The sequence below is a fragment of the Anas platyrhynchos genome, chromosome 3 (assembly GCF_047663525.1).
Source record: "Anas platyrhynchos isolate ZD024472 breed Pekin duck chromosome 3, IASCAAS_PekinDuck_T2T, whole genome shotgun sequence".
In the NCBI taxonomy this organism is placed as follows: domain Eukaryota; kingdom Metazoa; phylum Chordata; class Aves; order Anseriformes; family Anatidae; genus Anas; species Anas platyrhynchos.
In genome coordinates, this window is record NC_092589.1 from 22,215,742 (window position 1) to 22,792,457 (window position 576,716).

The following is a 576,716-nucleotide window of genomic DNA, read 5'->3' on the forward strand; positions in this document are numbered from 1 at the left end:
CCACTTCATGCTTCTTGGTTTATTTCCCAGTAATTTTGTCTGTTTTTCAAATCCATGCCCCACCACAAAACAGTCACCAACACCAGCATACAGTCGGTGTGGGACCTAACTGCAGCAACTGATGAAGTAAAATCCAGGCTCATGTTTACAGCTTAGATGATTACAAGAGCAATGAGTAATACAAGTGTGTGCTTTTAATGACAAATCTTTGGCTGTAGTTTATACTCCACCAGGAAACTGAGTTTTCAGGGTATAAAATTTCCTCTCTTGTTATCACCTAAAGATAGCAGAGCACAGCCCTACTGGTGTTCTTATCTATGGCCTTCCACTGACCTGGGGTTTGAATGTCAAACCAGAACACTGGTACCAAGTAACCTTAAGAAATTAAGTATCTGTAGTTAAAATTAGTTAAGTACCATGTTTCAAAAATTATTATCGAAGATAATCTCAGCACAACAGCTAAAGCAAAAGGCTTAGAATTGTGATCATCACTAGCTGCTTCTCTGAAAACGTCTCTGGACCAGATGGGGCTGAAAATTTGAATGCAATTCTTATTAGTCCAGTCTTTCCTCAGAGGTTTCAAGCTTTTTTGTTTTAGTCATGGCTATAAAAGCTATAAGAACACACTTTTTCATTTCATTGGTAGTAAGATGCAGGCAGTGAAGACACACAAGAATTCTTCAGAAAGTTTTTAATTTCTTTAAAAAAAAAAAAAAAGAAAAAAAAAGAAAAACAAAGAAAAAAAGAAAAAAAAGCTTTGTTCTACTTCCTAAGATCATAGGTAACTATCTGTGTGTGGTAGAGTGCTCAGCTCCATAACACAGCAACAATCAAGCATGAATATAGGCTGGGAGAGCAGCCCTATGGAGAAGGGCTTGGGGGTAGTGGTGGATGAAAAGCTCGATGTGAGCCAGCAATGCATGCTCATAGCCCAGAAAACTAACCGCATCCTGTGCCACATACAAAGAAACATGACCAGCAGGTCAAGAGAGGTGATTCTCCCTCTCTGCTCTCATGAGACCCCGCCTGGAGCACTGCGTTTAGCTCCTGGGCCCCGAGCACCAGAAGGACACGGACCTATTAGAACAAGTCCAGAGGAGGGACACGAAGATGACCAAGGGGCTGGAGCACCCCTCTCATGAAGACAGGCTGACAGAATTGGGGTTGTTCATCCTGGAGAAGAGAAGACTCCAGGAAGACCTTACAGAAGCCTTCTAGTACCTAAAAGGGACCTACAAGAAAGCTCGGCAGGGACTCTTTGTCAGGGAGTGGATTGATAGGATAAGAAGCAATGGCTTTAAACTAAAAAAGGGTAGATTTAGATTAGATATAAGGAAGAAATTCTTCACTCAGAGGGTAGTGAGGGTGAAACAGGTTGCCCAGAGAAGCTGTGGATGCCCCATCTCTGGAAGTGTTCAAGGTCAGGCTGGATGGGGCTTTTGGCAGCCTGGTGTGGTGGGAGGTGACCCTGCCCATGGGAGGGGGATTGGAACTGGATGATCTTTAAGGTCCCTTCCAACACAAGCCATTTTATGATTCCATGATTTTATGTTGGGTTTGTGAACATTTAAAATGGATTACTGAAAAGGACATTCATGCTGACATTACTTCCTGCTACTACACTCTAGCAGTAGATACTTATTATAAGCAAGAAGAGGGGGAGAAGCCTATGACAATAATTTGTGACCTTAGGCAAGGGAGCCCAGGTGTCAAAAAGACACATAAAAAGTAACATGAATAATTTTTGCCAATCTTCTTAAAGGAATATTGGTGTTGCATCAGACATATATATCAGTCTATAAAACATCAGATAAAGGTGAGCAACAAAAACATTTGTGACCACTGCCTTTCACAAAACCAGTGTGACCATTGACTTTCCTTCATTGTACTCAAACTCCAGAATGCTAATTTTCATTGATGTGTGCATGTACTTCTCTAGTGGGGTTAGTTTTAGGATTTACATACAACTATTACATTTTGTAAATGTTTAACAATGCAAATACTCAGCATCTGCCATTCCAAGTGTTTTCTGTCAGTAAAAGGTTTTAAAAGATTTTAATCTCAATATGCTGAAATGCTGAGCCTAATATTCTCGCATTTATGCCAGCACGAATACAATAGAATAGTTCATTTGGAAGGGACCTTCAAAGATCATCTAGTCCAACTGCCTGACCACAACAGGGCTAACCTGTTTTAACCTAAAAGTTAAAGCCTATTAATGAGGACACTATCCAAAAGCCTCTTTCTAGAAGAAAGTCAAGAGAGCTAAACTAGAGGGAAAAAAAAAAGGTGCAAAATCAGAATTAGATTCTGATATTCATATTTTAATTAACACAGAAATTAGACTTGGAATGCACTACAGTAATAGTCAAGTAAAATGCTGTTGCTTTGTAAAATTAATGTTTATAAAATAAACAACATAGTTAAGGTTAATAATGTTGACTTTGTTTCTTTAAACTGTAACGAGTTGCTTACCCATTCTTAGCAGCTGTTTTACTGCTTACTTGTTCTTGACATAATGTAGCACTGAACTTATTTAGTCATTCGTCAAGTGGGTAAAAAGTAATCAAGCAGTTGTACATAACTGGGCATTTTGGTTACTTATCTCAATGGAGATTGTAGGAGATACATCTCTGAGAACAACGCATTCTTATAGCGCATCACTTAGCCTGGTTAACCCTAATACACATGCTCTGATCTGCCAAGTTCAAATATGAAGTGTCAGCTGATAAATAAGAGGTGCACTCCTCTTGCTAGGGCTGATAAATAGCTCCTGAGGTGAACCTTTACTCAAGTGATGGATCAACTGGAGGAAGTTCACCATCTATTGGATCTGGGTTACCATTCATTAGACATGTCTTGCTGCTTATCTGCAAACTCTCTGCAGAACAAGACTTCATTTAACATGTAGGCAGAACAACTAATTAGCAGCTTTTTTCCTCCGACTAATACAGTTCCCTTCTAGTTGCTCCATAAAGAAGATTCAGTGGAACACCTCTGAGAAAGCAGAGGAATTCCAGGTAGTTATGGTGACGGATTTCATTGTGAATGAGGATCAATGTCCCATACTACTTTGAATAGTAATTTCTTAATTCTTATTCAAATCCGGCCAGCAAGATAATATAACTTGAACTGAATTGGCCATGTGATCCTGATGGCATCCCATTAATGGGCTGTTCACTTAATTTATGTAATTTTAAAAAATTAAATAGTCATATTTTAAATCCCTACTGCAGTCCTTCAGATTGGAAGTACATGTTTAAAAGTTATAGTATCTTTATAAATCAGTATGTCTGCACTTAGTTTGTTGACTGAACTTTCCTAAAGTTTTAATTCATCTTCCCTCCTCTTTCTCTCTCTCTCCTGTCTATGGGAACATTATGAAATCCCAGCACAGAGCTGTTTCATACCCATTACTGTTCATGTTCTGTGCCACAGAACAAAAAAAAAAAAAAAAGCCTACACCCATAAATTCTTATTTGAGCTGGCAAATAAACTAAGGTTTTCTATTTGTACAGGGAGAGCATAAAAATCCAGTTATAGGGCCACTTCCACTGATGGTTGAAAGTCAAATTCTGTCTGTAAGCAAAATGAACATGAGGGCAGTTATTAATAACAAAAGCTTACAGGCCAAATCCTGCAAGATGCTGAGCCTCCTCCAAAAAGCCAAGAGGAACCCAAGGCGACCCGCACCTCCTGGAGGCATTCAACACCATTAGCAGCTGTGGCCTGACAGGCTCGTTGCAAACACTCAGTCCTGTCCCAAGAGCACAGTTGCCCTGAGCAGCCCCAGAACACCCAGCCAGGAGAGGGCATACCACTGGGAAAAGAAACGCCCCATCTATCTAGGACTATTTATAAAGCTTGCACTAAACGTTTACAGCCAAGACCTAACTTGGCAAGGTGTCAAGGACCACACTGAAAAAAAACCCGTACCCTCATTAAGAAAATGCATGAAGCACCAATTTCTATTTTTGGCTGCAGTTGTAAGCATCACCAGGGTTACAGCTGCTTTATTGTGGTTTCTCAAAAATTTCCTTGATAAAAAAGGACAACAGAATTAGCTGAGCCTTTTGGAAATAGCCGCACAGTCCAGCTGTAAAACAATGTCAAGTAGTTGGCAAAAAAACAAAACAAAACCCAGTAACGCAACAGTAGCCACATGCCTACTAACAGTGGCACATTCGCCCTCTGAAGTTCTTTATTTGGAACAGGGAGAGGGAGGGGCAGGACGGGGGAGGCTTGAGAAAATGAAGTCATATAAAGTCACTGCCCAAAACCACACAGAAACACTTTGGTGACGGGCACATTATGATAACCATTGTCTGCTACTGAGATCTGCTGGTGCAGCGTGCACATACGTGCTGCATGCACGTACATATAACGGAGGCAGAAGGGAAGAGTTCAGTGCTCTTTTCTTTCACAGGAAAAGGCATTAGTGAATGGTGTATTAGGAGTAAAGTCTGAAAGAAAAAAACAAACTAATAAGACCTTCATAAAAATTAGTCTCTCTTATTTTATGCCAACAATTTACAGTCTGTGTCACTTGCTAGGAGAAAGCATCTAAGGTATAGACTTTGTAACACCCAGTCCTCTTGACTAAGTGCACCTGCAATTTTTTGTTTTACCTGTCTTTGAGAGCAAAACTCACAAAAGAAGGGGAAGAAAACCTATAGCTCGCTATAGACTGCATACTAATACCGTGCATTGGGAGCCAATATCTGTTTAGCTTCTGAGTAAATTCCTGAGTAGAAATTGACCAGTCCTTAAGAAGTCAAACTGTCTCATAGATGTACTAAGAAAGGTTATCACTGTGTACAATGACAATAATGAACACCAGAACGATTTCACCCAGGACCCTTCCCATCCCTGCCTGCTTAGCTCAGCTGTTAGACTAAACACCACGCCACAAGGGGTGGGCAACACCTTCTGAGATAGAAAGGGTAACAAAGTCAAGATCAAACCAAGTTAGCTACTATGCCCCAGCAGTCTAAATATTGAATAATAAAAATCTTCTCTGAGACCCATGTGGTTACTTAACATCTGTATAAAAAAAAACACACACAGAAACCATGGTTCCATTTGTCATGTATGAATAGAGAAAACAGGGCACTCAGCTGGAACCCAGAAGACATGAATTACAGGTAATATTTTCAAAATTGTCTAAGGTCTGGATAATTAAATCAACTCAGGCATAGCTCACTCAACATTGTGGTGCCTGGGTTTCTTTGAAACATGAGTTCAAGGTCAATGTTGAACAATGCCTGAAGATCCTTAAAATCCCATATTTTAAGAAATAAAATCCCATTCTGAGCGATGGTGAATATCTCTGAACACCAACAATGTCAAACTTAGGCACGTAGGTATATTTGCTCTATAGTCTCTGCTATCAGTGATGAAAGATGAGCATTTCCTGGGGACCATGTGAAACCCATTAGGTTGCCCTCCTGGAGAAGCCTGTTTCAGTACATAACCTATGCAGAGAGGCTAGAATATTCAGCCCCACAAATCTCTGCTTTTCACGACAAGTACGCTTCTGAAAGCGCCCATGATGATTCCCCTCAGAGCCTAAGAACTCAGCTGAGGTGCAGGAGACTTATCTGAGTATTTCAGTGAGCCCACAGCCAAGCTCTTAAGAGCTAAGGCACACCATCTCCTGATTTATGCTATTTGGGCAGCAGCAATCTTAAGAAAATTTTAGCCTTTCACTGATTTTGCATGTTTGGCACACCACTTCATCCCACACATCCAATGTCCTTTCTTGTTGGTCTCATCTTTTCAGATTAGATGTCCCCCAGTCTGGATACTGGGTGGGATCTATTTACGTCCTCCCTTGCAGAAGTCATCTTGTGCTTGCCTGTTTCTACTGGATGTTAGCTCTCTCAATGAATTGGCTTGGAATAAGAGTGCAATAGCACACCCCGTCTGCCATTGTCACAGAGCTCGGTGTGGCTGACTGGGAGGTTTTAATTTTGCTCAGTTAAGAAATGTAGTATTTGTACATACACAAGCATGTACAAAAGATCACATCTATCTTTGGATTCTGCAGAAGCGTTCTCCATGGATTTCCTAGTAAACAAGTTAACTCTTTCCCCAGAAAGAACACCCAGCATCCCAAACATCAAGTGAGTGAATGGAAAGCCAGAAATAGAGCACTGTAGATCAATAGATTTGACTGAGAAAGTGTTTGCATTCTCAGGGGTAGAGATCATTGTGTTTCTAAGTGGATCAGAGATATGATCCTTGGCCACTGTGAATGGAATGGAAACTGGATGCCATCAGCGGGAGATACAAGTGCTGATGCGGTGAGGTAATGTGGTAAGGAATAGAAGAGTGGAAGGAATGCAGTGCCGCTGCCCTGAGGAATCTTAAAATAAGCTCAATCTGGTATTCAAATGTTGGGGAGGGGGGAGGAGGCGAAAGGGAGGGCAGTGAAGCAAATTTAAAAAGCACAGCATTTTTACAAGGCACCAGAGGAAAGCTGTCACTTGCAACTTTTGTGGACAATCAGCTTGTGTCACATTTAATATTTGGAGTCTACCCTCCCAATGTTTCCCTGGGAACATAGCAGGTAGGTGACAGCCAACCTCTTGCCAGCTCTGGGGTCAGGATGCCAGCCCCTCACGCTGAGAGACCTCCAGTGGAGATGGTTCAGATGCATGTGCAGGCCAGACAGCCAGGGGAGGTTGGGCTGGGACATCTGACCACCAGTCCGGCCACACGTAGAAGGTCGCCATGTGTGAAGCACACCCTTGAGTCATCCCTTCAGAGCAGTGCCTTGCTGCACTATCTATCAGGTAGTTCATGACCAGCAACTCACTACCAACCTGCCCCTGACCTTGCCAGATCCCCAACCCTGAGAAGGGATGTGAAATAACCTCTCTACGGCTGAGAAATAATCCATCATTTCCACTGAAATGCAAACTAAGTCCAGCCCCAAGAGGATGATACTTTTACAAGTAAATCTCAAAAGAAAGGTTAAGTTTCTCTATAGCATCTGTACAGATAATATCAGGAGCTATGTCTGCTTTGAATGGTATCAGTTGTAAATTTTGCTTTTGTCTATGATAAGTGAGGTTAGCCTGAAAATTAATAAGTCTGAGATGTAGCTGCTTTTGTGGAGTTCTTCTGGCATTTATTGCCTCCTCTCTGAAGTCAAGACGCTACTCCTTGGTTTATTCAAAGAAGGTAGTTGCCTTTCCTTTCTTCCACGTGAAAGACAATACAGCTCTGATGCACAATGGTTATTAACCTTTCACAATAATTTCTATTATTGTCAAGAACGCAGAGAACAAAGAACAACTCCAAGGCTTCCTCAGGGTTACATTTCACGGGCAAGAGGCAGGAACCGAGAACAAAATATTCACATTGCTGCCTTTATTTTGAAACAGTGTACTATAATGCTTCCAATTATGACTATCCTAATTTTCTTCTATTCAAAATTGCAGAGCATTCCTTAACCATTGTGTGAATTATAAATGCCATAGCCATAGGATAGTCAGAACCCACAGGTAGGCAGTCAGACTCCATCCAGTAAATGCACACACCACAGTCGCATAGCTGCTGCCTGCTGTCCCAGCAAAGAAGTTATGGACTGGAACCCCTTTTGAAGATGGAATTTGACCAGAGCACCAAAAGGCAGATTTTATTATTGATGGTTATTTGGTACCTATTCCAAGGGCTAACCAAAGATACTGAATTAAGCTTTACCACTTTGAAATATTAATATAATAGTTGCAAAGGAAAAAAAAAAAAAGAAAAAGAAAAAGAAAACCTTATGAGGCATGATGCTCAGTGAGCGATATCTGCTTGGCACACAGCAGATTGGGTCATGTCAAGGAGATGGTGATGCGCCATCCTTACAGCCAACCCCAAATTCTCCATATCAGCACTTCTAAATTCTGCTGCTGTTCTACCAACCACAGGCACTGGGCAAGCAGGAGATGCAGAGGTGAGGCAAAGCTCTGTCACGTCATCTCCTTGCATCACACGCCCCTCGGCAGAAGCACAGAGGGGGAGGGTGCGGGTTGAGAATTAAATAAAAACAAAACCAAGGAAAATCTCATTCTTGCTCCCAAAGGATTTTTTATTTTTGGGGGGGAGGGGGAAGGGGGGTTGTGGGGGTGGAGCTTGCCAGGACTTTTCAGTCAGATGATAGCACCCCCCTGCATTGTTCAAGCACTGTCAAGGGGCATTATACTCAGAAGACAACCCAGCCCTTGAACTCCCCAGGTACTGGTTTTAAATACTTCTGATAAGATCCAACTGCATCCTATCTGAGTATGCCTCAAACATCTAGCTTCACATTTGGTTATGTCTACAAAAACACCAGCTAGGAAGAAAGATAATGAAGAATGATTTTAGTCTTTTATTTGAGCAAAAGTTAAACATATGGATCCTGGCACCAGAAGTATGGAATCTGTGATAAAACATATGGATATCCATATGGGGGAAGGAAAAAAAAAAAAGGAAAAAAAGGCTTCTTGGCCAGAAATTCTGCACTTGCATTTTTATCCTGTATGCATGGTGCAGCCCCTACCCTCTGCAGCACAATGCTGCCTGCCGATGGATTAGGATGTTATAAATTCACATGCAAATTTCACAAAATGCTCTACTGTTATCAACTTTATTAGATTTACAAATACAGTCCCGCTTATATTTTTTTATTCTCTTAATCCCTTTCATCACTTAATAGCTCAGAAAGTAATGGATTTCGGTAAAAAGGAGAGGCTTATTACAATCAATCCTGTTGCTCTATCTCTGCTCGACGCTCGACTAATGAAACTTATTTTTCTTCAGGACCTCTACAGGAAATCCTTTCCTAAGGAAAAAAATAACGTTTAATATGCTGCTGACTTGTAATACCACAACTGTATTATTCCTCTCCTTTGGGTGTCCATCCAGAGGTTTGCAAAAGCTATTAATCATACTTTATTCACCAAATTCTAGCCTGTAGTGAAACAAGAAGCCACTGAAGCTCATTTAATACAATATGCCAACTTACAGTTCAAATGACCACAGCGTTCATGTTAACTTTCAGTTCTGACTATTCAAGGAGTCCTTTTTAAGGATTGAGAGTAACAAGGCCAGAAAGTGCATCTGGCATCTGTATCATAAGGTTTTTATTTTAAATAGTCCCTCAGCTGAGGATTACAAAACGCTCTATCACTCAAGTCAGCCTTCCGTAAGATCTTATTTAGAATATGCCACCTTCATAAGGGTTTTTAAAACTTATTTCATTCCTTCAACATCTTTTGAATGAAGAGGCAGAGGGAAAAAAAAAAAAAAAAAAAAAAAAAAAAAAAAAACACAAAACACTCCACTGTCACATTTACTATTAAATGATTTGGTAGCATCCAGAAGTTTACTGATTTACCTAAACCTGCAATACTCCAGTCACCCATCACCTCCACACCGTGGTCCTGCACACAGCACCTGGCTCCTTTGCTTGCTCTTCCCTCCAGCACCACTGGAGTCCCTTTGATCCCCTGAGAGTTTTATGTTTCACCATCTCCCAGCAAACGTCCATAGGAGAGCAAAATATGAATTAAATGAATGCAAGCAGGGTCATATAACTACTGACCTACCAAAAAAGAGAGACAGACAAAGCAAGATATGGACTGCCCCAGACAATATTTCTTACAGTTCAAGAGAATGCAAGGAAATGTTTATCATCTTTTTATTTATTTTATTAATGTTCATATTTGCTCTTTCATTTTGCTTCTGACCAGGACTAGAAATGGAAATATCATGAGAAAAGTTAAAAATATCATAGGCATCTTTATAGAAACAGGAGATGCTGGATGTATCCTGGGAACAAGCAGCAAAATTCCATTTCCATTTTCCAACTGGATCAAGTCTGCAGCACAATACAGTTTTAGCCTTTCCTACAGTCAGTTTACAATACCACAGGATGTTCTACATTTCTGTCTCTGTTCTGAGGCCAATTCCAGGACCAGCCAGAAAAGCCAAATAACACAACCAACCAAGCAATACCGAACTGGGAATCCTTCCTGATCCAGACTGGTTATTTATGGCCTTAAGAACAAAAACAACTTTACTCATGGGTAAAGGATGCTTTTTGTTATTAAATATGAAAAAAAAAAAGAGTTAGGAAGGTGATGGCTTCGTGTATGGATACATATAACTACTGTAAAGCTTCATCCTACAGATATCTCACATGGTTAATTTTATTCACATGAGCAGTTTGCTTACATGAATAAAGTTACTCATGTGCAGAACTGCTTGCAAGACTGAGCCCTACATTCGTTAAATTAATGGTGGAAATACCATATATATATATATAAAATATATAATTGATGAACAAGTGAATTAGGATTCTGCTCAAAAGTAGGTAAAAAAGGATTATCACTCAGGCAAGCTCTCTCTCCAGTGACTGTTCCTGATTGATAGATTTGTATAAGGCTGAGTTTCTGATTAGTTCTGAGATATGAATGCTTCAAAATGTAGGAATAAAAAAGACTTTCTGAAAATGAAATGCAATACCCAATTCAATTAAAAGAAAATGCTACGATCTGGAATTGAACCAAGACTTTGGGATAATGTTATTTATTCTGTGCCAAGTTTAGTAGATGTTTTCCAAAATGCCAGTTTACTTGGGTTTTATGGAAAAATTGACCTTTTCACCCAGAACAGAGGCTGCTAATTTCATTAAAGTTGTTAGAGATTTTCTCGGAGTGCATCCATGCCAATTCTAGTATTTCATCCCTCTATTTTCATCTATATTCCACTTGCATGGAAGCAGCCTGACAAAGCTATAACTGTGGTGTTTTCTTTCTGCTCTTGCTGTACCCTCTCTGCCAACGCATTTCATTATTCAGCCTGTGAGAACATTGCGGAGACCTGGAGAAGCAAGTGCTGCCCATTCAAAGCATCCTCTTACCTAAGGGCCAGTGGCTGTAAGCCCCTGGGTCAGGTAATCTGCACTGTTAGCATCCCAGAAGAGCCTGAATCAACTCGGCTGACACAAGATGAGCCAAGCCTGTCAATTCATATGGCAGCTTGAGCTCATCATCTGTATTTACATAGTTCCTCAATCAAACTGCTGTGCTCTGTAAACTACGTTTATTACCCTTCGTACAGGCCGATACGGTTTTACAGTTTGCTCTCCTTACAGTAGAAGCAGCTAGAGATCTACGCTTGATAGCTATTTTCTGCCTTAACTCTGCCTTTTAAGAAGGAGGGAGCAGTTATTACTTGCCAAACCAGCACATGTTCACAGAGAGAGTGCGGTCAAGTGGTCAGAAGCAGAGCTGATGTTAATTAGCAATGAAATGAGGAATGAACCAGCATTAGCCCTGAGACTAATCAATGGGAAAATCACTCCAAGCAGGCAGCTTAATGAAGTACTATACAGCTGTTTATTTTTAGTCTGTTTTAGCCTGACAACAAAATCCTTATTAATTAAACAACAAAATTTCTTTCTAAAATGTACTTCCTTTTAGAGCCTTGCTATAGCTCTGACTTTTTATTATTATTATTGCATTTGTCTACACCTTTCCCTAGCAATTATAGGCCTGATTAGAAAAATTAAGGCAGGTCAAGAAAGCTTGTACCTATCACTGGCACATGTTTGTCATTCACTGCAATCTCCCACCTTGCAGATGGCCCATCCAGGGCCCTTAGCACTGCTTAACCTGAAGTCGGGGTGTGACTTGATGCCTTGGGTAAGGCATCCCAGCCCTAGGGTGCCCCTGCCACCACCCCACTGGGGACCTGCTCCCAACAGGAAGGATGAGCCCTGTGATGAGGCAGCTGGGTGTGATGTGGGGGAGGCACTTTGGTACTTTCACTACCGCAGAGCTTCTCCAGGGATCTGGATGAGAGCACCAGAGCAGGGTGCCTGATTCTGAAAACCCAGGCTTTGCTCTTGGTAGGATGTACAAACCAGACACAACAGAAGACCACAAGTTAATCAGATACCACCTGCCAAATCATTTCCTAACCAGGACATTTGAGGACAATGAGCGAGCGGCCAGCCTGTCACCTTCTCTTTTGGGCATCCACATACTGCACAGGACACTTTGAGGTGAGCCCACTAGCCTCCCACCACCCCTCTCCCTACCCCCACGGCACAAACACCACCCATCCTGCCGTTTTGCCACACAAACCACATCCTGGCTCTCTCACCAGGATGAGAGTTCAGGGCTGGATGGCCTCCCTGACCAGAGACCCCAGAGCCAGGACATGTTCCTGTGCCTTGTGGGCTATCCCCTGCATCTCCCTCTCATCTCAGCTCACTGCCAGGCCCGTCCTCTGCACAAACCCCAGCATTTTCTGACAGAGACAGGTGTAACACAATCATCCTCCTGAGTCTGAATGTGGTGCAGATAAAAAGCTGCTACAACAGGCTGAGGAAAAAGCTTAGGACCCTTGCCCCCACAACACCACACCACCATGATACAATCTTAATTTAACTAGTGGAAAAATCACACGTTTGGTTTAAAATATTGCAACACTGAAAACCAATTAATTTGAGGCTTTGATAACTTCTTTTTGAAAACGAAGTTTTTTCTACGCTTTCCAGCAGAATAAGCAGATGTAAAATGGCATTTACTTAACAGTAAAATTAGTTAGGATTTTGACTTGACGTTAAAAGCAGGTGCTTGAACAGCAGCAGTAGAAAATTTGGAGATGCAGGCAGTACCCTCAGAAGAAATGTGAGGCAACCCTTTCCTTTGAAAGGAGCGGGTAAAAGGTCAACCAATACCTGCTTTTATAGAAAGGTTTATCTAAAAGCCAAAATCAACAACAACAAAAAAAAACGCCTCAGTGTATTAGACAATTCGCTGTTTGGTCAAAGTCCTTTCAGAGACTAACAGAAGCTTAATTCAGGGAGAGGAGTTTCTTCATCTTTCCAGTATAATCAATAAGACACCTCTGAAACAGTGTTGAAAGAGAAAAGGGAAAAGACCATCCTATGCAGGTATGTTCCAAGCTAAATGTGTATATATACACAACTTCACGGATTTTCTCATCTATTTTTGTGCTTCTAAGTTGCACAAAGCAACACAGTGTGATCCTTTAAGTGAGCACTACTACCCTGTACGCAGAAAGAGCAGCACAAGCCAGGAGAATGGCTCTTACCCAGGAAAAGAACTCTTCAAACCGTTATCAGCCCCTCTATGACAGAGAGGATTTTCTAAGTCAAATTCACCTCCTCAAGATGGAGACATTACAGTAAATGTATTCATTAGATTTCAAGTGACAAGCCTTAATTAAAGTGTACTGCATTTGCAAAATGAGAACCAAAACTGAAGACACTCAAATACAGTAAATATCTTTTGCACTGAGCAGAGCAAGGCAGACACTGGTTTCCATTTAATACCCACAATGCAAGAAAGACTCAAATCTGAACATTGGAGGTATATTTAAATAACATTGTTAGAAGACATGCAACCCAGCATGATATGGGGATCACACATACTGTAACAGATTCAGACACAGACGTGTCTGCTTTCTTAAACATGAATTAAGTTTCCTGTAGACTCTATTGTATATATAGAAAGCAAGTTTTACCAGTTTTTCTTCTTCAGTCATTAACTCTGCAATCCACTGAAATAAATATTGTTAATGCTTTACACTTCAATAAGTCCATTCATGCAAAGATCACAACATTTCACAAGCTTCAGTTAAACAGACAGCCTTGTGGGAGAGAGAAGGGATATAAAGTAATTGACCAGCTACCATGAGGCAGAGGTAGATCATATCTGTTTAATAGTACACAGTTTCATTCTAAAAAAAACACTCATGAAAACTTTAGTCTTCTTACAGAGGGATGAGCTGATTAAAAATATCCACTACTCTTACAGTTGATTACAATTTACAATCATTTGCAAGGAAAGCGAAGGGGATTATAAAAAAAAGGCACCTACTTGCAAGACTGGACTCCATCCAACCGCAAAGTTTGATTTTCAGAGGTTTTTTTTTTTTTTTTTTTTTTTTTTTTAAAGCAACTGTGAAACAATTATTTCTTAAAAAGTGCAGACCTGAAAAACAACATTACCAGTCAGGTAATCCCCTTTATAGTCAGATTTGATAGCTCATGGAAATCTAAACAAAGGCACAATGCTGTGCAACCACAACAGCTGGGTTGGAAATTGCTGCAGATTGTTAGGAGGAGCTGCAAACTAGAGATAGGCAATGAAAAGGTTAGAAATGATAGCTTAAAAAAAAAAAAAAAAAGACAAATTACTCCAAAGACCATATTCTTTAAATCGTTGAAGCAAAACATGTTTATTTGATTTGTTTGTATGCTTATTACAAAAATGCTACTTTGGGATTCTAGGAACCCAGTCTGTCAATTTTTCAGCTTCTGCACTTTCATGGTTGCTTAGAGCTGTTTAATGCAAATACACTTCCAATAAGAGATTTCATGCCCCTAAATTACACCCAGTTAAGGGCGAATGAAAATGTAAGGTAAATAACTATAATCAGCCATATTATCTTTCTCTTGGCACCTCTCACTTTACAGGCATATTTAAAGGCATCTCTGGGGTCCTATCCTTTTTAACAAGCGGCAGCGTATTTCCTGGAATATTACTTACGATGCTATGCTGTGAACATTACACAGGTTAAAATGTTACCTAGAGACCTAGAAAGAATTGCATCTGTTGCAGAGCCATGCTTGTTGCCATGTTTAGGAACATCTGAGAAGACAGAAGAAAATTTTCAACTATGGGTTGAAAAAGAGACCAAGAACACTGAAGTTGAGCTTTCACATCTGATCCTGTGATCCTCAGTGTTGGGGTGCAGCAATTCAAGGCATAAAAAGTGAGACTACAGACTTCTGGTATTCACTGAGGGTGCCCTGGAAATCATCTGGGATACCAGGAAAAAAAAAAAAAAAAAAGTTAAAGGAACTCCAAAACGTTTCACTCCCTGTTATTTTTAAGCTAATAAAACCATACCAGACAGGGGATCTGAATATAGTTATTAAGAACCTCACAGTCCCTTGCCACCTCCATGAAAAAGTAATAATCAATTATGAAAACACTCATTTGGCAAGAAGAATACAGAGGATCGGGAATCTTGAGAAGGAAATACATCCTCCAGTCTTTCAACACATTTTAATTATTTTGAGCAAGCTCAAGCATAAGGTAGTTGTTTTGCTTTGTTTTTACAGGAAGATGACCTTAGGCTTCTACAAATAACTAGTCTTCTGCTTCAACTAGAAGTGACCTAGCACTGAGTTTAACCAGAGGAACTCCGAGACAATAAATTCCTTCAAACTTAGGTCTGTTTAGCTTGTCTCTCACACACATCCTAATTGCTGCCATGCCTCTATTTACCAACTTTTCATTATTGAAGCTATTTTTACGTCATTAGTTTGCAGATCTACTTATGCCGAGGTTCCGTATTCTCTTAGGGAGCAGCTTCTCTTCAAGTCATGCTGCATGCAGTCATTTGTCTTTTGTGAAGCAGCTCACAAAGTTCTGGACCAATTTATCCCTCTCTACAGCACCAGCACAAGGTCTCACTCGAAAACTTAAGTGATCCTTGTTTACGTATGTTGTGCTAGACACTGCATAGTGATGAATTTCTTCCCAGATGGTTAAAGAAAGTGTGGAAAAAAGTAGCAGCATGGGAAACAGATGGACGGACCCTTCTTTATGCTCTGCTACCGACATGCAAGGTAACCTTTGGAAAGCTGCAAGTTACCTGAGCCTTGGTTCTCCCTTCATAACTGGTTATGGTAACGACTTCACAGGGTGAAGTCCAGTTTTCGTAACACTCAGATGAAAACTGCTGAAGAGGAACAAACTAGTATAAATAAAGGCCTGCCTTGGTTAGGGTGCATCAGGCTGCTAAATACATCAATCCCTAGGATGGGTTTTTCAGCATTACCATCGCGTTTATGCTATTGCAGTGAAGTGATGCAATAACCTCCTTGATATTTCACCAGATCAGGAGTACTATATACATCTGCTGAATTACTGTGAAACACACAGTCAGACTGAAGGACAGAAATGGTTGATTTCTGCATTCTCTTACAGGTTCAGTATGAAAGACGTTAATTTATTAGTTATAAACAATAGCTATGTTTTCCAAGGAGTACAGATTTGGAACAAAAAAACATTTCTGAAGATCAGTACAGTCTTTTTGGCAGGCAAGCACATCCGGACCTACTTTTCCTAGTTGCTCCCAGTAGCTGCTGGCTGCCAAGCACCTCCTCTCATCTATGTGGCTCTGCAGACACGGCTCCCAGAAAGCCATCACCTTCCGATGCTGGGGTCAAACGTCCAGCAGGCTCCTGACGCAGCACTGCCTCGCAAAAACATCATCACACCACATCACAGGACGGGAAATACAGGTCCCAGGAGTGACACCAAGCACAGTATGCCTTAAGCGTCATTTAACCCAGGAAGTTCAAATAAAACCCCAATCCTCCAACACCACAAAAAAAGAAAAAGCCGACACAAACAAAAGCCTGTTCCTTTCCCTTATTATTTTTTTTTCTTTTTATGTACAATCATATTAGGTGCAGCTGTAAATGTGACTTTCAGATATCTGGGTTGCTGTTATGTGCTTACCTAAACCTCATCTCAGCACCTGACAGAAGGAAGCCGTACACATGACTTTTTCTTTTTCAATCAGAAGACATTAAGCACCCAAACTCTCTCATAAAAGATCTGAGGCATAAGCTGCACAACATCCATGCAAGTAATGTTTTTTTTTTTCCCCCACTTAATCCAGACCTTAATGATCAAGAGATATCAGAAAAGTGTCAAAAGAGATAAACCAAGTTATCCCTAATAATGCATCTACATCTCCTAGCCAGTAGCAGCTGATCTGCAAGCTTCATTCCTGCACCAGGGATATACAAAGACCTCAAAACTTAAATGTCAATACAACGTGCTTGTTGATTCACTGGGAGAAGTCAGTCATTGTGTACTGAGTTTCTGCTACAGCTAGCAACACTTTGAGGTTCCCAGGATAAACTCTGTAAATAAAGGTGTTGCAAGACAAAATGCAGTTCTCTCTTTTTGTGCTCCAACATACTTTCCTTTGTTTTCTAGAGGTGTAACAGCCTATACCCCACTGAAATTAGGAGTTTTAGGGAGCAGCAGGCACAATGCGGGGATGTCGTCATGCTGAGGATCAAACTATATCACCTACACCTTGTTTCTTCCCTCAGCCCCTCAACAAAGGGAGCAATGAGAGCAGCAGCATTTTGTTTCGATGCCAGCAGAGCCACCTACTGTAAGCAGAGATCCCCCATAGTGGTGATAGAGAAGGCAAGAACAGCGTCAAATGCTCGTTCAGTGCTTGAGATGAGACATATGACTGGAAGGTTGTGGGGATGTCCACACAGGCATTTCAGACCATCCCACCAGGAAATCCTGCCTGGAGCACAGGCTGACTTCACACTGTCTACAGAGCACCAGATTTCAACAGGTTTCACATTGACAGAACCCCAAGAACCCCCAAATCACCAAACAAAGAACCAACTTATTGCTGCACAGCAGTCCATGACCCCGCTGGAAGATCTGGGGGGGGGAGGTGGTGGGAAGGTGTTTAACAGCGCTGTTGCAAAGCACTCCATTGTACTGAAGGTTGCAAAGCCATTCGTCACAGCTTTCATCACGGGACTTAAATAAAAATACTCAAGCAAGGTCTAACCACACAAAGCAACTGAAAGATAAACAACTGGGACTTCAAATGGGATTTAAGACTGCCTGGCAGCCAGTGGCACAATGCTCACAGACTCCTCACACACACCTACACGCTGCAGGAAACAGATTAGCCTGAGCACTACTGGCTCTTTGGCCAGGGACACCAAATGAGTGTGGGCTGCATGGCAGAGGTGTAAATATCTAGAAAGAGGCCAACTTTTGCCAGAAGGGAATGATGTCTTCTCATTATCTAGAGATAATGGGGATTGTCTTTCATGGACACCAATTGCTATTTCAAAGAAGAAACCTCGAGAAAACATTTGTGTTGCAGGCAAAAGGGTTACTGTAGGTGCAGATCTTTACATAAACCATAACTACCAACTCTCTGGAGGATGGGCCTTACTGTAACCACCAACTCTGTTTTAGATGAGTTCAGCCATCAGCTGTTCCTCAGACATCACTTGATCAGAAAAAGGCACCCAGCCATCTCGCTGGCCAGCACTACAGCCCTAGACAGGGAAGGGCACAAGAGAAGTCATCTGTGTATTGCAGCAATTTGGCACTTGCTTCAACATTGCATTTTCATTTTATTTAATGTCTGTGAGTAACTACAGAAAAACTAAGCCATATTTTTTGGTATCTTCCAAGTTAGATGCCTAGGAATAGGGGTGCTCCTTCAGTGCTTGGTGGATGTAACCTTAGCCAAATCTTAACCATTGATAAATGGTTCTTTCTTTCTCCATCTGACACTGTATAGCCCAGAGATAGTGTCAGAATAGGAAAAACACACAACACATCTATACAATGCTTACACATGTTATAGCCTTTAGACACAATTCTTCAAGCAGTTCTGTGTCCTGGTAGAAACAGGGTTTAAGCTATCCCAATACAAAGAGCTACAGAATCCTCATTTGTCTGATTTTCTGTTCTGTCTCTCTCCCAGACTTGTTCAGTTTGGTAGCCTTTAAAAGCAAACAGCTTATTTTCACTATAACTTTTTTTTTCCCCCATTCCCCAATTAGTTTTCAACTCCAGGTCACAAACTACAGTAAACTCAATGTGGAAATTTGATGTTGCAAAATACTTTTACAGTCTTTTTTTTTTAACGACTTACAATTCATTGAGGAATAATCAGTTATGAAATCTTAAAAGCTGTGGGTTTTGCCAAAACATATGACACTTAACAAACAACTGCCACTGTTCCTTTAAAGAAGAGCAGGGCAGCAGAGGATAAAGTCTGACACGGGCAGTAATAAAGTCAGTGCACATCCTCCCTGGCTCCCTTTTGGGGCAGAGAGGCCTCAGCTCCTCGCTAATCAGAATTTGTCATTCAATGAATTTTGCATCTTTAAATTGACAGGCACACACGGGAGGGGTGGGGGAAGCCTGTGCACACACCAAAGCGCGAGCTTTTCCCGCCTGCTCCCAGGGCTCGGACACTAAAGCTGATAAGCACAAGCCGCAGGCTGGAAGTGCACTCTGGTATCAGCATGCAAACTAGCATTCGAGCCTCCGACTCTGCTTTTTTAATTCCCACATCCAATAGTGCCACTACACAGATTGATAAAGGAAGGAGGGGACCTACGGGCTTTATGCTTCTTCACGGCATTCTTTGCAGACACAGAGCGTGGAAGTTTCCCCTACTTTGTTCCTCATTTTGTTTTCTTAAAAACGTACCTTTAAGCACATCTTCTTCCTGTGCTCAAGGGGCTTCCTCTGTACTTGTTTAGAAATGCTCTGACCTTCAGATGAGAGACTTCGTGACCCCACCAGGGCTGATACTCTTCTCTCTCCTGACTCTACACTCAACTACCACTAGATGGATGCTGCTCTACCAGAAACAGGATTTTTCACATAAGGAATAGTTTGAAGTCCCTTGGGTCTTACCTGGTCACCACCTAGATTATTTATATTTTTATATATATATATATGCACATATACACAAAAGGCACTGTGAAATGCTTTTTGGTTAGTTGGTCTTTTTGAAGACGTATCCCAGGATTCCTGGCCACAATTAATTCCCTTCACAGAGCAGTTTTTAAGGACGTGAGAGTGCTGCTGTGGAGTGCATAACAAGGTGCTCCTTTTGCCAAAACAATCTTTGCACAATCAGCATCTCACTTATTGCTTTTCAACATGCTTTGAAATCTTCCAAGTAAGGAAAATGTGACATACCACAGACATCTCTGTGAGAAATGTAAGTGCAAGAACAACCAAAGTGCTAGACTTCAGAACACAGCCACACGGTCCGGGTACAGACCTCTTACTGTGATTTGAATCCTGGAAGTTGCATCATAATGGCACGTTTTGTCCTTGTTTTAAAATAAACTTGTAAGAAAGGAAGTTCAGAGAAGTCAGGTAAGTCACAAACCTAATACACAAATTTAAGTTTTCTGTGTTATAAATAGGAAAGTTTTTAAAAATTGTTCAAGAAATACCTGCAGTCAGAGGATTCTGTAGTTATTTTCATGTAGAGTCAGTTTGAAGATACAAATGCTGATGTTAAAATACAATGGCAACTTAAAACCAGTTCCTACAAGCAACTTTGCTTTGAAAGCATAAATCACTATTACAGTGAAGGGTTCTCCCCAAATCAGAACAGCTATAAAAACAGTAGAAATAAATGCTCCACAAAGGTGGAAGAGAGATGTTTCTGAAATCCCTTGGAGAAGACTCCTATTTTAATGTCATTTATGTGGTCCCAGAACTTTAACAATCTGCACATTTAAACTTGCCTGGGTATTTTTGTTTAACATTGACATGCTGATGAAGTGATCTCCAAATCGGACAAATAGATAAAAACCAGAAAACTCACCCGTTAAATCTTTTTTCCCCAGAAGATTCTTTTCAATGAAGTCAAAAGGAAGCAGCAGGCTTTAAAATCCAAAATATTTCATGCATCTAAAAATAGTAACACAGAGGTGACTAATGAGCACTGCTCACAGGAAGTTTTAAGAAGAGATATAGCTAAACCAGCGTGGCCCTGTGCTCATGTGGACCAATTTCTGTGAGACCAGCACACCCGCAGCCCCGTACCACCAGGCAGACTAGCCTGCTGCAGGTCTTGGTGCTGGCTGTGTGTATTGGCAGCAATGCCAGATAGAGACTTTGAAGGGAAATTTTTCCCATAAACCCAAGTGGTTTTGGATTCCCACTCAGTTCTGATCTGCACTAACAGCTGTGATCCCCATCAGTCACTTCACCCCAAAGCCCCAAAATTGACTTGAAAACCTAAGTGACCCCCTGCATCTACTAACAATTATCAGGGCACAGATTTTTCATACAACTGGTTTGTAGATACAGAATCACTACATGGCTAGTGTACACTTACAGATCCTGAGACTGCATCAGCAGATCAGCTAATTGTGTTAATTAGCTATTTGCATGCGCAATTACCTGATTTGTACAAGCAGTCAAGGTGATCGTACACGTAAATTAGGCATGGATTTGCACAATTTACTCATCTGAAAAACTGCTATTCTACTTATTTTTAAGCACCAGAGATCAACAGCTACAGAAGAGTCAGATGAGTTAGTGTCCTTATGTTTCATCATTTACCAAATTTTACACATGCTCCTTTTACCTCTGTACACCACCATGGGCAAGCATGCCTGCGTGCATGTTCACACAAACCTGCATAAAGACTCGCACTAGCTACTATTAAATAAAGCCACACACAAATAGCGACCTGCATCCCAATACAGACAGCAATATGTGTCTTGTCCCCTAAAGGTACCATCTACCCCCCCCCCCCCTTATCTCTCTTCAGTGCTTGGAACTGCTGAGCTTAACAAAGTAAAGTTGGTTTTACTTATCACAACAAGCTCAGGAAGCTCTACAAGGAGCAGAAAACCAAACAACTGCGATGCAAATACTCAACCTGGTGCCCTGAAGACCGCTTAATGTTTAAAACCCCACTGCTGCCATACTGACTGGCTGGCAAGGGGTTTTCAAACACAAATGGGTCATCTACGTTTAATGTGAAGTTGTACCACAGCCTGCCAAACAAATGGATGGTTCTGTCATCATGGGGCTGTTCAGGGATCCCAGCCTGCAGCATACAGCTGCTATGAAATGCAAGTTCTCTAAATACCAAACACCTTTATCCTCCCTTCCCAAGGTAACACCATTAGCTGAAGATTCAGGATAGTACAACATGAACAGCAAGAGATCAATGAACGAGCAGTTGAAGGCCATCTCAAATGTAAGTACATCTCCACCTGCTTGAAGTGGCAAGGTAATCAAAAATGTTCAGTTCTGCAGGGAGAAAAAAATCACTAGTTCAGCCAAGATGATGAAGGACAATACTACACATTCACACCATTAAAAAAAGAGTTGACAAAGCAGTCAAGTAGAAGGTTGAAAACAGGTCTCCCGAAGTACCACGAGTTTTAAGGTCCCAGCAGCTGCGGCCATTTATGGAACTTCATCAGGATGAGGAGAAACACCACTTGTGTTAGAGATGACAAAAGTAGCCCAAATGACTAGACTCTACAACAGTGCCAGTTTGGGGACTGGGCATTATTACTTAGCTAGTCATCAAACCCTTCTACAAACAGGGGGTCAGTCTCTGCTTCTGGCCCTCAGCACACACAACTGCAAGGATTGTTATGCTGTTGTCCACAGCTTCTTTCCTTCTTAACTAGAGTATGCTCCCCCGGCCCTCAGGCAAAAATCTCTGCTTTAGATGAGTACAACCCAGCTCCTCCCACCTCATCTCCTTTCTCCTCACTAGTCCTCACTGAAGCAAAAGACACTTCCAGTCAGTGGTCCTGACCCCGAGACACAGCTGTCACAGCTTCCTGTTGAAAGGGTTTGTGTAGCATCACAATTGCAAAATTTAAAAAATAAATTACTTCTCAGATTTTCATCAGCACACTGAGCAGTGGAAGCACATGCCATCCAGTAGGGACCCCTGGAAGAACATCAGAGCTTTGCTGAATAAGTTCTGGTGCAGCTGCTGTTGCTTAATGGCAGCTAAAAGCACAGGGCCAGTGCTACAGCATTGCAACCAAGTGCCCTGACTCATCCACCTTTGCTGGAAAAGTTAGATGTGTTCTCCCATGGTGAATATTTATGCAACATTTGGCTTTAAGGATGGTACCAACTCAAGACCACACTAGAACCTCCTTCTGAATCTGCCCTATAAAGTACAAAAGCTACTTTGCAGGAGCTCATTTTTCTTTTGTTACCTTAAGCAAAGGAGGTATATTCATTGTTCGTTCACTGAGAAATTCAGAGTACTATAAATACATTCAAAATAGGAATCAAGTTGCAATTCTACAGCCAAATACAAATCAGCCCCTTCGAGACCTGGAGAATACAGAAGAAGCAGCCCCAGCGTTCCTCTCCAGCACCCCTCCCTGAGCGCATGTGTTTGAATGTGTTTATGTGGGAAGGCTCAGGTCAGTCCTGTGCTGTAGGAGCATCTCCTGCAGCTGGAACATCCTAAGCAGGTAGCGCTCCATGTTGTAAACTGCTCATGCAGCAGGACTGAGAAAAAGGCATCTCCTGGTCACCGGCTGTTACTGACTACAGGAAAATGAAAATACAGCATCTCCGCACCTGTTCACCTGATGGTGAAGGAAGGAAAAGCCATTACCGAGTGACAGGAGACGAAAAACCAAAATCCACTTCAGCAACTCATCCCAGCACTGGTGATTAATCTCACACTCCCACAGCCTGATGCACATTAACCAGATAATTAATAATTTCTTTAGGGACTCCAGCTCGGCAACTGTTTTATCAACCTGCACAGCATTAGGAGAGAGATGCTGCATTTGTGATCAAACTGCTGGAACTATGGAAATGTTCTACAGGAACTGTAAAAGCTTCAGAGCAATCTGTGAGCCTGGTTTTTACAAGTAACTGTAGCATATGTGCAGAAATCAAGGCTGCTCCTTTGTCAGTGCAATCACCAGGCTCAAAATCTGAGTGAGATCAGCATAATAAGAATAATTAACAGCAATGCTCGACTCCCATCCAACCCCCACCTTTCCCCAACAGAAGTGCTATTCAGTATTTTTTAATACATAGTATGTTACTGCATCAGGCAAAATATCAAATTACACACTTCTGCTATCCTTGGTATGGAGAGCAAGTCAGATAACATGTATCTTAACACTAAATGTTAAATATTAAAAAAATGTGTCATATGATATCCAAATTCTGTGAGCCAAAGGCTTTCAATTAATTTGCTGAAGAACAGGACATCACTAAGTATTGCTCTTACTAGCAACTTTATGCCATCTTCAGTGCATTCACGCTCCTTGTTCAAGGGCAAGAGTCATACAGGATCAGAAACACAAAACTAAAGTGCTGGCACCCAATTTAAAAATGGACTGCTGAGAAAAATCATGGTAAGTATTCTCTCAGATATTAAACTCTCCAGTGTTTTAGATGCATGTCAGTATTAGGTGATTAAGAATGACTGATAATTAATAAATCACACCCATGGAGAGTGACTGGGTATTATTCCTCTCATCCTCTGGAAATAAGAATTAGATTCACATTTCTGCTTAAATAAGATTATCTGTCCAAAAGAACAAAATCATGCAAATGCTACTGGCAAAAAGCTACTGCTTTTTGTCAATAGGCTTCACAAGAATAAGCTATTTGGGCTGCTTTTCTGAAAATACCTGTACAGTGATAACTTTAAGGAAACCGAGGCACAATCACACAGTTGCCTGGATGAAGCCTCCCCATCACAAGTACAGTGGGTTCCTAAATGATGTCTCAGCTGGCCCTTTCATCACACAACTATTCTTTTGGCTATGGCTCAGCAGAGTATCTGCCTTTAAGAGATATTCTACTCTTAATACTCCAAACCTGGAAAGGCACCCATGCAGAGCTCCAGCAAAAGCACCTCTGCCCATGCAAGTGCAACTGCAGGACTGGGTACGTATCTCCAGAGTGGTGTTTTCTCTAAGCCTTTCCTAAGACTAGGCTAGTAATAAACAACATATTTCTATTTAGTACATAGCATTGCTTAATGTGTATTTTCCTATGATGTTAACTGAAAGACATAATATCTCAATTTTTTTTTTTATCATCTACTCTAGTATTTATATGACTCTTCTCACCATATTATTTGAGCCCCTTCATTTTCATAGTGTCAGTTACCATTATTCCATTAAATTAAATCCTTTTACAAGCATCTTTCTATAAACATGCACTAGAGATAACATAGCCACATGGTGAGGATTCACAGACTACAGTAAGCAGATTACACCTGTCTTGATTTTCACTGTAGCTGTCGGCAGAGTATATTCTCCCATCAAACTGCACACAGATCTCCTCATTAAAGCTACAGGGGAGAATAATTACAGAACAGTATATCGCAGTTTACCAATTGGTCTTGCATACATAATGGTCCATGAAAGAAAAATTGCATCCTTTAACAGCTGGGAAAATCTTTAAATTGTTATTATTATTATTATAAAATAGCCAACAGTTTAAACTATCCAATAACTTGCCTCCTGTATGCAAAGTAGACGTATAGGTGATCGGGGCCAAAAAGGTCTTATACTCCCAGTCCATAAATATAATTATTTCTCCCTTTGTAAACACTCCATTCCACAACCTTCTGTTCTACAGTAAAACCCTCTCCTTGTGAGAAATTATGCTGATTGCAGAGGATGCCTTGAAAGCAAATGGGTGGTTTTCTGGATCTGCTAATCCTTCATGCTGAGTGTTAAGCATCCCGTTCCCCCACATCCTCATTCCTTGGTGGGGGACTGGTGAACCTGTCAGGTCCCCCCCCATCCTTCTCTCACCAGCTGGGGAAGAGGGGTTGCCATGGCAGACTGATCTCTACCCACACATCCATTTTTCTTCCAGCCTTTGTTTGGCACTGCCAGCAGGCCTCCTTGCTGGCTGACACAAAAGGTGCTCCCTATCCCACCCTGACAACGCTGCCAGGAGGATGACAAGCCTACAGGCACTCTGTGCTGTGGAGGAAGCAGCCTCTGGTGTTTCTGTTCCTGGCCATTTGCACCCCAGGGCTGAGGCATCCGTGATATATTGAACAGAGAGTCAATATATCCTGTGAAACTTGGGCAAGCCGAGCTTTCACCCACCTAGATAGTCAGACAGCTGACCTGCATCTTTATGTTAGTGGATAAAAGGCAAACCCACTTCAACTTGGATGCTGTTTGAATTCCAAGAACCCAACATTTAAGAGTCTCTGTTCCACTCAGCATCCAAACCCAGTCCTTTTTGGGCACCCACTACTCATTACCAAATTTTGTTCCTCATCCAACAGAGGACAAAAGGGAAGAAGCACAGACATTGAAAAATCCAAGCTCTTTAGATGAAACAAAGTTAGCTTTGCTAGACGAGAAACAAAGCCTCTTGATGATGTACTTGGGCCCAGCAGGACTTCCCCACGTGATTTTCTGCTCTGCTAAACCAGGAACCAAGAGCCGAGGGATTTCAGCAACAAGAGACGTGCTCCTGGGTTGGTCCCACATGTTCTGGTTCTGCCAAAGCATTTCCACACAGTGAAGTCAACTCTGAAAGAGACTCTTCTGTACAAGTAGCCCATCAGCCATTTTTTTTCCAGCTCCAAAGGAGCTCTGCACAAGCCCCCTTAGCACACAGAGGGACACTTACCATGTAAATAGGCTTAATCGCTACCACCATAAAAATCACTGAAGGACAGGACAGCCCCACCTATGAAAGGTCCTCCAGTAGAAGCAGCACAGACTCAGCAGCAACCCTCCCAGCACACTGCCCGTGCACACGCAGACACACCTGATCTACCACCCACCCACAGCAGCACAGGGAACAGGGCCTGCTCAGACAGGCAGCCCATGGCCAGGCTGGGCACCATGATGGAGACCAAGATGTTGGGGTTTCTCTTTGACAACTTCCCACTGGGGAGGAGAGTCAGTATTGCACACTCATGGGTTAACCAGTTGAAAACTGGAAGAGTTGACCCAGTCTGACCTCCCCTGCAAACACTGACCATCAACTTTCACCTCTTTAAACACTGCTTTGAGCTCAGCAAGGCCATTTTCAACCAGCAGCTCCTCGGCAAGGCTGGGGTGAGACATGGGCCCAAGGGTGTTTTATTCAAGCCTTTAGTCTGAGATGAGCCCAGCTGCTCCTTTTTTGACCCCCCAGCATGGGCTCACAGGAGACAAGGCCAAGATAGCTTTGCCATTGATAGCCACAGTAGCAGTGCTCAGCCCCTCAGGAAAAGCTTGCTTGACTGCACTGGTTCTGGATCAAAATATCTGCTGAAGTTCATGCAGCTCATATGCAAGATTATAAACACCTCACAGAAACTGTGCTTTTTTAAAGGATCAATTATTAGAGCTCTGTGAAATCTTTTCCTTCCACTACTGTCCCCTGCCATTACTGGCTGTACATACTCAAGTCATCCATTCAAAGGTACTCAGTAACAAGACAATTCTTAATTTTATTACCAGAATACATTATTATTATTATTATTTTATTATAATTATTATTATATTATTATATTTATTATTATTATATTATATTATCATTATATTATAATTATGCATATAATTATGCATTATTATAATAATGCATAATTTTATTATGCATTATTTTTATTTATTTATTTATTTTACAATAGCTGTGTTTAGTGTACTGTTTTTACAGAGTACTATTTTAGTTCTACTTTCCATATTCTTCCTAGGGAAGAAAAAAAAAGTCCATTTGGCAAATGGAGAGAACAGCTACAAGCCTACAACTAAAAATATACAGTATTGGCTAGGACTTGACAAGTTTGGAATCTTGCTTTCCTGGATGGAAAGGGATGGGTGAAGCATACCACCTGACACAAACATCCACCACAGGAAAAGGCATTGAAGAGAAGGAAAGAAAAATAAAATCCTATCAGCTGAGGGGAGAAACCTGTCACAGGTATTTCAATAGATCAGGACTGACTATGTAACAGAGGAGAAGCCCTGATCAAGTCATATGCTCTTTACTACAGAAGATCAGATCAAAAGGTTTCAAAGAGAACCAATGGTGACAGTTTCTTCATTTGTATGCAATGTGACATGCCAGATCCAAACTGTTGGCTACTTTTTGAACCATTTGTCAGGGGACAGAAATGATTATTTTCTTTTATATCTTACTTTTAAGAACTTTTAGCCATTTGGGGGTTCTCCCCCCCACCCTTCGATGTCCCATTGCCCTCTTTTTTATTTTTCAGCCAGGATTCGAGCATTCACCTTTGATGTAATATTTTTGCTGCACATCAGAATAGCTAGACCAAGCTTCAGAAAGGCAATTGAACACAGAGAATGAAAAGAATGACATCACTTCAAACATGAACTTTTAATAAAATTATCCTTAAGAAACCTCCCTTGTGATTTTTTTTAAACTCTTTCCACGTGTCTGCAATAATTCAAATTATTGCCAGGCTCATGGTTGTAGTTTGCTTTTAACAATCAACTACAGACAAGCACAAGTATTTCTCCCCATTTCTCACTGCTTCCATCAAGAAGTATTAAATATAATATGGATAGTGACTGTGTAAGATCACACGCTGTTTACTTAGCCAATGGGCTGTATAACAATCATATTCATGTGGTAAATAAAGTGGGGGACTTCTGACTAGCTCAGATTCTCCATGGCCAAGACCTGACCAGTTTCATACCAGAATTCCCTGCTGGTGTCCAAAATCCACATCCACTCATTGTATTTGTTAGTAGACTTACTCCAAAACACGCCGTTCTTTCAAAAAAGTACCAGAGCCACTGCCAAAACACTAAGGAAGGGCACTCAGTATTCATGAGCCAGTGATATGTTTAAAGTAACAACACTCTCCCAGAAGCACTGTGGAACACTGAGAACCTGCAGTAGCTGTAGCCATACAAGTCTCTGACACAAAGTCAGACATACATGGAAAAAAAAAACACATATTGAAGTTTCCTGGGTGAAGGAGAAGGAAGTCAAACCAGAGAAAGGCAATATAACACTCATTTCTAGCCCTGGTAGATCCCAATGGATCAGATCTTACAGTTATATAAGTTGTTTTCAAACATGAAAAACTATATATGTATTATAAATCCTTCAAACTCTTATATAAAATTTTTGTGAACCCTGGAATAATGCTAATAAAGAGTGCTAAATTAAGAGTGTAAGACTATAAGCCCCCTTCAATACAGTGGAAAAAAGTATCTCTTCCAATAGTATTTTTTTGAGTCAAACCAAGTGTTTTTGAAGTAAATTGTTTGGAAATACATGTTTTATGTGTATGACTCTATTGAGAGTTTGCAGAAGTTTTTATAAACTGCAGCAGTAAACAGGTTTAGAGTCACTTAGAAAGTCTTAAAAAGCATATGACAATACCTTCAGTGCATAAAGCTGCTGTCAGGAGCTCCTACCAATGAAGTTACTGTCCATATCATCACATGCTCTTTGACCATGAAGCCCAGGCCTTCCTCCCTTCTGCAGAACTACAATTCCCCTTGCTGACAAGAACAGTTGAGCAGCAAAGAGGAGTAAAGCTGCCCCTTCTCATTAGGTTCACCAGCTCCTTGTCTGCCCCAGTCACTGCAGCTGCAGTCCATCTGCATCTCTTCCTCCAAGGCAAACCGTAGTGCAAAGGAGAATGAGCATACCCAGAGTTTTTCTGTGAACTTACTGAACCCTCTTGTTTTACCTTTTCTGCTGTTGAGCGCCATAAAACCCCAAGCTGGCACGAGGCACTCTAACACTGGTGTGAACCAGCACTTGCTTCTCACATCTGTGCTAATATGAAGACCACTGCACCAGTGAGCACATTAAGTGACTCATTAAATTCCAAGTCAGAATATCAAAAGCAGACATCAACAGGTAAAACACCAGGACAAATCCCTCTGCTGGATGAACAAACACACACTTATAATTTCACATGCGTTGCGAGAGCCTGAAGAGCTTTCCTGCACCTTGCCCATAGGCTGGGTGATGAGTTTTCAGTTTGATATGTACAGCCCCACAACAAGCTTCCACAGAAATCTCACAAACTACACATGTAATTTGTGTTGCACCCCCTGCCATCGTGTCAGGTGCCTTCTGAGGATAATCCTGGTACACCCCAAATACAAGAACAAAGCTCAAGAAAAAACATAAATCAAAAATGCAAAACCAAACCAAGCAGTAAGGACTATTATGATCTGAAGGTACATATGTTCATATGGGATTTGAAGCCAGAAGAACAAGGTGAGGAGATCCTGAAAACATAGTATCACACAGTCCTATCATCATCCAACTTCTGACAATGCATATAAATAGAAAAGTTACTCTTCTTAGGCTCTCTCAACAGCCCATGGCAACAAAGCCGCTTTTCCAACAGCGCTCAAGAGTCAAAGCCTAGCTAAGGTAGCACCCTGAAGTAGCCACTGACCTGTATCAGGCACTTGACAGGTATAAATCACTCTTCTCACATGTTCAGGTGGCAGCCCAGGCTTAACAGCCTAAAACGGATGCAGGTTCACATAAACGCACAGTTCTGTAGGTAGCAATAATCCAGCCACTTACTACAACTGTCTCTGTTGCACAAACAACAACTTCCAAAGACAGAAAGATAGCCTTCCAGGTACTTTAATTGCTTCAGCTGCTTGGGATCAACTCAAAACACATGAATCAACACCTCCAGGCTTTTAAAGTACATGTTAAAACCCAGGTGAAACTCAACCCCTTTCCCCTGGTGCTAAGCAAATCAGTAATTTATTCCTCTGTAGGATGCAGCAGCCATGGTGCTAGGTGGATTTGGGGCTGCCAAAGAAAAGCTGACTGGTAACAGTGATGACCATACCTGGAAAGAACTGGAAATATGGATGTGCACCTATGGGAACAAGGGGGGATCTACACAGCTCCTCTGCACCCTCTGCTAATTTGCGGTGAGGCCGGGGTTCTCCCCAGTGCAGGTGTCAATCACCAGGAAATGGAACAATTAGTGCTCAGTACCCTCCTTCCCCTCCACACAGTGCAACACCTTAGTCATCAAATAGCCCTATTGTGCTGCTCAATACTTTCTATAAGAGTAGGAATATGAGAGTATGTCCAAAGATAGCAATGAACACACCAGGTAATTATTTTTAAGCTTGCTAATCACAATCAATAGTTTCTTAGCAAAACTGATGAGCTGGAGTTGGCTCCTATTTTTAACCAATAAGATATGCAGTCAAGACTTGAATTACACCATTGGGCAATTCTCCAAACTCCTAATGACTTCCAGCCAACAGAGTGATGGGGCCTTGGTAGGTCTTGCTCCCTTCCTGAGCAGGGTATCACAGCTTTTTTTCATAGATTGTGAAGTCAGGAGTATATTGTAACCACTGCACGACTTCACCCAAAACACTGAACAAGAATTTAACTCCATGCATCAGAAAAGAGTTATAAAATTCTAAATCGCCTGAGGATGTTTACTTGATTAATTTGAAGGGTTTTAGCTGTCATAGAAGAGAGAAACTCTTTGCAGAGCAGTGCCATGTGCCTTCCAGGGGTGTACAATTAGGGACAGATGAATAAAAGTTGAAGGCTCATTAGAAAGCTCAGCCCCCCTCCCTGTTTTGCTAGGATTTTTCCCTAAAGTAATCATTCTTGTGTTTTGCACTCCCTCAGTTTTTTTTATTTTTCAAAAGATCTGACTTCCCATGTTCCTGATGGGAAACTTCTTCGTTCCTTGCCCCTCTCAGGAAGGTGTTTTTCCCCATACAGTACAGCCTAAAATTGTTGCCAACATTCAGTGCTACAGAAATAATCCCCTCTATGAAGAGAAAACACGCTTTCATTTGTTTTGTTTCTTCTATCCACTGATTAAAAGCAACAGTTAGTACAAAGGAGTAGTACAATGCCATCAGCAGTAATTGTTGCCTCTCACAACAGACATGAATGGGATGAGGAAACACACCCACCCTTTATTACAGGGAAAATACCAGGGATAAAAGATGTCAGCAGGGGCAAGTCATTCTTTGTACCAGCTTACAAACGCTAAGGTAGGAGAGACCAGCACTGGTCCTCCATTCATTAACTGGATGGAATTACAGTGGTTAGGAGGTTGCATAATTACACAAGCAATTAACACACCCTTCATTTTCCTGTTGCAATCCCTCTAGTTTCAAACATTTTAAACTTTGTTCCTGTGGTCTGCCACTGGGTGAAAATGGCTGAACACTGAGGGTCTTAGCAAGGTGCTTGGTGGCATTGGCAGCCCTGGATGTGGGGCCACAGGTCAGCGAGATGAGATGAGCAGCTCCGTGCCACTGCCTTGCTGACACCAGGTACCGTGATCGGTCCTCTTGCATGACCCACGCTCTCTGCGCTGGAAGAAATGACACTGCTGTGCACGACACAGGTTTTTGAAGTCTCCCTCAAACATTATATGCAGTGTCACTGTTTATTAAAGATAACTAATGCCCTAAGTCTTTATTTACTTCTGTTTATTGCTATTTTAGCAAGAGTCACCAGAGAGCAGCTATGCTTCTGGTCCACCAGGGTTCTTTAATCACTGTTAGTAGGTAAAATCATGTGTGACAACTAATCCAAAAAGCAGATTATATTTATTTTGGCTACAGTGGCTTGCAATTCGTTAAAATCAACAAAGCCTTTTCATTAGCCCCCTGCTGATGTCCTAAAAACAGACATTTTGAGGGTCTCAAAGCACAGAGCTACACATGTGCAGCAAAGCCCAGACTGACAGACTTACCGTTGCCATACTTACCATAAAATCTTATTAAAAACAACAGCAAACTTCTTATTTTCTTTCATAAGACGGTTTAATTTATGATCCCAAATTCCAAAATCACAATCTTAGAGGCAGGTCGTTTTAAATTTAGAAAAGTATAAGTGAATTGACAACACAATTAGCAGTGAAATACTTGCACAGGGTTTTGTGTTTTTTAAAAAAAAAGAGAGAGAAAAAAAAAAAGAGCTGTTGTAACACTTTAAGGAGTGAGATTAGAGATTCAGCAAGTCTAAATATTAGCCTACATGCTTGCTGAGCCCCCTGCATTCTGGAGCCACATTTGAATAATTGAATTTCTAGTTAACGGTGTGATCTTGCAAGTCTTATTCCCAGTGATTTCATGATCTCTAGCCATAATCTCCTGACGACACTGCCTCAGACCTGCCATCAAGAAAACGCATGCTAAAAATGTCAGTGTGTCCAGATGAAGTTATGAGATGTCCCATCTCGTCACTGACCCCTCTGCTCTTCAAACACTGAGGGGAAGTTCACAACCCAGAATCAACCTTCCCATAGCCACCAAGGGCCACCATTCATATGGAATGAATGCATTAGAAGTCCAGGAAAGTGATTTAAAAAAAAGAAAAAAAAAAGGGAAGGAAGGAAGGAAGGAAGGAAGGAAGGAAGGAAGGAAGGAAGGAAGGAAGGAAGGAAGGAAGGAAGGAAGGAAGGAAGGAAGGAAGGAAGGAAGGAAGGAAGGAAGGAAGGAAGGAAGGAAGGAAGGAAGGAAGGAAGGAAGGAAGGAAGGAAGGAAGGAAGAAAGAAAGAAAGAAAGAAAGAAAGAAAGAAAGAAAGAAAGAAAGAAAGAAAGAAAGAAAGAAAGAAAGAAAGAAAGAAAGAAAGAAAGAAAGAAAGAAAGAAAGAAAGAAAGAAAGAAAGAAAGAAAGAAAGAAAGAAAGAAAGAAAGAAAGAAAGAAAGAAAGAAAGAAAAACACTGATTTACATCAACCAACCTTTTTATCTCTCAACGAGTTGCCTAAGTAACACACACATTTTTGCTCACTGCCCTCTCACGCTCTTGACTTAAACAATACTGTTGTGGCTGTGAAGAGAGACACTCCTGACTTGCATCCAACCATGCATACATGCAGACAGACATATTTATTTCCCATCCATCTTACAGCTGGATTTGGATGTGGATCTGCTTTGCAAATTTTCACGTCTACCGCTGAAGTGGAACCTCTTGTTTGTCCCCCAAGCACAATCTTGAACATTGTCAAGGCTGATTATTAGACATCACTTCACACAAGGCTTTTCCAAATACACATTGCTCCAGCAGTTTAAAGGGAAGCCAAAAGCAGTCCTTCAGTGAGACGACGGGTCTTAAACTCACCGACCAGCACCCCACCAGGCAGCCCCTGAGACAGGAGGGTCAGTTCATCTACTGCAGGGCCGTAGTCCAGCAGCCCTCCGGCCTGGTTCAGCCCCTCCAAGTTCACACCGTGAGCAAAACAGCTGTCTGTTAAAGCAGATAATAAAATCCAGCCTGGGAGGAAAACCAGGATACAAAGCTTTTCTCCAATGTCTAATCAGAGTTTTGTCCACGGGGAAAACTGAGCCCCATCTGATATACAAGTTATCATTTTGGCTCTCCATAATTAAAACTATTGTTGCCATGGCGATACAAAGGCTGTTGAAAATATACGCAAGACTAATGTCATACTTCTTTGTTGATACAATTTGTCGTCCCAGTCTGGTTTGTGCCAGGATGGAACAAAATGTGACTCGGGCAAATAGTTGACTTTACGAAGTTTGGTATTTAGGAGTCAGATGCCGCACGTGCTATGCTGCAAGACCATTTTCTCAGGCTCTCTAACATGACCACTAACCCTCTCACAGTCAATAGCAGTTTTAAAGATAATTTCAAAGAGAATAGTTCAGATCCTGCACTGCTAAATTTCTTAAAGCACCGTAAAGAAAGAAAGAAAGAAACAAACAAAAAAATATAGAGAGAACGATAAAGAATAATAACCGATCAGAAGGATTAACATATGTAAAAAGAAAAGTTGATATGAAATTAAAATGCAAAAAAACTGATTATACATTCAATACCATGAACACATGAACACTCGCAGTCTGGTTGGCAGTTATTTATTCATTTGAAACTGTGATCTCTACTGAGCATGTTATAATCAAACAGGAATTCCAGGTCACCCAGTGACCTCTGAATAGCAACAAGTAATCTGCTATTTAGGAGATATCATAAAGCGTATGTCTTTCTCTATGAATACGCACCTACATATGGAAAACACATATAGACAGACGTGCCAACATGTATTTTTCAAAGGCTAGGGCAATGATTTTAAGAGTTTCATGATTTGTAGTCGAGTCTTTTCTTTCTCACTCAAGAGCAAAAGAATCTACCCACACACAACACTTAGAGGTGCAACTGCTAATTTTTTCATAACATGGATAGTCATATGTGTATATGTGCAGCAACAAAAAGGTGAGTTGCACAGACTCAGTTTAAGTAAAAATCCCATTTATGCCAATGTCCATTGACATCAGCCAGAGTTTTGCTTGACTGAAAATCTCAGCATCAGAAACAGAAGCCTGGAATAAAGTCAATGGACACAATGAAGTGGACGACCAAGGCAAAAAGCAGATGACACACAGTCACTAACCACTTCAGCAACAGATTATTCAGAGCAGCGATGCTGCCTACCGGGATCTGCACTGCAAACTAGGAAACATCGTTCGGTAGGGACCATTTAATAAGAAAAAAATCTTCATTAATTTAATATCTTCAAAAATCTTTTGAACATTGTATACACTTAGTTTTTTATTTCTGCCCAGAAAGTAAACAGTTATTTTAGGTTTTAGCAAGTGGTTAAAATACCAGTTTAAAAAGAGCCTGAAAAAAACACACAATCAGGAAGAGGCAAAAACATGGAAAACTCATACTACATTTAAAGCCAGGGGCACTATGAAAGATGTACAGGCTCAGCATAATGTTTCTCGTGGGATGCCCTTCAAAACAGAAAGGTAGATGTCAAGGAAGGCAGAGAGGACTTTATTGCCTGAGGTGCTCTCACAAGGGTGAACAGGAAACAAAATTCAGAATGCGGTCACAACATCTAAAGCCAGGTACAGAAAAAGGGCGGAAGATGCCATAGTATAAAGAATTTGATGGTTACTATGACTGGAAAATGGTCACTGTGTCATACATGACACAATGCCGCCCCTTTAGCTTTGTACCTTGCTACATGGGGAACTCAATACATGTGGATGGAAAACATGTGAATAGCTTCACCAGCCTGCCGGTGGACTTTGCAATAGTAACAAGAAAGTGAGACAGAACAGAAAGGTTCATCATGATCAACATGAACATGGGTATACATGTAAAGTGAAGTTCTTTTCAGCCCACCCTCCCTAATAACATGTGATACTATGAGATGAAAGACAGAAAATAAATATTACTGTGTTTGTAATAAATAGTACATCGTGTTTGGTAGGCTTAGCAAAAGTCTATCTTTCATATTTCCATATCAGACTTATTTTGGGAAGAGAAGCTATGCCAGCCTATTTTTCTCCTCTACTTGGGAGAATTGTTAAGGACAATCAGGAAATAAATACAATTTCCGTACCACAACTGTTTCTAAGCTAAGCAAAATCCTTCTCTTCACCTCAGTGTGAGAACAGTATAAACCCATGCATAAGGGAAGAGAAAGAGAGATGACACTGCAGCCCTTAAGAACATGGTTGATGACAGAAATTTGAGTGGAGGAACACAAAGAACCACATCTTCTGTGAAGGAACGCTTTGCATGCAGGCCAAACCAAAAAAGACAGCTGTGGACTTAAAGGAGGGCACATAGCAGGGAGGGGTGAGATCCAGGAGAGGACTACAGCTGTGAAAAGCATTTTGACCAACAGCTTCAAAGAATGCTCAAAACCAGCAAGCACTTCTTATTTCACCTGGATTTGCATCGCTGTAGTGCTGCTGTGAAGCAGAATACATTTTATTATAAAAATCCCAGCATGAAGTTTGTGTTCAAGTCCTCCAGCTGCCATGTGGACCCTGAAGGATAAATTTTAGACCCCAGGACCAGTGACAGAAGAACTCTGGGAGCGTCAGGGTCAAGCCAGTAGACAGAGTAAGGGGTGAGGGACAAGAAAGTTCATCAATGGTACCTAGGGAGAGGGACCAGGAAGATCTGTTTTGGAGAAATACCACAAAAAGATTCTTTGCTCAGAGATCTCCAAAAGAAATCTGTGCAGTTCCCTGGGGAACAGATCCAACACCAAAATCCCAACAGGACAGTCCAGGAGAAACCTCATAAGCAGAGAGTGCCCATGGTCATGACAGTGTAGGTATACATATCACAGCAATACATAGAAAGAAAGAAAGAAAGAAAGAAAGAAAGAAAGAAAGAAAGAAAGAAAGAAAGAAAGAAAGAAAGAAAGAAAGAAAGAAAGAAAGAAAGAAATCTAATGCTTTACTTCACACTTTTCTCCCCATAAGAAAGAAGAGGGAAAGAAAAAAAAAGGACATGTTGCTTAATATACTCCTGGAAGGAGCTTGGATACTCTGGTCATTAGCACATGATAAAACTCTAAAAAAAAACCATGAGACAATGAAAAAGAATGGCAGGAAAAACTAATGGGACAGAAGAAGAACAATAAACTGACAGATGGGAGGTCCCAGCTCAAGAAGAATTTGAAGGAATGGCGAGATGTATTCTTGGAAGAGGAAGGGTACATCAGGTAGCTGACATATTGAGTTTCCAGGAAAGAGGGTAGAGTATTAATGACAGTGCAGCTGACGGTTTCAGCAGCTACCAACAAAATGATTTGCCCTTCTTTTTCAGCCGAAGAGGTGACAGTGTGGATATGGCAGCTGATTTACATACATCATCATAACTTCCATAGGAATATCAGATTTCTTTATAAGGACTTGTAGTACCAGCTTTGCAGGTCAGTGTCAATGTCTAACTGAGCCGCTGGAGACAAAGGGGAAGATTCAGAGAGGCACCGAGGTGCCTAAAACAGGGCTTAACCTGAATTTAATTGCCTAATTAAAAAAAAGAGATTCCCAAATCCCCTGCTTCAGAAACTGTAAATGCATCAGAGCTAACATTTAAGACTGTGAAGACCACCAGAATAAATTCCTTCTGCCCAGGCAGCCGCGTGCACTGCTCTAACCTGCGCTGTGATCCTGACACAGGTCCCTAAATGCCACCTGTGTCGTGGAGGGGCCCAGTCCCACAGGTGAGCTTGGACTGCTCCTAACACACAAGAGTGGTGCCCTTGTCTTTCATCCCTGCTTTTTGCCTGTGACTCTCTAATATAAAATACGCAACTTCTGCGATAACAGCATGCTGGCTTCTGTGTAAGGCACCTGTCCCTAGCTATTGCAAACGGCCAGCTGACTGCATAGGCCAATGTTATTTCTTTGAATCATCCCACATTGAAAAAGTATGTAAAAAAATCCCTATTTTTTTTAAGGGATTATAACACTCTAAACTGGAAATACATAAGCTGCACAAAGTCACAGCTGAATATTGTCACAAAATACAGTATTGGTTTATTGGTACAACACTGAAGGTTATTAAGCACCTTTATTTTGCCGAGTAATTTGTCATGCCATTAGGCTACGCCACCTAAATGCATGGGTGAGGGGATAAGGGAGAATACTAGCAAAAAAAATCTTCAGTCATCTGATAAAGTTATGATGGAATTACAGCATGATTTCCCTGGCTGACGCTAGCATTCAAAATGCAAAACCGTTCACAGGACTGGGCCCTAATTGTACACAAATCCTTGTCCAGTAGGAGAAACAAAGAACAGTCACCAACAAAGCTGCAGAATACCAGGTTTCCAACTATAACCCAGGCTGAGCAATATATCAAAGCTTTAGAGCACATAAAACATTTGATGGACCAGCATGGTGTTTGATAGTATTTCCAGTCTGTTCTCATCATGTTCTCATCATTTGCAGATGTCTCGTATACTTTTGACATCCTCTGTAGCATGCAGATTTCGCTACAACAAAAAATCAGGTTGTGGATTTTTACCAGTAACAAGCTGATGTTGCTCAGAGCAGCATTAAAATGCTATCACACTGTTAGATTAAGTAACCTATTTTCTCTGTTGTACAGGTTGTACTTTAGTTTTGCCCTTGCACCTACCAAATTACTGTTTCTTGCAAGATCTCCCTTTGAAGGCAGCTTGCCAGTCTCTATGCCAATGCTATTTTCACCAAATGAAAGAGGAGTTTGTAAATGAGTTCAGTGAAAATGGGATCTAGTTCTCTTTGCGAGATTTTTGCTTGTTTCAAAAATAAGAAAACAAAACAGAAAAGCAGCATGGCAAAATAGGAAATTGAATTTCTTTTTTACTTTTAAGCAGAACTCCCCCCTCCCTTGGGGTGACTCACAAGATATTGGTGCATGTATTAATATGAAACAGGTTTTATATAGTAGGTAGCTCCGGTATGAAACCCACAGATGTACACAGGCCTAAAACAGCTGACATAACAACAACTGATGCATTTAACACAATTTTCTCCCTTTGACTCCTCCATTTTTTAAGCTTCCTTTGAAAATCTCCATCCCCTCACCTCTCCCTCAGCCGACCATCAAATTTTTGGCATTTCTATCTGTAGATATTTAAAGGGACTTCTTATTGTCTTTGATGGAGACAATAAAACCAGAAACAAGCAGGTACAATAAGAATCTGAATGCAGGCATTCAGATACTCTAGGGCACTTCTAGGACATTAAATATAAATACTAAATAGGCTGAAGAAATAAATAAATTTTAAAAAAATGTCAAAAAGAGACCAAACTACAAGAAACCAGTCGCATCGATTAGCTGATTGGTTTGCCAGTGAGCGATTAGTCAGAAAGACATGAATTAGTCAGTCCAGCCCTGCCTCCCATGAATAAAATGTGGGGAGGACACTCTTTCCCACCCTCAGTGACAGATGATATCTGTTTTCTCCTGCGAGTTTGAATTTAAGAGCCACTGAAGCTCAGCAAGAGTATATTCTGGCTCAAATGAGCTGAAAATTGCATTCAATTTGAATTTCAAAACCGGAGAAGGGGGAATGGGGGGAGCAGGAGGAGGGAGGGAGCTCACCAGGACCCATCCAGCCCCTTCCCTCTTTCCCCACGTCTTGCTGCCGTGAGGCCGACTGCAGAGTGCGGACCCAGGGCGTGATGCAAAGGAAAGAGCCTTGCTGGACAGCAGCCCAGGCCAGGTTTAAAAATAAACATTTCGCTGTCAGGATCAAAGCAAACTCTGCTTTTATGTATATTACAAGCTATATGTTCAGAAGAAAAAGATTCTTCTGGTTACTCGAGGAGAGAGAGGCGGAAGGTAGGGCTAGCAAGAGGGGGGGTCCTAGCTTTCCCACTCAAAAACCCTTGATAAGATGGTCTGATCCCAAAGTATGTGCCGTCCCCTTTAACATGTGCGTGTGCTGAACGTATATGCTGAGCTTTTGTGAACATAAGGTTCATTTAGGATTACGTTTTTTAGCGTTGGTAACTTTTAATTTACGTCTTCGTGGGTGAAGAGATTATTTCCCCTTCCCTTTGTGCTTTAAATTTACAGTTATATCTGATGACAGTGAAAGAAATGGAGTTACGCCTGCAACCCAAATATATCCTGTAATTTGATGGCATGAGAGCAGTTGGTCTCTTTAGTGCAACTGATAATGTCCAATATTCAATACAATGATGATAACATACCAAATCAAGAGATTCTTCAGTAAATTTCCTACCGACTTCAGCGTGCAATTTGACCCAAGGGTTTGGAGTAGTAATAAAATAATTACAATTAATCATGAGTAATAATTAATAACTTAAGGATTAAAATGTGTCCATTTATACTTTCAGGATCAGCATTTTCTGTGTACCCTGGAGAGGCTTTTAACTTCCTTTCCTAAATAGAATGCTTGCAGTAGCACTTTATAACCAGAGAGTCCAGCCATCAGAGGAACTGAGTGTATTTTGTGGCGTGCAATTTGTTATATGGCATTATATCCATGGAAAAAGGGGTCCTGTTATATCCAATAACATACCCATATCCTGCGATGCTGCTTATATTTCAAATCCCAATGATGTCACTGTAAGCTTTTCCCCCCTTTTTTATAACAAAGTGCTTTTTCACTGATAAATAAGTAAGTTGCCAGCTTTACACATGTATGTGATATGAGTCGGGATCCAACCCCCAAAGAAAAAAAAGTGAGGTCAATTTTCCTGGCCATTGCATTTAATAAAAGCTCCCAGGCAACAGAGTTAAGCACACACTAATAGATACACCTCAGTGTGCCATGACTTCAGCAAGTCTTTGGTTTCCCTCTACGGAGAAAGACTGCATTAACACACAAAGTGAACCAGTGTCCTGCTTTTAAGCTTCTCCCGTCATCAAATTAATTTTTTACCTGATCTTTTTACAGACAGTTTGAACAACCTCTAAATTCCACTTGCAAACTTGGCAACACACACAGGGAAGCTTCCAAAAAACACAGTCACGTGCACAAAAATGCGGATGTGGTTATCCTTGTGTGTGCACAGTCCCCTACACACAACATGCAGCTGCCTGCTTGTCTTGCATTCACAATCACTTGAAAGACCTCTTACACATGTGAGACACCGGCCAGATTAACTATTCAGTGTTCAGGGCACTTTCTAAACACCCAAATATGCATTTATACACCTTACTCTGGCTGGCATTTTTGATAGTATTGCTTCAAGTTTCATTCCTGTATTGCCCTCTTGCTGTCTAGATTATAAGGCCTCAAAACAGGGAACTCATTTCTCCTTCCTGCCTTCTTAAATGCCATGATTTTCCTAGTACAGACCCCACAGGTTGGTTTCTGGATGGGAGGAGAAGAAATGCACAGACCTGGCTCCATCCCTCCATTTCTCAAAGCAAGCTTTCTTTGAAAATCAGATTATCTGCCATTACAGTGCTTACTCTACTGAAGACAATATTCACTTTACAGGAGGTTAAAGAGGAAAACAAATACGCAAAATGCAAGGCACACTCCTGACAGATCCATCCTCACCCTGCAGCCTGTCCTTCTAGATCTCCAGCTCCTCCTACCACACAAAGGAGTATTAGCTCGATGACGGCATCACACTCACTAGCTACACGGTTTCCAGACCAGAGCCAAACCACGTTCAGCCGGCTCCGGTCCATCTGCACTTACTCATGTGGACATGCCCCTGATGGTGCTTTGCTCTCCCAGCTGGAAAGTCCCGGCCTGATCCCGCTATGGCTGTAGGCGCTCAAACTGCTCCGCGGCCTGAGAGCCCTTAGCGGGCAGAGAGGAGCGCCGCGAGAGCGTGGGTAACACAAGCATGGCATTAGAGGAAATACTTGACAATTTCTCCAATGTACTGGACACTAGAGTAGTTCAGCTGACTGGCATTCATGCCCACGTAATGTTGCAAGGTCAAGAAGACCTTATGCTACTTAATAGGTGAGCGCTGGTTTCAGGCCTTAATTTTTTTTAATTGAGACAAACTGTAGTGTTTGTCTGTTTGGGGAAAAAAAATCTCCCCCCCCCCCCGTTTTTTTTTTCCTACAGCCATCAGCCCCTTTTATATTTGAGCATTATGTACCTGTGTGACACTGTGTAAGTAACATTACAAAATGTCCATATATCTTACAGAGAATGACTAAAATCTATTAAAACTTCACACACAAGCCACCTTCCACTAACATTTCTTTAGTCCCTTACCTTGCTGCTATCAAAACTGTGGAGCCATGAAGTCAAGTAGACTACAAATCAGAATACAACAAACCTTGCTACATGCAAACTCCTCCACTGTTTCACCTTTTGCAGTACTTTGCACCAAAAACATTCTCACTGTGGCAATACTTGCTGTAAAGACAGCAGAAAAAAGATCACTCTGCCTCAAATGTGTCTCCACAGCTAGTTAAAAAAGAAGAAAAAGGTCAAAAAATTATTTCTGGGTTTTGTTGTTGTAGACTACTGAGGCTTTGAATAACCTAAGGGGCAAGTTATAAACAGCGTGTCTTTAAAAAAAGAGACATGGCAGAGCTTCAGCAAATCTGTGCTTTCCAGTGAAATGACTTTTCCATGGCAAACGTATTGGTGTAAGAGGTGGCACTGCAAAGGCAGCAAGCAACCAACCTGATAGAAACCACTGTTTCACAGGTACTCTGAGCAGACCACATCCCCTAGGAAAGTGGAGAAAGCATGTACGTGGGTGTCCCCAGTGCCTTGCTCAGTACTGGTTTCCACCACAGACTGCTGAAGTCTACCCTGGCTGTCGCTACAGCATAATACTGACAATGATTTATTAAGAGCTCTTAGCTGCACCAGACAGTTTACAATTAACAACTTTGCCTTTTCTTAAATACAAATAAATACATAAATGAAATCAGAGCTGCTAAGTGCTAGGTGTACCCAAAGTCTCAATGACATCACCGGCAACTGCCAGTCACCCAGACGGCAAAAATAAATAAGGGATGGGGCTGGGGGCAGGGGGGAGGCAGGGTATTTACTCAATCAGTACCTATTTTTGAATTTCCTTCAAGCTGGCTTGGACCAAGAGCCATCAATTATTTAAAAGAAGTAACATGATGCTTCCTTTGTTGAGGCAAATCTGCAAGCAGACCCCAAGAGAGAATAAAAAATGAATTAGGCAGAATTTATTAGTGTGCTTGAAGAAAACAGATTCAGCTATCAGAGCTGACTGTGGTTTTAAAAATAGTGTGTTTCTGCCCATGAACAATAGTTTCTCTCTTTCTCCTTTACCCCACTAGATCCTCAATAATCCCACTTCTTCCCTTTCTTTAGGTTTTTCCTTTTTTTTTTTTTGAAAGAGGGCATAATGCTGAAAGAGGCATCAATCATTCCTTAAACTTCTTCCTTCTTTTCTGACTTGACTTGATGTATTGTCTTCATTTAAATTACAAATATACTAATCTAAAACACTGTTTACCAAGCAGCATATTAAATGAAAGATGCAAGAAATTGCATCACTCACATTTTAAAAATGACTTTAGACTCAGGGACACATAAAAACAGCAAGACAGGATGATCTGCTGTGGCTGCTACATTTCAATCCAGGCAAACAAGATTTGGTAACTGGGGTTTTCTGCTACTTCAGTCACTGCTCCAGTCAAACTAGCAGGGCCAAAACCAGTATAAAACCTCTCCCTTGGTGGGCAACCAGCTGGAGTTCCTACCATGCTGGGAAGGGACATGGTGAAATCAGTGGCTCCATCCCTGATGTGCACCTCAAGAGACAGACAGACAGAAAGTGCAGGGGTCTGAGGGAGGGCCCGGGACACGTTAGAGGCTGCTGCCCAGAAAGAAAGCACTCTGGGGCTGATTTCAACCGAGATTACTGCACTAGTCTGCAGAAACTACATAGGGAGGGGAGGCCAGGCAGAACATAAAATGCACTGCATTGATCCAAAGGTTCCCTCCTGCACCACTCGCCCCAGGAAAACAGTGCATTTAGATCGTCTCAGGTGACCTTTTGTGGCGTCCAGCAGCAGGAAAGGGCAAGATGCTGCTGTACGACAACACAGAGCTGGCTCGTGTGTGAGTGGCACAACGGTGATGGTGCCCCCCTCAGGGCAGGAGAGCCCTGGTTGTCACCGCTCAGTGGAGACAAGCATCAGAAATCACACCTTAGTAAGGCTCCTTCTCCCCCTCTTCCAGCCCCCAAACAGAGCACACAACAAAATAAAGGTCATCACTTATTAGTTCTTCTGGTGGGTCTTGATTAAAGGTGTAGTCAGTTCAAAAGCCAGATAAGTTCGATAAGGACTCTTACCATGTCCTCAAAAAGCATTTTCTCTCTCTCTCTCTTTTATTTATTTATTTATTTATTTTATAAAGGGGGACATTATTTTACAGCATAAGCCTGGAAAAAAATATAAACCACTGGAAACAGAGACTGTTACCAGCTGGGTGTGCTTGCATTTCCTTGGATTAGCTCTGAGAAGGGAAGTTTTTGCCTACAGATGCTGAATGCCCCAAGACAAGCTGACCACCTGAATCCTGGGTCCCACACAACCCTTTGACACTTGGTAATATATAGAGAAAGAAAACACTAAGAAGCATTTAAACCACTCCGTACAGCAATTTTACATTATTTTTTAAAGAAAGGATTTATATTTGGTTTTGGGGCAGAACACTAACCTCACCTTAGCAAGCCTGGTGCTGGCAGTAGCACCACAGCAGTCCCCTGTCCTCTCTTCTTACATTGCATCACACACAAGCCTTTGCCCACAAAGAAATGGCTCCTTGCAACAGCCTGATCCTGCCAGTGCCCTGAATGACACCGCAGCCCTCTGAACAAACCAGAGTGCTGCAGGACCTACTCTAAATGGCATCTTTCAAGCTGCTCTCTAAAAATAATAACAACCTTCTATTCCAGCAACTCAGGTTCACAGGTATCCTCTACCTTCTGATCTCACAGATGCATCCACTACCTCTGTGGGCCTGTTGCTAACCAAAACATGATTATATCATAATCTAAATCTAAATCATAATCTAAATCATAAATTTAAAAGTGTTCATGAATTTGTTTTTGAATAAAGGTATTAAAGGTTCCATCGAGTTTCACAGTATTCTACTTTCATACATGTCTGCTTTATTTTTTAACTCCCGCACCAGATGACTCTTTTAACGAAAGAAAAAAAAAAAGAACTGAAAAGACATAAGTCAAGTGAATGTGAAAGGGAAGCTGACACTGCAAGGTGCCAAGACAACATCATTCCTCTTCTCTTCTCTTCCTCATCTCTTCGTCTCTGGATGGTAATCACAAGATCCCGAATGCCAAACTTTGGAAAATATCCTTGCAGAGGTAGCATCTGCTCCCTTGGCATACTTCTTGAGCAGTTGTATTGGCAGCTTTAGATTTGTCCAAGTCTATCATATGACAAGACTGCAGATGGGTTGCCTTGGATGCTTTGTCTTCCTGGATGCCATTTTCCTTTTATGAGCGTTTTATTCTAAGAAAACATATGTACAAATCTGTATGGGGAAGGTTATATGTACACATGATTTCACACCAGTGAGGGGCTTTGCCTAGCCTTTATCTAGATTTTTTACTATCATTTAGTTTGGATTCCTGCAAGGGCCCTGACTTTTACTGAAGTCAGTATGTGGCATCGAGCAGATTAGGCCCTTACTGTGTGGATCTGCATTTCAACCAGCTATTCTTCCACAAGCTATAACTTTTCCCATCTGTGTTGATCTTTCTTTGCAAATTAACACCTGAGTCCTCAGAATATTAGACATGGAGGAAAGCTGCTCATTTTGAGCTAACTTCTGTTCTCACTGAAATCAATGGGAGTTTTGCCATTTGTCCATTATACAAACAAATAAATATCATAGCGATGACACAGTTACTGTATGTGGTGGGACAGATCTTTTCCTCTTGCTTTCTTAGCTTTATGTTCCCTCCTTATCTCCCATACACTAAATATACATGCATTTTTAATTGTAAAGAGAAGTAGTGTTCCAATGGAAAGAAAAGGACCATAAGAAAAAAAATAGAAAAAGAAAAAAAAAAAGAGAGAAGAAATCTAATTAAACTGGGGAATACGGAGCAAAACAAAAATAATAAACTCAAAATGACCTGAAAAGCATATTCCTAACCCTTCTGGAAGATCTTTGTCTTGTTGTGAGAGTATTTACTAGAATGTTTCATGAATACAGTATGAAATGGTTTTAAAAGGTATTTTAAATGAAATGTGAAACAGAAAAGCAATGGTCTAAAACCAGTTCCTTCTCAGAGCATGTTTTAATACACTAATCTGTTATTTCCTGGACAGATAAACGCACAGAACTACAAAAATACAAGCTCCCTTTCAATTCATTGTTACATAGTGTTCCAATAAAGCATAAAGTATACTGACTGGTGTCTGAAAATAGACCATCTACTACCCTATAATCACCTGTTTGGGGAAAAGCCCGAGAAAGCCACAACTTACGTTAGGCAACAGACATCAAACATGCACTCTGGTGGACCAAAGTGAGAAGTTATTTTCAGGATATAAAGCGGTGAACTGGAGTCCCAGGTATCAACAGCTAGAAACTATGAAAAATCACAAGAACTGATCTCCCCACTGTTGTTTTCACCCAGACTGCAGAAAGAGAACATTTGCTCTAATCTCTCCTTACAATGTCAGCTGCCAAACACTCAATAGATATTTTGCAAGGAACCAGGGTTAATAAAACTGAGTAGTTATTTACCATTACCTTAAAACTTCTCAAAAAACCTTTAAAGTTTCTGGCAAAAGAAAGGAGAATGAGACAGTGAACTGGTTATGGTTCAGTGAGACCTTTGGGATTTGGGCACAACCACAGTATTGAAAAAAATGAATCTGCTCCTAGCCCTTATCTCACAGCCAGTTCCTGAGCTCTGTGCTGGGTTATTCATGCCCACCTTCGCTATCCTGCACACATACAGCATCTCCTCTGAATCACCCCCACTGTTCCTCAGCTGAAAATACACTTCTGTCAGGAGGTTAAATGTCAAGTTCAAGAACTTTTGGAGGTCCATAAAGAGGGGATCCTCTGATCCTACTTAGTCTTGAAGGGGTCTACATTTCTCACATCAATGTGGGACATTCAGATTCTTTAATTCTACCTCATCCCTAGTGAATAAATACACTAAAGACCTAAATTTAAGAAAAGCATATAGTACCCTTTGACACATACTAAATAGAGTACGAGGGTAGAATTTGGCTCACATAGACGAATGGCTCCAAATTCAGTTAAAGGGGACAGGATACTCTTTAAAAGGGAATATTATAGCATGATAGTAATTATCCAAATGAGGGCATTTATCTTTGTACTCTTCACTGTAGCATTCCTGTATCATAAACATAGATGAACACATAACAAAAATATGCTTCCATTACAAAACATATATATATGTACACATGCTCCTCATGTACACAAACAGTCATATCCAACTTTGACAAAATACATGTAGTTGGTACTTTTGGGGACCTCTCATGATGTCAACAGTAATCAGCAATACATAATGCTTATGTAAAGGAACCAATCATATTAAATTAGAAATGAGGAAAACAAGGTAGGAGATAAATTCATCCATACGTGAACAGCAATTTTCTAGAAGTGCTGAGAATAAAACCTAGAACTACAAACCACAAAACATCATCCTTGCCATACTCAGCATATAAACAAAAATTACATTAACCCTTTTATGCCACAAGCTTCATGTAGAAATGCCAGCATAAAAGGCTGAAAGAACAACTCATTTTGCAGTTCAGCCGGTAATTTTTTTTTTAGAAATCACATGTTGGACAGGTGGTTACACACAACCCTCAGACATCTTTCCTAGCATTCAAGTGCATAGTGTTTTCTCTTGAGAATGGAGCTCAAGACCCTTGAGAACTAAAAAGAATTGGATTTGTGTTTCTGATATACTGAGTGCTTTGAGCTACTACGTAAAATGAGGCATGATCAATCACAATTTTTTTTTAAAGATCTAAGCTGTCAGATGTTCTGAACTAAAGGTGTGGAAAATTTGGATGAACTTTGTTAATACTTTCAGAATAGTCAAAACCAGCTTTTGATGATGTGACTATCCCTCCTTGCTCATCTTTTCCTTTGAACAATATAGAGGAAGTTACACATATAACAGCCTACCACGTGTCTTGCAGGAGGAGAGAAGAAGCTATAGTATGGCTCCATATAGCAGACCCTTCAATTAAGGGAAGGCTTGGGAAGTCAAGAGTCCTAGCTGCTCTTCCAGATGTTTCACAGATGTAATAAGACCTCTAAAAAATTTGAATGAGGAAAAAAAAAGAAAAAGGAAAGATGTATAATTCAATAGGAGATGTTATTTTCCAAACTCTTGAAAAGCAAACTTTAAAAAGAGATCTGATACTAAACTGTATCTTGAATAGCTTAAATTCTCATTTGTAGTAGTGAGAATGCAGAAGACTCCAAAAAGCCAGCCAAGGAACAAAGTCAAAGCCCATCATCAATGATCAGTCCCAAACAACAGTGTTCATTATGCTTGTTGTTTGATGTTTCGATGCATAAGGTTACCATTATTAAAAATAATAACTACACGCACGCAATAATTCATGCAAATGTTGTTGTTTTTTTTAAATTGCGATATTTGGGAATGACACTAAATATTTAAATACTCTTTAGCACAAAGGACAAGGGAACCTCAACACTGAGAATGATGAAATATTATTTGTACTCCCTTGAATGCATACACTGTCAGCTCCTTGCATTTTCATTTAGCATCAGGAACAGCTTTCCAGGGACTTAGATGCTGCTGAAAGTGTCAATATCAATGTTACTATTTATAGCACTATAAACTACATTTTGAGTTATATTGGTAAATTTAAGCTTAGGTAGCACTTCTGGCATTAATACCTTAATACAGAAATATTGCTATAAATGTAGTTTACAGTTTGGAACATAAACACAAATTCAGTGTTACTAATAAATCACCTTCTGGATTGCATGGAAACACACTGCCAGAGTGTATTTTATGCAATACACAACGGAGCAAAATGCAATGATATAGATGTATTTAAATTTCCCATTTTTACACTGTCACTCAAAAACTTTTTTTTTTTTTTTTCTGGCTTATCGATCTCACTAGCTTGCGATAGCATTTCAGCTGCTTCGCTGTGCCATTTTTAGCTTTTGCTTCTTTTTTTAAAAGCTAAATCAGGGCTCAAATGATTCAATCAATTCAGCTTTTTCAATTAGAAAAGAAAGTTAGAAGAAAACCCTAGGACATGATAAACTACAAAATTTTCTCTCTTTTTATTGTTATTTTTTCCTAATATCAATAGTGTTCATTTACACAGTAAGATCCCTGTGGTATACAGTTATAATTTCATCCATAGGAAGATGACTCCATTAATTTCTACCAGAAGGCATCATGTGATTTTACCAAAGACTATTCATCAGGAAGCAAGACACATGGATAGGCAGTAACTGCACGTACCTTCACAGTTATGAACTTTGGCAACACCCTGCAGCAGCTCTCCGATTGCAGTGCAGAAAGGTAAAAAATACTTGACCTTTTGCAACAGAGCATGAGATAGAAGACGTCTGAGATGTTTTTGAGATGTGGCAAAGAAGTCTATCACAGTCCCAGATGAAGACTGATGTCCACTATTTGAAGAGACTGAGTCTTTAAAGGGGTACTTCAACAAAACCCAAATGTTGCTCCATTGCAAATCAGTATCAGCAGGAATGAATGAGGCACTGCAGGTGAGATTCAAGTGCAGATGAGATTCAAAAAATGAGAAGGCTGAGGGGGGACCTCATCGCAATCTACATCCTCGTGGGGGGGAGTGGAGAGGCAGGTGACCTATTCTCTGTAAACACCAGTGACAGGACCCGCGGGAATGGTGTTAAGCTGAGGCAGGGGAAGTTTAGGCTGGACATCAGGAAGAGGTTCTTCACCTAGAGGGTGGTTACACACTGGAACAGGCTCCCTAGGGAGCTAGTCACTGCACCAAGCCTGTCTGAATTTAAAAAGCAACTGGACTATGCACTTAGTCACATGGCCTAAACTTCTGGGTAGACCTGTGCGGTGCCAGGAGTTGGACTTGATGATCCATCCTTATGGGTCCCTTCCAACTCAGGATATTCTGTGATTCTATGACCTGAATCTTACCTTGGTGTATAGACTGCATCTATGAAAAAAAATCTGAACATCAGGCCTTCCTTCAGTCCATTTGTCAATGTCCTGGAACTACCTCTGCATTCTGCATTAATAAAATCCTTCAATAAAAATAATTGCAACAAGACCCAGCATGATGGATTTCTTCCTCATCTATCTCAAGGAGCATCCTTCTACAGGGGGTCAGAGTTAGGTGCTCTTTTTGTTACTTCTTGTATTTCCCCAGGAATTTTGCATTCATTTGGCACAACTATTGGATGCCAGACACCTCCTTTTTAAGTATGGCAAACTCTTAACAGAGCAAGGGTGGTAGAGACTGTATTTGCCTGTATAATCAGTTGCACCAAGGATATCGGAATGAATTCCAAATTCTCACATCCTTTCCTGGTACCTACTTTAAGTAGCCGCTTGGCTTTTCATTAGGTAGTTTTTGTTACTCTGGGGGAAAAGAAAGCATTCTTCCTTTGGGTCAGATAACCTCGGATAGCTAATGAGAGAAAAGAGCAATGAATACCATAGATTTGAGACTATCAGCTTCTGCTTAATTACAGGCTCCTCTTCAAGTTTAACTCCAGTTGTTAATTTGATCAATCATCACATAGATCATAGGATCATATTTAACCAAACTTAGCTACACGTTTTGTTTTGCTTTCATTGTAGAGATACCCTGTGCTTGATTTTAGCCATCTATAAAGTAGGTATAAAAGCACATGTAAGTTCAAGGGAAATGTTTTGCAATGATTAATTTACTCACGCAAGAAGAGTATTTGGAGAACTCAATAGGAGTTATTAAAACATGGTTTAAAACATGTTCTTTTAAATGTGATTTTTTTTAATACCTTTTTCTTCCTTTTCTTCAGATTTAAGCTACACACATACATTTTATTTATTTATTTATTTATTTTAGTTCATAATAGGCTGTCACTGCTAAAACAACCCGTAAAAGGTAACCAGTAGACCTAAATATTTGGGTGATTCCCTGGCTATTTAATCAAAACTATTCTGGGGTACTTCACTAGGGTTTTAATGGCAATGCCATCAAGCAATTAATCAGAAAACCTGCAGACACTGGAAATGTTGTCCTAAAATGCTTATGTCTTGCACACACACGATCCTTCTGCTGGCATGCCAAGAGGAAGTGTAGACTGTTGTGTTCTGTCTGTGGCTATGAGGAAGCTCAATGTACATTGTTTAGAAACTGGAGGATCCCTTAACTAATTGCCAATATTGCAAAGGACTGCACAGAGGGTAAGCACACCCAGCCATGATTTAATGTAAATATGCAGGTGATGAATGAGCAGTGTGGCCATGGTCATGGATCTTAGAGTGGTTGTGAACCTTGCCATCACATTTTCCTTTCTGTGAAGGGGCCGGTGGGGATACAGTGATCTTTTCAGTACTACAGAGACTTATTTTTAGTGCTAGCAGTAAGATTTTTGTTAACCTCATTACTGCTATTTCTGTTATTGTAGTAGTAACGAGTGATGGAGACGAAGGTAGGCAGATGGGAGTAAGGCAGAGTGCAAGCCCTATTTTAATTGATCAAAAGGAAAAATATGGAAAAAATAATTTCTGAACTAATTTGGAGTATCTTGTATGTGCATATTTCAGTTACTAGAAACTCATTTGGCTCCTTAATACAGCTTCAGAGTGACACAAACACAAAAATAAAGCAAAGTCTTTAGAAACAGGATAAGGCACTTAGGGTTTGCGTCCCCTTAATCCCAGAAATAAATGGGTCTCGCAATTATTTCTCACAATGCCAAGGTTTCACATTTCCCATTCTTAGTGCAGGTATGAGCTTTTATTATTATAAACATATATTTTAAGAACAATAAGAAAGTGATGAATTGGCCACTTGCAGTTTTCTTGACAGCAAGGTGCAATGGTAGCTACGGTGACCAGGGGATGTCCTGGTTCCTCTTTGCAGAAAGGTATTCAGTGCACGTAATAATTATTCATCCATCTCGTTCACACTAAAGGCAATGGCAATGCAATTTTAGCCTGATAATCAAGACCATATGACAAAAACCAAGGCCATTAGGGACCAATTTCAAGTATTCTCTGCAAGACAATGATTTTCCAACTGCACTTACATATGCTGAATAGTTACTTCTGCACGACCGCACCTGCTCTCATTTATGTAACCCTCCATCCTCTCCCCTTTTTCTACCCCTTTTCTTGTAATGCAAAGAAGGAAAGTTTCAAAGGGTTGCTGGATTCTTCCTAGAAACAGATTTGATTTATTTATATTTCTGGCTGGCCACATGCTGTGAGCAAATAAGAGTCTGGCAAATGTAAAAGTTAGTTTGTGCTAATGTCGGATCAAATTCTACCCTCACCAGACTTCATGGGGCTGCATTAATGTAAACAAGAGCAGAATTTGGCCCAACATTTTCATTCTCTTCCTATACACATTCATATTAAATGAATATTTGGGACAGTCTCTCCTCCATACACACACATAATTCTGTCCCAGCTATGTTCTAATCTCAGTTACACTGGTGACTTCCTTGGAGTTTTTTTCTGGCTTGATGCTAGTGCTGCATGTCCGAATGAGATGCAGTAGGTCTATTTGTTTCAGCAAAGCAGGCAGGATGTGGCCCTTAATCTCTGGGTCAAGTCTGCTCTGCTGTAATAATTCTGTCCCTTAATTACTTTCTGCTTATTTCTGACTGTACCATTTCAGTATCAGTGACATAATAATGTTGCCTTTGAAAAGACTGTAGTGTCACTGTAAATCAGAGTCCCATAAGGTTAAAGGCTTCAGTTGCCAGAGGGGAAAAAATGCCAAAATTATTTTAAAATTATACAGACTATAACTCAAAGATTCTAGCATCTTTTAATTTAAATGCTCCTAAGGAAATGAATACATCTTCAAGCTTTTTCAGATATAACTCAAATATTAAAAGCAATAATAAGCTCTCTATTAATGATGTAACAACCTTTTCTGGCAGAAAAATAGAACCTATAAAATTAGCGAGTAAGAAGTAAAAAAGCCAAGACCGTATCAGGAAATGACCCTATAATAACATATCCTCAATCCTAGTCCTGTAAACCTTTATTTGCATGAATTATCCTGTCTCACATAAGAAGTGCTAAGGACCTCAATGGGCAATTCTTACAAGTGAAAATTATTCATGAATTTGAATAAGAGTATAAGATCAGCTTGTAGTCTTCTCTGTCAGTGATCAATCTACTTACTACAAACACCCCCTTCAGAGTTAAAAATAAATAATAATAACAACAAAAGAATCTTAGGCAAACTGAAATACATTTGGATTTCTCAGAGAGAAGATTTGGCCTACCAATTCATTACTAAAATGAGAAGAAATATTCCTGGATCACATCCTTGCTCATATTTATTGCTGTATATTATATGCTGTAATTTTAGTTGTATCTTATAATAATTTAGGACATCAGGAAGATCAATGCAGCTGCACCCTAGTATTGAATTAATCTTGCGGTACTGTTGGTATCTTCTCAAACCCACAGTACGGAATCCAAAGTAGAAGAATCTTGGCTTGCTAGAAACAGCCCTAATTTTTGACAATGACTATTTGAATTCTGTTGGCTGTTGGCATGTCCTTCTTTTGTGCCCATCATGTATAATATTACCCAGGTACAGGGTCATCATCATACTTGCTCATGATAGCTTATAAAAGAAAATTGAAAAGAAGGAATGTTATTGCTATTTTTTACCCACTGTATGAGTCCCCACAGACACAGTAAAACCGGTCATGTCTAAAAGAACCAAAAACCAGAACATCCTGAAGTTGGTTGAGAACTGTTTTTCCAAATTTCAGTGGTCTTACCAAATGCCTAGAAACCCTCCACCACCTGATTTTCAGCTGCGGCTTCAACATGAAATTTCTGTAGATGGCATTTTTGCAGTATGTTTCACAGACATAATTTTCTCCCTACCAGCAAATACCAATATTGCTTAAACTTCATTTAAATGTCTTAATTCAATTGAACCCAGAGGTCATTGACACCTCAGTAATTTCTATTTAAAACCATTCAGCCAAAAATAAACAAACAAAAACAAAACTGGAGCAGAATCTCCTCTGGAGATTATCCTCATTTTAAAAGAAATTACCCTGTCTGACTTTTTGTAAGATAATTATTGCAATTGTTTTGCCTAATGAATATTGTTTGAGTATTATAATGCCACGCTATGCATCTTGAATAAGGAACAATTAACAGAGCTTTGTTCTTTTGACATCCCAGGACACATCTGAAAGGAAAGCCTGGCCCTGAAGATTTGTTTCTCTGGCTAAACAACACACTGAACACGGCAGAGGTAGGACTCAAAGACACTACTGTGAACAAGAAACAAAACAGGGATGTATTGTTAGTAGAGATCTTAGGGACGAATCTGATCGTTTCATTCCCTAACCACTCCTATGAATCTAAAATGTACTGGAAAATGAAAGTTTTGCTTCCAAAGAATTTGGGGCTTGATCAGAGAACACGAGTTTTACATATGTCATTCCACAGCCTTCAGTGGGATTACTCTTGGTTTCTATCAGTGTAAGCAAGAGGAGATCAATTTGCTGATATTTCAGTTTTCATTGAGGTAACAAAATTGATCTTTATCAGTTTTCATACAGACTGCTGGGGCAGGATTCTAATTTCAATTACACCGACATCAACGTGAAGCAATGTCCTTGTCTTGTACTTAAGAATGCGCCTTTAACAAATGGGAAGATTTTACCTTATTCTTCCTATATTTCCATCCTTCAAAACTTCTCTCCTGTGTATGGCCAGAGATAACCTTTAACTTAGTTAATAAAAAGGATATTTGAGGAATTGAGAGCAATTGCTCAGAGTCACCTATGTACAGCTCTCCATGAACCTGGTACTAAGGGAGGATTTGAACACTGAGAGGTAAACAATCAGCTCTATAAGAAAAGACAGGAATGAAAGAATGTTCCTAAATCACGGGAAACACCATATATTTATGGTGTTTCCCTAAGTCACAGGCTGTAACACAGCCCTGGAAAAGATGTGTCAAGTCAGTGCAGGAGACTGAACCAACCCAGGGATCACTCCAAGCATACCCACATCTGATCATCAGGAAGTGCTTGGTGACTTGCTGAATCAAGGAGATCAGACCAATTCCATGAAAATCAAAGTAACACCTTTCCCCTGAGATCACCAACCTCTGAGGCCTCTGAGGTCCATTACAGCTAAGGACCAGAGTATCCTTCAATTACTCTAAAACTGAGGCATATGGCTGGGGACACCATTGCCTTTTCCAATGGGAACAGTTATCTTCAGGCATCCTAAACTGGCAGGTAGAAGATCTCAACCAGCAGAAAAGTCAGGCCTCTAAAGCAGTTCCTCACAAATATCCCTGGGTGGCTGTCCATTAACTATATCAAGAATAACACAGTCTTTGGTGAACACGTGGCCACGAGCACATCTCACCTTCATAAAACTTATGAGAAAATGACCCCAGTACCTTTCAGTTTTATTTTTTCAAGCCTAGAAAATAATAGAAAACTAAGCTTGTCAGTGTGTCACCATTTTCCAGCTCTGCATTTGTGAAAGAAACAACATTGGCAGGGAAATAATACAAAAATGTATCACACACACAGGCTGCAGGAAGATATAATGTTATTTTACATATTTGATATAGAGCCTAAATTAAGCTGCAGAAAAGGGGCCATGAATCTTCAAAGCCTCATTATCAAGCCTCCCTGAACCTCAAATACAGGAAAATACATTTCATAAACAAAGACCCAATAGGATTTTAATAGTACAATAAATTTCACTGACGCTCACCACTAATCACATTTCAAAATATATTTTTAAAAACAAAGTTCATTCAACACAAAACCAGATTTAGAAAAGTAGCATAAGCATATGTTATACCTATTTCACTTATTGTAGCCCATTTTTGACTGAATTTTTCCAAACATCACATTTAATATGGTTGGCTATAATTTCACAGCACTGAACAAAAACACACTCCCTTGCCCCTCTTTTCCTTTCTCAGGACATGGGTGCATACTATAACTCTATTAATGAACACAAATGCTTTTTTTCACACTAAGCTGAGACAACAAAAGAGATCAAGTCCTCACTCCCACCACTACACAACAAAATTATCTCTGTGATCTTCCTTGGTATTGTCCCTCTTCTCAGCAGCAGCCAGGTGCTGCCTTTCACTCCTGATTGCAATTCACTCACTGTCCACATCTCAGAAAATCAGTGCTCATTTCCTCTTTCATGCATCTCCTAATAGAGAAAAGTTTTATACAGTTTTAAACAGAGAACAGCTATCATGGAAGAAGCTTAAAATATTTTTTTTTTTCATGTTTCAAACAATCCTAGAGATGGTGAACTCACAAGGTGTTTCTAGGTTCTGCGGAGTGGCATTTTTTTTGTTGGGCTTTCTTTATTTTCTTTTGATGTAACCGAAACTGCTTGCAGGTGAAAGATTGCCAACCAGCCATGAACGATGGAGTGCTTTGGAAAGAAACTAAAAACATAGGCAGCACTCAATTTTTGCCATATGCATGGTAACCCCAAATCAATGAGCCTTAACTCAGATAACTTCAAAGACTAGCAATGTAGTTAGGTGATTAAACAAAGCCTCAGCTGGATCTAGTTAAAGGTACCTTTTCACTCAGTTCTTCTATCTGCTTGAATTGTTATACTGGCATCTGACATCAGAGCATCTAAGTGCTGTCAAAACTGGAATAAGCTCACCAGCTCATCTGACTAAACCCATCGAGGGCCTTCAGACAGTAATACCATTATTGACCTGGGTTGAATTCAAATGTGTTTGGAGTGCTTGATATTTATCCAAATTATGCCCATTGAAAAATCCCTGGCAGAATACAGATAACATCAGATTAAAATGTATCATTATAATTACTTCAAAGAGATGTCTAGTATAGAAATAATTAGGTTAATAAATATTTTTTAATTAAATTATGATTTTTAAATTGTGTTAAAACTACAACTTGCATCTATGGGCATTGCAACAAAACTATGAATCCTAAGAATTCAGGGCCTGAATATGAATATTTGCATTAATCTAATACAGTTATTATACCATTAACTTCAGTGATGTAATTCGAAATTTACACAAGCATAACTAGGGCTGCATCCAAGAATCAGCAGATCAATACAAATCTTTCCATGTGCTGCAGTAGGCATGATAAGGCCCTGAGAAAAGGACTGGACTCCTAGTTCTGTCCCACCTAATAAGGCTTCTCCTAGCTTGACCTTTATTTCCCTAAGATAACATTCCTGCTAATAACTTTCATTCACCTAAGAGTGAATACAAAAATATGGGTACAAAAGCAAGCAGGCATGAGAGGAAAAAAAAAAAAAAAAAAAAAGTAGGCATAAATTCTAACTGCTTTTAGTCAGAAGTATTCAAAGAACTTGAGAAAATCTCCTGAACTTTTTTACCACTTCTGTGTTTCACTGAGACTACATAATAAATCAGCCGTGTAATGCAGACCAGGAAAAAGCAAAAGTAAACAAACAAAAGAATTGATGCCAGTAGTACTGGCTCGGATGTTTTAAATGCCACACTCCTTGCTGATCAATTGAATATTCTTTCTGTTAATGTAAAAAAAAATACGAATGTGTTTTAAATACCAGACTGCGTAAGACTGTAATTTACATTTATAATCCTCTTTTCTTTAAACAGTTTGACACCTTGAACATAAAACTATGTTTTACAGATGCTCTCCTCTTTTAATTGAAATCACATCTCAGGTCGAGATCACCACTTTCCTTCTGCTTCTCTAACCTCTTCTTGCCCGAAGGCCTGTAACTTGTGAATTATTTAACAATCATATTTGCTGCTGAAAATTGATTTCTGAGAGAATCCATATTGATTGAGATATGTGAGACTAATGAGTTTGAGGTTAAGGTGTTTAGGTATCATTATCTCTGATAGTCCTGAACTAGAATCTTCATATTTTTGTGTCTCTCTGTCAATATATAGTTTTATTTTATATCTCTGCTTCAAGCCATGCCTAGGTATTAAAATAAAGAGCTATGATGAATAAACATTTTACATGTTGTCTGACGAGTCTATAGTAGTCTCCCAAACATCCTTCTCCTGTGGAATGCCATGGGAGACTGGAGACACAAGCAAAGCTTGGCCAAACTTTCATTTTAGCCAGCAGCAAAAATAACTAGCCAGTATGAATGGATGAGCCTCACTTGAGCAAAAACAGTGCATGTAGGTTGAAGACCTTTCTCAGTGTGTGAGACTTTACAGTCATTAGCTCAGGCCTCAAGCTCTTGACCAGGTTCCATGGGATAGAGCAAAGCATACGGTGCCTGGCTTGGAGCCTCATGTCAACACGCACTGCCTGCACACCGCTGGGGACGACGGTCTCCTGCCTGTGCAGAACGGCAGAAGAACCCCCTTCATTTCTACACCTCGTGGGATTCAAGGGGTGGATGGTGAGCCCCTGTTGTGGGTCTGCCTTTCAGCATGCTGCTCATCCTACTCCGCAGCTTGTTTTAATGCTGAGGAAATTGTGGGATGTATGCACAGCACCATAGGAGCCTTACTGTTAGCCTCCAGTCATCTCGTTGGCCTTGAACAATGAAAATCAGTTCCTCAGGGCACTTCCTCTGTGGAGAAGAGGTATATTTTAACTGTCTTATTCCCACAGCTAAATGGAAAATAACGATGACCTATAGAAACAAAGAATTTCCATGACTTGCAACTATACATAAGATACATAAGAATCTGACCTCATATGCAGCATCTCCTAAAAGCAGACTTCAGACAGTTTGGAGACCTCTAAATTAATGTCTGTCTCGTTTTTTCCCTTAAATAAGGGAAAAATTAAATTGCCATAGTGTTGACTCGTGTCTTTATGATGACTCTTTGGTGGGTACCCAGACTGTTCCCATTCAGCTCACAAAGGCCTTAAGGTATCTCATGCAAAAGACACTGAAAATCAACTTTGGTAAGTTAACACAGTGCCATTGACTCATGTAGCCCACACATCTGTATTTCTGTTCTATGTCTAAACGCATGAGTAAGTGCAGAAAGGACCTCAAAAAGCTGCACTATGAATCTATCAGGTTTGGAAGTGACATGAGTGACATGGCGTGCCCTGTTGCTGCTCACAGCTCTTTGAGTGTACACTTCCATACTGGACTCAAAGACTCGATTCAAGGCTTTATATTCTTGCAAACCACTCTTCTTCATCACTGTAATGACTCCTTCTCTTTTAGAAATCCAAAGCAAACAACAACAACAAAACCCTCAGGAGTACTTGACCTTGGAGTTAGACCCCTTTTTGGGGGGTAGTTTTAAAATCAGCTGTATGTATGTTTTAAAAATGGAAAAGGGTATTTTTGGTCAATGATCTATTTTTATTTCTGCTCTGCTGTTTCTCATGAAGCCTGATGACAAAGATCTGTCCTTCAAACTAGTTTATATCTTCTGAATTAGCATTTTCAATTTCTTTCTCTAGGTGAAGTCTACCACAGTTTTGTTTATTTTTGTAGGTGAGGGCCTTATTAGAGGGAGCAAAACACTTTCTATGTTAGTTTTGCTTGTCTTTTTAAAAGCAGAGAAATTCAACACACATTTTTAAAGGTTCATTTTTTAAAAAATAATACCTAAAAGTTAAAATAAGACCTATGAACTGCATTACAGTATTTAAGACACGTGTTTAAACTGTTGACTACATCCATTTTCGTTAACAAATTTATTTTATGTCACTCTTAATCAGTAGAGGTATATTTTTGTTACTATTATTGATTTTGCAGCCATGCCAGTTAATGCTATTATCTTGGATAGTACATTCTGAACAGTTACCCTTACAGACATTTTAAATAAAAACAAACATCAATTGGGAACTCAAAATGAAATCAGATCACTTTATGAACCTGAAAGAACAACCTTCATACTATGCTACAGAGTCTTCTTTGAATGACCTATCTTTTTCCCCAACTTTGATGATACGTAGGATAAACTTGACAAACTACAGGAGAAGAGGACATTTTTTTTCAAAAACTAACCGGGAGTTCTCATGATAGATAATAGTTAAAGACTCTCAGATATTATGATGGGAAACATGATCTAAACTTGAAGATGTGTATACAGACTTCAACTATATCAAGATAAATCAGCTATTTCAGGCCTAAAGTCAACCATTTTTTGCTAATCAAGATGAAACAATAGATAGATTCTCAGACTGAACTTTTACTTACCAGAGAGATGTTGAATAACTGATATCATAGTAAGTCAGACTTGTGGAAACTCAGGACTATGTAGGATCACATTTTTCTGGAGGGTAGGTATAGTAGCAGTTACCTACCTGCACTTTGATGCTGTGCCATAAATCCCTACTCTTCCAGTCCCTCCAAACTGCTTTGTTCTGAACACAGACAGCCTCTCACAACAAGGTGCTCTGCAATTTTCTGATGATAGAAAACATTGAGGCAGCTGGAAAGCCCAACAGTTTCCAACTCAATCCCCACAACTTGAAGACCATCTCCAGAGAATAAAACTATCAGTACATCAAAACATCAGTAAAGGAAATTTTGATACTAGGTTAGATAGTTTTCACAGGACTAGAAAATATCCATACTGTATTTGTTACTCTGGACACTCAGAAACTTTACAAGCACAAGCGATGCCCTTTGAAGACCTCTGCTTTGACAGGTCAGCACCCCCAAAACAATATAATTTTAAGGTACTTGAGGCTCTAGATTTGAGAAGACTGTTAATTATGGGCTCATTTAGCAAGCTCACAAACATGCCTTAACAGAAAAAGAATTTATCTCATCTCAATAAGGACTGCACGGAGTAATGGTAATGCTGTGGGTGAATCTGCTAGCTACCCAGACTAATATTTATCTCAAGGAAATTTGGGCATTGCCCTTAAAGAGGGGGCCGAGCTCAAATTAACATTTGTTTCTTCTTTATTATTTCTTCTTTTTGATCAAAAAGGAAAAAAGAAATCCCAGTTATTTGTTTCAGCCTTAATCAAGAACATGAGATTTTTGTTTTTTAAATTAGCTTCTTTTAAATTTTATATTTTTAAATTAGCTTTTGGTCTTCCAATCTCTTTTTTTTTTTTTCCTTATACGAGTTTAATCATGGCAGAACACCATGGAGCAGATCACAGTTCAGTATTTTAGATTTAATAGTTCTGTGTTTATATATACATACACATGTATGTATGTATGTGTGCGTGTGTTCAGAACATTAAGTATTTTCTTCTCCAGAGCTAAAGCAAATCCACAAATGAATTCAGGGGCCTTGTAAGATAGCCACACTCTCATAAAGGGTATAAAGAGTAGTCCTTTGTCCTCAGGTCAGAATGAAGGTAATGTCCCGTATTATAACACAAGGAACAAAGAATGGCTATTTTCTCACTGCTCACTTCACAGTAGTATGAGGCTAATTAATAGATGGGAAAGTGAAAGCAGACACTGTTATTTGTGGAGCTAATTAAGATATGTGGCAGAAAAAACATGCGGACAGGCAATTTCTTGATTTTAAAGGTTTGTATAGCTAGACAGTTTTATTAGTCAACATTATGGTTTTTTTTAGTCCTCAGCTACATGGTTGTGAGATATGGACTCCACAATTAATCTTTCAAAGACTGATTTTGATTTATCTCAGAGGGAGGTTGGGGGAAAAAAGCAAATGTGTATTTTTTATTTTTTATTTTTAAACAGCTTGTTCCCTTTATTTCCTGGTTACAAAATAAGTGCATTGATTTGATCTTTTAAACATGCTTCCATATCCTCTCCATTTTATCTATTACTGAAGGAGGTGGGGAAGTGAATCTAAATGTCCATTCCATTTAATTCCCCACAGATTTAAAATGCAAGGAAATTCTCACAACGAAAAAGCTTTGGTCTAAAAGACTTGTTCATCAGCACATAGGAAGTCTGTGGCAGGAGCCAAGAATAGCACCCAGTTCTTCCAAGCACCTGTCCACTGCGCTAATCAATGAGCATGACTGCAACAAAACTTACTTACCCTGAAAGACTGGGGTCTGAGGAGACTTTCCTTGATGTTATGATTGAAAGTTCCCAGATACCATTTTCCCACCTCAGCATCACTCAGTTCAGTGTCTTTCTTTTGTTAAATTGAAATGGTCAGTTTTCAAAGAGAAAGCCTAGCAGATTTTAGTAAAAAAAAAATAAGAAACAAATAAAAAAACTGTGGGGGATGGGATGCAGGAGAGGGCATATTCCACATAAGAGCAATGTTGACACTTTAATGAATTTTGAAGCTAGTAACTACCACAAGTTTGTTCAAGAGGTGAAAACTTGGTGACATAGACTGTTCAAAACCTAGCAAAATGCTGTTTGAACCCTTTATTTAGAAAAAAAAAAAAAAAAAAAGAATTCATGAACTTCTTACAGAGCTCAGTCTGTACATCTTCTGTCCAGGTGACACTGTATTTCATGACCTGTCATTCATGACCTTATTTTTGTATATTAACATATACATCAGGGCTTTTTGTTATTGCCTGTACAATACACATCTCTGCTCACCTGGTACCACCTAAGTCCATGCTTGGGAAGGACAGGAAACTCTGCTGAAGGGACTCATGATAATTTTCCAGCAATGGCTGGAAGCAGAAGACAAACCTCCAGCCTGTTACTTCAGTTCAGGCCCTGAGGTACCACCCTGCTCATTTTCACACTCACACAGACCTCATCCTACCTATGCTACTGCCAGTAAGCACTCCCACCTTCCTCTTCCTCATGTAAAGACACAACTGAACCCGCCAGCTGGTTCCACCAAGACCACAACAATTCTGTCCCTCATTACCAGCACGTGCCTAATTGCAGCTATGGGTCAGGTTTGTGCGTCACAACCTTTGTCATAGCCTACCAAAAACATTCCCTGTGTTGCCTGGCATGCTCTTCCCCTGCAGAGATGGATGGGTTTGGGCACAGGCATGCAAAGTAAAGGAGGGAGGCAATATTGGTTGCGGATGTTAAATAAACAATTTCTTCTTACAGCAAACTCTGGCACCTGTTCTCACCATGTCACGGCCTGTGATGACTTACTGTCTACCAAGCATGACCAAGCGATTAGTGGAGCTGTGTTGCTGTATCTCAACAGTAATGGGGGCTCTCTTTCCATTTGCCTTCTATTGAACTCTAAGCGCTCCATTGGCCTGTGCATTTTCAGCTTGATGAATTCATTATTCCCCATCTTTTTTTCTTTTTTTTTTTCCTTTCTCAGAGGTTTCCCAACAAAAAAACAAGCAACTGTTTTTTTTTTTTTCCTACCTTTTTTTTTTTTTTTGAAAGAGAAGCTTTTTTTTCTCTCTTTCTAGGGAGATGTCAGAAAGTCTAGCAGTGACTCATCTGTTTCAAACAGCATTTCAATATACATTTGGATCTATGTATATTAGATAGCAAACAATCATGACACTTGGCTTATTTATTTATTTATGTGGAAGAGAAAACATGCAGTTGTCTAACATCCTTCAACTAATGATATTGGGAAAATGCATTTTTGAATTCAGAAGCAAGGAAAGCATTCAATTCATATTCCCCAGCAAACAAATGACACCACATAAATAAAATACAAAACTATTCAACTATCATTAAAAATGTGACAGTCATCCAAAGTAGGAAATTCAACAATGTGGCTATTGCATTTTGTCTTTAAATATTTACATGGCATGGAAATAGGATTAGGCTACCCAACGTCTGACTTTTCCTGGAGATATTCTCTTTCCCTCCTCAAAATTGTGCCTAGTCAAGCAGAAGGGACTTTGGCCATTTGTCTGGCACTTCTAGATGTCCAGAGGCCGTTTTAGAGCACAATAGGTTCAATACGCTCAAGATAGTTATAAATCCCATAAAGAAGGAAAGGCACATTGCATATGCACCAAAGCATAAATTGTTTTTAAGAGGAATAAGTTTAGGAATGCCTCTGTGCTCAAGTAGTCAGAGCAGCTAAGCTACAACTGAGCCTGGCACCTAGTCCTAGTTCTGTGACAGGTTTTACCTTTGTGCCTCCATTTTCTCCATAAAACAAGGACAACATTTTTCCTTCTTCAAATTAAGCCATCACTATCTCTTTGTACTGTAGAAGAGCCTACAAAAAGCCACTTCGACAGGGTCCCATTACAATAGGTGCTGTACAAACACAGAACCACATGCAATTACTATGTGGGAGTGGCATGTTATTAATAATACATTAGGACATTTTGAAACTATTCAAGAGAAGAGTTATTTAAAAATTCTTATTAATTTCCTCCATTTAAAAAAAGAATGAAATTTGAACAAATAGGCAAGGAAGCCATTTCCAGAATGCCCAAACATCTTTCTGGCTCTGTGAACACAAAAATGCCATGTTGGTTGATCTCAGGGTAATGGACAAGTAACCAGCAATATCATGTTTTTTTTTTTTTTACTGACTCTGCCACTAACTTTAACCCTTTTCAAATCAGTTAATTTCACTGGGGTTCTGCTTATTTACCACTTAAGTGAATATGATATATCATAGATACATAAAGCAGGTTAATTAAAGAAGACCCAGCCTAGACAGATTTTAACTGTGCTTGAGAGCACAAGTGTTTATTACACTTGATAGACTTTGGAAGTGGGGGGAAATTATAATTTATTATTTATGTGCAAATTTGACATTATTGTTAACATATATTCCCCCAGAGCCTCAGATGGACATATTTTGGAAAAATCAAATCAATAAGTGATTTAATATCTGTCAAGTGCTTTGGGATCTTCGCTTGAAACGCATGTTAGAAGAGCAGTATCTTACTCTTGACTCCTTAATGTGCAACCATGCCTTCTATTAATACCAGAACCCTTTGGAACCATTATAGTTTATCAGCTAAATACATATTTTGGCACATTAACTAATTTTTGATTACCCAATTAGACTTTAACAGCTCCATCTATCATGTAAATTTTTCTTAATGTGCAGATTATGGACCCAATAGAACTTAATGGAGCTCCTTACAGTGTTCTGAGTCGATGCAGCTGGCACATGGACACTAAGGAAAGTATTTTCCTCCAAAGCAAGAATTACACACCTATCTTCCCATGTTGCTAATGGGTGTTATGGCCTAAGAAGTCCCTGGGCACCGAGACAACACCAGAGGCCCAAATGTTATCCAATTTATGCCATTTTATATGTTGGCTCTCATACACCTCCACTTCTGCCGCTCCACATCAAAAGCACATCTGCTGCAGTCAATTGAGTCATAACCGCACAAATGGAAACCCAGGACCATTCGATCTATACCTACCCCGTAGTAAGCCATGCTAGCCATGATCAGGTTAACCAGTGGATGGCCAGAGCTGTGAGAAGCTGCTTGAGAAGTCTGCTTCCCAGCAGTGATGCTCAGCATGCAGAGGTGTGCTGGAGACAGTGCCTCCACACCACGTGCCAGCAGGCTCGTTCTCTCTCACCCCACCATCTCCCAGAAGACATCATGTGGGCTGAACTCAGCACTGAGTCAGGACTTTTCCTCTCCCTCTTACATGAGTACTTCGCCATTCATTTTGTGAAATCTTCTCCAGGACACTGTCCCAGCTAACATCCCACTCCCCATGCTCTTTGCCATTACTTGGCTATGGGATAGAAGGAACTACTTGCTTCCTTATGGAAACATGGACACTTGAAAGCTGCTGCAAGGAAAAGATTACTCAGATCACTGGGACAACTGCTGTGGCATAGATAGCCAGAACAAATCAGCTGGCAGAGAGAAAAAAACATTTAAGTAGCAAATCTGCACCCCATAGCCCAGAGGCTTAATGCATGGTACGGGTTTAATGCTAACCATGTTTGGCACAAGAATGAATGCAGAACCTTTGCTCAGAATCAGCAAATAATTAACTGTTAGAATGGAAATGCAGAACTACGGCATACATTCTGCTGAGCTGGCTGTATGCCTGGATCTGCCAAAACCTCCAGCTACGTGTGGAGCAAACAGCGGGGCTCAGCTGAGAGCAGATCAGACTGCTGCCATTGGAAGTGAGGCAGACTAGCACCAAAGAAAAATAAAAAAAGGATGACTCCACACACACGAGTAAATGTTTTCCATGTTAAAATAAACAATTATAAAGTTATCTAATGTACCGCTGATTAATTGAGTTATGTTCTGTAACTCTTATTTCTTTCGGCCTCGACACTGGAACTATTCGAGCTGCTCCCAGTTAGTTTCACTTTCTCTCCTTCTTCCACACAGACTGCAAGCACAACAGCGCAACACTCATATCATGGAAATATTTCTACTAGCACTCATTTTCCATGAGAAATTCCTTTTTTATTGTTTCTGATTTTAAACCTTATTTGTTTCCTTATAATACTCTTTTAACAAAGCGTGATTGTGCCTCTCAGGGAACTCAGATTTCTATTTTCTGCCTGTGGTCCCAGCCCATTGGTGCGTTCGTTATTTTCCATCGCACCAGCCCTCACTGATGCCTTCCTCCATGTAGCACTCACTGCAGGCGCCAAGCAAGCGCTCAGCTGGTCGCTGCCCTGAGCTCCTCCAGCTGATCCCTCTTCTCTGTCTGAAACGGATTTTGGAAGAGATCTACCTGGAGATAGTTAAATGTCACTTAAAAAAAAAAAAAAAAAAAGTGACATTGTAAGTGCTGCCTGGGAAATTATTAACTTTGCTTCTAAATGCACAGATATGGTTAATTTGTTCCTACATTCTTCATCCGCCTCCCAAGTGTAATTCATGGAAGCGTTAACTCTTTTGAGAAGAGACAACATGCAAGGCTTTTCTGAAGGAGAATGGAGATTTACCCTACACAGTGGTTCTCAGTGAGGTCAACTCTCACTGCTCAGAGGGCTCGGCACAAAGGCGGCTGGTTCCCAAATCCCAGCTCTGAGCACAGCCCCAGAGATCAGCAAGCCCTGCAGGCTCTGCCTTGCTAAGGAACAGGCCCGAGCAGGCACCTCAACATCATCTGCTATGTCAGCAGAAGGAGAATAATGTGATTTTTGTGTAAACAACGCCTGCAAAAAGTCATAACAACAAAAACCACACCGCAGCTACTGTTGAAAGAAGAAGATGAAACCTATTTTAATCTTTCTGTTCAGATGGAGCTCTCTGCTGTGATTACTTAACAGCCTGCTGCTCCTCGAATCTTGTGCTGCAGAAAGATTTCTTTTGTCGAGATCTCACTCTAAAGTTCACTTTTAAAGTTCACTTTTTTTTTTTTTTTTTTTTTTTTTTTTGCTTAGTGATCACTCTTACCTAATTTATTTGTCCATCTCATTTCAGGAAGCTGACCTTCCTGGCACAAACCTGTATGCCTGAGCAGGTCTCTTCTACTATGTTTTGGTTGCATAAGGAAAAACAAATGAAGGTATACATTTTTAATCACACATAGGGAGATCTCAACTAAACCAATGCATGTTCCTTTTCTGTCCTTTATTTGCACGTCACAGTGCTAAGATCCCCCTCTTCCAGACCTGCTTTTCCAGCTACAATTTGACCCCAGTGAACGTGTAACAGCAGCCGCAGAGTGGACATGGGTCACGGTGGCTGTGCTGCCTGCCACTGCCCTGCCCGGCCCAGCCACCCACACAGCTCCAGGGACAGCCGTGACATTGGTCCTGTGGCTGTGCCAAGCTGTGGGCGCTGACAATTACACCAAGGTTGTCCCATGAAAGGGGGCTCCCATCTACTGTGCCCACCCTACTGTTACTGCAGCTCCGAGGGCAGCTCAAGCAGGCTTGGCACATCGAGAGCAGCAGGAACAATTTTTGAAGTTTGACGGGTGCTCTGAGGTTAGATATTGGGCTCAGAGTATCGCTTGCTTCTCAGTCAGCAGTTTCCATTTAGTTCCAGAAGTGACAACCAAAGTTATTGCCTTCTAGAGTAATTATGCCCTACGTGAACTGAAGAGCTCTGCACAATTTCCACTATTCCTACTAATCAAGTGGGTACAAAAAAAAATATCTCCCCCAAACCACAACTAACATCAGTGTTTAGCAGTAGGATTTTGAGGCTGTAAGCATTACATCATCTAAGTTTTCAACAGTACTTAGTAGTAGACTTACTAGTGAGCCCAGAGTATTCCAGAGTATTGCACAACAGGAGCTAGTATCACTATTTCTGCTTTACAGATGTGATAATAAAACACAGGAGATGAAAAAAACTCTCCAGCTGTGTATGATCTATACAATTGTGAGAATACTAAAGTCAAATGTGAATAAAGTAGATGACAAGAACTTCTACTTAGAAATAAGTTCCATAAAAAGAATTATGGAATGGAAACATAATTCCCATGGAAATTAATATTCCATAGAAATTAATATTCAATTTTTCCAATGATTCTGCTGAAAAAAAAAAAACATTTCTAAACTTATTTTTCAAACCCTTTGGGGAAATCCTTTGGTGCTTTTATTTATTTAACATCAGAGGAAATATTGGATGGAGAAGAAGGAGTTAACATTGCTTCATCTAGAAGTGTGCTGCCCAGAAGATTGGAGCAGCACTTCCTCAGTGGAGGATCTTGGTGTCTCGCTGTGACACACATTCAAAGGCAGTGGCAGAACATAAAAATGACAGACTTACTGCTTATGTACATTATGTACATAAGCAGCCAAACACTAGATGCAGACATTGTTTCCTAGGCTCTGCCTCATAGTGCTAAACCACACTTTGTCTACCAAAACCTCAAACAAAGTCCCATTATGGGCTGAATTAACCAAAAAGGTGGCAGTTCTCTTTTTGAGCCTCCTCCACAAGCCGCAACTCACACAGAAAGTCTGCACAAGTGTTTTAGAAACACTCTCCCTAGCTCCTTACCTTAACTGCCCTATGTAGAGGAATGCACATACCCATGGGCTCTGCTGGGCTGCTCTGGCCTGGCTGACTCTTGCTTGCCTTTGGCCTCAGGGAGCTTGGCCCTCCCTTTGGAGGTTCCTGATGCTGCCCTGGGCTTTTCCAGTCTCCTTGGTCTTTGCCTTTTATTGATTTAATGAATGTGCACACAGACACCACCCATCTCATTCCTTTTTGTTGTAAAGCACTGGCTGTTACTTACTTTGGACTTTGCAGCTTTTCATAAAGAGCTTTTCACCCTCCTCCCTCTCCTCTTATACATACCTTTGATCACAAAGCTTATTAGCAACTTTGACAATTAAAGGCTTATCACTGAGTAGGCAAGTCAGCATCCATTTAGATGAGCTGGGGCAGTAACACCTTTCCAAAAGAGCATCAAAGATCGGTGAATTTCACCGAGCCAAGTAGCCTAAAATATGCAAAGCTTTGGTGATCTAGACCTCTTTGACATTTTGGGCTTCACGTTACATCACTTAAATGAAGCTCTAAATTCCTGAGAAGGAGAACTCTTGACAAGAAAGTGGTGGTGTACTGTTCCATGTTCCTATTCCTGGCTGCTTCATGAACATAGCACATCTCGACTGTGAAAAACAGCTGGCTCCACAAAGCTGCTGTCTGTTCACAAGTACATGCTTGGTTTGCAATAAAATACCGATGACGTCTTTGTTCTCATTCAAAAGCATCTGTACTTGAAATATCCATCCTGCAAAATGTAGGATTCGGCTGGTGTCAAAGGAAGAATTATATACCCCAAACTTGGACTTCAGAATAATTTATGCACCTGTTATAAACAGTAATCTTGAGAATTCAGATGCCCCGCCAGCCCTGAAAATGTCTAAAATCCATATATTTTTCAATTTCTAACTTGAAGGTACACTGACACCTCAGAGCTGCATCTCTGCTCACAGCCTGGATGGTCTCTCTGCAAAGCAGTGGGCCAAGCACCACGTACAGTGCATCAGAACCTACCCAGGAGCTACCCCTGCCTATTTCCCCAAGCAGCAATATCCATGGTGTCAGACTGAAGGTAACACACATCAGCAGGATCAGAATTTCTCCCCCCACAGAAAGCAACTCAGTATTGCTAGCATCTGAAGGCATCTTTTTGTTCCTCCTGTGAGAACTTGTTTCATGTAAAATAGAAATCAGAAACAGCATGCTTTATCAGCTGCTGTCCTCTCTCTCCATGGCAGGAGGGTGCTCTGAGTCAGCCCCTTCTATTTGGGGGCAGAGAGCACAGTCTGTTTCTAGATTTCTGAGTGCTCCTCTGTAAAATGTCAAATTAATGTATAAATGTTAAGCACCATCACTGGACTGACCTGTAAGGTCTTTACTACCTCTGAAGCCTAGTATCTCTGGATAGCCCATAATTATTTTTTAAGTCATTCTCTTTACTTTGACATCTGCTATGCAGTATAAAACAAGTTTATGTGTAAAAGACATAGAACTTAATACCGAGTCGGACATTTTTCCATCTCATTTTCGTATCTTTCATCCTAACACATATCAGATACCATCTTTTATGTCTTGGATTATCATGCAAACTTCTTGAGTATCCTACATTTCCTTCACTGTTTTATCACGGAACACCACAGCCTTCAGAACATGAAGTGCTAACTACTGCACCGTGCACAATCCCAGTCTCGGTGTGGAATGTTTTCATTTAATAGAGAAATAAAATGATATAAGGTCGTAAGCTAAGACTATCATAAAGTGCATTGCAGGCACCCTATACTTAAATACTCCCATGTTGCCTCTTAACTTCAAGTGAGGCAATTTGCCTAATGCCCATAGAAGTGACACAATTAATTCCCCTCCCTTAAATAATCCTAACCTTTCCTCTCTAATGTGCCTCCATAAAGGAATGTTTTCTAAAATAAAACCAATTTTGAGAAAAATCTTATCCTAAAAACCTTAGCGCTGAAAATACTATAAGACAAAACAGTACTTTAGAAAGTCCTTCGTGCATTATCTTCAGATAATCACTGGAGTCCCCTTTCTGAAATGGAGAACAAGACCCACTACAGTATAATGAGCACTGTAAATACACTCAGTGGAATGCACGAAAGTGGCCTCAGCCATAAACAGCAACCTCAGCATCTTTCTGTTCATGTTTCCTCCTAAATACTTACAAAGGAACCAACAACCTCCAAATTAGTCATTAAGATTTGAACCTTTGTCCTGGAAGTGTAGTGCTTCCATGTTCCTCAGCAGTCTGGCATTTGCCACACCATTTGATAATCGGCTACATGGAAGAGAGGCCATAAGTGTCACCTGCACCTAAGAGGGAAGTTTCATCTCATAAACCTGTATTTGAAGCATTTCCCAGAGGGAAAGTTATGCAGTTTTAGGAGTATCACTTAATGCAACATACTTTCCACATGCTCAAGAGCATGGTCATCTTGTAGTACAATTAGAAAACTGGAAATACAGAACTTATTCAATGGTCATCTGTTCAAAAAACAATGCAAGTGGAAAACTACGTCTCCATACTGAATTGCACACACCAACCTAAAAGAATACCATCATCATCTTTTGCAGGAAGAATTTGCGCTGTCTCAGACAAAATATTCTCCAGATGGGTCATTCCTCTCAATGTTTACTAACAATGTCAGCTACTATAGAAATATTTTTTTTTTCTTTTTGCCTAGGTATCACAATGAGCTTTAATTTCAGAGAAGAAAGAGAAATAAATACCATTTTGCCTGAAAATTAAACAGGATTCCCTAATCAACACGTATCAGATAGTAAATATATTACTTGACATTTAACTCAGTCAAAAATATGTGAAAAGGAAACCAGAATATGACAAGTGTGCATTCACACTTCAGATGCTGGAACTGCATGGTAGTTACTAAGTTGAAGTTAACAGTAGGGTCACTACATTTGGAAATGCAATTATTTTCACTGTATACTTTAATATTAAACAGTATAAGCTATGCCTGGCATGTACAATCGCTAGTTCACAAAGAAGAGCAACGCAGGCATTAGCGTTTATAAGCTAACATTTGTTCCACATCAATGAAAGTTTTGCCACCAACTTCGGTCAGTGTGGCATCTGCCCTCAAACAAAGAGTTTCAGTAGTTTACCAAGCCCTTGTGGATGCTGATTCTTTCCAAGGCCTTCTACTGGATAGAAATTTTATTTCAGATGAGCAAACCATCTGTTTTTCCCTCGACTCACTGGTAAGCAAATTGGGAACACAATCATGATTCTTAAGCAGATCATCACATACCAGGGCACAGAAAACACGTTAGGAGTGTTGTTACGATGTCTTCTGTCCTCCTCTGTGCTGCCACACAGGACCATATACACACCTTTGTCCTGCCTCACAAATACTTGTCTAGTCTGTTCTGAAAAAATTCCAAGAGATGCCACAAGCCCCCAGTTGGCTTGTTCTGGTGTTTCATTTTATCCATCTTTGAAGGTCATTCCTAATCCCTCATCTGAATTTTGTTTGTTTCAGTTTACCAAACTCCCATACACTCCCACTTCTCACCATGGACCTGGAGAATAAACTATTTACTTTCTTTTCCATCAATCTTTTGTATTTATAGCCCATCATCACCTTTTCCTTCCAAGCTCCCTTTTTCAGGCTAAGCACCTCCAACCCCATCAATATGTCATGTTTCCTTGCTCTCTTATCATGCTCATTGCTCCTCCTTTGGACTTTCTCATAACTCTCCATAACTCCACTGGGATGTGCTGCCCAAATCTATACATAGAGTTATAGCTGAGCTCCAAGCAAAGCTGAGAAGAGTCAAAGTTGCTCCATACTCCTCACGGACTATTTTTATATTACGTGTTCAGCACTCGCTATCAAGAAAAGCTCTTAATTTCAATGTGTACAACACTTCTTCTGCAGGCTTCACAACTATTCTTAATTAACTGGAAGCTTTAACATTGTAAACAGCATTAAATTAGAAGAAGTCATACTTAATTGGGTATCTTCACTCAGCCTACACCCAAAAATGACAGAACACTTCAGAGCTACTACCGGAAATATGTAAACACAGGCATGCACACACAGCCCGAATACAATTATCAGAGACTTAATATAATCTGTATTCAGATGTGGATGTACAGAGATAAATAATCTGCTATGATACAAACACCCACACACTGAATAGGTCTGTAACTGAGAGGTTTAACCAAGTGATCGACATTACCACAACTTTTTGAGTGCCAAAAAAGAGGGAAAAAATAAATTAGATAGCCGAATATAACCACAGCCAAAATTCAATTCCCTTCTTTTATAGCCCTAATTCTTGATAAGTGTATATGTGGAATACAATATATATACTTTTCCATGTCATATTGTCAGTTCCTCTTCCATATAAATGGGTTAACTTCATCAAAATACATATATAATGCAAATGTAATGTAAAACTAAATGTGTGTGTGCGTTTGTGTGTGTAAACCCATGGTAAACGGGAGTAGACTAAGGCCCCTGATTTGCTCACATCTTAGAGGTAGTTTTGGTAATAGAAAAACAAGAAAACACTAATATACCGTAGTTACCTACTATGCAATAATTATCATGTAATTATACTGTAATTACAGTACCTGATTATTGATGCACTGTAAAATAAACTGTTATCAAGTTTTTTACTGTTCACTTCTATTTACAGTCATCTGTGATAAAGACTAAGCCTCCCCAAAAATGCATGATAAAGCTTCTTATCACAGGTTTTAATGCCTCTAATAACTACTGTAATTCTGTGTGATTTAGTGCTTTGAATAATCCACCAGGATTTTTCTCTAGATCTTAAAAAGGATTGCAATGTGTACAGAGGTGTCGTAGTGATTAAATTTACAGGACACTTACCAAAACAGTGATAAGAACGGATGTTTAATTAACACATGTACATGTTGTTCAACTGTACTATCATGCGAAAATGGAAAGACCTAAATGAGACCCCTATTTTCCTTTCAAAATGTTAAAAAAAAAAAATTAAACAAAGGATTATCCTCACTATACAATATATGAGGAGACATTTTGAGGACAATGGGAAATCCAGGCAGCACCTGAGTGTGGTACCAGCCTCGTGCCTGTGTACTACACAGCCAGACAAGGTCCTGGTACCAGCTGGACATCCCAAAGAGAAAGAACTAAGCAGCACACTTGACAATACATGGGAATTTACCAGCTGAGGATGGAGATACCGCTCCCTTGACTAGTGTATAGTTCAAGGACACTGCAGCTCTCTTCAGCCATAAAGCCTGAAAATATCAATGCTTTTAGGGCTCACTGATAAAAGTCATTACAGAAAAAACAGCTGAACGCTACATTATCAGATGTTTTTGAACTGCGAGTCTCCAAAAGGCACGCAGGTGCTCAAGAAAATCCCTTTTTCCTCCATCTGTAGGTTTACTTAATGTCCAAGGCTATCCCTTGGTTATGCAGCAGTTGAGCAAATTTAAGTTAAGCGAGGAAGCATCCTAGTAGACTAGACCCCAGCAAACTCATCCATGTAACGAGCCCTGGAAGACAACCTTTATCTCTCCAAGGAAGCTTCCCACTTTATCTTCACCTGACATTTTGTCCACTGTGATGCTGACAACAACAACAAAAAAAAGTGATAGAGAGATCTAAAGGTGTTATCACACAGACGATCAAAAGACGAAAAAGAAAAGTCAAAAAGCTCATGCAACCCACACTCCCACCGGGGAAACAGCCTTTTTAATATTAGAATTGTTTGCACTTTGAAATGGAAATCCCAACATCTGCAAGTGCAGACAGCTGAAGCCTGGATGGGCAAGTGCCAGGCAGGAGCAGGGCAGGAGAACAGGCTTCAGCTCCATTAACAGAAACATCAGCTTTGTAAAAGCAATTCTTAATGATCTCAAAGACCTCCTGATTTAGTATGGGAGACGAGTGCCACTGGTTCCTTTAGCATGAGTCCCACGTATTTTGTATCAGAGTGCTGGCACAGGCCTGAAGAGATGAAATCACTGCTTGACCATCATCGAGGGTATGCCTGCTCGGATCCGCAGTGCTGTGCAGGGGCAGGCAAATACTGGAAATGGTGCAACTGTGTTATTACAGTGCTCTGCATGGGCTTTTATACCCTGGTTCTCAGCAAGACTAATTATTCTAAAAGAAGTCTCACGCTACTGCAATTATCCTGCTCCCAAAACCTGAGTTACATCATTTAGGACACTGTGCTTTGCTATTCAGGCAGAGCCATGCAGCTTTAATTTTTGCAATGAAGGTTTTACTGGAGAGAAAAAAAAAATGTTTAACAAGAACAAGCTCAGAGATCACTAACAAGGCCGAACACTTCAGTATAACAGAAATAGGCAGAAGGCACGATAAGGTGTCAAAAATCACACACTTCTGAGTCTGACTAGTCACCAGGCAAGCAGGAGGGCTCACCCACCTAAACCCTGCTTTGCAGCAGGTGAATGTGTGCGAACTTCCTTTTCCTCTTTCCTTTGCTAGCAGCATTAACTGGGCAGTGTGTGGAGAGAAACTATGGTAGAAACTTATTTTTCAACTGTGGCATCAGTAAATTACTAAGCTAGTTCTTGGGACTCTTCCAAGGGTGTCTGGAACACAAACCCCCTTGGCTGGCTACTCTGTGGATGGGCTGACATATTTGCTACCATCCTGTGTAAAGTTACCGTCTTCCCATGGGAGAACTGACATTTTTAGCAAAATATACAGGTTTCTCCCCAACACAGCCTCCTACTCTAAGCTCCAAAGAAAGGTAGCACACCATTTTACAGGCCAGAAGGAAAACTGTGGGAACAAGACTCCAAGGTTACCTTTCAAGAACAGAATCTTACACGTGTTAATAGTATTATTATAGTACAGACCTTGTAGAGAGAGGCCAAAGCCTTACAAGCAATGGACGAGTCATCCCGATTACAGTTTGCACTGAACATGTGAAGTAAATCAGTAACGCATACAAAACTTGCCCGTCAGTAGGATGGGCAATGAATCTGAAAGTCAGTGCATGCTCATCAGACACTTCGTACATCATCCAGACCAACCTGTGGGTGAAGCTGAAATGGATTCAAATCAAACCCTTCCCTTCCTGGGAGAGAATGTACAGTAGTAAACATTATCTAATGTCCCCATTAAGGGAGACGTTGACAAATAAGAAAAAAATAGCATTTACTCAGTGACTCAGAAATTAGAAGAGCAGCCTTACTCATTTTCACTATCTCTCATGAGTTAATCAGACATTTCTCCAACATTTTCATCTATGCTTCTTCTTGCCTTCTGTGCCCATCAAGACTACTAGCTACTTCTAAATGCGATGGTTAATCACATTTTTGTTACATTTCAGCACTAGATGACGAACAATTCGATTTGCAGCTGAGAAATAGGGAAGGGGGAGGAAAAAAAAAAAAGGAAGAAAAGCTGCCGCCTCTTCAGCCAAATGACTCAGAGAGGGAATGGCACATCATCATCTTCAGACCTCAGAAACCAAATGATTTGTGAAATCTTCAGAAATGTAGATTATACAGCTAACTGCATAGAGGGTGGTTTTAATCTCGGATAAAACAATCTGTTCTAACTAACCCTGAGTTTTAACTAACTATGCACCATCTTGGAGTTTATCATTAAAAAAGAACGTGTAGTGCAACATTTATGTAAGCATCTCCAGCTTGCTTTCCTTTAAAGAAACTTGCTTACCTTTCTATCCTCCCTCTGTTCTTTGCCGTGATACAGAGACAGATGTCGCAGAAGGCACCTGAACGTATTTCACCAGAAAATGTAGGCCACATCCTTCGTTAGCACGGAAACAAAGAATGCACTTGTTTTGATCTAACCATGTGCATTTAAAGAATTATCAGCAGAACATAAAACGAAGCAGAGAGGTCTATTTAAGGTCTCAGTGTTCCAGCTATTTTTACCAAAGCTGCCAGGGATTGCAGTGGGAATGCTGCTCGCTGAATGGTGACAGGAAACAGCTCCTAGGCTGGAACTAACTGCAACTTGTGTACAAAGGGAAAGATGTTCACTCTATGGAAGGCATATGCAAGCTGAATTGCATATGTTAAATTAAAGACATCTGCACTTTGGCAGAATTTGGACAATGACTCACTTATATTTAATTATGTAAAAATTTCAAACAGGGCAAACTCCACTGTAGTGACTCACATTAGTGCTACCACATGATCTTCTGATAACTACATCAGTATATAACTCATGTCTCTGCTGCACAGAGTTTCTACAGAGAGAATGACATATTACCTGACTAGCATTAAAAGGACTCCATGTTCCCAGCAATGACTGGTACATTAAGTAATGCTTCAGAAAGTAGCACATAGCACACCAAGTTTTTTTTTTCTCCCTTGACACAAAACTACATAGCCTCTAATGACAATAATTCACTGTCATTCAAAAATCAATTTTCTGTTTGTGTTTTATTTCTTTAAATTTATATAGTTGTGAGGAAAGATTCCAGAAGTAGAAACTTACATCATTTCCTTTTCCCAAGAAGAATTATGGTGCTGCAGACCTCCTCGTGCTTCCAATCCAATATGCTCCCATCCTGCTTCTGAGGGCAAACACACGCACAATACCTTCAAGCACAAGACTTTCTGCCTTGGTCGGGCAGTCAGAGTACCAGGCAGTTTCTAATGTTTTGCTTCAAGGCCATTCTTGGGCTTTTCCCTGTTGCCTCCTGCACCTTTCACAGATTTTATTTTACTTGATTTTGGTGTAGATTATCAGAATGAACTGACTATGCACCCTATGTCAGGCTAACAGCATTGATGACCTTGAATTGCCCACTGTGAAGAAAAGCTATCCTGCATTATTTGCCTCATTTTAAATAATAGCAGAACACTATATTACTTGCTTTGACGTTCTTAATGAATGGCAAGGTCCCTTGTTGGTCTGTGTCAGATCTCTTTTCTGAGCTCCAGGTGATTGTATCCTGGAGCATTACACTTCCATTAAACTTTTGAAAAAAGGACATCCACCGCACGCTCTCCTAACACCATGACCAGGTTTAATGAACAAGCTGACACAACTGTTAAGTAGCAAACATACACAAAAAGGTATTTTCACAACAAAAGAAATGTCTCAATGAGACAAATATGGTCTTTGTTAATACCAGGTGCTGACTCTAGGTGTGGATGAACAGTATGATGATGAGTGGGGTGCAAAGGAGAAAGTACTAAAATTGTGCAATTATTTTATGTTTGTGCAATGGTTTGGCATAATAATTACAAGCCATTGGTGGACTAGGGATCCAAAATGACAGCCTTGCAAAAGAGTTCAAACAGCTAAGAAACCCACTGTATCTTTTTAGCAACTACTTTAGAATAGTAATGAAAAATGTAAATGATCTCAAGTGGCCTCTATATGGCGTAATTGTGAAGTTTGGTGTTGATGTGCAAGTGTGGTGTGCTTTCCCCACCTGAGAGCAGTAAGAAGCAGCAAGTGTAGAGAGCACCCCAAGGGAATGCCCCAAGCAAGAGTGCTGCTAGTAGGGATGGGAGCCAAGACTGGCCTCGGAGTGAACAGAACTGGTAGGAATTGGCTGAAGGTGTTGGGACCACATGCATGTAATGGGCTGGATCAAAAAGCAATGCATGGGGAGATCCATAATATGTCCTCTTTCTTTTTTAACATCTACCAAATAGAAAAAAAAAAAAAAGATATCCTGATCATTGTACACTCTTCCATTACACCTTTCACTTGTTTTCTTTCTTTTACAAAGCACAATTTACCTTTCTTTTTTTTCCTCCCCCCAAAGGGTTCACATCAAAATTAGATTTAAAATTGGAACCCAGATTAAAGCTCCCTGTAACACATGTTCCTGGAGGTAAAGGTAAACCGTCCAGAATCTGATCATGATGTGGCTGTTGAGTGACAATCCGTTCATAATAGATATATCCAAGTACACAGAAGTTAATTTCATCTTTGATATCACCACAGGGATCCACACCAGTCACAGCTAGGGAAGGTATAAGACATCCTGCCCAGTTGGCTCCACGATTATACAATTCATGCATTAGTGCCACTGGGGAGCAGGAGAGGTGCTCTCACATGCCGCTCAGAGGTGCTGAATTGGCACACATCACAGTTGCTCTGGTCCTCCTCCCCAAGAAGAACTTAGGTCCTTTGGAACATGCTATCCATCATGGCAAAAACTTCCCACTGACATCTGAACAGTACGCAAACAAACACGAAAAATAACGAGTGGAGAGTCAAGGTAAGACCTGTGCCTAAGGCTTTATTTACTCATAATACCTTTAGGCCAGATTCTCCACTGCCTTTAAAGATAGCACTAAAACACCCTGGGAGCTCCATTTTAAATAGCCTGCTGACTCCTGATTCTGATAAATAGTTACATCTTGCATGCATATAGTGCTGCTAGATCAAGCTGTATAGCAGAAGACATTCACATCTGTAGAGAAATTCAGCACCCTGTGGAGCATCCAGCTCCAAGCCAAAGGGATGAGGATGAGGTCAAAATCAAAGAACAGGGCAGAGGTCATTTTTGCTATACTTGCAAAAACATCCACCCAGTTCATTGGCTTTCATATGTCGGAATATGGGCATGGGAGCATTCCTAAGAGTTTTAATTCCCCCTCATTCTGGCCAACGTTCACACACTTTTGTTTTGTTCACACAAATAATCCTGAAAATACCAGAAGTTTCAAGGTTGCAAACAAGATTTATTTAATTGCAAGCTGAAGCTCACCTTACTATGGAAACTCTTTGTTTTCACTGAAAGTAGGAATAATTTTTGAAAGACTATCTTATCCAGTGGGAGAAGAAAAAATATATCACATGACTCTGCATTCTGTTTGCAGAGGATGTTTAATTCACAGCTGGACTCCTACAAATTATTTACTATTGCAGACTGATGTTGAATATACAACTGCAGGCAGAATCACAGGGAGCAGCATTGTATGCACAGAGAGTTTAGCTTCACATTCAGGTGCACCTCTTCCAACTGACTGCAAGCATCTCTACAGTAAATATCCAGGCTCAAACACCCCTTGGAAATTCATTAGCAAACACAGCAAACACCAGCCCTGAAAATAGCATCATTTCATTCAGTGGAATGAAATGAACTCCACTATATTGTATGTTCAAAGAAGGAAGGGCAATCATCTTCTAAACCTAGCTCCTCATGAACTTGAATCCAATCATGCATTCCTTTTATAACAGCCATCTCTGCTGCTCTACAAAATCTACATTGAATCACCACCACCTTAAAGGTTGACTGTGGTATTTCAATAATAGAGAAATGTTTCCTTAAACCACTTGTATTCCTGTTGCTGCAGTCATTTTGGCTCTCTTCTGTTGGTCTTGCTTAGCTCTCTTTCATATGAATGTCAAATTTTACATTTGCTGTGTGCTGTCATCTAGGCTCACGATGCAAAACAGTTTGTTTTTCCCTCAGTTGGTGCACCAGATTAGCATCTCCCTCTCCCCCCAAGAACAGAATGTAATTAAAGATCATGGGAAAATAACACACACATAAGACATGAAGTTAGAGAATTTCAGGTTTGGTTTTGCTTTCCAATTTTACATGCTCCACTTCACTTCTGTGTATAAAGAGAAATATAAATGGCTTTGGTCACCGAATATCTATTAACTCCTTGTGAATCTGATCTCAATGAAGTGCTGAGATTACACTGAGAAGCTATATCCACAGCAGTTTAAGGGAGAGAGCCCATGCCTTGCAGCATCACACCCAGTTCACAGAAAATGAAGCCTTTTGCCCCAAAAGTTCTCTTCTTCCTATCATCTACACAATACTTATCACTCAATGGTTATGAACCATAACCCAGAACTGTCTCTATGTTTGTAGTATAAAGGAAAATGTTTCATGACCTAGGTGAAATCATCCTGCCAGGATGTTCCTTTTGGTAGCTTCGAAAAAGAACCATCTGGCTCTGCAAAGGCCAGGGCTGGAGATGTCAGTGGCACAACCATCTTAAAGCAGAGGTTCTCTTCTGTACAGTCCCACTTCAGGCTTCCTGGTGGTCGGATGGAAACAACTAGGACCTTACTTTCTTTGCTTGTGGGGTCAATGTCACCACAAGAAAAACTAATTGCTTCTTAATTTAAATATATAAATAAAATAAAATAAAATAAAATAAAATAAAATAAAATAAAATAAAATAAAATAAAATAAAATAAATAAAATAAAATAAAATAAAATAAAATAAAATAAAATAAAATAAAATAAAATAAGCTTAACTGCTTCTACAGCATGAATAAAAATAAAATATCAAACTGCCATTTCTCATTACAAGGGTAAGCAAGAGGCAACTGTTGACTGTAAGAATCTGCTGTCAGAGGTTCTGGAAAGGAAAACACCCACCAGGTGATCTCCTACCATGAAGGCAGGCAGCAGCAGGGAGGCAGCTCAGGACCCCACATCTCAAGGTCTACCACAGCAAAATCAGATTCCAGTTTGTCTCCTTGTTTAGGAGGAGAGAGAAAGGAACAGAGGTCACTGAAAAAGATGTTCATGCCAAATCGTTTGACACACAGCACCACACAGGCAGACGTCATGACTTGGCCAAGCTTTGCAAGACCATCAGCAGTAAAACCCAGTAGTAAACCCAGATACTGTGGTGCTTCCTTAACCACAAAATTTCTCCCTCTCTCCCAGATAGGGATGAAAGTAGATGTTCACCTTTACTGATGTCCTATCAGTAAATTATGTATCTGTAATTATTTTTTATGGCACCTCTTCTGCTTTAGTTAGAAGATCACAACAGAATAAATAGAAAAATGAACTCATGTCTGATTATTCTGTACTGTAATCTAAATTAAGCTAGTATTACAAATGTTTTCATATCCTAGTTGAGCTATCCAGTTTCAAAAGTTACTTGCTGAACGTAAACATGTCTCCTGATGCTACATTACCCACTATATGCAGTAATATATATTCTAATGCAATACAATAAAACTGAAAAACCAATAAATGTTCCTATTTATTGAGAAATTGGACAAAAAATAGCTTATTGTCAGTTTTTAAAGACTGAAAATCAATAGATGATGAAAGGTTTTATTTTTTTGTTACTATTAGACTGTTGACTCTAGCAATAAGTGAGATGTGGATTAGAACTGGGGGAGTAAAGAACTTGTGAGATATACAATCTGGAACTTTGTGGGTATTTCAGACACTGAATTCCCCGTATTCGTGCAGCAGCAGCCATCTTGGCATGACTGCTACTGAATCAGGGGCCCTGAGAGCATGGCTCCTCCATTTTGTTGAGAAACCGGTTGCCAGTTTTAAGTATCTGCCTCTGTTTAAGAGCATTTGTAAATCAAGGAGGCTCTCAGTCTCGATTCTGCTAAAGAGAACAAGTAAAGGAGATCCATACACATACATTCACATCCTGCCTATATAAAAAATCCTCAACCGAGATAACGAACCACAGCAATTTCCATAAGGAGAGAGGAGGAGGAATTCTTCCTACTCCAGCTATTGCAGAAGTGCCCATACTGCACTAGCACAGGCTGTGAGAAGCTTGCTACATCACGTACAATTGGTGAGGTGACAGAGAAGCTCCAAACCTGATGCCTTTCCCATGCCTGTTTTTTCTAAGCCCCACCTCTCGTGTACTTGAACCCACACAGATAAACTGCAGAGTGGGTTCCCCATGTCTGGCCCCAAGGGTCTGTGCAATCCTCACTTAAAAACAAACACCGCCCAACGCTGGATGGAAATTAAGTTAAATTGGATGTTCAGTATGCAAAGACCTTTAACTGTTGTGTTTTTGAGCCTGCTGTCTTTCTCCACACGTATGAGGTTTTCAATGCCTGGGCCATGAGTACAGAGGCCCTGTTTGAGTCTGCCACCTACACTTGGCTAAGTTTCACTCTGAAGACATAGGTGGATGGAGGTCTGGAAAACAGAGATTTTTAAGCACCTGTTTTCCCACTAGAATTTATGCACTGGGAGTCAGTCTAAAACCCAATTTTTTATATGCATTGAACCAAAAGCACACAACCATGCAGAGTCTGGAAAGGCATCCTTGTTTCACAGCGCAAATGCATTAAAATGAAATACTAAAAAAAATGCAGTGATAAAAAGACACCGAGCTAAACATAAACACTGGACCCAGAGTCCTTACATAGGGATCTATGCCAACACTTTTTCAAGTGAACCAGTAGGTATGACCATTACATATAAACCCAAATATAGATGTTCTGCACTGACTATATTTCTAAACTCTGGAACAGAGCTTGAATGGATGCCAATTATAATAAGGAGTTAGGGCTGCTTTTAGGATTTATATTCTCAATCATACAGCAGCTCAAATCTTGCTAGATTTGGGTAATGTAGGAAAAGACTGCATATCTCTCTTTAGACACGCAAACGTACATGCAGCATGATAACAGTGGCCAGTGTGAAAGAGAAACTAGGTCTGGATGTGAAAGACTACTAGTAAAGCTGCCTGGTGTGCTTACACTCATGTGCAGCACTTGGTTTTACAAGTGCACAGAGGTGTGCAGCCATTCATCTATGGAAAAAAATCTTGGGTCCCAAGACCTTGAATGACATGACAGTGTGCAGAAATGGACATCCTGCTGCTGGCCCTATTTCTGCACTTCTTACACTTAATGTAAAACTTTTGCTTCAAACTGAGGACAACACAGATGTTAGTAATTTCCTTATCAGGGTTTCTCCTGTTTTCCCAGGTATAAAGCTAGCTATTTCTAAAAAGGGGACTGTTACTGCATATGCATAATCACATACCAAAAAAAGATTCATGTTGTTCCTGTAAGCCTTTGCTTAAGTACACCATGGAAAATAACTTTGATGAAGTAATTTGCCCAGAGCACTGCCTGTCTGGAAGATTTCTATAATTTAACTGCAGTTCTGTAAATAATTTGGTGATAGACAGGCCATCAGCATAATTTGGTGCTAGACCCATGTAATGTTAAGGAAATGGCCAGCAGGCCAAAAATTAAATCTGAACTGGTTCCTAGTATGTACAGTGCACATTAAAAAAACAGTCCAAATCTATTCTTTTTGGAATCTGATCATTTAGTTTAAAGGAAAACACTGAATTTTGCTTTGGAAATGAACACAAAATAATTTCATGTTTCACTGAGAAAAAGAGCACTCACATATGTATAACCCTGAAGACTTCCAGAAAGATGTGGCATAGTTTTGCAAAATAACATCCCAAACTACTGCCACAGAATAATTATGTAATATAGCACATTGTACTATTACTGAACTATCAGAAACTTTCACCAAAATCTCACAGTTCTGTGTTTTTACCCTGTAAAATAGCAAATACTATTGCCCTGATTTTTAGTCAAGCCTTAATTGAGACTGCAAGATAAGAGGTACAAAATTGTATGCATGGTACATTGCACCTTTAATCATCTACCTACCCGAAACACTCAAGCAAGTAGTTAGACATCTGAATGTTCCAACTACGGGCTTAAAACAAATGAGATCTGTGGCACATGACTGTGTCCACATTATGTGAAAATTTGCTTTCTTAGCTCCAGTAATGTAAGTAGCACTTCAGCCACACAGCAGACCAAAGAGTCTGCAAGTCAACAGCAGAGCCAAGAGCAGGTCCAAGATGCAGTATTTCAGCTGAAAAAAAAAGGGAAGAACAACTGCAGTACACTTCTCACTCATGCTTCATGTCTGGATGACCATTTTTTCCATCAGAAATGTCCCCAGTCAGCATTTCCTTCCAGCATCATTGGATTGCAAATCAAGGTATGTTCACTGTGGCTGCTGGAAGCCTCCTATGATTTTTACCAGAATGAGAAGAAAATATACAGAAGAAACAAAACAAACACAAACAAAAGCAAAATAACAAAGTCATTCCTCTTTCAGGTCTACTGAAAAAAAAGGCCTCAAAAAGCCTTTATTTATACTTCTGTTTCAACTGAAAAACAGAGGAGAAGGTGAAGTAGATTAGTTAAAAGCCAGCAAAGAGTAGTATAAAAAACCTCACCAGGTATTGTTGCAAGAACCCCTAGATAAGCATCTTAAATCAGGGTAAATTACACACCTCATGCTGGTGACTCGGTCATGGGAAATTATGAAGCTACGTGATGTCTCATTTGTTGTGCTGAAAACAAATGTAAATAAATTACTGAGAGAATCTCATTTACATTTAGAAATTCATCCTGATGCATGACATGACTGCTGATTTTTTTTTAAATGACACTTTGAGAAGAAGCTCCACTATTAAAAACAGATCATAACCACCTCAGCGAGAGTCTGTGCATGTGCATGTACGTGTGTATGTGCATGAGCGTGTAAAGTAGCTCTTCTAAGGAAGATCTTTCGGATCATTGGAAAAAAGACATCCTTCTACTGTGTGAGAACCAAAATGGTGGTATCAGAAGACGGAAACATCTATCTGTATTGTTCCGTGTATTTTTCCCCCTCTAGACAGGGAAACAGAAACACAGAGTTATGCATCGGCTGCTGCCAGTTCAACAGAAATTGCAAATATTAAAATCCAAGGGACAGAAAGTAGTGTGGCATGTCTCTCCATCACTAAGTGCAATAAAACTTCCCCTTACACACACACAAAGAGCATTTTGTTAAGCTTTTTTCTCCCCCCTCCAAGTCTCGCATTTTTAATCTGTCCCTACAATAATTGCAAAGGATATCCAGGAAGCTCTAAGATGGCTAGAAAGTTTAAACGTGGTTAGCTAAGCAGCATACATGCAGGCAAATATCCAAATGCTTAGGAGCTGTCATTCTCCATCCCGCGTGGGAAGGCTGTGAAGAGACGGACTTGTTCGTATCATGATTGCTCTTATTATTACAACAGTGAAAACACTGCATACTAATGGATGTGTTTTCAGAAGGAAGACTGTTTGATGGCTTTTTAGACTCAGCCTGGCTGTCTGGGCTTCAGCATCTCATGCCTGCTCTCCCTTTCTTTGCTTCCCAAACAGAACTCTAAAATAAAGTTTGTAACATCAGGGCGAAATAAAACGTATTTCCAAATGGGGACATTACAGTGTTCTACAACCCCACATACGGCAGCATATTTACATAAGCCTGCATAGGTCAGAGAGTTTATTTGTTAAGGGACAAATAAGCAGGCCATGAAATAATTATTTTTCATTGTGCCCTGCCAAACCTATCCAGCCAAAGGCTAAATTGAGCTGCTATTGTGATTATTTGAACTATGGAGCCAAAAGTCTTCACTGCAAAGCATCCCAGCTGTCCTAAATTTTATTCTGATGGCTAGTTTTCACGCTAGCTTGAAACTTGCCAAAAATGCTCCACAAAATAGGCAGGCGGAAGGCTTGCTTTATCCAGACCTACATCAATTACTGATTTAAAGCTGTTCTGAGAACTTGATTATTAACAAATCACTTCCTGAAATTGTTATGACAAGATTCACATATGCAAATGGCAAGCTGCTCATATGTACACAGCTAGCAGAAGAAATTAATACAAAGATTCCCAGATTTATTTATGGTTATTTCCTATTGCACTTTACTGTAAATTAGCCTCTAAAAATATTCAAAGAAACGGGAGAAATCCAGACACAGCTTTGACATATGGTGACATGCAAACACACAGGCCATAAGTGCTCAACATGCTTCTGCCTTCTCCCACCTCCCTACAGAAGAGGGTCTACCGGTGTCTTCTGGCATCAGAGGAAACAAAACCATCACAGTAGTTCCCAAACTGTGAATTTTGTCTGCACACCAAGTAGGAGGTAGAACTAGCCCAGGAATAGATCGGATGAGAGGCTTATAGGAAGATACTTCATACTTTAAACACGGTGGATGGTGGAGGAGGAGAAATAAATATTTTTTAAACTTTAAGGCTTAAATTCAATTCTAATAATGAAATATTAGAATGAGACCGTGTAGAAAGAAGATTATCCCATATCTGCCCATTGTGAGGCTTTTACAACTTTCCTTGAGACATCCAGGATTGGTCATGGCTAGAGACAGAGCATGACATTAAAAGAATCAGAGGAATGATTCATCTCATACTTTTTACATTTCTGTTTAAACAACTAAGACACAAACTAAAGACAAAGAGGCTAATTTTCTTGAAGGGAGCAGACCTGTGAATAAGTGAAATGTCCATCGCTTGGAACCAGACTGTATGTACAGCAACCCTGACAAGGCAAATGCATCTCGTTGCAGCTGCCCTCCTTCTCCTCAACACCTTATACTATTTTTTATACTGTTTGTAATTTCACTGTAATATCCTCAGGGCAGCAACCACTCCACATTTACACATGAATTAGAACAACACCTTGCACAATGGCATACCAGTCCTGATTGGACTTGGACTGCTCCTGGGAATGCTACCAGAGTGCTACTATAAAAAGAGCTTATAAATGTATATAGTACAGCAAAGTAACACACACACAGCTTTTATCACAGTTAACATCACTGGAGTGTTAACTCTTTATTTTCCCAATAAAATTGCAGATGGTTTCATGTATTTCTAAGCTCCAAGATGGCTGCAGGAGCTAAGATCCAGGATACCTTCACCAGCATAATCCGTGTAGTTTACTCTGGATGTCTGTATATAATGTATAATAAAACGAAAGAAATATTGTGGATTCTTATTACAGACGTAGAGGCATAAGGGTGAATCTTAGTTAGGATTTGCATGATCTAACCATGAGCTGGGGGCATTCAGGCTCAGGAATCAAAGGAACCCCACATAAGCAGCAGTCAAATCACCTGTGTGCACTGGTTACAGACCCACTGTGTCTTAACCTTGTTATCCTAAATTCCCTTCTAATTTCCATTCTTCTTTGTGAGAGGCTTTTGACCTTTGAGCTAGTATTTTAATATATTCTGGAATTTGAAATTTTGCATATAATAAACTAGTTATTTTCTGGTACTTCAGACATAAACAACACCAATACATAACTTTAACTTCATCTGGTATTCAGTGATTTTATTTTTAATTTAAAAATTAATAAATAAACAGATGTAAATATCTTTATCAACATATTTCCATTTTTCCTAACAATTCCAACTTGTAAATTACTTTGTATGACTTTTTTTCCTGAATTATTATGAATGACCAATGTGGTTTACACAGATCAAAAGGGAAAAGGTGTGGGTGCAGGTAAGCTGGCAAATCAATGATTTGAGCATATGTGTAAACTCAGGCATCTGAGCCACCTCTGAGGTCAAATTCTATGTTGGAATCATTCATTCCAATATATAGTATCTATAAAAAAAAAAGAAAAAATGGCCAAAATGTAAAATATTTTAAACAAATCTTATTTGGAATAGAATGGCCACATTATGCCTGTATTCTGTGTTTGTATGACAACAAAACTCCACCTTAAACATCTACTGTACAGACTACAGCTGTTAGCAGACATACTGATCTATCTCTCTCTAAAAATAAAAGAAAATACACAAATAAATTTTTGTTGACTACCAGTTGCTGGACTTCTTATTTATTTGACTAAAAATCCCACAGAATCAAGAACTATGGAAAATCTAGATCCGTAATTCCTTTTTCTCTTACCCTGATGGGTTCATAGCATTACAGAGTCTTCATGTGCTTTACCATATAACCATACACTGAACATAAGTTGTTGTCCATGACACAAACATGGTTTCTGTCTCATGGAAACATGACCCTCCTTTTTTTGGAGTTTCTCAGTGTGAGCCCTTCAGCTTCTCCAAGAACTTCCTGCTGTCTGTGACTTATCCCTCTTCTCTTCTGCCCAATGCACCCAGGCCTCTAACCAAAGCAAGCTCTAACCAATGCCATACTTCCACTCCAGAGGAGAAATCATTCAGGAATGATCTTCTTACTTCTGTGAAGATAGTGAGATACGGTGGTCTATATAAAATAGGCTATTGACAACCCTGCATGTACTCAGTCATAGTCAGATACGTGACAAAGTCCAATTAAATCCTATTAGGGAATAATACAAATGACAGAGCTTAAAGAATAGTTAGCTCCTAATTAAACAGCCCATAAATCTGTTCAGAACTGGCAGAATTTATCACCAGAACAGGAATCTCAAGACCTTACACGGTCTCATTTTAACAGTCCTGTTGTCCACTGAACCACCAACTCCGTTGCTTACAGATGAGGTATATCGCCAACATAAGTACTATTAAAAGATGACTATGCACTGAGCTTTCCTGAAATTGTATAACATTTGAATGGTATAACACATACTCTTACTTGTTCACTGCAGTCTGATTCAAAGTGCTATAAATATGTTTGCCCTTTCTGCTAAGCCCGCCTAAGGGATTAGCAACCCCCCAAAAGTTCAGTTGAATATTAACTGCATTAACTTTGCAGGCTGTAACATACTGTTACACTCAAACAGCCTACGGTGCAGTATGGATGACTTGCTTAATAAAAAATGTTTTCATGCAAAGCCTTATTGCTAGAAAAAAGAATCTGCTCTGTCAAAGGGGCTGACCTCTTCCATTTAACTTCATAAAGCAAATACAAGGGAGATCTTTACAATGATGGCCAGAGAAACGCTTATCATTTTGTCTGTCAAACTAGATGGACTTCTCTTGGCAACACAGCACCAGCTCCACTCTATGTTAGGAATTAAGTCAGTTCACCATGAAAATCCCATGAAATACAGTAGGAAAGTGTCATCTACTGTAGTAGCATAAAGTTAAAAACTAGAAAAGAAGTATGATGGCTTGCTAACTTATTTTCCTAAGCAATGCTTTGCATGCCAACTCCCATAAAAAGCACATATGCCAAAAGATTTTCCAGTCTGAAGTTGCACAGCAGTGAAGACAAATAAAAGGAACAGGAACTATTTAAGAGTTTGAAAAGGTAGAGTTGATTGGAGTATAAAAGTGAGCTAACTTAATAGCTAATGCTAAAAGTCAAGGAAGAACAGGTTCTTAAACCTCTGAAGTAAAAAGCTCATGGTTGAAGAAGTAACTGACAGTATCTGATAAAAAAATTATGAAAGGGAATTAGAAAGAGGAATATGAGAATAACTGGAACATGATTCTGTAGGTTACATGAAATAAAGTAAGACCAGTAAGGTTGCTCAAGGTATCCAATACGTTGTTAAAATACTTCTAATAATAATAATAATAAAGCAGTAATACAAACATGTAGAATTACTATTATCTACTGAAAATGGAAATTACACAATATATTTTTTGTGTTTTATTATAATATGAAACTTTCGCTTTGTTGCTATTGGAAAACACAACCCTTAAAAAGACCTCGACACCCAACACCACAACAAAGCCTTTCTCATTCAGCCTTAAAGAATCACGTGTGTTTCAACTTGCAAAAATGCACTCTCCCAAACAAAGAGTCTTGGGTGTAACTAGAATCAAAATCGAAATTTTAAGAATTAGAAACCATACGTCTTCATAATGCTGTAGACTTACTTGCTTCTGCCATTCACCATCACCATTTTGTTGTCTAGAAATGGAGACCAACAATAGATGTTGGTAATTATGCAGAAACTTAAACTGCAGAGAGCCTCAGACCACAACATTAAACTGGAATTAAAGCTTTAGAGGAAAAGATAAATGTCTCACTCCCTGCAATCCACTCCCTCCCTCCCCACACAACACACACGCACACTGCACACCTGCTACCCACCGGCCAGATGGGACTGAATTCTCCTGAATCAGATCTTGGATTTTTTAAGCTCAGCTTGAGTTCAATTGGATTTCAAGACATCAAAATATATTATTATCTCACACATAAAAATTACAGTGGTGTCTGGGATCTCCTAGTTTCAGTGTTGTTTTCACAATTAGATATGTATTAAAGTGGGATTATTGACCCAAATGTACCAATACAAATAAGTAAAATTAAGCTTTGCAACATTTAATTTGATTACATACACACATCTGATGTATGAAAAATAGACAAAAAGCTGAATTTATACCATCAGCATGCTAAGCACTATTGGAAATTTAACTAACTGTAGTAACCAGTGCTCTTTTTAAAAAGTCCATAAAGGCAATTTTAGCATTCCAAACTCACTTAAACATTGTAGGAACTGGCCCTTAATGCACAGGTATCATAAAATATTAACACATGTTAAGGAAACATTGGGAAGCATTATATTCCTAGAGAATTTGCTAAGCTTGCACAATGTATCATTTATCATCAATAATGTTTCTTTGGTTAAGAGACCTCTATCCTGCTCTTCAGGAGGAGATCTTTCACCCTTACTCCAGCAGCACAGATCCCCTGAGTCCCTGTTTCCTGCATTTTAGCTTGCTCCTTGCAACTGGTGAAGTCACGTTTTTAATTGGGACCAGCCTCTGAATGAGGTTTCCTCCACCTTCTCCATTGGCCCTGAAACCAACTAAAGACTTCCAGGGGGTTAATAAGTCACAGGCTAGCAGCAGGACATTCTCCGCAGAGACTATGGACATCTGGAAGCTGCTCCTGGTGGTATGAAGCCAGAGTTGGCACCTGGCAAGCTCCAAGACACAGAAATGCGAGTCCTGTTTGCTTGGCCAGCCTTGGACTGACCTTTAGTCGTCGCGGAGAACAGGAGTTTTGTTAGTGAGCAGCGAGTTCTGGTCTACACATTTTTTTAAATTGATTATTTTATTGATGTAAAGTGCCCAGGTGCCCTCATGACAGTCACTAATATAGATTTTGAAAATAAAATTAATTAAGGGCCAGTCTGGACCACCTTTACTGTCATCACATAGTACCCTTTTCTACAAGTAACAATGCTATCAACCAGCAAGAACAAGTATAGCATTTGTGGAGTATTTCATTACATCTCAAAGCACTTTGCTAGGGAGGTCAAGATCGTCGTCACCTACCTACACGCGCGCACACACACACAACCCTCCCCACATTCTCCCTCTTCTCTCCTACCTTCCAAAAGGAAACCTCAAGCTCAGAAAACTCAACTGACACCAGTCTGCACAGGAACACCAGCTCTGTCACCCGAGCGGCCGCACCAGGCTCTGTCCCTCCCGACCACCGCTAGAGCATGGCACGGCGCAAGTCTGAGCAGGAGCAGAGCAGTCTGGCATGCAGGCTAATCTGAATTACACTCATCCAGCCCTTGAAATGGTTCCTCATTAGCTGTGGGTTAATGGAGTCCCAATGAGTAGTGTTATTTTCATCCCCTGCCTACTGAACACAAAATTCATTTGCAAATATCCTGTAAAATACTGCAAAGCAAGCCAAAGAGATATGACAACATAAGAGGCATACTATTTATGGAATGCACTTACCGTCATTTAGAAAAGGAAGCTGACATGAGCAACAGCCTAAATTTAGCAGCACATTTAGTTTTTATTCACTAGTCACAATGACAACATTTTAGAAGGATACCGCACACCTTGTGCACCAAAAGGCTCTGCTGAAATCAAGACAGACTTTGATCTGAAAGGAATTCAGGATCAGCTCCTTAATGAATCCAACACTGAGTTAAATTAAGGCAATCACCATCTTGACTTTCTATTCCAAGTAGATATAAAATTACATTGATTGCAGGAAATGGTGGCATTCAAACAATATTGCAATGGCCAAAGCCTGAAAGCTAAATTCATTGTCGAGCTAAACTAGGCTTTCAGAGGGTACCATTTGATTTGAGGGAAAAAAGCATCTACAAACCACATATTTTCAATTAATAGTTTAAAAGGCAAAGAGTAAAAAAGGAAAAACACTGGTCAATATGCCACATGCCCCTCAAACAAAGTCTGTGCATGGAGATGTATATACTGTGCATATATATACACAGGGGTGGATGCATGCGTGTGTTTTTGTTGTGTTTTTTTTTTTCAAGGAAGGCAGTACCAGAATGGCCACATTAGACATCCAGAAAGACACAATGTATTTTGCACCAATCTGAGAATGCTTTTTTATCCATGCAATCTTTAATTCAAAAGTAATTTCAAATCAACAGCGCTCAAAGTTAAATCTAGTTCTCTTGAAAACTCAGAAAAAGAATTAATTCGAAGCCTTACCTTTGGCACCTTAAAGACTTTTGGCCACGACTTACCTGTATAAATAGAAAGAACTAATTTACTACAGAAATGCCCATGGGCAAACATGTTCTGGCTAATGAAGTGTTCAGCTTTTGCATGATTAACCAGCTGGTGGGGGTGGTGTAAAAATCACAGGGCATAAAATAATAAGAAAAATTGATTAGCAGCTCTCTTTTAAAGAACTCTGAGAAATATTTCCTTATTTTTGCTCAGCAACTTAGAAAGTGGTTGTACAGAAAGACAGATTCAAATGACTTACCAAGCAGACAGGCAGAAGCTGCATCAGGCACTCACTCCTTCAATCCTTACATCGCAGAGATGTTCAAGGGAAAAGCAAGATACCAAACAGCACTGTGGCTGGATTACTTACACAACAGGTCTTGCTGCTTGTCATAAAGGCAATTTTCTACTAAATTGCGAAAGACATTATATAAAGTTAAAAACTATGACTATAGTTTGAGTCAGTTCAGTTTCTTTCCCGGTGCTCTGTTTTTGAGCACCTTAGCTGGCTACAACTACTCTAAGTGAGCCAATTTAAGAAGCACGTCCAGATGAGCCAAGGTTCATACACTACTCAGAAATAGTACACATATTTCAGTGATGCTTTGTAAAGAAGATGGGGTTTGTGCTCACCGGGGACAAAAATCCCCTTGCCCTTCTCATCCTGTAAAAGGGGTTTCTTACAAGCTCACGTGCTCTGTCCACAAAATAGGTCCTAATTAGTATACAAATGCTTTGCAGACGGGTCACGAAAATAAATTTATCATTAACTGTCCCCTAAACCAAGGCAGGTTATTCTGAAGCAGTTTCACTTCATACACATTTGACCTATGTCCCTTCAGCTGAAGTACTGGATGTAATAGTCTCTTTAAGAATGAAGAATACATATTTTTATGGCATGGTATTACTTCAGAAATATCAAACAGCTTCTTAAAGAAAACTTCTTCACCAGTAATAAAACAAGATGCTGTAAAAAGCTAAGTTACTGATTATTTTCAGTAGGCCATAGTAATAGTCACAATTTTCTTTACCTTTTCTTCTCCTATTGAAAATGCATTTTTCACATCTATTTATGGACTTTGAAAAAATGGTTTACAGCTGCGTACTATGGGAAAAGTGGATAAAGAATCTACATCTCTGGGTCTGCAGTGCGTTCCAGCTTTGGGGACAGAGCCATAATTTCGATGCTGGGACTTCATGGTCTGGGAAACAACATCAACACCCTTTGGCACTACACAAGCAGTTTCCTTACATCCATGGCCAATTTCCAACCACAGCCAAATACTGCCTTCTGGAGCTTCCTCTCCTTACAGTTTGATGGTAAATGGTACGCCTTCATATGCCCAGGTACCTGGATATGAGCTCAGTTCTCCAAGTCACGCTGCTGTATTATGCATACCATGACTCAAGCTATTCAATTACACCACGTGGTTCTCTGAATGGAGAGCCAATTTTACCTGAAATGAGAGTTACTGTGAGAAGAACCAAAGCAGAACTCTGAAGCCCTTTTTCTTTCTTTACACAACTCCTCCATTTATCTTAATTACCACTTTCTGCGGAATACAATATCCCTTTAAATACACCAAAAGAGAGATGTTTCTGGCTGTTTCCCTACAGGAGCCAGGCAGATTATCCCAAGAACTGATCCTTCATGTATGCACCACACACTCCAGTTCATCCAAAGGTTCATACCAAAGAATTGGTCAGGCTTGCACAGATCAGATAGCTCCAGAAGTACCCCACAGAGGTCTTCCTTTCTTATCACATCAGTCTGACAATGCTTGTGAGTAACTTCATGGTCAGTCGAGACTTCAGACAAATAAGTTTTTGCATGTTTTTGAGGCTTTACTAGATAGGTGGATCTTTTCACACTTGCGTGCTTCTTGCTTTTGAGCCTCCCCTAACCTTTTGAAAACATTTCTACATATTAACACTTTGGAAAATGGGCATAGAGCTGACACAACCAAACAAAAATAGAGGAAAACTGATAACACTGGCATGAAGCAACATTACCCTCAGTGCATCACTTTGGAAAGCGCTATCTCCAGGTAGAATTCACAGTCAAATGTAAGTTTCTAGTTAGGTGAGGAGTGGTTTTAAATTCTACTTGATTCTAATTTCTATGGTCATATTTGAATCATTAGCAATTTCGCAAGTGTCTGGTATTTTTAACTGTCATCAGCAGGGACCCTGACAGCACTGGGGTTTGTAAACTGTGTTTGAAGCTATTTTCAAATATGGTTACAATCTAATATGACTGTAAAGTGATTTATTGATTGCATTCATACTTGCTAAGAAATTATGCTGAGGTCTATGTAAGTAACATCATAACTTCAGCTATTTACAGCTGAAATTAAAGTAAATTAAAAAAAAAAGTCTGTTTGCTATAAAAAGTGAATGCTTGTTAAAATCACATTGCCTTATAGGATATCAGAAAAACAGTTACAAGGCACAACTGTTTTACAGATGGAAAAAGATAAAAAAGATTATTCTTTGGACCTATACATTGTAGTCAAAATGCTTACTTTAATTGTCTGTTTATTTACTTGTAAGCAATTGCTTTGGAACAGCCCCACAGTAAGTATAAGCTGTGTGCTCCGCAGAGGGGTCAAGCACAAAATCTAGGCTGCGGACTTCAGGTTTAACTTCAAAGACCATGCCTACCCAAAGGTATTCCAATGCCTTCTTCCACTTGCATCAACTCTCAGTGAAACTGAGAGAGAGTAAGCCCCTCTGAGGGCATGATCCTTTGACACTGATATATATTCCTCATTGGAATCTGTACTTTTGGGAAAACAAAAGAGCAGAAACCAGAAAAAAAAACATTTTCCTCTGTGGCCTCGTAATCCTCCCCTGTACCTGCAGTTTCTCTAAGGTCGACCATGGTTCCCAGTAGAGGACAAAACTGCCAAACAGGCTGGTCTAATTAACCAGAGTTTTACCTACTAATTAGTAACAACAAGAGCATACAGCAATCAATAGGACACCTTATGCCACTACCACTCAAGTCTACTTAGCCTACCACTGGCACTGCCATATCCTTGAAGCGTATTTGCAGTGTTCTTCCTGCCACCCTCCCACACAGCATGAAATTTTAGTGAGGATAAGCTTTTCTACTATACTAGAAATTAATAAGTAACACTCTTAACCTATGTGATGCAGCTAAAATTGGTGTATAATGAGGAGCCACAGAACTTTTTAATAGAACATTTTGGCTACCACTTGGATTTAATGCTAATTCCATATATGGACAATGAGTAACAGAGAATTCACCTATTGCAAAGAAGTTGCATCCAGACTTGTATAACACACATCCCACTCAAGCTCAAAGGTAACCATGCTCTTTTGCTTCGCTGCATGTTCATATGTTTAGCAACTTATTTCTAACTTCATATGAAAAAACAACCAACTCAACGATGTATCCTGAAGTCATTTTAAACTCGTTCTGAGTAACTTCTGAAGGACAGCTGGCAAAAAAGCTGTATGTTTAAAGAAGAGAAAAAAACAGAAAATCTGTACACCATCTTCTCCAATATAAAGACCAAACTGCTAAAATTAGTTACTGGAATTTCTCCTTTGCATGCCAGCTTCATTCGAGTCTTGTTCCAAATGACCACTAACCATCAATCCTCCTGACTTTGAAATAATCCACAACTCATTATTAAGACCTATTTGCATGCAACCCCCTCTCAAAAGATTGCATATTTGCAATCTTATTTTAAAAAACGTGCTTTTGTTCCAGTGTCCTGAAACTGCCTGTATGAACACAAAGAACTCAGATGCCCTCTCAACCCCCACTGGAAGTGACAAGTGAGTCCTTCTAAAATTGCAGACACTCACTGTCAAGTGCAGGTGTTTGTAAACAAGTTTGGAAATGTTTCTAATTATAAACCATAGGAGTTAAAATTAGAAGTCCAATCCGCTGGCTTTAAAAAAAGAACTTCCAAAAGGGTTCATCTAAATGAGAGCAACCAGTGATGTTTAATTTAGTTGCAAGAGCAGAATTTCTATGCAGAATGACATAGTGCTCTTCAAACTTTCCACTATGAGTTACAGTACATTTCTTAAAAAAAAAAAAAAGGATTTTGATAAGAATTTTAATTCTGATTTGCTGTCATACTATGATAGTATATATTTGAATGCACAATCTAAAAATACCCTATTCACAGTTCTCCTGCATTTAACATAATTAAAAAAGAAGAAAAAGAAGTGTTCTTAAAAATTCTTAATCTGTCTTGACTGCCAGCATGAAAGTTCAGCTTTTTATGGGAACTTCCCACATTGACCTTCTGAGAAGTTTGACCAGGTAACTCTGCTTGAAGGAGCCATACTTTTCTGGCTGAAGTTCTTCCTGATGAACTCACCAACTGCAACATGAGGCTCACACTGCCCTGGCCCAAACTGCCAAGGGATGAAGCTGGGGAGGACAAAAGGTACCAGAGCCCTGGCTGATGCAGATCTCAGGATGCTGCCACCAAACTGGTGGTGTCCTAGGAGCTTTCACTCCTCTGGTACAAAAATAAAAAATGCAGTTCCAAGAAGCCATGTACTATTTCACAGAATACTACTACCCAACTCTTCCTTCTTCCTTTCCTTTCCAGTATTCCCTGTGTAAAAAATAATACCAATTCCCGCATTTTTTCCGAATAGCATTTTGCAACTCGCTGCCTTTAACAACCATGACCTTACCAGTTTAGTGCCTACCTTGTAGTTAGAAAGTGCATGCTGGGTCAGGATGGGAACACCAACACGCTTTCACACGGGGAGCTTTGCAATCTGTGTTTCCTTTGCTTCAAGCCATGGATATAATGTGGAATTAATTACCGCTTGAACCAAATGATACCAATAACAGCCTGTTATTGACACGAGAACAGGATGGAGAAGTCCAGTTCTCTGTTTCAGTGGAGGGACCACAGTAAGTGGGAGCAGAGTGAGGGCACATCTCCCCTGCTTCTGATAACAGCTGGTGGTCGCTCCCCCTCTATTCCTGGGCTTGGGTGACTTGCCCTCCCCTCTCCTGGCTGGTGCAGTGCGAGCTCCCCCTCCTGTCCCAGCCTAACCTGTGGCAGACTTTGTTCTACTGGAAGTGTTGCCCGACTGAAGAGAGCAGGTTCAAAGGCAGCAACAGGCAGCTGGGTTTCCTGCTAGAAACTGGCACCAAAATTAATTCCCCGAGGGTGAAATATTAGAATCATAATACCTATGTGAATGCATTTATTAAACATAGTTATACGTGCATATGCCCAGATTTGGCATATACGTGTATATACTAAATATATTGTGTATATACCTACATGCGTATACACATAGATACATCAATGCAAATCTTTAATGCTAGTAATCTTGTTGCTATTTTAACTCAAATTAAGTACAAAAGCCATTAGTTTCTTCAAGCCCATCTAATTCTTGAAGCATCTAAGCTTCTGCATGTACCTGTTCTGTGTTCAACTGGATGAGCATTTCCTTTTTCCTAAATGAATAGATATCGGAGCTGTGTTTGCAAATTTTTTTTTTTAAAAAAAAAGGCTTTTCATTAGGTATATAAATATTTTAATTAACAAAATGCATGTATTTAGGAGATTCAGCATCAAAGTCTAGATCAGATAGAGCAATTAACACATTACTGTTTTTCTAAGACATTAGATAAAAGAAAATACATTTAGCAAATGTTTAATCGGACTTAAATTAAGCATTTGAGTGCTAAAATAATCTCTGATAGAGATTTATTCCTAATATTTTCTCTGTGCTCAAAATGACAGCACAAAGAGCAGCACAAATGCATATATCTTCTACCAAAAATAGCTGAAAAATACTATAGAAGAGTGCCTGCTGGGTTGGTTATAAAAGTAAAGTATAATCCATTAACTGCTAATTAGAAGCATCAGAAGCAGGCTTTGCTGCAATGAGAGCTGGCCCCTAAGTAGATGTTTCTGTAACCATTTAAAGGCACAGGGTTTCTCCAGTTGCTGAGAATGGAGCTTGGATGGTTTCAGCATAAAGGCCATGTGAAAAGAGACTATGGCACTTCGCCATGTTACCCAGCTGTTTTCTAAATATGATGACAGGTGCCATTTTTTCCATTTGATCGTGGAACGTAATACATCTTCAAACAAATTTTCCCCAACTAGTCTGGTGCAGTTACATTTCAGAGATTCAAATATAAGAATGTTTTTTTCTTTTTTTTTTTTTTTTTTTCCTCTCTGACAGACACATTGCACTCTGGCAGATATTTCATTATCTGCTTTTTCTCAAATCTGATCTTTGTTGTATGTATCATTTTGCTTTTTACTACTACTGTAAGAGGAAAAGAATAAGCATGTGGACAAAAGATTTCATTCTGAAGATTTTTGGTTTTGTTTTTTTTAAGAAAGAAGAAGAAAAAAATGCTAGTATTCACAATTAAAATACATAAATTTGCCTTCCAATAAAGAAAGATTCTCTTCTTCTTTGTCTTCTGCTTCATAAAAGATGAAAAGTATCTCTGTAATTTCTCCTATTCTTTATCTGACTGACTAACTGGTGAAACCATACTCCTGCACTACTGCTGAAAACCAAAAAGACATTTTGTTCCAGTTGCCTATCAAAAGGCTTTAAGGGATCAGGGCAAAAAGTTGAAGATGAAAAAATGCCGATATCCCAGCTCCCTGAAGCCAAGACATGAGAAGTGGCAATTATGGACATGAGCAACAAAGAGATGTTGCTGTGCAATGGATGACAGGCTCCAAACCCAAGCCATGATGATGTGGAGCCAAAGCTGGTTTGGCTGCCCCCAGGGCTCAAGTGGCTTTGAGCAGTGGATGATGACAGGATACAAGTCTGGCTGCATAACTTGAAGAATCAGGAAAAAAACAAGCAGATAACTAACTTCCCCTTTTAAGAAAAGGGACATAGCTAACATGAGGGGAAACAGTTCAGGTCAATGTTTGGGGATTTTAATCTACTTGGATCGACCAACTAATAAACAAAGGAAGAAAGTTTGTGTGAGGCAGGAAATGAGGGCAGTTCTTTTCTATCTGCCTTATTTCCACCTACAAACCCAGAAGAAACTCTTTGTTTCTCTTGAAATGGTTAAACGGGGATCCATTAACGAAGACTAGGATGGTTAAGAATAATTTTCTGAACTTAAACATCTAAGAAACAATAAAAATACAATTGTAATAGAAATAACAAAATTATATTTAGATAAAATCAATGTCTTAAGTATCTGTTAATCCTGGCACCAGCTTTTAGAAGGTACATAAGCACTTCTGTTTTCATTGTGGATATAAGAAAATAACCATAAAATGCCCCAAAGCCATGGAGGGTGTCAGTGTCAAAGACATGATTAGTAGTTCAGAAGTTATCTGATTCGGGTCACATGGCGTTCCAAAAAACATACCTAAATATAGCATGCAAGAGATCTGCACAAAGAGCAATCCCATCATAGGAGCAAACTAAACTCTCCTTTCCACAAAATTAATTAGGGTTATTTTGAGGCAACCCAATGACAGCAAGGAGGAAAGATCAGTCCTTGCCCTGCCCAGTTCTGCACGAGCAGATGTCTCTGATGGAGAGGAGCACAAGTTCGCAGCACTGGGATGCAGGGAGATATTTTGCAGTTCCTACGGGAAAGCACACACGGTGCTAGCGTGTAAGGTAGGTGTGACTGAATGAGTAAATACAGTACAGTAGAGAGAAGGATGAGCCGTCTGGAAAAGGGACTGTCAGGTAACCTGGGAGTAAATATCCAGGCAGGAAGTCAGTATTTAGAGTTCTGTAACTGCTAACATCATTGTTCTAATGGAGAAACCAAGCAACTTTTTTGAAAAAGAAGGTCCGTGTCAATCACAACCTCAGCACAGACTGAGTCTGGGAAAAGATAACGCTTCTGTAAAATTAAAAAAATGCCCTCTTGGAAGACATCCCCTCTGATATCCTGCACTTTGATCTTCCAGGAGGCTTGTCCCTTGCCAAGGAGGAGGATTTCCTCATGAAATACAGCATATAAACTAAATCTAACAGCCTCCCCTATATTAAGGCATCAGAAGCATCCACATGGAAATGTGTAAAACACACAAAAGGCAGCAGGAGCAGGAGAAAGGGAGGAACACTCCTCAGGCCTCTCAGGCTTCTTTTGGTCCTTCTCTGTAAAATGGCAGTGCTGTTTCCTACATTTTCTTAATACTGAATTTCAGTTTGGCTTCTGCTTCCAACTACTCTTGCTCCACTCACCCATTCCAATTAGCGTCTCCACTTCAATATTTCCCTATAAAACCTTTTTTGACAAATAAACATGCACAGTCTGGCATGCTACGGTGGAATGTTTAAGATCACAACCATGACTGTTTTACCTTTGCAACATGTCTGGTTCCTTTGTACCTAGGGAACCTCTGCTCCTCATTTGGATATTACAACAACCACAAAAATATAGATGCTACCTTGAAGGCCACAGCAAAGCTGAGGCCCAGGGTATGGCACGGACTGAGAATGGAAGACAGCAGGAGAAATCCAAAGAGGTTTTGTGAAGGGTGCTTCTGTGAGCATGTAGAGAGCAGGTTCTCCAGCCCAAATAGAGTAGCAGGTGCTCCAGAAGGCAGGTACTAACAGTCTGAGTGTGTGTGGTACGCAAACTGCAAATTTCGGCTTGAACGCTTCAGGCCATTAGCAGGTGCTTCAGGCAGTCATCCAAATCAAAGTAAGAAAGTGGAAAGAGCCAAATGCTGGTTAAAGAGGTTTGCAAATGCAAAAATCCCGGAGAGGGCAGATGAAATGTTTCCCTGGTTGTGGGAGCTTACTAGTAGGAAAAAACGAACATACAGAAAGCATTTTTTTTTTTTTTTTTGGAGGGGAAAAAAAAAAAAAAAAGCCTGTGTTTAGGATTTGACTATCTTGTACTCAAGCCCCGAGATGCAAATGTTGGCTAGGATGCTGAGATCAGCAGTTATATGTCCTCAGGTGGTTAGAGACAAGACAGAAAAGAGCTGGCATTTGGGGAAAATAGAGGGCCCATTTGATAACGCTTCACTTGAGTGCATGAGGGTTTCCCCTGTGGGTATTGTCCCAAAGAAAGCTCCAGGCAAGTTCAGACTGGTTCATTACTTGTCACATCCAGAAGGTGAGTCAGTTAATGATTACCCTGGCTCCCTTTTGCGTTCAGTTTCACATGCTTTCCATCAGAGAACTGCACTCTCATCAAGGCAAATACCACGCACAACAAACAGAAACACAGAAGGAATCTGTTTTTCAGTTGCTCACAGCAAATCTATAGCTATTTTATTTGTCAGGATTTTGCTGGCGTTTTGCAGATGGTGTTTTTGGTAGCTTACGCATGGAACATACAAACCATGTTGGGGGGTGCCATTTTTCCACAGAGAAGTACATGTCAGAGACCTGGCTCTTGCCCTCTTGCTTTATTTGGATTAACCTCCAAAGGGCCCAGGATGTCAGCCTTCCCAAACAGATACTGGGGCCTTGAAGCTGGTGCAGTTTCCTTATAAAAGCTGAGCTCTTACTTCCTCAAGGGTTTATTCCCCGGGGTCTCCTCAACCTGGAACAACAATTTTTGGTTCAAGCTATGTTACACAAAACACAGCAAACAAGATTGGCTCCCCCAATCTTTTGTTGATGCAGACTAACTGTATCAGCCAACGATAATATATTTAAGTCAGATGGTCGCTTGAACATTATTGGTAAAGTTCTTCTCACTGAGGGTTGTATCCTTTGCCAGAGGCTAGCAGGCTTGACAGAAGGAGAGAAACAAATTCCTTTCATCAGAGTAACATGAGTCAATATGTGGAAAGATACTTCCATCTGCTCTGTGTTTCTGGTGACATGACATTACCGTATAATTTGGTATACATTTCTAACAGAATACATAAAACAAGATAGCTCACCAAGCACCATTATGTCCCACATCTATGGGAAGTTCTATCAAACCATTTTCAACTTACAGAGCTATATGAGCAGCTAAAACTCACAATGGGAATGCTGGAGGGAAAAACATGTTGATGTTTATTTCAGAGAGTTGTGGCACAGACAGACCCATCTACAGCGCACTTCTAAAAGGAACACATTACATTTCTCAGAGTGCTCTCTCTCTGAAGAGGCCCATTTGGTCAGCTACAGAAATCACCAAGGGGACCTGCTGTGTGCAGCAACTTGTGGACGCACACAACTTCATAGATGTAACCCATCAGTAGAGCGGCCTGTGCTGTTTCTGCATTAATTTTGTGTCCCTGTATGTTAACAGAGCCCTGGGACTTTCATGGTCTGTGGGCAGCAAATCGGCTGAGCCAAAAGGGAAGGTTCCACCTGACTAAGCCAGTAGGAGCTATATTAAGCTTGTCTCAGCTGGAGGTCATTCTGCATATTTTGAAGGCTGCTTTCTTGGTAGTTGGTCAAGCAATCGGTGACCAGAAATTAAGAGCTTGATTTTTATAACACATATAACACTTCTGACATCTAGACCCTACATATGTAAAGGCTTTAATTTCTAAAACGCTTGGTCATAGCCATTTCTTTCAGGCCCAAGCAGGCTCTTGGGTTTGTTCAGCAGTTGCTTCGTGTCTCATTCTCATTGGTAGCCCAGCAGCCAAGAATTCATTTTCACAGTTCCAAAACACTTTTTGATACTTCCTGACCAAATGGCTTTGCAATGGAAATTGGTTTCTGACACCATCTGTTGTTACATAGTTCGGAAGTGTTAGCATTTTCCTTCAAGAGGGAAGAAGTTGGGGAGGACTCATGGCCAATCCCAATGGAATAGATATTCTTCTTCTTACTGTCTCTTTATGGGGAAGGGTTGGCCTATTTCTCAGCAGCTGTGAAATTGTCATCAGCAAGATTCTTTACAAAGCTCGGTGGCATATGGAATATATTGCTCACTTCTTAGTACTGTAAAAACAACCTTGCTGCATAACTGAGCTAGGCAAAGAAAGCAGGTGCTTGATTAAAAAAAAAAAATAAATCCATCATGCATCAAACATTTGTAGACAGCATGGAAACTCTAGACAAACATATTTTTGAGACAATTTTGCTTTCAAATTAACTAAATAGCATTTTAGAGAAGCTCCTAGGCTCCAGAGATGGAACAGTCCCTTAAAAACAAGCAGGTGAAATCACTCTGTTTCGGGATAAAATAATATCCTGCCACTCGCTATGGCAATACAGTCATGTTCCACACCTAAGAGAAGTTTCAGCCCTGCCCTGTGAAACATTAACACTGCAAGCACCTAGTCTCAATTTTTGCTGTGACAGGAGACTATTTAACATCGTGTTTAGTTCATCTCTTTTTTTTTTTTTCCACAACCCAGCCTTATTTTTACAGCTGTGGACTAGTTGAGAAATGAATTAAGCAAAGTAATAATAATAGAAAACATAGCATCTTGGTGAACACAAACAAATACAAAGGGCTAGAATTACAGGAGTTCACATTCTCCCTGCAGAAGATAGACAAACAGCAACAAAAGAGAAACAAGGTTTTTGAATTTGTTTGAATCCCAAATGTGAAACAGTCAACAGCATTTTCATACACAGGCAGAAAACACTACGAGAAACTGTTAGAAGAGAGATTATGAAGAGAAGCAGCTAATGTCCCCGCTGCCATCTATTCCATGGAAATTCCAATGCCCACTCAGCTGAATACATGCACGCATGCATATTCATATTCATGTTCTGCTGGACCTTGGGAAGTGACCAACACAGATGAAAGCGAGGGTCCACCTCAGCTTATTGGCTGGTTTGGGACGGCAGCAAACAGCAGATGCTTAGTGAAGATCACAGGGCAGGCATATAGTGACAATTCCCTACAATACTGTTCCCAACTTCCATCTATTTGTGGCTCAAAGACTTCCTTTAACACAAAACACACAGTTTTTCCAGATTAGCAATCTGTTTGTTTTTAGAAATCTGTGCTCACATTTACAGACTATTTTTTAGAGCCCAGGCTCCCCAGCTACACTGCACACTTCTTGCACTAAGCAAGCCACCTTATATTGACATGGAGAAACCCAGCCTGCTGCCCTGAGTCCTGAGGAAAGCATAAAGCAAGTGTCTGGGCAACAAGTGCTGCTTGAACTGCCATACGCGTCTTCTGTGCCCAGTTCAGCACAGAAGAGGGGTCTGCTGCAGCCACTGCATCACACTACAGAGAGATCCTTCTGTGATGGTGAAAGCTTGCAAGTCCTGCCTTAGGGTTTATGCTTTTATGTGACACATATACTAAAAAAGCAATAAATACAGGTCTGCCATGGATGGAGCTCTGAAGCTAGCCATTAGTCTCCTGTCACTGTCTGGGGAGGACAGAAATGGCCTTTTAGGAGAAGGGATAGGGAGGACATTGCCGGACACTGAAAAAGTACCAGTTAAATGAACTACCATGGGACAGTGTCTACTCCTCCTCTCCCCACACTACCACACCAAGAAGGTCTGTATTCTTCCAGAATACTGCCCATGAAATTATTTGTTGTTCATGGTTCAATATCCTTGCTATTTATGCACCTCCTTATGGCAAATAGATGCTGCATGCCTTACCACCCAAGAACGTGTGATTAAGCCAGAAAAATAGAGGCCAGAGGAAAGAGCCAGTGTGCAAGAACAAAAGCCTCTCCTAGCAGTTTCACACACTATTCATGTAGCACACAAATCAAAAAATAATACAGACTAAAGCCTACTGTCTAACTAAGCAGGCTTAAATAACACTTAGCTCTTTTATAATGCTTTTCATCCAGAAATCTCAAAATATTTTGCAGAGGCGTGAGTACAGGGGAAAAGCCAGAATGCAACCCACTGCTCCTGACCCCCAGGCACTTGCTTTTTCCATTCAACTACCTCACTACCTCCAGGTACGTACACAGTTCTCCTTTAGTTGCCACACAAAGATGCATACACACAACGCAATAGTTTTTTCCTTATTTTTCCATCCCCTGATTGCTTTTAATACCTTGTTTCAAACATTCTGTGTTTAAAAGTAATAGCTCATGATATATCTACTTTGCTCTCAATGTTGCTCTATTTGCTACTACATTTACAAGTGATACTTCACGTGTTCCTCTTTTCTTTACAGTAGCAAAAACAGACAATAATCAAACTAGAAATGCCTTTTGTCGAAACTTTTATTCTCCCCTATGCATATAGGGATGAAAAGGTTACTAATCGTCAACACAAAATGAAAGCAACTGTATTATCACAGAGGAAGTCAGCAGAAAACCACGAAGAGTTTATTAGAAACAGGCAAGGGTCAGTAGTACTCTTCCCCTTGCAGAAATCATCACAGACCTACAGCTTCTTCACAAAATTCAAATGCCCAAAGTGGAACAAATAAAAATCTGGAAGGCCCAAAGCCTTGCTTTTGGTGTGAGCTATCAAAATGCATACTGAATGCAATGCAGACCCATAAAACACACCTGTGCTCACCTGCATTCTCAAATCAGAAAACTACTCAGTCAACAGAAAAGTTTTGATCCATGCTCTGGAAGTGGAAACACACAGCAACACCTCAAAAGAGAGTGGATAAATTCCAGATTTACATGTATAAATCAGACTTGGGACTACGTTTCTGATTTTTATGTCACTGTTGAACAAATGATATTCAGCATGCATCAGTGCCTATGGGCTTAAGAACAAGAGAGCTAACCAATATAAACTGTGTATGAAAAAGCGTGCATATCAAAGAGCTCTCTTATTTATTTATTTATTTATTTCTAAGGTTTGCAATGAAAATAGTGTTGCTCAGAACAAAAATCTACCAAAATTTAATGTGTGTTCTCTCCAGTTAGAACTGCTGGCTAATGAGTTAGTTTGCATAAATTCAGTTCAAAGGAGACATAAATAGCATCCATTTTAGCTAATGATTTTCACCACAGGCCATCTAAAACAGGAGTTAAGACTGGCCTTAAAACAGACCCCTTCTGTGTTCACATAAGTTTATTTATTTTTGTTTTGCTCCAGTTTAATGTATGTGTACACATCCTGTGTTTTCAGCTTGTCTGTTTTGCCTCCTCCCACCCTCCACACTCCCAATCTGTCAGCCAGACGTAAGGGAGAGGGTATTAAAAATGACCACATTTTAAAACTGTACCTCACTGTGTAACAGACTTTCCAGAAGCAGAAGGACTAAAAAGCTCAGAAGTTCCCTACTGTCTTTCCCTATTAAAGTCCACAGCTTGCCGACAGCAGGCCACATTTTAGTGTCAAAGAACAGGGCACCATCTCGCATTTCTGCGTGATGGGTACTGCTGGTAATCCCGCTCCTTTGCATTCCAGATCACGCTGTTTGTGGAAAAAGTCAACAATGCTGGGATGCTCAAAAACACCCTGTAGTATTGCACGGAGGATGCAAGATGCTTGATGAGACGCAGTGATGACACCAGAATGCAGTTGATTCAGTAGGAGTGATAGGAGTTTGTTTTTTTCTTGGCTCAGGCAGTGTTTTATTAAAATAGGATGAAGTCCTTATTACACTTACTTTAACATTTTACACCCATCCCCATCAGGCCACACCATTTCCCACCTTACAATATTTTCCACCATTAAAAAGAAAGGTCTCTTTTCATCAAATAGGCAAAGAGGCAGGAAAGTCCTTGAAAAACCTAACACAAGGAAGGATAAAGGAAGGCTTCAAGTCAACTGGCAAACAAACAGAAGCCTTCTGCTATTTCCCACTGCTAGGTAACAGAATCTGGGCTACAGATATGTTTATCAAACATATCTATAGCGGGGATAATTAAGTTAGTGCAGCAAACTAGCTGCATGCTTTGAAGTATTCACGCAGTTGCTATACTAACCTTTCTTTCACCTGGTAAGTTAAGCTCACCACCTCCTCACACATATTTGCAGACTTGTGACCTATACTCTGTCCTCATTATCACATCACTTACCATAGCTGAACGACTTGGAAATTATATTCAAAGGTTTTGTTATAAATAAAGGAGACTAGCAGAATTCTAAATACAGATTTCTGTCAAAGAGGAATAACTGCCTGAAATTTCTTACAGCTCCTTCCTATTAAGGAGTTCAAATATTTTATAAATAAACAGTTCTCCAAAGAGGAAAAATACCAATACTTTGTAAGTTTCTCTTACAATTAGCATCCAGGGTCTTGATCTTTAGTATCCTATGCCTGAGAAAACTGGGGAGAGGGGGGGACACACGACACGACACCCTTCCTGACAATAAATAAATAAATAAGTAAAATAATAAATAAATAAATAAAAAGCAGTGTCAACACATAAAATAGAGAGCTTTAAAACCCCTGTCTTTCGCAGTATTTTTTTTTATCCTGTAATATTACTAGCATCAATACCCATCCTGTAAAGATCATACTGAATGTGACAGTGAGGATTCTGCTGAAATCTGCACTGGGGTTTCTGTCACCGGCAAGAAGAGCACCACAGGAGTATACAGAATATACAGAGATACTAAGACAGATTCCCACTGATCTCAGTGAAGCTAAGACATCATCCTGTATGCTCTTCCATACAGCTGAAGAATGATTTCATATGTAAAGATCCTCACTTAACTACAACCTCCTATAAATCAGAGCTCTCAGCTGCCTGTTCTTCATGCAGCTTGACAGGAGCCTATTGCCAGCCTTACTTTCTCTACACGAGGTGTATATGGCAAAGAATATTATTAGCTTTGATTACATCAGTGTATTTCTAACTGGGGCAGGACCCTGAGCCCACAAGACATTCTCAAGACATTGATTGACTTGGGCTGTGATAGGGCAGCCCAACAGAGAGGATCCTGGGCTTGGTGTACTGGGAGACATGCACTCCTGAAGTCCAGTCCACACAAAAGCAACCAGCATCTACTTCTGAGCAAAAGCCAAATTATGATACAAACTGCGTATGCCTTTCTGCCTCCGTTATACAATTCCTACTGACTTTGTCAGAGGAAACTGTATTTGGAGTAGTTATGGATCTGAGAAATCCTAATTCATACATGACCTCTGTCAACATGACACAGACACTGCTATAACTGTCCATGTAGTATCCATCCTTGGGAACATACAGGCCTGCATTGTCCAGCAACATCAACCAGATATGCTTTAATCTATTTGCTCAAAAAAAAAAAAAAATCCTCTTGACGCATTTGGTTGTTGTCATGTTGTACCTCTGACTTTGTTTCAGACTTAATTCTTAGTTACTGCTATTGCCCCTGGTACTTTACTTTGCAGGATGTTACCTGGCTTGCTCAAGTCTCACCTGCAGTTCTCTGCCTGTACCCATAAAACAAAAAACACAAAAATGTCCAAGAAGAGTCAAGCAACAGACTTACCTCCTGTACACTAGCTGTTTCCACAGAGATGAAGCAAGAAAGCATTACAAAGCTGAGAACCTTGCCTTGAAAATAAGACTTCTTGCTTTTACGATGTATTTAAGCCCTACTCAGAAACAGCATTTCACCTGCACAAATGCACAGGCTGACAGGTCACCAGAGATCCAAGTGTATGGAGCTGCTTTCGGGATTAGGAAGCTATGGTGAGCAAGGGAGACCAAACTTCCTCACACATGCAAACTCAAGATTCAATTTTCTGCAAGATTACCCCCAATAATTAAAAGGTTCTATAATTTATCCTTAAAAGCCAGTGACTACGGGATCCATAAGAATCGATCTGTTATCTTTCACCTCCGCATGTACTGGGCACATGCATAACATAGTAATATGGTTTACCAAATGAATGCTGGCAATATTTTCCACTAATTGCAAGAGTTACTAAACTGAACCTTAACTAAAATTAAGTTGACTATTAAAAGCTCAATGAGTAACCCAGCAAACGGAAGTGCTGTATATAGGATTTAGTAAACATGCAAGTGATCTGGCAACCACCAAGACACAATATATTTGCTGAACTTCCTATACCTAAAATTGGTTACATATAATAGTCACACATTCATTATGTATTATGATTTAACACTCACAATACCAGCTCCCTCCTGCAATTGGACAGCAATAGGTTTCTTTATATTACCTTACTATGCTATATCTAACTTGTGCTCTATGTAGTATGCTGGTGTCTTCAGGGAAGTCCAGGAGCAAATCTTCTGCAGTGAAAAAGGTAAAACAGCAAACCAGAAACACTCACAAACTGACAAACTTTATGAATCTGTTTGTCCTTGAAATACCATAGTGGGATTAAATGACAAATAATTCAAAAATACAATTGAAATTATGAAAGATGTGCCTAGGAGCCAGTGTTTATACGCATTATACTAAAATAAATGTGTCATTATTCAAGCATGCTGTACTGAAAACACAAAGCTACTGGATTGAAAGTTACAGGATGGTTTAACACATACTCCATTACAGATCTCCCTGTATTAGTTTTAAAAATACATAAATAATATTCTTAGCTATTAAGATGTCATTATCATAGACAGTCCTGCAGATTTTATCTACCTAAATATAAGCATGACATGTTCTTGTAAGGAATATGCATAACTATCATTATTAGATGTTAAGTTTATGCTCTGCATATAGGCTTTTTGTGATTGGAGTTTCCAGTTTTTCAAAGAGTACATCTAATTGCATAGTTTCTAGGCTATACCTGTGTAAAAAATATATTTTTTAAGCTCTGCATTGCAGTTTATCGGATTGCACATGCACATAAATTGAAATAGCAATAAATAATATTAAGGTTATATGTAGTCCAGCTATCTTCGACAAATTAGAAAACTAGGAACTTCCCCAAGAAAAAGTACTGTTTTTTAGGAAAAAGAAAAAGGAAAAAGGGAAAAAGAAAAATGCTCTTATCTATTAACGTGGAGAAAAAGGAAGAGCAAGCACCTATTCATCTTTTGGCTAAAGAGATTAAATGATTCAGAAGAAATTCTACCAGATTTCCTGAATACCGTCCCCTCACAGATATTTTTAGATTATATACAAGATTTAAAAAAAATACAATGTCAAAAAGAGTCTATGCAGAATTAGGGGAAAGAGTTAAGGTTATTGATTAAAGACTATTTGCTGATAAGGTTGCATCTATTTGAAATGGGATAGCATTTGGGACTACTCGAACAAAAGTCTACAGAAAACTGATAAATCAAGGACCTGAGCAGGATTTAAACAAACAACAGACATGGGTAAGAACACACAAAATGTCAGGAGTACAGCTAAGAAATAAGTGATGGCACAGGACCACTTAGTCAGCTACTAACGAGACATTATTTGCTTTTGCCTCTGCAAAGCGAGACAGCTATCAGTCCAGCCACGGCTCAAGGAAATTCTTGAGACTGCAGTCCTAAAAAGTGATGATTATTTCTGGGATTGCACGCAGAACACCCCAACAAGTGTACTTTTCAGAAAAATGAAAATCTGCCATGTAGCACTGACAGGTGCAATCCTGTGTGACTCCTCGCAGAAGAGTCTGAACAAGTTCTACACTCAGAACTGCTGTTACAAAATACAAAGGCCTGCATTCTCCAAGGAAGCCTCTAGGTGCAGTAATAATTTCACATCCCAGTACCCAACTTTCAGAGGCTCTGACTTTACAAATGAGCCCTCAGCCCTGTTAGCTGCTCCTGAGTCTCACGGCAGCAAATTCATGAGAGGCCATCACCAAGCAGGGAGCAGTCCAAGACTGCCAGAAGGCTGCGCTGCATCTGAAGTCTCACCTCTACTCTAGGACCTATATGCTTATACAGCAACACTCAGATTTCTCCATTCTGACATCTTTTTCAAGGTTCCCAGGCTGCTCCTGAAATAAACTTTGTGAAGAGTCCTTCCCTAGAAGGACAACTGGAAAAAGTGGGATACATCACACACAGACAGCCACCATTTTGCAAGAGGAGCTCGTGCTTTCTGAAGTCTGCCAGGACACGGGGGAAAAGATGGGAGCAGAGAGGCTCAACCTTGTCAGGATGGAAGTGCTTGAGAACATCCAAAGCAGATCTCTGGCCACCTGGGAAAGCTGGATATTGAAAATGTAGACACTCACATAGGTTAGGCATCTTCTAAGGTTAGGTGGCAGTTCAGCGGGGATATCGAGGATCTCAGTTTGGCCTTTCAATGCCTAAATCCCACTTAAGTCCCACTTAAAGCATCTAATCCTTTTGTGGATCTGGGCCTAAAGCCCTGCCAGGAAGAAGAGAGTCTACGCATGCAAAAGCTCATGGTCAATGACAGTCTAGCTCTGTTAAAACTAAAATACACAAAGAACAACCTTATTCTGTACAAAGGAATAATGCAGAATAATGAAAGATGTGTTCTAGTCACGTAAATGTAATGACAAGTTCATCTACCTGATTCTGAACGCAGTCCTCTCTTTACTCCCCACAAAAGTTTTCCTGACCTGGAGAACTTTATAACCCATAAATCATAGGACTTTGATAACCCATGGGAAGAAGTATATTTGGAAACGTCCAAAAGACTGAGTCCTCAAAAAGCTTCACTTACCCACACCAGCTAAGAAGTAAAACTAGAAACCAATGGAAATTTAGAAAAACACTGTACTGCTTACACAGAGTTAATAATTTAAAGAACAATGTTCTGTCACTCAGTGACCAAATAGTTTGCTATGCTTCATGAAATTAAGTAGTTTCAGTCCAGTTCTTGATAGCCAGGAGTCCACCTGACATGAACTCCCATATTATTTCTCACTTACCTGCACCACCACTGGCATTTTCAACAATGAAGTAAAGTTTGAGCAGGCCTAAACACCAGTTTAATCTCTATCTCCTGCACCACTTGAATTTTGTTGACAGAATGGTTGATGTGATATTTCCATGCCTAAAAGCTATCTAATTGATAAAAGCAGTCTTAAAATAAAAATCATAGATTAGAATTACAAACATAAAATACAACTTTTTATTATTGTTTTGTCTTACTGTGTTTATAATGGAGATTACAATTAATTATTACCAATTATTTTAATAGTATGTATTTCTGCTAGTCCCCAAATACTTCCACCTAGCATTGTAACATTTGCCTTATTGCATTCACTGAGACTTCAAGTGAAATACTAGGGTCTCTATTTTTGGGATTCAAATCCTTTGTTTCAAATGAGAATTCTGGTCTAAGTGTTCTGCAGGCACCCACCAACACAACACCTGAACTTCATAAACTGTGAGAGGAATGGGGACTTGCCTCCCAGTTCTTCCTACCTGCAGATGGGGAAAGAGTTCTGGGAGCTCATCCACTAGCTGCTGAAAGTTTTACATTACAAAATCAGTATTTGATGCAAAATACATGAGAGTAAACAAGCACGTATGTCACAGATTGCAATGATGCCAAAGATATTTTGAGCAAAGGAAAACCGCCCAATGTCCCATACCAGCAAAGTTCATGGAAGCAGTGTGCGATCCTTCCTTCCTGAATACTTCACTATTTTTCCAGATTGAAGCCTGGTTTCTTCTGCCAGGCGCACTGATCCTTACTTCCCCCACCTGTTTTTCAAGGGGTGCAAGAATTATTAAGAGTTCATAATGATCCCATGGTAAAGAGCCCAGTGTACTTTCCCCAGATCACTTCGATATTGGTCTCAAGTCTCATTGCTTTCATCAACGTGTTACTTTCAGTTCTGGATCCCTGCTGTGCTGTGTATGCAAAGTTAAGATGGTACCTTTTCCATCCATTCACCTTCTTTACCTTTTTGGTAAAAATTTAGTATAGTTATTTAGTATAGGTCTAATTTATAGCAATGTCCCCTCTGTCACCACCCCCAATACACTGTTAACAATGACATAAACAAACAATAGAAAATATTTTGTAATTTGGCTTTTTTTTTTCATATGTTCCTGTTCAAGAGCTTTTCTTCCCCTCACTTTTCAAAGTTGTGGGTGTTATTTATTTATTTTATTTTTCCTCAGTAGAAGTCAGTCTATTTTTGCCTGTATGAAGTGAGTGGCCTGCTGTTAATCTATGTATAAACTAAATCTTACCTTTCTGACTCATACAAGCAATCCCACCCATTTTGACAAGTCATCTCAGAACAAGGAAAGCAAGATTTGTCCTGTATCTACTGGCATGTTTTCAGTTGCAGCCTAAGCTTGACAGAGGCTGGCCAGCTTGAACACACTGATAAAAAATTATTTAAAATACTTTTGGTTTTAAACAGTCTATGACTAGAACTAGTGCTAATTTTTCAAATAATGTAAGTGTTATGAAAAGCAAATACTCAAACAATTAGGTCAATATGCTGCAAGGTGACGATTCTGCCTATGGAACATTAAGAGTTAAAATTCTGGAGCAGTTTAGGGGACCGTGGAAGTCGTGAATTTAGATTCATACTGATTTGAACTGTTATATTAAACAAAGCACAAAGTTATTTTTGTTTGCGTTTCTGACCAACTGCTATTATTTTTCCAGGTTCCTTCTTAAAAGAGCATGTGGTTAGCAGAGGCATGACAGGGAAGTTGAACCCAAGAACAAATTAATGAAGAAATATTAGTGGAATGCAGCAGGCTTGGGGAGAGCCCAATTTACACAGAGAAAGTGCAGGGACATTTGTGCCTGCGTACACATGGACGTAGAAAGGCTTGAATAGCGCATGCACACGGAAAAGGATTTGGTTATGGTTAGAATTTGTGAGTGACAGCCATGTGACAGCTGGGAGTCAGCAAAGATTTTGTAGGGATGGAAATTCTTGAGATAGGACACACGACTGCTCATGCGATCTGCATGTGCCTATCATCATGCTGTATTATAATAGCTGACACTCCGGCGTACCAGTTATCCAAAAGAGAGAGGCTATAAATTAGGAAGAGGATTTAAGGAATGGTGGATGAGAAATGAAAGTCATAACATTTGAAAACGAAGGGATAAATATAACTTGTTTTCCTGTTATCAAAACAAGCAAACAATTTCCAACCAAACCACACAACAGCACAAAGACTCGCATTTCTATGATTTATCGTTAGTGACAGGTTATTATTTCCTTAGAATACATATTTTTTTTCCCCTTTCTAACTTACCTAAAAAGGCCTTGATCCTACAAACACTTACACGAGTACTTAATTTTATGCACGCGAATAATCCCACTGATTACAGTTACTCGTACATTTTTGGGATCAGGGCCTAAGCCGTAACGTGCAATTAAGCACAGGCATTTCCAAAGGGCTGCTTCATTTTCCCTTCTGTGGGTCTCACGCAAACATGAAGCTCGTGGAGACGCACAATTTAAATCAAACCTGCAAAACTGAAATACTTTCCCTTTAACACTGAATTCAAGCCGATACAGTATCACATGACCTTTACCGTAATTTCTATTAAAATCATTTCATGTCTGGTTGCTTCTGCTATCCTGGCTCATTTGTATTGTTTACAACAAGTCATTGCTCTCGACAGTTAGTGGTGGCTGAATCCATGGTTACCAGTTTTTACATTCACTAGTTAAATGGAATGCAGCTCTTCTGGGGGGTTTCGTGGAGAAAGCTCTTAAGAAACCACAATCCAGCCATCAATCAGGCTAACCTGGGAGAAATTAATCTTATAAACATAAGGATTGTTGCATATTAAAAATTTATTGAAAGGGAGCTCCAGGCTTTTATTAGTTGTAGTCGCAAAAGTGGACAGGTTCGGCTCTGACTTAGTGCACGGAGGACTTGGTTCCGTGGTCTACATCTGACATTCATCCATGTTGTGCCTTCTCTGGCGCTCACTGCTAATAAAACTATACTGTTTAGAGGCTTTAAAAAAAAAAAATCTCAAACACTTATTTTACCAGAAATGTGCTCAGAATATAAATAGTGCTTAAATACAGGTTTAACCAGACTGCAGTCCCAGCAAAGTAACTTAAACAGACACATACAGGATAGTAAAACACAAAACAGACAGCTTTGAGTAGAATTCAATTAAGACAAAAAATACCCCAACACTGGAACATTGCTAATGAGTAAATTAAGCCGCAAAAATAAATGTATTTTATTGCTACCTAAGAACAATGCACACTAATTCCATTTGCCCTGTTATTTATAGTTTGTCATAGGGTGGGGTTGCCAAAATCAGAAAGCAAAGAGAAAACTTATTTGCACAATGGATACCAAAATCATTTAAAATGCCTAAAAACATAAGAAAAGTTCTCCACGGTTTGATGGCTACAATAATTGTCCCACAAGCTACATGAGAGCAACAAATAGTTAAATCAAACATATTACTAGCTCATCTACTGCAAAGTCACTGTATCAGAAGCCCGAATTGATTTGTTTCCTTAGAACAAATTGAAAATGAATGTAACATAACATCTGAAAAAAAACCCTACTGCACTGCTAATCGGATATTGTATAATGGTTGATTGCAGCTTTGCTCTGTGCTATTGCTGCCTATAGCATACATACTTACAGGTTCTGGGTTCTTCCAAGAGTTTGGTGCAGTTTCAAGGACAAATGTCTTAAGGAAGTCTTTCTACTGTGCAGCAGTGATCCTAGCTCTGATCTCATTACATGAGCAAAGTGCTAAATCTGACAATATAAAGGAAACTTCCTGTGTGAAGAAGAAATCTTGGAAAGTCTCGGGGTTAAAAAGGCTGCTTAAATGTGCTGGTTGATTTGCTCCCTAGTTGTGTATACACAGTAGCAGCTGATCTCTGTTTGCAGCCCTGCAGAAAGAAACCTTTGCTGAAAACCAATGGCATCACATTTCAGTGGAGCTATTGCCAGGCTCTGGAGAGCAGAGCAACCTTTGACAACTTCACCCAGTCCGAATCACTGGGGCTTGCTGCATGTCCTGCAGGACTTCTGAAGCTGTAGTTTTACTCTATTATTTCTATTAATTCTGATCTGAAATTCTCGCTCGCCACAACAAAAGCAAAAAAGTCTCATTTGCTGTAAGAGGAGGTTTTGCCTGTGTCAGGACTACAAACTGCAGAATTTGCCACTGTATCTTTTGCTTTGCCCTGATTGCAGATGAGGAGCTGCTAGCTGCGCCCAAAAGCATTTTATGCGTTAGAATTGTTAAATAAGTGCAGTGGGCATCTTATTTATCCTAAATTCATCCCAAACCTGCCCTGTATCTGTCACATGTGCCCCAGCTGTTTTTTATTGTGATACAGAATACAAACTAACAGATCTGGGGAGAGGGAGGAGGCTGATTCTTCTATTTAATATCCTTTTTTTAATTATTATTATTATTATTTATTTTTTTTACACCCTATTAACATGGTCCCCTGTTGGACCAGAACTGTGGAGCCCCGTGGCCCAAATTTGGCAAAGTTTGGGATTCTAACCAAGGTCACACTGTGACTCCAAGCATCTGCAAGCACCACCCCTGCCCACAGCTCAGCACCCCAGCACTGAGGACAGGTGGGCAGAACCTGGGGCTGTTCCTGCAGCGCTTACCAGTGTCCACGTGAACTAATAAAACCAGAAAAGTGACATTTAAAAATATGTCTGCTTAGAGCTGCTTCAGCTCCTAAACCAGGAAGCAACGTTTGATTTTAAATAATTATCAACAATTAATTCCAGTTTAATTGCCTCAGCACCTAGCCCAGGGTAATGCTCAGAAGAATAAACGTGACCACACGTCCCCCGCACCCGTGTCCACAGCGTGACCAAAGAGCTTGCATGCTGCTTTCCAGGAGGGACTTACTTCTCCCTACAGGACAACCAGCAACCCTAAGAAACAGAATTCAGAGGAGTGCCCTTTACAAGTGCACCACCACAGAGTTTGGTTAGGAGTAGCTAAGGTTTTTTTTTCTGGGTATTTTTAAGACAGATTATTCACCACCCTCTTTTCCCCTTGGGCGCTATGACTATTCTAGCTCCTAATATATCGTGTGTTATTTCTTTAATATTTTGAACTTTATTCCAAAGGGCAGAAAGCAAAACTGACAGTACATCAAGACAGCAGGCTCAGTGATTCAAACACGAAAATAATTGAGAACCTGTTCACGCACAATGTCTGAACACGCACGTTGCACACGCACGCACACTCGCAAGCACAAACAAGTATGAGGGGTTCTGCCCCAATTTTCAGGGGTACTCATAGTTCATGTCCTTGGATTAAGAAAGTACTGACAAGAAACATGCATCTTCACCCTGGAGAGACAGGGCAAGCAAGAGAACTGCCACCCCAGCGGTGGAGTTGGGTCCTTTTCAGCCTCTGCCACTGACTGGCTGTGTAACCTTCAACACTTTGCCTTTCCTCTCCATGCTGAAACCAGAGCCATTAAATGTATGCACATTGCAAAAGTAAGGTTTCTCTGCCTCCGTTGCTCAAGTTGTGGGACAGGGATTGCATGTTGGAGAGAGGTAATGGACTAAAACCTGAGCTCCTGAGTCCAGCTCCGAGCTGTGCCATAAGAGCAGCAGTGACCTTGGACAACCTGCTCTCTGTGCTCCAGTACCCAACCTGCTGCCCAGGCTTTACATACTTTGCTCTCAACCTTTGTCCACCTGGTCTCATTTGGCCGTAATTCGGCAGGAAAGGTTTTTTTTTTTTTTTTTTTTTTTTCCTGTTAGAAATTCAGCACAAAGTAAAACAAGCTTTTTTTGGCAGGTGGAATTCAAGACACTTTTTTAAGACAAGCAGTAAAACCCCAGTGGAGGGAGGAATTTCAGTGAATGAAGTTTCCTCACCAAGAGCCCCTAAATACCCATGTGTACACGGACAGTCTGGATCTTCCAAATTCTGCACAAGGAGAGTAATCCAGCCCTATGCAGCAGCCCTACCCCCACCAAACTAGAACCTGTCAAGGCTGGAGGATGTCCTCTCAGGGACAGATTCTGCGTTTCCTTAAATCTCCTACACAATCGTGTCACATCCGTCACAACTATGGATCCATTAACACTGCTCCTTCAACTCTTCTTTAAAAATGCACACTGATCCCAACCACATGGGACACGGGATTTGCAAAAGTATTTATTCTCCCAGCCTTTCCAACTATACCTCAATCTGCAACCTTCTGTTTTTCCTTATTAACCCCTTTCTGGCTTTCTCGCTGAGTTTTGTTTTCACAGAGTGGTATAAGGCAAGGAGTGCAGTCACAACCCAAAGTCCATTTTCCAGCCTGCAAAGGACAGCACAAGACTGCCCAGCTGTTAAGGAAAGGCCACAAAAAATGTTTGGAGAGCATGGGGAGCAAGAGTTAGGAGAGAAATGAAGAAGGGGAAGCCAGTTATGAGCATACTCGGTGTCAGAGGCTGTATGCCTCCAGCTCTCCTCCATCCGTGTCCAGGGTCAAGGATAGAAACCAACTAGAAAACCAACCCCATGCTCCTCCAGGGTGGTACTGGTGCCAGAGGTGGGCCAGGCCAGGCCTTCCTTACTTCCATCAGCCGCGACCATCTACCAAGCTCTCTTATTTAATTCAGACAGGTCCTAAAGTTAAATGACTGCCTGCTGAGGATGTCTTTGAAGACTAATACTACAAACAAATGGTGCAAATTCTCAGTTGTTGCGTATTTTAAAACCCTGTTTCCAGGAGCTGAGCAATAATATATCACCTTTCTCTTTTAAAAAGGGATTTCTGGCTATTGCAATAAAAAAGGAATTACTGAAAGTAACCACAATAAAACACCAGTCCAACAGACACACCATGACACTTTTAAAAGTCAGATCTTTTACCTAGTCTCCGAATTTTCAGCAGCAATACTATTTTTAATTATCCATCTGTGACTGAAATAGGAATACATAGAGTAGTGAGGGCTACACCTGAAAGTGCTTGGAAGACCAGACCCCATGAAACAGCCCTACCTCTTTTATTCAGTGGCTCAGCACTTTGCTTGAACATCAAGTCCCAAACTTGGTTCATCCAGACCCTATCTAATTTCTGCACAGATCCTGAATGTGTCCTATCCCCAGGCTGTCCATATACACATTAACTGCAACTACTGGATTTTCTTTCTAGCAGTTTAATACATTTGGAGCCTTGTCGGTGAAAGGAACACTTCCCTCATCCTCACTCAAGTCTCTATCCTCCTCTCATGGAAATTCCTCCACAAAAGTCACTTGTCCCTGTTCATCTATTAAGACTTTAAAACAAAACTAATGCAATCACCCAGAGACTTGTATGCCTAAGCTCTGTGCTGTTCTAACCTGCAGCTCTGCACCACCTGATCAGTCAGGATTCTCCTTCCTGTTTTATTTACTATAGTCATATTTTGTACTATGTGTGCAATTAAAATTGTGTGTGTGTGTGTCTGTGCGTGTCTGTGTGTGTGTGTGTGTGTGTGTGGTGGGGGGGTTTTCATACTGTTCTTGTCTTTTATTTGCTCCCTAAAGCATCCAGCATATTTTGAAACCAATATAAGTGATAATATAGATGTAAATATTGCCATGGAGGCATCACAATAAATGTGACATCTGAAATAATTCATTCAAGGTGTCTAGATCCAATTTAAATCCTTTCCCAGTTTTAACCAAGGCTTCACAACCAGATGTACTTAAGCCAAGGTGTACGACTTCATGCTACGCTGGTAATCCACGCTAACTAGGAAATAAATTTTCAGTGATTAAGTTGAATTGTTCACACAAAACGCCAGCTTCAGCTTTTCACCCATACAAAATAGCTTGGAAAATATATACTGCATGTGTTTATTATAGCTACAGTTGCTATGAACATCTATAACTCTCCAACAATTTCTTTGATTTATGTTCAAAAACATACAGGGCATGAAATGATGCCTGCAACCTTACATTTCCCTCAAGAACATTGTGGGGAGAAGATATATTCCAAAACATCATGTTAGATTCCTTGTTATGTCTCCTTTTTAAAATAAATGTATGATAATCAATTACACATGCTTCAAAGCAACTGCCACTAGATTCCCCAACAGAAAAGCTGTTTGAGAAAAGTTCCATTTTCTTTTCCCCTAATGGTTGAGTTACAATATGAGATCTTACTCAGATATTAAAGGCAAAAATTGTGTTACACAGGATAGGCCCTGCTCAGCTTGTATATGCATGTGCAGGTTTGTGCATGCCGAGACTTGACTTAGAACACGGTTTTCAGCAAAGAAGCATCTTCACTGATCGGTATGCCAACAAAAAGCATGTGCCTGTGAAGAGCTCGTCTCCTAATCTCCTTCTCATGCCTACTTCTGCCCATTTGCAGAAATTCAACTGATGTCAAAAGAACGATACGGACAGAATGTTAATGTAGCAGGCTCAACTTTCCTTTCAACCTCAGTATGCAAAACACTCATTTAAGAAGTCCATCCCATTGCGGCTTCCACCAGAAATGCAAACCTGCAGATGTTGATAGCACCATCAATTAAGCTGAATGGGACCTCTGCCATTAATGCACATGAGCTTCAACTTTCCAGATCTGCCCGAAATCCACGCAGAGGCTGAAGTGAGTGATTTCTCCAGGGTACTGAAGCCAATGGGTTATATGCCATTAACAGGTGAGCATAATATGGGTGCTATCTCTGCAGCTTGGCACAGGGACAGGGGCAGAATCCTGAGAGATGCTCAGGACGAGAGAGAGCAATGAATGCATGCAGCACCTGGTACTGGTCAGGAAAAGGCCAGGATCCTTTATCTCCCCTGCACCAGGCCATTTGTTCTGCCTTCACTCCAAGACGTAGTTCCCATTCCCCATGTCCTGGGGTTGGGCTACACTGCCAACCAGATACCTAGCAAACAGTACGGATATTGGACTGGGTAGGACAAGCCCCTCAAAGGACGGCTGACACCTGCTGGCACTGAGGTTCGAGTGTCTATAGAATAAAATGGACCTAAGACTTGTTTTAAATAAAACCTGGCCCTGTTCACCAGTGCAAGTGTGCAAAATGTGCTTGCCCAACATGGAAAGAGAAAAAAACTCACTACACCCAATTTTTTTTTCTGTCTTCCTTTGAATCAGACTCTAAAAGAATGAAAAATCACATGAGAGGGAGTATTTGCTTGCACCCCCTTCTAACCGTAGCACCAGTGTAGAGTGTCCATTGCCCACGCAGCCCCTGCCAGATAGCATCAACAGTTGTTCTCCTATTTTCACAGCAGGAAATAAGCAGGTACTAGCTGTATAGGAAGAATCGGGATGAATCTAGGTCAAAATCAAAGCAAGACTGCTCTGTCCATTTGACAAAACTCACATGCATACACAATAGCCATGCAAAAACAAAGCACTTGCTTGTAATGTTATCTCTCTTTAGGCTGCTAAATAAGTGTGCAAACATTGTGCTACTTGGAGAAAAGACAGCATTCCTTTTGTGTGACTTCTGAAAAGGCATTTAAAATCAATCTAAAATTGCAATATTAGGAAATTTTAAAATCATTATTTCAAACAGGCAGACTTGAAAGGGTCTCTTGTTCATGGGTAAATCTGCAGTTAGTTTTTCTAGTACTAGTGGTTCAATCGAAAGATTCGCCAACTGCCCCCTGGAGAAAACTGAAGATCTGCATTTAAATGGAGATATAGTATTTCCAAATGCACAGTACCTGGAAGGCAGATACTGTCAAGGTTTCTTAGTGAGTGGATCTCAAATTGTATTAGGTACATTTCAGTGCTGTAACTATCCCCATTCCGTAGGACTGGGGCTATTTCCATATCATTTTCCTGCGTGCATGCTTTGTAATATTTGTCCTGATAAGTCAAAATTAAACCCCGATCCGCAACAAAGCCCTCACAGACTAACAACAAGGAATTACAACCTTATATATAATTTTCTGATATGCACAATGAAGACGATTTTAGATAGCTTGGCTAGAAATCTTAAATAATTGAAAAGTATGATGACTTAATAGAGTAGTAAGCCTGGTTTACAATGCAGCCAATTTAGAGCCATAAAAACACTGTGTAAAATTTTTATCTTGTGGTTGACCATTACATATCCTATTTATTATTCCAAAGTATTTCGACAGCATTTTTTCTTCATTAATGTGGCTGCTGGCATTTAGCACCCACTGAATGCACGTGATTTTCCTGGAACAGCATTAAGAAAAGAAAACAAAAATTGAGCAGACCACGACAGAGTTGTTCCTCATTACAACGTGCATCTTTTCACATGCTGACTTGAACCGACTTTGTGTGCTGAAAAATACGTTCAAAACCGCTGAGACTTAAATATACTAAATCAAAGCCTTATGCGTAAAGTGAAAACGACCGGTGTAACTACTGATCCCGACACATCAGAGGCAAAATAAATAAATAAATAAATAATCAAACCTCGGGAATACTTTGTTGCTAATGTACACCAGTTCAAAGAGCAGTGTTCCTGTTAGGAAAACATCTTAATTTTCATATCAGAAAATCATAATAACCTTCCAGAAAAGTTTCAGAGAGTACACGATGCAGGCAGAGAGAGGGTTTACAGTGCAAGACACTCGTGATCAGTTTCAAACACACAGGCATTAGTCCAGGCAGGCTCTCTCTGAAATTCAGGTTGCAATTGAATCGTCCCTGTAAACAAGGTTACTGCGAACGGCCCAAGATATCCTTCTCAGCAGCACCTTCACCGGCAGCCCTTCAGCTGTCTACTTAGTTTGTTATACCTTATCTTGCAGCCCTGACATTCTAATGCTGATTCAAATTCAGGATTCAAAATGAAAGATGAAATATCTCCAAGATCACTTAATATTGAAATGCCGTTGCAGTAATAAGTGGTGCTAGGTTGGAGATAGGGACACAGCACTCCAGTGGCAACCTTTTAATTTCGGGGAGGGGGGTGGGAGGGGGAATACTATGGAATAACCGTGATACTGCACACACAGTTAATGCAATCGATTTGTTTTTCCTTATTTTGATAATGAGCACGCTGAATGTCATGTTTACCTTCTTCTGCCCCTGGCACATTTTAAACTGGAAAGTCCTCTAAAAGGAGACCTGCCAGATTCCAGCGGAGGCATTAACCGCCCCCTCCCCTCCCCAGCCCCCCAGCACGCAGAACAAGGGCCACCTTGATACTCTCGAGGCAAGGAGGAACACAACCATATGAGTCATTTCGTCATTCTCAGCCCTGGCATATTTGCAGAGCAAACGCAACCCGCGCACCATGTATAAGCTAATGTAGGTTAGATTGGAAACTACTCCCATCCTAGCAGCGACTGACTGCATGTGTGCTACACGGGAACATTTTGTGCTCTGGAATAAAACTGGGAAGGGGGGGAGGAAAAAAAATAAAAAACCGCATCGGATAAGTTTTGCACTTCGCATTTAAGAGAGGGCTGCTCCTAAACGCTGCAAACTTGGGTGGTTTTCTGCAGAGGACGCTCGGGTTTCCCTCCCGGCCGGCGGTGTGAGGCGTGGGGTCAGCTCCCTGCCTGCGGGGCTGCGCTCGGCTGCCAGCCCTGGAGCCCCCCCGCTGCAGGCCGGCCCGGGGGGGCTGCGGGAGGGAAAGGCGAGCCCTGCCCACGCTGCCACCCACCTGCCCTCCCCGCTGCCCGGCTCCTTTCTGCTCGCCCCCCGCTCCCCAGCCCTGTCCCCGGTTCTCGCGGCCAGCACGCGGACCCAGCGCCTCCCCCCCCCCAAAAAAAAATAAATAAATAAAACACCTCCGAGGGCCTGCGGAGGGGTGCTGGGATTTGGGGGGCAGAGACCCCCTGGGCCGGGCTCAGCCCCTCCAAACCCGCCGACTTGCCGCACTTCGCCTCTCCGCAGCCCCCCCCCCGAGGACGGGGCGACCGGGGGAGGTCGGGCAGGGGGCCGGGGCCGGGGCCAGCCCCCCCGGGTTAAAGTTGAAGCCCGCCGCCACCCCGGGACCCCGGCCCCAAACTCTGGGCTCCCTTTCGCCTCCTCACTTCCCCGGCGCTCCCGGCCGGGAGGGGGGGGGGGGGGACGGAGGGGGGCGAGACCTGCGGGGTCGGCAGGAAGGGCGGGGAATAAATGCCCTAATAATAATCATAAAGCATAAAATTCACCCCCCGCACCCCAATAATTTTCAATCGTTGCCCGAGAGACCAACACCACGGGAGGCTGCGGGCTTGGGGGGGCGGCTTTTTGGGGAGGGGGGGGACTCGGGGCAAGTGCAGTGCCCACGGTTTGGGTTTTTTGGGGGGAGCCGCTGCTAGTCCCCTAAGGCTTGGGATTTTTTTTTTTCTTTTTTTTTCTTTTTTTTTTTTTTTTTTGGAGGGGGGGGGTTGCGCTGCCGGCCGCCGCCCGCCGCCCCCGCCGCAATGTCAGCGGCCGGGGGAGGGGGGTCCCGGCGTTACCTGGTCCGCTCGGCACCGCAGGCAGGCAGGCTAGTCAGGTGAGTCGCCGGGGCTTTCAAAGAAGCCGAAGCCGGTTTCTTTGCTCGCAAAGTCTACAACACCATGCAGGGACATTGCAAAATCTTTACACACGCCTCCTCCAGCCGGGCTCCCGCGACCTCCGCCGCCGAGGGGGGAGCCGCCGGCGGGCTCGGGCCGCGGGGAGCCGCGGCGGGGGGCGAGGGGGGCGCGGGGCGGGCGGCCCCGGCGGGGGCGGCCCCGGCGGGCGGAGGGCGGCGGCGGGCGGGCGGCGGAGGCCCCGGCCCCGCGGCCCCGGCCCCGCTGGCGGCTCCGGGCCTCCCTGCCGCCTTGGTAGCGCCGCTCCGCACTCGGCCTGACCCGGGACGTCACTCCGCCTGGCTGTTTTCTCAATGATAACTTGGCAGGAGAAGGGGGAAGCGGCCGGGGTTTTTTGCTCGGGCTCGTTTGCCGGGTACGTGCACGTTTCTCTGCATGCGGGTATTTTTTTTTTTATTATTATTATTTTTTAAAAAATAATTTTTAAATCTTTTCGGCGAAACGATAGGGAGAAAAAAAAAAAAAAAAAAAAAAAAGCCGAGGCAGGAAATCCGGCGCGCGGCGGGGGCTGCCGGCCCGCGATGGTGGCGGGCGCGGGGGAGCAGGCATGCGTTCATCTTTTTGTCTTTCATTTTACCTTCAGGGTGACGATCAGCGCCAGGCCAGCCTCGCTGGGCACCGCCACGTCCCACCTGGAGAAATAAAGCACACACGCAAAAAAAAAAAAAAAAAAAAAAAGGGGGGGAGGGTGGTGTGGGAAGAAAAAAAAAAAAAAAAGCAAAAAACCACAACCACCGAAATAAGGGTGGCGGGGCTGCCACCCTCCAGCAGCACAGATGCGCTCAGACGGGACAGCACGGCCGGTGACACGCTGCCACGCACATGCTGCCAGCCCGCCATGTCCGTGCGGGGAGGGGAATGGAATTAGGGTAAAAAATAAAGCACCCCGAAGGCACTGCAAATGAGGTCCGGGCCCCCCAAATACACATCGAGCCCCCACGGCATCGGCTGGTGTGGTACGCGGGTGGATGCATGCTCCAGTCATGCTCCTTGTGGGCCAGGGCGTGAAGGTCGCTGGTGAGATGGTGTCAGGCTGAGCTGGGGGTGTGCAGCCCACCCTCACGCGCTGCTGCTGGGGTGCAGCCGTGTCCCAAAGCGTCCCATGCCACCACGCAGGGAGATAAGGCCTGCTGCCACCGGCATGGTCACCTGCGTGCCCAGGGCATAGTTACGAGCAGGGGCAGGGGCTGGCAACATGCTTGGATATCTTCCCTTGGGTTTTGGACTCCTTTGAGGGAAATCCTGTAAGTATATGTGAATTCAGGAGCTTAAGATGTATGGATTTACTCCTGTGCTCATACTCATGTATTTTCAGAGCTAGGCCTCACTCCTAGGTATCCATGGTGGCGCAGACTTGTGGGCCTTTTCAGCTAAAGCTAAGTTGTTACATACGTACACTTTTAATATCCCAAACTGCATCTGCACGCTGACCACAGGGCGCTCAGGAAAGCCCAAAGTCAAGTTTCTCCATGCCATGCTGCATTTCTTGCCACCTGTTTTAACAAGGACTTGCAATATACACTTAGCTAGCACCATGGAGTTCACAAAGGAGCACAAAACAGGGCTGAAACTAAATTATTTTTGCAGCTACATCTGTTCATATTTAATATTAGCATTAACACTTTCATTTTCCTAATTTAAATACAATAAAAGGGAAGATTGCCTTTGTTTAATATTGTTACTAATCAGGTTTTGCACTTCCAGTTTTTTTTTTCAGGGGATAAAGTCAGGGAGAAACTAGCATAAATGCATAAACCTTTTCTGTTGCCAGACTCAGTACTCTGGAGCAGCTGTTATTTTAAATGTTGAGATAGTCTATTTCCACTGGAAAAAGACTGCTTTTTAACTGGGGATAGAAAAAAAAAAAAAAAAAAAGTAAAAAGTCCTTCTCAGAATATTAGGGAGTTCAAGCACCATTTTAAGGAGAGTGAAATTGAAAGTACTTTTTATTTTTAACCCAAGCTGCTTGAGGTGCTTTCTGGCTTGGCTATAAAGACTAGTTTGTCTAATGTTTCTGTTTTGAAATTGTTTTGAGCAGCATTTAGACTAAATTTTTGTCTTAAGTATACTGTCTCAACAGCAGAGTAGAGGGTACATTACCTGTACATTTTTGGTAGACTTGAAAAGCGCCGGTTGTTGTCTGTATTTTACCATTCATTTTTAAATGAGGCTCTGCTGATTGATGTGGGCAATTTGTTTAAAAAAGATGAAGGTTATGGCAGAGCTACCCAAGATGCCATTTGCAGTTGTTCCATACCTCTCATAACAGGGAGATTTTACTTGTGATTGTTACACTTTTAAAAGGGAATTAGTTAATCAAATTGCCATTTTTGGAATGCATTGAAAGGAATATTAAAGTGCATTAATTTCATTACAAGAAATGAGCAGATAGGCAACAAAACAAGTATTAGTCAAATAAGCAAGAACTTGCCTATGGAGCCAAATTCAGCCCCAATGAAATCAACAGAGCTGTGCTTGTCTGCAGCATATTTAATTTGGCCTATGTAGTCGCACATCTGACACTTTATTTGGTTGTCAAAGGTGTGTATATTAAAAATGTGTGAGCCATGCGTCTCCTCCAATGTGATTAACCTCTGAAGTTAGATTCACCTGTTTTCCATTTAGCTCAGCTGCACAGTCCTATCGCATATGCAATTTTTGGTGCGTGTACACACCAGAGATGTAGAGAGGCATTCCCACCCCGGCATTAGTACAGGGACGTGCGTAGTATCTGAAGTGAGGGCATGATGAGGTGGATTTCAGCATAGGTTGTTCACAACCAGAAGGCTTCCTGCGTGTATGCTCCAGTTAATAGGCTACACTGAAGTGTCTGCCACCATCTTTCATTACTGCTGTTACTCATGCCAGCGAGAGTAAAAGAAAGCTTGGTATGTCTATAATCACAAGTTCATTTGCTATGTAGATATATCTTAAGAGCCTCTCAGCCCAGCAAAATTGTGCTGGATTAAGGTAGAGTCTGAATGTAAAGCAGAACTGTGCCCAGGTGCCTCATTCATTCTGGAATGACAGAGCTGTTTCCTGGTTTCACTTAATCCACTTCTAAAGTGGATAAAGAGAATTCAAGAAAGTGAATTCTTACGCTGGCATAAAATTTGTCCACACATGGTTTTAGTCGAGAGTAATTATTGCAGTGTAGCTAGTAAGTGTTTTGGAATAACTTTGTGTGTAGACAAGTCCAAAGTTGCACACGTGAAAACAACACAATGTATGTAGTTTTCTATATAACATAAGGTTAATTTAGCTCAACATTTGACCTACTTCTTTCCTTGTGAGGCATATTTAATTCATTACAGGTTTTTCTTTCTTAACAGAAACCTCACAACGGCTATGCACTTATGATCAAGTCAAGGACAGCAATTCCATGTGCACTTCAAAAAAAACACAACCCACACCACCACCAAAAAAAATAAACAATGCGTACTCTGAGTACATTCTCAGCTGTGTTGGAACAGACAGTCAGCTCTCTACTGGAGAAAATACCGGGTTCTTGATCATAATTTTTTTGAGTAGGTTGTTAACAAAAGGAAAACAAAACCCAAAGGTCTGCTATGTCCTCTTAAACAGCCATGATCTGCTTGTACTTTGACTACATGCCATTCAAAGCAGTAGTGTCTACGTGAAGCACCCTTTATAATGCAACAATACTAGTTCCTGCATGAGGAACCTCGCAAACTTGCACAGGATGGCTTGCAGAACAATGGGGCTCTCAGGAGGCACCTCAGGAACAGGAAGCTAATTTCGCAGTTTGTTTAGAGACCTGATTCAGGAAGAGCCTACCTCAGTCTCAGGCAGTTACTTGCTCTGAATGGGTGGGTACAGGAGGACTGAATCAGGTGTATTGTGTCACTACTGGTGTACAGGAAAATTACCAAAACGATAATGAGAAAGGGAAATTTTTTTGCACCTTCACGTCAAGCAGAAAGCTCTTCAAATGTCATTCTGTGCCACAGACCTTCCTTGGAAGATCGGTGACTCTTTGACTTGAATTAAGGCTCCTACATATCAAACTTTTTTTTTTTTTTTTTGATGAAAAAAGAACAAACAAACAAAACCACAAACAAAAATAGATGTGAAAAAAGTGATGTAAGGTCAGCTAGTAAAACAGCAAAGTCTCAAAGAGAAGCATAAATACGAAAGCTAGGTGTTACAAATTTAAACACTGGCATAGAAAAAGTCAATAAATGCTATGAAGATATGTGGAAAAAAATTACTTTGTGTAAGACTGTAAGGTGTGGGAAGGCAGAGGGTACCCATGGATCTTCCTATATATACATTGAGCAGCCCTGCTACTCCATGTAACAGGCATTGATTCTGCAAATGTGATTCTTCTTAAGCTCAATTTGTGATTATGAGCATGGTTTTGCTCCACCGTGCTGGTATTGGTTGAAGGATACAGGGAATGGATTTCACATATGCCCCCCTCATGCTTAGCCTGCTTATTTAAGTATGAAGCTCTGTGGTAAGAAAGAAAGCATTGAACAAGGAAGGTAAAAATCAAGCTCTAATCCTGTTGTGTTGAGTAACAGCGAACATGGGCCTAGTCTTGATAGTAAGGCTGAAAGTAGGCTGAGATTGAAGGCCAGGAGAGCTTTGGACCATACGGGAACATGCCATATCTAAAATCACACTTGTGTCAACAACTGGATTAGATTATTTTACACTGCTGCCACTGAGAGCTCTCCAGAAATGGGAGGTACCTGCAGTGAGAGGGTGTCTCAGGTCTGCCCTACCCATGCTAGTACAGGGGGATTGCTGATCCCTGTAGGGAAGGAAGAGGTCTTTAAAATGCAGAGGTCTCGGAGACAATGGCGTAATAGATGCAAGAGGAAATCTCAGCACACAGCCAGTGTCGTGAAATGAAGGATCCTCTCTGGGAATTGGTTAGTAGTGCCAATGTTTAATATTTGTCATAACAACCACTGACTGTTTTGTTTTTTGTTCTAACAATGTGAATTATGCATTAAACATTAATACAAGCGAGTGTACTTTTCTTTTGATCTTTAAGCGTAATCATTTCTAATGAGAGTTTATACACGAGCATTGAAACAAATCCCTGAGTCATGTGAATTTACATTGGTTTTACTCTGTGGGAAAGATATCCCACATGGGTTACTCATGTCTGTGAAACATAACATACTTATAAATCAGGAAAAAAAAAAAAAAAAGAGCTTCCATTTGGCTGAACATAAATATCAGTCATTTGGCTCTCACACTAGCAGTAACGCAACGTTGAAAAGTATATTTATCAGAGATCAGGATCAGGGTGGGGCCCTCACCTAATGTTGGATCCAAGTTCTCGCGGAATAAGAAAGTTCACCTCCTGACTTTTGCAGCCTGACTTCTAACAAGATTTGAGCCAAGTGTTGGAGAAACTTGAACCAACTGTATTAAGGAGTAAAGGAATCAGACTTTGTCTTGCTTGACATAGATAGAAGTTGCCAAAGTGCCACGAGCAAGTGCTGATACTCTATATATGTAGCAGACAAATTGTATGATGCTCACTGGCACCTTTCCTGATGCCCTTGACAGATGGGCTGTGGTACAGTCTGAACCAATACTAGAACTGTATCTCATTTCTGCTCTCTAGAAGTTAACCACAAACACTGCATTTTGTGAAAATACAAACATTATGGATTGTGTAACCACTGACACAATTATTTAAAGTATAAATGGTGTTTGAGCCCTCTTCCCCTTTCACATGCCATACATACAAGATGCTAAGCACAGGATAAAACAGCCTGCAGTGGGCCTGATTCCTTTGTAGACAGGAGCTGATTACAAGATTTCCAAAATGCCTCTTGCCTCTCCAAAATAGATCTTAAAGGCAGAGGATGCATGGGAGGAATGGCTGCCAAGAAGGTATTATGTTTAATGGCAGTTAGGCTCTATCTATGATCCAGGTCATATCTCAGGAATTCTCAAAAGCCCATTAATGTGTTTTATTCTCAATGTATGAATGCTAAAGAAGTCCTGGAAGCCAGAGATCCAGGATTACCCCACATAATTCAGTGTTGTCACAGCAGGCTGCAGTCATGCTCCCTGCTGCTCCCTTTCTTTGGCCTGAATAACCTTAAACGCTGATGGTGGAGCTTCAAAAGGACGAGCGGAAGAAGCCTACACATAGAATAGTTTATAGACTGGAAGAGGGAACATGAAACCCTTCATCCCTGAACTTGATTTCTTTAATTGCTATGTTTTATATAAAGACAGAGGGACTGATACTGTTGCAGTTAAGAAGAAAGCACCTGTGATGCTTCATTATGGAAACCCAACACTGTATGAACTAAGTTTTCCCTAAGACTGCAGGACTTCATGTAGAGGAGGCACCTGTTATGTTAAGTCAGAAGATGATCATGTCAATACTGGACCTTGAATAATTTTGGTCTGAAGTACTTCAGCTCCATCTTGACCCTGCTAGCCACCCATTTACAGTCCCTAGCCTTCAAAGTTCAGCAAGTCTTCTGTCTTTTCAGAATGCTTAAGTACATCCTCAGGCAAAACAAAAAGCTGTGCTTTCAAAGATCTGACAGATGTAGGTAAAAAATGGTATAGAGAAGCGTGCAGGAAGGCCTTTCTCAGCATGGTTCAGCGTTACAAAGCCTGTTGGACCACAGGTCCCTGGGTTGCCTTCACAGCCCTGGAATGCCGTCTGGAAGCATTCCCCTGTCATTTGGCTCATTTGGTGCATTAAAGATGCTCATTTCTAGTGCCGTAAGTGAAATGTGCTGATACCGAACCCATCCTTCGTTTTACACCTGTGGGCCCCTAGCAAGCAGCCAAGAGACCAGTGGGAAGGAGAGGACACCAGTTTTAATTTATTTATTTTTTTTTTTTTTTTTGTGATAGAAAACGGTGAGAAAAATGAAAAAGATTGTACTCTAAAGACTAATACACTTATTTACATTTAATTACCTAACACCAGTCAGAACCTTAAATTCCATGACTATATATGAATACTGTGTTATGGTAAAGTAATTAGCTGGTCAGAGCCACATACTACAAAGTAGGCACGCAGCTGGTGAAAGCTGATGTAGCTCTAGTGAAATCAGTGGAGTCATACCAGTTTATACTAGCTAGGGACCTATTAACCAAGAAAATCTACAACATCTAATCAAATAAAAAATTGAAAAAAAAAAAAAAAAAGTTGCATTGTTGCATTCTTTTCATGATATAGTGGTCAAGTGGTCATGTCATAAAGCAACAGCAATAAAATAAAAAGTAATAAATATTTGCATGGTAGCCAAGACAGAAGCAGAACCAATGTGAAAATCTAGCAGTGAAATCCTACACTCACATTATTACATAGTTCAGTGTTGGAGCCAGAGGGGTTGAAGGTAAGCTCATTTTCTTGCCTCTCTCTTTTCAGTCAACATTTTGTGCTACAACCTTCCCATCCCCGTTGTGAATTAACCTCCTGGTAACACCTCCAGGGAGAGGGGCAGAAGTTACACAATGGCTGTTTTTCCAGGGGCGGATGTGTAAATGTGAAGGGAAACAATTGAATTTTAATGACAATTTTGAGGCTCTTGAAGTTAATTTCTGGGCAGGGCAGAAATTAGTGCCAGGAGCTGCGTGCTCTCCTCTCCTGCTGATGTAAGCAGGAATTACGAGTGCTCAAATTTTGCAGAAATAAGTCCAAAACCATTGTGTCCTTCTCTCATGCCACAAAAGGCAAGGTGAGAGAGCTGTTGTGCTTAAGCCCGACTGCATCGCCTCAGTGCCAATACAGAGAAATTTCTACAAAACTTTGGGTGAGTACTCCAGGTTGACACTACGAGAGCCCTTTTCTCATTAGGTATTTATAGCATGGTAGCATTGTTCAGGGTAAGAAGTTAATTTTGTTAGGTGCTGTACAAGGCATTTAATCAGATGAAGTTCCAGCATCCAGAAGCCCTACAAAAAGCTTGCTGAGGGAGTGCAGCAAACAATGGGCTATCCTGGGGAGAAAGTGCAGCAGTGGTGGCAACAAAGACAACTACAGAGGGTTTTCCTCTGCACAGGACAATGATAATTTTGCCAAGAAAATAAGGTGTTTATTTCCATTCTAGCTATGATGTTTGCATTGCATTACTGAAGCACTGTTCATTAATAGCTTACAAACAAAATTTATAAAGCTTAAGAAACCTTGTCATATGTAAGACAGTATGTACCGCTTAAGCTATCTAAAATATATTAAATCTATCAGGTTTTGTTTTTTGTTTTTAGATAGATTTAGTAATGCAGGGATATATATGTTTTTAGGTCTTATTTTTGTCAATTAGAAGATTCTGGAAGAAATAAAAAAGGTAGTCCCCAAATCTGCAGATATCTATCTAATTAAATAGAAAATAAAAGGTGCTTCAAAATAGCACCAGTGTTTTGCTGGTAGTTAGGTGGCAGAGTTTCAACCATTTCCACCAAACAAGGAGACCCGCTGCAGAGTACTGTCCTTTCAGCCTTTAGCTAGACAATCACAGTCTTCAACAGGTCAGAATAGGGATCAGGCCTTCCCCATGTCACTCTGCTCAGATTGCAGCTCCAGCCACAATTAAAAGGAGAAAGAAAGACAAGAATAAAGGGCAGACGTAGCCACCCAGCACTGCCTAATTGCAGAGAAAGGCTCAGGAAGGACTGTGTGGCGCTCAGGCAGGGGCTCTGCCTCCCTTGCACATTTGCAAGCCTGGCTACAAACCTTGAGATCAGCTTCTGCAAGGCAAAGCATGGAGTAACTCGCTTAGAGAAATACCTCCCTCGCAAACACCTCGATATCGCCATTTGCCTTTCCCCTATGTTCTGCAGATGAGAGAGCTAACTAACTGCACCTCTTCTTTGGCTGAACGCTTTCAGCCTGATGTGAAGTCTGTTAGAGCCTGTGTACACCAGCACAAAACAAAGTGTGCATAAAATATCAGTACTGGACATGATCCTGAAGCTCACTTGGACTGAAACCTGTCCTCATTTTATTTACAGGAGGACTGAAGAAACCTTGGGGAGCCTGATATTAGTAACTCTGATATCAAACCGCTTTTCCTAAATTACGTTATATAAGCTACAGGGAGTTTTGTTCTATCCTGTATTTTCTCTATTCACTCTTTTCAACAAGGATAATTTTGTGTACAACTTTTTTTTTTTCCCTTTTTTTTTCACTGCACTGTCGTATACTATAGTACAACTCATTAGAGCAGCTTTACTAGTTAGGAAACTTCACTGTAATATTTTGCTACCGTACTTCTGCTAAGAAATAGAGCCACTAGCTCATGAACATCTGATCCAAGTCTTTCTGAAGCCATCCTGAGAAATTCACTGATCCCAGTACCAAGCCCCTGCATCCATTATGCTCACTATAAGTAAAAGAAATGTCACTGAAGCAGCAGGCGGCTCAGGAGGCTGGAGAGCAAAGGGAGGGGGAAGCAGCTTCCATGCCTGCTGTTTTGTTGTGACACAGCTAGATGCACAAACGGATACAGAATTTTGCCCAAAACATTTTTTTTTTTTTGCCTCTTTTGTAACAATAATGTCTCTTCTTAAGAGATTAGTATTTACCATAGTATTGATTTCCAGTTGTTAGACAACTGTTGTGCTACATTCCTACCTGTGCAGGTAGGTTATTGCATTCCTAAGTTACTAAATGTCAGTATACCACCCAGGTTTAGCATCCAGAAAACAGATTCCTTCTATTCCACAAGTACACATTGTTTCTTGAGACATCTCTTTCTGTGCAAGCCCAACAAAAGTGACCCTTCACTATTTTCCATTTTGTCTCAATTTTTCCTCTTTCATCTGCTGCTACAGAGAATGTACAACATCAGATGCTGGTTTTGCTCCATGCAGCCTCTGTGCAACAAATTGCTATGTAAAAGCAATTCCACCTAATTTCAGGTATTTCTGCCTGAAAATACGTGAGTTAGCCATCAAGGAATAAAGGGTACTTCATTTTTTGGGTACTGGAAAGACAAACAGCTCTTCTCACCCTCACATAGGTACAAGCTTTACAGAGATTTAAGAAAGAAACATTGCCACTAGGTGAAAGAGTGTCACAAAATTGTTGAGGAAAAAGCTGGAACTAGGCTTTAGTAGTCTATGAAGGTATCATAAGATGTATATGCTTGATGAGGCCACATCATGGGTGTAGCAGGTGTATGCAACCTGCTTTGTAGTCCTAAGTCAATCATGCACGTATTTTGGGTATCTTGGGCTTTAGGGAGTCTTGTCTCCCTCTGTCTCTTAGTTCCCACATATGAATTTAATAGATGAAATTTACTCTTTAAATGTCAATAGCATAATCACTCACAGGTTTTGCATGTCTGTTTTTTCTAAACGTTTTAAACTATTATGTCAAAATAAAACATTTGTAAAAATTAGACATAGTGGCAAGAGTTCTAGGCTGCGGAACACAAACCTCAGTGATTACAATGGATGCAGTACCAAACTTTCAGATCAAATGAAACTTCACTATGAATCTCAGGATGTTAGCATGCCAGTGATGAACAATTTGGTCTGTATCTTCTACTGGTTCAGGAAGGATCTGTGCCAGTCCCACCACAGTCCCTCAACTGTCTCTTTTCCCCTACTCTGAGTATTTATTTTTTAAATATTCTTTGCTACAAAAAAAATCAAGCGACAACATTTAAATATTTTTCTATTGTATGTTCCTTCTCTAAAAGGATTGATGACACTTTATTTGCTAGATAATGGATGAATGAACTGAGAAATAATTCAGTCGGCAACTGACAGTGGTCATTGTCACTTATATGGGCCTATGACTGGTGATCCTACCTTACAGATACCAAGTTGTTCTTGAGGAAGCTGGGGTGCTGGGATTTCAAAAATTTCTTCATTCTACCAAGACAGACAAATTAGGACCCATAGAGTTCCTCTTTTATGTGACACTTCCTTTAAAGTAAGATTTTCTCCTTGAGTAATTTCTTCCCTAGCTGTGAAACATATATATACACACATATATATATATCACTTATTCCTTTAGATAGATATTATAACAGATTAGAAATGAAAAAATAAAAAAAAAAAAAAGTAGTAATTTGTCCACTGAGTTTGTATCATCCAAGTTCGAGGTATAAGCTCCATTTGTTTCTATTTTTCCCGGAATATTTTCCATCACCATCTACCCCAGAAGTAGCAGTGTATGTACATGTGCAGCTACAAAATCTTTCAGTTTCCACGTATCAGTGAAAACCATAACTGGATTACACTAGTTTTGCCTTATGTAAAAGATTTTATCTTCCTACTAATATTTAACACTTTCTACTAATTCAAAGATAATGCATGCAGAGCTCCAGGTATCTTTCGAGCACTGAGGAGTCACTATGCTGTAGCCTACCAAAATACCTACCTCTTTCAACATTTTTCAAATGGACAAGATGAATAAGGGGGTGATGGGAAGAAAATTTCTTCAGAGAAAATCCAGGCTCAAAACAGAAACAAGATTTCATAATTTGTAATTCAGAGGGTTGCACTATTCTCATTCCTTGTTTAAAGACCTACATTTTTTATTTTAAATTTCAGGCAAACTTTAGATGACTTACTCTTTTATCTTGAGAAAAAAAAAATACAAATAATAATAATAAAAAAAGTAAAAATGTTAAATAATGATATAATTTGTTCAGAAAGTGTAGACTGACAAGTATATGCAAAGAAGCACTGAGTTCAGTTTTTTTTTTCCTTCTCATCTACTCTAATATTTTCCTAACTGAAAGAAAATGTGTAAGTTCCTCATCCATTTTATTAGTCATCATTAATGGGAGTTAAACTTTATGCCATTTCACTGGCAACTTCCCCAGCCAGGGGATTGTTGTATTTGATACAAGTTAAAAATTAATAATAATAATAATAATTTTTATCTTATATTTGCATGAAATCTTGAAACAGTTAAACACCAAATATCCTACTCACATACATGACAACTATTTCTATGGCAATGAGGAGGAAGGAGATTGAGAGAGGAGGGCAAGCTTCTTACTACAAGGCACAAAATCTAAAAATAGTAAATACAAGTACATGAAAAATTATGGCCCCTGTAATCATAGATTTCAATGGAGAGATGGTGTTACTGTTATGTATTTCTGCACAACAAAACCAAAACCCTGGGTAGGAATTCTGAGCATTTCCAGAATCCAAATAGTAAGAGGAAGCTATTCAAAGTCACAAGTTTTCATATTAACTGCAACGGAAACAAAAATAAGCCTTTAAACTTAATCAGTTACTTAAAATGAATTTATATAGAGTTATCTTTTCTCCTCTCTGTGCTTAAAGCTAGATCCATTTGTACATTACTGATGTACGTGCTGAAAAAATGTGCATAGGCAATAATGTACTATTCTTGCATGAGTATTTTAAGAGAGGGAGTTTGTGATGCCATTGCTGCATCTTAAGGTTGTGAGTCACTAAAAAAATACAGAGAAACACTTTTTGTAGTTTGAATAAGATTTTTTGATAAAATATAAATACGAGGAACTAATTTCTAAGTTTGTTATTACTACTCTATTAAAAGTCAGACAAAATTTGAAACATTAAATACTTAGATGGAAACATCATTATCACCAGCATTTGTTGCAAATGTATTTACTGCATTCAGTTGACATCCTAAGCATACTCTTATACTTGCATAATGCAAAGAGCTCCAGCTCTCCCCATACATAACAGTAAAAAGAAAAATCTAAGTTGATATTTATTCATCTATTGAATCTCAGCCAATATCTACCACTTTTACCATGGCTAGTAATTTTACACATGTAGGAAGAGCAGAAGGCCTTTGCAATACCTGAAAGCTTGAGATTTGCATTATTCTGAAGCCTTTTCTTTTTTAGTTCTATTAAATATATAATGATAGAGTAAAACATGGGCATTTAAAGGAAAAAAAAAAAAAACAAAAAACAAACAAAAAAAAAAAAAAACAAAAAACAAAAAACACCACACTTTCATTTAGTAAAGACTGAGATAAACTAATAAAAGAAATACAACATTAAAGTTGTAACCCTCCATTCTCAAAATGATTCTTATAATTAAATGCTCTCCCTTCCTTTCTGTCAGGATCTAATTTTCTGCAGGGATGTCAAGGGGACCGCTGCTATACATTTTCCTAAAGTTAGCATGACATCATCTACTAAGTGCCTATGACATGCTATTTACCTTTCTTGTCAACTTAGGGCTTTTCCACTTAAGAATTGTTTAAATGAATCTTTATGCATTCACACCTATACCTAGAGGTGTCTATTTTAAAGCAGTATTCATTTTGTATTTCCTCCTGTTTTATGTCATATGCTTCTTCACTCATGCTCTTCAGATACAATATATAATAAGAAGTGCAAGTGAAATAAAAAGGGAAGCAATTTAATTTTCCTTATTTGCCTCAAGTATTTATTGACAGGCAAAGGTGATAAAAATTCCAAGGTAAAAGGTCTGGCTTGACATCTCATTTAAACAACTTAGTAGTGTAGTGAGCAACTAAGTAGCTTTGTCCCCTGCTCCAAAACACAAGACAACAAAATCCTAAAACATCCTTATGTATTTGTCTTCTGAAATACTGCACAATATTTGGGAACCTATGCTTGATGGAAGAGATTTCAAGGGAAGCATCAGAGAGTGTTGGTTTCAATATACATAAATTCCTCATCTATTAAAAGAAAATCTATGTACATCAGTGAAAACCATTAAAAAGGGGAATATTAATCAGTATGTGAATAAGTGTAACCACCCTTTCTTCAGTGGATTCTTCTGAGACAGAAATTTATTTTTCTCATTCTGCAGAACCCCTCTATTCAAACAACAGTCTGGAAAGAAGCGATGGCCCTCTAATCATCTTCATTACCGAAAGGCAGAGCAACTGCTATTGATTAAACACAGCATTCTGTAAGATCCATTTTTTCCAATTAAATTTGTATTCTCTTTCTTAGATGTCTAGTTTTATTTAGTTCTGAACAAAATTACAGACGTACCTTTGTTAACTCATGTGGTGATAATTCATTTCCAGAAACTGTTCCTCTTGGTAACGCTAGCTATTACTGATTATAGTATTGCTCAAGGCAGATTCCTTGTTGTAAATGGCATTGAACATTTTACCTGGATATTGCAACAACACATTATGAGCATTGGGATATAAACAGAATAGTGAGTAATGTGGCCAGCCTCTGGATTTAAGCAATAAACTAGTCGACTTGTGTGTGAAGACACACTCAGCTAGAAAATTGAGCTATCATCAAAGCATCCGATACAATGCCTGCATCTTTTTCTACTTTGCTAGTGACTGATCATTACATTCAACTGTGAACCACGGCCTGAAATAATAAAGGTCAGAGTTTTCAAGGACAGTTTCTGGTTTCGAGTTTCCAACTTGAAATACCAATATCTGGATTTTCCAGGTGCGAGGTTCCAAGACTTATATCCCCTCAGCATGAGGAAAAAGCAAAGCCAGAACAGGCCTCATACCACCTCACATCAAAAGCCATTTCATTAAAGAACTGATCCTAGGGTTTAACATGTGTCAGAAGGATGGTATGATCTCTACTAGCATATGTACATTTAAAAATCCAGATCTAAAATATTTATTTAGTCTACCTCAAACTTTTCTCACCTCATTTCTCAACATGTTTTGTCTGCTATTACAAAAAAAAAATAAATCCTATGCAAATTTTGGAAATTTGGCTCACTATGATAAACAATCTTAGCCTTTTTTATTTAATACAGAAGTACTGTGAATATATTCTCTATAAAAAAAAAAAAAAAGAATACAGGATGTCTACGTTTATAAAAATAACAAATTTACATTATGCTGATATAAACATTTGCGGCATCTCTTGATTAAAAAAAAAAAAAAAAGAGAGAGAGAATTACATTAAATCGTCTTTCAGCGAATTCCAGAGTGCTCTGTTCATCCCTTATGTCACTGGTTACAAAAATGGGAGCGTGGCAGTGCTGCTAAAGAAGTCTGCCAGAGTTCAGGACTCAAGCCTGGCTTTGTCAGCAACCTGTTGTGACCTGGTCCAGTGCACCATATGAAAACTTCATTTCTCATCAGCTTTCCTAATACCAAACGCACCTCACTGAAGTGTTTTGCTACTTTCACATAATGGGGGATAATTCATATTTGCGAAGTTATGGGTGATTTCTTACTGAAAGGAAAAATAAACTTTTACTTCTCTAGCATTTAATTGTGTTTGTAAAGGTAGGACAAAGCTACACCATACTGTATTGAACGAGGAGGCTTTCCTTTTATTACCGACACCAAGAAATACTATGTGATCTCCCACTAACAACGCTGAGGTTGTCCTTTAAGCTGCTGTGCTGCTTGGTGAGGATATTTCGTCTGCTCTGAAGGTAAGCGCCAACTTGTTCAACTTGTGCCAGCATTTTGCCACAGTCCTGTCAAGCAACCAGGAAGCACGCCGAAAAGCCGGCGATTAGGCCAAACGCCTCCTGGCTTTGTGCAACTCAAACAAACGAGCACGCGTCCCGTAAAGCCCGACGTCCAGAAATCCTCCGTCGCCGTCACCTCCCGCCCCGTCTCAGCGCGGTCTGTTCCCTGAGCGTCTCTGCCCCTGTGCACCAGAAGGGTCCGCACGCCCCGGTGCCGGCCGCAGGGCCGGGGGTTCCCCGCGGCCCCGAGGGGTCCGGCGGCTGCGCGGGGCGGCGCCGCACCCCATGGAGCCCCCGCGGCTCCCCCGGCACCGGCATCGCCGCCGGCTCCCGCGAACCCGTCCCGCGGCCGGGTGACACAAAGCGACATCGCTCGGGGACGTAGCCCCCCGGAGAGGAGCCCTGCCTGCTGTCGCTGCCCCGGCGAATTTAATTCCGGGGATTTTTGCAACTTTTCATCCCGCACCTCCCGCCCGCCCTCTGGAAACTTCGGGCAAAGCCGAGGAGCGAGAGGACAAAGGGCCAAAGAACAAAGAGTCCAACCGGGAGGGGAAAGCAGGGCTCGGGCTGACCCCAGAGCGGAAACTCTTCCCCCAAAAAGCAGGCGTACCGCTCCGCCGACCCCCGGACAGCAGCACGGCCCCGGCGGCGGCTCTGGGGGCTCTGAGGGACCCCAGGAAGGCGGCGAGAGGGGGGACGAGGCAAGGTGCCCTTAGCGCCCCGCCGCAGAGCTCCTGCTGGCCTCAAAGCGACCTAAAACTCTCGCTGAAGTGTCGCCAAGCACGGTTTGGTGGATGCCCCCCTCTCTCCCCGGCCCCGAGCGTGATTCCTGCTGTAAAACTCCCTCCCTGGCTTTAGCACTCGAACACCCTGGAGAAGCGGCAGGTGCCCCTGGTAACCTGTTGCTGCGAGGTTCCCGTCCTCTGACCAGGGGGTGCTATTATTTTATTGTATTGTATTGTATTTTTATTTTTCATACGGCGCTTGCTGCAAGTGCCCCATTGCTCTTCGAAAGCGATTTATTTATCCCTGGACGACGGGGATTTTGCTCCCGAGCGCAGCAAAAGGCGCGGGCGGAGGCAGAGGCTGCTCGGGGAGGCTGCGGCGCTCAGCTCGCTGCCGGGGCTGCCGGGGCAACAGCAGCGGCCAACCTGCAGCTGCCCCGTGCACGGGCACGGGGAATTTCCATTATTTTCTCGGGCAGGCATTTCCAAAGAAAAGAGGTAATTGACGTGGTTCTTCCTTTGAGTAATAACTAAAGGGAATCCGAGCTTCACCTGAGAAACTTTAAGAGTGTTGTTTTTTTTTTTTTTTCCTTTCTTTCTTTTTCACTTAAGCTAAAAGTGAGCTAACTCGGCTTCACTTTCCTGCAGGTGAAATTTATCTAGTTCTTAATTAGGAGCGCAAAAGAACCAGCGAGCAGGCTACGAAACACCCACGGACGTGGACATTGGCGTGGAGCGGTCCCGAGCGTAAAACCAGGGGGGCACTCCCTGAACCAGCCCCCGACCCGAGCAGCCTTCCTCGCCGCCAGAGGGGTGGGAGAAATGGGGCGGCGGTGGGGAACGAGACAAAGTTGAGACCCCGAGGGTCGCCACCGAGGAGCACCGGGTGCAGCTGTAACTCGCGTTCACGTGAAATGCGGCTCTGGGAACGGGCGTAAAACTTCGCCCCAGCCTCTGCCCTCGGTTAACTAAAGCCAATTACTTGCTTTCATATAAAAGGTTTCGCGTATGGTTACATGTGAGGAAATACGAGAAGCTGATGAGTCTGCCTTTGTTATGATTTAATCAAATAAATTAAAGGAGAAGGGTTAGGATACACCCAATTTTGGACTTCAAAAAAAAAAAAAAAAAAAAGGAGCGAGAGAGAAAAAGAGGAATTAGTTTTCAGGGACGCTCTCTGTCCAAACATTTTTCTGGTGTACAGAGCAACGTCAGGCTCGCTGAGTCCACTCAGCTCATTGCTGCTGGTTGTTTGGGCTTTCTCTTTTCCTCTTAATGGAGCACCTTTCATAGGCGATTGGAATTTCAGGGGGGAAAGGGTGAGTAGGTGCCAAAACAAGTTGGGGGTGGGGCAGAATTTTGCGTTTCAAGCAATTTAGCAGGCAGCAATTCTGCTTACAGCAGAAAGGTAGGTGGATACTTGAAAACATCCTCCACCGGGGTGTCCTACTTTAGCAATTCTAATTAAAACAGGGTTTAAAAGATGCAAAGAAAGAGCAAGCTTCTTGCCTTATTTCCAGTGGGCGTGGGGGATACCGTCAGGCACAAAGTGCTTCTAGCTTGTTCTAACGTGCACCTTTGTTTAAAAAGAAAAAAAAAAAAATCAAGCTTGTCCTCTGATTTCAACTAATGTATTTTTAACTGGATTTCTTTCCTCTGCTTTGTGTGATCTGATACCTACCGTGTAGCCCTGGCCCACTTTCAGCCCTGCGGGTGCCCTGTATTATGTGTGTGCCTGAAAGAAAAGGGAAGTCTTCCATCCAACCCTCTTGTGCCCTATACCTGTGCTTGGGAATTGAATTGTGGCCAGCCCCGGGGTCAGCAGAGCACGGCTCCTATCCTTCTCCTCGCTGCCTGAACCAAGAGGAGCCGGGACTTCGTGAGCCTAGCGTGGCTGTGACCACCCGGCACCTTGAATCAATAACGCGGCCAGTTTCCTGACGCTTCTTTTCCGCGGCTCCTTATTGAAAGGGAGGCTTTACTGCCACCTATAAATAGCCCCGGATCCGAGGCACTTTTTCTCCGCAAAGCAGCCAAGTTGCAGCCGAGGGAGCGGCGCTTGTGGGGCGTTTCGCTGGTGCCAGCCCGAAACGCGCCGGCTGCAGCCCCCGGGGGGGCTCCGGGGACCCGCACCCAGCGCCGCGCCGGCTGCCTCTGAACTTTGTTCCCAGGCACGGCGGGGAGAGGAGCGAATACCGATACTCACCCTGCTCTTTGGATTTCCAGGTGCAACTCCGGCTCTCCCTCTTCTTTTGTGTATAAACGAGCAAAGGTTACAGCCCGGGCACGCGCCGTGATGATGCCCCGGGTAACCCTGGCCCCGGGAATTTAACGCTGCGCTAACCCGCTCCGAGCTGGGGGCTGGCTCAGCACCGCGCCTCTCCGCGCTGCCAGCGGCTCGCTCCGCACCCCGAGCCCCGTACCCCGCTTCCGAGGGGTCTCCGAGCGCGGTACAGGCTGTGTTCCCCCCCTCTCGCCCCCTTTCGAGCCCGCTGTGCGGTTTCTAAAAGGCGCACGCTGCTGCGGGGCTCGCCTGCGCCCGCTGTGCCACGCGTGGGGAAAGGGAAGGGAAGGAAGGAGCGGGGCCACGGCGACCCCACGGGAGCTGAGAGCCCACGCGTGGGGACAGGAGCGGGTCCACAGCGAGCCCAGCCCGCTGCTCGCTGCCGCCTGCCCCTGCCCGTGGGGCTCTCCACTGCCCGCACGCCAGGCGCCGAGCCCCCGTCCCCGCGTCCTTCTCGCTCGCTTTTCCTTTTTTTATTTTTTTTCTCTTTTCTATTTTCCCCCCTTTTTAATTCCCCCAAGTGGGTCCTGCTGAATACAGCTCGTTAGCCGCGTTGCTACCGGGGTAATTGTCTGGGGGGCTGAGCGCTCCCGGAAAAGAAAAGCGGAGGAAGAGGGAGGGATGTAACCTCCGTTATCTTTCTGGTACTAATTCCCAGCCGGCTCGGGCTCAGGGGACAAGGCGATCGCTTAACAAACCCTCCTCCTCCTCTCCCTCCACCACTCCTTCCTTCCTTCCTCTGCTCCGGCACATTTTCTCCCCCGCGCTCGCCCCCACGCTTCATTCCTCCTCGTGGGGAGGAATAAGCCGTGCGAACTCAAACTAAAAGCAAAAGAAAAAAAAGGAAGAAAAAAAAGAAAAAAAAAAGAAAAGAAAAGGCGGGTGGGAGGGAGACTGGACAGGAATAAAAAAATAAGAAAGGGGAGGGAGGAAGAAAAGGACAGAAAGTGTCTGTGCCTGATCGCTGACCATCTGTGCAAAAGGTGATCGTTGTTAGGTACTCACATGGCTGGTGGCAGAGCGGCTCTTAGCAATTAATAAGTCTCTCAGCTTGAGATCTTCTTTCCCCTTTTTGATTGTAGCGCTCTCTGTGTGTCTCTCTCTCACTCGCGCACGCACCAAACCGCTCGGATGCTTCAGGACCGGCCACTTTGCGAGGGGAACAACACGGGAGGGTTTGTATTACTCCAGGTTCGTGTGTGTAGCCTATAAATAGCGAACTTTTTGATGGAATCAGCTAACAAATGAGAGGAGAAGGCGTAATTTTGCGCAGGGAGCCCCCCTTTCTCTTTGCAAGATTAAAACCCCCCAGGCAGCAGACAGAGCTAAAGTTGTGGGTGTGTAGGAAGGAATTTGACTTTACCGTGATTGTGCGCGAGGTTCTGGTTTGTTTGTTTATTTTGGGGGCTTGCTTTGGTTTTTCCCCCTACAACCCATATGTTACACGCTCCCTCCCTGCCTCTCCAACAGGGGCAGGAGCTGACCCGGATTAGCACCGACCTTAACTCCAGGTTGGAAACACGGTGCGTTTGCGGCTTTTTTTTTTTTTTTAGGGTAGTGGAGGTGAAGAGGGGCTCCCCGCTAGGTCGGGTGGAAGTGAGGGAGGTGGCAGGCAGCCTTCCCTCAACGCGCCTTCACTTTAAAAGCAAGGGCGGGGGAGGAATAGGAAAGAGACAGATTGGGATTATTGGGGTGGGGGGAGGATTGGGGAGGGAGGAAAGGAGAGAGGGGCGAAGCGTTAGCCTGGAGCTTTGGGTCAGCTACGGAGCGAGGCAACCACTCGCGAAAAAGCCCCGAAAACACTCCGCCTGGGGGTTACCCCCGCGGCCGCCCCACGCCACGCCACGCGTGGGCGCCTGGCCGGGACAGAGCCGGGTTTGGGGTGTTGGTTTTTGTTTTTTTTTTTTTTTTTTTGGAGGGGGTGCAGCCCCCGGGCTCCGAGGGCAGACTCTGCTCCAGCCCTTCGAGGACGGGCCTCGGCCCCCTCGCTGCGGCACGGCTCCCACGCGGGACGCCCCACGGGTGGGTGGGATGGGCTGGGGGAACTGGGGGGCGCGCAGCCCGGACCGCGGCGGGGGCGCGCAGCAGGCGGCGGGGGGCACCCGCGCGGCGTGGGGCAGGCGGCCGGGGACACGCGTGGGGGCGCGCTCCCCCCCTCACCCCCCCCGGCGCCCCTCGCGTCGCCTCGCCGAGGCTGTCCCCGCGCGGTTCCAATCTCACGGCTCATAAACCGGGAGCCGGGGGGCTCATCATTCACCTGCCGCAGCCTACCGGGCAGGGGAAAAAAAAGGGGAAAAAAATAAAAATAAAAAATAAAAACAACGCGCTGCGAGAAACAGCCAGAAGCGGGCAGGCGGAGAGCGGCGCACCCGGGGCGTCCCCGCTGTGCGTGGGCTCCGCACCATCCTGCATCACCCCGCATCACCCCGCATCACCCCGCACCGCCCCGCACCCCCCCGCGGCCGCTGCCTGGCGAGGCCGAGCAAAGCCGCGATGGGGCTTAAACCGGGCGCGGGGACAATGTTGCGGAGGGAAAGAATAAAACCTCGGGGACGAGAGGAGGGCGGCCTCCCGCATCTTTTATTTATTTATTTCCCCCCCCCCTGCCGTAAATAACGCCGGGAGTTATTTTGTCCTGCGCTCAGATCTGACAGATTCCCCTCCCGGCTGCCAAGCACCAGCTCCGCGGCGCCCAACGGGACGCGTTACAGGGAGCCGGGGGGGGATCGGGGGAGTTGGGGAGGGTCCGGGGGGGTTCCGCGGCTGCATGCGGGCAGGGCGCCTCCACAAACACCGCACCCGCTGCTGAAGTTCCCCTAAGAGCGGCCGAGAGCCCGGCCTGAGCCATACAGGAATGGCAGCACGCTGAGAGCTCGGCTTTCCTTTTTTTTTTTTTTCTTTAAGAACCGGGATGTGAAAAAGTTTAGACCACGAGGTAATTATCAAAAGCAATCTAGCGAGTTTTACGCGGAGACCCACTTTGCAATTTTACACCGAGGAGCAAAACACGCCGGCGAAATCTCGGGTCATGCCCAACAATGGAGCGATGTTCTCCCGCTGTTTAATATACATGGGGTGGGAAATGAGGGGAAAACACAGCCAGCACCTGTAGTGCCAAAGGAAGAAAAAAATCAAATTACTACATAATATTTTGGGGCTATTTTGCCGGGCGCTCTTCAAAACCAGACCTGCATTTAATTACGGCTCTAATGATTTTTCTGTGCGGCCGCTGGTTAATAGTAGGGAGCAAATGGGGTTTCTACTGAGTTTTTAAATTCTGATATCGTCAAAAAATAAAAATAAAGGGGGGGAGGGGTGTCCCTTTATGTGTTAATCGCACATCTGGGGCTCTAAGTGACCGATCCGGACCAACTTTTAATTAACACATTGACCTGCCAGAGAAGCGAACTCCTTGAAAAAAATGTTACATGTGCACCAAGAGCCTTGCTCGATTTCGAGATCGGAGTGCTTGGAAGCCCGCCTGCCCTAGGGCTCTCCCTTTCTATTTTTCATACTAATTTTTTGGGGGGGTGCTCTCTCGAAGGAGAGTGCTCGACCAGCCCGGGGCCGCCGCCCCCCGCGGGGGCTGCGCGGAGAGGCCGGGGATGCTCAGCAAGGTGCGGGGCGTTTGGGGGCCTCGGGGGGGGGGGGGGGTAGGGGAATGCTGTGCAAGGAGGTCAAAACAGCCCCATGCGGGTGGCTATCCTCTGCACTCTTGCCTCACTAGTCCTTTATATTTGTCCTTTTTTATTTTTTCCCCCTTATTTTTCTTCTTGCATTCCAGCCCAGGTTTCAGGCAGGTTAGATGCTTGCCCCACACGCCAACCCCCAAGCAGAGAGATTGGAGTATGTTACCGCGGAGTTAAAGTCTAACTCCTCTGCAGGTAATAATTAAAGAGCTTCTTTCTAAATCTCTTTCCCCCCCCGCAGAAACACCGAGGCTTTCTTTCGCAATAGATTATATTGATCGCACACACGGGCACGCTCTCCGCCGAGCCGCTGCTGATGGCAGGCGATCTGCTCTCCCTTCCCTGAACATGCTTCCCTGGACCTTCCTTTACTTTTTCTAGCTGAAAGGTCTCCTTAGGGCTGCATTTCTACAAATGCTTCCAAGCCCCCCCCCTCCCCAAGAAGCTCCAAATGCCAAAGGGGACTGACAGTCACTCAGCTGCACACATCCAGGCTGTGGCCGTGCCTTTGATTTTCACCCCGTATTTATATCGTGGGCGAGTTTAAAAATAAAAGATATACAGGACACAAAGTCACTGCCATCAGCAGGGGAATATCTCTGTCAAGCGGGAAGGCCTCCAACTTTTTCTAGCGGTGATGTTTTCCAAAGAAAACCTTCAGCCTCGTCCCAGCAGCCAGGCTGAAAGTTTTAGGGGCTCTCAGTTACTTGAGATCATAAACTAATCTGCCAGAGAAGTGCGGCACACACCTGATATCAAGGGAGGGTCAAGAGCTGCCCAGTTCCAGCTGGTCCTGCGTTTGATTTACTTCGGGCTGTTAAGATGTATGCTGTGGTGTTTTGATAAGAAAAAAGGAGTCAGCAGTTTGATTTGGCAGTTCCTTTTTTTTTTTTTTTTTTTTTTTTTTTACACCCTTCTCTATCTGAAGAGGACTGCAGGTTAAGCTAAGGAGTTGGTTTCTGCTCTTGAGGTGTTTTTTAGCAGAGGCTCTTGGTCTGCATGGGCTGTTAACACGTAACTGCATTTCTTACCCTCTGTAGCAAGTCAGACAGTGGCCTAAGCTTTCATGCAGCTCCTCTACCTCATGCCTTTGTGGGTGCTTGGCCTGGGCAGAGCACGTGGAGCACCCAGAAAGGCAGTGCCCGGGACACAGCTCGCCATGTGGGTGAGCTGCTTGGCCTCAGCAGTGCCCTACTACAGCCTGACATCTCCAGCCTCCTCTGCCACGGGGCCTTGCTGCCAAACTGCATCAGGCCCCTCAGAAATCAGCTCGGTACATGAACTCTTTCGTTTTACACCATACAGGCACATTCCTGCAAGCTGCAGCGCTGAGTGTGGGAGGGGGGCTTGTTCTTAGCTGAATGAATCTGTTACGTGCTGGTCTCCCGCATGCCTGCTCTGCCCTCTCCTAAAGCCCCCCCAGACCTCCAGTCACAGTCTCGGAGTGTTAGACAACACCGAAGGGATGTTCTCTCCGATGCATGCATCTGTGTCACCTGAAGGCTCCCAGTAACCCTGCAGAGCAGAGGCACACCGCACCGGCAGCACGCCTCAGAGGCGGCAGCAATGGTGCCAAAATGGGGGATGCAGAATCAGGCCAGGAGTTTTGGATCCTACCCCTGCTTTTTTTTTTCCTCCTTTCCTCCTGTTTTAGTTTCTCTGCCTGTAAAATAGGAAAGTAATAGCCACTGACCCTATTGCCTTTCCACGAGGCAATTACTGTTTGAAAAAAAAGTCAGAAAGCCTCAGAGGACATAATCTGTGACAATAGTCGGAGGTGGACGCACTGCCATTCCTCGTGTTGTGCTTGGCTAACGTTTCCCAGCACCGACCATATTTTCTGTTGCATGTAGCTTTAGAAAAAACATCATCACTTAGACTGAAAACTGATATGCTGACTGTCTGTACCGGGATGATTATTTTGAAAATACCTGCCAAAACAATTTGTCCATTTCCAAGAACAAGGTTATGGAAAAATAAACAGTTTTGCTCATACTAAAAAAATGGAAACTTTTTCCTTTGAAATGCTCTACTGCCCTCAGGCTTTGAAGCACAGACTCAAAATGTGACCTTTTTCATTTAAAAAGCTCCTTTCCCTCTCTCAGAAAATTATCCAAATATGGCTAACTTGCAAATATATAGACTTTTTTTTTTTTTTTTTTTTTTTTTTTTTAATGAGCACACTCTCAGTCACGGTTTCTTTTATATATTTTTTCTGATAGTATAAATTGTTAAAGATTGGTCCTAACTGAGGACAGAAGCTTAAGGGTACTGTGGTAAAGCTAGATTTCCACACTAATCCCCACCTCCAAATTTTCCCTGTGAGCCCGAGCTTTGGCACAGGATCTGAGAGGTAGGAATCCTATCTCCTCTAAGCTCCAAACGATTTGAAGGTTGCATCAACAAGAAAGGTCTCTGCATGAATACGACAGGGAGAAAAATCCACCCTGTGACAGAGCAGGCAACAGAGGCAGCCAAGCAGCCCAGAGAGAAAAAGCGGGACTGGTGTTTGGAGGCAGGAGCCTGGGACTGATTAGGTAAGGAGACACAGAGGTTGCGTGGAAAAAGCAGAGAGAAAGCGTTCGGTTGAGGAGCCTGGAGGGGAGAAAAGGGACTGGCAGGGCAAGGATAACAAAACCATCTAATGTTGTCAGCCAAGAGCAAGGATACGTAATTACAGGATGTCCAGAATAGCTGGGCTGAATTTTATTTGAAACATAGTAAAATCGTGAAAGTCAAAATGTTTTATTTCGGTGTTATTAGCTGATGCATTTCAACTCCTCAGTTCAGCATTAATGCTTGTTATTTTGAATAGAAGCTGTTTTCTGATGCTGGAAAGAATTAAATGACCTTCAAGAGAAGTATTTCTGAGCCTATTCAAAATATTTTTAAATGATTTTTGTGTGTGTCTGTGAGTGACAACCAAGCTAGTGGAACACGTTACATGTTCCTCACTAGCTGTAATGTGAGGCACTCAGGTGTTAAGGCAGTGACTAACCTGAGGGTTTCAGAGCACCTTTATTCACTTTCTCTGCACAAGAGCACACAAGAGTTTATTCCACCAATTTCCTAACACACAAATGGAGCCCTGTAAGGTACACTTCCTCTGGGGGCGAGTCACAACTTTGTAGTTTTTATTCACTAGATGTCTGTCTAGTTCATCACAAAATTGGGTGCTGTTCACAGAGAAGGCAGACTGTTACAAGAAGAGAAAGCAAGGCTTCATGGCAATGTGATAGCTGAATTTGGCTAAATGAGTTTGTATCCATTCCCATTTCACCTCAAAGCTTCCGTAATGTGGGGAAAGTCACCTCAAAATGTAATGATAAGGTGAGATTTTCATATTATGAGGGCCCATCATCAAATTCTGGGGTCTGATTTGCTCAAGCAAATCCCTCACTGTTTTAGACAAAGTCCATGGGATTGTACATTAACTGTGCCAAGGGATGCAGAATGCCAAATGGGCTGAAAAAACTAGCAATTGGCATCTCTAATTGGGTACTCTAAATTAGTGGGCACTCCTGACTTTAATCTAATTTGTTTGGAGCACAGATTTATTAGAAGGATACAATTATCTCATGGCTTCCATTTCAGGTTGTAAAAGATGTTTGCTAAACACACTGTACTATCCTATGGTGGGGAGAGGAACAGCAGAAAAATAAGTGTTGGGTTCAGACTGGGATTTAAGTTGTGTGCCCCTACAAAGTCCCACACAGGTAAACTTAACAGTAGGAACTAACTGCTGAAGAAAGCCTTGCTCACGTACTACCTTGAAGGACAAAGGGTTGCCTGTGAAAAAATCAAGCAGAAAAGTCCTACTGCCCTGTTGAATTGCATTCTTTTACCATTTAACATGAATGGAAGAAACATTTTTTTTTTTTTTAAAGTTATTTATGAAAAGATGGATGGAGAGGGAGGAAAAAAAAAAAAAAAAGAAGAAGAAGAAGTCTAGGATGTCTGAGAACATGTAAATAAGGTGCTAACCCATGTCCCTACCAGTGACAGCCCTTTTATCTGGGACACTTCCATTTCAGACATATGTCCTAGCAACTTGCCTTTTAGTTACCACACAATCTCCTTCTGAACTAACATTTTTGCTATGACATAGTCTAAATTTTGAGGAAAACTGTGTTTCCTGGAAAATTCTTGATCATCTGCTCGTACATAACAGCGTAACTAAAGGCTAAATGGTGAAACATCCATGCGAGGGATTGGTACTAAGCATTGTGATCAGTGTTCATTCAGTCTTTTTCTACTACTTTGTACTGTTTTTTAAATGTTTACCAAGTCTGTAATGCTCTTTTAGTTTGTTTGTTTGTATGTATAAAATATTATTTCACTATGCAAGTCTTATTCCCTACCTAATATATAGCTGTTCTTCTTCATTTCCTTTGAAGTATAGGTTTTTATATCTGTTCATTGATTTTTGATTCCTTATAGATTTTATTTTCTTGTTTTTTTTTTTTTTTTTTTTTTCACTTCATTCAGACCCCTGGTAAATTTAAGGGTTATTAGTGATATCTCACTTATCTTAATAAATGTTATTTATTTATTTATTTTTATTTTACTTTTTGGGGAGTCATCTGCTTCAGAAAGGTAGCAGATTGATAATTTTATTATTTCAGCTCATCTGCTGATCAGGTTCAACACAAGTAACTTTTTTGTCTTACCAAAGTTAAGCATAATAGTAAAAGAGTGATTGAACTGGAAAGTTCAACTACTCTCTGCCTTGTTTTGCTCAATTAGCACATATTTAATTGCTTATTTATTTGGTAACACTGGCAGTTATCCACTGGGAACGGGACTAAAATATTCACATGATTTCAAGTGAGTGGATGAGCCATTAACAATGTAGTTTGCTCTACAGAGGGCTGGATTTGCACAGTCCAAATGACTCAAACTTTCAGAATTGTGTTTTCTGTATTACAGCACGGTGAGGTTCCAGAATCACTCTCCTTGCAGTCATAAAGCTAGGAAGTGCAATCACCAGGCATGTGGTCCTGACCTCAGTCTGAGGATCCTTGGCCTAGAGTCAAGCAGTCGCTGCAGTTACCGAAACAGCCAAATTAACTGTCTGCTTAGCCATGGATTAAAATTCATCCACTGATCCAAGACAGTAAGTGAGACAATAATTTGCTACTCCTACTTTGCTTCACAGCAGATCCTCATTTAGAATAAAGCTGCAGTTCAGCATCAGTTTTTATGCCCAGAAATAATCATGATGGCATTGTAAAATTGTACCTGTAATAACTTGAACAAATGGGATAAATACATGCAAATGTAAAACAAGAAAACGGATCCAGTTCTTAGTAATGCAGAGACTGTATGACAGCAGAGTATAAAGATAGCTTCAGGAGTCCTGATGCAATCAGCAGCCACCATTATTTTGAGTAGTAACTCGTAACAAATAAAGTGCTATTTCCTCTGAGTAAGGACTTCTTCAACATCACTTTTACCACCACAACCTAACTCTCTGCTTCTCTAGCAAACCACTGACTTGATTGAAATGCTATAAACTGCTTAATGCTTTCTAGAGACATCAAATATGTGAAGTACATAGTGCATAAAAGTGACAGCTCATTTCAAGACCAAGCAAAACAAGACTGACCAGCTATGGAACAGAGCCTATATATATATATATATATATATATATATATTATCATTGTTAGTAGATGTTGCACTTGTATTTAGTAACGAAGCAGTATAAGCTTCAAACTCCATCATTTTTATACCAATATGCAAGACAGAACAACTAGTGCGGTCTCAGTTATGCAATGCAAGGATGGCCATCTGCTGCTGAGGAACTGATTTTGACCCAGATAACAGCAAGTGTTTGTGTATCACAGACAGAAGCTCATAGTGTGACATCTGCACCTCCATTGAACAACATTAATAAAAACACAACAACTTAACAAAAAACAACTTCCAGGCATAGTATGAGTCATATTGATACAGTATATTAACTTCTGTGTTTGTATACCCTACATTATCAGTCTCTTTGCAGAGCTAAATTCCCCTCACAATGGCCAATAATAATAAAAACAAAACAAAACAAAAAAAAAAAGAGAGAGAGAGAAAAGAGAAAGAAAAAAAAAATCTATTCTTGTCAGTGTATCTGACCAAGTCAAAGATCTGATATCCTTGTCAATAAAGCTTTACTATTGCTTGTGATGATAATCCTGTACCATCCCACCCTTGAGGTGACTATATCTCAATCATGAATGGAAAGATCACTATGTAAAACTACGTACCCACTTTGATGTACAGTAATTTGACTGTATCTCCATGTATCTTGGAAGGCGCCAAAACAACAGTAGGGGTCATGGTAAATCATTTGAGTATAAGGTTAACGCTCATTGCAATAGCATTGCAATATTTCATAGGTACATGTGCAAAGGCAAAGGTTTTATTCATAAATATACTGATGATATAATTGCCTTGGACCCTCCCAGCATAAATTTAGAGAGAGAGGAGTGAAATAAAAGATGACTCTAATTTTCTGGCTATGAGGATGCCTCTTCCCACCAGCAGTGGCTGGTCCATCTTTGTCACACTCGGCGTTACAAAACTCCCCACTCGCTCACCCGTATCACCACCAGAGAGAAGGTGAAAGGCAGAGCTGTCTGAGGAAGTAAATTTAAGATGATTAAGATAGTCTGGACTTGCTGTATGGCCTCAGTAGTTCACTCATGAAGGCTTGCAAAGGCAGAAATGGTAATTAGGCACCCAGTCTAACTTTCACAAGCAAGGGGCAACCTCCTTAAAGGCAGAGTGCCTGTCTCTCACTGAGTTCAAACTGTCATGAAGAGCTACAGTGTTTAAACTACTTTCATGGGGTGAGGATTTTCCATATTTATTTATTTATTTATTGGTTGCAGTTAGTCCACATTTATGTGAATGAGAAGCATATACAGGTTTAGTTGTGACACTTCAGCAGAGAAGTGGAACGTGCTTTAGATCTGGCAGCTAAAATGTGTGACTTACTAAGTTTAGCTCTCCCACCAAGTATTAGAATTGCATTTAAACTAAGTATCCATGACAGAATGTTCTGACAACAAAAAAATGGAAATTCTTGAAATTTTGAAAACTGCAAATACTTGAATGCTTGCTGTCAAATGGAAACTACTGTAAAAGCAGTCACTGCACGCTTTCAGTGTGATAGACATATCAATGTCCTATCTTATACAGCATATATGGGCCAGGACAACAGCAAGCAGAAAGCTCAGTAAGCCTCCATCTTCTGCTTGGACAAAATGAGGTGATGATGAAGAAGGGAAAATATGTAGAACTACATATGAAGATGAGGATCGTACATATACATGGATGAGGCTGAAGATGAAACAGTCTCATAAATAATGGTGCTGAGATGAATAAAAATAGTTACTTCCCAGCCACCACACAAATCGTCAACACTGCCCTATGTTAATGATTTACCATTATGTTATGAGAACCTGAAAAGTATGTTTTTTCTCAGTGACTACACACTTATTTCAATATGCCTTACTAATGAATTAACATACCTTTGCTATTCGTTTCATGAAAATGCAGGTAAACTTTCCCTAAATACTGAGAACTGTAAACCTCATGCTAGAGTTGTGCTGAGGGAGAGTATTTAAAAAAATAAAATCTAAAATGAATTAAAGTCTTGTTTTATTTAGTGGAAGAGTAAAGACCTATAGTATATGTGTTTAACTAGAGCCATAAATGTACCAACATTCTTAAATGTACTAATATTTTTAAACATATGAGTGAATCAAGTAATGGACTGGAACAAAGCATACTATTAGCAATGCTGCAGTCAGAGTCAGTTTGAAGTTAAGCAGACAAGTAAATTTAAACACAGAAAAAGAGATTTTTAGCTCAATAAATTTACACCAAGGACTTTTTTTTTTTTTTTTTTTTTTTTTTTTTACTGTTTAGTAATAGTGTTTTTTGGTGGGAGAGATACACCTATAATCTGAAAGTGCTAAGGAACCTCTCTTTCTTCAGGAATAACTTATTGCCTGCATATTTATATCTTCCCCAACATTTATTTAGAAACTATTATTTATCTTGAGACAGGAAGATATCAAATCCTGCTTTTTCTTCAGATTAGAACCTACTGGCAATCACTCAGACATGTCTGTGCCATAGACAAAAAGAGATTCAGACCTTTCATACTGTGCTTGGCACCTTGTGTGGAGATGTTACATCCCATAAGCTCTGCAGGTGGTTAGGCTGCCAGGGCTGGCTTCCCGGAGCTCCACTCCTTAGCTACAGAGTTGTCTTCTCCTAATGAGAACCTGGAACAAGTCTTGTATCTTAGATGACCTGGCTTGTCATTTGGATCAATCTCTTTACTAAGAACTGTTGATTCCTCACCTGTACATCTGAGGTACTGACTGTGCCATCTATTTAAAGAGTTTGTTTATTAATTTCATTCATTTATTTTTATGGAAACAATTTATTTGCTGGATAAGCATTCTCTTTGCTTTGGACACCAACATCCAAAATGAATCAAGGCTGACCATTTTCCTTCACAAATCACTCTGTCTTTCCCCCCCTGCCAAAAAGAAATCTCTTCTTGTTGAATAGGAGATACCATGCTGGACCATAAAAATGGTCCACCTTCGCTAGTGTACCATGGTTTGGATGGTACTGGCCAGAATCAGACAACCAGGAAAAATGCTGGAACTACACCATAAGGAAGTGGAAATTATCTCCTGGTAGACTTGCTCTGATTTCTAAGATTCAAATGGTGCCTCTTGCTTCAGTCAGGGGAAAAGCTTATTGACTTTTACTTAATGTTGGATCAGGACATTAATACGTCATATTAATATGAAGTTCCTCAGAAAAGCATGTTTATAGTGTCAGCATCAATTTCAAAGAAGCCTAGACTTTTAAGGCTGTGTAAGCACAATGGCAGGTTTCTCCTTCTGCTCATTTGTTCTTCCATATTAAACAATAACTTCAAATACCAACAATTGACAAGGTGAATTTTACATTCACCTACACCAAATGCATTTTAGAATAATAAATGTTAGAATTGTATTAGCATTAATGGAAAACATTATGTTTCTGAACTCTTTGTCATTTTATTCAGCAAAGGAATTGAGAAGATGACATGATCAGTAGGTAGGAAAAATATCTGTGGAGATGCTACTCACTATTACTGTTGAACGAACATGATACTTATGGAATAGATAAGGAACTTTCTGATCTTACACTTCAAGACTTAGAACGTGCAAATGCCTCTGAGAGTACTATTAATTTCATTGGATCTTGAATGTTGACAAGATAAACCAGTGCTAAAAAGGCTAAATCTTCTGTTTATGGATAGCCCAGATACTTAATGCAGCTTCCTTAGGGCCCACAGCTGATTTTTAACAATGTGGGGACAAGCCAGTGACCCTGTGCTCTTGTTTGGGAATGTCTGACCACTCACCAGTCCCAGTTGCTCCAAAATAGCCACTGTATAGGAACCTACTGGTGTTTAAAATGCACCCAGTTCGAACTTCTCTGTGTTGTTACCAGGATATAAGCTATATTGTTGCTTTGGAGTGAAAGCACATTTTGCTGTCTGAAAAATTTGCAAAAGTTAAGAATAGATCAAGGAAGAATTAAATGGCTTCCATTTGAAATTTCATGTTAGATTTATGAAAACTACTTTAATGAAATGAAGATGGAGCACTTAGACTGAATGCAGTAAAAAGGTGACGTTAGCTTAAAATAATGAGAAAAATATATAACTAAATTATATGAATATTGTATATATATATAAATTATATAAAGTAAATAAATAAATTAGACATTGTAGAAATATGACTAAGAAATTGTAGAAATATGTCTAATAAATTAGACATAGTAGAAATATGACTAAGACCTGTGCAACTAGTAATGCAATTGAAAAAAGAGATATACATATGTTAATATATCTGTGTGTAGAAATTTATAATTGAAACAAATCCTATTTGCTACATATTTACAACTTTATCATACCAGGACCATAAAGCTGTATTATCCCAGGCAATTTATTGTGTGTGTTTTTGTTTTCTCCTTCTGTGTACATACCTAAACCATGAAGAGAAAATGAGAGCACTAGGAAAATCCAAACACTTTATTTAAAACAAAAAGTGTAATTGTTCAGAAATGGGCTATTGACTTTCACTGGGTTAAACAGCTCATGTAGTGATTAGGCTTGAAGCTATAATTGTTCTTGTCACCCAAACTCTGCTCAGTCAATATCTTTTTATCATATACATTTTTAATCACATATTAATAAACAAGAAGGTGTGCTTTATTGATGGCTGGATTAGTTTATTGACCAACTCGACAACTCTATGTATGGTTTCTGAACACAGAAACAAGGTCAATGTGTAAAGATGAGGAATAGTAAATTCACCATCTTTAATATACTTCATTCTAGCCATCTACTTCCTATCTTAAGGTGATACAATCCATACAGGTTCTTCATTTAAAAAAAATCATATTTGAAACAATCTCACTGTTAAAGTACATTTTGGATTGAGTTTTAGGAACTATAAACTATGAGGTTCTCTAATTCAACATAATTTTGTCACCTTGACACAAAACTGTTACTTTTTAAACCTTTGAGAAATCAAAGTTTCAGACACTTGTAGATTCTTCTAAAATATTCTTTAATTAAATATGGTTTTGAAAGTTTTTAGATTTTCAGATTCTCTTGAGATAAAACTCTATGCACCCTCCTCATCAATTCTTTCAGTTTTTCTCTCCATGAATTGCTACTGCAAGCATTCTTTTCTAATAATTCAGGTTTGGAATGATGGCCTCTAAAACAATGTACAACATTAACAATTAAGACAATAACAGAACATGTCAGTACCTGTGTGTATTCTTTCCTGTCAGACAAAAACTGTGTATAGGAACTCACATTTCCTTTTTTAGAATTATTTTTCAAAAGGATGGAAAATATAGTAGAAATAGATCTGTTCATCAGAATCTCCATTTGTACAGAATACTGTTTTGTAATAAGAAAGTATTCAATTGAAAATATTTTTATGAATCTGTCTATCAAATGCTCACATGATATCCTAAAAACAAGAGTCGTTTGTTAAAACATCTGACTGCAGCATGCACAGAAGTGCACATCAGCCAGACACAAGGATGAAATGTGTTTCCAACCTGAAGTTCATAGTTGCCAAACCCATCCAAAAACTCTTCTTCTTAAGGTATGAGACTAAAATAGGGCAAAATGTTATTTACTGCAGTACCATATATCAGTATCTCTGATCTTACCGGTGTCTTGCACCTGAACTGTTTAGGTGGTGAGACATGAAAGAAACAAAACAAAACAAAACAAAAACAAACCAAACACCAACATCAGTTCCCACTCTCTCTAAACCATACACAGAGATAGCCTATTCCAATGCCGCACAACCCTTTCAGTAAAGAAATTTCTCCTAATATCCAACCTCAACCTCCCCCGGTGCAACTTGAGGCCATTTCCCTTTGTCTTATCACTTGATGAAGTCTCTTGTCCCATACAAAAATTGTGTTTTGTCTTTCCCTCCTAAGTACAGCATTATCAGCTTTGTTTTCCAGGCAGACTCATTCATGTACTATCTGACAATATTTCTCTTCTTTCTAGGTCCTTTTATGATACTATCTGGATTCATACTGTTTTTCTAGGAAGAGAGAAAACATATCTCAGTGCAATCCAAAAGTGCTCTTCCGTGCCTTTGACTCTGTTTAAAAGATGTACCACTTTTGTTTTTTTTTGCAAGTGTTACTGTATAATCATCAGGCTGCTGGTGAAGGGAAACACTTAAGATCCATATACACTAATGTGAAAATGGCTAGTGTAATGATGAAGAGAAAATTGCTAGGATAAAACAAAACGCAATGCAGAAATGCACCCATACCATGTGCAGGGTAAAATCCCACAGATGACTAACATACTGGCAAAAGCATTCATATTCACATGAATGTTATCCCTGTAAAAGTGCCAAGTGCACCAAGATGTTGTGTAGAAGTTCTGGTCATGTAAGGTAAAGCTTCCCAGAGGCACCCTTTAATTGGTCTAATTTTCCCTGCCAAACACCATCAAAGTTCTAGATGTTCAGGCCAGGTCTTGTCACTTTATTATTTCATCACTTTTTGGATTACCTACTCTCAGCAAAAATGCTCTCAAACATATTTGCTGCCTCTATGTTTCTCTCCCCTTTGCATGCATGTACACAAACACACCTCCTTCCGTAAGAGCCTTGGTAAACCCTTACAAAATAAAGGAAAATAATGGAGCTGGAACTACTATTCAACTCCGTAAGGTAAACGGCTGTCCAGATACTTTTAAATTTCAAGGGCAGGCATAGGAAATCTTCCCAGCACATTAGAAACAGAGTCCGCTCTATTTCTTTTTAATTTCCAGCCTTTTTGAGGAAAAACACACACACACAAAAACAAATTCCAAGAGAAATAAAAAAGTAAAACACAACACAACAATTCAAGCTGTGTTCCATATGCTGCTTCTTACTCCCTGTGTAGATACGTAGGAAATACATGGAGTTAGGTTAGCACAAGCATTTCTGGGAAAGTTGTTATTAAAGGGAAGGCAACTGCTAAAGTCAGTTCATGAAATGACTGAGACGAGTACTGCACTCAATGAATAGGCTGTTTTCCATAGTAGTAATACAAAAAATCATGCCAGCGTGGGATGACTCACCACAAATAGGTGGGTTTGACTCTTGGCTCTGACATTGACTTATTGCATGGCCTTAGGCAAATCCCGAAACATTTGTTTTTACTTCTCCATTTATGTGATTTGAATAATACTTCTATACCTGAAGGGGATATTTTAAGATACAATATGTTTAAGATACTACAAAGATTTTAAATGCTATAACATAGCTACGCCTCATTAACAACGTCAGGGTAAAATAAACACTGGGATGATTTAGGTAATGTGGTACATGTTCCTGGAACTGAGAACTTCGCTGAACAAAGAGCAAAATCTTCAAAGAGCCAGAAGTAAGGGAAGGTACAGCCCATTGCAAAGCTGAAGTACTTTGCAAGGGTGGATGAATTTATAGGGAAGGAAAAACAAGTTTGTTTAATAGGCAAAAGTTCAGTCTTCATTAATTATTTAAGTGGTTAGGCAGAAAAGCAACACACACTCAGGTGTGGGTGAAGAAAACAAAAAACATAGGCCTCAGTTCTCCATGTGTATTGAAGCTAGAGAGGATTTTGCAAGGGTGAGACCTGACAGTTTGTTTTTGTTGCCTATATAGTATGAAAACTGTAGTACCAAAAGAGATCCCCTCCATGTGAATCTTCCTCTCCTGTTAGGAAGGGGAGATACCTTCACTGAAACAGCAAAAAGTGCTCTGCAGGGCTCACCAGGACTTCATCATGCAAAAAGGATGGCTCTTATCCTGGTGAACTTTCCAGCAGGGGAGAAGGCCAAGCTCAGTGACAGAAGGGTTGGAAACTCTGCAAAAAGAGACGGGCCCCAGAAAAGTCCCTGGATAGAGATTCTGTGGTATGTTAACTGGATTGAACTGATGCTATCAGGAGGCAGGAGCAAGGCTTGCAGCACAGACTGAAGTGAGGGGGCCCAGACCTCTGCCTAGGGACTGTGGGCCTGTCACCAGTGTCCTTAAATACTGCTCAGAACAGAAGGGATGCATTTCTGGGCTAACCCAGAGAGAGGCAACTCCAACCCACAGCATATCAGATAGGAAAATACAACAGCATTAGAACTTCTGAGATTTTCTTCCTTTTTTGTTTTCTCTAAGCTATTTTTCCATACTTGGGACCTTAGTTAAAAACTGTACTCTTAAAAGAATGGTGATGGGAAGCCTGATAGCATAGAGAATGGTATAAAAGTATGTGAAATTGGGTTAAGTGCTATACAGGTAGGAGGGAGAAGCTCGAGCTGAGTGAGGATGAAGAGAAGAAGCTGAAGTGGATGTTGTTAAAGTGAGGGAGGATGGAAGAAGAGAGACATACCTTCAGCGGTGGTCAGTGGCAGGGAATGGGTAAAACAGTAAAGTTTGAAATACTAAGAAGTGAGACAGTCAGTGCCAAGATCTACTTTTTCGTTAGATGTTATTCTTTTGGTATTTCAGTAAACCCGAGAACACAAGTCGAGTGGCCTGACCTTGAGTGGGTTGTGATCTAGACAGGACCTCCAGCTGCTGGAGATAAACTTTGGTCCTTTTCACTGGTTTGGCAGGAAAGGACCAGGAATCTGCCCAGTCTCCAGCCCAGCTCAGGTTATTTTCACAGCAAGAAGCCCTGACTGTGATCTCTGAGACTGCTCAGTGATACAAATCTAAATGCTGTCTGTGGAGAGATCTGGGAGACTTGCCTCCAAAGAGCAGTTTTAGTCCTGGACCCATTCAAATAGTGCAGTATGTATGAATGGGGCAGGCTGGACTTGCCTCATGTCAAAATCAAGGTAATTTTGAAGTTGCCAGTATAGGCTACTCCTTGGTAGATGTTACTGAATGGGGCAGTAGCTGTACTTCAGACACTACAACTATTTATCTGTCATATTTACTGCTTATGACTACTCTAAATGTAGGTACTGACTCAAGAATGCAGTTCAAGATCCTAATGTATTTCTGGATATAGAACAGTTTCCTGTACCAGAAAAGAGATCAGTTTACAAACTGGAAATACTTTTAAGTACTTCATTGATAGACATCATTTGAGAGACACAAAATCAAATTCATATTAAACTAACAAAGCTGATACATTTTTACTACATCTGCAGACCACAGAACACTTTGCTTTCAAGAAAAATTGAATAAATCACAGAGCTTTCTTAAGGAGACTTCTCCCCTTGTCTTCAGAAAGTCCTTAATGTGACATCTGTCCCTGCACTGTCACCTCTTTTAAAACTAACAAATGCATGACATATAATACAAGATTTATAAATTAAAGAAACCCACCCCTTTTAAGTAATATTCTTTAAATCTCGGTTTCTGACAGTCCTCCTATTTGCTCAGTAACTGTAATAGGCGTATTTTTCAGAAAATAGTGAATAAAAACTGACAAGCCATCGGGAGAATCTGAATGCATAATTGATAGGGGCATAAATTAATATGATTAGGCCTTTATTGGGTGCCACTGCTGCCAAACCTACAAAAGGGGCATGGAATAAAACATGGCTATGTTCTCAGGGCTGATAGACATCAATATGTAATGCATATTATCTCAAGCCTTCTCATGTAGTCTGCTTATGACAGCACTCAACCTAATTGAAATTTTTATCTTTCTGTTGCATACAGACAGTTTTGACTAGCTGCTTCCAGGGAAAAGAGAGAAATCCAAATGACCCAAACGAAGGTTTCTCTGTAGAGGTATATACCCTTCTCGCAAATCACTTTAAAATGGCTTTCTACTTTCTGGTTTTCTAAAGCCATCTTCAGAAAGCAGCATGAAAGACATCGCAGGACTTGGTTTGCCTCTCCCCCTTTTAACTAAGCTTAACAGTGCATTTCCCTAAAAGAAATAAAAGAATCTAAAAATTTCTTCACAAAAATCAATACACTGTATGCTCACTTCAGCTGAGGCTTCATTTTGCTACAGTTCTTCATGCTGCACACATATAGTTTAGGAAGAAATAGTTTTCCTATTCATTATGCATTTTTTAATACTATCCCCTCCCTGACCTGTGAGGAAAAAGTTAAAAAATGAAGAACAGTTTCTTGAACTGACATCCATAATCTCTGTCCAAAAAATGTTGGTCAGCTGGCACAACATCTATTTCATCTGGATAGTACATTTTTTAAAACTTTTTTCCTTTTCAGTTCTTTTTAACTATGAATTCACACACTGTGAAATGAAATGCCATTCCAAAAACACGTTACTTGTCAGTTATAAAATGTTTCAAACATTTCCTTTAGATGAGAACTTAATGAATATACACTTTTCCTAAAGGGTTTTTGCTTTGACAAGCCAAAGCTAATTAGAAGTTCCACATTTAATGTTTTGCTCCTTATTGAAAAGTTCTGTACTGCAGGAGTGTTCCTGAGAATGCATGCTGCCATTACTAAATATTTTTATTACAACAGTGCTGGATGTTGTACAAATAAGATAAGGAGTCAGTTTCTGCTCTGTTGTTTGCAGTCTAGAATGGGATTATCTCTGGAGTAAGATGCATTTAACCTATAAAAATCAACACAGAAGGTGCAGAAACAGGTCCAACACCTCATTTCTGGCTTTACTGAAACTCACTTCCTAAGATAAAGGGAATAAATCTTAAAAAATATATTTATTTAAATTTAAATTTATTTATTTATGGAAATATTTAAAAGCCCACATATTTCGTTTGATAAATACAAATCATGTTATTGGTTATTTTTATGCTGTAACACAAAGACAGTATAGCTAAAAGATGCCTTTCTTCTCTTAATGGTCATTTTTTCATTCTTCTAACTCCTCAGTACATTATCATAAACCATAGGGCATCCATAAATATGAAGAGGCCACATGTTCTGTAGATTAAAGAATGACACAGACTTTGGCAAGATCCACATTCCTGCACCTGTTACATCAAGTAATTTATTTATTTCAGAGGCTATAGAGCACTCCTACACTCATTTTATATCTGCTACTGGTAGTTGCAAGTTCAAGACATCTAAAAACTGGTATGATTCCCTTTACATTTCTGTATTACGTACGTTTAGGGGACACCTAGTGAGAGTTTGGACCTGGGGAATGGACAATGAGAACTCATGAACCTTCCCTCAAACACCTTGGGAAACTCCAAGTCATTTTTGTCCTAGTATGAATTTGACATATAAATGACGTTATAATGAAAGACTACTAGATACCTACTGCTGCATGGTTTTGGTGCTATTCATTCTTACTTTGGTGCTTGCTTGAAAAGGTATCCATGTGGACCCTTGTTTATCAAGGACCTGGAGATGATTTGAGGCTGTAGAGATTTAAGGTCTGGAACCTTAAATTGTTTTACTGATTTTATTCTGTGTAGCTTCTATTTATTTATTTATTGTGTGTTATGTAGGAGTCATAGAAATCATGGAAACACAAGGTTGGAAAGGACCTACAAGGAATGCCAATATTTACAACTTACTGTCTATAAAGAGAGAAGAAACAGAGTAACGATCTTCAACACCCACCAAACCCACTGGTTAGAAAATGAAATCTCTTCAATGTATTTCTTCTGGGCTTGTTTCTTACTTAGAATGATATTTAATCCCTGAAAGGTTTCTCTCTTTAGAGTACAGCTTGGATTTGTAATTACTTTGGAAGGTTCTGAAGAGAGGAGTTACCTCGGCTCAGAAAGACTTAGTGATATGTGATTTGAGTGTATTGCAAGACTGACAGCAGAATGATATCACAATAGCACCAAGGACAATAGCTTAAGGTGAATTTCAGGGGACTGTGTCTTACAAATAATTTCATGTATTAATGGGTATTTTCCAGTTGATATGCTCTTTCTCAGGGGTCTGAACATGCAACTCTTCTAGTGGTACAGCTTGCAGCTCAAGATAGTGCTGTCTTGGATACTTGGAGGAACAGATGTGCAACAGCATGAATAGACAAAGTGAACTCATGACTTTAGTAGCCCAGGTTCTGATATGCTGGGTAACATCTTACACAACAAGTAAGCCTACAGAAGTCAGTATGAATAATGGTTTCAAAACATAGCTTTGGGTTAAAAAGGGTTATTCTAATCCATCTACAGGGTACGTTTAGAAGTCTCTCGACACAATGCAACTCCAAAACTCAAATCACAAGAGCTTACTTGAGTCTGTGAACAAAACCAGCATTCACATGTGAAACAGATATGGTGGCTTGCCTGTAGCCTGTGGGATATGAAGTTGGATCCTGCAGCCCAATTGGGTGCTGCCCAGGACTTGAAAGTTGTTTTGGTCACATAGGTTCTAGGGTCAAGATGATGCCAACCTGAGCACTAATATCAGAATGACCTCCCTTAAACAAATGCAAGCTGGTTAGGACTTTCACAGAAAAGTGATGGTGGTGGGGGCTAGTTGCTTTCTTTGCACAGAATTATGTAGATTCCTTGTAACTTTCACAGTAGTTTGTTAATTTGTGATGAACAATCAAGGCTTTATTTGACAGACAAACTTCATTAATTACTCATGAGAAAACCAAAACGCATCATGGCATAATTTTGGTGCCTGTAGGCCATGCTTTTTTGCTACACTACATACGTTATTATATGCCATGCTCCTCACTGAGGCAAAACAGATTTGAACTGTGTCTTACAGAGGATGCAGTAGATGAACCTAGCTTTCAAAGACACATTTTACCTGGAGATATTTCCCATGTAGCACAATATTTGAACTCTTTATTAGGAACCAAACATTGCAAGACTGAAAATGCTTAATAATACATGTTAAGTTTTGCATTATTGACCTTAAAGCCAGTCAGTGAATGTAGGCCCAAGTATATTTCATATACAGGAAAAGAGAGAAACTAACACCATTTCATAGGCACAAATGTGAATGACTACAGAAACTAAAAGCAGTATCTTCAGTGTTGCCATACAAAATCACAAGTATTAATGAGCTCATGGTATCTTTGCATGGTAGAGATGAGCTAGTATTCCTGCTTGCAGAGAGCAGAACTGAGTGAGACTCAGGGAACAAGCAATACATTTCCATAGAGATGAATGGCACTTGAGGACTTCAAATCTATCTGTATTTTTGAGGTCTATTCCTGCCCCACAAAATATATAGTATGAGTTCAAACAGGGTTTCTAAGCAGAGGTTGCAGAAGTTCCAGCTCTAAACCTCCACCAAACCACCCTATAGAGTATTGGCAGCACAAAACCACAAGTCTAAGTAACTGAGGCTTTTCAAGAGGCTAGAACTTGCCTAAAGTTAGCAAAGTAAATCCTCTATGAGGTGTTAATATTCCCTCCCCTCACCACAAAGCCCACTGAGGAATTTCAACATTGTGACATTTTCAAATTACCAAACTGAAATACTTTACATGTTAGTAAAATGCATTGTGCCGACCATGTTTTAACAAAGATCATTTATCACCTCTGGAAAGTTGCTGAGTAAATCCTTTTGACTTTGTGCTATCCCATTCATCCTTGTTTCAAATAATGTAATTCTAACATTGTATTGATATTCTTTTAGATTTTTTCCCCCTTCTTTTCCATTTAGAACTGGTTTCTACATACATTTGATGCAACTAAGTTTTATTATTTGTCTCCTTATGGAAGAATGCAGAAGACGTGCTCAGCTATATTGATCTCTGAGGAAATGTGGATGAGGTAGATAATGTGAAACCTTTTTGTCATTACTAACAGTTATATAGGTTGTGGAAACTTTCAGTGTTTGGCTGACTAGATAAGTTGATGCACTCACATTTATTTGATTGGAAAAGTATGGGGAGTAAACTGTGTCACCCCAGTTTCTGTAATGGAATTGATCTTTTGCGTATTAACACTTTTCTATTACAGGGAAGGAATTATGAGAGTAGAAACACCCCTTTCTTTCTGCTAGAATATATGGGAGACCAGTCTCAAAGAAAAGGGAAAAAACCTAAACAAGTTAAGAGGGACAACAATAGCACACAAGGCAAAGTGCTGAACTTTTCCACCTATAACCTTCAGAAACTGAAGGAGAAAGATATTACTGCTCTTGACTTTATTAGCTCCCTGCATCTCTTCCATCTGTGACAGACCTATGCCCTGCTTTCCATGGTCTGGGGGAGGTGCAAGTGGTAGGTACTTGTTAGGTTTTAGTTCAGTTGCAGAAGCAAAGACTGGTTCTTAGCTTGCCTCTGCTAGCTGGAATACCAGGTGGTAAGTTGGTTTATATGCAACTTGTTTAGGAGTTTGCCTAAAAGGTGAATGAATAGAAACAGAATGAGGCCCCTTTCAGTGGAAAACAATCACTTAATCGACTTTTTTTTTTTTTTTTTTAATTCTAGTTCCTCTCTATTTGCTCAGCATCTCAGCTCAGCCACTTTCTCTGAGCTTCCAGAATGCATTCAACATCTGCTTGACTGCAGACACTGAGACACATACACACAAACCTCTGCAAGCAAGTCCAAACCATGAAGTCTTAATTCTGGATCCAGGCTGTACTTCCCACTGGTCATAAGGAGATCTTTCACTCCTCTCTCATCACTCTTTCCCTCCCCACATATGTTACTGCTTTCTTGTCTGAACCCATTCAACCCTCTACTTTGGGGAGACAGTGAATAATCAAATTTACACATTTTTATTTTTCAAGATGTATGTTTTTGTTGATTTGATTTACAGTATGAGCACAAAAAGCATATGGATTGGCTTCAGTGAGGCAGAAGTATCTTGGCAGCTGGGAAAAGGGATCATTTTAAATACCATTGCTGTGACAATGTGGTCAATTCATGACATAGGATTACTGCTGTACCCAGTCCATGGAGGTAAAAAGCAGAAAGACAATATTTCTGCTGCCTTCACCTATTGGCTTTGAGGACCAGCTCTAACTAGAATCCAGCTGTCAGAGACAGCCTTTCAGCAGAGAGCAAACAAAAGCAAAGTTGCAACCACAGTCCTACCTGGCATGCTTTACAGCTGAGACCCAGCAAACCATTGTTACTGGACAAAGCTGTCCTTCTTGTAAATACCTGGGTATGAGACTGATATGCAGGCTCTTCTGAAAATAGACTGCATAGTGCCTTTTCAACCATAATCTCCCTTCCTGCTCCCCTGCACCCCTAAATGCTAAATGCATTTACTTCACTGGTTTCTCTCATTTTTTCTTTCTCCGCAGTCCTCCAAGCTGGTGAGCTGGCACAAGAGATGTTGTCATAAGACCTATTCGCACTTTTTTATTAATATATATTATTATTTAACATCAGCTTTCCCTGTGTATTAAAATACAAATCCATTAGGTTCACATCCATATGGTCAATCTTCTTTCCAAGTTGGTTCCTGACTGACCCACAATACAATTCCTGATGATGATTGCCATAAAGCTTATCTAATCACAGTAACTCCTGCACAAACTATAGGCTCTGTCCTGTCCTTCGTGACCCCTTATGCATTTCAGCTTTACATATAAGTTTAGACTAGCACTTTTTTTAATCCATTCTTACTTTAAACTAAACAAATCTCTGCCATGATTGTTAAAATTGGAAGATACAAGCACACAAGATGTCAGGTAAAATTTAAAATGAACAAGTTGTGCAAATAGGCAAAGTAATGCATGGTAGACAAGAGACACAGCTCAGAAAACCTGGCATAGAGGCACTGGCTTTAATTAGCTGTACCAATTAATGTTGTCCAAGAATATGGCCTGATTCTTAAGAGAATGTTTTGGATGTGTTAGAAAAATTGTGTGTATAAATTATAGCTGCCCTTATGACACTTTAACTTGAACGACCAGTACTTTATTCAGTCAACTACAATAGGTCTCACTGTCCTTGGCAGAATTACAGAGGTAATATTTTTTAACATGGATGAGCAGCTCTTGAACAATTTCTTCAATGTATTAAGCATGAACAAGCTTTTCTTCAACATCAGGTGTGCATGTCTTCTTTTTGCATCCATTTTTCTTCAACACACATATTTATTGTGGCCATTACAGGGAGGGAAACTTCCCTTCCAATAAATGTTTGTCTTCTCCTCCATCCCTTTTATGGGAACTCTCCAAACAGATGGAATGATCTTGTTTCATATACTTGCCTTATTTATTTATATAATCAAAGAAAATATTCACTATTCTTGAAGTATATTGCTATGAATTCTTTGTAGCTCACAAATGAAGTTACAGGCAAAAATGAAGACAGGCTAAGATAGATACTTCACTAAAGACTCCATTTTGCAGATTCCTATTGACAAGAAACCTCACTAGTTTAAAGAGAGCTTGTATTACTCACAAAATTGCAAGCTGAGCTAAAACGCAAAAGTAGAAAAAGTTTGGGGGCCTTGAAATATCCTCTACTGACAGCTGGACATAAAAGATTTGTAAACTGATGGATTAAGATGTAAGTATCTTCCCCCTGCACTCAGCTCTGGTGAGGCCGCACATCGAGTGCTGTGTTCAGCTTTGGGCCCATCACTACAAGAAGGACATGGAGGTGCTTGAGAGAGTCCAGAGAAGGGCTATGAAGGTGGCGAAGGGCTTGGAGCACAAGGCCTGTGAGGAGCGGCTGAGGGAACTGGGGTTGTTTAGTCTGGAGAAGAGGAGGCTCAGGGGAGACCTCATTGCTCTCTGCAACTGCCTGAAAGGAAGGTGTGGGGAGCTGGGGGTCAGCCTCTTCTCACAGATAACTAACTAGGCCTAGAGGGAATGGCCTGAAGTTGCACCAGGGGAGGTTCAGGTTGGCAATGAGGAGACATTTCTCCTCAGAAAGAGCAGTCAGGCATTGAATGGGTTGCCCAGGGAGGTGGTGGAGTCACCATCCCTGGGGGTGTTGTTCAAGGAAAGGTTGGATGTGGTGCTTAGGGACATGCTTTATGGATGAATAGGGGGATGGTTGGACCAGATGATCTTGGAGGTCTTAATGATTCCAACCTTAATGATTCTAAGATTCTAAAAGAAACATAGAACATATATAACAACATGACTAGTACAGATAGGTACACATTATTTCATCAAACTCTGTATCTTAGATTCTTTACTTTCACAAAGAAAATTGCCACCTGTTAGGGATTAAAAACAGAATATTCTTATTCTTTAATGCTAAGGATTTCATCTTTTCATTATCAATCTATTGCCAAAGCAGAGTTCCCCTCTGTGCCCCCCCCATTTTACTAATTTTTTAGAATGTATTACCTTGTAGTCATATTTTTTCCTTAGGTGAAGTACTGGTTACTTTACAGAAGAGCCTACCAAAGATTTACAAAAAAAAATGAGACAAATGTGCATCCTTAAGTGGACATATGTGCATATATTTATACCACACACATCCCGAAGAAAATTATATATTTAAAATTTTATTACTATTACCTCCTTCAAAGAAAAAGGTAGTCTGAACTTAATCCTGCTGTTTTTCTGAAGTTCAGAAATAAAGTCTAGCAATATAAGACATACAGAAAGACTTTTCTAGCCTACACAAAGTAGCATATTGAAAGAAAATGCCTTCATTTGCTTGGCTAAATTCTCATTTTAATTATTTGAGACTCCAAACTTCCTTTTCCTTTAAGTGGTATTCCTTAAAGTATGTCTTCTCAGCTCAAGTGTCAGATCAATTAATTTTTTCTCTCTTTGTTTGCTCTAGAGGAGACTTCTTTTATTACAAGAAAAGAAAAAAAAAGTACATATGTGATAGTAACTTTAATTATTGAAGGTTTTTGACACCACCGATGAAAACGCTCCCTACAAAGTCAGCTTTGAGCATAGCCAGTGACAATACTGTGAAGGTCAGTGTTCAGATTAGCTTGCTCACTGTAAAAACATATGGCAGATTTTTGTACTAATAGAAACAGTAGTGTGTGAACTGATTAAAAAAGTGAAAAACATATCCAGAATAATTAGAAGCCTCTGACACTAAGCAACTAAACAAGCTTCCTTAGGAAACAGAAACTTAAAACTGATGTCCTTGTCTGTTTCATCTAATCTAAGGTGACTTTGATTCCAAGAAATATTTTTTTTTAAATTAAGTTCCTTCTGAGACATTTGCCTGGCAGAATTCAGATTGATGGAAATAGAACCCTGATATCTTCCCTAATATTAAGCACATTGCACACCAGCATCCTGATTTTTCTCCCCTTTCAGGATGTAAATCAAGGAACCTTCATGGAAATCAGCAAGAATTAGGCCCAAGAGCTTTCAGTGGATGACGGAATTAATTTTTGGCTGGCAGACTCTTATGAAAACTGATTAGTATTTTTCACAAATCAGCTTAATGACAAGTAAGCCCTCATACACCAGACACTGGATTGGATGGGGAACTGGGCAGTTCTTTGCACCAGAGAAAAAGAAAAAATATACTTTGATACTGTGACCATCATATATGTAACTCAAGACTGACAAAGGTGATGAGTAAAAATAAGCATGAGACTTTCCTAAGACAGTTGATGATATACTGAAAGGAACAGAAGTTTTGGAGAATAAATTAAATACTCTTGGTGAATAAAATAATCTCCCTTCCCAGTTTTATACATATTATACACACACACGCACACACATATAAATAAATAAAAAGAGTGAAAGTGGAGCGTTAGATGATGAAAGAGAAGTCAATGGATATTTTTTGAAAGAGAGATTCTGGAAACCATTTAGTGAAACACAGAGAAAGCCTTCTCCTTCCTCCATTTGTCCTCTGCCTTCCAATCAGGTCTTTTGAAAGACCACTGTTCTGGATAAAACATGGTTGCTCAAATGTTTCCCTTCAAGATGAACACCCAAACTAAGTTACACTAAATAAATAAAATCCATCCATTAGTTGTCTAAAAACAAAACAAAATGAAATAACAGGAATATAGACACTTTTTTTTAATAAACAATTAATCAGGAAAAAAACAACTTCCTATATCTTGGTCACTTGTCATGCATCTAGTTGATGGCATGGAACAGAATGCAGTGGGGTGAAGCGTCATATTTTACACGTCTAGGTTACTCAGCACAGTTTACTATTATGTGGCCAAAAACACAGCATAAGGAACAAATAGCATCTGAAGATGAAAAAAAAAACAAACACAAACAACCCTCTCCCCTAAGCAGTAATAATTGGATTTGGGGCTCTCTCCAGCATGAATCAGCATTTATGGCATCTGGCCCATGGACCAGATGCTGTAGGACTTTGGAGGAGTTTGGAAGTGTCCAGTTAATGGCAGCAAATGGCTGTTAAAGGAAGAACCAAGACAGAGATAGAGGAGAAAGACAATGCTTTCACCAAAGTCCACTTCACAGTGTGAAGGGCCGGCAGGATCTAAGCCATCATTTGCATTGTTTGAAAACGATGGAGATAACATTTTTCCTCTGGAGAGTTTGTGGGTGGGTGAATAAAAAAATCAAGTGCTCACCTATTTTTATTTTTTATTTATGTAAAGAAAAGCAAATCAGCTTTGATTTAACGTAATATGGTTGAATTAATTATTTCAAGAAGTGGAAGGATGTATTACCTCCTACATTGTATCAGCTCCCTTAAACAGGTCATTCACTATTTGAACCACCTCACCATTTCAATAATTTCTACATTTTTCTACTGCTGTAGGACAGCTTGGCATACTAATTCTGCTATGTGGCAAACGAAGAGAGCCCAAGATGCCACAAAATATTTTGGTCCATGAAAAAAAGTAAGAAAGACATGGTAAAAAAAATAAATAGTAATTTCACATATTATTCCTTCCAATAACTCACAATTTATTATTTTTTTTCCAAGTCTTCAGTGAATTCTGTATCTTTAGGAGAGGTCAGGCCTGGTGAATTAATACTTTATAGCAGTGTATGATTGTGTGAAAACTTTTAAAACCCATGTGAAAGCTGCAAACAAGTAGTAGAGTTACTGGTGTCTTTGTTGATGACACCTATATTTTAAAGAATGTTAACATTTACATCAGATCAACAAAGATGTCCAACAGCAAAGAATGAACGATAATGATATAGAATAAGTGAGAAATATCAGGGAACAGACAACTGCTGCAATGAAGTTGAGAAATACAGTATCCAATATATCATGACCAACAAAGTTAAACTAACGAGAGTTAGTAATCAACAGCTTCTCAGTGACACATCTTATTTTGCCTGCCAGATAGAGGACACACATAAGACCTCATTTCAGTTCTGTCTTTCCTTTGCTTCTGGATTTGTGTAGTCATTTGATCAGTCTGTTGCTGTGATGGTGAGCAGCACAACTCTGGAAATTTTCCAGCAAAATGCTGTTCATTTTGAACTGGAAAGTGAGATGCTACCACACAGTCTGAAAAGTTCATGGTGTTCTACAAACATTACAGCTAACATTTTAACTGGAAAAAAAAGTTCCCAAATGGCTGAGGAGGGAATGAACATCCCTCTTTCTCCTTTAGCTGTAGCTTTGCTCTTTAGTCACCACTCACAAATTTATGTACCATGTATTTTCCAGAACATGCTAGACCCTGCTCAGGTCTCTTGGCTAAAATGTTTGAGTGCCATAACTACCAATTATGAGCTAATCTACAGCTAATCTACAGTGTATAAATATAAATATATATATGTTGTTATAATATATATTTCATCAGACATATGTAAGATGGAGGAGACACTTTCAGCAGCCTGCACACACACAAAAAAAGCCATTTCTATGCATATACATATGTACGTACTTATATACTAGAACAGCTCTGAAAAATCAAACGGAGGGAAACTCCACAACAGCCAGAAGTAGCTGTAGTTTGAGCATCACCTAAGACACTACAGTAAGGCATCCCCATGGGTTTTCCCTCACCTTAATCCACATGAAGAACAATGCAAGAGGATGATGAATCACAGGATCAGCAAGAAAATAGGGTAGTACATAAAGACATAAAACAGCTGGACCCAGAACCCCACGGTTGGACAAAGTCTCTCTGCTGTGTTAAAAAGGAGGAGGAATGGGATACAGGGAAGGAGGAAATCTCCTTCAGCTTGGAAATATAGCCTCTGCCTCCATACCAATGGGGTGTTCAGCAGTTCATCAGAACTAACAGCCCAACTGCTTTTTCTTCTGGTCGGTGCAATAACAATGACAAGTTAAAGGTTTTATTAAGTGCCTAAATAATTTGGTTGCAGAAATTAAATGGAATTAACAGTCATCACTTGGCATTTAAAATCATTCGGCAATTAATAGTCATCACTCATGCATTTTCAAAGTTCCCTCCTTAAATGAAAAGAAAAAAACATCTTCAGAGGAAGCGAGGAAGCTTTATAATCTTATTTTAATTTTTCTTGAATAAATCTTGTCTGGAACAGCTTTCAGAAAGAAATGACTTACCAGTTATGATTTAATCAACAGCCATTTGAAATAAATATTTCAAAACTCCCCATTCTACATGCAACACGAATACCTCAGGAGAAAAAAAGCATGGAATCCTCTGAAATTATGAAAATTTGAACACAGTCTGTATTTTTAAATGTCATATTATAATTTGCTCTGTGCTGACCCATTTGCTACGGTAACATTGGCCAAGAATCACTTTGCAGACTCCGCTAACAGACACAGCCTGTGATGGAAGCTGGAAGAGGGAAGAAAAGGCATGTTTAATCACGAGAGTATCAGCTCCAGTTGGGGTTTATACAGCCCAAAAGTAAAGGATTGGAAAACTTATAAAAAATGAATGGATGGGAAGAAATAAATGCAAAAAGAGCCACGACTACAAAAGAGCCCATGGATGAGAACAGTTCAACATGCATTTGATGAGTGTGGTGGAGGAAGGCAGCAGTAAGAAATCACCCAGAGCAAGGGCAGCTCTCCATGCTCAGCTACACAGCAGAGTGGCAGCAAAGGGACCCATCGTAGCAGAGCCAACGGAATCAGACGCAAAAGTATCATAGAATGATTTTTTTTTTTTTTTTTAAAAAAGTTTATGTGAATGTATTGCAGGATAAAGCTGAATTCTTTTGTTACAATTTTCCTCTCTGTCCCTGTCCTAGAGATTTTCATTAATTGGCTGCCTGCAGGACTGACTTTGGAAATAGATGCCCCCCAGTACCTATGAACCTTACTCAAAAGGAAACATCACTCATTACTGTCTATCTCTCCTGTAAGAGATGCAAGACAATGAAACAGATACACAGATGATGCTTATTCACCCTATTTTTTAAAAAAATTATTAATTTTTTTTATACCTTCTATTCATCACTAGCTTAAATTTGAAGAACATGGTTGGTAATTCCTACCAGGAACGTTTTCATGTATTTTATTCACCATTTTGCCCTTTGACTACTCAAAGAATGTACTGGGATCCTCTCTATATTTGAATTAATGTGTTTCTCTGTTCAGCATGAAATGCTGCTTTCTTGCTTATCTCTATAAAGAGAAGCCGGAATTATCTTTCCTTGCCTTATCTCATATTGGTGACACAAAGTGTTCCTAACCAGTAACGAGACCAGAACGTACAAACAAGTTTTATTTTTATAAGTGCTTTTCCTACCTCCATAGGAACTTGGGAAGGAAACTGGTAAAAATAATCCATCCTAGTGAAAATTTGACTGCATATATAATAAACTCGATATAATTAGATTTCTTAATCAAAATTAACCTTGAGAAACCAGTCAAATAGCTCGGCTTACTTTTTTTTTTTTTTTTTTTTTTTTAAAACCAGACTGTGATACTTAAATTGTTAGCAAGAGACAATACTACCAGGAAAACTAAGATTCAGCCATTCAGTCCACTTTCAAGACAGACTCTAGATTCCCCTCAAAGTTGTACCAGTTGTACATTTTCATAAGATTTTGGTTTTTGCTAACCGTTCTTAAAAAGAGACTGAAAACAGATGTGAAGTGTTGGTAACTCTTTTTGTGTGCATTTTGCTCCTTGCTTAGAGACTCACAGGATGACTACAGCTGTAGAGTCACATCATTAGGTCACCACAAAATTTTAAGGAAAGTGTAGCTGTTCCCCTCCTCCTCTCTATATTTCCCCCATCCTCCCACTCCCCAAGCAGCATACCACTAATTGCTCTTGCCACTTACTGATTTTACTTTAAGTCTTTTCAAGAGAATTGTCATTTATAGTCTGCAATTCAAGACTGTTATTCCCTTTGCAAAAGAATCAACTATATTGAACAGGAAAACCCACCCTATAACTATTTATTAATATAGTTTTAAAGGAATTCTCAGATTTTTGTTGCTAACTGCTCACTTGGGTTGAAATGTGATGCACTTGTTGGCAGTGTTGCCCCAGAGGGACTGCAGTGAGACAGACTTACTCAAGCTTCACTTGAACACAGAAATGAAAATCAATAAACAATTTGAACTTCTCAGAAGAGAATTTTTCTCCTCTAATGAATATACAAGCTTGGTTACAGCTTAATTTAAAGATTGAATTTAGTGTGTGTTTTTTCCCTGCACCAGGAGCATGACAAACACAAGCTTCAAGTGACACGTCCCAAAGGGAGACTTATTGTTAAAAAAAAAAAAAAAAGAAAAGAAAAAAAGAAAAAGGCAATAAACAAAAAAATCCCCAGCCCCACGACAGTGAGCTACCCTAAGAACACAAACTCACAGGCAATTGCAAAATGGATCTGCTCTGTAGGTGGCTGCACAACCTTCTAAACTTTTAGTTCCTGGTGGGGCAAGTTTTTTAAAGCACATATTTTTTATGTGTTTTTACAAGACTACAGATAGGGTCTTGTGATGTAGATGTGCAGTTGTAAACTCTGTCTGAATGCAGGATAAATGTATTTGTGTTTTGTAAGCTAGTTTCTCAAATACACAATCTTATGTGTTTGTGTCTTTTGCTTTCAGTATTGGAGCATGTTAATAATGTCATTTTCTGTAGCAATGAATTCATTAAACAAAGAAAAATGACTGTGGAATCACTGTTTCCAAAATAAGATTCACTTGCAACATTCCTGGTTAACCACTTTTGCTATCTGGTGGTGCATCTTGGCAAAGCCATCAGCTGAAATGCGCAAAACTAATTGAGCCAAAGAATAAGATGTTGTACACATCGAGAAATAGACTTGAATTGGAAACGTTCATCTCTTCTGTGCAAAATGGAAACCAGATAAACCAGCTTTTACATAAAAACACAAAACAGCTAAGTCACGTAATAAAACAAGATTTATTTCAAAAACAGTCCTGGAAATATTATGTTCCGAAAAAAAAAGTGGGAATGTAAATGTACTGGAATAACTGAACTGGTAGAAACCTGTACTTTCAGGTACCTAGGTCCAATTCCTTAACATCCTTAGGATACATCCTAAGGTTGTTTACCATTGTACAGGAAATGTAGGAGTCTCAATTTGTTGTACAGGATAAAAAGCTGGATCAACATGCACTGCTGCATCCTTTGCTAAAAGAACTCTCGTCATCAGTTAACCTTACATACAGTTGAGAATGAATTTGATTCTTTCTGTAGCATGCTATCAACATGGGTATTAGGTAGCTTGGTGTTCCAAACCAACCCAGTTAGAGGCAGTCTTTTTTTTTTTTTTTTTCCCCAGTAAAGAAAATCCTAGATGTCTTCAGCCCCTGAACTCTTTTTCATGTTTGTAATCTTTACACCCCACTCAAAGGGATCTCTAAAGCTTTTCATTTAAACTACAATTATTCTTTTGTCTACTGGGAACCCAGTGCAAAGATGATGTCCTGCGTGCAAGAAGCAAGCAAGCTGAATATTAATTAATGAACACTACTTAATATGCAGAAGAAGAGGAGCAACAATCAGTCGTGAGCCCTACATATTAACTGGTAGATCATTGTTATTCTGGGAGGCATCATAAGGCCAAATGCAGGTTACAACTAGTTTAGAAAATCTCTTTAATTAAGAAACATGAAAGTTTAAGTCTCTCATTATAAATATCTTATTGTGACTATAAAAGACATCATTAAATGGTGTGATAGTATAGCACTTCTAATACGTTCTGAGGTGATGAATTGGACTCAGGCTATTAATCTGTTTGGAGTGGGATTCAATAAACACTGAAAACACTGAGTTTTCACTGTTTTCTGCTAGGACACAAGGAAACCAGGTTTAATTTTTTTAAAGACTTGGGAATGCATAAACAAACAAATCTCTGCAAAACACCTCTCCTCAGGTAGGTGAGTCAGGAGTTTCACACAAGCAGGAGTCATCTACTTTTCTCTTTCTCTGTTTCTTGTCATTACTATCAGCAAGCCACATGACAGAACAGAGTAGAATATGCATGATGTTGTCCAATAGTTTTCTTGCTTTGCTAAATTATCTGAGGCAAAAGATACAACATTCCCATCAGCAAATCTCAGGGCATGCTGACAAGGGAAACTGGTCTCCTTGTTCCCATTTATCAGATTGGAAAAGAAATCCACAATAAAAAAAGCTGTGATCTAAAGCTGTTTGGGAAGCCAGCAGCTGATGAAAATGAGTATGGCTTTCCAGACAGAGTTGCTATACTCAATATTACTTTTCCCTCCAATGAATAAAAAAGAAAATAAAAACAAATAATGAAATGTATGTATATTAAAGTCACAGCAAGAATATATTTATAAGACTCCTACATCAGATGAATAGTAGGACTGTCAGAGGATCTATAGTTTATTACTGCATGGAACCTCCCAACAATTAACTTAACCCAGCCAGTGCATTGTAATGAAAATAACATCATTCATTTTAAGATTTGTTGCTTCCCAATAAGCCTGACTGCAAGAAAGACAGAAGCTACAATCAAATTCATTTCTCAACTGTACGTAAGGTTGATAATGTGAGTTCTTTCAGCAAAGGATGCAGCAGTGCATGTTGTTCAGCTTCTTATCCTGTACAATGAATTGACTTCTACATTTGCTGTACAATGGTAAACACCAAGTATTTTTTTTCTGATCTGTTACATAAAAATACCTTTCTGCTTGCTGATAGTAAAATGGTCCTCTCCCAAATATAATGTTTTCTCTGAATAAGTATTTAAATAGCTTTTACAGAAACAATTTGGACAGGCAGATAAGATGTAGCAAAATCTTACAGGGATTTAATTATAAACCCTTTATTTTACAATAAGCTTTGTGAATGTGTTTTTACGTACTATATATGGCAAAATTCTTGATGGTTTTAGAGCGTCTGGGCAGTTTCAGTAACTAGAACTGAGAAATATGCCTTGGGACAGCTATATGTTTGCATTTTGCTAATACTCGCTTCACTAGCCTGAAAACACAGTGATTCTTGTGGAACACTCTTAGCTTTACCTGTCTCAACACAGAGCAAAACGATGCCATGAAAACTGACTCAATTAAGGATTTTAGAGTTATTGCTTCTTATCAGTACCCAGTGTTGTTTACAAAGCATTCCCCACTCCTGGAGATCTTCAAGGCCTTGAAGAATCTGAATCAGATAGCCCCATATTCTGTCTGTTTGCATAGCTACCCATCTGAATACAATTAGCCTGTCACAATTATACCACTTGCTAGACTGGAAGCCAAATGATACAAAAAAGCAAGACTGAGTATGTGTAGGAGAAGGGATGATGTTTACAACGAATTAAGAAGAAATGAGCCATAATTTGCAAGAGCTTCATGCAGTAGCACAAAATAATTTCTACAATGAGTAAATTCCCGTTGGCACAAAGGGAGCTGTGCTTGGCCAAGAAGACTTTAAAAGTCTCCCTGGTGATAGAAAAATCACCAGGTGGCACTGTTATGTATCTTCATAAAAGTTCGCATCTGTTCACAGTTCTCTATTGGGTGGGAAAGTCTGTAGAGAAAAAAAAACTTGTGATGGGAAAGATTCTGCTTGAAGCTGGCCTGTGCTGGCCCAGGCTGGAGCCTGGAAACACAAGCCTTACACTGTTTTAAGTTCTCCTCATCCCTAGATGCATAACTCCTGTATGGGTGGAGAGTGATCTTCAAAGATTATTTAAAAATTCCACTTTTTTTTTTTTTTAAATCCATGGTAATTCTTTTGAAGAACAAAAAATCCAATCAATCAAGGTCACATAATAAATAAAATGTTATGCTAACTAGAAAGTTAAGCATTTTTTTCTAAATGAATTTGAAACCAGCTTCTGATTTTTTTTTTCCGTTAGAATATTATTTCATTTATAGCCCCCTTCAGAGTAGGGTTTTCATTCTACTTTTTTTTTTGTTGTGTGTGCGCGTGCACATTTTCATAATAGAAATATCAGGCCCCAAATATATCAGACTTTTAGTTCAGAGGTCCAAGAGCTTTCTCTAAAGATCTAGCATCCCAGAGCAGTCATATGCCTGTTTGGTGTCTTCATTTTCCTTGTCTTAAACACAGTATCATACATTCTCTATACTCACAAGCATATGTGGACTATGCAGGTTGCCAGGATGCAGGGTATGTATAGCTGGAAATAGCTTCTCTAAACTTAAAAGGCACCACAAGCCATAGGCCATACCAATCACATTAGATTGCCTCTTCCTAATGGGAAAACCACCCTCTTTCTAGCTTTCCAAATTAATTAACGTCTGAATGTTCTTAATGATGTCAGTAGGCGAAGAATGAAGGTAGCTTGTTTACTCTGACACCATCTCAAATCCAGTGTGAGGTAAGGTTATGTATCACAAAGAAAATATCACCTCCCTTGCTTGGGAAAGATGCCTATAACTGAACAGGTCTCACAACTAACTAGGTTCTCATGGGTAGAAAAGGAACCAAAACCCAAAAGAGAACACACCAAGGAGCTACTGCAGCTCTGAGTGCTTTGTTTTTAACACTTTGCCTTAGAAGTACTTGAAAGAACGCTATAAGGAGATGGAAGCCTTATCACTTGTGAAAGCCAAATATGTGATATTTTTGAAGTACTGCTGTATAACACTTAGAAGTCATTTTTAAAGTCAAGAGCTTCCCTACTATATAGCCTGGGATCCATCATCTCCATCAACAGTTAATGTTTACCTGCTTTTTCTACACTTACCTTTTCCCCTTCTAGGTGCTTGAGCTGCATGGTAGGTATCAGCACTTGATTAAAAGAGCATTGCCAAGAATTGTAATTTAGGTACTTTGTGAAAGAATCACAATGCAGCCAATAAGCTCAGTATTACAGGCAGCGGAGTAGCCTCAGGTTCACTCTTCTAATGGAAAGAGTTATATTCTATTTCCTAGATAACCTTAATTTGCCATCTGAACTGAATTAATTCATTAGTTAAATCAGTGCTTAGCACCATTTGTTACCTTTAAGTAGCATCACTGAAATTTAAATGAGAAGAATGTGTAAACAGTTAATAAGATGAGACAATAAGAGTCCCATGAAAGAAGCGATACATACTTTGCTACCTGATGAAGGGGGAGAGGGAAGTCTTAGCCCTTTCTCAGCAGCTAATGTCTCCATCCATGTTATATTTGTAAGATCTGCCTTTACTGTATTCTAGGTCTCTTCACCTTTCAAAACATTCTTGAAGGCCAGAATCTCAGCTACAAATAATAGAACAAGATAAAAATAAAATTAAAAAAATGAAAAGGGAAGTGCGATGTTTTTTAATGTATATATTTCTAATTTGCCTGGGGGTGAGGGGGGGGGCGGGAGGAGGGGGGTATAGAGGGGAAAGGAGAAAGTGAGACAGAACTAAAAGCATCCATGAAGGAATCATTAATTTCAAGAAAATTCTTTGCAGATTAATTTTAAATAAAATATCTCATGTGCACATATCCCGTATTTACTTAGTAAGTAATCACTGAAATCCCTACACATTCGTGCTAGTTATTGGAGAAATTAGACAGAATGCATAGAGAAAATTTCTGAGATACATTTAGGGTTTTCTTTTTCAATAAAATATACCACAAAGGGAATAAAGAAATTCTTTGCCCAAATTAATAGTGAATTATTTTGTCATGAGAATAGAAGTTTATATTCATTTAAATGAAAGCACATAAATTGTTCTTGACAAGAAAAACAAAGCTAGCCTTAGGCAGTATTTTCATTATAGAAAAAGGCACATGTCCATGAATATCTAGTATAATATTAACAAAACCTGTTCAATTAGCTATGCATGTGCCATTGTTATGAATATTTATTTGCATTGCAGCTGAGTAACACTGATACCTTTTTTTTTTCAGCCTGTTTAGAGATAGAAAATGAAGCGAACATTATTGCTGCTCTGCAGAGAGAGCTCAGCCATAAAGCAAACTCTAGACTGCCTTGTATTTTAATGTCAAACTTCTCCAGAAAACCGTTGAGACACAGTACTTCTTTCTGGGACAATCTGCTTTACTGAAGGTTATTTCATTCTTTTTCACATTGCAAATCTACTTGAGGAATTACAATCCATTTAAAAGTAATTCTGATCCAATTGACACCCTAATCTTTTTTTAAAGAAAAGTTATTTATGTAAAAACAACCTGAAAACAACCTGATGCATTTTTTCTTTCCTGAAGCTAATTCACTTGAATTGTGTGTTAATTATGTTGTGCACTTTTTTTTTTTTCCAGAAATATTGTAACATTAATTTTCTGGTAGAAAGCATTGTAAAATAGCAACTTTAAAGAAAGCAAGCTTTATAGGTGTATATATACAGAAGTTATTATACTGATTTCTTAATAGGCTTAAGAATCATTTAGACTATGATTTCAGCACGAATATGATTCAGAATTGAGCATAATTTATTGAGGTCTCCCATCACGATGAAAGTTTGCATATTAAGCATCTAAAATGTACTGCCTGTGAAAACCTGCAGACCAAAGGCCTCCTTTGGTGAAAATATGTTCATGTGATTAAAAATGTTGTTCTATATATGCATAAGGGTATTAGCTGCAGAACTCGCTCTAGGATGAATTTCAGATCATGAATCATTAGAATATTACTCACTACTAGAAACCAAAATTAATTGAATGAATTTGTCAGCTATGATTGTAGACCTTTAACAAAATGCTCAAGAAATGATTACACATGACCTATTAAATTTTTATTTATCCTGGATCTGATACTAGTTTCCTTTCTGCCACTGTAAGGATCTTCCTGAAAATCCACTAAGGTCACTGGGAATCATTTTATGTTGTGGATAAATGCCGGTCACAAAACTATTCCAAGTCAACAATTCTCCACTAAGATACTTCTGAATGATCTGAACGAGAATCAGTTCTGTGAACTGTTTTAGAATCTCTCTCTGCTCTTCTCTAGTCTTTAAATAGGTATTAGTCACGTTATCTTCTCAGCAGCACAATCCTATGGACTACAAGCACATACACATGAACTAGGTCATTCTTACTGTATATTTTGAAAGATACAAAAATGGTAGCAAGAGAAATGCAGCATAAATATATATACAACTGTAATCTAGTAACCAAAGATAAAATAATGTTAATTACACTTCAACCTGGTTTGAGGGAAGCAAACAGGCAAATGTAAAATAAGGACGGTAACAGCTAAGTACATAGAAGAGGATTTTGTACTCACACAGATACTGTTGATTTCTAAATGGGTTCTGCCTGGGCAAAGGGTTTAATTGACTCCCTCTCAGAGCAAGGATTAACTTGAAAATAAGATATTTTTCTGCAGCTGACCATGCATGCATATACAGCCCACCCTCCTTGATAACATGATACTTTGCTAAGTGGCACACTGAGAAAGAAAGTGAAGAAAACTAGAATAAAGTACCATAAAGAAAGACTTTGATAGCAATGTGTAATGAAGATACTGAAAAAAAAAATGTATTTCATCTGATAAGCTGGGTAAGGCATAAATAAATAAATGGGGATTTGGGGATTTATGTGACGTGATCTGGACAGCCTTCAAAATTAAAATATCAACAAATTACTGTTTTGGAGACCACTGCCAAGAAGGATGCACGTTCAAACTTTCGTCATTATTTAGAACACGAGCTGCTTGCATCTTCCTTTGCATGTGTCATACCAAATGTGTAGCACTGCCATCACAAAAGTGATAGGAGTTGTTATTGTAAATGGTATACATTGTGTGCTGGTGATGAAATAGAGAGAGACAAGCACCAGAGAAATTTTGCTGGTAATTTCTTTTGATGAGATACTTGCAACCATAAAAGCAAGAAAAAGACAAGATAATATATGATAGGGTTCTAGGAGAATTAAAAGAAAGAGACTTTTGGTTAAATTAGTCTTTTTTTTCCTGTTTCATTCTGAATGTTACATCTACCCAGACAAATGATGGCATGGTAGCAAAGCGGTAATGATAGCTGTGAAGATGTGGCAGCACAGACCCGAGCATGAACTGTACAAACCCTCTGGGGACCTGGCACAGTGCTGCAGTTGCTGGCACACAATGGATCTGTGCCCAGTGCATTTTTGCTGTTACCTGTACTAGCTAAATTAAAGATAGCATGTATATGTCCCACTGGATTATAATCAAGCAATCATTTGTCTGCACAGACACAAGAGTTGGCTAGGTGCTCAGCACTTCGGCGATGCACGTCACAAATCAGATCAGCAGATATATTCAAGTGACCAAAATCAGACCCAGGATATGAAGTTCAAAACAGATTAGACCTGAAGCACTTACGTAGTCCCAACAAGGGAGCAGGGCTAGTGGGGCTAGACAAGCCCCAGCAGCCTGTGGCACTATTCTTCTGAGGACCATGGTGACAGAGGAACTAGTAACAATGAAGGAGCATTTAGTCTGAATCAGCAACAAGAGCTTTTCATATAAGGTTACAAAACTTGCCATTTGTGAAGAAAAAGCCTATAAAAAGGTGTTTATTTAGTGTGGGAAAGGTTTAAGACCCAATCAAAAAAAGGAGCTGAGCAGGCAAACCTCAAGCTTAACCTCAACCCTCTGCAGCTTGGAGCTCAGGGGATTTCTGAAGTCATTTTAATTTTATCTGATCTTGTCACTGTAGAGCAGCAACTGTGTTACCCAATGAAAGGAATGGGAAGGTTGGAGGAGCTTTTTGTTTATCTTTTAATTTCTCAAACTATAAAATTCTATCAAATTTTATTTTTGCAACCCCTTAAAATGGAAAGATGAATTCTTGATTTGTATGTACTCTGCCTACAGACACCTTCCCTGAGAAATAATCAGCTGCATAATCCAGACACAGCCATTTGCTTTTCCCGTGTTGTCTATCAGAACTTCAGGCATCTGCCTGGGAATTCATGTCAAGAAGAAAACTACTTCTCAGCGCACTAGAAGAGCGTAGGAAGAGATGATCCCACAGTAATTGAAATCAGTGGTATAAAAATTTGCAGGTTTTATATCTAAGAAGTGTTATTTAAATATTTTGCAACTGAAGTCTAAGGTAGCACCAGTTTTCTCTGAAGATGATGAAAAAGTTTTCTTAATTTCTTACTGTTGGTGGCTGAGAGGCCCTGTGACTCACCTTAGAAATTTCTTTTCTTATTGAGCACCTTGAACCTCTACTTTCACTAGATATAACATGGTGAAAGCATCTTGAATCCTAAAACTTACAGTAAGAGCAGATGTGGGCATGGCAGCAACCAGACTGAACAGCTTCACCCACAGCTTTCTGGAAGTATTGAGAATAATTCAGCATCAAATGCAGTGCTTGTCTGGGAGAAAGTACTCAGGTAATGATCTGTGCAGTTGACAGTGAAAAAAATAGCTTTAGAGAAAGTAAATGTTGGGTAGAAAAATTAAGTGATGTTTATTATACATGTAAAAATCAAACAGGACACAACAGAAATCTAACACACCAATCTGTTTTTTGGTATTCAGCTCTTACATGAGGAACCTTTAATCTGATTGAACTGGTACAGTAACTGTTTGTTTTTCCTGCCTAGGAGTGCACATGTGTATATAATAGTATGATGGCAACAGTCCAGGCTATTAAATGGAGCAACTACATTCAATAAGAAGCAAACAATGGAATTAAGCCTTCTATCATTTTTTTCTATTAGACCAAAAGTAAAGTTTTCAGGAGAACTAAGTTGGGCACTTAAGCATTAAAAGCCAATAAATGTAACTTAAAATACTGAAGTCCTTTTCTGTGGTTGCTTATGAGACTAAGCCATCCCAGAAGCTGAGGAAAGTCTCCCCTGCTGGATTATTCACTTCCCTTTTCTGCCTTTCACTATAATCCAGTATTTTGAGAGATGAGGGCTGGTTTGAGCAGTTTTCTTTGTTAACCAGGCCCCTAGAATACTTTCAGCATTTGATGTAAAAGAGAGAGTTGCACCTGTAGCACCCACCACAAACAGCCTGCTTTATCACAGGCCAGCAGAATCTTTCTCGGCGTGCTCATGTTACATTTTCTAGCATTTCTTCATGGTCTCAAGCCTGGTCATTCCAGCTGGAAAACAAAAGACTTCTCAATCATCATGCAGTACTAAAATTGTGGCATGTATTTAGATCTTACTCAAGTAGAGTAAACAATAGTTTATAGGCTATATAAGATTGCTAGGAGCTACAACCTTCACCTTATGCTTAAACAGTAGGTAATCTGTTCCATGCTGCTCTGTCCCACCTTATTTTTTCCAAAGGAAAAGGAGAACAAACAAATATTTGGACTACCACAATAGCATTAATAAACATGAGAATGCAACAGCTAGTGTTATTCCACAGAAATGAATGAATAAATAAATAGACTATAAGCACTTTATTCTTCTCACATAATTTCTTCTCAGTGACATTATTGAACAGACTGTTGAAAACAAACATCGTTAAATGAGAAAAGAAGAGCAGGAGCCTGTCTAATTCCCCACTGCAACATTTTCCAATGACGAATGCTCCCTAAATGGATTTAGCTTTTTGAAAAGAAGTCAGAGAGAAATTTGATGTGGCCCCCTGACCCCTGGTAAGCACATGTATCTTCACCTGTCACATAACACACTGGCACTTGCTTACTTTTCAGCAAAGACTATTGATTTTGCTTATTGGCTGCAGGCTAGTCCATAAAGAACAAATTACAAAGTCAGAGGTCTACAGTTAGCAATTGCTTGCATGATAACAGGGAACTCAGCACTATTCCCATAACACAGTATTAACATTCTCACAAATATGTGCGAACCTAAAACATACACTTCTGCTATGAAGTCCTCTGTATTCTCAATGTTACACAGCAAGCAAACTATGCACTACATCCCATATTCTTGCCAGTGATCTAAAACTACAGGGATTTTTTTCCCCATTCCTAATCTATGACTGTAGTTAATTTTCTTTACAAAGAAGTGCGAGAGGGAGAGAGAGGGAGAGGATTAAGCAATGGTTGCATTCTGCTATTATAAAAGGTAAGAGGTTTGACACAACCTAATGTTAATTAGGAATGTCTTTGCAACCAGATTTTATGAAAAAAAGCCAACGTAGTGATAGAAATGCATGGCTGTGTTACTTCTTGGAAGTTGTAATAAAGTTTACCTTTGTCTCTTTCTTAATAGATGACTTTGGGGGAAAATGCTTTGCTTTCCTGTACCCTGCTTTCGTCTTCTGTAAAATGGGATATAATACCGTCCTCCACTGCTGAAGTGCTCTTGAAACCCGCTAGGAAGTCCATACAAAAGCCAGCAAAGCCTGGATTTTACTGCTAGAATGGAACAGGTGTAAGGTGTAAATTCTGATGAACATCAAAACTGGGTACTCAAAGCTGATTCTTGAAACCCCACTTCTGCTTATGAATCTTAAATAATATTTGCACAGTATTATAATCATAGTTGTCTTTTAATACGCAGCCATACCAAATGCAAATATATACTGCTCATCTGGTGTATATTTTTTTAGAAGCAAAATCATGAGAACAGCACAGAAGTAGTAGCAGCAGCTGATTTTAACACTGTGTTGGGCTCAAAGTGTGGGATATTATTAGTGACAAGTATCAGGTGGTTTTTATTTTTTAAATTTACTTTCCCAGAAAGAGAATATCACATATATAACAGACTTGTGTTAATCTGTATATGTTTGTGTATATATACATTCATATATTCAGAGAAATACTATGATGAATGTATATACATACATATATGAATTTAAATACATATATACATTCATCTTAGTATTTCTCTGAATGGAAGTTTCCTTGCTTCCTTGAATATTCAAAGATGTTCCTTGTGATAAAAAGTATTGATCCAGCAGGACTAATGTCCTTCAGGAACAATTTCCTTTCCCAGCATATTTGATTGAGAGTAAGAGACTGGGAATTTCAAAGGTAGGTTACAACTGAGCTTTGTTTGAGAAGGCACTCTGACATTTGACAATTGTAACTCAGTTCCCTGCTGAAATCAGAGCTTATCTAGAAAGAACAACAAGCACTTTTGGAAACTCATAGTAAGTGTTGACCTAGTGTGTTTCTGTAACAGACTGTTTTGCTTTGAGTTAACTGATCACTAATTAACTACAAATAGTGAATGCATTTGTGAATACTGGTGCTGACACTTCTGAAGGCTTCTGCTTTATCCTAGGACTTAACATGGTAAGAAACCAGAAGGAGAAACTATACAAAAAGCCTGCCAAAACAAAATAATCTTATAGAGTAATTTGTAGGCCAAACTCAGATCAGTGGTTTCCTACAATATGGACTCTGCATTGGAAATGCACACCCACATGTGTGGGTCAACTGACCCTCAGAAACAGGCAGCAATAACGTCACACCAGACCACAGCAGTCATGATGTAAAGAAATGATGGAACCAGGCTGCCCAGTCAGGACAAGAGGCAATGGGCACAAACTAGAACATAAGAAGTTGTGTCTCAACACCAGGAAGCACTCCAGTGCTGTGCGGGTGACAGAGCACTGGCACAAATTGCCAGAGAGGTTGTGGAGTCACCCTCCCTGGAGACCTGAAAAGCTGCCTGGACGTGGTCCTGGGCAATTTACTTACTCTAGGCGTCCCTTCTTGAATAGCGAGGTTGGACCATTGGACCAAAGGTCCAACATTTCTTCCAGCAGTTCAATTTAGATAATTTACATTTTACCTGGTTTATTCATTTTCTCCAAAGGGGAAGTCCTATTCTACATTGCACAAGGATCTCAGGTGCCCTTCTTTTGGTTCAATAGTGAGATTGACGTAAAGGTTAAGTCTTGCAGTGCCTGAAGACTTTTACTGTGCCCAGTCCATAGCCCTAATGGCGACCACATTTCTTCAGAAAGACAGCTTCTGAGCCTTCCCATTAGAAATATATATCTATATCTATCTGCCTGGATGAGAGATATATCACAGATTTGGATGTGTTTATTGAGGTCTACAGCCAAAACAATTCAGTCTTGTGGTAAGCCTGAGGTGGTAACTGATCACTTTGAACACCTAGAGGCAGAAATAGAGAAGTAGTCAATAAGCGTCACAAATTTTAACATTGCATTGGAAGACCTTTCTGTCACCAAAAATTAGGTTTTCCTTTCATTTACTTCCTCTGAACTCACTATCATTCCCTATTCAGCCAAATAACAGGATGCCAATATGATACTGTGGAATGAATCTGTCTCTATTGTACAGTTCAAAAAAGTTGAACACGGAGGAGCTGGAGATAGAGAAAGCAACTCTCTCCACTGACAGCTAAAGCAGAAACCCAGTAAGGAGAAGCATGCAGCTTCATATATGAAAGATAGTCTTGAAATATGCTTAATAACAATTGCAAGCTGATATAGTATTTCCAGTTACAGAGAGCAAAGAGGTCCAGTGAGTTGCCCAAAACCTTTTGATTTAAAAAACTAGCTTTTCTTCTGCAGAGAGTTTTTCTGGCCTATATCTTCAAGGGTTTGTTATAAGAAAATAGACCATAATAAAAAAAAAAAAAGGAGGCTTTCTTTTGAAATATGGAAATTGAGATTACTATTTCCTCAAGTAGATACAGATTCTAGGGCTATACAAAGACCTACATTATCAGCAGACACGCAAGGAAACAGGAACATAACGGCCTTTGATCCAGCCAAAGGAAGAGAGATGGCCAAAGAAAGGGAGACTACTTGATATCTTAACCTGCTGTCCTCCTTGGCAAGGCTTTCTAAAAACCACTGGCTGGAGGTGGAAGCTCATAAAGCTCAGCAAGGAATGCTGGCAATTTGATTAAAGGAGAAGAGAATTACCATCATGAAGCATGTGCTGCTCCTTGATATTTTTCCCCTCTTCAACAAAGCTGAGAATTACTTATCCAATTAACTCTGTATGGGATGGAAATTTACAGACATTTAGGAGAGGTTTTCTGTTCTTTTAAATTAATTTTCTAAGTTATAATACCTTTTGGTTTTGTTTGACATTAACATTTCATAGAAAAAAATGAATTTACAGCTAATTACCCTAAAAAAAGAACATTAAGAGAAGTAATAAAAGGTGGAATGTATCTGGAAATTATTTCTCCCTTTTAGCCTTATCCAAGGGAACAAAACAAAACTTTTTTTTTTTTTAAATCAGTCATCAGGCTGTCATGAATGAACATGGAGAGAAAAACTGAAGGATCTCAATGGATGACAAACCTACTGGCCGCACAAGGCAGGCCCAAAATCTTGGGCTGGAATCTGAACTGAAAAACAGATGATATTTGTTCAGCTCAATGTCAACAAGTGTGTAATTACTTTTTCCCTACAAAGCTTTACTAGATGAAAGTTTTCTAAGACAGAGATAGGATTCATAACTCCTCCTTGCATTTTGTGTAATCATTACTAAGGATATCACTGTAAATTTGACTTTCATTAAAGTTATGGGGACAGTGGACTTTTGACCACAAAGAAAAGCTGACACCGTTTTCAAATAAAGCATCTTTACATCACTAGTAATATTGAAATATTTTACTTTAGTTGGCCAAATCCTGATGCCTCAAGTACTCAAGCAACTTTTTATTTCTTACACCCATTAACCCATTCAAAAGAAGTTGAAATTGCATTTTGCCAATTTGCACTTGTTTAGCTCCAATGTGGCAGGAAGGAAAGAAAAAAAAAATTAAGGAAATCAAGCTTTCTGACCCAAGAGCTCACTCATACATGCATTCATTCATTTGTACTGAAATAATGGTGTGGAGTTTTCCTTTCCATTTCACACTAGCTTCCACAAATGGAAGCAGCACAACTGCTATAAGCAACAGGAATGCACATGTTGTCTTTCTAAGGATGTCATAAACTAGTAAGTCATTTAAAGTATGTAATTACTTAGAATGTATTCTAAAGCTATCACTTACACGGGAAAACCCTGGATTTTATTTTCTGAGCACTGTTCTTTTGGCAACACAAACCTTTTTATAAGCCATTTTTATAAATTAATATTGTTCTGAGTCAAGTGCATGTAGGGCAAATAACCGTCAGCTTTGGATTTGCAGTGAGTTTTGAAGAGATAGCGTTGTGTTAAAAATCAACTGTTCAGTTTAACCGTATCCTCTAAAAGAAGCTCCGAAAAATACCTATGGATACTATAAAATAGATCTGCCTTTCCCCTTCCTAAGCTGAGGCTAAAAATTTTTAGATCTTGCACATAGCAAGTCGATATCTAACCATACCCTAAAAGCTGTGCTTTAAGGACATTACTATGAGTTATGCACAGTTAGAGACAAATTTTGTTTCAGGTAAAAGAAACCATTGCAAATTTATTTCAAGAACTACACGTCAGTGTTACTGTTTAAAATTCAAAGAAGACTTCAGAAAGACTGCTTATCTATTCAAGATGCTTTTAAAGAGAATTCTTACTAAATTCTCTATGTACAAATTGGGAATACATGTACTCTGAATAAAGAAAATTTCATCTGACAAATAAAAAAAGCAAGGGAGAGAGAAAGTACAGGGTGTGCAGCAGAGTCCAAACGTGGAGATCTAGTGCACCTCGTAAAGCCTGACAGCACAGTATGTCAGACAGGGAAAGCCTCAGGTACTACGGCCAAGTTTTGCTTGTTCTCAGAATGTGATTTAGTGCCTCCGAACCACGGAGCTTTGCAGTGCGTGGACATCTCACAGTGTCAAGTGAAGGGAACAGATTTGTCATCGTTCACTGCCAGGAGCAGTCCTGAGCAGGGACATTTTCAGTCTTTGACAATGATTACTGTTACTAATTCTACTGTGAAATATGCAGAGCATCTGCATGGGGACCTCAGCAAAGTGCTGCCAAGACAGCACTTGCTTTGTGCTGTTGGTCCTGGTGTCTGGTTAAGGCGACGATGAGACAGATCGTGTGACTTAAGCCATTGCAAGACCTCATCACTTTTCATGGGAGAACGGAAAAGTGCTGATCCTGAGGCTTTTATGCTGAGGGAAAGCAGATAAAAATCTGCAGGTGTAACTTAAAAAAAACAGTATGAGAAGCATAAAATAGCATAAATAAGGCTGAATTTTCTTAAAAAAAAAAAAAAAAAAAAAAGCAGAAAACAAAGATCAAGCATGTGATAGTAATTACATAAAAATAAGAACATTGTGATTTAAGCACTGAAGTTTGCATTGCCAATCAAAGTGAACAGCATTTTGATTTCCAGAGTATCTGTTGTTTTTAAGTTAAGACCAATATTGATGCAAACAAGCTAAGATGTATGGATGTAACCATTTATTTTTTCTTTTTCTGATGAAAAGGAACTAGAAATAATTGACTGTAACTTTGCCTGGCTCCATCTCTGGAGAGACATAATCATTCTGGATATATGAAAATAGATTGCTCATTCTAATCCACTATTGTTTTATACTCTTCGGGGCCCACTTCTCAGCTGGCAATAATCAATGGTATTAGTCATTGAAATACAGGGAGCTGATTTACTCTATCATGGGTTTTGGCCTTGAGTAATACTCATATTACCTATTTAATTATTTTCCTAGTAGCGGAAAGCTTAACGCTTGAATAAGAAGTTGCCTTCTCTCATCCAGTGCGCTGGGGAAAGTTCAGAAGTGCTATCCATACGCTGCTAAATCACACCAAGAGCAGCCAGCAGAAGCTACAGAGCTGAGGTTATGACTCTAGCTCCCCTAAATATTTTGAGTGTTCACTTTGCAAGCTCTTCAGAAGTTCTGTCGAGCTGCTGAGAAACAGTTAGCATAGAGCCAGCGCAAGAACACTTTTTTTTGTGCATCTTCAACCATTACCAACATACTCAGCTTTTTCCATGCCTCTTTTTCTTGTCCTGATTTACTATGTCTGTCATTAAAAGCATCATAAAACTATGCATAGTTTACCTGCGTTTTTCTACTTTGGGCAGAGAAAGAATTCAAACAGAGAACAGTATCATTTTTTTTTCCCCATTCTTAATTGGTCCCATCTTGAATTATCTGGCTTTAGGAAAAAAAAAAAGAATTTGGCTGCATTTAAGTGTTAAACAACATCTTTGCTGTTCCAAATGTCTGAAGGGAGCATGAATTTGGTTCAAATTCCATTATTCAGTCACAATATTATTAGCAGGGGAGGAACAGGGTTTATCAGTGTTGTCAGCATGATTATAGAGCTCTGTCTTTTGCCTTACCTCAGAGAACATGCACAGCATGGTCTTGATCAGGTTTGTCATCTTCCCAATGCCTTGGCCATGATGCCAGTCAAAATGAATGAACAGATCGGCACTTTGAAGTGCTCATTGATATCTTGAGGTCAGATGCTTCTCGCATGTATTTGGACCATTTCCAGACACATGGGAGGCAGCAAGAGCAACGGTAGCACAAGTGTCTCTGCCAGTCTTCCTCAGCTCTATCTGGCACCTTCAGCGAACAGTCTGATTAACATGTTCCAGAAGTCAATGCAGAAGATTGCTAGCTTTTTTTTCAGGTAATAAAGAGCTGTTACATCAAAGCAGTTTGGGGGGCATTGCTTGAACTGTCTTGCTGAATCTGAACTAGCTATCAAGTTATTCCTCCCACATAGCGCAGAACAGCTTGGTCCTGCTGTTCAGGGGTCCTTGCCAGCTGCAGAAACAGGCAAGGCTTTTTTTTTCCCCTCTTTACTTTTGCTTGCTCTTTTTTTTTTCCTGTGAATCTTTAACTGCACACGTTTGATGATACTCTCAGCTTGGGAAAAGTGTAATTCAATGGAACATTGAAACAAAAGAAACAAAGATGAAAAAAATCAATATGCATTAGTAAGGCATGTGGATGTGCAGAGATCTTGTCAACATGAATATTCAAGAATAATGAATTCTGAAATCCTTAATCTGCTTCATTTTTCCTAATTCCTGTTTTTGTTCAAACAAGTATATCCTGAAACCAAAGAATAATGTGCAGAAAAGCAGCAATTGCAGATATGTTACAGTTCTCTTCTTCATGTGTGTTACTCCAAACAAGAAGTCAATGAGAAACTGCCCAAGGAAAAACTTAGGGAATGTGCTGTGCTGAGATTAAAATAGTTTATAAAATAATAACAGCTCTAGGACATGTGAGTTTAACTGAAGTCTGTATTTTTTCCTTAAAAAATGACAGCTAAGCAAACCCTTTTCAACTTCAAATCCGGCAGTTAAAATTTTCTGATATTTGTTTTTATTTCTTCCTCCTCCTCCCAATACCCAGTCACAAGCTCTGCAGACCAGTACATGAAACTGACTTAAACTGCCAGCGAAAGCAATGGCTGGCACACTTTACAACAGTTCCTGGGAACCTGGGTGGCCGCAATAAGAACCTGAAAGACTGTTTATGCCTTAAGAGAAGAGAGGTTTACCATCAATAAGGAAACACACCCAAAGAATGTGGCTAATCAGCAAAGATTGTGTTATTTCCATAATGAAGCTCCATTGCTGTGAACTTTTCCTCCTCAAAGCCTAGGGCTAGAAGAGGTAAATTACAAATCAGCTCTTGGAGAGCCATCATCACCGCATGCTGTGCAGACTGTTCTGGCCATCGGTTCCTGCCAGAGACCTTCAGTCCCTGAGGGCCACCTCAGCCACCTCCTACCAGGTGGATGCACCTTACATCTTCCAGCTGATAGGAAATTTGTTCAATTCAGTCACTCAGATGGTTAGAAAATCTACAAACAGCCATCAAGTATACTACTGCTTGGCTTCCAACCATATTATAGCTCCTAATGATGTCAGAACTATTCAAAGGATACACAAAAAGTGTTTTTAAATGCCTAGTTAAAGTTTTAAGGTGGCACAGAAAAGAGATCTCAAAACTCTTACAACCACTGTAAGCCTGTGGACTGCTACTTACTACACGATAATTTGAATTCACTTGATTAGGCTGTTTACTCCTATTTACTTAATGAGTCACATGGAATGATTTCGAATGTGTTTGCAATAAAATGCCAAGGCCTAACCAAAGCAGGTGTCTAAATTAATCTAACATGAAGGCAGTCTTCAGGTCAATCAAACTGAAAACAGAGCTCTTTCTGTACATATCTTTTGCATTAAAAAAAAAAATAATTATCTAACAAAAAAACCAACCCATGGCTAAGTAACCAGGAGGCCAATATATACTGAGAAAAGCTATTATACAGCCACATGTAAGTGACCACCATCAGTGCTTTGTCCTATTATGTAGGGCTTAAAACACCTTAACTCAAAAATTTCTAGGTAATTTGAACTCTTGAAGCAAAATAAAGACGACAGGTAATTTCAGAGATATACAGGACCCAATCCAAAAAGAGCTTTGTACATCAAAAACAGCACTTTGCAATGAACCCGTAAATAAAATGCAAGCCTGAAGCAGGTCAAGATACCATTAAAAAATCAGGAAGTCACTAACCCATTCCAGGGGGTCAGGGATAGCTCCAGACGAACTGCAGTAATAGGTTCAGAACGTGGCAGGTGCATGTTGCAATTTTTACATCCAATAATTGCATTACAAGAATGAGAGAAAGTACATCTTCCCACACCTTCAGTAATGGTGGGTGACAGGGATACTAGGATGGAAATGTGACTATAAAGATAAGTGATGCCAAACTGGTATTTTGGAGATATATCACAGTTGAATTATCAACAATACTCATCTCTGTGCAGCCTATCTTACATCTTACTTTGTGCCTGACTCTGTCACATCCCTGTTTCAACCCCATTCCTGTTTCCTTGAGCAGGACAGGTCAAGATCTTCCTGAAAGGTCACCTTTTCCATCTTCTCATCCCAAAGCAGAAGCAACCACTGCCAACAGGTGCATGCCTAACCTCCCAGTAAACAACATCCAATGATGGAGATACCACAGTTTCTCCAGCCTGCCCCCCCCACTAACTACCCATTGAATAGCTTTTCTTAAGTCTTTCTTATTGCAGTTAAACAACCACCACCTCTCACCTGTTGTAGACATGAAAAAACACAAACAATATACAGATTCAACCCTCTGCTGCATGGTTTCAGAGATTTGAAGACTGCTCCCATGCCCACTCTGCTCTTGGTCCTTCATTTCTTGCTTTCTTTGCCATACTGAAAAACACAATATTTTTGCCCTTTTCTTTTAAGACATGTTTTTTAGTCTTTTGCCTGTCTTAATGTTCTCCTTTGGACTATCTCCAGCCAGTCTGAGGGGGAAAAAAAGAGGCAGAGGAAGGGCAAGGGTAGGGAAGAAGTGGGCAAAGCCCATGTTTGCAACTCTCTGTATGCTGATTGAAGGATCTGAGTGGGCATGATGCAAACAGAAATGAGATGGTTTTTACACCCAGAGGAAAGGAGGAAATAGATGTGTGAGGTATAATTCAGTATATTTTCTGCTCACATAGACTGGCCATCACAGGAGCATGACCAAAAGTAGTGTCAGGTTGCAAATTAGTCCTATGTAGCTAAAGAATGGAGAAACACCTTTAATAGTGTGCTTGGTTTAGCTGTTAACAGGAGTTATCTACCTTGGCACTGAAATATGGCACTTTCCACACCTGCAGGGAGTGGGAGGACTCCGCAAAATGGTCTTTGTTATGTTTGCATGTGTTTGGTTTGGAATTCACATGTATTCTGGGCAGCTGGAGTTGAGGGGTATCTTCAAGGAGGAATAACAACTCCAAGTCCCTTTTGAAACCCTATTTCAGTCTAGATGTCAGAACCTTTGCATGAAAAATAGGAGACCATTTTCTATCTAATCTACAGATAAATCAAAATGGCTCAGCAGGTTACTACCATTTACTTATTTTACCTGTGTGGGTTTATAGACAGGTTACAGTAACAACTGCTTGCTTGATGGGCCCTTGGCTGATTAATCTCAATGGGAGACTTCACTGCATATAATCTCTCCCCCCCCCCTTAAACATTACTCCTTGTGAGATTTGAATGTCTACTTTTTTTTTAAAAGTTTGTCTCAATCTTTCTCCATTAAAGATGAATCTTTATGACCATAGATAGAACTTCTACCAGAAGAAAAGTTCTAATCTTTCCATAAAAAGGTATTTTATCCTGTAAACTTATTTTTCCATTATGAAGTAAATAAAGACCCTTTGTCAGTAACACTTCTAGCATTTACAGAACTTAGAAAATGTAATTGGCATTTCTTGATGTGATCACATATTGAATTCATATCTTTTTGTTAATTGATGTTTCTTTCCTTCCCCCCTGCCCTCCCCCAACATGAAATTACCCTGAGAGTGCCAAACTTTCCTCCCTCTCAGAATCTCTATTTCTGAGCAGCTTTTCAACTTGTGCTTTTTGCTTTACTCTGTTCCCAGTCAAGCATACAAATACCAAGCAGGACAAGACAGAATAATTCACAAATGAATAGAAAAATATTCCGGGATCCAATTTCTAATTCGTGTGGAGTTAGCTGTAGTTGCTGAAGAGGCTGTTGTGCTCAGAAAGCTCTTCAGCCACCACTTTTAAGTCTGACATAGATCGTGAATCAGAGCCCTCAGCTACTGCAGTTCACAGCCAGGGATATTCGTGTAAACTGAAATCAATAATGATTTAAACAGAGGTACCAGGCCCTCAGCTCTGGGCATGCCACCCAGTTGGCTGCCAGGACAGAGAAGGGATGAATCACTGGGACAGGAATCTCTGACCCCACCTCTCCATAAATCACCGAAGCTCTTGAGCCTGCACCCTTGGACATCTGCCTCTTCCTGAGCTGATCCAACGTAAACATTGTAAAATTAAACCTGAAAGGCTCTGCAGCATACTTTTGTCATAATACTGTCTTAAAATAAATAAATACAAACAAATAAAAAAAAATCAGATTTCAGCATGTGAAATAGTACTTTTATTTTAAAGAGATTACCGTTGTGTATACAACGCTTCTAAAGGCTTCTGATTGTTCATGCTAAATTAGGATTAGGAGACGAGTCAAAATTCTGGAAACATGACCCTGGAAGAACTTTACATTACAAATTAATGTGTTCAACTGAGTTTAGTGTTTAAGAAATTGCTTTACAGGTTTTAAATAGGCTAACTTCTAATGAAATGCCTTTTGATACTTCTACTACTACAGATACACCTTTTGAGAACAAACAGGTGTGGTTAATGGAGCTGTAAACTTGGTGCATTTATACTTGAGACGTGTTACCATTCTGTTCTATGTTAGAGGAATACTTTACACATAACTTTGTAAAATCTGTAGCAGAATCTGCTGAACTTCTTTTTTTTAGCAATTACATTTCTCATTTTTTAATTGTGACAACAGTTGAAAGAGCATGCAATTGTTTTAGGAACTTTTTTTCTCCATGTTGTAGACCCTTGCCCCAGTGCGAATGTCAAGAAACATGATTTGGTGAAACCAACCATTCGAAACAGCCCCTGACCTGAAAAAGTCTGGAGTTTGAGATAAGGGGGGAAGGTCTTACCTCTTCCTACAGCTTTGGAAGATAAAATTCAAAATCTCAGATAAAAGGTCATATTAATCTTTTACTCATATGCCTGTCAAACATAACTCAGTATCAACAAAGTCTGATTCAACTTTTAAATGAAACATTACACACGTGGATGTTATTTTCAGCACAAATATTTTTGTGCCATACACAGCACATTGTAACTACTGCAGACCTGTTTTTGAGGTCACACCGAGGTAATTCATCATTTATTTGACTGGACTTGCTAGAATTACAGTGAGACAAATGGGCTAATCAGAATTACAGCCCCTTAGCTGCAATAAATAAAAGATATATTAAAATCAGTGAGCTCTTCCCTATTACTTAATCTTTCATTTTCACTTCCCCCAAACCTTACCCAAATAGATATTTAAGTACTGTGGCTGAAATCGAGAAGTTCACAAGTCCACAGAACACCCAAGACTAATGTTCTCTATGTGATAGTGAATTGCATTGCTTTGTGTGCATTACAAGACTTTTACAGGAGTTGCTATGTAAGAAGAAAATACTGATGATCATTTAACAGAGTAAGAATTCACTTAAATGAACTGCCAGAAGTACAGAACTCTTAAAATAATTGATTTTTCCCACATAAGATGAAAAATGCATAACACTGTACAATGAAGTCCGTTTGAGGAAAAAAGTCATTTTCTGTCCATTAGAAGAAACATGAAATACATTGGGGTGCTTAATTAAAAGTCTCAGAAGAACTGATTTTCACATCATAAATTTCCAACACACACGCTCAAATTTTAGCAAAATACCTTAATTGATACTTTTTCCCAAATCCATAAGGCCTCCAAATATTTTACAAGTATAGAAAAGTTACAGCCACCACAGCTGGAAGAATACCATCATCTCAAAAAAAAAATCATAACAGTTGCTGCCTCAGTGCTTCTGCCAGCATGCTGATGCATTGCATTTGCTGAATGTATGGAGTGATTTGAAAATGACAGCTATCTCATGACAGGCAATACCAGCAGACAGTCTTTGAAAAAAATCTATACTGACCTCACCTCCATCCAACACCTATTGACAGTTGTCACTCAAACTGTGATATCACATAAACACTTTCCGATCTGCAGCTTAAGTTTCCATAGTAGGGCAAAATCCTGTTAACTTCTGACCCACCTCTCAGACATCCATTCTGTTGTATTCATGTTTGCAAACTGCTGACAGGTTTTTCAAAGCAGAGCAAGTATGGCTTGTGCAACACCCACACTTCCTGCCCTCCAAGGTACTCTTCTAAAACCCTAGTCAGAAACTTGTTGCTAATTGAAGCAAACAAATTTGCATCTGAAAAAGACACAGAGCAATCTAGAGGCAACAATAGTTTTTGTATTTAATCTATGAAAGAGCCATTGTATTTTCTCTATACCATCTCATCCACTGTCTATTACAGGGGGATTGTTTTTCCCCATTAGCTATATCCTTTTATTTCAATACTGTAAATAGCTTCAAAATACTTTGATGAACCACAAAACTAAATAGTGGATACCACCCAGATTATAAAGAGACTGCCTGTGATCATGGAACTTAGAAACTCCATATGAAGGCAGCAGGGAATGAAGCTTCCCGAATGTTACAGAAAGAATGACTTGTCTTTGCAGCTAAGAAAAAGACCTGGTACCAGAGCTGATACAATATTGTAATGAGAGATTTTAGAAACACAGAACGTGGATGTTCCTATACAAAAGTTTTGTCCATTTATAATAAATGATGGAAAGATATACTTCAATCTATTTCAAACTTTTAAATGAAACTATCGTTTTCTCTCTCTCCATCACTTCAGTAAGAACTGCTTAAGGCTCAATACTCCAACAAACCTAATGATAACACAGCATTGCACTCAAAGACTATAATGCTCTAATCTAGTCTTTCCTTTATACCTTTTTTCTACCCCAAGAGAGTACATCTTATTTTGACTAAAAGATTGATCTTGGACTAAATATAAAGTATCCTTCTGGATGAGCCATTTTTTTGCTTTTTGCTCTCTAGTCCGAATTGTGGATATATTTCCCAGTTACATTTTGTATTTTGAGACAAAATACAGAGGAATGAGGAGGAACTTCAGCCAGGTTTCTGAAGTAAATAAAAACTTATTTTTGTAACTGAACTTTTGTAATGCTTATAATTCATGGGAACTGAAAAATAAGATCTGGTCTTTGTGAAACTGCAGTAGATATGGATCTAGAATGAAAGGCTGTCCTATAAAATTAGACAGACTTTGGAGATATGGATTTATTCTTAAGGATATATTCCTTCCTGGATGTCAGGTGCCATTTGTCACACCCTGGATTTTGCTGTCCATCAGGATATAGGTGAAAAAAATTTAAACCGCTTCATAGCTCAAGGAATTTAGTCAAGAGACATTTTTATACAATAGAGAAGGAAGTCACTATCCATTAACAAAGAATGAAAGAGCCAAACAAATCTGTATTAGTGTGCATATGTACAGTGGCAGGATGCACAACACTATGCTTCTTGAAGTAGCACTGTTGCAGGGTACACTGCATCACAGATGACAAAAAAAAAAACTTTTGGCATGCCTAGTTTGATGCAAGGCTGCAGGAATACTTTGTTTGCAATAAGGATAGGGAAAGTCATAACAGCAAATTTAAAATTTATGTGTGGTTTTAATTTATTAATTTATTTACTTTACTTTCAAGTTTGAAATTGCATCAAAGATATAAAAATATCTTTGGTGTAAAATAACCAGGCTCTGGTTCTGACATTGATACCACATGGCCAGGCTGCTGAGTCCACAGTGAGCCCTGTAACTTCACCACAACTCTCGTCAGAGCATCAGTTTTCTCATATACTGCTGACCTCAAGATTATAGTTCAAGTTCACTGACATTATGAAGAGGTACCATTAAATATAACCCGCAAGACTTTTCTTCCCCCCTCTTCTCCTAGGACAGCTTAGAAAGAGGAAGAACTGCACAGCAAGACTGTCGTAACATCCTCTGACCTATTACTGAGGATCACACCTGACCTCGCATCACTGCTGCTAGCCCCAGTCAGACACTTCTCCTTCAACCTGGTAGACTGCTCACAGCTATAAGTGAGAAATTGGTGCCAGTGAACAGTTGTTTTATTGCACATGTTCTTGTGCATTGGAGGACAAGGATCCTCTGAACTCATTTCATTTGCCAACCTTCAGATACGTTGGGTTAGTAATCTTCACCCCTGAATTTTCTGGGGTGATGATTACTACCACATAGTACCTCCTCAAAACATACAGAAAGCAGGGACAGACCTGAGGTTGGCTAGTGCTGTTTGATGTATTGGATGGTCTCTTACCAATACGTGTATTGTTTCTCTGACACAGAATTATATTTTTCCTCACTCATTTCTTAATGGTCATGAACTACTGGCAGTAATTTACTGATGCTCAAAAGATCACAAAATAATACCTAATTTTCTTCATACACAAACTTCTTTTTTATTTATACATATACCCACACATGCATATATATATATAAAATAATAATAATAATAATATAAGAGACTTTTTTCCAGTAGAGTCACCACATTCTGAATGACTAATCACAAGAAAGTAGAAGCCAACTGAAAAGAGACATAGAACATACCTTTTTCCTATTCTCCCTTCCCACCCAGTCTGGTGCTCTTAATTTAACTTTCTTAATTTAGTGATAATTACAGATGCAAATATGTCTATAAAAATCAAAATTAGGAAGTAAACAGTAATAGTTGGGTAGTTACCAACATCAAATGGTGCCTTTAGCACCACATCTGATTTGTGTTCTGAGAGGTCTAACTCTGCTGGGAGAGGCATTCATGGTCTTTCAAACTAGGATGAAGATTCTTACTATCAGTGAATTTATCTGCTAGAAGTAAATTAAGACCTGAAGTAATTCCTTCCTCAGTATTACAGGAGACAGAAATGAACACGATGTGATGATGGTAGGCCAGATGTGGTGTGACTCCACAAACCTTTTATGCAGTTTTATGCAGCAGGCACTCACTTTGTGGGAATGGAAGGTGTTGGTATGTCTGGTAGAGAGAAAATGAGGGTGTAAATGGCTGATGTTTCCTAATGCTACTTTCCAATTCTACTAATTGTTAGTAGACACCAGGGAGACAAAAGCATTACTTAAGCTGGAGGACAATGCTGATATATTAAGAAAAGGCTGTTGGGGCCAAAAATAAGTTTATTCTGGAAGCTGAATCTATTTTTCTGAGATTGGGACATCTAAGAGTTCTGAGCTGCCTTCCACTAAAAGGGTAAGTGACCCAATTTTCTTTCCACCACAGAGTGGGGGGTTATTGTATTTTTTAACATAGCAATATGAAATAAGTGTCTGTAATAGCACAGGCATTGCTTCAAAAGCCAAGAGATTTCTTCCAGGCCTACATCCCCATGAAGGGAGAAGAATAAAGAGTAAAATAGTGCATGGGTATGACTTACCACAAGGAAACATGATTCTTGTTAAATGTCTTGACAAGAATATTGTGGTTTGGGAGACAGGAGGGCAGTAAGGGGAAGGGTTGTTGAGGGTCACATTGCTTTGCAGTCCAGGGCATGCGATGGCCTCAAGCTTTATGAACACTTACTACCACGGGGTCTATTATCTGCCAGGCACCACTGAAGCCTGAATTATTGCATTTCAATAAAAATTGCAGCTTTGGTACTTAACCCAACAGCTAGATTCTTGCATTCTCTTCCAACACTGGACTGGCATCAGCAAAGAAATGGAAAGCAAGATAGCTACCCCCATCCTGCCCTGTTTCCCCTTCCCCCCCCCAGACAGAGTGGCACATACAGTAACTCTGGGCTCAGACAGGCTAGGGACAGACTAATTTTGATTGGTGATGAATGCTGCCTAACAATGCGCTACCACAAACCACAGAAACTTCTGTGCTAGAAGCAAATTATAAAATAAAGCCTCAATGTAGTTTAGGTGGCAGTTTATGTGGTGACATAGTATCAGGGGTTGGGCAGGGAGGCAGGAGTTAACCAACCCCTCAGAGATTTTGGAAAGCCAAAAAAAAAATTAAAAATTAAAATTTGTCTAGACGCTAACAATGTGCTATAAGAAACTAGAGAAAACAACAAAAAACCAACAACACTGCTTAGAAATGCCTCTATGAATATAAACTCATTCCTCATCTATATGTGAAGTGAAAAATATTAAGATAAATGATGCTATTTACTGGCATGATGCACCTAACATCAAAACAGATGTGTATTTTTAATGTTGGGTGCATTAAACACATTATCCGACTTTCAAAGTACAATAAGTGATTTATGTTAGAGGTTGAACATGCCAAAGCAGCAACTAAAATGTAATAGAAAACTGAGCAGAACAGTGCAACCAACAGACAAAGTCAGTAAGAAAACTCAGAATTAACCAGAAAGCTGGGAGCTAAAGCTTAAATAAATCCTTGCTTTTGATTATCTTACACAAAATCAATTTGTTTTTAACTGTTAGCAATACCTTCCAGGATTTCATCTATAGTCCTGCTACGCAGAGATACAAACATCTTTACCAACCAAGGAAAAAACATTTACTTTGTCAGAAGGCTCAGCACAACATTGCTTTTTCAGAACAATGCACCAGACAAGATTTCTAGATTGAGCACAGGGTTTTCTAGCCTTAGCTTTTCATATTAAAAACAAAGCAAAACAACCACCACCTCACAACATGTCCCAAAGGAGGTTAATGTTTCACCCACAACTACAAGAGAAAAGAAGAGCAGGCCTTTTAAAAAAGCTTCTTCACATTTGACTGCAAGATAAATAGGAAAAAATCTCCAGCCATTCTTCTTGCCTTCATAGACTTGTCAAAATAAAGACTTGTCACAACTCTATTTGGAGGGCCTACACATAAGAGGCTACCTTCAGTATGATGGCTCACTCCAAAGAGGTTGGAGGAACATTTTTGATTAGAAACTTGCCTTCCTACAGTGGCGTAGCTAAACACTGGATGTCTCTACTTGGTCAGAAAGACACATTCAACGGACATCACCTTATCAGGATACAGAAAATCAGATTTTGCTATACGTGAATGAAAATTGCAGTCAGTGTTGAAGGATCTCAAGCAATTTCACTAGCATAACACTAATTTGAAGCAACCTGAAGCCAGACCAGTCAGCTAGTACACACATTTTACACTAACCACTATATGCTAAAACTATAGATGACCAGAGCTTATATATGGGCAGAGAGTAATATAACACAGGGTCCAGGCTCCAGGCAGAGCATGGTGCCCGCTGAGGCCTGCTGCAGAATTGCGCTGGTTGTTACGGGGATAATGGCTGCTGGGTGGGAGGCCTCTGCGCCTGTTTGCTGAGAATTAGGTAGGGAAGGAATTAGCTTGGAAAGGGCTTAAGCACTGCTTGAGTGCTCTGTTAAGGGCACTGAGATAAAAGAAGGGATTTTAAAATGAACTAGGGGACTCCAGGGTACTGTGGGGATTTAGGAAAAGCTCACAGTGACATACAGTAATAGTGCCGTGATCTTTGACATGTAAGTATTGTCCTTACTTCACAAACTCCATGCTCGGCAAAGTTAAAAAAAAACAAAACACAGGGTTTGTTTTAAAGATGAGAAGGAATAAGACTGCTAATATTCAGGCAACACTTACAAGAGCAATTTACCTTTTTAGCCATGGATCTGAGGTCCCCTGGGGGAACACATCAGCACCTCAGGGATGAGGAGAGGAGAACTGGGTGAAAGCAGGCAAACACTCACCAGCTAGACCACCAGAAAACACAACAGGTGGTTAGGAAGCAAGGTGCCGAAGGTGCAGATGACTGGCTCTGCCAAACGTGAAGAATTGGTCTCAGAAAGGCAGGCTGGAAAAACCTCCCTTCCAAGGGGCAGCATAGTGTGAGGGAGAGCTTTTAAATGTTGATTGGTCACACCTGGGTTAGGTAAGTCCTTACGTTCCTCCTAGAGCAGCTGAGAGGCTGTATTGTAATTCAGAGGGAGGCAGCCCACCAGACAGTTATCCTCTGGGAAGTGCCTCCTCTTCTTGCTTCAGGTCAGGGTTAAAATAAATTACTGCAGTTCTATATGATGCACTATACCTCCTATTAAGTATTTAATCATTTGCATCTGGTAGGAGGCAAGGTGTGAGCTGGCTCCACTCATGCCTTTGTTTGGCCTTGTTTGCAGAGGCAAGTAGAGCTGTGGTTCGAGCAGCATGGCTGATGGAGGCCTGGGAGCCACTTATAGAAAATTGCAGTCCCTATGTGGGCGCATCTCATTGCTTTGCTCATTGGTTTCAGAGACTGAAGGATGTGTGAGAACTGGGATAGCCTCCAAATTATAGCAGCTTCTCCCTCGGGCCTGCCTCAGCCACTGGCACTCATGGGTATTTGTTTCCTGCTGCTCCTTCGAGCAGAAATTCCTCTTCTCATGCTTAATCCAATGACGAAGTCATGACAGAAACAACAAGCAAGCAATGCAAGTCTTCCCTGTCCCACAGAATAAGAATCATATTCAGCTTTGGTTTTCTTCTGGGAGTTACGGAAATGGGTGTGGAGCATGAGGGCTTTCTACTCCTGAGGCTGCTGCTAGTTCAAAGCAGGCAGTGCCCTCAGTTGTTATAAATCCTCTGACTATTGCCGAAGCTGGCATCAAAGCTGGACTGGTGAAGCACTGGTCACTAAGGTCGAGCACTGCTTTGGCACAATTCAGAAAGAGAGGTCTGATCTCTTCCCCGTATGTTCATGCATACTCCCAATTGTCCCTTTCAGCACAATACTCACACAAAACCATGGGGGTGGGGTACAGAGTGGGGGAAAGGGTAAACAAAACAAAATAAAATTCTGCTACCTATTGTCCCTTCAGATTTTGAAAGGTAATTTTTTGAATGTCCTTTCTAATTGCAAACACCTGAAGTGCAGTCAGCTGTGGGAATAGTGGAGACCATATAAAAACTGTGGTAATTACAAAGGTTCAGGGAAGTCTGAAGTAAAACTTCCAGGAGGCAAAATCAGCTGGAAACACCAAAGTACTATTCATGGTGTAGCTATTCAGATTTGGTTAAATAGATACAGTAGAACATATCCCATCTATGTGACTAACTTTTAATAGCTGCTATTCATTTTGCATTTTCTCTGTAGGGAAGATATGTTTCTGAAATACTTTAACATCCAGTTTAACCACTCCTATCCAAATATGTATAAAACCATATTTCTTTTATCATTTTAATTTCCTTTTCTCTTAAAGATTAGGCTGGGGGTTATATTGCCATAGAGAGGTGGTGGGGTAGGTTGAGGCATTCTAATCAGGGTACTCTGAAATTCAGCAAGAAAATATACTGAAAATTAGTTGAGTGTATTCAGAAATAACTGTAAGATGCATTTGTTTGGCTAGGCCTTTGAAAACCTGCCTATTATTTCCTAGTATTTGGGATAGGCCCTGTAGAGCATTTGAACTCTGAAGAATTCACTTTCTATGCAGGAAAATTTGTTAAGCTTTTAAGTCAAATTCTTTACACTACCAAGCATTGTGAACCAGGTCATGTAGAAACCTATGCACTAGATGTAACTTATGTTTTACAGAATTCTGTGTACAACTGGCTATTAATTTGTTCTGTGTTAGGAAGTTTCATGAAAAAAATAATGAAAAAAAAAATATAATTCAGCTCACCTTCCCCATTATTTTAATGACCACATTTTTCTAGTTTCAGATTTAACTTCCTATCTCAACCTCAGTCCTACAAACAATTATGTAGACACCTTTTGGGAGGTGCAATCTGTGGCAGTACTCGTGTTGTAAGCATCACAAAATCTTCACTAAAAACAAAAAAATGCAGAGGACAAATCAATGCTAACCTTGAACTCCTGATTATTTGAATTTCTTACTGCATTTGAAATGTTCAATGTTTTAAACTTTGTTACTCTTGTTCACAATATTTATTTCTATTAAGGTTTTTGTGGTACAGAAAAAAAAACAAAACCAAAAAACAACAACCATACAACACCAAACAAAGCTTATGCTTAGTGATATTTTAATATCTTTATAGCTGTGTGTGCAAGTTCACACTTCAGTGAGGAATAGGGTGAAACATGGAAAGTTTCCATCATTGCAGCTGCTGCTAGTTGACATGGTAGTAAGGCAGATTGCTGTAAGGACAGTGGTACATCTGCTTCCCTTTTTATGGCAAGGAGTCAGACATTCTCCATAGTTCCAGCTTTCTTGTTCTGCTTGTGTAGTGCAAATAGATTCCAATATGCCCACAAGTACCTCAAAAAGAATTAATGCTATGAAGGGAAAAAAAAAATCAACACTCACCTAAGCATAATATCAGACTTGACCCCCCTTCACGTGGCACCTTCTTTTATTCATATTATAAGTGGTGAAGAAAAAAAAAATCAGAAATAGCGGTGCACTGCTACAAACATCCAATAAAGGCCAAAATTATAGTTTAACACAACTCATTAATTACTGTCATGCAGAGAAGGGAGTAAAATACCTTTAAAATGGCTCCTAGGATTATATTGAAGGGAACCCTGGCACAGGACAGAATATAACCCCAAAGCTTGGAAAAGGAAAAAGACAAAACCTTTGATCTTGATCATTTGCTATGGCCTGAGCTCACAGCTCAGGGCAGAAATATTGGCCTCTCCAGAGCCTGGAATGGCTGTATGCCAGGCAAGACCTCTGCAGTCCAAGCATAAGGACAGCTCTAAATAACACTGGCTACCAACAGCCCAAAGGGCAGGAATGCAAGAGCTAGGAGGGAAGTGGGACAAGTGGTACCATAGCCATACATCCTATTTTAGCAGCAACAAGAGATGATGATTTTGAGAATGCCATCTCTAAGTTGTCTTTCAAACTAATATAATCCTCTTGTTTCCTGCTGCACCGGTTTTAAGGCCACTTTGGTCTTCTGGGGCAGTATAAAGCTGCTGTAGCTCCACAGGGGAAAATGTTGGCTATTCTTCTTATAGCAAAGCTTGACTGTCTGAGATGTTGTAGAAAGGAACATGAATCTCAGTAACCCTCTGAAAGTGCAGTGTACACAAATAATCTCTGTGCCTGCAATTCTCTCCTGGCGTGGACTCTAAGGCAATTTTTAATGAGGATTTGGCTCTTAGTGTATGTTTCCATGAAACCCTTGCAATCTTCTTTTCCAGCCCCCACAATAATACCTATGTGCACACAAATAATGAAGTCCAGTGTACAAATATGCAGTTCCACATGCCAGTTCTTCAGCTTTCCAGCCCTTCGACAGGCTCCAGCAGAGCAGCATGAAAGGAGGCAGGAGAGCTGCTAAGACAGTGACACCCAGAGCAAGGAGCACAGAAGAGCATATTGCACTGCTCTGTCTGATCAGATTGTTACTCTGACATGGAAGAGAGAGCTGTAGGCTGACAGAAAATGTTTATTACCTGGACAGCAAGAAGACAGCAGTGAAAGGATCAAGGCCTCTTAAAGCATATAAAGCTGTCCCAAGAGCACTAGGTCCTGGTCAATGGGCTCTGCAAGGAGCAGCTTACATAGAATAACCATGTTTCAGTGTGGACAGTTGCCTAAACCCCAGCTTAAAATAGTTAAGTGCTCCACTCTCAGTCACATGATTCCTCAGTCTTATAACTCCAGGAGAGAGGGATGCAAAATTTTTAATTATTCATTTACTTATTTATTAAAACAACAAACAACAACAACAACAAAGCCACCTTTTCCTTCTGAACCGAAATATGAAGGGGAATGGATGAATATCATGTCTTTGTTTCCTTAAGGTTTGAACAAGACACTGACAGATGATGGGAGGAATGCAGAAATGAGGAAGAAAAGGAAACTGCAAAACATAGATTTTTCCTCTAATGATGAGAGGAATACCAAGAGATCGTGTACAATTTCAATAAATACATGTCATTCACTGACTTCTCAAAAATTGTCATTATCCTTAACAATAAATGAGTAATAACAGATCCGTAAGGTAATGCTACAAGGGTTTTCTCTACTTATGAGAAAGCTAGAATGTTAGAATGTTTCTGTGCAGGAAAACACAGCCTTGAAAAATGACTTCCCCTTGGGAAGATGCAAAACAAAAATAAAGAGCATCAGGAAGCAGAGGTGTCCACATCAACAAAATGGACTATCACAGGGATAAAGCTACCTTGCAGGGTCCAAAAGACAACTGGCTGTGCTGCTCAGTCACTTATTGGTGCAAAGTCTTTATGACCAGAAAGCCCTTTGACATTTACATTTCTACTGGGCAGTGACAGTGACATCAAGTGGATACATTAGTGAATTAAACAACTGAGTTACTCTGACAGAGGAGATACTGTATTTTAATAATGATTCATTTGAAAAGTTCTTAAGGCATAAGACAGAGTGAAAAGCGACCTGCCCTTTGAGATACTTTTTGTGTTCATGCATACAGAGTCCCCTCTCTGCCTCTGCATATAGAGCAACTCCCATTTTATTTATTTGAACAGAGAAAAGGGAAAATTTCCCAAAGAGGGTGAGAAAAGAGCAAAAATTTGGAAGCTTCATCTTCCAGATACAAATAGCAACAGTTCATGAATGCAGAATTAGTTTGGGATAACTCGGATGCATAAAATAAGACTGCCCCAGGCTGTTTTAACTTCTTCACAACAGTTCTGTAGTAGCTATTTAGTTATCCAGTAATGCCAAGCAACTGCTGATGACTTAATTATCCACAAAGTATGCATGCATACACCCCAAATGAGTCCACTGCAAATGTACTCGCATCATTAAATTTAAAGTAAGGCACCAAAGCATTTTGGAAAATACATTGGAACTCTTTAGTGAAAAGCCTTTTATAATTCCATATGTCAGTAAAAATATTCAAATGCAAAACCTTTGGATTAGATTTATTCTAAGAAAAAAAAATATGCTATTTTTACCATGAAAATGGTGGCAGAGTCTTTTTTATCCTCATCTGTCAGCACCCCTCTTTCAACAATATACTCCTGTGTGACCAATGCTGCCATTTCAACATAAGTGCCTGCCACTCACTGGGACTTTTCTTTACTAGAACATTTTATTAGAGGGAGATTTAGTTTTTTTTTGTTTGTTTGTTTTTTTTTTTTTTTTTTAATTTAATTTTAGATAAATTATAGTATTTATAATTATTTTATTCTTTACTCAACATTGCAGGATTAGTACCTTGCAAGTGAAATCAACATCAGTTATTGAGTATGTAGAGGACTTGGTGGAATACTCACACTCTGTTCTGGAAATTAAAAGCAGGGCTGCATTTTGGCCTGATTTTTTCATCAGCCCTCTCACTACAAGAGGAAAGTAGGTGTTTAAAACACATTAGCTGACAACACAAGTTTTGATGACACGTCCCAGGAGTCCAGATGCTAACAAAACTTCTTTTGGACCATCGCCAGCACCTACAGCGCGTAGACCATGTGTGAGAATCACTTTATGTAGCTAGGGTGATTCCTGACTTTGCTCCCTTTTTGGATGAGAGAACACAAGGAAGGGGATAAGAGAACTGAAGAAGGCAGGCTCCTATCTCTTGTTCAGGGCCATGAAGGCTCACTCTCCCCAGCTTTCATTCTTAGAAACAGCATTTCCTCAGACTGCATGTTTGCTGTAAAAGAACAAATGTCTTTCTGTGCCCATCTCTGTGTACCTCAGTGTACATCCTCCCTCTCCTCAGAGGCCTGGGTTGCTCAATCAATTACAGAGGTGCCCAGCCTTTGCTGAAGCAAAGTGACTGTACTGAAAATCAATAGTAGAGATAAACATTGCAACACCATGACTCCTACTCTGTGCTTTGTTTTCCAAGACTAACCAACTTCTGCTCTCCAATAAAAGCTGAGTGGAAATTAGAAACATATTTGTTAAAAAAATACCGTATAAGTTATTGCCAATGGAACTTTACTCTAGATGCATAAGTGAAAATGGAAGCTAATTTCCTTCATCACTTCAGAATAAACTTTAGAGAATCTTATGGTAACTCTTATCATAGTGTTGACCAGCACATTGTGAATGAATTATTTTTGAAAGGGTATGAAGTAAAATAGAATGCAAATACTTCTGTGTGTAAACCTGCGATTACTTGCTTTCTGAGCACTTCAGGTTTCTGGGGAAAAAAAATAAATGAAAAAAAGAGAGGAAACTATTTTCTATTGTAGAACTGTAAACTATTTGCTTGAATGCTTAAAGGCTTGCTAACTTTCCCCCATTCAAATATGGGTAAAGAAGCTTACTTCCCTAGAAAACCATTGTTATGTACTTCGGCAAAGAAAATATTGAAAAGCTAAGACATTTGTACAGCTCCAGTATAACTGCACAATTATTAGCATGTAGGTAAATACTAATTCTAAAGAGTGTGCTAGTGTGATGTAAACTTGCATGAAATCTGCATTTTGTAGTACAGATTCATGTCAATGTCAAAGCAAGAATAATGCCTAACAATTAGAGTTTGTGATGCTGTCACTAGGAGGAAAGGATTTCATTGCACGTCTACAGGGATTGTCTTATGAGGCCATTTGGATGCAAGATTGTGATGACAAAACTATTCCACTGTATGTCTAGACCCTATGACTATTGCATTACAATGCTGTTAGGATGCTGGGGACATAAAGATTTTACTATAATCATGCTGAAGCTAATATGTCCAAATAGGATGACGTCAGTGTAGCTTGTTTTCCCAATAAATTAAAAAAAATAAAAATAAAAAAAAAATGAAAATCCAAAACCAAGACTGAAAGTTGTAGAAGTTTGAGAAGAGAACTAAAATGGAGTAAGGTAAATAGGTCAGAGTCTTCCATATTATTATAGCACCAAATGGCTCCTGAGACTATGGGATGTGATACCTATGGTTGGAGTGAAGAATCCTAATTTGTGAGATATTCTAAATCTACCATTTTTAAGATATTTTGCCATTTGAACTTACATAGCACTACTTTTTCTAGAGATCCCAGAAGAAATACCTTACATATTCTCCATCATTTTAATCATTTCTATTTGCTGCTTTGCTGCTATATTCATATAGAGTTAAAATTGACTGATGGGCTTGCATATGCTTTTAGAATATCCAGTACATCTGTATTCACACTTTAAAAAAATCAAAACATGTAAAGTTAAAGGATGCATCGTCCCTGCCTTAAAGCCTTAACTCTGCCCTCAGACTTTGGAGCAGTACAGTTAATGGGAATACATATGTATGCTTCAGCCACTGCACATCTGACGTACCATCACCCCCCTGGCAACCCCTTGCCTCATTTATCTTGAATGCTCAGCTAGCATTCGTTATGTTATAGGCAGCTGCTCTGATTGGCACAGATGTTAATTACACAAGGTAGTAACAGTACACACACTGAAAAGAAGGGCCTCGGAGCTAAAAGAGACCTTACTTGCCCACAGCCACCCACTGCTGTGCTTGGTTATGTGTGTTGTACAAGGAGAGAAGCAAAATCATCTTATCCATGTTCTTGAGGATTGTAGCAGTCTCTAACATAACTGGTGGTGGCAGAGTAAATGGAGGGTACTGGAGACTGGGAGATGTGGATGAAACATTGTTAATTGGGTGGGCACTAACCCTCACGTAAGTTCACTTCTGTTTTTATCTGTCCTTGGTCAGCAGTGTTCTTTTCATCATGGAATCACAGAATGGCTCAGGTTGGAAGGGACCTTAAAGACCACCTAGTTCCAAGCCCCCTGCTGTAAGCAGGGATACCACCCACTAGATCAGGTTGCTCAGGGCTTTGTCCAGCCTGGCCTTGAACACCTCCAGGGATGGGGCATCCACAGCTTCTCTGGGCAACCCGTTCCAGCGCCTCACCACCTTCTCAGAAAGAATTTCCTTCTAACGTCTCATCTAAATCTCCCCTATTTTAGTTTGAAACTCTTCCCCCTTGTTCTGTCGTTATCTGACTGAGCAAAAAGTTGTTCTTCATCTTTTTAATAAACCCCCTTTAAGTATTGAAAAGCTGCAATGATGTCACCCCGGAGCCTTCTCTTCTGTAGGCTGAACATCCCCAACTCTCTCAGCCTTTCTTCACAGGAGAGGTGCTCCAGCCCTCTGATCATCTTCGTGGCCCTACTCTGGACCTGCTCTAGCAGACCCACATTGTTATCAAGCTTGTTCAGTATTTTCAGAGTGAAATACAATATGAGGATAAAGACAGAATTAAAACTACAAAGAAAGGGGTTATTGCTTGTTTCAGCTCTATTTACAGTACTTCTTTCCTAGAACTTTTGACAGTGAATTTCCTTGTTATTAAAAAAAAATCACACCTGTATAGTGGTCATGACTGTGAGAAGGAGACATCAGGAAGTTTCCCCTGAAAATACCATTTTCATTCTACTACAACACCAACTGCGTTCAAACAGTAAAATCAGAAACCAGCCTATTGTTGGTGTTTAAACACATTCAAAGCTGAGAGTGTCTGGACCAGGAAGCTGGTTCAGACCCACCTGCAAGCGGCAGAGCTGCGTACTGCTTTGGGAGCAATGAACAAGGCTTCTCAGTACTCACAGGTCAGAGATTACCTGGTGGCAACCCTGCAGCAGCCATTCAACCTTTCTCTCACACAGTTCTGTGGGGTACTCTCGCACCAAAGGTACTGCCTTTTCCATGATGTAAAACCTGAATACTGAAGGCTGTTAAAGGTCTCAGAGGATTTGTTACCAGACTCAAATAATTACTTCTCTCCCCAGCTGGCATGCTGCTTAAGAACTTTATGCTCTGTTTGTCCAGATCCTCTTTTTTTTTTTTTTTCCTCCCATGATTTCTCTTTCCTTATCCTACCAGTTGTAATTTCAAACACATTGGAATATGATCCAGAGTTATAGTTGTGGTGTGCCATTTGATGGAATACTCCTCAAAGCTTCCTATCTTTTTGCATGATAGGAATCACATGGTTAGTCTTACACGTTCTGTGCCAAACTTGCACTTTTGTCAGAGTAGAAAAATAGCACTTCCATTACAGCTTTTAAAGTAAAATCACTGTGTTTGTCTACTATTGGAGATCCTGCTCTTGGAGAGCAAACATTATACAGATAAAACTGGATATAGGATTCTTCTATTTCCAAAAATTAATTAGCAAAAATCTTTCTATTTTTGCTTTGCCAAGACATTTCTGATCAATAATCATGCTTCTATACTAGTCATAGGATCACAGAATGGTTTGGGTTGGAAGGGACCTTAAAGACCACCCAGTTCCAATCCCCCTCCCATGGACAGGGACACCTCCCACAAGCCCAGGCTGCCCAAAGCCCCATCCAGCCTGGCCTCGAGCACTTCCAGGGATGGGGCATCCACAGCTTCTCTGGGCAGCCTGTGCCAGGGCCTCACCACCCTCTGACTGAAGAAGTTTTTTTTTTTTTTTTTTTTCTAATACCTAATCTAGATCTACCTTCTTTGGCTTAAAACTTGTCCTATTACTATGCTCCCTGACAGAGTCCCTCCTCAGCTTTCCCTTAGGCCCCCTTTAGGTACTGGAAGGCCACAATAAGGTCTCCCCAGAGCCTCCTCTTCTCAAGGCTGAACAACCCCAACTCTCTCAGCCTGTGAAGATAAGACAGGTGCTCCAGCCCTCTGATAATTCATGTGGCCCTCCTCTGGACTATTTGGGACATGCTAGGGCCCAAAGCTAAATTCAGTACTCCAGGTGGGGTCTCACAAGAGTAGAGGAGAGGGGGACAATCACCTCCTTCGACCTGCTGTCACACTGCATTTGATGCAGCCCAGGATATGGTTGGCTTTTTCAGATACAAGTGCAGAGTGCTGGCTCATGTTGAGCTTTTCATCCATCAGTACACCCAAGTCCTTCTCCACAGGGTTGCTTTTGATCCACTCATCTCCCAGACTGTATTCATGCTTGGGATTTCCCCAACCCAGATGCAGGACCTTGTACTTGGCCATGTTGAATTTCACATAGGCCCACCTCTCAAGTTCCCTCTGGATAGCAACCCTTCCCTCCAGTGTTTTGTCTGCAGTTCCACTGTCCATATCACTAGCAAAGATGTTAAACAGGTCCCTGTTGCCCTGTTTAGAGCCATCACCTTACAACAGCATGCAGAAGAAAGGAAAGGGCTATCTAGGAGGTGAGGAAAACACCAAAACTTATCAGCACTTTAGAGCTAATAAGGTTTCAGCTCCACATGTAAAGAGTTTAAATCACTTATCTCCAGCTGATCTCCAGAAAATCTCAATGCTTCTGTATTAAATATAGTATACATATATGTATATTACATTACTTTCTTGAGTGGGTTCCAAAACCAGATCATCAGCTTTGACTAAGAAGTACTTGTTAACACCCCCATCATATGACAACATTTGTTTGAAATATTTGTATGCCATATAGTTGAGAATACCCTCTTTTTTTTCCAGGCAACAGCTAAAAATTTTAGTGTAGTATTAGGAAATTTTAATCATTGTTAAAAGGTTCACTAATGAGTATAATAAAAGACAATATTTTATTGATGTCAGCAACCAGCAGTTGACTTATATAGTACAACTTTTTAATCTTCTGGTTTGCTGTGTTCTTATATAGCTTTGCTTCCTTTTTTTTTTTTTTTTTTTTTAGAATAAAATCTTCTGATGCATCTCAGCTGTGACATATGTGACATAATAGGTTTACTAACAGTGTTAAAGAAGTTGGTGTTGAAGATAGTTAATGAAGTAAGTGTCGCCTCTAATGCATGATCATTTTTTCCTGCACTTCCTCATCTTCGTTTACATTGGGAATCCTGTCTATGAAGCTGCCCAGTAACTCCCTTAGTCTGATAACCAAAAGCCTCGTTGTTCATGTCACAGTTACTCTCCCAAGTCAGCAGCAGGAAGTTCAAAATCTGATTCACAGATAAAGATGACATTCCAGGCTTTGATGCCCTGTATATTTGATTGTCATCTACTTTGGTAACAGAAATTCAAGCATCACTTTGTTACCATCTGATGTTCTCTCTTTAATATCTGTAGAGGTACTTATGATGATATATCAGGATAGAGTGGAAGACTACAAGGAGAAAGATAGAAAGTATTTCAAAAATTGCAAAAAGATAGAATCAAGGAAGCTATTTTTTCCTGAATACACCCTCACCATACAGAAAAGAGATATGGCTGAGGTTCTGATATATTTACATTTCTGATTTACTGGATGACCTTGGGCAAGTCACTCATCCTTTTTGTGCCTGTTTCTGTATCTGCATTACAGATATAATAACTACATTTTCTACTTCACATGGTTCTGCTGAGGCTTTTTTAGTGTTGTCAATACTATGCTTCGCAAAATAGTGGAATTATTATAACAAATATGGCAATCTAGAATGAGCATTAAGAATAACAAATTCAGAACCAGTTCTTACAGCAGTTCTTATTTCTGCCCCCATGATCCCAGCCATCTATCTGATTGAAAAAGCTCTTTAAGAGTTATATTATCAGTACAAGACAGCACTAGCAAAGCCCCATGGTTGCTCTGGCCTCTAAATGCTATTGCAAGAACATAAAGGTGAAACAGATGCAAGACGAGCAACCCTCATTAACTGTGCAAGAGGGAATTAACAGTTCTGGAGAAAGTCTAATGCATTCACTGGCACCTGTGGCTGGACTGGTTGTTGCACAGCAGGACACAGTCCATTTAAAATCGCTCTGCCCTCTCACACTACTCCTTGCAGAATGCTGACCTCCTGTTAGTTTTGATTTCTTCATTGCTTCCCTTGGTTGAAACCATGTTTGGGGCCATGTCATGTGCATGGAAGGTGAAAGATGGAAAGCATGGAGGCATGAAGGTTTCCTGCACGGAAATCCAGCAGTTTATTAGTGGACCTCCCAGGTCCTTGCAGAGACTAGGAGACAACAAATTAACAGAAGCAATTAATTAATCACAAACAAGATTGTGGACTCAGCCTGATGAAAAGGAGAGGATGACAATCCACGAGGTCAGAATCGAGGCTCTAATGAGCCTTGCTGGCCTTAAACCCTGTGACTATTCAATTAGGCATGAGATCTTTTGTGCCAAGAGGCCATTCGCTGCAACCTCCGGTGCCGTAGCAGAGAACGGCTCTGTGCAGGACTCGGTGCCAAGCCACAGACCTTGCCTGGGAAGTCTGGGACTTAGTTAAATGCCGGGCAGTAGGGATGCTCTGGAGCTCAGCCCTGAAATGAGGGCAAGCAAGACACAGCCCAGCATAACAACAGCAGCCACTCTTCACTTCAGTGTTGCCTTTAAGGGCATTTTGTTTTATCGTCTTAAATTACAATAAAATTATAGTCATTTGAGTAAATCCAAAGGCCTGAGCTCTTCACTGGCTTCTGCCATTCACAGATTTTTCTTCCTTCGAATGTTATGGACACCTATGCGTATTCAAAAATACTGAAACTCTGCAATGTTCAACTGAAAGGGGACATTTCTTGTTTTAAAACCAACAAACAAACAAAGTTATGTTTTTATGTCCATTTACTCTTGAACCTTCCTCATGAATCTCCTTCAAAATGATCCTTTTTTAAGTGATTCATTTGCTGTGAGAAGATGCTAACACCAGGGCAGTGCAAAAATAAATATCAGAAAAGAGCAAGCAAAAGGGAATGTGTCACATACTGACTACAGGGAAACAGTGCAAAACATCTAATCACAGCAGTGCCAGGAAACTTGAACCTGTCCAAAAAGATCCAGTGCTCTCGATGTTTAATTGCTGTTGATGGCTGCTGGTCAGTCATGCATGACAATGTGTGTGTCACGCTGCTTCCTGCCTATGTTCATTCCTGTCAGCCTTCACTCCAGGTGATGAGAACTGCTCCTCTGACCACAGTAGAGAGAGAGAGAGAGAAAAAAAAAAATAGAGCACTCACAGCCACAAAGCAACATGTACCCAAATAACCCAAGCCACGGGAACAGAGCACCGAAAATGGACAGGAAAGGCCAGTTTTTATGAACTGTTCTACCCTTCTTCATTTATGCTAAAAAAAAAAATTAAAAAAAAATAAAAAAATGTGTAGCATCTGTGACCGACAGTATTCCAACTGGCAAGATTCAAGTCTCCTGTTTGCTTGATTATATGTTTGAACACATGCTTGGGGCTGCATGGAGCAATTTGAATTACAATTGAGTTGCAATGAACATTATAATTTTTGGTGAACTGGAGCTTTAAAAACCTCCTCCTTGAGCTAATAAGAAAGAGAGATAGTGGGAAATGTAGGAGATATGACTTAAAAGGTCCAGAAATTGTATAACAGCTTTCCACCATTTTCTTAAAGTGACTGTTTAATGGTTTATGTATCTGGGCCCAGGTTCAGCAAAGCACTTAAGCATGCATTTAACTTTAAGTATGTGAATGATCTCATCCTTATTCAGCAAAACCCTTAAATAAATGCTTAATTTTAAGCCGGTGCTTAGCTGCTTTGCTATAGCAAGGCTTCATCACACAGTTCTGTATCCTGTTATGTTGGTAATATAATTAGGAGTGCTCCTCCTTTACCTACCCCATCACTGTCTTTGTTTCGAAATAAAGATAATTAATCCGTGATTGTTTAACTTCAATCTGCTTTGGGCAAAACCGGTGCCTGAGAGTCAATATATGTCTTAACCATCCAGAACATATCTGCTCATTCACATTCCATTTCAGATCCATCTGCCGTCAAAGACAATGGGAGTTCTGTCATTGTCATCACCAGCAGCCAGATCAGACTCTCAGTCGATACCAAGCTCCAAACCCATTGCAGTAATAGGTGAACTGAGTTGTGCAAGAATGGGAGAGCCAACGTAGCAGGGAGTGTTTCTGCAACAAAAACACAGGAAAAAAACTTGAGCTGTTTCAAAACTGATCTGACTTTATCTGCAGTCGGGATACTTGGAGGAAGGAACTGAAGCGTCATTTCTGGATTACCAAATTTTAAGTAATTAGGACACAGAACATGACGTTAGTTTTGATGATCTAATTGTTTTATGATCATTTTGTTATTCTGTGTACTGCCTTCATTCTTCTTTCCAATGAGATGGGAATGAAGGTAGAATGCAAAGCAGAGAAAAGAGGAAGTTTCATATGACATTTCAGGATCATTTGATGTTGATTTGATGTTTCTATTGCAAATCCCCCCTCCATATCTGTACAAACCCCAGTGAGAGTCAGAAAAGCAATTCAGTTTCACTGATACTAAGGATGAGAATCATATTTAAGAAATAATACATAGAAACACAAAACCACTGAGAAATGTTGTTTGAGGGCTAAAATACTCTTTGTCTTTTCTGAACCAACTTTTTCTAGCTCTAAGATTCAGAACAATTTGACATCCTCTTACATCACTGGGGAGAGTCAATCGGGTTTAAAATTATTATTATTACTAGTACTACTACTACTGCTAAAGGGATGATTTGGACTAGGAGAGTAATAGGTGTACCAGAAAGAATAACTACTTGATTTATTTTCTTTACCATATGTGCTCATTCTTTTTCACCACAGATTGAAAAGTGGTTGCAAAATAACTCTGTAAAGAAGTCCTGAGGCACATTCAAGTGCCACATTATCTATGTTCTGCAGTGCTGTGGGAGGAAAGTGAAAACATAAATAAGTAGTTCTGCAAGAACAGAACTAATGATGCTCCATTTCCTACTGCTTTGTGTCTCATAATTAATCCTGAACTACAGTTGAAGCTTTTCCCATGGGTGGGACACATATGGTCCATTTCTCACACTCTCAGAAATATATAGATATATATACTGTGTGGATTCTTTATGGTTAATAATGCATGAACTCACTTCGCGCTCTTGTCATTAGGCAGGGTTCCTATTGGGTGTCTCTTCTTTACCTACCATCCATCCATCCATCCATCCATCCATCCATCCATCCATCCATCCATCCATCCATTCTTCCACAAAAAGTTTTTTTTTTTTTTTTTTAAATCTTAACCGTTTGTACTGTCAAATTTGTCTGAAATCATCAAATAGATTAAAACCTGATTAGCTTTTAAATACCCACGTGCATATACACAAACTTGCAAACTGTGTGATTGAATAAGCCTATAGCTTTATGAAAGGTGACTCCAAACTGTGTAAAATATCTGTAGGCTTTTCTTTTTGTAACATTTAAAAGCAAAGCAAAAATACTATCACTTAATATCTTGCCCTCTTTAGGCATCTACTGCTATAAGAATGAAGTCTCCAAAACTCTTGAGAACTGCAATATAGATAAGCCAAGTGTGTTCACAAAGGGCTGACAAGCTCACTGCCAGTATGGGAATATATCATGGAAGCTCAGACTATTAAGTTCAGCTTTTGAATGCATTATAGATTCTGAAGAAAAGCTCAGACCACAGCGGTATACAAGGTGGCACCGAAGAACTTCATCTTACACGTGTTCTTTTCTTTTTCATCCTCGGGGATATTAATGATTTAAAGTGTTATAAAGCATTGTTCCTAGTTACAGTGATTTTTAGAAAACAGAACTGTGAAAACTGGATTACTGAAGCACAGGAAACTTAGAACCAGTTTTGAGTGCAGTCTGTATAATGACTGTGTTTAAAAAAAGATTCAGCAAATTGCTTGGAACTTGACCTCGAATAAGATAGCCAGAAAAGCTCATGCAAAATTAATAAGCAGCCTTTCTTTTAATTTTAAATGCAACCAAAGTCCAAGTACTGGAATAAATACATTGTGTATACAGACGGAATTTTCATAAATCAGCCGTGATTATCCGTATCCTTTGTACTTTGTAACCGTTCGCCATCCACTCTATTGAACATAATGTTTCCTAAGATCCCCAGTGGCTTCAGTATTAATCTGAATTTTGCGATACTACTGTCAAGTTTAAATTACAGATCCGACCACAAACTCATTAGAAAATATCCTGCTCTATTCTGTGCTTCGCCTTTCTTGGTTTTGTGCTTTTGCAAATATTTTGCTGTTTGAACTTGCAGAAGTCTGATCTCTCTGATGTGGCAGTGTGCTGAATTTATTTTCGGAAGTGTTGAAAAAAAAAAAGGAGATAGCTTCATCTAATCCATAAATCTACCATAAATTGGTGTTTGTTGTTATATGTTTATAAGAATTACATCCTGCTTGTTATTTATTTATTTATGCAAAGGATGAAGGCTTAATACTTTTAAATACCACGGGGCGAGTATAAGCTATCCAGAGGAAAGCAGAGTATGGCCAGACAAAATGATAGCTCTCTCACACTGCTCTGTCATTGCAACTAAGCCCTGACATGAAAGCCTTAAGGGTGTGGTAAAAAGGACTGCCCTCCAGTGTGCTGAAAGGAAACTTCAGCATCCTTGCTCAGTCGCTTTTGTATAAAAACTGACAGATGTGTCAAAGGTGTGATAGCTTTGTGAATAAGTAATAAGTCCTGACAAGTTGGACCTTATCATTCCCTTCTGCCTAAGGTGAGGAAGGAGCCTGGGGTAATAGCAGGGGCAACTGAAAAGCCCTGGATCGGACTTGCGGGATGGCTCGCCTCGTTTGTCTGTGTTCCTGCTGGTATGAAGTGGATTTGACGACAAATCTGATCAAATTCATCCCTGGTGTAATTTCAGAGAGGTCAGTGGTGTTACACCAGGGGAAATATTGGTCCCTTCTGTTTATTTAGGGAAAGCTACAGTAGCTTTGGAATAAAAGTAGTTCACTGAGCAATAACTTCCTTACCCTCAGCAGAGTGGTACGGATACTTTATAAGAAGGACAGTGGACAATATACAAATACTTTGTCAAAACTTATGTTTCAGCATGGCTCACAGAGGCAGGAAGGTGCTATTAGTGTGCTCAGCCACCAGGATCCTTTGATTGCTTGTCCAACACTGGCATCAACCAAACAAAACAAATGTGCTGAAAACCAAAACAAACCTCTCCAAACAAAATCCAACCAAGATTCTTCTCTTGGTAAAAGGGACACAGGAGACTGCCATTCAAGTGGAAGGAAAAAAAAAAAAAAGCTAATATATTTGTGTGTGAATTGAAAGGTTTGCCTTTCTGTGGGGATAGAGAAGCTTAAACTGAAACTATCTACATTTGTAAAGATCACCAGCACATGGAGGAAACCAAAGATCGCCAGTTCAATGAGAAACATGCATGAGATATTTTGGAAAGCAGGAATTCCACATGGAAAGGAGCGATTTCCAAAGGAGAACACAAATATTTTCACACTTGTACCAATAAGAGCTGTAACTACACAAACACACAGAAAAAGCTTTTAAAATGTAACATTTCAGATAACAGGGAAAAGAAAAAAGGTCGGGTTAACATACAATACATGCAGTCCCTGTAGGCCGTAGAGACAAAGAGGAAAGGATACAGCACAAGCCATGTGCTGTGCAGTGGCAGGCAAACAGCACTGACTTTGCAGATGTTGGATAGAAGGAAGACACAACCTCAGGAGCAAAGGAAAACTTGGATATGTGGACAGCAAAAAAATGTAGAAGCATGAGGAAGGAGTGCAGAAATGGCATGGCAGTGAAGGACATCTGCAGAAGAAGTCAGGATAAGGTCAGCAGCAAGAACCAGGCAACACAGAGCCTGTTTTCCTGAATGTAGGGCGGCTGGAAGTGGGGGCTGTGCAGAAGAAAATACATGCGATGGGGCACAGAGGTATGAAATACCCCCCAATGAAGCTAGACGAGCACTGTTGTATGGGGTTGGGCTGGGGGTAGCAGTCAGTTCTACATTTCGCAGACTTGTTCAAGCTACTGCCCCCCCCCCCCCTCCCCTTTCTGTATTTTTAAAATTGTTTCAGTGTTGTCTTCCCTCGACTTTTTCTCCCAAGGCCTGAAACACGATGCCTGCTATGAACAGTGTCTTCTTTTGACATTTTCACTCCCTGATAATGCTGCGAGCTAGCCTTGAATTTTAAAGAGTGGCATGCATGCACACACTCGAGCTCTCCCACTCCGAGGCTGTCACTCTCCTCAAACATCTGGAAGTCTGTTTGCCAGAGTGCTGCCGCCAAATGCTACTGCATCATCCAGGCAGGATTTTGCTTCCCCTACAGGGTAAGAAAGAAGAGCTCGAGAGCAGATTTACAGCTGTTGATGTGGCAGCACAGAAGTCTCATGCTGCAGCTCGGAGCTCCTTATTTATGGTTTTAGCCCTCAGAGGAGTTTGGTTAGAGAACGGATTGGCTGTGGACATGCAAACTCTTCTTATGGCCCAAGGAATCCTTCCTTCTCCTTTTATTTCTAACTTTCTTTTTTTTTTTTTTCTTTTTTTCTCTCCAGCCCTTCATAACTCTGGCCAAACACAGATGGCTGTAATTCCCTCCAACTCTGTAGACAGCATCAGTCTTGGTATGGAGAACTTGCTGTGTGAAGTGCCACAAGATTTCATCTTTCTCACCCATGGGGAGAAGAGGGAGGATCAGACTTACAGGCATCAGATGACCTAAATCCCATCTGACCGAAATCCTATCTCCTCTCTGAAGAACTCCCTGCCCTGGAGGAAATCCCACGTACTTCAGCCAAAACACATGAAGCACTGGTAACAAATACTACCTTGTCTTAGTTCAGGTCCTGAGAATAAGTGGGTCCTGTCCTGTTCCCCTGCCTTCTCCCCACGACAAAAAAATCACTAGGGAGGTGGAGGGTGGTTGGAGAGGAGGGGGCATTAAGGCTTTAAAGAAAAACAATGAGGAAAGGTAGATGTGGAGAAGAGAGCTGGGCTTTATTCAGTCCAAAAGCTGTTTTTACTCAGTTCTTGACAGTGGGTAGAAAAACAGAGGAAGAGCAATGGGAAATGAACAGCACCGTGGCAAGATAACAACAAGCCACCTACAGAGGCAGAGAAGAACAGCAAATGATAAGAAAAAGCCTTTCACGAGCCCACACAATGCTAGGGTCAGCATCCAGGAATCCCAATGCGAGACCAAGTCACAGCTGTTACCCTCCCAGCCTAAACAGCTTAAAAGAAAATTTACATCCTGGCTAAGACATTCAGCATACTGGTGTGCAAATGAGTGTCAGAAATACCTGGTTTCTAAAGGATTTTCCAAAAAAGGAGCAAAGCTCGCCCACCAGGAGACATGAAGGCATTTGATAGCACAGCACGAGCCAGGGAGCTGACTATTCTGTCTCTATTAGGACAGCTGGAAGTTAAAGTAAGTGGGCTATTGAGAACAATGGGTTGGAGCCAATGGAAAGGCAACTTCCCAACATTTCAATTTAAAGGTCTCTCAGCTATGGAAAATTATTGCCATGGGGCTTTGTTTCAGGTCAGGGCACTGGGGAAAGAGCGTTTAGAAAACATGACAGTCCATTTAGCAAGCATCCCTCAGCCACGAGCACGGATTCCTTCAACAAATGTTTGGTTGTGTGTGCGTGTAATCTCCATCCAACTTGTAGGAAAAACGCTACTAAAAGGTGAGGAGTGTTTCAGTGCTGTTTGCATGGAAAAGCTCCACACAGGCATCTGGTGATAGGAAAAAAGGTTCAGAACAAGGAGGAGTTATTTGCAACGACTGTGCTATTTTGTGGCTGGCAGGTCAGCACTTCTGAGCAGACTATACCGAACTGTAGTGCCTTCAGTCTTCATGATGGAAAAAATGAAAAAATACAGTAGAAGTATTGTTAATTGCTGAACAGCTAGAGTAAAATAAAGGCATTAGACCTTTTTCCTCCAAATCGTTATAAACTGCTTTAGTCCTCCATTCATGCATTTCTCTTTAAGAAAACAAACAACAACAACAAAAAACAGCCAATTAAATAACCACAAAGAAGTTGAAAATACACAGAATAAGTCAATGTCTTGTTCTAGCTTGGGCAGTCCCCTAGTCTGCCTTGGGCAACAAAATCTAAGCAGAATGAAGCTAAAAGCTATAATTTTTTTAAGGCCCAAGAAAAAATGCAGCCCTGATTACTGTTTGCTATGTTTCACTTGAACGGAGGCATCATTTCAAGGAAGGCTGAATGGCTCATTGCAGGTATACAGAGCCACTGACTCAGGGAAAAGGTATCCCCTACTTGTGACATGTTTAACGTATTTGAAAGAACCAAAAGTAAAACTCAAGAAAAACAGGTGATGATAAATGTATTTTTTTTTTTCATTTCTTTTTTTTTTCCTGTCATCCTGATCTACCACTGCTTATTTGTGCCCTTATAAAAAGGACAAAGAGTGAGGTTTAAACATAGTTAGCTAATAGTTAATTGACTGATTTAGTACTCATTCCTACATCTGTCATCCTGCATCATCCTGCATTTTAATTCTTGCTTTTGAATATCACGCACATCCTGCTGCATCATGTCCTGCCTCAGATTTCACACGTCTTTGTGCCTAGAGATTTGGGATACTTGGCCCAGGTGTCAAAATACCATGTCCTTTTAAGCTGTAGAAAGAATCACTTTGGATGCTTGATTACCCAAGAGCAGAAAGACTTATATGGGAATTAGTTGCCCTCAGCAGATGATCAGCTTATTCTACAAGTCTTATAATTTTATCTTGCTTGGGAAGAATAGGATTTAGGAGAAGTCTGAGTCATTCTAATAGAACACATAATCGTGCCTGTTTTATAATTGTGAGAGTAGGCTTGTTATAGTCATTAGCTGTATCAGTTGGCAGGAACACTTTAAAAAGAACTTTGAGGACTACCTGAGACAGCTTAGTCTTTTGAGCACAAAAGAACGGCAGTTTTCAGGTACTGAAGAATTAATGGTTTATTTCACAGCCTTCTTTCTGCATATAAAATGTGTTCTATTGTACTGTGTGATTGTAATATGGACGAAGTACGGCTCTCCCAGTAAGAGAAGCAATGAACACTGGTACACAGAACACTGGTACAAATGTACAGCAGCCAGGGACATTAAAAAAAAAGGTTGGTTGAGAATAATAAGTCAAATCTGAAAATATATGAAACAAAAATGTCATTTATGTCTCTAAATTAGTGTTTGCAAAGTAAACAATATAGGGTTGTACAGGGCTTCATTCCCAATGTCAAATGAATGTAAATAGCTCACCTTTTAGACACCCCTTATAGTCTGAGATTTAGTGGATGCTAAGACATGAGTTGTAGACTAGAATGATCTTTAATTGCTCTTTCAGTGCTTCCATTACAATTATTTATTTATTTATTTATTGTGTTACCTGGAGAACATAAAAGTCTCTTTCATTCCACATTTCCCATTGCATGCAGACAATTGTTATTTAGGCCTATTGCATCTTGTATGGCTGGCTATATGCTACCCTTTCTTAAGGGATCCTCCCACATAACTATAAAATGATCCACGTGCTAAAATTCAACCTGCTTCAGGACCAGGGTACAGTTACACAACTTTCAGGTAAGAATCCTCTGTCTCTCTTCTCTTTTACATTATTTTTTTTTCCTATGATGACATTTTAAGAGGACTCCACCATTTGTTATCTCTACTTTTTTTTTTTTCAGTCTAGTCAGCCTCGTTATTTTTATGTGCTTGTGTGCTAAGGTGGTGACAGCTGATTAGGTTTTTATTATATTTGCTTTTCTTCCGTTGCACACCCTTCACCTACTTTGACAGAAGTGAGACATCAAGGAAAAAATACTAAAATAGTAACAAAAAGGAGGAAAAGATTGAATGCAACAAGGCTTTACTTTTAATCAGCTTTGTTCTAATTTCAGCTTGCCCAACAGATTTGATATGCAAAAGAAGTGTCCTTCATGTTGATTTAATGAAAATGGTCATTTTGCTGAGGGTGTGTGTACATATCATCCATTCAAGATTTGAATATGCTTATCTGAGGTTTTTTTTGAGCTTAGTATGCCCTCTGGTTAGTTTCCCAATGTTTTAAAAATTATAGCAACTACATTTGGTAATTTTGCCAATTCACGTTTTTTTTTTTTTTTTTTTTTCTCTCATAACCAAGGAATATGTTTCAGCTTTAAGTTACCTCTCTTAAGGTGTTTCTCCAAAGGCGTTTCTTTTTCTCTCTCTTCTCCCTGTACCCACACCTGTTCATCCAATATATCATACAAACTGGTCTGCTTTGAACCTCCTCTGTTGTCAGCCACAATACTATCAAGGGCAGTGATTTGTAGGCTTGGAGCAGCAACGACAATACACGCCTGGGTCACTAGTAATTAAGGAATGTCAGTGGTCGAGAAGGAGAAAATTCAGTTCAAGCCAAACTGAAGCATTTAGATATTTTACTGCTGCATCCTCTTAGTCCTCTCTCAGCTTATAAATATTAATTTAAAGACTACCAACAAGGACAGTAAACGGATTTAGGCATAAAACTTCCTGTCAGGAGTGATTTGTGCCCAATAAAAGGAGAGCTGGATAGAGAAAGCTTGCTTCACTAAGTTTATGATAGACAGTGAAAGAGTGCCATCAAAATAAAAAAGCTTTCACTATGTAGTCTGCTACATGGAGGTCTTTGTTCCTAACAAGCATTATACTGGTACTGTGTTGTTTTCTTCCATAAACATATTTGACTTGATAAGGGGAAGCTCTGGGGTAGGACCAGCACTGGTAGGGGTCTTTGCACAATCAGCATCACAGGAAGGGAGCTTTTACATTGGTGACCCCTTTTACTGAACTTTGCGATAGAAGTTGACAGAGGTTGATCTTTTTCCCTCCTAATGCCCAGCCTGAAAGTAGGAGAAAGTCAGTAGGCCCTACATAGTCTATGAGAGCATGCCTTTAAACCTGAATGCATTAATGACCTTATACTGCTCTCCTCTCTGTGTCTGTGCAGGATGCATTTGCTTGCAACTCTAATCTATTTCATTCTTGATAGACATTTTGTTTCTCTTCTTCATTACTCTGAAAAGCCTAGTTCCTTTTTCTTTAATGGTTAAATTATATAATTGCTGACTGGGATGATCATGAAAAGCTGAATACCAGATAAACGTAAACTAAACACATTTTAAATTAATTCAACTTAACAAGTTATCCAAACTTAATTAATCAAGCCCAGACAGAAGGTCATGATTTACACAAGCTAGATTTGGTGTCTGCAATAGACACCCTGTCTCTGTAGCTAGATCCACGAGTGGACACAAACCACACTACTGTACAGTGTTTGGCCAGTTTATTATCCCTCACACTCTTCCAAAACTGCACTGGCAGTTTTCACATGGGGTCAGCAGCCCTATCTGTCTATCTTGCTTTGTCCATCTCAGGCTTGCAGCTTTTTGTGTTTCATTTCTCCATGAATTCCTAAATCTCTAGTGGGCTCGGTAAGTCATGATGATTACTTCCTTGCTGAGGGCAGAAGTGGTGCACAAAATGGCTGGCACCACTATGGGGAAAAGGGCTTTCTGCAAAGGGCCTTGCTGCTACAGAAAATGAGACCCACTTCTGCCCTGCTAATGGCCTTTGCTTGATCCAAAGGGATCACTGGGGAGAAAGCATTGCTCATTGAAAGCCTTACAAGGTGGAGGGTGGTAGGAGGAAGGAAAATAAACACTTATGGGGGGAAATACCCTCATGAAAAAATGCTGAAAGACAGAGCTATGCTTTGCTGGTGGAATTAACGCAAAATGGGGGCCCTTAGAGATGATCATTCTGAAAAGAAATGAAAAATACATAAAACTTTGTTTAATTTATGGAATTTATAGGCTGCTGACCAGTAAGTATAAAGTTCTGTTCCCTTGGTCCTCACTATCACTCATGTATTACTTGTCAGTAAATGTGGTGCACTCAGAACATAACAGCTACGGTAATATTTCTGTTCCCACTGCAGCTTTACTACACCCATGAAACTCCGTAATCTTTAAATTCCCTCACTGTTAACATCTGCTGAAACATTATTGGTCCCAGCATAGCCAAGCTGCTCTGAAATTACATTTAGCAGAGTAGTTAATGCTAACAGTATAATTCTAGAAGCAACCATGTTTTAAAAAGCCTTTATAACTGACACGGTGGCTGTGTTTCCTTTCACTTTTATCCCCTCCCCACTTTGCTTTTTTTTTTTTTTTTTTTTTTTGCCATCTCACCTGCAAGAATGCATGTTTAAAGAGCATTTCATTTTCTTTTTAGAATAAAACAGTGTATTTTGTTTCTCAGTTTAGGCTGCCAAAACAAACTTCTGAAGACACCTTTTTTTTTTTTTCCTAAAAAATAATCCAGTTATAACATAAAATGTTAAGAATCCAAAGAGCTGAAGTTGGAAATTAATCAAGGTGCAACAAAATTAATATATTTTATCACTCATTTAGGATGCTTTTCTTGGTTTAAATTCAAATGACCTAACATAGAAGCAAAAGAAATGCATTGCATACAGCTACTATAATGATGATACGTCAACATATTCATTTGCAGCTCATAAAGAGTGCAGAGCTTTGCTTTTACAAGGATATGTTGGACAGAGGACATTTAACTTAATCGCTGAATGCTGTAGTCATGCAGATATTATTCCAGAAATTAAAACGCAAACACAGAAAAGCGTATGCAATTCTTCTATGGATTTTTAAATGCTATATAGTATAAAATATTTTATAATACACGTATGGATACGTAATGCTATATAAAGTTTTATTCATAGATACTACTGAAAAATAACAAAAATGCTTAGAAAAAAAAAAAGGAATCTATATGTATTTTTCTTAAAACCAAAACAAAACCCTAAACTGAAAACTTCCACTTCTACCCCAGTGAAAGAAAACCAAACACATTTGAGTAGCTAATCTGCTAGCTTTCTTTCAAAAAAACCTGTCCAGAAACACAATCTTATAAAATTAAAAATTATGTGTTAAATATTTACATCACTACTAGATTCTCTAAGGTTTGTATTTAGAATACTAGCATAAATCTAAAAGCTACACTAATAAAAAAAAAAAAAATCAAGACTTTCTGTTAAAAAAATAACAAACTGTGTATTTTTGAACTTTGAAGAGTAATTTTTGTATTACCTAGCCTTGCACAAGGGTAGACTGCTAAATATCTTAACTGGTTCCTGATTCATGAACAGCAGAAAATGATGTGTCAGATGGCAGTCAGCATTTGTGTGTCTATACTGCGATCTTCTCGTGTCCCATCTCGTCTAAGTTAGTAATTGCTACGTAAGTGGTGGTGTCCATAGTGGCATCATTTAATCTAGGTTAAAGCCATGCCAGCGAAATAATTTCCCAGGAATACTTTGCAGGTTTTTAATGTGGTTAGAGTAACAAAATCTGTTTGCTTGCTCATGACAATATGTTAAACATCCTCCAGTCAGGTTTTATATTTCTCCCACACATCTCTTCTAGAAAGACATTTTCAAGAGAGATTATTTTTGTTACTTTGTTGTCTCAAGTATGCTTATATATATATATATATATATATATATATATATATATATATATAAAAAGATAGATTTTTTTTTAAGCACAAAAAAAGCCGGATAGTCTTTCCATCAAATGTGTAACCTAATAAATTCTTCATAACTACTATAACAAATACATGGTGCTATTTGAAGCAACATTAAATAATTTCTTTTGAAACTCTGCAAGGAATTGATGTCCTGGCTACTTTTGTTTTAGGTGTGGATGGCTTTCTTTCCATTCTGTCATACACATATCTGATTTTTGTACAAAAGGGTAAACAAGAAGACAAGAAGATTAGAAATAGCAACAGAGATAACTGTTAATAGTAAAACTCACTAGATATATCAGCAAAGCCAGAAGAGGCTCCAAATTATGTCAGTGACATAGTTTTCCCAGTAAGTGGGAATATCAAAGCATTTGAAAGAAAATATTAAGTGTTTTTATGCATCATTATCATAATACATCAATCTCAAAGTACATGATGAGGCAGCATTTTACAAACTTTTCAACATAGTTTCTTAGAATCAGAATTGGAATGCATTCCCCCACCACCCCCATTCCATCTTCTCCTACTGTTACAGAAGCTGACAGAAAAATGGTTGAAAAAGTTGTTTCAATACAACTATTTAGAAATTCCTACCATTTTCACCTGGAAATGTATATATTTTTATTATTATTATTATATATATTTTTTAAGACCAGCACTGGCTAATTAACTCCTAACAATCTTCCTTTAATAAAACAGAACCTGGGACCAAAATATTTTGGCTGTAAAGTTGCCTTTGGAAAACTAAAATTTATAGTTCTTTTCATTATAGTAGTATGTAGAAATAATTTTCTACATATTTCTACAATAAAGTAGTAGAAATAATTTTCATTTATAGTTTTTCATTATTGGTCTTTCTGAGGAGGCATCTGAATTCTGCTATTTATGAATTGCACTCACATACAAAGTACCGTTTTGATCAATACCATATTTTAAAATTTACTTCTTTTGTCATTTGTTATTGGAATATCTGCTTCACTCTCAAAACTGAAGTGTAACATGTCTGGGACCTTCTCAGAGGATGCCATACAGCTCATTGGTCACCAGTTAAACTGATGGCATTTTATTATCATAGTACAGCACCCTTATTGATAAGTCTCTCTTTTTCATGAAGGTCTTAAAAAGTCTTACAAAAATAATTCTGAAACAGCTCTGAAGATAGCTGGCACTTGCTGAGGGATGTCATACCTTCATTGTTTATCACGACACTAAAAACCATGCTTAGCTTACAGACCACTTTAGTGCTTCTTGCTTTTTTTCCTAAATGCTGTATGAATATTTGTTAATTCTGTTAGTTACTGATTATGGTAATTATGACATGACTTTAATGGTCAACACACACACAATATTCTTTTCATTTATTTTATCCATAGCTGCCAATTTCTTAGAAGCCAATACTCCCATAAGCTACCTCTCAGAAAGGGAACAGCAGTCTTCTTAGCTACTAAAAGTCACTGAGCTTTTGACCACCTTCCTCTTTCAAGTAATTCATTAGACAAAAATAAAAATCATACATTAAAAATATACAAAAAATGTAACATATAATTATATTATGTAATACACACAAAGCATGAAACAGAAAGATGAAAATCCAGGACCTCATGGGCAGAGCACACAGTAATGGAACCATACTTCTGCATGTTTGCCCCAGGCTTGACCATCTCAGCCTCTTCCTCTACTGTTCTTTCCCCTGTCCTGCTCTTCTCTGCTTTTGATTCCTTCTCTTGGTCCCTTTCTCCTCACATAATCGGATCCAGTATTACATCCTAGTCCTTCCTTCACAACCCTGAAGAACTCTGAGGGAAATGTATAAAAAATTCAGAGCTAGTTCTTTCCTTACTGGTTAGTTTTGCTGGATTTCCCTCTCCATGCTGTCACGTTTTGGATAACGCTTTTGGAGCATATGACCTTTTACCTAAACTGTAGAGAAAGAGGTGTTAAATGCTGAAGTAGCTTTAATTCTGGCAGCCACGTGCTTAAAAGCTAGATAGTGCAGTTCCTAACTGTATGTGCTTAAATAGCATGGTCTCTAGATCCTGGTGCAAACAATATTTTCTTCAGATTGGATTAGATTATTTTAAATCATTTGCAGATATCATAGAAATCATAGAAACACAAGGTTGGAAAGGGCCTACAAGATCATCTAGTCAAACCGTCCTCCTGTCACCAATACTGCCCACTAAGCTACTAAATCGTATCTCGTAGCACCTTGTCCAGGCACTTCTTAAACACCGCGAGGGACGGTGACTCCACCAGCTGCCTGACAGGCCGCTCCAGTGCCTGACCACTCTTAGAAAGAAAAAGTTTTTCCTGATATCTAATTCAAATCTCTCCAGCGTCACTTGTGGCTATTTCCTCAAGTCCAATCATCAGTTTTCTGGGAGAAGAGGCCGACCTCCTCCCCATCACAACCTCTCTTCAGGTAGTTGTAGAGAGTAATGAGGTTTCCCCTGAGCCTCCTCTTCTCCAGACTAAATCACCCCAGTTCCCTCAGCTGCTCCTCACAGGACTTCTGCTCCAGGCCCTTCACTAGCTTTGTAGCCCTTCTCTAGCTTTGTAGCCCTTCTCTGGGCACGCTCCAGGGCCTCAATGTCCTTCTTGTAGTGAGGGGCCCGAAACTGAACAGAGTACTCGAGGTGCAGCCTCACCAAAGCTGCTTACAGAGGGATTATCACCTCCCTGCTCCTGCTGGCTACAGTATTTCAAATACAGGCCAGGATGCCATTGGCCTTCTTGGCCACCTGAGCACACTGATGGCTCATATTCAGCTGAGCATTGATCAACACTTCCAGGTCCCTTTTCTTTTCACAGTCTTCTAGCCACTCTGCCTCAAACCTATAGCGTTGCATGAGGTTATTGTGCAGGACCCAGCACTTGGCCTTGTTAAACCTCATCCCATTCACCTCAGCCCAGCAGTCCAGCCTATCCAGATCCCTCTGAAGGGCCACCCTGCTCTCACGATCAACACTACCTCCCAACTTGGTGCCATCTGCAAACTTACTGAGGGTACACTCAATCCCCTCATCCAGGTCATTAATGAAGATATTAAACAAGATAGGCCCCAGTACCGACCCCTGGGGGACACCACTTGTAACGGGGAACCAGCTGAACTTAACTCCATTAACCACAACCCGCTGGGCACAGCCCTCCAGCCAGTTCTTGACCCAGAGAAGAATATACCTGTCCAGGCCACAAGCAGCCAGTTTCCCCAGGAGAATACCACAGAGGACCATCTCAAAGGCTTTGCTGAAGTCTAAGTAGACTGTATCAACAGCTTTTCCCTCAGCTACCAGTCTGGTCACATGGTCATGGAAGGAAATGAGGTTGGACAAGCATGACCTGCCTTTCATGAACCCATGCTGGCTGGGCCTGATCCCCTGGATGCCATGTACATGCCGTGTGATCTGACCCAAGAGGATTTGCTCCATACCTTTCCCTGGAACCGAGATCAGGCTGAGAGGTCTGTAGTTCCCCAGGTCCTCCTTACAGCCCTTCTTGTACATGGGAGTCATGTCTGCAAGCCTCCAGTGCTCTGGGACCTCTCCAGATAACCAGGAATACTGACAGATGGCAGAAAGCAGCTTGGCAATCACCTCCATCAGCTCCCTAAGCACCCTAGGGTGCAGCTCATCTGGCCCCATGGACTTGTGACATTCCAGATGGAGGAGCAGGTCTCTAGCTGTCTCTTCCTGGATCACAGGGGGTGATTCTCTACCTGAATCACAGGGGACATCCAGGTCAGGGCGTAAAGTACCCTGAGGGTAACTGATCTAACTATTAAAGACAGATCTAGAGAAGGTGCTGAGAACCTCAGCCTTATCCTCAGTGATCAAATTCCCTGCTGATTCAAGTAAAGGATGGAAATTTTCCTTGGTTCTTCTCTTTCTGTTAATATATTTATAAAAGGATTTCTTGTTCTCTTTTACTGCAGTGGCCAATCCGAGTTCAAGCTGGGCTTTTGGCTTTCTAACTTCCTCTCTGCATATCTGAGCAAATTCCTTCTAGTCACCCCAAGTAGTCAGTCCCTTCTTCCAGCAGACGTAGACTCTTTTTCTCTCAGAGTCTCAACAAAAGTTCCTGTTTCATCCATGCCAGTCTTCTTCCCCTCCGGTTCTCCTTACAGGACTCAGGAACAGGGTGCTCCTGTGCCTATAAGATTTCCATCTTGAGGAGCATCGAGGCTTCATGGACCCCTTTGCCCTTCAGGAGTGACTCCCAAGGGACTCCTGCAACAAGTGACCTGAATAGGTCAAAGTCTGCCCTCCAGAAGTTCAGGACAGCAGTTTCACTAGTTACCCTTCTGGCATCACCAAGGATAGAAAACTCTGCAATTTCATGGCCACTATGTCCAAGACAGTCCCCAACTTTCACATCTCCCACCAGTCCTTCTCTGTTAGTGATGAGCAGGTCTAGCGAGGCACCTCCCCAGGTAGGTTCTTGAACCAGCTGTGTCAGGAAGCTATCTTCCACACGCTCTAGAAACCTTCTGGACTGTTTCCTCTGCACAGTATTATACTTCCAGCATACATCAGGGAAGCTGAAGTCTCCCATGAGAACAAGTGCTGGCGATCATGTAACTTTTGTGGGCTGCTCACAGACTGCCTCATCCATCTCTTCATCCTGATTAGGCGGTCTGTAATAGACCCCCACCAAGATGTCAACCCTACAGGCTTTCCCCCGATCCTTATCCATAGACACTCAACTTCATCATTCCAAACCGCAAGCTCTTCAACATCAAAACACTCTTTAATATAAAGAACCACAACACCACACTTTCTTCCTTGTCTATCCCTTCTAAATAGCTTGCAGCCATCCATCACAGTACTCCAGCTGTGGGAGTGCTCCCACCATGTTTGTTATAGCAACTAGGTCGTAGTTAGCCTGTCACACAATCACTTCCAGCTCCTCCTGTTTGCTGCCCATGCTGCGCACATTGGTGTAGGTGCACTTCAGATGAGACATCTGCCTCACCGCCACCTTCAGCAGTGCTCCCCTGGGCACTTCTCTGGCGAGCCATTTTATCCCCTTCCTTGACGAGTCCTGCCAGCTCCTGCGCTAGTCCATAGCATGGACTCGGAAGGAAGGGACAGACCTCCCATGTCCTACCACAAGAGCCTCCCCAATCCCCCCAGCAGCGCTGCGGGCAGTCACAAGGCGCTGGGCGCCCCTCCCCGTGCCCGGCGGGCCCCGCGAGGCGCCGCCTCTCCGGGGCTGTTTCTGGGCAGAGGCCGTGGGTGCAGCCGCCGCGGCCCTGGCACCGTCCGCTCCCTGCCAGCCTCTGGGACCCGGCGGGGGTGGCGTGGCCGTGCCGCTGCCCTGGGCCTGCCCTGGCCGAGCGAGGGCCCCAGGTGCCCCCGTAACGCATAGGCGGGCGCTGCGGTGGCTCAGAGGCGGCTGGCCTCGGCTACTCACTACATATTTATATACACATATATAGATCTAGATAGAATTTCAGCCTTTTGAGGAAATATGTGACGTAATAATTTTCATAGAATCATAGAACATCCTGAGTTGGAAGGGACTCAAGGATCACTGAGTCCAACTCCTGGGTCCCCAAAGGATGACACAAAAAATCAGACCATGTGTCTGACAGCACTGTCCAAAGGCTTCCTGAACTCCATCAGGCTTGTTGCTGTGACCACTGCCCTGAGGAGCCTGTCCCCATGCCCGACCACCCTCTGGGTGCAGCACCTTTCCCTAACCCCCAGCCTGACCCTCCCCTGTCCCAGCTCCATGCCGTTCCCTCAGGTCCTGTCGCTGTCCCCAGAGAGCAGAGCTCAGCGCCTGCCCCTCCGCTCCCTGTGAGGGAGCTGCAGGCCGCCATGAGGCCTCCCCTCAGCCTGCTCTGCTCGGGGCTGAGCAAACGCAGGGACCTCAGCTGCTCCTCATACGTCTCACCCTCTCTTCATCATCTCTGTTGCCCTCCTTTAGACGCTCTCTAACAGTTTTATATCTTACACTGTGGTACCCTACACAGTACTTGAGGTGAGGCTGCACCAGCGCAGAGCAGAGCAGGACAATGCCTACCCTAAACCAGCTAGCCATGCCATACCTGAGGCACCCCAGCATATGGTTGGCCCTCTTGGCTGCCAGGGTACACTGCTGGCTCATGTTCAGCTTGCTGTCTACCAAAGCTCCCGGATCCCTTTCTGTGGGGCTGATCTCCAGCATCTCGTCCCCTAGTCTGGACATATGTCCAGGGTTGCCCTTTCCCAGGTCAAGCACTTGTTCTTGTTTAACCTCATATTGTTGGTGACTGCCCAACTCTCCAACTTGTCTAGATTTTTCTGCATGTCTAATTTTGAGGGATTTCTATTAAACTGGATAATGTAATTATAAGGAAGACTCATCCTGGAAGGTGACAGTCAACAGTGCTGCCATATCCACTCAGCAACACTGCAACACAGCACTATCAGCCTTTTTTTTTTTTTTTTTTCAAGCATAAGAACTTAGTGCATCCAGTCAAATCCCTCTACCATGCTCCCTCTGAAAAGCCAAGCACCCCCAACACCCATCCATTCTTTTTCCTTTCAAAAAAAAAATTATTAAAAAACTCCCCACACTTGAAATTGGCATGGTGAAGGAAAGGAGAAGAGAGGCTCTCATATCCCACCAGTTGTTATAAAGCTTTAGGTTATCATACTACGTCTCTCGCACAGATCTTCCTGTTCCAAGACTGATAAGCACCATAGCTCTCACAGAAACGGGAAAAAACAAAAAGCAGTCCCAGATCCATGCAATCAATATCCAGTGAAGGATTCAGCCATGTATCGTTTTGGACCTTCTGCCTGATGAGCGTGGAGGATTTAAGGCTGTTGAGTTCGTAGTCTGAGGTGGTGATGCTCCAGTTAAATCTGGCATTGTTCTGATGTTCCTCCTCCAGCACTGCGAATGAAAAGTGCAGCTCCAGCAGTGCTACTATTTGCAAATTATAGTGCACTGTACTTATATACTTCAGAGGAGGAGTAATATGTAATAATGGTGTAATGCTATTATTATGATAATGATGATTAATACACAGCCCTAAGCTACACTAATCTAAATATGGAGAGCTTCACTGCAACTTTTTCTGTCAGAAAACTAATTCAGAAAGAGAAAAAAATTTCCTTAGATAGTTTTTAGCAAGAAGTATAAAAAAATGCTTTGTTACATAGCTACAATCTTTTCTGAACAATTTTTTGCAGTACTCCATTTCAACATGATGCTTGCTTTTGTTAATGAGGTGGCATGCAGTAATAAATACATGATATTGCATTTGGATTTTGCCTTCATTTAAAATTGACCTGAAATAATATTTTTTGGGGGGGCAGATGGTGAATTTTTTGAAGGGTGACCTACAGTCTTTTAAAGCAGATAATTAACGGACTTTTCTCTAGTTAGGTTCAAGTACATCTAAGATCTTAATGTTGCTCCAAACTTAGAAAGGATGTGGAGGGTGACATGGGAGAATATGCTTTGCTCCACAGCTTGCTCTATGTTCTTACACAATGTTTAGTATCAAATCATGGATTGTTCATTGTACTATCATAATAAATATAATAGTATTTGTATTATTGGTGTATAACAATAATAACAGTTCCAAAGGATAACTGATTATTTTAGAATTAATTCAGTTGAGATTTGGTTTGTGAAACTGACGTGGTCAGCAATAACATTTAACTGAAGTTATGAGCAGATTGACCACCCATGGTAGAACGACTTTTCCCTTTCCTAGTCTTAACTTTCTACAGCAAAAGTTATTTGGCAAACTGCTTGGATTTCTAGTTTTGCTTTTTCCTCAACAGAAGTCCAAAGCTGTTGAAAAGTCTTACTCACCTAGAAACCTAGAAATGTCTATTGAAATTAGCAATTGAGCTAAGTAGTCTGGGAGTGTGATTTACATTTATGGCACTTTAAGACTCTCTTACACTTCCTGAGCAGTGGAAAGGTAGGTCAGCAAAAACGTGAATCAGGCCTTAGGACTATGCTATTTATACAATACAATATAAAATCAAAAGCAAATATATTAAAATGGTAAAAAAAGAAAAAAAAAAGTATTTATATCCATGTCCTGTTGCTTTCTTAGTCTAATGTCACATCCCGCACCCCTTCCCCTGTCTTTTCTGAATTGAAGAGAGGTTTCAGAGTACATTAAAAATTGCATTTTTGAAAATAATTGTTTTATAAAAAGTTGAATTAAAAATTGCAGAGCCATACTGTAATAGCATTAAGACACTCCTGGGCATGTTTTAATGGTCCATTAATACATGCCTCAGGTGGCTGAATGCATGAAGCTGCACATCTACAGCATGTATTAATGAACCTCTGAAACATGCCCCATCATGTGTTAATATTCTGTTACAATCATGTACTATCTGGGAAGCCTCAGAAATACTTTCCAAAAACCACAGAAGTATGTTTTAGATCTTTGGAAAATATTATGAATAATTGCCCATGTCTCTCTGTCTATTGTATTGTTCAGGTATTTAATAAATAGCAAAACAGTATTACAGCAATAAACTCTATAATACCCAAAGAAAATGATTTGTTATTAAATATTAAAATACACCCTGAACCATGTTAGGCTTCTCATATATATGCAGAATGATGAATTCCTGCCTTAAAGAGCTTATAGATAAATGTGGTATAGTTAAGGAAAGGTTATAAAAGAAGTTCAGTAAGGGATGCTTATGCATTTCCACTCTACTATAATCCTTCTCTGTTTTTATCTTTAACCTGTGCTTATTTGATCAACTATAACCCTTTTTTATTCATTCCTAATAAGAATTTTAAAATAAGTGATGGCATGAGTCTTGATTATCTTGAACAGAATTCTATACTTCCTCATTAGAAAGAACTTCAGGTATTTTTAACTCAGAAGGGCCTTTTAAGAAGTCTTATGCATGGGTAAGCCTCTTGAGAAAAATACTTAAGCATATACTAAAATGTATTCCCACTCAGCAAAGCATTAAAGTTTCTTCATGATCTTAAATTCCATTGAGCTCAAGTGGAAATTACAAATACCTAAAGATAAGCTCACGTGTAAGCTCTTTGCTGAAAGGAGATGCACCAATGATGCAGAACCAGAGCAGTCTGTAAAGCTGCCTTTTACATGATGCCATTAAAGTGATAGGAAGAATAATTTTGTCACAATTTAGAAAGGAAGGAAGGAAAGAAAAAAAGGTAGATATTTTTAAAATATAGTTTACTGACCTTAACAGAGGAGTATTTGATATGCTTAAAAGTTGTTTCTACATTCTGCATCTCAAGTTTTGACAATAATATAATGGAAGAGAAAAACAACAATTAATGTAAAGATTTATGTTCTTCCTCCTCTCCTGCCTTTTGTGGCTCTTCATTTCACTGGTAAACCACTTCAAAAAAATATATATATAGTATTAACTGAATTCAAGTCAATACCTACTTAAAAACGGTGCCTTACAGGAGTTAATATGAAAGATACAAATTACTATTTATTAGGCAGGCTTCTGTTTGAGTGTTTTAGTCCTTTACCATCAGTTTATACAATTACAACATTCCACCAAAATGGAGGTCCTAATATTTCTTCTGAAATTGTCCTCCAGGGCTGTAAACTTAGCTGAAAAGTACCCAAAAGGTTTAAATAGTAAAGGAAATTAAACAAATCAAGAGTGGGTAACTTTTGGAAGCTTTTCTTTAGTCAAGCTAAGTTCATCACAAGAAATCCAGGGGAAATTTGAAGTTCTGTGATACACAGAAGGTTGGACATAATAATCTAATGTTGTCTTCTGGCAAAGGACTAACTTCCTGATTAATAAGTAATTTCTTTTTCTTCCAGTACAGCAAAGACATGACCTGTGTTGCTTTGCTACTAACAATGCTAACAATATTAGACAGATGTCCTTCTGCCTTCTGCTCTAGTGTCTGAATCATACAAGTGAGGAGGAGTTCAGTCTGTTTTCAGATATTTAGTACTCTGGGCCTTGAAAGGTGTTTTAGTAAACTTAGCCCTTTCTCAGTGCTACTTGGAATATCACCATCTGTTGTGTTTTCAGATGCTATGAGAGAGATGATTTTCCAATCACAATTAATAGCTTGCAAAATATCCATCACAATTAGACTCTAAATATTAAATAAGAGTACATAGACAAAGTTTCCAGGTCCATCTTCTGGCATTTATCCTACAGTTAGATAGACATACTGAAACCCAGACCAAGTTTTAATTTTTCAGACACACCGATATGTCACAAGCAGGACTCCATTTCCCCTTTCCTCCATAACCAGGAGATGCAGATCTAAAGGATCCTCTCCTCCGTAACTGCCAGAAATTTCACAGAAAGCATGAGCAAAATGAATTTCCATGAGCAAATTCCTCAGACCCATGAGATGGCCCTCGGTCCTTTGTGGTTGCCCAGTTTGTAAATGGGTGTACACCTGGGTATCCTAAGGGTTCCTCTGTCCTCTTCAGCTAATGCAGAAGAGCCTACGTGCTGGCAACATCGCTCATCTCCTTTGGTGTATGCTAAGTGTGAGACAGCTCTTCCAGAAGGGGTCCACATATTTGTGCTGCTGATTCAGGCCACTTCTTATTTATTCTTGACCAGAAGTGCTCTCTAGCTTCAGGAAAAAAAAAAAAAAATGTTTCTGTACCAGACACCTTCACTTGTTTGCTTTCTTCTGAAAAATTTTCCCCCTTTGTTTTCGGGCCTCTCTTACTTGTTGGCCAGTTTTGCTCTCCAGTATTTGTTCTCTGTCTGCTTGTATTTTTTCTCTTTGGAAGCACTTTTCCCGTTTCTGAAACCAGTGCTGGCTCCTTACCAAAAATAGCAGATGTCAAGGTCTTGTGATTTGGTTCACATCATGAAAATAAAAGAGCGGTGGTATTGAGTCTGGTGATATGATAAGTTTTTCTGCTATAAATAGGATGCAGACATTAAGGAAATGCTACCTGTGCCTGGGAATTAAATGAAGCCAAGAATGGAAAGAAATGTGTATTGGGAATTTTTGCTGCAGAGCAGTGAAATGGTGATACAGAATTATGCTGCACCTACCTCCGTAAGAGCACCAGAAGAAAATTCAAATGAACATGAGTAATATCCCAAGACCAATAGGACGAAATACAGACAGAGAAAAATGAAAGTTGCCAAGAAAAACTTCCTGACATTGAAATGCACTAAGATTTCAGACCATCTCTCAAGGGAACAGCAAGGCCCATCACCTGAAATGTTTAACACTAGGCTGGAGGAATCACTAAAAAAATATACTACAGGGAACAACTTGTTATTGGCAGAAAGATGGACTGAATGCTGTAAAAGGGATTTTCTATCTCTAATGTTTACTTTTTATGATAGTCATTTATGTTTTTCCTTCATTACAGGTAGAGAAAAATCTATAAAAGTTATTGGCTCTGGCACAGCATATTTAATTTCTATAGAGCTATGTTTTTGGTGCACTCCTGCAATCTTTAGCTCTACTTCTTGCATTTTTCCACATACATTGGGAGCTTCTTTATTGCCCCAGGTAAAACCTTCTCAGCACTGGATGAATGTTCCCCACTCTTCTCTGCAGCCTTCTCAAAAAGTACGCAAAACACTGAGGAAAAAAACATCTAAAATGCACGGATTTGGGGGAAGGAAGAAGTTGATGTCAGAGGGTTCAAAAGGAGAAGTAAAGCAGCAGAGGCATAAATGAAGCATGCAGAACATGAGAAAGGGAAGAAGGAAGATGCATAGAGTTGGGAAAGTGGGAATTGCATACGTCCAGAAAAGGAAATGGCTTTTCAGGACAAGATTTCCCATATCCCTAAGTGATGACCTGCGTTCAAGACACAAACTTCAAAGTTATGAGTCCAAGGAAAAGCAAAGAGGGAATACATAAGAGTAAAGCTATATCTGATAATGGATCCTTATCAGGGTGGTGTGGTACAGCTGGTCAGGGTTAAAATGATGGGTGTTACCAAATTAAGGCAAACAATTTTTTTTTTGTATGTAAAAAAAAAAAAAACAAAACAGGTTCATTCATAACATCCAAACTCTTTTCCCAAGAAGCCTTAGAGCACCAACGTTGAAATACCAACCTTGATTTTTAAATAACATAATGAGACTGAATGCACTGAAGGTTTTTCCCCCCTACCACTCCTTGCCCCCTCACCACAAACCACCAGAAGCCTGGTTGGGTTTTGAGCAGCAGCACTACCACCGCCATGTGCTGAGAACTAGGCGGTGCGGTGTGACCCCACTGGGGACACCGTGACAATGTGGCTGAACGAAGGCATCTGTATTACCACGGACAGGAGAGGGACAAGGAACAGTTTCCAAAGATATGGGCCTCTCATTTTTTGCCAGGCAGCTTGAGTCTCCCTGCCTGGCTGCTGAGCAAAGGGTATGATTAATGAAAAGATGTCAGGATGATAATCCTTACTATCAGGAAACACTGGATGGGGATTTTTTTTTTATTCTTTGCAAATTGGGGAGGGGGGTGGGGGGGGGTGGTAGGAAGAGAATAATAAAGCAAAAAGGGACACAGAAAAAGGAAATGTTTTGAAGAAAAAATAGTAATTTCTTATATATATATGCATATATTTTTACATATATATATAAAATACAACCTCCCCTCTGCCCACCCTCTTTTAATGTTTCTCCGGTGGAGTAATAAGATACCTTCAGCGTTATAAATAGCAGCACAGATGTTGACAGAAAAATGCTCCCTTAATTACCATACAAACTGCTTTACTTGAGTGAACCGTTTAAAGCGGCCTCCAAAGGAAGTTCACTCAAGCAATTCCACAGATTACAGCTAATGAACAATATTTCCTCGCTCCTATTTAGTGCTCATTAAAATGTAAAAGCCTTTCATTTTCAACAGGCACACAATAAATAATTCCTCTCTCCCTCTCTCGGCTGCCTCTGAGCAGCCAGGATGGGAGCGGGGAGGGGAAGGGACCGGCAGGGAAGGGGGGGGGGGGGGGCTGCAGGAGGCAAATAAGTGGTTGGGAGAACAGCAGCCAATTCATTAAATTCTCTGGAAGCAGCGGCCGCTTGTTGTGAGAGGCGACGTCCGTGTTCGGAGCCGAGCAGACAGCTCGTGCTGGCCAGGCCATGCTGTCGGGAGAGGGGCTGGGAGCAGCCACCAGGACCAGGGGACAGAAGCGATGCACGGGCTCAAACATAGGCAATGGGAACAGCTGAGAGAGCATAAAAGGTGAAAAGAGAGCTGGAGAGGACACCTGTAGGTCTGCTTTGCTCTGTAGCTACGGAGGTGAAGCGGTGCTTGGGGCTGGCCACACAAACTGTGCCTTGCTGACAAACAAGGTGCTGGAAGACTGCAGGTCGGAGGGGTCGAGGCATGTTCAGCTGTCATCAGCTGGAAGGGACCATGGGTGTCTGCTCCCTGTCCCAGCCCTCCAGGATTTGAGCATAATTAACAAAATAAATTTTTTTATAAATAATCAGATCATGAACCAGAGCCTCAGCAAGAAAAAATATATATGTCAAAGCCCACATGTTAAGTGGATGGATAGGAAAGCAGAGGCACCAGCTGGAATCAGGTTAATCACTGCACCTATCTGCTCACAGACACGTGGGGCAGGGTAGCAGTATCTGCTGGTTTACACAGGAGTACTTCTTTCCAGGGAAAAAAAGCAAAAGATCAGAAACAAATAGTTAGCAAGGCACTGAGATGGAAAGTAGGTACCTGTTTGAAAACTGCAGGAAAGAAAGCCTATGTTTTTCCACTTCTAAGATGAATGGGTAAAGCAGCATGTTAATGAAACACAGTGCTGATATTAAGCCAGGATTCACCACAGAACACAGCTGAAAGGACACAGAAGCAGGCTTTACCAGGCTGTAATTACAGACAGAAACACGACTCTCTCAATTTCTACATCTGCTGAAAAAAAAAAAAAAAATGCTGTATTCACATTGGTTTGGTTTACTGCTGTGGTATATATATATTTATCTATTTTTTAATTTATGCGCTCTGTTCCCCACACCTCCATGTGGCAGGAGGCTGCGTGACCTGCTCCATCGCTCCCAGTTGCTGCCTTCATCCCAGCCCCACCAGCAGAGCAGGGAGCCCAGCGAGGTCCGGGGTGGCTCTGCCCAGGAGGAGGCAGCTGCCCTGCTGACAGCGATGCATTCCCCCAGGGCTGCCTGAGCAAAATCCCTGATATTAGCCTCCCTGAATGGGGGAACAATCCAAGTAGGATAAAAACCATCAGAGCTTTCTCCTGTCTTTAATTTCAAGGCTTAAGGAATTGACAACTGTATTTCCTGCGGTGATGCTGGAGTACCCTATACCTGAGCCATAAATAAGGCTGTGCATGGTATTCAGTCATCGGAAAAGAAGAAAGAAAATGGAGAACTAAGATCTTATATTGACCTAAGCCTCAGACTTAGATAAACTTGTGAGGAATATCACTTTGTGGTGACTTTATCTTTGCTAAACTTGTGCGTGGGGAAGAAGCAATCTCACAGCTCGCAGGGGCTGTGTGACCGGCAGGAGCACTCTGGCTGCTTTGCAGCAAAGCAGCCCTCCTGTAGGAAAATAAAATAAAACCGTGCCTCACTGCTGCAATGGAATTTTGGCATCAAGATAACAACTGTAAAAGTGCATTTTGTTAGAGAAAAGTATTAGCAATTATTAACTGCAAAAAGAGGACAGAGGAACTATAAAGCAGATCCAGTTCTGCCCATGTCCCGAGCTCCTTCAGCTCTGCTCTGCTGTCCTGGTGACCCCAGAGCTGAACACTGCCCCGCTCCCACCGTGCATTCCCACCTGCTAAAGGGGGCTAGTGGCTGTGCAGGAGGGGAGGGCAGGACTTTGTGTCTTGCCCTCACACGATGCTGAAGCCACCAGCTCTAGTAAAGGAGTAAGTTTACTAGCAGTGCAATATTATTGATGCTCTCAACACTCTGTACTTGGCTTTTAACTAAGGTCATTTGAAAACGGTCTTCAACACCCATCTCATTTGCTTTTTTATGCCTGCCAATTTAGCGTTGTATTCACAGTGATTAATTAGTTTGTGGTGAAGGTTTATTAGGTAATCTTTCTGTCAATCAAAAATCACTGAGGTTTCAGAGCAGAGCAAAGAACACCCAGAGATTTTATAAAGATAAGGAACTGATATTGCTGTGTACAAAAGTTGGAGCTAAGCCTTGACATGTGACCAGGTATAAAAGACTTTAAAGCATGTTTATTTTTATTCATAATCAACCACAAAAGCAGCCTGATTCCCTCAGACCTCATTTATATTTTTAACAAGAACGTAGGAATTCCCCCACCTTCTAAGTCTACAGCGTGCATTTGACATCTGATGCATTTGTAGGGCTATTTTAACAGACCAAGCACTAGGCTGTGGCTGCAGACTTTACCAAAAAGCACCCCTGTAGATATCTGCCCATCTTCTTTATGCATGTTTTTCCTGACCTTTTATATGGCTCCCAGCACTGTGTGGGAATTTGCTGCAACCTGTACCGCCCTATTTTCTACTTATGAGTTTTCTTATCAACGGATGTACAAAAACCAAAACTTTAAAATTACAAGGTTCTTCTTTTCCTTTTAGATGTGTAACTTAACTAACCTGCATGAATCTTGGTGTTTTCCAGAAGATCTTGAACTTACTGTGAAAAATATAGCAAAGGTAAATGGCTTTCTTGACCAGAAAAGGTATTACATTGAAGAGGCTGAGGAGAGCATTTGAAGATATTAGCTGATTAAATTACACACTATGGAAATGTATGTCACATTATGATTTTTGCAGTATTAGGTTAAAATGTGAAAGGATATAGATTAATAGTAAGAATTTGACTAGCTGACCACTTTTCAGAGTCATTACTGTTCTAAATTACGCCTATGCCTGTCTATAAATGTAAAAAAGTGTATACCACTAGGAGAATTAGTAGTAAGTTGACTAGACTCATTCCTCCTTGAGAAAGCTGTGGGTTATTCCTATTACACAGAGGTGATGAACAGGCAGCAGCAAAATCAGATGGAAAATTCAGGTGAAACTACAGATGCACCTTTTTCATTTTTTCTGAGCTAAATTCAGGAGTTCATTTTGTGGGCTTTGGTATTACAGATTTGCAGCTGGAACAGAAGATGATAAAGGGCACACGGGGCTGCAAATTGGATAACTATGACATAAGGATGGATCATATAAAACTATAATCTGTTGAATATATAATCAGAGTATTCAAAAGCAGCTTTTCCAAATTAAAAAAAAGAAAAAGAAAAAGAAAAAGAAATAGGCAAGAGTACAACTGGAATAAAATAATTACAGCACATGTTCTACAGCTTTGACAAATGCCACCTCCCCACACCCACTCCTATACACAAACCCAGTATAGATCGACTCCAGCTGATTACCATGAACACAGACAGACAGGTTTTAGCTGAGCGGTCCCTCACAGACTGAGCTTTGCCATGTGGATGAAATAATTCTGGAGTGCATTATTTCAGCGTTACAAATCTTGTGGGTATATGAAAATATGTTTGAAATGAGTCTGGAGGCGAGAACAATGTAATTTCTGTGTGTATTTATTCATCACCATTTTTGCTTTTATTACTTCTGTTTTAGTCAGACTGTATTTTGTTGAATTGGATTTTGAAAAAGCCTTTATGGCTTGATAAAAAGTGGTAAGGCTCCATTCAGAGGTTTCCTTTCATGCTTAAGACATGAAATTAGAGTAACCACCAATTTGCACACATAATTCCAGCATACCGAATGGGAAACAAAGAGAGAGACAAAAATTGAATGTGCTGCTGTAGTGATCTCATTGCAGAAGACCACCAAAAGAAAAAAAAAAAAAAGGCAAATTAGCTGTTTTCTTAAGATTCCTTCAGAAAGCTGTATCAACAGCATTTTGTCTATGGGTATGCAGGCAACATGGGTACGCCTTGCATGCCTGTGGTAGATGGATGATACTGATGGCAATCTAACTGGAACATCCTGCCTGAATATGAACAACAGATTTGTCAGTGTGTGACAGGCTGACAGCCCAGCTCCCAGCTGCTTGTCCACTGTTGTTAAATCAGTACCTTGTCTAAGTGTTCAGCAAAGAGGCAATCTGCTTCCTCCATTCGTACAGGCAGGTTGCCAGTTAAAAAACAAGTATTGGCTTTAGGCTGCGGTGCCATAATGCATTGAAAAGATGCAATCTAAACCTTTGTATGCTCCTTAGGCAACAAACAGCAGGACTTGGGAGTACAGGCTCAGGCTTGAGCCTATCCTTTTCAAAACAACACGGATAAATCCAAACAGGGAATCAGGAAAGAAATACATGAGATTCTGAAAGCTGTGGATGACTTAATAGAACACATTGCAGAGGGAAAATCTGGTTTATTTTGGTGCCTGGGAAGCAAGCTCATGCTACTGTACTTAAGCATGTTTCAGAATTTCCTTTATAACCCTATCTTTAAGCAGTTTGTGATTCATCAACAGTAACAACTAGCTCTAGGCTGAAATTTTGCATGCAAAGACAAAACCCAGGAGCACTTCAGGGAAAAAAATGAGAAAAACAGGAAAGGAAAAAAAATACCACCACTAATTTATACAGAAGCGCTAAGTTAGAGGACACAAAGAAACAGCTTAGTGGTTTCAGGACCATTTTTTCCCTCATCTCTATCCAGTTTGATTTGGTTACTATCAGATGACCATATGAAAGAGCTTTAAAACCTGCAGACAACAATGCAATGAGCTAAGGAAATCACAAATCCCAGCATTACTACCAACATTTTCAGCTCCTGGGCAGGGTGTGCACATCAGGCTGCCTCTGAGGTGATGCTCAGCTACTCAAGAACTACGAAGGATTTACAGCACCCCCGGTAACATCACTTTTGAAGCAGTTACAGTCTGTCAGGTCATTCACAAGGTATATTTAAGAGTCCCTAAACACAGAGCTACACAACAGACCTCTACGGGCTCAAAGAGAGCTAATACAGTCTATTGAATCAATAATCATCCCAGCATAACCTGCCCCCTACATAAGTGAGACATCCCCTGGGTGCCACTAGGCACCCTTGTCCCACATCAACGTGTAGTCCTGGAGGTGCTCTGGAGCCTCACATTTTGCTCCTGTGCATGGCTGGAAACCTCACCCAGACTTTCCAGCTGCTGGTCATTCCTCAGGCAGAGCCTGAGGCAGCACAGGGAGCTGTCTGCATCTTTGCACCACTGCTCAGCTGCTGCCCACCTTGGGCCAATAAATAATGCTCAAACGAGTCACAAGCATGCAGTCACATAAACACGTGAGGGTCTTTACCTGCCTGTGTCTTCTTAAGCTTCATTTCCCCCTTCAGGTCCTAGCTCAGGTAAGGATTCTTGCGTTAATTGAGTATACATTTCATCTGAAGTCACTGAGATTTAAACAAGTGCTTGCTACCGTCTTTCTCTCCATTTAAAAATTTATCTAAAACAAGAATAAAAAGAATTATGTCTGTGTACATGTTTAAATATGTTCTTAGAAATTACCCATTCCAAAGTAATTACACAGATGTCTGAAATATCCTTATTTACCAATTTCATCTCCTTTGAAAAGCACAATATGGTCTTTAGGAAATAAGGCAAGCTGGAGGATGAAGAGACGTGGGGAAAAAAAAGAAAGGACAGAAAGAAAAAAGCCACTGCAATAGAATAATTTGCTCACAAAATAATATTTTGCAACCTGTTTGGCATACATGGAATATATAACGATACAAAATAGAAGACATATTTGGCAGGTTTAAGTCTGAATTCTCTTCTTAGTAAGAAAACCATTTCTAACAAAAGCTGAAGAAAACTTCAGGTCACATCACGCCACCATGTATACTTACAGCTAATAAAACAGCTACATTCTATGAAAAAAGGAGAAAAAAAAAAAAAAAAGCTAAAGATCTATTATCATGGCCTTCTCCAATTCCATTGTAATCACCAAATGTCCCATAATTTGGGTTATGATGTTTCCCTTTTCTCCAGCAGATGCATAAGATCTAGCAGAGAGGTGTGCAGGCTGTGAGGCTTTAAGCAAGAGCAATCAATTTGTGTTTTCCAAGTGTAGGGCAGCTGGAGTCACTCCTACTGTTTGCCACAATCTATAGGGGAAAGAGGGCAAATAATTATGTGAGCAATCCCTGCTCTGCAGCTCACGTCACTGTTGTTAGGATGTGTCATAGAATTCAAACATAATTCTGTGACAATTAGCCTCATAATAATATATTCAGAAATACAACATCACATACTATGCCAGAAACTGTTTTATGCTTTAGTGTTTCAGTACAGCTGTACTTTTTAAAGAAGCCAACTATTTTAAACATTAATGTACTCAGTTGCTACCCATGGCTTTTTCCCATTCATAGAAAATAAAGTTGTATTACAAACAAGAATCACCAAAGCAATGCTAAAAAGCTCAGCCTCGTCATAGACTTCAAGTTATGAAATTCATGAAATAATATACACGTTTGTTTTACCAGCCTTCTTGATAATTATCTTTAATTAAATCTGCAATTTAATTATCTTTTTGCTCATTTTGTCCACCTTTGTAACCTGGCTAGTGGCAATGAACACCTAAATTGCACCTTAATTTACAGCCACTTTCATGTTTGTTTCTCAAGGATGGCGAGATGAAGTGCCTTCAGCAGCCCCACTTGCACAAGTGTTCTTAAAGCAGCTGTGTAAAACTGGTAATTAACATGGAGGCATTATCTTTCTACTGGGATGCTAATGAAACAGTTACTGAGAAGCTACTTGCTTGGCCAAAAAAACAAATAAATAAACAAACAAAAAAACCCACAAAAACAATGGCAAGATATTTGTGAGTGAAGATGTACCTGACACGGCGCTTACTCAAGTCAGGGAAAGTTTCTTTGGAATTGGCTTTGGAGTGCATTTTAGGGTAGCACAGTAAAATATATGAAAGCAAACAAACCAGAACAAAACAACAGCAAAAAAAAACAAAAACAAACAAAAAAAACAGACCAGTTTATATACTTTATTTATTTTTTAGAATGCTAATCACACACTAAAGTATCAGTTTTAACAGCTTAAAAGCCAGAAGGGAGAGGAAGTGAGTGTGTGGGATCCACACCTCCACTAAACCTGTGGCTCTGACCCTGGCATTTTCTTTCTTTCCACCACACACACAATCACGAATACTAATGTGCACCCAGAGACAACATCCTCCCCTTCCCTCTTTTTGAAATTCAGAGGGAAGAGGGCTTTGTATGTGATAACTATTTTTGCCTTCATATTCCCCATTTCAAGATGATTTTCAGTCAGCACGATATTATGAATCCTATTTAACTATGCTTAAGATCTCTCATTTAGAGTTAAGTGGAAGAAGAAAAGACAAAATTGTCTTTGCAGATGTTAAGAAGAAATTCATTGCAAGCAATCATCATTTAATATCCAGTGCAGACTTTTTGAACAAGTGCTTTCTCTAAATAATAAATCAAATGAGTTGGCACTACCAATAATACCTTAGAATATGAATGAGGAAAACAAGAATATTAAAACAATAAAAACATTAACATACAAAAATCTGCTCTTTACGGGAGGAAATGGCAGAGGACAGCATGAAAAATAGCTACTGCTTTTATTCAGTTTTGTTGTGATCTATCACCAACAGCGATGCCCGCTATGGGAAGAGAAGCAGGTCCTTCCAGCCACCACATACCTCCACCTGAGCCTGCAGAATCTGTTCTGTGATGATAAAGTGATGTCGCCAAATCATGTGCCAGACCAGGATGTTTCCCCCATCTTTCCTCCATCGGTGAGTGCTCACTCAAAGGGCTGGATGGCCTAATGCCCCCACCAGAAGCACCTGCTTCACTGGGGGGTCTTTCACCATGAGCTCTGCTGGCATGTTCCATGAGGATGTCCCTCACAGCATGGGAAAGAGAAATCCACAGCCTGTCCCAGCCCATGGGTGAATACAGAGCCCCAGGACTGTTGTGTGCTTCTTGTCACCAATGCATGCTGATGAGACCACCTGACAAGTATGGGACACCTGTGGGTTTATTTTATCATTGCCTGCTGGTTCTGAATAATCTTAGGTTTCATATGAACCAGGTTGTCACGTTAACCAAAAGGTGCCACATGAGAAACAAGAGTAGGATGCAGGTTAAACTAATCCAGGTTATGGATGTGAAGTCCACACCTGGGGAGAAAATACAGCTGTCTCCTCTCTACTCAAAGACGAAGGCGGTACTTGTCAGGTGGCTGCAACTTGGTACAAGGTACACAGGACTTTGAAATTAGGCAGCACTTTGATCCAAGTGTATTGTAATAAGACTGCTATTTCTTTGGTCTGTTTTGTACTTTAGATGCATATTTTATATGTTACATTCTGGATTAAAACCAATTTATGGACATGGCTTTGCCTTGGGTCTGCCATATTAACTCGCTGCAAAAATAAAATACCAGAGGTATAATGAGTGAGTTTTCAGATTGAAGTCACAGATTCCAAACAAAATGAGCAGCAGCTTCTAGATTAGCATTTTAATTGTTTGAGCTGGATCAATGTGTCCGATTACTTTAGACCACCATGCTCCCATATGCCTTGATTTTCACAAAGATACCTGTTACAGCTTCTCTTAAGCATCTGGAGGCAGGCAAATGTAAAGAAAGTAGTAAAAGGAGAACAGTAACTGGGACTGACGTAAAGCCTTTGACTGGTCTTATATTTGGGCTGGATTGATGTTACTTCTTGAAGCTGTCACAGAAAACAAGACACAAAGGGATATGCACACAACTAGGGCATAGCAACAATGTCTGAGAGAACTGAGTCACAGAGGGTGAAGGAGTTTACTAAAGTCCTCATGAATGCCTGGTGTCACCTCTAAATAAATCTCCAAAATTGCCACTTGAACACAATGCTACCTGCACAAAAATGCAGTCATCTTGAGAATATGGACCAAGACCCTCATGTGCTCTGAACTTCACTACTCCTTGTATTACAGAGTGAGAAACTATTCTGCAGGTAAGTGCCATCTACTCATAGATATCAACAGCTCCCAGTATCCCTGATCCGAACACGCTGCTGCAGGAAGAGGGCTGGGGAGCACAGCGGCAGCCCTGTCCTGCAGCAGAGGCTGAGGAGCAGCCTTGTGCTGTTTGCTGACGGCCTCCACTCTGTTCTGCTGGGACTGGCAACAGTGGGGAAGCTACTGCCTGCCTATTCTGTTACTAGCATGGAAATTGTGTAGTTTTAATTTTTGTTCCTAAGCTCTGTTTAAGTGACCTTATAGAAGTACCCTGTGTGGGAGTATATTTTGTTAACCAACAAGTGATTTTAAGGACCCTTGAGATAACTGCATTTCATCCTAATTATACAAGGAAGTATGAAGTACATCCACAACCTTGCTATGATTTCAGCTGTATTGGAATTTGCTACAGCTTCCTCCTTGCCTTCTTGGGGTATCGCCTGCACAGTATCACCTGTGATCGATATATCTACCAGAAGAAATTGGGCCTTTTGAGTCAACTGCAACATCCTACATATGTGCAGCACCAGAGACTAAGGGAAGATGTTTCAGCAACACAATCCTACAGGCTGATGTTGCAGACCCTGCAATCAAACACGAGGCTGTATTTGGATGCAACTGTACCAGGTGGCAACATATAATGAAAGGTTCAGTGCTACCAAAAAATTCAGGATGATAATAATAATTAAAGGAGGACTTCATAATTTCTCTCATGGCAAAACTATGGCCTTTCTGAAGGTGATGACCAAGTATTATTCATATTCCAACAGCCACTTGGGATGCTTGTTTAAAGTCAGGCTAGAGCAGCATATAGCTACATCTAACACTCTGCTTTATGTAAAGCAGCAGGAAAGCTTCAGTCTGAATGGGAAGGGAAAAGACACAGCACTGATTCACTGAAGCTGAAATCTTCTCTTTGTTATATACTGGTTTTCTTCTGAGTGTGTATGTATCATCATACTGAGAAACTGAAAAACTCTTCTAAATGTTATTCAAGTTAAAATTCTGCTTTTTCAGCACACACACATGCACAATCAGAAAATATAGCATGTCTATTTTTGGAACATCCCCCAAATCATTTCAAGACAACAACTGGGACAACTGTTTTGTTGCTGAGTCACATAGCGAAGTCTGTTAAGGAGGGACAGTGCATCACAATCCACAAAAGGGATTTAGAAGGTAAATTAACAAAAATAGAACATACTTAATACTCTGAGATAAAACTGAGCATTCAGAACTATAGCAAATACTTACTGTATCTGAAGGTCTTCAGCTGGCTGCATAAATTTATCTTACAGATAATCTCCCAAGATATACTTTGTGTAGCCATTCTGCACACTTGCCCCTACTTTACCCTGAAGCATATGAAACACTTTTTTTTTTTTTTTTTTTTTTTTTTTTTTAAAGTTAGTCAATGCTAAGATGATAATAAAACTCAGTTAAGAGCAGAGAACTGTGGAAATGACAATAACATGGAAAGGGCATTTTAGACTCTTTACTAGTACACCTGCTGTAGAAACACAAAATAATATAATTCAGATCACATCATTTCCTTTCCTCTGAAACCTCAAACAATGACTCCTCCACCCATAGCCCTGCCTGGAGTGCACTGGCCACCCCTGTCCAGGGATCTCTAACCAACTGACAGCCCATATTCAGAAGTCCTAAGCAGGAGAGCTTCTGTCACTGCCTCCCACAGATTACCTTTTTTAATATATCCCATCTCCCTGCGACCAGGAAGCCTGACCCACTGAAAAGCTGTTTTGAAATCTTTCATTGATCTTACCAATAGCTGTATATAGATTCAGAACTTGCCAAAAGAGGAGGAGAAATATTAAATTATTAAAAATACAGTGTAGGGTTAAGGAAGAGAATGATACCAGTAATTTATGTAATATTTACCTGCAATACCATCAGGTTTATGTACCCATAAACTGAACTGTAATAACTGACCTAAACCTGCAAATCTTTAAAAGATTACAAGGTGGACAAATTCAGGCAGATACAATTTAATCATTTGAGGCCAGATTTAACCAAAGGCTGGTTGCTCAGATTGCTGGTACCTACTCATGTTTATAATGCATTTGAATAAAAACAGCTGAAAAAAGTCAGGCTAGATTTTGCTGCTTGTAAACATTTAGTAAGAACCTAACTGTATTCCTTTCTGAGAGAATTTTAATTAGCCATCTTCATTAGCTCTCCGTTCCAAAATACAACATCTAACATGAAGCCTGACCAAGCACAGCATGGCACCATGCTTGGACATATGCAAAGCTTTTGCCACTAAAGCTTTCAACTCTTTCTTCCCTTGGAAGCACATGCTGTAGGTGGCCAGCTCTGCCACCAAGCTTTTTACTGCAGCTGAGGCAGCTTTTGCCATGTCACACAGGACTGTGGGCATTTGGCTTTCCTCCAGGGACAGAGATGTTGGCTCATGGAGAGAGAGTGGAGGGGACTCAATGAAGACTGAGTGGGTCTATTTTCCCTGCTTTTCTTGATTCAATGTCAAACTCTCCTTAAAGGTCTTATAAAGATAATTTGGAAACCAAGGATTATGAAGCAGATGGCTTTACACACAAAGCATTTTTTTTCCCATCTTCGTGAAAAATCAGGAATCACTTGTACGCATTTCTGCTAACACATGCATGTATTGTCACACAGCTCCTTTCCTCATGTGCTCTCATTGAAGAAAATGGAGCTTCCCGTATGTTATAGAGTGATTCTGGCATGAAAACTGTTGTCAGAATTGCAGCTACTTAGGGTGGTGTCAAAATTTGCTTCTTAAATGCAACGTTTACCCTAAAACTTTCTTGAAAGCTGTTAAGAAGGTTTAAGAGTTGCAGTTCATAATATATAAGCAATACTATCTTTTGTTGTTGTTGCTATACTAGATTTCCAATTCTTCTATATGTATACCTTGCATAGGCTATATCTGTGAGATATCTTTTTCAGCAATATTGATGGGTTGATGTCTTTTTATAAATGTTTTAGAAAAGACCTAGCTGAATAGTCCTAAATGATTATATTTAAAACATAAAAACTATTGAACTATATTTACTTCATATATTTTTATGGAAAACCTACTTATTTAAATACCCTGCACACACCGAATTTCCTGGTTATGAAAAAAGTGAAGAAAAATACTATTTGCTTTTAGGTAATCGGATTCTGTGGGATCTAATCCTATATCCTATTTATGGCTGTGCTAGCTATTCAAAATTAAAATGAACCTTTCATCCGTGTGTATCATAAATGGGCATTTATCAGGATTATATGATTTTGCAATCCATCTGAATATGTAACCAGAATTTGTTTTCTTTCCGTTTCACTATGTAATTACCATGCAACAATAACAAAAGTGACATGTTTGAAGAACAGATAAAATGCTGTAAATTGGCCAGTAATGGTGATATTTCCTCATCTTCTGAAAAACCCATTTATTCTCTCTCTCAACAAATCAAGGCATTGTCAGCCCATACTCATCTTGTGGCCAGAGGGGCCCTACCAATTTCTAGATGTAAGTGAATACTGGAATGCAGATGAGGGCTACTAACTAAGGCTTTCAACCCAGGCAGCTGGTCTTAGCTTGCCTCAATTTCTAAATCATCCATAATGGGGCCAAGACCTCCGAAGCACTAAAAAGAGCGAGCTGACATGCTGGACAAACTGTTAATTTTTTCCTGAAGAAGCTGCTATATTGCACATCTGTCACTGCTGTGCAGACAATTACTCACCAAGTGGAAAAAAAATCTGCTGCTTGTTTCTAGCATAGTTGTTAACGGGTGTAATGGAGAAACACAAGAGCGTGAGATCCACTTCAGGACAGCTTCTCCATGCTTTTCCTTGGTTTGTGAAGTTGTATTTAAAAATAAAAATATCTGTGCTCTGCAGTCCACAGTGTCTCTCAACTGCTACAATTAAAACCATATATTAAGTCAGCTGATATTGAGTCTATAGCTATATTAGTGAAGTAAGTTGCAAACATTTTTGTACCTTACCTAAAATCTGCGTCTCTGAAGTACTTCATTGTTTGTAACTGACATAGTAAGGTTTTCAGAGAGCATCGTTGCAGAAAAATAACCAAAATCAACCAACCAAACCAAACCACCCCCCCCCCCCCAAAAAAAAAAAAAAAAAAAAAAAGACACAAAAGGCAAGACAGATAGGAGTAAGCACAATGGAAGCATTACACTTCATATTATTTCTTACACACCTACTAAAGATAACATTAAGAAATGCTTAATTGCAAAATGTCCATAAATTTTAGCCTGTGAGCAGCTCAGACTATCAATAGTAATCACTCTGACCTAAGTGGGGAAAAAGAATGTCAAGGATACAGAGCTGGGGCAGTTGGGCAACATTCAGACTGGAAGAGCACAAGGAGCAGGATGTGGAACTCGTCAACGAATACAAAACTATGCAGGTAGGGCCTTGTAACAGTATTCATCCAAAACAGTACAGGAATCCATAAAAAATCACAATGTCCAACCACGACTGGTCCACACTAATAATTACATCTTTAAGATAAATTTGCATGAAATACTGACTAAGGCTCTAGGGAATGGGATTCAATATTTTCATTATTAAATCAGCTTACAGAATGAGGATAACATCAAGAAGTCCTCCACCAACCCTTTCTGAAGGCAGGAAAACCTTGGCATGGCAGCATTCTGCTGGCCTAGAGGCTTTCTGCCCCTCCTTTAGCAGGTAACACTACTCACGTGCCAACCGAAGCACACCTTGTTCCAGGCCCAATTCTGCCAACCCCAAACTTTCAGAAGTCTTCAATCAGATCTCCTCTTCCATGAATTATTAATTTCAATTTAAAATAATTAAATGAAGAAAAAAATACGACCTTCACAGTTCTTTTTCCTACCTCCTGGCACTGGAACATAATGGACACGTGTGGGTCATGTTTTCCAGATAAAACTTTGCAAGATAATATACAAACAGAAGTAGTGGCTTTTAGCAAAACATACAGTTATGGGAGACTCACAGAAGAACATATAGGACATGATCACAAGGACTCGTTTAAGTTGGAAACAAACAAAAAATTCAAATCAATTTTTAAGGAAGATGGGTTAATCCCAGTTTGCAGATCAGTTTGCAGATCACCACTTCAGCAGTGGGAAAGAAGCAGCCGTCAGTCCTGGAGGAAAGGCCTCAGGAGAACAGACAGCGGGAAGTGGGGCCACAACAAACACCTCACCTTCTGCCGGAAAATTAAAGAATCATCAAACGACACTCTTTTGCAGCAGAGCGGGTGGCGTCTGTGAATTGGAGGATGATTTATCCTGTCTGACAACTCAGACAGAAGACAACTCTAATGTACAGATAAAACCAAAAGTAGCAATAGTAGATCATACCCTTGGCAGCTAATGGCACTGGCTTGCTGGAGAGAAAACTGTGTCTACTTAAAATGTCAGGTGTACAAAGTGATGTGCCTGTGTTTAGTAGCAGGCCAGAAGCAGGACTCCGATTCACTTGTCAATTTATTATATATTACCATAAACCTGTTAAATAAAATAGTATTTATTACCTGGTACCTCAAAAAAAAAAAAAAAAAAAAAAAAAAAAGGTAATACCCAACACTTTCAGGATAAGCTTTGATATATATATATTTTATGACGTTAAATTGACACCTGAGACTACAATAAAGATTATGAAATTGAGTTAAAAATCAAAACACATTATGAGTGTATTTCATTGACCAAAGTTAACGGTGATGAAAAAATGACAGATTGCATCATTTCAGAACAGATTTTAGTATTTACTGGGACTGGTTGTGGCAGAGTGCAAAATGCTGAAGACTGGGCACTTATCTCACCTGTGCCTTCAGTGAGCCTTGCCTGGTCAGTAGGTCATGACCATGACATCAGACAAGTCGCCTACAAGGACAATGATAATTTAATACTTGCTTTGAAAACTTATAGAAGAATCATAGAATATCCTGAGTTTGAAGGGACCCACAAGGCTCATGAAGTCCAACTCCTGGGTCCACACAGGACCACCCAAAAAACAGACCCTATACCTGAGAGCATTGTCCAAATGCTTCTTGAACTCCAGCAGGCTCGGGGCCATGACCGCTGTCCTGGGGAGCCTGTCCCAGTACCCGACCACCCTCTGCGTGCAGAACATTTCCCTAACCCCCAGCCCGACCCTCCCCTGTCCCAGCTCCATGCCATTCCCTCGGGTCCTGTCGCTGTCCCCAGTGAGCAGAGCTCAGCGCCTGCCCCTCCGCTCCCCTCGTGAGGGAGCTGCAGGCCGCCATGAGGCCTCCCCTCAGCCTGCTCTGCTCTGGGCTGATCAAACCCAGTCACCTCAGCCACTCATATGTCTTGTCCTCTAGACTCTTCACCACCTTCCTAGCCCTCCTTCGGATGCTCTGTAATAGTTTTATGTCCTTCTTATACTGTGGTGCCCAAAACCACACACAGTACTTGAGGTGAGGCCTGCACCTCAAGAGTAGAACAGGACATTCCTTCCCTCAACCAGCTTCTCATTCTCATTTAAGTGTCTTGGATTTCCTTGACATTTTGAACACTTTAATGTTGCACTTTCCAAAATGACTATTGCAGCTTCAATTAAACATTTTAATTTGTGTTTTGAGTGCTATTTTGCAGTGGCTAACATTATAAAGCCAAATTAGACAAATTATGATGAACGTTCATAGAAATTAAGTATTTTGAACCATTTCCTGCCAAAATGGATATATTCTGTACCATGAATGAAACAGAAAGCTGGTTCTTTACTCTAGGCAAATGACCATATTTTTACACAGACCCTAACTTATAACCATATAGTTCTGAATTATATAACAATGTTATTTCTATTAAAACTTAGCCAATTTTGCTCCCTTTTCCTCATTTTTTTTTCCTCCCTCTTCTTTTTATTTTTTTAAATTTTTTATATATTTATTCATTTTTTTAATTTTCTTGACACTCATCTCCTCTATTCAGCCTGTGAGTGTGGAAGCACTTTGAGTATCTCACTACCTACAAAACAGATCAGAAACACACTGTTTGTTTGAAATTTCAGACATTTTGATGCTGTGATCCAGGGTGCTTTGGTACTGTAGGAAATGATCTAGTTTTCCTCTTGATTGTAAGTAATCTGTTGGTTGTCTTCAACAGAATAATCGTTTTCTATCCTTAAATCTGCATTGTGCATGCCATTTGCACCTGTAATGCCAGGTAGATGTTACATTTCAACTCAAGTGCTGCAATTGCTGAGCTGCTAATGATCTCAAATCCAAAAGATTTCTACATCAGAAGACTGCAAAATATTATGATTATGGATGTTTTAAAATAAAGATCCTATTGTTTCTGTGTCTTATAGAATATAATGATGTTAAAAATAAAATCTGACATTTACCCATGGTCATAGCCTCCTCAACTAGTATTTAAGGATCTAGGGTTTCATTTGTGATCTTATTAGTAAAATATATATATTGGTATATTAAGATAGGAAGCCAGTCTGGCCTTGATCTTAGAGCAAGTCACTTTGGTCGTCTAAACTGTTGGTGCTCCTTTATGAAACTACCATCGTCCTTTCTGAAGTGCTTTGAGATCCCTGGTTGAAGAAAAGTATATAGTAGTTTGGAGTCCTGATTTCTTCTATTAAGCGGTCTTGATTTTAGGAAATTGTTTCCAGTGTATCACTTTTTTTTATTTTTTATTTTTTTTCCCTGTAGGTTTTAATCTCCATTAAAAATAGCTCAGTAAACCCCACAGATAAATAATTTTTCAGATATTTATTAATCACAGGTTGTCGACTCTATATTATTTACTGTTATATTGTCAGAGGTGAAGTTGAGTTTAATCACATTCTTCCTGAATGTGGCACTGAAGAGATATGAGTAGACATTTGTAGTATCATGGCCTAGAAGAAAATCATAGCAGGGCCTTGTGATCTCACAGCCCAGTACAACGTATCTGTGGGGCCTTGTGTCCTCATGTCCCAGCATTGTGTCACAGCACGTCTGTGTAACATCACGGCCCAGAACATAGTCATATTAGGGCCTTGTGAACTCACATCCCAGCACAGCTTCACAGAATGGAGTTGTACCCTCGTCGCCCAGCACATGGTCACAGCAGGGCCTTGTGACGTCCCAGCCTGGCACAGCATCACGGCAGGGCCTTGTGGTTTCACTGCCTGGCACAGTGTCACAGCACAGCATTGTAACCTCATTGACCAGAACAGTCACAGCAGGGCTTTGTCACCTCACATCCTGCCACAGTGTCACAGCAGGGCCTTGTGACGTCCCAGCCCAACGTAATGTCACAGTGAAGAACTGTAACCTCATGGCCCAGCACAGTCATAGTAGGGCCTTATGGACCCACAGCCCAGCACAAAGTCATAGCAGGGCCTTGTGAACACACTGCCTGAAGCAGTATCACTGCATGTTGTAACCCCATGCCATGGTGTCACAGCAGGGCCTTGTGACCTCATGGCTGAGAACAGACTCACAGTAACAAGCAAGGTGATTATACCTGGGGAAAAAAAAAAAGAAAAAAAGAAGAGCTCAATTTTTGAGGGATTGTTACACTACTTTTACTACACTCAGACTGCCAGATTTCCTTTATTTATGGATGGTTTAAAATGCATCAAGTTACCATGTATAAATATATTACCATGACTTAAAAATATATTTTGCTTCAATACAGTGACAGTGTTCATTTGCTGTTAGCAGCCTGGAACATGTTGAGAGCTCATGGGTAAAATTAAGGACCAGATCAATCAAGGACACGTTGTGGCCGGGGCCTACTGCAGGCTGTTGATGGGGAGGCTGTTGATGAGGCCTTCTGGCTTCAGCTACAAGAAGCACCACACTCATATACTCTCATCCTGATGGGGAACTTCAACCACCCAGATGTCTGCTGGAAAGGCCACCTAGCAGGCTGTGCACAATCCAGGAGACTCCTGGAGTGTGTTGAGGATAACTTCCTGGTCCAGGTATCAGACAAACCAACCAGAAGAGAGGCGTTACTGGACCTGGTGCTCACCAGTGCAGACAAACTTAAAAAGGTTAAGATTGGAGGCAGCCTGGGCTGCTGTGGCCATGCCCTGGTTGAGTTTGAGATCTCAAGGGATATGGGCTTGGCAAAGAGCAAGGTCAGGACCCTGAAACTTTAGAAGAGCGAACTTCCAGGGGGTGACATCCCTGCCCATGGCAGGGGTTAGCACTAGATGGCCTTCAAGGCTCCTTCCATCCCAAGCTGATTCTATGACACCAGGCCACCTGGGATGCATTTGTAATACCTACACTACCTTAAGAGCAGCTGACTTTAAGCAGATAGGAAATTTTGTCCAACATCTCACATGATTTCCTCCTTCCAATTATATTCATGATCCTTGCTTTTTCCTTCTCTTTATCAGCATTTACTGTAAGACATAGCTGCTGGATCTGGACCCATATGAACAAAACAAGAGCTCTCATTCATTGTGTGCACAGAAATTGCCTTTTGTCCAGAGAAATCTCTTTAGAGCATTTCTCTGTAAAGGTATTTTTCAGAAACAATTAGGATCACAAAGGTAGTATATGAAGTGTCACAGAATTTTTCTATGGCTTGAAAAATAATTATCAGCTTATTTGCATTGTTAAACGTTAATTAGCTGTGAATGGTATTTTTTTTTTTAACACTGCAATACTTCAATTTCTCATTACAAAATAATTTCAGCTCTATTAATTAGTTCTAACAGTAACTCATAGTAATGGATGACACCTTAAGTGAGCTATTAAATGCACTTTACCACTGATTAGAAAGAAGACAACTGAAAAACCTGGCTAGGTTTACATAAAGACAGAATATGAAACAATACATTGCAGATTTATTGACTTTCATAAAGCACCTCACCCCTTTTAAGTAACGTGGGTTAGCAGAACTAAAGATTTTGTTACAGTTTGGTGAAGTACGTGGTTGACAGCTTAACAAATGGCCCAGCATATAATAAATTTATGTATTATTCTGTTATTCTCAGTAAGGATCTACATCTATATCATGTATGGGTGTTCATTTGTGTAGACACGTTAATTTTCATACAAGCAGATAACTTAATTTGCTTTACTACAAAGTAATACCTTGCAAGCTTCTTCTTTTTTGACTCACTAGGTCCAAATACATCACCGAAATATAGAATCATAGAATCATAGAATATCCTGAGTTGGAAGGGACCCTTAAGGATCATCAAGTCCAACTCTTGACACCGCACAGGTCTACCCAAAAGTTCAGACCATGTGACTAAGTGCACAGTCCAATCTCTTCTTAAATTCAGACAGGCTCGGTGCAGTGACCACTTCCCTGGGGAGCCTGTTCCAGTGTGCAACCACCCTCTCTGTGAAGAACTTCCTCCTGATGTCAAGCCTAAATTTCCCCTGCCTCAGCTTAACCCTGTTCCCGCGGGTCCTGTCACTGGTGTTAATGGAGAAAAGGTCTCCTGCCTCTCCACACCCCCTTACGAGGAAGTTGTAGACTGCGATGAGGTCTCCCCTCAGCCTCCTCTTCTCCAGGCTGAACAGGCCCAGTGCCCTCAGCCGTTCCTCGTACGTCTTCCCCTCCAGGCCTTTCACCATCTTCGTAGCCCTCCTCTGGAGGTTCTGGCCAAAGTTCTTCTGTTAGCCACTATTCTGGATTGTGAAAAAAATAAAAATCCAAGGAGACTTCCTTTACCATGGCATTGTAACCTTTGTGTGTAAGGGGTAGAAACTGCCTAAACTGAGTTAATCAGAACTGTAATCCACTAGTATTCATATGCTCACTGACAAAGAGTAGATGCAAAATAAATCAACTTACACTAGAGAGAGTATAAAAGCAACCTGATACTTTTGTTACTTATTATTTGCATCACATTAAGAAAACCCTTATAATTATTATTGGTTCACTCTCAAAATATCTTTTGTCATAAGGCATATCATGGCATACAGAAAGGAAACATAACAGATTAGCAGTGTTCTCACAGATGGTGAGACTACTAGAATTCAGTTCAAATCAACACACTATTATTGCTATTCTTGTTCAAGCAATTTGTACGTTTAGTGTTAGTTATACTTACATATGTATGTTGTAGATCATATCTACTAATATTAGAAATGTGAGACTCACCATCATATATACAGAAAGCACATTTATAAAATTTTTGATAACAATTCTACTTACTTTAAAAATTGTAGAACATTTAGATGCTTGCAGTAATCTGGAACATTTAAAAAAAAATAAGGCAACACTTGTGGAATTCAAACTTACTTTTTAACACTTGAAACTAGTAGTAAAGAATAGAAATTTTGTGAATTGCTACTTGCAAATGCAACAAGAGAAATTCCTGTGGCTTCCAGCATATTCCCTAAGAAAACAGCAAAGTTTGTGCAAGAGAGAAACCAATAGGAGTATGGTGAACTAGGTAGAGAAGCCAATCAGTTGTTCTGAAGATAGGCCAGCACAATCTAGTTGACTCAAGTCACTCCAGTGACTTGCAGGAACTCTAATGCCATGGAAAATTGAGGACTCATTTCTATTACAGAGAAGGAAGTTAGGGCCCCAGTCTTCAAACATTTGCATGCATGTTTATTTTTAGACCTATGAAGTACTCCATCTTGAAGGCAATGGAGATATTTAGGTGCTGAAAGTGTTACATATCTTCCAGTCTTCATCAGTTTGGGGTTGAGCAAACACAACACCCTGTCAAGGTGGAAGAAATTTCAATTTGAAGTGTCGAAGTGTTGAACAGTAACTGACAAAGGCAGCAGTAGGCCTTTCAGAAAATTGGCCAGGTGAGGTACTGAAAAACAACTTCACTAGACTGGTACAAATGATCTTGAGCATTATCACTTAGCACATACAAGAGATAACACTAAGAGAGAAACCACAGGGCATTATCACTTAACACATATATAGGGCTACGCTTCTTCAGTAAAAAAGGACAGGGATGAAGGACTAGGCTGAAGACTTAAAGCACACTAAACTAAACATATGTATGATCAAATATTCTGAAAAATAATCTCATTTTAATAAGATCATATACTTAATCAGTGTAAATATATTACAATAAAACAAAATCCTTGAAGACTAATGACTTATATTCACAGTTTCAGAAGTCAGACTCCACATTACTTAAATTCATCATAACAATACTATAAACAGTCAAGCCAAAATCATGATTTTCTAATAGATGGCATATCTCATATTAATTCAAATCACTTTTCACAGATTTTAATAATCACATTTCTCATAGAGGCAGGAGATCAAGTTTAAAGAATCTGAGTGCTTTTCAGTCTTTTACTTAAAGATTGACAAGCAACTTACCACTGTGGTCAAAGTACCTCCAGTATCTGTTTTATTGCAGTTACAGAAGAGACTCATAGGAAGCCCAAACATTTCCACTAGAGTTATCCTACTGCCAGTTAATCATGAAACTTTCACTGTTGTGGTAAAGTTTTCCTCATTGCAGACCTACACTAAAAAGTTTGTTGACAGTTTTACCAAACTCTTATAGTGTAGATAAAGCCTATAAAAATCCATGCTGTTAAGCTTACAGTTTTTCTAGTTAAAAAAAAAAAAAGGCAAAACCAACCACTTAAGCAGAACATCCACGCTGAAATTGTTGCACCTCCTCCAAGACTTTTAAAGTATATGTCATGAAAAACAAACCAAATCAATCCAAACAACGACAAAAAACAATCTTAAACACCATACCTGTAAAAACAAACAAACAAACAAACAAACAAACTAAAACAATCACAGCAAAGCTCTTCCACAGAGAATTCAAAGCAAAAACATGACGACCTTTAAGAATGACATTTTCTCTTTTAACATGTTAGTTTATCTTTACAGCTAGACTACAGGTAGATAAATAATTCTGTGCTTTTCACTAAGTTGAATTGTACAGACTGAATACATACACTGCCTTTAGATATGGGACTCTACTGTGGGCACCTTACCTATTGTAGTCACTGTGTGCTAACTGTGCCTCTGTTCCCAAAACCACCGTTGTGAATGACAACCTAATTAAAAGGTCTCCTGAATTTAGTGTAAGATAGGGAAGGGATCCTCATTTCTCATATGGCTTTACTGAAACTACTCAGTGAGCATGGGGAGCAGGAGGGTAAAACAAATGTAGTGTGAATTCTCCTCTGAGGAGCAACAGTTCTGGAGACCTGCTTGAAGAGAGAGCATACAGTCCTGGTACAGTTATCAAAGTATACACATACTTACACATACTTAAAGACTTGTATTTAAACGTCTTAGAAGAACATGATAACAACAAGAGTACTGGAAACACTTTAAACAAGGCATTTTGTGACATTGTGGTGTAATATTTTATGCTGGATAATAACCAGCTAGAAAAGGTACAACTCTCTAAGGTTTAGCAGAATATACATTTACCTGCTATAAGATATAAGCAACCTTACTTATATTTTCAGAAACAAAGTTTTTGCACTCACTTGAGCAATAACAATGCTATCAAAAAGTGCAGTTTAAAGAAAAGAACATACAAAACCCATGAAGAATGAAGTCTAATTATTTTATTTCATCTTGCATTTGTGTTGTTAAAGCAAAGCATTCTATACATATTATTAGCTATTTACTGCCATTCTACACCCATTATTGACCTAATTGCAGAAAGATGGATGCAGGGACAAACTTGTTAAAATAAGCATACTGATAATGCTTCTCTGACTTCAACAAATATTTATTTAAAAACAGGATTCTGCCAGAAACCGCTCATGTGTTTCTTTTATTAACAGTTAATGGCTTAATTCACAGAACTGAGACACAATGAACATGTAGCAAAATGCAATGCCAATAATATTGTATGCACTTTTCTTTTTACTAAACATTCTGCACAGGCAGAATATTATGTTATCAGCTGAACTACCAATTAATCAAACACCTAAATGGAAAGAATCTGGTGAGTGATGGTAACTTTTAGATACAAGATGATTCCATGTTTATTTATATAGGCATAAAAACCTTCAGTATCACAGCCATTAGGAATTATTATCTGAAAACACTTGTATATGTATTTTAAAGTAGTGTGAGCCAGTTTTATGGCATGTGTCATATTATGAATGCAAGTTAGGTATGGGAAAAACCTGAAGAAAAAAAATTCGAGTACTTTGACTTGTTTCAAAGCCATCTAACACTGCAGTGGCTTAAAAAATGAAGGAAAAAAACAAAAAGCGATGCATTTTTGTTTTGTTTAACACTAGCTTTAACTGTGCACAATTACACTACTGGAATATCTTTAAAATCACTCCTGTGAGATGTGGGAAAACAGAAAAATGATAGTGTGAGTCTGAATGGGAATTTTACTGTGACATTAAAATGTCTTGAAATGCTAGCTTAATATATTTTAATAAATCAGTTTCTTCTACAGCTTCTAGAAGATGAAGTTGACTGTTAGCTGTGGCATCTATAGGAATACCTGTTGGAAAACAAAGGTTTACTTTTCTCCATACCAAAATCAATGTGACTGGTTTTAACGTCTAATCATTTCTAACACTGATATAAAACAAAAAGTTATAAGATTTCTGATCTTACTAAATAATTCTTCCATTAAGGCTATTTATTTTTATGCTCAAGTGTATCTGTTTGAATGGATGAATAGAGCTGAAAGCTGAAAAGAGGTTTTCTCTCAACAAGTATCCATTATTTACCCCTTATCTTCATAAAACAGGAAATATTTTCAAGCACTTTTGGAGCTGCAGACTGATTTCTTGAGGAACTACTATGATGATAAAACGCACAGAAATACGTCAGCGTTATATATGCCATATTTAATGTTTCCTACCCAAGATATGTTGGAGTTGTAACCAAAGAACAAGAATGAGTTTTTAAGAGAAAAATCAATATTCCTCTACAGTTGTAGAGCTAGAACAATTAGAACAATATGAATTTCCTGTCCTTAACTCACATGTTTCAAAATATTTGAAGGAATTTCTGATTGTGTACAAGACAAAGAGGTCTTCAGTTGCCCTAGCAGTACATTTGCATTGAAAGAATGGGAATGTGCCACACAAATTCATTATTGTAAAAAACCCCAAACCAACACAATTACAGAAGTGAGCACCTCTGCTGTCTGCAGAACTCCAGGTTCTTGGCCCTTTGCAATTACGTGGCCCAGAAATTCTTTAGATATGGAATGTGTTTAACTCAGCTTAGTTGTGCAAGAGATATTTGAGGTGGCTAATTTACATTAAGCTATGCCCCAAAGCCCTCCATAAAAGTTGCTGTTGATTATAAATATCAAGCCTGTTTAAAATTTCTTATCGTGTCAAAAGGTAAAACCACACAATGATACCAAGGCTCGAAACAACAACTGATAGTTCTTCTGAAACTCAGAGAACATGTGCATTCAGCTATCATTAAAAACAACGTTAGGTACTAATATTTTACTCTAGGTAACTGTGAAAAAATGTTCCCAAACTGACAGAACTCACAGTGGAAAGGATGAACATTATTTTTAAGCAAATTCAGTGCCATAATGCTGCTACTTTTTCTTTTCCTAGCATTATCTTTGTGGAAATAATTGGTGAAGCTGAGAAAAAGACAAGTAATAAAAATACTTAAAATTCTTCACTATATTTCACAGTCACATGAAGGAAGCTGTGCTCCCTTTATTTTAAGGAGTCATCTTTGCAAGCATCTAGAGGTAAATATTTTTCTAAGCAGTCTGGTAGCAGAGAAGGGGAAAAAAAAGACTGAAGAATCAAATCCTGCTCCCTGTGTAAACAGGGTAAATATTGCCAACTACTACAACAGGGTCAGGATTTTCTCCTTAGTCCAACAGTTTTCTTCAGCCCTATCATTTAATTTTAAAGTAGAATTTGTTTTATACTGCAGACCAAGAGTACCCTAGGAGCTTGATTGGTTACTGCTTAATGAAATTACTTCTGCTGACATTAGATACATTAGGATACTGATTAAAACACTTAATGATCCCTCTTGATTTTAAATTGCTAGCTTAGATTTGTGAGATGCCAAAGTATCTTTTCCCTTCCTTTCCTCCACTCTAATCTTGCTTCTCCTTGTCCTTTTTCTGTTTCTTCATGATCATTAAAGATTGTGGCTCACTCACAACAGCACGATCACAAAACGAACGCTGAACACTGACTGCATTGTTTAAAATATGCTAAACCCCAGTATATAAACACTGAAAGACAAAGTTATCTTTAAAATACAATTTCCAGGTTCAAATTTGATATTATTCTTAAATGTGGACACACTGAAGATTATTGATATAAATAGAAATCCAAACTCAGAATAAACTTTAAATTTAAATATCTGCTGAAAAAAAGATAATCCTGTAAATGTAAAAACAATTATAAAAGCTTTACTTTTGAGCTTGAACGTGGAAGACTGTGATACACTGCCAGATTATGATGTTGGAATGGCATTGCTATGATGACAAAACCATTTTTCATGCTTTTATACAAAACTGTATACCATATCACCTTCCAGTTGGAAACATGTATATCTTACGGGCAAAATGACAGCTTATCCTCAAATACTGTTAAACACTAGAAATATTAGGTTTGGAAATTTTGCCTGAAAAGGGGGAAAACACAATAGCTGTATAAAGTTCCATTTTCCTTGACAAATCTTATCAAGACTCTTGAGATGAAATTATATGTACAAAAAAAATTTTGCTTAGATACTAAAATCTGCTGTGTCAGAAGCTTTTATGAAAAGAAGTGAATATACTGAATTTTATGCTTAATACAAACTCTAAGACCAGAGAAAATAAAAAAGTACAAGTGTTCATACACTTTAGCACCATTGTAAAGTTAGATTCAAACGCCGGTTCTGCCGCTGTGGCTGTACTTTGCAGCTGGTGTAGCTGATGTGAAGCACAAAGACTTCAGTGATCTTTGAGAAGAGAATAACTGGATCTGCTGATCATAATGAATAACACAAGATAGCAACTTTTTCCCTTGTCTTTTTAAATTACTTTCGATCTTTACTTTTACTTGGCAGCCAGAGTATATTTCTGTCAGCTAAATCCAAGTCCGAGTCCTTTTGGTCTCTGGATGGCTCGTATTGGCTCTGCTATCCCTTTGCCGTCTGGTCCGAGGCCTGTGCCAGGAGTCCAGCCCATGCTCTGAAGCATTCGGTTTCCAATGTTGTTTTCTGGGATTGGTTGGGTGTTTTCACCTACAAACCCTGAGATTAAAGAAACACACAGCATTAATCAGCACTGCCTGCCATGTGGAGAATAGCAGGATAATCTCCCTTAAAGCTTTAAACCTTCTTATTCTCCTAATTCATCTAATAGGTTGCTAGAACAGGCTGTCTTTGCACATGTTGACCTCCTCACTGCTTATGAGTCTAAATAATACAGCCTAAGGTTTTGCTTTATTTTCAATGTTTCTGAAGTCTTGCTTAGTTTTTAGATGTGACAAATATTGTCGCAGATCCTTTTGTATTTCAATACAGTGGGTTGTATGTCAGTCTCCGAGGACATGTGCCCCCTTGCACAAGTCTACCAATACACAGACAAGATTGCCCAGATATGTGGTCCTATAAAATTACTAAACCAAGGCACACCATAATGTCACAACCATCTTTTCATTCTCAGCAATATTTATCAATGCTCAAGAAGATCTCTTTCAGTAAAACACATTAAATATTTTTGATTAAACAACTACAGATGCTACACAGAAGATAAAAATAGGCAGTCTAAAATTTTGAAATTCAGCCATAGCCTTACACAGTTTCTCTTTTATTAAAGATGCAAGAGATGTTTAATATATCCATCTTTATTTTTTGGTATTTTTCAGTAACATCGGGTTTCTTCCTGTACAATTGAGATCTCAGAAAAGCTGTGCACACTACAGAAGAGATTGTCAGGACTGCAAGTATAATGTAACAGATTCATTTTCTTATGACTACAGCATAAAGAAATGTGAATGTCAAGTAACAAAACTGTTTTTTTTCCCTCATCAACCAAGATCCTCAAGCTAGACTTTTGGAGATGATGCATGGATAAGCTTTCCCATATGTAGCTGTCTTACATGAGGAATACAAATGATATTTGTTTCAAGAATTTTCAGTAGAACTTAACGAGTTACACCATACAAAATTTTAAAAAGTGATGAAGCTTTTGAAGTAACATGAGCTTTTTTATACAGGCAGCTGTTTTTTCTTTTCAGCTCTTTTCAACACATTCCTTCCCCTGATAATAGAACAACAGAACTCACCACATGCCCAGCTTCAAACATTATCTGCTTAACTTTCTACCTACTTATTCTGACATACTACTTCTTAAAAAATACTGTAGGAGGAGACCATGGTGTTTTGCTTTTGGAGAACATGATGTCTTCAATCAAGTATTTACTACTGACAAGAAGCTGGCTCATTGTTATATTAACTTACTAAACAGGAACACAACAAAAGTTGAACAAGCTCTTCTGAAAAACCTCATTTATCACACAAACATAAAATGAAAACAAAGCCCCACAGTGGAAGCCCTCCCCCACAGACAGAGGGTCAAAAGGAGAGGTGCATATTAAAAACCTGATAGTGATTGAGATGATGAATGTACAGTACTCAAGCACTATTCACTACAGATCTGTTTAGATTCAGCAAAACAGTGGCCACATGAAAGGTAGGAAGCTTCCAAGCATCTCGGTCCCTGAGTCAAAGAAAAAGGGAAACGTACTGAGAGAAGGCGTCCTTTAATACTAGTTTGAAGCTATGCTTAATGCTAGGCTTAAAATAAAGGCTTTTAAGTCAGACGACTCCTGTCCCCGAGAGGGTTCCTCTTGAACTGACCAGCACAGAATTCAATGACCAAGACTTCCTTTCTTTTCAGGCCCCCACAGGCAGAGTCAATTTTCATACAGATAACTCCCTGACACTGCCTGGCATACACAACACAGGCTTTGCAACCTTCTTAGTTATACTTTCTAGCTCAAAAAATGGTGAAAAGAAGAAAGGCTACCATTCAACAAAAGTAAAGGTAAAACCTCACAAGCAAAATCCAGGAAGCGCGTTTTGGTCTACTCTTTACAACTCATGGTGAGAAATGGGATGTGGTTCTAGTGTCTGTAGGACAATTAATGGGGGAACTTCCAAGGAAAGATCCAAGAGATCCATCAAGCAGTAAAGAACAAATATACAAGTATATTTTATAAGTATTGGGAATATTAAATGATTCATAATGCTGCCTAGCAACAAAGAGAAATGCTTCTAGGATGGCATGCAAAGCACAGCTTGAGTTAAAAAAAAAAAAAAAAACATTTTTTTTTTGTTATCCTATTTGGAGGAAAACCCACGGACTTTTTCCTGCAAAACATATACCTTCCTACATGAATTTCAATTCTCAAGACATCTAGACCAACCTCACACAAAAGATATATGAAAGAAATATGAAAGAATAATCTGTACCATAACATGTTATTTAACAACCTCATCTTTCTATTTTTGATATTCTTTGACATAGTTTTTTTTTTTTTTTTTTTTTTTTTTTTCCTGTAACTAACAGGAAAGTTGGAATACTTTCTGTTTTTACAAAGTGCTTCTAAAATGTATATAAAAAATCTTTTTTACTCCACTGTACATACTTTTATATTTCCTGTTAGAACACTAAGACCTGCCCTGAAGCCTTCTGTTTTATTCTTACATTTTGCCAATTTGTAACTAAAAGAAAGAGAGCAGAAACCACCACAAACTTGGCTTCACAACTCACTTTTGGGCAAACAATCAAACAGCGTCCACTGTCCGAAGGATACTGTGATTGGAGACTTTGTACAACAACAAAAATAAGGCAAAACCAAAAAGCCACCCAACTTGCCTATTTTGTGGGCATGTACATTGACTAATTACTCTTTCATGCAAATAAGGTAGATATAGATAGCTTTTATTTCAAGTCTGAAAAAAGGTTTAATGTATGCAGGACATTCTTTTGCAGTAGAGTCAGTTTTTATCTAAATATATATCTACATCTGTCTTAAATTTTTCAAATGATGGATGAAAATTGCAGGAATGTTAACTTGTAATGCAATATTTTACTTGAGTGAGAAGAATATTGATAGCTGTATTCATAACTGCCCTTTTCCTCCATTCCATGGCCAATAAGCAAACAGAAAAAAACAACCTTACATCTTTGATTGACTGCATGATGGAAAAGAGCTCTTAAAAATCATGTTACACTGTTTGTTATTCCTCTGACCCTCATTCCTATGCTTTGGGCTTTCACTTTCTAATTAAAATCAGTAATTGTCCTTGTAATATTCATCTTCAAGTTCAGTTTTTAATTCATGCCCATGGCACTTCTTGGACTAGCCAGTAGGCCCTTTTAAAGAGAATAGTCCAAGCACACTGGCCTTGAAAAGGGCTGTGCTACCTCTGGGACGTGTTCAGTCTCGACCCACCCAGGAGCAAGAACAAAATCAACCCATTGTGCCATCCCACAAAAACTAACTATGCAACATCGTATTAAGCAAAAAAGCAGGGATGCCTTTTTCTGACTTTATTGCTGTATGAGGTTTAGCGGTGTTGCAGGAGTTATACGGAAGTCTCTATAGTAAGAATTTGTTGGAATTCCCTGTGCAAAGCCTTTTCTTTTTACAGACTGAGAAGTCTTAGCAACCATAATAATCTGGTTCCTGATCTACCAGATGCTGTCTGGATGCAGGAGTGGTTGTCATTACACAAGTGAGGAGTTAACACTGAGGAACAGCAGCTTGCTTGAAACGACAGCACTATAAAATTCCTCCACTTGCATCCCTTCACTTCACAATACCAGCAATACACCTTGGTGTACATGAATGGGCATTCTTCAAGGTCTACATTTATTATGCATGTGACCTTACATACACGGAGCATGGTACCTATGAGAAGGAAGAAGCAAAATTAGCACATGAAAACCAAGAAGTCACCGCATTTGTTTAATTTTGATATGATATTTATGATGGTATTAAAGGCAGGCTTCAGTGAAAAATAAAGGTATGCAATTTCTTCTTAACAGCTGTTGAGACAGGTATGTCCTGGTTAAACAGTACACTAGCATTCAGTGCCATACCCTTGATTTTACAGTGATTGCCATGAATTAATTTAATTCCATCTGTAAGCTAAAATCAGATCAGAGGTCTAATGCTGCTGCAGGCTCCACATCTGTTTAATCATTTTTGGATACAACAGCTTGCAAAAGTTCAGGTTTTAAATTTGCTTCACATTTAAGAAACAATGTTGCACCATCTCAGCAGGAAACAAATGAGCCTACGTACAGTTTTTATCTGACAGATCCATTGTATTTGAAAAATGCTTCTTCTAAAATACTTAAAAGCTCACCAATTAAGTTATCATTTATTATAGAATAATAAAGCAACTGTGACCCTATCAACTATTACCGTGACAATATTTATTTGTATGGACCATTTTCTGGATAAGACTAACATCAAGTATGTTTGCTTTAAATTGGAATGAATAAAATCAGAATATAGCTAGGTTCAATCTCTTAAATAACCCTTATTTAAAAAAATGCTTTTTTTTTAAAAAAAAAAAAAATAAAAATTATTCCAGTTGGAAGAAACAAATGAAGGCATACTGAAGTAATCTCTGGCTGCTAAACTATTTTTGATGTTAAGAAAATGTTTTTTTAAACAGTTCTGAGAAAATGACACTGTACAGAAATATAGTCTTGGCCTTTCATCTTTCTTTTATATGATTAAGACCTGTGAGTAGAACAGCAATGCCTTTGCAGAGCATACCACAACTATTATTTCCTCCTCTATCGCTCCCAGCAGCCTTAAATCCTTTAAATCCTTTCCTAGAAGGATCTCTTTTTGCTTGGGTAATTTTTGCAATACATGGCCTGCTAACCCTTACCCCCTACCCTGGATCTCACTTATGTCTATCACAGCAGAGTCAGTCTTTCTACCTCAAATCTTCCAAGGAGCATTGTGGATGGTAATTCACTTGCGTAATTGGCTCAAGAGATGAAAATCTTGTATCTGCCTCTCTTAGCCACTAATCTATCCAGCTGACTGCAAGCCTAATTGGCAGCTTGTTTAGTAATTTGGCTCCTAAAGTGTTGTATTGATGTTGGATAAACAGCCAATGGAAGGCGAAACGATACATGCTGCTTCACTTTAAAAGCTAGTGCACTTTCCCCCTCATTTTCTGAAAGCATTTAATATTCCATCTCTTCTTTTTCTTTTCTGATTTCTCACTAGACAGATGAGCTCAGAACAGTAGGGACTGATCTTGATACACAATACATTTTAGAAGGAACATAATCAAAATAACATGTCGCTGTAGTGCATCTTTTTTTTAATGCCAGTTCTCTCTAACAAAATGAGAATCAGACTGCCTAGATGCTTAAAACCATTTTGGATAATTGTATGAAGTCAGCAATGTGACATAGTTGACAGTCGTACTGGTATTTTTAACATCAGTACCTCCAGTGTTTTTCACAAATCAGTATTCTATAGCTGCATAAATAATAAAAAAAAAATCACTTATGAAAATACCATATTATTTAGCTAAGTATTTGAGATTTGAATTTTAGACCAGACTTTTACATATGCTTCACATTGAGGTATTATACATTGTGTCTAAAGAACAATCTTAGAATAATTATAGTCCCACTTATAGCTTGCGCTGTATTCTGCTCTAGCTGGCACAGTGTTAAGAACATCACAGAGGACAGAGTCAGAACCTCAGGTGGTGCTGGAAACCTCCATACCTACCCAGCAGTCACACCACAATGCTGTTAATGTCGGCACTGCTAGAGTTTCATTCCTACTGCCCCACTGCTGGGTGTATTAAAGGAATGGTTGCACAATTGCAGCATGGGTAGATGCATCCTTCCCTGCACTATAGACCCTAAATTTTATATTCATTTCCAACCTTCCCAACGTAAATCCACACACTGATGAAAAGTCAGGCACTGAACTGGTTTAAACTGGTCATCTCTAGCACCACAGGTCACTTGGAGCTGGGCTTCCAGGTGTTCTTCCCCTCTCATGCTCCATCAGACCACGCAGTGGCTAAGGTACCTTTTGCCTTTTCAGTCTTTACTAACGTTGGCTGGAGAGAGACAGAATTAGTAGAATCCCATTTATTCCTTGGTAAGGGTAATCTCTTGAAATTCAAGCCCATCTTTTCACTTGGGTCCAAATTGGGGTCAGCTTCACATCCCAGCTATACTGACAGAAAGACTCACTAGACTTAATTTCAGAAGAAGCATTTCCACCAGGAAGCATTCCTAAGTTCTGCTCAATACACCTAGAATTTACAGCAAAATTGCTCACTTCTAATTAGCATTCCCTGACTTTTCTGAAAGAACTGTAACCCTGCACTGAATCCCACAGGGAAAGAACTTAAACGACAGTAATATTCTCCAAACGGACAGCTCGGTTATCATTAATTTCAGTGGAAAGATTGAGGATTGAATGGATATTATGACTACACCCATTACAGTAGCTCTAACTGATCTTAAACCAAATTGGGATGGAGTGCCAGGATACTGGAGGTAATAGGCACTTCTATTGCCTTTTCTGTGCCTATGTGGTTGGAGTACTATTGAGTGCACATTTTAACTCTCAAACCTTTCCTGGTCTAGAGGAGTCCTTTGGTATCAACTTAAAGCAGGGTGACAGAAGTGTCATGTGCCACTTTTATTGGTTGAGTTCTAGGAATATGAAGTGTTGCTCATTTCATTAACTCTTCCCAGTAATTTGAAGAATTTGTTAAAACAGGATTCTTATGTTAAATGGTCCTGAGAAAAATAATTTCCTCTCATAACCTGCCCTTTATCTACATGCTGAAACAGGTCATCTATACCGTATTACCAACAGTGTTCTGGGGAAAACTGTATTATGGCATCAGCCCATATGGAAAAAGCGATGATTAAAAAACAAACAAACAAACAAAACACCACCAACAAAAAAGCATGTAAAATGGAGGTGGCTTCTCTGTGGGGCACCATTTTTTTATGGTACCTAGTGGAGAAAGAGCAGAACTTACAGAGCACCTAGAGGATGAATATTCCTGCTGATACCTTCAGCTTCATTGAAAGTTATGTCTTATGCATACAATCCCCTAACAAGATGTATCTTTGGAACTTGAAAACAAAAAGTCTGGTTTAGCCTTTTTCTAGCAGAAATTTCTTAAATACAGTCTTTAAGGACACTGGGGATATTCTCTGTTAAGACGGTTTATGATTCTTGAAGGTGAAGTCCAAAAGATCACCTTCTGTGGACAGAAGGCAATTTGAATGCTTTCCACAGCCAGAAAGAAACAGCTATCTTAGGAAAGACTCCCAGAGTCATTTGGATAATTATTTTTGAATCTTTTGCATTTTGGGAGAAGAGAGCATGAAGAAAATAGTTTTCTGCTGATCTGAAAGGTTCTTCAGTATTGGTTGTGCGTAGAGCCTGAAAAATTCTGTCTTCTCTCCTACTTTTCTCTGTATCACAAGAAATTCCTTGGCAAATTCCCAGTATAAACTCGGTTCTTGTTGCATTGTGGATCTTTTCTTCTGAAGTTTGCTACTGAACTCTCCTCGTTACTCTGGTGACCATATGAAAGGGACCCTGCCTGAACCGATGACCTCTGCTCAACATTAAAAGTCTTTTGCTCTGCAGGGGCAGTAGTTTCAAATACTGTATGGCATTCCCCGATCTTTTAATTTTTGAACTGATTTAGTGAAACAATACGATAGCAGAAGAGAAACGTAAAAGGAAGTCCCTAAAATTCCATCTCCTGAAGAAATCAGTTAATAAAAAAAAAAAAGAGTATCAAGGAGCATCCATATGTTGGAAGATCAAGCAGATAGGCTTTGTACCCCAGAAAGGACCTTGGTAGACCAAGGAGAAGAAACAGAGTAAGGTGAAGCGTTCACAACATGTCAGTGCTGTATTGCTCTGTGAAAAGTGATTTCTGTCTATGGAGTTGTACATTTAGATGGAAAAGCAATGAATCAAACTAGAAATAAAGTAGGCATAAAGTAGTTTGGCTAGCATTTTGGAAATTTACTGCCAGTTCAACCAAGTCAGCAGAAGTTTTCCCTTTCTTTGCAACTATCTCAGGAAGTTGACCTTCACTACAAACTTACCCTCAGACACCTCTGTTATCATACTGTAATCACAATCTTTTTCAAATCATCATTTTGGTACTGCAGATATTCAGGCCTGATTTTTAATCACTGACATATTAAGCATCAGCAAAATAGTTTGCTTAGCTGTTCCGTTGGCAATTTTTAAAAAGGAATGAAAACATGTACCCTTTTGATTACCTTGTTAAAGTGAGTCATGATGGCATTATAGGAGTGCTCAGTATTTCTACTGTAATTAAGAATCTGTCATATTTTTCATTAAAACACATTCTTTAAAATGAGACACTTAGCTTGGTCATTTCAGTCTGTACCAGCCTGAAGAGTAGCAACGCAACATGCTATCCAGACAAAGATGTTAACATCTGAAATGTGTTTTTCATAAAAATTATCAGTCTTACTTAAGTTGCCCATAAAATGCATAATAACATACATTTTTAATGGAAAATCTTTGCATTTTAACTACAAAATAGCTTTATATTTTTTAAAATAGATTTTGCAGACTTTCTTCCTGCTCCAAACCATGAAGCACACTAATGTAAATATCAGACAAAAAAGATTGTTTTCAAATAGAAATAAATGTTTATTTGTAATGCATACGAGCAAAACTTTACCTTTTTAATTCTGGATCCAACATTCTACACTGTGTAAATGAAGTTATTAACATCCCACAGATGTCAAGCAGAATTTGCACACCGAAGAAAATTTCCAGCAAGCAAGATTTAGAGGTTTCTGATTTAAAAACAAAAACAAACCAACCAACCAACCAAAAAAAACATTCTAAAAGGTCTTGGGGATTAAACAGGAGTGGGGTGAGAAATAAAGCTTGTACAGAAGATGACAGTCACTAGGAAAGGAACTGGGGTGAATGCATACACAGTATATGAACATGGCATCTGAAATTCTGTAGCATCTACTGGCTTGATATGAGACTTTAACTAGGTAATCTAAGATGTTCACTGAAATTACTGTAAGCATTCCTAATGCATGCATTTCAAGTATAAACAATACTTTACAGAGAACGTCCTTTCTCTTGCATACAAATTATGATTTTTTTTTTTGTTTTGTTATTATTTTCATTGGTATTGGAAGCCAGTTTTGATAGCGTTATTTCCATGATAATTTATTAGCTTGCCTAAGATTTTTTTTTTGTACAAACTTGAGGGCACTGTATTGCTGCAATGAAATATGTCAGGGTGTCATCTGAAATTGCTCTACTGCTCAGGTAGCTGGAGAAGGTATAAAGTCATTGAGAATGACCTGGCCCCAAATCTGACTGCTGAATCACTGAAATAATATTGATTTCATGGAAGAAGCTGTGCAAAAAAGTATATATTCATAATGCATAACACTTGATTCTTAAAAAAAATTGTAGGAAGTAAACAATTTTTCCTAGTATCTTATTTAGTTGATAAACCAATTATCTATCTAAGCTCTGGTAACACACAGATGGGGCTATATCAAGTATTCACAAATCAGAATATTTATTTCAATAAAATAAAAAAGCCAGAATAGGACCCTACCATCTCAGTACTGTCAGCTCCTAACAATCCATACCTAATATTATCTCCCATTTTCTTCATTGCTTTTCAACACAGCTTTTCTTCACCTTTACAAATGACATTTTTCAAACTGTAAAATGCACTGTGCTGCTCAGACTTTCTTGCTTCAATAGTTTCTCATTGCTGTACAAGTAAATCTACATCCTTTGTTACTAATATACACAAACCTATTGGTATGTGACTTTGACTGCAGTCTGAGAACAGGCTATAAATTTAGAAATCAATATCTAACTCTATCAATATTCATTTTACTTTTTCAATACAAAATACAAAGGTGAAAGAGCAGTAAATAAGCTGGAGTACTGAAATAAATTGGGTGTTCTTGTCACAATTAATAAATGTTTAACCAATAACATTGCTTGCTCCAGAAGGCTATAGCTCTGTAAGATGTCTGAAAGTAGCAGGTGCTACCCTTGTGAGACTCAGAAACAGAGAACACATTTCAATACTTCATCAGTATCACCAGTCATTCTTTCTGGTACTATTGAATCTAAACATTTAAATGACTATTTTCAAAACTGTGTAGAGCACTATAGGAATTACTGTACCCAGTGTCATTTTTTTCAAAAACCACGGGGTTTTGAAAATACCTTTTTTTTTTTTTTTTCCTTTAGTGGATTGGCTTATATTAGGTGAAACTTTACTAATACGTAACACATGCAGGTCAAGAAAAAAATTGCAGTTAATCACTCATTTACAGACAGCCTTTCAAGTTTCACTATGATGTTAAATATGGAAGATAATTAACTTCTATTTTCCAACTGGTGTTCAAGTAAGCATATATTTTTTTTCCTCTTTCTTTCAAGAAAACAGTTTATCTACAAATTCTTTTGTATAAAACCTACCTCTTCTGTTCCTATGCCTTTGCTAAAGCCACTGAAAGCAGAATAATTCAATAATAAACATAATCGTTCTTTTTATCCTTATTTCCAGATATATTTCCAATTCTACCCGGTTCCTTAAATAAAGTGGTATAAAATATTGACACGCACAAACAAACAAGGCCCATAACAGTTGAACAACAAAGTTGTAGCAAGATTAGTAGTGAAGAAAACTGTAATTTACAAAATGTTATACATTACCTATGCATATGTAAATGTTTAGTCAAAGTTTACCAAAGTTTATATTTGCTTAAAAATTTACAGTGATGAAATGCAGAAAAAAGCTTGTGTGAGTACACAGTAAAAATCCTCCTTCCTTCTGTAGGGAGCAAAATTGAAAAAGATTACCTTGAACTTGAAAAGAAAATAACCCTACATACTAGTTAAAAGGTACCTCATATGATAACTTTACCCACCATTATTCTCTGTCACCCTCCACATAAAAGAAAGTCTTAGAAATTCACAACCTCTGAAATTGTGAATATATAGATACATAACATTGAATATATTTGTTTTAGTATCAAAATATTGGCTTTGCAAAGTTACACAGAGGAACCAGCTTGTAAAATAAAATACTGAACACTGAAAGCCCAAGGTAAAATGAGTAATAAAATGAATTTCATGATACTTCATACCCTCTTAGTACAAAATGACAACCTTTAGTACTTGAAAGTTGTGAAGTGAAAATCACCTTGTAGAAATAATTATATTATTCTCTCTTCAGCCATTAAGTATTTTTCTTTCTCACTTCACATATGTTCAGAGTCTTAGAACCTGACCCAGACATCCTCTTTTTCCATACTGCTGCCGCTAAGGTGCTTTAATAACATTTTTAATATTATTCTTGGTCTGTTTCTGCCACTGAGGTTTAAAACAATGAAATTTCAGGAGGGGGAATTCAGCTGGAATACAAACATTAGGCTTCTCTAAAGACAGATATCTAGAATATACTTGAAGATGCATTGCGTATGTTGCTATAATAAATTGATATACGACTACCATGTGCAATCCAGATTTACATATTACCAATATAGAAAAAGCCTCACACAGACACACATGCAGTCTAATCCTTCCAGTATGCACAGAAATAATTAATACAAACAAACTGACAAGAGTCCTATACATCACTGCTAGGTATTGAAAAAGTCATTTCACAGCTGTGACATCAGCAAAATACGTGCAATGGTTGTGACTTCGCATCTGTAAAAATCTTTCAGAAATGTGCTTGCAAGTTGCCTCCTATTTAATATACAGCACTAGTTTTAAAGCTTATCTCTACATTTTCAATTGTTTGCCCAATAATTCATATCATGACTTAATGGTACAGGATACTTGTTATATTCATATAAATTCCTCACAGAAAAAAGATACCTTATGTCTTCTAACCTGTAATGCTTAAACATACACAAGCAGTGATTTTTACTGCCTGTGATTCTCAGTATATGAAAAAAGATTCACTCTCTTTAAAGAAGTGCTATGTTACATAGATCTACAAATTGGGAATGTCTGAGGGAGAACTAAGTATATTTATTTCTTTAACTCCATTGTCAAGTAGGGATAGGACAAATCTGAAGTTACATAATAAGTTACTGAATTTACCCAGTGTTTCCCTGGGTCACTGACCTACTGCTTTGTATTTACAGATTTAACACTGTGTTTTGTGTTCTGTCCCACTGAAATTGGTTACCTGTGGGTCCTGGCAGGGGAGCAGCTTTCCTTCTCCGTTTGATGTCTCCCATGCACAATGATCCTAAATGCACACTGGTTTGCCTGCAAGTAATTATAGGAGAAAACTATTAACAAAAGAAGAAAAATGTCACATAAATACACAGCTTGTATAATCTGAACCTATATCAAAACATTCAGCCAAGATGAAGCTGCACAATGAAGCCACCAATCTTGTTTATATCGAAGCATAATTATGTTTGTTGACAAGCGCTCAGTATCTAAATGCAGCATCATAAATTGTTCCTGGAATGAATAATATAAAAGGAATGCTTTTTAATTTTCAAAACTGGCGATCTTTCTAGCTCAACATAAAACAAAAACACTGTTGCTCCTGACAGGAAAATAGCGAAGATTAATTATCTAAAGAGATCACAATATTGTTGGTAGGCTATCAATTGGCTAGTAATGCCTAACTGTCAGAACAACATTTATTACAGGAAAAGTATTATCAATTTCTTTTAAGGTAAGATGAAGAATGAATGAGAAAACGTGAAACAGTAAACTCTTCAAAGGTATATGAAGTCAACTTGTAGCACACCAATTTGCCCTTTCCTAATTCATTGGCTAGTTGTGAGAATGATATAATAGAGCACATTATCCAGTATGCACATTAAACAATTATGAATTTACACTTTAAGACTGGAAAATTGGTGGGGCTGTAGAAGATGACAGACAAGCACTTATTGCACTCCAGCCAGCTAGTCACAGTCAGGTACCACAAAAGAGGGTAAATTTGGAATTTTCAAATATTGAATTTTAGGAGATAATGTTAAAGGAGAATTTTAGTAATGATTTTTCTTACAGGAGTGTGCAATCCCTGTAGAATGGAATATATGTAGTCTGCATTATTATTATTATTATTATTTTTTTTTTTTGTGAAGAACTAAAACGGAACAGGGAAAAATGGAATAATTTATGTCATACTTTTAATGTTTCCATAAATGCTACTCAAAACCATGAACTTTTTACCACAGCAGCATTGAAAGTTGATAAAAGTACAAGCTGAGAACTGCATCTGATTGTCTACTGTAGCACAGTAATACTCTGTCACTCAAGGGATCTTGTTTCAGTGTGGGTATATGACCTATCCTTTACTGCATTTAAAAACATTTTTAAGCTGTTCTGCATCTAAATGAATAGCAAATGTCCATGTATGTTGAGAGACCTCAAATCTGATCAATAATGTAAAGAGGGAAAACAATGTCTTGATAAAAAAAGCAATGTACAATCTTCTACATATGTAAAAAAAAAAAAATACAGTAAACTAGCAAGAATGTACTTCAGTGCTTTTATTTAAATACTAAAATATGCCAGTAAAAAAAGATACACACAGAAGTGCACTCTAGCTTCAGTTATTAAGTCAACTATTTCAGCACAAATTTCTCTTACTCTAAAACAAATTTTTTCTTAGAGTTCTTCCAAGCTGAAACTGCATCTTATTTTAACACCCAGAAACTGAATGCAGTACAACCAGGATACTAGCGTGGTGCTAAATTTCAGTTCTAAATTCAGAATGAAATCAATAATTGTAACTTTTCCATAACTGACTGTACAATAAAGAAAATTAATATTTAAACAAAATATGGAGGAATGAATATTTATATAACACTGATGTTAAACATGTTATATACACTGATGAATAATGCACTTATATGCAGAATAAGTGGTGTGGTAAATGATACATCAAACACTGTGCAACTCTGTGTTCTCTCTTTGGAATGAAAAAGGGGGAAAGTGTCCAGGAATACAAGCAGGATGAAAGATAAAAATTAATAAAGTCAGGCAATTGAACCTGAGGACCCAAGCTACAGGAGTAACAGCTAGCAGCATTTGAGTTATTTTACCCTGAATTGATTATCTGTTACACTACATTGAGATATCTAGATTATTGATCTGTAAGATTATGGTACTTGGGTCTCCCCACTTTTCCTCCAGGCACACCAAATAGAGTTGCAACAAATAACACTAAGTAAGGACTACTTTGTTATTGTTGTCACCCTTCATGTAGAACACAGCAGTTACTTTTTAATTTAAATCAATGAATGTCTGAAAGGCAGCCTTGTTCCTTCAGCGTAAATGAATCATTCGTCTTTGCAAAGCGCAGCAACCCGATCACCAGACAAGGTGAGAGTGGGTATTTCTTTGTTGTCGTCGAAAATACCATGTGCCACAAATAAAGAACAATACGCTACAGCCCCAATTAAGCTTTGTCAAATCCATTTTTATGGCCGCTAACATCAAACCTCAGACTAACTCTCAGTGCTAAAGCCGTGTTGTTTACTTTCACTAGGTCTCACCGTCTGATCTGCACTGTTGGTTCAGATTGCAGCAAAACAAAAAGCCAGGGCTTTTAAGAGGAAGAGACAAGAACTATCACAGCTATTGAGCTGGCAGGTTGGATGAAATGAAACATTATACTTCAGCCACACAGTACGTTTTGAACTGTTAGTAATGGAGGTATTAGAAAGTAGGGAGAACTCTGACCCTCAATCAGGCTAAGTTCAGCATTATGTTCCTTAGCATTAAATCAGAAGAGTGAGGATTACAGAAAGGAATATAGCTATTTGCCTGACATCTCTCTACTTATCCCTAGCTTGCTTCTAGCTATCATTTATAAATAGTACTCTGGAGGGAAGCTAGGCATTTTATTAGGGAAAAAATAAAACTTGTTAAGACCACCTTGCCTGAAAACTTGGCTTTTGACGTGCTGGTGACAGGGACTGGAGCAAGCAGTGTCAAATGGAATAATTTTTAAGGAACGACAACAGGAACTTGTCGCCTCATTGTATGCATTTACAAATAGAGGCTTTCCAGAGTATTAGGCCTAGTTAAAGCTGCCCTCTGGATAAAAAGTGTTCCTAAGCAGCCTCAGACGAGCTTGGGAGACAAACAGATGTGACTATGGTCCCTGGCGTTTGGCAAGAACACTCACTGTCAATAAGAAAAATATGAGCATGGACAGGGCATCAGCTGCACCATGGTGGAGCAGGCCTGCAAGTGTCACAGCCGCGGCAAACTTGTGGCAGGGGGGAATCAGAGGGCTGCAAAAGCCAGGCTGGTGTGAACTTATGCTAGCATGCCAGGAATTGTTGTTGTTGTGTCATGCCTCAAAATATTAAACAAAAACACTGGAAAAAACTACTGTCAATTTTTATTTATATATTTTAATCTACTGTGCTGTATTTAGATTCTCCATTCTATGTGGTAAATAAGAGCCTCAAAACTGAGACAGACTGGGGAAGGCACTAACTGTAAAACAAACAAACAAAAAACTTTTTGTTAATAATGAACATAATGAAAAGTAGTTTTGATACTGCAAATATGTTTCTCCTCTGTACAGAAGCAATGTCATGCAAAGCAATTCACACACATCTATACATTCCTGTGACAAACACTCACTCTGTCAAATTTTGTTTTCTTCTTCTTAAAGAGTTGCAGCCTCCCTGCAATTTTTTTTTTTCAAGGTACTTTCCCTTGCTATGGTAACAAGCCAACAATTGTCTCTTCAAACTCCCCAAATAATTCTATCCATGCCCATGAAACACAAACTTCACTTTTTCCATAACTGTCAAAGCTCAACAAGCAAGTATTTTTGATGAGTGCCTTTTTTTTTCTGCTGTTACATACGTTCACCTCTCCAAGACGTTTCTAGTAGGTTATTTCAGATTTTTATCTAACCTGACCTTTGCAGTCAATGGACCGTTTGGTTGCATCCCCTAAATGAACTGCTGTGGGATGGAACCTACAGCTGCACTGTTCACATGGTGATCCGCCTTGTGAGCAACTGAACTCAGACAGTGGTTCCTGACTATCTCATTAGTAATTATAATCTTTGCTGCTGTTGGAGGTAGAAATTCTCTAGCCTAGTGTCTGAGAAGGTTAATGCAAAGACCTGGATCTGTTATCACTGACATTCCAAGTGTAAAGAAAGAAACAAACAAACAAAAACAAAACAAAACAAAGAACAACACACAACATAAAACAAGCAACAACAAAACAACAACAAAACCAACCCCAACCCCTCTCCCCCAAATTAAAAGAAATCCTAATAAAATCCAATAATTTATCCATAGTCTATTCAGAAAGAAGTGAAGATAGTGTTAAATAGCAGGTAGCTTCATATGAACTAGTACAAATCCCTTGTCATGGCTGTCATCCCATTTTGGGAACTCCGTGTACTAGGGCATTAAAAACAAAATATTTGCATGTTTATTTTATATGCTTCATTGTAAGATGTCTGTTGCTCACTTTACTCTTTCTGCTTTTAGCAGCTGTCACTTTCCTTGCAAGCTGCAATGCTTTGATATCAGAGCAGTTGCTTTCGTTAATGCACTGTAATTGTGTTCAGCAGTTACAACGTCATTGAACGCAAGCTTCATTTTGTCCCCCAGTATATTTACTGTCAAACCATTTATCAGACTACACTATGACATTGCTAAGATAACTTCTAAGTAATGGAGACAATGGTTTTATGCTCTGTGTCAAAAATGCATAAAAGTACTGATTGCTAACAAAGCCAGATGTGGAATATTGTGTATTTTTTGTTTAACAACGTTTATTAAATTTCTGTCCTCTGATTTGGAAAATCCTATGCTGTATACTATTATGATGTAGTAATGTTTTCAAGCTTGATTTCTATATTGTAATTAGATGAATCTGCAAGGATCAATACTTCTCTATCCATTATATTCCAATGAGCATCTCTCTCACCTGAGGAACAAATTCACTATAAACAGTGCCACACCATTCTGCCACAGTATCAATGCATTCCTGCAGATGGCTGTAGAACTCTTCAATTTTATCATCACAATGCTTTAGGTAATGTAAAGGCTTGACAAAAGTTTAAGTGAACTTCTTTAACAAGAGATTACAATAAGACAAGAGTTGACCTATTTGCATTTTAGAAGGGACTTGAGAGAATTATTTCGAAGTGGAGATGTAACTGTCACTGTATTTTCATAGTCTTAAAATACAGATAAGTAATAGATATGAATATGGGTATCACTGAACAGAGAATACGGTGAGGACCATGACTCACTTTAAGTTTGAAATGGCTCTTATAAACAAAAATTAAGTAGGGAATATGTGACGTAATGTTCATGTCAGCAGCTAAAAATTAAAAATAACAACAACAAAACAAAACAGCAACAACAAAAAAACAGAATTCACAATTGCAAAAGACAAGAAAACCAATAAAATGATTATAAAATGAAGTGTGCTGCACAACTCAACTTTACAAAATTAAAGCATAATCTGAATGAATCTCCAAATACTCAAGTACCTTCAGCATGAAAGTAACACTGAAAAGGATCTCAAATTCTTACACAGAATGGACCTGTAGCACAGACTCTCATTTATTACATAGTTTAAAATGAAGACACTGCTGTATGTAGTGGCCAGTGGAAGCACATGTATTGGCACTGCTTAAACAGAACTCGGATGCATTTTTAACTATTACTAATTTTTAACTCTTTAACTCTAGACCATCCAAGTCCATAGAACAGTTTATCATCAGTTTAGAGGTAAATACAATTTAAAAACTATGTATGTTTTACTAAATGTCCAATGACACTACTAGCTAATTAGATACATTGAGCAAAAACTTCTACACATCCTTTTGACTAAATCTCCAGAAGTATGGACCAAAAGCTACCACTCCCTGCACCGTCAAATATACATACTAGGCAACTGGTGCTGTGAATCTGTGAAGATGATGCTGTATTACCCTACAATTAACCAATAATTCTAAGCTTTGCCACTGGCATGTACCTCAGTATAACCACAGAAATAACACATGACAATTTCATAATACAACACTGAAATAAGCAAGGCACATTTGCTTTTGGGGAAAATAATATGAAAAACAATGGTTAGGGAATTTTATAAGGGAAGATTTACTCATAAATCTTGAATCTCCTCTTTTCCTTGTAGTACACAGCTTAGTGAAAATGTGAGCACAGCCCCTGGTCTCCATGTGAATCCTCAGAGAACAGTAACCCTGTGGTAACATGTGCCTCATGAGCAATTACATGGCTGGAACGTTCCTTGTCCGTACTGAAAATGGTACCTACATCCTACAGTGCATGTGCAGTTCAAGTAGATATGCAGGACACTTCTGTGAGGTCATTTCCGTGGATTAAATGACAACAAATAAGAATGAACAATATAACGATATAATGTTCATTCAACAATGAAGCTTAGGACTCCAGATCTTAGTGTAATGATACACAGCAGTCTTGGGAAACAGTCCAGTAACATTTTGTTAAAAGTATTTGAGATGTCACTCAGTATAAATTTATCTGACTTACCTATTTTGTTGTTCGTCATAGAAACATCACGTGCATGTGTGCCTGGTGGCATTCTGGGCACAATGTATTAAGCGCCAGAATGGTCCGCACTACACTATAGTGTAGTCTACACTAAAGCTACTATGGTAGCTGCATTCTTGGTAAACCTTCAGAACATTCTTCAATTAACCTATCTTCTAGAAAAAATACATTTAGTAATGGGATGGCTGAGATCATATGCTCCAAGTATACCCGAGGTCTATCCTCTACCTCCATTATACTCTTCTGGTGCATTAGAAGGATTTTGTGGCTCTTATGGAACTTGCAAAATCTGCATTAATTATAATCTGCACCAGGAAACAGGTTTCTGCAAATCAGAAACTTAAATATCTCCCGTTTGCTTGATTTTATTTTTAACATGTGACATCGTTCACAATGTATACACATTCCCTTACACTAACTTTCTGGAGGTTATAGAAAGAACACCCCTCCCCCTCTACTTCTCTCTTGGCTAGGAGTAGTAGACCAATACTGCTGCAAATTAGTCTTGTCTGCAAAATATGTTAAAAGTTTTTACAGAAACTTTATTCAGTGCTAAAGAATTGGCAAAATAACAATGAAATAAATGTCATTTGCAGCATAAACATTAATTTTTAATGGTTATGAAGATGAATATGGATTTCTTCTTGGTATCACTTTCTCAGACACCATTCACGTGAAATCAGTGCCACACTTGATTCCTCTACTTCCTTTACAAACACTGAACATTTCTTCAAACTTGTCTAAAGAATGATATCATCTATAGAACAGATTGCAGCATCTGCCTCCACAAGTGTGAAAAATATTACATTAACCACAAGAGCTATGCACTGTATTTTCCTTTCATTAAATTTTAAACAGATGTGATAAAACAATGCAACTCTGTCAAACTCCTTTCATACTAAGCCAATCTGTTCACAATGTAACTTTAAATGTAAGGGTGACATACCTGTTTTATGGAAAGTCCTAGTGCAACCTTATTATGAATGAACAAAATAATCTTATGAGGACAGAAGGAAATTTTATCTCATCACCAAATACTGTATCCTAATAGCTTCCTTTGTGCTATCTTTTTCAGCATTTCTAAATGTCATTTAAGTAGTCATATAAGTAGTTCAAAATTTATCTAACTCTGCAAGTCTATACAGACATAGCAAACACAATGGAAAATATAGATTTATACCACTATAGATGTTGTGACACCTAATCTCAAGTCACTTGTACTTTGTGAATTAAGAGTCTGTAAAATTTTGTTCTCTATTAGAGGCCTACTGCCCTCAGAAAGGATAATGCATTGTTTTTTCTTGTTTCTAATTAGTAATTTAAGCATATGTTCAGCATTTAACTCTAAATGTTTGCCTTTTCCCCAAGCTCTAAGACAGCTGTCCAAGATGTGAATGCCAGAAAACATTTAAATATCAACATCTGTTGAATTATGTTAATTTAGTGTAATATAATTGGGCATGAGTTGGAATTGATCAAAAGTATATGAATTACACAAAGGCAAATCCAAACCAATATCTTGGTGTATGAACAAGTCACCAAGGAACACAGAGGGAATAAAATCAAAAAATCCACTTCTGTTAAAAATTAAATAGCTAAAACTACAGCTTTCTTCAACAAATCACATGATTTCACATTTTCAAGAGAGGAAATTAATATTTATATCAGAATATTTCAAAATATTTATGACAGGACGTTCCAGTATTATTTTGAATTGAAGAACCCCTGATAAAAATTAGTAATGCTGATATTTGTGTAATTAGGAAATGTAGTTAGGAAACAGCTTGTGGTAATATACCATTCTGTTACAGGGCAATATCGTTCTACAAATTCTAAAGCAAACTTTTTTTTTTCTCTCTTCATCTTGTGACAACATCGTTAATATCCAAAAGATATGGGTCCTGATCTATCTCTGAAATGACTTGGAAAACATCTTTTTTGGCTTAAGCAATAACCATGGCTTTGAACAGATACTTTCACAGTAGGACTGGATAGTTTACTCAGCTACACTGTTTATTCCAGGTATTTCTGAATACATATTTGTTTACTAAGTATGACTAAATATAGTCAGTACAGGACAAATGTATGTTGTTGAAAAGACTTGCAAAACTTGTCTTACCTACAGTTCTGGATTATATTCATATAATGTTAAAACATTGCAAACATTAGTACCACATTCAAAATTCTCTTTTAAAGCAGGTACAGAACATGAATTAACAGCATAAAAATCCATCACAAATATCTAATATAGTAACTTAAAAATGGAACAAGGGAAATATAAGTTTGAAAGCACTCAACTTTTATGCCAATTTCCTCCTTTGCCTCTGTGTGGAGAAGGTGAGAAAGTATGGACAACTGGATTGTATTTGGTCCACTGTGAGAGACCAGTAATTCAATTCATGCAAGTAAACAGCCAGCACAATGTAATGATGTTCAGCTGGCCATTCAGACCTAGATCTAGACCGGTGATCCAGAAGCTTTTTGTCATATTACAAACAATGCAGTCGGCTGTTAACCTACTACCTTTCAACTGGTTCCAAGAAAACAATCCTGAAGCTGGACCACAGCTTCACTCTCCTCAGTTCTTCTACTTCCATATTTTTAATACTAAGCTTGACAAACAACTCTTTAAACAATCTGATTGTCTGGCCAAGATAGCAGCTATAAATCTGACAATAATATTGTAAACAAATATATAATTGTGTGCATGGAGAGAGGAAGGGAAAAAACAAAACAAAAAAAACCTGACACTGAACATTAAGCAAATTATGCTTCCTAACACTCTGCACCCACTCATCTTAGTAGCTGTCATGAAACCCCATTGAGTATAAGGGGCCTGCATATGTAGGAGCAAATGCAAAATCAGACTTTCTAATGACAAAGAAGAGGAGGTAGGAGAAAGTTAGAAACACTGACTTATCTCTTCCTGCTCTGTATTTTAACATTTCTGAAAAAAAAAAAAAAAGTAACAGCAGTCTTAGCAACACAAAATCCAAAAATCAGCATGCTGAATACCATCTATTTCTTCCTTCTGGAAGCTACAACAGTTACTGAACAACAATTTTCAAATAGGCTGAAATGTATTATTACAATAAATGATCAGTTTAAAAATATATAAAAAAAAAAAACAACAAAACAAAACATGGAAATTCTATATAATATGAAACAAGCTAATTATATTTTCTTCACCACTCTTTCTCTCCTTAGTTAAAACCCCAGTTTGAACAGAAGTCAGTGTGCCTGCACCTGTTGCTCAGAATTTGAGTCAGTGTGCACCAGTGGCTGCTGCTTTATATCTATGAGTTCCAGGGATGCCTACAAGATCAACAGAAACTCGATGTGAAACTTACACAGTTTAATTTACAGTAATAACAGAAAGATGCAATCCCACCCTTCCTTAGCACATGGCTATCTATCTTTACATTAGTGGTATACAGCTTTCATGTACCTGTATGGGGAATCAGAGAGGATCCAAATTTTTGGATCATCCTAGTAGAAATCATTTCCCCAGCATGAGTCTTTCTATGACTGCATGTATGTTCATGTTGGGACAAATGAGTGCTGGAAAAACAGAACATGAAATGGCCTCTTTTGATTGCAATGTTGCTTAACAACAGACTAAACAGTTTGCAGAACTACAGCACAAGTTACTGTGCATTGCTCCTGCACTAAGCTTTAATAGCAGGAAGGGCCTTAGCTCCTCTCAAGCCCAAATGAACTTTATCCTTATGCCATTAGCATTTTAACAGGTGAACTGAAACAAAGATTGAGTTGTGGAGTACAAACTGAAGCAAGCTGCACCAAAAAAAACCAAAAAACAACAAAACACAGGTGTGAGAAACAAGCATATCTTGCTGAAATTCAGGTATTTGACAGATAGAAATTTGCTGTCAATTCATCCAGGGCAAAATTCAATCCAGATTGTACAGAAGGAAGATCTGGAGGTACAGCATTTCTGGAGGTTCACTCTCTCTATTTTTATTTTTTAATCGTGACTAATTGACTTACTGTTAGTTCATACATTCATGTATACCTCCCATTCAATTTTAAATAATATATATATATATAACTTAGGAGCCTATTTATGTACAATATTATAAATTATATTAGCTTTTAGTGTAGTAACTATGAAATTCTGCTTCTGGTTTTGTAGTTAAAACTTAGTTTTGAATTACAGATGCAATGAAACCACTCAGAGCATATCAGAATGTATTTTCCAAAATAGAGTATGGTCTCTTCAAATCTTCTGCTACTTCTGGAAATGTACTCATAGGGGCTGAGTTAAAATGGTATGGTACTTTTAAGACAATTAGTGATTAATGTCGATTTTATTAATTGATATTTTAAATATACCCATGAACCAATAAAGAAATATTTCCATACAACTAAATCTCTCCAAAGCACCACATACTGACTACATTTTGAAATAGCAAACTGCTCTCTCCCCTGTCCACAAAGGAAGTCTTTTCACAATCTTAAAAATAAGGCCATAGTGCAGAAAACTCAAAGAGAAATTGCCCTCTTCCAAAATGGCACTGTCTCTTCTCAAAGAGGAGACTGATAGAATAACATTGTCCCTGAGGGTGACAGCAGGGGAAGAAAGCAACGTGTCCTCAAACATTCACATAATTTAATCTGGAACTGCAAATACTATTAAACACGAATCATAACTGTAGAGTTACTGCTTCACGGCACTCCAAAGAGGAGATAAAACTGCTTAGTAGTTAATTTCTAATGATGTAAACACATTTGGATTTTAATGTTGTATCTGGATCTCCTGCATTATTAGCTTTAGGGTTACAAGATATTAACTCACTACCTTTAATAGTTGTACATTCAAATTAAAAGGCATGTTTAAATATTACCTTTTAAAGTATTTTTGTTGGGAATATGTTCATGTGATAGCAAAAGTGAATCACCTAATAAAACAGCTATGCATTCCTTAGTTTTATTATAGTGTAACTACGTGCACTTCTTCACGTTTAATTTAAAATCATAATAAAAAAAAAGGCTGAATTTACCTCCTCTGGTATTGTAATTTCATTCCACAAAAGCCACATTAAACAATTACAGTTCTTGTAATTAACCAGTAGTCTAATGTACAGTTTTCTTATTCCAATCTATTAACAGCTGCTCAAAAAATGTAGTAATTAATGGTTTCATTTATTTTTGGCAAACCTGCAACACGACAAATAGTTTTGTATCTGCTGCAAATTAGGACTCTTTCCCAAACAACAGATGACACGGTGGGAAAGAGGGAGCAGACAGAATCCTTGCACATCTTTGTCTCTTTAGAAGATCAAATAAAGAGCAGCTGTAATACTACTTGTCACATCTGTTTAAAAACATACCATATCTGCATCATCAGATGAAAATGAACAAGTGCTATACAAATGTACAAATAAGGGTTTCCCTTCCAAACTGGGGAAGGCTGAAATTCATATTTTTAACCAGAGCAATAATGCGCTTTTGAAAAACTCTCATCAGCTCTCTTGTCATTTTTCTTCTTAGGTACTTTCTTTAAGAGAATACCGTTAGTCATAAAAAGTAAAAATCACAAACATATGTTCTTGAGAGACATCATCTTTTACAAGACACATAATTAAACTGGATTGAGAACGACTAAGAAAAGGAGTGAAGCAGTTGCAGAAAACCTGGGGAAGTCATAATTAACATTCTGTTTAATTGACACTTACCACTATTTAGTAGCATCAGACATTTCCTTTACATAACACTTCTTGAACTACTTCAGTCTTCTTTCCAGAAGGTCTCACACTACAAAGACCTATATTTCAGCCTGGGCTATCTACTATGGCAAGAGCAGGCTTCAAGGAATTCTTGCCATCTCAAAACAGAACCACAACAGGTTACCATTGGAAGAATGGCTTACCATCCTCCATGCACATTATAGTAATTGCTCAGTAGGTGCCTCTATTGATTTTTAAATAAATATTAAGGTTCCATCTCATGCTATGGTCTACTTTTCAGCCACAAGAAGTAGTTCATCCTAAGTTGCCGCTACATTGATAAAATTGTTAGCACAGCATCAACTACCTAGTTTAAACTTAACTAGTATAATTCTACACCACCACGAAATCACTTTTGTGAGTATGACTTAGCCTATTTTCAAGCCAGGACTGAGCTACATAAGAATTACAAATAGCTTTTTGCCTTTTAAAGATCACTGAGGGAATATTTGAGTGTGGAAAGCCAACATGGAATTATCAATGTATGACCAAAAAACTGGCAAACAGCAAAAGTTTGGGTAGTATTTTCTTCTCATTCTTTCTCCACACATGTGTGCGTCATAAACTCTACTTACTGTACAATAAAAAAAAAAAAAGGTAGATAAATAATTAGTGATACTTAACAGGAACACACTGCAAAAAGAAATATGGAACAAGACTGTAAAGGAAATAATTGTACAATTGTATTGGTTTAACTTACTCAGTAGTCTGCTGTTTTCCCAATCTGAAATGTTTCTCGATTATAGCAAAAAATAACTAGTTGACTGCATTGACTGTATAACCAAAGGCAAAGTAGTAAGTTGCTTAAGTACTCTGGTTAGTCTGTCAAGTGAGAATAAAACTACTTCCTACCTTTATAGGGATATTGTGAAGACAAATACATAAAAAATTAAGAGGCACACAGACCTCTGTGTGACAGAGGTCCTCTAAGTACTTAGCAGGATAATCACATGCTCAATATAACGATGCTATAGCAGCTTAGCAAAATAGGGTTCAACTCTGTCTCCACAGCTGACCAAATGCATGTTCTTAGCCCTGGGGAATCTTCCTTTAGGTAGAACCCATTATTATAAAATTTTACAAAGGTGACTTAAGAAAATATGTTTCTCCTCATGATGGGAGCATGCAAACAATGAGCACACGATCAGCTATGGCAGTTCAGCTGCCAAGCAACAACTTGTTAACTCACCATAACTCAATCATGTTCAATTGTTTGCCCACAGCCTCGGGCTACAGACAGACATTTGGTCTGCTAACAACTGCGCCAGATGAAGACATTACTATCCCAAGCTATTTGTTATCACACATCTGCTGGAGATTATCATCTCCACAGCTCTGCCGGAGGAAGAAATCATGTGAGCATTCCCTAATATGGTTTGTACAAAACCAGCCAATTTAATTTAAATAGGTGAGTTGAGCTTACCAGGCTGGTTTTGCCCAAAGCACATTAAAAAATGCAGACAAAAAAACTTCTTTACTGGCAAAAGAGTAAAGGATGAAAACAAGCAATATTAAGAGAATTAGCACCTTCAAGCAGTGCAGCAGGCTATAGGAGGGGACTGCTCCTGTCCTAATGCAAAGAGAGAATTTGAACACAGAACTTTTTCAAGTTTTTGTAGAAGGAAAAAAAACCTTTAAACCAGTAATATGTAGCACTGTGTATACAATTTAATTCATCAATGGCAAAGGCACTTGTAGATTAAAACTCATCTGCAAAGGTATCATAAATAGATATGTATTTTATAATGTGTCAAATACAGAAGATCACATGTTGAATTGTATCAGCATCATATAATCTAACCAGGTACTAAGTTTTGGGTGCAGGACTGTCCCTCCTTAACATTTTGTTCATCAGTAACCTTAGCAGCAGTTCTCAACAATCAAATTATCCTTCCAGTAATAAATCTTGGTATTAATTTTGTGAGGAATGTTTTAACAATTCCAATTCGTGTCCATAAATTCATGTGCATAAAGAATAATTCTGTTTGAATCCTGTCTGCCTCTGGGCCCTGCACTGGCAGTTTAATTCTTGAACCACAGATGCAGTGTGCCCCAGTCTCCCCCTCATTCCAGTCAATTTATCACGTCTTCAGAAAACACTCCTTAAATTTATGAACCTGTTTGCTTTTGTTATTCCTGACTTCTAGTTCTAACAGTTACAGCCTTTTTTCCTGTCTTCTTCGAGATTAACTTAACACTGCTATAGATGTGTCTGTGAATGGCTGGGGAAGAATGTTTTAATTACTAGTGAAGCGTCAAATAAGAAAGCTGTTTGTGTTTGATGTCTGGGAGTTTCAGAACAACTGATAACAACTAGTGACTGTTATGGGATACTATGAGGATCCTTGGTATCTGGCCAGGGGGGCCAAGAGATTAAGAGGAAGGAAAAAGAAGCTGAAGGACGGTTGGGAGACAAGACCTGCGGAGAGTGTACAGAGAGTGTTCCATAAACTTGGAATAGTGCCAAGTAAGTACAAAGGGTGAGAGGAAGACTACGAGCCTTCAGCATGAAAGACCCCTAGAGACCCCCAGAGGAGACTGATGCGCATGCTCCAGTAGGAGGAACTGGACCCCGGAAGCTAATTTTAATAATCTCTTTTTTTAGAAGTAGTAATGAATATGTATTAGTCTAGGTGCATAAAAATCAGCTGCTTGATGTAACTGGTGTGCGTCCTGGTGGAGCGGAGACTCCCGGTGCACCCAGTGCTGTTTGCTTACCTCTATTCCTTTATAATCTTTTAATAAATCCTATTTTTTTATTTAATCCTAATTTGAATCTTGAGCCATTTATAACAATTTGGGGGCTCGTCCGGGATGGCTATAGTTCCTGAATTCTGATTTAATCTAGGAGAGGCGCCCCACCATTTGGTGGCTCCTGTTTGAGTCGGATCGGGACTAATGCCATCCTGAACCTGAATAAAGGTAAGCAAAGAATTTGATTTTTTTGAGCTCCCTTGTTGCCGGCTGTTTTTTGCCCGTAATTCTGCGCGCGAAGATCCGGACGAAGACGACAGAGTCGTTTGGATACCGTTCGGTTGGATTCCGGTGTCCGGAATTGAACCGGATGAAGACGACAGTCGTTTGGATACCGTCTGGTTCGATCCCAGACGAAGACAGCAGAGACGCTGGTGGATACTGTCCGATTGGAGTCTGGACGAAGACGACTGATTCGTAAGATACCGTCCGGTTGGGTAAGGGTACGGTTGCCAGTTTTTGTGTGTGAGAGTGTAACTGAGACTTCTAAAGTCAGCGTGGAGGTCTTTTTGTTTTCTCACTGGTTCTAATCTCCTGTCGGGGGGGCTGGGCTGGTGAGAAGAGGGATACGTGGGTGGGTGATAGGTCCTAAACCCCCTGCAAGACACTCTCACTGGGCAGCCAAGGGCTGTGGGAATTGCCACTAGTAAAATTCCTGGATGGGTCAGATAAAATCGAAGACCAAGGACCAGAAAGGGAGCAAATTACCAGATATATGACCAAAAAGTCCATTATGAATAATGATTAGAAATTGGAACAATAGGGGCCCCAGGAAATTAAAGAGTAAATTGAAAATGATCTAGTATTTTATGATAGAATGACCAAAAGAACCCTTAAGACCCCCTGTATTTTGATCCACGGAGGACGGGGTCTGTCAGGCTTTGAACATTAATAGTAGAATACCCGTGGATCCAGAAAAGAGCAAGCTGAAACATTGGAATTAGAAATTAGAGAGCAATTGATTAAGAATGAATATGTGCTACTGTGCTGTGCTGCGCTTATACCACCAGATAACAGGAGCCTCTCGGACCCCGAGAACCAGATCAAAAACAACCTCATGGTTCAGACTTTAACCAAGGGGTCTAAAATAAGGAGGACTGTTCATAAAGGGACAGGTTATGTATATGTATAGGAATGTTTATGTATATGTAACTTTTTACTAAAGCAATTTGTCACGTTAGGCCTGCACGACTTTGGGGGGACTACCCGCCCCATGCTGCATGGAACTGAGTAAACATACCTACTTTACAATCCTACTGATTGTGGAGTCAGCTTTCTGTGAGTCATTTTGGTGAGCCAGGCAGGAGACACTCTGCTCGGCTGCGGGATCGGCTGCAGCGTGGACGCCCCTAGGTGCACCCTGAGTGTTTTTGCTCGGAGGGGACTCCACTCTCAGCTGCTCACTGCAGGAGCAAAGATCTCCTGAAACTGCAGACAAACGGTATGTTTTCGGCTGCTGGAGGGATACTAACTGGAGTGTTAATAATTGTATGTGTTTTTATGTATGTATTTTGTGTTGAAAGTATTTGTGTAAATGTAAGGGTTTGAAACAAAGTGTTACAAGTCACTTCACGAAGAACACAGTCAGAGACAATACTTATTTGGTTGGTTATCATTCTAAATTATATTCCTGTGGTATGAATGAGATGTGCTGGAGGCCTCCGTGTGCGAGTGTGCTGTGTGAGTGAGACGCAGCATTGCTGCAAAGCGATTGCAGAGTTCCGATCCATTGTTCCGTACTCTCCGCAAGGGGAGTGGGCAGAGACGAACAAAGTGCTTGACAAACTGAAAAGAAGTGCTGTTTTATCCAAGTTTTGAGTGGTGGTGCCTAATATATGGGCCCGGTGTATCTTGTGTATTTTGTGTATCCTATTTTTGCTCTTAAATGTTTTGACTGTGACAAGAAAAAGGCAGGAGCATGATATGACATGCTTCCTGCAACATATGAGGCCCGCACAGGCCGAGACCTGGACTCACTGAGACCCAGACTCGCTGAGACCTGAACAGGCCGAGAGACCTGAGCGGCGCCGAGAGACCGGAGCGGCGCTGGGAGGCCCGAGACACTACGGAGGGACTACCGCTGGACGGAGAGAGCACTGAGAGACGCTGCAGAGCCACGGACGGCTCTGAGAGACACAGAATAGACCTGACAGAAGCTGCAAAATGCGGGGAAATTGAAGTAATTGCAGAACATCCGAGATCGAGTTGCTACGGGAGACCAGAGGCGTCAGTGGACACTGGTAGCTGACCCTCACCGTGAGGCCAGTCGGCACAGAGCAGAGGGGCGGACATCAGGACCCTGCAGCCTGTCTGACATAACCATGGAAGCAGCGGCAGCAGCGGCTGTGCTGCTTCACTCTGGCATTCTTTTTATAAAAGGTTTATCTTGCAATGCAAAAAAAAGACTATTAGTCCCCAGATCGGTGTTATAACTATTACTAATGACGACTTAGCTCTATTGAAGGGCAGGAGTGCAGAGACGCTGATTACACTGCCAAATGACCACCGGCAGGCTCTTTCACAAACCTAAGGTTGCAGCTGGCAATGCCTGCAGCCGTATAACAGACGTTACACTCTCTTTCCTAACTAGTAATCATATGTCTTATCCATTTGTGGTGAATGGCCAGTGACAAAAAGAAAAGGGGGGAGACAAAGACAGAAACGGTACAAGGAGGATGCCACTGACACTAACAGCATGGGTAATAGGAGTAGTATAAGTGACACAGGTGACAGTGCAGGGCACTCTGCCTGCTGCTCGCCTTCGCCTGACTGTGCACTGCTGCCAACGGTGCTAGAGTAAAATGTGAAGACTGTCTGGATGGCACTGATGAAGCAAACTGTAACAATGTTATTCAGTGCTCTGGACCTGGCAAATTCAAGTGCAGAAGTGGAGAATGCATAAGATATCAATAAAGTGTGTAACCAGCAGAGAGACTTCAAGGACTGGGACCCTGAGCCCCTGAAGGAATGCAACATAAATGAATGTGACTGTCCAGCTGGGAAACTGTGGAGATAGTGATGAATGCCAAAACCCTGGTATCTGTAGTCAAATATGTATCAACCTGAAAGGTGGCTACAAATGTGAACGTAGCCCTGGCTATCAGATGAATCCTGCTACAGGAACCTGGAAAGGGCCATACGGGTACAGAAATACAAATAACATCCGTGATTATAATGACACTGCTAAGCAGGGTTTAGGGGTTCATAACATGGAGACAAGGGGTAACAACTACAATTGTACAGCTTTGGCCTTACCTCCTGATGTTTTTCTGATTTGTGGGGATGGGGCCTGGCAAGGTATCGCTGCAAATGCTATCAGATGTCCATGTTACTTAGATAAACTCATTGTATTTGCTCCTAGCTTGTTACAGTTGCGTGAGATCACCAGACATAAATGGGCATTGCTTGCACCGGATAGCAATGATAATGTTGAATTGTGTGGGGTTGCAGCTAGAGCAGCATTGGCAATTTTAGTGCTTGGAGTGGCATCTGCGGCCGCACGTAACAACTTAGAAAAATTGGTATGCTGGGCCAAGAAGCAAGCCTATGCCATGACAGAGATACTTGAGGAGATGTTACCAGATCAAAATAGTCTGCGACATGCGCTCTTACAGGATCAAGCTGCTATTGACTTTTTGCTTTTGGCTCAAGGGCATGGGTGTGAGGGACTGTACCTTGTTTTACTGACTACTGTAACAGCTGTGAGAACCGCAGAAAGGGACCCATGCATCCAGAATAAAAGGACCAGTAACTACTGAAACTTGGAGGGTTGAGTCCGCTCCTGGGAAACTGAAACTCAAGCTAAGGAAGAGCTAATATTCTGGCAACAAGGCTCTGCATGAATTAAGGATGCCAAATAAAGGGGACAAGCCTGAAGGGAGGAAAGGGAGAAGGCAAGACCAGGGCAGGACCCTCCACTGCGGTGTGTATGGTCTACCGAGGGAGGCAACCCCTATGGGTATTGACTGCCGAGTGAGAGGGCCTCGACTGGACTTCTCCCACACTAAGGTCAGGTTGTCCTGAGAAAATAACATAAGAACCTTTTTTTTTAACCTATATAAAATTGTGATTCGTTTTCCAGGAGCTGGATCACCCTGACAGGCCGAATGGTAACACAAGCCTGAATCAACCCTGAAGGTGTTTGCCTATTATGATCCAGCTACGTGGGCAGAAGACAGATCGTGGGACTATAGGACCCCAGTATATATACTTAATAGAATAATTAGGTTATTAGCTGTAATAGAAATAGTTATAAATGATAAGAACTGCTTTGTATCAAAATTGCCTAGCTTTGGATTATTTACTAGCACAAGAAGAAGAAGTCTGTGGAAAATTTAGCTTTAGTAATTGCTGTTTAAAAATTGATAAAAAGGGTGTTTCTTCCTAGTAGCTGATAGAAAGTTATGTTCTGGTTTAGGATGAGAAGAATGTTAATAATATGCTGATGTTTTAATTGTTTTTAATTGTTACAGAGCAGTGCTTACATCAAGCCAAGGACCAAGCTAAATTCAGCTTCTCACTGTCCTGTCAGCAGGCAGGCTGGGAGGAGGGCCGGACTGCTCGGGGTTAGGTTGGGCATCGGACAGCAGGTGGTGAGCAATTGCATTGTGCATCACTTGTTTCGTACACATTATTACTAGTAGTACTATTATAATCATTATTGTTATTATTATTATTGTTATTATCTTCTTGTTTTTATCTCAACTCACAGGCTTCACTTTCCCATTTCTCTCTCCCATCCCAGAGAAGGAGAGGGGGGAGGTGAGCGAGCAAACACAAACCTGAAAGGATATGGAATGGGATTTATTTTCATTTATTTTTATTTTCATGGCTGACTGGTGAACCATGGGTTAAAAGAGTGTTATTTTTATTGTTATGTGGTGTAAAGATGTTATTGTTTATACCTTGTATGATACCTTGTCTTACATTATTAATACACCGGGTGATAAATAGTACATTGGTAATAACTTCATTTAAAAAAAAAAAGAAGAGAATATGTCAATTATGATGCTTAAGAATTGGACCCTCCAAGAACAAACTGATGAAATCCAATTATTAATAACAGAAGAGACACGAATTGGGGATATTAAAAAGAAGATAAGGGATTGTGAGGAATGTTTTAACAATTCCAATTCGTGTCCATAAATTCATGTGCATAAAGAATAATTCTGTTTGAATCCTGTCTGCCTCTGGGCCCTGCACTGGCAGTTTAATTCTTGAACCACAGATGCAGTGTGCCCCAGTCTCCCCCTCATTCCAGTCAATTTATCACGTCTTCAGAAAACACTCCTTAAATTTATGAACCTGTTTGCTTTTGTTATTCCTGACTTCTAGTTCTAACAGTTACAGCCTTTTTTCCTGTCTTCTTCGAGATTAACTTAACACTGCTATAGATGTGTCTGTGAATGGCTGGGGAAGAATGTTTTAATTACTAGTGAAGCGTCAAATAAGAAAGCTGTTTGTGTTTGATGTCTGGGAGTTTCAGAACAACTGATAACAACTAGTGACTGTTATGGGATACTATGAGGATCCTTGGTATCTGGCCAGGGGGGCCAAGAGATTAAGAGGAAGGAAAAAGAAGCTGAAGGACGGTTGGGAGACAAGACCTGCGGAGAGTGTACAGAGAGTGTTCCATAAACTTGGAATAGTGCCAAGTAAGTACAAAGGGTGAGAGGAAGACTACGAGCCTTCAGCATGAAAGACCCCTAGAGACCCCCAGAGGAGACTGATGCGCATGCTCCAGTAGGAGGAACTGGACCCCGGAAGCTAATTTTAATAATCTCTTTTTTTAGAAGTAGTAATGAATATGTATTAGTCTAGGTGCATAAAAATCAGCTGCTTGATGTAACTGGTGTGCGTCCTGGTGGAGCGGAGACTCCCGGTGCACCCAGTGCTGTTTGCTTACCTCTATTCCTTTATAATCTTTTAATAAATCCTATTTTTTTATTTAATCCTAATTTGAATCTTGAGCCATTTATAACAATTTGCATAGGATTGGCTCATAATTATTAATTTTCACAGAAGAAACCTAACAAGCAACCCGGTATGGTAAACCTTACTCAGAAAGTATTCAGCGATATTCCATTATAGAGAGGCAGCTGCAGACCTCTGCAGTGTTTAGAGCTCCACACCTTTCTGATGTATTTACAGAATAAATTATTCCACAAGTCACGGATCTAACGTAACGTAGGTATTTACATATTGTCTACATGCTGAGACAAGAACTGTGTTCACTCATCCAAAAGGGGTAAAAAAAAAAAAATAAAAATCGATGCAAGCATAAAAACACACATCTTATATACATATGAAAAAAAAAGAGATGATGTCTTTCAGAACAGGAAAAGAAAAGATACAGTCCCATCACTAGAAATACAGTTATGTGACAAATATTTAAATAAATAGCCAGAGAAATTCAGTCCTGCAGTAGGAGAATCAGATTAAACTGTATTCTGGGTAAGTATAATCATTCCATAGAATTTCCAATTCTTATCCCACTGCTGTTATCCTATCACCACATTTACCAACAGAAAAGCAAGACATAAAAGGTCACAGCCACTACTACTTCTCTGCCTCTTTTTAAAGAGGTTACTCATCTCAATGCAACTACTGTAATAGTTTAAAACATCAACTAATCTAGAGTCAATTTTAGAATGCTTCAGACTTTCAGGTGCGAGTAAACACTCGCATTCAGCAAAAGATTTAACTGCATATGAATACAGAACAACGCAATCGTGAAGGATTTGCGGCAAGGTTATTTAATTCGGAAGGAAGCGAAAATTTGCTGTAGTGTGACCTTGTGACACTTGATTGGTATCATCGTAGTTCAGTGGTTTTCAAAGTATTTGGACACAGGCAAATTCTAAATGACAGATTTCCATTTTAAGATTCCGTACACAACAATGGAAATGCTTACTTGCAACTGAGGTGGAGCTCACCATTTTATTAACTGTGAACAATATTTGCTATTAAAACAGTAACTTCTGTTAGGAACTTCACTATGCAAAAATATTTTCTTTCTCTGTCTAGATTGGTGAAACTAAGATTAACCCTTATGGTACAAGGGACACCTTAAAATTAATTTTTAACACAAGCGACCTTGAACATTAACCACAGATAAATCTTACATACGTCACAATGTTATGAATTTAATTTATAAGTAAAGAAATACCAGAGAAACTGTCTTGAATTGAGTGGTGATAGGTACTATGAACACACGAGGATATAAGGTATGTATTTGTCACGTGATGTTCCGATACATCTGAAACTCAATCTTTATTTTGGTCAGAATGGCTTTTGATAAAAAGTGAAATATTAGGTTAGCGAACATCTAAACTGTAGGAAGAAGGTAGTCACTAGAAATGTTATTGGCCTGACAGAAAGTACAGTTGCACGTGATGCAAATTAAATTAAATTCTTATTTTCAGTAGTTGAACTGTTGAAAGTGTGTTAACGTTTGTTCAATATACATCTTATAAATAATTACTTGATATTCAAAGACAGCAGTCAGACTGTAAAAAATATCATGGCCATAAAAGCCTGAGAACTACTCTTTAAAGTCATTCCCAAGAACTGACAAAGTTTCTATGGTACACAGAGAAAATGATGGTTTTCTGTAAAAACACAAATAATTGTTGTGAAATAACCTGATGCAAAACTTTTCTTTTTTTTTTTTTTTCTTAAGAGACATAGCATCTGTTTCTGAAAATGAATGACCAGCACTTGCAAAAACAATACTTTAAAGTGTGTAACCAGAACTTTTATACAATGAAATAGATTCATACTTATTGTGCATATTTTTGAAGGAACCATTGACCCAACTTTCCAGCTATTCATCAAAGCAATTATTTAATCATATGAAAAACTAATTTCACTATAACCACATATATACTAAAAGGCAAGTGCTTGAATGACAAGTTCATAGTCTCACTCAAAACCATAGTATTTTATTATAAAAAAAATCTGTTATAGTTTTTCAAAACAAGCCATTTGGTATCACAACATCAGGTTTACACAACAACATAAAAATTGTGTAAGGTACTATGCATGGCAAGTGGAACATTTTCATAATTTCTCATTTTTTGAAAATACTAGAGTTAAAATAGCATTTGGCAGAATAAATTCAGCAGATAACATACAAAATACAACAAAAACCAAAAACATCTAAGAACAGACTCCTAGACTACTGCCTACCAGTTCAGTGTTTAACTTCTTTGTTTTTTTTTAAGGGGAAGAAGCAAGCTGGAAGATAGACTAGATTTGTTTCAATAAGTCTTCACAATGAGATTTTTGTTGTCAAAACATGATATAAGAACAATTCAAGTGTTACAGTATTTGACTTATCTTCTTGATATCAAAAGCATGCATGCATAATGGTAATTTCATACATTTTCAACACTTAACTTACATGCCAGAAGCACAAAACTTGTTTTGGTATCCATTTAATTCTGATGTTTACTAAAGAGATTGAGTTTAACAAGTATAACTGGATACAGATTCAAGTAAAATCTAATATATATTTATATATATGTATGTAAGTAATACAAAGATTATGCTATATAACTGAGATTGTTTAAAGTAAATCACAAGAGCAGAAGAAAAATGGAGAATACCCCAAAAGAATGATGTCATTTCTAATACAAAAATTTGAGAGTTAAATCAACAACTGCAAAAACAGTTTTAATGAGAGCTGCAACATTAACTTACCTGCTAGCTGTTTTTACAGAGCTGTTCTTCTTGTGTCCTCTGTCCGATCGGTTGTCTCGCAAGAGCTGAAGCTATTCAAAAAATGTTCAGAACAGTTTCACAAACAATGCCTTTATTTGCTTTTCAGAAACGTTACCCTGACAATGCCACTCTTTCCTGTCTTTTGAGTAATCTTTCAATAATAGTTCTACCCTAGTCTCTAAAAGTGATAGAAACCTAATAAAATTTTACAGTAGTAACTAAGATTGCAAGATACATACACAAATTACCAACTACAAATTACTAAATACTTGAAAATTAAAACCATTAAGCGCTCTAAAAGCAGATTAGAAGCCCATTCACAATGTCACATTTAACTTATGTGAAAAATTTTTATAATTTTCACACTCAAATTTTCAAAATAAAAAGTGTTGGGGAACACCTAAAAAATATTGAGGTTGGTGTTTGTATCTAAGCAATTATGAAACAGTTGTAAACTCTTCTAAGCCTAAGGAGCTTTTACAATTTGAAAGCTGCAGAAGCAACAGAAGCACATTATTATAACTTCCCATGACAGTAATGAAGCAGGGATAACGAAGAAGTCACTTAATTATAGTACTGACTGAACTTCTGGAACAATCTTTGATTTACTCCTTTTTAGATAAATAAATGAAGACTTTTCATTCAGAGTATCTCCAATATTCAGAATTCTATTTCCAGCATTGTGACATTTGTCAAGATGGGTAAAGTGGCAGTAACAGCAAAAAAGGCAAAGAGTTGCAGCAGAGAAATCATATTAATCATATATTGAATAAAGTATAAAATAAAATATTGTTTCAAAACAGACTACGGATAAATGGATCTAATAAGAAATTAGGAAGTCATGAACTTTATGGGTTGGCCAACCATACTTGCTTGTTGTATAGGGAGTGCTCCATGTCATTTCAGCTATTCAATTTTCAGATGCAGTAAACTAGTACACTCTTATTTTTAAAGGCAAAGGACATATAAAGACACTTTATTTTTATTTATTTTATACATTACTGCAAAATATTTTTTTCATTTTCTTAGAGTCAACAAATCAGGGCAATTGCAATTCTTATTTAAATGTAGCCACATGTTTTACCAGTATGACTATCATACAGTGTATGTCTGTCTCATGATGAGGCTAAGGAGAACAGTTTTATTATTATCAGCACCCTCTGGTAAGTAAAGTGCAATTATGGCATGTAAAAATACAGATCACCTGCCAGATGTTAAGAACTTGTGTGCAAATGTAATAATTTTAATTTCAGAAATAAATTTAAAGAGGATGTATTAAACACTTATATATGGTATGGATCTTCACAACTTTAGTGAGAATTCTGTAGGCTCTCAAAATTATCATAATTACATTGCAACATCATTCTCATTTCTTTTACTGATCTAAAAAAATTATGCACCAGTAGCACATTCATGATTTGATGACTTCAGATTTACTTCAGAATTCATGAATTCAGTCTAAGTTATGAATAGAGTGAACTTAAGACAATCTCTGAAACCACGTCTCTTAGGTAGTACCAAATAAACTTGTAAAATTTAAAATTAAAGCTACTATTAACTGAGAAAAGATGATACTCTATTAAGACAACCAATATAATAGAAAACCCACTTAAAAACAAACAAACAAACAAACAAACAACACACTCAAACTCATTTTAATCTAGGAAATCTGACTACTTATAGCATTTCAGGAATAGGATAAAGATACCCCAAGATGAAGCATGGTCATATTTAAAATGCTATTTTTACTGTACTTCTTCTACCAGGAAATATGTTCAAAAATGATGCCAGTTAAATGTGAATCACACAAAACTGTCTGTTTAGACGTTAAATAAGTGTCAGTCAGCCTCCTGCAACATGTCAGAAGTTCTCAAGTTACAGCTAAACTGTATTGTGTTTTTTTTTTTCCACCCTGACAGTTCTGAGCAACTAAAATAACTTTCAGAGATTTAGTTTCACTGGAGTTTAAAAGAAGTGTGGGGCATGGAAAAGAGAACATGCTGATTAAACTCTGACTTAGCGGAGTTACAAGTGTTCATGATGGATCATTCCACGATGAACGTTTTAAAAGAGTTTATGCATCTTATTTCCTTTTGATATTTCAAATTATTTAAATTTGTAAATGTACTACTGAATTGGCACAGATCTGATTGAATAAACTGTGTTATAACAACTTTTGCCAACTGAAAAATGTACCATGGAACCACAGTCTTTGGTGCATTCAGTAGATTTGGTGCATTGGTAGATTCAGTTACTTTTACTAGACATTTGATATTAACTATAAAAACAGATTTATTTTCACAGTTTTAAGTTCTTAGACAATATATTCTGGTTGGACCTTACAACCATCCATAAATAAAGGTATTCCTCCATGTCTGAAAACAAGCTAAAGAATTAAGGTGTTACATTACTGATCAAATATAAACATGCCTTCATATTCCTCTGAGCACATCCCTAGTCTTGTGCCTCTTAGGGACTACACTGCAGAGGCTCAGGAAGGAAACCTGTAGCTTTTCCTCACACAGTATCTGCATCATGACACCCTGCTTGACTAGAAATTATGGAAATTTAACAGCTCCTTTTTGAGTGCTGCAGTCTTTTTAATCAATGAAATCTAAAAAAATGGAATTGAAGATCATCCTGTAGAAGCCTGCCCACTCTTGTCCCCCTTCTGTATTTCCTGATTTTGCAAGTCAAACATTTTGCTTTGCAGTGTTTTGAGAAACACAATATATAGAGATATTTCTATTAACAAAATAAATTAAAAACAAACACACAAACAACAAAAAAAAAAAACAACAACCAAATGCAATAAGATATTTTTCATTTAACCTGTCAAAACTCAAGGCAACAACTGCAATTAAGTTACTGATTCAAGATTTTTAATTACCTAAAGGTCTTTTTGAAATGCATCGCTGTTAATAAATTGTCTTACAAGGAAATATGGAATTATACTTGTTTTGCTCATCATCTCTTAAAATATTAGCCTGCTGCCTCTGGATTACAGTTAGTTAAATTCCTTAATACATCTCAAGTAAACTGTTTTTGATCAAAGCAGTTCTTACCTGGCTATGTTCCTTCCTAGCCCCAGGGCTAAACCAATGGCTGTGGAAGAAAAAGAAAAGACAGGTTTAACAATATAACTAACAAAGCACATGCTGTCATATGACCAGTCTGTGCGTGCTTTTGGGTATTTTATTGTCTGCCAGGAAAATACAGCCTTTGGCTATGCTTTATTTTAATGGGATATTTTTACTGAACGCTCAAAGTCTGTTACAGCTTTGAAAGAATGCACTACAAATGTCACTTCTGAGTAGCCACTAGCTTTATAGGTAATTATATTTTTTCAAAGAAGCTAAAATAATATATAAAATATAATATTTTAATATAGTATAATGCACATGCTATATATAAAACTAATCCTGTCTTTAATCCTGGTGTTGCTTTTTAATGATTATAGTTGAAAAGATTTTTATATACTGCGGACTCTCTGGTAATTGTAGCATTACTTTACTAACTCAGGTCTGAGTCTGAATCTAAAGTGACATTCAAAGTCAGTAGATTCAGTGGATTTACATATAATTGCACAATTTTAGCTATTAGCAGCCTTATTTCACAGAGATGAAAATTTGGACCACGGGGTTGATATGGAGGGACAAGAATTCACAACATGACTTTTTGACTTTTTCTTCAACAGAAGTAAAAGAATATTAATATTGGTTCGCATACAGACTTTGAACTGAAGAGCTGAATTAACATCTGTATGTAGCTGTAGCAAGCATTATGCAAGCTCATGGGCAAATCTTGACACTTGCAAAATAAAGAGGAGAAGGAAAAAATTCAAAGAAAGGGGATCTGAAATTATATATAGTACCTATACATTACTCCTGTAAGTAAGCAACGGGTTTTGGGTAAAGGATAAAATAATTCCATCAATTATAATAATACACAAAAAGACCATCACATTATCAGCAATTATAGCTGTATGGCTCCTCTAAAAGTGTAAACAAAGTTTATAAGCTTAACCTGGGTCACACTTTTTCATGAGTTGTTAAATTGAATACTCCTTTTTTTTTTTTTCTCCCCACAACATGGTAGAGAAGCTACCTAATGACACTAAAATGTTTAGTTTAACAAGTAAACTTTGAGAAGAAGCAAAGTTCATGGAATTGCCTGATCTAAATTACTGAGCTTTTTTTTTTTTTTAACCACAAATCTGAAAGTTCTTAGCTGATCATCAGTCCACCCTCTCAATCTTGTATTGTGAGTACATAACCATACGAGTTGTGACTGAAACCTACATACTGCTAAAACCTTTTCATACTTTTAAGATGATTAAAGCAAATAAGTGTGAAATGAAATCAGAATGACAATATTAAAGTTGAAAGTATACTTTGAGATAAAAATTAGTAAGCATTAATATGCTAGATATGAAACACGTTCATCAGCTGCACTGAATAGTTCAACTTTTGTGTTAAAATAAAAACTGAAAAAAACAGAGATTTCATGCACACACAACTTTGAGTGGATGAAATGAAATAAAAAAAGTAGCATATCTTAGTGACCCCCTCAAAAAAAGGTCACAGACATCCAGACAATATCTTAAGAAAGCTAATGAAGCAAAGAATTATAATGGGTTACATCTAAAATCCTTGTAGCTGATTGTCAAAAGCAAATGTTCAAGGAGGAGCAGCAGACTGGAGTGAGTATGTGTAGAATCATCCTTCACAAACACTCTGCCAGTTTGTGGCTAATCAATGGATTACAGACTAAAAAATTAGTGCCACTTATTTCTATTGAAACCGCTGTGCTATATTTTTTTCAATTTGTTTCACATTTAGACATTAAAAAAAACCTTCATAAAGAGTAATAACCCTTGTAATGAGGGATGAATCTTTATGTCACACATCTTTATAATTTTGGCTATTCACTTAAATTACTGTTATTTATTTGTTTTAATAAAATGAACAAAAAGTGAAAACTATAAAATATTAGTTGAATTCCTTTAGGGTAGAAATAACTTAAGAAATCACAACCTCTTCAGTCAACATGCACATGAGCAAGTTACGTGGTCTGTGTATCCCAAAATACATTATTTCCTGATCATCTGTGCCTGTGTTTTAGGTGTATGTTCTGGAAAAATATAGGAAATATGGAGAAATTGCATCTTCTTACCACAATTATACAAAAGAGATTACCAAGAAATAATTCTGCTAATGTTGTCAGCTAGTCAGAATAACAGTTCACATTGATGGCACACGGGAGTGCCTAAATAAACTGAATGACATTCCCTATTTACATATTTCTGAATAACTAGTATCTTCTTGTGGAATTCATGATAACCTTCTTCCTCAAATGATATACCACCTTTAAGATTCAAGAATGCGAGGCTTTTTTATTTTCATTTATTCAAGTTCGGCATTTCTGAAATCCTTTAATTTGGAGAAAAATAAAAGTAAGCCTTTTTAAACAACCCATTACATTTGATATCTAACTTATTTCAGAGCACTGAAGGGTGCTGCTTTTTAGAAGAGCATACAGTGAGCAGGTTAATAAAAACACATTTACAAAGCACTGAACTTCATGTTTCATTAAGAAATATAAAATGAATTACAAAGGATTATAAATATTATTAAATAAAGACCATTATGTAACTGAGCTGAGGATCCCTTATCACATTTGTACAGTTGTAGAATGTTGCTTTGGGAAAGTGGTACCACTGTAAATGCAAACAGTAATAAAAAGAGTGGTAAGTTTCATCACCAGTACTCACTCATGGTGAAGAGAATCCTGGGACAAGTGAACTGTTTTCCTGCTACCACCTGGTCCTGGAGTTATCTAAAAGAGAAAAATGGGCAAAAAAAAGTTGTCTTTGAATTACAGGGCAGCACATGAACACAGAGATTGTTTATTAAGGAATCACATTGCAAGCACTAAACACTGTATATCTAATGTACTGTCTATATTTTGCAAATGCAATGAGCAATACCTGCTTTTATCTTTTTTTTTTTTTTTTTTTTTTTTTTTTTTTTTTTTTTTTTAAGTAAAATCTGAGTCTTTATGTCTTTTAAGTCTAATTCTGATCAGATGTCATCCATTCACAGATGTCTGGGGCCTAAGGTACTTTTCAAAACTCTCAATGCACTTACTTTCTGAAAAATAAAAGTTTTGTGTTTTGAAAAATTATATTCAACATACTAATAAGACCACTCCCACACAGCCTTTGCATCCCCAACACTAAGATTTGAAACTCAAGTGAATATAAAATAAAAAGCAAAGATAAAATTATTTTTACCACACTATACTGCAGTCCTTGTCTAGTCCCCTATATACACTGAAACCAAAATAACATAATTTGTTCAATCTAAACATGATCTTAAGAATGCATGACAACACTTGCAGACTTTTGCTGTAATGTGTACATGATAATATTCTGGTATTATTCAAGTAGACAAACAGCTTTATTTTTATAATCTGCTTAATAGAACTAATTTGTCTGCACATGCGGATAGGTAAAAGTAGGATTAGGGACCTCCTAATGAAACTCATGCTTGAAGAAATAGAGCAGAATTGCTGCTGGAAAGAATGCAGAAACCGATTTTCTGTTGCTTGGACATAGTTTTGTATGCAGGAGATGACCAGAGGTGGGAAAGAAGTCAGACGTTCCGCCAGTTTTGAAAGAAGGCCACAAAAATTCAACAATAATACGTTTATATGGCTCAGGCTTGCCAAAAGTACATAAGCAAAAGATTCACAGATAAAAACAGCCTACACTTTATTAAAAGAACAATGCGTTCAACTTTTAAAGAAAAAAAAACAATCTCTACTCATCTAATCTTCTGAAAAGCCAGGGCAGTTGGAGCTCCAAATCTGGAAAACTTTCAAAGAACACTTGCTAAAAAATTTAAAAACTCCATGGCTTCAAAATAGTTGATTAAATTCTGTTTCTTTGACCTTAAAAATGCTGTCACAAGGGGCCAAATCAAGGAACTCTCAAGTACTGTCACTTTTCTAGCTGGTGGTGATTCAAAAGAAGCATATAAATCTTGCAAGCATATAAATCCCCAGTAGAGGAAATCAGGGCAACTACATAATTTTGCTGTCTCAAGGATTCTCTTGAGCACAGAACACACATGGGGGAGGGGGCAGCACCTAGTGCTTTACCAGCATTTGCAGTTTATTGTTTTACTAGGTGGGCTGAGGCTGAACATATACATGTGGTAACAATGAATCGGTGACGAAAGTTTATGCAATGTTTACATTATCATTCATCTAATAATTAGAGCAAGAAACATGATTTCACTAAGGCAGGCCTAAAAATATGATTAAGTAGTTTAATATGCAATTTCTAAATTTTAAGATTAATAACAAAACTGTTACTTTAACACCATAGGTAAACATGTAGCTCAGCTCTCAAGAGTTACATCCTGCATTAATCTCAAAATGAGGTTTTCATGCTATTCCAGTGGGTATCCCTGGAATATAGTAATCCATTTTCTACACTATGGCTATAAGAAAAGCCGACTGTGCCTATGTCATGCTTTGTTAGAGGTTCATGATCACATTATCTCATGGTGGACCTGACACTTTTATTCAGTTTACAGTATGTTCTGTGTACAGGCAACTTATTTCCTTTGCCAGGGCTGCTGACAACCTTTTCCACACTATATTAATCTTGTTTACAGACTTTATCTCGGTACAAATATCAGAAAACTGAACTTTTTATCTCAGGGAGAAAATAAACAACATGTTGACAGAAGCAAAAGCTATTTTCTGGACTAAAATTGGTTGTTTACCTGCAGCCATACTTATGGAAACAAGTTTAAGTTTCCAGCTTACTCAAAATACATAATCTGAAATTTAATAAGCATTGAAATTCCCAGAAAAAGCACTTGATAAATTGCCAGTTTAAAAATAATATATAAAACACAAATACATTTTTCCACTAATTTATATGAGAATATGAACCTGTTTGGAATACAGTGACAATTGATCACAGAGCACACTGTTCAGGTTTTTCTTATATACCCTAGAAAGCTTAAATTACCAAGCAGTCACAGAATATTTATAAAATTAAGATCATAGTGCGTAAATACAGATCTTTAGATAAAACAGAATGCTGATTATTCTAACGTTCACAATATGTAATGCAAATCAATTCGTATTTGCAAAACTGTCCTCTAGGGTGGGAAAACAAAATTAAACAAAGAACTATCACTCATCTTGATCTGATAACTCACTATTAGAAAAATCTACTCTAAACTTCTGCTGAAGCTCCAAAGAACCGCGAACCATTTGCTCTGGAAAGAGGCGGCAGATTCAGGACACTTATGTCTAAACAAATACCTGCTCAACTGTATGTATTCTTCATTCATGTAGAAAAACTGCAGAGTTATCTGAAGCTGATTTAGAAGTCCCAGTGCACGAGAAGAAACCAGGAGTTAAAGTAATAGTTTTCTACTGAGTAACTAAAAATAAATATAGTTCAAGGTTTATAAAAGTGTTTTTTGTTTGTTTGATTTGCAATTAAATTAATGTGTGCACGGGTCTGAGTGCATATGTGTATCTCAGGGAATCAGTTACTGTGATGGAAGACTGACCAGTCTGCCCTGTTTTAAACTTCTTGGCAAGGGTCAATTCTTACACAGTATTAAATGTCTTCATTTCACACATGGAACTGTTAGCTTTTAACACTCCCATGCTGAAGTAGCAGTGAGCACATAGTATTATAGCACTGATGCTATGTAGTTAGCATCAATAGCTATGGTACTTGGTGGCTCTTAGCCACAGGGGTCAAGTTCGTAAGTATTGAGCCATCTGACAAGAGGAGCGGAAGATTAAACGAGCATGTCTTCCTCAAATTCTAATCAAACTCTCCTTGCTTATATTTGGTGATTTTATGCTATTGCTCCCTCCAAAAAAAAAAAAAAAAAAAAAAAAAAAAAAAGTGTGGGAAGTATTCTCTTGTTAATACTAGGTACCTTGCTTTCTTTTGTCTTACTGGTCATCCTACTTTATTTTGGTGGATGTCCTTTGTGCTCATCTTCTTCTGTTGCCGGCATCTTTTTGTTATTAGATTCATCCTATGTGCAAATACTCAGATGTTTCTTTACCCCTTTATGTGAATACCGATCACATACATGTAATTAAAGAATATGCTTATAAATTGTGTCTGCCCATGCCATTATAGTGGTACAAAAGAGCTGCATACTGTTGTGACTTACACTGTTTTAGTACACCTATGTGGAGGTTCAAGGCAAGCTAATAATAATTAAATCCTCTTGTAGGATTTATGTAGGATCTACGCCCCTATCATAGCCAGAGTTTCATTGACTTGAAGGTATCTGCTTCTCTGCTTGGACAAACATATCAGCCATTGGCACTGACTTGACCTGAATTTCAACAAGTCACATTATTACATAGCTGGATGTAATCATAACAGAACTTAGGTTGCTATAACCAATACAAAAAGTGGAAGTATTTCTAGTTCTTTACCTCAATTACGAATAGCTGCTTTTCAAAAACTTATTAGATGTATCAAATGACTAGGAATGATGTCACAGAGGACGAGGAACAATACTGATCTTCAAAAGCATGAAGGAAATATCACGCGTCTTCACACAGCTCAACTGTACTGTAATCTGCAGATATGTACATAATAGTGCAATATGCTCAGCCGCATAAAGCAGCAAAATGAAGTGTGCAAACGGGAGGTAGGGTGGACCTTTGAGCCTCCTTACTTCCCATGTTCTTCTTAGGAAAAGTTGTGAAGTCTTTCAAGCTACACATTGCACATGACATATTGTAACCTGCAGTTGGTATGACACGAATAAAGCTTAAGGTCATCCTTGGAACTCACTCTCTTTTGGCTCCAAGTCCTTTTTATTATTGCTTGAGTAACAAGGCCAGGCATTGGCTACAGAGTTTACAGCATCCCTAAAACACTGTCAGTCCAACTCTGAGCCACTGTACTCCTTCAGAGTGCTTTCCCAAGAATGCTCAGCCTAGGAAATTATGGCCCATATGGATGGACACAATAACATGGAAAAGTTTTAAAGAGTCTGTAGCCTACTTCAGAAAGTTTTCAATATATAGCAAGCTTCAGAAGGGATATATGGAAGGATGGGGAGACTAAATGGATAAGGGAGGAAAAGAAGACTTCACTCATCAGAAACAACATTACGTACAAGAGCTGCTGTTTTTAAGAGCTAAGAATATGGAAGAAAAGATACAGAATAGACAATGCAACTGCTTTCACCTTTTTCAGTAAAGAACAAGATTACAGCAAAGCACAGAGGTCGGTCAGCCAAACTGTCCTCTCTTAGTCCAGTTTTATTCTCTCTAAACGTGGAATTGGTTATTTGCCATGCGCTGCTAAGTATTTTGAGAACTATGAAAAAATCATCTATCTTGAGATAGAATTGGCAGCAAGCTGCAGTTAAAAACTGAAGCTACTGAAGTTTTCCATTTTCAAAGTAGGCATTTTTGTCAAACAAGAATGTTGTTTACAGTTTTAAAGAACATTTCATTAAATCAGCAAGTGAGGCTAGAAGGAAAGTTTATTTTGCCAATAATAAAATATACATTTATGTATAAAACTCTTTTCAAACAATGGAACTGGTTGCCTGGAGAGGGTGTGGAGCCTACGTTCCTGGATGTTTTCAAGACCAGCTTGGAAAAAGCCCTGGGCAACCTGGTCTGCCTCATAGTTGACACTGCTTTGAGCAGGAGGATGGAGTAAAACGACCTTCAGAAGTCCCTTCCAACCTGAATTATACTATGATATTAAAGGGTGGATTTTTATGTATCTATGTATGAGCTTATTAAAAAAAAAAAAAAGTACATACATAGTGGGGTATGACTTCCTTTGAAAAACAAAGGTCATCAGGTAGCAGAACACTGTGTTATGTGTCTCACCTAAGCCTCAGTTTATGCCATAATAGTTGAAGTCTAGTGAAGCTCTTGCTATGCCCACATACTCTTCGGCTAGAGCAGTAAAATTTCAGCAAAATATCTCTGACCTTTAGTTACACAGGTATGACAATCACTCTTCTGTATAAAACAACTGACCCTTTCCCTCCTCCCCTATAAATTAACTGCTATGATCAACTCCAGACTAACATATGTAAAACAAAAACAACTTTTTTTTTTTAATTAAGCAAATCTTTTAATTCCAGAAGATAGTTCACATATTTACAGTATCTTTCTCTAAAAACACTATTTTGATGAACACAATTTGAAAAGTTCAATAATAAATCCAATTTTCTAAGGCAGGAATTTCTGCAAAATAAGTTGTTGTCCAAAAACAAAACACAATTAAAATAAAATCCTAGACACTAGGATTTTGCAGTAGAAACTACAGCATCACAATGGCACTTCTATAATTCACAGATCTGTAATTGCCAATTTACAGGAAATTAAATCAAACGATATGAAGGGAAGAAATAGAGAAAATCTATTTTCTGTGTTTTATTGCCCTGGTTAGGAACAATTTCTTATTATTTTCAGCATCAATTTATTATCACTCATTTTATGCCCTTCTTCACTAGAAGCACAGGAAATTGGCTATAATAAACAAAGCTTTGGATTTAAAATACAGCTTTTAAAAAACACAGATGCAAATCCTTTGACTTGGAGCAACAGACACAGCTAAGAGAATAAAAACAGCTTTCACAGCACACGTTGTTGAAACACTGTCATAATCTTAGTTTGATGTTACCATTATGTTTTTATTCCCTCTAAAAGCACACTCTTGCTGAAGGGTCCACCTGACCATTCCAGAGAAGAATCACTTTAATGTACAGATTACCTGTAGGTGACGTTCCGTCAAACCCTATTCTATGAGGTCTTCATGAAGACACGGTCCACTAGCAGAATAGTTATTTCTCTGCCAGTTCCTTGATACTCCAGTTATAATTCTTTAAAATCAGCCTCCAGCACAAAGTATTGTAAAAAATATATGGATCATTGCTATTATGCTTGCAAAAAATAAGCAAGTGATAGGAGACGAAAAACCTCAAGAAAAATAGGTCAAAAGACTTGGACTTTAACCCTAGAGCTAACACGTATCTCCCTGTATGTGTTACTGTTTTCACAAAACAAATAGAAAATCCTACACACATGAGAATCAGTAAGTTTCTAAGAGTCAAGGAATACGTCCAAGCTCTCGTGTCTCTCCAGCAATTTCACAGTTAGAATTTTCTCTACATTTCTTTTTACCTAACTATTCAAAATACCTGTCTTTTAAAATTTTTTTTGCAATTGAGTCACTGACAGATGGAAAAGTATCTGAGGTTAGAAGTCTGCTACTGAGCACAGTTCCTTCAAAGTAAGATGGAAAACTTAAATCAGGTATAAAAGCAAAACAGGGAATTTCTTTGTAAATCTACACTATTACATAGCTTTTATACAAAACCTACACTTGAAATTAACTCATTATAAAATTAAAACAAGAGTCTTTTGGAAAGTCAGTGGCTTGGGTGTGAAGTTTTTGTTTTAGTTAAAATGCTAACAGTGGTGGAAAACATCACAGACCATGTTTTGTCCTAAATCTTTGCCAAAGAGACGTGCTATTCTATGCTTTAGCATAGGAAACAGAATAAGCTTGATGATGACTCAATGATATACATTACTGCTTTAGATATAGTAACACTGGAGGAGCTATTATAGAATCATAGAACACCCCCAGTTGGAAGGGACCCACAAGGATCGAGTCCAACTCCTGGCACCACACAGGCCTACCCAAAACTTCAGACCATATGACTAAAAGCATGGTCCAAAATGCTTGAACTCCAATAGGCATGGTGCTGGTATATAATGTACAACAACTTATTTGGTCAGTGGAGAAATCATCAGGTGAAGTGAAAACTGCAAATGTCTATCTGAAAAAGAAGTCTTTAAGAGAGTTTCTTCTGAGATCCCTAATGCTCAATATGAAATGTGGTATCTTTGCTCCAATAGCAGCTCAGAGCACTGCAAAAAAAATTAAAAAAAATAGGCTGACATTATTGGGGGCTAGCATGAAGAAAAAAATATACAATGGAAAAAAAAACAACAACTTTTTATTAAACCAACTCCTGGTAAAGACACACCTATGAGCCTCAGGACTGCATAAACACAGCACATCACTATTTCCATTTTATATATTAGGAAAGGGAAAATCTTCAGGGTGGCTGTCTGAGTAGTATTAGATATGACAACAAAACAATCACTAAAAATTTGTGACTTCATTACTCTAAACAGCTAATATTCAACAAATTATATTTAAATTAAACCAAATTTCTGTTAGTACAAAGAGCTACCAATAAAATGCCGAGGTACACATGCTGCATATGAAAACCCTTATTCTATTTTAGCTGTCTTTGTAGTTATAAAACTTATTCTAGGGTGAAATCTTAGACTCACTAAGGCAACAGGGTTTTGAATTCAGTAGCATGAGGACTTCATCCCTGTTATCTAAGAATGACATAAAATGCTGAAACGATGTTTTTATATATAAAATTATTATTGGTACCTGAAGTTACCTATACAGTGGTATAGACAGGAGGAAAGTGCAGAGCACAGTGATTAGGATACTAGCCTTGACCCGGGAGGTACAGGTTCAATTCCTTTGTCTACTGCATGCTGGCTGCTTTGACCCTTGCTAAGTTTTATCTTTAGCTCAGTTCCTCATTTAGGAGAAAGAACAAAAACATACAAACAAGACACACACACACACCCCCCAACAAATTACAGTGTTTTTATCTTTACTTCATGAGAGCAATGTAATATAGCAACAGTAAAGATTGTACCAACAACAAAGGATATTAAAAAATGCATCAAAGCATTTGCTGTAAGACTTGAAGTATACTATTGGAAGTGTTTTTTATTCTTAACATGATAAGACTTATTACAGGAAACAGAAAATGTCAATATTAAATGCATTTACATATATGAGCAGAATTACTTATAAGCAGAACTGTTTTCAGGTACAAGTCGTATTATGACAGCTCATTGCAGTGCAAGCTTACTCACAGTGGATTAGACAACTCATGCACACAACAAAACCCCCATTTTCAAATCACCGTCCAGCTTCAGTAGCAAGCTATGAGTGGCCTCTACTGGCTGACCAAAAGCTACATAAGGCAATAAGCTTTTGCTATGAGTTAAAACCAGGGTAGCAAATCTGTGAAGAAATGCTAACAAAGAATTTGCTCATCAGTACCAGCTAATTCACCTACGTCATGACTAAAAATAAAAGGCAAACACAATATAAGTCATTTGTAGATAGGCAGCGTGTGTGTGTGTGGGGGGATTACATTCAGCCTTGGTGCTCCTAAGATTTGTCAAAATAGATACTGTAAATACAGGCATGCAATATGCGATTTTCCAAATACTGCCAAGGGAATTCAGCTGGATATACTGTGCTAGCTCTAAAGGTGGAAGCAAACGAAACTCAAGTAGTTTGTAATTTATTTTGCTTATATAACTTAAGACTGAACTACTTCAATTATGATATCAATGGTTTGATTTAGATGCAAAATTAGAAAGCATGTTGTCATCTGAGAAGATAAGAAACCAGAGACTACATAACTACTCTTTCCAGAAATGAGCAATATATTTGACCTTTTCCTTATTTATAAAAATAAAATACACAATAACAGCAACAAAAAAAAACACAAATTTGAAAGTACATCTATCGTCACAAAGGTGATCTAACATTTCCTGAAGGTACATAAATATACAGATTTTTTCATGAAAAAAGAAACACTAGATTTTCAAGTTAGTTTGTTGTTGGTGTTTTAATAAAAAAAAAATATATTAATTGTGGTCAGCACAACTTCAATAGGGGAGAGTAAAAGCAGTACAAAGCAATGTTAAAAAGTACTGAATAGATTATCACGCAATATCAGTATTCAAATGCAAAACTTATACGTAATTAGATTTAAAAGAAAAGAAAAAAAAGGAAAGCACCACCAGTAAGGAAGTAACTTTTTCCTTCACCTTTCTTTTCTACAGGAGTACGTACCTGATTTGCTATTTTCTCTCATTTTCATTGTAACTTATCAAGAGGGATTATTGTCAAACATAAGTGACTATTCACACCAAAAGGTGATTGCCTTCCTAAGTAGCAGTACTGTGCTCACACATGACACAGTATGATGTTTCCAACCTCCTGTTCTGAATTCAACCCCATTTCAGAATTCTACCCCATTTCAGAATTCAGTCCTATTATCTTGACTGCTCAAAATGGTTCACAGGGATATCTAGCTGACATACGAGATAACCCTCCATCTCACCAGACACCACTGGGATATGACATACTGACCCACAGTAAGCCCTGATGATTAGCCTGAAACATACACCATATAAATGGAGCTTCTAGTCAAATAATTTGTTTTAGTCTTTTCATTTTACTTGTACATTAAAACTCATTTTTAACTTGCTGACATCAATTCCATTAATCTATATAGCAATGAACATATTTACACATGTTGATGTTAGATTTCTGCTATTATCGGAAAGTACACGAAATGCATTCTATGACTAGAACGCAAACTGCAAGTATTGCCTTTTCATTTTCAAAAGAGAAAACAGATTTTAGTGAAATAAATTATAACTCAATGAAAAACAAACAGCCTACCTTGGGAATTGAACAGAATGTACCATTGCCTATATTGCAACGAAGCCCACAGTGTACCTTATAGCAAAAAGATCTGCAGCAGACAGAAGTACTACCACACTTCTAGCGTCTGAGAAAGTGGTTAGGACAAGCAACCAGAGAGGTGGATCGAACACGTCTGTAAGGATAATTCACTTTTCCTCTCATCTGCAAAAGGGTTTCCTATATTAGCAACAACAATTCTGTACAGTCAAAAAGTACAGAACCAGTCAAGTTTAATTTGCAGGAAAACCTTGTTATCTTTTATTTTTCACATGTGGCAATCAATGAGCTACATGTATATTACTGACTGGATAACAAAAAACAAACTAAACAATTTTCAGGAGAGCGAGCCAATAGAAAGATTGTGTGTAAAAGAAAGTTGTTTGCAGTATATATAAGAATTTCCCACATGAAGAAGATAATTCATGTACCAGAAAAAATTGATTTATTTTTTGGTAAGAGTGGAATAAAATAGCTTTCAAAATTTATATGGTTTGATAAATAACATGATAATAACATGTAAATATGATATTTACACATGTGAACATTCACCTTTTTGATTAGATAACAGTTAAAGAATTAGTGCCCACAAAACGGTTTGTGTTCATTTCAGGTGAAATTCCCTCCTACGAGAACCATCTCTGCCATCTGAACTTTTAATGTATAACTGTAACCACCATCTCAATTGTAAATGCCAGCAGAGATGATCAGGAGAAGCAAGTAGAAGGCTCAGAAATCAACTTTTCATTGGACACTTTTAAGGTCAAGATAAATTCTGGCTTAAGATCTCTTTACTATTTTTCTCCCTGAGCAAAGTGATGTAGAAATAAAATACGTTTTAAAATATATCACAATGTATATATTTTTTCTTTGCAAGACGCTCTCAAGCTTTTCCATCATCTTGTCTTCAAATATCAAATGTAAATAATTCATGACTTCTATTATAGAAGAAATGGAAACAAGTAGGTTCTAGTGGGCAGGGGGAAGGGGAAGAATAAATCAAAAGTGGGAATTCCACTCATACATTTTAAAAGAGACTGTCAAGCTTGTTAGGCTTAATAGTGTTCCCACATCAGGACATCAATGCTAAGATAAGGTAGTGTTGCACTTCAAAATTTCTAACATAATGCAGATACCAGAGATGTATTGCACCAAAACGCCATGAATGGATTGTGCGAAGTCACCATTAACTTCGATTTGGAGACTAAATGTATTTACCTTACTATCAAATCTATCCTTATCAGTAAGAGTGCTTCAAGGTTCTCTTTGTATGATATCAAGCCCTACATAATGGGAAACCACATTAGACTCTTAAGAAATCCTATAGATCTTTCAGTAATTTAAACTTGTTATGCTTCAAAACAATAGCTATGCCAAAAAGCTAATTCATAAAGGAAGGCAAAGCCTGTCTTCTAGGAACAGAATGATGGTTGCATCTGCTGTCTACTCCTCTAGAAAGATGACATATCACTACTATGTTTTTTTTGTTGTTGGTTTTTTTTTTTTTTGGTGTTTTCTGATTATTGAGATGAATATAAAATCCTATGGCTTTCATGGCACACTATATATTTCCTTGGTAGTTTTACAATGTTTTGTTAGAACAGTGGATGTTTGAATCCCTTTTCTTTGTTTGAAGCTCAAAGACACACTGATTAATCTTCTGTCCCATTCCCAAGATGACCGAGTAAATAACATAACCAACATGCTCAGTGCAGCGTTTGTCATTTAAGTTGGTTGTGGTAGTAGCCCAGGCACAGACTGCAAAGTGAGTTAAGTTTGCATTTCATTTGCTTACAATTCATATCTGTGACATTTGCTTATTAAATGAAAGTTTCAGGACTAGCACTGTTGTACATATCATAACTTCAGACAGGGTTGAGTTGTGCCATAAGATAGGCTTCCTGATAGTATCAGTAACTAGTTACCTCTAAGCTAGAAAAATACCAAACTCTTTTGAATCTTCATTAACTGATTTACTCTCTCGTTACCCAGTGAGACTATTCCTAAATTAAGGCAACACAGTTTCACATTTTTCTCTGAAAAAGGCAAAAACTGGAGTCATTGGTTCATACTCTAGATACAGGACTTCGCTCCGGTCATGTTCCTCACACATACAGGAAAGAAAAAGCAATGAACTTCCTCCTAGATCAGGTCAGAAGTGAGAAATATCTTAAAAGCAGATGTTACAAAAAAAGACTTATAGACTATACTGTACCATCCTAGAGCTATTTGGGGTCAAGCAAGGCAAGGGTATGATGTGTAGTAGTAAATATCAGTGCAGGAGATGAAACTGCAGACTAGGGGTACATTGAATATTTATGCAGAAAGAATAACAAAAACAAAAACAGAGCAATGAGGATAAAATAGTGTCAAAATGAACAGAGGGGTATTGGCAACTCTTGCATTTTTCTGAAGGTTTTTTTTGTTTTTTTTTTTTTTAGTTTGTGGTTTTAGTAGTTCAATAATTTATTCAGACTCAAACTTTGGGCACTATTATCTCTAATTTTTTCTTAAATATCTTTTCATATCAAATAATAAAAAAAACTTGGCTATCAGTTTTGAAACTTTTCTCCAAGAAACCAGTTGAACATAAGTTCTAATTATGATCCAAGGTATTTAAGTAACAAAACAAAATATATTTTGAGCTTGTTTTTGTATTTTTAAAATCATACCTATGTAGTGACCTTTATTGGGAAAAGTAAATGCCATCAAAGATTTGGGAACAATTTCAAGTTCTTCCTGCATGTAACTGTGTCAAGGAAAGTAATCAACTGAACAGAGAAAACTCACATACAATTTTGGGAAGCTATCAAAGCAGTTCACATTCAAAAAGAATATTCAGCTTACTACTGAACCTGAGGTCATCTCTCCAATACTGGGTCAGTAAGTGTTACCTACTTTGGGAATGCCCGTCCCTTGGGAAGAGTCAAAAAACAGCACTAGTTGCACAGATCAAAACAACTCCTCAGAAAGCAAAGGGCATGATTTAACGCTTAATCTTCAGAAAAGTCCTCCCAGCTCTAAAGTTAAGTGATGCAGACCTATTCCAGTTTTAACTAGATCATCCTTATTTTTAACTAAACTAGGTTCAAACAATATCCAGTGTCCTGAACCTTGAATATTTCATATTCAAGGTCCCTGCCATAGGCAAGGACGCCACCCACTAGATCAGGTTGCCCAGGGCCTCATCCAACCTGATGTTGAACACCTCCAGTGATGGGGCATCCACAACCTCTCTGGGCAAATATGTATTATTAAAAAAAAATGCATTATTATTATTATTTTCAAAAGGCATCAATAAAAATATTTACCTCAACTCCTTCCATAGCTAAATACTATACCTGAATCTCTGGTACCAGGTAAATGAAGTGGGTGAATTCCTATTCCCATGAAATCTTTTCAGAAATATCTTTGGCATCAGTCCATTACAGGAATTAATTTTCAATTTTTGATTTCACTTGCAGACGTGTGAGATCAGCTGTGGAGCTTCAGCCCTAATCAAAATCCTGCTTACTTCTATCACCAGTGGAAGGAAATATAGAGTAGAAAGATTTTGGGGAATGAACTGCAGTTCTCAAAGTTAAAGCCTATTAGCTCCAGAAGTTTCCATATTGAGCTACTTCAAGTTAGATTTTGTGGCTACAATTGGTAACGATATATTTTCCATTTGTACTTTAGCTTAAAGTTTCTTAAGTTACTTTCTAAAGAAACTAAACTAAGTTACTTTCTTAAGAAACTAAAGTTTCTTAAGTTACATTGCATGATCCACCATTACAACATACTTTTATCCTGATATATGATTCCTCTTTCCTATTGTGAGAATTCTGCATATTCATTGAATTCTTTGAATTGATTCCTTTCATCTTTAGATAAGATCTTAGCGTGCAAATGTAAAATAAGCATACAACACAATTTGGTGCTCTGGATTGATTCAAGAATAAAGTAACATCCTATTTTGCTAAACTTAAATATTTATTTCTGCAAAATTGAACATTCCAGACTCTTCTCTTCAACATCCAACTGGACACAGCCCTGTGCTCCCTGCTTCAGCAGAGGCTGAATCACCTGGCCTCCAGAAGTCCCTTCCAACCTCACCTGGTCAAAACCAAAACAGAACAAAAAAACATTCAAAAAAACCCAACACAAATAACAAAAGATAACAACAGCAGCTAAGGAGAATATCAGCTTCAGAAATTTCAGTGTCTGTTCTCCTATTCAGAGTCAATGAATGCCTTCATGTCAACAACAACAACAATAATAGACAAAATCCAGTATTTCATTGTCCCTGCATGAAAAATATTTTCTTTCCAATGTGCTTTAGGATTCTGATCCTAAAGCAGAACCTCAGTAAAGTTCTGAGCCTCAGTAAGGAAACAATGGATTTAGAATTGGTGTTAATCCCCACCACCTACCAATTTAATACAATTCTGGAAAAGCAATTCCTGAAAGCTCCAGCAGTATAAATTTTCACACTTCCTTGGGAGTCAGATTAAGTAAATGAGTAACATCTTTTTTTGAGATAAAAATCTTATTCCTAATACAATGGAGTTCTTTCCTTCAAGTTTTGGAATACATTTCTTCACCCACCAGAAAGCTAAACCTACAGGCAGTGCAGTAGATAACAAAATGTATGGTAGACTAAAAAAAATTTTGTCTGAAGTTTACACTGAAAAGAACATGCTTATTTCATAACAGCGTGGGAAGAGCATCTTTAAATAGTAAATTACATCCCTGCCTAAGCCCACGAAACCGCAAATTCCGACACTTTAAACTAAGTTGCAGTTCTTTGACAAAGCCCCCACCTCTAGCATTACACAAGACAATGAACAATACTAGAAAGATGCTACACACTGCATATTGCTTTCAGCTCTATAACTTCTGATTCAGCATCATAGCATCATAGAATCATAGAGGTTGAAAAAGACCTCCCAGATCATCTGGTCCAACCATCACCCTACCACCACTATCACCCCCTCTTACCCTTATTTAATTTTTTGAAGGAACTAGGCTTTCGGTTGGTATAAATATGCGCATCAGATGAGCTACATTTAATTGATAAAACTACAATCCTACTAGCTGAATAGCCAGTTCTCCAGTGTTTATGTTTCTGGGACAGTAAACTTTGAATAGATTTGAAAGAAGAAAGAAGATCCAGAATACCGCATCTTCCTCCACATTGTTATACTGTAACATTTATATTTAGCAGTGAGAAAAGACTAGTTGGCTTGTATTTTCAAAGTAGTTATATACATTTAAACTATAAATATCTTTTGTTTCTTTGGCAAGAACAGACTGCTGATGTTTTGAAAAAGGCAGCTGCCACATTGTTCCCTGGGTGCAACACAATGGCAGGTCAAACTTTTGTTCCTCTTGTCCTACAAACAATTTTCAAGCCCACGCTCAATAAATAAATTTGGTCTCAGCACTCCCAATCAGGGCTGCACAATCCCCTCAGTAGCAGACCTATGATAAATGGACTTATTTTCCCAAATCAAACACTTGAATTTAAATTCAGATGAGTTAATGCAAAGGTCAACATTGTAATCAGTTCTTTTGATCTTTATAGAATTTCTGGAGTAATACATAATAAATCTGAAACAAGGCAATTTGCAGCTCTGTATGTGTGGCTGGTAATAAAAATCTTAACGATTAGAGCCTTTATGTACTTAGGGAACGTTTTATAGTAATAGCTATAGTGAGAGCCTCAATGCATGGGGAATGATGGCAATAGATAACACTGAAAGACATGATTGCTTGATTGTTTATATAGTTTATACAGTATGTATAGATTATACATTATAAATTAAAGCACAATGTTTCTGAAGAGCCTCTCAATGTTTTTATAATATTCTATTTTGGATTAGTACCCTCCACAAAATATGATCTTGATAAAAAAACTTATGAATTTAACAAAGATTTCACATACTGAGAATTTTATTATTTCACTTAGTAGTATATTGCTTCAGCAAATTTTAAAGAAAATAAGTAATGAAAATGTTTGTATGCAAAGCATATACGTGTCTTAGTACTTCTCTAAAAAAGGAAGATTCTTTTTATGAAAGCGTGCATTTGGAAATATAGTATGTCACATCTCTTAGGAACACAAAACTGATCATTAGACAAAAGGTATTCCAAATGAAGATTCGAATGTACAAAACTAGAAGTGTATTAAAACATCAGAAATTATATGAGGAAATTGTTAAGATAAAGAGGGTAGAAGTCAGAAAATATTTTTAAAATGCTCCTTTAATTTTACAGCTATCTTGCTAATCATCAGATAACTAGCCAATTGGTTACTAATCTGTAAAAAACATCTTCCTTTTCCAATATTCAAAAAAGAAATGAGGCAGATAAGAACCGATATCACAGCACACCTTCCACAAACGCATTATTATGAAGTGGAGAGAATAAAGATTATAGTTTAGGAAGTGCAGAAATAATACTTTTCCAGGAAAACTAAAACTAAGCAACTGTCAGCACAGGAAGGACCAAGAGTTCATCTATGGAAATCACAATTGAAGATCCTGCTATCAGTTAGCCTGCATCTATTCAGAGAGATTGAGAGAGAAAGAAAATTTACTATTTGTTTAATTTCTGTACTCAGAAGTCTCTTCATGGAAGACACAAGCATCTTTTTGGCAAAAGTAAAACTCTTCTTTATTTCATTCTGAATTCACTGTGAGTTAATTATAGGAAAACACACACAGAAGTATTACTGATTCTAAATACTTATTTTTCACAAACAGCAAGGCTTATTAGTTTTGATGCAAGACACCATTTCTTCCATAATAAACAGAGTACTTGACAGTGATCCTCTTGGCATGCTTGAAAGAATGTCTTAAGTCTCATCAGCCAAGATAACACTACTGCTTTAATACGAATGCACTTGCTGCATCATGTAAGGGTTATGAAATACATCTAAGCCTTAAGAATTCTCTAAAGAATCTGACTTGATACTGCATGACAGGTCCATTAAAAGTTATCATTAGTCAAAAATCAATACGCCACCTAGTGTATATATAAAATGGATTAAAATCACAGCTGATCATCTTCCGAAATAATTACGTATGGGGAATCTTCTTTTAATAGACATTCCTTGTGGCACTCCATAGGACTTTTATAAAGATTCTCAAAGGGAAAAAGTCAAGAATGCAAAACTGGAAAAAAAGGAAAGCATAGCAAATACTATGCAGGTAACGTAAAGGCTGGTATTGGGGCAAGAAGAGACAAATTGGTTTTCACAGCTCTCAAACTGTCTTGCGAGCTGAAAAAGACTCCTGTTTTTTGGTGGTTATGAATTATTTTGTTAAACTGACATCTTCTTTTCTCAGAAAATACTGGCTTACCAAAACTTCGTTGAAGGGGATGGACCCAACGTCCCATCCCACCCAAGGTCCACCCAACTTCACTCTCTTCCATGCCCTTTCACTCTCGTTTCTTGTACAAAAAGCTGACAAAGACACATGACACAAAACAATCCTTAATCTCATGAACAGGACACTTTCTTGGAACACACAACCAAACAGTTGTGATGCGACACTGATTCCTCACATCTTAACTTACTAACACACCACAGTGCTGGCTTAGTATAAAAAGGCAAAGTATGACATACAAGGCTTCAAATACAGAAATTTACTATAGAGAAAAGCACCTACAATGTCACCTATGATTGCTGAAGTAACAAATCAGGATTGCAAAAAGGTAGATTTTGATTTAAAAAAAAAAGCAAAAAGAAAAAACTTTCCTATGATGATGATCACTGAGCAAAATGCATAGGGAGGTGCCAAGGACAGAGATTCTTCGGCTATATAACACTGAGGGACTTAGTATTTTGAACCAGAAAGAAGGTGAGTGATAATGCAAGTGAGTAAGAATGACTAAAGATCCCATCATCGTAGTAGAAGAGCTGCTTTTGCTTTTACTGTTGTGGTGGCAGCTTGACTGTATTCACAACAAGGGTACTTGAACAATCAAAAGGAAGCAAAGTGAAACTAATCTCAGTACCCTGTACACAGAGCTACACAGAAAAACAACCCACACAAAAGCAAGGTAAAAAAGTCACTACTACCCAGAAACAAGTTATGAATCTTAAAGCAGATTTTAAACTCAGATAAATCATTGCATTTATTTGTTAATAGCTACAAAAACAGATTTGGAAGGATTCTGAGAGAAAGAAAAGCACCTGAAGTATGAAAGAAATGGGTAAAAGAAGGCAGGGGATTGCAAAGACATTCGGCCAAGAAAACAATCTTTGTAACCACACTCTAAATGGATATAAACAGGCAAAATGATTTTGTCAAGACTAGACAAGAAACCACAATCAAAAATAGAGAAAGATGGGAGCCTGAGCAAAAGATTAAAACTGTGTAGAAAGACTGAAAAAGACAGGCTGCTTCTTAGCAAGACAGCCCAAATAACACGATTTAGAAAGAAAGCTAAGTCAAAGCTGACACACACTATTGACTGATATGACAAGGTTGGGAACATTCCCCATGGTTACTAAAAAAAGGGAGTGCCGTATGTATTTAACCAACCAACCAGCCTCCTATCCCCAACAACGGCCCAGATGGTACACAAGAATATTAGATGTGATGGTGAAGGTCTGTGTGAGGTGGGAATAAAGACTAGTTATCGGTAACTTTTTGCTGTAAAAAAATTATTTGTGCTTTGCTAAAACAGTGTTTACGGGAGGTGATTGTCCCCCTGTACTCTGCTCTGGTGAGGCCGCACCTTGAGTACTGTGTTCAGCTTTGGGCCCCTCACTACAAGAAGGACATGGAGGTGCTTGAAAGAGTCCAGAGAAGGGTTACGAAGGTGGCGAAGGGCTTGGAACACAAGTCCTGTGAGGAGCAGCTGAGGGAACTGGGGTTGTTTGGTCTGGAGAAGAGGAGGCTCAGGGGAGACCTCATTGCTCTCTGCAACTGCCTGAAAGGAAGGAGTGGGGAGCTGGGGGTCGGCCTCTTCTCACAGGTAACTAGTGGTAGGACTAGAGGGAATGGCCTCAAGTTGCACCAGGGGAGGTTCAGGTTGGAAATGAGGAGACATTTCTCCTCAGAAAGAGCAGTCAGGTACTGGGACAGGTTGCCCAGGGAGGTGGTGAAGTCACCGTCCCTGGGGGTGTTCAAGGAAAGGTTGGACGTGGTACTTCCGGACATGGTTTAGGGGGTGATAGTGGTGGTAGGGTGATGGTTGGACCAGATGATCTTGGAGGGCTTTTCCAACCTTAGTGACTCTATGATTCTATATTGAATTCTTTCTGTTATTCCATCTGTTGGCATATTGTTATCCCAGTTTCAGCTATATCATCATGAATATTTCCTACCTGTTCTCTTAGCAGAGAAATTCTATTTCTATTCAACTTGAAACAGTAATAGTATAACATCATTTTTATATTAAATATTTATTTTAAACATATAGAATTTATTTTAAGCATATAGAATTCCAGATATAAACTTGCATTTAGCTGGCATATTAAAGCCCCGTTCCCCCTACCCTCCCTCAATACGCAACTGTAATTTAGTAATTGAACATTTTGGTAGTATAATTGGTACAAACACATAACTTGCTAAGAAATACAATAATTAAGATGTGCAATTACACGATTATCATATGTAATTGCTAAAAATTTAGGTTGACGTGATGGAAGACTGTTTTAAGAAATTCCAGTCTTTCACAATTTATCATCCAAATAACTAGTACATATCGCAGATTTAAATGATAGAATGTTTATCCTCCACAATGCAACTGCTTTCAAATGCTAACAGCACAGATAACAGAGCATCCAGGTAATTTAAAATATCAGTAACAACATATGTCTAGTTGAAGGAGTCTGAGGATTTTCATGAAAAAAGTCTAGATTTTCAAGGCAGTTCCTGGTGTAGAGATGCTCGTAATGTAAAAAGTGCTTTTGCTCATCACATTAGAAAAAAAAAATAAATTGCAATACTTATGTACAAAATCCCCCTAATGAGGTACAACCATAACCATTTCCATTTTTAGATTTTTATTAATATTTTTTAAAAATAAACACTAGTGGAATACAACAATACCAACAAAGCAGGAGTAAATCTGTTTTAACATGCTTGGATTGGCATAACATTTTGAAACCCTGAGCAATTTTTTATGGTATAAAGATCAACTGAGGAACAGTTATAAAAAATGGAAGTGATTGTTGCAAGTAAAAGTTTGAGAGTGCTTAAGGTATGAATTACAATAGTACTGCTGAGAAGAGACTAAAAGACTTCTGACAGAAAGTACTTCTATCATCATTTTAGTTAGAGGTTTTTATGAACCAAATTATGATTTTATTTTTTTATTTTTAAACATAATAGGAGGATTGATAGGGTGTTGTAGAAGAGCAACATTACCGCACAACAGGTGCTAGGTGACAAACACAGTAGTTACAACTGATTGTGAGGTAGTGAGCTGACTGTGAGAATATCAACACTTTACACACAGGTTTTTACAAATACATCGCTGGCAGTCATCACTGTCCAACATATTATCGAGAATATTTCATCATAAACTGCATGTATTCACTGGTCCTCTAATTCAATTAATAAATAACACTATAGTTTAGATTATTGCTTCCAAATTAATCAGAGAACCCACTGGAGTTCTAGATGCTGCTCTTGAATATCAGCACACTGGGGAGATGCAAAATATTCTGATTCTCTTAAGATGCTATTCAAAATAGGACCAGTTCAAAAACCTACAACTTACTAGTTGATCAGAATTTTGAACAGTCTTGAGAATGAATTTTACTGTCAGGGACCTAAACTGACTGACAGAGACACTCAACAGAAGCAAAAGGGAATATATATATATATATAGATAGATAGATAGATATTTTTTTTTTTTTTTTTTAACATTTTCTTTAAAATACTTTTAAAAAAAATGTAGCCATAAACCAAAGTGAAGAAGGTGCAGTGTTATCTGAGCACTATCCTACCTGCATTGTATCAACTAATATTTATTAAAAAAAACATTTTGTTACTGAAGGATAATTAAAATACGTACAAACAATCCCATGCGTAGATCCATGCATTATAACAGACCGTCACTGGAAAAAACACAGAAATAATTCCAGAAGGGAAATCTAGGAATCTACATTCTCCTTCCTTGCTTTGCTTCCTGTCCTACTTTCCATTCTGCTCAGTGACACAGCATCAGCAAGGAAGAGAAAAAGGTGTCCACACAAAACATAAGCTGGCAGTTACGGAGACTGTTGGCTGAGATGCAAGATGTGGGCTAGAGAGAACTTCTAGCAGGGATAAGCAGTGAACTTAGAGCTTGCACTTTTCCTGTTCAATACAAGAAACAGTAAGAAAGTATGCGAAGACCAGATGATGCTTCTGCCACTACCACTACAGCCATTGCTTCCAAGAACACCTATGTTTTTCATTACCCCTCACATGAGAAGGTTCAGGAATCTGAATTTTTTTGTCAAGAAAGAAACTTGCCTAAGAACCCTGCCTCAAATGCCCAATCTGCTGTAAAGATTGGGTTTCAGACACAATTTTATATTTGCTAGTTCTGCGTGTCTCTTCATTCTGTGTGTCTTTTTGGTCTGACATGCTGAAATGCCTAATGACCTACATATGACCTACACGTGAAGGAACAGAACAAAAAAAAAAACAAACAAATTTTTATTGTACTCTAGCAATGAGAAGCCAACAAGGTATTTATTGTATTAAAGTTTGTAGGTGTTTACATCTTTTAAGCCTTACAATCTTCTAAGTAGCAAAGATAAGTAGCAATGCAGCTGCCTTTTGGAAAAAATGCTGCTAAAAATTACTTTATCTTCTAAACAGTGCAATTAAGATCTGATAGGCATAGAAAATGAAGACATCGAGGTGAAAATAGAAATGAAGAGAATTATCTTCCTTCAACCACAAACATGCATCAATTCATTTAGACAGACTTTAAGAATTTGCAAGTATATGGAGAAATATTTTTATAATAATTTTTCTATAAAAGGTGTAGACACCATTAAGTGCTAATACTTACTCACTACTTACATTGCCAGTTAACGTCAAAATATATCTTAATATGTTTAATATCACCCAGATACCATTTACTGCATCCATTGTTACAAAGAAGAAAAAACAGAAGCACTTTAAAAAAGAAAATCTCCAAATTCTTTCCACTCTGTTCCCTGTCCCAAGTCCCACCCTGTGTCCCTGCTTCTTCAGTTCACGCACGCTCTTGTATCCAAAAATCCAACTCAATCCCAACAGTACTAGGGATAGAAATAAGCACAGAAAGGAATAGAAATAAAACATATGTGTTACAAACACACTACTGACTTCTTCAGTCACAAATTATTAGTATGTGTGAGATTATCTTTTTGCTTCCATGTTTCTACTGTCTTCAGTATTTAAAATTGTAAAGTTCCCAGGGTCTAGAATTACTCTTTTATTTTTGTATTGTCCATCCTAATTAGAAGTTGACGCTTTGTGGTTATACGGTTTCATGATGAATTTATTTAGCTTATTTCCTTAAAAATTCCAAATTTATTTTGCACATAAAATGCACAAACAAAATCATCTTATTGTTAAAAGGAAAAAAAAAAAAAAGAACAACCCTTCATTAGTGTGTCTAGCATGGATTTATTCCGATTGCACAAAACTAAATTGTACTGTAAAATACCTGCTCTGGGAGCTTGTGTATGGGGGTAGCATCCATGTTCAACAGAGGATTTCAGCTGGACAATGATGAAAAGTCCATATGTTACAGTGCCACCATAAATTATGTTAGAACGTATGGTCAGGCCACAGAGGGGCTCCAAAAATAGGTTAGAAACAGCTCTCTGACTGAAAACAAATTGCCTAAACTCCAGTATGAGAAAACAGTGTTCTTGACGTATATTTTCATGTGGCTACTGCTGTTTTGAGCTAAGTCTACAGAGATGGAAACCAATATGCCAGTACTTTAAATTCGGAAGTTGCTATTCCATCAAGACTCTAAAATGCAGAGAAATCTGCATGTGTCTGATGCCTCCAGGCTCAAAGATTTATTATGAAATAAAGAAAACATGAGTGATCATATGTCAGTTTGCCTGGACATCAGCTATTGAACCTGCTATTATGGAAGGACAGAAATCTCAAAAGACTTTTCTTTTAATCATCACAGACATTAAAATGTTTGTTTGACAACTACTCTCACAGCTAAAGCGTATATAAAACGTTAACGCTTCTGAAATATATACAAAAGAACATACAAACCAGAATAATATTCTCCCATTGCACTTAATACTCTCAAAATTAAAAGAACACCTGACTCTACATATCTATAATGCATCACTTCACAAGTTTGAATCTTTTAAAGCTGGGATTAAGCTGTGTAAGAACCTACCATGAATGTAAAATAAGACAGCTTTACAGAAGAAACTGCTGTTAAGCTGCTTGCAATCCAGATACTATAAAATTCTAACCTCTAATAAAATAACCTTCATTTTAAAATGATGGCATCTGAGGGGAATTTTTTTTCATTCCACTAAGTATCTTAAAGCACAAGAACAAAACAAATCCACAAAGTGCAATTATATTGACTTCATGAATTACTATTCAATAAACTCAATTGTTTTCTGTTGAAGAATTGCTACACCTAAGGAGGGAAAAAATAAATCAATCTGGGATTCACTGATTAACATGTTATGTTGATTAATCCTATGATCTCAATGAAAAGTCTGAAGATCAAACGAATATTAGATAAGCTGCCATGTTAAACCAAGTTTTCACGTTTTTATTTACAGTGTACAACAATTTTTTGAATAATCCTTCATGCTTGTCTAACAGATACATTTGAAAGCTACACATATGATGTAAACTCAAAAGAGTTGTATTTAGCAGAAAGAAATATTAAATTAAGATGCATTAAGACAATTAGGATTTTTAATAATTACAAGAAACTTGCTGGGGGCTAAGCAACCCTACTATGCTTTTTTACTAAGCAACTATGCTTTTGTATTTTTGCCAATTTGCATTGTATTTTGATATTTTCAGGTAATCTTAAGCATGCTACAGAGAAAACAGAAGCAAAAATTCTACCTTGCATGCTTTTCTGAATCTTTTTCCATTTCTACCTTAATGTTTTCAGTAACTTGGCACTGACCTGTCTAACTTGACTTCCTGGCTCAAAAAAATAAAAAGTTCTATTAATGCAGAGATGACGATCACTTCTTAGGAGATCACCTTTGGCTAAGGTAAAACAGAAGCTTGAAGTAAATGAAAAATTTAGTTATTTTAATTGCCATTGCTGTACCAAACAGCACAAAGCCATATTGTCCCACAGCATGAAGTGATCAGATATCTGCCCAAGATGATGGACAGCTCTGGCCCAGTGAACAGGCAAAAAAATCCCATTTACTCTGTGCCAGATGGGACCTACTGGACGCTTCAGCGCAAACAACTCATCCTTCTTCAGACCTTCTTGTCCGACTCTTGAGCTAGCTCCAGCTGATAATGATGGATATCAAGGCTACAGTAAAGTGGGTGACAACAGCAGCCTTGTTATAACTGCCAGTCTTTCAGTCTTGTCATTATTACACATTGAAGATTTATTTGAGTTTATTGTTGTGCACTGGGTCTAGCCATTTACAATTCATCACCTACTACAGAAGGTTCAAGATAGTGGCCATAGCTATAATTGCCACCTCCACCTGCTTCTGGAAATTATGAGGTCACTTGCTAGGGCAGCCTAACATCCACAGAGCTCTGCAAGTCCTGACAAACATCTGCAGCAAATATCACTGCTGTTACTCTTGTACATTTGGAACCATTATTCTGCACATTTTGGAGTGCTGGGTTTCACCTATAGTTATGGTGCACACATGCTTCAGAGCATCCCTGAAGTCCTTTTGCAAGGTAGTAAAACTTTACACCTGCTTCATGATCCAGCCAGTCTGTGTCCTAGTTCTCATGTATTTGTAAGCTAATAGCTATTTTATGTAGCTAAGATGAACTAATGTTATCCTAAGTACAATAGGACTGTACCTTTAAGATAGGTTTTCTTAAGACTACAAAATAACATGATGCAGAATGTGCTGAGGTAAAATAAATCAAAAATACACAGCTTAAGGAGAAAATCTTTGAAAGAATCATGTCCTTTTATCATGGGTTTCTCACTGCACAAACATTTTAGAAGTTGAAATGGATTACTTATTGCTTAAGTTTTTACCAGTACACATTCAAGTAGATGAACGTTAAATTCCTTCCAAAAATGCAAATGTTGTCTTGCCAGAACACTGTTTCCTCATCGTCTCTTCCATTCCTACTACCCAATGAAATATTTTCTGGTTTTACTGTAATACTCAATAGCCACTTTTTTGGATTTTTTTTTTTTCATTATTAGAACAATTACTATTATCCTACGTGAAAATTTTGTAAAGCATGGATTTCTCTACTACTAGCTGTCCTGGACAGTTTATTAAGAAAACCTACTAATTTCTCTAATGTCCACAATATTCTAAAAATATTAAACTCAATATATGGAAACCAAGAGTGATGCTTCTGTTGTTCATTACAGGCAGTCATTTAGGGAGGGAGGGAACAAGCCAAGGTTTTAGCCAAGGGACTTCATGAAGGAGAAGAATTAAAATTCTCTTCAGTCTTAAGATGGAGTGAAGGTCACCAATAAAGAGGGTTAACTAGGACCTCACAGTATGTAATAAGTAAACACAGCAGAAATGCTTTTACCTAAAAGTCACTCAGAAGATGCAGCTTTAGAAAACAAAATGCAAGTCTGATCTGGTTAATGGATGTATGTGCTGCTTAAGCCCAAGAAAAAAGGTGTTAAGTTTTCTGGTATTGTTAGATTGGCAGTATCCTCCCAGTTCCTGTATCAGCTGTATTACGTTAGGGAGAACTGTTACATTTCTGAAGAATTTAATAAGTATAAACTTACTACACACTCTCAGACTTACAGGACTATCATATGAACATCAATGTTATTAAAAAAAATAGTTCAGGGTTCAAGTCAGTCATTAAAAAGGTATTTTCCAACAATCTCATACAGAACTGCAAACATACACTGATTAAATTATTCAGAACTCAACATGACCCAGCATTATTAAAATATTACTGATGGATTTACACATTTCACTTTCAAGTAACTCCTTTCATCCTGGAAAAGCTTTGTAGGGTCTTTTTTTGTGTGTGTGTTTTTTTTTTTCCTTCCCTGATGTCCAACAAGCAAGAGAAGTACAGAATTGTCTTCAAGTTGTTTGTTTCTTTTTAAAAGTAGAATTATTTAATTTCTAAGTAGAGAACCATCTAATAACGTAAAAATTCTTTAAGATCCCAATAATAAGATTTCCAGTAAAGGTGAGTATTTTTCCTACACTATAAGATACAAATAGTATCTAAGATACAAATAGTCAGTATCTTAAATAGTTATTTAGACAGTCTTACATCATTATTTCATTTGTTTGAAAGTGTAAATCAGGGCTTAATTTTATCAGGTCCAATTATGAATTAATTCTACATTACTAATTTTAAAAACACATATTGAAGTTTACTAAAAGATCTGAGAATGAAAGTGTATATTTGCTTTGAAACCTGAACAAGTATGGGGAGTTAGCAAACATAAAAGTTTAATGTTGTTTAACTCCAATCAGTTAAACATTATGATTTTTTATTTTTTTTTACTTTTGAAATGTATTTAATGCAAAGCAAACTGGCTTAGTCTATTTTGGAATTTCACAATTAAAAATATTTTCCTATTTTAAATGTACTAAAATATTATTTACACTACAATTAATGCCTGGTTTGATTAGTAATCTGAGAGGCTGGTAAGAGTCTGAGTCCTCTGAAATACAAGATGGTCATTACAAGGATATCAAACTTCCCAGGTTCCACTTAAACATAAGTTGTATCTGCAAGGAGACAGTGTAGTCAAGAAACTAAGATTTCAGAATCTATTTTTTGGCAAATATATTGCATGTATTTTGTGAGCAGTGTTACCAAATAATGCAATTTTCTTTTTTTTTTTTTTTTTTTTTTTTAAGAAGAGCTGTGAAAATTGTCCCTCCAGCCTTGGGATTAATGACAGATTTTGAAATTGGAATTTCTCTTTCTCCCAGCATATTGTTAAGGTTTGTCTTGTCTCATGTGTTACTTCTGTAGCTCACCGCTTTTGGGCAGGAACACACAAATCCAGATTGTTGCTTTACAATATCAGAATGAAAAACTAACTGGTTTTATTTCAGTTTTTGCAATTGCAGCAGAATTAAAAAAATAGGGATCTTGAAAGGAGACTGCAGAGTATTTAAGGGAAAAGCAACAACTGAGGAGGCCACAAAAAAGTGTCAGGCCAAATGGCATTAGCCATGCCTAGGCCTTCAGTTCTGCACTAACAAGCAAAGCTGGCATTCAAGAAGCCAACCTGTAAAGAGAGGTAACACTGCTTTTATTTGACACGGCATCCCTGCATGCATTGCCTTCACTGTCTTTGGGCATGCTAGATCCTATGAAAAAATTATATTTACGCATTCTCTTACTAGTGTCGCCATACCAGGTACACCTCCCACTGGTTGTACACTACAGTTCAAGAGATTTGACTTGGTTTATTTTTGAATTTTTTACATTGGAAAAAAGTTTCTTTCTCCCTTATCAGCCATTTTTTCTGGTTGAAGGGAACACAGCAAAGGAAAATACCAATGTTAACCATCTCCAGGAATGAAGCCTTAATTAAAAGGAATCCATAACTTTTTAACAAGTGATTAAGAATCCCACAGTTAAACAAAAGTTACTTAAAAGCATGCATGCACGATCAAAAAGTAGAAGATTTAAACCTAGGTATTTGCTAAATCAAATATTTATTAACAAAGTATTCAATGGCATTTCCAATAAACTTCAATCCCAACAGAAAACTTAAAGAAAACTTAATATATTTTGGATTATAAAGGGCCCTTTCATTCATAACGATCAAGAGGCATGAAGAAAACTGACTGGTACATGTCTCTATGTGCTTTCAGTAAAGAGATTACAAGAAAATGGATGTCAAGAATCCTAGAGGAAGTATTAATTAATGCTGAAAAACATAAATAAAATAGTGACAGAAATGCTATGTTACAAATTACTAAAGTAGCTTTAAAAAGTTTTTTTTTAATGCTTTAATTTGACATGTGATAAAAATCATCACTTAAAAAAGATAACATTATTTGCAAATTGAGCAAGAGGACCTGATGATAGCCATATATAATCAGTTGTCACCTTGCAGCTCAATTAGCCCTCATGTAAAAATGAGGCATGTAAGGAGAAATGAGGTTTTGACATTATCTCTGCCAGCAAGATAATTACACAGCCTTCATTTAACAGTAGGGCAACACTACTGTAGCAACAAATTAACTCAGCTCCATTTGCAATTCATGGTGTGTTTTCTCATTTAATACCATTTGTCTTACCCCAAGTGAATGTTTCCATTAGTTTTCCTCATCACAGCAAAATACTCTTTGACTTCATACATTACATCACCAACTACTTTAGTTCCAGAAAACTTTCAGAAAGCTGTATAAATTTGATTAAATGATTCCCCTTCCTACCCTCCTAGTTTTTAACTAAACCATTCTATTTTTGGTTTACAGCCAAATAATAATACAGCAGGTGCTTTTGGATTTAATGAGTAAGGAACTGATTCCATTCCACATTCATTTCATTACTTGACATCAAAAGCCCCCACCTCCTGTGCTTTATGAAAATATGTAACTGATACGAGTGTATTCATACAAGTCCGAACAAAACTTCACCAGTGTTGGTAACTAAAGTGATACACGTTGTATAATGGAAATGTAATGAAACAGAACAAGTTTGTACGTAGCACTGAGACCAAAGAAAAGGCAGATATGACATCGTGTATTTATGTTCAGAAAAGATACACAAAATTTTTCTTTTTTGAAAGCATAGCTATAGGTAACGTCTGAATGGAGCTGTGAAGAGCTCCTTACTGCAAATACTAACCATTCATGTACAAAACTTAAGAAGATCCTTCTTGACAGCAATAAGCTAGCTCTACATGTGGTTTTACAAGTTTTAGGAATAACCTTCTGGTTGCTAGACTGCAATCAACTAAGCAGAAACAACTACCATAAAAGCTTGAAAATTACCTTGTTTTGTGGCCTAAAAAAATGTTTGCATACTATTGTATACATTATGATTGATAGTCATCACTGATCAATTGCTGATCCCCTTCCTGAAGGGAATATCAATAGCTTCAAGCCCTTTCTAAATCTTTTAAGAAAATCTGTCTTTGAAAGGAAGATTGACTCTCCGTAGGAATTTCAATGGCACTGGAACTAGACAACATATGAGAACTCCGTCGAATGTCATTCCGCAGGAACTGAAGAAATTAATTAGCAATTCCCAAAGTTGATTTCTCAGCATCCTCATAACAACTACTTCTTTGTAATAACACCTTTTTTATTAGGTATGCAAAGCTCCAAGATGATTTATAAATTAATTATCTTCTCAAGAATTCCTACAATTTTTCCTACAAATTCCTACTATAAAAGTACTACAACTACTATTGTGCTGACAAATACATAAAGGAGGTAGGAGGGGATCGTCCATCACAGTGACAAGCCATCATAAAAATAACCCACCCAGAACGTGTAGGCCTAAACTTAAAATGGTCACTGTTGCTAGTACAAATTGTGGCAGCTTAGAATGGCCAGTTTTCTCAAACGCAAGGTCCCTCTTTGTCTACTTATGAAATATGGGGCTATTACTCTCTACATCAATACACAAATTTTGAAAAGAAGATATTCATTGGTTTTTAATCACATACTGTAAAAGATTAGCTGTTTTTTGCACCAGTTGTAGGTCTCTTATCATTCTCATCATATTGAAAGCTTATCCAACAGATGTCCTCCTCTTACCCTCCAGTAGTTCTTTGTGTGCTCAAGATTAACACACTATCACAATGTTGTTTCTGCATTAACCAGTGCAAGATATTTGGAGAAGTCTTTGTTGCCATAAAATAAGGAAAGTTGCATTAACGGCATTCAAATTGTGTTCACTTGCAAGGAACAAGAGCAAAATACGATGCCAGCACTTTGTGTAAGGTATTCCATGCAAAAGCTAATTAAAGGGTTTGAAAAACGGTATTATAGATACTCTTTTGAAACTTTACTTCATTCAAAACCAGCTACCAATGCTGTGCTGAATGTCACCTTTTTGTAGTAAGAATGAACAACCTCTCTGATAATAATCTAAACCACTTAAAAGAAATAGTTATGTTTTTCAAAGTATTTAACAAACAGGAACTCTGTGCTTGTCAAAGGAAAGCAAAAACTATTTTCCAAATTAATTAAACAGAATACTAGATAGAACTGACACACAGATGATTTATCTAACTTAAGTTCACAAGATATATTTAGCCTATAGTAAAAGAAAGGGTGTCACTTTTTGTTACACGATTCCAAGGTGACTGCTTATATTTTGAACTGCTAGGCTAATTCTAGCCTGAGCACAAATCTGTCTTTTATTTCATAATTAATTCTCAGTGTCAAAACCAGTAGATGTCTTTTTTTTTTTTTTTTTTTTTTGATCAACCTCCTCTGTCTGCTAATTACAGCACCATAAGAATCAGGCTTGAAAACAGAACAGCACTGTGGTAGTATGAAAGTACAGAAAGAAACTTCTGAAGGAAACAGAATTCAGACTCAAGCAAGCAAATAAGTAAATTGAGCTCTTACCAAGCCAAGCTGTTATCTTAGCATCTAAAACAAACGGTACTGCTTTAAATAAACAAAGATCATATTTTATCTTGTTACCCAAAGTATTTCTACACACTGTGTGTAACCTCTACCAACAAACATCTGCTAGGGGTAGAATGGTAAGTGGAGAAGTGAAAAGAAGTTGCTGAAACATACAGCTAGCATTGGTGTTCTGAATCACTCTTTGAAAGTCTCACTGTTTACCTAAGTGCCGAGATTCCAAAAATAAATTATTTTATTTAGACCCTATGAAATAACTTCTCTGGGACCAGCTTCTTAACTGCTATTAGTGAACATCTCTTATACAATTAAGAAGTATGGCAATGCATGTTGTATGTGAGTCTGGACTTCACTAAAACGGAGAGCTCTAAACACCCATTCTCCCTGAACTTTCTCCTTTGCAGATTCCCTTAGACAAATGCTTGATCTTCCAGTGTGCTCAATATGTTAGGCCATTTCAACTGGTCTGCCCAGCTAAAATGGGAAGTAATTTCAGCAACCCATTCAGAACTCTTTCAGTTTCAGCTAATTTGGACATCCATGTTCATGGTTCTCAAATGCGACTGATCTCAAATTTTCCATCTGTTAGCTTTCATCTAACCCAGTTCTCAACTCCTTTCCTAAAACTTCTCCCAAAGTTCAGTCATGTTCAGTTTAACACCAGTTAAGTCCTAATAAAAACATCAGCACACAACCAAAACCAAACCAAACCATAAAAATCTAACCAAGAACAGACAAAACCTGGTCCTTGTTCTTATCTCCAAAACCTTCTAACAATCCTTCAGGACTGTGACTAGCAGTGATACTGATGTCTCAAATCTTCCTCCTTGTCTGCTATTCTCATTTTAGGCAAAGATTTGTGTTTCAGACTTGCAGACTACGGGATTAATTGAATTGTACCAGCAATATCACAAAACCTAATTAAAGCTTTCTGTCATTTTTCATGTCCCACACATATTTTGCCTTGTTTTGTTTCATGCCATCTCCCTTCCCCTTAACACAGACCAGAATCTGCAATTTTTTAATTCTTCTAGCATTTGTAGTTCTTTGATTTCTTTCAGTCTCTCGTGCGCTGAACATTTGTCATGAACTCATCTGTATAGCTTTCACCCTTCCTCCAGTTAATTCCCTTTGGAAGACCCTCATCTGCAATGCTGCCCATGGGAAATCCAACTGATTTATACTGACAAGTTAATTAAAAAAAAACACAAAAACACCACACACAACAAAAGCTTATTCTTATTTACCAGCCAACGGTTAAATACCCTGCTACACTACTTCCCTCAATCTCCTCTGCACATCTGTTTTTACCTCCTTGTAGTAGGGACAGTGCTTTTTACATTTGGAAAGTACCTACTACTTTGGGAGAACACCAGAAAACAAGCACAAGCATGTAACACAAGTCTGCTAGGAACAAAAATCTTCAATTTGTAACCACATTAGAACTGACTAACTCCTTCCAGTTACAATCGAACAAGTTAACTCTGTCTATGTTTATGCTTTCTTTCAATATTTATCTTTTCTAGACTAGCAGAAATTATTACTATTTAAACAAAACTTCTTGAGTTAACTGCATACTGCAATGGGTGAGAGGAACAGGTCTCATTATCCCTTTCCTTTCCTATGTTGCTCTTATAGTACCTGGCATCTTCTGCCAGCCAAGCTGATTCTATGCAGTAAAATGCTGAGGGTGGGGTGGTAGGAGGGTGAAAGCAAGCAGACAGAATCAAGCTGAGTAATTTTGGTGAAATACTGAACTATTCCAATAGCGGAAATGAGCAGGATCAACAGAGAATGCACATCTTCTTTTACCCTCACCCGTTTTAGGGGCTGCAAGCTGCTAAGCCAGCTGAGCTGCTTCATTTAACTTCTCCTTAAGACACTGGATAAGCTGTTAACCTTCAAGGTGCTGGTAGGGGAAGATTAAGGCTATTTCAAGCTTTGTACTGAAACAAAAGCCATACTGCTGACTTAACCTATTCCACCTTGAATAAGAGAGATGGAAATGGAATCCAAAAGCCAAAAAAAACTGATTTACATTAGGAAAGAAAAAGCAGGAAAACATTTCCCTGTGAAGTGATGCTAGCATAAAAGTTCAGATGAACGATCATAGCGTTCTCAATTTTTATATTGTTGATATTAACAATTCAAATGCCTCTAAGCCAATTTTCTAATTTGAAACAGTATTTTCTTATTTATATATATACATATATATAAATATTTATATATATATATATATATTTTTTTTTTCCTCCATTGAGGAAATAAACATATATGCATTAAAAATTTTTTGGTCATTTTCTTGGACCCCAGTTACATTCTGTTTTTCTGACAACCTGTTGGATAAAAGTAATCCAACAAGGGAGCAGAAGTGGGTATTAAAAAACAAAACAGAGCTACGATTTGGTACTTCCCAATATAATAGGATCATAAGATTGGATCACCGGATAATTAAGGTTGGAAAGAACCTCAAGAGACCCCCAGTCTGGCCGTCTGCTCCAAGCAGACTCAGAACTGAGGTCAAACCAGGTTACAAAATGGTTTATTCAGCCGGGTCTTGAGAACTGCCAAAGACAGAGACTGCACACCCCTCTGGGCAACAAGTTCCATTGCCCAGTTGTCCGTGTGGGGGAAACGAAGCAAGACATTATCTCAAATCTGAACTTCTCATTTAAGTAGATAACCACAATTTATTCTAGTATTCCAAGCAAAACTGTTAATGACAGGCAAAATATAATACAGGTATTATGACAGCAAAAAAAAGCTTTTTTTTTTTCTTCCTCCAAATTAAACTGTACTACAGTCTTACATCCAGATTTTTGGTGTTTGGAAAAGATTATTTGGAGTTTCAGATTAATAACATACATAATTTCAAGGCACTTTTCCTTATTATTAACTATCATATTCGTATCTCAGTCTGATTAATACCTAAATTATCATACATTACAAATGCAAATACACTTCAATGATACTGGATTCTGCAAGTTTAAGAAAAATGAAATATTTCAACAAAAATAATATTTCAAATATTCATGAAACAGGGAATCAAATTCAGCCACTTCTTCCAAGCCAGCAGATAATATACTCACCCTACACAGAAAGTTAAGAATATTATAAGCTTGGTCATTATACAGTGTGCATGCTTACATCTACACTGAAAATGCAGTGTGTTTCCCTGAAGCAGTAGTAGGCCAATGAATATGATTTTATCTTGGATATTTTATATGACAACATTTAACGTATCAAAATGTGGCATTTCAAAATCGTTTGTCTATGTTATCAAATGGAAGTATTTCAATATAAGAATTTAACACAGTATTACCATTCTTGAAGGCTTACATATTAAAGTGGTTCATATTTCTAAAACTACAGATTCACATCCTAAACTGCTGTTGCTTGTTTCAGTTAGAGACAAGAGGGAAAATTTGATACTCCTATAGATAAGAACAGATTGCTATGCTTTTTGCTTTCTACACTTCTGTTTCTGGCAGTAGCAAATCAATATAACCAGGACTTCAATAAACAAACAGTATGCATTATAGTAAAGCAGTTGTTTTTTTTTTTTTTTTTTTTTTTTTTTTTTTTTTTTTTTTTTTTTTAATACTAAAAGAACATTTCTGTGAGCGTATTTCAGATATTTGGTCAAATTCTCAAAAAGTATAATTTATACAGGATCTACCCATACTTTACAGTGGAAATCAAAGACCTACATGGCTTGGCACGAAGAAACAAAATATAGAAGATAACTTTTCTGTGTGAGCAACAGGAAGAAAGCAAAAAGGAGAGGGGGAGAATAAACCCCTCAAATCAGAGAATTTGATGTTTGGCAGGAAAGTTAAGATGACTTAACACATTAGACAGAGGTGCTAACAACGGCTGACTTTACTATAATTGGTCAGCAACTTCACAAAATGAAGGTTTTAGACAGAGTATAAAAACTGAGAAGTTTGATAAGGCAGCAAACCAGGTTGTAGACTCTGGTTAACATTCTCTGCTGATTTAAAAGTGGTAATCCCCTAGATAGGCATTGCCTCTGATGCAGGACCACCAAAGCACTTGAATTTAAATGTTTCCCTGTAAAATTTAAGCACTTGGTCAAGTGCATGAATCTCTATCAAGGGACTGCATACACCCTTTCAATACTGAGTACTATTCAGTTAGCCAAATGACTAAGTGAGATTACGTCTCTGCCAAAATTGGTTCTTAACCACTCAATTAAATCTCACATGCTTTAAGAGGCAAAATGTGTTTAATCTGTTGTTACTTTTCTTCTAACAATGCAAGCATATGCAGTCTACTCTGATCTTTCTCAAGTCAGTAACAAGAACTTCTGCAATGCCGCTTCTAGTCCAGGAAAGGCAACAAGACAAACTTCCCATGCCCACACTGGATATATACTGGTGTAAAAAAATAAATATAAAGCTTCAGGTAATAGAAAAGACAAAATAAGGTGAATGGGAATGAGAAAGACTGTCATTAGCTCCCCAAACCTGGACAGGTTTTGAAACCATGGAGCTTTACTTCTCAAATCTAAGTTATATAACCGAAAACTGAAGGCAAAATCCCACCAAGAAGCATAGTCTGTCCTAAATGACTCCCTACTACTGAAAGGGAGCTGCTCCACTTCCCCCCTTTCCATCCACATCAACTTCATGTTCCTGTCAGAGTTGATGCTTCTGAGTGGCTCCAGAAGATTTCCGGCTCACTAAAAGCTCAGAAAGCTGACCCAGACAGAAATGTCTGATTTTTAGTCCATTCTGGTGAATTGATACAGCTCAGAAATGGGTCTTACAACCCAAAGCTGTTTCAAGACATAGAAGAAGAATGAACACGGCCTGGAGCAGGTATGAAAAGGGGTTAAGAGCTAGGATATAATTAAAGAAAGCAAGAGAAAAGGAAACACCTTCTGGCGTCAGGAAACCACTGGATCAACTCAACCACTCAAGAAACCTTACATATCCATTGTTCAGACATGCTTTTCTTAAGTAGTAAAAACACAAAATACGCATTTCAATTTTCATTAACTGAACAACTTAAATAACGGAAAATCTTAACAAGCAAGCAATATTCTTCTTCCTTCAAGCTCCTGACATAATTCAAATAATGCATCACACCTGGAAAGAGGCTTACTGAATTCATATATGGCCAACTACAACTCAGTAAACAATTCACATGCAGAACTGCCTCCCTTTGCATCAAATGAATTGTGTTATAATGGAATGAGTGCGATACACGGAAGAATTGCTTACAATTGCACATACAAGAAAAAAAGATAGCTAAGTCTAAATTAAGATGTTAGCTATGAAGTTTCCAATAGGACCTTGACATGACTGTTGACCTACTCATGACATGATCACACCAGTAAGGATTTGGAATTCTATTAGTATTACCAGAGGAAAAAAGTCAAGGAGTCATCAGGAAAACAAATCTATATCTGCTATTCCATCAGCCAATTACTGTTGTTAAAGTGGAATTAGATGGGTATTGACAATGCGAAGGGGATAAGGATTAAGCAGATGTCTGAGTATACAGCTAGCATTGCTGTTCTGTTTTTTTTTTTTTTTTTTTTTTTTTTTTTGTTGTTGTTGTTGTTGTTGTTTGTTTGTTTTTTTTTTTTGCTACAGAAAGCCTGAAAAAACTCAGATAGGAAGAAAATATGTACTATATAGAATATGGTACTATATCTCATGTTCTGGAAGTACCAGTTATATACATTTCCTTCCATGAAATCGTAAAACCATGCCAAAACCTAAATACAGTATTGAAGAAAAGTACCACAGCAAGAGCACATGACATGACATTAACTTGACAACTCACTTCAGCCTCAATTATCTGAAAGCTGTGAAGAAATACAAGTAAGTTATGTTACAGGTATTTTTCTTAGTTTTTAAGAACAATTTTAATGAAATAAACAAAGCCATAAAAATTTCTCAGTTAAATGTAGCAGTTCTCATGAAGTCAGAGGACTCTAGATATTGTGAAGTTACATTATAAATATTTGGAAATCTTTTTTAATATTCCAAGTAATGTTGAAAAAGGGCAGAGCTGGAATTCTTATTGGTTAATTATTGTGACTGAAATAACTATCAGGCCGCAACCAGATTTTATCACAGGCTACAATCATCGCTCTTTAATTTATTTTTATACACAGACAAATTTGCAAAAATCGTGTTTCTGCATAGAACAACAACATGCTAAAACTTAGTAAAAAATTTCCTTCTGTGGTGAACATTCACCGTTAACCAACACTTTCAGAGTGATGGATATAAGTCAATCAATGCGAATGAAGCTTATAGCAAAGTTGTGATGATGTACTAAATGTTTTAATTGTTTGTACTTCTTAACAAGGCTGTCAATACTACTGACAAATATGGCAAAACTACCAGACATTGTGTAAAATTCTCTTCTGAATTACAGTGATCTTTAATCTCCTCCATGCCATTATTTTTGAATAACAAAACCATTTTTTTTTTCCAGCAAAAGTATTAAATTGCTACAGAATTACCCTGCTCTGAATTTTTATTTATTTTTTTTTAAAACTCTATGATCAGTAGTACTGAACCACAAATTTGATTCCTACGCAAATCCAAGAAATACTTATCATACTCAAGGAGTTTACTAGCATCATAATATTCGATAAATAGTCCAATATACTATTTCTTATTTGGTCCAAATAAGCATCCAGCATGGCAGGTGACATAATATAATGTGAAAGGAAATTAAAAGGAATGTAATTGTTAAAATTCTACAAATTCCAAGTGAGGTACAAAAAAAAAAAAAAAAAGGAGTATGAAGATGTATGCATAATAATTATTATAATTATTTCACTTTATTTAATACTTATTAGTGCTGATTGAAATAAATGTGCTTCATATACAGTCCAAATTCAAAGAATTAGTATACTATCATTTCTGTTACATGCTTCAACTGAATAAAACTAGCAAAGACCCAATTCTTATTCTGGGCTACCAGGAAGCACGTTTGCTTCCTCCTTGACCCATCATTCTTGAAACTCAAGGGACCTGCCCTTCTTGAAAATTTGCCAAGAAACTTCTTTTATCAGTACCTTAGGGAAATTTAACCTTAGACACTATTTAAACAGGAAAACACAACACTTTTAGAATACTCAGAGAAAAATTAAAGTAAGACTTAGAGGTCACTACAGCCATAGATCCAACTATATCACAAAAAAATCAGTACACCTTCTGAAGGTAAGCAAAGCTTTGCGTATAGTGAACTGAAATATAAATAACATTGTCAAAATAATTAAGGGTAACAGCAGACACTAATTGCTAAACATAACTGAACTTGTCAGCAAATCAATAAAATCACTGTTTCTGAAGCTTTTATTCTAGCTATCTCTACCTGTTCATAAGTGTTCTGGATACAGTAAACTGGAAAAACAAACAATAAAAACAAGCAGCTACACTTAGCTCCTTATGGCTTTACACCTGACATTTAACTGACTTTGAGATCTAATGAAGGAACAAACACTGATCAAATGTTGAAGCATTTATAAGGTCATTCCCACATGGGTTTCTCTCATGCTAATAACTGAGTTTATGTCATAGCCTTTCCTCTGGGAAGTTACTAAATCTACATTTGTCACCTCAACCTCACAACTTTTTTCAAGAAACTTTAGATATTTAATAATCACTTATTTCTGTCAAATTTAACTAGGAGTTTCTGAAGTTATTAGAATGAAGCAGGAAGGATGAAGAAAACTGATGACAGCTTACCTCATTTCCACAGAAAATGCTGTTAAGAACAACTAGAAAAAAAAATTGGCTTTCCATCCAGAGAATGGTATCGGATAAAACAACCTCCTCCTCCAACCAACAAAACAGACAGGGTGCGCCAGAAGAATGTATTTACATTCATTATTATTAGAAAGTCTAAGATACGATACCTGGAAGTTCAAATTAATATAAGTTGGGGAGACAAAGGAAGGTGCTGATTTATTTTTTTCTAACTTAAAACATCTACAGATATGAAGCAGCTTTGGGAATAAATAATTTTTCTTGTGTGTGTACAGAGCAGATACCACAGAACTCAACAACATTCTTGGATGCTCCAGTGTTACGAGGCTCTGCCTCATAACTGCATATGCAGTTTCCAGAGTGATTGTCACTTTCTTTTTCAGCTGGGAGCCCTCCACCCTGTATCCTTCATTACCAAAGACAATCTCTTGATGACTTGCTAGACTGTAAGCAACTGGAGGGTCAGCAATCAACAGAATAGGCTGAGCAGAGATATAAACAGATAGGGACAAAGAAATTTTAACAGAATAAGTTAGAAGATGACCCCCCAGTCCACCAACTACTATGTATTTGTTCACGGGCTTCCTTAGAATAAATCAAACAATTTAACCTTCAGGTACAGAAGAACAGAAAAGGGAGGTAAGGGGATATTTGGGAGGTATTTGCAATGGTAACTCCTGTACATACATTCTAACAGCAAGTGACTATTGTACAACCAGCTAGCTGATGACAAGACATGGACAGAAAAGATAGCTTCATTATCATTTCCAAAAAAAACAGAGAGAAAACTAAAATTTTACTTGAGCATTTACAATATAATCAGTCATTTTGAGAACTCATTACCATTTTATTACTATTAAGCTTAAGATTTCTGAAGCACATTCTAAGGCTTTTTAGGTACTTGTTTAGAGTTCAGAACTCAGAAAATTTAAGCTGGGTCACATTTGAATAACTGCAGCTTTGTATGAATTCACAGTGCAACATCTTTTGTCATTTAAGGGCCATTCCAAGTATCTCAAACAGTGACTGCGCACAAAGGGCAAAAGAGCAAGAATACACATACAGGTAACATGCAGAAATATAAACTTAAACTAATCCACTAAATGTAACTTGCCTTGCCAGATCTTTAACTTATTGGAAAAGTTGCTCTACATAATATTGACAAATAGATGTATCAATCAATACATTTGGAACAAGAGATATATTTTAATTTAAAAATGTTCAAACTGCAGCAGTAAATCTATGCACTTAGCACATACAAATCAGAGGGGTTTTCTTCTTGGGTATTTTTGACAAGATAAAACAGTTTGCAACACTCAGGTGCAAGTAACATGTAAGAAAAATAAACCTTTTGAAAAAAATGTACTAGCTAAAAATAGAAAAACATTGAAATGAACTCCATTAGGTAATGGCAAACTAATAGTAAATAAAGTCAAAAAAGCACAGTATAGAAAAATGATCAGAATTCTCTAAATTTGTCTGTTTTTGCAGTCTGCTCCACTTTCTTCCTATTGTCACGTAGACCCAGGCAATTTTCAGTACAATGAATGTCAGAAGGAGAAAAGCAGATAAAACAGCTCTAAAAGTCTCAAATGTAAAGACTCCCCACTTGTTTTTTATGGTATAATACTGCCCCCATACATTCTCCCTTGGCTACTTCAAAACTACCTTGCTAGCTTTCCTTGTCTCACAGTCTTGGATGTATTAACTTTAATAAACTTTCAGTAAAAGTTCATAAATTTAAAATCCACAATATCAATTCCACATTTTAACATTGGCACAAAAATACAGCTAATGTATGCCACATAGAGATATTTTTTTTTTTAAACTTACTATGGGGTAAGTAAGACCAGTCTCTTTTTGTCAGTAAAATACACTCTTAGCAACCTTTTATTTTTGAATTTGTTATGAAATCATTAAGAAAAGGGATGGTGGTGGGTAGATTCTATTAACTATGTATATAAATAGCAATTATTTAAGAATCAGCAGGTGAGCTGGAACAGTCTCAAAAGAATCTCAAGTTTAAGAAATATTAATTAATATATTCCAAAATAGCTATTTTTTGTGGTTCTCATTTTTCATTCTTTAGCACTGAAGAGCAATTGTGATAGAGGGATATAATCCACTCTTAAGAAAAAAAAATAATATATTTCAATGACATTTTCAGTATTAAATTTATAAAGTTATAATTGCTTATCTTAGAAATAATCATGTCACCTTCATTACATACCAGTTTTATAGACTAAAATTCTTCTTGGCAGCACTAATGCTCTTCTTTGTGTTTGCCCTGTTTGCTATACCCTAGCATATAATCAAAGGTTCTGCTGTTTCCGCAGATGAATTCATCAAGTTCATAGTGATTTGAAATTCTACTACAACTTTGATCATAACAAATTAGTGCTAATAAGGCCAACTGTTCATTCACCATGGTGCTATGCTAAATTTGCGACGAATGGTAAAAGACATTATTATTTTAAAGAGAACATTTGAATTGAGAGACAGTACTAAATAACTCAAACTGGGATACAGTAGTTAGATTCTTATAAAGAAAAAACATTCCTCGCCTCTCTTCCTTTCCATTTCCTGTAAGCAGTGAGCAGTAAAATATTCATTTCTAATAGCTAACCTGTATCTGAAGCTACAATCCAAACACGAAGTCAGAAACTGCTTCTGAGAAAGTACTGTGGATAATAAATCACAAAGATGTTTTAAAAATCACCTCCAAACTCAACTGGAACATGGAAACCCCAAAGTGTACTAGTATTGTTACCAACCTGTAGTATTTTCACACTGTTTCTCAGCTTGCTGTACCTGCTCAGAGAGCTGACCAGCTAACAAAAGCTATTTAATACATCATTCTTATTTATTATCTTTAAGAGAGAACATTTACCATAATCTTGTCACTAAAACTGAAAACAATGCAACCGTGTGTTTCACATGATATTTACAGCCAGCTCATTGAAAAGCCACAAATCAAGGGTTCAGTCTTAGAGTGTTGAAGTATGACTGGACAGGGTGGGTACATTGGGGGATTTGGCTTTGGGGTAGGGAGGACTGTATGTTTGTTTTTTTTTTATTTTATTTTTTTTATTTTTAAAGTTCAGCCAGCATATCAATAAGCCAGGAGTTTCATACTAAGAGAAAATGCTGTATATTTTTTTTTCAGGGGTTCAGGAAACATATGGAAATATACCACGTGGCTTTCCTGTTTCCTCCTGAACCTGCCTGTTCAGTGACACTAAGCTCAACGCAGGACTGAAGCAAGAGAGAATGGAATTGCTGGCTTATTTTCTGTCTGAAAGCAGAAAAAGTAAGCAACACATTTTAGCTCATCCTTGGGCAACAGAAAACCCTTAATATTCTTACCAATTATTTTAAGCTTAATGCCCTGGGGTCACGTAACACGTGGCTCCATGCAGTGGGGTACACGATGCAAGATCGGCTGTGGACAGAGGCTGCTTCCAGCGAGCTGGTACCTTATGCAAGGCCTCTCTGAACACTTAACCCTGCTAACATGCAGATGTTAAGATGACTGCTAAGGAACCCTACACAGATTTTTCTGCAGTTTCTGGTCTAAATCATAGAGCTGCTCAATTGGCTGAGCCTGGCAGTTTAGACTGAATGCTAGGGACGAGAAGCCACAGCATCCTGTTAGAAATGGCACCGCAGTACAAAGCGTCAGGCTCAGAAAAAAACCCTCAAACATTAAGATTAGACATTGCTATTTTATACTGCTTTGCAAGATAAATACTTCATGACATTACTAGTTCCTAGTAAATATAAATAATATTTAATAAAATACTTAAGCATAAATACTTTGCATTTGTTTTTGGTAACACAATATAATCTGAAAAATACATTGGCAAGAACAACCTTTTATTTTCACCATACCTCCATTTTAAAATTACTTTATTTAATAAATATGCATCTTTCTGCCACATGCTCTACATCAAAGATCTTTCCTTGCTTCTTCTTTTAAGCCCATGCACTATAAACCCTATTCTGCGTCACCGATTTTAAATTTCATCTATAAAAGTCATTTTACATATACTACAAATAACAATACATGCCTCAGTTTGAATATTAAAGCTATAATTCAATTTCAAGGTTCTTCTGACAGTATTCCAGTATTGCTTTTTTTCTCCCAAGATGAATCTCTTTTTAGTAAATTCACAAACTACCAGAAATCAATAGCTTAAAAGCAGATGTATTGCATAAAAAAATAATCATTAGCGTTTATTGCTATCCATTCAACTAGTACTGAGGATTCAGTCCTACAGTACTAAAGAAATCAACATAAATAGCTGTATGTTCATAATCCATACCCTTCCCCCCATTTTAGGGCTTGATGGGTATTCTTGCATACATATCAAATGGAAGGGAAGGCATTGCTAGTCGTCAGAGAGATAGGAAAACACACACACATGGGAACACAGACTTACAGAGTCTAAACTCTACATAAGCCCCTGTTATTCAGATTTTGGTAACTCTTTTTCAGCATCATAGAATCATAGAGGTTGAAAAAGACCTCCAAGATCATCTGGTCCAACCATCACCCTACCACCACTATCACCCCCTAAACCAAGTCTGGAAGTACCACGTCCAACCTTTCCTTGCACACCCCCAGGGACGGTGATGCCACCATCTCCCTAGGCAACCCCTTCCTATGCCTGACTGCTCTTTCTGAGCAGAAATGTCTCCTCATTTCCAACCTGAACCTCCCCTGGTGCAACTTGAGGCCATTCCCTCTAGTCCTATCGCTAGCTAACTGTGAGAAGAGGCCGACCCCCAGCTCCTCACTCCTTCCTTTCAGGCAGTTGCAGAGAGCAATGAGGTCTCCCCTGAGCCTCTTCTCCAGACCAAACACCCCCAGATCCCTCAGCCACTCCTCACAGGCCTTGTGCTCCAGGCCCTTCACCAGCTTCGTAGCCCTTCTCTGGACATGCTCTAGGGCCCCGATGTCCTTCTTGTAGTGAGGGGCCCAAAGCTGAACACAGCACTTGAGGTGTGGCCTCACCAGAGCCGACTACAGGGGGACGATCACCTCCCTGCTCCTGCTGGCTACGCCATTCTTGATACAAGCCAGGATGCTGTTGGCCTTCTTGGCCACCTGGGCACACTGACAGCCCATGTTGAGGCAAGCATCAATTAGCACCTCCAGATCCTTTTCCTCTGCACAGCTTTCCAGCTACTCTGCCTCAAGCCTGTAGCACTGCATGGGGTCATTGTGGCTGAAGTGCAGGACCCTGCACTTAGCCATTTTGAACCTCATCCCATTGACCTCTGCCCATCAACCCATCCCGTCCAGGTCCCTCTGCAGGGCTTTTCTACCCTCTGGCAGATCGACACTTCCCCCCAGCTTGGTGTCATCTGCAAACTTACTGGGGGTGCACTTAATTCCCTCATCCAAATCATCAATAAAGATATTAAAGAGGATGGGCCCCAACACTGACCCCTGGAGAACACCACTCATGACCGGTTGCCAGCTGGATGTCACTCCGTTCACCAGGTCATTCATCAGGAACTGATTCACTGGTCCATTTATCAGGAACAAGAAATGAAAATTTGTTAATCGGCAATAAACATTCTCTGACCTGAAACTGGTTTTTGGCTTGCAACATACCTATTAGCAGGAAAGCCATCAGCCTTAAAAAACAAATGTGCAAGTTTACACTGGGACTGTAGTACTTAGTAAATATAAATGGATACTTAATACTGTATTTATGCTTTATGCTGAGAACTTTCTTCCTGTAAAAACAGTTTACTATTGCACTATTTGTTCCACACAAAGTCAGTATTCTACTTGTGCTTTCACAATACGATTTTTTAGCATGGTTTTCTGAGAAACCTGCATAACTCTCTGCAACTTTCATCTCCCTGCCACTCCCTCACTAGCTTTCATGCTTATTAGCAAATTTCAACTGGCTCAACAAGGAGAGATGTCTTGAATATAAGTTTCCATTTGTGACAGCAAGTGGGCAGAGATGCCCAAACTAGTACCTTCTCTCCAGGGAGACATCAGGTTCAACTCAGCCAGTTCCTGGGGTTTGGAACAATTCACATCATACACCGCTTCTTTCAAAATTAACTCTTAGCAGTTGTGAGAATTGTATGTACATATGCAGGTTTAAAGGACATATGAAAAAGGAAATGTGGGTAACACTGGGAACAGAGAAGAGAGTGAAGTCAGAAAAGTCAAGGAGGAGTGAAAGTTACGGCAGCTAAGGGATTTTGCAAAGAGGCAGTAAGAAGAAGTCCTTTAGAAAGTAAAGTTCATTGTAATGGTCAAAATGGATAATATTTACTAACTGCATGTTATACAGAGTCGACCTGCATACAGGCACTATCTTCAGCAGACTCATTTTCTATAGGTTAAGTGAAACCTAAAAATATGCAGTCAGGCTGTCAAGTCTTCTGAAAGTCTTAGAAGCAGCACCCATTCTTCGATCCCAGAAAACCAAATTAGTGTTCCCCAAATTCAACAAAAATGTATGTGGAATTTAGAGACATCTAAACCAAGGAAAGCACACCAATTGATTAATATTGGAACAGTAAATCACTTGGCAAGAGAAAGATCCACACAGACCATGAACAGGTATAATTCAAAGTTCTTGCTTCAATTTGCTCACTTAGAAGAAGGTTAAACAAACTGAAACAGAGCATACAGCAAATTGTTGTGAAGAATCCTGTTGAGATTGTCCCAGTCTCAGCCTTCAACAACCTACCATCCTGCTGCATGTGACAAAACCTCAGAGTAACACATTTCAAAAGAAAACTGTCTAAACTCATTCGTTTGACAGCTCTCAAATCAGCCTTTGCCCCTGGGTAGGTAAGACCCTGCCAAATGCCTAAGAGTTTCTTGACCAGGTGTAATTAGCACTATGAGAATTAATGCAGAATCCAGTTCTGGATTATTACTGCTTTTGTTGGAGAAGGCTTCAGGTACCTGGGATTTGGAAGCTTTCCCCAAACTGTTCTTCAGAGACACATTCTTAAGCAAAAAGATGCTGTAGCTCAAAGAAATAACAATAAGCAATCCTGTTTTGTCAGGCTATGCATCTGGATGATACTACCAACACTGTACATATGGATCAAATAGAGCAATGTATAGAAAACATAAAGGCTCCTAAACTTAAAGAAACAAACCTAGGTGAAAACTGACTTCCTCAGATGCTCAGACTTAAAAGACGTATAAAGGAAAACACACAAAGCTTTCAAAAAGTCTGCTCAGAAAGAATTTGTGCCAGGCATTTTGCCAAAGAATAGATCATTAATGGTTTCAACAATCTCCCCTTGGAGAGGGGGCTGCCAAGACAAATCCTCTTAGTTATACTAGAAAGGTTAAGTGAGGTCAAAAAGTCCCACCTCTCCCCAGCTGTGTGCACTTCACCAGTTTGATAATTTTGATAAAGAAATAAATGACTGCTTTCGGTGTTTAATTAGTCTGACGCCAGTCGAGTTTCTAGTAACTGGTATTATACTTGGGTTTGTGTCTGCTTTGATTAGCTCTCTTAACAGCCGACCAGCTCAGTCACCCTACTGGAATAATCTATTTTGTGCAAGTCAAGGCCGTTTGAGACCTCTGGGCTCCGTGTATGCTGACAGCACGGCTGGCCACTTTCAGCTCCTCCAGCGAGACAGAATAAAATTAAGGGGACACCAGATGTACCTGAATCTCCAGGCAGTTTTCTGTCTCCCTTTAGGTTAAGGTAGACAAGAGAGCCTGTTTATCTTCTTTGAAGGCGTAAGAAATAATTGCACTTAGTAACACTCTTTGAAAGCCACAGACAGCACAGTGTACAATACGTCAAGGATATTATTTACCTTCCAGAGGAAACTGTCTAAACATCCACCTGTTCCCTAAACATTTCTATGCACAGGAGGCAAAATTAATCTCCTTTCAAGAATAATACTTCTACAGTTGATCATCATGGCAACAAAGGAATAATTGAAAATTCAGTGGAATCATAACATTTACTATCCTATCAAAACACTATGAGCCCTGAGAGATATTGATTCAAACATGTTCTTCATAGTGCAGCATGCTCATTTCAATTATTTGAGACTAAAATTTCTTTGCATTACTAGCTTAACAGAATGACTATAGAAGAAACATGTCCAAAAGAAACCTAGAATTTTTGAACATATTAAAAAGCATACAACAACATGAATAGGAAGGTTGCCATCCTCTTTTAAAGAGCCAGTAAAAAAATAGTACATTGATAGTTTGCAGTAATCTTGGATAATTTTGCTGCTGTTTTAGTGAAAGATGTCTACAAAATAAAAACATTTTTTACTCTTAGCATTGCTATATGGTAAACTAGAAGATTACAGATATAATGGATGCAATCAAATACAACACAGGAGCTTCACGTCTATTAACCTAGCATTGAAAGAACAATAAATGATTATGGACCTACTCTGCAAGGTCCCAAAGCGTCTCGATACATTACTACAATTAAAGCAGGTAGTCAAATTGGAACTTCCCATATTCATGAGACATTCTGGGTCTACTTACTGTACTTTACTGTACTACTGTACTTTAGGCCTGCTTGACAGCTGACCACATCGCCTGTACCAGTAGCTCCCCTGAAATAACTCATGTAGAGTGAGCCCAGAGGAAGGCCTTAAGGATTATTGGAGGACTGGAGCACATCTCCTATGAAGACAGGCTGAGAGAGTTGGGATTGTTCAGCCAAAACAAGAGAAAGCTCCAAGACCTTATAGCAACCTTCCAGTAACTAAAGGGGCCCTACAGGAAAGATAAGGAGGAACTCTTCATCAGGAAGTGTAGCGATAGGATGAAGGGTGATGGTTTTAAACTAAAAGAGGGTTGATTTACATTAGACAATAGAAAGAAGTTATTTATTGTGAGGGTGATGAGGCCCTGGAACAGGTTGCTCCCGAGTTATGTGTACCTTATCCTTGGAAGTGTTCATGGCCAGGTTGGATGGGGCTTTGGGCAGCCTGATCTAGAGGGAGGTTTCTATGTCCACGGCAGGGGAGTTGGAATTAGATAATGTTTAATCTCTTTCAACCCAAAGCCCTGTGCACAAATCTTAGTCACCAGAAAAAAAGCAAAATAAGTTTCCAAACGGACTGTTTATTGGAAAGCAACTCCTCAGTCCATAACATCTAAAGGAAAAAGACCATGCAATATCTGGATAACTACTGGAATTTGCTACTAATGGGTTATATTGGCTACTTAATGTTTTATCATTTTGTGTTGCTTTAATGTACGTGAATTTCAACATGTTTTTTGGGGGGTAGTAATCTTGTTCACAAGCTCCTCATTTTGAAGAAAACACATTTGAGAAGTTATGAGAACCATCTTCGATCCAAAATATGCATTTTCTTTAAAAAAAATCGAAATAAATATTGGGAAACAGTAAGGTCTGAGGAAGATAACAAAATTCTGAAAAACTGAAAGAATTTATATGAAGTTGAAGTTATGCTAGTGTTTTTCTAGTACTACAATTGTTAGATCTCAATTCATTTGCAGTTCTGTATCAATTTACTTCATTAAATATTCATTATACCAGCCATGATTACTGAAGCTTTGTTAGTTTCGTTCCTCTTATTGCTTCTTCCAAGCACATGGCAAAAACAGTTACTCGTTCTATATACATACTGTCAAGCTTCTGCTTTCAAAGGTAATTTCTTTCTGGATCTTTCCAGTTATTAGTACTAGTTAGTACTAGCTAGGTGATTTCCACTGTCCCAGGACAGTGACAAATATGTATTTAAAGCAATTAAAACAGACATCATATTTATAACAGTTTGACAAAGGGCAAAACCAAACACACATAATACACATATTATCTCTGTTAGGCTCTCCCTCTAATTCTATGGTAGCTCACTCTGCCTTCAGCGCACAGGCTGTACTCTCTACAACAGAGTATCTACCTCAGAGTAAGAGTCCTAGGGAGACTCTAGACAGATTTAGATAACTGCTGGAACCTCACCCTTCCCAGAATCATGAATTGATTTTGAGTATTTATGTAACACACTATTATAATGGGAAATAGAATAACTGGTGAGTACTGACTTTGACATTTTAAAGAGGTATTATCTATGCAACTTACTCATGAAGAGTTTTCTACATAGGTGCATTATGGCATATATATACTTTTGTAAATACTCTGTGTACGTGTATTAGATTTGTACACAGTGTAATTAAGTGTAATTTGTACACAGTGTAATTAAGGCCTAACAAACAGAATGGAATATCCACAGAAAAATAACAAAACTTTGAGAGACATGAACATATTGACACTATTTTTAGATGAAAAGGTAAGACCTGTAATTAAAGCCTGATCTTTGCCTAAGAAAACATCTGTTTTCTTCACTGTGTAATTAGTAAAATTAATGAATTCCAATCCATCCACACAAATGATTTTTTTTTTAAGCCTCTGGAATCAATCACTTCAAAACCCAAGATGCTTTCAGCTATACAAATTTACCAGTAAGTGATACTGTAGATCAAGTTCAAATTATGGATGTCATTTTTTCATAGTCGTATTTGAAACATTTCCTAACCCTCTCCCTCTGTTCTGCCAACACTGACATTTATATTACAAACAAAACAGATTTGTGCATTAAGAAATTTGATGTGTCTACATACTACATCAAGCTTCTCATACATAATTCTTGACAGAAAAGTGACTAAAAGATCACATTACTTAACTGGATCAGAACAGGAAATATGCTTATTGGTAGATTTTAAAAAAATTAAGGCTATCATTCTCTGACACATTTTATTATATACAGAGCAGGAAACTGCTGAACAGTGAACACAATTTCACAATGCAGATTAGTAGATCAATCATTAGTGAAAGTGGTGAAAGTTTTCTGTTAAAATATTTTCTTTAAAAACCCACAACAAAAACATTTTAAGAACGTGAAAAGGCAGATTATCATGCTTTAAGAGGTCATTACTGGATAATTAGATAAACTATATATAGTGCTTTAGTTATTTACAGTCTTGCTGCTATAAAGAGACAACTGAGGCTACTCTGGTCATAGCTGGATTTTAATTCAAAGAGGCAATTCTGATTTTCTGCACTAAAAGTCTTCAGCTAAAACCTACATATCTGTTCATTTGCTGTAATTTTTTCAATCTTCCTCTTTGAATCAGGGAGATATGCGGGAGAAAGCCAGTGAACAATCTCGTAAGTACTTGTTTTATGAATCTGGCCCTCAGTCAAGAAGTTGCAGTGGAAAGTCTTTTAATCACCTTCTGATCAGAATTTACTGGATTGTATGTAAGTTCAAGGGTATTAAAATGTGCAAAGGAGACCATGAAAAAATGGCTAGGTTATAGATTTTAACTTCTTAACTAGAAAATTGACTCAAAATAGATTTTCTAATTTACAATGAATCAAAAGAAAAAACATTAGACCATAGCAAAAGTGGCACAAATGTATCAAAAAGCAAATGAATAAACATTTGAAAAGATTTATTATAAGAAATTGTAATAAATTTTGGAAAGATGAATCGATTTTAGTTAAAAGGTATAACTGACAATTTATTGGGCGGGAAGATGCATTATTTTCCAATTGTTATCCACCTACAGTAAAACTGATTTGTGTCCTATTGTATTTTATGGAAAAGGAGAGAGCAACTTTCAGTGATTTAGATTAAATGTATTAATCATAACCAGGCACTGTGAACTATATATCTACTATTAAAGAAGATTTTTGACATCTAATTCTGTAGCAATATTTTGGCTCTGTACCACTCTTCCTAAATCCAATTCCTGCTACAGTTGGCAGATTTCTCCCTTTTAATTTTATGGGGCTTAAAGTAGCATTTAACCACCCAAGCGGTAAATAATGCAGGATTAGAAATATTTAGTGTTTTGTTTCCCTTTGAAGAGTACTAATCCATCAACCTCCAAATATTTTAAAAACATTTTCCACATTCTAGTAATGTTAATACAAAATTCAGTAAAACACCCTATGCAAATGAAGCTAAATTTGTTTTCCTACAACAGAAATCACATTAAAGCTTAAAGAAAATATGCATATACGTCACTGATATAAGGGAATTAATTTAATAAAGATATCAGTTTGTATACAAAGAAAGCGTTAATAAAACCTTTACAATTTTAAAGTATTATTTGAGAAGTGCCTATTACATAGTTTAATTCACATTCTGGCAAAATATAGTAAAGTATTCTGTTCTCCTGAACATGGGATAACAATATATTTTAAAACATTTATGCCCAACTTAACACTGAAATGCTAGCTTTTCAGAAAAATTAGTTTTTATGCAGTCATTTTTTTTTATCTTTTACTTAGGGGCTACGTTTTAGTGCACAGGAAAGCTGCCTTATTGTAACTTTCACAGGCAATGCTCTTAAAGTTATTCTAGGTACTGTAAATTGTCTTAAATTGCCTTAGACCTACGTCAATGATAAGATCCCAGATTTAAAAAGAAAAAAAGACACGAGTATGACAAGAAAATCTCAATCACCATACACATCTTTTCTTTTACAAAAAGCGTACTAGCATAGAACAAACAAGCAAAAAGGTTTCTCTCCAATTTGACTCTGTTCTATAGAGAATTAAAAAAAAAATCAAATTACTGTAGCTATTTGTTTAGGTCTTTGTGTACTAGATCTTTTACAGTTAAGCAATGCAACAGGAGGAGGTCAAGGGATGAAGAAAAATCGGACATGTTTTTTCTTAATGCTCTTGAAGTTGATTTTATGAGTGTTTTAAAAATACTTATCTAAAACAAGACAGTTGCAACAGTTTGGTCATCAGTTGGAAATAAAAAATGCCTAAATAGATAATTTTCAGTTCTTAGAACTGAGGATAAGTTTCTTCCTTAACCTTTAAAACTACTATCTGCACGTGTGTTAAGTCAACGCTGAGAAACAACAGAAAATGGAAGTTATTTTCATAATTAGGCATACAGGTTTTAAAAACACCTGACAAATGAGGGACAGTTAATACACAGAAAAGGACATATGAACAACTAAAATCATATGATCAGAAGCAAGTTAAAGTTTGCAATTTTCTGAATCAAAGTGCAAGGGGCTGAGTAAAACTTTTTTTGAGCAGTTATCAGAACTGTTGCACTGAAAGGGCTTATGTGGTTAGTTATGAGGGTCTACAAAGGACTCTCACTTCACTTGGAAACAAACAAACCAAAAAAAAAGCAAACCCAACAAATACTGTGTCCTAAGTGAAGGGACAGTTACTAAAAGGCAAGGACCGGTAATTACTTGAAAGGCTCCAATTCATTTGGATGTGTTGGTGTCAGCAAACCTTTTTTATTGTCCTGTTGATATACCTGTCATCTTGTTTTTGTTTTATATATGTACATATATTAAATGTTGTCCTGTCTAATATATCACATGTAATTCAGTAATAGAGCAAATGGTTTAAGTATATACAAAACAGAAAGACCATTATGCTTTTGAAAAGATCATATCAGTACTATGTATAGGCTTTTCCATTGAAAAATACCAGGAGACCGCTAAATGCAGGCATTTCATATTTTCCTGTAACTCACCTCAAAACCTGAAGCATTATTAATTGACTGATTACCTTCATGGAATGGCCCTTCCGCTCCAGGATTGCTTATAACCATTCATATAAAATTGGCATCACAGTCTGATATCGAATAAACGTATTTAAGTAAGTATTCATTTCTGCAACTCATTCTATTTGAGGATTTCAGAAAAACATCCTAAACAAATCACACCACTCTGTGAAGAAAAGGATCTGTTCTGTCTTCAGTTACAAGTTTCCTTGCTGTAAATACTACATGACACTTACTGAAAATACCACAAGATATCAATTATCAGCAGTCAGTCCTGAAATATTCAGGGAACCTTCTTCCCTCCTCAAAACCATGCTCAGATACTTATATTTGATTTTTTTCTTTTTTTATTTCAAGTAGTAGTTGTGCATGGTTTGATGATACCAAGGTGCTAATAGTTTTTAATTAGACAATTATAAGTGACACAAAAAACTCTGCAGGTTAAAAAAAAAACACACATAGGTTGAAAGACAGACTATTAAACCACTCAGATTTAATAAAGGGTAGATGGAATTCAAAGTACTTTGCATCACTGACAACTATAGTGACAAAACTGATCTTCTAATTCTGGTACACTACCTTGAATGATCACACAATATTTAACTCTGCCTTGAGTGCAGTACCACTTCGAGGAATACTAACCTCCTATGAAATGTGGTACAGACACAATTACCATTCTTTTGATGGGTAATTATACAAAGCAATTACTGAAGTCACTAAGGAAGCACTTACTCTTCCATCAGGCGCTCACCATGGCAGGTAGAACAAATTATATCAAGCTTGTGTCAGTATATGTGAAAGCTTTAGCAAAAATGCACTTAAATTAATTTGTGGAAAAAATAATCTCTTGTTATGTGAAATACATGGCAGGTGTAAGAACAGTAAGCACTTCTACAATACACATTAGATACATGAAGTTAAGAACATTGTAGATATGTTGACATCATCCCCAATGTTTACACTCCATTTTTGAAACCTACATTGTTTATAATGGAGCTTTGAAATCTGACAGCAGCTTTTTTCTTTTTGCTTTCTTAAAAAACAAAGCTATTTCAACATGATCAAGTTCTGAAGTTTAGAAGACTGCTATTTGACTCATTCCTCAGGAACACTGTAGCATTTTAGCCAACAGTGACTGAACACTGCAAGAATGAAACGTGGGGTCTAACCTGCCATTACAGCAGCACCTCCTCTGCTAACAGCCTCAATTTCACCTCCATCTGAAAACTCCTATCTGCAGGGACCACATGAATGCAAGAAGCTACCAGCTACACAAGAGAGTTTGTACTTCCTTCCTATGTCATGAAACTAAGATACTGAGTTAACTAAAGTGAAAATTAAAAGAGTATGTCTTATTCACTACATTTTTCATAAGTAGATATGAATTGAAAACAATTACAAAACGAGCACAAATCATAATATTAAAAAAAAAATTAAAAGGAAAAGTGGAACAAGAAATGTTTCAATGAAGAGTTAGAAATATTTTTGGTGACAAGCAACGTGACAAAAAGCCGTTATAAAAAAAAAAATAAGCAAAGGCTCCTACTCATTTAAACACTAATTCCTTCACAGCTTTAGCAGCATAAAGTTTCTAATGTCCTGATCTTGACTGAGAGAGGCTGGAATCCAACATAAGTTTATCTTTGTCACCAGACTGTTTTGATATCCTGCTAGATAAGATAGTATCTAGTATCATCCATATCATCACCTAGTATCAAACTCTGTAGAAGAGTGTGAGTGAAGTAGAGACTATTGCTCCAAATGACAGAAGGTGTTATGTGAAGAAAATAAATGAAGTCTCACAGTTAAATTATTTTATTCACTTAACTGAAACTGGTATTTTTTTTTTTATCTGACTACATGTCACACATTCAGTGTGAAAGAATTGCCCATAAAACCAAATCAAATTTAAACTTGAAAAAATTTAAACTTGGTGTTTTTCCCAAGAGTTGCAGCAGAGCATTCATGAAGAGGTTTCTGACTGACCCTGTAAAAACAATGCTCAACTTGCTCTTTAAGGAAACATTCCTTTAGATCTGTAACAGGGTTACCCTGCTGGTATCACTTCACTGAATTTCCAAAATACTTTGACAAGAAAAAAATGCCCAAACACATTTGGCTTCTTCTTCAGTTAGAAAAAAAAAAAACAAAAAAACAAAAACTTAGAAATTGATTTTCTTATTTTGAGAGCAGTTAAGAAAAAAACATGAGCTCTCTCTAGTTCTCTCTCTCTCTCTCTTTTTTTTTTTTTTTTTAAATAAAAAGGAAAGCTCTTATGTTGGAACTTTTGAAAAAAGTCACAGCATTTGACAGACATACCCCGGACACTAGATCTTTGACCTTTGGATAACAGGTATCTAGAACGTAGGTTTCATTCCTTGCACACTTTTTGAATAATTACATATACATTTACTACATATAGTCAAGCTTAGTACTATAAGTACAACCGTGCTAAGAATAAATAAAATAAAATCCTACAAATACAAGATTTAAAATAGGTTTTCTTTAATACCATGAAAATCAAAACCCATGACACATACAAAAGTAATGGATGGAAAAATAGGCAGAGCTAAGAGGAAAACATCATTGTTACTGGTCACGCTTTTTGCACTTTAACCCAGTGAAATCACTTCCCAGGTATTAGCCCAGATGGAGAATCAAGGCTGGAAAAGAAAACATGTAAGAGACCTTAGACAGAACTGTACAACATCTCTCCCTATCCTGGGCAAGGAACTGTATTTAGAACTAGGTCATATGCAACTGCAGAATTCAACCAAACACAACTGAATTTCATGCAATCAATGTTAAAATAAAAGTTTGCTAAATACTGGTATGATTTGAAAGTACTGGTATCATGTTTCTGAGTAGAATTACAAAATTTCTACTAGAAAAATGACACAGGCAGGCACAAGCATGATCAAAACCACAGCCACAAGTTTTTCTATTTCTTTTCCAAGAATGTTCTGTTACAAATGATGCTATCACAAAGCAAAGCAACAGACATGAAATGCCAGCCATTATAATTGTATGCCAAAATACATGCCCTACAAAGTATTTAATTTATGGATTCCACAAAAAACACACCTTTCTTCAGTAAGTAGATTGAACAATGCAAAGGATAATCATCACAAGTGTTTTTATCTTCATTTTCTTGCTCTGCTTTTTCCTACCTTCTTTATGACAACTCATTCCACCTGCACTTTAGATTACGCAAGGATTTCCACAGTATTTGCATTGCATTTGCACGCTTGGTTTTTACTTCTCTCATTTGACCAGTGTTGTACAATTATTAAAAAAAAAAGTGTTTTGACTCAAAGACAATAAACTGATGATAGAAAGGTCCAAGAGTTTAAGTTATACAACTAGTCAATGAAATGCAGAAAGAGCATCTGGACAAACTGCATATCAGATATGGCTACTTCAAGTTAAAGTTCACTGACTGGTCAGCAAAGAGCATCATTTTTCCCCTTGCTTTCAGTTCCCATTGCTTCTACAATTTGGGGTGAAAAAATGACTTAAAGCTGGTAGTTTCCTTAGTATATAGCAAGTAAAAAATCATACCCTTAGGCCGATGTTTCTCTAACACTAAGACACCTGAGCAATTTTTCCTAGAGGCTGATGATCAAGGTGTTATCATAGCTATGCATTTTGCATTCCCTCAACCAGGAATCTCGTCAAGGCTTCACTAGCTGCTACAGTCATGAACCTTCAACTAAATCTTTCCAAAAAAGTTTTAGACACACACGGACTGTTTGCAAAGGGCTATGTATACGCTCACATTTCCTGGATACAAATAACACTTTCTTAGACTGAATAGAGCATATTATATATGTGATATATGTGCTTTAGGAAATCATCTTGGCAGGAAATTCCATTTTCTATTGTGTCTCCCTTAAAAGTCTGTGTATAAGCAGTGATACAGACATCAGACTCCTTACTGTTAAAAATGAAAGAAATAAGTCACACCACAACTCTGTTCAATGAGTTGAGTCTACAGTGTTCTTTTCTCAGGATATTAATCTTTCTAAAAGCATTCTTGCTCGCCTTCACTGTTACCATCTAAGAGCAGTAATTACTTCTTGTTCTGTGTTATCAGATGTCACAGGTATTAAATGACTTTCTGTTGCTGAAGTATCTAAAAAAGAATTTCTTTAAGAAGCAATCACTGACATAAGTAGATGAGCTCTGGCCTATACAGCTATGGTTGCAAAGACCACGGTTGCAGCAGATGTGCCCACAAACAGAGTCATTACGTAGGTCAGAAAACTCTGTATCTGAAAAGCCAACTGCACATCCATTCTATATATATGCACTCCTGCCTAAACATAGTGGTTTAGGTGCGTTCACATGTCAACTTTGTTTCACAACGCTATGTAAAAGATATATTTAATAACTGGAGGCAACTGAATTATCAGTCTTCAGTAGATCAGCTTGCATATTTGTTACAAAGGGAAATATGATACCATCTCTATATATGAGAGATCATGACTGGAAGACAAAATGGGCTCCTAAAGACAATCCAGAAAGTTCAGCAGAAAATAAATATTAGGGGTTTTTTATTATATATACACATTCACAGTATATCTTCATCAACTGAAACTTAATCACCTTTTTACAATTTAGAGGAAAAGGCCTTTTTAGGGTAGTTAAGCCATGTATCATCAATACCATGAAGCTAACCTATCAGTTATAATAGCTCCTATAAAATACCAGAGTGAAATTGCAATAAGCCTAGAAAATGGGCTACAAATCCCAGATATGCTCAAGCAAGCACTGAACCAAAAATAAAAATAGGTAGATAGGAAACCAAGAACTAGATAGCATTCATCTAATTCACGACCACTAACAGCAAAGATCACAGGCCAAGGTTTTAAGGCACCTTATTCAGCTCCAAATGGCAATTACTGGACAGAGGGTTCAATTATAAAAACTATCCCTCTTCAAAATGAGGGAAATTTCTAACAGTTCATTTTTATTCCCTGCACATACAATAGTTCTTACATTTCTCAGAAGCACCTTATTTTGTTCAAATGAAAACATGGAAACATTTAATATTATTAAATAGAGAACATCGATGCCACAGTATTTATCACTGTGTAATAAATATATCCCAGCATAAAAGAGTTTTCCACAAGTCTTCCTTGTTTTCCCAATACTATTCTGATAAGAAAGGAACAGACTGTACTACAACGAATATCTGTTAACACTGTAAATTAAGCTATCAACTCTCTCCTCATGCCCTCCCCTCCAAAGAAAAAAAAAATCTTAAAAACTCATTAGAATCTTACTTTAGAGAAAAGCTATGGGAAAATGCGATGACTTGGATTATATATAAATTCAAAGACAGCTGGATTTTTTCCTTCACTTATAAGTATTACTCCTAGAGCTAAAGACACAAAGAAAATAACTCTTGTGTATTCATAGCCTTAGAACAGTCTCAGTCCAAAGGAATTTGTGATGTCTGTTACAGGTGTATCACTAAATGGCTTTATGTTTTTTGTATATGCCCTCTCCCTTAGTCGACCAACAACATTTGTCAAACAAAAGAAAATAAGGGAACATTTTGAAAGCAGACCTTGGAAGGGAAAGAACGAAAAATAAAAGTCAGTATTATAACACATACCCATCCTAGAATACTTTCAGTATTAGATAAACTTGAAATAACTTTGGTTTGATTTTCTTTTCAAGATGGGAGAAACATTTTGATACCCACATGGTATATACTGAAAATTTTGTTAATTAAAAGAAAACCAAAGACGCTTTCTCTTCATGAAGTGCACAATAAGTACTGAGGAACAATCACAGACTATTTCTATCATTCAAGTACTCAGAAATATTCCATAGCAGCAGTGACACTGTAGTCTTACCTTTCTATTACGTATGAATAACAATATTAAACAGGCATGAGGAATATTCCTTTATAAACAAAAAAGCAACAATAGCTCATACAAGATTATAATAATGAAAGAACCTACCAATGCATTTTGGTTTCCTGAAGCCTTTTTAATGTTTCTTGCTGGCATTCCATGAAGATGACTAAATCTACTCTGGAAACCTACAAATTAGAAGGAAGGATTGATTAAAGAATATTTCCTATACACCATACAACCAAGAAATTTTATCATTACATATCTATCTATTAATCTCACTTCAGTTAAACAAAAATATCTTCATAAAAAAAAATCCCACAGAGACAAAGAACACAGAATGGAAAATATGTGAGAAAAGCTAAGCTGTCATGAAAATGAAGTCTCTCTATAGATACCAACTTGGTTCTATGCACAACTGGCTACCTAAGCAGAACATACCAAACTACAGTAGGAAAATGATTTTGCATCACTTACAAATGTATTAGTACCAGAATGCATGTTCACCACATTTAATCCTTAGACCAAGATCAAAGAAAAAATCGCAAGCATCCAGAAAATAAGTCTCACAAGAATTTAATGAATTCAGTGTGCAGAGAAATAATTTAAAGTTGATTTGACCATTGCTTACATAAAAGAATGTGAAAGGTGATCCTTGTGCAAGAGGCACAAAAAAATTCTGTGGCAACAAGCTGAGGTCTGACAACTTCAGTCTTGAAACAAGAGTGGATACCTAGCTGTAAAAGCAATCAAATGCTGAAACAACTTACCATTGGACACACTGGATCCACGGTTTTTTAAAATGCTTTTAAGTAAATACTGAATAATTTTCTAAGTAACAACACCAATCCGTGCTCTAAATGAACCCTTACCTCTTCTCTACAACCAATAAAGCCTGACCATTAAAGCAAAGCAGATGACCACACTAGTTTTTCAAGCCTCTGAATCTATGAATTTATATAGTCTGTTCCTGGCTTCCATGATGTTTAGAACTCTAAAGATTCGCTTTAAATAATGTTTAATTCTTTTCAATGCAAACATCAAGACAATAAAATAGGCTATAAAAATAAGCCAAGTATTACACCTTCTGACTTTTCTAATCATTGACAGTTTCTGACTATTTCTGCCTAATGATATCTCAAAAATGAAAATTCAAGAAAAACTGGTAATTCCAAGATCTTGTCAACATTCAGCAGATTCTGGTAACCCACAGATACCTTTCTACTGTACTCAAGTGATTCCACTGTTTGCATATGATTGATTGTTACTTACCTCTCCTTCCTGAATGGGACATAAGGGGGAAAGTACCCGTTAAGATACTTTCAAAGACTGGATCAGGCAATTCTCTCTCCAGTTCTGTAGAGTCTTCTTGTTCCCACCACGGAATGACCCCCGTAATTCCACATGCTCCACCAGATTCATTTTCATGAAACCAATCACTCTGCTCATCATCACCTGTGTGAGGACAGTACCCCCCAGTTCCCCCAAAGAGGGAGGAGTAGAGAAGATAAAAATCAGATGTTACCATCAATAAACACTGACAAGACAATTATTTCTTTTGCTTTATATCTGTACAACAATTACTTGTATATAGCAGTTCTATTTGGAAAACGTTTCTCAATAATATGACAAGTGTTGCCATCAATGAAAACATAAAATGTAATGTTTTAAAACCAATCTACAATAGTGAAAAAACAATAATGAACTAGTTAATTCTTTGGCAATAACTGCAGGGAAATCCATTTAAGTTACTGCACTTTACATATTAACAAAAAACAAGTCTTATTTTCCAGCAGGGAATTAAAAGGTATAAAACTGTGAAACTAGTTCTTTGCAGTTGATAATGGTATATAATTAGCTTAATTTCATGATTTGTATGGCTAGTAAGAGGGGAAAACAATCATGAACAGATGTGACTAAATGAAGTTAATCTGATTAAGTTCATTTAGAAATAAGTTTTGAAAAAGTTCATTTTAAATGAAAACTGACAGTATCACGTGATTGAGAATTACATTGCATTATACTACAAAGTTGGTCACTTTACTAACATTTATAGATGTAGTATTTAAATACATGGCAAAGGCGAAAGACAAGACTGAAAATCTGATCTTGAACATATTTCATATGTTTCATATAAAAAACCACCAGCAATTAAAATAAATTGCTATGTTTGTTTTTAAAACACGTTCTTTTAAACAAAACAGGTAATCAATAGAATATCAGAAAGTAGCCTCATGAGACTTGGCAAATGTCCTTTCTTACACTCAAAAATTAGCATTTCAAAGGGTGTGCTCTGTATTTTAACTATTCTTCAAAGTACCAAATCATGACTCGCTATTTCTGCACATAAACCATTTGTTTTTCAGTTTTTAATTATGCAGGACTAAGCAAGAGAGAAATTTAGACAACAAGAACAAAAAGCATTTGGGCAAAATTTCATTGCCACTCCATCCCAAAGAGACAAAACACAAATAACAAGAACCCAATCCAAAATCTGAGGGAAAAAAAAATAATCAGCACACTTCCTCCAAATAAGTTGTGGCATGGAAAAGAATACTTTTCCAAGCACAAGAAACAATACATGCAAGTATTTGTCAGGACAAGCACTTCAAGAAACGTAGATTAATTAAGTCACATTTTACCTGCCACATTTCAATTACCAAAAAAAGGATCTTTTCATCTTTAATTATAATACTAACAGCAAAATTATCAGAAGCTAGAGAACAGGAACTTTTAGATGAAGGATGAGACAGGGGTGGAAAGAGATTCATAGGTCCAAACAGCACGTTAAGCATGTTGGCATTTCAGGCACAATTCAGATTATTCACTGTATTTATTTTACTCCCCAATTATAGCTATGACATTTCACAAAGGCATTCACCATTAATTCTATCCTTGTTTCATTAGTCAGGCATGGTTTCTTTGGAGGATGTCAGTGTGCTGAGTGGCAGGGGAAAAAAAATCACACCATTTAGTTAATTCCAAACCACAGATCAATTTAAGTTTGAACTCCTTTGTTTAGATTTTTTAAATGTTTGGGTAAACAAACTTTGTTTGAATATTTTGTTGTACAAAGTGAACTCTAGATACCTTAACTAATAAGACCAGGAACTATTTAGTTAAGTTTTACTTAACTAACAAGTTAAGTCTTGTTATCCATATCTAGGAAACTAAGGAGAGAATTTTGAAATGGGGTTTCACAACTGGCTCAAGGACAGAAGTCTGTAAGAGTTAGACAAAAAAAATCTTGGAAGAAATAGCTAGAATTTAAGACAGGTTTGGTGGACTGTAAGATAAGGCAAATAGTGGCTAGTGGAAATAGTACCTTGGCTACAGTTCAGGGTAGGGGACATGACAAGAAATGGGACTTTTCATCCTTGTGCATCAAGAATATTAGTATGTCAAGCACCAATCAGTTATGACATCTTACTTGTTATGTTATTTCCTAAGCACTCCAATTACTGCCAAAGACAGAATACAGAACTTTGGATCTGCACCGTGTAGGATTTTCCCACGACTTGGGTATACCTGTTTTTTAAGCTTATCTGTCCATTTAAAACAGCTCTGAATCCTTTGTCTATTTTCAATCAGATTATCACCTCAAGATGAGCATAAGCCTATTACTGCTATTCTTATCCAGGTGAGAACACCCATGGCCATTTTGTTTAACAGCTGCTCAATCCTAAAGAGATCCCATTTTCAAAAGGAGTCAGGGAAGACAGTGTGTTTAAATCAGTTCCACGTCTCAGCCAATATAATGCAGGGGCCTCTTTGTTTAAGAGGTGGGTAACCAAATACTTGAATTCTATTTTACTCTACTTGTAATACTTAAATCCAAAGAATCATTTCTGACTTCAAAATGTTTCCAAAGATTCACAGCACTGTTCTTTCCTCTTAGGGCTGTTGAACACTGCTTCTATTCAGTCCAAGACTGCATCAAATCATCATATTCTTTCCACATATAGTAAAGACAAAAAACATTTCTAGATCTCCAGAAACTGGTCTCTGAGCCCATGCCTCCAACCCATTTATTTAAAATAAAACAAACTTGCTTGTGGATAGTACTAATGCTTCAAGGATTTACTCTGAAGCAATTTATGCTCAATTACAACAAAAAGTAAAAAAATGAATCAATTAGAATCAATTTAAGACCTAGAAGTGTCAACTTAATTGTAAAAATTTCAAGGCACTTCAGTTCCTGGCTTAATTTTTATTTTTAAAGCTTCCCCTCTGCACAATTACTCTTTCTCTACTCTTCATTGTGGTGTTAGATCTACATAATTATCTAATTGCCATCCATTTCTGTTACATTGTAAGGCATCTCTGATAGGAAACTTAGGAAATTATTCCTGTAGGCTTCTCTAGGGACACTGACCCAAGTGATACCAACCGTAAATTAACCAATCACTATTTGGAAGTCCTTCCCCTTTCCCCCCAAAAAACAAAAACAAAACAAAAACAAAACAAAAACAAAACAAAAACAAAACAAAAACAGCATCAACGATTAGTATTGGAATAACGTTAGATTTGTTTGCATTGTGTTGAAAGCTCAACTTGTAAAGTGCCTTGGAACTTCAGGTAATCCTATTATCTAGGCCTGTAATTAACGTTGTATGATATGTTGCAATAAAAGGTTAGGCCTTCCTTTTCTTTACCAAAACTGCTTACAGAAATTTCCTACCCTAGACATAGCATTATTGTTAGTTTTTAATATTGTTTAAAAAAAAGCCACTTATAAAGATGATATTAGAAATAAAGAATAAGAAAAAAAAGGGAAATGATAAAAAAAAAAAAAAAAGAACTGTGGCTGAAACTTTATCACTTTGTTGGCAAGCTCTCCCACCTCCATACTTTGGCTCATGGGCTTTATATTTGCACAGGATTTTGTTTTTTTGCTAACTACACTAAACGTCACTCCAGCGTTGGCCAGTTTACAAACCTGTGAAAACATACAATTTATAAGATATCACTGCAGGTTTGTTAATAGTTCAGCCACTATTTTCTTCGGTGACTTTCTGCTGAATAATTCTTTTTTTTTTTTTTAAATAACAATAGTGAGCATCAATCAAAATATATCTTGAATATCCCATTATTATGCCCAATTAAGTCTATACTTGGTGCTCTTAAATCAAAGTTTTAAAAGTTGAAATTCTTCTGAGAGTCTGTGAACAGAGTACGTTTCATATGGTAGAAAGAAAACAAACAAAAAATTTTGGGAAGTATTAGAAGTTGCAAGGTCAGTCATTCCTGAGTTCAGAACTGAATACTGAATTATTTAACTCTGGCCAACTGCTCAGAAATTGCTGCCCTAGATCACTTTCTTTTCTAGAAAGTCTGTCCCGTAGGATTAATTTAGGAATTAATTAGGATTTTATAAAGAGTATTTGTCTGCAATAAATGAGATATGCAGGTTCTTAACCTCAGAGAGGCAAAATGAACAAACGTTGCCCTGGAGAACAGGATCCTCTTATCCTCTGCTACCCAAATTTCTGAATGATGGCAGGCACATCATTTAAACTAAGGATTTCTCGAGGCAACGTTAATCAATCTCCGCTTCTCCACTTGACTTAGCAGAAACCTGAAGTCAGAAGTGCAGAAAATTTGAACTACAAATGATGTCAAGATGCTGATGTACTGAACATACATCCTGGAAGAGGGACACTGTGAAGACAGGAACTGGAGTATAGCTTTTAACGATGGCCAACAAAATCAGATAGTTCTTCCCTTAATGTTTTCATCCAGTCCTCTTTCAGATTTGTTTCTTTCACCTAGACTTCTCTTTTGTTTTTAATCAGACTTATTTTCCCCCTTCTTCACTGTTTTCAGTCTTGCTTGCAGCTCAACACAGCTATAAATTAATTCAAATAAATAAAAATATCATCTTATTTCATAAGGGGAATAAAAAGATAAAAATTACTATCATTTTGCTTTTGGGATGGCAATAAATATTGTTAGAAAATAAGTACTTTTGTTTTTACAGTAGGGTCTGTAATAACACTTTCATGGAAAAGTCTTCACAAAAAGAAAGCTAAATGCAGATAAAAAAATATCTGAATGAGATTCATTGTGAATTTAATGGACTTCTGATCACACCCATAGAATGACCAGTGCAAACTAGAGCGAAAAAAAATAAAATTTTGTTCTGACAATACCCTCAAGATTAATTATTCTTGTTCTTTTTATTTATAATTAAGAATACTATTTCAGGTCTAACGCTTTTTTCCTGACATTGAAATTGAATCAAGACTCAAAAATCAAACAGACATAAAAAAGAATTCCAACTGAGCCAACACTGAAAAAAGTTTCCCATACCTGAGAAAAAAACTATTGTTCACAGATCCCTCCCCTTTCCTCCTCCCACAAAACATAAGAAAAACAGAAAGCAACTGACATTTTTGATATTATTATTCAAAGATTCAAATAACAGAATTCACTATCTAAGGACAAAATATTGATACAAATATATTCAAAGGGTACTTCAAAAATATGTAATTATGAAGTTTGGTAAGTCACCTTACATATAAATGTAGAGGAGAAATGCATTAAGAACTGCAAGTCAAAAGATAAGATCATATAGGGAAGTAAAAGGAGATCTTCTGGAAGTATCTTATTTTGAAAATTTTCTCTGAAGTTAGAAGATTGATCTAAACATTCAAAGACAGCTTAAATTATTTAGAAAAGCTATGTGTTAAAACAAGTAAAAACAGAATGAGAGGTATAGTCTGCATAGCACAAGTTTTTGTTTGCCTTGGACAAATGAGCAAGGAATACATCTCTGTTCTACAGTCTAAATAATTATTTCACTACCTAAATGTTAAAAGAGAAAAAACAGAAGAGTTTAAGAAAGAACATTCCTTTAACCTAGATCACTGCTGTGGAATAGCAGGTTTCATTTTCTTGCACAGGCTTGAGAAATAGTCTTTGATAAACTACGTAAGAAAATATTTTACATTACCATCAACTTAGAATTGACAATGGAAAAGCAAGTCTTAATTACCTGACAGACTATTTTTGCCTCATTGTTGTGTACTGTCAAAGACAGAAGGTTCCTATTCTGTGAGATGGGTACTATAATGCTAGCATAATGTAGGTAAATGAGTTGCATTTAATTTAAGACTGCAATAAATACTGAACTTAAAAAAAAAAAAAGTCTTACGCCTCCATCCTCAATAGCTTTATTTTATCACAAAAAGATCATGCATACTAAAGGAAATTTTGGAATCTTTAAATTAAAGTGAAATAAATGTAAGTTTTTCAGAGGGAAGAGACTTAAACAGGGTGCATCTTTTGATTTCAGTTTTAGACTGCTAAAAAATGAATGGCTGCTTAGCAAATGTCATCTCTGGGTGAAAACAAATCATAAAATCCTGCTGCAATGATTTGGGAAAATAAACACAGGGAAGAGTCAAGAAAATAGCTTGAAAGCCAGTATTATGATCAGTCTTGTCAGAAAACCAGAGCAACTGAAGAATTAAATATTAGTATAGATACCTTGAACATCTCCAAAAGATTTTTTTAAGTTTATTGTATTACAGAGACTGTTTCTCAAGACAGGTTTTTGATTAAGTCATGGATTCTGAACACCCACACATAACATTTCAAAAACCCTGAAAGAAAGCTATATTTCAGCTCATTAAAATAGTAATAACAACTGAAATAGTAATTAACCTATGAAATAACTTGTAACGCTTACAGAATTTCAACTGATGTGGTTTGAGGAGGGGTAGAGAAGGGTAAGATTGTTTCAATACCTTGTCTTCCCTCATCATTGGTAAACAAACCAGCATCACTGCTGCTCAGACTGCTGGATTCACTGTAATAAGAGAAAGAAAGAAACAGATCAAAAGAACAATTGATCTTTCAGTCGTAAAATTTTAAGGAGACAAGGCTGTGCTCAGATGGAACTTAAGCACAACAAAGATCGGAAACAAAATAGGATTTTTTTTTTAATCAAACTGCAAATATCCTAGTTCCATTAACTACAAAGCATATTATTTTTGGCACATAAAACCACAGGAATCTAATGGTACCCTGACAGTAAGCCAGATGTGACTGCAACGAGGTGCTGACACAATTGATGCATTTTATTATCTGCTTCCATCAAATGCTCACTGCTCCTTTCTTATGGTGTGCAATTCAGCTTGATCCTGGAACACCACTGCTCAATAAAATAGGAGAAGTCTCAATCAAAAGCAGTCTAAGGCTTCCTTCAGCCCATGAAGTATAGGAGTCTGAAAAAAAATCATATTACCTTTCCAAACATCATTTGCAAATATTCTGGAAAAGACACCGCTTTAGGATTCATAACATGCTACTTGGGAAGAAAGAATAAAGTTTTCAACAATGGTAGCCAATTAAGTGAAAATAAAGGTCACCCTGGAGAAAGTATGATCATTGGTCACGGCACCAACGAAAAGTGCAAGGTAGTTTACTGTTCTGTGATTTCTGTCAGGGGCTTCAAATCAGAATGCCTGTACACAACATGCACATACTTCTCTCTAAAAAATATCAATAGTTGGCAGTTTTTTGTTCTTTGCTGTATACACATTACAAGCAATATTCCAATTAAAATATTCCCTTGTCTTTTAATAACATAGATCGCTATTTGGTGAGTTTCACATGAAAGAATTTTTTGTAAACCATTTGATTACTTTACTTCATAACAGGACTGCTCTCTTCACAGGAATCTCATCACATTTTACATACAATGAAATGTAGAACAATTTGAAAAAAATCACTTCAGTTCACCATACACATTCAAATACAAGTTATAAATACTATGGTTACTTCCAACATTTCATACAAGCTACGTATGTAAAAAGAAGCTGAGGTGTGTTTATGTTTCTCCACTCCCATACATACAGTCTTATATTCAACTGATTTCAATTTAGTTAAGCTTTTTACACATTTAGACTAGTTTTAATTTTTGTTTCTAAATAACTAGTATACTTAAAACTATTTCCTTTTAAATGTTAATCTCAAAAATAAGCCTCTATATTTTTGAGCTGCTAAGATTAATTAGATAAAATTAGTCTAATTTGTGTTTAATTAGAACTACATTATTTGGTTTCATATCTTCCTTTGGGAGGCATTCCAACATGATCTGAAATGATATGGTATCAAGAGCCAATAAGCTGTGTGGTGTTTTTGTTTTGTTTTTACCTTTCTCTCTCTTTTTTTCTTTTTTTTTTAAAAAGCTTGAAAATGAAGTTTTCTTAATTTTTTGCTGTATCTTTTGCTGATATGTATTCTTACTGTATAAGCAGTACTTATATTATAAGTACTTTTTGTACTTATAATAAAGTACGTCTTTTACACATAATATAGTAAGAACAGAGACTTAAGTACTTGTGCAATTGCCCTAAGCATAACAACGAATTGCAAGCACTGGGGATGGAACCATCTTTCATGAGGGAGACCACAACTTGAACCTCATGATGCTGCAAGGCCTAGAAACTGCTCTCTAGCAAGCATCCCATCCTCACTTTAATTACAACACGCATGGCTTTACTTTCCTTACATTTTATTGTGCACAAGTTTACATTACACATTTCTCCAAAAAATAACACCCTCCCTCCCTTTTTCATAGGTACTTCCCATCCATTTATTAAAAATTGTTCTTTGTACTTAAAAGCCTGGAAGACCTTCAACCCTAGTATTTCAGCCACTTTTCTCACCAAGACTTCCTATATGAGAACAGACTTTTTTATTTTATTTTTTTTAATTAAATAAAACATTTGAGTTGTGCCATAATTGTCATGGAAGGACTAACCAGTTCATGAAAACAACCACTTGAAGCTTTCAAAATTATTCTTATTTTCCTTTGTCAAAAAAATAAAAATAAACTGTAACACTGACATATCCCACAGCAGCCAGTGTTCATTCCCCTTTAGCTACAGTCAAATAAGGCAGGAGCCACACCTGAGGTAAATGCCACATTGCAATCATTTCACTGAATAAATTATAAACCCCTGGAATTAACATATTAATATCTAAGTAAATGAAAGTTGTTATGATGGAAGTTATTTATAATTTTAATAAATTTTAACACTGTATTTTGCTAATTCCTCTGCTTTGTAAAGAGAATTCCCCCAGAAAGACTTCTAGGAAAAAAGAAGAATGCTACAGATCCCTTTTAATTATAAACAGCAAGCAAAAACTTGGAAGGAACACCTTTGCTACTGAAGAAGTTTTTACAACTTTATTTGCACAATTGTGGAAGCAAATAAATATTTTGATTAATAGTCATAATTACCAGCAAAGTGTCCCTTAACCTGTGACCTTGCTTCCCATTCAGTCCTGTCCCCAGAAACTGGGCAGCCTCCATACGCACAGGAACTGGCAGGATGCTGGAGGGGAGGCATCTCTTGCATGAAAGGACTGAGTTCAACTGCTCTCATTTTCAAAAGCAGCAATTGAGATTTCTTCACTATTTAGCCACTTAAAAAGCAAACAAATGCCAAAGTTTGTAGGCTTTAAATCATCATCCAGAACTCTGTACATTGCCAAATTTGTCTGAACTTGGCCAAGGAGTTCAGCATTAAGGATACGGGAGTATGAGAAAGGGACAGGCTCTGATCACAAATCTTAATTCCAGTGCTCAAAACCAAGCGCAAAGGAAATCATCTTTGGAATCATATAGATGCCAACATTTTACAAGCTTGAAGCCTGAGCACTGAACTAAAAACATAAACAAAAAGTCTTTTAAAAATAAAAGTGTGACCAGAATATGGACATAAAGTAAATTATGCAACAGTTCCTAGCTCCAAGGAAACTTTCTTTTCAGACCTGCCCATGGCAGGGGAGTCAGAACTAGATGATCTTTAAGGTTCCTTCCAACCCGAGCCTTTCTATGACTCTAATTATCTGTCTTGAAATACCAAATACAGGGGGAGGCCAATTCTCAGTATCAAAGAAGAAGGAAAGGACATTTTCTAAAGGCTCTCTGACAAGTCAAACCCATAACTTTAACACTGAAGTGAGAAGTCTGAAATCAAACTTGCTGTCCTGAAATACTGCTTCTGTTCTACTAGTTAAAACTTTAGGAATGTAAGAGTCAAGATTCACACTGCTCTTTCAACTGTTGTCTGCAGGTGAGGGACAAAACCAGCATGTAATTAAAAAAGATTTGGAAGAACTTTTCTGACAATAATTTGAGTTAGTCACTTATCAATACTGCTGTCATTAAAGCAACCAATTTGTCTGCTCAACAGTTTATAGATAAAAATACAAAAAATAAAACCAGAGACAGTAGTACTGTCAAGCCAGTGACTGAAGTTGCGAGTTTTAATAGGAGTCTTTCTTGTTGACAGTTCTGCATTCAGAACCAGACACATGGGATAAACATAATCAGGCTTACCAGGCCCTGCAGGTAAAGTCCCTGGTGTATGGTGGAAAAATGACTTACACCTTACTGTGTTGTCAAAATAGTACTTTCGAAACAATTACCATTGTAGTATGCCTGCTGTCTGGAATGGATGGATGAGGTGTACTGCCAAAGGGTCATCATTCCCCCATTTTTCTAATGGCAAGCTCAGGTGTTTCTGAACTGTAAATTGGTTTTTGCATTTCATAAATGATGTATATCCTTAGCAACCTGCAGACTCTTCATGCCCATGACACAAAGGAACATACTGTCTAAATGGCAAATCTAAACACTGACAACCTTTCTGATGAATAGAGATAACAATCAAAGCACCAATGTCTAGAAATTAGAAAATCTAAATTATTGTCTGTAAGAATGTCTGAGAACTGTCACCAGTTGAAATACCCAGAAAAAGAACGTATTAATCATCAGTGCATTCTGTCATCCTTCACCTTGAAACAATTAGAATGTATTATTACTTTGTTATTCCTCTACTACATGACTATTTTATGCTGAATTCCTTTAGCCTGATCAACTCAGCTTAGTACATTAAAAATAGTAGATTTATGAGCAAAAAACCTCAACAACTCTATGAGCAACTTTTTAAAGCAGATACTACTGATTTAACTTTGAAATTAAAGAAAAAAATATTTCCAACATTAGCAATATTAACATAAGCAAACAAACATGTAAAGTTTCTGTAAAAAAGGAAGAGAAAGAATAACCTGTCGCTCATGTTCTCATCTGAGCCTTTTTGCTCCTCATAGTCCATTTTGTCCTTATTTGCTTGGTTCACTTCTTCATTTTCTATTACTACCCCTTCATCCAAGACTTCTGGTCCTTGTCGAACTGCAGCTACTTTCCTTTTTTTCACTTTGCTCTTGGAAAACTCTTGATGTTGGTACGATTTGTTGTCATTGTCCATTTCTTGATCTCTGTTATCCTGCTGTTGAGTTATTGTCAGTGCATTAGAAACTTCTGATGGCAGATCTATTGCCATCCTTTTCACCTTTCTTCTCCTACGCAAAGTTCTATTTCCTAAACTGTCCACAGCCAAATCTGATTCATGCCATAGAGGTCTTTTGCCTCTAATGTTATTTAGGTTTGAGGAAGGCCTACGTTTAGCAACCAATAACTGGTCATCCGAGTCACTGTGGTCTTTCTTATTAGCATGATTCTCCCTGTAATCTTTGCTTGATTCTTCTAAACTGGAATCCGAACCTTCACTTAAACAGTGACCAGTCTCCCAAGGATGATGGGTGGTAAATGAGCGTCTTTTTCGTCCCCTCCTTTTTCTTGCCTGTCTTTTTAGAAGACAAGACACACTTCGAGAATGATCTCCAGTATCAGCAAAACCTCCTCTGGCTTGTTCTGAACTTTCTTCCAGTGCTGAGACTAGATCATGAACCAGCTCCTCCATAGTCCTACTGAAATGCCTGTATTTTCCAAGAGAAAAAGAAAACAAAGAAACCAACAAATGAATCTGAAAAGTGTCAAATACAACTTCATCTGCCAAAATAATTTTAGTCACTTTAGGCAATGGAGTCTTAATGGCTATCTTAGAACATCACCATATTTCTGATGAGATCCAAAACCTTGCCAGCTTGTCCTACTCTACTTGCAACACACTAGTACACCTTTTAAAAGGTTACCATCCCAATTTTCTGTCTTGGAAACAAGAGCATCTTTTTTCCCCTATTTATTGTTGACCTTGCTATTATTGTTTGTATTTAATTTTTCTCATCACATTTTCATGATTTTCAGGGATTCCACATTGCAAGAACACTCACTAACTGTAGGCAGGGAGCATGTTTTAAAATTATGAATGGGAAATTGAATACGTAATATTACTCCTTGGTAGTGTATTAGCGAGTTCTGTTTAAGAGTTGTCACTGGGATAAAATCTTTAAAGGATAATTATCTCTTGATGCTACGTAGATGCCAAAACGAAGATAGCAATTCTTGGATAATAGATGACTTTTAAAATAGTAAATCCATCTTTCCAAATGGCTAATATCTATTTCATTTTTTAAAATATTGATTCAGTGAAGTGATATTAAGTTGAGAGAATACTTTGCTATGAGTAATTCTGAAGTATCAAATGCAAAGTTTCCTACCACATCTAGGCACCACCATCAACAGAATCACACGCCTGTGTAGGTAAAAAGATCCCTAACCACACACATCGTCTGATGGATGCCTTAACCTTTTATATGTTTCACTCCTCTCTTCTCAAATTTTAAACTATCATTTAGCATGCTTAACTCAGTGTGCTTCAGTAAGTTCACTCATACTTTATATGAACATAACTACTAAAAGAGAACATCAATAGACCGATGAACTCTAATCCTTCTCATTCACTACAAGCTCCAGTGTTAAAGATGCCTACCTGGTGACAATTACGAACACAAAGAATGCAAAGAAGTGTTAAATATTAATGAAGGAACTGATGAGCACTTTAAGAATAAACCCAAGCTGGTCATGAAAACTCTTATGTAAAGACATATTATCCTTTTAAATATTTTTCACAGATACTCACACATTCCAATTGCAAGATTACCAGAAGCAGAGAGTGCTACAAACTCAAGCTCATTTTGAATTCCTGAAACTAGAGTGTCACTTGCATTTGTTTCTCATATCTTTTTCTAACCTGCTGAAATCTCTAGTCCCATTAGTCCCTCTTAACGTAACATTTTCTCTGGCTCATCTGCTTTCTTCTGCTCTGGTACAGCAGAATCTTTATATTATCTTGTAATGAGTGAAAACAGCTCTGGAAGAATACTACAAGTTTCCGTAAGCTATTTGGTTCCCAAGCATCATAACCTCCATAATCACATAAAAATACTTCTCAGAAACAAGAGAAAGAACAGAACAGGAAAAGTGTTTCAAATGAAGCAATAATTATCTGAAAATCCAGAGAGAGAAGAGAAAGCCAATTAATCTTGGATTCAATTTTATAGACATGTGCCATTACAATGATTTAGAGCTAATCTTGGTTTTACTTCCTAAATTTTTATTATCACAGGGTAGTGAGCTTTTTTTTGTTGTTGTTTGTTTTGTCTTGGCTTTTGAAGTAGGAACTTAAATCACTGGTAAAGGCAAGTCCATGTAAATTTGTACAGGCTTTTCTATTTACTTACATAGACAAACTGGCCCACATTTCTCAGCAGCTACAACCACTGCCGGGGGGGCACTAGCCACTTTAGCCTTACTGATAAACACCCCGTGAAGACAGATATCCTTTCATGTGCAGGTATCAGAAAAGATGCTCTTCTGGTTTAGGGGGCTTTCTAATCCTTCTGAGTTAATATAAAGGAGCATAAGATTCAGATGAGCTCCAGTAGATTTAGTGTGAGCCATTGTTCCCCCAGCTACTAGCCCAGCCCTTCTGCTGCAGGCTTTCACATCCCGAGCAGAACTGAAAGAAGCGGAACTAACTAGTAGGCTTAAAGGTACCTTCACCTCCCAAAAAGAACAGATTTCTCCTGCTACCATACCAAAACATTAACTGGAACGTATACATTCTTGCAGCCCATTCTGCTGCTTCCCCTGCAGCACAAAGTAAAATGGGGATACTAATGTCTTACACCACAGTTTATGATTAATTCATTCAATTCAGCATCCCTAATCCATATGGATAGCTATCACTAAAATCAATGTAGCTCCTACAGTGGGCATATCAATTTACTTCAGATAATGGCGGAAGTATGCTGGTAAAGTTGCTTTACTTCTATGGAATACTTCAAGATCAAACAGAATATATCCACTTTGGATTTATATATCTGATCTAACCTTGCCTTGAATTCTTCAATAAATACTATCAATACAGATGGTGTCAGATCAAAAGATGAAACTCAAGAGGAGTGAACGCTATTAAGTGTTTTGGAAGTAAAGGGACAGCATGATTCTTAAAAGGCCCCAAGCAGTAAAGTATTTAGTTTCCATTAAATTACAACTTTGAATCTTAAGCATTTCTGCAATTTATCATTTCTATTGAATATCACAGCTCTTCGCTGATCTCAAAGCTGCAACATATAAACCAAGATCTGTATAGTGCAGTGATCTTGTTTACGCTACAAATTACAGCCATGGTCTTGTGCATAATACAGCTGTACTTTAACTGCATTGCATTTTGGATAGATCAGACAGTATCACGATTACTTTAGAATGGATGATTATGAGTATTGATCAGTTTGGGACACTAGAAGATCCCGTGGAGTACCTTGGGAAAAAACACACCATTCTTCAGCTTTTTAACCACACTGTACCTTCAACATGTCAGTGGTTCACATTAAAACTTTACTTCTCCTGAAAGCCCAAGAAATCTCTTTTGTTTCGTTTTATTGGATCTCTCATTTCTAATGCTGTATTTGAAGCATCAACAACCAGATAGAAGAGTTAAACTGAAACCTGTTTCCAAAATTCAGGAGCATGTGTCTACTACTGCACTATTTATCAGACAAGTCCAGTTTTGCAGCTTTCTGCCCTGATCACAACCAGCTGTCAAGGTTGTATTCCAAACCTGTGGCACATATTTCAATCATCATTGCCTACTGTAACAAAAATATTTGTGTTTGAAATAGGTTGAAAAATAATTGTGATAATGGAAGTCAGACAAAAAGTATTAAAGACATAACCAGTACCAACTGCATTCACTAAGATGAGAAATTTCACAGATTGTAATAAGGAGTGCGGAACAGCCTATTGTGGTACATAAAATATAAGTTGAGCCGTAGTTTAGCATGACTCACATAAGGCTATAAAAATGCTGTTACAGCAACAGCCCACAGCTAGCAATAAACTGTAATGTCTTCACTAGGAGAAGATTCTATTTTACTATAAGAAAATATAGTTTGCCCACACTGACCTTTACATTTATCTGAAGCAATTTTAATGTAGTTCACTAAAGGCTGACCCATTTCCTCTCTATCTTTACCAAAGCAGACCATAATAGTACTGGTTGCAGGAAACAACATAACTGCTTTCACCTCTTCCAAAAAGGGCTAACACAGCTTGTGTTAAGCATTAACATTCAGTGTAGAAACTACTGAGGGAAGTAACAGGCACTTAATTTTTCAATGCAAGTGGACTATCATATTTTTTTTGTTATTCACTTCCCACCTAAAACACAACAACGTAGAGCTCTGACCACTCACTGAACATGTAACAAACATTTAATACACTGATGGGACTGCTAATAGAGTTGCAGGACTCTTAAGAAGAGGTAGTATCTTCTACTAAACCATCTGACAGCTGCATTTACATTTACCTTCTGGTTCTGTAGATTTTTCTGTTAAATAGATAAAGAGTTCTTTACAGTGAAAGTTATACTACATCCATTTCACCAATTCGGAAAAGTAACCCTCAATAACAAATCCAAAGAAAAGCAATTTCCTCAGAACCACGATTTTTTGCTGCCATCACAACCAACCTCGATCAAAAGCTAAAAGCACAAGAAAATCAAGTAGTTTCTCAAGTATCAGGATTATAAATCCTGACTTTATATAATCTTGTTTCTCCAACATCTTGTGAACTGGTTGTACTCACACTGCACCTTTACTCTCAGGCAGGTGTTAATTTGCATTCCATTTCTTCGCATCAGAAGCGATATTCTCAAAACAATAGTTTTGAGACCTCTGCTGTTTTATCGCTGAATGTGACCAAACTTTGGAGTCAACAGATGCAAGATTTTGGGAGGGTGCAGCAGATGATAAATCTCACTGCCTGGCCAGTAGAATTTACAGATTCCAAACCCAAGAGCTATCCCTGCTCTTGGGATATGCATAAAGGGGGAAACAAATTAAAGCAAGACAACTAAGTAAAAATTATTAAATAGCTAGCAAGAAACTACAGTGGATGAGGAAATAACTTATAAAGCCACGTTACATAGAAGATTATGGTATGTATAAGAAACACAGCCTGAGCCTTCATTATTTAAACTCGACAGCCATCAAACGGCCATCGCTGACAGGAGGCCACAAAGCACCCAGTCCCATGTCTGCATCCATCTGTGTCTTTAGGTGTCCTCCCCAGCACAATCAGGTTTTCAGAGTTACACAATTAGCAAACCACATTCCAGCCCTGCACCAACCGTCATGGGGGGCAGAAGAGCTTGCTGAGAGCACCAGATAATCCCTGCCCTCCTCCACTTCTGAGGGTCTGGCCCAGTGCTTCCTGTGAAGGCTAAGAGCCACCACATTCAGAGTAAGTTTCACAAACAGATCAAAGAAACTTGATACAAAAGTAACCTTCACTTTAACATTTTAAAAGCCTGAGTCAAAACAAAAACTTACAAGAACTAAGCATCAGAAAATTACTTTGACTTTCATGTAAGATATTCTGAACAAGTACAAGAACCAAGGACTCTTGAGACAAGTTAGGAGACTATCTTGAAGCATGCCTATGTCTGAAAAAGGAAAAACAAACCCCAAATCCCAGGATATATCTCATCTTTGAGGTATAGCAACCTTTTTTTTTTTTTTTTGGTAGGAAGTTATGTGTATATATACAAATCAGTTTCACAAACTACTAAAAGTACAGAAGGGGAAATGAAAAAATGAGAATTTATGGAAGTCGTACTTGTACAGTGAAAGATGTGCACTTACTACACTTGCTGGGATTTTCTATGAACTCTTTTTGGTGCACAGCTCCTACACATTTATTTATACACAACTACAAGCAACATTTTATACCTCCTGTTACACACTGCACATCAATTCTCAGTACTGACTCTACATTTGAGAAACTCCTTTAGACATGTTTAGGAATTCCCCTGCACTTGATCTACACGAGGAAAAGTTAATAGTATTTGAGGAAAAACGGAATTTCATCAGCTGATTATGTTGCTGGTCCTCCTGAAAATTTGGGCCAGACAAACCTGGAAGAAATACATCTGACTTCTAGCAGTACTTCAGAACTACTAAATTAACAATCCTATAGATAATAAACAGCGCTTCAATAATTATGCTGAATAACTCTAGGCAGTTTATTTATTATATATAGCTGTCTAATGACAGTTACAGAAGAATATGCCAAGCTCCTGTACCTTGTGTTGCTGAACACTGTTTTTAAAGTCTCTGGAACCAAATGAATTTATATAGACACAAAATAATTAAATTTAAAGAAAAAAGACATGTTAAGTCTATAATGAAAACTTTCCCGGAATGAAGATACAAGCTATGAACCTCTTAGACAGTTACTACTATAGACAGCCTTAGTACTGAAATAAAAATAATTCTGCCAGAAGAGCATACCTCATTCTCTGAAGATTTACAGACTACAACCAACAGAAGTTGCATTTATGGGCACATCCATATGCCTACCAATGCTGGCATACTTTTTCTAGAACTGTATACTATCTATGCAAAATGCTTTCTAATTAGGACTGTTTCTCATTTATCAAAACCTAAAAACCCATGGAAATACTACCCCCCCCAACAGACAGACACACACACACAAAGTGGTGGTATCAGCTGAAATGTAGGAGGAAGAAGTTCGTTCTGTAAGAAAATTAAGAACTAAGCCTCTTTCTTCCTCTTTTTTCCTGTTGCCGTGTAAGAAGCAAAGTGATCTATAAAATAAAACCTGTTGAAGACCTGGCAACCCTACCTGCAGGTGACTGTATACATAACGCTCCCTCTAGAAAAAGTGGCAAAGCCTCAACCCAGGCCTCAAATTATCATCAATATTCCAGAAAAACAAAATAAAACAAGTACCACAGTCCTCTCCACTCCCATTAGTTAAAGTGAAATGAAGTTACACACACCACGTGATACCTAACATACCACAAGACACTGAAAACTTCACGTAGGAAATTAAAAACAGTGAGTTCTGAAGGAAACAATTGGTTTTTCAGCTCCATTCCATCGGGTCTCTTCACCAACAGCCTTTACGCCTCCATGGCGCATTAATAAAACCCACATCGCTCTCTTCTGTTACCCTGTTTCCACAGTCCTATGAAGAAAGCTTTAGAGTCGCTATGCTAATATCTGGGCTTAGGTACAACAGCTAACGTGTGAATTACATCGCAGCAGCACTGGCTCAGCTCTCCTTGCTCATCGGCCGCGGCCACACTTGTTGATGCTCGGTTCGCGACCGCGGCCTCAGGACGGCAGCCACACCTCACTGCCCGTTTCCACAGCCTCCACCAAAGCGCCCGGGCCTTTGACAGCTCTGCCACAACGCAAGAAATAAAACGCCCCCGTGCCACCAGCACCAGTTTGCGTGCCTGCCGTCCTCTTCCAGCAGCGCGGGGACAATCCTTCCTCCCCCTGCTGCTGGCTTACAAGCGAGGCGAGCCTGGGAGGCACGTCCAGGCCCTGCACACCCCCTCCCCGAAAATAAATCCCCCCTCCCAAGCCCCCTTTTCTCCTGCAGCCCCCCCCAGCCCTGCAGCCCCCCTTCCCCAGGCCGGCAGCAAGGGGCAGGGACCCCCCCGCATCCCCGCACCTCGCCCCCTCCCCGGCTCCCAGGCGTTGCCCCGGGGCCCTCCGCGGGGCCGGCGCCCCCCGGCCCGCCCTCACCAGCTCGTCCTCGCCGCCTGAGCTGGGGTCGGGCTGTGCTCGGCGCCCCGCAACATGAACCCGGCGCCTCCCTCCCCCGGCCGCTCCCCGGGGAGGCTGCGCCGCTCCGCACACACCGGGCCGGGGGCAGGAGGCGGCCGCGCTGCTCCGCAGGCCCCCGCCGGGAGGGCCCGGAAGCGGCTCGGGCCCCGGCAGGAAGGCGGCCGCCACCATCTCTCCCCTTCCCCGGCTCCTCGCTGGCAGCACCGCGCCCTCTCCTCGCTTACCGTCCCCCGCCGTCCCCTCGGTCCTTCCCCGCGGGGCTGCCGCTGCCGGCCCCGCTCCCCGCACGGCACCGGGCCAGGCCGAGGGCGGCCTGGTCTACCCGCGGGCGGCCTGGTCTACCCGCGGGCGGCGCGGGGTGGTACGGCCCGTTGCCATGGCGGCGGCGGCGTCGGGCGGGCGGGGGCCGTGGGGGCAGCATGGCCGCCCTGGCCCGGCTGCGGGCCCGGCTGCCGGCGCTGCGGGAGGAGTATTTCCGCAGGAACAGGTACCCGGAGGGCCCGGCTGCGAGATGGCGGCGCTCCGCCAAAAATAGGTGGCTTCGCAGCCTCCCCCCTCCGGCTCCCGGGCTCGTTTTGAGGGCAAAGGGGCGCCCGCAAAGCCAGGGGCTGGAGCCTGCGGTGGTCCCATACACCCCCCCGGCCTGGGCTTGTCCGCTATCTGCTCATTCGTTTATTTATTTATTTACTTATTTATTTAGATTGACAGAGAATCCCCCAGTCGCTGAGAGAGCTGATGGCTCTGATCCGCACTGCTTGAAGTTGAGCTCTGTAAAGCAGACCGGACAGCTTGTGTCTCTAGCACCTGAGATACGTTTAGTCTTTTTTTTTTTTCTTTTTCTGCCAAGTGAAAGATTTTTTTTATGCCAGGAGAAGAAGGAGATGCTTGCCCTACCCACATCTCCACCTACAGAGCAGCACGCTGACAGGATCCCCTGCTAGTGTCCCCTTTGTGGAGGGGCCGTTTTGCACTGCGGGGTTTTCTGACCATGAAGGTGGCAACTTTTCACACGTCAGATTTTAGGAAATAAGATATTTTGAGAGCTCTTTTAATATTTCATGCACCTGTACTATAAACCCTATTATTCAAATATATTGTTGCTGCTAGTGTGCATATAACATTTATACTCAAACAGAAAAAAAAAAATCATATCCAGGATACTTCTGGTTTTTCTTCACTGTTTAATGTGTCATTTTAGAAACCAATTACAACAATATTTGCATGACTAATACGGCTCTAACATTGCTAAAAGTTGAGAGGTCAAGTTCTGCCTGCATATAGAGCATTCCCATTCTTTTGCTGAACTTTAGCTCATACTCTCGTGGCTGTACACGCAGTAGTTCACTAAATGAGCATCAGTTACAGCAGACTATACTTGTATTTCACATACTTCAGGTTATAAAGAGCAGGCTGAGTCAGACGTCGAAATCCATTGGAGGGCAGCATGCTGGATGTTTGGGGATTTGTTTTTTGGCACAGCTTGCCAAAAATGAATTGTTTCCTTTTAAGAATAGGCTATAATCCATCAGCTTCTTGAAATTCAGAGCTTTTCAGCTGAGAATTTACATGAGAGCATTCAGTCTGAGCAACTGAAGGCCTGATCAGTAATCTGATCTTTGTTCATTAGGGTGAAAATCTTGAACTTTTTCAGCAAAGCTGTGAGTAAAACCATGAAACAAATCAGAATATCTTGTTTAGAGGTTTTGATGGGCCCCTTTTAAATTTAAAAAATAAACTTTGGGTATTGAAGTGTGTCAATTTTGCAATGGTCTTTGAAGTATTTTGTGCAAAATAAAAGAACAACTTTAGTTTCAGTTGCAGAACTATTCTATATAAAGTAATACATCAGTTACAGTTGTCAAATTTGGGATGCTATGGGCATGAGTAAGGGTAATCTGTGAACTCACTCATCATTCACAAGTAGTTGGATGGTATTCATACAAAAATGTGATATATTTAAAAAGCACGTTACTCTTTAAAGCCAATATTCTACAGTGAAATACTGGATCCCCCAAAAGACCTAACTTGTTATAAAGTATCAGACAGTGTAGAAGAGTATAGATGGCAAAGTACTTGTTTTGTTTGTTTGTATGAGTTGCACTGTTTGCAGCTACCTTCAGCGGTAAAGCCTGAAGGATTTCCATGTGTACCAAGCAAATTTTAAGACAAAATAAAACTCTTTCTTTCTTCGCCTATCTATCAAGACCTAAAAGCAGAACTTAGTATAACATCAAGAGCATACAGAACGTCTAGAGCAGCTTGACTTAAAGTGACTCTGGTGAGAACTAAGTACTCTTGCTAGCAATTACTGCTGCAGGGGGAGCACAGTAATTGAAGTGCCTTAAAGTAAATCCCAAATTGGAAAACCTTCTTTATCTTTCAGAATGCATTTGCTGTTTCACGACTTTACATCTGTTCCATTAAAGATCAGGACAGGCTGATGACTGTAATGTCCTGCCTCTTGATTGTGGTTAGACCAGTGATCGATTTAACATGGTTCTTCTTCTGATCTTAATAATGTTCCTGTCATTCTTTACACAGAATTGCATTAGTCTCAGAGTATGGGGTCTTCTAAACTGTCTGTCCTTTTAGGGAAAGTACCTTTCTAGGGGAGGACTTACCCATTTACAGTACAACACAAAGAGGCCTTAAGTCTGCACCTTGAGGCTGCAATTTCTCAGCAGAAGTATTAGAATATACAAGACCTGTTAGTATATTCACTTATTTTTCCAGGAGCCTACTTTTATATGCTGTAACATCTATATGCTAGATGTTGATCTTAACTATTTTTTATTTTTTTTTAAGTCTTTGAGAAGTATTTGGAACTCTGAAAGCTTAATTCAAACTGTATGACAACTATGCGTTCTGATCAGAATGGCAGATATTGCCTTAAACAACTTAAGCCCCAAACCACTTCTTTTTCTGGCAAGGCCAGCTGTAAGTGCTTGTGGAATTATATTGCAAGAAACTTAAGTCTGTTCTTGATCCACTTAAGTAAAAGTTGTAAGGACTTCTAATGTCTCAGCTGGGCTTCTGCTCTTCCAGAAGCAGACCATGGCTGCTCATATGTTCATATATTATAAATATGCTTATATTATATTCATATATTATAAAAATGTTTTTCATCGAACTCATTTCTGGAAGTGTCTGCTTCCTATGAAGTCTAGGAAGCTAGACAAGAAAATAGCAAGAAAGCCCTCTAGTATATATGTCAGCTTTAATATTGACTTGTTTTGTGGTCCTGTGTAAAAAAGAAGATCTCTTTTCCACAGTTTCTAGGTTCTGGAACATGTCTGATGCATGTCAGATGATGAGAAAAATGGGTGCTCCTGTAACGTGATGTGGAGGCACATGCTGCACCAGCTGCTATAATAGCAGCAGAGCTAATGCTTCTTGATCTCTGGTATTAAATTGGTGTTTAGTTTTTCATGACATATAATGAGGATAATACTAATTTATCAGATAAAAATTGCTTTTGTTAGTGTTTTCCAAGGCAGTTAATGTTGAAACAACAGCAAGAACTCACTAATGTTAGCTAGATAAGAAAACTAATTAATAGTAGCCTAATTGTTATTCTGTGGCAGGCACAAGAAATTTAACTATTTGGTAAACATGTTGCTAACAAAAAATAGGATAGTAAAATATTAAGATAAAATTTTAAGTTCATAAACTTGACTCTGACATTTGGAAAAACTAACAAACGAACAACAAATAAATAAAGCTAGAGATGGTCTCATAGCTGGTTTCTACCCCTCGGCACTGAAACTCATCATAGTCATGATTTCTTCTTTAATTCTCTGAAAAATCTCTTCATTAGTCTTGTTTAGATTCAGTTTTCCTTATGTGCCTTTTTGCTTTGTCACAATTACCATTCTCCTAATAGCCATGGAAAGAAGACAAGCAAGACTATCTCATGGAATTACTTTCTAACTTGATGAGGATGAGGTCCTTTCACTTGTGCTTCTTTCTCTGCTTCTGCGTGTGCGTTTACTTTGTACTTCCTCATTCAACACCAGTCTTTGGCAACTAATAGTTCCTGAAGATTTTCTTGAAGTCATTAATTCTCCATCTCCATCTATCTTGCATCTTCAGCTGCCTTACTAGTATCTCTTTATAGATAACCTTTCTTCTCCTGTAACTTAAAAACAAATTCTTCATCTTTCTCTGCATCCTTTCTACTTCATCTGTTCTTCTGGCATCTGTATTAATCAATCATGCAATCTCAGCATGTTTTCTAATTCTTTTGGTTCATTTTGTTCCCTCCTTGCCTGCCTGCAGCACACACCAATAATCTGCCAGTTTCATTTTTACATTATCTCCAAAATCCATGTCTTTGAATTCCCGGTGCACAAAGTCCTGTCAAGACTCAATTAACTGTTGCACTGACTACTATAATTCTGTGTAAAAGATCCCCATGATTATCGCTTTGGAATCTCTCCAAATTACTAATAACATTTGTTTCTAATTCCTGGCTTCTTCTTCCTTTTAAGCCACATTTAGATTCCATATTCTGCCATTCCAGGCCTTCTGAAGTTTGCAAATTTCTACATCTAATTTCTTTCATATGCTTTCATTGTTCTAACTTGTATTTTCCCCTTACATTCGTCTCTCACTTTTCTTCATTCATCTCTTCCTCTTTTCCATATTTATCTTCTTTAAATTCCCTTCTGATATACCAGATATTCTGATATACTGATGAAGAATATTACTCTTCAAGTAATATAAAAATAAAAGTGTTGTTTGTAAAATGTTTTAAAACTAGTTCTTACCCTTAATAAACACTTCTTATTGATTGAATTGATATTTATTATGATAATATTGACTGTAGTTCAGTTACTTAATATTCCCAGGGATATCCAATTTTATACATAGCTGTGGAGTTTTTGTTATAAATCAGGCCTAATTAAAGAATTATCCAGATTTTTCACCTACAACAGAAGAACATAATTTGCTGACATGCGTATTCAGTATTGTATGGGAATAAGAATTACACTCTTCCAAACAGTATATCACCTGTAGGTTGTGATACCTTAGTGTTGCAGTAGCTTACAGTCATATTTAGTTTTCATATCTTTTAAAAAAAAATTTAGTTCTGTAGTAATAGGTAGCATGGTTTGGGTTCATTCATGTATTGTTCTGAAGCAATCTGTTGCATTTTTCCATTACTGTCTAATACCAATAAAGTTTATAAATTTAATATTTATTTAGCAATCTTTTTTAGTCCTTCTTTCTGTACTAATTTTTAAATTTTTAAAATTGATTACAGGCTATCAAGTCTCCAGTCCTCTGTAGGGGACTTAACTTTTTTATATTCACACTATGCAACTAACCTAAATTATATTGTTATGCAATATTATTGAACTTCATAGAATTAAAATTTTAACTGTAGGTGAAAAATCCAGGGAAAAACATCACAAGCTTCAACAGTAAGAAATATTTTAAAAGGATTTTTTTTCTGTTTTGGTACTAAATTATCATGCTGATAGGTATTACTACTTTTTATATTTTCTATGATTACTATAACTACTACTTTTTATGTTTTCAGATGTGTAGATGAAGACAGAAAAATAAAGTACAAAGCTGCTGTCAAAATTCAGAGCTGGTTTCGAGGATGCAGAGTCCGAGCCTATCTGAGGTAGTATATTAGGCTTATTTTAATCTGTATTTTGTACTTGAATTTAGTTCCAAAATTTCTCATGGTATTATTTGATTTTAATAAAATGAGAAAATTTTGAAAAAAAAACAAACAAACAACAGTCTATCATTTATTCTGCTTTTAAATTGAATGAAACATATGCTGGGCCACTGTAAAAAACAATTATTTTTGATTTTCATAGCTATATGCAATTAAAATGGCAAGATGCTAGTAAGCAGCTAATAAGTAGCAAAGAAACAGTCCATCTTCAATATAGAATCATAAAATATCCCAAGTTGGAAGGGACCCATAAGAATTACTGTGTCTCACTCCTGGCTCCAAACAGGACCCCCAGAAATCAAACCCTATGTCTGCGAGCATTGTCCAAATACTTCCTGAACTCTGCCAGGCTTGGTGCCGTGACATCTTCCCCAGGGAGCCTGTTTCAGTGCCTTACCACCCTCTAGGTGAAGAACCTTTTCCTACCCCCCAGCCTGACCCTCCCCTGTCTATTTATGAGGAATACATGGCAGGGCACCTTTGACACTCTCTTATTATCCATGAATAACTTCAACGAGAAAACAAGTACTTATTTTGATACCACTTCATAAGTCAAACTTTTAGAATATAATTGGCAGTCCCACCAACACTATGCTGATACTAATAGACAGTATTGTCTGAGAGATGTTGACATGACTGGAGAAAATAACGTTCTCCAGTTAAGCTGTTTGCATAGACTTTTCTTATCTCTCTTGCTGTGGACCTTAGACAAAAATTGCCTAGTAAGTGTATGGTAACAGGATTCTTACTGTAGAAAATTAACTTCCACAGATCAACTTGAACAAATCGTATTTAAAGATCTTTCTTTACATATTTTCTCCGCTTACAAAACAAAGAAAAAAAAAACAATCACTCTTTCTGTAAATTGCCATATAAAACATATTTTTGGAAGCAGTGTAGCTGGTCCCTCCACCCAGAAGACCCTTCTTCATTTTTGGTCATAAGCCCAATTGGTCAAATTCATTTCCTTGAACTTCCTTATCTTCATTAAACTTAAGACTGTGAAGGGTAGGGATTGTTGTATCTTCTAGTTTGACCTCATGCTTGTCACAAGCCATTCGGTATCACCCAGATATATTGTATTGAGCCTAACGAATTATTAGGCTAAAGAACATTAATCACTGAAAGACCAATGGGTACAGACTACACGTGCACTTGTTTGAAAAAGAAGCTCTGGTAATCTATTGTCCATTGCTGCTTCAAGTGTGTTGTCACAGGATGCAGCCATCACATGCATGTGTTCAGAAGGCAAACAAATATGGTATTTCAGCCCTCCAAGGAATATCAGCTATGCTGTCCATGTCAAAAGCCCCTACAAAGACAGAGAAGACTAAGGAATGCCCTTCTGTTTCCAGCACATGAGTAACAACAGCATGCTGTAGAAGAAAGTGAAATCACAAGTGTCTTTGCCAATCTATTTGATATGAACTTTGCTCTTCCAAACACATATCTATATTTATTAATGACATATCTGACTTTTGTAACATACGAAGAACAACATAGTCATAAGGAGCATATAAGAAGAAGTAAATCACTAAGTGTAGAAGATGATTTTCTCTGCCATCGTGTACAGTGCTCCTGCTCACAGTCCTCTTTCCAAAGATGAATGTCCTCTTTCCAAAGATGGATGGATTTAGGAGCACAATTTCAATACAGTCATTTGCGAGTGTTCTGAATTACCCTCACATTTAGCTGCTTTTAATCACCAGCTGGAAAGGCCTGCCTCCACTGAGTGACTCTTGCTGTACTACAAGGCTTCTAAATTAGATGTTCATAGTTAGGTGGTATGAATTCTTCCCCATATGGATTTTGAATTGGTCAGATAAATTGCTTAAAAGAGTTCCTAAAATCATCTATATTATAAATCACATTCTTACAGCTATTCCATAAATCTTTTTTTAATAATATAGAAGAAAGTTTTTCCAACAACAATGTATGTGTATAAATATTAGGTCAGAAGTGTGTATGTGTGCATATATACACATCTGTATGTGTGAAGTATGTTTGCTGTGACCTTCTGTTTTGAGTATCATAGAATTATAGCATCACAGAATGGTTTGGGTTGGAAGGGGCCTTAAAGATCATCTAATTCCAACCTCCCTGCCATGGGCAGGGACACCTCCTCATATACCAGGCTGCTCAAAGCCCTATCCAACTTGGATATGGGTAATGCAGGATATTATATCCTGTGTCCAAGTATGGATAATACAGTATACATTATTTTTAATAATAGGAAATAATGTATTTACAGTTGCATTTTAATGTTTCAAAACTATCTCTTTTTAATATATTTCATTTTAGACATCTGAACAAAATGGTGATTTGTATACAGAAGCGGTGGAGAGGCTATCAAAGCAGAAGATACTTCCGAAAAATAGTGAAGGTATAAAACTAGTTTTAAAATCTTGTTTACATATTTATAGAATAAGTATGAAGTAATTCATTCATTTGCTTTGAAATTAAAAAACTGAAACTTTGATCCTTGATATACACAAACATGTACTTAACTGTTATTATCGTGAAAAGTGCCATTAATTTCAGTAAACCCACTCATGGTGGTCAAGTTAAGTTAGTGCTGAAGCATTGGCAGCTCTGGAGTATTCGCTCCCAAACCAGCAATAAGATCTGCTCATGCAGAAGCCTGCCTGCATGATGCTAATTGCAGGATTGGAGCTTTTCAAGATTTTTTTTTTCCCACTAGTAGAACTTTTAATTCTGAAAATAAAATAAGCCCATGACTGTACATACTGCTGTTCTATGTTTTAGTGGTTTAAATTTCTTACTTAATGAACCTTGAAGTATTTGAGGTTTGCCTTAAGGCACACAGCAGATCACAGTCAATCTAATTCCCTTGACAGAGTTGAAGATAGCAAAAGTATATGATAGCATACCAGCTAAAAGCTTTGTTAACAGGTTTAGGAGATTAAGAAAGAGCTAATTTGTCTTTAACATAAACCAATCAAGTTCTTAACATGTAGTTAGCTTCACTAATTTATCAATTTATGTTAATATTTTACAATATTTTTTACCTGATAGTCATTTATTCGTGATGAATTTTGTTAAACAGCTGTTCTTAGTCAAAACAGACAGGTCAAGCAAAAGGAAAAAACCTGAGCCATAATGGGCTAAAGTCCATACCTCCTATGTTTTTGAGCCTAAGGACTTGTGTGCCTGAAAGCTTATCTATTACCACCACCCCCCTACCCCAATCTATCAGTAACCTAATTCAAAGTTTTAGCTCTTCCAGTTTACCTGGTTTAATTATGAATCATCCTTCCAAGCTGTGGTTTTCAGTCCATCTTCTAAAATGCTCTTATTTTTGAATACAAGTTAGATAGCTGAATAGTTGGATTAGATAGGTTTGTTTGTTTGCTTGTTGTTGTTTTAAAAGACTTTTAAAAGACTGTTTTAAAACAACAACAACAACAACAACAAATAGGGGGGACTTAACTGAAAATTGCCTCTGAGTTTAGGGAAGTTTAGTTTAATCTAGAAAACCTTCTTTAGAAAAAGAGAGACATGATAATGTTAAAATTTGTTAATGAAAATAAAGCATCCATGCAGCCATGTTGAAATGCTAATTTCATTATTAATAATAATCATTTTCCTATTTTAAACAAAAAGATGTCTCTTCAGAGACTTATTTTTATGTAATAAGATTGTAAAAACAGTCATGCCTAGATAAGATACAAAACGAATACATCACTACCATGCCTACTGTCCGTTGCAGAGTTCTGAGTGAGACTGTAAGTGAGATGGCAAGCTAATTCTTCCCAGAGGGCCAACCTGTGGTATCACCATGAAAGGCAGTAGGCACAAACTGGAAAAAATAAAATTCCACTTAAAAATAAGGCTTGATTAACTGTGAGGGTGGTCTAAGACTGGAATGAATTGTCCAGAGAGTGCAAGCCATGTCTATGGAGTCTCTGTCTTTGGAAATACTCAAAGCCCAACTGAACAAAGACCTACACAATTTACTCTAATCGACTCTGCTTTGAGCAAGGGTTTGGAACTTCAAAGGTCACCCACAGAAATCCCACCTCTCAATGTATCTATGATATGGAAGGTGTTTTTTGTCTTGTCTTTATTATTTCTTTATTCTTTTGTAGTCTTTTCTTAAATCTGCCCATTACATTTGAAGACAGTCTTTCCAATTAACAAATAACATTAACATAATAACCCAGCCAAGGTAACTAGCATCATGAAAACTCCTTAGCTTTCCATTCTTAAAATATATTTCTGAAAAGAAAAAGAAGAAAGACTTTATGTAATAAAGCCTGGTATTTGTGCTGTTATTTAAATAGACATTACTGACAAGCCCTTGACAACTCTGAAATTTTGTGGAATAACATATAACAAAATATTGGGTAAACCCACTTAAAACACATTCTAAATCCTACCACAAATCCATCCAGATTCTGGATACTGGCACTTATCTAGTATTAGCCAGAGCTTTAAACAGAATCTGTCAGCAAGCTTATGAACTGTACAATCGACATAGAAAAACATATTTTCCATCAAAATCTTCATTTTGTGCTTGTTGTCTCTTTAGAGAGGACAAAGTAGCATAGCCTGATTGGAAGCCAACCTGAAAGCCATACAAGTAGCAGATAAAAAGGCATCTTTTTGTCCCTTTTGACTACTGTACTCGATATTGTATGTTCTCAGATTGGATTTAGATACAAAGTTCAAGTTCATTCCCTATATTCATCCCTATCTTTATGCACTCAATGACTGGGTGAATTTTAATTTTTTAATAAACTGGGTGAATTTTGGAAAATTTTAAAATGAAACAAAAATCTTCTCAGCAGACTAATGGAGCTTTTAAGTTAAAAGATCCATTAATATGTGTTGAACTCTTGCTAATAACACTTGTAATGACTCCTGATGATGAAATGCAGTAATACACTTGACATGACAGAATTTTTTTTCATATTTTCTTTTTGTTAAATAGAAAACTATTTGGTCACTTTAAATTTTTCTCATGATAATAACTGGATTGGTATCTGCTGCCAGCAAACAAGGCAAAGCATATGCACAAAATACCCATGATTACTTGATAATAAATCATTTTAATGATTATATTCAAAATTGTGAAATGTGAGTGGTACTGATGCGGAAAATAACAAAGGCTGAGGCTCATCAGATTGGCTGTCCATATGTGCATCACTACTAGTATTTAATTTGTAACTCCTCTAGTGCCGCTTCTGTTGATTTTTAAAATATATTAAGTCAAGAAATCCCACTATTTATAGTGCTTATATGACCAGAGTTACATGCCTTTCTGTATTCTAATTATAAATGCTTTGGTAAAAAAGTTCGATTCCTAATATTGATACCAAACTAAAATTAAAGACCGAGTCCCTACAGGTTTTTTAATCCTTTAGTTACATTGGTAGTACTGGGTTCTGAAAGTCTTGTAATATCTGCAGGAAAGGATGAATTTTAAAACCAGGCAAACACCAGAACATGAATCAAACTGTATGTCAGTGTTCCTTGTTTTAATGCTTCTCAAAGACAAGAAATCACCTGCTAAGGCAAATAGAATTCTAACATTTCATTGGTATATGAAGTTGGTATTCATGATGGGCATATTTTCAGCTCACTTTGGAGGGACATGCATTTATAAAAAGTGAGTTTTTTATGGTGCATAGTTTGAAATCATCTTAAATAGTTTAGCTTCAACTCAGTAACCAATTTTAAATTCCCAGTTCAATAGAAATTAGGCAAATGCATATTTGCTCTATAAAAAAAAAAAAAAGTGCCTGTTGACTTAGACCACATGTTCATTCCTTCTTTAAATCTACTTTCAATCAAATTTCTATTTCTCCTATGAAATGTTACCTTGTATTATCTGTTTAAATACAAAGAAAACACTAATCACGATCAGGACACATTTGTAAGTTTTTGTAAGTTATCCCCAAATGTGTTTCTAAATAGTAAGAAAATGATAAAGTAGATTAAGTTCCCAGCAGTTTATACACAAAAGATTCAAATATATTCTGGAATCATAGCCGTTAAAGTAAACTAGTGGGGAGACATATATAAACATCAGAGACAGATACAAGCACTACATAGTTTGGAAGTGGTGGTGGTGAGTGTGGATGGGATGGTGAGCTAATTCTTCCCAGAGATTCAGCCTGCCTTGGAACTTGGCACCCAGTGAAATGATGACAGGCAATGGGCACAAATTGAAATCCAATAAATTCCACTTAAACATGAGAAAAGTGGACATGAGACATGTCTTCTGGACAATAGGGACCCAGTTTAGAAAATATTTTTTTGTTTACTAGGGAAGCTCATAAATGCAGACTTGAATTAAGCATTAAATTATGCCTATGCTTTTGTGAACAGGAATGAACACATTGTCCATCACTTGTGGTAGCAGAGTTTAGGGCATGATAATCAAGATTAGAAAACTGAGGGCACATCCATTTGCGAACAAACCTAGACGGCAACACAGACTTTGGCTGTGTCCGAGGGTAAAGTTGTAAGACAAAGTGGTAAGAGCTATTCTCCATTTGACTGAACTGTGATTTAGAGCAGTGTTGAATAAAAGCAGGAATGTATAATTCCCATTCTGTTATGTGTGACCTTGTTAAGTAGTGGTAGCATAAGGCCCAGATTTGTCACACCTAAATGGGGTATGTGAGTTAGGAGCCTAGTTGCCATTGACTATCTCTGTAAATAGCATAGTGAGATGCATTTGCAGAGCTCTTCAGTATTTTACCAAGTTCTGTGGAAAAGTGATCTCCCTGTTTCAGTAATGATGACATGAAGAACATAATGACAATAGTCCTCCCAGTTAGGGTCTTCAGTGAATTAGGGTGAATTCAGATCAAAGTGGTCACGGCCTTCAAATATGAGAAGAATAAACAAAAAAGCGTGAAATTGTTTAATTTAATCACTGATGGGCAGAAATACAGCGATCATTTTAAAGCTTAGAAATCTCCATTAAAAATGTAATGGATCTATTTGGTGGTGCTGAAACTCTTGCATTCTCTTCCAAAGAAAGAAAGGATGAGCTTCAAAGCAAAATTACATCAATTTAATTGAACTGTTTAAGCACATACCTAGACCTGGAAACCATTATTTCATTCAAATATCTACAGTTAGCATCACTTAGAAAACATTTAAGCTGAGAAAAGTGAAGATAGAGTCCACTATTTATTCTAATTCATACCTTTGTTACTGAGATTTCCTCTTACATATATATGTATGTATATATATATGGGTATATATAAAGTGCACTTGTGTATGTGTGTATATATATATATATAAGTAAAACTTTTTTTTTTCTTTCTTTTTTTTTAATTTAGCAGTCCTGCATTTTTCTTTCAAATAGTGAATATCTTTTCTCCTGTATCTGTTATTAGTAGATTGGTACAATATTAAAGTGAGCATTTAAAATGTACCTTAATTAAACTGCAGGAATTATGCCTTGCTTAATGTAATGAAGAAAGAGAATTTAAAATGAAGTAGCATCATTGTGTTCATTTGTAAATAACATATTGCAGCCAACTGTTTCTTAATTGCCCAGACTGTTGATAAATAATCCAGTCCTGCTGCTCTCCACAGACAATTTGCTTTGGATCAGACTAGGCAATTCAAATAACACTAATTACAGTGAAACCCTTTTATAGTGAATTCCTGTTTGCCATGGGGGAGAAAATCACTATATCAGGGAAAAGCACTTTTGCCTTTGATTTGTGTCTAAAACATGAGAAACACATAAAAGCTGCATGTTGTTCTAAATAAAGGACATACTCTTGCATTCAAAGTACTTATATTTTACTTTTTATGATACAATTGTGAATTATGTTCATTTTGCATTTGTAATTAGAGGGCGGAACAGATGTGAAAGCTTAGTTTAAAGTGATGTATCCATTAAAATAACCTATGCTGCCAAGTGATTGCTTAGTATAATAGGGGATTCGTTCACTATGAGAGGAATTCTACTTTATTGGAAAGAAACCAGGACTTCAGAAAATGTTTTCTATATCAGGGGATTCACTATAACATGGTATCATTGTATTTATGATTTTATGATGTTGAAATGAATATTAAATGAAACAAAATTCCCAAGGATTACTCAGGAGGCAGCTAAGTACATAACATTTAGTACAGATGGTTGGAAGGCACAATTTTGCTCCATCACTGCATCCGTATCCTTGAACGATTTCGACTGAAGACAGCATTTCTTTGAATTTTTCATTAAACCAGACGTCTTGAAATATGAATTCCTTTTATGTTTCTGTGAGTTTTGGCTAAAAGAACCCCAGTGAATAAATCATACAATACTATGTGTCACCAGCACTTGTGAATATTTCTGCTTTGTTATTCTACTCTCAGTAGAGCACCATTGATTATCAAACTCAGCGGAGAGCATTTTATGATCATATATCTCCATTAGCTCCTAGTTTGACTACCATAGATTTTTCTGGTTAAGCCTGCATTATGTATTAGGAAGCCTATCTCTTCAATACAAAGTTTGATTTTATTCTCTCTAAGCCTAGAACTCTTATTATGTATTATGTATAAAGATTCTTATCTTTTATATGTAAAAATAGGAGCACTGTCTTTGTGTAACTGAAATATATGCCATCTTTTTTTTTTTTTTTTCCTTGATTCACAGACAGCATATTTTATTATGAAGATGAATTTCTACAATGAAATGGCTGTCAGGGTAAATATTTCTTCACTTGTTAAACAAATGAAAAGTCAATTGCGCTCCGAATTTGCTTTTAATAAAATGAGCAAACCAGAATAATATACACTTGATTGATATGCTGATGGCAACAGCGGGAAATAGTACATAGTTAAAAATTAAAGTTACACTCAGTAGTCTGGGATGTATTTGAAAACTGTAGCCGAATTTAAGGCATTTGTGTGTGGCTTGCCCCATTTAAATGTTCATTGTACCTTACCATATACTATAATGATAAAACAAACATTCTATCTGGGAGTATTCATACAAATATAGACATATATTTAATATTCTGACAAACTATAGGACTTCAGTGTTCACTGAAGTAGTGGTACATATCTTTTTGTTAGTACATTAAAAATGAAGTATTGAATCTCAAAAGAGTTACACCACACAGGACAAGTTCATTGCTTAAATATAGATTTGGAACTGCACTGATCTCATTGATGATATTACAAGTGATTTTTGCTAGATGAAGAAGACTGGAAGCAGTTCTGGAACTTTAATAAATATACAGCAAATTAAGTTTGTTGTGGAGAAAACTGCAAAATATCTTAAACTAAAATTAACATATTTATTTTTTTCCTGAACTTTGGTACTGTACTTAAGCAAATAAAGAAAACAAACAAGGTAAGGACATTAGATAATCCTTGAGATAAAATCTTTTTGCCTTCCTTAATTCTTTTGTTTTGTGAAAAAGAACTGCTTTACTTTAGTGGCTTGTATTTCTTTAGGTAAGGCATCTTACATTTTGAATTGTACCAAATGTAGAGATGTGGTGAGGATGGAGAGTAAGCCAGGGAGATTCCTGTGAAGTAGGAAGATGCCGAGAATGAAATTTAATTTTGTGGTCTCTCTGTCTCCCAGATAACTCAGAGTCAAGAGATGTGTCATTAGGTTCCCATCAGGTTTATGACTTGTTTCTGTTTTTTTCAAAGACACAAAAGAGAATCTTACATTTAGAGTATGTTAGAAATCTGAAGATGTTTTACAGTGATCACATTGCTCAGAAATGCACAATTGTTTTAGTTTATTACTTTGTTAGCTGGTTTGGAAGTATTCCACAGGGGATAAATATTGTATACTCATACAGTTGAAATCAGTGGGAAAACACGAGATGCAAGCCATCTCTCAAAAGTTGGCTGTGTACTTTTAGAAGGCACTTGAAGACCAAATTTCAAAGGTAATTATGTATTCTAGTCAAATGGAGTTTTGCATTTGGTCTTTCATTTTTGAAAGAAATTGAATGTGTTCCCATTCATTTGTAATGGAAATGTAATGTTGAATCATTAGGTGATATAAATCTTCAAAGTACCATTTTTTCAGTCGTCCTTTTCTTTAATGGAAATTTAAATCAGTAGAAAACAAGAGAACAGACCTTTATTTAGTTGCAAATGTCAGAATCCAATTCTCCTCTATCTAAATCTTATGCAGCCATATCTGCAGAACAGATTTTAAATGCTACCATTCTGAAACACTGAATTGTTTTTTTGTCATTATCTGGTTACTGAAGAACTAACCAAGGTGCAGGACAGTAGTGATTGAGGCCCATTGGCTTTGTGCATGGAAGATGTATGGCCAGAATTTACGTTTCCTAAGCCAACAGTGCTTTTCATTCACACATTGTGAACTTGATTGACTTCACTATTCTGAAAATAGAAAAATAACAGCGTTTTTTTTTTTTTTATTTGACCACTTAGTTTTGCCTTATTATTGAACTGTTTATTCCAGTTGCTAGTCACTGATTAGATAGGCACTTTTGATTTTGATATTAGAAATATTATTGAGGGTGTGCACATGCTCATAGTTTTGCAGTCAGTTTACAACTCTGTCTCCCTGTATTGCATTTAGTTGTAACCATAACTATCAATTTCACCTTTGTAAATTAAAAGAGAGAACTTGTTTTGATCAATTTTACTTTTGAGTACTAGTTTGCAAAATTATTCTCTCTCCTAAAAGATTTAAGGTACTATAAATTTTCAGCTGCAAAAGTAATCCCAGGGAAAAAAATATTTCCACGAGCAGATGGCTTTTGATATATCAAGGTTTTGCCATTTGTTTTAGTGCTTAAAATAAACATTATTTATAAGACCACTTACATTTTGATGTTACTTAATGAGGAATATGCATCATTGATTTGACTAGCTTAAGAGGTCATTTAGAACTTGCCCGTTAACAAGCTGTAATCTGCTGAGCACACAATGACTTTGTTTAAAATTATCTGTTCAGTGCTGATCAATGACAATAATTGTTTTGTACCAATCACTGTTGAAACTTGCTAATTACTTTGAAGGGCATACACATTGTCTCTTTTTTTCCTAAGAATTTTTAAAACATTCACCTTGGAATTAAAAAGAAATATTGTAATAACACATTATACTTCATTATAAAAGCAAACATTTAGAACTTTCACATTGCAAATAAGAACATCATCAGGATCTTTGTGTAAAATGCTCTTTTCCAAAGAGATTAGTCTTCAGTCTTCTAATCTCTGACACAAGTAATTAGTGAAGCAGAAATCTAGCATAAAATAATTTGAGACATAATGCAGTTTTTCTTACTTATGTTTCATTCAGTTGAAGTCAGTGAGGTCATTCTGGACAGAAAGTGGTGTAAATAAAGGTAGAATGTGGCATTTAATTGGTACACTGAGCCCATTGGAGGTAATTATAGCTTTATACAATTTTACCCTTTGTCTTTCAGTTTGAGTTTTGATCCTTTAACCCACAAATATCTAGTTCTATACTTATATCTGTAAGGTGAAGACTGTCAGAAAGAGTTTCAAAGGGACCATAATCCTGCATTAATGAGCACACAGCTATATAGGAGCCAAGTTGCTCTTGTTGAGAAATATTGAAGCCAAACAGAGAAACAAAGCTAAGATCCTTATTCACATGCAAAGGATTTTGCTTAATCCCAGATCTCTGAAGGCATACTCATTCTTTCCTCTTTCTATATCCCTTTTTAACCTGATGCACTTGTGTATGAGAAAGGGAGTTGCAAACACTGAAATTTACTACCACCTTGTGAAAAGGAGCATGTCTAGCATTAACCTTTCTTTCTCCCATGTTCAACTGCTCACATAACTATTATTTATTCATATTGTAACAATGTCCAGAGTACAAACCTTTTTCATTAAAAGCAAATAAGTGACACATAGGTAAAAGGAAATAGCAACTTTTTGTGTTAGTTTTGAGTCTTGTTTGAGAAGATGAGAAATAAATTGTGATGCAAAAAAGGGAAATAGGTGTGCTAACACTAAAAGTAAATATCCTATTATTCCTCATAGCTTTAGTTGATCATTTTACTTTCTTGGCAACATATCACTCAAAGACTTACTGAAAGCTTTTCTGTGATGCTTATTAAATCTTAGATAAAGAGATAATCACAGTTGTACCACCAGGTATCATCAGTTTAGATTAAGTGCCAGTTTTTACTTTAAACAATAGTTTTGGCTTCTGTGATTGAAAAATGGTACCAGAGAATACCAGAGTTTAAAAGAATGCAACCCTTAGACTTCATATAGGCAGCTCCACTATGTTACTGTTTTCAGCTCAGGAAATTGCAGCAGTTGCAAAATTGATACAACTTTTGTCAGTTATCATAGTTACTGGTACAGAATTGGACTGCAATGGAACTGGAAGGAAATTTTGCCTGTTACTTAAGAGCACTCCCAGGACTCGAAGATACAGGCTACGCAGTTGCTGAGTGCAAAGGCTGATTAGAAGTTTGGGCAAGGGGCAGCTTTTTTTCCTTGCCTTCTTCCCAATTCAAACACAATACGATGCTCTTCAAACATATACATTGTGCTCTTTCTGCCTCTTTTACACCATGCTTCTTTGGAATAAGAGATAAGGAAATATAAAGCATTTTATAATGCATCAGACTGAATCCTTTTTTGTGGAGGACACTATATAGTTTCTGTTCTTACTATAATCTCTGGACTCGCTACAGGTAAAAAGGTTTCCTTTTCCAGTTCCTCCCGTTTGGCAGGAGGAATAGTATTGTGTATAGATTATAACTAATGTGTAACAAAGAGACACACATCATCTTACATGTGAGATGAAACAATTGCAATTCGTAAATGATGTTTTCAGAAAGCCTTATTCACTGAGTTACTGGGAGGCTTCCATTCAGTTTAGATCATATCCAGAGCACATAGCAGAGAGTGTAACAGAAGACATTATTGAAGTGGATGATTGAATAAGGAATGTATTCTGTACCTTAGAAAATAGGTACCACTTCTTTATTTTTTATTTTTATTTTTTACCATTCTGGCAGCAGCAGACACTTCTTTTCATTGCTATACTCAAGCAAAAACTGTGGTTTAAAATTTGATATTATTTTTTAATGTTGACATTTAATATTAAATTCATAATACCATTTAGCTACAATATGTTACATCCCACCCACATTTTCTTCACTGAAATGTAGTGGTGCATCTACTTGATATCACTTTTAAGGACATGCTATTCTTTGGGAAATACTACAGACATTTAATATGCATGGAAACTTTCTATTTGAAATATACTAAACAAGTTTTTATTTCCTGTAGATTCAGAAAAGATGGCGTGGATATTATGTCCGAAAATATATCCATAATTATTATGCACTGAAGAAATACCTGGAAGCCGTTTCTGTGAATAATGAGATTGTCAGGTAAAGATAAAAACTGTATGTGGTAAAACATTAATTTCCTTTTCTTTTATTTGTAAGAAGTTTATGGCAGTAATTGAATTATTTATTTGACTGTAGGATCCCTTCCATTGTCAAAAATATGCATATATTTCAGTCATTATTCTCTTTAATTCTTGGCCAGTGTATGTTGTGCCAAAATCTGTTCTCATTTACACAGTTATGAATTCTAACTTCTTTGAATGAACCAGAAATACTTTGGTTTTATAACAGTTTAATTTATCTCTTCACCTATATTCAAAATTCATTGATCGTTGTGTTTTAAATATGGTTTGTTGAACTGCTTTTTTTCCTCCGGTATACTGGAACTAAAGATTTTTTTTTTTTTTTTTTTTAAATTTGATTATTGCCAAATCATAAAAGTATAGATTTGAGCCATAGTATAAATATTAATTGATTTTAATTGTTATTTGCCTTTGCTCAAATTCTCACAATCACTTGGGAAAAAAATTAAAAAGCTGCTGTGCTGGGATCCCTGCTTCTCATGTTGTCTTGTTGGTGACTACATTGTAGAAGGCAGACTTGAGGCTATTTTAGAAAGCAAAGAGGCTTGCTCTGTGGGGAGCATGCCTGTAAAGCAAAAGCTTAGATGAATTCTGTACACATTGGCCTAAGTGCTGGAACAGTCACAGCACATCAGAACCTCTTCAGGCCTAAAGACTCTCTGTGGAGAGTGTGTGGGCAGACTTCAGGCCTTGTGAAAGACCTTGTGTGGACACGGTTAAGGAGAATTGTCTTATGGTTATAGTACAGCTTCCCCTGTTAGAATTCTAGCTAAAACTGTTATTACTGTATGCTCCTGCTGCTACTCTATTTCTCCTGTCCTCTGTCTTTCCCAGTACTTAAGTTGAAAGCTTTCTAAAATAGAGTCTAATAAAATCCCTCTAGCTCACTTGGTGTCCTGGTACGTAACTATTTCTTCAGGTAACAGAGGAAACAAACAAAATACTCACTAGCCGAACTTAAGTATTACTTTCTCAGTGTAAGTGAAAGAGTGTTGCACAAAGTCCATGCAGCTTTTGCTGTACAGAAACCTAGGTCAAATCTTTGCTTTTTGAAATGGAGAAATATGAGGAAGTCATATTTCTGGAAGTTTCATCTAGATCGCATGGCAGGGGCAGTTCAGCTAGAAGTCTGTTATAGAAAATAGCATATGCAAGTTTTAAATGTAAAACACAAATTAACCACCTTTTTTTGAACACTAATTATTAATTTCTATTTTTTTCCACTATTATTGTTGCTGCTGCATCCTCTTGTCATAGTGTCATAACTCCTGCATCACATTGAAACATATTGATAACTGTCTACACATAATCTCTGATTACTGTTCATTTAAATGTATTTTTATGTAGAATGTTAGATCACAACTCGGCAAAGCCAAACTTAAAATATCTGTCATCTCTTCAACAGTACCTTCAAAGAAATCTGTCATATCTTCTTGTTTAGAATTCCTTGGATTTTATTTTTTTTTTTCATCTTGAAAAGATAAAATCCGAGGAAAACTAGTTTAAATCAGGGAAAGTAAATGAAGCCATAACTTTTCTGGTTTAAAACGAAGATTAATGTATGAACGGCAGAGACACAAACTGCTTCTGTGCTCATAATAGTTCTCATTTTGCCTAAGCCTGAAACAAAGCTCACAAGTCATCAGTTAGATTGATCTTTGATGTGTGCAAACAGAACAAGATAGCAAGTAGTATTCTTGCTGTGCTGAATACATTGATGGGAGCTTTGTATTTTATTTCTCTACACCCACAATAGATCTCTGTTGGGTACACGTGATTTTGGAGGACTATAAAAATATTTTTGTGTTTCAGTACTTCCACATGTTCATCAAATTCCATAGTATTTATTTCAGTTCATTAAAAAACATAAGGCATATGTATTGGGTAGGTACTTTAGTCAATAAATACTTTTGTGCAGTTTTTCTTTAACAGATAAGGTGAACAGTATAATTTTAAGTACATGAAAATGTGTCAAAGTTGCTCTGAGCACTTACTTGGCTACAGGTATATTGATATTCTGCAAGTCTGACTTCTGTATTCTGGAGTTCACAGGAATATTTTTCTTTCAGAAAAAAAAAAATCTTTCAGATTAAAAAAATGAAAATAAAAATGAATTGTATGGGGAATTTGATCAAACGGAGAATAAATGTCAGTTCACTTTTAAAAATGTGTCTTTTCTCAAGTCCAATCAAGTATTCCTGCAGTAATTCTTTGCTGGAGTATATTTGAAAACTAATATGTAAATTATCTTCAACATTCTTTTGATTAAATCTAACAGATGCTTAGTGAAGATCAGGTGTAGGCCCTCAGCCAAACAGATTTTTCCTGTCATTGGGCTAAGTTGCTGCCAACTGCTTTGGCCCCAAGGTGGCCCAGAGTAGGAAACACCTACTAGGAATACTGAAGGTGGAGGAGGGGTTCTCTGCATGTTTCCATCCCCATTCATATTAAGTAGAAGAGTATAACTTCATTGTTAATAACCATTTATGTGTATATAAAATTATTGTAACAGTTCATTGTAAAAAACAGTAGGAATTGTCTGAAACTGAAGGACTGTGTTTATGAACTGGCTGTGTTTTATACCATCTTCAGCATTATGGAAATTTACGTGTTGGCAGACAGAGCCATTAATACACTTGTGCACTTAGATTAAGCAGCTTTTGAGTGTTTCACACCTCCAGAACACCACAAAACAACAGAAGCATGATATGCAAAGCAATGCAATTGCTTTCTCATTTGTCTTACAGTTTCATTCATCAGAAAATATGCTTTAGTTCTGTGCCAGTACCAGTATAGAACCTAGTTTCTCCACAAATAGTACTAGAACCACAGTAAAACGGAAACCGATTTTAAAAACCTGGGTGCTATAAAAAGAAAGAAAGAAACAAATAAAAAATACACATTAAAAATTTATCACTCAAAGTTTGTTTAAACTGTATTCTTTCTGAAATTATGATGCAGTCCTAATCTGTTTCTCAATCTTCTATAAAAATGATGATAGAATTTTTATTTATCAACAGCTACTTGAAATCACATTGCAGGTGCTCTCAAGGTACAGTTTTAACCTGTTTCCAGAACCAGGACTTGTGCTTATTTTTCTCCTTTTTCATTAAGGAGGAGGACATATAAAATTACCAAACACTTGCTTCTGTCTAGGAAAAACTTCACAAAAGTTACTGTGGAATTTTGGGTGTTCTGTTAGTTTAAAACTCAGTATGCTACATGAATTACTGAACCGAGTTTGTTGCCTTCTCTCTCCTCCTTCTACCTCCATTTTTTTTCAATGCAAGACACTTCTCTTACTAAGGGGTTTTCTCAACCAATAGCCACATCTTTACCATTCAGCTTTAATACAAGCCGTCCTTATTTAATAGCTGCCCTCATTTAGTAGCCAGACCTTTATCATTTGTCTTTACCGTGAAAACCCCAGGAGAAAGTAAACTTAATAGAAGCTGCCCCAGTTTAAAGCCATAGAGGGATGTAATTAAGTTTAACAGAAATTGATTTAACAGAAATTGACCTAAAATATAATTAAATAATAATAGTCATATTATGTGTGAGTTTGCACACCTTAACAGACTGTTTATCCTAACTTAAGGCGCTGTTTTCACATGAACTAAAGATAGCTGTCTGTTTTAGCTCCCAGACTGGCTGAAGAATGGAGAGATCTTCCTCCAGCACTCTCATTACTTGCCACCTCTGCAGAACCAATAGGTTTGATGGCTGTGGGTGTCCCAAGTAGAGTCCCTAGTAGCTAAGTTAAGAAGAGATTTAGAGTCCCTTGACTAATGACAAAAGAATGAATTTGAACTCTAAACTCTGTCTACATAAGGATGTACTCTTTTTTTTTTTTTTTCTTGACTTTTGCACAGTTTAGCTTCAGTGTAACTTTGAAATGAGTTTCTTAGTCCTGAATTCTGATATTCCTGCAAGATTTCACAAAATCACAGAATGGTTAAAATTGGATGGGACCTATAGAGGTCATCTGATCCCAACTCCCTGCTGAAGTAGACACCTGGACTAGGTTGCCTAGGACCATGTCCAGGTAGCTTTTGAAGATCTCCATGAGAGAGACTCCAAAATCTCTCTGGGCAACCTGCGCCAGTGCTCTGTTCATCTGCACAGCACAGAAGTGCTTCCTGGTGTCCAGGCAGAACCTGTTGTGTTCCAGTTTGTGCCCATTGCCTCTTGTCCTGGCACTGGACACAACTGAAAATAGCATGAAATTAGGAACTTCCAAAACAATCAAGTAGGAAACACAGTCTTAAATATTTTTTTCTCCCAAATTTTGCTGTTTAGATTTTAGTAATAATTCTACATCTATAGCACCCATTTGTACTCAGTAAAATACCAATGCATACCGTATTCTTTCCAAATATGGATTAGTTGGATGGTTGTATACATAAATGCATACATTAAAATAAATTCCTTTACTTCTCACTGAAGTTAGTGTATCTCATTTTGAGGAGAAATACCTTGTTTTGAAACATTCTTAAAGCTACATCCAACATCTCTAAGACTTGGTAAAATAGTAAACAATGGGAAATATGCCAAAAACAATTAGCATAGACTATGACTTCATATGATGCATTAGGATTTTGTTTTATGTGAAACAATTTCCAATCCGTGATAAGCAAATGGACATCACTTCACATAAATTAGCATGCTGGTGCCATTATATCAGAAGAATTTATGGATAATGTCAGTTGCCCAACAGTGTGATTAACTTACGGTTCTTTGACTAAGGTTATCTACACGGTGGCCTTTAAACTATAGTAAAGCAACTTTGCTATATGTCAGGTGTGCAAGTAGAGATAAGATTTTGGGATGTAGTGCTCCATTTGCTGATGAATGGCACCATTTAATTTTTTTCCTAGGTACAGAACTCAGTAAGATAGCACTATCAGAAAACTAACAAAGCAGTGGCAAGGTGCTGGTGTAGGGGGTGCTTGTGTAATCAAGGCAGGTAGTTCAGCTTTCTTTGCTATTGAATAAACACTGACTTAAAGGTAGCAAACTAGGACCTGAGTCTAGCTCTAACGAGCATTATAGTGTATTTAAACACTGTTATGATTATAAATCATGAATTTCACACACTTAGAGGATTAACACCAAATTTTTCTCTCCGCTGTTGTTAGCTTTAGTAGTGAAAAGACCTTGAGCGTGGCCCTCAATTGTGTGATTTTCATCCAAGTTTGACTAGCTGTTGTATTAGTGGGTTTAGCACCTCAGTCATTATAAAAGCTTCTTAGTCTTCTGGTATTGCCAGCAAAATAGAGAATGCAAAGTGATAAAAATCACTTCGTTGTCAATACATATATCCATGTCTTTTATGCAGTCTAGTTTTTTATAATATTGTGAAATATTATGTGAAATACAATACTGTTATGTGTTGCTGGTGATCTAATGCAATGTTTAGCTTTCCTGCAAATATATCTGATCTTGTAGAACTGGAAAAAGTAAGAGCATGGAGCTTATTCTTGATTACTGGAGCATTACTGAGGCCTATTTACTTTTAACATGACAAGCACTTTGCTTCTTAAAACTTTTGAGGTATTGCTGTTTTTCATAAAGAGGGCTTGAAATAAATCATGGGTTGTCATACTAATATGAGGAGAACTTGCTCAGCCTCCATCTGTCTGCTTCTTTCTGATAAAGATAAGTCCAGGTGCTGGCTATTTTCTCAAGTGTCAAAGTGTTTTGAAGAATGTATATATTGTCTTATAATTCAATTAAAATGTTCCTCCTCATTGACTGCAGAAGCAATTGATTCTGTAGTCTATTTTCAATTAGTGCCAAAGCCTTTCAGACAGCTCCTTGGAGTTCTTGCAACAATAAAAAGCTCATTTTTGTAATGTTGTCTTTCGCTTCATGTTTAATTAACTAATTTATCTTCAACACATCTTCTTTTGCTTGTCTTCAAAGATATCTAGAAGAAACACATTATGCTTTTCAACTTATCTACCTGTATTAGAATTTTCTGAATGTAAATGTATCCTGTTAGCTTTCTTTGGGAGATAGAGAAACAAAAACAAGTGCCAATTATGCTTTCTTTCATTTAAATATTATTTTTGAGTGGTAGTACACAGAACTTGAGCCATCTATGCCTTTCCCAGAGGACTTTAGGTGTAACTGCTAGATCTGGTAGGAAGCTTGGAACTAAAATCCCAGATCACTGAAGATCCCAGAGTACTTCCATGGCTACAAACCTGATGTTGTTAGGATGTTAGGATATAAAAAACGAGTTATCAGAATCCTCTTTGTGATAACATATTTAGTTATATTATCTACAGTCATGCAATTTGTGATTGTTGTTTCTTCTTAAATTTTGTTGTCCATAAATACAGCTTTCTTCACAGATTCAGAGCATAAAAAAACTGTGAGAAATCAACCCATTTTCATGTCTTCTGTTCACCTACCTTTGTAGATATTAACACATATCCACATATGCATATATGCTTTTAGACAACTTGTATGCTTTTATTCCTGTAGGTTTTTAATAGTGCATTTTGCAAACCAAGACATATTAGATTAAGTTTTTGTCTTTTTAGTTTGGTCATGAAATTGAAATGAACTGGCTAAAGCTGTAGAGCAGGCAATACCTTGCTTTAACTCCATAGGAAAGCACTTTCTGATTGTACTGAGGTTACGGTAGGAGCCATTATAATTACAAAGTAAGCTAAATTCCCAGTGCAGATTCAGCTAGAAACACCTCAGTTGTACCTTATTCTATTTATGTGTGTCTTGAGCAAGTGATGAAGGCAGTCTTACCATATTTTTTAGCTAGTTCTGTGTAATATAGATCAAGTTTTTCAGATAAGCATAAATAATATAAATAACATAAGTAATCAGTTAGACTGTGGTCTTTAAAAATATGAAGGTTGTTTGTTTTTTTTTTTTAGTTTTATTTTTTTTGTACAGCACTAAGCACCACATTTGGACTAGTAGCTTAAACATTAAGCTTTATTTCACCTGTATTAAAAGAAAAAAAAAATAATCTGAGTCTGTAGAAAGACAATTTAGGTCCTGACATTAACTCATTAAACCATATTTATTTTGAAAGTGGTCTGTTAAAATTACTGATAGCTCATAAAACATTTTCTACAGGCTGACTAACCTTAGCATTTTGTATTCTCCTACATACGCAGGCTTTACTCTCTTATGTTTTGTCTGAAGCAGGATCTTGCTGTAAAATAAGTAGAAAAGGGGAAGAGGTACAGTTTCATTAAGCTCTAACATATCATTGACTGTCAGGTAGGTCTTGTTATGCTGTCCATCCTCATTTAACTATCCCACAAGATCTCTTAATGAAGTTAAGCCCCAAGTTCACTCCAGTAATTCTGTGGCAAGAGTTTGTGCAATGTAACAATTCATCACTTGTCAGGAAGGCACTTTTAGTTTATACATTTAATAAGGGCATCCTCTAGCTTGGTTAATTAGAAGTGAACAGTTTGCATATTTACTAAATGCGGAGTGTCATTGCCACCACGGCCTATTGCCTACATGAATTATTTCTCTATCTGCAATAAACAGCTGGGTAATTATTACTGCCATAATCAGATAAATTCCCTCTGTAAGGCTTTTCTTACATGGCAATTCTTTGAACTCATCCAAAGCTGAACAAAATTTATGAACTCCAGCAGCTAGGACACTTTTTCATAGTGTAGTGTCCCTGTTCCTTATTTCAAGGACATGTAGAGTATCATAAATATTGTGTAAATTAGGAGGATAAATATGATTACCTAAAGATTACATATTAATAAACTTGATTTTCAAAATATAATTCTCAGGTTGTAACTGATTAAATTATAGCAGTTCTGGTTTTATCTAATTGTAGAGACATGACAGGCTATCTATATACAGGCTATACCAGGTTATCAGGGAAGAGCTCTACCACCTGAAGACTAAAGACTTGTGAGAAAGTATATCAATATTTTTTTTCATGTGCATTTCGGAGAACTAGTCATTTTAGGTGTCTAGGTCATTAGAAATATGACAAATTTTATGTGCCATTTACTCAACTCATTTGAATAATTTCTTCTCTCATTATAAAGAGGTGATGGTGTACAGTTCAAAAACAAAGCATAACATTTTCAGTTCAAAAACAAAGCATAACATTTAAATGCATGAATTTGTTACATTAAAAAATAGATTTTTTTTTGTTGTTGTTGTTTGCTAAAGCAATTTGTGTACAGAGTTAAGTAACGAAGCTTGCTCTATGCTATTCAAATAGTCCAGGTCATATGTGAGGGTGTGCATCTACAGATACGTCAGTGAGTACTTAGTTTTCACATACATCTTTTCCAGAACGTGTTGGATTTTAGCTTATTTTTGTGTTCTCCAAAGAAACAAAAGAAAATTGAGACACCTTTTTTTTTCTTTTTTTTTTATTAAAACACAGCAGTCCATTTAACACCACAAGTTTTTTTTTTTTTTTTTTTTTTTTATTATGATGTAAGATACTGTAACTGAGTGAAACTAAAAATTTACCATTAACCTGCTCACTTACTTCATAGCTCATTATTAAATAAGGAGCATAGCTCAGAATTTTACAACATATGAGCATTTTGAGATGGCAGGTATATTAAGGACTACCAAACTAAATAAGGTGTTCTTTCAACTGCCTTACCCAGTGAGTGACTTCTGAGGTTAGACAGCATTTCTCATTTCACATTTACATGAGAGAAGTAGAAGCTACAATGGTGAATCCTTTGAAACGAACCACACCACAGTTGTGTTTGTTCTTAGAAGTGTGGTATGTAACCATTTGTATTTTTGCAAATTCAAGACCTATTTTTCACTGAGGATAGCTTATTGATATTTCTTGGATTTTTTTTTTTTTTTTTTTTTTTTTATGGTGGCAAGTCATCATCTTTTCTTTAGTGTTGGTAATATTCTACAAAGTCTCACAAAAACGTGTGAGATACAAAGCAGTATATAGCCTCTTATCATCACTTTGTTGTGTTTTCCTTTATTTTTTTTTTCTCTGAAGAAAGGCCTAAATGACAAAAATTGATAAAAAAAAAAAAGAAGAATGAATACTTTTGATTTATTACTTTTAGATTATCTAGATCAGCCACTTGTGCTATCTAAGAGTTCTCTTAATTCTGAGCTCACTCAGATAAACAAAAGAAAAAAATAATTTTCTTATATTTTTACAGTCTAGAACAGTAAAGAGGCATGACATATACGTGGCTTTTTTTTTTTTTTCTCCAGTGATGCTCATAGTAAATTAATATTCTGAATCAGATGGTCTAGTCTGACTTTAGATCTACCACTAATATCACATCCATCAGTTTATAACAATATTTTAAAAAGCACAATAAGGTTTGGCTAAAGAAGATCTAGTTTGATTTAATAACATCAAAAGATAGAAAATACCCTTTGTATTCTACTCCAGGAATTAATCACCTTTGCCATTCAAAGTATGTCCCAAATTTCTCCATTTAATTGCTTTCATTTCATCTTTGAACCGTAGCATCTTGTTATATCCTCCTCTACTAGTCTGAAAACACCTTTAGTATCCAGAATCCAGACATTAATATAGCAACCTTTTAGTTTTCTTTTTGATAAATAAATAAAAATAACATTTTTTTTTATTCTGATGTTTTTTCTGTCAGTTTATGTATTGTTTTATACACCTTTTTATCATAGTCATAAAAAATTTTTCTTCAACTCTGTGAATTGCACTTTACAAGTCTTGCATGCAATTTGTTTGTTTGTTTGTTTTAAGCTGTGCAAAACATTTTCCTATTGTTATCCCCCTTTCAAATTCTTCAGACTCTTCACCTTGTAGGGATAATTACATGAACCCATTAAGCTGTTTATCCTTGACAGTGAAGCTAAATCCCAGTTCTTTTACCTTGAACTTCATGGTTCCTTCTGCCTTCAAACCAAAACAGCTTGACAGTGTTTAAAGCAAACTTTTTCAACTTTTTTTTTTCCTCCAGGTGGGCTATTATTTTCTTGTCTGATTTACTAGCTGATTGAAACAAAAACAAAAACAAAAACAAACAAACAAAGAAATTTACAGCTTCATCTAGTAGACACATCTGATCTTTCAGGTGCATGGCACCAAAAATGATGCAGCACTTATTAGTGTACTTGTACTTGGTGGTGGGAGGCATCACCATCATATAGCTTTGCAATGTATTTTACTCAAGAAGTCAGATTAAAAATTATATGTTTAGATATAGACAATAGAATCTAAACATTAGAAGTACTCCTTAGCATGAATCCTTTAGGATAGCTCCTTTAGGATGCCTAAATCTTTTACTGAATGTACTTTGTCTTATAAAGAAGAAACCAAATTTCAGAAAATAAACTGAGTGTCCTATTGCCTAAAAAATGCATATTTTTTGGCATGTTGATTACTTCAATGTTTTTAAGGCAACAAGAGATACGGTATTCTAGCATTTTTAAAAATTGGTATCTAGTCGATAGTTTCAGATCCCTCATTAGCCCCTGCTGTGAAACAAGTACACACACAAAAGTTGCACTACACACAAGTAGCACTGAAATACTTTAAAAGGTCAGATCACTTCCAGAATGATTGCATTAGCTATGTTAAAAATCCAGTTCTTTGTGGTATCTTTCATAATTTTTTATGCTTCATAATGCTTTTGTGCTTTGTTATGCTTTCTATGCTTCAGCTCTGGGGCCCTCAGCACAAGAAGGAAGTATTAGAATGAGTCCAGAGGAGGGCCATGAAGATGATCAGAGATATCACGTCCACTATGAAGAAAGGCTGGGAGAGCTGGGGTTGTTCAGTCTGGAGTAGAGTAGGTTCTGGGCAGACCTTATAACAACGTTCCAATAATTAAAGGCAGAGCTGAGGAGGGACTCTGTCAGGGAGTGGAGTGATAGGACAAGGAGTGATGGCTTTAAACTAAAATAAGATAGATTTTGATTGGATATTTGGAAGAAATTATTTACTCAGAGGGTGGTGAGGCACTGAAACAGGTTGCCCAGAGAAGCTGTGGATGTCCCATCCCTGGAAATGTTCAAGGATGGGACTTTGGGCAACCTGGTTTAGTGGGAGGTGCTCCTGCCTATGGCAGGAGGGTTGAAATTGGATGATCTTTAACGTCCCTTCCAACCCAAACCATTCTATGATTCTATTAAAAAAAAGACATCATAGATGCTCAATTGGTAACACAAACTCTGTACTCAAATTCCATACTTACGGAACTTGAGAAAACCATCACTTGAGAAAACCATCACTGTGAAGTTGTGAGATTTGGCATTACTTCTGTGCTCTGTGTAATGGGTCAATACAGAAAAGCTCTCTCTGCCTTGCCATTGTAAAACCTATTTAATGTGAACAAAATGTTTGCAAACATATGCAAGCTCCTACATGAAACTGAAAAATATGAGTCAGACAGTAGGCCTCTGAGTCAAATTGTTGCTTAATACCCTGAGAAAGAAAATCAACTTGGCTGATGACCTTTAGAAGTTATAATGTTGTGTTTGCTTTTTAAATCACATAATGTTGAATATTGTAATTGTTGCCAAGTACCATATATGAAGGTAAAAGGAATACAGGCACGTCTACATTGTCCTGCACTGCAACAGAGAAATAACAGGTTAAAGGAGTTTGTTCTAGTAATGTGAACAGCTTTACTGTAGCAAAACATAGCAATGTGCTTTCCTCTAGTTACTACTGTGCAGATGGTAGCACATATAATCTTCTGGGAATTGCAGTGCCGAAAGATAAAAAATACTTTCACGTGACATTCATTGTAAATTTTCATTGGTAGTTGTCTATGTTTAGACATCCTCTTTCATATGTTGCTGGAAAATTTAAGAACTTGACTGCTCTCTTAGCAGCTTCGCACTGACACTGTGCTAGAAATGATCACTTCTGCTGAACTGCCATCAGACTAATTTGTGTTAGGAATCTGTAATCCATTCAGGACCAGATTTCAGCTTTGTTACCCCCAGTTACTAATTTCACTGTTTAAGCTTGTTTAAGGGTGATTTTTCCTTGAAGAGGTCAATAACAAGCACACAAGGAATGAAGAAATGTTAAATAGTTGCACCCATTTGCAAAATGAATGCTTGTCCATAGTTTTTTTTTTTTTTTTTTTTCTTTCCTGTTACTGTTAGCTATATTACTATACACCTGAGCATAAGTGAAGTCGAACCAGTATATTTGGATACAGTTCCTCAACCAAGAGAAGCTTCAGTAGTGTTGATGTTCTTATGCTACATCCATAATAAGTAGATTTTAAAATTTAATTAAATCAAAATAGTTAAGCTAACAAAACTTCATTGTTTAAATCACACCATTTACAAAAATGGCTTTCAAGTGCACAGCATTTTGTGCTGCTAATCTGTAGGAAGTAAATTCAGTTTAAGGATTTATATACTTGAGGAAAAATATTTGGACTGTTAATTTTACATGTTTCTGAAAAAATAAATAATTTGGTAGATTTTAAATATGTGTGAGGAAATGTTCTGTATAATTTGATATTGAAACCTTAATTAGAAAATTCTGTATAATAGATTAGGGAAAATAATCCCTTTTTAGTTATAAACTGACTCAGTTACCAGTATCTTCAAAAGCTGTTGTATTCTGTTGAGTAACTGTGAAGCAGTGGAAATTGGAAGGATACATCAGTCTGTTCTTTCCTATCAGCTGATACATGCTGTGTCCTGATCTCCTGATCTACACAAGGTATTCATTCACTGTATGCCCTTCGCTGCTATGTTCATCACATTTCCTGCATAGTGTATTGATCACACTGTGGACCTTGACTGTTGAACTGGTATGTCACCTAATTCCATTGTCAGTGTACGCTATGTAATTACAGGAAGTTGGGCAGAATACGTTCCACTATGCACAAATGATAATGGAATTTTAAGATGTTATGATTTTCTTTCTTTAAAATTAATGATAGAATTTATGGGGTGTTTTTTCACAGTCGCTTTGTTTTTGTTTATTTTTTCATCCTAAGGAGTCATATTAGTTTCATGTTCACTGCACTGCAATGACAGAATGGTAATAGTCCTCCAGATTTTGAAGAGAGATGTGTCATGATTAAGTCGTCGAACAGATTGATATAATTAGTTTTGTGGTAGGTGTTCTAGACCTCATAACCCTAATAACTGACTGCACCATTGAACGTCTGTTCCATTGTAACTTGAGATCAAACATTTTGATCAAGAGTTTCTGTCAGGATGCACATGTGTACTGAGTATTCAAGGGCAGCAAACTGCCCCTCAGTTCCTTCTACTGCCCAGCATTTTCTCTGGTTCTTGACATACTTTGTAAGCTTTAAAAATCTAGGTATATGTGTGCCTGTGCCTACAATAGTGGTAAAAATAACATTTACCTGACTGACATAATTTTTATTTCCACATCAGGTGATTATGTCAACTCAGCCTGCAGAAGTCCAGCTGCTTGTATGGGACTTTAATGTCTCAGGACAGTGGAAACATTCTTTACCTGGCAGACTGGACACCTGCTCAGAAATTAACATTAAGTGACCCTACTCTTTGGAGTCGCTTAAAGTTCCCTTACAAGGATAATCACTTGGGGTTCAGTTAATTTCTCTGTGAGAAAATACTCCCTGATGCAAGGCAGATTGAGATCTGACTTTTTCTTTGCATCTCTGATCTGCAGTCTTCAGGAGAACTCTAGCCATTTATCTCCTTTCATTAGATCCCAAGGAATACTGTTAGTGTGTATTTCAGCTTTTCCTTGATCCTCTACGAATGGCAGTTGCTCCTGTCCCATCTTTTATGTTTATAAAACGGGTATGAGGAGATTGAGGACATTTAGGATACGCATGTGAACACATATTGCATTGCTGAGTATTGTGATTTTGAACATAAAAGGCCACTTGAACAGATACATGAAGACAGCACATACCTTACAGTAATGTAAGTACCCATTTTTTAACAGGGAACTCTCTGTGGTATATGAACACAATACCTTAAAAGAAGTATAAGTATTGATTCTTGTCTGAATCTCTTGCACAGTTCATCAGTTTCCTGATGTTTGCGAGCTGTTAAACCTACTCTCTAACCTTTTAGTTTACTTTTATTTAAACATTCAAAGTGTTGGAAAAAGTAGGAAGTAGCATGCATCTTTATGTTGTGGCAAATCACAACTTTAAAATACTAATCAGAATATCTTTTTTTTTTTTTTTTTTTTTAATATTTTTGCAAGATTCGAGTGGCTCAGCATAAGATGTTGTGTAAAACAGAGCTAACCATTGATTTTTTTTTTTTACTAACAAAATGATTGTATAATTACTTTGAAGACTTTAAAAGTTTTCTTTTACTGAAAATGATGGGATTTTATCATTACCAAGAAGCAAATACCTGTCCTTGTATTAAAAATGCATCCCAATCTGAATGTAAACTAATGCATATATCTGCAATCAGTCTGATGGGGTAGCTCTTTTAATTTTATACTAGCTAATGTCTATCTAACAAAGTAACAATTAATTATAGAAGCACTTTCTGGACCTTTTTCACTTATGTTTTGTTACATTTGGAGCAAATATACTGTGAAATCCTCGGTGTTTCACACAGAAAAGAACAATTTTTATCATTACATTGCCAATGAGTGGTATAATTTTCAGGTATTTGAATAACATACTATGGCAAATATTTCAGAACAAATAATATACTTTAAGAATGGATTTATCACATATTTCACTGGGCAAGGCTTCACAGTTGCAAATATGTCATGTAACATGGTAGTATATGCCATGGTGGAGAGGAGTAGGGGGTTGCAGAGCCTCTCTGCTCTGCTCAGTAAATCTGAACAGGTTAATTTAAATGATCTAGGTGGAAGATGATCAAGCTGTGGCTAACATAAGAACGTAGTACGTGTTTTCTGTTAAAACTCTGCCTTTAAAGCATAAGCTCTCTAAACTACTTTTACATCCCGGGAAAGTCTATATATACTTCATCTTTTACCCAAATAAAATAGGTAAAGTGGAATGATAATAACATGGCAGGTCATATTCTATTCTCGCATACACCAATGTAATGTGAAATCAAGTGGCATGCAGTGGTATATGAAAAGTACTGTCCCCCTAATTTCATTTTCAGTTCCTCTTTGAGCAGGGAGGATGATACATGATCAGGAAGGTAAAATCAATTTAGTTCATCTTCTATGTTAAGGTTGCCTACTGCTGTATTGCAGGAACCATTTAAAATCACGATAACTTTGTACTCTTTCTGGGTACTCTAGAAAACAGTACCAATTATTGATTTTCTCAGATGCCCTTCTGTTTAGTTATTATTATTATTTTATGGTTATCTAATCAAAGGATCACAGAATTCCAATGAAAATGCAAACGGAACGCAATAGTTTAATAAAGTTCAATAAATGTAGGTCAGTATGAATTTGTAAAATGATGAAACTCTATGTAGAATTATGAAAATCTATATTTTGCTGAAATCATCACTTCAAGCCCTTTCCAAAAGTGCCAGGAACAATATTACGTGTGTATTTTTAACCTTTATACAGACAGCAGGAGTACTGTCAACCAAATTTGCATCTCATAGCTGGAACCTGCACTGCTGCCTACTGCATAATGAAGTACCAGACTAAAAATAAGTTACCTTGTCATATGAAAATGTTTTATTGTCAAACTATATAAAGCAAATAATTTTATCGTTAACAAATCAATAACTACTTCACGGATTTCTTACATGTGATCATTTTTAATTGTGGTCTTTAAGCACATGAATTGATGATGCTATGCCTGGTTTCAAATGAAAGAAATATTACCCGTTTCAAAGAAAATGCACTTTATATTACTCAGTATGTTCCCTTTTTGCAAGAAAATTCATGGTAAACTTGTGCTAACAAACGCTGATATTCTTCTGAACAGTTTTTAGATTGTGATAAAGCACCGTATTTGTCAAAATTTACACATATTTCCTCTACAAAGGTATTCAGTAAAATCTCTGTGAAAGAAACACTGGTTAGACTTGTTATGTAGGGGAAGCCAAGTTTGTTGGAAGATGCAGTAGGTGCTGTTAAAATACTTAGATAAGCTTAAGATAATGAAAAAATTATGTGTTAAAATAAATTGCTCTTTTTTTTTTTTTTCTTCAGTTGTAGGTTAGTTTAATAAGCAGTACTATTCTATCTATAAGTCATGCAGAAGGCAGATTATTTATGAAAATAACAAAATTATTAATTAACCTAAAACATGTTTCGCATTTATAGAACTCTTTTTCTCTCAACAAATTTGGTGAAGCTTTAATCATGCAGGCCAAAATGTTTTTCTGTGTTCAGTTCTCCCCCTTCACACTGAAGCATAAAAGGTTTGCTTCCTGAAGCAAACTGCATTGAGAGTCCACAAACAAGAAAGTTATGGATCATGCATGATAGGTAGTATTCCTAATATCAGATAGTCCCATGAAAACATTATTTACTATCGCTGATTGAACTTGAGTGAACAAAGAGAAAGCTGGGCCTAAGCTTAAGGTTTCGATACAAAGGTCATTTAATTTCATGGAATTTTCAATTGACTTTAATGGAAAATTGGATTTGTTTTCTTTGAGCAGGGAAATATGTTGAAGGTGTAACATTAACTCCATTTAGAAGTCTAGATTTATGTCTATATCTCTTGTACACTTTTTTTTTTTTCTGTATAGTAACAGTGAAACCCACTACACAATGCATAATGTGTGGATATTAATCCACTAACAAGTGAAATAATAGATTCATGTCTATTTTTAGAATCTCTGGCTTTGTTGCTGCTATTCAAATCTTTGAAATCCTTGAAAGTATGATAAATAAGACATATCAAATAACTTCAGAATAAATCTATGATAAAACATTTATTCTTTCCAGTCTAGCAATGTTTGCACCACTACATACCTCTTATTTTGTGTTGCTTCTCAGACAAGAATCATTTTAGAAGCACTCTTCCCCAAGACAGAATCATCCGTATATTCTGTACATCTCTACAGAACAGTGTAATGTGTGATAGATATATTGTAGCACAACTGACAAAATGTAAGGACTGCAAAAGTATGTTGAGGATTACTTGTAACTGTTTAAAAACCACAAACTTTTAAACGTGTTAGGGTACAGCATTAATGAAAAGGTGTAACAATCCAGAAAGGATCATGATGATTTGAATGATAGTACAATCTAAAGGATCATGAATTGTATTGAACTTCTACAAGTATTTTAGACATTCTTTCTATTTAATTTCTTTCTTTTTTTTTTTTTTTTTTTTTTTTAATTTTATGTAATGGTTGATTTCTATTTAATTTCAGCATATGCTGAATATTAAGTATACAAAATAATTTTGTAAATTTGTATTAATGATGATGAGAAACATTTTACATCCCGTTATTATTACGTTCGTAACACAAATGTATTCTTGTTTGGAAGATTTCATCATAGTTTGTATTCTAGATAACAAAGCTTCCATATTCACTGTTGGAAGAAGTGCATGAGTACATAAGAACATGAATAAACTCTAATAATATGTTGATAGACAGTTCATCAGCTATAGATAGTGGTAAAGCTGAACAGATGACTGTATTCAAAAAAGAACAAGAAATAGTATTAAATATGTTAAACAGATCATATGCTCTGATATTGAAAGTAAAGTGGCAAAAAATAAAAGAGCAATGTTGATACTATGTGCTTTTTCTGTTTATCTATTTATTTATGAATGATTGATATAGAGCAAAGAGTTTCCAGGTAAAAATGCTTATGTACCTACATGCAGTGACTCTGAAATCTGTACCTTAAGGACAAAGAAAGGTCACCAATCTCTCCAACTCCTAGTTCTTTGTCAAAAATGGACACAGTTAATGAGGTTTGTTTGGTACAGCACAAATTCTCAGACACAGATAGAGATCCCTTCAATGGAAACAAATTTGTTTGGCTTTACCAGGTTACTTAGCGATTAATAATAGCCTTGAGATGCAGGTCAGAAAGGTCATCGTACCCGCTTGCCAACACAATCTAAAATGTGCAGCTAGTCTGGCTCTGCAGGCTTTGAGGCCCCGAAACACTATGCATAAAGTAAAACAGGCTATTTTCCAACTTCTTTTTTCATATTAATAAGCAATTTTCAAGAGAAGGGTGGCAAAATGGGGGCCATGCCACTCTAAGTAATTCATTTATTTTGCAATTTAATCTTATGTTGGAAAAAAATTACACTGCTGCAAAAGCATAGCATGGTGATTTTTAAACGTCAGTGTGCTTCATAAGTAACCTTGTATGAAATATTGTATTAGCAGACTTTAACAGTAAACTGCAACAAAAAATATTTCCAGAGATTGAAAGACGGGTACATGTTTTCCAATCGCTATTTCCTTTTTATTCTATTTTTTCTTGTATGATTGAAATAAAATGTGTAAATACTTAATATTTTACTTATTATAGTTGATAAAAACTTGAAATATAGCATAAAATATATATAAATTCTACATTACAGCTTGCTTTTAAGAATGAAGTTTCAGTCTTCATGTTTATAAAGCAAGTATTGCTCTTTCACATATTTTGATGAACTACTTTAACATTACAATAATTAAAATATTTAGAATAAGTCTGATTCACAGTCTTAAATACACTTCCAGGAGTAATATGAATTTCCAATGGGATATTTCACATTAGCAAACTTATCCACGTGCGTATTTTGACAGGATTTGACCTTCATCTTAGAGCATCTTATTTAGTATCCATTGGAACAAGTGAGACCATTAATGTGGACCTCTCTAAATACTCAGTTTTGATGAAATATTTAAATGATCCAGATATGTGATCAGTGTATTTATCTTTGCTTTTTATTTTATCATATGCTCACATGCTAAACATACAAACAAACAAAAAAAGCCTAGAGTTTACTCACCTAATTAACTTTTAAACAATCTAAATGCTTGACTGAATATTCTTGGTGTCTTTGGCACAAAGGTTAATTTGAACTATCTATTTCGTAATAACAAAAATAACAAATGGTAATCAAACTGGCCTTTTGGAACTGGGTAATAGAATTTCATACATGTGCACTATGTAAATAGCACAAAATTTTGTTTCTATGAAAAAAGGCGTCGAGGGGGAATCTATGACCATTTGTCTTCAAAATGTTCAGTTAGAATCTCCATTCTTTGGAATTGGGATTAGCTACAATTCCTTAGTTTTTGTACAATGAAATCATTTCCTGTGATCTGTGATTCACAGATCCTGTGAATCCCTTATTGAATAGAGACCCATCTGTTTCGATGGCACTGTGTGTTTGTAAACCTCTCCCATGCACTGTATTCTAAGGCAGTTATGTTGTCTCTTGTGGTGTCCTGTACCATTGCTATCAGAGCAGAGTAGAAATTGACCTGTGCAAGAAACCTAATGCTATGGAAACTCCTCTTAAGGACATTGCATGCACAAAAAGTTTACATCCAGTTCTTCTCCAACTGTACGTACTCACAAAAGGCTAAAAGACCCAGGAGTGAATATCAACCATCACCATGTCTGCTATCCTTTTTCAGGCCATAACGTCCTCCTGTTTGCAGATAAGAAGGAAATGTCACAAAGCACTAACCAAAACACAAGTGAACAACTTTTATTTTGATACTTTTTCAAGGAACATTGCTAAATTAAAATAACTTCTGTTAGAAAAATTCAAACTAAAATGACTCTTAAAAATAACAACACAAAGACGCCTATAAATGCAAGTTTATCAAACTATTAAAATACAAATTGACATAATCTTCAAAATAATAACTAAATTACATGAACTAATATACAGTTTAGAGTTTTAGCATTTTAATTCTATTTCTTCACAGTTACATCAACGGTGCTGTGGAACTGAATGAACTGTAATTTTCCATTCCAGTAGTGTCAGTATACTGCTAATAGATAATAGCCGAATGCTATGACACTATAAAAGGGTTAAAGTAAAATAAAACATTATCAGGTCTTTTATTATTGGTGTATAATTAGCAGAGTTATTTTATTGCAGGAATGAACTCCAAGAGTATGCAGAAATGAATGAAAATGAAAGGAGAAAGAAGGACCAGGAAAAGAAAGAAAAGGAAAAGAAATACCAAGCTCGAAAGATGCATTACCTCCTTAGCACTGAGCAGGTTGGTACACCTGTCCCTGACAGCTCATGCAAACCACTTGGGCCCCCAGCCTGACAAAGATAAACTAGCAGGCTGAATGGGACATGACTTGTTGAAAAGATATCACAAAGACACTACTTCGAGTTCAATTTAGTGCTTTTCTGTAGGCAAGAGCAGGTACCATGACTATTCCATGACAGCAGCTTCATAGAGGCAGCATCAGCACTGCTGGCAGAAAGAGTCCAAGTCAGCAGTTTGATCTGCCACTGTGATAACACAACACGAAGGGCATAACCTCGCTTTAAAAACTCATTTTGACTGGCTTATTGTTGTGTTGTTGCACTTGTCAAGAACTAACAAGTTATTAAGCTGAGAAGGGATTTCATTCCCCCCCCCCTCCTTTTTTAATTGAGCTAATGCTGGGACTGGTGCTGTCTTCTGCTTGTTTTTAAGATAGATTGTAAATGCAGTTTTTCAGTGAAAGCTTTTCCTAGAACTGCCTGAATCAGCTTATTTAGAATGATTGTTTTTACATAGAAATGCCTCATAAATTTTAAATATTTACTGATTAATTTGTTTTGTATTGATAAAAGTGATATATTTTTCAAGATTTCTTATGTAAGCTGCTTTGCAGACAGGTGAACATGGCAGTATATGTATCTTATACAAAATTAATATGATTGGTAATGCTCGTGGTTTTGCCTTTTATTATTAGTCCCCTTTTTGTGAACTTTTATAAAAAAAGACTTTGTATCCATAAATGTTTGGTAATTGGTTTTTCTTCACATGAACAAGGAACAACGGGAAATCATGGTATGCTGGTATGAACTAAATACTTGTGGTCTTTTGTTGATTCCTACTCTTCTTGCTTTTCATATCTAATTAATTATAATCTGTGTGTAAGAAATGTTAAAACAGGAAAAATACGATGTTAGTTACTGCCAGAAAATTTAATCTTTTCCTCTGTTTGGGAATCATTTGTAATCTATGCATTAATAGAAATATTGTTGCACTGACTGAATATCAGTCACTAAAAGCAACTTGTAAATAAAATTTAAGTAATTTTATTTGAAACAAAAGTAATTTTATTTGAATAAAAAAAAAAAGCCCATTAAAATACTAGTAAATAAAAAGTTTTCTGAATAGGATTTTGTCAAGGGAGTTTGTTAGTAGCTGAAATTATGTATGAGCAATTTATGTAAACCAAATAAGTAAACATCAATATGTTTACCTGGAGCACAAAAAGTAGGTTGTTAGAGACATTGGAAGACTTATGATCTAACAAAATTGTAGTAAACTCAGTTCACTTCTGATAATACTGGCTTAGCAAACTGTAATGCATTGTTAAGGAATAGCAAGCAGGCCCATATTTCAGCCATCCACCTGGAGGACTGCAGTAGCAGGCATCAGTAACTATTATGATCTGATGAATTTGGGTCTCAATTTTGCAGAATTAGAATTTAATTAACAGTATTTTTCAGAACAAAAATATACTGCTAAGATGTTTTGTGTGTATGACTCGGAGCCCACAGAATTTTTCCTTTATCACAGAACTATGCTCCAAGAACCATCTTTTTTTCTAAGCTAGTACTTTAAAACATGAATGAATGTAAATTAAAGGAACACTTACAAAAAACCTGAAAAACAGCATACATATATATGAAGTAAGTAATAATTGTAATCAAGCTATGTATTCCACAATTCTATGTAGTCATAGAATTTGATATCTTCCTAAGACAGAGGGCAAATTATTTTGGAGCAGAATTTACTGTTTTGACGGTCTGCTCCTGGCATTTTGCTCTCAATATCCCTGCTGTTCTGACCTAACTAGAACTGCATCTTGCTGTCTTCAGAGGACAGTTAACTGGATTACTGAGCAAGGTCCATTCATTGTATCAGTACAACCAGACAGCAAAAGTCAACATTTCTGAGTGAGTAAAGGAAACAATATCATTTTTAAGCAGAGGACATAGTAAATGAAAAGAGGAGAGTGATGAACTGGATTTATTGTAGAGTCATATTAACTAAAGCCCAATTAGTTGTGCAGATGATCTGCTAAAGTTTCCATAGTGTTGGAGCTGAGCCATTTCAGGGATCAAGGCTACAGATATTCAGGCAAGTTATACGGAGAGCTATAAAAAAATCTATATTTGCAATAATAGTTTCAAATATATCCTATAGTTGTGAATCTTTTTATTTTACTACAAGCATGGAGAAAAGTGTGTTTACTTATGGAAAGAAAAGAATTAAGAAGTTATTGCTCCTCAATTTTAGTAAAGAAAGTTGTGTCAATTTCCATTCCTTACAAGCTGAAGCCTACAAACTCAACTCAGAAATATGTTACAGGTTAAGCAGGGAGATGATCAAGCATGTAGCACTGCATGATGTAGCAGACAATACAGAAATCCCTTCTGTCTTTAAAGTTTATGAATCCTTTATTGAATGCAGAATTTTCTCTTGTTATTCCACAGATAATAAACACGTATATAAGGCTGTGCCAATTTCTAATTTATAGCATTATTTTACATTTCCAAAAGTAAATCTTACAAATGCTGGTGTCATAAATATACAGGGGGTTAGAGTACTTACGTAAAAGCATGGCCTACGATGAAGCCAGCATGTTATTTTTTTTTGTTTGTTTTCTTATGTTAGCTTCCTATTGAGACATTTACATGTATTTCTTCCAGAAACTGTTACCTTTATAAAGTAAAAAAAATAAAAATAAAAAAATAGTATGCATTATTTACTGTTATTGTTACCAGGTACACATAGTTATTGTATAGGTTATGGCTATTTCCTATTACAAATATGGCTATTTCCTATTACAAATACACTGTATTTACACAAGCATTTTACTACGCATACTCTGTTCATTTGAATTAAATAATTATTTTAGCAAAAAAAATTAAAGAAAACAAAGCTAAACAACTTTGGCTATTTGCATAATCAATAATTACTAACAGTAATAATATTAATTTGCTGCCATAGAATTACTGTTTGTCTTTCTGTGAAAGTAGAATTTTCTATGTACCCTGCCAGCTTCCAAACACAAAAAATTGTCTTTTTGGCTTTACTAAGTAACAGGTTTTTTTTTTTTTTTTTTGTTTTTCTCCTGTATTTCCAGCAATACCCATACAACAAAAATGTAATGCTCTTTACAGGTGTAAGAGTTGGCTTGAAAAAAAAATAAATGGAATTTTTATTTGATTTAAACTAAGTTGGTTGCCAAATAATGTCTGGAGAAATAAAGTATGAGGTCTAAAACTTAATGGTTATAAAATGTTGAGATTTTAATCAGTTTGCTATATATGTGAGTAGCTCCAGTAACTAGCCAAGAAATATCTGACTCACATGGGCTTCTTTTGTTTGAAGAAATTTTCTCCTACATAATTGTGGGAACATAATTATGAAATAAAGTCAAATTATCAGGTGATAAATTATGTTGTCTGCTCCACCTACTGGTTGCTTTTTGCAAGATTCTAGTGTAAAATACAGTAAGAAATAAATCTGAGGTGGCAACATGAGTCTTCCAAATAAAATTCTGTTTTAAAAATAACATCCTCTATTTCAATTTTTAAAATTATTTATATATGTAGCAACATTTTCCTTTTCCATTTTTAGCTTAACAGTGTGATAAATTCTGACTTTGTGATGAACATAATACAAATTATAGTACAAGTTTAACAAGCCTTTGCCTTTGTTCAGAATATTTCTTGTCACTTATTATTGGTAACACAATAGAAATAACAGCACAGATCTATTTCTGTTTATCTTTTTCATTTATTTAATCTGTCATATAATGAATGAGTTACAAGTTCTTGTTGAGGCACAAAACTTAAAAATAAGATTTTTTAAAAATTATTATTATTCCATAATCACAAGGTGCAGTTTCCACTGCAGTGTTAATGATCCTTTTTTTCAGCTATCACTAATAAATGAACTAGATATCTAATGTGGTTTTCTACTATAAGTCAATCTGTACAGATCATCCATATACATGTATATCCCTGTTGTATACATGTATATCCCATGTATATCCTGTCTGTGTATTCAAAAAACTCACTGTAATTGAATACCTTCTGCTCTGTGTCGTACAAAAAAGGCTAACAATTTTAGGAAGCGCTATCCTCTGCAAAGTGCTGACAAACTGTCTGTAAGGTCAACAGAAGTTGGAATCACTGAATACATTAATGGCACTTTGCAGAAGCACAGAATGGCTGAGAAGTTGGTACAAAGAGCCCTCATTTGTTGCAGTGTGGTGGAGTGATTCCTATCATTAGCATTTGATACAAATTTTGGAAATTTGTGTCATAGCATTAAAATGATGATTAATATATGATAGAATAACTCCAAAGAACCAGTATCAAGCTAGAATACTGACATGTATTGTTTAAGTATCTGTAGATGGACCAAGCAATGATGCTGAGGTGAGTCTGATTCTGAGTGAAAACAAGCGTGTAACTGCTGTTAGCGCTACTCTAACTACCCAGGTAGAGGACCTGCAAGTCGATAGTCTTGTGGTGAGGAGAAGGCAGTGGTAAGTGGAAGGAGCCAGAGCATGTTAAGTGGTGGTAGGAGCAGAGTGTTGCATGTCTTTTTAAGTCACTGAGACTGGGAAAAGACTCCATAGAAACAGTCTTTTGAGCCTCACAGCTTAAAAAAACATTTAGCTATTATCGTTCCTTCTGTCACTGAGAAAAGTATTAGGGAAGCAGAGGTGCAAAAGATCTTTTCCCTTTACTCTTTAGTTTTTTCCATACAGGCAAATGTACTGGGTGAAATAAAAGGGAATTTAATTCTCTTCTCTCCAACTTTCCTCTGCGCTTCTAAGCAGATAAAGGTATTCTGGTATAATTTTCCAAAAATTCTTAAACAATTACCTTTTTTTTTTTTTTTTAAGAGAAAAATGAATGTAAAACTAGTCCAGAAAGCAAAAGTTCTTTGTAAAATAATGTCTACAAAAACTTGAAGCCTTTGTCACACAATTGCAAAACTTACTTTGACATTATTAAGAATGTGGTGTTATATATATATCATTGCAGCTTATCATTGCTCTGGCTGGTGGACTTGTTTGCAAAACTGGATTTCATGTTCTGTGATAAAACCTGCTGAGATTAGATTGTCCTCCATTCTGTGGGATCTTTTCTCTGAATGCATTAAGTATTGAGACCTTGAAAAACATGAATTGTGCACTTGTATGCCTACCCAGACTCTTGACTTATATATAGCAGAATCTTCTTTCTCTTGGGCCCTGACCAATTTGAAGACTCATCTGAGTCAAACTGAAGAATCTCCTGGCCCAGCATCCTGTCTTTGACAGTGGCCATCAGCACATGCTTAGGGAAAAGTGATAAAATGAGGCATTGCAGCAATATAATGAGAAGCCAAGAACACTCTCCCATTTTCTGTAGTTGAAGGACATTTGTTGTAGAGCTTTCCATTTACAGATTATTAAAGAACATTTTACAGAGCTTTCGCCTCTATATTCCTCCAGTTCCTTTATCTCCTGATGATTCTCAGAGAAGGAGTAACTTCAACAGAAAAGAGCATAAGCCCACAACACTAGCCCTTAGATTGTGCTTCATTTGAAGACCAAGTTGACTCATTCTCATTGCTGTATTGTTTTGCAGCATGCTGATTTCACAGCATATACTGTCTCTGGTATTCTGTCATAGGGGAATATGCAATTGCAAAGTGCCTTCTTCTTTCTCCTCCTTTTCGTGAGTGTCTGCTGATTTCCTCTTCCACTCCAAGCAACAATAAAGCCCATCATTCTCCTTCCTCTTTAGTAATGTTGGCAATTTTCCCTGATATCATTTGGCAGTTTATGAACAGATAGCGCTCATAAGCAACTTGGTCATTTAGAGCTGCAAGAGAAAAATAAAGTCCATGTATAATAGTAGGTCTTTACTGTTTTAAAAATAAATAAATAAAAAATCTATTACATTTCTTCAATAGCTTCCAATTAAAAGGTGTGTTATCTTTTTGGATTGTAGTAGTTCCTCCAATTCTCAGTGCCTGCTGGAGTGTCTTGTCATCTTTCTGTTGAGTCAAGGCTAATGTGCTTAGAAATGTGGTCAGTATTTGATGCATATTTATCCCCATTGCCCTCATACATTGAAAAAGATGACTTGTAGTGATATAGCAGCTGATGCTGTAAAATAAGTAGGTATTTTTGGTAGAACTAGTCTGGACTGAGATAACACTTCCCAGGAGTTTGCTGCTTTTACTCTGAGTAACACTCATGCTCCATAAGCAATTCCACTTTAGGATAATGTAAGTCATTTATCAGACTTCCATGGAGTTTGGATTAGGGATTTTTTTGTATAAAGCAAAAACATGCTATGAAGTTACATTTCAGCTTTTTTTTTTTTTTTCAGAACTTTTGTTTTGATTTTCTGTAGTTAATGTAGAACTCAAAATTATATAACTTTTATCAATTACATCAGTCTTTATTTCCTGTTTGTCAATTCATATGATAAAAATATTTTAACTCTGTATTTAAATTCAATTCAATGCTAAATTATCATAAATTTGATAATTGTATTGTTTTTATTAATTACATTTTTCCTGCCAACAGAGGTTGCAATTCATTAACATTACATGGAGTATATGTGTCCCCTGTTTACACTACTGGAAATCAGGAGTTAGTTCTATTGAAATTACTGCGCTTATATTAGGTATAAATGCTCTAAGTGAGAAAAATTAAATCCACAAAATTCTTCCTGGAGCAGAGTAATGAATATTCAGAGGGCACAACTGATTAAAATGCTTCTAACATAATGTGCTGTCCTGTAAGAACTTGAAAAACAATTGGTCTAAAATGACATTGTTTGACACCAACTCTGTCTCTGGACACCTGGCAGTTTTATTCTTATAAAGGTGAGGATTCAGTGGATAAAGCACTGTCCTTTGATCTTCAGATGCACAGTTTAAGAGACAAGGCTGCAAGTTTGGTCATTTGAGCTTAGTCCCGAGTGAACAGTCCACATCACAAAATGATTATACATAATTTGTTACTATTGGCAGTGTCTGTTCAGGAAAGGCCAAGGACTGAGCTAGCATGAAGAATGAATTAGCTCTTACCTTTTACATTTTATTTCCTCCCTCTTTACTGTTGTAATTTTATTATCCTGTCTCTAAAACATTCAGGGGATTAAATTATCATTCATTATAAGTACTAATACTTCCTGAAGATGAACTAAAATGGTTAATTTTTTTTTAATGTAGGTGCCCCAATCACTGAACGTCCCCACCTATCCATGGATGTTTAATCACTCATCACTTCTCTGCCAAGAAGTCAGATGTTTCTCACTACTTTCCAAAGCTTGTACCATAAAAAATCCCATTTAAATTAAAGAGGACAGAGTGAGCTTTCCTAGCTTTCAGATAGACTTGCAGCTATATTTTAATGGCATTAGTATATAAAGCAATTTATGCTACAGTGTTCTGTTTTTATAAAATATTCTTTCAGGAGGATTCTCAATGTACATTAAATCCTTCTTGCAGTATTTCTGACAGGTATGTTTGATCAGCAAGTCTTCTTTGTCTATTCACTTTCATCTTGGAAGCCAGATATATAGTGATACATCTATTCACAGGTATTCACTATAGGAAAATAATTCAACTCTTGTGCCTCAAGGGACACTATACACACCTACAGTCTCAGTTTGCTGGTGAAGGAATATCAGTTAATGCTGTTTAATGTTTCTGTCAAAAAGAAGGACAAAATAGGGTAAATTAGAAGTGGCCAGTAACTAAGCTGTTTGTGTTTCTGGAAGGCATTGTACCTGAACAAAGAAATGTTTATATCTAGAGGGTTACTCCCACTGCTTCTGAACTCAAAAAATTATTTGTATGCACACTCAGAAATGTTTGGTTCACCTAGACTTTGAGGCCAGCTTTTGACCTTTAGGATTCCTCATTCTAGGAATACTTGAAACAAAATTAGAGAGATGGACTTGAAGAGTGGACCATTCAGTGGATAAGGAATTGGCTTGAAGGTTGCACCCAGACAGTGGTGGTCAATGGCTCTATGTCCAGCTGGAGGCTTGTGACAAGTGGTACGTGCCCCTCAGGGGTCTGTTATGGAATCGGTGCTGTTCATTATCTTTATCAGTGACATAGATGATGAGATTGAGTGCACCATCAGCAAGTTTACAGATGACACCAAGCTGAGTGGTGCAATTTATGCAACTGAAGGAAGGGATGCCATCCAAACAGACCTAGACAAGCCCGAGAAGTGGGCCCATGTGAACAAACTGAGGTTCAACAAGTCCAGTGACCTACCTAATAAGAATTAAATGGCTATGCACCATTCCAGATGTATTTCTCCTGTCAGTGAAAAGTATTTACAAATAGTAGTTTCCACCACTCCCTAAGAGTGGGTCCTTCCCATTCACTCTTCTCAAAAGCTCAAAAGTCTTATTTTAGTACAAGTGTTAAGTGAAAGTGTTCCCAATTTCTCCCTTTTACACATTCCCTGTTTAAAAAAAAAAAAATAAAGACATTCTTATTCTCATTTCTCATTCTCATTCTATTTTGTAGAGATAGTGAGTGAAAGAACTTAAAAATAGAAAAAATTTAATCATTTTAGCCATGTTCTGCAACAGCACTACATTGTCTATTTTTTCTAGAGGCTGCTTATTATAAAATCATTTTAGATACCTTCTACTTTTAACATCAGCAAGAAAATTTGGCTGTAATTTACTGTCCAAAGAAATGAGAATGATTTTACACTGGAAAATTATCTGTTGTTAAAAAGAACTTAATACACAATAGTATGTAGAGTTGGAGTTCTTTTTTTGTTATTGATCCCATGCAAAGACCTACAACTGAGTTGTATAAAGGTTTGTCCATGTAAGCATGGTGATATTTCCCAGAGCTGCTGTTAAATAGCTTGTTACAAGGCATGTCACTCATACTAAGCATGTGTAAGCATAGCATAATAGAGATCTCTGTATTCAGAATTAGTGATTTAAAAATCCACTAGCTAGAAGGTCCCTCTACATAAACTTTTTCAGCATCTGAATTGCATAATCTGTGTTTCTGTGTTTTTTCTGGGCAACAAAATTCTTGCTGTACTCCTGTGGGTAGGATTAATGGCAGAGTTTAAAGGACAAGCTGTGTGTTCTATCAAAAGTGTACATGCTGAGAACTTAGAAAAAAAACATGACCACATTTTGTGTTTTACTGTCAATTGAGGTGGCAAAAGGGTTGGATTGCTGCAGGGTCAGAAAAATGATGAGGGAGTTATATATTGAATGGGGGCTTTGTGTATGTTGTGGTACAAACATTTAAGAAAGAATCTATATTGCAGGGAAATTACAACAGTAAAAATATGAACTAAATAGCTCACACACAGAGCCACATTCGCTCACACTTGCACAGACTGGAGCTCCACTGATGTTCCTGAAACAGTTATTGGGATACAGTCGCATGATGTGTAGTTGTCCAACTGGTTTGTATACAAGTTTGATGTGATGCGTGGTCTTCCTGAGGTAACTTTTGAACCTATAATAGCAGAAGAAGTAGATGCTAAATAAGAGATGAGTGCATAAGTAAAGGGAAGTTAAGGATGGCATGGGAGAAGTCGTGAAGATAAAATGCCATACATTTCTCAACAGCAAACCTCATTGATTAAAAAGTGGCACTGATGGTATCCTTGCTTTAATGAGGCTTCAAGATGAGTGATGTACACAACAATTCTGTTGTTTTTCATCTCTTAGGCAAGTGAATAATAATAGTAAATAATAGTAAAGTTCTTTCATTAACTTGTACTGTTTCAATATTCAATTCAATATTCAATGCTTTCTTAGTATCTAATACATACTGTTGATTTGGGAAATGCATTTGTCCTGCAATGGGCATAATGAGAGCTGTATATCTTCCCTCATATATTGTTTGTTTTCTTATCTTTATTTTATGTTTTCTTTGGTTCCAGTTTTTCTGTTTCAACAGTCTTTTAAGAAAATGCTGTTGTTTTTTGTTTGTTTGTTTGTTTTGTTATCACATTCATTTCACATATCACATATTTCTACTCATTTCTGACTGTCTGTACTAATCTAACTAACATGGCTTCATTCCCTCTTCTTTGTTCTTTCCTGTTTACAATACTAGGACCTTAAACCTCCCTTCACTTCATTGTTTATTAGTCTCTTTGAAGAGTGCTTTGTTAAACATACTGCCACTTTTTGAGGTTTTAATCATTGTCTGATCCTATAGGTTTACTGCAGCAATTTGTTTAATAAATCTGTCAGAATAAACCTGTATCAGTAAGGGAAGATTCATGTGTAAACACAATGCAACAGACATAAGGAACAATGAAAATCAATTAAATGTTACATCATTTGGTTGTGTGTTTTTTGTTTTTTAGTTGAGAAGTGAATGGATTCTCTTGCCTTTTTTTTTTTTTTTAAACAAAGTAAATTTCCACATGATTTCTATTTCTATCAAGTAGAGGTTCTCCAGTCTTTTGATATAATTGCCCTAGGTAACCTCTAGTGTTACAAATTCAAAGATTCAAATTCAAAATGGTATAATTACAAACATTTTTCTCTCTCCAGTAAGAAAAACAGTGCTTTTCAAGTTGATTTTTTTTTCTCATATAGCTAATCTTTTGCATTATCACAATGACAGCTGAAGAAAGTTTAATTTTAAAGACATAAATAATGTCACGTTTACATAAGTGTGTCAAGGTTCTTTGAAACTTCTAATGAGTGTAAATAATTTTAGCCTCAAAATATTCCTGTGCAGTAAGGAAATAAAAACTGTGTTTTCACATGCAGTTATTGAGACATGGAAGAATGAAACTGCTTTCAGAGATTTTTCTTCAATTTCCATTTATACAGGGTAGTTGTAGAAGCAGGTTGATTCTAGAGGTTTGTAGAATTTGTACATAATCCTATATTCACTCTAGCACTTAAAGAACAAAAGATAACACTAATGTAATTTACCATTCCTATTTCTAAAATAAAGTCATTAAGTAAGTTAAAATTGCTTGTTTGAAATCAGTTAGAAGTCACACGTGAAGTCAATAAAAAACTTTGAATGTCTCTTTTGTATCTTCATCATGAGTATTGTTTCCCATGCCATCACTCACTCATTCAAGTTATTATTCCTGATCTAGTCATGTCATCAAGAGCCTGCATAAGAATTAGGTTTGACAGAACAAGCCTTGGTCATAGAGTCAATCAGTGAAAGATGAATACATTTTTGGGATGCCTCAGCATTTGTTTGTCTGCTGTGTTTTGGATATTGTGACATAGTGATCCATGCATTAAGCTATTATTTATCTTTAACCTTGTTTAAACCCAAGCAGTTCTTGCCTATTTGGAGACTCAGTTAGTTCTGCTTCCTGCAACAGAGCTTAGTGTCTCTGCAGGTTTAGAGGTTGATTTTATGATCTGTGGCCAGGACAAGGGACTTGAATGTTTCCTTGACACCTCTTTGTATAGTCCATAGAATTGCAGCCTGTTTTACTTACAAATGTGTATTTAAAATGTGATTGTACTATTATTTTGGTATCAATAAAACATTTCAGAGATGAAAAGGACTGAACTAAGCTTTAAAATCTGAAAGCAGAATAACAATAATTAATGCTTCTATTACTCTGTTTAAACAGAATATATATTAGGCAGAAGACAGGTAATTAATCCCACTTGAAAGAATATACACTACTCATCACTCATTTATGAATTCTTCAGTCTTTACATAAAACTCTATCTCAAACAAAGCTAAAATACCTTATCTATAATAACAGGTAAGGTCCTCCAATTCTTATTTAGATACAATTCCTAAGTATGATTTTATAAGGGTTACAGGATCAGGTCCAAGGACTAGCATTAACTCAGTGAGCACTAAACTGACATTTATATATTTTACTGGAGGGGTGACATTTTTTTCTATTATCAGCCATGGTAAGGATATTTTCTTTTGAATTGGAATGTTGACTTTTTTTTTTTTTCCAATATCTGAATAATGCTTATGCTATATCTATTAATTCTCGTATAAAAATATGTCCATATTAATCACAAAGTCACAGATTATTCCTAGGAGAAGACACTGTCATGTGGTTTAAATATTTTGAAGTTTCAAATTTGATTTAGTGGACATCATTTTATTATACTTGCTACTAGGATATTATATAAAAATTTTTAATAGATGACTATTTCCCCAATACATTTTATGTTAAAGATGTTATCCCTTTATTTTCTTAATTTAAAGAAAATTTTTACAGCCTGTAATAAACTAGTTATTTAGAAGTTTTAAATTCATTTTCTTACAGATGTTGCTGCAGCATCATTTAAACAAGTTTTTTTTTTGTTTGTTTGTTTGTTTTGTTTTGTTTTGTTTTGTTTTCCTTGTGAATCATTAATGTTTTGAGGTATTTCTTTTACCTCCTAGAGAAACTATATCTGGGGATTAACAAGATTGTTCTTTGGAATTCAAGTGGAAGCATAACTGCAGTAGCTGAGAAATGATCATATTTCCTTTTAGTTCTCAGCAAGAGTAATTGAATGTTGAATATCTTACTAAACGCTGGACTGTGACAGTGTGTTAACACTCCGACTATCTCCTAACAGCAGGGCAATTATTTGCTGAGTGGGATTTTTATAAATCCCCTGGCAGTAGTATGTCCTGATAATTATGATGAAGTGCACTGGTCAGTGTTGATTCAGCAATCCCTTCTCTAGCAAATATTTCATTCACAGCTCTCCTTCATGCTTTTACTTTTATGGCTTTTAAAGATCTCTTACCTCTTCTCTCAGCTTGCTTAGATTTATTTATTTTTTTTTTTTAGTACAAAATGTATTGGAAAAAAAAGAATTTTAAAGTTAATTCCTTATTTTGTTGAAGTATTTTCTGTCTCCTTATATGCATTTTGAAGAAGGAGTCATTTAACTCCTTATTAAAAGAGCAGACTGAGAAAGTAGAACCTTATTTAGATTCTTACTGTGGCAGTTGCTTGAAAAGGCTTCCTCCATCAAAGGTATTTTTTATTTTTCAGAAATAAATGAATGCTAAACGAAGCATTTATATTCATGATATATAATGTTGATTATTTCCAACTTTCAGAGTTGATATGGAAAAATAATTAAAACAGAGCATGCCTTTTTTATAGTTTAGTTGAATTACAGTAAAATATATTTAAAATACATGAGGGAGGATACATTTTCTGTTAACTTCATGCTTTCATTTACTCTTCAGCTCAACTTCATTGATTTTTAATTTTGCAGGTGTGATTATTTTCAGAACAGTAGCTGTTAAGTAACAGTTAACTTTTTCTCTGCTTATGGAAATGATAAACAGGAAAAGACAAAAATGCATATGCTACAGTGTAGAGTAAGATTAGGATAAGAGGTGGAAGAGATACAGAATATTTAAAACATGCACACAGACATTTTTCCTTGATTCCTTTTCCTTCCTTCATTAAATTAATATCTATTTTTCTGATTATTTTTTCTTTATATGCCACCATTAATTATAAAAATAAGAAAATGATTGAGAGAAAACTAAATGATAGAGTGTTAGAAATGCAAAATGATTCAAAATACTAATGTAATGCTAAGGATGACTGGGTAACAAATGATACATTTGCCAGTATGGTTGACCTGACACAATTAATATTCCAGGTCATGCTTGGGTTTCCATGATGGAAGGTCTGAGGCAGAGAATTCTAGGGGAAAAATATATCTATTGTATAACTCATTTCTCTTTCTCTCTCTCTCTCTCTCTCTCTCTCTTTTTTCCCCTGACGAGTCAGAACCATAGTCTTATAAAAAAAAAAAAATAATACAAAAATCTGTGCTTTCACACCTCATTTGCCATATTCACCATTGGGCCACCATTCAGCAGAAGAGCCTGATGTAAGGAGGTCAGTAAGAAGCTATTAGCAGAGTCCCCTCCTGAGATTTCTTTGGTCTTATTGAGTTGGAAGTCAGCATGACAGTACTGCAAATAACTCAGTTGCAGGTTTTTTAACAGTAGCACAGATTTCCCCATAGTGTTTGTCACTTTAGAAAATTGTTCCTGGAAATGGAGTCTCAGAAAGCTGGCTTTGACAGAGGACCTTCTTAGTTGTGAAGAACATGGGTACAGAAAAATGTGTCATACTCACTACAGAAGAGGTACTTTTTGTAACATATCATAAAATTTGGGATGGTAGCATATTTTTGTATGGACTAAAAGTGAAGAAAATCAAAATCTACCTCATACTTTGATTTCAAAGGATGGAGTAGTATCTCATGACATATACTTTTCTACCACTGAAAAAGCAGTATAAACTGCAATGGTTTTGTAGTTGAGAGGATATTGCATTAAAGCAGTGAAAAGGTGAATTAATGCTTTTAATATATTGTACTGGTGTCAGGAAGATATGAAAAATTATTAAGTATCAAAACCTTTGATCCTCCAGATTCTTAAGATTTCTGCACACTGCTATCTTCCTGCAAAGGGTAGAGTGAATAGCACATCCGTCAGCACACAACATATAAGCAAGGAGTCACAAAAATGACTCTGATTTGCAGAGATATTTTAAAGTGAAGGAATTTTGCTAGAGATTGGTCTGAACTAGAAAGTAAAACCAAACTCATCCCCTTGTCTCTGCTACCAAACTTTGCCAATTTTAAATCTAGGCTTAAATCCTAGCCACAAACCTTGGGGATTTTAGAGTAAATTAGTATAAATTTCATCCATCTAGATATGAACTCTGCTGATTGCTCTGCTATCTGTCTGTTCGAATACTTGAACATATATAATTAAAATGTAAAGTAATTAACAGGATTGCTTGAAAAATCATTAGTTAAAATGCACTTCGTAATTAATTTTGACCCAGATCTCACAAAGAGCTTCAACTGTAGAAGAAGCAACATCTTGCAAAGTGTCTAGCTGGCCTCACTAATGTTCCTCACTAAAACTGCAAATCTGTTTTCATAGCTGATACACTATTTATGTATGTTTAACCTGATAATATATGAAAGAAAGAACAGCACAAGATGACTCTATGTTCAGGCACCTCTTCAGAAATAATCCAAACGAGCATGAATCAGTGGGTTCCCAAAGCTATTATGGCTAATTTTGGTGTCATTAGAAGTGCTGAAAGCCAATCCTATTTGTGCACTGCATTTCAGTGTTTGAACTCTGAATACAGATTTCTCTATTGCCAAATGTTTAAACAAAGAAATGTCAAGAACATACATAGTATCGCAATATAGATTATGAAATGTCATTCCAGAAAGCCATTATACTCATAGGTCCATTAATACTTCTCTAAATGTGAATGATAGAAGTCATGCCATTTCTCAGAGCCCAGATAAACATTATTTTAAAGTTATTGTTGCCTGTATTTCTTTAAAGGAAAAATGTTTGAAATATTTAAGATGTTGAGTTTTTATTCTTTGTGGAAACAAACAAGAAACAATCTCGTGCTGTGTGATTGAAGAAATCTAAATTTTCATCTGTTAAATTTTCCTAACCAATTTGCTTTTTGGCATTTTTATTTCATTATTTTATTATTTCTTTATTATTTTATTCTTTATTATTTTATTATTATATTATTTTATTATTTTATGTTATGTTATTTTTATATTATTTTTAAACTTATCTTAAAAAGCTGTGTAAATTTTAGGATTTTTTAAAAACCCTGATCAGGATTTCCTACTGATTAATAAATCCATGGATGAAACTTCAGCATGCCGTTTTTATGGCAGAATGGTTTATTTCAGAACACCCTGATTCTCAATGGTGAACAAGAAGATGTTTTTCTCATGGAAAATATTTGTATTTTCATTTATATTGTAGTTTTCTATAAAATGTGTGCTGCAGATGTACAGTAAAAGAGCAGTATTTTTCTCACTACCTGGGGCCCTATGCAGAGGCCATGTGGCTTGGCTAGAATGTACTCTCCACATTAGTCAGGATATAACAACTGAACACAGAGGACATAGGAATGGATGGAAAGATAAAGTATCAGTACAGTGAAATTCAGTGAAATGTACAAGATGGTGATCACAATTACTTTTCTATTTTACTGTCATCAGCAAAATAAAGGCAAAAATTCATAGTATAGACAGATCTGATGGCCATGGTAGGACTAATGGGTGAAGAGCTATATGACCATGGTTGATTTGTATATCTCCAGCATGGAATCTAATTTGTTTGGAAGACCTTGACTGTGTCATTTTATGTATGAGAGAACTTGTGTAACAAATACGTAGCAGGAATGCATTCAATAGTTCAAAAAAGCCTGAGACAACATATGGAATTTGTGCTTATGGAAGACTTGCATGTCACTGAATGTTCACAAGCAAAACTATGCTGCACTGATAAGAAAATTGTAACAAGGTAATGGATGAAATACAACAAAAAATAAATCATAAGGAGAATCTGCAAGTTTATGAGATGTTTAGGTGAATAAGAGCAAGAGGTGTAGAACCAAACCCTGAAATGCAGCTGGATTTTACAGATCACACAGATGGACCTGCAATTTTGCAGTCACCCCACCAATCCTGCTTGTCTGCTATTTGAAGCATGGATCTCTGCCATTATAGTTGACATCCTGAAAACTAAAGGAACAACCAGTGACTGATGTCTTTTTTATTCTATGTTTATTCAATGCTTCAAAGCAAATAAATATGATAAATGCAAAACATGATATATTATAACTGAGCAAAACTGATCTACCGTCAAAGTCTGTTATACTGTATATGGTTACAGAAAATACAATTTTCCTTAAAGCAAAGCAGTTTATTAATTTATTTTGCCAATGTATTTTAAGCATCTCATTTGTTTTATTGGAAATTTAGTGGCTTTGTGCAATCTGGTACACCAATTCTCATGTTTAGCACATAGTAATTATTAACTAGAATGGATATAACTTATTCAGTAAACTCACATATGCTTGAGTGTTGTTTATATACAACTGATAAAATTCCTACATTTCTAAGAATGTAGAATGATCATCATTCAGAATGATTTGGGACCAGCCTGCCATATAATTTTGTCTTGCCAGATATTCACAGACTGTTAATGATAGAGATTACTAGCTAAGAATTTGAAATGTATGCTTTATATTAGAAATTATTATATTATATCACACTACTAATGCAACTACTGATGTAATAGCATATTGTTTCTTTGTGCTGAAAAAAAAAAGAAACAAAATTAAATGAAGAATGTAAATTTTTAGTTCAATTCAAAATTCACATTTTTTAATCTTAATTTTTGTTTTTCACAGTTTTTATACTAGTAAAACTAAATAGATGTGAGTGGTTAAAGAAATGTAATAAAACATTTTGCTGTAAAAAAACCACAACAGTTACTATTTTTTGGTATTCAATAAATGTTCTTGTGTTTCCCTGTAGCCAGTCTCTCAGTTTTACTTTTAAAAATGTTGTAATTTCAACCATCTTATGCCACACTGCGACTTAGCTAACACAGTGTCTAAAGGGACAAAAGTTATCTTTTTCCTTGTATGGATATTTATTTTAGCCTTTACATATGTGCTTAGAAATAATAAGTAATATACATTTTTATTTCTGTTATGCATAGTAATTTAAAATGGCTTTTAAAGAAACATAAACTCAAGTTTAAATTTCAAAACAAGCATAATACTTGTCTTTAAAGCTAGTTGTAATTTTGTACAATTTACTTTATTTTTAAGGAAAAAATTGTATGTTTCTTTGACTATTACTATGGAAGAGGGAAGATGTGACCAAAAGAAAAGAGGGTTTGAGGTCCACGAAAATCAGCTGTGTACTTCTTGCTTGAATAAAATGAAAATTATACCCACTGGGAGGGCTAAAACACAGATTATGTGTTACACTATCCTATTTAAACACTTTTGTAACTGCAACTGTAAGTTAGTTGAAGTCGAAGGTAAACCCATCTTCTACTCAGATTGCAGGCATATATAATTCGCCGTTCAGAAAATCCCCAGATCCAATGGAACTGCTGCTCCGGCAGTCAAAGCCACTGAGCCACAGGCAGCAGCAAGTGAAGAGTCCCTTCACAGATGAACTTTATGACTGGCCAACTTGTAAAAGGCCTCCAACTTTCCATGCAGGAGAACCCCTGCCACCTATTGGCAGACAGAAACCTCAGGTAACAGTTTTCAGTGTCTCTTTTTGGTAAAATATTTTGTGTATGTTCTTTATTTATAGAACTAGTGCTTGTTTTCACAATATAATTCTTTGACACAAATTTTTTTTTAAGGAAAAAGAAATGTATGTGGTATGTAAAACAAGGAAATGTGTCTTTGCTTTTGTCTTTTTGGAAAAAAAAAACAACAAAGTCACCTTTGAGATTTCAAAGAGAAGATCTGACATAACTGAGTATCATCCTGATTCATCAGAAGGAGAATTTCTAAGTTCCAATTTTAAATCAATGAAAAATAGGAGAAATTAAAGATAAAATTAACCAGTTGAAATAACTTATTACTCTTTTTGTGTTTTCCATGTGGAGACCAAGAGACATCCTCGCAGTATAAAGTAGTTCCTGTACTTTTACATCAACTAGCTGTGTGTCAGTAATTACAAGTTTCTACATGTTCTGCATCAACTGTCTAGATGCCTAGCTCCCTTCCTTAACTGTCATGGTCTGGATTTTTATTTCCGTTGATTTTAGCATATGTTGCAGATAACCTTTTTCCTCTCCCATAAATTAATGGAGATCTCTGAGGTAATATGTCAGAGATGTCCCACTAAATGGCAAAAGAGCATTTGCCATTTTATTATCTAAACCTGCTGGGAATATGACCAATATTTATAAACTTTTGAGACCCTTATGTTCCTCAGTTGATGATGAGTGGATATTTATCCAGACATGTAGCTTTTGCCAGTGAATATCTGATGTTTTTGAGGTAGACATACACTGTCTTTCTATCTCTTGTGAAGATTTTTTTCAGTTTGCATGGTCTACTGAACTTCAGCTTTATGTACCTCATACATATATGTTTAGTGCCAGCTGGACTTTGAACGCTTGCAATGACTTCAGAAGTTCTTGTACATTATTTTGAACTCCATGCTATCTTTAAATTTTCTCTTCCATGTTTAGCCTAGAGAAGTGAAGGCTCTGGGGCAACCTCACTGCAGCCTTTCAGTACTTACAGGGGGCTTATAGGAAAGATGGTGAATGACCTTTTTACATGGGTATATTGTGATAGGACAAGGGGCAATGCTTTCAATCTGAAAGAGGAGAGATTTAGGTTAGAAGTTAGGAGGAAATTCTTTACTCATAAGGTGGTGAAGCACTGTTACAGGCTGCACAGAGAAATCGTGGATGCCCCATCTCTGGATGTGTTCAAGGCCAGGTTGGATAGAGCCCTGGGTGACCAGATCTAGTGGAAGGTGTCCCTGGTCATGGCAGGGGGCTTGAAACTAGATGATCCTGAAGGTTCCTTCCAAACCAAGCCGTTCTATGATTATATAATTCTACAGCTGGATTCAAACTATCTGTAGCCATGCTACAATTTGCCTGTGTTTTACTGATTGAAACGACATTGTTCTTCAGTGGAAACAGCCATGGGCTCATGGGCTAACCCACACGGAAGAGGCTTTTCTCACCTTTATATCATATCTGACTTCTCTGTATCAACATGAGTTGATATCAATGGTGGGATGTGAATGCAAAGGTAATTGGGTTCAAGCATGAGGAACAGATACTGATCTGCCAAAATATGTCTGAATAAATAGAGGTGAGCCTCACAGAGATCCACACTGCTTATAACTTATATATGTATATATATATGTGTGTCCATATGTAAGGATCAACTTCAAGGTAGTTCACCTTTGTCCTTCCCTCCTTCCATCCCCACACCTTGACTATTTGAGCTTCCTCATATAACAATCTCATTGACTCATATTAGAACCAAGTCAAAGCATGAGCCAACGGTTTAGTGATCAGGGATTTTGGAGTTGAAAGTAAATTCGAAAACAGATACATATGACATTATAGCCTTACCTTCTGGGACCAACGGGGCTATTATAGTCCTTCAGTGGGATGTGACTGGGTGCGTTGTCAGTACAGGAGTCATGCTTTTTAAATAAAGAGGGAACTCAGAGTTCTTCTATTGTTAAGCTGCTCTTGCAAAACCGCTTTACTGTATATAAAGTATCTTACAAGATTCTGTTTGGATTTGGAATATTTTATAGACCTTTCTAAGTTCAGATGCATTCACAGCAGTAGTGCACAGATAGCCTTTTAGAACAAACCAGAAGAGCCCTGTTTATTTTCTGCACCTCAAAGAGGGAATTTACTATATAATACTTTAATCCTTTCAGCACCCTGGGATGTACACTGTGGGGTAAATTTTCAAAGCACAGCACGTGGATTTAGCTGCGCGACTCTTATTGATGTTAATGGGAGTCACACGGCTAAATCCCTACACAACACTTTGACAATTTAGGGTTGTATTGTCTAAGGAAAGGACACTGGTTTGAGATGATGAAACAGCTGGAAATGAAAACCCATCAGAACACATCACCCTGAAAGTTGTCCAGTGTGACAATAAGGAATTTAATTACTACCTATACTTGTGTCCTAGTTCTCTGTGATAACATTTTATATATCTCAGGTCCAGTGTGAGCCACTTGTTACTCTATTGATTTTTCAGGTATCTAAAAATTGTGTTGCCCATATGCCTGGATATTTTATACGAGAATGTAAATTACACAAGCTTAAGAGAACAAAAAATAGCTAACTACTAGCTTTCTCTTGGGAAAGTTGGTATTTAGCATTTTATATATAACTCCATGTATGTGAGATATAGTGTATTTAAAAGAAAAGTTTTAACGATGATTATACATTAGTTATAACAGACCTATCAGTTTTATTACTGAATTAACTAGAATTACAGTTTGATAGAAGAATGGATAATTCTAAAATTAGTCAAGTGTTCTTTCAAAGGCATTAATAACAGAAAGTACATCCCCATTTTTAGGGAATTATATATATATATATTTTCTTGTATGCTGATGGCTGTCATGGAATAGGAACAGCAAAGAACACAAGATTTCATTTTTTTTTTTTTCATGAGTTTCTTATGGTAAAGTAGTAAGACTGCCTCCCTGCTAACCATTTTATTTGGCACTCCAGTCAGTAGCAAGAATTTTTATACTATTCATTCCAAAATAGAACATGGAGTTGTTTGAGTTGCTTTCAGGGTGAAAACTGTTGGTTCCCTTTTGAAGCCAGATGCCCAAAATGCTTGTGGGCACTGCAGATATGAAAATATTTACGAGCACCATTTTACTGCAGATTACATACATTTTAAAGTTCAACTTGTAAAATTCAAATAGGCAAATGGATTTTTTTAGAGGTCTTGTCATCTTACATACATTCAGTAGTTGTTTATTGCTGGGCAAGTTTCATCAAATATGTGTTTCAGAGAAATGCAGGGAAGGCTTAGAATTAACTTCATATTCTACAATATGCACCACCATTAATGACGACAACCTTATTGGAGAGACCTTTGCATAGTTTATATACTCTTTTTCTCCCCTTCCATTAGTATTTGCTGTGCTTTATTAATTTCACTTGAGCTATGAATTGAGAAAGTTAAAAGTTTTTAGAAATTAAAGATAGAAAAAAAAAAGCTTGCTTAGACATCTGATTTGGCCCTTACTCTGGTGGAATATGAATAAATATTTTATAATGAAGAAGACTGTTTTCTAAAAGAAAAAAAATCTATCATTATATTATTTGATAACACTACACTTCTTCTTTTCTCTGCAAACATCTTGCAATACAAAGTATTCATCTTTTCATTAGCAAGATAAACCTTATTTTATATCTTGATCATTAGATTATGTGTTACTAGAACATTGTTTACCAGTTTTAATGATCTTCTCTAGTATTGAGAATAATATTCTCTATTATTTTCTTAAAGGCAATATCGATTTTTACTCTGTTTTAAAAAAAAACTTTATTGTGGTCATACTAAATGAATGCATATTTTTTGTGGACACTTTTAGAAAGTAAAAGCAAGAAAATATCTGCAAGTAGTATAAATGCTATCGTTACTTCCTTACTATGATCTTTAAATCATGATGATCTCCAAATCATGATGCTGTGCCTTTAAAAAGTAAAGTTACAATAAAAATCCATTAACTACTTTCAAATATAGCAATCCTCCTGTCCAGCTGTGAAAAGTACTAGATGATACTTATTTGCCATTTGTGTTATTTACGGTCCATGACTTTTATGGTAACTGGTTCCTATTATTGGTTTCTATTAATGTAAAACATAAGTGAACATAAATGAGGCGTGAATCATTTCTTTTTATTAGCCCCACAGTCTTCACTCAGTGCTTGCAGTAACTCCAGCTGTGACTTGTTAGTGATAACCTATTTAAAGAAGGATATCTTTAAGAATAAAGCCTGTGATTAGGAGTCTTTGTCTGCTTATAGTTTCAGAAGGTTTCACTAGTTCATTGCAGGATCAGTAATGGTGAAAATAAAATAAAAATTAATTAGTAACACTTCTAAATCTAGACTTGCCACTAAATTGTCCTGAGCGTAGTATGGCACTAATTATACTTGAGGTAAATTCAGTGGTTAGTGCTAAAACGAAGACATAACATACATCACTTTGACAGTGTAGAAAAAGACTTTCTGTTGCTATCTCTGTTGTTAAATGGCAAATAGTGGTTTGATCAGTTATTAAATAATCTGCTTTAAAAAAAAAAAAAACAAAACAAACATATATATACATATACACATACATCCTTTTGTGTGTGTAGGTGTATATATATTATATACACACACATCTCTGAAATAATTATGAGCTTTTAGTTTTTCTTAAGACTACTGAGATTAATGTGGAATTAGACATTTCAAAAATAGACTATATAGTCCTATTTTTGTAGACATTAGTTTGAATTATATTAGAGGAATTGTATTTTAAGTCACGTATTAAGTTCTCTTCCACATAGTTTTATAGTTAAATTGAAAAGAGCGTGTTCTTTAAGGTAAAACATGATTTATCCCATGAAAAGGAAGAGACTTCCTGCTTAAACAGAATCTAGATGAAGTTAACACTTATATATCAAATTTTATTTCACCAGTATTTTTTCCAAGGAAAAAAATAAGGTCTCCTAATAAGTTCTAACAATGTATTTTTTAAAATGATAAATATTTATGAGTAGCTAAATAAATCCGGAATACGCATTTCTCATTCTCTCTTTGGGGCTTTAGAGCATGTTATCAACCTTTGTGTTATCTGTAACTCTCTATCAAAATGAACTGCTTTAATTATTTTGGAAGAAAAGTCTTGCTACACTTCCCAGACACTCTGTGTCCTCATTCATTGGTGATGTCTCATGAATAAAAGAAAGTACTATAGCCACGTTATATAACCATGTTATATATAGCCACGGTATAATAAAACACGTTATCCTATACTTTTCATCAGGGGCCTTTCCGTGATACCGCTGAAGTATTGCGGCAGCGCTACAAGCCTTTGGAACCAACCTTGCGAGTGGCAACATCAATCGATTCACCACTAGGGAAGGCCAGAGCGGAAATGAAAAGAGAGGAATGGAGAAACCATATACATGACAATGAGTAAGTTTTTTTTTTTTTTTTTTTTTTTTTCTTGTATTGTTATGAGGATGTTTTCTTTATTTCATTGCTTTCAAAAACCTTTCATGCCTGACAAAATGAAATGTCAAACCTGACAGCTTAGTAGCAAACGTTCTCTGTACATCCAAATTCTATGTTCTTAGATTATAAACTTCGCAGGGCAGAGACCCTATCTTGTATTTGTATGACATGTGCCATCCGTATCTATGAATCAATAGAATGTGCCATAATAATAATATGTGATACAACAGATGAACTTACTGGGAAATTAGTAAACAAATGCAAATTCCTTTTTGCCATATGCACCTTGTCAAGGAACAAACACTATTTCTGTCTTCCTATTCAAAGATTTTAAAGACTATGGGAGGAAATATGTTCTTGCATGCCACTGAGACATGCTTTCTTTCCAGTAAACTACCAAAGCTCACTTGGAAGGGAAGGGAGCATATGTTGCACGTTAGAACATGATGTAAAAACTGTAATCATCTTTGTGGCAGTTTGGTTTCCTGAGCCATGGCATCTGTAATAGCATCAGAGGGGCCAGTTCTTTTCTATACAAACCAAAATTACAGACATAATCCGTCCCCCAACATTTAAGGCAATCACCAAAATATTCCCAATTCTTTTTTTATTGGGATGGAACTCCTTTGCCCAATCATAATAAAACCTATTAATTAACTTTTTCTGGCTTTGTAGTTAACTAAAACCAAATGATGTTTCATCAACTTTACCCTTGAATTCACTGCTCTTGGAAATTCTTTGACACTTCAGTACCAGAATTCAGGACAGAAAGGAATCCCTTTTCCTTGTGGGCAGCCTGTGATCTACTGATTCACTGGAAATGAATAATACTTTGCTATCAGCCCCATATTGCCTGTGTCAATTTAAGGACTGGGACTTAAGAATGCTAAAATCAACTGCATTTGCATGTTTTAGAATTTGTTTTAATTGCTGGATCTTTTTTTTTTTTTCCCATGTTTTCCCTGATTTAATATTAATAGTGGCTTTCAAAGGAGCTTCTACTTAAAAACAATTTTGAAAGAAAATCTTTTAATTCAGCAACTTTTCCACATTTGTACAATGTCGTTTGTGATATTTGGTTACAAAAACTGTATGTAGTATTTTTTACCCCTTCTATACCAAAAGTGTAATAGGGAATAGTTACAAGTAAAAGTGTACTTCAGGTTTCTCTTCTTTCCTTTATTTATTTATTTTTTTTTATAGTTGGAGAAGGGGAAAAGCAGCTTGACTTTCAAATCTCATCTGTGATCTTTGCTATTATTTTTTAAAAATATTTTTATTTTTAGCTTCCATGACTGAAATCTAGAAAACACTGGGTAATAATTAAGATTCTTTCTTTCAGCTAACGTGTTCTTTACACTGGATAGGCTTTGATTATATATTCCAAATGAGGGGGGAATTATATTTTTCATTTATGGGAATGACTATATGGCCTGGTCTTTATTTGATATGATTTACACCAGAAGTCATTATGTCAACAGTTCCAGAAGGTCATATGTTGAAATATTTATTTTGCTGTTTCTTCCCGCTTAGTGAATTGTAAAGGCTTTGGTCTTGTACACTTCAAATTTGGAGTCTCCAACTTTGACAGATACTAATTGATTGGGGATATTAATTGACTGGGGATATTAATTGATTGGGGGACAGATATTAATTGGAGGTCTTTATTTACCTTATGGGCAAGGAAGCATTTCGTTCCATCCTTAATACACAGAAGCAGTGATTCTCAGCTTCACATGCACTAAATGCATAGTGTATTATACATTTTCAGGCTGTGATCATTCCGTTTGTGCTTCAGATTCAACCAACCATGCAAGGGTCACATCTGTAACCTTGAAAAGGTGATGACAGAGCTGCAGGTCATCATCAGGACTAAGACTCACTAGCAGTGCTGCAGCTGCTTTGTGGTATGCTGGTCTCCAGGGAGGAGTCAACAAAGGGTTACTCAGATTCTACAGTATTTTTTTCTCAGCAGTGCCTATAATGAACTGACAGATTTCCGTCTCTTTACATGTAATTGTATACTTTGGGACTGTATTTCTTCCTGGTTTTATGCTGATCATTCTTCTATTTTAGGAAGTAAGGAGAGAAAGAAACGAGGAAGTGTGTGGAGTTTGTGGAGAAAGCTAGTATTTGCATAAAAAAGACAAACCAAATCCTTGATCTTATTTTTGCAGAATGAGTATTGTGCATTATCTTTTAAGACAGCAGGTATAAAACATCAATATTTTTTCTATATCAGACGTTAAGAATTCCCACTCACCTCTGATTTCATTTTCTTTTTCTTTTCTTTTTCTTTTCTTTTCTTTTTTTTTTTAAGAGGTAATATGTTTTCTCTAAACGTTTCAAGCTCTGAGAAACTTCTTGCTTCTGATGAATGCAGAAATAATAGAGAAAGCCAAGGAAGAGGTTGAGGCAGGCAGAAGCAGTACAAATCCAAAACAAGAAAATGATGTGTGTGCTTGAAGCAACTGCTGGAATTTCCTATTTTGTAATGAAACAGCAACTGGGTAATCTAGCCTAATAAGAGTGATACCTCTTTCTCATGTAATTGAAGCTGTTACTGCCTTATTGTGCTATTTTTCATACAAATGGAGTGATTTCCCCCTACACTTGGATAGGAATGACAATTGGACTCCTTTGGGATGACCGCTTAATAAACTAGTGTCTAGTTTGAGACACCAACTGCTGGATCCAGCAGATTTAGATCACTAAGCATGAAAAGTTCTTTACTCAGTTGCGTGCAGCAGTGTGCTTGCCTAATTTTCCAGAGAACGAAAATGTAAATTATTTTCATTAAGTGCTGAAATCTGCCTCACATAATATGCCTCATGACTGAGAGTGTAGTATTAAACATCTATATAAAGTCAACATATGTCAGAATGAGTTGCAATGTGGTGATAGAATAGGGATAAACCAGCAATAGTGTAAAGCTGAGCATTTCTGATTCATTGTAGGCTGCTGGTGTGACAACAGGCAAGTCGTCTCAGTTTCTGTCTCTCTCTGTGCTCAGTGCTGTACCAGTTGCTGTAGCCAAGCTAGTCCTGAACACACTGGTTCACTTGTGTGCAGCACAGCGCAATGTTTGCACACCCCGTGCCTCACACATTGTGTGAGTGTTGTAGTACCAAGCTCCTCACAAATTTATTTTCAGCAAGACAATGTTTTCCTTTAGAACCACTGTAGGTACTTCTGCGCTACACAGTGCTGTGCACAAAGGATGGACTTACAGAAAGGTTAATGACTTGGAGTCATCAGTATCATGACATGCCCAGTGTAAATGGCATTTTAAATTAAAATTTAAAAAGCAAGTCACTTCGTTTTGATGAGATTGTGTGATTTTAAGAAATCTTTTCATTTGTATGTTTTTAAGATTTTTTTTTACTGTATTTCTGAATTAGCCTAGTGAAAATGGCCACTACGTTTTATGTCATGCAAATATAACACATCTGAAAACTTTGTTCAAATTATGCTTAGTTTTTCATATGCTTTGCAACTTCAGCAATTTGCATATTTTCCGGACTGTTATTGTATTATGATAAACAGGGATTATCATATATTTTCAGATAATGTTTTCTTAACAATTCAACTTCTATTTGTAACTCTTCCATTTATTTTAATTACTAGCACAGTGTGCAACATTTATTAATCAGTAGAGTCTTTTTAAGTTAAAATACTAAATTAGCTAACCCCATTAACACAGAATACTCCAAACAAGCAGTAATAGGAGAGGTAGTTACTGTGCAAATCGTATTATACATGCGGGTGCTCTAGGGCACAGTTAAGCATGATTACCCTCTTTTGATCCAGTATTCCTCTGCTTCTTCCAGCTAATTTCCACTGGAAATTTACAAAGTAGTGCCTTCATTTTTCCATCTTAATTTTTCTAATGAAGTTCTAGTACTTTATAACACTGGGGATGCAGATAAGTCAGCGTATAATTAAGAAGTTCCAGAATTTGCTGCAGAAGAGATCTTTTACTTTCTACAAGAACTGGATGATTTTTTTCTTTTGCCACTTTACATTATTGCAAACATGGGTTAAATAAAAACAGACAGAGGCTTCTTGGATTTGCTGCTGTTAGGATAAAAATGACTGAGAGCTTACTGAAAAAGCATCGATATTTAGTATATTGCACACAACATAATAATGCACCCAAAATTTCTCATGGAAAAAATACCGTGCTAAAGATAATCTGACTAGATACAGTAAATAAAATGTGCTGTCTTTATACTGTGAATTACACTTTGATTTGTAATGTGCACTCATTATAAACTATATAATGGCTGCCCTGTTGCAATTGTTTTGCTGTGGAAAACCATTTTGATTCTTGCTTTGTTCACTAAGTGAAAAGATAGTCTGTTGGATTAGATTGAGCAATGACTTTAGGTAAAACCCAAATCTGAAAGCTTAAAATGAATTACGCATTTTATTTAATAAATTAAAGAAAAAACAAAAACAAACAAACAAAAAAAGACAACACATCAGATTCGCAGCTTCCAGAAGATGAAGCATAGTTTGTTTGGAGCTCATTGCTCGTGGTCTTCTTTAAAGTGAGAGGATTTTTTTTTTTATTTATTTCAGTTAGGTCAAGACAATAAAAAATGAATTACTGTTACACGGAACCAGTTTAGGTACAAATTTAACAGCACTATCACACATCTAGAGCTAAAATTTTGGTAGAGTTTTTATATCTAAGTTACCAAAACATACAATACATACAAATGTTGTGCAAGTTTGAAAAATCTAGGAATATTTACTCTACCTCTCTTTGGTGTTAATATTTCTTACAGTGCCAAGGGGTGTGGGATAGTCTAGCAGTAGATCTCCTACCTGATCTTTCTCAGTAGCCTGGGTGAAGTGAAGCATTTCTGCTATCAATATTATATGTTTGCACTGCTAGACTGCTTTTCAGAGATCCAGAGAACCTGCTGAAGGCCTGCCCTGTTGCTTGCTGCCATTTAGGCAGAAGAAAAAGTGAATACTGCTGAATTTTATCCTGAAGAGGCAGGGACACCTTCCACCTGATCAGTTTGTCCAGGGCCTCATCCAACTTGGCATTGAACACTTCCAGGGATGGGGCATCCACAACTTCTCTGGGAGGCCCTGGCAGTGCCTCATCACCCTCATTATGCGATGTTTCTTCCTTATATCTAATCTAAACCTATCTTCTTTTAGTTTAAAACTGTTACCCTTTGTTCTATCACTACACTCCCTGACAAATCCTCCTTCCTGTTTGTGCTTCTGCATAGGAAGATTTTTCTCTTCTCTTGCATTGCCATAGACACCAGAGTCCAGTACCTTCTACAGCATCTATCAAGAACAACTAGAAAGCCTTTAGCATCTAAGAGGCCTCTTCCATCTCCTGTCAAAATAGCAAGAAATAATGGAATAAGAGACAGAATGGAAGGAAGAAATAATAGGTGATGAAATGAAGGAAGAAAGAGAACAAGGGGGCTGAAATGTGTGGAAAAGAAGGATTAGAAAGATTAAATTAATGGTAGCAAAGAGGTACAGGATAGAAAGGAGAGAGAACACAATTTTAGTTAACAACAAAGGATATCAAGGATATCTTTTGAAATATAAATATATACTGCTATAAACTGTCAGGTCTAGGATTGCCTACTAAGTCAAGGGCTCCGGGGCTTTTTGATCCCAACTCTTTCACCCTATCTTGATTGTATTGTTTGTCATAACTCTCATTTAAGCTTTTGTGGTGGGTGGAATGAAATAACTTTTCATTTTTTAAGTGTATTTCTTTGGGGAGAATTCACCTCCCATTAAATCATACAGTTTTGGAAAGGCGCAGATTATACTGATTACGCTTTATGGCACAATGTGACAGTAACGTGGAATTTGATTCGTCTTTCATCCTGCTATTTCTGTCTCTGTCAGTTTTACTGAAAGCCTTCAAGAACTTTTGAATTTACACTGAAATCACAAAGAAAAGCTGAAACCCAGATATAAGAATCCCACTGAAGTGAGCTTATTGTGGGGAAAAAACTACTGAGGTCTAAGGTTGGGCAGTTTATAATGTTATCATACCATTGTCTGGATTTAATTTTCTTCTCCTTCCATCACTTCTGTCACATTCAGAACACATACTGTCATTAATTTGGGGAAAAGCTGTGTCAGGTATAGAGAGAGAACTACAGAACACAATGCCATTACTGAAGTATATTGCAGTGCTCTTGCTTTTTACTATTATCATTGGTTGGTAGAGCTATAATGACAGTCGTATGATTCCTATTAATTTGCTTATCTACCTAAAACAAATAAACAAAATTTAGTATTTTTATTAGTTATTTACATAAAATTATGACAATATTTGGTTGCTTTAAACAGACATTGAATTTGTGATTATGATCCTTTCTTGTCATTAGATCACTGTCCCTATCAACAACTGCTCAGGTGGCTCTGACTGTGGATCTACAGACAGGAGAAAAAATAATTACTACAGTATGCCATTATAGCTATTAACATATTATTAATGTTCTGTCATTTCATTTTCAGTATTTTTTTTACTATTCAATGTTCCTTCTCAAAAACTCATTGTTGCTTTAACTTTTTCCTCAACCACAGACATACATTCCAGGCTGTACAGCACATAGACCAGCCAATGGTCTTAGAGGAGATAAACAGTAGAATGTGGAAGATTACATTTGTGCTAAGCTACATGTAGTACAAGATGTTAGTTGTGACCTAAAATGTTAGAATATATGCATAGATATTTAAGTTCGGAAATGTGGTAAAACATAAATTACTCAGATTTGCCAAACTCTGATTTGATCAATAGATTTGCCAAAAAAGATGAAGCTGAACTGATCCACAGTAAAATCAAGCCCTTCACATAGATCATTTTATAGGGGAAACAACTAGAATCCTTATTGCTTTCTTTACTTTATCTTCTACTTTTCTCGATTTTATTTATTTATTTTTTTGCTGTTTTGTGTATAAATTTTACAGATGTGGTATTCATATTGAATTATGAATGTTATGGCTCAACTAAATTATATGCATATATGGGCAAATCCCTAAACTGCTAGCCTTCTCAGATATCCAATCCCCCGAGAAAGCCAATTTTCTTTCATGTCTGAACAAAAGAAAAATGTACTATTAAAATGCAATTCAGAAGTGATAAAAACTGCAAGTGGAGCAGCCGGCTCACAGCACCTTCGATGTATTCTCTGGGACACTGGGGCCACATTAATTTTTGTGTGCATGTGATGTCCATCCCATGTGCAAATTAGCATTACAAGTACCATAATCTGTCTTATGTGAGTGTCCTTTCCCATGAGTATACACATACTACTATAGCTTTGTATAATTTAAGTCTGCTAACTCAGTGTTTTTCTTTTTGCTAACTTTACATGACATTTGACTGTGGTACTAGATAGAATAAATTGATATAGCTAGGAATATTGTTAAATAGTTTCTTTTTATGAAGTGGAAAGAGAGGCATATAGTTTAAGAAAAATAAACAAGTTCACCCAAACAGTTGTTGATTTATTGGTTAGTGTAAACAAATCATTTTGTGAGTCTGTATCAACTGAGAAACAGGAAGAAACATATTTTTATCCCCATCTTTATCAAAAACGTGTTTGACTATAACTTGTATTGGGACTCTGGGTTCTGAAAAACTTTCACCTATTAAAAGGTTTTAGTTAACTACACCTATTATTGTGGCTGTTAAAGTGATATTTTAAACTCTTCAAACTTATTTCTAATTTTACCATGTAATATTTTTTCTGCACTTGTAGAATCAAGAACACCCATTTCTTTTTTTTTTTTTTTGGAATATCAGCGATGATAAGCTTCATTTATGGGATTTTCCTTCATATTAAAATGTATCTTTTTGCTCTCGTAACTCTCTTGCAAACTAAAATGGGCAGATGGAACTGATATTTTGTAGAATCACTTGCAGATCTGTTATATATGAGATGTCTTTCACCCTCCTCCATACAGTTTACTGTGGGGCCTACCCAGAAAATCTGTAGGTGTCTGCAAGCTTTATGAATATCTATCTTAAAACAACCTCTATAACCAAAGAAGGCATCTGGAATTTCACTGTTCAGTGGTAGTATGCAAGAAGGGAGTTCACCCTCAGTATGACTAAAGGTGAAAGAATCAAATCCCAAAAGATTGATAGTTAGGGCATACTGATAACTTCAAAGTATATGATTGGTGGATTTAGAACAAATAATTGATTTGCTTTGTGGTCTGCTAATACATGAAAGCCAACAGTACTATCTGTATAAGTTTCTATTCTGCTAAACTAGACTACAGCTTCTATAGCATTGGTTAACAGTTATCAAAGGATACATTTTCTACTTTAAGGTACAAAAGAAGTTCTTTCTGCTGTGGTTTATACTTACAGTGCTGGTAGGCTTGAAATGCATCCATCCTGATGGAATGGAATGATCAGGTTGAGGTTGTGTTGGTTGCCTTTTTGAGTACACTACTTGTAAGGTGGATGCAAGGTTCTACAGAAGTGAACTCTACTTTTGTATGGTGGAGGCCTCCACTGACTGGTGGCACATACTGCATTGCACATGTCAATAAGGAAAACACAGCAAACCAGTCCCTGTTCATTCCCTCTTTAAACCACACCAGTTAGCAGTGCAAATATAGCCAAAGTACTAATCTGGTAATGCAAGTGCGCCATGTTCTGTCTTCTTACAAGGCTTCATTTTATCTATTGAAGATCTCTATCACTTTGCTCCAAATTTTATCAAAAAGCAATTATCAAAGAAATTGCAGTAGCTCTTCCACAGTACCATCAAGATGGTAGAGGAAAATAGCAGAAACTTGTGTCCACCTCATTTTCTGCTTCATTGATATCTTATTTACATGATTTCTGTGGCATCCAGAGTAGGTCATAATTTTAAAATATGTTTTGAATTTCAGATTTTTGCCATTTTCTTCATATCATAAAAATGAGAAGTATGATCCATCAATTCATAGGTCAGGCAAATATGGCCAAGAAACTTATGGAATTAAACATTTCCGAGAAGTACAGCCGAATAAGTGGGTAACAGGCAAGGTAAGTCACTACAAAAATTAAAGAATGGCTTACTTTTTTAGATTGCTATTATATGTGAGTTTGAGCCTGATTCTGAGATCATTGAATCCACTGGGTATCTTTGGGCCATCAACAATTCTCTGACCTAGAAGGTAAGGATTAAGAGCATGTATAAGTACAGATCTGGTTATATCAGTTTTTGCAATTTTTTTTTGTTTCTGTTATGCCTTTCCTGATTTAAGACAACATATGGCATACAATATAACATATGTATATTTATTCTTACATGCTAAGCCTTTAGAAAATTATGGAAGAAAAATATTGTATTGGGTGAAAAAGGGTGAAAATGAACCTAAACAGTGTTCTAACATGAATTTGTGCATATATTTGCATTACTTATTTTTGTGTTAGGAATCATAATCACATTAAAATTTCTCAGTACAAGAAATGTATAGACTTGACAGAACAGTTCCAGCACATGGCCTCAAAGGGAGTAGAATACTTTTTCTATGAGAACAGGCTGAGAGAGCTGGAACCCTTCGATGTGGAGAAGAGAAGGCTCAGGGCTAATATAGGCTCATTGATATATACATTTATATCAATGTATATAAACACCTATGGGAGGAAATGAAGATGGAACCAGCATGATATATTAAAAAAAAATGATATAAAATTTGTTGCTCCTACTTGTTTTATACTGTAAAGGCGTTTCCAGTCTTTAGCAGTTTTTGATCAGGCTCAGATACCAATATCAACCGATGTAAAGGTATTTCTACTGCTTATCATATGTATATGATGCATATAATATAAATTATAGGACATAGCTTATACCGCTAAAATTGCTTTACTTGCTGTCTTGGATAGATTTCAGCCTAAATCTCTGTGGGTATATAGCTGTATGCATTAATCCAACACAACCTACAGTCTTCCAACCCCTGTTCTAAATTAAAATGAAGCTTCAGTTAGGAGCTGCTTACTCAGACAGAGAGATAAGAGGGGAAAATAGCTCTTTCTGACCTACCCACTTATTTAATGAGTCATTATTACTGTTAAAAAAAAAAGAAAAGAAAAAAAACCCTCCACCTCCTTTCTTCATTTTAATGGAAGAGGTCCTATAGGCAGGTACAAGGTCATACTTTCAGAACTAAAATTTCAGTGAATTCTGTTACTTTATTTCCCAAATCTAGTAAAAGTTTCCATACGTCAGGGCTCTGAACAAAATTATCTTCTATTAATTAATCACCAGGCTAATTGGCATGTGTGAAGATATTACCAAAAACAATCTGAGTTTTGCTTAACATGTTGCTTAACACAATCCTTTTTGGGGTTTTCCATTAGGTGATATTTATGTGAACACAGTGGTTATTACAACCTGAATAGCTGATAACCCAGCCAGGTTGTATACTTGACTTCTTAAAGTATTCTAATAAAGAAGTCCATCTAATCACTGCTGGTAAGAAAAATTATAATTTCTTCCAAGGAGGCAGTGCAGTGATCAATGGGTCAATGACCACTGAGCTGCTGAAGTATTATTCGATATTAGCTGCTTTTTTAATATAAACTCAGTATTAAAAAGTTTCTCTTTTTATGTACATGAGCGTGTCTGAGTTGTATTTCCTTTAGATTTTTATGTGTTTATATGTGTGCATTTTAATTCAGGTCTCAAAAAGATTAGTATGTAAATTATATAATTACTTTAGAAGCAAAATGAGCAACAATGACAAATATTGTTTTGTTATATTTCCTCTGGAAAATGAAACAGTGTTAGCATAGACTTCCTCTAAACGTAGTAATTACAATTGGTATGTGAGAAAAGTTAATAGTTCCTTTCATCTGGTTATAATCTGAAAATAATTCCACATAGATTTCTAAGAAGTTACTAAACTAAGGGAAAAAACAGTTGTACTCTAAATCTTCATTAAAAAGAAACAAGTTAAGAAATGGAAATATTATACTTCTAGTGAAACAATCTAGTTATCCTAGTTAACTACTATGAAAATATAAAATGCTTGCCTATTTTTAAAGTTGTATTAATATATGTCTAAATACCTTGAAATGCCTTTGATTTCTGTAAGAAGTATTGATATAAAGAAAAAAAAATTACTAGTCACTGTGAGTTTAATCTAGAGTAATAGGTCCCAGAGTAGCTGGACAGTCAGGGGATCAAATACGCTAACTATAATCTTTCAGTTGTCAAAACACTCACATATGTTCATATTTACTGAAGCAGAAATGATAGTTTATGGCCTTTAATTGGTATTGGAGTTAGTTTGCATATGCATTTTAGAAAACTGACTTAAATGACAGCATTTACTGTTTTCTTTTTTGGAAAATTAGGGACATGACATTTGAAGGCATTCCTTGTTGATAGATTCTTTCCTTTGATACCTTATTATAGGTGAATTACAGTACAACTGCATCACTGTTTCGTTATTTGCACAGGCATTTTGGCCCTAAACAGAATTTTATTATCTACAAAGCATAAAAATATACAGTACTGCAAGGAATTAATTTAGAGAACCTAAGCATATTGCACAGAACATAAAGTTGACCTTTACCGTCTACAGCTTTTGGAATGGAGTGGGATGTGGAACACATCATAGATTTAATGTGGCACAACGCTGTCTGCAGAAACTTGGGTGGGACTGTGACTGCCTGCCCATTGCACCCGATGATTGAATCTGCTGTCACCAGCATCCTGATAATAATGAACATTCAGCTTAACGACCGTGATTATGATTATCATAATTGATGTGCAAGTGCAGTGTGTGGGGATCATTACAGCTGAACTGTACAGCAGAGAAACATGCCTTAGTTATGGATAATTTTACTTTTATGCATTGATTGGGATAAAATATGCTTTTCAAGTTCAACAGGCCAGTGTAATATAATTTTAGGAAGATTTCTACATGTATGAATTGATGATTATGAGCTTCTTGCAAAACAGTCATTCCAGCTGTTTGTTTTGAATTGTTTCATTCCATTAATAACAGGAAATAAATAATTAGACGTTGAGTGGAAATCACTTATAGAGTACTGCCAGCATTAATCAAATATCAAGTTCAAATATTTCTGATTATGATGGCCTCACATAGGCAAGAAAAAATAGCACTTGTAATGCACCACCAACACAATTCTGTTTTTGTTGGAGAAGTAGAAACTGGGCAACAACATTGTCTTTTTCATTTTGTGTTGTGTAATTGCTAGAGCAGGCAACAGTTGTTATAAAAATTATACTGCTTCCATTTTTGCCACCAGAGGCAGAGGTGACAGGTTCACATTCAGCCAGAGTAGATAAAAGCAAAATCAACATCTTCAATCAATGTAGTTGGGTGGTGGTTGCCTTCAGCTGAGATTATATGAATTTGCAGAAGTATTTAATTAAATTGTACAATAATATAACAGAAAACCAGGTGTGTGTAAGTACTTTAGCCTGAGTTTATAAAGGACATTAGGATAATACAATGTATAGAGTTTCATTGATATACAGTAGGTGTAAATTTGTCTTTGTCTAAGAATTGGCAGAAGTGTCCCATTTGGGATAACAGACAATAGGAAATTTCTTGATCTTTAACTAACTTGCTTTCTGTCATAAAGAAGTTTGCAAGGATCAAGTCACTCTGAATGTCTCATCTGCATAATTCCTCTCACATTATTTTACTAAGTTTGGACTTGCTGTGATGCAAAAGAGTACTCCCTGTGGGTCCAGAAAAATCATGCTATTTTGTATAAAGTCTTTTACCTCTAAAACTTCAATAGCCTCAGCAGTTTTCATTCTTGCTCAAGTTATGGCACAAGTGGCATAACTTTATCAGGTAGGACCTGAAGTTCCAGCTATGTGGGAAGAATTACATAAGTGTATTACAAGGTCTGAAAATCTCAGTGCCTTCCACAGCAGGCTTGACTGTTCTACATGGCCAACCCATTCTCTTTCACATTCTTCTGAGGCCACTGTGTCCTATGGTTTTACAGATAATTTACATTTACATAGTATTACTGAAAAGGAAAAACTGGAGAGGGCGAAGTGACTTGTTCTGTTTGAAAACTAGTTTTATCCCACATGGGACTAACAACATACTATAATTATGTCTATTGGTCAACGTCATATGGCAGAATTGGTACACTACTAATGTTCTTCCGTCTCTATCTTATACTGAAACTTAACTAAATTTCACTTTAACTTGACTTTTCTTAATATTGCAGCAATTATAATTGAGAAAGTATAATGTATATGTGAAGTTTTAAACTTTTTCTCTCAAGACTGTGACTGTGACTCCTGGACAATTTTTAAGGGAGTTTGCTTGGTTTCTATTCCTTTTAATCAGAGAAGAAATATACAAGAATATTTTCTAATACAGTGTGGTATTCCTGAGGAATGTGGATCTATGTTGTCAGTCGTATTACGTGTTTTGAAACTTTTAAGGTCATATTTACTAGTATGCTTTGTGACAAAATTGCTTTGTGACAAAATGAGAAGAGCCAGGACACTTTCAATAAGAGTTCTTAGTTTCCCCAATGCAAATGCAACATGTTTTCCTAAGCAAAGCAGAATTGACGTAATGTGGCAGCTAGAAGTGACTCTATTGTAGGAGAATTATTAGGTGATCTTTTAAGAGTTTGCGTTTTACACTACCAATTTCCTCATGAGCCGTGTCAGGAATAATAAGGGTTGTTACCAAATTGTGTTGCACTTCAGCAATCTCCAGCCAATGACATGGCTCCTGTATAATTATTGCCGCTGGCATAACTTGATGGATCTATTTGGATGCTCCAAATACACCTTTAGTTTGAATTATCAGCTATCTGATTCCAAGGTAAAGTTGCTTTCCTTCACTTTGCTTCTTACCATACATCCTACACCAAACCAAACAATTTAAATCCAAGGATCTGGTCCTACAGCAGTGCATTCTGTATTATTCATAAAAAGTCAATATTCTGTAGCGTGTATCTCTCTGCTGTCTTCAGAACCCCCGAGAGTCAGAACACTTTGTGTCTTCTTGTGATAATTGGCTTGTGGAACTGCCTGCCTTCACATAGGGTGATTCTTACAACAGCATTACTTTGCAGAATTGTGAGCTCCTTGAAGCTCAGGCATTTAGCTACATTCCTGGACAGGTAGTGTTAAAAAAAAAAAAAAAAAAAAAAAAAAAAAAAAAAAAAAAAGCAGTGGTGCCCAAGCTAATATCATGAACCAGATTAATGAGCAAGATGTCTCTGAAACTGGGTAACAAAAAAAATTGCTTTTGCAAAGTCTACTACTTCTAAATTTTGCCCCTCTTGAGAAGCAAACATTCAGAAAGCCAAGAGTATGTCAATTAAACAGCAGGAACAGCAGACATTACCTCTGACCCACTGGACTAGAATCTCTTTCATAAGATGCATCCATTCAGACTTCTAGGAAAGTAAATTAAAATTTCAACTTGTGGCAGTTGACATAATGATTTTTCCAGATATAAGCCATCTCTTAAATGATTTTCTTAGGTGTAGAAAGAAGGTTAAAATCATGAAGCAAATTAAAATATACAAAATGACTACTGTTTAACTAAATGTAGAAAATAATGTGTGGATACTTAGAAGGATGAAAAGAAGGGCTGGAATAGCTTTCTGATGAAGGTTACTGGTGACTTACAGGGTACAGTGAAGAAGGAATAAAACAATGCAGTGACTAGGAAGAGTCAAACCATTCAGTTGGATATTTGCATAAAAAAGATACTGTCACCACTTTTCTAATCAAATCCATTCTAGTGGTTATTTGTAAGGGTTTGTCAGCAACTAGTTGAATATTTTATAAAACCTGATTTTCAGTTCTGTGATTTCTCAGTGGGAAAATTCAGTCCCTTGATGATGATCCAGGGCTTTGAAGAATAAATTGATTCAAAAGAGAAAATTAGATGGTCCTTATTATACTGTCTAACTAGCAATCCAGTGTCATTTGTCTGTAGGATGATAAATGTCTTGCTTTGCCTACCTTCCTCATTTAATAATGCAACATGTATGTTAGTGGCATAGAAAGAAAATCTTCCATTTCAGTAAGAGCTAACTTTAACTACTTTTTTTTGAGGGAGATATATGTATGTTTTTTACCTTCATAAATAATTCCCATTGTATACATTGCTTAAACATTTTAAAGCCTCTTGTTTAATGAGAAAAAGCTTTAGAAACACAGTATCTTGCCTAATTCCTTCATTATACACTTCAAGTACATTACACTAAGGTGTGGTAGAACTTTTAGTGCAAACATCAGTTGAGCTGGAAATGTTAATGTGAAATTTTTAAATTGATGTTAGTTTTAGGTGTTCACTATTCTGATGTTATTTGGTTTGTTGGAATTGCAAATCCTTGCACTAAACTGGGAAGTGCTTGGCTTTGACTTTTGATGACAGTTTTGGAAGGACTGTTCAGTATTCTTGGGATTCAGGAAATTTGCTTATACATCTGATAAATATAATGCATTTCAACACAGCCAATTAATCTTTATTTTGAATTTAAAAACAAAAATCTAGATATTGAAGTCACTAGCAAATACTAATGTAATATATCTGCAAAAGCTGGGGGGAAGTGTCGATCTGCCAGAGGGTAGAAAGGCCTTTCAGAGGGACTTGGACAGGTTGGGTTGATGGGCAGAGGCCAATGGGATGAGGACCAACATGGCCAAGTGCCGAGTCCTGCACTTTGGCCACAATAACCCCATGCAATGGCTTGGGGCAGAGTGGCTGGAAAGCTGTGCAGAGGAAAAGAATCTGGGGGTGCTGATTGATGCTCACCTCAATGTGAGCTGGCAGTGTGCCCAGGTGGCCAAGAAGGCCAAAGGCATCCTGGCTTGTATCAGGAATAGTACAGCCAGCAGGAGCAGGGAGGTGATCGTCCCCCTGTACTCTGCTCTGGTGCAGCCACACCTTGAGTGCTGTGTTCAGTTTTGGGCCCCTCACTACAAGAAGGACATTGAGGCCCTGGAGTGGAGCATGTCCAGAGAAGGGCTATGAAGCTGGTGAAGGGCCTGGAGCACAAGTCCTGTGAGGAATGGCTGAGGGAGCTGGTTTCTCTAGCTTGTTTAGTCTGGAGAAGAGGAGGCTTGGGGGAAACCTTTACAGGCTCTCTACAGGTACTTGAAAGGAAACTGTGGGGAGCTGAAGGTCAGCCTCTTCTCTCAGGTAACTAGTGATAGGACTAGAGGGAATGGCCTCAAGTTGTGTGAGGGAAGGGTCAGGTTGGAACTTGGGAGAAATTTCTTCTCAGAATGAGTAGTCAGGCATTGGAAACAATTGACCAGGGAGGTGGTGGAGTTACTCACTGTCCCTGGGGGGGTCTAAGGAAAGGTTGGATGCTTAGCGACATGGTTTAGTGGGTGATATCAGTGGTAGGGGGATGGTTGGACCAAATGATCTTGGAGGTCTTTTCCAACCTTTATGATTCTATGGAAAAGTATGCTTTTTTGTTAATCCACCTTTAGCTTGGTTGTGATGGCTAAATAGAGTTGAAATGGAAGTTACAAAGCTTTTCACAACTCTCTAAGATTGAGATTACCTATATAAGTATTCAAAAATGCCTCTGAGATATTAGGACTGAACCTCAATGCTTGTTTAGAAAAGGTATGTTCGTGGAGTTAGGCTAATTGTTTCATCAGGTAACAATCTGGCCAGTGATTAATATAATCAATATATGGATAAATGCAACCTGCTTCCTATTCCTTAGAAATAATATTACCCATCTTTGCAGGGAAGAAAAAAAAACACTTTTAAAATCTCATCGTTAAGTGCACATTGCTGTTGGGTTTACTAATTGAAGTCTAAGAATCACATTCTGCTGGCTTCTTGCAACAGGCACACTTAGGAGTGCAGAATGTCACATCTTGAAATGGTAGTTGAATGAAATCTTTCATAGCAGTGATCTATTATGATTGAATAGTTGTACAATTTATGGTGTTTTTAATGCCTATAGCTACTCCAAATAATAGGTTATGTCAGGTATATGCCCAAGCTGAGTGAAAGGCTGGACGTCTTTGTTGTTTTGAGAGCAAGTGTAGGTTTTTCTCAGAACAGTAAAATTCAGTGCAGTAAAATGTACTAGATTCTTATGGTGCTCTAGAATCTTGGAATAGTCTACATTACCTGAGTAAGGAAAAATCATAGTAAAATTGCATAGTTTTGTGCACTGGCATTGGAGTAAATGAGAGATTGCAAGTAAGACCGCTGCTTGTCTTAATGGTTTGACATAAGCAGCTACTGCTACTTTAAAATTTAGATCATGAATCAACTCTGGACTTGTTTGCTCCATTTTAATAGTAATATGTTATTCACTTTGGAATACACTTCAGTATTTATTCATTTAATGCCAATGAAGATCTATTTTCAAAATGCCCTTTACAAACACAAGTTAAAAGGATGTTCCACCATGATCAAGAATAGAAACTGTGTTCTTTCTTCTCCTACATACTTTATGGTTTCTGTTCATCTTAACATAAAATATGTATGGAAACTGAAAAGCATAACCACATAAGGAGTTATTTATGAACAAGTGTATTAGCATGCGTTAATATTCAAGAATGAGAGTTATGGAATTATTCAAGAATAACCTTTGCACTTCAAATTCAGGCTTCATTTTCATTTAAACAACCTTACAAGCTCTGAGTTAATATACAGGGGTAACAGCAGATAAGGTACATAGGTTAAGCTAAAAACTGTGATGCACAAAGTGTCTGTTTCCTAACTGTACTGTTTTTGTTTTCCACAATGAGTCTATCTGAGTAAGAATTTACATTTTGACTATGATAATAGGAACTAACAATATTTCCAGCCCATGGCCTTGAGTTTTGTTAGGATCTCTCTTACCTGTAGTTGTATGAAGTATATGAAGTATACTGTATATGGCAGTATAAGTGAGAAACATTGATCGTTAGCAACTGAATACCCTGCTTTTTCAGAGTGTAACTTGTTAAGTATGAGAGGCTCAAACTTAGAAAACAAAAGAAAGAGAAACAATAAAAACACTGCATATTAACAGACTTTGTACACTAATGTGAAGCTGCTTGATTGAGCAGTGCAGTGTCAACCATGTCTTTCTTCTAATGCTAAAAGTAATGCACATAGACAGAGTGACAATCAGAGTACAGCCTCCCATCAGCTGTAATTAATCTTTCAGTTAACAGAGACTAGAAAAGCTTCTCATCAGTCCCTTCTGAAGTCGGAGGCACCCTGTTTTTTGATGTTTGCATTCTGAGTAAAATTGTCCCCACCAGTTCTAACAAATTGAAACACCAGGCTAATTATGGCAGCTAATGAAGTGTGTGGAATGGTCACAGCTTGTCGTGAAACTGTTCCTTCAGCTCAGATTAGAGTTTCATCAATCACTTTTTTAAACTGATCCAGAATTGCTTCTGCCCAGTGCTTGGCATTTTTAATGCTGTTTCTGTAATTGTTTTTTTCCCCAAAGCTTAGGCTATTTTTTGAAATATTACAGTCTCAGGACAGGACTTACAAACTCCAGTTTATTAAAAAAAAAAACAACACAACATTTCATTATTACCTCTATCAGCTGATCAAGTGCTAGAAAGCTAATAAAAGAGGCAGAAATATAAAACTTGATATATTGCTTTTAATCCAGCTAAAGGTAGCAATAAAGCACATACACATATATGTATATGAATCATTATTACAGTGGGCTGGATGTATACTGCAATCTCATGAGACATGGTTTGTGGGCTGGATGGTTCAAATCCTACTGAAGGACCTAAATGAAATGAATGAGTTGGTCTTAGCTTATTTCCTAGTGGATTGTGGTCCTCCATATATCACTCAAAGTGTTTGTCATGATTTGTAGTTTTTGCAGATGCCCAAGCCTTTGGCAGCAGAAAAACCAAAATGTGTTGCTATTCAAAGTATTTCAGCATGTCAGGTCAAATCCAAAATCCTCAAAGAAGTATGGGAAACTTTACAGTATAACTGATGTTGCTAGTACACCATCAATGAATAAATTAGCATATGAAACATTTCAAAAATTCCTATTTCATTTTCATTTATAAGATAAAATAGTATTCAGCTATACATTGAAAGTTCTGCATAGACATTAAAGGCATAGATGTTAAAGAAATTATAATGCTAAATTCTTTCCTCAGCATATACAGCAGAATGTAGAATTTGGTTTTGAAGTTATACAGATTAAAAATGAAATAAACTTTTGCATACATACTACCATAGAGTATGTTTGCACAAGTTGTCACATTTACTATATATGACACGTATTTATATCAGAACCAAGACAGCATGATTTTAATTCAAGTGTGCTAAGCAATCTATTTGTTGAATTTGTGCTAATAACTGTAATTCATTTCATTTCTCTGAGCACTGTTGAAACTAAAATAATGTTTGTTTCTCTATATATCTCAAATGTTTATCTCCCTGAAATGTCTTAATCATGTGATATTTGGCAGAACTAGTTTCATGTCAGTGCCAAAACAAACCTGTGGCACGAGTGAATTATCTTTGATGTTGATGCTTTTCCTTGAACTGTACCAAGGAACCAGTAGATTTACAAAGGAGAGTAAGCAGTACTGAAAATTTTTAAAAAGACATGCAAAAATATGCTATTTTATATAAATAAAAGATGGGGAAGAAAAGGCAATAGATATTAGCCTAGGACCTATTGATTAGTTATAGCATTTGTGAACACAGGGTAGGAGATGACTAGTTTTCCTAGTGTTAGCAGATCTTCAGAGTAGTTGCATAAAAAGTGAGAAAGTCCTCTTTCTCCTGTTCTGTCATTTCAGTTTCTTCTGAAGGTAGCTTATATTCACAAAACAGGAAACTTGGAGTGTGCCACAGGAAAGTAATTCATTGAGAGAAAAAAGAATGTTTATTTTGCTGTAAGCCCCTTTGACTAATCATATCCACTTTTGGAATGAGAATGCAAGGAATAGGAGCAGGAGACCTTCATCACCATGAGGAACCCTCTTTGACATCTTTACTCTTCTTTCTGACATGCCATGAATTTTGTTCAAGTTCCTTTAAATATCATCCAGAAAAAGTACACCCTGCATGGAACATGACAGTGGACACATCTTTCTTATAGCTCCAACAGGCATGAAGACATCACCTCCCTGAGCATTTTGGCAAAGGGCTCTGGCAGCAGTCTGTGCAAGGAAGTGTATGCTTGGAATTAGACCCATAAAGTCTTGTGCACTCTTATCTCTGAAGTACTGGTACATACTTCATTACTTGTCTCTATTATGCCATAATATATTTCTATTAGCATTCAAAGAAAAAAAAAAAAAAAAAGTGAGAAACGTAGCACAGTATTTAGCACATCCTTTCCCAGATACAGAGAAAGCTTTTGATCAAGTTAAATGATGCTCTGTGAAAAGAGTAATTGAGAAAGTAAGCTGAGAAGGCAGAGTTTTTGTTGTAGAGTGAATTTAGCTTTTATAGAACTCATTTGATGTCACCAAAATAAGAATATATTCTCTTCTTGAATAGAGATGGTTGTTTTCAAGTTACTTCTTTTGTTAAAGCTAAAAGTTGCTTTCATAAACAATCATACACAAATTCTATAACAAAGCAATATGATATATACAATTGCACTCTTATTCACACTAGGTGGCTATAGAGCTCACCAATCATTAATTTTCCATGTTGTACAGAGTATCTAATAAGTAACTTTATTTTACACTACATTTTAAATATACTTTTTTTTTTTTTCTCCTTAAAAACAGAGTTGGTTGAAATCCCTGTTAAACTGTTTTTTGTTTTTTTTTTTTTTTTTTTATTATTATTATTTATTTTTTATTTTTTTATTTTTATTTTTATTTTCTTGTGGAGCATAAAAGACAAGTATAAAAATGATTCAGCAAAAAGTAGTATTGCAGCTGGGAAACACAATTATACTAAACTTTACATAACTTTCAAAAATGCTTTTCATGTTTCTAACTTACCATCTAGTGGGATCCTTCTTGCGATTGCCAATTCTTATCAATTGAAGATGAAGACAACTAGTATAGCAGACTCTCAGATGATAATAGTGTAAACTCAGTTCCTAACAAGTATTGTGGTGTGATGATTATATACACCAATATGTTAAAAAAAAAAAAAAAATCCTTATTCCAATAACATCATTATGTTTAGTGAAACTATAAAGATCAAATACATTGTGTTGATGAACCAGTCTTCTCCTTTTTCTATAAAGAGCTGGCTGAGCTCTTCACTTCAGTAACCTTTTTCTCTCTGTAAAAGTTCTGTTTTTTTTTCATTTGAAGTTAGGACAAAATGCTTGTAAGAATTGTGTGAGAAAAAAAAAATAATTGCTGTACCTGTCCCTTCTCACTTAATATTTTACCTATAGTTATGTAAATTGTCCTAAATCACTAAGAACTGGAAGTTTTTCCAAATATACTTCCCAGAAATTGAAGTAATTATTCATTACGTTATTCATTTACATATTCAAGTAAATATCTTTGAGCTAAGTGAATACCAACCCTTTTTTGTATTTAGAGAAACTGGCAAACTAAGAACTGAATATAATTAACTGTAATTAGATGAACAAATGAGGAGACTTTCTCAAGAAGGAAATGTCATTTAAATAACAATTTGTGACAGTCTGTCCTTCTGTGTTACTATAGAGAAATGTTGCTTTAAATCCTTGCTTTACTAGTACAGTATATCCTCTCAATTTAGAAAGGTTTTCAGGCATTTCTGATGCTTGCTATGCAGAGTGAGATATAAGAAAATGTACTGCATACTTGGCTGGATGTACCATATAAAAACACTGATCCTACACATGATATAATAAAAAGTTAGGCTTAATCTTATTGTTCAGTTGCTACTTATAAAGGTGCTAAGGTATTAAAAGTACTCCTACTAAAGTGGGAGACTCATTTCTCTCAAAAAATTTGCATCAAAATGTGAATTTGAGTCTGAAAACCTTGAATATATCTGATAATAGAGATGTTCAGAAATATCTAGTGCATGTTGATATTGGAAAAACAAACTATATTTACTAATATGCTAGAAGTTACTCTGTACAACACAAGATTTCCTAAAAATCTAAGGAAATTTTAAAGTCTAAAGTTTCTCTTTTTTTTTTTTTTCCAGTTTATTGTAAAGTTTTAAAAGCATATATACATTTTTTTTCTTATAACTAAAGTAAAATATAATATACATATATATATATATATTTTTTTTTTTTCTGATGAGATTTAGATTCAAAATTTTTCCTCCTTAATTCCTAGTGGCATGATTTTGGCAAATTAGAGGTAGTTGCAACTTGATCTTGGCAGGTTAAACATCTTTTGGATATAGTCCAGCAGGTTAAAAGTGGTTCTGAGTTTGTCTTGGCAGTCAGCGCTTGGCACTGACTTAATTTTCTACTGGAATCAGAATGTTATGGTTGAACAGATTAGACAATGAAAGGGGCAGCTTATAAATGGCATAAGTCAAGATACTCATCCCTAAGTGCATTATTTTCTAGTGCATGTCCTCTTGCTAGCAGAATGTGTGTGATGGACAAGATAAGGAATAGTTTTAAAAATATGCCCACTATAATAAAACTGTGTCCTTTAATTTTCGTCAGATGCTTTTAAAGCTCTGTACATTTTCTGTACATTGGAATGTAGTTTTAGGTGTAGTTCTATCTCAGATTTAGTAACTTCATAACTTTATACGTTACTCATCAGTGTATTTTCATACCCAATAAAATGTTATTTATGCATCTTAAATTAAGATGAACATCTACTCTCCTCTTCAAAAATATATATAGTTTTTTAACACCCTGCAAGAAGTAGAGATTTGCATAACAATAGCAAATAAACACCTCTTGGGATTCTGAGTACTAACAACTATTTTCAAGTGCACATTTGCTTTTTAGCCCAGTTTCAGTAAAGTTCAAGGGTATCCAAGTATGAAATAGCTTGAGGAGAAATTCACATTGCTTTCTTAATTCAATTTACTTGTAAAAAATAGAATAGGTCAAAAAAATATAATATTATCTTTAGCAATTTTGGTTCAAATGCAGACATTAGGCAGAACAGAATTTGGGTGATGTTGTTTCATAACATTGAACAAAGTACCACATGCACTATAACTTTGTGTAGCAAACTATACTTATAATATTGATACTGACTCTGAATATGTCTAAGAGTACCTGAAAAGTGTCTACATAAAGGTTATTTATTCTTTCTCATTAATTAGCTTATGTATGTATATACATACATAAACTCATTATCTACATAGTAACTTATAAAGAAGAATTCATATGTGTATATATTTAAGCATCACAGAGCTAGAACATGTCTGGGAGGGAGAACCAGGAAGTGTCTGGCTATCAGGTCATCCATAAATGGACTAAATGAGCTTAGAAGGTATAGTTGGGAATTCTACCCTTCCTTCCTATTGGGCAACTGCAGTCAGTGTAGGGTACTAAGTAAATTTAATGAATGCAAATTCAGATCACAAATCTTCATTGCTGGTTATACTGTACATGACAAAAAGGACAAGCTTGCTTCAGATCCCAGATTAATTTTAGAGAAACAAAACTTAAGAAAAATAATTAATTGGACCAAATACTTCTCATTTTTTTCTTTGTCCTTCATTACACAAAACTTTTATCAAAGACAAGAAATAACTTGCCTTTGCTTGTGAGAAAGCACAGTAGGGTATGAAGTAATCCTTAATAAACACAGATATTGAAAAATATGTTGTTCATTCAGTAATGTTTGTGTTTTTCTGTAGAATGGCTCAAACCATTGTGTTCTCAAAAGGATTGTTACTTTCTATCATGCCATAGCTTAATTTTAGCCACTATGGAAGGGTATACTGGGATATGCTTTTCTTCCTTTGTTTGAGGTGCTTCTAACCATATATGAGCAGAAATAGACTCTTTTCAAGGATAGAACTCCTCCCCTTTCCTACCTTGCACTGATGAGAAGAACAAAAAGTTTTAGATCTTGTCTTGCATTAGCCAGTTATCTCTAAAGCACCAATTAATGCAGCTTACCTGCTAAGCTAAGAAAGAAAACTTCAGCGAGCCCAGATTAGTAGCAGAATGCTTCCTCCTCAGAATATTAGAGGAAGTGAGGAATAGAGTTACAATTTCCATGTTTGACTGTCACAGAAAAGCATAGACTGTTGTGCTGTTCATACTGGACATATCATACAGGAAGTATGAAAAACCTGTATGTTTATCAGACGTGTTTTTTTGAATTCATGAGCCAGAACATTTCATAATTTCTGGCAAACTGTGTTTGATTTTGGTTTCATTATTTATAATTCCAAAAGATTTAAAGTGTAAAAGCCAGTAGTAATTGTAAAGCTCCATGAAAATTTAAGTATAATAATAATTAAATGTTTCTTATATAAATTATATAGCAATTAATTTTTTCTGCCTCTGTTTGGAAGATAGGATATTAAAATGGTGTTGTTAGATCTCCTACTGTGAACATAATTTTCTGATTTGTTTTTACAACACATTATAATAATGTCAATAAAAGATTAAAACTAACGAGTAGAAAAAAAACTTGTCTGATGTAAGTGTAACACAGAAGGTTATAAAGTTCCCTTTTATGATGTCTATGCAATATCATTTTATCTTGAGATCTAATGGCAAGTTGATTCAAAGGGTAAGACTTGCTCTTACAAAGTCATTAAAGCAAGTATAAAATTGTCTTCTACCATAGTCACCCAGTCTTTTTAAATCAAAGAGTTTTATTGTTGTTGATGTTGTTTGCATTCACAGGAGATAATTAGGGAAGGCGTTAGACATCACACTCAGAGCCCTCAACAATCATAAACTTCAATTGAAGAAAAACAACAACAGCAACAAAAAAAAAACATTTTAGGAGGGAAATTGTCGAGAATGGAGGGAAACAGTTTCATAACATCTTAGGTCAGTTTGACTGTTATTGTGTTGATCAACATGATATGGAGATGATGTTTTCCAAGTTTTCATGGAAACACTGTGTTGTTTTTTTTATCATTGCACTTACCCAAAAGAACATAGTGTAGTGGGTTTAGAATAGGTTATGGTAGTAGACAGTCCAAGTGGGAAGATGCTGACTCCTTTGCTTTTCCTGCCTGTACTTTGTTGACAGGCTGAAGTAGGGAAGGGCATAACTTTACCCCCTTCATCACAGCAGTGGTCACTTGTCTACTATAGTTCAGGGATCTCCGATTAAGCATGCTTTTCTCTGCAAGTCAATACCTCTGCACTGACACAATGAGATCCAGTCCCTAAGGCATGATCCAGGCTTTTGTTATTATCTCTTTTTTGATGGGGCTAGTTGACCTAATTGGTTAACACATTAGCTTTTCAATTGTATAGCCTTAAGCCACAGAAGACCTATTCCTCATTTTTGGAAAGCAGAACTGGCAATCTGTGCCCACTAGCCACAACAACAACAACATAATAAAAAACAACCAAAAAACCACCACCACCACCAACAACAATAAAAAAAAAAACACAAAAAAACAGAGCTATGCCAAAAAACTATATCCTGAAGTTTATGTCTAATTAGCTATTGAAGCTATGCACAAGAAATAGGTTTTGTTGCCCGTGGGGAAGAAGCCATTATTAATGTCCCAGCTCATATCTCTCAATAGGTCTTATGAGCAATGCTGCTTAAAGAGTCTTAATGTACAACAGGGAATTAAAAATTATACTACCCCTTTCACTAACTGAAATATTGTAAACTTGTTTCACTGGGGCCAGGATTGGTGTCAATGTACTTTGTGTGAAAAGTGCAATAGAAGCATTAGTATTTGACAGCCCTGGTTGAAATAAGTGAAATTAATGGAGCTCTTTTCATATACGACAAGGCCATGGCACCCCTTTCATGCTGCTTACAGACAGGGAAAAGTCAATACTTTTTTATTACTTGATGCTGACCTACATTCTGCACTACAAGTGCCAGGCCCACTAATTGGTTTCAGTTGTAAGAAAAGTTTGCCCCAAAGAAACACTGGAGCAGATAAATCAATCTTTTTTAGGGTAGCTTAGTGGGTTTTGAGCACTTGAAATGACATTTGTGTTGTATTGACAGAATGGGTTGTTACACTCATTTTGTCATGTCAGAAGGCCCTGTAATAGTTGGAAGTATTGTTAACCAGTATTGATAAATTTGCTAAGAATAAAAGTTAGCTGGATCAACGTTTCACTTGAGTAACAACTTGCCATTTCTAGTTTGCTTCCTTGTTATAGACCTCTGTGCCTGTTAATAGGTCAAGAGGCTTACAATGACAGTTCAATTTAAAACTCTAATTTTACTATTACAAGAATTAGGATCATAGGGAATACTTAAATATGGCTGCTTAGTTTTAAACAGAGAGGGCTGTAGACTATGGCTGTACAATGGCAGTGCTGCCTGATTTTCAAATCAGGTATGCACATGAGCTTTGTGCTAGTATTATGGAAAAAGTGAGATGGCACAGAGTGCCTGCCATAAACTACGGACATTGCTACAGCATTTTTTTTTGTTGTTTTGTTTGCTTGTTTTTCAGAATTTCTCATTGAATTTTCTAAAATCTTGTAATTTATCTGTAGATATTGATTTCAAATTAGGGAAAAGTGAGTTTTGTTCCCTGTTTTTACTATTCAGTAGCATGAAGATAAATCTATGATTCTAACAGCTGTGCCCACTTTTCAGTTATTCCTTCTGCCTTTGATTCCTAACAGAAATTACGTACAGTTGTAGGTCTCTACAGGAGCAACAGATATCCCAGCACTCAAAAAAAGTTCTGAGATCCAAACTTTGCATGGATTGTTTTAACATTGCATAGCACATGACATCATGTTTGACATCATGCAATCATACCACATTTTCTATATTTTTAGACTGTCTCAGAAACGAACTTTGTGCTCTGAACCAACACTACAGGGATAATACTGCTGTAGTGAGGTGGGGTTTGGTCTGTTCTCCCATGCGCCTGGTGACAGGACAAGGGGGAATGGGCTGCCATTGCGCCAGGGGTGTTTTAGGTTGAATTTAGGTTGAAGGAAGTACTTCTTTACTGAGAGGGTTGTGAGGCATTGGAATGGGCTGCCCAGGGAAGTGATGGAGTCACCATCCCTACAGGTCTTTAAAAGACGTTTAGATGTTGAACTTAGTGATATGGTTTAGTGGAGGACTTGTTAGTGTTAGGTCAGAAGTTGGACTCGATGATCTTGAGGTCTCTTCCAACCTAGAAAATTCTGTGTGATTCTGTGTAATACTTTCCTTTAGAGAGGTTACACAACTTATCTTTGAAGCAGTTTTTCATGCTACTTTTCCTAACCTATGAAGGAACTCTACATTCATACAACCGTATGCAACAATTTTAATTTGTGTAACCAGATCTCTATTTATACAATCATAGAATCATCTAGGTTGGAAAAGACCTTCAAGATCATCTGCTCCAACTATGAACCTGACCTACCAAGCCCCATCAATAAACCATTCCCCTTAGTGCTGTGTTCATACGTCTTTCATCATAGAATTATAGACTCATTTAGGCTGGAAAAGACCCTTATGATCATTATGTTCAGCCATTACCTAACACTACCAACTCCACCACTAAACCATGTCCCTAAACACTACATCAGTATTTCTCTTAAATACCTCTACTGATAGCAACTCCACCATCTCCCTAGGCAGCCTGCTCCAACCTAAGCAGCTTTTCTGTAAAGAAGTTCTTCCTGATACTCAATCTAAAACTCCTGTGGCACAACTTGAGGCTGTTGTTTCACATTCTGTCACTTGTCACTTGAGAAAAGAAACTTACAACCTCCTCGGTGCAACTTCCTTTCAGGTAGCTGTAGAGAGCAATAATGTCTCCCCTCAGCCTTCTTTTCTCCAGGTTCAAAAATCCTAGTTGCCTCAACTGCTCCTCATATTTCTTGTTTTTTAGTCCCTTCACTAGCTTCACTGCTTTTCTCTGAAGATATTCCAGCAGCTCATTATTTTTCTTGCAGTAAGGGGTGCAAAACTGAATACAATACTCAAGGTGTAATCTTACCAGTGCAAAGTACAAGGGGACAATCACTTCCAGAGTCCTGCTGGCCACATTATTTCTGGTGCAGATCAGGATGCCATTGGCCTTCTTGGCCACCTGGACACACTGCTGGCCCAGCTGGCTGTTGGCCAGCACCCCCAGGTCATTTTCTGCCAGGCAACTTTCCAGCTACTCTTCCCCAAGCTTATACCACTGCATGGGGTTGTTATCACCCAAGTGCAGCATCTGGCATTTAGCCTTGTTGACTGCCATGTAACTGGACATGGCCCATCGATCTAGCCTGTCCAGATCCCTCTGCAGAGCTTTCCTGTCCTCATAGCCTCCTCTCCTCCAGACTAAACAACGCAAATTCCCTCAGCTGCTCCTCATAACTCTTGTTTTCTAGTCCATTCAGAGCTTTGTTGCTCCTCTCTGAATATGCTCAAGCAACTCAATATCCTTATAGTGAGGGGCCCCAAAATGGACAAAATACTCAACAAAATGAAAAAAAAAAAAAAAAAAAAAAAAGAGAAAAACTATGCGAGATTATAAGGCAGAAACTAGTTTATTGTAAGCTTATTGTTCCAAGTTTGTCATGTGCTTATCAGCTTTGTAATTATTATGTACCCGATAGATTTGCTGTAGAAAGATATCTGAAGTGTGTATAGAGGAGTGTGTATAAATGATTGTAACAATGCTTTCTGGACTTAACATATGTGAGTGGATATGCTGCTGCCGTTTGCCTCTCCCTACTTTGGACTGAAGTAGTTGACTTTCCACTTCATTACATTTCTAAGATGATACTTCCTAACTCATTCCAAAGTGAATTTTTATATTACAAGAAATTGCACTATACACTCAAGACTGTTTGGAAAGAAACATTTTTAGTGCAAATTCATCAACAGAAATATGAGGCAATTTTTAAAGTCCTTTAAGCTGATACTCATACGTGCATGTATAGCTCTACAAGCTTTGGTTGGTTTGCCCCTGTTGTTTTTGTCTGTACGTTGTGTTTGTATTTATGTATGTCCACATAATCAGATGCAAAATTTCTTTAGAATTTGCTTTAGTAATAACATTTCAAAGATACTGTATAAACATTTGACATGTCAAATCTATGACATCAGAGCGTGCAAATTGAGACAAATCTTTGGTGGTTTTATGTCACCTTTTTTACTCCGTTGTTTGGAACTGATGAGCATACATGACAGTCAAGTAGTCAAATATATGTAAAGGGTCCATAGGTCTTGTTAAGCTTTGTCAGTTAGATTAAGTCACTTACAATTTGATAGAGTAAAAAGACTCAAAGCTTGACAAGTTTAAAAAGGAAGTGTTGCATTAACTTGTTTTGGGAATTTAAAAGTAGTTCTCAGGTTCTGAGAATTACAGGTCTCCAATGCTGAGAATTATATGGTACAATATGAGAATGCACTGTGGAAAAAAATCAATAAGAGTCAGCTCTGTACTCCTATGATCTTGAGATTGAGAAACTCTATTTCACCAATACATGGGAATTGGTATTTGTAATCTAATTCATTCCAGCTACCAACAATGAGGGACTGACAGGATGAAAATAATGTTGAAGGAGCCTGTTTTTCTACATTCACAACTTTTGTTCTTGCAGCTTCAAAAGAATTATCTGTATTACTTTGTAAATTCTATACCCTGTAGCAATCAGCTTAAACTTCAGGTGATCCTGCTGGGGCTCGATATATCAGTGTACCAGAACCAAAAAGCAGTGCATTTCAGTGTATTGCTGGAGGATCTGAACCTACATTTCATTATCAAATTTTACAGACATGAGATTCTGACTTCCAATTTTTTTCCCTTCTTTGCTGCTACAATGATACAATGGGATAGACTCTCTTCAGTGCTATAAGAAAGATCTTGCAAGGCTAAGTGGTATTTTCAGGCTTTAATTTCTTACACCACTCAAAACTGAATAAAACCTGTATCTTTAAATACAAAAATGACTGGGTATGTTTTCCTAAAATATATTTGTATTTTTTGTGCATTTCGTGCAGCATTCATCTCATATTCATTATAAACTTCTTTAATTAGTCAAACTGTAAAGCCAGCAATAATTTCATTATCCATCAGACTGTGTGATGTTTCCTAAATGTGGTCAAGCATAACTGTTGTCGTCATAATCAGAGCCAGTTGTTTAAATGCTCAGTTGTGAGTATCTAGTGAAATAGCTTTAAATAACAAGATAAACAGTACAGCTGCCAACCCAAAGTAATCTTACACTGAGGGGGCGTGTGGCACAGAAAATTTCCTCTTTGTCATCTTGATTTGAGTTTGAAGCTGGACCTGGGCTTAGTTCCAGCTCAAAAAACTGTTCACTTCAAAGGCTCCTAAATCGTCCCAAGGAGCTAATTTTGGCAGCCAATTGTTTTTGTTTGGCCAGGCATCCTAATAGCAAAAGCCGTCTGCTCCAGCAAATGTAGACTTCTTCAATGCTCAGACTCACCATTCCTGATTTTATCCTGATGTTGGGGGTGTATACTAGTTTCTTCATCTCACCCTATCTACTTTTATCCAAATTGTTAAACTGTACCTCACTGTCCTGCATGTAGATAAGAAGCATATTTCCTATTTTCAAAATAAATAATAGGATTTTCTTCTCTGAATTGTTATTTGATCCTAAATTATAGCTGTATTATCTGTTTGCTTTCTCTCCAACTAGAGCTTCCTTTATGAGTTTTGTTATTTTTCCCCATTCAAATAACAAATGTTAGCCCAGTGAATTTACTAAACTAAATGTAACTAGCTTCACTTTAGAAGACAACTATTTACAGTTATGCTAAATTTATAACAACACTTATAATAATTATATGGATTTTTTTCCCCTGCATTAAGAAGGTGCTTGCGATGCCAAACACACAATGAAAATTGAAATTCTGTGCCATTCTTAAGGTACAATGTAAAGATATGCAAATAGGTTATTTCTGTTGGATAAGAAAATGTGAGGTACAAGTCATTAAAGATACATTAGAAATTAAATCTTCTAAAAAGAATGGGGCATTTTCATACTGCATAGGGAATATTTCAGTTTGAATGTGAATGCCTACCTTGCTATTTTAATAATTATGCAATAGAGTGTTGAAGGAATTACTCCAAACAACTTTAAGGTTGAGATTTAAGAAATAATATGGTCACGGTTTGGCAATATGCAGTGTAGATGAAACTTAGGTGAGCCTGAGTTTGCAGGGAGCTTACAAGAAATAATAGCTGCTTGCTTATGGAGGTTCAGCTGGCAGGGGGCTGTGATCTAGGTAAGTCTAAAGTATCCAGGAAATGATAATTGTGCTTTATGTCTTCTTTCAGAAAAGAAAAAAAAATTAATTCTGTTTTTGAGAGAGAACCAAACATTTCAAATTGTGAAATGTGTTGAGAAAGTACTAATTTTAGCTTTCATCCAGTCATGGCACCAACCATTATAAAATGACTCATTGTGTTTCCATGAAACACTTTCACAGAGGTCTTGCTAATCTTGTTCACTACAATTGAAACAATGATTTATTAGTAAATAGCTAAATGAAAATAATATTTAGGATAATTATCTTATTTGTCTTTCCTGTTTGTGATTTGTATTTTCATTGTACTCTAAGGCACAGGTTCACTTATATTTCCCTTAATCAATTCATATTTGTAAGCATTTGCATTACAAAAAAAAATAAAAAAAATCAATGTAAGAACCAAGAACTTTTCCTTTGAAAAAAAAAAGTGTTTGGAAATCATCCTGCCTGTATTCTTTCTACCACAGCTCCATTGTCATTTTTTTTTTTTAATTTATTATTATTATTTTTTAACCCTTTCTCATTTTATTTTTATATTTGCATTTTAAGTTCAACCAAGATAGAAAAGTTAAAATATTGTGAGAGTAACTTGCTGTCTTTAACTTACCTGTTTCTCACAGAGAACAGAATTTAATATACCATGAGTCAAAAAAGACTATAGAATCTGGTTTGTGGGGCAGGAAGTCTTTGCAGTGTTTATAGGTACTTAGAAATACATTTGATGTACATATTTGCTTGCAATTAAGTCATTGGATTATTGTTTTCTTCTCCAAATTCCTATGCATAAATGTGCATTTCATATGTTCATTATTTTTCATATTTTACATTCTAATTTATACAATGAAATTTAACCAGAAGACAATATTTAGTGCTTTAAAGTACTATGAAAAATGAAATGTAAAGCCATGAAAACTAAACACTTTGTTTGTTTGTTTGTTTGTTTCTCTTTTATTTCTTTAGGACTTTCAAACAGTGTCACCATCGATTGTACTCTTTGAGAAGTTTGGAAAAACTTATTCCAGATGTGGACAAATAGTTTAATCATTCTGTAAACTATACAATGTAAGACACTTGATAAGTAATCAGTAAATGCTTTTCAAGAAATGCATAGCAGTATGTCAACTGAATGTCTCATAAATTTTTCTTTCTGTAAAGTGATGTATGCTTCGTCTGAAGTACTGTTAATTGATTTTGCTTGATCTTTAAGCAATACAGCTTTCCACATTAATCAAAGATTGTTGTTGTTGTTTCGAAAAAAAAGTCAGTATTATCATAAGAAAATCGAATGGCTCTTAGAAATGACTTCTGAAAATGCTATCTTTTATTTAAATGTAAATCCTATAGGATACAAGGTAAAAAAAGACTCAGAAACGTGGTATTTATTACAGATTTGTAAGTGAAATTAACACTGAGAAAAAATCTATCTTTTCCCTCTCAAGTTTAGATATGTTTCATCATTGTTGTTCGTCATCCTTTATGTTAGTATACATGTTTTTTTGGGTACTGCTCCATCTCTTCATATGATCGATAAACTTAGGTAGGCTATTTACAAGGATAATACTTTTTTAAAGCCTTTTAGCTCTTCTGTGTGTGATATAACTTCACAGCTGAAAAATTAAATTTCTAACAGCTTCATATATACCTTACTATTTAATCAATTTTTCTGTATCCTCTTCATTTTTAATAATTTTTTTTTTTTTTTGCTAATATCTATGTGTTTACTCTTGGTCCTGTGTCAGTCTTATCATGATCATGTGATGCTTAACAAAGAAGAACACATCTGAGCACACAAAACTGATATTTGACTGCTGTGTTTGCTAGCATGCAATTGAACTGCAAAATGTTGAATATCTTCAGAGTGCATTAATTTAAAAGACTCAAAAAACTTCAGGATTTTCTGGGACCAAATCATAACCTAATTCTTCAAATTATGCAAGTGAATTTTTACAGGAGTTTTCTGCTGAGTTTTCTAGGATACCATGCTTTCTCCTCATATCATTTGGATGTATTTGAATCAAATATTATTAGATCAAATAGTATTTGATTATAGTATTTGTATCAGATAATCAGTGTTAGGCTTTTCATTACTGAATTTTTATTTTTATTTTTTTCAATTCTCTTGTTCTCTCCAAATGTGCAGGAAGATCCATGTGATGATGGTTTGTATAAATGCATATATACACTTTCTGAACTAGGAGTCAAAAATTTTGCTTCCATGGAGTTTCAGCTGTTTGGTTCTATGGAAATGTTTTAGGGCTATCATACACAAAAATACTGTAGTTCCACTATAGTAAGTAATAAGTGCAGAACCTGAGCTGTAGTATTGCTACTTTCTGGAGTGTGTTGTTGTCAAGCTTTGAAAAGTTTATTATTCTGCATGGAAATGAGAAATTAATTCTGGGAAGTGAGAAGCAACCACCTCACTGGCTAAGTCTCCCCATTAAGATTTAATCTGATCAAATGTAGCTAGAGTGCTTTAGTTGTTTGTGGAAGGGATTGAACATGATACACTTGTGCAAAACTGTTGATGAATAAAGATGCCACAGTAATTTTTAGATGCGAGAGCTATCTATTTGATTGCTTCCGCTTTAAGGTAGTTCATCACTTCACAGTAATTCACTCTGTGCTGCCTCTTGAGCTCCATACCACAATTTCCCATCAGTCCGATTAGAAATGGCAATGGCTTTATCAGATTAATCTTTCTTTCTCTTTCTTCCTTTCAGTATGTCTGACCTGAGGACAAAACAAAGCCTACCATATAGGCCAGCACTGCAATAGTGCTCTATAGCTAAGACCCTGCAGCACAAGTGAAGGTTAAAAGTAACACTTCTAATTTATTTTAATTGTTTGACTGACCTATGTCTATATCATCTATATCTATATCTATATCTATATCTATATCTATATCTATATCTATATCTATATCTATATCTAATCTATATCAATCAAAAGACATGTATATATATATAATATACTTTTTCCTCCACTTAACAAGTTAAAAAACAAACAAACAAGCAAAAAAAAATCAACAAAACAAACAAAAAAACTTTTTAGTTTCTAAGCTACTACCTACTTCTTGGAAACCTTCTGACACACAAATAAGTCTGTTCATTTTATTAGATAAATAAGCATCCACCCTCGCCTTGCCTCACCTCACCTCACCTCAGCTCACCTCCCCTCTCTACACTCCTCCCCTCTCTTCTCCTCTCTTCTCCTCCTCTTCGACATGTTGGACTACATTTAGAAAAGATGCTCAGAATAATATAGTGCAGGAATACCAGTAGTGTTTTGTTATGTAGAGGAATCAGACATCATGACAATTGAGAAAATAATATGCAAGTGAATACAAGAATCTCTACAGCATGTAGAAATAGAAGGCTAAATTTAGCCCTGGGACAGATTAGCACTTTCTATTTGGTAATCTGCTCTGGCAAGCAAGTAAAAGTGACTTGTGAAGAAAATTTTGTTTTGCTCTCTTGTTTAAATTAAAATGTTTGCATGTTGCAAACTTACAGTTTTTGTCTAAGCCAGTTAAAGCTAAAATGTTGATATTTTTAATCACTACAATAATATAAAGACCATCACAATAAGGATTTTGATGAAATCATTATGTAACCAGTCTGTCTATCAATAAATGATTGTGTAAGTGATTTTAATTTACTCTTCATTAACTTTCTTACTGATGTAGTTTACCATATCACTTTGAATTATAAAATTAATTCTTGAAATATTTTTAATAATATGTTGTAAATATTCTATTTTCTGTAGGCTTTCTTTATTAAGAAAATTGTGACTGAATGGTGTGTACTTCAGAGAAGATCTTTTTGTTTTATAAGGGACATTACAGTCTATTCTTACATTTCAATGTTTTAATAACATGGGATATATATAGATAGAGACACAGGAAAAGAAACACTGAAAATTTGAAATGAACTCATGGATTTTGATGAGTCTGAAGGATATGTATCTCTTTCAAAATGTGGTGGGATATGACACTTAGCATACTACTCACAACAGTATCTAAAAATCAAAAGAATCACTGCAATGCCAAAGAAAGAGATAAATATAAGAAGTTGTTTATAAGTCCTCAGAAAAAATAAAAAGACCAGTTACTCTAATTGTCTCATTAAATGTAATCTAGTTAATTGTGTTCGAAAAAATGTGAATACTAATACATATATATTATATGCTAATACTATACATATATATTAATACATATACCAAAACATCCTTGTTGCCGATTCCTACAATAACAAAATATATCTTCAGTGGACAGCTGTAGATGTATAATCCTTGCTGCTCAGCCATAGAAACATATATTTTTTTGATTTGGACTGATTTAATCCATGTGCAAAGAGGAAAAAAAAGTACTGTTGATCATTTTCATATTGCATGGCTAAAGAGGCTTATCAAACACCTTTAAGAAGCAGGAGATACTGGGAAGAATCTCATTAGCAGAATATTGCTATGCCATGTAGATACCTTTATCTAATGCATAAGAAGCCTGAAACTTAATACTTTGCCACACACTGCTATTGGAGTAACATTAGATCATCATAGATCTTGACAGAGTCAAATAATAATGTTATTTATTCCAATACTAGATACACTGCCCTACATGTCAGGTGCTAAGGATTCAAGACATTTATGCTAATGGTCGATGTCCTGATGATCTTTGGGTTTAACCACCAATGAGGATCACAGCACTTATAAAAAGAATTCAGGTGAAGTCATTAAAATGGAACAGTTATATGCTACAAGTTGCTCACAGGATCTCATATCATGAGAAGTTTCAGGGATATCTGAAAATATCTGGAAACCTTTCTTCTTACAAAATCTGTCTGCAGTTACTCTGTGGATTAAAGATCTTTCAGTGTTGCTGCCCAATAATTTTGTTTGACTCCTACATAACTGATGTTGTAAATACAGAAAATCTCTTAATTTAAGCAATTTAAGGACTATCTTCTGATCTGATCCAAGATGCTCTCAACACTTGTCATGGAAAACATTTAGCTTGTAATGCCCTCTACAGGTAATATTACTATAAGAGTGTTTACCACATTTTGATTTGCTCTGTACACTTTTCTTGCTCAAATATGACGCAGCAGCTTTCAAGCAACGTTTTTTTTTGTTTGTTTGTAGTTGCTTTTTAAAGTAAGTCACACTTCACATTTATACAGGAGCAGAAGTTCTGACAGTAGGGGTTATGCAACTGATCTAGATTCTTCATTCTGGATTTATAATGAAGGTTGTCTCCAGCTGAGATGTAACCACATTTAAACAGCAAAGCAAAATGGTAATGCTTGTAAATAATAATGGAGTTTGACCTACCAATGCTTGACATTCAATAAGATCCTGAGAAGGTCAAATTTCAGAAATATTTCTGTCAGATTAATTGTATTCCAAAAGAAGTATCTGCAACTTGTCATGGAATTACAGAATCACTGGATGGCCGACGTTGGAAGGGACCTCTGAAGATCATCTAGTCCAACCCCCCCTGCCGAGCAGGATCACCTAGAGCACATTGCACAGCATGGCATCCAGGTGGGTTTTGAATATCTGCAGAGAAGGAAACTCCACAACCTCCCTGGGCAACCTGTTCCAGTGCTCTGTCACCCTCACAGCAAAGAAGTGACCTCTCATATTGAGATGGAACTTCCTCTGCTTCAGTTTGTGCCTGTTTCCTCTTGTCCTCTTGCTGGGTGCAACTGAAAAGAGACTGGCTTCATCCTCTTGACACCCTCCCCTCAGGTATTTATACACATTGATGAGGTATCCTCTCAGTCCTCTCTTTTGCAGGACCAGTTCTCTCAGCCTGTCCTCGTACGACAGGTGCTTCAGTCCTCTAATCATCTTTGTAGCCCTCCTCTGGACTCAATCTAGTAGTTCTGTGTGTCTTGTACAGGGGAGCCCAGAACTGGACACAATACTCCAGATGTGGCCTCACCAGGGCTGAGTAGAGGGAGAGGATCACGTCCCTTGATCTGCTGGCAACACTCTTCCTAATGCACCCCAGGATACCACTGGCCTTCTTGGCCACAAAGGTACATGGTCAACCTGCTGTCCACCAGGACTTCCAGGTCTGGCTCTGCAGAGCTGCTTTTCAGCAGGACAGCCCCCAGCCTGTACCAGTGCTTGGTATTATTCCTCCCTAGGTGCAGGACCCTGCACTTTCTCTTGTTGAACTTCATGAGGTTCCTCTTGGCCCATCCCTCCAGCCAAGAAGTTCTGTATAGAGGAGTCTGTTAGGAGAATGAGGTGCTGGGTCTCCAGCTGTAGAGACTGGTAGAATGATAGAGACTGAAAAGCAGAAGATGTCTGTAACTCCTTAATTTTAAAATTTGGATATTAAAGCAGAAACACTACAACCACAAAAGAACCACATCCATCTAATCAGAAACGGAATTTGGGCCTTGGAGCTTTTATTTGTCTTAACTGCGTTTTTTAAACACATTTTGGAGTATTTTCTTTCACCAGTTGACAAAGGTTACTGGTCAGCAAATAAGCTCAGACAATGCAAAACTGGCTTGGCTTCATATTCTTCCATCTTTTAATAGTTCAGCTCATTAATGAGAAAATCATCTGGCTGCTGGCACAATCAGATGCAGTCACTTATCAGTACATTGAGTTCAGTTTATAGTACTCCGATTCATATTCATGATCAGAGGATGCAGTGGAGCAATTCATTAGTGCACTGCTGCATTAAGCAATCACTGCCAAAATGTGACATATTGAGAGTTTGCGTTAAACTGCTTCCTTTGAGAATTTTTTGGTTAAGAAATTCCTAAGTGCAGTAGTCTGTTGAGATAAATCACTCAGGCACTTCAAGAAAAAAACACTAAGGCTTCATGTGTATACCATTCAGTTAAAAAACAAAAACAAAAACAAAAACATTTACTGGTGCTGTTATATGTGTAGCATGATAGCATCCTCACATATAATTTTACTATTATAACAGCCAATAACACACATAAACTAGGTTTGAATTATCCCAAACTGAACCCTCTTTCTTACACTTTATTATTTTTTGCTGTCCAATGAATCTTAAGGTTCCTTTCATTTTGGGTCAAACTATTCAACAACACAAAACAAAACAAACAAAACAAAACAAAACAACTATACATTCTGTATATCTGCTCATAGTACAAGTAAGGACCACTTGTAATTACAAGCTGTGTGTGCTCATGCCACAATGATTATATCTTTAAAGCAGGACTGTGCTTACAAATTAGAAACACATGCTATTTTTGTTCTATTTTTAAAAGAAGGTAAGGCCAGGTTTAGCTGTCTTTTCTCTTTTTCTGTGTAGGGCTGTGTGTGGTGTGATGATGATTCCTTGTCTAAATGTTTCACTTGATTCCATCATATTGTTTTCTAGTAACAATGGTTCTTTCATTGTCACTGTTTTAGATTTATAGTCTGAGGTACTCTGGTAGAAAGGTGCAGAAGGGAGGGAGGGAAGGGAGGAAGGAAGGAAGGAAGGAAGGAAGGAAGGAAGGAAGGAAGGAAGGAAGGAAGGAAGGAGTAGAACTGTAGATATTAATAATTTATATATAAGCAAAACAGGTGCAAATCTTTTTTTAATTTATTATTTATTATTATTATTAATGTACCCTTGGTATATGTGCTCTGTCTTGAACAGGACTATTATCAGTTTTTCTTACTGATACTTTAACCAAAATCTGGGCCAGTGAGTCACTGCTAAGGTGTGCATAGTATGTAAAACCAATATAAGACAGACTGCCCATAATTTATGCTTTTTGCAGCAATAATTATCTTACATGTGTCTACTAGTTTTGAATAAAACTGTTTAGTTAACTCTTTTTAATGTTGGCCAAACAGACTGACATGGCCTCTTGTTACTTCAGAAGACATTTGCTAGCTCCGTTTTGCCTATTTGCCAAAGCTGTGTGCCAGATAGATGAGATTACTATGTTCCTGCTAGGAATCATTCACCCTCTTGCATTTTTCTGTGTTTGATCTTTGCTTTCTGTCCTCTCACTTGCTCCATGTTCACTGCAACATAGCATACCTCTAGTTTATGCTGACATTAAAAAAAACCAAACAAACACATTTGACAGAAACTATTTAAAGATCATTTGGGAGTAAAAAAGCTTAAATATTCAAGAAATTTGTGTCTTGTAAGATTTCTTTCTCTCCTGTAATACAAGCTCCTGTATTAATGTATTGATTTCCTACACCACAAAATGTTGCCATCTGCAGATGAGGCAAAAATTGGTTTGCCATCAATCTCTTGCTTTCGACAACAGAGAAAATGGAGAATTCTGAAGCAGTCAGTGTGGATTTTGAACCACATCTAAACATTTCTTCAAAACAGACAGGTCTTGCTGATTTCTTCACAGTCCCCTGAACACACTTATGACAGTGACATAAACATGAACATTTTGCAACCATTGGTCTGAATGGACAGTTTATTTCTAAATCACATAATATATTAAGTATGGAGTGACAACTGCAGTTTCTAAAATTTAAATTTCATCCCCAGCTCCTCTTTAGTCCAGATGATTACTTAAACTAGCCAAATTTCTGGGCTTTGTTTCCAAAGCAATTTACAGTGATGCAATCAGATGCAAGCACACTGAAATACATAGTTGTTTCAGTAATAGAAACTAGATATGGAAGATGTTGGAGCTAAATTCCAATTCCATATATGTAAGGACTTGTCAGGGTCTCTGTCCATCACATTTTTGTGGGAATTCTGCTGTGAGGATAGAGACTGGTTTTGTTCCACAAAGAAGGTTCAGATGCCCTATTCAGAACAGACACCCTTCCATGCTATTGTTGTACAAATGTAAAGAACAAAGAAATTAGTTGAAAAGGGAAAAGACCATAGAGAAAGCTTAAGAACCACGGCAAACAAGCAAAGAAAGTAGTGACTGGAAGAACCATGGAAACAATCTTCCCTGTGAAATCTAGCCAGTGACACATATTACAAGTTGTGGGAACGTTTAATCCAAATGCCAAACAGGAAAATGGAAGAGGAAGAATTTTTCTGGGTGAGGGTATTAATCAGTCCCTGTTGTATTCAAACCTGTCATGTCAATAGTTATAAATCTACAGTGGGGTGACTCAAAGCAGTGTCTCTGCAGTAAGAAATGAACTGAAAAATCACTGTTGTCTCTGAGAATGCAGAAATTCTGACTGAGACCACTTTTCACATAGATACTTGGGGCCACAGCTCCTCAACTTGTTAGTTCGTCACTTGCAGTCTAATGACAGTTGAAGAGGATGACCGTGACAGGCAGCTGTGTCTGTAAACATCAAGAGAGAGCTTATGTTTGACCTAGTTCTGGGAATGATTAACACATGATTTAGCTCTCATTCATTTCTATTCATGGTCATATATCTCACAGCTGTTGCCAAACACTGAGAATAAGGAAAGATTTTTGACGACTTTATACTTTATGCATGCATAATCAAATGGTGTGATCTGAGCATTTAAGACAACAAGGTACGTTTCTTGTTAAAAGATAAGAATATTTGCTCCAGTTGTTCTCAAGTTTTTATTTCCATTTAACCCCCAGCATATTCTAGTAATGTGAAAACAGTGATGGTATATTTAATTTCTCATAAAATATATCCATATGTTTACTTAATCCTTCATCGCTACTATGCTTTAAGAAGAAATCAACTGTTGTAAAAAATGTTGAATCACCCTCCCCTAAAAATCTTTAATATACTTGAAACATTCCAAAGTGCAGTTCTTTTTTAATATAATGTTTTTAGTGAAGACTGCATGATTCCTCCTCAAGTACAATAGTAGCTAAAATGACAAGGTGCTTTTACTACATCAGTATTTAATCCACTTACATCTCTCATGATAATATACTTCACATATGCTACTGATATAGGTAACCTTGTGACGGAGTTTACATGCATATGATTTTCAAAGCCACACTAGCTGAAGTTGTTCAAGCATGCAAAAATGCAGCCTTTCATCATAGCTTCTTATAAGAACAGATGAAGATTTGTCAAAGAAAATACAGTGTTTTTTTTTTTTTGTTTTTTTTTTTTGTTTTTTTTTTTACAAAGCTGATTGTCTTAACAAGGGTAAAAAATTGCTCTGTCAATTTAAGAACTTAGAAAAATAGAAACTTCAAGGAATTGTTATTATGTTATTCTGGTATTTTTTTCCCAAAAGATTCTATTGTAATATTAAAGGCTCATATAAACAGCTGAAATTTGAACGACTCATTTTTTTTTCTCATTATGTTATACATACAGGGATTACGCTGCACTGGATAATTTTAATTCAAATCTAAATTAGTCATAAATTCCAGATTACTTATAGTTTAGAAGAGAGGCAAACATTTTCTCAGTAACATAATTCTCTGGTCACAAAGCATAAAGTGACAGTTAAGAGAAGATTCACCTTGAACAAGTCACTACTAACCCTCTGTTGAGCTTGACAACTAGTAGGTTGCCCCAGTTGTTACATTGATAAAAGGAATCTGGCCATGATGTTTCTCAAAATATGTTGATAAACTGACTCTTCACAGCATGAACACATTTAGCTGATACATCTGTTACTCAGATTGTCACATAGAATTAGCAAATCAATTCAAATATTGAGTATTTTATTGCTATCTTGTTAGAAGCAAGGACTAGGAGGATAGGTTTTGGCACTTTTCTATGAAAAAAATGTAAGTGAATAAGCTTAGAAACAACTGAGTCATTTTCTCCTACAAAAGCCTTGTATGAATTGCTGATAAAGCATAAAAATATTTCAGAAAAACCCTGTTATTAGTGCAGCATCCAATAGATTTTCATATAGAAACAAAAATTCTTCCATCAAGAAAGAAAATGTTAGAGAAGATAGGACTAAGAGGAACACTCACTACTTGTGTCAAATACATATTTCTTCAGTGCTTCTCAGTTTCACTGGAGTCAATTTTGGACTATAGATAGTACAGCACAGTACTTCAACAAGCATTAGAAACGAATCTATCAGAACACAGTTTTGCACAGTATACAGTACAATAGTTTAATTCAGAAGTGATCAACATAAGAACCTGGAATTACATGTGGTTCCCAAGCAACTTAAAGCAGAAGGTATGTTTTCCTGCTTACTAGTGGGACTGTGACGTAGCACAAAGCTAAAGAGGTAAATAAATTGCCAGCTGTGGAGCAGAATCAGAAGAACTATGGAGGTTAACTTAGGGTCTCAGCTGTGGGCCTAACCCTACCTGCCTTGGTTTACTGGGACTATTCAGAAGCATTTTGCTTTCACTTGTTTTGAAACATTCCTAGAATGTCAGAAGTAAGTGTTGTGTGTTTTATAGCTCTCTGTCCCTTGATAGGTTGCTTGAAGAATTTGCAAAATGGGGTATTTTAACACTTTTTTTTTTTTTTTGACAGAGCTGACTTTGAAAAATACACTTAAAAAATATTTCTGCAACATCAAGTGGAATTAAAAGCTGAAAATAATTTATTCATCTTTGTGATCCTAATGATGCCCCTTCTGATAATGAAACCTACTTATATTTGTTACTTGGTGATGGATTCTAGGACAGATATAATCTGGATTTTAATGAGCCAAAGAAAAGGATTGTGTTGATTTTTTCCCAAATACAATAGCACTATTAGTGACCAAATAATACAAACTTTCATTTGGAGACCTGAAGTGGAACTTATCAGGAAAGAGGAAGGTGTGGAGAAATGCAAACCTTTATGTGAATCTGCTCCATTGAAAACTATAACAGGGAGCTTCAAGTAAAGAGTTTAGTTTGCACTTGGTCAAAATTGATCTTTTCTAAACCAACAATAACAGAAAAAAAAACAAAACAAAACACAACTAAACAAACAAAACAAAACAGACAGGAAAAGTAGTGATGCATGTCTCATATTGATGGAAAGCAAGTATGTACCTCATCCATTCAAAACATTGATCAAGGCCACTTTGATCTTTTTAGTGATGGCCACATAAATCTGCCAGTATCAATGAAAGTCACCATTATCTACCTGAAGTTTTAAACAGCTAAGCTAAGGAAGCTAAGTCATAGATAATGTTTCTTTACATCCAGGGACCATATTTTAATACTTGTATCTTGAAACTATCCTTTATTGTAGTCAGTGGTTTTGTTTTTTTTTTTTTCTTTAACAAATGAACAAAAAATAATATACATTATAAGAGAGGAAGAAATTCCACATACCCATCATAATTTTTAATGGAATAATTTTAATGTTCAAAGATTTTTTGTGCATCTCTGGTCTCAATGGCTCTCAGTCAAAAAGAATGAGAAACAAAGAGGATGCACCATTTTTCCATGCATACAGTCTATTTACTATAGCAAACAAATTTGAATAAAAAAGGTATGGAAATGTGATATTCACTGTATACTTTGTGGAAAGAGAAGTAAGTTTTCAATCCAATAGCAATGAAACTTTACAAATTGTTTCATATCAAAATACTATGAAAAATAGTTTGTTAACTCGGGATCTTCACCCAGTGACAGAAATCTGTGACTGACACAAAATTTCATATGGACTGTAATTCCCAGGATCTTTTTAATATCATCCAACCCAGATCAGAACAGAATGATGGGAATGGGCTTGAAATGATGAAATAAATACATGTTAGATGACTGGGTGTGACTTTCTATAACTTATTTTTGTCTTCTCTGAGTAATAGGGTGAGGACAGTGGCTAAAAAAAAGAGTGTGCTATGTCTGGAACAGAATCCACATAACAGGGGCTTCAACCACTAGGTTGCTCCAGATAAGCCATTTTGTATGGATTAAAGGGAGAAGACAGGGAAGTCTAGTCATCAAGATATATGATCATTTAAAAAAGCCAACATATAACAACAGCTGAGAAAACATTGCAACTGTCAGAATTCCCTCTAGCAAAATTCCCTCTAGCATCCTGTACCCTGTTTAGCAAGTCAATCGAATGCACTCCAATGCATTCAATTTGTCTAATAAAGTCAGTGAGGTGTCAGACACTATGTGTGGGGTTTTAGGGGGATATGAGAGGTGTGCCTGTTCAATAAGGCCAAGCACAAGGTCCTGCACCTGGGTCAGGACAATCCCAAGCACAAATACAGACTGAGTAAAGAATGGATTGAGCTCGAAGGAGAAAAACTTGTGGTGTTGGTTGATGAGCCAGGAATGTGCGCTTAAAGCCCAGAAAGCCAACAATATCCTGGGCTGCACCAAAAGCAGCCTGGCCAGTAGGCTGAGGAAGGTGATTCTCCCCCTCTACTTCAGCCTTCATGAGACCCCACCTGGAATATTGCGTTCAACTCTGGGATCCGCAACAGAAGAAGGTCATGGACCTGTTGGAGCAAGTCCAGAGGAGGGCCATGAAGATGATCAGACGGCTGGAGCACCTTTCCTTTGAAGACAGGTTGAGAGATCTGGGATTATTAAGCCTGAAGAAGAGAAGGCTCCAGGGAGACCTTATAGCAGCCTTCCAGTACTTAAAGAGAGCCTACAGGAAAGCTGAGGAAGGACTCTTTGTCAGGGAGTGCAATTAAGCAGGTGGGACTGAGGTCACGATAGATCAGGAACTGAGTTTTAATAAGTGGGATTGTTGTACACAACCTTGCTGACTGTCAGTAACATAGCTCCATAGTTCCCATTATTTCATCTTTGTCAGGGACACCTCAGTAATATTCAGGGTAGGCTGAAGTATAAAACATGTATCACCATTCACATGTATCCATATCACCATGTATCACCATCACATGTATCACAGTATAAAACATAGATCACCATTTCAATATTTTAAACTAAATATAATCAGTGCTGAGTTATATCCTCAGTGGAAGACTTCACCTCACACAGTGGGAAACAATAAACACTCCTACCCTGAAGAGATGTTGATAACATTTTGGAAAGGGCTTTTTTATTTTTTATTTTTTTTGGCCTTGAGAATATCAAAGAGATTCTCTAGACAGATCTGACTGTATTTCTGCTATCTTGGCAGTGAAATCCCTCCTTAGCTTTGCCCCAGCACACATTCTTGTGTAATATGTACATGAATTTCAGAAACAGATGGAGTGCACTTTACTCAGAGTCTAATCCTAGTGAGGTAGAGAGGCCAGATGGTCTCACTTTCCAAATGAAAACTTTCAGATAGTCCTTAAACTAAGCAAAGATTTTATTAACATTGATAGCTGAGTATAGTGTAATACACAAAGAAGATTAATTAGAAACCCTAATTAAATGTAACAGTGTAAAAGAACCAGAGCACTATTTGGCTTCAAACAGCTTTTTAAGATTCTTGTTGAAACCGGAAATGTGCAGCTTGATTGAGCTGCAAAATGAACAACAGAAAAGCAGAAACAATGCGGTTTACTAAAAGGTGCCAAGCTCAATTCTATATGCAATCATTTTGTGTATTTTTTTTTTTTAATAGAATAGTAGGAAAGAGGGCTGAAAGGAAGCTTTAGAGGTCGTCTAGTTCATCCCCCTACCCCAAGGCAAGATCAGCTATATCTAAATCATTCCTGACAGATGTTTGTCTAACCTGTTCTTATAAAGCTCCAATCATGGAGATTCCAAAACATCCCTAGGCAATATATTCCAGTGTTTAACTATCCTTTTTAGTTGAAAGTTTTCCTAATGTTTAAATCTGAATCACCATTGTTCCAGTTTAAACTTGCTATTTTTTATTCTGTTGACCAAGGGCACAGAGAAAAGTTTATTTCTTTCTATTTTACCATGTGCCTTTTAGAAATATAAAGATCACTCGTATGTTTCCTTTGTATCTTCTTTTTGTTAAAAAATGCAATCAAAATTCTTTGATGTAGCCTCTCTTAGGCTACATCTCTGTCAGAAGTGGCATCTGAAACTCAACTTTGTAGCTGTACTCTCAGCTGTGCTGAGTAGAACAAAAGGACTGTATCACACCTATTATGGACAGCATTCCTTCTATGTATACTTCTAAGAGGCTTGCTTCTTTTCTAAGGTTTAGGTTTGTTCATTTATGCTAAATTCATGTTCCTTTCCTACAGAACTCTTGCATTGTCACTCATTTCCAGGTTGATTTTAATAAAAGATGATGGAAATTGTTGAATTCAACAAAAACAAAACAAACAAACAAAAAAACACCGTGAAGATGCATGAAGATATCATCAAACAAACGAGGTGAAAGAGTCAATTTTCTTCAGCCTCGTAAAGGAATGTAGATCAGGAAATAATGATTGAACTCTCAAACACGCAGAGTGGAGAGATTGAGGATATAAACATCACACATATCTTCTCCCTTTGCATTCTGTGCTCATTTCTGGCTTACAGCAAGATTTCTTGCAGACCATGCACGGTAAACAGAAAAATGTTGCCACATTGCCATAACATCCTAAGTTATAGGCTGTTACTTAGTTGGTAATGCCACTGCTCTCCTTACAAAGTCATACCATCTTACTAAAATTCGTTTGGATCTTCAAGAAGTGAACTGCATACCTAGCTAAAACAACTGCAGCTAGTTGCTGGTTGCCTGCCTACAGCACGAAGAATGACTTCCAAGAGCCTCCTCCGTCTCCCACCCACAAAGTGTGCTTCTACTCCAGCTCCAGCTATGTGCTGATTCAAGGAATTTATTCCCCTTCAAATGCTGAAGTCACAGCTAAGGAATTAAAATGATGATGTTGTGGGAGCAACATTGATAGCAAACACTAATGCTTAAAGGGTGCAGAGGGGGAGGAGAGGACAACTTATCGCAGAAGCAAGGATAACTGAGGTGGGCATTAATTATATACTTCCCTAAAGTAGCAACAGCACCCAAACAGCCTATCTTAATAAGTTTTCTCTTCTGTAGTTTCCCAGCATCAGCTGCATACCACTCTTTCCCTCTGCTAGTGTGTGGCACATATGGCCGCCTTGGAAGAATCACACAAATCATCCAGTAAGTTCATTTTTATTAGTAGCTTCAGCTTAATTAAAGAATGAATCATGCTTCATCAATCAGCTTTGAGTTTAGTCTCAGCCACTCAACTGATTCAGACTCAAAGATAATGCATTTCTTGTGCTGTAGGCAAGAAGAGGGTGGATACTTTGGGAACCCAGGGGCAGAACTTGTATCCCTGATACATTAAAGAGAAGTTTCCTGCCACAGATACAGCAGTAATAGATCCACAAAGACTCAGTGCTATAGTACACTAAAATAATGATGCCAAATGATAATGTGAAGAAAAAAGTTAGTGTTGAATAGTGAAAAGCATTGCTACAGATTGAAAACTGTTGCTAAGTTATGAAGGTAAACTTTTTTAGCTTTCTGTTACTTTTCCCTTCCCTTCCCTTCCCTTCCCTTCCCTTCCCTTCCCTTCCCTTCCCTTCCCTTCCCTTCCCTTCCCTTCCCTTCCCTTCCCTTCCCTTCCCTTCCCTTCCCTTCCCTTCCCTTCCCTTCCCTTCCCTTCCCTTCCCTTCCCTTCCCTTCCCTTCCCTTCCCTTCCCTTCCCTTCCCTTCCCTTCCCTTCCCTTCCCTTCCCTTCCCTTCCCTTCCCTCCTGGAGTCAATGCTGGTCTATGTCAGTGCATTTCAGCCCTGTTTAAGAAATTCCTGTAGAGGTGCTAAGCAGACAGGTGTGTCTAACACAGCACAGTGCAATGCCAAATGGAGATAGTGTGGACACAGTACAACTTTTCTTCCCAGAATGGACACGAGTCTACACAAGAGTGCTGGAATCAACTATCCTGGGGTTGACTTGGGATCTCTTCATGATGCTGCACATTGAGACATTTATGTCATTACAAATAATCATATTTCCTGGTCCTTCAGTTAATGATAAAAAAGGCTGTCTGTTATTGTCAGTCCAATACTGGCTCCTGAGTAATGCTCACAGTGAGCAACTCAGTGGATTATTTTGTATTTACTTAATGACATTAAAGACACAATAGGTCAGATAGAAGATTTGCAGTTTAGCTTTACCATCACAACCTCTTTCATGGCCATGATTCTTCCTTTGCAGGAAAGACTAATGCTGATTAATTACATCAAACTGTATTTTCATTTTCCTGCTTGAGAGATTCATTTAGAAGGGGAACCCACCAAAACACAACTGACTACCTTCAGTATTCTGACATGAAAAACTATTGCATAAACTCATTATGAGGTCTAATCTTTAAATAAAATATAAAATATAAAAAATATATATAATTAAATAGAATATAAAATATTAAAATTTTTCAATAAATCATTAACTGATTGTAAGTAGCACCACAACATATGTAAGCTACATCATCTAAAATATATAACCTGTATATTAAAAATATACATAAAATATAAAATACATATAATATATATACACAAACAATATATATATAAATGAATATATATATAAAAAATACATAACCTATATATAATACAGGTCATCTTTTTCCTCTGCCATTTTCATGGTATCTTATCATTTGCATATTTTATTATTAATTTTTATGATAGCTATTAAAGGCCTTCAGATGCTCTATGGCTTGCATGCAAAATAACCTATGCACAGTATATATGTTTTTTAATAGTGCAATTATGGTAGATCAATCAGCTTAACTATATTATTAGATATATCTCTGCATCACATATTAGTGCCACAGACCATTTTACAGGTGTGGTGAGAAATTATGTGTAGAATTTATGCATTCTACGTAGGATGCAACAGAGATAGAGAGCCACATGCAGTTTTGTAGACATCAATGTTAAAATCTACTGGAAACTGACTATTCCAATCAAATTTATTTCCAAGGAAATAAATCTGTGAAGCAGACAATGTGGAGCTGTGGATTGCTGCCTTCTATTAGGTAGAAAGGAACAGTGATGATCCAGTTTGTTGCCTGACTGTCATAAATTAGTCACTAGCAGTATATCCTTTTCCCACATTCTGGTTTTCTTTGTTGTATTGTCCCTACAGTTGCAAAAACCTCCTTGGAAAATAGATCAAGCTGCTTCTGAGCTCTGCTGTAAATAGATTTATAATGGCCATGCATTTTAGTATGTTCCTAGCTGGCTGATATTTCTGTATTAAAAGTAAATTTATGTGAAACTTGCTGTTTTATCTGGGGCTCTTTTGTGCCTAGATGCTCAAGGGGAACAGAGCTGTGCTTTTAAAGTTGTATTAAAGAAAACAAAAGAAAGAAGACCAATATGCACACAGCCTTCATTCTTTTATCATCTATCAGTTACGAAACTAGGACTGTTCAACAGTCCTTACAATCCTCTTGGCACTACACAGACTCCAAATGAGCTTTTTCCACAAACATCTGTGATTAGAAGGGACCCTTCACATAAGCTCCTCACACATCCAGGAATATAAAGAATCAATTTCCACCTTTTCTCTGTTACTTAGGTGTTCTAAATCTCAAGGTGGAGGGAAAGTAGAGAAATCAGGCTGCAAACTGGGAAAGATAGCCCAAAATAATTCATGTAATTTTATTCCATCTGCTTGGTTACCTTATCACAGTGGGTCTGTGAAAACAACAATGGGGATATGTTGGCAACTCATGAGCAGAACAAAATTGCAGGTCTTAGAGGAGTTCCCCACATATTTTGAGGGATTTCTGATTTTGATCAAGTTCTGGACCTGAAATGTATCTGTCCTTTATCAACTAATAGATTGGTAGGTAAATTTAGCAGAAGACACATTAAGGCCTTTGTGTTTTTTTTTTCTTCAGTACAATGCAGCTAAACTTATTCAGAGAAAAGAGCATCTTTTCTTGCATCAAAGACATGTTCCCAAATAATTGACTCATGTATTTTGCTGGGGAATCATGCTCAACATATAGGGATGGAGAAAAAGTCCCAATAATCTATATAATCTATGACAATAGCTGTTTCTAAGTGACTCTTGCTGTGTCAATAAATTGTGCACAGCTCTAATTGTGTTAATGAATTGAACATAATTAAACTTACAGCATCTCGCAAGCTTCATCTGGCAGCTCTAGTAGTTTTCTTAAGTAACAGTTCAGGGTGGTAGAAGTGACTTCAGTACAGCCTTATATCTCCCTAGACTTCCACAGAATAAAACTCACCTGAGACTTGACTTAAAATCCGTCTTTTATATTTATCATGGAGGGGAGGGGAGAAGGGAAGGGGAAGTATGGAAAATATACTTTTCTTAAAATAGATCAAAGAAGAGTGTCTCACTCAGTTTTCACCAATCATTTAGCTGGGATGAGATATAACATTGTTCATACCTGCACACCTAGGAGTAATAGATCTTTTCATCCATCCACATTGAGGTTTTTGTGAGTCATCCTATCTTCAACTACTCTACTTACCATGGACTTAAAGAATTTTAATCAATGCTTTTTATTTTTTATTTTTTATTTTTATTTAAATCTATTTTATTTTCCTTGGATATCCCTTTTGTCAAACCTCAGACAAAACATGAAATATGTTATGCAATGATATCAAATGATATTGATAGCAGGATATCACGACTCCTTTTCTAAATTATATTGCCAGTAAAAGTTTACCCTTAACTTGTATCTTATTCTTCTGTTTATTTTCACGTTAACACAGTTTTCTTAACAACTTGTACAGTATTTACAGTGGTTTTTATTTTTAATTTAAAATGTGATTAAGAAATAGTGGCTATCCACCCTTTACTGGTAACATTCTCATTTGTTGAAGTACCTGGATAGTATATATATGTACAGCTGAATAAAATTGATAATACAGGTGTGTTACTTTTTACTCAATAGGCCGTTTCTATAAAAACACTGATTCTGTTTCAGTGTTTTCATAAAAGCACAAAGCCTTGTAGTAATTACTGATCATGCAGAACATTATCAGGTGCACACAACATGATGTCTGCACTGTTTTCATAATGTAACTTTTAAAGAAATTCCAGCAAACTAAACCCTTCTGATGCAGCAGGAGATAAAAATGTGGAACAAATAAGATGATCTAGGAGAAATGTTGCCTCTAGCACTAATGACTGAATCTCATTAATATCCATGCAGTTATTTGTAGACCACAAAAAATACATCTCTATGTGTTAGCTAGCACTGACACCTCTGTGCAGTACTGCATTTAGAGTTTATAGAGATGCACAAAATATTTTCTGATTAAACTAAACTGTGTCAGGTTCTTAAGGTGTTCTTTCTTGTACATTCGTATCTAGGCTGAGCACTAAGGTAAGCATTATTTTCAGTATATGCTGTAATAAACATTTTGTTATGATCCTTTCAGCAAAATCCCTGCTATGAATATTTTCATAACTACATTTTTCTCTATAGACTAAACAGTAGTAAACTCTCAGTGCAACTTAACCTTTTTTCAGTACTAGGAGAAGGTTGGGTAAAATCTTAAGTGAGTAGATAGGAGCAACACAAATACTTGTAGGGTGCACACAAACCACATATGTGTCAGGGACTTTGTGTGATAAATTACACAGACCATGTGGTAAATTGCAGTTTGCGCTTTTGACTGCCTCATCTACCCTCTGCTTACTATTCCAACTCCACTGGGATCCCTTCTATCGCTTAAAAGATCTGATCAACATCAAATAGCTACCTAAAAAAAAAAACAAAAACATACAAAACAACCTGCCACTATACATAAAGCATGTTTATCTTACAGTAGTAAACACTGGATATGTTAATAACCTTCAGCTAACCCATTTTGTGTCATTTTGAAGGGCCATAAATGGCCAAAAAAAATGAACAATGTAAGTAAAAGCTTTACCTGAGCTCTTAATAGAAATAACAATGACCCTTAAAAAATCTGAATGGTTGGCCTGAGAGATGATGAGGTCACTCTCCCAGTATGTTCTGTGAAGAATATTGCAGTTATATTCAAAAGAAAATAAATAAATAAATAAAAATAAAAAAAAAAAATGAAAGATAAAGGAAATTAATCACATTCCTATTCCCTACATTCATCCAGAACAGTTCCACAAACTCTCAAAGTGTTAAGACAGAAAAGTAATCTGACATCAAATGTGATATCAAGACTAATATGTTAATTTCATATGGTTAGATTAATACATTAATCATAGCTAAAAATAATTGTGCATATTGTGTACTTACCTAAATTAGCTGGATCTTTTTTATGAGAAGCAAAGAATAAAAGCCTATATAATATTAAAAGTAATTTCTGTGGCTTATAAATAGCATTCTATTTAAATTCTTATTCTTACAGTGGTGCTTTCCCTTGGAAAAACCAAAGCCATGTCCTCTTCTTCACTGAACATGGTATTAGCACCTCAGAAATGCACTGCTCTGGAGCCCAGACTTAATTTACAAACAAAGTTAGTATCAGACAATATATCAAGGTTGAGCTCAAAATGGAGCTCTAACCTTCTGGAGGGGAAATATTCTTAGCTCTCCAATGGAAATATAATTTTGTGTCTCTATTTGGAAGGTCCTCAGAGAACAAACTTTAGTATCGGTATGAAGTACAGAGAATGTAATTTAGGTATGATTAGCCTCATTTTTTTTCCCTGTCTGGGTTCACAACTGGAGGTTATGGGTGTGCAGTGACAGTGCTGCTATAACTAATAACACCACCAAAAATGAGAACAGGCTGATTTACAGCCCAGAATGCCAACTGCATTCTGGACTGCAGCAAAAGAGGTGTGGTCAATAGTGGTGATTGTCCTCCTCTACTCTGCCCTCGTGAGGCCCCACACAGAGTACTTCACCCAGGTTTGGGGCCCCCAATACAAGAAAGATGTGGATCTGTTAAGAATCCAGAAGATGGCCACAAAGATGATCAGAGGGCTGGAGCACCTCTCCTGTGAAGAAAGGCTGAAAGAGCTGGGGATATTCAGCCTGAAGAGAAGGCTCCAAGTAGACCTCATTGCAGTTTTCAGTACTTAAAGGGGTCTAATAAAAAGTACTCTTTCCTTGTGTAGATAACAATGGTCTTAAAATAAAAGAAGATAGATTTAGACTATTTATTAGGAGGAAATTCTTCACTGTAAGGGTAGTGAGGCGGTGAAACAGGTTGCCAAGAGAAGTTGTGGATGCCCCATCCCTGGAGATGTTCAAGGCCAGGGCCTTGGCCAAACAGTGGGCAGCATCCCTGCCTATGGTGTTGGAACTAAATGGTCTTTAATGTCCCTTCCAACGCAAGCCATTCTATAATTCTATGATTTCCAGGAGCCTTAGATCAAGCCCCAAATTACTGTATTGGGTGGCTGTTCTTCAGAAAGAGAACCAAAGGGACTTAAATTCAGGATCCTTTCTTCTGTCTTCCCTCTGCCCACTATTTGATTTAATTCCATTCAGTGGTGCTGACAACATCTGGCTCCAGAGTTCTCCCTAACACCAAAGACACTATTAGGTGTGCAGTAGCTACTCCAAAAACATGCATCTCCATAAGAAAAAAGCTTATCTTAGGCCAATATTTACAGGGAAAAGTCTTTTCTGAAATATGCAACTGTTGACAGAAAACAGAGAAAAACAAACAAGCAAACAAACAAAAAACTAATTCTTTTGCTTCTGACCAAGCATCTTTACCTTGCTAATAATCTCCTAGACACAGCGGTGGCTGCTATTGGAGGTGTGATTTACAGATCAGACAATACCAGCTGCGTGTTGCCCTGTGGATTAGTAAGTCTGTTCATAGAGGAAGCTGCTTTATAAAACAGGCAGAGACCAAAAGTGTTCAATTGAGGGGAGATTGTCTGGTGTAATATCTCTGTTTGTCTGGTGAGACCCAGGGAAATAGTACAAACTAGACAAGTAATCAATAGCATTCAGATTTCTGAGAGAACAATGTGGAATAGAAACCTCAAACTCATTTAATTGTATCTCTGTAAAGTTTCCTTCTGCTCCAAATTACAATAAATCTTGTTATAGTTTTGTAAAATATATTCTTAATTTAATTGCATTTGCTTTTCTAAAAAGAACATAATGCATCATTATTAATTTTTCATGCAAACTATTATGCATGGAGTAACTCATTATGAAAGAACTATTATACTTCTGGAGTCAATACTTGAAAGATTAATAGCACTTCATTGAAACAAAGGTTTAAAGGTCTGAAGATACATAGTGAAAGCTTGGCTAAACAACAAACAGGAGAAGATGAGATAATGGTTTGCAAAGATCTGTAGGGTGGATGAGTCAGAATCAAGGATTATAGAAAGGTACAGTAAAGTGCAGCAGAGGATAATGGAATGAAAATAAGAAATAGAAAATTTAGGCTGAGCACATCAGGAAAAAATTATTGACAAAAACTTTTAGAAGGCTGAACAGCCTCTCAAAAATATATGCCAGAACTGCTGAAATTCCCTGAAATATCTACACTATATATATAAAATCTTCATTGAACTGTCCTTTGACTCCACTGGAAGTTCCATAATTGGGAAGAGCAGAAATAGCTGGTTAAGGAAAAACAAAATCACATTTGCATAGGCTTTGTGCCTTTCTCAAAAGAAAAACAAAATTAAATTGAAAATGCTTTTCTATTCCTTAAAACAATGTGAATTTTACAGACGTGGTCCCTGATCAGCTTGGGAGCATTGACATTCCACAAATAACTATTTTAGATTCCACATCAGTGAGTTTCCAGGCTGAAACTGGTTCTTTGTCTGGCAACCCAATTTTGATGACATCAGGTCAATTCTTCCTTTGCTGAAAGTCCTCACAAATTCTGTATGTTCTTCCAGGCAGATCTATCTGCCTAACATCATGTTTTGTTGTAGAAAAGATCTTCTCAATGTGTACATGTAGAAGAATTAATTCATAATCAAACTTCTTCTGATAACAACATTTGCTTAGTCAGTTTATTCGTTCAAGGCCTGTCACTGAAATCCATATAAACAGGATACTTGTGGACACTTCGCCTAATAGCATTGCTAACCCTATATGGCACTGTAACTTGTAAAGAGTAGAAAACCTGGGCTCAGGTACACAACACACCTGCTAAGAATATACCCAAATATATGTTGAGGTTGCTGTTATTGGGATACTGATTGAAAGAATTCAGAATTGAAAGTTCCCAAATCTACCTCCCATCTCTGAGAATCCAACGGTTTTCATTGCATGAGGTTATGAATCTAGCATGTTTTACTGGCTAACATGAAAAGATAAATGGGCTATTGAATGTTGTCAAAACTTTTTTGAAAGCAACATAACTAGACAACAGTGATCCTGTCAGTGGTGCTTCATGTTTCATGTGGCTTGTTTGATTTCTGCTTCTGCTGTGAAGATAGACAGATGTGAGCTTGAACTCATATGAAGTTAGAAAATATAAGAAGGTCTGACGACTAAACATTTTCATATCTGGTGAGAGAATTTTGACACCTGAATTTTTTTGAACATCCTTCTCTTAGTAATTGAATACCACTACTATTTTTTATCAGCATACTTAATCATCTAATATAAAAATAGAACCTGTTTGACGTTAACTGTAATTATTGACTGTAGCCCCTAGTGTGCCCTATTGCAGTCTGTGGAGAGTTGTATAGTTAAATGTGCCATTAAAAGTCTGTGACAATGCTGTATAGCCTCTTTCATGTTGAAAAAGAAGCAAATTGTAATAAGTTACTCAAGTGACTTACCTTATAAGATGAAGACTAGGAATTATTATAAAAAACAATTTCATAAGTTTACAAATATACATATTTATGGGAAACCACCCTTAGTAATTAAAAATGGTAATATTTTACCTAATATTGACTACTTTGTTATTAATAGACAAAGTAATAATATCACTTTTATGCAATTGTTCAATTGGTGTCATACATTCTGTTGTGTTTTGACAATAGAAACAACTCCAGCTTGTCTACACCTAAGAATAGTTATCCTTTATAACTCTGTTGAGGAAGGATCTTGTCTTAGAGACTGGAGATTATCCTTCAACTTAAAAATGATTATCCCTTACCTTTATGGAACTTAACGCACAACAGAAATGAACCTGACACCACTCTGCTCTTGAAAGATCTTCCTCAATTATTTTAAGAATGAAGTCTACCACTAGAAAAATTATAAATTATGGAATTCCCCCACTCCCAGGTTTACTTTGATTCTGTGCAAATTTGCCAGAATGAAAAGATTACATCTGTAAAGTAATCAAGTGAAAAAAAAAAAAAGTACATTGAGGTTTTTAAATTAAAATATTTCTTTTGACGAAGGGATTAGTCTAAGTTTGCACACTCAGTGTAATTAGTGCATATGGTCCAGCTGTGAAGAAATAGCTGAGGACTTCTAACTTATTATTAATTAGGCTCATTAAAATGCAAGTAAGAGAACGATGCCTAGATAAACAATACCTTATGTCATAAAGTCATTACTTGACAAGAGCTAGTCTTGCTAACAGAAGTCATTACTGATATTTTAAAGGAGCTTTTTTTTTAGACTCCATGGGTGCCAGTTAACTACTTTTGACTGACATCAAGGACAGACATGCAAAGCTGTATGGAGCCAGCCGTACAGCACAGCAATTCTTTTCACATCATTTCAAAATATGTCTGGTTGAGGTCAAAGGTTGACAACCAAATGACAGGCCTTCTTCAATTGCTGTGGTGTCACAGCAGGAGTGTGTCAGGGAAATTTTCCTGGGCCCCTCTGTGAATTTTTACATGTTCACATTTCTTTCCTTGTCTTGTAAGTGGGACAGAATTGGCAGATTTGTGATTAACACCTCAGAAGGAGAAGTGTAGACACCATCCCAAGTTGGGAGCTCATGGTAACTGCAGCTAATAATCAAAAGGTTCTCCTTCCACATTAGTACGATACAAGAGACCAGCATTTTATTTGTGTTCATTGCTATTATAAAGTGTATGTGAGATTAGCAAGGATTTTAGCTGTGCACATTGGTAGGATTTACTGCATTTCTCACTATGAGCACATCTCCAAGTTATGCTAGTGTAATGAGAATTTTCCTCTAGACAAAGAATAAAAAAGGTTCATTTTATTAAATACCAACAAGCTAGAAACCAGACTGGATTCAGAGCTTTAGAAATGTTTCCATTTCTTCAAACTCCATGCATGCTCACTTGCTGATACTGAGCAATCACTCTACTGCTACAACCTCCACTCTAAATGCATCAAAAGATGCTATTGACAGATGCTGAAATGAGGGTCTACCTTTAACACAGGGTCAATTGATAAGTGCCTGACCCAGACTTTTGACTGACATGAAGAGCTGTCAGGAAAGGTGCATCATTATAAGTGGCGAGTAAGCACTGAAGAAGTCTGAGTCATTGGTATGTTCGGAAAAATAACTTGCAATAGAAAGAAGAGGTAAGAACCAGATTGCAAGAAAGTAAGAATGCAAAAAAAAAAAAAAAAAAATTTAATTAATTTTACTGCAATTTAAACTATTAAAGGTTGATGTAGTAAAGACGTTCCATTGTCCTTTATCATATCTTTAAATCATTCTGTCTGGTGAATAAATCAAGAGAGACATCCTGAGTGGATCTGAGAACAACTGTAGATGCCAAAGTATTTCTTACCTTGCTCCATCTCAGAGAATCTGCACACTTTGTACCATCCATGTTCACCATCCTCAAAAGATGTAAGGTTTCCAAAAAAATAATTAAATAGATACAGTTGGGTTCCTGAGACTATTTTTCAGCATGTACTTGGATTACACATTTTTCTAACCAAATATTTTCATAGCTTGATGTCTGGAAAGTTATTTCAGTAGTGGAAATGATATATGATATGGAACTGTGAGTAAGCAGAGAAATACCTGGGAGATACAATGAATTAAGCAACTGAGAAAAAATAGGTAGATATACATCATTAGATAAGTATCTGACGTTTAAATTAAATATTACAAAACCAGGACTTTGAAAGTCCTAAGAAGCAGATGCCTCCTATGTTTGGGCAGTAACCATGTGAATCTACTCCTCTTCATGGCTGCAGAAAAAGATGTGTATGTCCTCTTTAAGAAAATTCAGAAATATCACAGGTGCTGGATACTACCTTTAATCAGATCTTAACCTTACAAATACAGTTCTGCTGTACTACAAATGGTAAAACCATTTGTCTTTAACCATTGGAAATTCTAACAAACTTGAAAATATTCTGGGCCAATCTTACAATGTCTTCTTTCACTTCAGAATAATGGGAAGACTTCAAAATTTAGTCAAGACCATCTTGGCTTATTCTACCTTTATTTACTCTTTAAGCACACATGGAGAACAGTGGTAACAGAGAGCGGATAATGAAGTAATATATGCTTCAAGATGGAAGTGCAGAATTGAATTAGAGCTGAAGATATCACCAAGACTTTGCAATTAATGCAAATCAAGACAAATTATACTCAAATCTTATGATAAATATTTATGATTAAATTGGGCCACCAATGAGACTCTATGACCCTGTGAACAAACCTATTTGAAGAAAAACCCATGAAGTTGATATATACATGAAATGAAAGATGAAAAATTGGGGGGAACACTCTAATATTCTACAGGGACAAATGGAAGTTCAACCTCAGAAGGAGGTGTCCTGAGTTGCCACATCTGTCCTGGAAGCTGGGACTATATGTCATCACACACACACGCACACACATATTTATATGCACGTAGCTAGCTTGCTGAAGTAGAGCAAATAATTTGCATTGAAATAATAGATAATCTAAACTGTCTATAGTCTACCATATTCTTGAATGTATTAATTGCTCAAACTAATCCCCTGAGATAAGCTCATGATGCATAGCTAACTGTTTTCATGAAGTTTAATGTGAGAATTTGATAGTACAATCAGAGTGCATTGATTATCTTTGATAGGATAAGTCTGTTATAGTGTCCACTTGTGAGTGAATACTAACTTTTATAGACTAAAACTTCTGCTTTCTGAGAATATTTCATAACATTCTCTCAAAATAATTTGCTTACATACATAGAGTAATTCATAAGCTTCTATGAGCAAATATACACACAAATGAAGGTATTTTTTTGTCTATTTTATTTTATTTTATTTTATTTTATTTTATTTTATTTTATTTTATTTTATTTTATTTTATTTATTTTATTTATTTTATTTATTTTATTTCTAAATGGCTATTTCTAAATATTTTTTTGTCTTCATCTAGATGCAGTAGTAGTCCACTGTTCTAATTCTTCTACATGTAACATAAGGACTATCCAAAGATTCTTTATGTTTATCACTGGAGAATATTAAGACAAAGACACTGCAGAATGTGAAGCACCAACTTACTCATACATTCTATAAATACACAATTTATGAATGTGCAAAGAATAAGAGCAAAACCAGAAGAAACAGCAAACATCCATAGCACAAATAGAGATTGCAAGGCTTGTATCTAAGCTTGTTCTCATTCAGCTGTGCTAGCAGTAGTTTTAGGAATATTTCAGCAAACATTTTCCTCTCTACTTCAGGTAACAAGAGATAAGAAGGAGAGTGAGGGAACTGTGATGCTGTGCAACAGCTGTGACAAGTCCTAAATGACCAAATACTGTGATAATTAAAATGGTAGCACTGTGGCAAATGTGTGTTGGGAGGCAAGAGTGGCCTCCTCACAAACTTCTGTAACCTACAAATTAAAATACTGTCTAGCCATACTTTTCAGCTATCTGCTGACCTGAGTATGACTGGCAAGAAGCTAAAACACAGCTGTATTTTATCCCTCTGTTGGCAACCACTTTGGAGGTTTTACTGGTGCGACGCAAACATATCTGTCACGCATAAGGATGTGAGTACATAGGCTGAGAGCAGTGGGAAGGCTCGGTGCACATTGAGCGTCTCCCTCAGTTGCAGGGCTTTTGTGCCTCTTGCAGCAGGCAGAAGCTTTCTTGCCCTCAATTTCCATGCTGTGAGCATCTTCTGAATGCCTCCATGACCTTCTCTCTCCCTCCCCGGTACACACTGACACATTGAGCCTAAATTTGCGTCTCACATCACCTCAGGATACTCATGGCTAATTTCATTATTTTGGAGAGAAAATGCAAATGAAGCCAGACAGCTGGTGCTCTCCTCGTGGCTAGGAGTGATGGAGGGGCCCGAGGCCTACCTCATCAGAGGCTCTCGTACCCTTCTGCTTAGACAGGCCCTGGTGGGAGGAGAGCGGGGAGGCTGCAGGAGCAGCAGGAACAGATGGCAAGGAAGGTAAAAAGATGGAGAAGCAAGACCGGCTTGAGTTATTTAGAGGAAGTTGCAGTGTCAGTTACCTGTAGACTGATACAGCGCTACAGGACAGTTCTGCATCTTTCAGGCTCCTCTGCTTTGCAGGCTTGTTATTTTTAATCCGCTGGGGATCGGAAAGTCGGTCACTGATTAGGCTTCGCACTGCGTCTTTACACTCAGGATGTTTGAGAGCCTGCTAATACTGCATTAAACCAGCAAGAAGCTTGGTTATCTATTAATGCTGGCCTATGGGCTGCTAACTCCAAACAGCAGTATAATTCCAGCAATTCCAACTGCAGGAGTTTTGGAAGCATTTTTTTTTTTTTTTAATTGCCTTTCAAAAGTAGGTAAAGACTTAAAAATATTTTTTTTTTTTTCTCAATGCACAAGAGAGGGAGAGATTTTAAATCAATTTTTCCAATTATTCATAGAAGAAGGAAGGGAAAACAAAATCATGCCTGTAAAAATCTGTCAAAACATCATCTGATAAAACACCTTTACAAGAGGTCTGCAATAGTAATGCCACTCAACACAAACCACTGAGCATTTCAGAGCAGTTCAGACTAGCTTGTAAGAACACGTTTCATGGAAATGTTTTCTGACATCTAAAAAGGTAACAAGACCAGGGGCATCTTATTCGGTAGGAGTTTTTATATTAGTATTTTATTATTAATATCTTTAGTGAAGTTGTTTCTGGAGAAGTCTGAAATCTTCTTTCATTCAACATACCCGCAGGCAAACAGAAAATGTAGAATTTTGAATACACTAATTGGAAAGGTAGGCACTTTCAAGGGAGTGAATTCCTCTTTCCTTACGGGTGATGTAAAAAGATCTTTTTAACAAAAGAATGAGAGAAACAACAGATTTGAAGATGTTAAGTTGAATAGCTGTTAATGAGCATTAAATAGGAGCTGGAAAAAGTGAAAACAAAACAAAACAAAACAAAACTAGTATCTTAAACATATGTAGACCTTTTCTCTGCAATATTTTAACAAATTAATTTCCAGAGCTTCATGAGTATCATATGTTAATATAAAAAAAAAAAAAAAAGGGAAAGGAAAAAAAAAACACCTCTACATCCACAACAGAGTTACTATAGGCCACCCTGTTTAATAATTTGTCAGATGATCTGCCTATAAGTTGTAATAATATATTGACTGAGTATGAAAGCTAATCTCTGATCCATCAGAAAGATAAGCAAAAAGTCAAAAGGTCAGTATTATCACTAAAGCAGCTTCATAGACTTTAGGGAAGACAACTGATGCTCTGGTAAAAGAACTAATAACTGTTGTCTGGCAAGAAAACTAGTAACACAGCATTCCAGAGACTTTTTTTCCAGCACTTTACAGATACAAATCTGAAGTTAACCTTCTACTGTAAATCTTGTGGTCATCAGTTTAAAAATATCCAGAAATACATGTTTTAGATCCTGCTTTGTACAGGGTGCAAAGGACTTTTAAGGACTGTTACTGAGGAACTCTCCCAGTTCTTCCCTCTTCCCCAGCCCTTGGTGACACCTGTACAAAGTTGGCCAGCTTTTCATCATCCTACTTCATATTACATTTCCATCCTTCCCCTGTGACTATTCTCAATCTGTTTCTTCTCCTGTCTTTTAACACAAGAGTGATCAAGATCTTTCCATTCTTAATTTTTTTTTTGCTTCCAACACTGACTGTCGCAAGGGCTCCTTGTGGTACTGCCTGTGCTGTTCATCCTGCAGATGTTGTATGTCTTGTGTGCAAAAGGCTACTCCCATTCCCCTCTAAATTTTTAACTGCTTTTTTTTTTTTTTTGAGGATTCAGTTTCTCTCTTTTTCAGTCACCATCTAATTCTGCTGCCACAAGTTGCTTCATTCAGTCACTTCCCTCTGATTCAAAATCACCTCTCTGATTTTGACTGATGGCTTCCTTGTTCTTCTCCTCACCCACTTTCTTCCTCTCATACTGCATCATCCATGATGAAGAGTCAGCTGAACATCAGATGCATTTACCTGTCTTGACCTCCTCCATTTGCATTTGTCCTGTAACCCTATATCATCACTCTTACTTTCTCTCTTAGAAGATAGCTCCCCATTTTACCTTCTCTATGTTAACTATTGTTTCTCCCTGGTCTCTTTGCTGCTAAATCCCATCTCTCTAATTTGATCCCTTTCAGCATTGTCCATCAGCCTGGCATCTTGCCACGACTTTCAGCTCATCAGCTTTGACACATTCTCCTCTTACCTCCCTAAACATACTGCTTGGGAGTTCTCTTTATCCTTGCTTAAATTTTTGCAAAAGTTGGGAGCAAACTCTCTTTTAGTCCATGTAGTAGAATAGCTCTTAAGCAAAACCAGCTTCTACTACCTATGATAATGTAAAAAAAAATAAATAAATAATGATAATATAAAAAAAACAAACAGCCCTCACCACCTCACCAAAAAGTGAGTGCAGAGAAATATGGGATTGTGCTCATGTACCTGCTTGTTGTTAGAAGAAGGACCTGGAAAATATCAGAAGAAACCTAGGTTTCTAGGTTGGTTATTCTCCTTCTTTCCTACAGACCCCTCCTTTAAATGAAACAATGCCAAGTCTCTTCAGGGAAAGGATAGAGATTTTCCATCTCAAGGAACAGGATGTTCATCAGAAAAAATGTCATCCTTGAGTCAACTTTCAAGGATCAATTATAAATTTCTATTATGCAGTCACTAAAAAGACTGTTCAAAGAAGAGCTGCAAGGCATACAAATGACAGGACTTGGTCATTATGGACATGTTTAAATTTTGCCAAGTGGGAAGTAGTTCTGGGCAGAAGCATCAACAGAGTGGTAAATACTGCAGGAACTCTACAAGTAGACATGTCAGCGCCAAGCAGAAATGAGCTGTATTAGCAGTCCCTCTGCCAGATCTCAGTGAGGCTGATGCATGGCACAGCACAGCTCTGTGCAAGCGACACTGGCTGAGGACTAAAAGTATTTTAGTCTAATCTGCTCTACACTTCCAGCTGTGCAAATAACACTCACAGAAGACCATGCTGACAGATCCCTGCTGCATCCTGTTCTGGAGAGAATTTAAGAGACTAGCTGTATTTCTGTACAACCATGTATTATAATATGTAGGATAACATTGGGCACTGAAGATTACAGCTCCCTAAGGAGTTATGATTTTTATTTTATTATTTTTTAAGACTCTAGAATTAGAAAATATTTACTCTTTAAATCTCCTGGCTCAGGAAGATTGCCAAAGTAACACTTGATCGTCAATCAGCTTTCTATTGATTAGGCAAGTAAATGATGCATTTACCATAACAACCATAACAACATTCCTAAGATACATAGAACCTTTCTTTTTTTTTTTTTCTTTTTTTTTTTTTTTTTTATCAGAGGCACTCTGTTTAGCCATCATGTCAAGTTTAAGATGTTTTAATTTAACAAGCCCAGCAGTTAGAACATTTGTTAATTTCTCCTTCTCCTCAATAGACCGTCTGTGCACTTTATTTGTCTTTACCTGCTGCGAAATCACCACCCTGAAGATGCACACCTGCAGGGGCAGAAGCTTCACATTACTGCTTTGGATCTGTGGATTCCATATTTTAGTTGCTTTTAAGGCGCTCTCTGCTGTAGAGCTCTTTCTAATATCAGCCTTTCTTGAATCCTGCTCTGACTACACAGCCAGCTCGTTTGGCTCACAGCAATTTGCACTTGAGCATGAGCTGGTTCCTCTGGTTTCACCAAGACTGCATACCATTCCACCTTCTGATTTCACATACTTGTTTATACATCAGGAAAGAAGCAATCCTGTGGTGTCTGAAATAAAGGGTGCTGTCTGTGAAGTAGAAAGCAGACCTGGTCCTGAATCACAAGGCTCTGGATATTTAATTTTAAATGTTTCTTGCAGCCCCTCTTTTCCATGAGAGGTCCATGTAACCTAAAACATATGGCAAATGTGGTGTTAAGCATGCTGTGTTTGTCCTGCAAAGCACCTTCCATGTGCATGGAGAAGATAAGAAGAACTCATCTGTTCTCATTGTTTTTTTTTGGATTCTAGTGGAAACTAAGGGCTCTGGAAGGTATTCCTCTTCCTGTAGATGAATCCATGGTTTGATATTTTTGACAATATATATAATAAATGTCCCCAAGTCTAGAAGACTGGCAACCTTGCTGTCTTGGAGCTTGAACACATGCCATTAAACTAGAAAAGGAAAGGGGCTGACCATGTACCTTCAAAATACTGTTATGTAAAAACAACTGCAGTCATCCCTGCACTGGGTTCCACCGTGGTCAATATGATTTCTTGTTAGTAAATTCACAGGCCTGAATATCACATGAACCTTCAAGGATCAGGTTAATACAGTACTTTCTAAAAATAATTTATTTGGTCAATAGGTCCTATTTATGGAGAAGAGTCTCCTTATGGTGTGTGCTGTAGAAATGTATGAATGACAGTCTTTATTTGTTATAGCATTTTATAATGCAAAAGAAAGAAGTACATAATACATCACTGGTCATAATACCAGGGCAGAAACTGGAAGGTATGGATTTAATACATTTCAGGTGAATCATGTATTTGTTATGCTGTTGGGTGCTCAGAGGTAAGGGTGTGCTCAGCTTTTCTGTCTGTCTGCAAAAGGTGGTAGAAGCAAAGCAGGAGAGCAAATTGTGTGCCATCATATCTACATGACAGGTGCAATATCTAGCTCAAAGTTCTGGCAAAATTCATCTCCTTCAAATTTTGCAGAGGAATTCCCCCAGTTCATTGAAGTAACAACAAAAAACCCATTCTCTTAAAAAAAGTCAGGAGAAAAAGATTTACAGTTAAAGTGCTCACAGTTATGAACCTCACCTTGCTACAGTCTTGGAAACAATACTGAATGATTCTCTCTTGGCAAACATTTTTGTAATCATAACTTCTATATAATTTAGATTTTAAAATTGATTGATGAAAGGGAAAAACAGCAATGCATATTACTGTCACAGCAAATTTATGAAAATATGGAGCAAAAAAAAACCTATGAAATGGTAATTAGAATAATAGTTTATGAGACTGTTTCTAAGTTTACTGACCAAGAAGTCTTCCTCATATCAGAAAAAGCAAAAATATTGCAGGCATGGGAGAGAAATCTAGAAAGTAACCAACATAGTGTTGGTTCTAAGTTTCTGAGAGATTCATCTATGGAACTGATAGTAAATTCCTTTCCATTTTAATCGTTTCTTCCGAGCTACTTTATAAGGACAGCTTTATACAGAGCACTGGCTTTCTCAGTGTTGTGTTGACTTACCCATATAACAACCCTGTGTAATCCACATCTACCAGTACAATTAAAAGTAAATGAATCAAAGAATTCAGACTATTTAAACTACATTTTTCTTCTCTCTAACCATTAAGCACATGAAGCAGATATGATTTAGCAACTCATGAACTAACTTTAACCGTATGAGAAATCTCAAAGAAGTTGATGGAATTGCTTCAATGCTCATCATTAAGCTATGCTTAAATACCTGGTTGTAATAATATATCATCTGTCACTCTTCCTTCTACAAAGAAGAGGCTCAGGGAAAGAAAACTTACAGTGAATGTCATGCATCTTCAGTTATGAGTTAGTTTACTTCTGTTTCACCTAAAAGAATCAAGAATTCTGAGTGTAAAACAGAAACTGTATACTGAGAGCTGTAGAATTTCTTCGTCCAGATCTCCAGTTTCACAGTATATCAGAAGTCAAGACTGAAATGATTTTATATAGACAAAATGGGATTAATTGATTCTGAACATAATCTTGTCTTGCCTGATCTTTTGGCAGAGATCATTTTCATGGGGGAGCCAACTTTCTGTGGAGGTAAAAGTAGAATGTCAAAAAGTTGGTGCCTTTTTTGAACTGGCAAAAGCATTTGTAATCCATGGAGAAAGGCCATGGAGGAACAGATCAGTGGACAGTTGACATCAGTCACAGGAGGTGACATGAAGCAGTGGGGGTCACATGAGTTAGATGGCTCATGGTGGGTAGCTCTGTACTTCATCCTTTGTCCTCTTCAAGGTATTATTCAAATATAATTCCTCTGTACATCGTATGACATTTACCAAGATTTTAAAAACAGTCTGTCTGAGCATTAAGCTAAATGATCCAGACAATGAAAGACAGCCATTTTCATAAGGAATATTGTTGTTACATGTAAACACTGGCAACCATTAATTATCCACAGGAGTGAGAGTTCATAGCGTCTCACACTCCATGCCCAATCTACAAATGATTTAAGTAAAAGTTTGACTAATTTGACTGAGAATATAATTAAAAACAAGAACAAGAACAAGAACAAGAACAAGAACAAGAAGAACAATAACAAAAATTTCATGATTAGAACACTTGCTTTAAGATGGTTCTTCCTAATTTTTGGAAAAAACTCAGCCGGGACCAGACTCTTTTAGGTTTGTAAAGTGTAGTCCACACCCAGAACCATTATGCTGGTTTCAACTTAATTCATATTAAATTAGTTTAATCAATGTTAAAACTGTGTTTGAACAGAGGATATGAGAGTAGATGCTGTCAGAATTAGGTACTGCTTCCATAGAAGTCAATAGCTAGACTGCTCTGCTCCTGAAGGCAGCAGGGCACTAATTAATTTATTAAATATAAGGCATACAAATGCTGAAAAATAAAACAGAAGAGAAAAAATAAAAAATAGTGGATAAAGTATATCTTATCATATATATCAATGGTTTCTTTAGAGTTGAAGGATGTGTCAGATGAAGGATTCAATTAACAACTAAAATGAATATCAGTTTTTAAACCCATTTAAAATACAATCTGAAAAGGGATGATTTCCCTTTTCAGAGGGATGAGTAAGCCCTCAAGCACTGCTCTGTGCTCAACAAATACAGGAATACAAGAATATTAATGTCTATCTGAAATTAACTGATTTCCTTTCACCATCACTCTCTGATCTTTAAAATCTGCATTCTGTTTTGACCGCTATCCTGAAGCTGCAATTTGATATCTCATTCATAGCCCAGCTGTGCATGAACTCCGCTTAGTGCAAAGCTTTGCAAAAAGAAAAAAAAATATCTTATTTGACCATGAACTTTAGATGATCTAGTTAGCGTTACTGTCAAGCATCCCGCGGTCTTTTTGAAAAGCAGGACTTGTCCATGTTGCCCTCTGGCCAACTTCAGTGGGATTGAAGCACTAGCGAGAGCCATCAAACTGCCTGACAGCTTGTCACCAGTAAGACTCCATTAATTTACACACATTTTCCACTGTTTGGCATTTACCATGATAACTCTTTTCTTTCCAAGCAGCTCCTGTTTGCATTTAACACTCGGGTTAATTTTCATCAGAGTTTAAATTTAGCCATCAGTTATTTCAGGGGAGCTGTCAGCCAACATATGGAGGAAAAAAATCCTTCTGAATTTATAATAAAGTGGAATCTGTTGAATGCGAAACAAAAAATCAACTGCAATATACTGCAAGGCCCCGATGGGGGGACCAGGGTCAGCAAAGAATAGCAGAGTGGATTAGTTGTTCTATTCACCAGAGTGGCATCTGAGCACCTCAGGAGCTTCTTGATATATCAAAAAATGATGGAAAGACACAGTTCAATTTGTCCCCATTTTATAAAGGATAATTAACCTGTCAGTCTTGCTAATTTAACAACTTCATTAAATTGGAGCAGAAATGGGTGCAGGGAGCCCCTGTCTTTTCCAAAAAGAACACAGGGCATTTGTTTAAATGGCTGAATAGATGCCTTCATCCATTCTCCTCCACCCTAGAACAACTTGATGTTACTTTTTTTAGATGTAATTAAACACCCTTCCTAAAAATATAGAATTAATTGCCTTTCAGATGGCCAACACTAGAAGTTTTCTTAACTCCAAATGATGAGAATAATCAGACTTGCAGATAAGGAAAGAAAGCTGTATGAATTAAAGATGGAGTTTGAAGGGTTGTTGCGAAATTTCAAAGATGTTGTGATTCTTCTTAAAGGTGAGATAAGTCACAGATAAGTCTGAAAGAGACAAACTTCTGTTTTCTTCAGAAGAAAATATAAGTTTTATGATCTATGTTCTGAACTGGGTTAAAAATGCTGCCTATAAACTGAAAAGTCTCTTGGTAATTTTATAATGAAAAAAAATATCGAATTAATGCGTAAACCTCTGGAAGATATATTGAAGTTTCAGTAAATAATACTTCTTATAAATAATTACTTTGTTATGGACTAAATTACTGGTCAGTGCAAAAGCTTCATGCAGTACTTAAATGCACACTACATTTTCCTATAAATTGTTTTATGCACATTATAATATTTTCCTCTCCAGAACAATCATATGGGCACAGACATATTTATAATAAAGCAAAACTATTTCCCAGAGTATTAGCTTTCATAACAACAAGAAGAGTGAATATTCAAGTATACTACATTGTAATCTTGCATTTTAGAAATTGAAGCTTTTCTTTATGAAGAAGAAGCATTTTGTCATTATTATTGAAAATAAATCCTCGTACCATGTTCTATGTAAAAAATCTTAATGATTTTACCCAGAAACTAGGCTTTAAATAACATGGCCAAATCTTCAAATGAAAACAATTATGTAGATTCACTTATTGCAGGTGAGACTGATTCCATTTGATTTAAGATTATAAATAAATCAAATTAAAATATTATTTTTTTCTTGGTTGATATATGCTTATGAATAAAACTCCACTGTCAAAGAGAATAGAATTTCAGTATCTAAACATAGCAAGAGAAACATAATTGAAAATTATTGCCACCACAAATTCCATCTAAGAATAATAAAACTTACTCTTATGTGTATTAATTATTTTAATGGACTGTTTTGTTACCTTTCATAGGCAACACACTAATGAAATAATGTGATTATTCTTGAATTCTGTATGTACAGACTCAATTACATCACAGCATATTTTTGGCTTGATTTTAATATTCACTTTTTGGAACTTTATACAATTAAATGTCACCTTAATTTTAATGCTTTAAATTACATTTAAAAATTCAGGCAGACTTTTCAGATCAGCACTATTAATGTGCCAGAGCAGATCGATGTGCCACATTGGACTTATATTTTAACTAGATAAACATACTCATTGCCACACACACTAACAAAAATTTAAAGGTAAATTAGTTATAAGAGGTTATTAGTATTCTCAATCATATGTGAAATAAATTAAAATCACATCAGTTTGAGGATAACATTCATCCACACAACAATATAAGAAAGTTTTTTGTACTTCAAGTAATGGGGAAGCTTTATTTTCTATAATTTATTGAATTGTATTCTTCAGCAAAAAGACAACTGCTTCCTGATAAAATGAATTCTGAATTTAAACTCTGTAATGTCAGGAAACTATCTCATAAAACACAAGCTTGGTTATCTCTACACTTATAATTCATCAATTTGCAAATAAATAAAAGGCTAAATTTTCCCTTTATTCATCTCTTATCTGTTTCATTTTTATTTGCTTACATGTTTTAAAGGACATATCTGGTGGACATCGAGCTCTCTCTATACGGATAAAAACTGTGCAGCCCCCAGACTTATACAGTAATTGATTTGGCATGTTTTGCATCATTCCAACTTAGGCCACTGTCTACCTGCATTTGTAAACAGAAACTAAAAGCTTGATAGTATCTTCTGTGGTGTAACTGTGAGAGTTGGAATAAAATTCAAAATGGCAACTGCTCTTGCCACTGGTGGTTTTCCAACTTGTACACTGCCTTAAAAAATAGGGGTTGTAGACATGGAATGTCAGTATTTCACCAGATCCCTGACATCCCACTTTTTTATACCACTTGGCATGTTTGTTCGCTTTTTTCTTTTAAAGAAAGACCCAGAGGCCAGAAATAGAGGAAACATCCTGTGTTCTGTTAGACGCGTAAGCAAGGCTAACATTAGAGACATTGCAGTCAGGACAGAAAATGACTCAAATTCCTTATGAAACAATGTTGGAAGATTGGAAATGTTGTGGTGGCATCAAAAGGGAAGAGCTATCAGTCAAGGCTTATCGGACTTCCTTTAGAAGTAAATGAAGTACAGTGGGTGTAAAGTCTGAGAACCCATTCTGTAGGTCTTGCTCTGTATTTGAAACATAGTGGAGAGCCTCATGGTAAGGTTTCTATAATTAAAATGTATTAATTCCATGGGCCTAATTAAAAAAAAATAAAAAAATGTATTAGTATCTATGAATATATAAGAGGATATGTGTATGTATACGTTAATCTCTGCTTAGACAAAGAAATAAATGTTTTCTGTTCTCCAACACTCTCTTTCTTTATGTGTTCATGATTCAAGGCACTTCAGTTTTCACATCAAACTCTTACTTGATTATTCTTCTAGTTTATTTCTTAAACTCATTTAAAAGTTATCCTATAAGATAATACTCTTCATCAATATAGCTTTGGAATGGAAGATATTTAGAGTCACTAAAAGTTTTTACGAACATCTAAAACAGGGGAATAATGACTACTATGGCTAGTAATAAGAAGCAAAAAAACTCAGCTAGCAATGAATTGAAATCATACATAGATACCAACATAATCCTTCATGTTTAATGAAATGCTTAAATTGACTTAGATTTAATCACTATAATTTACACATTTTAAAATCAAGGGTCAGCTACTCAGTAGCTGTAGTATCTTTATAAATGCCGGAGATATTTTTCTTTAATGAATGTTTTTTAATTCACAATTGTTTTGTTCCAACATTGAAATGAGAAATACAATTCAAAACATATAATAAAAATAGCACTGGCAGTCCAATCTTTTGAATGACTATTAAGGTTCACTAACTACAGTGATATAATCGTATAAAAATGATATCATATTAACATGAGGATGATTTGGAATTATACTAACATAGCAGAGCTATAGGTCATGTTAGTTCTAGGTCAAAACATAGAAAATTCTGAGCTGATGTATTTTAACTGCAACTTCCCCGTCCATTTTACACCAATTTTCTGGTGTATCACAAGATAAATTAAAGATTTAGGAGTACTTAGTACAGTGAGGCATAGAGAACAAGATCTGGAGTCTCATCATTTTTTTTGGCCATAATTCCTTCTCTAGAGAGAAAGAAAAAAAATAATAATATAATAATAATCTCTCCTGATCTGGAAGCAGATGGATTTTTCAAACAGGGATTACTCTCATAAAATTTCAGTCCAACAGAATATTAATGTTAAATCTCAGATAATAAAGTTTACATTTGGTAACATTTCCTCTTACATTGCATAAAAGATGTCATAAAGCAGATACTAATCAATTTGTTCTGATTTGATTTTTCATTTAAATGACTCAATTTTAGTGAAATGTCAGATTCAATTATTGACTCTTTTTCTCTTTTAGGGTCCTTCCATACTTCCATGTATGTTTTGAAGGCATGTTGTTTCTGATGAGCAATCCAGCAAAGACTCAAGTGTGATTCAAGTTATAAATCAGTAACTTAAATACATAGAAGTCACAGATATTCAAGACATACCAAATATCTTTCTGCTAGTATAAGATTGTTTCTTACTAAATGTTTTCTTACATTTTCAACAGAATGTTATTAAAAGATCTAATAGATGTTTTTCTACAGTTCACTTTAATTTCTTTAGACTAAATATTCTCTTTATTAATTGTTCACTGTAATATTTATACCATCTTTATCACACTTACATTCTTTTATTCATTTTCCTTTCTTCCACTTTGATTGCTGCTTATGGTTTGTGCTTTGAAATGGATCAATGGAATGAGAGTAGTGATATTTGACTTTGACTACTCAGGGTCTGAATGAGGTTTAATCCTAGCAAAGTCTACAGGGGAGAGGAAAACAAGGCCTACTTTGGGCTTTCAATGTCAGAAATCAGGACCAATTGGATTGTATTTCTGTTAGGGGCTCACCTTGTGATAGTCAGCCTCAGTTTTAGTTTGGATTGTTCACAGCTGTCTGTTCCCAGGTTTTAGCCGGTAGCTTGAAAGTATTATAGTTTTTGTTCCAGTGGACAATTACTCAAAATTCAGAGAGAGGAAGTTAATGAAGAGAAAGTTGTCATGTCATTTGAACAGAGAAGAAATACTGGTTTGCCAAACACCAGAAGAAAGGAAATACTATCAGATTGCTTAAAAACTATAGGTGGGATTACTTTCTGAATCAGATATGAGCCTCTTCAATATTTGGTATGCTTTTATGAAGTTTTCTTCTTTGTAGTAAAAAATACATATTGCAGTTTTCTGTTGTATTTCCTCCTTTCATTCTTGTATTCACAAGTGCAATTATTAAAAAATCTTTGGAAAAGTTGTGTATATGTAGAAATAATCTTTCTGTTTTTTAAAAACGAGACCCAAGCCATATTGATGTGAGCCATCGTTGATGACACAGAACAAAAAATGGAATTTACATTTAGAGTAGCAGGTGAGTAAGATGCAGTCACAGATAAGAGAATATGCAATCACTTATCTGCACATTTTACTTTTCTCATGAAGCATTCAGTTAACTTGGACACTGCACTGCACCAAAGACATGGGAACTTCATTGACCCTTTATTATTATTATTATTATTGACCCCTTATTTAGAGAGTGCATTGTAAACATTTTTGCAACAGATTTTTGACACAGTATTTTTAGTGTAAATGACAAGGATTTGTTCAGATCGTATCTTCTAACCCTCTTATTTATCATGTTGCAAGAGTAGTTAGAACTAATTATTTGGTAGGTGTCAGATTTTTGTCCACTCTAACATGAAATTCTCTTGTGATGAATATGTGATCACTGACAAAAAAAAATCACCTGCTATCTAGGCTGAGTTTCTGCACCTGCAAAAAAGAACAGTCTCATAAAATGAGCAGTCTCATAAAATGTAAGTGATGCTACTCACTGGAGAAAGATTGCAGTATCACAAACTTACAGAGCCATCTAAAACAATAATGTGATGCTATAACAAAACAAAGTAGACAGTATAGATGGGAATGACAGTGCTGGTATAAAATGCAATCTCTTGCTTCCAAGAATAAAACCGCTTGGATCTCATTGATGCTATTTTTGAACACAAAATTATGATAGTTTTTATTATTTTGTGGCTGTATATACATGCTGAATATACAATATATAATGCTGGTAAGCATTACAGAAAAATCTTTTACATTTTTGAATGGTTAATTTTTCAATTTGAGTGCTTGTATAATGTTGGGGACTCTATTTTAGCCATCATGTATCCATAGATTCAAACTGTTGGTTTATTATACCTACTCTGGTAGGTACAGTCTATCTGTATATTTAAGGAAAACACATTTTTTATTGACATGTTAACTCCCAAGTACAGTGCAGATAAAACCTCTCCTTTCATAAAATGATTTTACATGACAGATTTTTATTAAAAGTGCTTTTTACAATTGTTATTTACTGTACGATTTTTTTTAAAAAAAGTATATTTATGCAGAGAAAAACATTTATATCCCAAACTGTAGTTGAGATTCAAACAGCGTTTCAATGACTGATGCACCTGCATTGATGTAATATGAGATCTTTTGTCAGCAATCTGGTAATATCTGGAAAATCTGAAAACTTTATTTTCCAGCTAAACAAAATAATGCATCCTCCTCAAATTTCATTCTTCCCTACTCTTCATCCTACTCTAAGATAGGCGAAATAAAGACTTTAGATGTTACAACAGTTCACTCAGCATACAACATGGTTTTACAGCAGGGATGGAAGGAGCCAATAGAAATAAAGCAACCACGAGGAACGCCAACAAAACGTGCAAAATTAGTGATGGTCTCTTGCATTACCCAGTGATTGATGTATTCACCTAATAGGAAGGAGACCCCAATTCACATCTCTTCCCCATATTGCTTTAGAAGTCTGTCCCCTTTACTGAAAACCCTGACCTTCAGGATGAGCTGTTGTGTTTCCTGTCCAGTAAATGTTCAAATTTATTATGTTAAATTGCCAAGTTTTTGTGGTAAGGAAAAGGTAATACATAGATTTTTTTAGGACCCTCTGAGTATAAACTTTAGAAAGGTCTGTTGTCCTGCTTCACTGATTCAGAAGTGGACAGAAAGATCTGAGTATGGCCTGACCTGCAGACAGCAGTATTACCCTGCTACTTACAAAATTCAAGGTTAATCTTTCATGAGAATGAAGTTTGGAGCTGTACTCTACAAAAAGGAGACTGTTGATTTGCTGTCAGTTTGCTTTTTCCAGGAGTGTGCTGCTAATGCTCAGAACACAGCTTCACTAATGTTTCAGTAATGATGGGAGTATCTCTACAGCTGTTCTTCACAGAAAAAAAAGTTAGTCAGACTAAATTACAAGAAATTAAAGTTTTCAGCTGAAGTAGCCACTTCCACCAAACTACACAGTAAATAGTAAGAGCCAAATGGTATCATGTGCCAAAATAAAATCATGAAACCACCCTTCAGTGGTCAGAGATGTGTTTCAGTTTCTGGAAATTATCAGAAACTTTAGAACTGAAAAGGACAACAAAGGGTTAGCAGCTTGTTCTTGAGTTCCTTCACAGCATTTCTTGCATGGGAGTTAGTACAGGACAGACAATTCATAGGAAGATACTGTAACTTGTTCCCTAGCTGTTGTGTTTCTTAGAATTACAAGGCAATGTATATTTGACATTTTTGTATTCTACTATATCAGATTTCTCTCTTCAGCAGCTGGTACCTGGATATTTATGCTGTACACTGATCTTTTAACCATGCATGCATCTAAATAAAAAGAATTGAATAAATTTTAATAGTATCTTATATATTTGTATATATATAACTATTTTTATACATGTATAGAATAGTTATTTTAAAAGTAACAGTGTTAAAAAGTTAAATGTAACTGTTACTGTGTACACAGAATTATTACTATTAAAATGTATTCCACTCTTTGTATTTGGATGTGAGGCTATTAAAAATCTACCCCTGACAAATGAAAGCTGTTTTCCAGGTAACCTGGTGCTTTGTATTTCCTAATACTGCTGCTATCTTCACATGCTGGCAGAAGTAGTCTATACACAATAGATTAAGTCACACATTTCAGAAACCACCTCTGTCTTTCTGAGAGTGCGACCCACTCTGCCTGTGTATGGGGAGGCTCCAGGAAAGGCACCTGTGGTGAGGGATGAATATTCTAACGCTTCTGAACCTTTTGGTGAAGGTGAAGGGGGCTTGTTGAAAACATTGCTGTGAGCAGATGGACCCCTGAAACCATCTGCTAGCGAAGCAACTAAATGTTCAATGATGCATTACGAAATTATTTAGCTCTCAAAGAGCCTGAAAGTAGTTAGTAATGATGGCATCTGTACTGAGAGCAAACAACCTATTTATATATGATCTATCACTTCATAAACCATTTGGAGACCTTCTTTCCTTAAAGCAGCAGTAGTCTTGTTCACTCCCAGAATAAAATACTGAGTTACATGTGATAATTTGTAAAATCCTAGCTATTTATTTTTTCTTTTGTTGTGAGAGCACACACTCTAGGCTTACCATGCTGGAATACAAGATTTGACTTGGAGAAGAGGGATTGGACTGTGTTTTAGAGCTACTTTCTGTATCAGTGCACCAAAATAGCAAATGTAATAAATAAATAAATAAATAAATAAATAAATACCACCTTGTTTACTTGGTCTGAATCAAATTAGGATCATACCTTTTTCTTTCCTGGGAAACATTTCATTCCATTTAGTAACATCAGAAAAATAATGGACATTTAGAGATCAATTCATCCAAGTATGAATTGATTTTTGTTTTATCTACTTAGATGATTCTTAGATAATTACCATGGGAACTATTAAAACTTGTTTGAATGGATTCAGTTATGTTCTGTGCATGTAGTCAGCTGTTTACTAGGTATATGAAGATATTATACATTGTATTTTAGATGTTTTTACACCTGGAGAACACTGTATTTTAATTCATATTCTGGATTACACTGGTTTCTAAGCATTTACACAAATAATGACCTTTATATGAATGTTTCTTCAAACCCAGCTGGTATATTACGTGCATTAAATATTGTAATCAAAGAAAGTAGAAAGCTACAGGTATGAATGGCCCTGACAAGTCTCACACAGGGGCCCCTACCCTTAACCTCTGCCCATGATTCCCCAGCGTTGCCTGGGGCTGCTGGTGGATTCTAGCTCTGGTTGTCCATTTTTGCCCCTGTGGGAGTGTGCTGTGATAGTTAACAGCACTGACCTGCTGGGGTCACCCCCTGCTCCTGGTTTGTTCCCCATCATGGGGCAGCTCTGTTCCTGCTGCTGCCTGGCAGGAAAGTCCCTCCCCATAACCCTGGAATTTTTTACTAGAGAGAGTCAAAAATGAAGGAAATTTTTTCTTTTATTTTTATTTTTTTCTCTTAAAATGACTGGACATTTGTAGAAACTTACTTAAAAAATGATGACTGCTTAGTCTGAAAGCTCTTCCAACTATGTAGAAAACTTGGATTTCAGTAACTGCTCTTTATGTAACCATGATGTTAAGTTTTAAACAGAAATCCCCATTAATATCAAAAGGGACTGCTTACCAGCTATTTTGGTTTAATGTATGTACTGTACAAGATATTGAAATATTTTATTTAGAAACAACAGTCCTGGTGCTGAAATCAAAGAATGTTTTTCCCAAGGAGAAACTTCAGCTTAATGTACAAACTGTACCCAAGCAGAACCGGGAAGGCCTAATTTAGATGCAGACAAGCCACTTCATGAGCATGGATTGTCCCACTCACAAAGCCTTCACTGGGGCAAAATTTAGTCCACTGCAATGAAAAGGATATATTTTTAACTTCTATGTTTTCAGGCACAGTCACTAGATGCTATTTACTATTTTGAGCTGCTTCAAGAGGATTTGTTGCCTTACTGACATATTTCCTGATCTTGGAGCCTTCCTGCCCCATCCTCTCTCAGTTTGGAATAGCCCCTACAATCAACCATCTCTGCCATCTGGCTGCTTGTCAGCCCCAGGACTGTACCAGTGAAACCTCAAGCCCTGTGTTCAGTAAAGATGGCTTAATCACAAGTAACTTGAAGTATTTTCATTAGAATATATGCAAGTTCAATGTAGAAAAAATGTGTCCTACTCACTCATGTAATGTGGAGCCCTGATAGAGACCACTCGCTGAGTGTTCATGATCCAGCTCTGCAGCCCTTTGCCCAGTATTTGTAGTTCTAGACTTTAGTTCACTCTATTCATATTTAAAGAAAGCAAACCTTGCTCAACAGAATTAAAGGCTAAGGCACCTCAAATTTTCAGGGTGACAAAAACACTTCAGTCCCACATATTTTGTTAAACTGCAGCAATTTGGACCCTTCCAAGACAATTTAAGTTTATTTTAATATGCCCTATCAATTAAGTTTCTGCTTATTGATTAAATAAATTTAGAAAATGTGTTATTAAATTTCTATAATGTTTAAAGTTGTTATAAACTAAATGTAGCAGAAAAAAAGTTAATTCCTACAGCCTTTGGAAAAGTGCTTATGTGAGAAAGTGAGGATGGGACAAAATATCTTCTTTAAATTACACTGTTAGTTTGTCATGAAATTAAGCTGCATTGCTTTCCAAGAGTCTAAGTGTTTGACCAAACACTCTCCCTACCCTCCTGCTCTTTTCTGCAGTCTTCAGGCCAACTTGAAATAGATGCTGCAATGCCAATGAGAGTGAAAGAAAAATTGCCCCCATGATAGCTATACACATGACAAAAAATACAGGACTGAAACAAAAGGTTTGCATAGCTGGTTGACATGCTGTATCCCTTTTCTCTCCACCACCTGTCAATCAATCACCAGTCAATCCCAGATAGCCACAATCAGCTACTTAATGACAGCCAGATGGCATCTACTTCTCATGAACTGTACTCCTGAAGTCATACTCACTGCCTGTAACCAGCAGCATTTCCTATCCAGGGTAATAATGAAGTGTTTTTTGTATTCAGACTAAGCTGTAATGCCTTGCACCTCTGACAGGACACCCCTGTGAACAGAATACATGTTCTGCTAGAAGCCTTGTGAAAGAATCAATGCTGCTCTAGAAATATTGATACCCTCACCTCTGCAGCTGCACGTGTACCTCAAACATTGGTCAGAGAGAGATGTGCTGGCTTGTGAATTGTAATTGTGAATAACGTGGAAATTTTAGTAGACATTCATTTTCTCTTTCTTATTGCTCTACAGTCCTGACACAGGGAGGGAATCCATATAGAGACCGATGTGATCTTCTTCACATTGGTTTACCAATGATTTCAACCTTGACCCAAAGGGAACATTTTTTCTGGAAGTGACAGGCAATTTAGCTTTCTTGCTTAGTTCTGGGGCTCTCTTGTGGTGAATTATGTATAGTGCTTCTGTGATATGGACCTTTGTCCATGAAGGACCCAGCTGAGGCTGTTAAACTTCTTTTAAAAGCATTTTATCCATACATAATGAGGGTTATTTGCAACATTTTTTTTTTTTTTTATGGTCTCAGGATAAAACGACAAACTCAGTTTTGAAGTAACCAACTTTTGGTCCTTCAAGACTAAAACTGGATTTTCACCTCCCCTGTTTACATGGCTTTTCACAGAGTGGAGTAGTGGACGGAGTTTTTTCTCCATTATGCTACCCAGTTTCTGCATTGTAACTGGTACATTTCAGTGAGTTAGTTGAAATCCAATGAAAAAGGTAACTTCTATGATCACCACACACTCTCTGAGCAACACTGTTCATTGTCTTAGGTGTATTTCATTCAGTCTAGCAGAAGAGGACATACTTATGGCCCAACAAGCATGATTCCAGTATGTGAATTTTAGCAGGCGCAGCCACTTTTGCCCAGATTTTCAGCTTCCAGGAATTCTCATCTTCTTTATAAAAACTGCTTGGCATTGTCTCTATACAGCTGAGAAAGATAAGTGTTGCTTTTATAGAGGATTAAGAATAAATTGGATGACACAGAGCATCACTGCTCTTTCTTTCTACCTTTAGAAATATGTAGGCTCTGTATTGACAAGGCACGTACCATAAGCCTTTTGCCTAACAAAACAAATTTATCTGGAGTTCCTTTTGTCAACTGAAACTCAGGCACATCTCTCCAACACATGCTCCTCCCACTGAAGGATATCTTATCAGGCATGAAACACAATACCTTCACAAGAAGTTTCCTCCCTGTTCCTGCTTCTGTGTTTATGTGGTTGCCATATTAAAGATAAAAAAAAGTTAAATGAATTTATTTTTTCTTGCCAATTTCAGAAGCTTCTCAACCTCAAGAAATCTTTTGGTGGTAGGTAACTTGCGACTCAAGGACGGGCAGATTTTATCCATTAAAGATGGGATGTAAATGGAGGCAACCTTCCACAACATTCTCCCCCCTTCTTCACATATACATACATTTTCAGCCCCGTTTCTGGAGTGCAGACAGAGAATCTCATTAGGAATCTAATATAATAAGGGCATGTAGATACTGGGGTTGGGGGTGGAAATCAGATTAGCTTCATTACTTTATTCTGCACCTCACAGCGCTTCTGCCAGTGGACAATTGCATTAGATCAGAGAGGAGATCAAAAGGCAAAAGCTCCCCAGAAATACTGCTGCTCACTGTCTGAGACAGGAATAGGAAAAGTGTATTGATGGAGGACACAGGCCCACAGAAGATATCAGAGACCGGGGAAGGACGCTATTTTTTTTTCTTTAAATTTATATGATGTTTTTGCTTGATGAACTCATAGCACTTAAAAGGCCAGTCTAGAGTCTGATACAGAGGCATGGAAATAAAGCAACTTGTCCAAGGTTATGCAATTAGGTACCTGAAGATCCAAGAGGGAGATGATACTCCAAGTGCCAGACATAGGTCCTGCTTGCAGAGCTCCACTACTGCACTCGCCATTACCCCAGTAACCTCTCAGTTTTGGACATGGGAGCAACAGCTCAGCTGCACGCGCTTATTCAGCTGCACTAACCTGAGCAAGAAACACACAGGAATGCATGAGGCTTGCTATATAAAAGAAGCAAATTCCAGGCATCTGAATCTTTGTAAAGTAACACAGGAGAAGGACTAGCTCAGAGAGAAAGCAGAGTAAGAGGTTTCTTGGAGCTTGACCAACATGAGTAAGCCATGCTGGTTGTATGCAAGACCATTGGATGCATTGTCAATTTTTTTATTTTTATTTTTTAATTTGCTAGGGTTACTAGCTGTTCTTACTCACAGCTGGTGCTGTTTTTCTACAGCCATTTTCTTCTTCATTACTCCTAATGGAAACCCTGCCTCTACTCTTCCCGAGGACTCTTCACTGATGTAAATAATGATAGGAAAAGGAGGAACTGTCTTAAACTAAAAGAGGACAGACTTAGACTACACATTAGGAGGAAATACTTCACTGTAAGGGTAGTGAGGCACTGGAACATCTTCTGGAAAGAGTCCAGTGGAGGGCTACAAAGATGATATGGGGCATGGAGTATTTTCCCTGTGAAGAAAGGCTGAGAGACCTGGGTCTGTTCAGCCTGGAGAAAAGACTGAGAGGGGATCTTATCAATGTATATAAATACCTGAAGTGTGGGAGACAGAGGGATTTAGCCAACCTCTTTTCAGTGGATTGTGGGGACAGGACAAGGGGCAATGGCCACAAAATGGATCACAGGAAGTTCTGCACCAACATGCAAAAGAACTTCTTCATGGTGAGGGTGATGGAGCACTGGCACAGGCTGCCCAGGGAGGTTGTGGAGTCTCCTTCTCTGGAGATATTCAAGGCCCGTCTGGACGCCTACTGAGTAGCCTGCTCTGAGGAACCTGCTTTGGCAAGGGGGTTGGACCCGATGATCTTTCGAGGTCCCTTCCAATCCCTACAATTCTGTGACTCTCTGATTCTCTGATTCTGTGATACTGTTATACTGTGATACTGTTATTCATCTTCTGAAAGTGTTATAGGACCCCTGAAGTTTATCATTATTGCTCCAATATTTAATCAAATGTCAAATTCAGTGGGATTTGTCCTACAAAAATCTTTGTCCTCAAACACATTTTTTTTCATATTGCAGATTGTGATTCATAGTCAAATGTTTTTCAGGTTGCAGTTATAAATCTAAATATACAAAAACCTTGAATTATTATTTACATGAAAAAAAAAAGATCATAATCTTTATTTTTTATACTTACCAAGATTACAAATTTTTCTGAAATACACAAATAATCTCAGATTTTTAGGTGATTCCAAGCTTGCATATGTTATAAAATTATTTGATAACTTAGCAGCATAAATGAACATATACTATGGTATTAAAATGTCCTTTTGCCTCATATTATATGTCTTTAGATAAAATTTAACCTAATCTATAAATGTTACCCTAATTTAAAAGTAAGTATACTCACTTAGAAAGTAAACACATCCAGTAAGTACCCAGAAAGATCATCTATTTCTGTCAAATTTCTCTTATGTTGATAAATTAGTGTTCAGCTACGGTTCTAGAAGTAGTGCTATTAAACATAAACCAGTGAAGATTTTATCACCATGAGTGAAACATACATCTGCTTCTTCAGCAAACACATTTGTGGATGACAGAGAAACAGAAGGTATCAGTAAAAACATGACAAGAAAAAAAACTGAGCACTCAGGGGTACAAAGAGACTAAACAATGACAAGATGCTTGAGGCAGTCAATAACATGGATAGTCCAATAATAATGACAGCAATAAGAAGTTTTCTTCAAGCTGTTTTTTCACAAGTGGGTACAGAAAAATCTATATTGCAAATTTTACTGACAGGCGTATCCTTTTATATATTCTTCCGTATTTTTAAAAGTCTAATGAAAAGCTTGCTCTAGGGTTTCCACAGACATCAGTACTTATGTACTTTATCCTTTCCCTAACACCACCAATCAAATAGAAAATACTTTCCCTGAATTCTCTTCATTCCCCCTTCTCTTCTTATTTCTTTTTGCTAAAACCTCCATATGCTTGTGTGTTAACTTCTGAACTGCCTGAAAATGCTTGGAGGTAAGATGCACTGGCAGGGAAAATTCATTGCTTAAAAGCTCAAGTCATTGGGCACCTTTAATTAAAAATTGTATTGATTTTTTACCATTGCTTTTAATGACAGGCACTAGTCTGTGAATTCCATTGTTAGCCATTGACAGTTTAAGTAGTGAAACAAAGGGCATTTATACATCACTTAGTGCAAAATTATGACTGATTAAAAAGTGATTTGTCATGGTAACAGCATCTGCTTAGACTTTGCAAATTTTTAAATGCACTCTTGCATGCAGTGTGTAGGAAGGTGTGGTACAAGTCTCCCTAGCCATGTCACTCAACAATTTAAATACATTGTTAAAGTGCCACTTGAATCACATTCTTTAAACAGGAACCAATTTCTCACATTTGCTGAAAAAGTTTGAGCCTCTGCAAAAGATTCAGTGCTTGCCCACAAAGGGAAATGTAGTAGAAACCTGGACACCCATGTTCAAACCTTTCAGAAAAGTTACAAATCTCAGAAAGAATCCAGGACTTTTAATTAAGATAGCTTTTAAACAATTGACTCTCAGTTTTGGTACTTGCATCTTCCTGTCTTTTCTCAGTCAGGCTCCTGTCTTCAGATACGTTTAGAGTGGTTTGCATACCAAAGTGCAGATAGACAATTTAGTTAAATCAATGTTGTTCAATTACTATACAAAGAACACAGCTACTAGTACTTGATGATCAACCCAATAAAGAAATGAGCACTATTATTATTATTATTGTTATTAATGTTATTAATAACAATAATAATAATAATAATAATAATAATAATAATATATTTTTAACGATATGCATCAGTAACAACGCAACTAAAAGCATATGTACTGTGTAGCTCACATACACATATATACAGAAAGTGCACCAATATTCACTGTGTAGTGCAAAGCTGAAAGTGATCTGAGAAATCTGAAGGACATTGAGTGTGGAAAAGACAATGGGCGGAATATGAATATTGGCCCTAGGCTAAGCATTATATTCTGGGGCAAACAAACAGACTGGAGTCCTCTTCTCCTTCAGGAGTACATAAAGGGTTTTATATTTTTTAATTTCTTTAAAATAAATTAAGACATATTCTGTATTCTTACATATTCTACACTATTTCCTTTGCATCGTATGTTGGAAGATTTGTTCATTTCCTGGAGATACCCACCCCCCCATAAGTTGAGCCTAAAAATGATTTCCAGAGATGGCTGGTATATTTTAGACTGATTTCTTCTCCCTTTGTGTGGAAATAATGGGGGAACCTTTTTCTAGGAATATCAACAGCCATGAAAATATCTAAGATATTTTCCTCCCTACTTGGCCTTGTCTGACAGCTGTTTCTAAACTGACATTTTTAATGCATTTTGGATCATGCCCCAGAAGTATTTTGCTGAAAAATATATATTTACATATACATGTACATACATATATATATATATGATATATCAATGATAGATCTAGTCTTGACATGGTAAAAGTGCCCTCCGACTTCTATTCTTTTATTCCTTTTTCCGAGGTTTCACCTTTCCTTCTCCTCAGAGTACTGCTGCCCTATTGCATGCCATCTCAACCTTCGTTTGACCTCAGCTTCTCCAACAGCTTAAGCTACGAGGAAGATAGGACTGTCTTGTATGTCAAGAGTTTAAAAAAGACATTATTAGCCATAAAGCATACTTTCTCTTGTGCTGGTAGTGAGAGAGCAAAGTAAGTACAGTCAGTATAACTGCCTGATAAGACAATATTAGCCCTTTAAAGTACTGTTAAATGAATTTGAGCCAACCAAGAATACTTGTACTAAATCGGCACTTTATGCCATGTTAATACTGAGGTTTTGATTTCAGTCAATCACTCTTAAGTCAGACTATTCCACAGACTTACAGTATGAAATTCATGTTCATTAATGTAGTGATACATAGGCCAAGAAAGAGACAGTTTCTCACTACAGTTGAGGACATTCATTAATATTTCTTCTAAAATTCTCCTTCCTTACAGAGGAATTTCATTCATTTTCTTCCTCTGTTGATTTAATTTCTAGCCTTTAAAAATGTCAGTGCACATAATGCAACTTCATTCTCCTTAGTTTGTGTCTAGTGCAGGCAGGCTGTGCCAATCCATTGATTTGTCCTCACTGTCTCTGTTGGAGGCACGTATTAGGAGAATCAAAGTTAGGAAACGCCAGCTTGTGTTATCCATGCTGCTCAATTTTCTTTCTAATACTGCAGAGGGAAGATCCAGAGCTTGTCATGACAGGATTATGGGGTTTTATTCTATTTTGGCCAACCTCCTGTACCACCGTTTAAGGCTGGGAACCCCGGAAGATGCAGACACTAGCCATATTTAATCCCACCCACTCCAAATCTGAAACATCGTTGAACTTTTGCACGTCTGATTTTTTATTTTTATTTTTACTTTTTAAGGAAGGCTCAAGTATTAAATAAAACTTGAAGAACTCATTACTGTGAAAGTTACATAGTGCTTGTGAGTATGATTCACCTGTATTTAACACTTTTTCTTACAAAGTGCCTGATAGCAGTAGTATGTTGTTAACAACTCTGAATTCATAATAAAAGAGAGATGAAAAAATCAATTTAACCAGTAGATACCACATTCATTTGCTAGTTGTGAAGGAGTAGTCAGGTCTAGAAATATTTGGTTCCATTCTGTTTGGAAAGTGTTGTGTATTTTTTTTTCTTCTCAAATCTGATTCATGAGGACCTATCTATTGGAATCTAGGCCTCAGGCCATTTATGTGCCAAAGTCTCTGCAGATCATACAGGAACTGACATTTTGCAGAAGTGCACAGCTCTCTCAAATATGGCTGCATTCCCATTCCTGACAAAAAGACCAGCCTTGAAAATCCCAAATATGGCTTCTCAGTGGCAACCTTTTAAAGATTTGTAAGAAGTAAAACATTTTATTTTTCCCTAATAATTTTAGCTGAAATAGTTAACTTATCTTGAATTAATCTTTATGAATTAAAATTTTGACATATATATGAAGTGACAAATTTTATATATATATATATTTTTGCAATTGATTCAAATATTACCATTTCAAGAGCAAAATCTGTAATATTTGATGTAGTTTTAAATAACTAAACACTGAGTCTTAGATGGATTTTTAGGACTAATATTGGACAGTCATTGCTGTTTCTCCTGCAATCTGCAGGATAGTGCTGCTTGGAAGTTTTCTAGAAATTTCGTACTAGATTTTAACTTTAAGAGTAACCAACTTATGTGCAATAAAAATTTCTAAGATATGGAACACGGCAAATGAATCCTTTGTAAGTGAACTGTAATTATGTATATTTTGTATGTGGTGAAGAAACTAACCATGTAAATGATGACAGCTAATTATATACAGCTCTCCTGGGCATTAGTATCACTCTCCCTGACAGCATACTCCTCTTTAAGATTTTTTCTTCTTTGTATATAGATTACTATTTCTGCATTCCTTAAGGGAATTATGCTGTTACCTTTGCACTGGTTAAATGAAAACTAAATGTTTTTATCACAGAAATCCTTAACGTAATCTAATTTCTCCATTGTTGTGTTAATAACTCAAATCTGTGTCTCTTTTTTACTGGTGTAGAGCCAGACTAATTCAACTGATTTCGATGAAGTTGCTATGGATTTGCACATGCAAAGATATTTGGGTTCTGGTTTTAATCCTCTGGGAGAGCTGGAGATCACAGCCTGCAGAATTTCTTCAGTGAATAATATTGGTTTGGATCAAGGCCTGCCCTGGCGGGTGTGGGGGGAGCCATGCAAGGAAGGAATTTGGGGACAGTAAAACCTTGAAAATTTTCTCTGGAAGAATTCCCTCCAACTTCTTCCAGCTTGAAAGAGGTGGGAGATGGGTGTGGAGCAGTGGGAAGGAGGGCTAAGCAGGGGTAAACATGGTCTTTTTGCATAACTCTAACATGCAAGAGATTCTGACAAAATCAATCTCTGTTTCAGGCTATCTTTGAAAGGGCTTGTGGAGACATTGCCTGTGGGTCACCACTGCCATTTTGATAACCTTTCTTCTTTGGAACACTGTTAGTTTCCAAAGCTAACCTGGCTCTATTAAAGTCAGCTACATTATAGACGCTTGGTAAAAACATGCAGAAGGGTCTCCTTTGTCAGTGATTACAAGAAGAATAAAGGCAGTACATAGAACATTCTAACAAGTCTCCATGATAAAAACAAAGAAAAAACTTGCACATCTTCAAACAGAAAATTGGTTCAGTATTTCTACTACTGTAAGGGATTAGTGATTTAACTTCATTTTCTTCCCCATGGACAAAGCAACAAACGAGCTCCTTGGGCAGCCTGTTTTCTTGTGTACTAGACCAAGTTCTCCCTCAAACACCTCAAACATTGTTTCATTCAGAACTTTCTCCTGCTTTTTCTTTTGTTTTGTTTTGTTTTGTTTTGTCACCAACAGGCAACTATGGTAATGCAGTTCATCCATTAATTATGCTTTTTTTTTTTTTTTATCATGATTTTAATATTTCCAAATTCTATCTAGAAGGTCAGTTCAGATGAAACATTCAATGTCTATCTGATAGCAAAGGATGAAAAAATTGCGTTGTTGCATTGCTTCTGAATTGTGTTTTACAGTGTTTTGTAAAGCACATACTTATTGTGCAAACACATAATCCAGCTCACTGTCCTAGGCTTGCTTTAAATCTCCATTAGGACTTCGCATGTAAGAATGCAGATGACAGACATGATAGTCAGACTGATGTGTCCAAACCTACTCTCCTTTAGAAAGAGTCTCGTAAGCTCTGGTCCTTTGGAAGATAGCATTTGAAAGATGATTTCCGAGTTTTGAAAGCATACACAAAAGCACTTTCTCTAAAAATTTGAAAGCATTTCCTCAGAGACCTTAAGCAGATGTCGATGTGTTTTACTTGTGCAGACCTAGCTGCCTAGTCATAGGTGGCTATTACCTGTTCACTGTTTCAATACAAAAAGAAAATATGTGCAAAACAGAACATGAAAGCAATAATATATTTGTTCTAAACATACACACATAATACCTTAGAAGCAGTCACCTTAGGAAATTCAAGCAACTCACAGAAATTAATTATTTGGAATATACATTAGGTGATCCTACTTGGCAGGGGGTTTGGACTAGATGATCTCTAGAGGTCCCTTCCAATCTAAACTATTCTGTGATTCTGGGATTTGTTTCCTTGGTTTTCTGTTTGTATGAGCAGGATCATAACATCTCACTCTTCCTGTTGTGGGGCTACAGTTTTGCTAATTTCAGAGTCTGTATGTAAGATCTATTAAAACACTGGCCTGATTAAGTAATTACTGGCCTCAGAAACTCCTTGCGCTTTTCATGCACACACATATGTTCCTACCTCATACCCCCACCCCCATTTTTCATAGCAGATTATCTCATTAAGCAGTCATCAGTCCTGTGAGTCCTAAGATGTTTGCCAAGGTCACACAGGTAGTTTTCAGCAGAGTCAGGAGTAGTTCCCATCTCCCAATTCCCAGACCTATGCTCTGGCTACAATATCATAGAAATGATTTGTACTCATATAAACAAATTATGTATCTTGCAAAACAAATACAACCAATTTTGTTCAATGGTAAGATGTATGTTATATATATACCATGATTTACAGAATATAACTTCTTAATGGCTTGTTTTCAGCCTACACATGAAGCAGCCTTTACCACAGAAGGGAAAAAATAGAAGTGCTTTTATTTTCTTTTGAACATGTTTATAAAAGTATTTTCTTAATTTGAGTAGAAATATTAGTAACAGGGTATCTACTCCGTGCAATTATCTGAAACAGCAGTAAGAAAATCTTTCTGTTGCTTTTAATAAACAGAGAGCAATCTCAGTAGATGTAAATCAGGATTGTTTCTCAGGCACCTTAGAAGTTGTACTGGATTACATTAGCTCAAATCCACCCAGAATTTTAATGTGACAGTGTTGGTTTTTTTTTTTTTTTGTTTGTTTGTTTGTTTTTGGGGGGGAGGGGGGAAGTGGTGGGAAGACTGAAATACTTAAAGGCAGACATTAAACCTAAACATCATGATATAATACAAATTTAGGAAAGGTAAGAAGAGGGATTTAAAAAGTAAAGGAAATCTAATAATGGCAGGAGCTGGGATTATTGTATGCAATGAAATGTTTGGGAGAGAGATACATGAGTCTTATAGTAAATGCTTTGTTTTCTGTATAATGATATCTCAGATAGATTAATTTTCTTTGATGTCTGCATCTTTTGTTTTTGTTTTGTTCTGTTTCCTGTGAAAGAAGATTTGTTGGCTCTGTAGCATACACTGTAAACACAGGTGTCTTGGAAGAGCTGCAGGTGTTCACCCTCCTCAGTTTATTGTAGTCCCTATGGGTATGGGGGGAGGGAAGGGAACTTGTCTTACCAGAAAAATATTCTCTGCATGACCTTGAAAATAACGTCTAAATCTCTGAAGCATGTGATTATGCATTGGCACATGAGCAGTACTTGGCCAACATATGACCTAAATGTGGTTTTCAAGTACAGACATAGGGCTTTTCTTTTTGTGTTTGTGTTTATTACGGTTTTTGCTTTACTTATGGTAAAGAAGGGATTTGAAAATATTTCAGTATTCATAGTTATACACTTCGCTAATCAGCGAAGATTTCCTGTACCTGCTCATCCCTTGGATATTACAGAATAATTAAATACAGACATGGAAGATGAGGCCTGAAAATTTGTCTTCTCTTTACTTCCTTTGGCACATTCTTATTTTGGTATCTTGATATCCCTGTCAGACAGAAGAGGAAGCTGTGCACAGAAAGAGAAAAAAGCTCTCTCTCTCTTTGCCTCTCATCAAAGCCCTTTGGACAATTAGAAACAGAATAGGCAGTTTAGCTGCAAAAGCATTAAATTAGGAGGATTTCTTAGCCCAAAAGAAGGCTAATACATGAAGGTGAGGTGTGACAAAATTCTGGTTGATGCAACTGAATATGAAATCCATCTTCCTTTCCCTTTCCCTTTCCCTTTCCCTTTCCCTTTCCCTTTCCCTTTCCCTTTCCCTTTCCCTTTCCCTTTCCCTTTCCCTTTTCCTTCTATTTTCCTCTATTGCACACTTTTCTATAAGACACTGGGGCTTCCTTTAAGCACAGTTTGACTCAGAAGGAGAGGTAGTGGTTGCTGGAGGCAGTTGAGAAACAGGGTAGCAGAGACCTGGGCAAATCATGGGATGTGGACACCCCAGAGAGTGCTGCCCATTCGGGGTAGAAAGAGGAAGATTCCTTTCCGAGTGCTGCTAATGACCTGCGGAGGAGCTGCACAGCAGTCATTTCACAGATACGATGGCAGGTCACTGCGACAGATGTTCCCAACATATGTGGAGAATTAATTACCCACTAGTAAACAAAATCTGTGATGCGGAGAGTCATTTTGTCCAAATTTCTTTCGATTTTGCTGTTATTAGGAGCTTAATTTTTCTTGATCAGCCAGACCCTCTTGAATTAAAGTGCTCCTTAATGGGGTGTACTGAACATTTTCTGAAGTAAAGTGCATAGAGAAAGTGGCAAGGAGTGGGTCAGGGGAGATGAATTTAGCTGAAAGTGTTGATTGTGAAGCTGTACCACAGTGAGTGATTAGTCAATTATTTGATTAAAAGGTTGGATGCCAGTCATATGGTTTTTTTTTTTTTTTTTTTTTTTTTTTTTTTTTTGTGTGTGTGTGTGTGTGTTTTGGTTTGGTTTAGAAAAAAATAAATATAATTTTTAACTTGCATTCAAAAACATTTATGCTTAACTTAAAAGCATACGGTAGAATGTCTGGACCTTCTGGGGAGAAGAAAATATTTTAAGAGAAAGAGCTCTAGAAAATAGGTTTTATTTTTCCTTTTCTGTCAATATTCTGAATGTGTTAATGTCTTGGGGCCATATTGTGTCATTGATTTTTAAGCAGAACTCTCCATTTAAATCAATGGCAAAATCTGCTTAAAAAAAATCAATGGCATGATATGGCTCCAGGACACTAGAATGAAATTCTTATATTCATGACCCAGATAACAAATCAGAAAGCCATAAATCCCCTGCTGTTTCTTAAAACTCATTCAGTATATTGATACCTGTGAACTAAATGGTGCATGGAAACGAAAGTCCTGTAATAGGGGGATACTGAGGATCAAAATATTTATCTGTTTTGGTTGATTGTACTTTCAAATTCTGCCCCGTGTTTCAATCCTTGGTGCATTACTTAGGACTTGAATTCAGATCTCTCTTTTGATCCCACATATCTTCCATAACTGGTAAATTGAAATAAAAATCCTGTTGCTAATTCTAAGAGATGTAGAATTTTGCCATTCCCCAGAATTTGAAATTAATTTCTTCAGGTCTGTCAAATTTAAACATTGGTTTCCAAACAGAGATGATGAAAGATATCTCTCTGACATCCCAGAATCTACTTACACTGTAAAATATTGGGCCAAAAATAAAATTTGTGGGTTAATGATATTTATTACATTTCTATAATCTGCAACATGAAGGTTGATAATACGGTCAGATGAACAAGAATATTTTATTAGGACAGTGAAAACCCATTCTGTTGGCATTCAGTGTTAATGCACAGTCTGTCAGCACCAGTTACACCTCAATTTAGAAAACCAGGATGTTTTCTGAGAGATATGAACAACTGCCAAGTACCACAAATGCCCATATTTTTTTGCCACACTGACAAACTTCAGGTGCAAAGAAAATGAGGTTTCAGGGACCACTGCAAAGCAACAGAGAAAAGTCAAATTGCCAGAAAGTTGCCAGAGTAGAATAAGTGAAATAAGTTCAAGTGAAATTGAGAGACACAAACACTGTTGTCTGGAAAGAGTAAAGGATGACTGAAGTGCAGCAATTTAGCATCCAGTCTTGATTCTGGTATTGATTTCTGTTTTACTTACTTAAGTCATTTAACCTGTTTTTACCATTTTCCTTCATGAATACTATTTTTCTTTACTAATAACACTTTTCTACCTCTTTGATATTTACAAAGGATTCTAGAACTTGGGACAGAATTCCCCATAGAAATTCCATAGATATTAAATTGTTTATCACTTAAATAAAAATAATTAAATCAGGTTTTAAATTATTCGGATGTGGATATGCACACTTCTGAATATAAACAGGTACTAAAGCTGATTAAAATGTTAGTATCCGAAAGGTTATCTTTCCACAGATGGAAGTCCATTATTGTCAGTATGCACAGATACTTCCACAAAAATCTCTCTTCTTTAAGTACAATGTGCTTAAGGCATTGACTGAAGGAGGATTGCTGCAGAGAAAGTTACAATAGATGGGAAGTTATAAGTGGATGAAACTCTTCCCCACAGAGGTAGAGGTGAGAGCGTGGTTCAGTGGAGCTCACCAGCATGCTGGACAAGTTAGCTACATTGCTGGACAAGTCACTCCAAGTAGCTCAAGTGCTACTTCTAAGTTATCTTGCTGCCAGCACTTGAATGAGGACACCTGAGATAGAGTAATTTAAAAGGAGATAGCCTGGGACAATTAATAGAGTGAAGACATTCATTAAAGCATTGTAGGAATTAGTGTAGTGCTGTATTTCCCCCCTTTATAGAGTGGGATTTTAGCTGAGCACTGTGTCTGCACAGAGAACATTTAAAATATCTTTCCATATGGTTCAAAATCAGACAATATTTGTGTCAGAAACTAATAGTGAAGATTCATATGTTCCACTACTCCTGAGGTCTATGTAATATGGAAATGCAACAGGTTTTACTTCAGATAATTCTTGTATCATTGTTTTCTCATATCATTGTGTCTTACATTTTATATGTAAAAGTACTTGAAAAATCTATGAAGGATTATCAGTTCAGAGTGGCCTGGCCATGGATCTTATACTCTGTTTGCTCTTCTTGAATCAGAAGTCACCACAGAGTATGTAGAAAATTTATTCAGCAGCAGGCAGATAGTTACAAGTCATAAAATGCTTGCTTATGTCATTGATGGAGGAAAAACATCCTGCCTAAACCAGGTCCACTTTTTATTTAATTTCTTGGTCTATTTATTGATTTTCTGACCATTTTTGTTCTGCAGAACTGACCCATCACAGGGAATGCAGAACTCTCTGAATAAAGGTACATGACTTACAACTACAGTTAGTATTAGTTTTCTGAGGTCAGTACTCACATATTGACAGCTGAATTTTATCTAGGTAAAAGCTGTCTATGTTACATTTCTCTTTCTTCAATATACTTTGTTGAAGAGACAAAGTCCATTTGTAAAGAAGTCCATTATTGAGAGAAACTAGGAGATTGACTTCTGTCTGAAAGAGTGCTTGTGTGTGCATGCAAATATATTGTTTTAAAATAATAAATAAAACAATGCTATTTGTATTATTGGTATTAAAAAAGAAATAGTTAATAGGGGACTATTCAGATGACAAAGTTAAGATCTTTGACTTTAGCAAACATAAGCATTAACATAAGCCTACAATTTCATTTTCAAATTGCATATTCAGCCAACAAAACCCTTTCCTCATGATAGAACATTTTTTTTAGGTACGATTTTCTATTTTCTCAGCTTGTCTTCAGCCTTATTAGGTAAAAAAAGGTTCTATAATTTATGGTCACTTTACAATCATATAAGTGATATTTAATCTAGATTTATTTTTCTAAATATTATTTAAAATTTATTTATGTTGATATTTGTATCTGAAATGACACAAAAAAACTAGTCACATTGATACCCAATTTATAATTCTCAATTCTTAAAGCATGGACTTCAGAGTTATCATCTAAGTAGAAAAGTCATAATATATTGGAATAAAGTTGGTAGATTATTAATTATCTTTGTCCAGAGTACATCTCCAATGTAGCATTTTATCATGACTCCATTATTCAAAATGCCAGCTAATAATATTAATATGCCTCGGTACATTAGTTCCTAATATTTGCCTACTGTCTGTGAATACAAAAAAAGAAATTAAATGTTGGACAGATACAACAGCAAACTATCTCAAACACTTCAAACAGAGCAGTGAGGACTTACAGACAAAATATATTGCTGAATATTCTTATTCACATAAGCAGTTCCTCTGAATCCGTAGAAATGTCTGTGGTATCAGACTCATAGTTCAGCAGACAGCATTATGGACTTCATCTGCATTAATTTATTATTCCTAGCAACAAATGATTAAACCAATTTTCTGATTAATCAAAACCATGCTTTGCAACCATCCATGTGAGATCAGAATTTTTAATCACTCTGCATGAGCTGTAGCAATATGAAGAACAAGATTGAAAAATTATTTTATAAGAAATATTTAGCAAATAAAATCTAACCCTCCTTCAGAGTTAGCATCACTGTGAAGTATCTCTTATTCCATAATTGCACACTTGAAGGTTTCTTGCTGCTCTCTTTGAAGAATGTTACCAGTGATACAGAAACTTGTCTTGAAATGACTGGTAGTCCTTATCAATGAGGCTGTTTCTATGATCCAAAGAACAGATAGACAGTAATCATCCTTGCACAAATGAAGCTATGAAAGGAAAAATCAGAAACAATGGAAAGGTTGAGAGAATCAGACTAGATTTCAGAGATTACAGGTATTCTGTATGCTGTTGAACTAATCATTCTCTGATCCAATTTTGGACTCGAGACTCATGCTGATTCACACTGCAAGTTCATTTGCAGCTACCTGAGCCCTCTAACACTGTCCCAGAAAGGTTCTTATCCTCCCACTGCATTTTATGCCCATTGCCATATAGTTCTGCAAATAAACAAGATGCTATTAACATGTATTTATGCTTATTGCATCCTATTTGTGGTATGAACATCGTTGGATACCACCTAAAGATGGTGATGCCCAAGGAGATATCTGTCATTTGCTGTGCTCTTCTCTGTGTTTTTTTTTTCTGCCAGGAAAGTTTCCCAACAGCAATGCGATTAAGCAGCAGTAGAGCTGGCACAAGCTGACTACATAAAAAATGGCAAATGAGTTTTAAAACACAGAAGGCTACCTATTTCCAGGTCTTGCAAGACTGGCTTAGTGGTTCCAGGGTTTATTCTGTGGCCAGTCTTTGACAGATACTAGCTAGAAGTAAGTTATCAAGCTGAGAAGGAAGAAACACCTTGCCTTGTTGATCACTGTACTCCTACGTTAACAGTGCCATATTTATTTACAAAGGTGAAATGTCTGGCTTAAAGGTACTGCTACACTAGTGACAATAGTATCAAGAATTGCATCACATATTTGGTAGGTCAGGAACCAGTAAGCCTATGGACCTACATACCCCCAAGTGTTCACAGGGTTGTCTAACCTAAGCTGATGGGAGCCAAACCATTTTGACCTCTGAAACATTTAAAGAAACTAAAAGTACAGATAAGGGACTGTCTTCATGGGTTCAACCGTAACCCTATAATCAGAAGCCACACAGAAAAAAACAGGCCAGTAAACCACCTTTGACATGGCACTATCTCCACTAATATACAGTGTTATCATTCAGTTATCCATATTTTGGGGGGGTCTGAGAGGATGCAAGAAGCATATGAGTTTGGTAAGGGTTATATGAAGCTAGTTTGTACATTGGACACATATGGTGTGTCTCATGTGGCACCCAAAGGCAAGAACTGTTGTTTAGTACCTCATCTATCTATTCCTCAGTGTACCTTCAGGTTTCTCCTTCACCAAAGGCTGAAGGCAGAAGACAGCTGCCTCTGCGTGTGTTGCTTGGGTCACTGACACAGCTAGCAGCTCTAGTTGCACAGGAGAGAAAGTAATTGAAACAGATGACACAGTGAATTGGTAAGTCAAAACAGTCAGGCATGTCAAATTCCTGGAGAATGACTCCATTTTTGCTGTTTGAAACTAATTTATATTGGTATACATGGTCTAGACTTTTTTTTTTTTTTTGTGTTAGAACATTTTCTTAATGTCATCATCCTCCTGAACTGCTCTGGCTCTCTGCCTGGCTGCAGATGGGGAACACTAGAACACCAGGACAACAGTAAGAAGGCAGTGCAAGTAGACTCAAGGGGGATCCTTTACAACAATGAAAAGGGAACATTCACCAGGTAGGCAGAGTATTTCTGAAAAGAGCACTTTTCATTCTTGTCTCAAAATGAGAGAGAAAGTGGAGTTAGATTGTGTCAAAGATGAATGCAAAGACGAATGTGCTGGGGTAGGGAAGAAAACAGGGTTGTATAAAAATGTACAGAGACAATGGTATATTCATTTGTTACAGAAGGGTCTCCTAACTTGTCATGCAAGTTGCACAGGGTGGAATAATCCAAAAGTGAAAGTTGTCATTCAGATCTTTGACATAGATTTCTCACCCAGGTCTCTTCATGCTTATTCTTCTGAGCCCATCTGTGGGCTCACTGTGAATCTTGCTTTCCTGCTTATTGTTTCAAGTGCAACTGTTAAGAATTCCTGAAAATATCTCTCCCCTTACTTCCAAGATATGACCACAGAAAGTTAGAAGGGCAAAAGCAGGGAGAAAAGAATAAGGCAGTTGCCTTTGTTTCATAAGGCTGCATAGGATCTGCAAACTCCTGCCCAGCACGATTATCTGTCAGAATCTTTAAGCATTCTATTAGCACAGAAGTATTTTGATCAGACATATTCAGCTCATTTAGCATTTTGTTAGAAAATATACCGTTATTTCAATGTCTTATTGAAAGGGTACCATTCTGAAAGGTAGTATTTAGTTTCTGAAAGGTAGTATTTAGTTAACAAATGAGTAAGAAAATTTAGACAGACCCACTTTATTCCGGGAAATTTACCACCAGCAATGGAAATTCAGAAGTTACAGGTTCTTAAGCAAATGGTTTGGGACTTGTGAGGGACAGCAGTTACAGTGACTGAGTATTAACTGATCTGCATGTAGGATGGTCACTCAGTTCTGCTAGTTTTCAGTCATAATTTTGATAATTTTTGAGAATTTTGACAGTCAGCTGTAAATATGGCCTGAACATCTATTTGAATATCTCTCTGAACATCTATTTGAATATCTAAATCCCTGTGCATATCCTTTTAATGTACAGTGAAAGTGATTGAATGACAAGCCATCTCCTGGCTAAGACTTCATTGTTACAATGGGACTTTGAGACCGGGGTTAGTTGTTGCAAGACAAACCTGCTTTCTCTGAATGAAGTACTGAAAGGAGTATTATTTGCATTGCAGAGTGTTAGAAGTGCAATGTTTAACTGGACTTGCTGAGGAATGGTTGAGGAATCAACTAAGCTGAGAGTGTGATCTCATGTACCTCTTATAAAATGGAAAGGATTCCCAACTCCTGAAATGTGGAAAAGAAATTCTATTACAACTAACTCTCTAGTTAAGCATCATATAATTAATCCATATGAAAAACATGTGAACATATCATACATGCACTTGAGCCAAACCACTACTCCTACTGAAAGGGCTAGAACTTAGTAATATTACTGTGTAAGTATTCCTTTACAAAGTTGAGCTGTTAAATCATAACCAAAATTCCACCTCAACTTACAACATTACTGTAAGAAATAATGCTTAAAGAATCTCTTCAAATATTTTTTAAAGAGAACATAGGCAGACGAAAACCTATCCCTTATGTGCACTACAAGATCGTTATTTACAGTACCAATTACATTGTCTAGTCCCCTTTAAGATGGTACAAGAAAAGATTATTCAGTAAAAAATGTTTGTTGTTACCTGGAAGCCTTACACACAAATTTTACCTTCAGGTGTCAGTGTCTTCAGGTTTTTCTATTATGGATGCAGATAAAGAAATTACCCTCAATTCTATGAGGTAAAGTCTGTCAGTAACATGTATTTGGTTCTCATTTTTGTATTTCAGTTAACTTAGATTGTCGTAACTTACTCTATTTTAATTTCTTATTGTTGATAAACATTTTGTTTCAAAACAAATCCCTAAAAAACCCTTGATGTGACAAACTTCAAGAGAACTAATCAGAAATGTCTGTCTTTTTTGTTCACCATTAAAAAAAATAAAAATAAAAAAAATAAGCATTGGGTTACCTGTAAGGGTGAAATCATTTATAGAACAAGTTACATAATGGTACTACAATTTTCCAATTAGTCACAGGTTCAAATGATACTGGTATTGCTTTATGCTTCAGGGCATGAACAGCACTGAATTAACTGAATAAACTTATTATAAACTGGTAATTAATGATAATTACAAAATGGGAAGAAGAATAGTGATATGATTGGCTAAGAGTGGTAAGTGCTGAAATTAATACAGCATAATTTCCTGCTCAGTACATGTTAGCCTTGTAGCTAAATTAACATAAGTAATTTTAAAATATTTTATAAATTAACATAAGTAATTTTAAAACATTTTATATGAAAACTAAAACTTTATAATTGCAATGAGTCATTATGTTGTATTAGTTCGTGCCTAGCTTCACTGCTGGTAATCAGCTGGTATTAATTTTTGCTTGGTGCATTGATCAATTATTGACAATAAATAGAAGAGGTGAATAAATAAAAGATGTGAATGAACATACAAAGATTCATGTTTGGTGCATTAGTATTTTTTAGTTTTCATATTTCTCAAATCTGAAAATTTCAAATATATGAATATGGATAGATCTTCTGAGCTAGAAATCAGAAAGGTCAGTGCCAAAATGATCAATGTCATTAGATAAGTGCCATGGCTCTGCTAACCAAAACTGGAAAACACCATCTTGCCAAATCTCTTCAGAACAGTGACAAAAAAGCAAAATTCATTTTTCTCAGGACAGGAAAACAGAATAATGTTTTGTGCAAGTTGGGTTTTAGATCAGGTATCTCAAACCATTCTTACAAAGCTGTGTGTTTCAAGTACTAAGAGCACATATTTAATGAACTGTAAATGACTTATTTGAATATGCTTTTGAGAAGTATTAAGAGATCATTAACTTACTGCTGACCAGCCACCTGAGGTGAGTAGGAGACAGAGCTTAGCTTACTGGGTCAGTGCGCAGTACTCATAATAGAGTTTTTTTACTTATCACTTCATTGTAATCATAATATCACTGACTGTGGTTTCAAGTTCTGTAGTTCCTGAGTCACACACAGCCTTCAATATAACAAAAACTATTCAGGCTGCTTCTATATTCTGTTTCTCTTACTACATTTCCATGCTCAGGTAGAGCAGAGCAACAATCAGAACATTTTTCCGTGCTGAAAGACACAGCTTCCTGGTACAAAAAAATATTTTGACAATTTATAACAATTTCAGACAGTTGCTACAGCCAAAAAATAAGGATGAATAAAAATGCCTCTTAAAACACATAGATAAAATAGTGCATTTCAATATTCTCTGGATCAACAACAGGTCTTTCATAGTACATGTTTTCATTTCAGCACTTTCTATGTGAAACTGTTCCCCTAACTTTGAAATAATGCATAACCCAGAAACAAATTTAAAATTTTTTACAAGAAGGAAGGAAGGAAGCAAGGAAGGAAGGAAGGAAGGAAGGAAGGAAGGAAGGAAGGAAGGAAGGAAGGGGAAGGAAGGAAGGAAAAGTCATAAATGAAGCACATGTTCTGTACATATTGACAATTTTCAACTTCTCAATTCTCAACTATTATTTTAAATTATTATTATTTTAATAATAATAATAACAATTATTATTATTATTATTACTCAGATTTAGAGATGTAGAAAACAGCACTTAACACTATATGTCATGCTATATGTCATGCTGCTTCTAAGATGGCTTTATCTCCACTGCAGTCATAGGCAGAGGAAAGGCACAGATATTCAAAATATTGTGTTTTCTCCCTGTTTAGCAGCTTGACTCCCAAACCTCAAGGGAGTTACTAAGAAATCAATACAGGAATGTAGATGACTTAGTAAATACCACACAAGAAGCTTCAGGAAACCCTCTGCCTCATCCCTGATCCTTTCTCTAGTTCCTCTGAAAAACAAAGCTGGCATTCTTCTGGAAAAGGTCTTCTGTTATACAACACCCTGATACATCACCAGAGCAGGTTTCCTTATGCACTGAACAAAGAAAGAGATCAGATGAAAAATTTATTGTGCTAAATAATTAAACATTAGGAGGCATAAATAAAAGACGCTAATGTTAGATTGTAAGTAATTTTATTCCTGATGTTCTAATACTGAGTTCTTTGATTTACCATCTTCATGGCACATTTGTGAATGGCCTGGTATTTCCTTTGTAAGGTGTATGCCCAAGTTTTTCTCTGATGAACTTTCAAGCAAGTCTTTGACATAGAATCTATGGATGTGTACATAAAAAGAGGTAACACTACAACCCATCTCTGTTTTATATTATCAGTGCTTGGGGCTCCAGTTGTGGATGTGCAGTTCATGCATGTACTGCTTTAGAGACTGAGAGCCTGGTCTCTACTTCACAATTAATTATTCTCCTCAGGGGCTGGGATGTCTCTGATGCACAAAATTGTGATATCAAAGATTTTATTGCAAGTAAATGTATATCTAGACACAGAACCATCATGTTTTTAAAATCTTTTTGAAATCTGTCACAGGAGGAAAGACACTTTGGGGTTGAGCAGTGAAAAAAGCAGCACTGAGAATATAGGTCAAGACATTAATATAAATTTGATCACTTCCTTTTTATTCACCAACATTCCTCACAATAAATCAGATCACCTCCTCACCCACACACCCCCCGCACACTTCACCCTTCCTGTCCTGATTTCGGATCACCGAATGTAAATCTGTGACAAGGGTATCTATATATAATATTAATGGTGCTGAGGAGTGTTGGTGTGAAGCGTGAGTACTTGCCAAGTAAGGAGTGATCAGAGCAAAGCCGTTCATCCTCTGCAGCATGCTCTACATCATCTGCAGGACAAATGTAACATCATTAGGCAAAAAAAGGCAGCCATTCTGCAAGGAAATGGCTAAGTTGGAGGTACCAATCAATCTAACCAAGCGAGGTTCCCTGTGATACTGTCAGAAGCAACAGACAAAACAGATTGCAGTGTAGATCACAGGGTGGTTAAAAAAAAAAAAGAAAAAAAAAAAGCAACAAACACTTTCTCTCTCACCTTTTTTGATATTTCTCCCTTACTAGCTAAGATTAACTCGTGTAACCAGTTGCCACTGATCTGAATCAATTTACCAGACAGTTCATATTTTAATGCTTTATCCTTAAAAGCACAGGAATAATTTCTGATGTTTAGGTGTTAATTTAGTAAGCCATACAGTGTCTGCTGAAGGCAGGGTCTATCAGTATTGTATTGGGCTTTATTAAAGTCAATAGGCATGAATTGTGAGCTTAAAAAGAGTCATTAACAGGCTCCTGAAAACAAGTTACTATAAATAAATAAAAAGTAAATTAAAGCAGTTCCAGTTATCATCATTATTTAAACCTAAATTCCAATTAAATCATTTTCTCAGATATTTACAATTCTTATTGACTTTTTAACTTGATAAATGTCTGTTTTCAAGTTATAGCTTTCTCCATATCTATGACCTGTGCATGCACATATTGAAGTCCGTGGTAATATTCACGCTGTCTACAATGCACAGTGAATAAGAGACCAATCATATGACTGAAGCAAGGCTGTGGTAACTTTTTTGTATGATACACATTCAGCTTGCTTTGCTGCTGAATGGAAATTAAGTGCAGCTGTACAGGCTGTAAAATAAAATGTTCCCTCTAATCTTTTATATTAACTAAAACCACATTTATTAACAAAGAACCAGGGCATTCATCTGTTTCCCATGGATAAGCTCATTTTAAAAAATAAAAATAAAAATTGAACTTGAATTAATATTCATAGCCTATAAGTTCTTCTGTTTGACTATAATTCATGTTTCTTTTAACAGGAATTTATTTTTAGAATCAGCAAGGGTTAAATCTACCATTCGCTGTTTCTGTTCTTGCATCAAGGTCAGAATGAGCAGGTAGCCCAGTTCACAGTTTGCAGGACTAATAAATCTTTCCAAAGGTCAGCATCTGCAGTCATTATCAACTAATCAGTTTTAATTTGGTTTTTAATATATAAACACTTGGGATCATGTAGAAAACATCATGCATGTTGTTGAAATCTGATATATTTTTTTAACATAACTTGTTTTAGTCAGTTCATTAATATTTTAAATAAAGGAAATCAATAGGTGCATTAAAGCTACCTGCCTTCAAGTCTTTCTTGTTTTTATGAAATATTGAAGATAACAATAAATTGGTGTGCTTTTTTGAAGTGAGGCTTTTATTAGAGCTGCCACCTCTCTTATGAGACTAATCAGATGAACTGTGATGTAAATCAGTATACATGGATTCACTTGAGAGAACTGACTTGATCCAACTGACTTTCAACTATTACAGACACAGTCTTTACCATTTAGGTTATTACAATCTAGGAGTGTAAGAATAGCAGTGTGAAATGCCATGGTACAATGTTGTCTAATATCAAAATGCAGGGTTTAAAAACCTTTTGAGAAATATATTTTTATAGCACAGTATTTGAAGAGTTTCACTTTAACTTATTTTGTGATGTAAAATATTTCCACTTTTAGTCATGTTTTCTCATCAGAATTAACCTCCAGAAATTCAGCAGAGTGACACCATACAACCCTCACAGCCAACAAGATCACAAGTGCTGAGTTGATAAAGGCTGTTATTCTGGTCTGCCACATCATTGCCACATTAGGGATCTACATCAAAATTTGAGATTTTTCAGAAATATCTGCTCAAATGGTAATATCAGAGAAGCTCTTAAATCTGATGAATTTCTTCAAATTTTAAGCTTTCTTTTCATTTAGAATAGACATGTCTGTAGTCACACAAACCACTGAAGTCTCAAGACTAGCTGAGGGCAACTGGTGGAAGAGTTTAGGTGCTCCTAGTCCCAGGACAGCCATGCAATGAGCTTAGATATAAGCCTTCTGGCTTCCACTTCTGCTTTCTGGTGTCATATGAATTAATTTAAATGATTTTTCCTTTCTTGAAGTAGATCTTTGGGATTGGATGTAGGACAAATTTGTGTGGTTTTACTTCCTTGCTTGTCCTGTTTGGGTCTCAGACACACCTACTGTCAAGAAGAGTGAGTCATCAAGATGAATGAGATCTTTCTTCTTTCATCCTCCTTGTTGCTGTCAAAGACACTTCCTCCCAGTCTGGACAGTGCAGAGTGAATCTGCCATCCAACTAGAGGAGAAGCTGGGGTTTCCAGGCTCATCTGTCTTGTGAAACTGCAGCCTGATTTGAGAATGAGTAAATATGGACAGAAAATTACTTTTATGAGTACTGTACATGCTCTTAAAGTATGGTAGTTTGTGAAATCCTATTATTATATAAATATTTTAAAATTCAGTAGTTATCAATAAAAATACCCAATACTAAGCTGATGTTTTCAGCATAGAATATATATATATATTTAGTGCACACTATGGGTTTTTCACAGAATCACAGAATCGCAGAATTTCTAGGTTGGAAGAGACCTCAAGATCATCGAGTCCAACCTCTAACCTAACACTAACAGTCCCCACTAAACCATATCCTTAAGCTCTTCATCTAAACGTCTTTTGAAGACTTCCAGGGATGGTGACTCCACCACTTCCCTGGGCAGCCTGTTCCAGTGTCTAACAACCCTTTCAGTAAAGAAGTTCTTCCTAACATCTAACCTAAAACTCCCCTGGTGCAACTTAAGCCCATTCCCCCTCATCCTGTCACCAGGCACGTGGGAGAACAGACCAACCCCCACCTCTCTACAGCCTCCTTTAAGGTATCTGTAGAGAGCAATAAGGTCGCCCCTGAGCCTCCTCTTCTCCAGGCTGAACAAGCCCAGCTCCTTCAGTCGCTCCTCGTAGGACTTGTTCTTCAGGCCCCTCACCAGCTTCGTCGCCCTTCTCTGGACCCGCTCAAGCACCTCAATGTCCTTCTTGTAGCGAGGGGCCCAAAACTGAACACAGTACTCGAGGTGCAGCCTCACCAGAGCCGAGTACAGGGGGACAATCACCTCCCTAGCCCTGCTGGTCACACTGTTTCTGATACAAGCCAGGATGCCGTTGGCCTTCTTGGCCACCTGAGCACACTGTTGGCTCATATTCAGCTGACTGTCCACCATCACTCCCAGGTTCTTCTCTGCCTGGCAGCTCTCCAACCACTCATCTCCCAGCCTGTAGCTCTGCTTGGGGTTATTGCGCCCCAGGTGCAGGACCCGGCACTTGGCCTTGTTGAACTTCATGCAGTTGACCTCAGCCCATCGGTGCAGCCTATCCAGATCCTCCTGCAGAGCTTTCCTACCCTCGAGCAGATCGACACATGCACATAGCTTGGTGTCATCTGCAAACTTACTGAGGGTGCACTCAATGCCCTCGTCCAGATCATTGATGAAGATATTAGAGGACCGGCCCCAGCACCGAGCCCTGGGGGACGCCACTAGTGACTGGCCTCCAACTGGACTTGACTCCATTTACCACAACTCTTTGGGCCCAGCTATCCAGCCAGTTTCTAACCCAACGAAGTGTGCACCAGTCCAAGCCAAGAGCAGCCAGTTTCTTGAGGAGAATGCTGTGGGAGACGGTGTCAAAAGCCTTGCCGAAGTCAAGGTAGACCACATCCACAGCCTTTTTGGAATATAACATTTCTATAATATATCTAAATATTTTATGTTGTGTTTCTAAACCCTATGTTCATATCAGGTTTCATTGAAATATTAAAGCCACGGTGTGATCTACCTATATAATAATTTCCAACACTTTTAACAACTTTTCATCCAAAAATGCTTCAAAGAAACATTATCATTGCAACATTTCTCAGTGGATTACTTTGTATTGCAGAAACAGTGTCAGAGTATAACACCTCTGAGTTTATAATCTGTTAGGAATGCAGGCAATCTTGGACCTTGGTAAACGTGTGTCTAATCAGATGGTGTCTGAATGACTGCCTATAGGACTGGATCCACCTATGCAAAATGATGTAGAATATTTCCTTCTGATTGAAATATGAAATGGATTACATTATGAACTGCAGGGCTTCCCTAAAAATTCACCTGCCTTTTCAAATTGTTAATTAATTAAAATCACCAGTTAGAGAAAAAGTTAAGCACAGGCAGTGAAAATTAGAGACCACAATGTGACTATAGTAGGTGAATGATAAGAATATTAATAAGAATATAATACAGAGAGTATTAAGGAGAGATCTATAGTTACGCAGGTAAGGCTGATTCTGCAGAGAATATTGGGAAATTCAAGAGCTAAAGCTGGCCAGGACTTTGACTTCTGAACAGACACAAAAGCTGGCATCCTCAGCAGCACAATGTCATTCTCCTCAAGCATTATATCATCTGTGGAAGAAAGGTAGCACTGCCTAAATTTCTGGCACCATTTTCTGGAGCAGTATGGGACTCTTGCAGAGGTGTCCAGTTTACATATTAAACTTTTTAGATTCATGACTTGTTAAATGAAGTAGAATAAATATCTGAAAGAAATGGTACAGCTTCAGAAAGATGCCACATTTTTTCAATTTGCATTATTCACAAATATAGTAATAAAGTAATTCTTACATGTTAATTAGACAATATGTGTCATGAACAGGCAGCAGATGAACACTCACTGGGGAATCTAACACTCAGGAAACTGTATGTCTATTACATCCAGAGGGTGCCTTAACTTTCCATGGCTTAGTTGGTACTTGGACCTTTAGATGTCTCAGCTCTAAGGATACAAAATTGGCAAATTCATTTTGAATACCTACATACAACATACAAATCAATAGACTATTGGATGAGCCGTACATTCTACAAAACTAATGAAATGCAAGGGGATATTCTTGAACTAGTATTAGGTGAGGTTATGTCACAGTGGAAAAATTAAAGGAAAATATTTAGAGAAGTTAATAGACATGAAAATAATTTACTGTGAAACTGGTCCCTTACCTTCTTTCAAAAGAAGCCAGTTGTATACGTATATTTTAGACAGGAAGATATTTCCAAGGTTGATTTTGAATAATTTATTCAGAGGACTGGTCTTCTCTTTTTTCAAAGTCATTGGATGCAGAACACTTGCTTGACTCTGAAGAATTACAAGCAAAGATTAAAAGAACTATGGGTGCAGTCTTACTCTCATTCAAACCAGTAGGAAACTTTCCAGTGATTCTGAGGGGGATGGAACAACCTCTCTATCCTTTGTATATATGACCTTTCTCACAATGCTATCCTATCAATTTGAATATCTGCAGTGAGAGTAAATGAAGGAAGATGTTGACTAAAGAAAGAGTGCTCCTTCTACTTTTCAGTTGAGAAACCAGATTTTTTGTATGTGTAACAGCTGTTTGTCAATGAATACAACCACGTTCACTGTGAGCCAAAGTACACTGATATGAGAAAATGACTCAGTTCAACTTCGGGTGACTTTGTAACAATCCACAACACTCATTCTTCATGAGACAGTTCTTTAAAAGGGTGCAAGAGCATTAACCTGCATTTCTACCACATCTTCTGGTCACTTTTACTCATAGAATATTCCTACTAAAACCAGTTAGAGTCTGGATTTAGTGGGAGTTAAAGAAGTTCAGAGGCAGTTTTAAATCTGAAGTAGCACTAAAGAATAAAAGTAGATTTCTGGACAAGAGGAAGCCAGGAAAGCTGAAGAAGGCTGGACAAAGGCTGAGCTACCTCTGCTGTCCAGATTCAGCCTCTGAGCTATAACTTAGAACTTATATGTCATCCATAAAAAGACATTTGTAAGCTACTCATGAATATCGTAAGTGAGGGCTTCCACCTACTGCCTTCTCTATTTTCTCCACACTATGGTCATTTTGATTCCATTCAGTAGAATCGTTTCCATTGTTGTACAAGACACCATAAGTCACTCTGGTACTTAAACTACTAAAACTGTACAACCATAGAAGTCCTTGAAAATGAATGTTACATTATGTGTAGGGGTTGTCTTATCACTTAGTGTACAGTTTAGAGATAATAAATCTAATTGATTCTCCCTTCTGTTATCTTAACACTAGAGTCCAACCCAAACTGTACAGCAATATTTAAATGACCACAACACAAAGTCAACATGATGCTGTGGAAAAGAATAGAGCAATATTCTTAATTCTGAAAACCTGTATTGGTAATCAATTGGAATGCAGGAACAATTGAAGAGCTGTCCAATTTTCAATTGCAGTATAAGTTGGGAAACAATTTGAAAATAATGGCTCATACAAAGAGTTTTTGAAACAGTCAATATGGTCTTCATGTGAAGGACAAATAAGAATTTGGCAGTCTACCCATTGTTCAGTCTTAGTGTATTAGACATTATCTGCAGAACTCACTGCAGTGTCCGAACTGAGATCAGAGTGTGAAATCTTTCAGTGTGACTCCAATGAAAATGTATTTAGTGAGATATTCATTCTGAAGGCTTATTCAATGAATGTACACCAGCATTACTTTGAGCATTATTACCAATATGCATTCACTGATAACTTGCTTTAGTGAACTGACGCACATTTGAAATGATTACTACTTGTTTTACATGCTATTAAAAGTAAGGGTGATCACAGAGTGTAGTTCACTGATGTCAGAATAAATCTTCATGCACAGCAGAAATTATGATTTGGAGACAATATTTACACAGCTTTCCTTTGATAGAAATGAACATTTCCAGATCTTAACCCAATGTGAATTAAGACACAAATCTGCCCTTTTGTGTTCTGATTGTCTTCAAATAATGCTAGAGATTAAGACAAGCAGTGCTTTAGCTTTGGTTAATTTCCATGGCAACATCTGGTTAAGTATTTTTGGCATGACATCCTAGAGATGGTTGTCTCTAGTGTGACTGTAGCCTTATCTCATGCCTTTAGCTTCTTATACTTCTCAGAGATATTCACAGTTCATCACCACAAGAACTGTGCCATGAGAGATTCCAAAGGAGACAACCTGCATGGCAAAGTGGAGCAGGAATAAAAAATCAGTGGAGGAGTATTACACTCATTAATCCCTCTTTGTGTTTTAGGATGCAGCAGGATGTCCTGTGAAAAGGACATTTTTCATAGGGAGGATGAGAATCCTAGCTTTGGCAGCCAGCATCTTGGAAGTCAGATATTTCTGCAATTTTTCACTATATAACGGTGAAGGAAAATGACAAGAAATACTTCCAGTCTTGTTTCTATTGAAAAGGACAGAAATTAAACAAAAGATTATTGAATACTAAAGAAGGGCGGAGGAGGTGGATGAGGAGAAGAATGTTCTGGACCTCAGAAAAATGATGGAATTATTTTGGATTTAGAAAAATATTGGTGTAACTAAGACCTTTGAAATTGTTTTTTACAGCGATGTGTGGATGTACAAATGGAAATTTCCATGTGTATCGACGTCCATATACAAGACAAGTATGTGTTTTTACAGTGACAGAATAGGTAAGATGTCTATTGTTTTCTTTGTTTTTGTTTTTTTTTTTTGCTGGTGGTGGTGCTTGTTGTGGTGCATGATGTTGTTTTTGTTCGTTTGTTTTATATTCACTACATACATTTTCCTGAACACATACGTGTGAATTGGTTTCATATAATATTGTGCTGCTTTATCAATTACAATTTTAAAGAAGTCATGTTATTTATAATAACCTGAATAACTCTACCTTCTTGGCATTTACAGTTACACTATGGTTCTTTTCTTCTTGTTCAATGTGAATTTGTTGTGTAATGTTGCCTAAGTCTGAAATGATGGTTTACTTTCATAGCATGGAAACAAGGGAAACAGAATTAAGTTTTCAATTCTCTCTAGTGTATTTCTGTAACAAAGATTGTTGTCTACTGTCTAAAAAGGAATGATCTTGGTTGATGCAAGTAAAATACATTATTGGTATTCAAAAAGCCAAAAGAGAAAGGTATAGGTCTTCTTGGAGGGATGCCTACTTTTATGCTCTTGGATTTCCCTAAATCAGTTGTGGTTTTTGGGGTTTAACACTCCTGGCATCTCCTCTAGGCTTTCAACTCTGGACTACAATGCCAATCAGATAAAACCTACAATCAGGTAGCAGTTGTGACAGTAGAATAGAGGGACCAAACAAAGCCTTTCCTTCAGTGTCAAAGCTGTGAAGAAAAAAAATTGTCTCTGTAAATTCATTTTTTTAAACACTTAGATGTCATCTATGATTAGTGACAGACTGTGAGGTTGTTCACACACAACCTCAGGAAGCATCTAAAAGCTTTGCTAGACTGAGTTTTATTTACCTGCTTATTATGGGTATTATTCTAACACTATATAGACTGTCTACTGCAACTTTGGATTCAGCAGCATGTTTGTATCTACATTGTAAAGTTTTTTTCTTCATTATATTTCTCAAAGAGAAGTATATATAAATATCTTGGGTTAGCTTTAAAAAATATTCATTTTCCATGGAAAGGCTAGCTGCACTTTTTTAGCTGATTGCTTGACGTAATTAGCTGGCAATCTGACATCAAGATAGGTTATGAAAGTCTTACAATAATACAGCAAATTGTGGAAAAGTTAACCAAATGAGATTTGTACCTCTGAAATCTTTACAATGATAAGTCTTTAGAAAAGAAAAATCATACTTTAATGTTAATCTTTTAAGCTAAATCAATTTAATTAATTCCACATCCTAGAGAAGTATTACCAATTTAATTAACTGCCTGACTGTAAAGGATGTCCTGCCTGAAGTGTAAAAACAGCATCAGTTGGACATACACAGCAAGTCTTTTGGTGTATGAGCAGAAGAGAGACCTATAGGATCATAAGCCAGTGACGTGTAAAATTAGAACGGGTCAGTATTTAAAATTCTTCACACAGATAATTACATCGTGTCTAAATGAGTAAAGCAACATCCAAAAACCTTTTAAGGTATTTTTTGCTCTAATTATTATACCTCAGTGCCAGCCCAAGGCACGATAATGAGATCAGATCAATATTGACATCGAGGAGATTAAATGGGAGTGATGCTGAGGGTACTTCAACAGGGGCATTGGGGCTGTTCTGAGAGAAACAACTTCTTTGCTGCCCTGGAGATGAAGCTTTGCAGGAGGGTTGCCTTTTGTGAGTCAGCCCTGGCATTGCATGGGGAGTCTCAGCCTTTTCTTTCTTAAGGACCAAATACACTGCTCAGTTGCTGCCCTCTCATGTCCTGTCAGGCAGTTTGTTTTCCTCTCCCCTCTTGTCCTTTTTTTTATTTGACTCTCTACTAAGGTGAGGCAGAGGGAGTAAGCTGAAAGAACATGTTAGTCCACAGCTGCCTATCAGTGGAGGACAGTGGGTTTGATTAAAGGGGAGCTCCCTCCTGGATTTCACACATCACATCAATCACATTGATCAGCCCCCAGAAAGGCAACATATTGTCTGGGAATAAGCCAAGGAGGGATATCAATTTCACAATACCACTTATGTCTTTCAGCCAAGAGCCAGTTTATTTTTGGCCACTGAAAGCTGAGACAGTTTGGAGCTCCATTTACGTCCAAAGATTTTCACTCTTCTGTTGTTATTTCACCATCAAGTTGTTGCTAACTTTTGCCTGAGGTTTGTAGTCTGACACATGATTTCTAGACAGAAAGCATAGCTTCTGTTTGTTGCCAGTGTCTGGTGATGGCACTTCTTATGCACACATCTATGCTATTCTTTTTTCTGTTGTTATTCCAAATTACATATCTTTCGGGAATGCTTTCATTTTTTATACCTTTTCCTCTATTCTTGAATATCAAGTCCTCAGGAAAAATTATATCTAAAAAAAAAAAAAAAAAAAAAAGTTTAATTCCTTCACTTAAAAGATGCAATGAATTATTTGATCTTTTGATATAACATTGATTAATAACATTTGCAGAAGAACATTATGAAAGGTATCTTAGTTTTTGGTACCGGTATTAACACTTCCTGGTTCCAAATATTCCAGTTTTATATATATGTTTCTTTGTCAGATAGTTTTGTGATTGATTATCTCTGCCTGTCACTTTAAAGAAATCATTCTTATGTATTGTTTTATATCACGTTCTCAAGGAGGTTTCATCTAGTTTGTTGACATAATGAATCCTACACCCCATGATTAATTACTTGTATTATATTATTATATCTACCTACATTTACCCTGGCTACTTTCTCAATAATTGCTACTCTGTAAATGTATTTGAGAGTGCCTGTGTGTGAGAGAGAGAGGAGGACTAGGGCTCAGTTAGGCTGCAAACTGCTGTAGAAATTGAGGGTAGGAATTAATGAAATTATCCCTTTGTCATTAAAAATAAGGTCTTGAAATAGAAAAAAAAAATTCCAGTATGCTATTCTTCTCAAATAAAAACCCAATGACTTCATCAGTTTTCTAAAATAACACACATCAGAAAATATCTTGTCTAGTTATCATTTAGTACTTTTTTTTTCTGCTCTCACTATAACTACATACTGAATTATTTAGCTAATGACAATGTGACCACAATGATTTCTAAAAAAAAAAAAAAAAAAAAAAAAAGTTGTAATCTTTGGTGAAATAACAAACCAATTACAACAAACAATTACAACATTAACAAGCAAACAAAAATACCCACACTGTTACGCTATTTTAACATTTGCAGTAATGCAAAGCCCACTAACTGTTGCACAGATTTGTCCCCTACTTTCATGTTTGTTAAACAGTCAAAGAAAATTTATCTCCATCATTTCATAGTCATTTATCTAATTTTATTTTTTCAGTGAGGGAGTAAAAGAGAAGTTGTAGTCTGCTAACACACCTTGTTTTGGGATTTTACAAAACATCTTGTTATGTTTCCAACAACTACTTCTACATAACCAAACCTCAGTGTGCTATTTTCATATCTGTAAATGAATGATACAGCAAATTAGACTAAATATAAATTTTAATTGTGTTTTGTACCAGAGATATTCAGAATACTTTGTTAAAGCTTTCCATAATAAAGACTCAAAATTCATCTTAGGTGCTGTGGCTAAAAAATATTGTCAGAACAACACTATTTTTTCTTTAGAGTAATCAAGAAGACATAACCCCGGTTCCAATTATTTGAGCAAACAGTCAGCTATGAAAAAGTGTTATTGCTTTGCATTCTTGAAAATAATATGGCTGTAGATATATTTTCTTTGTCATTACTACCTTATTGAAGGCACATTGAGAGGTAATGCTTGTGGCAATCTTGTTTATTAATTAGTTAAAATGGGTCCTGAAGTATCAGGGACACTGACCAACTTTCCAATGCTGTGATCCTTACGTGTAGGTGTTTTAGAAAGATTTGTCTTTCTCTTTTTGTCTCCAGGCATACAAATGCACTTATAATATTGATGTTCATATTTTCAATTTAAAAACTAAAAAATTATTTAATGTTTTGGAACTTTAGGATCAGTCTTTTCCATATTAGAATTTAATAACATTTTTATAAAGAGTGACACAAGTGTATGTACATAACATATCTGATTATTTTTATTAATCCTGTTAAGCAATGTGGAGGACTGCACTAACATTAAGAGTAAAATCTGTAACATTTTATTGTTAAAGTTAAGGCTTTTAATTTTTTTTTTTTTTTTTTTTTTTTTTTGTGTGTGTGTGTGTCAATGACATTATTTTTGAAAATTCCTTTGTACCTTGCAAAATGTGCATATATTTTAACATTATTAAACATACTTATGGCTATATCTCCTTTAGTGTTAGCAGTGTTTTCATAAAATAGTTATAGTAAAAAATAGCAAATGTTTAAAAAAAGGAACATTTGCAGAACTAAAACATACCTCTGCTGCACACAGCAAACTCCTACTGTCTTTTTCCTCCAAAATTTCTACTTCATATAAAGAATCTTAAAAATAATAGTAATAATAATAATAAATTAAAACAAACAAACAAAACAAACAAAGGCAACAAGAAATGCAAACTAAATATGTTATTTGCTTAAACGAGTTTCAAAGACTTCAGCAATTTATCATTAGATTTTCCTGAGTTCCTTGACTTTCTTCATCTTGATCTGTCCTGTTCTATATCCACCATTTCAATATGTAGCCAATATTATCATACACGGAACCAAGTCAGCAGTTTTGACGTCTTCATTTCAATGTCCTTTTCTGTACCTTCAGCAATGTTAATGTTACAAATTATGGGAGGGTGTATTAATAGCCATACCCAAGAAGCAGAAAGAAAAGTGCATTTTTTTAGACTAAGTACTAACTTGGGATTTCCTGGGCCCATTGTCGAGCCGGCAGAGCCCCGGCTCCTCCGTGGTGATGATAATGGATTCCGTGTTGTTGGCTCAAAGGTCGATGGGTCACCGTAAGCTCCTTAATGGACTGTGAAATAACTTTAACTGCATTAACCTCTCCGGATCACATGGGTGGCACCAACATCCACTCCTGAAATTCTCATTCGCTTATAGAGACAATACCATTAGATTATTATATTTTCCTTTTGGAATAGCAATAGGCTCAAAGCAATTATGCAGCTAAGCGTTTCCATTAAGCGAATAGGGCCTTAAAGAAGATTAACTGGAGCTTCTCTGGCGTTCGGCATAAAGGTGGAATAAGTCTAAAGATTTCAACAGAATTCAAATCTGTTAAAACCCTCCATGTGATATCACGGTGCTTTAAAGTATGAAATCATTAGCTGAAGTAGAAACAGTGCAGCCAGACTTGTGAGTCAGGTGCAGTTGGGTGGCTGCCCACCTTGAACACCTCTCATTATACTGCCTTTTCTGAGAGTTTGCTCTTAAGAAAGTTATGAAAAAATTGGCATTGAAAAAAAGCAGGAGGAAGTCTTGTTTCCCACACAGCCACCAACCAGAATTTTAACCTGATATCTAGGTCCTATATTTTCTGAGGGTCAAAAATCACACCTACCAAGTCAGGTGGGCTAATTCAATGTTCAGCTTCAACCTCTTTGCAGCCCCATTGTCTGGCTTGGCCCTGAGTTAGGCTGACAGATGTACACTGAGGCTGAGTATTTATGGGAAGGGCATCTGAAAGCCCCATAGCCCACTTGTTTGTTGGTCCCTGGAAAGCCTGGGCAGAGCCTTGTCTCCAGATCTCCCCTCTGATTTGTGTTGACTGGTTATCTTCAGGCGGAGGAAACCATGCTTGATTCATCACAGCTCTGTTCAGCAAAGCTTATTTTTAAACTTGAGTGCATGTAAAGAGCTAAGAGGTTGGTCAAATGATGTGCTGAGGTGGGGTCCTTCACCCCCCAAATTACTTGCAAAGTAGTTCTGATAGTAATTAAGCCTTTCCTTGTGGTGAGTACAAACAAAAAATAAACAACAACAACAAATAATTATAGAGTTTTGAGATCATAACGATTATAAGCATTATCATAACAGTTTGTTTATTTCAGTTTATATAAAATAAGCACCTAAGTTGGAAATTTGGGGACTTTTACAAGGTTAAAGGAACAAATACAGGATCATCTGAGATGCAGAGCAGAAATTCATCAAAAGCAATTGTGGAAGGTATTACTTGTTAAATTGTAAGTAGAAACCTGTAATTTGGAAAAAGAAAAAAAAAAAAGATACTGATAGGAATTTTTGGGGAACTGCAGTTCAATGACTGATCAGTAAAATCTCTAATTATTCCTTCATTTTGAAGCTGAAGAGATAGTTAGGCTGTGATCAAGAGCTGTCACACTAAAGACTTGGAAAAGTTCAAAAACTTCAGGTAGCATAAGGTTTAATTGTCCAAATATTTTCTATGAAAACTGGTTTTGCAGAGAAATAGGAACATAATTAAACTTATAAAATTTTTGAAAGGTATTTAAAAACAGTATAATAGTTTAAAGCTGAAAATTACCATAGCATTTTTTTTTTATCATCTAGAAATTATCAATAATATAGCTTAACAAGTTTCATCATTAAGACATGAGAAATATTTCTGTTTCTGATTCAAATATTTTAACTTTTTTTTTTTTTCCTTGAAGTGTAAATTATTTCCGTGTTAAAACAAAACAAATACTCCATTTCTACATGCAGCAGTTCTAGCTATCACTAAAGATCATTTTCTGATTTTTCAGATGTTTTGGTTCTCTTGCTCAAGTTTCATACTAATATTGAAAAAAAAAAAGAGATTATGCATTTAAATTTTTATTTATATTGTGTCTTTGTCTCACCAGCTACCAGTATGTATAGCCTTTATGCTGCATACAGATTCATCACTACAATGAAGCCATTATTTGGTTGTAAGGAAGGGCCAGGTGATCAATCAGAGTTTAGCACAGGGCTATAGAATGGACAAAAAAGAAGAAATTTTGACATCAGTCTTCATGAGAAAGCTTTATGTAAAGGAAAACCACTTTAAAAGTTAAATGCTGATCTGTGCATGTAGATGCATGCAATTGCCATAATGACATGCACAAATGCACCTAAAATATATGTTTATCTCTATTTTTAATAAATTATGTCAGCAGAAGGAAGAGGAGAGAGAGATAGTATTTGTCAGATATTAGTGAAATAAGTGAAGTGATAGCAGATTTACAGGGAAGGCAGGCAGAAGGGGGTTGTTTTTTTCCCAGCCCAGGAGAAGAAGCACAGCTATGCCTAACAGAGGTGCATGCACCAGTTCTCACTTGCCATGGTGTCTGAGCAGACAAATGCTTCAGTGACTCTGCTTCTTCCTGGCTGCTGCTTCACAATTTACCGTGAGTTTGGCTGATACTGTCTTGCAAAGTAACACCTATGGAAAGAGGAATTTCATTGTGCTTTAACTCTCTCAGTAGTTATTGTTTTGGTCTTTCCCAATTTTGGGAGCCCAGAATTAAGCCCAAAGCAATTTGAGGTTTAACAAGTCAGGAGATATATCCATTGCCCTACTGTATCTCTGTTTCTCTCCCATTTCTCAGTACCAAGGCACTCTCTGCATTTTCCTGTGATCCCACAGCCCCCTGTGACCAGGCAGCTGCCAGCAGACTTGTCAACTCCTACATGCTATGTGTGAAACTCAATATTTTTTTGCACCTCTAACATACCTGCTGTGCTTTTTTTCGCCCCTCATGGGTACAAATCAGACCAATCTCATTTAATTCAACTGACAGTTTAACCAATATTAGCTTTTATTTTTTTCTGTGTTTTTTTCTACTTTTTTTTTTTTTTTTTCTGAGGGAGGGTGGGTGATTCTTAACATTTTTCATGTTGAAATAGAGATGTCAGCCAAAATTTAATACATATCTCCACATATTTGGCAGATGCACAGTGAAAATTGATTTGCTGGATTGGACCATATACTGAGCACCTACAAGTCTCATGGAAGTTGAAGAAAACAACTTAGCAACATGTCTAGGGAAAGGAAGCTAGGAGATTTTTGTACTTAATTTACCCCAACACCTTTTGCCCACATCAAGCTAAAAGCAGTGACATTTAATAATAACCTGAAAGCTTGCGCCTGTCAGGAAATTGTAGTGGCCCAGTTATACTGCATTTTGGCACTCATTGCTTACAAACATAGTACAAATGCAACAGCAATAAGCCGTCAGAACTACTCTATGGTTTTGTAATTTTAAGGGTATTGAGTCATTCCTGTTTTAAATAATGAAAATATGTTTTTAAAAAACACTCTGAACTGGATTGGGAAATTTATCTGATATAAAAATAATAATAAAAATAAAAGCTATTTGTTTTTGCTGGATTACCAAATTTCATTTACATCAATAAAATCAAAAATGATGGTGAGCAGGTTGGGGGTGGGGAGGCAAGGAGCAGAGGGAAGACATCTTGCTGCCAAAAGCAACACTTCAGCAACAATAGATTAAGCCTGAAAACAGCTGAAGTTATTTCTCTTCATCATACAAAATGTAAATGTTTTGATTCAGTCTGGCTCTTAGATAAAACAGAGATTTTAGAAACAGAAGAAAATCCTGAGAAGTTTAGATTCTCCATGGCTCATTATAAACCATGGGGGCTGTCAAGACTAAAAAAGATAACATCTTATTTGTTCATATTTTGGCCCCTAGAAAGCAAAAGGGATACAAAAGGGAGCAGGAAAAGGGAGTCAGGAAAAATCCTGACTGCAATTCTAAAGTAACCTCTAGAGGAGGTCTCTTCCCCAAGAGAAATTATCTTGTTTGGTAAAACTCTTGATATGCAAGCTTTCCAAAAACAACAGGACATCTTTGATCTACCAAGAATTGCCGTATCAAGTTCACCTCCATGGGATTGTTTGCAATAACAGGAGGGATATTTGACAGACAGAGGTCAAAGTTCTCACTTTGTGGATTGGTATCATGAGAGCCACTTTGAAAAGTAACTTTGTTGACTATAAATATTGTTATGAATATATATTTAGTGAGTAAATATGAAATAAATAATATTTATTATTAACCAATGTCTGAAGCAAAGACCATATTTCAGAACTTTTCTGAGACCAATCCTACCACGATGCTAGATTATGCTCATGTTGTGAACATATTTAAGTGAAAGAAGCCTAGCAAAAGTCCTAATTCATGAAGAATTCCTTGAAGAATTTCTGCTGCCAGCAGAGTTTCTCTGACCTGGAGCAAAATCATTATAATGTTGCTTATGGCCGGAACACTAAAGATCTAGAAAAATACTAAAGAACAAGCACACAGAGAAACCAAATGATTAGAAAATGTATTAGATCTGTGGGCCAGCCTTGCCCATGGAATACCTGCATCTGCTGAAGATTAATCACTATAATCTACAAAATGAGGATAAAATAGCATTCTTAAATACAAACAAATATCCTTTGTTGCAAAATAAAAGAAGTCATGGTAATTAACCATGACTAACAAATCTCTTCCTCTGTAGGCTAAGTTTACAGTTATCATAAAAATAAATACTTTTCTTCAAATTAAGTTTCAGCTTGGTCATTCTGTGAAGACATAATGGATTAGACATTTAATTTACCTAAACAAGCTCACATTTGGTCTTTATCTATCTAGACAATTTCTACTGTAATGATATTTCTACTACTAGAATCAAGTAAGTGAGATTGTGAATTTTGGCCTATCTCTAGGAGGCATATAACCACATTACAAAACCATCACATTGTTACCATGACCCCCTGACTGCTAACTTTGCCCAAAACAGAGGACTAATGAATACAGACACCCTCAGAGGTGGCATGCCAGAAGGATATTTGTATTGCAGTATTAGAAAACTAACACAGCTGTGTATCACTGAAGTCAATTGAGCCTTAATCTCCTTTTGCTGTCATGAGAAGGGATAAATTGTGGAAAAGGAGTAAATACTTTCCTGAAGTAGGGTCTATATATGGCTGTTTTGATTCCAGTGGAGCATACTGCAAAGAAAAAGGCTGGGTTTTCTAAAATATTTTGAGTGTGATGTGTATCATTGCCAATGCTCCCACCTGAGTTTTATATTGCATATTTTATTAAGGCTGACATAAGGCTATGTATTATATAAGGCTGACGGAAGTTAGCATGTCATTGCACGTTCTTACCTTAAGAGTTCATTGTTTCTCACTTCTGCTTTTGTGATGTGTTACATTAATTGGTGTGCTACTCCTATACACAGGATCTCTAAACTTACATACACCATATTACTTCAACTATGAGTCTCTTTACAACAAAAATATTTTTGAGTTTATCTGTACTCAGTGTATATTTAAGGACAGTTCATAAAAGCTTCTGGAGCTTTTGCTGAGTGGGAGTGTTTTGCAAAGTTATGGATTAACATCTGCTTTGCACTCCTGAGAATTAAGTTATCTTTCCACTGATCGTCATATTTCCTTCTGCCATTGAGACCTTCTTCACAAGCAAGGCATGTTACCATGCATGTTACTGTTTCACAAGTTACCATGCACGTTACCATCACAGCAATGCTGGTTGCTGCCGATCAGGTTTGCCAGGTGAAGCATGATACCTAGGTTCTTTCATCAGATGCACCAAGGGAAATTGTAAAAGAATAAAATTGGCTTTGCTTAAAGAAAAAGCAGCTTACAAAATGTCTGTTCATAAACACTCACTGAAGATATGTCATGAACACCTACCTGAGTGTGGACTGAATGATGACCCCCACATTGCATATGAAAGTTATAAGCACTGCATATATTCAACTGTTTAAAGCCTAGGAATCTACATATGGAATTAAGTTTTACACATACATTGTCTGTCAGAATAAGAAAGGAAAACAAAAAACTGAAAAGGTAATTCTTATAATATATATAAATCATTCTTATAATATATATAATTATATTCCCATAATATTTATATGTATATATATATATATATATATATATTTTTTTTTTTTCCCTGAAGCCCAAACACACCTAGTGAAATTTAGGTAGACACATTTTAAACAGCCACTGAGATATTTTACAACCAATTTAGAAATTTTAGGAAAACCTAAACCTAGAGTGTTGATTTAAAAGGTAATATCTATTTCCCTATTGAACATGATGTAGGTAATTTCCTTACAAGAAAAATTGTCTCTGAATAAAGTAACACGTGAGTAAAATGCAGAATGCAAAAAAAAAAAATATGAATCCGGACTGAGCCGTTTCAGATCCTACTTATTTTTAGCCTTCAATTAAAGTCAGTTGTTTCATAATCTTATTGTAAATCTTTCAGTATCAGTTAAAACATCAAGTTATGTACCATGATGAAATAAATAAATAAATTTGTATTTTGACAGCCTGTCAAAGATTTATTTTACATGACTAAATGTATTTTCTGTGATTTTAAAATAGTAAATTTATTCTTTGAAACCTCTTATTTGCTAGTATACAAAATCTTGTCATGGAGAAGTGATAAGCTGGACAGTCTGACAACTATGGGTTCAGTTGTGATTTTTTTTTCACATATAAATCTTAATGATGAAAAATATTGTCTGACAAGATGTTTCCCTGGACCAAGGAGATCCATGTTAGATACAAAAGCTTTGCTATCGAAGGTAAAAAGGAGTAGCAATATAACAAGATTTTGGGGAGGAATTAATCTTTGGGTTATAGGAATATTTAGCACCGTTTGTCATAGTTTGTCTAACAATTAACGTTAGAAGTCTGAAGTCCTGTTGTTCATCCTGTATACTGTATGAATTTTGAGTCCCATTTGCTTAGAAAAAAAAAGAAAAGAAAAGAAAAGAAAAAAATAAAAGAAAACTTACTGAGCTCAAAACTGTTCAGAGAATGGAAGCAAACCTGGACAAAACATTCTGTGCATTTTATAGTAGGGATGACTGAATCAAGTACAAGTACTCAATCTGGAAGAAAGGTTGTTAATGAAGCTATGACAGAGATCTGCAGACTCATGAGCTGTACTGGGCTAGTGCTTAGAGATTCATTGCCATTGTTTCACATCATACTAGAATAAAATGGCACCACATAAAAAATCAGGTACTTCATTCAAAATAAATGAAGATTTATTTATTTATTTATAGGCTGTGTAGATACTGCTACAGTTTGCAAGAGACTGGATAAATTATTTGGATGAGTTTTCATAGTTTTTATCTAAAAACAACAACAACAACAACCAATTTGGCCTTCAGGATCACTGGTGTTATCACTCCTATTTGTGTCTTACCTCTTGTTCTAAAAATATTAAGATAATGTGTATGTGCTTGAGAATCAGAGGCTAGACTGTCCCTTAATTTAAACTCATTTAAACCCCACTGAACACTGTAGCCCAGATCAAAATATCTGCTATAACTCTTGTAGTTTAGGTTATCCAGGGTATAGATGCGTGGAAAAAATGTTGAGATCTTTTTTTCAGCCAGCACTGGAATAGATGGGAACAGAAAGGAGAGCACATAGGAGCAGTATATGATTGTATGGCAGCCTGGTGAGACAGCTTTTGGCTGCATCTGCTGGCCTGAAGGCTGGGCCCAAAAGAGGTCCCAACTTCACTCTGAGGTGTCATTTAAAGCTTCTTTCCCCAAAATCATACAGAATCTCTTGCCTAATGGCTCCAGTCTGGTGTGTCTTCCTGTGGATGTAACTTTCAGACTTGTGTTTCTGTTTCAACATTGGCAAATGCATCAAGCTGTGATTTAATTTGTGATCCAGAATACCTTGATTTCTTAAAGATGAATGGTCCTGCAAGGTAAACAGCAGACTGATGCGTACCTGGAATGAGAGAGCCACAGGCAATATCCATCAAAAGCAGTTGGGTGTTGCTAACCCCAGCTTTCAGTACAGCTCAGAGAGTACCAGGCTGTGCAGTGTGTGTGGTGAGTTCCCAGCACTAAACCTGCCTATTGCAATGAAAAGATTTCAGCAGCAATGTCCTCCATCTTACTTTACACTGAGTCTGTCTATGTCTCAGTAAGCCCAGCTAGGATAGCTTTGCTTTCAGAAACCAAGAAGGTAGAGATATGTGAAAATTCAATTGGTTCCTCCCTCCCTAAGGCCTCTATTGTGTTAAGGGAAAAAGGTGGATTCAACTTCAGTCCATTAGCTGGAGATAAACAGTTGATAAAATCCTAGCAAAGACAAGACAGGTTGCTATTCTCAAATGAATTAGCAATTCAGCAGAAAGACATAGCTTTCCCAAAATTCCTGTTAGGAACATATTATTGCACTTGTTTTGAGGAGTAGAGAAATGAAATGATTTCACCATCAAATACACACAAAGTACTTTTTATCTTTTTTATTATTTTTTTTCCATTACTGTCAACTCTACATCTATTTCTCCAGCACAAAGTAAGATTAAAAACTGCCAAATTTGAATATAGGGTCATCATCTCTGGTGGTATGAACTGATAGATCTACACTGAAGAAAATATCAAAATGGAGCCTGTAGTGTTTTGCACTCCTTTTGTATAGGTTGAATTACAGTACAAGGTACAATGCTACAGGGTATTGGTCCCCAGACTCCTGAGGAGACAGAAATGTTACTTGGGACTTGGATCCATCAAGAGAGGAAAACAGAGTCTGGAGAATTTTCCAGGTCATAGATACACAAGAATCAGAACATCTGTTGAGAGGTTACATTCATTCACATATAAGTTATGTTTGGTTGCTTAGGAGTTATACAATGAGACACTTCTCTGAGTGTGTTATCTTAGATCAAAAAATGATAGCATAAACATTTCTGGTTAAATGTATATGGGTGCATTATCCATCCAGGTGTATTCCCTGTATAGGCAAATGTCAGCAATCTGGAGCAGAGCTCCTATCTGAAGCATCAGTAGGAGGCATCCACAGCAGTAGCAGTGGTTTACTTTCCTGGGGTAGTTTTCCATTTGAAAACCTTGCATTGTCTCAGAAATATCTTTTTCTACCAAGACTATATTTTGGTGTGAACTCTTCCATGCAATATTTTAACCTGCAAATAACCATGTTGTGGTCCTTAAGTACCTAGTGCCTCTGTAGAATACAAATGAAATAAAATGGAGCACAATTCCAGATCCCTTCAAGGCTTCTGCATCTCCAAAGAGCTGTGACTTCACAGTGTATTCAGTATCAGTTACGAAATTTAGGTGGAAAGCACTATGGTCAGCAAGGCCAAAGAGGATTCAATTATTGGTATGGCTATATTAAAGGTCCACCTATACATTACTTAAGTGAACTCTAATAATTATGAAAACTAATGAGAATAATCTTAAATGTGTAGGAGCAATCTTATATCATTTTAACATTGTAATCATAAAAATAATATAAAAAAGCTTTTTACCACTGAAAAGATTCTGAGTCTTCAGCTAACTTCAACTTTGTTGAACTTAATGACATAGCTGAAAAGCTGACAAAATTGAAGTAAAGTTAAACACATCTATTGTTTTCCATATCTTTCATGTTAAATCCACATTACTTTGGTTGACAGAGTAGAAGTGCACATTCCTGCACTGACAAGAATGATTATTAGCAGTCAAGAACTCGTCTTGATACTGATGACTACATGTAATTTTAAGTCTACTGGAAAATGAAAGATCAGCCTTTCCTTTTCACTGAAATTCTCCATGCATGCTGAACTCCATGACAACACAAAACAAATATACAGTGTTTCTAAAAAGTAAGATAAACTAACTCATCTTTAATGAAGAAAACTGGGATATAATAGATATGAAAGAATCTGCCTCTGGAAATATTTAAATTTATGGTCTGATAATCCTGTGACTTAGAAATAGTTCTTATCTTCAAAACTGAATTTGAACCAGGTCCAGAAGTATCTTTCTAGCTTTTCTCAGGAACTTGGATTCAACTTAATAGGTGAAATAGGACACATAAACCTGCACTCAGGACAGAAAGCACAGGTACACCACACACAGGAACATAATATTGTATGTATTGGCTTTCACTGAATGGTCAATATCACTGAAATTCAAACTTTCAATGAAGCTTTTATGTACAAGATTATGTGTCCCATTTTGGCAATCAAGTTCAGACATCTGGTCCAAAATGTAATCAGAATTAGCTCCAGGACTCAGGCTTGTCTTTAATTAGAAAAAAAAAAAAAAAAAAAAAAAAAAAGAAGTGTGTTCCAATAAGCAGAGGTGATCTGTAACACAGCCACAGTCTACGGCTTTGGGGCCTAAACTTGCTTTTGTTGAAGTTAATGGCAAAGCTCCCACCAAATTAACTGAAAGCAGGATCAAGGCCATAGTTTAGACAAGCAACAAAACATAAAAACCTTCTCATTTGTGCCAGTGAGAGCATAGAACCCAAATGGAATATTTCCAAAGTTGCATTTGTGTACAGTTTATTTTCTTCTCTTGGTACATGTGATGATGAACATCAAGCTGGCACGAATGAAGAATAAACCAGGCTTAGGAGGTGTGCTTTGTAAGCTCATTCTGACAAATACTATTTCCCTTCCACTTCAAATTTTGGCCAAAAACTGTGCCTTTGCTGTATTATGTAACCTGTTGCAAGATCAATATTCCCAACCTGTTTGGGGTTAAGCAGTATATGTGCACAAGTATTTTCTGCTGGATCATGTCCAAAAGCATGGGAATCCCTTCCTTTTCCATTGCATAGAATCCTAATTTAAGCCATAACCCAGGTGTGGAAATTCATTAATGGGTTTACAAATCTGAGATAAATTCACTACCTCTACTCCTTCTTAAGTGGTAATGTGCACATCTTGAACCATATCCAAAACATATATATATCAGTGGAAAGATGTCTATTGATTTGCCATGGTAAATATGAGAGAGTGGGTCCGGTGATCTCTCTCATAAAATTAATGAAAATAGACAACACAAATATTTATTATTACATAACAGATCACTAAAGCCTAAATTGCTGCACACATTGCTTTACATAGCACTTGCTCATTTTTAACACATTCTTTTGGTCCCCTGGAAATATAGAGGACAGTTTTCAAATATGGATATATTTAAGGACATGTATGCTCCTGAACAGTGGTGTACACAAACAATGTTTAGCAGAAGCACGTTTCTCATTCGTTGCTGTTTTTGCCAGTCTTAAACCTTTTAAACCTCATGCTTCAGGGTTTTAGCCTGTCTTGAACAATTAGAAATCAAACTGGCCCTCAGTCAAAAGGAGAAAACGAGATCGCTTCACACTTTCTTACTTACCCTATCCACTGGCCACTGTCATAGACACAGCAATAGACTAGGTGCACTTAGGCCTGAACCAGTTTGACAGTTTCTGTGATCTCTGCTTAACAATCCTCTTTTCATTCGATTATGATGTAAACTGTATCTGCTTATTGATGATATTTTTAAGCCAGCAGCTGCTACTGCTAGTGAAATCAAGCATCTCATTTCCAAGGGCATTCTGGGTCTGGGGGAAAAAAAAAAAAAGATAAGAAAAAAAAAAGAAAAAAAAAAAAAAGCAAGAATTTAATTCTCCTCCTGGCTATGTGGAAATGAGAGCTAGGTGATACTTTGCATCATCTCAAGAAAGAAGTGGGAAAAGACTTGTCTGAAGTGCATGTTGCCAGCACCAGTTGGTCCCCTTCGGCAGAATTATATAAGATACAGCTGTGTCTGTCCCAGATGCATAGCCTCCTTTTGGCATTAAATGCATGGGCAGCCAGGATTGTGAATGTACCAGTCTGAAAGGTGTATACAATGGAAATAAGACCTAAGGGGAAAAGGATAAATAAAAATACTCTTCAGAGGTAAACCATTGTAATGGTACTACACATTCCATAACAGAAGACATATTCTGAAAGGGTCAGAGAGCTGCCTTACACATTCTTCAGCTCAAAAGGAGCTGCTCTGTAAGAGGAAATACCATTTTTCAGTCTTTCATCCCTGTTCAGCTTTAAGAATAGTCTTATTTTTTCTCTATTAAAGACCAAAGGAAAAAAAAAAGTTTACATGCTGAAGAAGAGAAAGTGTGGGCCTTTGTTATTAATGTTGTAGAAATACAAATATGTCCACCTAAGAAAGGAGTCTTCATTAACTCCCACAGCCCAGAAAATTAAGGCACGGCTCATCAGGATCTGTGCTTGCTGTTGGCTAAATTGCAAGGGACTAGTTGAGTTGCTGGGGTTCATAATGCTGATAGAGCGGTTTCCACGTGAATGAAGGATAAACAGCGATTAATTTCAGCCAATAAATAATGGTTTGAGGCCCACATTGAAAGAGGAACAATTACTTTTCCATTTTTCCTGCCAAATGAGCTGATAAGAGAAAACAGGGGAGTTGGCCACGTAAATCAGTCTTAATTTTATCTTCCCCATTAAAAAGCAGCCATTAAGACCATCTTCGGCTCATTTCATCCTCTTCTTGTTTCACTTTTTCAATTTGCACAAAAGGGGGGAGTTTGCTCGTCATAAAATTTCACTTTGGCCAACCTATCATTTGCATCTGAGCCAATAAATAGCAATTAGCATAAACATTTAAATCAGGAACTGGAACAAATTCTTGTTCCCCCAGCAAGCTGTTAAATTACAGTATTTCACTATATATAAGAAGCATTAGAAACAAGATCTGCTGGGCACAATTATCCCTTTCAAACAAGACCTGCTTGAAAAAAAAAAAAAAATCACTTGCTGGGCAAACTTCTTGCTCACAGCCAATGAGCTTAATCAATGTTGAGAGAAGCCACACCATTAATGATGTTCAACTAAGCCCTATTTCAAACTTTCCATCTAAAGGTATTTATTTGATATTTATCCAAAATATATTTCCTAGGAATTAATTTAATTTGGACTGACATTAAACCATCAAGCTTAACATTTTCAAGTACATTTTTCTTATTTTGCTAAAATGTTCCTATCTTTACTTATAGGTCAGCCTGAGCTTTACAACTCTTGCTTTTCTTGTGGTATGCTAATTATGTCAACACATGTTTAGCTGAGCGTGACTCTGACTTGTTTATGATGTGGTAAACCAGGAATAACTCTGTAAATGCCAATGTAAGTCCAATGGGTAAGAAACAGATTCATGTACATTCCACTTAGAGTTATTCTTTTTATCTTGCAAGAATATTTTAACTCTTATGCATCATTTTCCATTCTCATAGATTCTCAACAGGAAGTAAGAGTTACTTCCATTTTGCAGCTGGGGAACCTGCAGCACCAACAGATTAAATGATTTGCTGAAGGTCATGCAGCAAGTCTGAAATGCAGCCACAGTTGGCATTTGGGTCTTAAATATACATCTAGATCTAGATTTCACTCTTTCAAATGTATGAGCAGAGAGAATTGAAGTCACATATGAATCAATTCTCCCTTAAGGTTATTTAGGCTCCTTTTGAGAACATTACTTTCTAAAGCAGTTTTGAAGATGTATGACAAAGTAGTAAGCTTTTTGCACACTGACCAGTGCAGGTTAAGTAGCACCTCAGAGCAATTT

The 576,716-nt window shown here is 37.7% G+C and overlaps 3 protein-coding genes and 6 long non-coding RNA genes across 42 annotated transcripts in view; 5 read left to right on the forward strand and 4 right to left on the reverse strand.

Annotated features, from left to right (window-relative positions):
* The window catches only part of ESRRG (estrogen related receptor gamma), a 404,199-nt gene extending 259,533 nt beyond the window's left edge, over nucleotides 1-144,666 (reverse strand). For 3 of the 21 annotated variants that reach the window (XM_027453736.3, XM_072035519.1, XM_027453732.3), the window contains exons 1-2: nucleotides 124,703-124,840; nucleotides 20,452-20,537 (exon numbers count right to left, since the gene is read on the reverse strand). Coding sequence is in view for 2 of the 21 variants with exons in the window: in XM_021269881.4 (XP_021125556.1) it covers nucleotides 115,952-116,049 (98 nt within the window). In the remaining 19 variants the exon portion in view is untranslated. Of the gene's footprint in view, nucleotides 1-20,451; nucleotides 20,538-30,003; nucleotides 30,165-115,951; nucleotides 116,205-124,702; nucleotides 124,841-142,422; nucleotides 142,490-143,119; nucleotides 143,177-144,202 lie in introns of those variants that run through there. The other 18 variants (XM_072035520.1, XM_072035515.1, XM_013096139.5 and 15 more) reach the window with 14 other exon arrangements.
* On the forward strand, nucleotides 125,027-129,825 carry LOC119716591 (uncharacterized). The gene is made up of 2 exons (XR_005264879.2): nucleotides 125,027-125,174; nucleotides 125,403-129,825. It is a non-coding gene; the product is annotated as an uncharacterized lncRNA (long non-coding RNA).
* On the forward strand, nucleotides 140,205-182,317 carry LOC106015850 (uncharacterized). 8 transcript variants are annotated; one of them, XR_011808071.1, is made up of 7 exons: nucleotides 140,205-141,411; nucleotides 141,562-143,139; nucleotides 144,280-144,388; nucleotides 146,982-147,081; nucleotides 151,816-152,002; nucleotides 166,020-166,129; nucleotides 166,792-170,561. It is a non-coding gene; the product is annotated as an uncharacterized lncRNA (long non-coding RNA). The 8 variants fall into 8 exon arrangements; XR_011808070.1 differs by lacking the exons at nucleotides 140,205-141,411; nucleotides 141,562-143,139 and adding an exon at nucleotides 170,568-171,287 and having other exon boundaries at nucleotides 143,263-144,388; nucleotides 166,792-170,212; XR_011808072.1 differs by lacking the exons at nucleotides 140,205-141,411; nucleotides 141,562-143,139; nucleotides 166,020-166,129; nucleotides 166,792-170,561 and adding exons at nucleotides 158,495-162,212; nucleotides 163,883-166,012 and having other exon boundaries at nucleotides 143,263-144,388.
* Nucleotides 182,318-184,949: 2,632 nt separating this feature from the next.
* Nucleotides 184,950-204,947, reverse strand: LOC106015859 (uncharacterized). The gene is made up of 3 exons (XR_005264880.2): nucleotides 204,628-204,947; nucleotides 186,683-186,848; nucleotides 184,950-185,618 (listed from the first exon to the last, which is right to left on the reverse strand). It is a non-coding gene; the product is annotated as an uncharacterized lncRNA (long non-coding RNA).
* A 17,836-nt stretch (nucleotides 204,948-222,783) lies between these two features.
* On the forward strand, nucleotides 222,784-256,128 carry LOC119716613 (uncharacterized). Its single transcript, XR_005264941.2, has 3 exons — nucleotides 222,784-223,282; nucleotides 245,582-245,659; nucleotides 250,620-256,128. It is a non-coding gene; the product is annotated as an uncharacterized lncRNA (long non-coding RNA).
* On the reverse strand, nucleotides 236,250-250,798 carry LOC106015855 (uncharacterized). Of its 2 annotated transcripts, none has more exons than XR_002400422.4 (3): nucleotides 250,668-250,798; nucleotides 248,280-248,426; nucleotides 236,250-240,636 (listed from the first exon to the last, which is right to left on the reverse strand). It is a non-coding gene; the product is annotated as an uncharacterized lncRNA (long non-coding RNA). The 2 variants fall into 2 exon arrangements; XR_011808080.1 differs by lacking the exon at nucleotides 250,668-250,798 and adding an exon at nucleotides 248,830-249,548.
* Nucleotides 256,129-265,480: 9,352 nt separating the features above from the next.
* On the reverse strand, nucleotides 265,481-388,662 carry GPATCH2 (G-patch domain containing 2). Of its 3 annotated transcripts, none has more exons than XM_027453741.3 (10): nucleotides 388,451-388,662; nucleotides 380,388-381,098; nucleotides 376,049-376,110; nucleotides 369,570-369,752; nucleotides 368,406-368,485; nucleotides 310,531-310,595; nucleotides 307,823-307,862; nucleotides 304,737-304,807; nucleotides 281,163-281,245; nucleotides 265,481-269,135 (listed from the first exon to the last, which is right to left on the reverse strand). In XM_027453741.3, exons 1-10 carry the CDS (start codon nucleotides 388,645-388,647, stop codon nucleotides 268,966-268,968), a joined length of 1,662 nt encoding a protein of 553 aa, XP_027309542.1. In that variant the 5' UTR covers nucleotides 388,648-388,662; the 3' UTR covers nucleotides 265,481-268,965. The 3 variants fall into 3 exon arrangements, with proteins under 3 accessions (XP_027309542.1, XP_027309543.1, XP_027309545.1); XM_027453742.3 differs by lacking the exon at nucleotides 388,451-388,662 and adding an exon at nucleotides 388,185-388,385; XM_027453744.3 differs by lacking the exons at nucleotides 265,481-269,135; nucleotides 281,163-281,245; nucleotides 304,737-304,807; nucleotides 307,823-307,862; nucleotides 310,531-310,595 and adding an exon at nucleotides 364,973-365,093.
* Nucleotides 388,596-484,812, forward strand: SPATA17 (spermatogenesis associated 17). 3 transcript variants are annotated; one of them, XM_027453745.3, is made up of 10 exons: nucleotides 388,596-388,713; nucleotides 393,772-393,861; nucleotides 396,223-396,304; nucleotides 402,557-402,607; nucleotides 407,184-407,287; nucleotides 427,284-427,407; nucleotides 445,285-445,488; nucleotides 450,796-450,947; nucleotides 459,894-460,029; nucleotides 483,218-484,812. In XM_027453745.3, the coding sequence occupies exons 1-10, from the start codon at nucleotides 388,646-388,648 to the stop codon at nucleotides 483,296-483,298; spliced, it is 1,092 nt and encodes a 363-aa protein (XP_027309546.1). In that variant the 5' UTR covers nucleotides 388,596-388,645; the 3' UTR covers nucleotides 483,299-484,812. The 3 variants fall into 3 exon arrangements, with proteins under 3 accessions (XP_027309546.1, XP_038032506.1, XP_038032505.1); XM_038176578.2 differs by lacking the exon at nucleotides 445,285-445,488; XM_038176577.2 differs by lacking the exon at nucleotides 402,557-402,607.
* Nucleotides 484,813-575,656: 90,844 nt separating this feature from the next.
* The window catches only part of LOC106015843 (uncharacterized), a 2,108-nt gene continuing 1,048 nt past the window's right edge, over nucleotides 575,657-576,716 (forward strand). The window contains exons 1-3 of one of the 2 annotated variants that reach the window (XR_001188152.5): nucleotides 575,659-576,016; nucleotides 576,151-576,277; nucleotides 576,385-576,716. The exon at nucleotides 576,385-576,716 is cut by the window's right edge and continues 1,048 nt beyond it. This is a non-coding gene — a long non-coding RNA (uncharacterized lncRNA). Of the gene's footprint in view, nucleotides 576,017-576,150; nucleotides 576,278-576,384 lie in introns of both variants that reach the window. The other variant, XR_005264654.2, reaches the window with a different exon arrangement.

Excerpts from the sequence above, each read along its gene's own strand:
- SPATA17 (XM_027453745.3), top strand. The coding sequence starts at position 388,646 with ATGGCCGCCCTGGCCCGGCTGCGGGCCCGGCTGCCGGCGCTGCGGGAG. Across the intron at positions 427,408-445,284 it reads ACCTCCTTAGCACTGAGCAG|ATTGCAGGCATATATAATTC; the intron begins GTTGGTACACCT and ends TCTTCTACTCAG. Across the intron at positions 445,489-450,795 it reads TTGGCAGACAGAAACCTCAG|GGGCCTTTCCGTGATACCGC; the intron begins GTAACAGTTTTC and ends ACTTTTCATCAG.
- GPATCH2 (XM_027453741.3), bottom strand. The coding sequence starts at position 388,647 with ATGCTGCCCCCACGGCCCCCGCCCGCCCGACGCCGCCGCCGCCATGGC. Across the intron at positions 376,111-380,387 it reads GATGAGAACATGAGCGACAG|TGAATCCAGCAGTCTGAGCA; the intron begins GTTATTCTTTCT and ends CTCTTATTACAG. Across the intron at positions 269,136-281,162 it reads TCCCCTGCCAGGACCCACAG|GGTTTGTAGGTGAAAACACC; the intron begins GTAACCAATTTC and ends CTTTAATCTCAG.